Below are 460,015 nucleotides of genomic sequence, written 5' to 3' on the forward strand. Positions count from 1 at the left end.
TATTTTGGGTGGGGGAGATGGGGCCTGTGGCCGTCTCCACTTTCTCAGGCCCGGGGGGCTGTGGAGGGTAATACTGCCCGTGCCCACTACCCTCCCCAGGGGCTGGCCAGGTCCCCTGGCCCCGGCCCGCCAAGTCGGAACTCAGCACCAGCAACCCACATTTAATTATTTCATATGTGTGAGCTAGTGCAGTATTTGAGACCGAAGTTCTTGAGTGTGAAGAATGGGGAACTCACTGGACATTGGGGTAGTCAAGATGGGCTTGATCCCAGAGAGTGCACTTGCTGGGTCTGGACAGAGGGATGGAATTTAGATGGGCTGAGAAGAGTGAAAGCTTCAGTGGGAGTTAAGGACTGTGGGCAAGTCAGCATGGCGACCAGAAACGATTTCAGTGAGAGGAGGCGGAGAGCAGTGGGAGGGAACCCTGGATGTTCATTAAGGAGGTGCTTGAGCAGGACCTTGGGCAGGGCCAAGGAGTTGAACCTTCATTCAGTAATCACCAGATTTATGGGCTGGAAGGTGACGTACAAGTGGTGCTGAAGGAAGGACATGAGCTTCCAGAAGGCAGGTCTTTGTTGTGATCAGCTTATGTGGATGAACTCAAACAGAATGCCCTGTGTACGTGACCCGGTTCAATTAATGATGTTGGAAATAAAGTGCCCAGGGCTTGTTTCTGAGATGGTAGCTACTTTGGCAGCCACGGCAGAACTTATTTTTCTTGGATGTGACATAACTCAACCTCAGAAGCACATACACACTTCAGCTCCCTAAAAGAGAACAGCCTTCAGTGTCAGACAGACTTGGTTTGAAACACAATTCTACCACCTGGAGCCTTGGCCCCTCATCTACAAAAGGGATAATATCTACTTCTTGGAGCCATTGCATAAGATGATCACGCACAGTGCCCACCTCTGGCCCTGACATCTGGCAAATGCTCCAGAAAACTTACTTCCCTCCTTTTCCTTATCTCTTGGAGAACTGAGTGAATTTGTTTTAATCTGTTTTTTTTTAAATGATGACAGATTCTTATTTTGAAATGATGACAGATTCATAGGAAGTTGCAAAAATAGTACATAGACAATAGTTAACAGTAGTATCTTAATATTCTTTCATCAACAGTAACAAATGTACCACACCAATACTAGGGGTCAATAATGGGGGAGTAAAGGGGAATGAGATGCTTTGGGTTTACTTTTTTATTTGTATTTCTTCTTCTGGAGTAATGAAAATGTTCTAAAATTGATCCTAGTGATGAATGCACAACTATGTGATGATACTGTGAGCCATTGATTGTATACTTCGTATGGCTTACATGGTGTGTGAATATATCTCAATAAAATTGCATTTAAAAAAAAAAACATACAGAGAGGTCCCATGTACCCTTCACCCAGTTTCCCCCCAGTGGGAATCTTGCATAACTGTAGCACAATATCAAAACCAGGAGCTTGACTTTGGTGAACTCCACAGAGCTTATTTCAGTATTTAGATTTCACCAGTTTTACATGCACTCTTTTGTGTATCGTGTGTGTGTGTGTGAAGTTCTTTGCCATTTTATCACATGCATAGATTCATATAATCACCACTACAATCAAGATTCAGAACCATTCCATCACCTCAAAGATCTCCTTCGTGCTGCCTTGTAATAGCCCCATCTCTCCTCCTTCCTCCTTCTCTACCATCCCTCACCCTGACAACCAATCTATTCTCCATTACTATAATTTTGTCATTTCAAGAATGTTACATAAATGGAAACATGCAGTAAATCACATTTTTTTTTCACCCAGCACTATGCCATTACAGTCCATCCAAACTGTTGCAGGTATCAGTTCCTTCCTTTTAATTGCTGAGTAGTATGCTCTGTGGACATACCACAATTTGTTTAGCCCTTCACCCACTGAAGGACATCTGGGCTGTTTTCAATTTTTTGCTATTACAAATAGAGCTGCTATGAACTTTCATGTACAAATTTTTGTGTGAACATAAGTTTTCATTTCTCTGGAATAAATGCTCAGGTGTGTGATTACTAGCTGGTACAGTAAGTATGCTTAATTTTTTAAGAAACTGCCAACTGTTTTCCAGAGTAGCTTACCATTTTACATTCCCTCCAGCAATGTATGAGAAAGTCACTTTCAAAAATCCCTGCCAGCATTTGGTTTTGTCACTATTTTTTTATTTAGCCATTCTCACAGTGATACCTCCTGGTGGTTTTAATTTGCATTTCCTTACTGGCTAATGATGTTGAACATGTTTTCATGTGTCTATTTACCATGTGTGCATCCTCTTTGGTGAAATGTCTGTTCATGACTTTTGCCCATTTTCTAATTGGATTGTTTTGTTTTTTCACAGTTGAATTTGGAGAGTTCTTTATATATTCTAGATATATCCTTTTCAGATATGTGGCTCCAAATATTTTCTCCCAGTCTGTAATTTGTCTTTTCATCTTCTTAACAGGGTCTTTTGCAAAGAAAAAGTTTTTAAATTTGATGAAGCCCAATTAAAAAAATTTTTTTTTATTTTAAGTGCTTTTGGTGTCATGTCTAAGAAGAACCCTTTACCTAGCCCCAGGTCCCAAAGATTTTCTCCTATGTTTTCTTTCAAGAGTTTTATAGTTGTACATTTTATATTTTGACTCATATTTATATACATGACTCATTTTGAATTAATTTCTGAATAAAGTGTGAGGTTGAGGTTCATTTTTTTTTTTCACCTATGGAAGTCCAGTTGCTCCAGCACCATTTGTTGCACCTTTGTAAAAAATCATTTACAAGTATCTGTGTTGGCTATTTCTGGCTTCTGTGTTCTGTTTCATTGATTTATGTATCTATCCTTCACCAAGACCACACTGTCTTGATTACTCTGAACCACAGAGTAAGTTCTAACATCAAATAGAGTGATTCCTCCACTTCAGTCTTCTGAGCTGAGTGGATTTCAGTACAATTTTCACCCTCGATTTCATTCTAGGCTGAGACCAAGCACAAGAAATCCCAACCTAAATTGAGTGATTTGGAGATACTTTCAGGAATCTTGGGAAAAGTCTGTTTTGTGGACGCATTCTCTCTTGTGCCAAAACCTGGGCTTGCTCAGCAACCGGCCTCCCCTTCCTTAGTGAAGGGCCGAGGGGCCATGCACAGGGGACCCGCTGGGCCGCTAGGGGGAGCTCCCCACCCTGGGATTTGGGGGGTCTTTGACTTTCCTGACTGGCCCAGGGGAGGTGAGAAAGGAAATGGTGATTGTACAGTGAAGGAAATAGCAGCCCTCCCCAGCGTCCAGAGACCCCTCCTCATTGGCTGGGCCCACTCCAGCCTGAGCAGACTTCAGGGGCTTGTCCCTTGAGTTCCAAGCACCACCTCAAAATTGCTTTAGTAAAAGCAACACCTCTTAGGCCCCGGGAGAGATGGAGGTGAGAGTCAAAGGACTGCCCTTTCTGCATTTCTTAGTTTGGGGAAAATTGATTTTCTGCCTCACTGTGAACTGGAGCAGGTCATGTTTAAAAAGCACATTACCTTCCACATCTCCCTCAGGTTCTCCAGTCCGACACTCTCTCTCCCATTATTTATAGAATTAGGACCAGAGTGGATTTTCCATCCTGTGGGAAGGCAGGTACTTCCTACAGTTTAGCTGGTAGGTTTGGGCAGAGAGTTTGGCTTAAAACTAGCCCAATTCCCCTAAGGCTTTCTCTCCATATGGGCTCTTCTCCAACGGGGTGTGAGGCCTGAGCTGGCCCCCAGCCAGCTGTGTGTTGTGGGGAGGTAGCTTAACCCCTCTAAGCCTCAGTGTTCTCATCTATAAAGTGGGAGAATAATAGTGCCAACCTCAGGGTGGTGTTGTGAGGTTTAAAGGAGCTACTGCTTGAAAAGTGCTTCCTTAGCACCTTGTAAGCTCTCAGAACTGGCTCTTCTTGTGGTGACATTATGATAATTATACAGAAATTAATAATGGATTGGGGCAGGTGTCCCCACCATACCTTCCTCATGCCACACCCCAATACGGTACATATAAAACTAACATTTACATGGTAAGGTACAATTGGCAAAGCATCTTCATTTAGCCACCATGGAAACCATCCTACTCCAAAGCTTTTCCTGAGGGCTCTACTCCAGAATCCACGCTACCAAAACAGCGGTTCCAATGCTGGATCATGCCGGAGAAGGCATTCCTTCCCCAGCACCCCAACCCCATACCTGGGCCCAGAGAGTGGAAGATCCTGGTGCATGCAGTTGGCTACTGGAGGTAAAGCAGGGGAATCCCAAGGGGGGCAGTGGCTGGGCTTTGGGTCAGGTAGAAGACGGACATCTCCTCCCTGCTAGCCAAACTGGGGACAAGGACTAAACAGACACTTCCACTTCCTTACTTCCTTCTCTCTCACCTGCTCTCTGGGGCGGAGAAGTGGGCAAATGGGGAACTGCAGAAATAACCACAGGCTAAGAGGTTCTCCCTGTTGTTGAACCAGCCCTGGGTTTCTTTGCTGACTGAAGAGATGAGTGGCCTTACACTTTGCACTGGGGCTCCTGTTGCAAGCCCCAGGATCTCAGTTTATACCTGTGGATTCAGCTGCTCAAAAGATCCTTTACCAGTCAACCAGACACTCCCCAACCCCAATACAAATAAAGTTGGAAATGTGATTCTGGGGCTAAAGTGGAGTCTTGGCACAGGGTTTGGGGTGTGGGTGACGGTGTCAGCTGTGTTGGCAGAAGACGCCATTTCCAGCAGAACTCAGCGTGGAGGCTGGAACCCATTCCTTGGCAGGGGTGGAGCTGTAGGCCAGTGGCAGCTGAACAGAGCTTCCTGGCAACTGCTTCCCACACTAGGTGGTACTCTCCTCCCTCCCTCTTCTGAGAACAGCCTGGGATTCTACTCTTTGTTCCAAGGTGAAAACTCACCTGGGCCCCTACAGCCCCTTGGGGAGCCACAGGGCTTCTAAGGCCTTCCGAGGCAGAGCTCAGTTCTGCCAGGGGTACCCACCAGCTCCCCTGTCTTACGCCCTTACCAGCCACCCCATGCTCTGGACCTCCCCCTCCCACTTCCGGTTCTTAGACCGCTGCTGCTTCCCTTCCTTCCCCATCTTGGCCCAACTACTGACCTACATGATTTATTCCTCTTTCCCAGCCACATAAAAGGCTCTCGGGCCATTGCTTGTACCTAAGTAAATATTTATGTGCTTAGTGTTTGTAGCAAGTGTGTGTTCTGGGTCACTGTCGTCTGTCACCCTTGCAAGCAGAGCCAGGCAGAGGATTCTCCAAGTGCAAAGAGAGTGGTTTTGAAGTACAGACTGGGGCCAGGTTTACTTTGCTCCTTTAATGGTTGCAATGACAGCATCTTAAAAAACACGACACGCCCTCTCTCTCTAGCTAAGTCAACTTGGCAGGTGAAATCACTGCCTTCCTCCCTACGTGGGATCAGACACCCAGGGGAGTGAATCTCCCTGGCAACGTGGAATATGACTCCCGGGGAGGAACGTAGACCCGGCATCGTGGGACGGAGAACATCTTCTTGACCAAAAGGGGGATGTGAAAGGAAATGAAATAAGCTTCAGTGGTGGAGAGATTCCAAAAGGAGCCGAGAGGTCACTCTGGTGGGCACTCTTATGCACACTTTAGACAACCCTTTTTAGGTTCTAATGAATTGGGGTAGCTGGTGGTGGATACCTGAAACTATCAAACTACAACCCAGAACCCTTGAATCTTGAAGACAATTGTATAAAAATGTAGCTTATGAGGGGTGACAATGTGATTGGGAAAGCCATAAGGACCACACTCCACTTTGTCTAGTTTAGGGATGGATGAGTAGAAAACTGGAGGAAGGAAACAAACACACAAACAAGCAAACAAACAAAGGCACCCAGTGTTCTTTTTTACTTTAATTGCTCTTTTTCACTTTAATTATTATTCTTGTTATTTTTGTGTGGGTGGTAATGAAGGTGTCAGGGATTGATTTGGGTGATGAATGCACAACTATGTAATGGTACTGTGAACAACCGAATGTACGATTTGTTTTGTATGACTGCGTGGTATGTGAATATATCTCAAAAAAATAAACTAAAAAAAAGAAAAAAGAAAACACAACATGCACACACAACCCCACCCAGGGGGGAAAATACCCGAGGACCATGGATTGATTGCCTGGCATGGTTTACATTCCCTAGGCAGAGCCTGCAGCGTCAGCTCCAGAGATCCAGGGCCTTGTCCCTGCAACTCACTGCAGACCCAGATGGACATTAAAATGAAAGAAGCTGAACAAGTAGCTTCTGGCTGTCTGCCACCAGCTGGGTGGTGGGGGCAGCCCGGGCAGGCGCTGCCTTAGGGAGTGGACGCAGCTGGCAGGTTGCTGCCTGGGTGGCGGGATCCAAATGTCCTGGGAAGGCTCCCACCAGCCCCCCCACCTATCCTTGTGGCCCCAGAATGTCTCCACCACTCAGACGCCCCCGGTGCCCAAAATTCCAGCACCGGAGAACCCTCTGCTGTGGAGCTCGTAGCTTTTCTGTTCCCAGAAATCCGTGCCTCAAATGCACCACAGATGGCCCTCCAAGAGTAAAACAGGCAGGTGGGGGTACAGGTACGGTGACCAGGCTACAAGAACGGACAGAGGGGGCAGGTGAAAGTATGGGCAGCCAAGGGGTCACGGCGCGTTGCATGGGGTGTACTGTCACTCACAGCTTCCCCCTGGGCTGGTTGCCTCTTGCCTTGTCCTCTCCTTACCTGTGTCTGTCCTACCTACTCAGGTTTGGGACCTGCCAGTCAGCACCTCCGATAGGTGTCTCACCCCATAAAAATGGAAGGAATTTATCTGTTCATTCTTTCCTTTGAATGGAAGGTTTCACAGCCCATGTTTGAAACTTGAAAGGGAAGGAAATACTGAATGTCATCCACATTTAACCTCTTTACTAATCATCTCTCCCTTTTTCACCTTTATGGCAAAAGCATAAGCCCCAGGAAAGACTTCTTAGAAAGGAGAAACCTTAGTCTAATTATCATTGTATCTGATGACTATTTTCGGAGTCATTTTTATTGAACAGCATATTGAAGAACCTCAAAGATTAATGAAGCAAGCTAAAGGTAATTATGTGGTAAGACCTAGATACTTGCATAATTATACAGAATGAAAAAATTTCAAAAAATAAGGGAGGGCATTGGGCTAAATGCTTTAAATTTAATTTTCTGAATGCTTAACAATTCTGGTTGTTAAACAATTCTCCATTACAATGATATATTTTCATTTTTCCCTTTGACATGCAGCTACTTTTTCTCAAGCCATACATGTGCTTCAGATAGAAAATTGTCCAGCAAAGCACTGAAGCTCAAAGAATGGAATTCAGTAGTTTATAAATGCTTTTGGTGATAATTATGGGTCAAGAGACAAACTCTCACCTTGAGACATTTGGATTACCTGTGGATTTCCTTTATTGCCCTGTTAGTACCATTTAGCAAAAGTAAACTCTTAAATACAATGGGGGGAACCCAGTCAAGGCTGAGAGCCCCTGCAATTGGTCCCTTCCTAAGGAAAGGTATGAAGGAGCCAGGCTGCTGGGAAACAGGGCAGATCCATGCTCTGCCTTCTTTTTGCCCACCCCACGGCAATGCAGACTAGGGAAGGGGCGCAGCTCTTCTTCAGGTTTACCTTTCCTGTCAATCAGGGTTCTGCAGTGCAACAGAACCAACAGGATCTAAATACAATCGATATATGATTTATTTTAAGGAATTGGCTCACGATTGTGGGGGCTGGCAAGCTCTAAATTGGTAGGGTGGCCAGGAGGCTGGAAATTCAGGCAGGATTTCCACACTGCTGTCTTGAGGCAGAATTATTTCTTCTCCAGGAAACCTAGTTTTTGCTCTTAAGGCCTTCAGCTGATTGGATAAGGCCCACCCCCAATTATCGAGGGTCATCTCCTTTAAGCGTCAACTGATTGTAGATATCAACCACATTCCACAATACCTTCACAGCAACATCTAGAATAGTGTTGAACAAAAACTGGGCACCATAGCTTCCCCAAGCTGACACGACAAATTAGCCATCACACCTTTGTATATTTGGCAAGCCTCACCCGTACCCCCCGCTCACTCCCTCCGTTCCCCCCCAGCTCCAAAGGTGGGACCTTTGCTTTCTAACCCAGCTGCTGAGTCTCCAACCGGATGGAGGATCAGTCACCTGTGGGAACTTAAAAATTACAGACTTCAGCCACATGTATTCAGAAGGCCTAAGGGGTAGCCTGGGAACCTTTATTTTTAAAATTTTTCTCCCAGGAGATTCCAATGATTCAACCCATCAGTGTCCTGAGAAGCCCCCAGGGAGCCATTTGCGGGTGAATGACCTTGGGACGCCCTCTGGTCCCATGGCTTAGGTTTGTCTCCCGCACTAGACTGGCCAGACCTCGCCAGACAGCGGCTCCCTGACAGCCCCTTGGGGACTCCTCCAGGAAAGGCCCTGGTCGGGCAGGCAGGCGGCTGCTTCCCCTTCTCGCTTTCTCCCCATTGGGATCCCCTTTCCTGGAGTCCCTGCAGTCTCAGGAGAGGAACAAGGAAGGGGCCCCTTATCCCTGGAACACCAACTACTGCAGAGTTCCTGGCCTCTCTCTCCTCCTAGTTGGGGAGACCTTGCTCCCTGCCTTCTCCCATCTCTTTCTAACAGGAATTTCTCACCCTCCTCAGTTTTCTTCTGTCTGCTTTCAAGCATGTCCGTTGCTCCCTTTTGGTGAGAAACCCATCACTTTACCCCAGTGCCCCGACCTGCTATGGCCCAGCCCCACCCCCGGCACGGTCAGCGCTGTAGGCTTTACCCACGGGTGCTGCCCGCCCTTGGCCATCTCCTCCCGCCTTGAGCCCTTCCGCCTGCCTTTCATATTTATCAGTCACTTCACTGCAGCAGCCTCTCCATCCACCCTGACCTCTAACCCTCCGTCCAGTCCCCTATTTCTTGCTGTCAACACTTGACTGCCCCCATTGACACTCAAAACTAAATGTGTATGAAGTTGGAGTCATTGTCCCCCGCCCATCTTTTTTTTTTTTTTATTAAATTCAGTTTTATTGAAATACATTCACACACCATACAATCATCCATGATATACAATCCACTGTCCACAGTATGATAACATAGTTATGCGTTCATCACCACAATCTATCTCTGAACATTTTCCTTACATCAGAAAGAACCAGAACAAGAATAAAAAATAAAAGTGAAAAAAAACACCCAAATCATCCCCCCATCCCACCCCATTTGTCCTTTAGTTTTTATCCCCATTTTTCTACTCATCCATACACTAGATAAAGGGGGTGTGATCCACAAGGTCTTCACAATCACACTGTCACCCCTTGTAATCTACATTATTATATAATTGTCTTCAGGAGTCCAGGCTGCTGGGTTGGAGTTTGGTAGTGTCAGGTATTTACTTCTAGCTATTCCAATACATTAAAGACTAAGAGGTGTTATCTATATAGTGCATAAGAATGTCCACCAGAGTGACGTCTCGACTCCATTTGGAATCTCTCAGCCACTGAAACCATTTCGTCTCATTTTGCATCCCCCTTTTGGTCAAGAAGATACTCACAGTCCCACGATGCCAGGTCCACATTCATCCCTGGGAGTCATACTCTGCGTTGCCAGGGAGATTTACAACCCCGGGAGTTGGGTCCCACGTAGGTCCCCCGCCCATCTTTCTCCATTTCCCCTTTGACTCACTCATGCTCTCGTTCAGCTCTGGGAGAAATCCTGGGGACTGTTCAGTCAAACCCATGCTCTTTGCAGGTGAAGACACGGACGCCCAGGGAGGTGCTGGCCCAGCGGAGACCAGCCAGTCAGGAGGAGCAAGGGAGAGCCCAGGCCACCAGTTTTTAGTCCTGATGGCCTCAGCGCCAGGGCTTTGCTGCCAGGCGGGCATATGACCCTGGCAGCTGAGATTCGCTTTTTTTTTTTTTGCATCTGTTTGTAACCTGGCACCACTACAAGAGGGCAAACTCTTTAAGGGCGGGCTCCTGTCCCTCAGCATAGAATACATTAAGGGATTTAATCAAAACTGAGAAGGAAGGCTGGAGAGAAGGGATGAGGGGAAGTCATAGAGGCACAGAAGGGAAAATAGCACTGCTTGTCCATCACAATTCCAAACAGTACCTTAATTTTTGGCCAAACCCTTGAGCAGTTTCTAAACTAGAACTTCCCATTTTCTCTTAGTTGGAACTTGACCAGAAACACTGCTGGGATGAGGACACTTTTCCCACCCAGTCTGCTCTGGGATCTCCAGATTTTGCCAGTTTTTAGTGTCCCCTTAAGCTATTTCAATCTCATTGTTTATAAAGTGGTAATTCATCGAAGGAACAATTTAGGATGCTGTTTGGCTTTTCTTAGGAGAAAACAGGATTAAAATCCAAGAGTTTGAGTTAATAGTATAATTATAATTATTTTGTTTCATCAATTGTAACAAAAGTTCTAAGCTAATGCAAAGTATTAATAATAGGGAAAACTGTGTATGCGAGGTGGTTATGTAGAAACTATGTACTTTCTGCATAATTTTTCTGTAAACCTTCTCTAATTAAAAAAAAAAAGCAACAAACCAGGATAAAGGGCAGCATTAAACAGGACAAACAGAAAATCAGGTCATGTCTAAATAATATTATTATTATTAATATTTATTGAGTATATACTATGTGTAAGACATGGCACTTTGTTTCTTTACCTGCGTTATCTCTTTTAATTTTCACATTCCCCAGAGGTGGGTGATCTTACCACCACCATCTTTCAGATGGGGAAACTGAGGCTTAGAGAGACCGAGTGTCTTGTCCAGGATCACAGAGATGGAATCCTGGAATCTCTGGGCAGGCTGACTCAGAGTCCCCAGATCAGTACTGGGCTAGACCCTCTCCTGCTTCAAAGGCAGTGATTGTGGCCTCCATCATCTTGACCCACCTCCATCAAGACAAAAATGTAAGAGCAGTTTATGAACTGGTAAGCCCTCTGCACCTATAAGGTGCCATGACTGTCAATCGTCTGGCCCTCCTTTTGCATAAAAATTGTTTCATGCTCCTGGCATCTTAGTAAGAACGGTTTCCCTTACAAGTAATCTGCAGGGCCAGATTCGGATTCAGGACGCCTAGCACAGTTTCCTTCTTCCCAACCCTGCAGCCTCCAGGCCTTAGAATTCCCTCTGCTCCAGATGTGAGTCTGTGGGGGTAATCTCTGGAAGGGGTCTGGATAGTTGGGTAATAGTCTACCAGTTTTTTAAGCCCTTGTTCATAGAAAAACAGTGATTTCTGTATTGCATCCAGACAGCAAGCATGAAATGAACACCAAATAATGCAGGCCATGGAGGGAAAATGTCTGTGAAATAGCTTTGGGATAAATGGCTATTTGCTTTGCCTCTCCAACGGCCTGGTTCTGGGCTTCAAAGGCTCATCAGGCTAGTTCCACCAAAAAAACTTTCACTGCATCCCAAATAAAGCCTTTGAAAGGAGCCAGAGAAGGCGACGGGGGCGGGAATAGGGATTGTCCCACAGTGGGGACAGTGGGAGTGCTTTGCTCCTGCCACCAGCAGCCGTGAGCAGTAGTGCCACTGACACTCTTCCTATTGGTGTTGGATATGACAAAAGGAAGAGCCTGAGGGTCAGAGGTCAGCCGGAGGGGGCTGCCCCAAGGGAAGGAAATGGAGGGGGCGCCGGGTCTTCTGTCTGGCTCTGTTCCACAGGGTTTTTATTAGATTCTCTGGCTGGGAAGGGGTCTCTCAGTGTGGCTGGTGGCCTGTCATGACAATGACCGGAAGGAGAAAAAGATGCCTCCAATAAACGTAGCAGGAATCATGAAAAATAGTCATGGGCCCCAATACTCTTTCTTTTTATAACCACAAACACCAGGTCAGGATATGTTTTATGTGAGGGAGGGGGGGAACCCCACCCAGCAATCACAGACAAAACATCAGGCCAGAGCCCTCCGCATTCCCATCAGTGCTTGCCTTCGGGCTGGATATGGATGCCCTGGGAGTCAGTGACTCAAGCAATGGGGAGCTCACCACTTCCCTTGGGAATCTGGCCCGTGTCTCTTCTGTCTCCTCATTTAAATGTTTTCCTGTCTACTCAGCCGCAAGCTCCTTTCCTGGGGGCACTGCAGCCTCCCTCCCCATGCCACAAGGGTTGACTCATCTTGGTCAGAGACAGTGGGGGCTGGGGGTACAAGATTTCTGGGACATTCAGCAGGGGGTCGCTGTCATCTAGTCATCTTCACTCATCCTGGGTCGTCACATGGGGACCAAAGTCACCCCTTCTTGGGCTCATTCTAGGGTTCAATATGTGTTGAAGTAGACCTCCAAATTTTCCCAGGTTGCATTCTGTGATGATCGGGGCCTCTTGGACAAGGCCTTTTCTTGACCTCCCACAATGTCCCTAACCCCAGAACCGAGAAGAGGAACTGGGCTTATTTGTGATTTGACAAAGAGGATTCAAAGCTTTTACGCTGACTTGCAACCAGCTCTCTTCCTTGTCCCATCTGTCCCTCAAAGATAAAGCCTTGAACTAGCTCCCCTCTCCCCTTAGGGAAAGCAGCCCCCCACCCCCACCCCATTATAGGCCATTCATTTAAAGTTGCTGGAACCTGGTCTCATAAACCCCATTCAATGGAAGGTGAGAAAAGTCTCAGGGCACCTCCAGCCCAGGCCAGCACCATTCCAAGGAAGCCTTTCCCTCTAATTAGTTGGGTATTTGCTAAAACAGCTCTTGCTTTCCTCATTGTAAAGTGCAGAGGACAATAGCCCCTTATTGCCCGACCAGGGTGGTGGGCTCCTGGTCCCATCCATTCCATGCCCCTCCCCCCACCGAAAGGAAGCCGGTACCGAGGAGGGGGCAGGCTGTCACCTTGTATGGTTACTAATTAAGAAAAGGCAAAGCTTAGGATGATTACTGTTGTTTTCTTGTTTTCACTGCATACCGCATTCAGAAGCAATTTCTTTAGCAGGGGGACCTCCTACTCACTCAGGGAGGAGACTGGGGTTTCAGAATGTAAAAGAAAAGGCAGCTGGTCCGCAGGCCTCAAATGCCGCCGGCAGCTCTGGGCTGGCCGCTGTGACCAGGGCTGGAGCAGGGCCCTGCAGCTGGAGTGTGCACTGTCTCGGTGGGACCTCTGCTAGCTCTCTCCTCCTAGGCCGCCCTGTGGGCAGCTCATCCAGGGGCGCTGTGAGGTGGCAGCTATTCTAGCTTGGGGCCTCCAGAAAAGCATTTAATCTTCAGTTTCAGCAGAGGCCAAACACCGGACTCTAGGAAACCTTACAGGCCACCAAGCCCCTTTCGTGGCCAGGGGCTGGTCGTGCCAACTTTCCCCCATCAAAAGCAGAATTCAGCCCTAAATGCTTCACAGAAGTGTAGAGAGAGGCATTTCCTTTGGCATCGGATTTCCCTATCCTAGAGATGTCGCTGTGCTGGAGCTGTAGCGACAGGGTCCGGGACTGGGAGGGGAAAGACTCAGGTTTGTGAAGTAGAAATAGTTCCGTGACCACGCGACTTCTTCAGGAGATTCAGAAGATAAAGCTCATGCAAGTGCTTGATGTCAATATAAAGGGTGTTACTGTAACTACTCGTCGCATCGCCTCGGGCTCCGCAGCCCGTGAACCTGGAGCTCCAGTCGAGCGCGCCGCACGCGGGGTCCCTGAGCGCCCGGCCAGCCCCGCAGGTCTTCTCGGAGGCCCGGGTCGAGTTCCGGGAGAGGGAGGCGGTGGGTGAGCTGCGCCGGGGGCAGGGGCTGGGCGGCGGGCCCCGTCTGCACCCACGGCCGGGGTCGCTCTGCAGAGGGGCCGAGGGAGGGCGTGAGAGGCAGGTGCGGGAGGTCACGGTCCCGGCGTCTGGGAGGAGCCCTCGGGAGGGGTGTCGCGGGCCCGGCCGGTGGGCAGGAGTGAGCCGGGGCCGGCGCGGCTGCCGGGGGCGGGGAGGCGGCGCGGGGGGCGGGGCGGAGGCGGTGGCGCCCCTGGGAGCCGCTCGCCCGCGCCGGCCCTGCACTCCCAGCCGCGGCCGCCGCCCGCCCCGCAGCCAACTTGGGGCCGAAACTTGCCTGGGCTCCCGCGCTCCGGAGAAGTGCGCGCAGCCCCGCGACGACCGACGGCGGCCGGGCCGAGCCGGCGCCCAGATCCGAACGCTTCGCCTGCTCGGCCGCGGGTTCCGCTCCCCGGCCTCCTCCCGCCGCCCGCCGAGCTCGGGGGTCCCCCGCGCGGAGCCCGAGCCCTCCGGGAACGGGCAGGAGCGCGCTCTCCGAGGGCCAGGCTGCCCGGGCCGGGTTCCGCGGGCCCCGCCGACGCTGCCCCAGCCTCTGAGGGCCGGACAGACGCCTCGGCAGGGTCCCCGGAGCGGGGCGCGCCCGCCCGCCAGCCAGCTTGCCCGCCCCGCGCCCGGCCCCCGGCCCCCGGCCCTCCGCGGATGAGGAGCCCAGTGCGGCGGCCGGAGCGGCCCGCGCGCTGAGAGGAGCGGGCGAGGTCGGCCCCGGGCCCCGTGCCGGGCAGGCCCCCCGCCTTCCCCGGCCCCGCGCCTCCGCGCAGCCGGGCGCTGGACGAGCCGGGCCGAGGAGGACCGCAGCGGGAGCCGGCGGGCCTGACCAGCGGCGGGACATGCAGGTAAGCGCCCGCCGCCAGCTGCGAGAAGGGGGCCGCGCGGGGTCCGGGCCTCCCCGCCACCCTCGGCCCCTCGGCTCTCGCCGCCCGGGAGGCGCCCCCTCCTCTCACCGGCGCTCCGAAACTTCCGAGAGCCCCCGCGGCTTTCCGTCCCCCGCCCTCGGCGCCCGCGGACCGGTGGGTCTGGGCGCTCGGGGCGCAGGGAGCGGGACGGGGTCCCGGAGCGGAAAGCGACGAAGGGGCGGCACAGCCCCCGGGATCCGGCCCTGCTCGGCCCGCGGAGGCTTTGCTGTGCTGGTGCCGAGCCGGGTCCGAGGAGCCGGCGACGGCCCGTCAGGTGGGGGGGGAGGGGGCGAGGGATGGAAGCGTTTCTCTGCCACCCCCTGCGGCTGACAGAGCTGGGGTGGCCGAGGGGCTCTCGGCGGGGCCGCGGCTGCCCCATCGCGCGTGCAGCGCGCGGCGCGGAGGGCGCTCCCGACCCGGGCAGGTAGGGCGAGGCTGCCCTCCCACCGCAGCGCCGGCGGTCGCGGCTCCTCCATCCTCTTCGCTCCTCCGGGAGCCCTTCGGAGCTTCTCGCACACTTCCCCAGGCTGGGTCGGCCCAGCTTCTCTGCTTGAGGTCTGCGCACGGCATCAACCAGACTGGGACGAGGACTACATCTGGATGATTTTAACCCCAGCGAGAATGGTAGTTCGGTGCCTGAATTTCTGCCTAAGCCCCTAGCAGGTAGAGCCGTAAGTGGTGGGAAAGTTTTGTGTGTCCTTTGACCCTCTCCTTATCTCTCATCCATCCCTGCCCTAGGAGGTGGGACATGATCTCTTTCTCCATCTTGTTCGTGGAGCTTCAGTGGATCCTTGCCAAGCTCTCTAGCCGAATTCTGCAAGTCTTGTGGGAGATAATTACATTTCTTGGAGAATGACTGGTTCTCTTTTACAGAGAGGGAAACTGAGGTGGCTCAGGATGTGGGTTGGTTTCCATGAATTGGGGGGTTTGGTCTCCACTTTCTCCAATTCCTTCTTCACTGTTCTTGCCACCTGGCCACGTTGGCATACAGCGTGCAGTTCCTACTACTCTGGGCACTTTCTGCCCGGGTACCTGGCTCAGGCTCAGGCTCACATTACCAATCCCCTAAACCGCTCCTACCACCCAGGAATGTGCCCACTTGACAGAGCTGCAGGGGTCATCTATGTCCCTGTCATCAGTGTGGATACAAAACAGCGGGTCAGCTGCACTGTCAGCTCCTGGCCACATACCAGCACTAGGCAGCTGTGGGGGTGAAGCTTAGGGTGACCCCATTCTGTGGCTGGCCCTAAGGTGACATGGGGCCCCTGGAGCCCCCAGAGCAGGCACACTCACAGAAAGCCAGAGGACCCTTTCCTCCATCAGCCGCTCCGGCTGGGGTCTGATTCAGGTATGGGCTTCCTTATCAAAGACAGGGCCGTGCAGGTAGAGCTGCAGGTGATGCAAACACCAGGGTAGGAGGTGACGGGAGTAAAAGGGGCCGGAAGAGACAACATATGGATAAATAACTAAGGGCAGCAGTGAAAGAAGACAACTCCCCTTCCTTTTCTTTTTCTTCTGATAGAAAATCAGACAGGGCGTGTGTGACACACTCTGGGATCTGCCTGCCAGGGAGCCAGAGCCAGGCTTGGAGGAGCTCACTGGCCCTTTTCCATCCCTGGATTTCCTACTTTCCCAGGCTCTGCTTTCTCATGTATTTGGGTAAAAGTGTGTGAGCCAGGGTGTGTGTGTGTGTGTGTGTGTGTGTGTGTGTGTGTGTGTATGTTTGTATGTTTGTTTGCCTGGGGTATCTGAAACCAGTCTCCTTAGTTCATTTGGTGGTTGTAATGTCTCCAAGAGTTTCATATTGGCTTGAAACAACCAGTTTCTAAAACTTTTTCTCTTCTAAAAGCGTAAGTTAAAAGGAATATTGCCAAATTGCTGGGAGCCATATGCTGTGAAAGAAAGGGGGAAAAATGGTGCTTGTTCTTCACCTGCGTAATTCACTCCCCTTTTACTGCAGTGGCAGCAAAAGAATTTTTATTTGCCCTTCTTCAAGAATGGCAGAGGACCAGGCTGTCGTGTTTTAATTTTTACTTCTAGGGTTGTTCTCCTGGTTTCTGGATTGCCACTGCTTGGCATCTTCACCTTAACCTGAAGTGATGGTCCTTGCCTTCTCTGAAATAAAAACCAGCAGAGCCACAGAAACTTTCCTGCTTACGATTATGATTTTATTCTTCCTGGCTCCTTCCCAAATTGCCTGTCATTTATCTCATTAATCTTCTAACGGGGTCTTCAGACTCCACTTTTGTTCCAGCCCCAGGACTGAATACAATCCTCAGCATCGCTATTGTTGTTTTGGTAATTCTTTGTAAACATCAGGTTTCTCAAGACTTACAAGAGAAATAGATATAAAAATCCCGTTTCCTTAGTGCAGAGGTGAGAGAATGTGGGAGCTCCCCCAACCCCACTTAAGAGCGTTCTTGGCTGGTTTCTGTTGAGCATCTTCCAACTGTATCCAGGAGTCCAGAAAAGTCCAGAATAGATACCACGATATGGATGAAAAGACCTGATAGTTTCTAATCTAAGCCATCTTTTAAGGTAAAAATCACCCTGAGGTTCTGCCTTCCACTCCCCTAGACAGAATATAGGGGGAGCCCTGGAAATGGACCTGCTGTCGGGGACAGTTCTAGTTGGACTTTTCCGTGAGAGCAGGTGACTGCAAGACTGCTACCAGGCCCTCTCCACGTCCGCCGGCTCTGTTTACCTGACTAAGTTTAAACCTCCACCCACCTCCATCCCAGTTTGACCCACTGGCTGGCGGTCTCGCCACTGGGCTGGCTGCCGCAGCAGCATTTCCTGACTTTCTTGCCCCTGTGGTTGCAGTTTGGTCTTTTCGTGCTGCCTCAATCCTCTTCTAGACTTTCTAAAGTTGGTCTCTTTCCTCCCTGCTTCTCCACCCATATGGCTTTCTTCCCAACTCGTTTTCCTCCTGGGTGATTTGGAACCTGGTTCGGTACTCGGGGGAGACAAGGTGAATTTTGGTTCTGCAGAGCACTGGCTTCCTAACCTCTCCTCTGACCCCTCCAAATACTATGCAAGGAGGTTTCGGGAACTCAAGCTGCCACTCCAGGCCCTCGTGGGGCTGTGCTCGACTGTAATCATTACCCAGCCAGGCCCAGGGATCCCCTTTGAGTAAGGCCAACAGCAGGGTGTGTTGTCAGAATTTCTTTTAGCAAACGCCAAAGGACCCGAGCTGCCTGCGTCCTGCTCTTTGCATCTGCGTCTTTTCTTGAAGGTTCTGCTGGGTTTTGTTTTTGTTTTGTGCAGGTTGGGGAGGGGGGCAGGGGTCACGTGGCGACCTTTGCTCTGTGTTTGTGTAAGTGAGAGTGTTGGATGAGATTGTCTTTGAGGCCCCTTCCAGTGCTAACCTTCCTTCATTTTAAACAGCTTTTGCTATTTCTGGGTTTAGGAAATCCCTCTGCCATGGCCCAGGCCAATTGAAGTCCAGGAGGCACGTTCCCACTGGAGTGGACTTGCAGGCAGGGCTCGTGGTGGAGCGGGAGGCTGGGGCTGTGTTCCTGGCTGTGGGCTGTGGCCTGTGGCCGGGCAGGGGCCCCTGCGGTTGGCAGGCAGCCTGGGGTTTAGGATGAGGCTCCGTCTCCAGATTTGGGTGACTTGGGGCTGGTGCCTGAGCGCCTGGGGTGAGGCCCACAGATTCCATCCTTAAGCTGGTTTATGGTCTTCTGCTTGAGCTGGAGAAACGCTAACTCCTAAAAAGTTACTCTTGTCTAACTTATAAAGGGGCAGAGTGGATTTACCAGAGCCGGGCTTGGGTAAGAAAAGGTAGTGGATGAAAAAGTTATCGGTGTACAAACTTTACCCCCCTCAAGATCTCTTGGAGCGTTATCTGCAAGTTTTCAATCCTTGGATTTGGTCTGACTCCTGCTGGGGGAGGGAGACATGGTAACAAGCTTTTCCGACCTCAGCTCCTGGTAGTCCCTGTTCCCTGCCTTGTCTTACTCTGCCTGGGTTTAGGGTGAGAAGTTCTGGCCTCTGTGCCTGCAGCTGTGTCTGCACTTGCAGCATCTCCTGGGCCTGAGCCGGGATTTGCCTTGCCCGGAGTCCGGACTTCCCCAGCAGCTGGATGGGGCCGAGAAGCCAGCACACGGCGGGCCAGGTCTCTTCCCTGAGGCCACGCAGGCTCCCTTCACTCCACGGGGACAGAGTGCCTTGGGTCTCTGCCCCTGACTCATCTCTAGGGCTATATGGTTCTCTCCCATAATTATTGAGAAGTTTCTCCTGGGAAAATTTGAGTAATGAACTGCTGAATCCTTCATTGAAATCTTGTTTCCAAGACCTGCAAAATCAAGGTAATTAAACCTTGGAAGAGATTTTTGTATCTATGTTTAGAACTAGGTAGTGTTACATCACACTCAGGAACTGGAGCAGGGGGGAGTTCTAGAATGTACAATAGGATTTACCTGGAGAAAAGAGGCAATGAAGAACAGCAGTGAAGACGAGAGTTCTGGAGACCACCTCCGTGCAAGTCCCAGCTCGACCACATATTCACTGTGCATCCTTGGGTGGGGCCGGTTGCCTTACTTCTCTGTGCCTCAGTTTCCTCACTTGTGAAATGGAAACAGTAACCTTATACCCATCTCATATGGAGGTGGGTGTGTGAGGGTTAGTACTGTAAAGCATGTAGACCATGCCTGGAACTTTGCAGGGCTGGAGAAGCGACAGCTGTTAGGACACGATTGATGAGCGCCTGACGGCGGGCTGTTGGAGCTCCTTGGCACTCCTTGGCACTTGCCCACCCTCCCCTTAGAGACGGAAGCTGCGCCCACTGCATCAGCATGTGCTTGCCAGTTCTTGAAGGAAATGGCTCTCATGAATGTCAACTGTGTCCGATGAGGCAGAGGACTTGTGTTGATTGTTGCATCAGTGGGGATCGCAGGACCCAGTTTTTGTAGGGTGGCAAGGACAAGATAGAAGCTCAGGATCGGCCGTAAGGAAGGGACAGAAAAGTTGGAAACTCTCAGGAGGAGCGTTGGATTCTGATGTGTTCCTGTGGTTGAGGATTGCACCCGTGCCTGGCTGGGAGGGTTGGAGTCTTTCTGACTTCCCACCCCCACCCCCACCCCCACTCCATCCCAAACAGGTCTTGTTTTAACTAAGTGGTTGCTCATACTTTTCCTGTGTTTGGAAATCACTCAAAATCTTCCCATGTTATAGTTTCTTATTTTTTAAAAGGTAACGTCTATGAAATCAAATGTAAAACCAGCTTTAAATGGAAGGGGGAAGATGAGATTTGAGAGTTTACCTTTTTTTCCTAGGCTAGTCTACACTGTGAGACAGGGCTGTAGGCCTGTGGAGAGAAGAAGTCTCCAGGTCTCATACTCGGGTGCTTCCAGGAGCCAAGCAGGTGCTGAAATGAGCTGAAAAGAGCGAGATGGGAAATGGAGAGGGTGCCCCATGGCAGCGAGTGCCTGCCGCCTGAAGGCATTCGGATTCAAATATTTAGAAACCACTGAGTCAGCCCAGCCCTGCCCCTTTGTGGGCTGGATGCTGTCGGGCCTTCCTTTTCTGTTCTTGCAGCCCATTAGGCAGGGGACCTGAGACTGGGAAGTGGGACCCACTTGCTTTCCTGGTTATGGGCCCTTCTCCAAGAAGGAAGTGAGTGCTGGCCCCAGCCCTGCTCCCAGCCTCACCTCGCAGGTCCTCTGAGAGAATGGCTCCTCCCACCGAGGCATCACGTACCGAATAGATATGGATTTTAACCATATCCTGAGAGTCTTTCTTCTTACAGATTTCTTCTTTCTTACAATACAATTCCTGATATTGACACGGAGTTTTCACACTGCCCAGAGACTACCCTCCTTACCACCTTCCCTATAACGTAAAATACAACCCAGTCCCCTCCCATGGTCTCCCCAGGCCCCCAGCCTGGCCCCTGCCTCCCTCCGCCACCTCATCTTGGACTGCTCTCTCTTACCCCCGGTGCCTGCCACCCAGGCCTCCTTGGAGCTGTGCCATCACCCTGTGCGTCCCGAGGCCTTTGCCCCTCCCTCTGCCCGCTCTGCTCCCACCCTGCAGGTCTCCGCTTCTCGCTTCTGGAAGAGGCCCAGCTCTCTAGAGCAGTCACCCTCCTACCAGTTCTCTCTGACACCGTGGCCTTCATCTGCAACTCTCTTGTTTATTTATTCATTTCCCTATTAAATGTCTGCTCCCCCCATGTTTGTTTTATTCTCCGTTGCATCCTCAGACCTTAAAACAGTGTCTGAACCATAGAAGGTGCTCAATAAATATTTGTTATTGCTGACCTTAGGGCAATGGACTCTGTCATGAGATGACATGTTCCTTGTTGGAAACAGGCCTGTCTCACCTACTGAGGATGCCATCCTAAATGACTTTTCTGTTGACAGTTGCATTCTTCATGTAACAAACATTGACTCAGGCATATCCCAGGTGCTGGAGACATAAGATGTGGTTTCTGGGTGCTTGCCACGCACTCTGTTCCATCTCATCCTGCTAGTTGCTCAGGCCATAAACCTTGAGGTTATCCTTGATTCCTCATGTGCCCTCACCTCTGGCTCTGATTTCAGAATATATCCAGGACCCCGACCGCTTCTTACCCCAGCCCCCTCTCCCAGGCTCATTCTACCACCACCTCTCTCCTGTGATACGGCAGTAGCCCCCTAACTAGGCTCCTTGCTGAAACCTGTCAGATCATAGTCACCTTTCCCCTCAAAGCCCTCCAACAGCCTCCCGTCTCACCCAGGGAAAACCAGAGTCCTCATGGTGGCTCACAAGCACTATGTGAGCTGACCCCTGCTTCCTCTGGGACCTGATCTGTCAGCCTTCCCTGGCTCGCCTCGCCCCAGCACGCTGGCCTCCTGGCTCGTCCTTGAACCCACTGACTTGCCTCTGGGTGCTGGTTTGAATCTATTAGGTCCCCCCACAAAAACCATGTTCTTTAATGCTGTCTCGTGGGGGCAGACTTATTAGTCTGTTAATTAGGGTGGAATCTTTGACTGGGTTACTTCTATGGAGGTGTGGACCCCACCATTCAGGGTGGGTCTTGATTAGTTCACTGGAATACTTAAGAGAGCTCAAGAGCTGACCCAAATGTTGACTCTTGGAGATGCAGACTAAAGGACGTTTGGAGATGCTAAGCTAAGAGATGAAGCCCAAAGTTTGCCCCTGAAGAAGCTAAGAGAGGACCCCAGATGCTTAGAGAGAAACATCCTGGGAGAAAGAAGCAAAGACACACAGGAGCTGAGAGAGAGGAGCAAAGACAGAAGCCCAGAGACATTTTGGAGAAGGCCATCTGGAAACACAATCCAGGAGCAAAGGACCAGCGGACGCCAGTCATGTGCCTCCCCAGCTGACAGAGGTGTTCCGGATGCCATCAGCCATTCTTCAGTGAAGGTACCCTCTTGTTGATGCCTTAGTTTGGACATGTTTATGGCCCTAGAACTATCAACTTGTAACCTAATAAATCTCCTTTGTAAAAGCCAACCCATTTCTGGTATTTTGCATAAGGGCAGCTTTAGCAAACAGGAACACTCTGCCTTGGGCTTTTTGCCCCTATCTGTACTCCCTTCCCTTCCTCAGGCATTTCGTCATATGTCGCCCCAGCCATGTCTTCCATGACTTCCGTTTATACATTGCATCTGTCCCATCCTTCTCGACATTATTTTTCTCCATAGCGCTTATGCCCACTGAACATGCAAACAGTTTACTTATGTCTTCTCTCATCTGTTTCCCCTCACTAGAATACAAACACCACGAGGGCAGGGATTTTTTTAAAGTTTATTTTATTGTGGTAACGTACATACAACATAAATTTTCCCATTTTTAGCCATTTTCATGTGTATGATTCACAGTGTTGTGCTGCCATCACCACCATCCATTCCCAAAACTTTTTCATCACCCCAGACAGAAACTCTGTGCCCATTAAGCAGTAACTCTCCATTCCCACTCACCCCCAGCCCTGGTAACCTCTAATCTACATTCTTACTCTATCAATTTGCTTATTCTAGGTATTTAATAATAAATGGACTCTTACAGTTTTGTTGTTTTTCTATCTGGCTTATTTCACCAAGCATAATGTTTTCAAGGTCCACCCATGTTGAGGCATGTATCAGAATGTCACTCCTTTTTATGACAAAATAATATTCCATTGTATGGACATACCACATTTTGTTTATCTGTTCATCTGTTGATGGACACTTGGGCTGCTTCAACCTCTTGGCTATTGTGAATAAAGCTGCTTGTGAACATCAGTGTACAAGTATCTGTTAAGTCCTTGTTTTCAGTTCTTTTGGGTATATGCCTAGAAGTGGGATTGCTGGGTCATATGGTAATTCTATATTTAACTTTCTGAGGAACCACCAAACTATTTTTCACAGTGGCTGAACCTTTTTACATTCCCACCAACAATGTAAGAGTGTTCCCACATCTATGGCTAATTGATTTTTGACAAGACTGCCAAGTCCGCTTAACTGGGAAAGAATAGTCTCTTCAGTAGATTGTGTTGGGATAACTGGATATCCATGTGCAAAAGAATGGAAGAGGACTCCCTATTTTACACCATATACAAAAACTAATTCAAAATGGATCAAAGACCTAAATATAAGAACCAGTACCATAAAACTTCTAGAAGAAAATGTAGGGAAACCTCTTCAAGGTATAGTAATAGGTGGTAGTTTCTTAGACTTTACACCCAAAGCACAAGCAACGAAAGAAAAAATAGATAAACGGGATCTCCTCAAGATTCAATACTTCAGCTGCTTGAGAGGACTTTGTCAAAAGGGTGAAAAGGCAACTGATTCAATGGGAGAAAATATTTGGAAACCACAAATCTGATAAGGATTTGATATCCAGAATATATAAAGAAATCCTACAACTCAACAATAAAAAGGCAAACAACCCAATTTTTAAAATGAGCAAAAGGTATGAATAGACATTTTTCCAAAGAAGAAATACAGATGACTAAAAAGCACATGAAAAGATGCTCAGCTTCACTAGCTGTTAGGGAAATGCAATCAGAACCACAATGAGATATCATCTCACACCTACCAGAATGGCCACTATTAAACAAACAGGAAACTACAGCTGTTGGAGAGGATGTAGAGAAACAGAAACACTCATGCATTGCCTTCGGGAATGTGAAATGGTACAGCCGCTGTGGAGGATAGTTTGGCAGTTTCTCAGGAAGCTAAATATAGAATTACCATACGACCTAGCAATCCTGCTGCTAGGTATATACACAGAAGAAATGAAAGCAGGGACTCAAACAGATACTTACACCCCAGTGTTCCTAGCAGCATTATGCCCAATTGCCAAAAGATAGAAGCAACCCCGAGTGTCCATCAATTGATGAATGGATGAACAAAATGTGGTAAATGCATACCATGGAATATTATTCAGCTGTAAAAAGAAATGGAGTCCTGATGCATGCGACAACATGGATTAACCTTGAGGATGGTATGCTAAGTGAAATAAGCCAGATACAAAAGGACAAATATTGTATGATTTCATTGATATGAACTAATTATAATAAGCAAACTCATAGAGTTAGAATCTGGAATATAGATAACCAGGGAACAGAATGGAAATAGAGAATGAGGAGCTGATGCTTGAGTTGTACAGAGTTTCTATTTAGGTTGATTGCAAAGGTTTGGAAATGGATGGTGGTGGTGGTAGTTCATTATTGTGAATGTAATTAACAGCGCCAAATTATATATGCGAATGGTTGAAAGGAGAAGTTTGGGGTTGTACATGTTACTAGAAGGAAAGTTAGAAGATAAAACATGGGCCTGTATAACATAGCGAGCCCTACTGTGGACAGTGGAGTGGGGTTAATAGTACAAGTACAAGAATGTTCTTTTGTGAATTATAACAAATGTACGACACTAATATAAGGTGTTAATAATAAAGTGGTATATGGGGGGAAGTATACCTAATGTAAGCTGTGGATGATAGTTAATAGTACTATTTTAATATTCTTTCATCAGTTGCAGCAAAGGTACAGCACTAATGCAAAGTGTCAATAATAGGGGGTTATATGGGAACACTATTTTTACAAGACTTTTATGTAAACTTACAACTTCTCAAACAATAATACTAATTTTTAAAACACAATATTATGTTAAGTGAAAGAAACCAGACACAAAGTACTATATGTTGTATGATTCCATTTATATAAAATGTAAATATAAAAAATCTATAGAGACAGAAATAGATTAGTGGTTATGTAGGGCTAGAGAAGGATAGAGGGATTGAGGACTGACTGCTAAGAGGTATGGGGTTTTCCTTTTTGGAGTAATGAACATGTTCTAAAATTGATTGTGGTGATGAATGCACAACTCTGCAAATATACTAAAAGCCAATGATTGTATGCTTTGGATGGATTGTATGGTATGTGAATATATGTCAGTAAAACTGCTTTTTAAAAAGAAGGGACAAACACCAACAATGTATGAGGGTTCCTATTTCTCTGTTTCCTTGCCAGCCTTGTTATTTTCTGGTTTTTTTTTTTTTAATAGTAGCCATCCTGGTGGATGTGAAGTGATAGCTCATTGTGGCTTTGATTTCCATTTCCCTAATGGCTAATGATGTTGAGCATCTTTTCATGTGCTTATCGGCCATTTGTAAATCTGCTTTGGAGAAATGTCTATTTAAGTTCACTGTCCATTTTTTTTGTTGGGCTTTTGTCTTCTGGTTGTTGAGTTGTAGGGAGGGCAGGGATTTCTGTCTGTTTTGTTCACTCATGTATCTTGAGCACATAGAATAGTGCCTGATGTATAGTGGGTGTTCAATAAACATTTGCTGAAGGAATCAAGTAAGTGAACGGCAGAGCCTCCCATGTCACAAGGCAGAGTCTGCAGTCCTTCCTCTGGCTCGTTGCGCCTTTCCCCTTCCTTCCCGTCTCTCCTGACTGCAGAGGTGGCATTGGGTGAGAGGATATGGTTAAGGACCTACTTCTATTTTGTTATAACTGACTGTACTTTTTAAAAAGTATGAAAGGAAGACATTTATTTTTAAAATATAAAAATTTTCAACTCATATTCTTAATTCATACATACTTTCATTGAAAAATGTAAAGAAAAAAATGGAAATGATAATTCCAATTGGAGATACTCGGTAATATTTTGGTGCATTTCCTTCAGACTTTCCTATGCATATATGTACAAGCGCATGTGTATATTTCTTTCTGTGCTTCTCTCCCTCCTGGATGGCTGCTCTTCAGGGTGGGGAACCATGCCTAGTCTCTGTTTCTTGGGTACCTGGCACAGGCCTGGCATATAGCAGGTACAGACCGTTGTAGATTAAGACAATGAACAGCCAGCACGGGATCTGTTTTCTGGTAAATGGTTGTGCTCTGTACAGCCAGTCCCTGTAGTTTCTTTGCCTTTTTGGTTCATGAGCTGTTGGTGAGTGTACTGTCTTTTATTTCCATAAGGTTATTCTAAAACCAGATTTCTCAACCTCCCCACTATGGACATTTTGGAACTGAGCCTTCTTTATCGAGGGGGGCTGTCCTGTGCATTGCAGGATGTTTAGCCGTGTCCCTAACCTCTTCCCACTGAATGACAATCACACCTGCATCCCCAAGTCCTGACAATCAAAAATATCTCCAGACATTGCCTAATGGTCCCTGGTTGAGAACCCCTGCTGTAAAGTATCTCAACATTTTTCCTGACAATATTTCCTTATTGTAGTCTCCCCTGGCTCCTTTGGGATAATCTCTCTTGAGAACTATTTCCATGCCACTGCCTGAGTGTGGGCCCTTCCTTAGGCATCAGAAATGAGTATGATGGCAGCTTTCTCACCTGATGGGTGCCCCGGTCTGCCGCCCGACCCCAAGGCCATCTCTGTCTGGCTCTGCTCCCAGCTGAATCAGGCGACTGCTTCAGGTCCTTATCCTGCTCAAAATTCTTGAGTGGCCCCTCATTTCCCTACTAAGCAGAATTATCTTTACTGTGATATTCAATACCCTTCGACAGCTTACCCTAATGTACTTTTGCAGACTTCTCTCCCACGACTTCCCTGTATCGCAGCCAGAGTAGAATTCCTGCCCCCTTGGTACGTTTGCTCATGCCACTCGCTCCTCTCGAAACCCCTTCCCCTTCCTTCTCCTCCTGTTCACACCTGCCTGTTCCTCAAGATACAGCTCAGAAGCCACCTCTCTGATCGCCTCTGTTGGAAATGAGCTTTCTGTGGTTGGGAATGGGTTTCCAAAGAGCCACTCCAGTTCAAAGAATACTGAACTAGAGTTTCTCGCTGGCTATTCATCACATGACTCTCTCCACACCTTGCCTTTTATTATAATTATTCGTGTTCGCATCTAGCCACGTGCTTATTGAGAGACACAGTCCTAGCCCTGTGACTTTTGGAGTAAGTGCACACTTGCTGAATCCACGGTGAAGCCATCTTCTCAGGTTGACTCAGGGGATCTTAGGAGAAGCTCCACAGCTACTTCCCCCTGGCAGCTAGGACTGAACCTAAATCACTGCAGAGAAATGAACAACCATCCTAAAGATTTACAAGGGTCCCAAATTGGGGGTGTTCTATAGCAAAACAGGTTTTGTTACCTACTGTGTGGTGATTTAAAAAGCCTGCCATGATCTCACTGCTCTCCCCCTACGTGGGACCTGACTCCCAGGGGTGTAAATCTCACTGGCAATGCAGGATGTGACTCCCGGGGATGAATCTGGACCTGACATCATGGGATTGAGGACATCTTCTTGACCAAAAGGGGGATGCAAAATGAAACGAAATAAAGCTTCAGTGGCTGAGAGATTCCAAATGGAGTCTAGAGGTCACTCTGGTGGGCATTCTTACACACTATATAGATAACCCTTTTTAGGTTTTAATGTATTGAAATAGCTAGAAGTAAATACCTGAAACTACCAAACTCCAACCCAGTAGCCTTGACTCTTGAAGACGATTGTATAGCAATGTAGCTTACAAGGGGTGACAGTGTGATTGTGAAAACCTATGGATTGCACTCCCTTTATCCAGTGTATGGATGGATGAGTAGAAAAATGGGGCCAAAACCTGGATGGGGAATGGGGTGGGATGGGGCGCGGGGGGGTGATTTGAGTGTTCTTTTTTTATTTTTGTTTTTTATTCTGATTCTGATTCTTTCTGGTGTAAGGAAAATGTTCAAAAATAGATTGGAGTGATGAATGCACAACTATATGATGGTACTGTGAACAGTTGATTGTACACCATGGATGATTGTATGGTATGTGAATATATCTCAGTAAAACTGAATTAAAAAAAAAAAGCCTGCCAGCCTTCCAGATTTCAGTTGAGTACAGCGGTGATTTTCAAAGTCTTGCCCCTCATGCACTGTCATCTCCTGTCATGGAGAGGACATGTGGCTCCTAGGGTTCAATGGACTCGAGTTTGAATCTTAATTCCGCCATTTATAACCAGATTGACCTTACCTTGGTTGTTTAACTTTTCTGAGCAGTGTCTGTATCCATTCAACAGGGATGATAATGCCCATCTCGTAAGGTTATTCTGAGAATCAGATGTGATCCTTTATGTGCATTAGGGCACCCCTTGATGCCTAGGATGGACTCAGTAAATGTTAGTTCCCTTCTTCATCTCTTCATTGAAAAACAGAGAAAGCGTCAAGAAGTTGTCATATAAATGCTCCAAATACTCTCTCAGAGTTTGGTTCAGAGGAATAGAGTGTTTCATAATTTGTTTGTTTTGACAGTTGAGGAGACAAGGGAGACCTGAAAATTCATTTTATATGGTGGCTGCTTTCACCAAACAGCTGTTCCATGCTCAGCAGCTCTGGGCTCCTGGAATTTCTGGAGGACCCCACAGTCTGAAAGGTGGGTTACTGGACGGCGGAGGCCGTGCTTCACTCCTCTTTGTTCCTCTGTCCGTGTTGACAGTCCCAGCAGCCGGCTTTGTTACTACTCAATAATATTGGTAGGTTAATGAGTCAGTGACGTCCGAGAAGGTTATAATCCCCAGTTTGAGAAAGCTGGTCTGGAATTACCATATTTCATCAATACTGAGGCACATTTTAACATATCTGAGAGCAGGCTGCATCTTAAAATCAGTATTTTGTCTTAGTTTAGTTGGGAGAGTTTTTCTTTCTTAGTGGTACGAGATAATTGTGCCTGTCTGAATCAGTAGTGTCTTAGGTTTGGTGAATTAAGGTAACGTCATTGGTCACTCTTTTACTAGGATGACCTGCTGGTTCCTGGGGCCTGCCTTGATGTCCTCTTTGGAAATGTGCACCTGTTGTTTTGCCAAATGGAATATTTAGAGTGTCACCTTCATTTTGAACAGCCATTGGCCACGAGTTAGAATTGAGGAAGGAAATTAGGCAAAGACCAGAGTCCCCGGATCCCTGGGCCCCTATGCTTGAGGATGCTCGGCTTTCCTGTGTCCACCTGGGAATCGGAAGCCTTGGATTTCTAACCCATGTTAGCAGGGATGTTGGATAAAGTAACAACCACAAGTCTCCCTGTCCTCATTTGTAAGTGGCTTCACAACATGGTTCCCCTTACCTGTCTTGCAGAGATGACGTTAGGATGTAATGAGATAGTGTGTATGAACGTGGTTTATAACAAAATATAAGGCATTATTCCTACTTGTCGTATGTGCAGGGTGGAGATGTGGCCCAGGATGACAATACACAGCCCCAGGTGACTCACTGGTGATCACACCTGTGGCTTACCTTCTTGTTTGTCTATTTCTAGGAGAGCAGTAAAATGTCAGCCCAAAGGATCAGAAAGAAATTACATCCTATAACTAGAGTCTGGGTTTTGTTTTGTTTTCTTCCCATTTTTTACCTCCCTGTTTCCCTGCCTTGGCATTGGAAAATATGTCAGGTACAATATCAGGAACATTAACACAATCTTCATCATGAAGGAGTAAGCCTAAACTCATGCACAGTGCTTGAGAAATCAGGCTCTGCAGCCTAAAGGTGTTGGTTCATTCCTGGCTCCTCGAATCTCTGCAGTGGGACTACCACACAGAGGTGACCTTGAGCAAGTCACCTAAATGCCCTTGACCTCAGTTTCCTCATCTGTTAAAATCCTTAAAGGGCTGTGGTGAGGACTAAATGAATTGCATGGAAAGTGCTTAGTGGGACCTGGTACATAGATAATACCAGTGGATGTAGACGCTAATCATGCTTCTAAACAAGCACAAAAAACATTGTGTAGTTGCCAGCACTTCGTTCTGCTGACATAATCCAAAGCTTGGTTATGTCTGGGAAGAAAGGATAGAGCTGGTGTGATGTTCATGCTTAAACGTGGCACTAAGAGGCAACACAAACGTGTCAATTCAACAGTAATGTGACCTCAATAACATCGCATTTTCAGATACATACAGTTTTGGTATTGCAACCCAAACAAGGAAATCCTGGTCAAAGCCTTACCAGACACCTTTTAAATGTTTCCTTTCAAGTGAGATCCTTGAAATGTACTGTTAGCCATTCCGTGTGCTGATGAAGTCTTCAGTGGCATCTCACTTGTAGACTTACATGCTCGGGAGGCCTGCCCTCACCAAATGTGTGGTGGGAAGGTGGTGTCCGACTCATGTCTCTGATTCAGTTTGGAACACAGACTTCTGAGAAAATATCATGAACCTGTTTCCACAGTCCGTTTGCACTGAGGGGTTAGGGAAGGTCTTAGCAGTGTGAAAACCCATGTGCCTCACATGGTCTGCCCTCTCTTTCTTCTGCTGAGCCTGCTGCTCTGGCTGAATGCCTGGGACGATGCAGGCATGCCTCATTTTACTGCACCTCACTTTATTTTGCATCGCAGATACTGTGTTTTTTACAGATTGAAGGTTTGTGGTAATCCTGCTGTCAAGCAGGTGTATCGTTGCCATTTTTCTGACAGCGTATTCTCACTTCGTGTCTCTGTGTCACATTTTAGTTATGTTATGTACATTGTTTTTAGACATCATGCTGTTGCACACTTAATAGACTACGGTATAGTGTAAACATAGCTTTTATGTAATGTAACTGGGAAACCAAAAAATTCACATGACTTACTTTGTTGTGATATTAGCGTCATTGTAGTGGTCTGGAACGGAACCTGCAATATCTCTGAGGTATGCCTGTACTTACTTTTTCTTTTTATTCTACCTTATTGAAGTAGAATACAATACATACAATAAGTATATACAATAAAATTACAATTAAATTAAAGTGCATACAATAAAATTCACACATTTGAAATGTACAGGTTGATAAATTTTGACAAATTATATATATATATATATATCCTGCAACTACTACCCTGATCAAGACATACAACATTTCTACATCCCCAGAAAAAGTCCCTTGTCCCCTTTTGCAATCAGTTTCCACCCCCCACCACCACCCCCACACACAAACAACTCAGGTACCCTCTGATTTTATTTCTATCAGTCTAAATTAGTTTAACCTATTCTAGAATTTCACATAAATAGAATTATACAGGATGTTTTCTTTTTTGTCTGGCTTCTTTTGCTCAATATAATGTCCGTGAGATTTATCCATGTTGTTGCAGCTATCAGTAGTTTATTCCTTTTCATTGCTGAGTAGTATACCATTAAATGAATATGCCAATTTTTTTTTTATGTGTTCACTTTTGAAGGACACTTGGTTTATTCTAGTTTTTGGTTAATATGACCATCTCTGTCTTCTAATTGGGATGTTTAGTCTGTTTACATTTAATGTCATCTTTTAACTTGTTATTTTGAAATAACTTTTGGACTTACAGAAATGTTACAAAAATAGCACAGATAATTCCTGTGTACTTTCCACTCAGCCTCTCCTAATGTTAACATTTTATATAACCAATAGAATTATCAATAACAGGAAATAAATGTTGTTAGGCTATTATTAAGTAACTCACAGGTCTTATTCAAATTTCACTAGTTTTTCCAGTGATTTTTTTTTCTGGCTCCACATCCAATCCACAGTCCCTCATTAACTTTACTTGTCATATCTCCTTAGTTTCCTGCAATCTGTGGCAGTTCCTCAGTGTTGCATTTATCTTTCATGACTTGGACACTTTTGAAGAGAACATTTGTAAAATGACCCTCAGTTTGGGCTTATCTGATGTTTTCTCATGATCAAATAGCGATTATGCATTTCTATCAAGAATAAAACAGAAGTGATGTTGTGTGTATCGCTTCTAATGCATCGTATCAGGGGTACATAATGTTGCTGTATCTTACTGACAGTGATGTTAACTTTTATCAATTTAATGCTTGGTTTGAGTCTACAGTTTGCTATTTGTTTCCTGTTCATCTCTCTTTTAGTGGTTGTTCTAGGGCTGACTATAACCAATCTTAATTTAACAGCATCTATTTTAGAGTCAATATTGTATCTGTTCACACTCCACATTCAGAAATGTGATAAACTTGCAGCAGTAGAATTCCATTTACATGCCCCATCCTCAGTGTATTGTCATTTCTTTCACTTCTCCATAGTTATAAACCCCACTTTTTAGTGCTACTATTTTTGCTTTAAACAGTCAGTTGTCTTTTAAATAAATTATGAGAAGAAAAAGCAGTCTTTTATATCTGTATACTTTTTTACCATTTCAGGTGCTCTTCATTATTTCCCGTAGAAAAGGAAACAATGAAGGACACCCTTTAGCACGTCTTTTGTTGATTCTGGCTCACTCAGTTACTGCAGTCCTTTAACTGCTTTCTGGAGCTTTTAGAAAGACGTTCCTGCCAGTCCTTGCTGACTGTTCAAAGCTGCGGTGGGAGTTGGAGCCCTGAGGCGTTTCACTCTGCCATCTCGATGGGGCAGGGTCTGGGACAGGTTTTCTGCTAGGACATTGTCCTTTCTCCTGAGGCATGTCTCAGCTGGATGCCAGGGGTGTTAATTGCTACTTACTTTGGTTTAGTAACAATTTTATTGAGGTATGAATTCACATACCATAAATTCATCCATCTGATGGTTTTTGATATATTTTCAGAGTTGTGCAGCCCTTACCACAATCAATTTTAGAACCCCTAAAATAAGCCCCATACTCATTAGCAGTCACTCACCATTTCCGCCAACTCTCTCAGTCCTGGGCAACCACTCATCTAATTTCCCTAATAGCTAATGATGTTGTGCATCTTTTCATGTGCTTATTGTCCATTTGTGTAACTTCTTTGGAGAAATGTCTATTCAAGGCCTTTACCCATTTTTAAATTGGGTTATTCATCTTTTTATTATTGAGTTGCAAGAGTTGTTTATATATTCTAGATATAATTCCCTTAACATATATGATTTGCAAATGCTCCCTGCCATTTTGTGAGTTATTCATTTTTTGATGCATTGTTTGTGCCTCTAGTGAACATTTGAAACATGACAAGTAGATAATACAGATTGCTGAGGCATCCGGTATTAATTTTTGATAGGGGAAGTAACCTGAACATATTTAGAAAATCTAGTCAAGCCATGATAATTTTGACAAAATGAATATCTTCATATATGTGGGGTATTTAAGGTTGTTTGCTTGTATGATAAGTGGGAAACACTGTAGATGGTCACTAGCTGATATCATCGGGATTTTAGGATCTCAGAAGCCTAGGGACTTTCCTACGGGACAGATAACTTGTGCATCAAAGCCCCATCTGACAGCGGGCTTGTTGAATGGGCATGTTAACTGCGTGAGGCTGCTAGAAGTCTGAACTCGGGGAGCTTGTGGCTGTTCAAATTCCACAGTAACTTGAGCTTTATGCCCATTGTGTTTTTGCACAATTTTAGAAGTTTAGGGGGAAATGAAAGTCCACCAAAAATAAAAATAAATTTTTTGGAATGGAAATATCTAGCATGTGTTTTAACAACTCTTGTTAACTTCCTCTCAAAATGCTATATGGTATATGTCTTTTAAATGCATGTGAATTGAGATGAATTTAGTATCATATTTCCTAAATACCTTTTTTAGATAATTGGAGCTAATCAGAGATAACACAAAATTCTGACTGAATATTATTATTTTGCTAACGATTCTGAAAAGTATCCTCAGGAATCATATTTCCATGGCATTTCCATCCTTGGTGAGTGGTTCTCCCATGCCAGGCTGTTCTTTCCATCTGGCAGCCTTGTCATTTATGGGAATATTTTCCACCAGCAGATGATAATGTGATAATGCTTTGCAAGTGTGTGTGACCTCAAGCATATCACTTCACTTTTCCATTTGCCCATTTGTATGGTGGTGAGAATGCTTTGAGGTGTTTAGATTAAAGATGAGGTAGACAAGTCCCAACTGAGAGAACTCTGGATTGGAGAACCAGCTGTCTGACCTCAGGCTAATGCACACTTTTCTTGGGTAACCGTTTCTTCAGCGCTAATGAGTGCCTACCACTTCACTGAAGTGTTGTGAGGATCAGAGGAGATAAGATGTGTACTTGGAAACTGCACTCACTCCCACAAATGCGAAGTATCGAAGTATCACAGGAGGTAATGTTAGTTTTTCTGTCACCTTGTTGCCCTTATCACTGTATTGGGATGGGCTGTAAGAGAATCAGGAGGTCTGGGAGAAGGAACCAAGAACTTCTTACTTCAGCACTTTTGCAGGGTCTCCAAATTGATGGACTTGGAGGCCCCGATTGCAATCTTGTTTACTAATCTTTCTGCCTCACAAGTACCTTCCACCGGATGATTTCTGTGGTCTCGGGAGATCTATGAATCCCCTGTTCTTAACTTGCTGTCACTGCAGAACTTCAGGGGCTTGTCAGCATTTCAGCATGGTAGATTCATTTAATCCATAGAGTTGCTCCTTGGCGATTTCCCTGGGGACACGTCTTCTGTCAGCCACCCCATATTACATGTGTACATACCTCAGGTTCAAGATTTAGGAGGGTCCATGAGATGACATGAATTAAACGAATTCCGGTGGAGAGCCATTTTCCCTCCAACATACTCTGCACTGTCTTCAGAGGTAAAATAAAAGCCCTTTCTGGACAGATAACCAGGAGATGTGGCTCACACCCTTGCCATAGGCTGAGTGTAGGAACTTGGGCTTTTACCGTGTTTGGTTTATAGCTGATGTCACACTGCTGGGGCAGTCCGACAATGCATTGCCTTGTAAGAGCTCCTCCTGTGAAAGTGCGTGTGTGGTTATAGTTGTGATGGAACCTTTTGTTCCACGAATTGCAGTTGGGTTCACCAGCCCCCTTTGCAGAGACTCTGGATGGCCACACAGAGAGGCGGGCATTGGATAGGAGCTCTGAACCGGTGACAAGGAGCTGCCCTGGGCTTGTTCCTATAGCCGCACACCTGCCTTTGGCGCTCCACCCTTTGGGTGCAGTTGGTTTTAGCACATGTGTGATTAACCCCTTGGCTGTCACCCAGACTTAGTCTGACAATGAAGATGTTCACGATGGGTGACTGGGGACTCGTGTTTTTCCAGGGGAGTTCACGTTGGCACTTCAGAGCTGACTGGGGCCCCGTGAGTCTGCCTGAGAACGCCAAACAGCCCAGGGGTGGCTTGTAAGTTTAAGACTTCGCAGGAATGAGGAATGGTCACCACTTGGGTAACCCTTGGCCCCCTCTGTCCAGGTTACTAAGACCATCCATCTTTTCTTCTTTCCACTTCCTTTGGTTCCTTTCCCCCACCATCCTCTTCAATCTGGTAAGCACAGAGATAGCTACTAAAAATGCAAAAGATGCTCTAATGAGAGGGGTTCTTTTGGTAGAGATTGTTCAATTCAGGAAATATTTATCCAGTGTCTACTTTGTTGCAAGATGCTCTGCTAGGGTCTGCTGAGTATGTACGTGATGAGGCATCGTCTTTGCCTTACGTTCTACAGGAGGAACAAGAAAACGACGCAAATTCCACAAAGACAGAACCATTTATTAGTTTCAGGACCTTGAGAACTTGTCTGAGTTTCAGCTTCCTCATATCTAAATAGGGGTTATGACAGTACCTTAGAGGGTTATTGTGAGGTTATTTAAGAATGAAATATAAATATTTTTCTTTCACTTCATGGGTATTATTTTTTCAAATAACTAAGTTGTTGGGACAAAGTACTTGAGTTGTTTGAACTTAACTACTTAATGAATGGAACTGTTAGGTATTTCTTTTGGCCTAAGGGCTCCATGTAAAAATTACTGAGACAGTAAGCATGACAACCAAGAGTTCATCCATTCCAGGGGCAGGGGCGGGGGAAAATGGGAAGCTGTTGCTTTATAGGTACAAAGTTTCTGTTTTGTGGGATGAAAAAGTTTCGTTCCGAGGGATTTGGACATTTCTCTTGCCTTCAGTTGCATTGTCTGGCCTAATAATAGAGGTAAGCCAACTTCATCTACCTGTGGGTATCTTCCCTTTCTTGGGTCCCATGAAGCTTATGGTTGGTACTTTGCAAGAAAATATGCTCTGATGGCAAACATTTGATTCACTACTTTAAAATTTAGGTTTTGTTTTTCTGTTTCCTTGTTCTTTCTGTGTTCTAGTAACTTTGTTTCAGTGACAAATTATGGTGTCATCTTCTTGACAACATTTTAAATGATAGTTAAATGCAGCATGCATAGTGCCGACAGTGCACATTAATTACTCAACTGAAGTGACAACAATATGAGCAACTAAGACCAAGTTCTGTCATTCAGAGGCAATGGCGATTTTGTCGTGACTGCTCGCTGGCTGACAGCATTGCAATTTGCATTCACATTTCAGAGTTGTTAAACTGCGATCAAATGTATGCTGGAACATCATCTTGAGTGTCAACTTTAGTTGACTGATGGTGGCTTCGTAGGCTTGCCCACTGTATTAGGAAGGATGGTGAGGCTAAGTCCTGGCCTGCGGGAAAGAGTGCTGGGCCAGGTAAGAGGGATTGGGGCATGTGTGTGAGGATTTGCCCTGCCAGGATTAGAGAACGGGGAACAGTTAGAAGGCTGTGGTGATAGGAGGTCAGGAATAAATCAGGGTGGTGCAGTAAGGCTGTAAAGAGTGGCACAGATTTTAGTGATGTCGTAGAAGTAGATTTTATAAGATTTGTCACCTAAGTGCTATGGGGCTTCAAGCCTGGCTGCCAGGAACATGGATATAACATGAATGTGGTAACTAAGATAGGGGCTGGATTGAAGGGGAAGTGGATAGATTCATTTTTGGACATGTTCAGTTTGAGGTGGTTAGTCTATCCAAGGAATTGTAAATATCCAGGAAGAAGTTTGGCAATGAAGGTAAGGATAGAAATTGGGCAGTAACTTGAGGTGGAAAAACTTGGAGGTGGCTTGGAAGGGGGCAGAAGATGCACGAGAAGGCAGTGTGATTAAATAGAGCAAAGGTCCAGAGGCCTGGGGGTTGGGGGGGAGATTGAGAGCACAAGTGAAGGGGTTAACCTGTAATTATTCATACCAAGCGGGTAGATTACAGATAACCATCTCCTTGCTATTCATTCATTTTGCCACATTTAAGGTTTTCATTAGCCCTTTCTGTTTCCTTCCTTCTCATCCTGCGCTTATCTGATTCTTCCCTTGGCCCTGTGGTCATACTCTGCTTCTTACTAGTCCCTGGTTACTTTTACCTAGTCCTTTGCCAAGACTCCTTCTCCCGGTTCCCCTGGTCAGTGAGGAAATGGGTTTCTTGGGCTTTGAGGTAGAGGCTCTTCTCTTTATGGCCTCCTGTCCCCTCTCTCAGCCTTCCTTTCTGTCCAAAGAATTTCTGGGAAACCATCTTACACTTTCCAGAAGAGTTAATCTGATTGCCTAACTTATTAGATCCTTTTTTTCCTTCTGATGGAGGTTTTCCGAGCTTTACCTTTCAACCAATTTAGTTACCTCTCAGAACTTTTTCTGTTTCCTGCTTTCTGTGTTACTGCCTTACCCACTTCTGGTCCTTGAGCCTCCTGTATCACTCCTCCTCATCATCATCTCACCCTTTCATAAAGTCATGCCCCATTTCCAGTGTCATTATCGTCTCAGAATAGATGTTGGTATGCATAAAACTCAATTACATTTTGATTGCTTAGTTCCAGCCTGATGGCTTTTTCTCCATCCATAGAACAATGGATTTAAATGGTCAAAAAGTAGGTTGGAAATAATTTAATACAGCACTTTCCAGCATGTGTTCTCCTTAGCAGTTAATAGGTATTTGGTGGGGAAAAAAGGGTTGTATGATCAAGTAATTTGAGAAATGCTGATTTAAATCATATTAAACACTTTGTTACCACAGGACTTTAATGTATTAATGGGCCATGTGACTCCCTCAGGAGGTGAGCATTTCCCACACCTGTCTGATTAGGGAGCCCTCCTTCCTCAGACCCTGATCTAGCCACCGCCATATTTAGTAGACAAGGAAACTCACAAGCACTGAGAACCTGACATCACCAAGACACTTACTCCTCTTAAATAGACTCCGGTGGCTGCATTGTGTTTTAACAGGGATCGTTGTGACAACGCCACCCTCCGTGAACCTTCAGTAATGCTTTCAGCGATGGGGTTAGCACTGCTGTGAACCGATGCCTAGAGAAAACTGTTCTGAACCTTCCTGACTGAAAATTAGAATTAGGTACAGGATCCCGCGAGCTCATCGTTAGGTTAGGCCCCTTTTCAAGGGAAACATGGGCAGCAGAGCTCTGAGGTCCCAGGAGAGAGCTGGGCTCTCACTCCTCAGTTTGGAGTTTAGCCCTTTCCTACCTACCGCTCCCCAAATTGCAGAGTCCCCGACTGCTTTCCTGAGCACGACGCCCGAATCGTGACGCTTGCAGGCCTTCACACATGCTCTTCCCACCATCTGGAGCTCCCTTCTGCACCTAGGACCTTTTGATGACCACGAATACCACAAGGTTCATTCAGAAAGACCCTCTTCTGACGTCCCCGGGCAGGCCTGCTTTCTCCTCAAAGCTCCCCAGAATAATTCTGGTATAAAACCCAGCACATTCTTTTTTTTTTTATTTTTTTAAATTCAGTTTTATTGAGATATATTCACATACCGTACAGTCATCTATGGTGTACAATCAACTGTTCACAGTACCACCATATAGTTGTGCATTCATCACCCCAAACTATTTTTGAACATTTTCCTTATAACAGAAAGAATAAGAATAAAAAATAAAAGTACAAAAGAACACCCAAATCATCCCCCCATCCCACCCTATTTTTCATTTAGGTTTTGTCCCCATTTTTCTACTCATCCATCCATACACTGGATAAAGGGAGTGTGATCCACAGGGTTTTTGCAATCACGCTGTCACCCCTTGTAAGCTACATTGTTATACGATCGTCTTCAAGAGTCAAGGCTACTGGGTTGGAGTTCGGTAGTTTCAGGTATTTGCTTCTAGCTATTCCAATACATTAAAACCTAAGAGGTGTTATCTATACAGTGCATAAGAATGTCCACCAGAGTGACCTCTCGACTCCATTTGGAATCTCTCAGCCACACTGAAGTTTATTTTGTCTCATTTTGCTTCCCCCTTTTGGTCAAGAAGATGTTCTCAATCCCATGATGCCAGGTCCAGATTCATCCCCGGGAGTCATATCCTGCGTTGCCAGGGAGATTTACACCCCTGGGAGTCAGGTCCCATGCAGTGGGGAGGGCAGTGAGATCACCTGCCAGGGTTCCAGCACATTCTTTTAACTGTGTGGTTTTAGTTCGTCCCCCTCACCAGACGTGGGCCCCTGAGGGCAGAGAGTGCTCTTTGTCCATCCTGTGCCCGTGGCAGCCGCACAGTGCTTGACCCAGGATGGGCTCCTGGTGAGTGTGGTTGAATGAATGATGCTGTCTTTCGAGGGTGGATGGCTGACGGACGCTTACGAAAAGCCCCTGGTGAGGGACGGCCGGTGGAAGCCTTTCAGATACAGATGCCTTTTGAGGAAGGACTTCGAAGAAACCATCAGACTGACAAGCAAGAAAGGGAAAAACTCTTCCAGGTGTAGGACAGCATGAAAAAGGGAGAGGGAGAGACATGACAGGGAAAAGGAACAAAGAAGGCAAAAGAAATTATTATCCTGGGCAGAGCAGGGAAGTGGAAGGTCAGGGGAGCAGAGAGAGCCGTGGTCATGGCGAAGAGGGGCCAGAAGGCTTTGAAGGCGAATCGGGGGCGGGAGGGGACGCATGTCGCCGGCTGGAGAGGCTCGGTGCCCATGTGGCCTCCAGCTGCTGGGGCGTTTCTGGCCAGTCCCTCACCCAGATGTTTGCTCAGTGCCCAGGCCAGGGTCTGGCGGGCTCTCAAGCATTTTAGTAACTGGAACCATCTCAGAGGAGGTTATATTTTTAGCCAGGGGCTTTGGCTGTGGCAGGCGATGACTCTGATCATCCAGATAGTTAGTGGAGTGACAGGAAGGCTCGGGTGACTGAGGAGAATTGAATTGTAAGTCTGACTTCCCTCCCTGACACCTGACCTGCTAGATCACATTTTGCCATGCGTAAGCCAAAGAGAATGGTAAATTCGCCTACAAGGTATTGGACTTTTAAAAATGAGTGTGGGACATTGAACAGCTGAAAATGCTATGCCGAGTATTAACAGTGGTTCTCTCTAGGTGTTCGAGTTTGAAGTGCTTTTTCTTCTCATTGCTGGTTCATATTTTCTAAAATTTCTGCAAATGAACATGGAATGAAGTAAAACCCAAAAGTTACTTTTAAAGATGCAGATACTAACTAACTGTAAGAAAAACTTTACCACAAACTACGTGGCTTAAAACAATGGGAATTGATTGTCTCACAGTTTTCTGGAGGCTGGAAATCCAGTCTGTAGGGAAGGAACTTCTGTGTCTCTTCTAGCATCTGCTGGTTTGCCAAAAATCCTTGGTCTTCTCCCCTTGTTGTCTCTTTCCTGCTCAGAAGGAAACCAGTCATATGGGATTAAGGACAACCCCACTCCAGTGTGACCTCTTCTTAACCTACCTAATTCCATCTGTAATGGCCCTATTTCCAAATAAGGTCACACTCGGAGGTACTGGGGATTAGGATTTCAACATATCTTTTTGGAGGACACGGTTCAGCCCGTAACAAATGTGTACTGAAATTGCAGCTTAGACTTCTGTCTTCTTGCCTCTGAGGTTGACTTATTATTTGACAAAGAGCCAGTCACTTAACTTCTCCATACCTTCTCTGTTTATTAAAAGAAAATTTAGAATGCTGTTGAGACAGATAAGAATAGCTAATGTCTGTGGTATCATGACATTTAAATTAAATTACAGTTTCCTTGGCTGAAGGCCGACTTTGGTGTCTGTTCTGGTTTGCTAATGCTGCCTTTTTGCAAAACACCAGAAATGGATTGGCTTTTATAAAGGGGGTTTATTTTGGTTACACAGTTACAGTCTTAAGCCCATAAAGTGTCCAAGGTAAGGCATCAACAATCCGGTACCTTCACTGGAGGATGGCTAATGGCATCTGGAAAACCCATTAGCTGGGAAGGCATGTGGCTGGCATATGCTTGCTCCCAGGTTGCATTTCAAAATGGCATTCTCCAAAATGCTGCTTTTGGGGCGTTTTCTCCTCTCTTAGCTGCAGCTGCTCTTCAAAATGTCACTGTCAGTTGCTCTCAGGTCCTTCTGTCTATGAATTCCATTACACGACTCCAGTGATCCAATCAACACCCGCCCTGAATGGGCGGGGTAACACCTCCATGGAAATTATCCAATCAAATGTTTCACTCACAGTTGATTGAGTCACACCTCCATGGAAACACTCAAAGAATTCTAATCTAATCAACACTAATACATTTTCCCCTACAAGATTGCATCAAAGAACATGGCATTTTGGGGAACATCATACATCCAAACTGGCACAGTGTCTTTCTGAGAAGGTTGGCTTCTGGGGAGATGGGAGGGAGGGAACCCCAGAGGGGGAGAGGCCTTACTTCTCCCTGAGGACAGACAGTGGCTTCTGAACACCTGGAAACTGGTCCAGCGTCATTTGCTCCCCAACAGTGGAGGGTAAAGACTTGTTACACACGAGGGCCCAAGGTGAAAGGCCTCTGTGAGTGCTGCTTACAATCAGATTGGGCAGCAGAAATGGGAGATGAGCCTTTGAACAAAGCTTTACGTATCTAGTCACATAAGAACTTAGCCACTCACCAAGCCACAGAAGCCTTTTATATTCTGATAGGAACTCCTGGAAGAAGACCTTCAATTTCTTCAAGTACCTGATAGGTTCACAGGCATTATTGTTTTTTTAAAGTTTCTCTAGCTAAAGTCTTTAACATATTTTTAAACTAACTGATAAAGTGGCTGTCTTCCCCAATAGACTGTAAACTGCCTGATGGTTTTATTCGTCTCTGTATCCTCAGCTTCTCTCCCGAGTTTCACTTCTGTGCCCCAGCTCCCTCTAGGTATCTCCTATCTGGAGAAGTTCAACATATCGGAGACTGTGTTTACATTTCCTCCACATCCCACCATTCTTAGGAATGCATCTTTACTCTTTTTTCCTGACATCAGATTTTTATGGAGCTCTTGCTATGTGCCATGCACTGTTCTGGGTGCTTAATTAGCTGGTTAACCCAATGCTTTGTAAATCGGTTGTCAAGCCTCTAACACTTGTCCTTTTGCCTCCTTACCCTTTGTTATTATCCTATTATCTCTCCTGTTTTCAGCCATCTAGATCTTTTCCAGGCACAGTTAGTCCTCTGGGCTCCCTTAGCACTTGTTCTTGCTACTGTTAGTGTTTGGGTGTCTGTAGCCCCACGAGACCAAGCGACTTGGCTAGGACAGTGTCTATCTTTCCATCATTAGGGCTTAAAATGGTGCTTGATACTGCCAGGCACTCCAGGTTTGAATGAATGAAGTTGGTTCCAATCTAGCTTGGCAACCTCCTGTCCCATCACTACTTTAGTACTTTATTCTCAGTCCAGATGTCTGGCTTCTGATCTCTGTCCTGTTCAGTTTCTCGATCCCCTCGAGATCAGATGTTAGCCCTCATCCAAGACCCAGCACAAGTTCCACTTCATTCTACCCCTGCGCCAGCTGGAACTTGCCTTTTCTCAACTCTCATAGCACTTTATCCTGCTTTTTCAGGGGCACTTTTAGCTTCAGCTTCATGTTACAGTAAGTTATCACAGAACTTTATTACTAAAAGGGATCTTACGGATGGACCAAGACCAAGAGATTGGCATTCGATCACGTAGGGGCATTTTAGAAGTCATTTCAGATCCTTTAGCCCCACACTTAGGGATTCTGATCAGCAGGTCTGGATTGGGGCCCTGGATTCTGTACTTTTAAAAGCTCCCACGTTTGGGAACCATTAATTCAATCCAACCTCCTTATTTTGCTTACAAGGAAGGTGAGGCCCCAAATGGTTAAATGACTTGACCAAGGTCACATGAAGAGCTGTAGAGCCATCCACTCATGTGGTTCTCTTCCCTTTTCAATAGGTTTTAGGCAGTTGAAGGACAGAGTCTGTACCTCGCTTATCTTTGTCACCTATGTGGTACCACTGGTGTCCCTTGGTGCCACATTGAGGTGTCCCTCACTAAATGCTACCACTAAGTGAGTAGACTAGTGACCATCCTGAAAGCTCCCGGGTCAGCCTTTGCCCACCGTTTCCCTTCCAGTACCTAGCATGGTGCTCAATTAAAATTGACTGAAGGACTGAAGCTTCTACTATGTACCAGGCACTATAGTAGGTGCTTTACAAACATCCTCTCATATCATTTATCCCAATCATGATCCTATGAAGTTGGTTTTAATATTCCCATTTTACAGATGAGGAGTCTTGAGAGCTGGAGGTTACATAACTTGCTCGACTATGCAACAAATAATAGCATAACTGAGGTTGAATTCCAGTGCTTTTTTTTACAGTGCTGCAGAAATTACAGGCTCTCGGTTCTCAACTCTTTTCAGAAAGCTCTAGGTCACTCCAAAGCAACATATCATGCAAAGGTATTTAAAAGCCCCAGGCGTCTAGAAGCTTCAGCTTGATTCTCGACTCTCCGACAGCCTTGCTACTCCGTGAGTTCACATAAAAGGTTGTTCTACTGAACTTGTTATTGTGTACATTATAGAACATCAGCTCTCTTACTGCTTGTATGCGCATATGTGTGTGACTCAATCCTATCAAACTTTACAAATGTTTCAACCTCTTTGCTTTGTTTTTCCAATGCTATTAAAGTTCCAGGACTGGGGCAAGCAGAGTTCAGAGGGTGCTCAGCGTGAACGACACTAATACCCACTTTCCAATCTGAGCCAATAGTTGAGAAACCCGAGTAGGGGGGAGTTGGCCCCACACACCTAGTCGCCTACCCAGAGCCCTTGTGGGCGAGCCGGTTCCGTCTGTACCGGAGGATTGCACGCCAGGGACTCGGCTCCTAGAAATGACAGGGCTCTGATTCCAGCTGTCAGACGTGAGGGGAGACCAGGCAGCCACCTCCCCGGATGGAGTTTCAGCTTCGTCATCTGAAATGTTTCTGTTATTCTTTTTTCTTTCCAGTGCGATGTTTTACTTGGATCTTGGCCTTGAGTTTGTACTCGTGTAGACTGTTTCCTTGTTCCTCGTGGCCTTTCATTGCTGTTGCTTGGGAAGGCTCTCTCACAGAGGGGCCGGCCTCCCCATCTGACACCTACCTCATCCTACCTCCACCCACCCCTGAGTTTTGCAGATATGTCCAGACGTTTCTCAAAGATTCTCACTTACTGTCCCTTCTTTAAAACCTTAACATGATACTTTAATAAGGACTCTGTTCTTGAAAATAACCCAAGGCTCCTTCCCAACAAAGCCAGGAGGACCCCGGAACCTCTCCCAGGGGGCCGAACCTCCTCCCTGTGAGTTCTCAGACTGACGGTCACTGAGGTCTTGGAAGAGCCAGGCCAAGGGAGGTGACGGTGGCTGTTAGCCTCTTCTCCATGCCAGAGCAGCAAAAGGCACATCACATGTGACTACCTGGAAGTCGAGGGATGAGCCCCTCGGTGGGCCCTAGCTTTGGACTTGGTGATATGCAGCCACTTTTATAATGAGGGACTTGGAAGTCAGCTAGTGCACCAACGTGAGGCCATCAATCTACAATATAGGCAAGACCTTTTGGCAGTGAAATCCAAAATACTATCCAAATTCTTTCCGAGTATAGTACTTAACTCTTGCCGATTAAACCTGAGTGGAGTTTGTACACACCATAAGCTGGGTTTGATTTTTTTTTTTCTTTTTTGTTAAATGGATTTTCTTGGTAGTGATATGTGTTTGATGGAATTTGACCTATATTAGTTCTGCCAAGAGGAATTCAAAATTACCAATTGGAGTTAATGTGGTGCAAAGAACTAAAAACCTCTCATTCTCAAGAAAAGGATTGTCAGGGGGTGGATCTTTAGTGAAAGCATTGAGTCACTAATCTTTGTGGCTTAATATTGTCACATGTGATACCATGTGTTCAGAATGTTATAGGGTGTTATAGTAAAAAGAGCAAGGGATTAAGCATCAGGAAACCAGATTTGTCAAATTGTCTACATTGCTGGGTGGTGGTACTCTCATTTTGGGGAAGGCTCCTTACCCTGAAAGCCCACACAAGTTCATATCCTGGTAGCCTTATTCTGGGGTCCCAAACCAGAAGATACTTTGGGGAAGCAGGGAGAAGTTTGGATATAGAAAGCAGTTTCCAGAGCAGTCAAAAGAGACCAAGTTGATGGAAAAGGTTTGATAATGGTGGTGATGATTGTAGCCCAACAGTGTGTATGTAAGTAGCACCACTAAACTATGTATTTGAATGTGGATGAAAGAGGAAATTTTAGGTTGTATATATACTACTAGAATAGAAATTAAAAAAAAAAAAAGCCATAGGACTATACAACACAAATGATGAACCCTAGTGAAAACTATAGACTATAATTAGTACTATAATTATAATAATACTGTTTCATCAGTTAAAACAAAGATACCACACTAATGCAAAGTGTTAATAATAGGGAAAACTATGGTGGGGAGGTGTGGGTTATGGGAACTCTGAATTTTCTGCATGGTTTTTCTGTAAACCCACAACTTCTCAAATAAAAAAAAAAGAGAGTGAAACACGAGTTCTCCGACATCTTGGTGACATAGCTGGACCAAGACAGGCCTCGTAAGATGTTTGGAAGAGAAGATTAGAGTCTACTTCTCCACACTTCCCAAGCTCTGTAGTAAGGAATTCAGTCTCTGTCTCTATGAGATGGGGACGGAAAGAATTTTCCCCCAGCAGATTGACAGGGCAGTTTTGTGATGAGACCATGAGAATTGTGATAGTGGGACAATATTTGCTTGCAATCATTTTGATCTCTTCCTGATACGTGCAGCTGTGACTGCTTAGTTTACCTTCTGTTTAGGTTCCTTTCATCCCTTACCCTCCTCCTCTTTCCTTCTTTATCCTTTCCTAAAGTATCTGACTCATGGATGCGGAATGATCTCTCTCTGGAGCAGAGAGAGAGACAAAACAAAAAACAACAGCAGCAACCAAAAAACCCAAACAAAATACATAGAAGGAAGAGACACACACACACGCACACACACACACACACATTCTGTATTGTTTCCATCAAAATGAAAACCCCTTGGGAGAAGGAATTGCATCTGTGAATTGTACAGTGGATTTCTTTCACATATGGGCACTCAGTAAACATTCTTAATGGATGATAATGATTTGTCAAGTGATTGCAACTGTTTCAGGAAGGGACCAGGGAATGAAATACTGGACATTCCTTTATCTCAGGGGAGAATTGCTAGTCAGGTCAAACAGATGTATTTTCCTTGGGGAGCTGTGAATTCCTCGTGTGTCCAGCTTTTGCTGTGTAGTCATATTTTGCTTTTTCAGTAATACATAACATCGTTACATGCATCATCATTTTAGGTGTATGTATGTGTATAATTATTTAAATTGTGCTTCTGAGGCCACTTTGAGCAGGGCAGGAAAAGGTACAGTCGGAGACATTGAAAACAACCTAGAATAATTATCTTTAATAAGAATAATAATCTTAAAAATTTTTTCACTGGGGAGGTGCAAGGAATACATTAAAGTTCTAACAGAACAGAAATGGAAGAGGTGCGTGCAGCTTTATCTTGTGCTGACACACATGGTCAGGATGTTTTCATGTTTAGATGCACATGTATCTCTATGGAGACTGTGTGTGTGTGTCAAGGATTCAAATGAGGTGGCTTAGATTCATCTTCTCTCTGTCTTGCCTTCTCTTTTTCCTCCTTTTCATTTTCCTTTCCTTTGTTAGTTGAGTAAAGGCAGTGACTGTTTGTGAAGGAGTCCTTAATTTTTTTTTAATTCAATTTTGTTGTGATATATTCATATACCATACAGTCATCCAAAGTGTGAGTCATTTACTTTTATCATCTCACTTTTATTTCTTTGATTCGCTCCCTCCTCCTTCTTCCCTGCCCATCCCACACAACTTCATTAACCGAATTAAAAAATAAACCACATGGTCCTCTCCAGCACTTCCCGGCTCTTGGCCTTATTTAGAAGCTTGTTTAGTGCTCGTTCTAGGCCATGCCACAGAAAAGACCCTTGTGAAGGAGCAGAGTCCACTTTCCCTGAAGGCCTGTGCCCCTCCAGGGTCCCCTACGCCAAGGAGAGGAGGTGGACACAGAGGGGCGGGAGAGGGAGGGCCGACAGCTGTGTCCCCACCTAGCGAGAGCTGCCCCTGCAAGGCCTGGTAAGACCAAGGCCTATTTTATTGGGCTGGGGCGCTCTCGAAGAGAACCACTTTTGCTGCTGGTTGTTTTGTTTTCAGTTTAGAAAAATTCTTCCTCTCTGGTCTAAATCTCTCCCTGCTTTGTCTAGTATGGTGTCTTGCCCAAAAAAGACCTCTTGCCTTAGTTTGGGTTATCCCAGAGGCAGACCCTGAAACAGTGGCTTAAAGGCAAGTGGATTACCTGTGAGGTGAAGGAAATACTGGTTGGGGAGTGTGGGAGTGTGAGACGGGGAAGGGAAGGTAGCTGGAAAGGAGGGCACTGTCACGCCATTACCCCAAGGACCACTGGAGCTCCATCCCTCCGGGGGGCTCAGCTGGGTGGCACACCCCAGGGGAGCCTGGAAGCTGGCGTCCTTGTGCACCAACTCCTGCCCCTTAGTTGAGGGCTGTCCCAGGGATTGTGAATTCCTAAAGGGATGGGCATGTGGTCTCTGCAGCCAGACAGAGCCCTCAGGAAGCTAGAAGTTGGGCTCCAGGGCACAGAAGGGTGAAAGCGAGGGAACCAGGGCAGGCACTTCTGCCCGTTCTATACCTGCAGGAAATACTTGCCAAACTGAAGTTCATTGCAGTCTTCCCGAGCCCTTGTGCATAGGAGCCTTTTCAATGTTTCCCGGGGTCTGAAGGCAAGTATTGTGTGTAAGATTTTGTCTGGTTTTACAAGTGAAAAAAGTGAGGCAAGGCAAGGTCAATCAAGTTAAACTAAGGACTAGGTGAGCAAACAGAACAACATTTTGACCACTTCTGCCTATTTTAGTCTGAGCATACACCGACTCTTCAGTAGCTCTTTGACAACACGATCGTGGAGACCAAATGGTATCACTTGTGCTCTGTCTTATGATTCCTGTCTGCCTGTGGCCTCTCAAGGGGTTGTGGTTTTGGTGGGAGGAGAAGAGATGGCAGGAGAAATTACACACAGCCCAGCACGGGCACTTGTCCGGCTCCTTCCACCCGTGCCTGCTGACTCTGCGTGAGAGATGACTGCAGGACCACAACAAATTAAATCTGCCTTGCTGTCAGTAGTCCTCTCCCCATGGGGCATTTGCTTTTCATTAATAATCCCTGACAGTCCTTTGTCACTGTTTCGGAATCCTGTGTATACCTCAGATTTTGGATATACTTGTGTATATTTCCAGAAACATGTTTCCATATGGTAGTAGTTATAAAACACTTTTTAAAATCAGCAACACAGCTCATCAATTGCACAAACCGAAATGGTGCTTTTTAAGAGACACTTGAAATATTCTAATGATATGTGCAATTTCTTCATCTTTGAAATGGGACAGGGACACAGCAGTGATCAAAGTGACTTTTTAAAATAAATGCTGGGTTTTTCTTGGACTTCTCACTAGCAAAGTTAGAGCAAGATTGTCCCAAACACATTTGAAGTCATTACTAATATACGGCTCAATCACCAAACTCATGTCACAACCCCAGACCTTCCCATCCACTCGTTCCTCAAGTATTTATTGAGCACCTACTATATGCCAAGCACTCTCCTGTGTGCAGAGGATGCCAATATGAAAAGACAATTCCTGCTACTTGAGTCACCCAATGTCTGTTATTTCTATGAAGTCTTAGTTTCCTTAATTGCAAGTTCTAATAGGGGATTTCAGAGCCCTCACCATCAAGGATGAAGAGGGATGGCTGAAACCTGGAAGGAGCTCAAGAGAAATGACACCCAAATTTGCCTGATGGAGTCAGGAAATGCTTCGTGCCTTTGAGCTAAGGAAAAGCAGAATTTACAGGCAAATAGACAGGGATGGAGCTTTCTTGGTGGGAATGTGACATTTAATGCCATAGTCAGTTTTGTTGGAGGGAACATTTTTTTTATAACAGCTTTATTTAGGTACAATTTGTGTACAAGAAATTGCACCCATTTAAAATACAGAATATGCATTTTGACGTGTGTATACACCCGTGAAACCACCATTACAATCAAGATACAGGACATTACCTCACCGCCAAAGGTTTCCTCATGCCCCTTGCAATCTGCTGCAGGGAATCTTTTAATGCAAATACTGTTCCTGTTTCAGTGCAGGAACATTTTGACCTGATCAAAACACAATTCCTTAAACTTTTGGGTTTTTTTGGTTACCAAGTAAGATACACCAGGCAGTCTCAACTCTCTTAGGTCTCAGCCCATCCAGCTCCTTACACTGGACCCCAAGTCCAGGGTCCTGCCCCTTCCCAGCGGAGGGCACAGTGTGAGAGGACACGGCCTGTTAGAGGAACCATGGCCACAGCCGGTCAAAGCAGTTGGCATGTACAGGTTGGGGGTGGGGAGCAGTGGAGAGGAAGACGGGGGCCAGATCACCAAGGACCTGGGATGGTGTGCAACAGAGTTTAGATTTTAACCTATAAGCCAGAAGGAGTCATTGGAGAATATGAGCAAGGAAGTGATAGAAGCAGAGTTGTACATTAGAAAAATCACTCTTGGAAACTGGGTCAAATTAGAAATGGTGGGGATTGGCTTAGGGCAGTGGTGGTGGGGATGGTGGGGAGGATGGGGCCTGTGGAATCTAGAAAGTGGAATTGTTAGGACCGGGATGCTCTGATGGGCCTGGGGGATAGCAAGAGAGAGGGAGGAGTCATACCCGACCCCCAGACTTATCGTTTGGCCAACCAAGTTGTGCCTTTTATGAAGACTGTAAATTTGGGATGGTGGAGTAGGTTTGGGAGGAAAGACGTTTAGCTTTGAATGTGTTGGATTGAGGTGTCTGTGGGTTACATGACTAGAAACATCTAATAGGCCTGTGGGTACAGAGTTCTGACTGAACATTTGAGGACTGTGAGCATTTGGGTGACACTTCAGTTGAGGATGTTTGTTAGAGCCGTCCAGTGGGCATGCAGTAGTGCTAGGAATACAAAAGTCAGTCAGTCCTGGCATCGTCTAGGAGGCATCCTCTGATCTGTAGACCAGGTTAGATCCTTCTGATCTGTCCAATACTACTAGGTACTTCTGTCCAAACAGTCATCATGCACTATGGTAATTACTCCCTAATTGTCTCCTTCCTGACAAGTCTGTAAGCTCAGCGAGCCCAGAACCAAGCTTTGTCCATTGCTGTAACCTTGCCCTGAGCACAGAGCTGGGTGCCAGGTGGAAGCTCGGTACATACTTCATGCTTGCCAAATGAATTCCACCAACCACTGTGACTAGGAGAAACAAAGACGTGCAAAGACTGGAGCCCAAGTTCAGGAAGTCAGAGAAGGTGTCATGAAGTTCATTTGCGCCAGGCTTTGAAGGGTAGGGCAGAGTTCTCCAATCAAACAGGCATGAAGGAGCATTCTAGGCCGGGGATGCCACATACACAGGGCATAGAAAAGTAAAAGGGTTGCGTGTAACCAGGAGAGGCCAGATATTTAGGAGGGTGAGGACTGGCAGGAGATGACATTGGAGGAGCATCTGGGGACACCTGAAGGCTTAGAGTACTGTGGTGTCCTTCCTACAGCACTTCTTCTTTTATGCAACAGGAGCTATGGGAGGTTTTAAGCAGGATAACAATACAATCAGATTACATATTCAGGAAAACTCGAGGGATAGAGCAGAGAGGCAAGTGCACTTTGAAAAGTGCATTTCGGGCAAGTGCCCAGGTGAGTCTTCTCTGGGCGACCCAAAAACCACACCCAGAGTCACCAGGGTGTGGGTGAGAAGGTGGAATAAATGATGCTGGTGGCGGGGAGGGGGTTGCTTTTTGGAGGTGGAGCCTGGGGATCCAGGGAGAATTGACCGCCCCCCCCTCTAGTTAGCCTAATGAATCTTCAGAGCCTGGTTTGAGTGATCTGAAAGTCAGGGTCTAGGAGATCCCAGAGCATCTGTGATGGCAGCTGCACGGATGCTTCGCAGGCCTGCCTGTTGCCCCGCTAACGACTGGATATGGGCAGTGAGCTTTGGGAACATAAGCCGCTGGGGTGGGGTCCACAGAATCCTGGTGGCATGAGTATTGTTGTGAGTATTGGAGAAGCTCTGGTACAGTCTGTTTGGAAAGTTGGGGCCGCAAGCCACTCTGATGAACTTAAGAGTGTATTTCAGAAGTACTTTTGGGCTAGTAATGAATCAACAAATTACCCCTGAACTAGACGGGAAGGATCTAAGAACAACAGCATCAAAAGTGTCTCTGCTGGTCTTTTATTTGCCCTTTAAAATCCATACAAATCTGTGAACAGACTCTGGACTCTAAGAATAATATTTTCTATGAACATATATGGACAGATAAGCAAAACCCCAAGGGAGAAAAATGTCCCTCTACTAAAATAAAAATAAAGAATCCCCACCACTTTATCTTCCTTGGCTCATTGGGGTTCTTTTATTTCACTTTAAGATAAAAGTAGCTCGGATTCCAGGAGAAACTGATTAAGAGTTGACCAGAAAGAAAGTATTTATATGTACGTATGCATGTAGGAAGAACGAGTGTATCTTTCTACATCTGTCATAATCCATCTCATCTATCATCCATCAATCATCTCTCTTTGTATCTGTATCTGCCTGTCTAATCTATCATCTTTGGATCTGAATATTCCGGTCATAACCAGTTGACCTTTGTGCAGGGCTGGGGTCAATGGTACTTGGAATCAACGCCACACGCTCAGGGTCCCCTGGGGAAAAAACCCTTCTCATTGGTCAGTGGTAATGCTGTGCTCACAGCGTCTGCTCCCCCGTGTCCGAAGCTCAGGTGGGACTTGCTGGGATTGGAATCAGCCCTCCCCACAGCCAGGCACCCTGTGATCTGGCCGTGGAGGTTGCTGTTGGCTTCCGTCCATGCTCCATGTCAGTTTCGGGAGCTGACAGTCGTGGGAGCTTGTGCAGGCCCTTGTGGTTTCTCTGTGGGAAAACAGTGCATGATCAGTTTTCCTGGGCGTGTCATGGAGGAAGAGGGGAGAGAGGTTGACTGTTTCTGTGCACGTGTCTTTGGGGATCTGTGTCTGCTGGGACCCCAGGGAATCGGCATGGAGTGGTGGGCACATTGGGCCCCAATTTTGCACTTTGTCCCTTTGCAGGATCTTCCATGGAAAAGGGTCCTGCCCTAAGGAAGCAGCTCCCAAAGAACTTCCCCTTGCTCATCTGTCTCTGCCGGTGTGTGTGTGTCAACATGACATGCGCATGACAGATTGTATACAATGCCCTTACATAGCCCAACAGGTTTTTTCTGTTTGCGCTTAATCAGCCTTGAACAGCAGGAGGAAACCTTAAATATTTCCTCTTCTTCTTGCAGGCCCTTTCTCCAATAAAACAAAATTACTGACAATAAAGCAGGGAATAATTCGAATAGCCGTATCAATCAAGGACCTGGTTTGGCCTGGCCTCCTCTGGAGATTTTTTAGTTTGGGCTGTACTGTTACAGAGCTGACCCAAGTGGGAAAGCAGGTGGCAGATCCAGTGACGGGGGTGCTGGGGAGAAGGGTGGGGGGCAGAGGAGGATAGTGTGTATTCACTTAGCTCCTCACTCTTCAATATTGTTCTGTCAATGAAAGCAGGTTGACACTGACATCCCAGGGCAGCCTCAAGGAGGTAGGCAAGGAGAAAGGAACGCAAGCCAGGCGTGGAGTAAGAGCCAGGCTGTCAGGCCCGGAGCCACTGTTCAGGAAGATACCCGGAATTAAGTATTGTATGTCTACAAACCTCCCTTCTGCCTCCTTGTCCACCACTGCCTGTCTCCATCCTGCACTGAGGATCTGAAGCGGCTTTCTGTAAAACCACAATTCCTAACATTTTTTTATTTTCCTAAAACACACATGAGACACAATCCCATGGGCATATCCAGATTACAGGCTGCGGCACAAATAAATCAGGCTGTGGGTTGGGAGCAGTTCCCACTGAAACTCCACTTCTTTCTCTCCCACTGAAGAAAGCGCAACTTAGTACAAGTACGGGTGAGACATCACTCTGGATCCCCAGCTCTTGGCACCGATTGTGCCAAATATTTATTAAGTGAAAGATAGCCTTGAATCCACACGAATTCGTATCTTTAAAAAGTCATTCATAAACTCTAGGATTTTAACTATTAGTTTGTCATGAATCCCCAAAAAAACACAGGGGAATCTTGTGAATTTGCACGACTGTTGTCATGGGTTGGTCAGAAGGAATATTTGTTCACATTCTTTCCAGCTCTTAAAGTAGTCTTAGCTCTATAACCGATAAAGCCAAACTCAGACATTATCAGTCCTGCCACTTGACTGTCATCACCGTGTGGATAAACTTTTAATGGTTCCCAGAGAGGAACTTAAAGAGATTCTTAAGCAGAAGACCCCAGGAGCAAAAGTAGTATTCTCTATGTTGCTGAGGACCCTTGGCCCTTTGGGGGCCCAGCCTGTGCTAACAATGTTTGATTTCAAGATCTTACCCCATCAAGAATAAGATTCTCCTTCTGGAGACAAATTTGAGACAGCTTGTCATCTTGCTGCCACTGGCAAGTCTGAAAGCTGGAGCAGATGAGGACTGAGGAGCAATTTTGCCTTGCCATCCGAATTTTTCTATTCTGGATGATTCTTTTTTTAATTGTGGTTATATATATATATAAAAAACATAAAATTGATGATTTTTTTAAGGATTTTTAAGTCAGGATTTATGTATCACCTAAGAACAGCCATAAAAAGGCATATGTTAGTAAAAATTATTTTTAAAAACCATAATGGTAATTATTATTTGGCCACCAGTGACAAGCTGAAGGGAACAGAATGCGGAGTTTGGATGATTCTGGGAATTTCTGTGGTTGTTGGGAGGCACTTGGGATTGACTTGGAAGGCAGAGCAGGGGAAGAGAGCCAGCGTCAGGGACCCCAGAGCAGGGTCGTGGAGGCCGAATTGTAAACGTTAGGCTTGGAAGTGCACATGGTGGTTAAGAAGCTCAGGTGAAACAGGTGATTTTTGCCCAAAAGTGTTGGAAAGTGAGTGGATCAGGGAGAATTTAAAAATGTGAAGCCATACAACAGAGCCTGAAACTGTTTGGGCAGCTGGGAGATGTAGACCTCGGTGAACAAGAGCACGAGAGAAGGAGCTAGAGAAAACAGTGTGGAGAAGAGATGGGCTCCATTTCTCCCTGGAGGTCCTACATTCGGAGTGGTCTTGAGAAGCTCGTGCTTTGTATCTTCTTTGGACTCCAGGGCAGTTCCCAACCATTTTAGGTGTGCCAGTTAGACACAATGAACTTTGGACAGATGCCATTTCAACATTGATACATAACTTCCTTCTCGCTTTAGACCTTGATTGCTTTGTATGTCTTAATTCTAATTACATTCGGCTTGCTTGTTGGGTGGAAAATTAAGAAAGTTGGTCTTATAAAGGGTTTGTAGGAGCCTTCGTGGTCTGACAATAGTCTGAAAGATGTTTCCGTTCCAGGGTGCTGAAATTTTCAGCTCAGGAAAATCTGAGAGGCATAGTTGTCACTGTTTTATCAAATTATTGTTTCCAAAGTGCTGTCGTATCCTTCCCCAAACTGGTTTTGGTAGGAAGAGTAATTTTGAAAACTGGTGTTTTGTTTAATGCAGTATGTCAGAAGAGCAGAGAAGTAAAAGAATAATAAATACCAAAACAATGGTGATACACAAGGGAAAGCAGCCAAGGAGCCTTCTGAATAATGACTCGGGAAGCACGTGCTGGCGAAGCTTCAAGAAGTTCCCTGTAACGCAGGCTCATCTCGCGATGTGCCACCTCGGTCAAGGAAGGGAAGACACCCATCGTCGCCCTTGGTGACAACCCTTCACCTTGCAGGCAGCCCTTCACCTTTCTGGAGAAGTTTATCTTCATCTAAAGTTGGGTTAAGATCATTCACCTCCGGAGAAAACTTACACGTGGCGGGTAACCCGTGGATGGGTTCAGCAGGCCTGCTTGTCTTATTTGGAGAGGCGGCCCAGAGAATACTCCCTTACTTGCTTTCTTGAGGGGAACAGTGTGGTCTCCTCCCATAACGCCTTCCAAAAGGAGTGTGAAAGCCAACAAAAAATACTCATGTATTGCATTAAATATTAAATGAGACATTTGTACTTCCTTCCATCTAGTTCTAGATTGCCTAGGGCTTTTCTGAGGAAGACACGAAAAATCTATACGGTAAAATGGATCAGTAAGGCATTTATACTGATGAAAACACACCACACAGCAGAGTTGCTATTGGTTTTTTAAAAAAGTATTTTTCTTTTTGTTTTTTATTGTAGTTATTGTTTGACCAAAGGTTTTTTTAGGGACTTTTAAAAAATGGTCTGGAAAAATTATTACTCTGTCTGGTATTTAGTTTGAAATATATGCTGACTTGTAACTTTCAGGAACAGCCTCGTCCTCCATCATTCCAGAATGAGTTTAGGAATTTGTAGTCATTTCCTTTTTACTTGGTATTTGCATATATCACTAACCCAGCTGGGATCAGAAGGATGAGCAGTCTCTCTGTGCTGAAATAGAACAATGCGAACACTTCAGGCAAATCTGAAAGGTTCATCTTTATCGATTAATCCTTAATAAACATCCCCAAATAAATGACATTAAATGGAGAGGACAAACTTCCTTCTGTTGAGGACATTTTTAAACGAAGATCCCAAATGGACTGATAAAAATGGTTAACGATTTGTATTTTTATCCCTGCTTTGCCCTGAGATTAAGCGGCTGGGGGTTTGTGGGTATTTGCTCAGTGTGGAGGGGAAGGGTCAATGTGTATAAATAAGGAGGAGGCTATCTGACCAGGTTGGGAACATGACCTCCTGCCCTCCAAAGCCTGGGAAGGTTGAATGAATAACCTCAATCCCAGCCCTGAATGAGCACGGTGAGAACTCTCCCCTCTGCATGCGGCGCAGGATCAGAGGTCAATGAATAAGTGCTCTCCCCACATACAGGATTCTGTTGGATAGTGGTTTATAAATAAGGGCTTAAACAGGGGTCAGAATAGGACCTGCCTATTGCTTCCAAATGCTGAGTCTTTTTGCAGGGATGGTGTTCAACACTGACATCCTTCCACCAGGGAAGGAGGGATGAGGCTCTTGTGTTTGGAGAACTGGGTGACTGCTGCTGGTTCAATATGTCTAAAAGCAGGGCCAAATGGAAAACAAAGGGGGAGGGGGTCCTTGCTGCCCCCTATTCTTCTCTAGTAATCCCTTAAAAAATAATTGCAGACCCAAACCTCTGGCCTCCAGCACATTTTCCACTTGATTAGAGGCCTTTGTAAGGTCGGGGAAGGGACCTGCAGACTTGTGCATTGTGCTGGGGCCTGAAATGTCCAGCTGGGATTTTTTTCCATCAAAAGGGGATTTTAGTTAAACCGTTATCAGGGGCTTAAAGGAGAAAAGCTGTTGAGCTGCAAGCAAGGGGGTAGATTAGCATCAGCGGGTTTGCTCTTGGCACCAGTGGAAGGGTGGGAAGGTGTCCCAGACACTTGCACATGAGCGCCCCGGTTTCTCTGCAAGTTCCTGGCAGGTGTGGAGGTAGAAATAACGGACTGCAGGGTTTGAAAATGGCTACTCTGGGGCATCAGTTGGAAGGCAACCCAAACCTGCTCAGAGGTGTGTAGAAGGCCCTGGGCCTTGCTGCACTGCAGGTGACTTACATGCGCATCACCTGGAATCCCCTCAGGGGCCACACTCGCTGTTCCCGGCTTGGCAGAAGCAAGGAGTCACAAGTGGGGAGTGGCCATGCTGGGTCACGTTAAAGGGTAACTGGGTGTCTGCATGGAATCTTTACTTTTTTCTTTTAAACATATTTTATTGTGAAATATAACATATATAGAAAAGTGATAAATTTCAAAATATAGTTTAACAGGTAGTTATAGAGAAAATTTCAAAGTATAGTATGGGTTACAGTTCCACAATTGCAGGTGTTTCCTTCTGGCTGTTCTAATGTACCAGGAACTAAAAAGAAATATCTATATAATAATTCAGTAGTCATAATCATTTGTTAAATCCTAACTTCTCTGTTCCAACTGCTCCCTCTAATTTGATCAGTTTCTCAGTCTTCAGGGATATTTGGGCAATGGCCATTCTAACCTTCATATTGAAAAGGGGTGTAGACATTATGGGGTAGGGGGATGCAACTGGTTGATGTTCTGGGAAAGACTGGTACGTCTAAGTTTCAGGCCTTATTTGGCATAAGAACAATCTGGAGGTTTTAAGTTTCAGGAAAATAAACTTAATAAGTAAAACTTTCATAGGGTCTTAGAGCCCTGGGTATTCTTTAGGGTTTTCAGAAATACTGTTGGTTGGGGCTTGACATACCATGGCAATTTGTAATATCTTGCTGAAGCTTTCATTGGGGTGACCTCCAGAATGCCCTCTCGACTCCTTTTGAAATCTCTCAGCCACTGAAACTTTATTTTGTTACATTTATTTTTCCCCTTTTGGGCAAGAAGGCATTGACAATCCCATGATGCCAGGGCCAGGCTCATTCCTGGGAGTCATGTTCCACGTTGCCAGGACAACTTACATCCCTGAAAATCAGGTCCCAGGTAGGGCAGAGGGTAATGAGTTTGTTTACAGAGTTTGACTTAGAGAGAGAGGCCACATCTGAGCAACAAAAGAAGTTCTCTTGGTGTGACTCTTAGGCATGTTTATAAGTAGTCTTATCTTCACCATTACAGAAAAATAAAAGATATACATAGCCACACGTAAAAGAAAATCCCAAACACCCCATATCCCTTATCCTCCCCAATTATTTACCCCTAGTACTGGTGTGGTACTAGTAAGGTAGTGCTATTAAATATAGTCCATAGCATGCAATAGATAATTTTTCCCATATACTGCTCTATTATTAATGCTTTGTTCAAGTATCATACATTTGAAGTAATTCATGCAAGAACTTATTTCTATTTATAGTATTAATCAGTGAGATACTTGACTTTAGACACCCCTTTCAATCATACTCACCTTCAGTAGGCACTATTACTTATAATCCCAATAGCAAACTACCATCACCTCCATCCAGTCCCAAACATTTGTCAACCTCGTTAACAAATCTCTCTATATTAGGTAACCACTCCCCCTTCTCTAGCTTCTGTCTATCTCTAAGTCCCCTATAGTCTACATTTTAAGACTGAGTTTATATTTTCTAGGTGGGAACATTTACTTTTTGGAGGCAAGTTTGGGGGCAGGACTGAGCACCCAGAGCCCGGTTCAGAAAGCAGCAGTGAGAGTTGCCCTGGGTTTGGGCTGTGTGCATTCGCTGTGGAGCTGGGGGAACCTTCCAGGATGCAGGTGTGGGGAAGAGTGACCTACAGTAGAAACTTGTCTTGGGGATTCACAGAACTGTCAGCTGTGTCTTCCTCACCAAAACAGAGCACAGAGTCTGAGCCATGCAGGGTGATGGGGGGCACAGGGCAGCCTGCACTGGAAACACTGGTTTTCTGGTTCTCCCTGTCCACACTGTGTTGCTCTGGCTTGGTTTCCCTGTAAAACTGGGATAATGGGTGAAACCTAATGTTCCTCCTGCCTTCCATGAACACACAGCGAGAGAGGGGATGGCCCTGGGGGTCAGGCCACAACTGTGACACTTCTGAGTGGGATGTTTCCAGGTTTGTGAGGCCGTCAGTGCCCCACAGGGACTGTCTCCTCAATCACAGGCCCATCCCCAGGCCTCCCCAGTGGCCAAATATGTTGGAAGTTTTGCCTCAAATCAGAATTCAAATAACCAAAGAATGAGAGCCTAACTTCTTTTTTTTTCTTTTTTTTAATCATTTTTTATTGTCAAATATAACATATGTACATAGAAGTGATAACTGTTCAAGTGCAATTTAACAAGTAGTTAGCAAATTTCAAAAAATATTATACAGTTCCACAGTTTCAGTTATTTCCTTATTGTGAAATACAACATATATACAAAAAGGTATAGCTTTCAAATTACCATTTGTGCCCGTTTGGATATATTATATCCCCCAAGAAAAAGCCATGATCTTTTAGTCCAATCTCGTGGGATATGGGGATTAGGTTGTTTCCATGGAGATTGACCCACCCAACCATGAGTGACACCGTTGGTTAGGGTGTGACCTCTGATTGAATGTTTCTGTGGAGGTGTGGCCCCACCCATTCAGTGTGGGCCTTGATTAGTTCACTGGAGTCTTATAAAGGGGCTCACAAACAGAAGGACTTCAGAGGAGCTGCAGCTAAGATAAGACAAAATGCCCCAAGAGCAATATTTTGGAGAACACCATTTTGAAATGCAACCTGGGAACAAGCAGATGCCAGCCACGTGCCTTCCCAGCTAACAGGTTTTCTCAATGCCAATGGCCTTTCTCCAGTGAAGGTACCCTATTGTTGATGCCTTACCTTGGACACTTTATGGCCTTAACTGTGTAACCAAATAAACCCCCTTTATAAAAGCCAATCGGTTTCTGGTATTTTGCAAAACGGCAGCATTAGCAAACCAGAACACCATTTAACAAGTAGCAATAGAACAAGTTTCAAAGGATGCTATGTGTTACAGTTCGACCATATCAATTCTTTCCTTCTACCTATTCTAATACCCTAGCAACTAAGAAAAAGAAAATTATATAAAGATTCAGTATTCATTGTCAACCATGTAGAAATTTGAAAAAGGGATGGTATTCAGGAAAAAACATAATCAAAGCAAACTGGAGTCTATGGTCAACAGTAACATTGTAATATACCTCCATTAAATGTAACAAAGGCAATATGCCAATGCTAAATGTATATGAGAGGGAGTATAGGGGAGTAATATGGGATTCTTGGTAGTGGTGTCATTTGCTGTCCTTAGTAGTATATTGTATTGTATGACATGTTATTTTTCTTTTTATCATTTTTTCTTATTGCTAAAAAAAAAAAAAAAAAACAATTTTTCTTGTAGTAATCACTATGTTCAAGTGCTGATTGTGGTGATAAATGTACAACTTTATGATGATATCATGAACAACTGATTGTACACTGTGGATAAATGTATGGTATGTGAACATAACTCTATAAAATTGTAGGAAAATATATATATAGGAGTAAAAGTGCTGGAGAAAACATGGTAAGAGAGATGATGCCTCACCACTATGGACTAACTACAATGTGTAAACTCAGAATTGAATCTTAGAACATAGCCTAACATGGACACAATAATTGTAATAGTCCCTAGATTGTAAGCTCTTACAGCAGTTAACTCTATCCCTGAATTGTAAGGCCTATCTCTAAACTCTGAGATGCTGATCCCCTAGCGTATAACCTGATTGGTCTCTGGAACAATGCATATCTCTGAGACACCTGAAACTCAGAGCTAGAGCTCGGCAGATATGAATGTCAGTATTAGTGCATACAGCCACTGTCAAAAAAAAAAAAAAAAAAAAAGCTGAAAAAGAGCCCAGACTTCAATTAGTGATATGAATGAAGCAGGTCTGGTTAAGACCAGGGCAAGCCAGGCCAAAGGGTAAAGGTTGAAACTGATTGCGTTTTAAAACTTCAACTTTCATATGAGACCAAGGGAATACATATCTATTTGGTACAGGATCTAAATTTTCTAAACGGTAAAACTCTACAGTCGATTTGTTCAAACACCACAATTGCATGGAACTTTGAATAGGAAGTGAGATACGGTAGGTTAGTATAGGCTGGAGTGAAATAGTGACACATCCTAGAGTAATTTGGGCAGATAATAAAAAATATATTTACAGCCTCCCCTTCCCCAGCCCCGAGGATCTGGGGGAAGGTGCGGGGATGTGTTGGACATCCTCACCTGGACTAGTGTTGATGTTGTCACAAACATTGGGACTGGCGGTTTGATGTGCTGAGCCCTCAAGCATGGGACTTGCCCTTATGAAGCTCATTACCACAAAGGAGAGTCTAAAGTTGTATGTAATGGTGCCTAAGAGTCTCCCCCTGAGTACCTCTTTGTTGCTCAGATGTGGCCCTCTCTCTCTCTAACTGAGCCGTCTCGACAGGTGAACTCGCTGCCCTCCCCCCTACGTGGGACCCGACTCCCAGGGGTGTGAATCTCCCTGGCAACGCAGAGTATGACTCCCGGGGATGAATGTGGACCCGGCATCGTGGGACTGAGAGTATCTTCTTGACCAAAAGGGGGGTGCAAAATGAGACGAAGTAGTTTCAGTGGCTGAGAGACTCCAAATGGAGTCGAGAGGTCACTCTGGTGGACACTCTTACGCACTATATAGATAACACCTCTTAGGCTTTAATGTATTGGAATAGCTAGAAGTAAATACCTGAAACTACCAAACTCCAACCCAGCAGTCTGGACTCCTGAAGACAATTATATACTAATGTAGATTACAAGGGGTGACAGTGTGATTGTGAAGTCCTTGTGGATCACACCCCCTTTATCTAGTGTATGGATGAATGGAGGAATGGGGATAAAAACTAAAGGACAAATGGGGTGGGATGGGGGGATGATTTGGGTGTTCTTTTTTCACTTTTATTTTTTATTCTTGTTCTGGTTCTTTCTGATGTAAGGAAAATGTTCAGAGATAGATTGTGGTGATGAACGCATAACTATGTTATCATACTGTGGACAGTGGATTGTATATCATGGATGATTGTATGGTGTGTGAATGTATTTCAATAAAACTGAATTTAATTAAAAAAAAAAAGATTCAGTATTCATAATCCTTTGTTAAATTCTATCTTGTCTGTTGCTACCCCTTCCTCTAGTTGAATCACTTTCCTGATCTTCAGGGATGTTTAGGTAGTGACCACCCTAACTTGTTCATGTTGAAAAGGGGTGTCAGATTTATGGGAAATGGGTACACATCTAGTTGATGTTCTTGAAGAAGCTATTGCCTCTGTGTTTTGAAACTTAGCTGGCATAGGAGTTCTCTGAAGGATTTAAGTTTCTGAAGAATAAACCTAGTGAGTGAAACCTTTATAGAGTCTCAGATAGGGATGCGGATATGCTTTAGGGTTTTCGGGACTACTGTTGACTGGGCTTATCATACTGTGGTCATTTGGCATATCTAGCTGAAGCTTGCATAGGAGTAACCTCCAGGACAGCCTCTTGACTATCTGAATTCTCTTAGCCACTGAGATCTTATTTTGTTGCCTTTCTTTTCCGCTTTTTGGTCAGAAAGGCACTCTCAGTCCCTTGATGCCAAGGTCAGAGAGCCTAACTTCTTGAAAACCTGCTGGCCCAGGAAAGCTGCTCTTGGAGGCTGCAAACCAAAGAGCGGCCCCCTTCTGATGGCTGTCAGGGACCACCCTCAGGGACGGCGGGTCACTGAACAGTGTACACTTCCCCTCACTTAATTTCATGTCATTATTTTTACTCTGGCCCATCAGGCTCCTAGCTTTGTGTGGAGTGATACGTACTTTCTCGTCTTTCCTCTATGTCTTCTTTTCATTTGGGTTGTTTCCCCTGAATCTGTATTCTTCTGATTGTTAACAAGTGGCATATTTCTACTGTGGTTTCCATGAGGTTGTCCAGGGAGATTTTCTGCTTTTATAAAACCTGCCTGATGGAGCCAGGAATGGTAATTTGTTTCATGGCTAAGCCCTGAGTTCCAGAAGCTTTTCCTTTCTTTTCTTCAATTCTCTAAGCAAAACATGATCCCTGCATTAGGGAGCCGATAAACGGTGACTCATCTACCAATGCAGCTTATGGAAGTATCCATGGGGGAGACCCACTTTCCACCTCTAGTTTCACATTGGCTCCAGCTGCCCTTCAGACCCGTGCTCTGATTCCCTGAGGCCAGACGATCGTGGGGCCTTCCCAGGCCTCTCCCAGCTTTAGCCTGTGGCATTGGTGGGATCTGGCCAAGTTCGCTCGGAAGGTTCTTTTTCCTTGTTTTGGTTTCTGCTACCTTTTTCTAGTGTCTACTTTCCATAGAAGGAATTTCATGCAGACAACCTCACTTCTTTATTAGGGCTCTTATCATTTTCAGCTTCCTAGACTCCTTTAGATTTTATAGAAGTCTTTAGCTGGGCAATTCCTCTTTTAATAGTAATCAAAAGGATAGATACTCCTAGAATGTTAAAATATTTCTCTTTCCTCAAAGGACCTCAAGAACTTTTCATCACAGACAATACACTGTATATATTTTTTGTAATAATTTTTAAAAGACTAGCTCTTTTGCTGTTGCTGTTAAAATTGATTATCTCCATAGATGACTGTAGCATTTTTCCATATCTGTTCTACCGAACTTTCCAAATATGGCAATCTAACAGGATTTGTGAGCATGAGATGGTTTTGAAGAATTAGAAGCTGATGTTTGATTCCTGCAGTTTCCCAAAGCAGAGGGCTGCCAGCTACCACAGAGAACCTTTGTGAGGGGGTCACAGTTTTTATCTTGCTCCCCGAACTGCCAGCTACCACAGAGAACCTTTGTGAGGGGGTCACAGTTTTTATCTTGCTCCCGGAACACAAGTGCAGCACTTGGGTTCCTGGGAGTAGCTTCACTGGTATTCTAAAATTCAGTTTCATCTCATCAGCGATGTGAGACTCCTCTCTCGTCAACTCTTTTTTTTTTTTTTTTTTTTTTTTTTTTTTTTTTTTTTTTTTTTTTTTAACTTTTTATTTTTTTTTTTTAATCATTTTATTGAGATACATTCACATACCACGCAGTCATACAAAACAAATTGTACTTTCGATTGTTTACAGTACCATTACATAGTTGTACATTCATCACCTAAATCAATCCCTGACACCTTCATTAGCACACACACAAAAATAACAAGAATAATAATTAGAGTGAAAAAGAGCAATTGAAGTAAAAAAGAACACTAGGTACCTTTGTCTGTTTGTTTGCTTCCCCTACTTTTCTACACATCCATCCATAAACTAGACAAAGTGGAGTTTGGTCCTTATGGCATTCCCAATCCCACTGTCACCCCTCATAAGCTACATTTTTATACAACTGTCTTCGAGATTCATGGGTTCTGGGTTGTAGTTTAATAGTTTCAGGTATCCACCACCAGCTACCCCAATTCTTTAGAACCTAAAAAAGGTTGTCTAAAGTGTGCGTAAGAGTGCCCACCAGAGTGATCTCTCGGCTCGTTTTGGAATCTCTCTGCCACTGAAGCTTATTTCATTTCCTTTCACATCCCCCTTTTGGTCAAGAAGATGTTCTCCATCCCACGATGCCGGGTCTACATTCCTCCCCGGGAGTCATATTCCACGTTGCCAGGGAGATTCTCTTCCCTGGGTGTCTGATCCCACGTAGGGGGGAGGGCAGTGATTTCACCTTTCAAGTTGGCTTAGCCAGAGAGAGAGGGCCACATCTGAGCAACAAAGAGGCATTCAGGAGGAGACTCTTAGGCACAAATACAGGGAGGCCTAGCCTCTCCTTTGCAGCAACCGTCTTCCCAAGGGTAAAACTTATGGTAGAGGGCTCAACCCATCAAACCACCAGTCCCCTATGTCTGTGGTCATGTTAGCAACCATGGAGGTGGGGTAGGCGAATACCCCTGCATTCTCCACAGGCTCCTCAAGGGGGCACTACATCGTTTTTTTTTTTTTTTTTTTTTTTCCTTGTTTGTCTTTTTTCTTTTTTTTTTAACTTTCCCTTCTTTTTTCAAATCAACTGTATGAAAAAAAAGTTAAAAAGAAAACAAACATACAATAAAAGAACATTTCAAAGAGACCATAGCAAGGGAGTAAGAAAAAGACAACTAACCTAAGATAACTGCTTAACTTCCAACATGTTCCTACTTTACCCCAAGAAAGTTACATACTATAGCAACATTTCAGTGAACTTGTTCCTACTACATCCATCAGAAATTAACAGACCATAGTCATTTCTGGGCATCCCCAGAACGTTAAATAGCTTATCTGTTCTTCTTGGATTATTGTTCCCCATTCCTTAATTGCTCTCTACTGCTAGTTCCCCTACATTCTACATTATAAACCATTTGTTTTACATTTTTCAAAGTTCACATTAGTGGTAGCATATAATATTTCTCTTTTTGTGCCTGGCTTATTTCGCTCAGCATTATGTCTTCAAGGTTCATCCATGTTGTCATATGTTTCACCAGATCGTTCCTTCTTACTGCCGCGTAGTATTCCATCGTGTGTATATACCACATTTTATTTGTCCACTCATCTGTTGATGGACATTTGGGTTGTTTCCATCTCTTGGCAATTGTGAATAATGCTGCTATGAACATTGGCGTGCAGATATCTGTTCGTGTCACTGCTTTCCGATCTTCCGGGTATATCCCGAGAAGTGCAATCGCTGGATCGAATGGTAGCTCTATCTCTAGTTTTCTAAGGAACTGCCAGACTGACTTCCAGAGTGGCTGAACCATTATACAGTCCCACCAACAATGAATAAGAGTTCCAATTTCTCCACATCCCCTCCAGCATTTGTAGTTTCCTGTTTGTTTAATGGCAGCCATTCTAACCGGTGTTAGATGGTATCTCATTGTGGTCTTAATTTGCATCTCTCTAATAGCTAGTGAAGCTGAACATTTTTTCATGTGTTTCTTGGCCATTTGTATTTCCTCTTCAGAGAACTGTCTTTTCATATCTTTTGCCCATTTTATAATTGGGCTGTCTGTACTATTGTCATTGAGTTGTAGGATTTCTTTGTATATGCAAGATATCAGTCTTTTGTCAGATACATGGTTTCCAAAAATTTTTTCCCATTGAGTTGGCTGCCTCTTTACCTTTTTGAGAAATTCCTTTGAGGTGCAGAAACTTCTAAGCTTGAGGAGTTCCCATTTATCTATTTTCTCTTTTGTTGCTTGTGCTTTGGGTGTAAAGTCTAGGAAGTGGCCTCCTAATACAAGGTCTTGAAGATGTTTTCCTACATTATCTTCTAGGAGTTTAATGGTACTTTCTTTTATATTGAGATCTTTGGTCCATTTTGAGTTAATTTTTGTGTAGGGGGTGAGGTAGGGGTCCTCTTTCATTCTTTTGGATATGGATATCCAACTCTCCCAGCCCCATTTGTTGAAAAGACCATTATGGCTCAGTTCGGTGACTTTGGGGGCCTTATCAAAGATCAGTCGGCCATAGATCTGAGGGTCTATCTCTGAATTCTCAATTCGATTCCATTGATCTATATGTCTATCTTTGTGCCAGTACCATGCTGTTTTGGCAACTGTGGCTTTATAATAAGCTTCAAAGTCAGGGAGTGTAAGTCCTCCCACTTCGTTTTTCTTTTTTAAAGTGTCTTTAGCAATTCGAGGCATCTTCCCTTTCCAAATAAATTTTATAACTAGCTTTTCCAAGTCTGCAAAGTAGGTTGTTGGAATTTTGATTGGGATTGCATTGAATCTGTAGATGAGTTTGGGTAGAATTGACATCTTAATGACATTTAGCCTTCCTATCCATGAACATGGAATATTTTTCCATCTTTTAAGGTCCCCTTCTATTTCTTTTAGTAGAGTTATGTAGTTTTCTTTGTATAGGTCTTTTACATCTTTGGTTAAGTTTATTCCTAGGTACTTGATTTTTTTAGTTGCTATTGAAAATGGTATCTTTTTCTTGAGTGTCTCTTCAGTTTGTTCATTTCTAGCATATAGAAACATTACTGACTTATGTGCATTAATCTTGTATCCCGCTACTTTGCTAAATTTGTTTATTAGCTCTAGTAGGTGTATCGTTGATTTCTCAGGGTTTTCTAGATATAAGATCATATCATCTGCAAACAATGACAGTTTTACTTCTTCTTTTCCAATTTGGATGCCTTTTATTTCTTTGTCTTGCCGGATTGCCCTGGCTAGCACTTCCAGCACAATGTTGAATAACAGTGGTGACAGCGGGCATCCTTGTCTTGTTCCTGATCTTAGAGGGAAGGCTTTCAGTCTCTCACCATTGAGTACTATGCTGGCTGTGGGTTTTTCATATATGCTCTTTATCATGTTGAGGAAGTTTCCTTCAATTCCTACCTTTTGAAGTGTTTTTATCAAAAACGGATGTTGGATTTTGTCAAATGCTTTTTCAGCATCTATTGAGATGATCAATTGATTTTTCCCTTTCGAGTTTTTAATGTGTTGTAATACATTGATTGTTTTTCTTATGTTGAACCATCCTTGCATGCCTGGAATGAACCCCACTTGGTCATGGTGTATGATTTTTTTAATGTGTCTTTGGATTCGATTTGCAAGTATTTTGTTGAGGATTTTTGCATCTATATTCATTAGGGAGATTGGCCGGTAGTTTTCCTTTTTTGTAGCATCTTTGCCTGGTTTTGGTATTAGATTGATGTTAGCTTCATAAAATGAATTAGGTAGTGTTCCATTTTTTTCAATGTTTTGAAAGAGTTTGAGTAAGATTGGTGTCAGTTCTTTCTGGAAAGTTTGGTAGAATTCCCCTGTGAAGCCATCTGGCCCTGGGCATTTATTTGTGGGAAGATTTTTGATGACTGATTGGATCTCTTTGCTTGTGATGGGTTGGTTGAGGTCTTCTATTTCTTCTCTGGTCAGTCTAGGTTGTTCATATGTTTCCAGGAAATTGTCCATTTCTTCTACATTATCCAGTTTGTTGCCATACAGTTGTTCATAATATCCTCTTATAATTTTTTTAATTTCTTCAGGATCTGCAGTTATGTCACCTTTTTCATTCATTATTTTGTTTATATGGGTCTTCTCTCTTTTTGATTTTGTCAGTCTAGCTAGGGGCTTGTCAATCTTGTTGATCTTCTCAAAGAACCAACTTTTGGTGATATTTATCCTTTCTATTGTTTTTTTGTTCTCTATGTCATTTATTTCTGCTTTAATCCTTGTTATTTCTTTTCTTGTACTTGGTTTAGGATTGGTTTGCTGTTCATTTTCTAGCTTCTTCAGTTGATCCATTAGTTCTTTGATTTTGGCTCTTTCTTCCTTTTTAATATATGCGTTTAGTGCTATAAATTTCCCCCTTAGCACTGCTTTTGCTGCATCCCATAGGTTTTGGTATGTTGTGTTCTCATTTTCATTCGTCTCTATATATTTAGCAATTTCTCTTGCTATTTCTTCTTTAACCCACTGATTGTTTAGGAGTGTGTTGTTTAACCTCCAGGTATTTGTGAATTTTCTAAGTCTCTGATGGTTATTGACTTCTAATTGTATTCCATTGTGGTCAGAGAATGTGCTTTGAATAATTTCAATCTTTTTAAATTTATTGAGGCTTGTTTTATGTCCCAGCATATGATCTATTCTGGAGAAAGTTCCGTGAGCACTAGAAAAGTATGTGTATCCTGTTGATTTGGGATGTAATGTCCTGTATATGTCTGTTAAATCTAATTCATTTATCAGATTGTTTAGGTTTTCAATTTCCTTATTGGTCTTCTGTCTGGTTGATCTATCTATAGGAGAGAGTGATGTGTTGAAGTCTCCCACAATTATTGTGGAAACATCAATTGCTTCCTTTAGTTTTGCCAATGTTTCTCTCATGTATTTTGTGGCACCTTGATTGGGTGCATAGACATTTACGATTGTTATTTCTTCTTGCTGAATTGCCCCTTTTATTAGTATGTAGTGGCCTTCTTTGTCTCTCAAAACATCCCTGCATTTGAAGTCTATTTTATCTGAGATTAATATTGCTACACCTGCTTTCTTTTGGCTGTAGCTTGCATGAAATATTTTTTTCCATCCTTTCACTTTCAGTTTCTTTGTGTCCCTGTGTCTAAGATGAGTCTCTTGTATGCAACATATTGATGGTTCATTTTTTTTGATCCATTCTGCGAATCTATATCTTTTAATTGGGGAGTTTAATCCATTTACATTCAACGTTAAAACCGTGAAGGCATTTCTTGAATCGGCCATCTTATCCTTTGGATTATGTTTGCCATATTTTTCCCTCTCTCTATTAATATCCTTTATTGTACCCATACCGAATCTCTTTAGTACTGAACCTTTCTCCAAGTCTCTCTGTCCTGTCTTTGTTTCTCTGTCTGTAGGGCTCCCTTTAGTATCTCCAGTAGGGCAGGTCTCTTGTTAGCAAATTCTCTCAGCATTTCTTTGTCTGTGAAAAATTTAAGCTCTCCCTCAAATTTGAAGGAGAGCTTTGCTGGATAAAGTATTCTTGGCTGGAAATTCCTCTCACTCAGAATTTTAAATATATCGTGCCACTGCCTTCTTGCCTCCATGGTGGCTGCTGAGTAGTCACTACTTAGTCTTATGCTGTTTCCTTTGTATGTGGTGAATTGCTTTTCTCTTGCTGCTTTCAGAACTTGCTCCTTCTCTTCTATGTTTGACAGTGTGATCAGTATATGTCTCGGAGTGGGTTTTTTTGGATTTATTCTATTTGGAGTTCGCTGAGCATTTATGATTTGTGTATTTATGTTGTTTAGAAGATTTGGGAAGTTTTCCCCAACAATTTCTTTGAATACTCTTCCTAGACCTTTACCCTTTTCTTCCCCTTCTGGGACACCAATGAGTCTTATATTCGGACGTTTCATATTATCTATCATATCCCTGAGGTCCATTTCGAGTTTTTCAATTTTTTTCCCCATTCTTTCTTTTATGTTTTCATTTTCCATTCTGTCATCTTCCAGGTCACTGATTCGTTGTTCAACTTCCTCTAGTCTTGTACTATGAGTGTCCAGAATCTTTTTAATTTGGTCAACAGTTTCTTTAATTTCCATAAGATCATCCATTTTTTTATTTAGTCTTGCAATGTCTTCTTTATGCTCTTCTAGGGTCTTCTTGATTTCCTTCATATCCCGTACTAGGGTCTCATTGTTCATCTTTAGTTCTTTGAGTAGCTGCTCTAGGTGTGTCTCTTCTGGTCTTTTGATTTGGGTGCTTGGGCTTGGGTTATCCATATCGTCTGGTTTTTTTCATATGCTTTATAATTTTCTGTTGTTTTTGGCCTCGTGGCATTTGCTGACCTTGATAGGGTTCTTTTAGGGTTTGTAGACCAGTTGAAGTCCTTATCTCTAATTTATCAGATCTACAGCTTTGTGGAGTACACTTTCTCTAACTAACCAGCAGGTGGCATCCACGAGACACCTGTTCTCCACAAGCCAGATCTCCCCTGCTCAGCCTTTTTGGTGAGTGGGGGAGTGAGTCTTGTGGGGCCCAATTGGTGTCCCAAGCTTGCGTGTGTAGTTGGTGTTGCCTGCCCTGTATGTGGGGCGTGTTTCTGGGCAGTCGGGGAGGGGGGGTGGCCCTAACAATCAAATCTCCCTGATGATCCTAGAGTTTTAAAGCTACTGCAATAGTCTAATCCTTCAGTTCAGACCTGCCACAGTTTGTCTCTGCCACTGACCCACAAGTCTTTGGTATTGGCGTATGGCTCCTGAGACTTGCAAGTGGGCCCCTCTTCCAGGCTGTGCACCCCGGGTCCTCTGTTGAGGGATGACTGTGCTATGTCGCAGGTGAGTGCCGTCCCCCCAGGGCAGTTCTGGGCTGCTGGGCTGTGTTGGGAGGCTCCCAGTCTGCTCAAATGATGGCTGAATGGGGCTCTGTTAATTCACACTGCTCCCCCTTCCCAGCTCTGGGACATTCAGCTGAGGTTGCAGGGAAGGCTAATGTCCACGCCCAGTTTTGTGGTGTGTGCCTGTTATTTGAAGCACTTCCGTCACACTGGGTTGTCTGGGGCAGCTCTGGGCTATGGGGCTGGCGATGGGCAGGAGTGTTTCCTGTCCACCAGGATGGTGGCTGTGAGCGGACACCCCCCTTTTCTTGGGAAGTTGTGTTGTTTAGTGAATTTTCTCAGCCACTGGATTATTGCCTTTTGTCTCAGAGCTCTCTTAGTTCTGCTCTTGACTTGACGTGCCCAAATTTCAATTCTTTGAAGCTTTCTGTATTGAGCTTCTTAGAGTAATTGTTTTAGAAAAAGCAAAAAGGATTTTAAAAAAAAAAAAAAAAAAAAAAAAAAACGGCCCTCCTCAGAGATCTAATGGGTTATTGAAATGCTAATAGACAAAGCAACCAGGGCCATTAAGGAAAAGTGCCCAGGGCAGAGAGATCAGCCTTGCTTCGGGATTTGCATATGCGCCTCAGGGCCTGATCTCCGCCCTTCCCCTTTCTGTGTTCACCAGAACTCCAAAAATCCTCTGCTTTTATTTTGGAGTTTTTCGTGTTGTTTTTTTTCTATGCCTGTCTCCTCACTGCTGGGCTGGCTGCTCTCAGAGTCTCTGGTGTCTGGCCTCAGTCTATCTATGGTTGGAGTTTGAATCAGTAGAATGAGTTTCCGGTAAGAGCAGCCACTGCAATTCTCCCTTCTCCTTCCTGGAGCTGACAGCCCCTCCTCCCCCGGGACTGAGCCTGGCAGGGAGGGGCGCGGGTCCCCTGGCCGCAAAAACTTACAGATTTCGCTGATCTCAGCAGTTCCACGTTTTCATGAGTGTTGTATGAAGTATGCCCAAAGACAGATTGCTCTGTGGTGTCCAGTCCACGCAGTTCCTGGCTTTTTACCTACTTTCCTGGAGGAGTAACTAAAACATACAGCTCACCAGTCTGCCATCTTGCCCCGCCTCCTCTCGTCAACTCTTATACCCTGGGGAAATTCTTTTAAGACAGGAGACGTGTTGGGGGTGGGGTGGCCATTGGGGGGTTGTCAGATGGGAGGTCGCGGGTCCCCCATGGAAAGAGCCTCCAACTCGCAGACAATGCTGCCGCCTGCCGACAAAACGCAGGATTTGCAGATTTTGTGAATGGATTGCCTCCTTCCCCTTTCCATCTTCCACTTTGGAGAGCAGATATTTAGTTTTGCATTAACCGTACTTGATTTTGCCGCCTTACATTGGATCCTAAAATCATTTTAACAAACTTGGGGTAGAGGAAAACACAAGGTCAGCCCCCTAGCTGCCTCCGATCCAGCTTCACGTAGTCCAGCGTTGTTTCCGCATCGCAGGGAGGAGGGTAAAACGTGGGTGAGTGGGCGGGAGAGTTGTTTGTTATTTGGGGGAGGGATTGGGAGGATCAAGGAACAGTCCGGGAGGAGGGGAGAGACGCTATTTCCCACCCCCACCTTTCAATAATGCCTAGGGTTTGGCTTCTAACCCACGTATACACATTTTTATGTTTGAAGTAAGCGGTGGTGAAGCTCTTTGCTGCTAAATCCTGTATGGTATCACTCTAGTGAGCTTCTGCAGTTTCTCTTGTGATTCCATTGAAAATTAGACCCTTCTGTGAGGGGAAGGATGGGCCAGCTGCCTCCCTCCGGGTCACGCTGTTCTGATTGTCGCGGTCTGGCTGCAAGCACAATGGCCGGGCATCTGTCTCAAGTGCACAGACGCCGGCTGCGGCTGGAGGCGCCCCTCGGCTATTCTGGGCTCGGGAAACTTGAAGACCGACTCCACTTCCCACAGCAGCAGGCTGGGAGCCCGGCAGAGTTCAGGGGACCGCAGAACCCAGCCATACCGTTTATACAGATCCCTGAAAAACTCTAAATCTTGTGCATTTGAAATGAGCTAGAAGAGCTAGGAATTGTCATGTGAATTTAGCTGGATTTTCATATTCTTCGTATAGGACACACCCACTGACCCTCTTTAAAAAATTTTAATACTTCATAGCACTGGGTTTTTGAGATGAAGTTAAGGTTGCAAACATTGGAAATAAAAATGGAAGACACCAACTAGGTCGTCATTCATCTAAGAACATTAAGAATTTATTTGAGGGGCTTAACTTTTGCAGTTCCTCCCTTATCTTACCCATCTGTCCAGTTTTAGCCATGGTGATTTCTCTAAAGATTCCAAGGAATATCTGGACTAATTTTATTGTCTCCTCCTATCTTTTTCTAAAAAAAGCCTTGCCTGCCTTGGGCTGGAAGGTGGAAGCAGGTAGCTATTCCTCGACAAATATGTACATAAAATAATGCCGGTTTGGGATAAAGATTTCACAAGAAGAAATATTATTATGGATGTTTATAGTAAAGTTTTCTTTCTTTTTAGATGAGGAAAACAATGCTTTCCAAGCTGTATTGAGTAATCCCATACTATTCATGATCAATTAATCTGGTGTAAAACAACTATTTTCCCAGCATCCAATCCCAGCACCTTGGATCCATGATATGAGTAGTAATTATTGACGGGCAGCTGTGTGCTAGGCCTGATCCTTCTCAAGTGTAGGTTACATGAATTGAGGAGTAATAAACATAAGAGAGTGCCTGGAATTAACAAATTAGACCCTTTACTCTTCCTGGACAAGAGGAAAACATCTGTGAAATCAAGCCCTTTTACCTTTGAATGAAGAGAAAATAGCTGGTGTTCCTGCAACTCGATTCTATTTTAGCAATGGATGGTAAGGCTTGCTGTCGCGTTGTTGTGTGACGGACATTTGTAGTGTGGCAAGCTGGTGTGTAAATTCTTAGCTTTGAGGTTGTCACAAAAACAGGTTCCCATCATCTGTACTTCACATCACTTTGTGTGGCAAAGCAGTGGTTTTTAACTGGCTCAAGGCTTCGGTGGGCAGTGTCTCAGGGAGAGATGCGGGTTATCGCCTCTGAGATGGTCCTTACAGCTGGGACAGCCTTGGTCCTGAGACTGACTCCTGTCACCCAGGCAGAATCTTTTCAACCTTGTCAAGCCTCTTTCCCCATTTATAAGATTAAATGTACAGTATCAGCCAGATTTGGGAAAATGAAAATTTTGCGACTCAGGAATTGAACATTGTGCTATGATGAAATTATTCCAGCAGATGACAGCCGTATCACTAACATTGTCTCACCTGCTGGCTCCCAGACCTGATTCTTCTCCCTTGTGTAATTGAGACTCGCCACTTTGCGCTATCAGAAATAAAAGCAGACTTCTAAAGATATGCTAAAACAAACATATAAGAGTAATTAAAAAAAAAATTAAGTCTGTTTTTAAGAAAATATGTACCCATTCCTGGATTAACAAACAGCAGGCTGAGGGACCCCACTTCTATTATGTTTTATTTGGGGATGGTTAGCACAGCCCGCTCCCGTGCTGCGTAGGTACAATCTCAAGCTTACTTTCTCTTGCAACTTAACTGGAAGGCTCAGCTTTACAAAGTACCAAGTGTCCTGGATTGGTTCAGGCAACTCCACCAGGCAAAATGAGAGCAATCCCTGGAAAAGAGGACAAGACTGAAACTGATCATTTGTGGACATTTAAACTTACCATTGACTAGAAATATGTTTCCCATCCAAGAGCTGAGAATATATGCTGTTATTCCAGCTGTACACTTACTTACCTTTGATAAGTTATAGGCAAATTAATAACGGTTTGCACTAATCCAGATATGAATATTTCATGTTTTACAGCATTCAAATTTTTAAAATTAACTTGCTACCCAATATTTGAACAAATACATTGATTAAAAATGAAATATGTGGCCCAAGCCTAAGCCTAGGTTTGCATGCAGCTTTCCAATGTCTAATCCTGTGGTTTACCCATAATCCACATTATTTCAACAGAAAGCTTCACTCACCCCTCTGGCTCCTCAGGGGTTCAAAGTAGCACAAAATTTAGGTCTTGCCCTCCACTAAAGGGACAGAATTAACTTTTAAAAGGGCTGATGTTTGGTGCAGGGAAGAGAAAGAGAACAGAGAGAAGGGACCACTAGCTGACTTACTATAGTTCCTCCCTTTCTACAGCAGAACAGAGCTAAGATCAGAGGCCAGGGGCTCCCCCTTTCATCCGATTGGGAAGAGACAGTTGTCAGAAGCTGCATGAGGTCTTGGTTTTGTTTTACAAATCTGATCTTTTAATCAAGAGGTTCTTTTTCTTTGGGAACACAGTGGTCCCCGGGGGCCACTAACCTTTCCCCTTTGAAAACTTGAGTTCAAATTCTCAAAGTCAAAAGTGAAAGGTTTTACTTGTATCCCGAGACTATCATCTACCTTGTAATCGCTACAGGAAAGCACCAAAATTGGGGGAGAGGGGGGAGGACATGCTTCAATTTACAGTCCTCAGACGTATCTTTTAAGAGAAAGTTCTTACCTTTGAAAAGAAATGCAATAAAAGGAAAATTTACTTTTTCAAATCTCTCTTGTTGCTTTGAATCATGAAAGAATATGACCAGTTTGAGTTCTCTTAACTATTTTAGTTTTAATAAACGTTAATAGTTAGGCAAACATCCTTGTTGCTCTTGCCAAATGTGGAATAAATCAAGTGGGTTCCTCCGGACCCTGCCCCCTTCCCCACCAAGCTAGGACAGGAATTCAGCAGGAAGGAGTCTTTGGCAGGGAGAATTGCACAAGGCGCCCAGTGCTCTCAGCTTGGGGCCTGTATGCCCTGAAGGGCTACAGAAAATGTCTGAGCCCCCAGTTGCAGGTGTAGGTTATCTTTTCAGTGCCGACATTAAAGGGCTACTGCCCGATGAGACATAGAAGAGAGAGGTGATGAAGCCCTTTCTTTACCACTACCCAATTTCTAGATAAGGTTTATTACTTTGTAGATAAGATTTATATTAGGTTTATGTTTTGGTTTTTCAGTCCTGACGTGTCAGCAAATACCTACAATTGCCTTGATGTGTCTTTTAACTTTTGTACTGCCCCCAAAATTCGTAGCAGCTCATTTCCCTAAAAGCTTCTATTCCTGTAGGTGTGGGCCCCACTGGGATCCTTCCAACCTCTGGGAGCCCACCCTTCTTCCTTGGGGCAGAAGCTCATGCAGGCTGTGTCCTCACTGCTCAGTTCACTTCAGCAGTGAGGGGCCTGATCAGGAACAAAACCTTTTCATAGAGCAGAAGGGAGCTGGACTTTAGACCCAGACTTGAGTTTGCATCCTGCTCCCTTCCCTTACCGGCTGGGTGTCTTTAGGCAAGTTTCATACCTTATCCGTAAAGAAAGGGATACCTGTTTCTGCATGTTGCTTCCAGGGTTAAAATGACAAGGACCACGCAAAGCACACCATAGGTTCTCAACACGTTCATTTCCTTCCATCCAAAAAGGCTGAGAGATTAGCAAATGATCTTGACTAATGAGAGAGTAAGTGGTTTATTCATCTTTTCCAGAGAAGCTCCAGATAGTGGTCTTAAGTATGCCCCGTTCAGACTCTTAACTTTCAAGCATTAATTTACCGACCTCTAGTCAAGCTTCTATTTAACCTTTAAAGTAAAAAACCAAACAAAACAGAAAAGCAGAAAACCCTTTGGCTTGCAGCCGTCAGGATTATTTTGTGTATTAAAGTGAAGACTGTGAGCACAGTGCCAGAGACCTGGAAGGTGCCTGAATTTTTAGACTGGATCTGTACAGTTGTGCAAGATCATGGAAGAAAAGCAGGCTTAGGACCCCGAAAGCTCAAGTAACCTTCAACCACTGTGGTGTCACATGCTAAACTGGAAAGCTGACCGTAATCCAGAATCCTCATTTCTTACTAGGGTTCACATCACTTTTTTCCCCAGGCAATAAGTGATGTAACTTAAGCGGGGAGAGAGAGACCCACACCTTCCCCAAAGAAAAGGAAGATGGGTCTAGTGTCAGGCTCAATTAGACCCAATGGTGCTGGCTTTCCAAAAAGGAATAATGCAGCTTTTGTGTTATGTTCAAGCAAAAAGCTTGGAAATTTTACAAAATAATCTTACCCCAGAAGAAACCTGGGCTCAAGCCCTCTTCCTGGAAAGAGGGGCAATCCAGGAGTTTTATCTATTCTTATCAGCCCTTGCTGAGATCAGTGTTGTTATGTTTAAGAAAAAGTCGTCTCAGAAACAACTAAGACCAGTGTGAAACCAAGAATATGACTTACTCCACTGTTAGAGCTTTTATACTCTTTGCGTGTCAGATTATTTAGTCATTGTCTACCAAAGCGGCTTCTTTGCTAGAATTGTGGGTATTCATTTATCTGCCCTGAAGTCAGTCTTAGAACCCTCAACAGCTGGGAGGAGTGGCCAGCCTCGGTGCTGGAAGTGCTTAAAATGCAAATGTGCAAGAAATCCCGGCCAACGGCCCCATCCCCCAGGAAAAGTGCTTAAATACAGCCAGGCCTGGAGGGGAATGTTAAAAAGAGAGGTTGAACTGCCCTCCTCCCTTCCACGGGGACCCTCGCTCACTCTGGGAGATTCAGTATGCATGACTGAGCAGGCAAGCCACAGGGACAGCGCTCTTTTAACTTTTCTGAACAATGGCTTTAGTTCCCTCCACCCACACCCATCTAAGGGCCAAGAAACCCATCTTTCCTCCCCACTTCCATATCTCCTGACCCACTTTTCCACATTACTCCTAGATCTCATTTCTATCCCCACCCCGCCACTATGGGGGTGTATCAACTCTTATAGATCTGGTTTTTAAAAAAATATTTCATTTTGTTCCATTTTTTTTAAAATTTCCATGTTGTTGACAGTTTATAACCAAAAGCTCTGCAAATCTCCAGACTAATCACATTTCTAGAAACAGAACATTTGGATGTCAGTAGTAAACCTTATACAGAATAAACTTGTAACCTTGAGTTTCCTCACACCGCAGAGGCTGCAAACTGTACCTTACTTCCTTTGACTCTGAGCACTCCAGCAGCACCTCCTACCCTGGTGTGAACCCAAACACATCATGCCTTCAGAATAATTCACAGATACCAGGTTTTTGTTTGTTTTTTCAAAAACATACTTCATATTTCCTCTTTTATTATATAAATATCAGTTTACCCTTTTACTGTAAGAATATAAACGTTTTAAGAGGATCTTTGTTATTATTTATACAAATTCACAAACAGTACAATTAATTGATAAAGGTCTCTGGGTTCCTTTAACTCCATGTTGGTAAAGGTTTTGCACGTTGCTATGGAGGAATCTAAAAAAAATAAACAAAAAAATCCAACAAAAATATACATCCTACGCAAAAGCAAATCTTTTTTTCTTTAAAGCCACAAGTTCCAACCTCCACCAAAATAAAGAAAATTATCTATTCCTCCATTTAGAAACAATTTTGTAAAACCCACAAACTCCATTTTATTAACAGAACAGAGATAAGACACGAATTTCAGTCTGGTCCCCTTCCCGTGGAGCCCAGGGGCTCTGCTCCTCTTGCTTCCAACAGGAAGCCTCACTGGGTGACCTTTTTGTGAGGAAACTTGGAAGAGGGTGAGGAAGGGTAGAATTTGCATATATAATAATCTTCAAGACATAATCTGCATCTCAAACAAACAAAAAACAGTTCAACTCTCATTTCTCCCACACATTTGTGCTATAAATTAAGTCAAGACTTGGAAACATCACTGGGTCCTCAAATCCCAATGGATAAGCAGAAAAGAAGAGCCAGAAAGTGAAAGTGGGACACACTGGGTGGATGATGGTTAAGAAGAAGCCAAAACAAAAGATGTACAAACCCAATGGGCATCTTTCCAGTCTAGGCACAAAAATGTTGTCTCAAAATCTCTCTCGTAGAATTCCAGGGCTTCAGAGAAAAAAGTAAACTAAAACGAGGTAGCCAGACACACACATATATATATAATTTATATATATATATAATATATATAGAATATATTCAGCAGAAAAAAAAATGGTACTTAAAAAGGACCGTGATTTCAAATTTCTTACCAAAAAAAAAAAAAAAATAAAAAATAAAAATAAATGAAATGAGCCTGAATATCAGAGTTTGGTAAAAGGAGAAGTGATGAGAAGAGACTGGGACTAGTTACAGAAGTGGAAGAAGGGTGAAAAGGCCGTTGTAGTTGGGTTTGCTTTTTATACACTTAAAAATAAAAACCAGATCACAGTATTCAAATGAAAGCTTAAGTGAAGGCAGACATTTTCCTCAACTCCCCAAGGGTGGAAAGGGCTAGCCATTCTCCCCCCACCCCCACCCCATTTTCAGATGCATCGCAGTGGGGAAACAGTAGCTGAATCAGTGCTCCATCCCCCTGCAGAGGAGTGGGTGAGCAAGTAGCTGGGTCCATCTCTTCATCCTCAGGGGAAAGACAGGAATGCAGGGTCGGGTAGCAGAGGAGTGATGGGTCAGGTCGGTTTCCATCCCCAGATGGGATGAGAATGGGCCCTTGGTGGGATGGGTGCTGGAGGAGGGAGGAGAAAACAAGCCTGAGGCTTCCTGTCATCGCCCCCATCCCATCGGCTGCAATGATTTATGTATACGTATGCATGGAGAGTGAGCGTGGGGGGGCCGGTGAAGGATGGAGAGGGCGGGGCAAGGGGAGCTGGTGCTGCCGCCCTCACCTGACCTTCTCACTGTCCGTCATCTGCCAGAGTCCCAGGTTGAGTACCTTGAGGCAGGGCAGCTGCGTAATGCGCTCCAGGCCGCGCTTGGTGATTCGGGTACAACCGTACAGGTCGATGCCGGTAAGCTGGCTCAGGTGCTCAGCGATTAGCTCCAGGCCCTTGTCCGTGATGCGAACGCACTGTCCGATGTTGAGCGTGCGCAGCCCATGCATCTGCCGCACCATGCGGTTTATGCCATCGTCACTGATGTGGCAGGAGCAGAGGGAGAGGGACTTGAGGCCGTCCAGCCCCTGAGCTATGTAGGCCAGACTCTGGTCCCCAACCTTGTCACAGAAGGACACATCCAGTCCGGAGAGGCGCAGGCTGCCCATAGCCAGATGCATGATGCCTGTGTCACTGATGTTGTCACAGGAGCGCAGGTTAAGGCTGCGTAGGCTGCCCATGTGCGACAGGTGCAGGAGGCCCGCGTCTGAGATGCCCCCGCAGAAGCTAAGGTTGAGGAGCCTCAGGCCCGTCAGCCCGCGGGAGATGTGCTTTAGGGAAAGATCGGTGAGCTTCTGGCAGTCCTGCAGCGTGAGCTGCTCCAGGCCCAGGCAGCCCTCAGCCGCACTGCGTGTCATGCCGGCCAGGTGCCCGATGCCCACGTCCGAGAGGTGGCGACAGCTGCGGAGGTTAAGGCTCTTGAGGCGCTGCAGGCCCCAGGCGATGAGCAAGAGGCCAGTGTTGGTGATGTTGCTGCAGCCCCCCAGCTCCAGCACCTCCAGGCCCTTGAGGTACTGGGCTATGCGGCCCAGGCTGCTGTCAGTGATCTGCTTGCAGAGGCTCAGGTTGAGGGCGCGCAGGGAGCCGATCTCCTGCACGAACGCGTGGCCCAGCCCGTTGTCGGTGAGGTTGTAGCAACCGCTGAGGTTGAGGCTCTCGATGTTGGCCATGCCCTGGATCACGTAGCTGAGGCTGCGACGGAGACTCAGGATCTGTACCCGGCGGATGCCCCGGGCCTGCAGGCTGGGGAACAGCGACGGGTTGGCCCGGCGCAGGTGCAGCTTGGCCTCCACACCCCGCCACACCGACTTGTGGTAGGCGGCGTCCCGCCAGGCCGTGCACACCTGCGCCGCGCGCCCCTTGTCCCGGACGTCCAGGTAGCCGAAGATCATGGCCAGCAGCTCGGGGAACAAGCATGAGATGTGGGTCTCCATCTTCCTCCTCCCCCCTCCGCGGCGCCGGGGGGAGGAGGCGCGGGCCCCGCCGCTCCGGCCCCGGGGAGGCGACTCGCACGGTTCCTCCCAGCTGCCGCCGCCGCCGCCGCGGGCCCAACGGCCGGCCCCTCCCCGCCTTCCGGCTCTGGCCGCCGCCGCCGCTCCTCCTCCTGCTCCGTCCGTCCTTCCTTCCTGTCTGCCGGCGTCGCGTCCCTGCCCTCCCCCCGCCCCGGGCTCCGCTCGGTCCTCACATCCCGGGCGGGGAAAGCGCCCTCTCTTCGCTCCCGGAGCCCGGCTGGGCCCGCCGCCGCCGCCGCCTGCGGTCTAACCACGCCGCGCTCTGGACGCGCCGCACCGCCGGCTCCGCCGCTCCCACGCCCCCTGCTGCATCCTCCGCCTCCTGCGCTGCCGCCTTCGGCTGCCGCTCGGCCCAGCAGGCCGGCGAGGGGGCCCCGGGGGCTGGGCGCTCCGGCTCCGGGCGCCGCGGAGGCTTCCTGCTGCCTTTGTCTCTCGTCCGCTTTTCAAACCTCCCAGCCCCGGGCCGCCCGCACTCCGCCGCCCCGGCGGGGGGACCAGGAGGCCAATCCGGGCCGCCGGGCGCACGTTCCCTCTCCCCCCGCCGCCCGCTGGCACTTGGGAGCCGCCGGCCCGAGTACAGAGGACGCCGCGGCCAGAGCGCGGCGCGGCGCGGACCCCGGGCGAGGAGGCGGGTCGCGGGTTTGGTAGAGTCCGGGACGTACCCCTCTGCCCGACTGCTCCTCCGCGCGGCCCCTCCTCCCTCGCTCGCTCCCCCCGCGCGCGCGCGCGCAGTGGTACGAGCCTGCGCTGCCGGAACTGTCGGAGCCGTTACCCTGGAAACCGAGTTCTTCCTATTCTAGTCGCCCCTGATTTTTAACCCTGTGGGCGCCATCGGAGAACAGCTGTCAGCAGAGCTCTTCCCCACCCTTCTTCTTTTCACCCCGCCGCCCGTTATTGAGCCATTCCCTTTCTGGGCCACGCCCCAAGCCTGTTCCTTCTTTTCCTCTGTTGCTGACGTCTGCGCAGCCCCTTCTCATAGCTTGTCCCTACAATTCTTGACCCTTACTTTACACCCTTCTCCCTTTATTATCCTCGCAAGACCCTTCTCCCAACACTAGTACTCAGTAATCATCACCGCAGCTGTCCTTCGTTTTACTGTCCCTAATGCCCCTTAACACGTCTCTGCTACTACACCCCTAGCTCCCCCCAATGGAGCTGTTTTCTACCGTTCCTTTCTGCTAAGTCTTGCGCCTTAAATTGCGGAGAAAATCGGCGTTATTATTCCATACCTTAGTTTAACCCTGACCCTCTCCAGGTCTCATTCTAGAGTGTCCTAGAATTATCACTACTGCCTTCTAGCATCTTCTGGGTGCTTCCAGACACGGCCACCAGCATGCTTCCCTGGGTACTTTGTATGTCAAAACTTCCCTCTACTTCCGGACTCAGCCCTTCCCTTGAGGCTGCTGAACTGTCGGGTGCGCCTCGCGGTTCCCTCGCATCCCCTCAGTCTGCTTTGCTCTTGCAAGGGAGTGGCCTCCCCTAAGCCTTGTTTTATGATTTTCCTTCTCGTCAGCTGTTAGACTGTAAATTGTACGGCCCAATTATATTGCTTGTCAGGATATTTGTATGTGCTAATACAAATTTACTTTTTTATAAAATGTAATGACTGTTGGACTTGGTTTAAGGTGCTCCAACAGATGTCTGTTGGTTCATAAGCCGTGTTTTATGGAAGCAGGACAATGCTCCATTCTAGAACGTGGCTCTTGAGTCTTAGATGCTCACACAGAGAACAGGGTTTCAGGGTTTCATTTTAACTGCCCCTCCCAAACCAAGAATTTTTTGGATCAGAAATACAGGCCCTCTATATTTACATTTTTAACTAATTTACTAGCTCAGCGATTAGACCCAAGACAACCAGATTTATCTATCAGAAAAGGAAAACTATTTCATTGATTCTTTGAGGACCTGAACAACATTTTGAAGGGGGTCCACGTTTAGTATATGAGACTGTTAACTTTTGGCCACTTCTCTTGCCCAAGAGAGGACACCACACCAAGTACAGATTTATTAATAGGCATAATACATTTTGGACCCCGCCCACCTTGCCAGCTCCTAAATCAGGAAATGGCAGAAGCAGAAATTCTCACAAGTTTGTTACCTCACCCCCATTACACATGGTGTGAGGCCTGTTGGTTTTTATAACCTGCCTGAAATAATAGATTGTACTGTTAGTCATTCGGATGATTCCAGATGTCCTGTGCAGTAAGTGTCATAAGTCTGGGGTGTATCTGGGCTTACACTCTTGTCAGTCACTCTTTTTGTTATGTGGATGTAGGTGTGTAGATGTTGATGTTGAGGTCTTAATCCAAAGCACCTACAGTGTATCTTAATCCTATTCAACAGGAAACAAAGTGCCAGGCCGTATTTTTGGGGTGGATTTATAGACAGTGCCCCACCTAAAGAGAAGGGGTTCTTCCTCTGGAAAGACCATTGTTCTCAAGTCTGAAGAGTCATTTGGAGGAGACTTGGAGCACTTTCTAGAAGTTGGCCACTTACCTGCTTCTAGTTCTAGCAAAACCTTTTCTTGAGTTGAACTCTGGAATCTCGTTAATACAGCCTTTTATGTAAGATAGTCAAACATACATTTCAAGGATTTTCAGGATAATCTGTATGATTTTTTTCACTTTAGATAAATAGGAAAATATAACATCAAGAGACGTCACAGGAAATGAATGGAGGGAGGGGTAGTTAATGGTATTGAGGAAATGATTCCCTTCACATTTGGGGCACAAAATGTATGGAAGATGTGTATAGATCAGAGACTCTGCTTGTCTGGAAAAGATATACACCAATGCAGAAAATCCTGTGGATAACTGATCATGGTTTAAGGAGAGGTTGAGATTTGTGTATACAACCCAATTCACCAGGTTGCATCTAGAATAAAGATTTCCTGATTAAGCTATGAACTTCTGTGTTTAGAAGCAGATATGAAAGCCTTGTGTAGGGAGTCTCTCCAAAACTTAACCAAGATTTTTAAAGAAACTAGATTTTCAGATACAGTTTGTTTTGTTTTGTTTTTTCCACCTGGGTGTGGCCTGGGAAAATGGAAAGACCCACCCAAAGATCAGGATTAGTGAAGGCTGTGTACTTCCTCATTCAGAGAGGGAAGCCCTGGCAGGAAAGATCAGGAAAGATGTGTAATTTAGCTCCTCACTCGAGAATATATGCATACAGCGACAACTGGTGACCCAGATTCTAGCTTGTGGGTGTTGGATCAAAGGAGTTAAAATATTTTGTGCATGTTTTCCTTTAATTCTAAAGGAAATATGGCACAATTCTGGCTACGTAGTAGGCTTTCTGTAAATACTGTTGAACTGAAATAAATGAGATGAATACCGACAGTATATTTTTACGAAAGACTTTTTGCATGTTAAATCTTTTCCAAGAGTTCTGGGCAACCAATAGCAGTGGACATCTAAGGTTTATGAAATGGTGCCTTTCCAGCCACTTTCCAACTTCAAGATTTCCTTCACGAGAGCAACTCAAAGGGAAAAAAAAGGTGAAAATTTTGCTTACATCAATAAATTGCCAGGAACATCCTGAAACATTTATTTACTCTTTCCCAAATTATTAGTTTGCTGTATCCTGTGAACAATGGCTTAGCATCATCTTTATCCACCACCATAAAAAAATAAGGGCTTGAGATCCAGGTAGTTAGAGCCCTCTCATTACAATGATTGTACACTTGGATGTACAGCCTGGAAAACTCATGCAAGTAAAAGGGGGTGCAATTAATAATCACAGCCAGACGACAAGGCAAATGAATGAATGGGCTTCCCTCTACTTTGAAATGGGGTTGCTGTTTGTAATCAGTAATTTGCAACTTTTGGGTGTTAACTCTACTATGTGTTTTCATATTTTTAGACACCCATCCCAAAGGATTAGAAATATGGTTAGAGAATAGTCCCAAATACAAGCTATTATTTGTTCCCGTTAACAAATAGTTTAGGTACTTGTTGCAAAGCAGGTGGAATGTGACAAGCCTAGAAAAATAAACTGTGTTGTAAATGGAGTCATGACCAGGCACTGAACACTGAAAAAGGTGGGTTTTCAATTTTTTCAGTGTAGTATAAATTATTTGCATTGCATTGTGCTCTGAAGTACACAGAGATGTTGAAGATGACGTCTCCTCCTTTAAGAACTTAGGATCCAGCAGGTGGGCCGGAAAATACCTGCTGACAGTGACAGTGTTTTTTAGTGTTGTAAGTGCCAACAGAGTGATAGAAATAAAATGTATTTGGTTCAGAGGATCACCAGGGTGAAGCCTGGAATTTGAATGGATGCTGATGGGAGCAAGGTCATTGCGTAGGGTAGAAATTTTATTAGGGAACAGGCTGAAGTTTTTCCTTACTTGCTTAGAAAAAAATGAGAGCAAGATAATGGCAACCATACATTGTCCTACGTTGTGAGGGCGTTCCCTTTTGAGGCATTGGTTAGGCTAATTTCAAAAATGCCCTTTTTAAAAAATTCTTAGCTTTTTTTTTTCCCCCAAGATAAAGGAAGCTTTATTTTAACTCTTACTTATCTGGAATTGAATGGAATTCGGTACCTGAAGTCAGACAACTTTAGTTCATGTTTCAGACCTTGCTATTATTTTTACTACCAAGATTGCCTTGAAAAAAAATTTTTTTGTTCAGCCGTCTTTCTCATTTGCCCAGGGCCCCCTGTCTGACAGTAGAGCTTGGTGGTACACATGCAGGCAGGGACTGAAGAAGGGAGACGTTGGAAGGCTGCCAGCCCCTTGCCAGGGTGGCTTCCCTGTATGTCACCTCTGAGTGCCTGTGACAAGCAGGACCCCCTTAGTCAGGACACCCTACTCGGTGCTTTGACCCAAGGCAGCATTATGTGCTAAATGTACACCAGACTTGGAGAGGGAAGTTGTGCATTTGAATTCTAGCTCTCCCATTATAGTTGCATGACCGACAGCAAAATGACTTAAATTCTTTGAGCTTAGGTTTCCTCCTTGATGAAATGAAAGCAATTCCTATTGGCATAGCTGTTGTGGAAATTTGCGGAGGTAAAACATCCAGGAGAGACAACCTGCCACATAGAGGGGGCCTAGTAAATGGCTGTTTTGTTTTTTTCTTTTATAACTGCACCTTGAGGGAAAAACCCAAACAAACCACACAGATGTGCCCTCAAAGTATGCAGATATACATTTGCTGACAGTTAAACACTTTTTTAACTTTATTTCCTGTTTTTTAAAATGTGCAGGTTAGAGGAGCAGAAACCTAGCAAAATTACAGGAGAAAAATAAAATGATCTGTCAGTTAGAGCAAGCCAGCTATCTCTTTGCACCTCATTTTCTTCTAAATTGCAAAAAGTAGCACAGTCCTTTCACTCACAAAGACATGGTCCCAAACTTATCCCTGCCAGACAAATATCCATCCTTAGACCTGTTTTTCACTACTAAGTCTCATGCTTTCTTTTCCTTGGAGCAGTGGTTCTCAAACTTCAGCATGTATCAGAATAACTTAGAAGGTTTATTAAGACACAGATTCCTGGTCCCCACTCCCACTGTATTGTGTATGTGTGTGTATGTTTTTTTTTGTTATTGTTGTTGTTGTCTTTTTGTCTGCTGGATCATAAGCTTCTCTGGAACAGGGAGTGAATTATTTCCCCCCACTGGTATTATAGTGAAAAGAAAAGAGGCTTTGGAGTTAGATGGATTCTGTCACTTATTAGCTCTATGACCTTGGACAACTCATTTAACTTTTTGGAGCCTCAGTTTTCTTATCTGTAAAATGGGACTAGTGGTCTCCACATCTTGGGAGTTTTGTTGGGGTTGAATGGAATAATGCATGTAATCTAATACAGTTCCTGACCATAATGAAAATTCCTAATATTTATTTGGCACTTATTTGTGTTAGATGTGCTTTCAAAGTCTTTACGTACACGAACTTACCTAATCTTCACAACCTGTGAAGAGAGACGCTTTTATTATCTCACTCTTACAGATGAGGAAACTATGGTACAGAGAAACCACTTGCTCAAGATCAAACAGCTAGCAAAACTGGAATTTGAAGCCTGTAGCCTGGTTCTAAAACCCAAATTTTATAACCACTGGGCTTTGCTGCCTTAACAATATAGCACTCTACTTGCTGGCATGTATTTACTTTCCGATGCCAAATAAAGAGAGGTCCACCAAAGCAGTGGTTAACTGTGGATGAAATACTGACTGTACTGTCAGCAATACCTGCCTGGGGTGAAGTGAGGCTTCTGGGTGAAACACTTGAAAGCTCTGGTTGATTTGCTAGCCAAAGCAGGTCAGCATTTTAGAGTGTGTGTGCGTCTGAGAAGAGGGAGAGAGGGAGACTGTATGTGAACGAGCGTTTGCCAGTGTGCACACCGTGGGTAGATGTGCTGATAATCCATTTTTATATCTCCAGGCCCACAGCTGGTTGCTCGGCTGGCGCTGGCCTTAGAGAGTCCCAAAGGAATGTGCTTTTGTGTAATTATGTCACCCTCTAGTGGCTACATCCCCCATTAGCCCTTTACCCATGAAACAGCCCACTCCGTGTCTGACTGAGACCTCTCTCCCAAATGAGATTCGCTGAGCAGAACCTAAAGGAGATTTTGGCATGGAGGGGCATGCTGAAAAAAATAAAATAAAATAAAATAACAAGGAGTGTGGCCAGGGGCAAGAAAAGAGTGGGAGGATCTGAACAGAGGGAAAAGTGCTGGAGGAATAATTATGCATCCATTCCTGGCAGAGAAGAAGGTGGAAGCAAGAAAGGCAGGAGGGACATCTGGAAGGAAGAGAACTGAGGAAGGAAGAAGGACTCAACTGGGGCTTCTGCCTCACCGTTTTTATCAAGTGGCATTTTATATTTGCGGAACCCGGGTTGTTACTACAGTCAGAGCTTTTTCAGACCTCCAGTCCCAAGGGCTGAAGTGGGAGTGGAGAAAGGATATTTTTAACCAGTTTCAATTCTCTTTTCCAAGGGAAGTAGGCGCAGGCCCTAGGACTACCCCAGGCTGACTAAATTCCAAACTCTTACCACCCCCGAGTGGACAGATGACTTCACTGCTTCTCTGTAGCCTGAGGCTGTGTCTTCTGTGCCGGGAAAGGTCATTTTTTAATCAAGATCTTTACAGGTCTGTCGTATCTTGATAAATATTTCAAAAGGAAGGGCAGACTGAGGTCAGTCTTACTCAGAACCGGTTTGTAACTCCACGGTAGGCCTGGGACCCTGCTGTCTAAAGCTTTCCTGAGCCTGAGTTTGAAGGTTATTCCCTTCGTGCAAAGGGGCTGGCCCTGAGCCAGGCTTTGCTGGAAAGTCTTACTTGGACCAACCAAAGCATTTATATTTCTTACATCATGTCAAGAGTGCTGGGGATCAGCCCCGCTGCAGAGTTCACAAGCCAGGCCCCCTTTCTGCCAAAAGGTTAGGGTTAAGGTTTTTTTTAAAAAAATAGCCAGTCTCCGCCTTGCTATTGTTTAACCCTTCACACCCCAGAAAAGATGGTTAACAGATAAAGAGCAAATCTTTGTATCATGTGCTATTGCTGCCTTCCTGAATGCTAGTTGTTCCCCCAAAATGTCCCTAATGCCAAGCCTTGACATTTACCCCCTTGTGCGAGAGAAATTAAAACAGTACGAAAACCCTGCCCACATATTTTTTTTCTGAAGTTGGAACAACTCGCCTCAGTCTTGGGACCTAGAATTCAGTGAGGCTCTTTGTTTGCTGTTTACTTTTTATTTTTAAACTTCACTTACACTTTAAGGCCAAAGAGTTCAAGTAACTTACCGGAGTCATGAGTGGTTTATCAAGCAGGCATCTGTTTTAAGCATCAGAATTCCTGGGCTTAGCCAGCCAAGGAAACCTAAATGGGAGTTTTCGACATTCGGGCATTAACAAATCTTACTAGTTGGATGACACCTTCCCCATGGAGCTCTGAAAGCACTGTGTAGACATTTAATGGCAATGGTTGTTTTTTTCACAAATGAAGGAAAGGAAAGCATAGAATAAAGGAGCCACCTTCCCGGGCTGCTGAGGCGCCTTTCCTATGGCCTGCAGAACTTCCATGGATGTCCGCGGGAGATGCACACTCAGCCTGGCAGGCTTCTGCTCTCCTTGCCCTTGTACTCTGTTTCCACAAAATTCATATGCAATTTCAGTGATAGTGAGACCTAAGCTAAGGTGCATGGCATTTGATAACTTTTACTGCTGTGTAATTGGATTGCTAATTGACATACCTGCAGTAAGGCAGTAAAGTAGAAATTTTAAAGAGAGTAATTATGTGTGTCATTGCATAATCACGTGGCATGGCTGCTAAAGCACTGTGAGAAAATGGGAAGCACAATCTTTGGGGTCCTCTTTTGGCCTAATTCTCCATTTTCCTGATTGTATATCCCCATAAACTTTTAAAAATATGGCGTACTTTAAAGAGTAATATCTAAAAGAAAGAAGTTGTCATTGCTGGCAGGGCTAAATGGAATTAGCTTGCACTGTGTGATTTCCTCAGTGACATAGCTTTGCCTACAATGCTTCATACAGAAAATGCACAGGAGCTGCTAACAAATACCTGTTTACTTCCTTCTGTTACACTTCATATCATGACCATCATAATTTTCATTATAAACGTATCATTTATTAAAAATACCCTGTAAGATGTCATAAAACTGATAGAAAGTTGTGACCACTACATGAATTAAAAGAGCTTTTAGGAGACTGAACAGTTTTCAGTATTATATGGTATAGGATTGCCAAAAAATGCTTAAAATTTGAGCATTTCTTAATCACTGACCACCGTAAAGAATCACATAATTAACTTTAGATCATCTTAAATTGTCCCTGGCATTGGGAGAGAGCTGGCTGTTCAATTCCAATGGATGGCTCCTATGCCAAACTGAGGTGGGTTCCCCCCCCTTTTGGAAAAAAAGGAAGTTTTATTTTTTATCCTATTTATTTAAATTCTAAGCCAAAACTAGAAAAGGGAAAACTGAAGACCTGAAAAGAATATTGTCTACCAAGGAAAAGAAATTTTTTTGCAAAAAGAAAAAAAAGGTGGAGGGAATTGAAAGTCTGTAGTGTTTTGCAAGAGGAGACGCTCAGATTCCATATAAAAGTTAAACTGCTTCACACCCTGTTCCTAAACATTAGGGATGCAGATATGCGGCAGCTGTAGAGCTATGCCTGAATGTTTTCTTAAACATTAGAGGAGACTCTCCTGAATACCTGCTTGTATGCCTCCTAGAACATGTTTCCTAGGTCCTTCTTAAGTTGACCAAAAACAAACAAAGAAACAAACAAAAAAAAACAACTCTTTAAACATCAACAACAATGGAAAAACTTTTAAAGGTGTGTTAGAGATCCAGCTGGATTATGTTCCTGTGTTTTTCCGTGGCATATCAATTCGGTTTGCCCCATGAAAAATTAGATGGTTCTTGATCTGCATGGTAGTCTCACATGCGTATGCGTAGGTAAGAATCCACCAAGCTGCATGTTTAAGATTTGTGCTTTTTATTCTGCATATGTCTTGTTTCAATAAAAAAGATTTATGTGTTTTTTTTTGTTTTTTTTTTTTAAGTCAGAGAGCTGAATGGGTCAAGGAAAGTTTACTTTGATGCATATACATGATCACACTTTCTGTTTGTTCAAACAGGGTAACCAAACAGGTACAGATCCTGCAGAGTCAGCTGCCCAGAATGTAACCAGGATGGGGGCTCAGTCCCACCCCTCAACCCCACAACTTCCCTTGCCTGTGATGGCCACTCCCTCTCTGGACCTCTCACTGCTCAGCCAGGGCAAGAATTTTGCCTTTCTTTTCTCTGTTACTCTTCACCTGCATAGACCCCTGCCCACCCCATCCTTCAGCCCTGGTAGTGATATGCAGTCCACACTCAATACATAGTGACACTAAGTCTGATCATTTTTCTTTGGTCAATGGGTGTGTTACATGTGTTGGGGGGGAGGGAGGTGAGAATGGGGAGAGGAGGGGGAATAGGAAGTTTTTTCCTTAACTTAATGTATAAATGGATGCTTTTCTAGGTCATTGGGAGCAACCCACGGTTGGGCAGGATATGGGACAGAACGCACAGACATTTCTGTTTTTGCCCCAACCTTTGAGAATATTTTGTTAAAGTTGGGGAAATGCAATAATGTTATCGTTTGTTGGACCCCGTTCCATGCTGTTCCTTACTGAACCAAATCAGGTCACATTATACTTACTGCGTTATGCTGTGCTGTTTTCCATCGACTTTTTGGTTGTTGATACTGGCTTTTTGCATTGGGTGTGTGGTTTCTCCTGACACAAACATGAATACATTTTACCACTAAAATTTTCCTAGGGGTCCAGTCATGTGAAGCTGGAAATTGTCATCAGGATGCGTTTTTACATTCCTGTTCTTGCTTTCATCTGTGGGCACCACCCTATCCTAGGCTTTCTGCAGGGTAGTGAATGTGCCACATAATGTGTAGAAAGAACAAGGCGTCTCTTGTGCAGCCAAGCAGATGATGCTATAGGAAGTCTGTGTGCCATTGACACACATTTGTTTGTGGTGCATCAGTTTCAGATCCAGTCGTTTGCCACACTGGACACTACAACCATGAAGGATAAGGCCCTTTTGCAGAAGATCTTGATCGTTTCTCTTGCCCCCATGGTTGAAATCTGCTGGAACATTCCTGCTAATGTTTCCTAGATTTGAACTCTGGGCACTGGCTACGGGACAGTTTTTTTCTTTGGTTTGGTTTGGTTTTGCAGGAGATCCTAATTAGAATTTCCTGCTCATGTCTTTTTGTTTAAAATCTATTTTTTGAAAACAAACTTTCTAATTGTCTTTGAAACTACCAGTGTTGTTTTACTTTGCTGATAGAACCCAGGAGGAGGGAGGAGAGGGTTGGGTTTTTTCCATCATTTGAATCAATACACATGCATGCCTAGTATCACCCAGACACACAGAGGGGTGATTTCAGGATAGTTCCCTGGCCACAAAGCTCGGGTAGGTTTGGAGAAGCAGCAGGGCCAAGAAATGCCTTCTGATTCAACACTTCCGTGCTCTGACTTAAGCTCATATCTAGTTACAGGGTTTCTTTGGCAAAAACACATTTTTTTTCACTGGAGTTAGCCAGGCAAAGCCAGTGTCTCCCTGGCCAGTTGAGTTTGAGGACTCATCTGCCTCACACATCATTAGCAGCATTGTTTGTTTAGGGCCCCTCTGTAGAATCTTTATTCATGGAGAAGTAGAAAGAAGCTCAAACAGCCCAGCTGGATTTCCAGGTCCTGGGTGGAATTTGTAACCCCTTTGACTCCTCAACTGAGAATATTGGATGTGGCTGTCACAGAAAGAGAATAAATATGGAACCCCATAATGCTGTGCTTGCAGCCACTTTTATTCCATTGAATTTAACACATAATGAGAAGCAAGCCTGTCTAGGAGGCAGGGAGCTGAACCAGTGCTAGGAAGCCTGTGATTTCAGGTTAGCTGAATTGGTGACAGTCCTGGGCAAGATAATTTAGCCCTCTTTAGTTGGCCACTGGCTAAAAAATGGGGGCAATAATATCTCCTGTGATCCTTCTGTGCACATTCTAATTTTAAAGTTAAATAATCTATGAACGAGGAAATACAAATGGGTAATAAGCATTTAAAATATGCCTGTCCTTGCTGATGATCAAAGAAATGCAGTTCAAAATGAGAGAGCATTTTTTTACCTATTATGAAAAGAGACTTTTTAAATGACAATATCCAAACACCCTAATTAGCTTCTGTCATTTAAAACTAAAACTTACTTTAGTGTTTGATTAGGCTTTACTTTCATTAAAAGGTGGGAAATTAAAAAAAAAAAAATATTTTCAAAGTGTAATGAACTGCCCAAAAAACTTAATGATCCAATTTAACTGGATTGGTTGAACAGTCAACAGATGCCAGAGATGTTAGAACTGGAAGACTATATGGGGTTATATGGTCCAGTTCCTTCATTTTCTAATTGAGAAATCTGGGGCTTTGAGAAGGGGTGTGACTTGGCTAGGGTGACACAGTTTTGTAGAGCTGGAACTGCATTAGTGAAATATGATGTGCTGTTGTTTAGATCTTGCTGTAGTGAGATCAGACATTTCAAAAATACCTCAAGGAGTCTAAAGCTGTATGTAATGGTGCCTAAGAGTCTCCCCCTGAGTACCTCTCTGTTGCTCAGATGTGGCCCTCTCTCTCTCTAACTGAGCCATCTCGACAGGTGAACTCGCTGCCCTCCCCCCCTACGTGGGACCCAACTCCCAGGGATGTAAATCTCCCTGGCAACGCAGAGTATGACTCCCGGGGATGAATGCGGACCCGGCATCGTGGGACTGAGAGTATCTTCTTGACCAAAAGGGGGATGCAAAATGAGACGAAGTAGTTTCAGTGGCTGAGAGATTCCAAATGGAGTCGAGACGTCACTCTGGTGGACATTCTTATGCACTATATAGATAACACGTCTTAGGTTTTAATGTATTGGAATAGCTAGAAGTAAATACCTGAAACTACCAAACTCCAACCCAGCAGTCTGGACTCCTGAAGACAATTATATAATAATGTAGATTACAAGGGGTGACAGTGTGATTGTGAAGTCCTTGTGGATCACACCCCCTTTATCTAGTGTATGGATGAATGGAGGAATGGGGATAAAAAGTAAAGGACAAATGGGGTGGGATGGGGGGATGATTTGGGTGTTCTTTTTTCACTTTTATTTTTTATTCTTGTTCTGGTTCTTTCTGATGTAAGGAAAATGTTCAGAGATAGATTGTGGTGATGAACGCATAACTATGTTATCATACTGTGGACAATGGATTGTATATCACGGATGATTGTATGGTGTGTGAATGTATTTCAGTAAAACTGAATTTAATTAAAAAAAAAATACCTCAAGGATGATCTCACTGCCCACCCCCCTATGTGGGACCTGACTCCCAGGGGTGTAAATCTCCCTGGCAACACAGAATATGACTCCTGGGGATGAATCTGGACCCAGCATCGTGGGATTGAGAACATCTTCTTGACCAAAAGGGGGATGGGAAATGAAACGAAATAAAGTTTCAGTGGCTGAGATTCCAAATGGAGTTGAGAGGTCACTCTGGTGGGCATTATTATGCACTATACAGATAACCCTTTTTAGGTTTTAATGCATTGGAATAGCTAGAAGTAAATACCTGAAACTACCAAATTCCAACCCAGTAGCCTTGACTCTTGAAGATGATTGTATAACAATGTAGATTACAAGGGGTGACAGTGTTATTCTGAAAACCTTGTGAATCGCACTCCTTTGATCCAGTGTATGGATGGTTGAGTAGAAAAATGGGGACAAAAACTAAATGAAAAATAGGTTGGGATGGGGGGGATGATTTGGGTGTTCTTTTTTATTTTTATTTTTATTCTGATTCTGATTCTTTATGGTGTAAGGGAAAATGTTGAAAAATAGACTGGGGTGATGAATGCACAACTATATGATGGTACAGTGAACAGTTGATTGTACACCATGGATGACTGTATGGTATGTGAATATATCTCAATAAAACTGAATTTTTTAAAAAGATATGAAACAACAACAAAAATACCTCAAGGAGCTTGTGCTTTACTCTCTTCCCAGACGAACAAAATTTCATAGACCTCCAAGAACAGGATTTCAGGCCTTGCCCTCTAATGGGTGAGTGGCTGAATACCTCTCTTTTCAGTAGGAACAGTCATTCTTTCATAATGGAGGGCAATGAGTCCTTTGACAGCCTTAGCTAGAAACCACTCGAGCAACTACAAATCAAGGTGTTTGCAGTATAAAACAGCAATTAAAAAATAGACAAGCTTACAAAGTAGAATAACTGTGGTATAAATTTGTGTTAAGTAGGGAATAAGGAGTTAACCGAAACAGCGTTTCTATTTGGGTTGATTGTAAAGTTTTGGTAATGAATGGTGGTGATGGTAGTGAACATTGTGAATGTAATTAATAGTACTGAATTATATATGTGAATGTGGTTAAAAGGGGAAAGTTTAGGTTGTATGTATGTTTCTAGAATAAAAATGAAAAACAAAATAGTATTGTACAACACAGTGAGCCCTGCTGTAAATGATGGACTACAGTTAATAGTACAATTATAACAATGTTCTTTCATGAATTGTAACAAATGTACCACACTAATGCAAGGTGTGGTACATGGGAACTCTGTATGTTATGCATGATTTTTCTGTAAATCTACAACTTCTCTAATAAGAATAAAAGAAAAAAAAAGTTTGTGTTGGTGTAGGTAATGCAAGTTTCTGTAATAACCCCACAAGTGTATGGCAACACAGGATATGACTCCCGGGGATGAATCTGGACCCAGCATCACGGGATTGAGAACATCTTCTTGACCAAAAGGGGGAAGAGAAAGGAAACGAAATAGTTTCAGTGGCTGAGAGATTTCAAGTGGAGTCAAGAGGTCACGCTGGTGGACATTCTTATGCACTATATAGATAACACCTCTTAGGTTTTAATGTACTGGAATAGCTAGACGTGGATACCTGAAACTACCAAACTCCAACCCAGTGGTAGTGGTCTGGATTCCTGAAGACAATTATATAATAATGTAGATTATAAGGGGTGACAGTGTGATTGTGAAAACCTTGTGGATCATACTCCCTTTGTCTAATGTATGGATGGATGAGTAGAAAAATGGGGATAAAAACTAAATGACAAATAGGGTGGGATGGGGGGATGGTTTGGGGTTCTTTTTTCACTTTTTTTATTCTTATTATGATTCTTTCTGATGTAAGGAAAATGTTCAGATATAGATTGTGGTGATAAAGGCATAACTGTATGATCGTACTGTCAACAGCTGATTGCCTACCATGGATGATTGTATGGTATGTGAATATGTTTCAATAAAACTGAATTAAAAAAAAAATAACCCCACAAGTGTAAACTGGATAAAAACAAGTAAAGTCTATTTCTCACCCATGTAAAAACCAAATGAATATTCCTTACTGGCAGGCAGTTCTCTAGCTGGTAATTTTGGGATCTGTGTTTCTTCTGTCTTCTGTCTCTATCTTCAGCGCTGGGTTTGGAGGCGGCCACTTTGTCTACATCGAGCTGAAAAGTTGAAAGAGGGCTTGGAGGACTATCATTGCAGGTTTTTATGGGCCAAGCCTGGAAGTTGTGGGCATCCTTTCTTCTCACATTCCGCTAGCTAGAACTCAGCCATACGGCCACACCTTAGTGCAATGGGAGATGGGAAATACAGCCATGCTGTGTGCCTGGGAAGATGAGAAAACAGTCTTAGTGACCCTCAAGTGATCTCTGCCACAAATAGCTATGAGGATCCAAAGTGGGAAGACACTGGAAGATTAAGTATGAAGATTAAGTAACTCCTTGGACAAATATATCGGTATCCAGGACTGCAGATGTCATTAATAATTATCTCTACTGTCAACTATAATTTTGTTAATTTTAATAAAGATGTTTCTGCTGACTCATTATAGATGGCATAGTTTTTACAGAGATGTTCTGCTGACTCATCCTAGATGGCATAATTTTTATAAAGATGTTTCTGCCAACTCATCCTAGATGGTGTATGTACTTCATGTGGTTTGTTTCTTCAGTAGCAGTGACTCTTTCTGATAATTGCATTTGTCTGCAAGATGGCCAGATCCCACGGGGATCAAACTTTCTGCAGCCTCCTAAGGCAGCCCTCTTAGTGGGCACAGAACTCTTAGTGGGCTCTCCCCAAAGCCACATGCAGATAGAGGTTACCATCAGGATTCTTTATCTCAAGTCATTGGTGACCAAGGCAAGGGCAGAGGATGATCTGGGGTCCTCAATGGTGGTTGGTTCCCACCACTGCTATTTGTCATTCCCATGGCTGCACAGTGTGCAGGCCACACTTCCTCTCCTCCTTTCCACTCAGGCTGACATTGTTCTCCTTCTACCCCTTACCCATGTTCCTACAGGGTTAGACCTCCCAGTGGGGCTCCCAACCTCCAGACTGTCACTCTCCACACTCCATCAACCATTATTGCCAGCAAGCTATTGCCCGGGTGTTCCTAAATACAGGTCTAACAATGCCTCTCCCATGTTTAAGTGACTTGGATGCCCCTGCAGATTACAGGATAAAGCCCACACTCGTTGGTGCAGCCTCTGTGACAAAGCCCAGTACTGCTTCCCCAAGAATTAATGACTTCTGTTTTTCTTTGGAGTTTGGCTTTGCAGTGCTCTTTTGCTCTCTTTCTTTTTTTCACCTTTGGGCATAAAGCTACATGTATGTGTCCTTGTCCTTCTCAAAATGTGTCATGCATTTTTCAGACGTCTGAGCCTTTGCTCAGTGGGAGGGTCTCAGGCCCCCATCTCCTTGGGTGGGAATCCCTGCCTGTCCGCCTAGGGACAGGGTCAAGTACCACCTCCCCTCCTTGGAATTAGTCTTTCTTAGGTATTTTGATAGCAATTTGTGCCTCCATTATAGCACATCACTCTGCTAAATATTATAACCTTGCACATATTTGCCTCACCCCATAAGATTATAAGAGTCTTACTAATCTTTGAGTTAGACATAGTAGATGCTCAATAATAATAGTTGATTCGAATCCAATTCATAGAAAGAATTCCATTGAAATTACTTCCCTGGCATTTTCACTGGGTCTGAACTTTTTCCTTCACTCTGAGTACCAGCTACTTAGTTCCAATAATGGGAAATTACTCCCAGCTTCACTATAGAGTGTCTGCTTTTCCTCATTATTAACTATAAAGATGAGAGGTAGAGTTGTCATTGGACTAGAAAAGTGTATCTCCCAAGCTGGAAGGGGGCTGCTGACCTTGGGCCCCTGGGTTGGAGCTGGTTGCCTTAGCTTCAGTGCCCACAGTATTTGCACGTCCCTCTATGACAGCCCTTACTGCGCCAAATTGCAACTATAGGTTTCGGAGCGAGCTTTTGGTTTTGTATTAAGTGATGATTGGTTTCTGCATGGCTTGCATCTAGACCAGTGCTGTCCATAAATTCTGTGCAACGATGAAAATGTTCTGTATCTGCATTGTCCAGCACGATAGCTGCTAGCTACATGTGGCTATTGAGCTCTTGCAATGTGGTTAATGCAACTGAGGAAATAAGCGTTTCATTTTAATTAATGTTGGTCAGTACAGCAATGTTGAATTCCTAGAAGAGAGGGACCACATCTTATTATTATAATCTCCTGTATTACTCCCTAGATACTCAGTAGGCCCTCAATAAATATTTATTAAGTGATGAACACTTAATGTTTATTGAGCGCCTGCTGAATGCCAGGTGCTGGCCAGAGGCTTTCCTGGTGCTACCTCCATTTTCTCTAGAGCTCCTGGTTGGGGCAGCACAAAAGACCACAAGGCTTGGCCTCCGACATCCAGCCTTTACCGGGAGTCCAGGCAACCACAGGAGCAGTTTACAAAGAGGGCTGGGAGCCCGGCGAAAAGAGGCCTGTCAGAGCCATAAAAGGAACTTGAGAATCTCCGTGGCGAACCAAAGGCCTCTTTAACCTGCCCAGGCCTGAGTTTGGGGCTCAGGCTATTTCCTGAGGCAGCCACAGATGTTATTTAGCTTCAAAATTCAGAGCCTGTGAGGCCCACAAACCTGGTCTGAAGCTGTTGGCAGCAACTCTAGTTTTGGCAGAGGAAACATGAGCCTCTTAACAGTGGCTGGGCGGAGGGGAGAGTGGGTGCCCAGCTTGGCGCTGGATGTTCTTATCCGGGATGGAAGGACCCGGGCTGTGATGGATAGGGGCTGAACTCTTGGCAATGGTGTTAATGAGAAAGCTGCTTGGCGCTTCTTCTCTGTGCAGATTTAGGAGCTCTGCCACAGCCCAGTCGAGGGAACTGTTTGAGACACAGGGCAATAGCCAGGGATGTTAGGCAGACCCCTATAAACCAGTTTTCCAAGAAAATAAAAACCAGGTGTCGTTTCTGCGTGAGCAGTAAGTTACGGGGAGGACTGGCTTCCAGGCTTTTCCTTTCCCACTGCTGGGTGAGCCCATCTGCCCACAATCATTCCTTTGCCATTTTCCCATTTCTCCCTCTTGATGAAGGCTCCACGCAGACTCTGGCTCTCATCTTTGAAGGCTCTACGGGCCCAGGGCTGCTGCTCCTGCTATCCCTTTCCCTACAATACTCAACCCCCTTAATCTTCCTCCTTTTTCGCCCATTTGTTTATAAAAATGAAATAGCTATACTGTATTTCCAAATGGAAATTGCTTATTTTTTTGAAGCAGAAGGTTGGCAGTTCCAGTAAGATTTCAAGAGAGCAAAGGCGACTAGAATAAGCTGAGGTAATAACTTCTCATCCAAACATTGCTTGAGCATGGAGTTAAAGCATTGTTCAGACAAAAAAAAAGTTTGCCTGCTGTGCCAGTTTGAATGTATTATGTCCCCCAGAAAAAGCCATATTCTTTGATGCAATCTTGTGAGGCAGACATAATAGTGGGGATTAAGTTGGAATGTTTGGATTCGGAGATATGCCCCACCCAACTGTAGATGATAACTGATGGGATATTTCCACGGAGGTGTGGCCCCGCCCATTCGGGGTGGGCCTTGATCAGTGGAGCCATATAAATGTGCTGACTCAAAGAGACTGAACGGAGTGCAGCTGTGAGTGACGTTTTGAAGAAGAGCAAGCTTGCTAGAGAGGAATGTCCTGGGAGAAAGCCATTTTGAAACCAGAACTTTGGAGCAGACGCCAGCCATGTGCCTTCCCAGCTAACAGAGGTTTTCCGGACGCCATTGGCCATCCTCTGGTGAAGGTACCTGATTGCTGAGGTGTTACCTTGGACGCTTTGTGGCCTTAAGACTGTAACTGTGTAGCTAAATAAACCCCCGTTTTATAAAAGCCTATCAATCTCTGGTGTTTTGCGTTCTGCAGCATTAGCAAACTAAGACACCTGCTTTCAGAAAACCCACCTGTGAAAATCAAGATTTATAAACAATGAAGTGTGATTATTTATATAGCATATAGCAAAATGATGACTATATATGTATATGTACATCATATATGTGTGTGTGTGTGTGTGTGTGTCTAAGTTCCTTTAAATAACAAACTTTGGGAGCCTGACAAGCAAAATGAACATGTGAAGTCGCCCGTAGAAATGCAATGGGGTGTGGTGGGGCTTTTGGAATATTGGAGAGCCTTTGCTCCCCCACCCCACCCCAAATGCATTCCTATTCTCCAAATTTAAAAACATTATGCTAGCCATTGAAATGTGGCTGTCTGCCAGTTGGTGATCCCTGCTTTTTTAAATAGTAAGATTTTTCCAGATGCTTTTAAAACATGCTTCTGTTTGCAAAAACAGGAACACATCTAGTGGCAGCACAAGTACATTTTTATTCTAATTAGCCCAGGCATGGAACAGGGGTCATCAACCTGTCCACGGTGGGGTTCCACAATTCCGTTTATTTGCTTCATTCACCCTCTTTAAACTAGGGAATTTGCAGAAATGGGTGGCAATTGCCCAGGCAAATGTTTTCCTCTATAGTACAAGACCCCAAAACACTAGAGCTGGTGAAAATAGATGACTTGGAGAAAGGTGAGAGCATCCAGGCAGCCCTGCCCTCAACCCTCCGTGCTCCCCTAAAAGCCCAGTCCACAGCTGGGGGACCCTGCTCCCCAAAATAACTCCCTATGCCACTTTATGGGTCACACGTTTCTGCTTTTCTACAGCATCTTTTAAAATTAATTTATCAGGATTCAGGAACAGGACAAATTCCTCTTTCTTATCTTCTGCACAGAGTAAGACATCCAGTGGGCCTTGGCTTGGTACCCTGGGGAGAAAGTTGTGCTTTCCCCAGTCAGTGAGGTGGAGTCATCTGGGATCTGCTGCTTCTGGGACCTACCCGGTGACCTGGAATCTTCGGGATCTTCTCAGCCTGGCTTTGTGGAATTGACTCTGTCGGTGCATGAATAGGTCTCCTGCACGCTTCCTGAGGCACTAGGAACTGGAGATCTGGGAATCACTCTTGTCTGAAACATCTTGAGTGGGGAGCTATGTGGGAGTTTTTCTGGGTCCCCACCGACATGCCCTCTGGTTGCACCCATTTTGCTGTACACTTCCCAAGACCTGCACATCGTTATTACAAACAACAGATGTATTTCTGGGGAAGGACAATTTTGCATTTTTCTTGAGGGCTTCCTACCCCACCCTCAACCCCAAGACACACACACACACACACACACACACACACACACACACACTCAAACATTACTTGTCCTGCAAACTAGAGAAACAATGAGAAAAAACACAGGATATTTGGCAGATGAGGCTACCAAAGGTCTGTTGCAAAGTTGTGTGGTGGAAGCTGGGACACAAACACCACCTCACCCCCCAAATCTACCTTATTTTCATTTCCACCAATTGTCGAGAAAGTAGATCACACAAAGGACTGCTCTGCTTAGGGCTAAGAAGATTCAGTGAGCAAAGCTTGGAAGGAAAACTAAAGAGAGAGAGAAAAGAGAGAGAGACCCTTGGGAGAAATAATTAACGCTGGCAGGGAAAGGCTATGTTAATTGAGCTGAGAAGAAAGATGAGCATCTGGGGATTATTTTCAGAGGTTGTGGAATTTTCTGATAAAGTTCTTGAGTACATTATTAATCTTTGGTCACTACTTAAAGCTACATGTTTCTGTTTTTTTAAGGGAGAAAAGTCTCTATGAAAATTCATGCAAGAGAAACAGCTAGCCCCAGAACTAGACAGTAATAATTGTCAAAGAAAAGTGAGGCAGAAGGTGGTGTTGCCAGATCCTCATTTTCTGGAGTGAGAAAGAGAGGAAACAAAATGCTGTGGAGGCTCCTGGCATTACAGCTGCTATTTTTTGCATAGTGACACCAGACCCTGGGTCATTGGTGTGACCCTCCACCACACCTCAAGGTCCCTTGCCCTCGAGTCACGAGCCCATGTGACTGTCTTGGTACCTAAATTTGCCAACATTCATTTAAGGCAGAGAATTCTTTTTGAGTATGAGGATCCTTTATGAGTCAAAAAGATGCCACGTCCCCATGAGATAATAGTTGTACTTTCCACAGAGAAAGTATATAAAGACCCTCAAGTCATTAGGCACTAATAAGACTCTTCTCCCTTTTTAAATATATTTGGTTGTGTAATGTAACACAATGCAGAAAAGTGACAGAGCACATAGGCACAACCTAATAAATTGTTTGAGTGGACCTCCATACATCTGTCAACCGGGCGAACACTTAGAACATGGCCAGCACTCCAGAAACCCCCCCTTGTGGCCCTTCCTGATCACAGCCCCCTCCCTCTACTCTGAGGAAACCACTCTCCTGGCATTTATGGCCATCATTTCCTTGCTTTTCTTTTTTTTTCATTTTTTTTTCATTTTTATTGAGATTGTTCAGATAGCATACAATTATCCAAACATCTAAAGTATACAATCACTTGCCCCTGGGTACCCTCATACAGCTGTGCATCCATCACACTTAATTTTTGTTCAATTTTTAGAAACTTTTCATTACTCCAGACAAGAAATAAAGTGAAAGATGAAAAAAGAAAAAAAGAAAAGGAAACTCTAATCCTCCCCTATCCCTAACCAACACCCCTCAATTGTTGACTCATAGTATTGATATAGTACATTTGTTACTGTTTATGAAAAAATGTTGAAATGCTACTAACTGTAGTATATAGTTTGTAATAGGTATATATTTCTTCCCTATATGCCCCTCTATTATTAACTTCTAATTGTATTGTCATACATTTGTTCTGGTTCATGGAAGCGATCTCTAGTATTTGTACAGTTGATCATGGACATTGCCCACCACAGGATTCAGTGTTATACATTCCCATTTTTTGACCTCCAACTTTCCTTCTGGTAATATATGTGACTCTGAGCTTCCCCTTTCGACCTCATTCACACACCATTCGGCGCTGTTAGTTATTCTCACATCTTGCTACCAAAACCCCTGTTCATTTCCAAACATTTAAGTTCATTCTAATTGAACATTCTACTCATACTAAGCAACCATTCCCCATTCTTAAGCCTCGTCCTGTATCTTGGTACCTTATATTTCATGTCTATGAGTTTACATATTATAATTAGTTCCTATCAGTGAGACCCTGCAATAATTGTCCTTATGTGTCTGGCTTATTTCACTCAGTTTATTGCCCTCGAGGTTTTGTCATCAACCCATTTTTTTTTAAATATAGTTTTGTTCACTCACCATACATTCCGTCCCAAGTAAATAATCAATGGTTCTCTGCATGGTCATACATTTATGTGTTCACCACCTTCACCACTATCTATATAAGAGCATCTACATTTCTTCCACAAGGCAGGAGGGAGAGTCAAAGAAGGTAGAGAGGCAAAAGAAAGAGGAAAAAAAAAATGACAGCTAGGAAGCAGCAAAAGGAAAAATAACCTTAAATCAAAGTAGAATAAAGAATCAGACAATACCACCAATGTCAAGTGTCTAAGATGCCTCCCCTATCCCCCCCTCTTATCTGCATTTCCCTTGGTATATCACCTTTGTTACATTAAAGGAAGCATAATACAATGATTCCATTAGTTACAGTCTCTAGTTTATGCTGATTACATCCCTCCCCCAATGCCTCCCCATTTTCAACACCTTGCAAGGTTGACATTTGCTTGTTCTCCCTCGTAAAAGAACATATTTGTACATTTTATCACAATTGTTGAATACTCTAGATTTCACCAAGTTACGCAGTCCCAGTCTTTATCTTTCCTCCTTTCTTCTGGTGTCTCACATGCTCCCCACCTTCCTCTCTCAACCATATTCATAGTTATCTTTGTTCAGTGTACTTACATTGTTGTGCTACCATCTCCCACAATTGTGTTCCAAACCATGCACTCCTGTCTTCTCCTATCACTCTGTAGTGCTCCCTTTAGTATTTCCTGTAGGGCAGGTGTCTTGTTCACAAAGTCTCTCATTGTCTGTTTGTCAGAAAATATTTTGAGCTCTCCCTCATATTTGAAGGACAGCTTTGCTGGATATAGGATTCTTGGTTGGCGGTTTTTCTCTTTCAGATTCTTAAATATATCACACCACTTCCTTCTTGCCTCCATGGTTTCTGCTGAGAGATCCACACATAGTCTTATTAAGCTTCCTTTGTATGTAATGGATCGCTTTTCTCTTGCTGCTTTCAGGATTCTCTCTTTATCTTTGACATTTGATAATCTGATTATTAAGTGTCTTGGCATAGGCCTATTCAGATCTCTTCTGTTTGGAGTACGCTGTGCTTTTTGGATCTGTAATTTTATGTCTTTCATAAGAGATGGGAAATTTTTATTAATTATTTACTCTACTATTGCTTCTGCCTCCTTTCCTTTCTCTTCTCCTTCTGGGACACCAATGATACGTACATTATTGTACTTTGTTTCATCCTTGAGTTCCTGGAGACGTTGCTCATATTTTTTCGTTCTTTTCTCCATCTGCTCCTTTGCGTGTAGGCTTTCAGGTGTTTTGTTCTCCAGTTCCTGAATGTTTTCTTCTGCCTCTTGAGATCTGCTGTTGTATGTTTCCATTGTGTCTTTCATCTCCTGTGTTGCGCCCTTCATTTCCATGGATTCTACTAGTTGTTTTTTTGAACTTTTGATTTCTGCCGTATACATGCCCAGTGCTTCCTTTACAGCCTCTATCTCTTTTGCAATATCTTCTCTAAACTTTTTGATTTGATTTAGCATTAGTTGTTTAAATTCCTGTATCTCAGTTGAAGTGTATGTTTGTTCCTTTGACTGTACCATAACTTTGTTTTTCTTAGTGTAGGTTGTAATTTTCTGTTGTCTAGGCATGGTTTCCTTGGTTATCCAAATCAGGTTTTCCCAGACCAGAACAGGCTCAGGTCCCAGAGGGAAGAAATATTCAGTATGTGGTTTCCTGAGGGTGTGTCTTAGAAAATTGCTCCACCCTGTGATGCCTCAGGTCACTGTGCTTTTGTTCCCAGCAGGTGATGCCTGTTAGCCTATAATTCTTGACTGGTGTGAGGGAGTATGGCCGTGTTCCCCCAGGCTCTGTGGTCTGGTTCTGAATGGAAAGGGCCCCACCCCTTTCCTCCTAGAGACCACAGACCCCCCAGGTGGAGGTCATTAGCATTTCAATGGTCTCGCTCTCTGCTTGTGCTGTCTCCACCCTTCTCCACTTCACAGCCCTGGAAACTGAAAATGACTGGGGCTTTCTCCACTGAGCCGAAAAAGAAACAGATAGTCCCCTTCAGACCCAGTCCAAGGCGACCCTCTGGCTCTCCAAGGTCAGTCGTCACCCAAAGCCTCTGTCTGTTTTTTGGGGATGCGTGCCTGTAGTGAGCAGTTCACACTCACCACTTAAAACCCCAGTTGGAGCTCAGCTGAGCTATATTCGCTTGCTGGCAGAGAGCTTCTCCCTGGCACCATGAGGCTTTGCAGCTCGGGCTATGGGGGAGGGGGTCTCACGACTTGGATCCGCAGGTTTTACTTACAGATTTTATGCTGTGTTCTCGGGCATTCCTGCCAATTCAGGTTGGTGTATGATGAGTGGATGGTCTCGTTTGTCCCCCCGCAGTTATTCTGGATTATTTGCTAGTTGTTTCTGGTTTTTTGTAGTTGTTCCAGGGGGACTACTTAGCTTCCACTCCTCTCTATGCCGCCATCTTCTCTCCCATCTTCCTTGCTTTTCTTTACAGCTTCCACACCTATGGACAGATCCCTAAAAAATATAGTTTTGCAATAAATAGAATCATAGTTTATATACTCTTCTGTACTTGCTTCTTTCTCAGCATTGGGCTTGTAAGATTCATCCATGTTGGTGCATGTAGCTGTAGTTCATTCATTTTCATTACTGTGTAATATTTCACTGGATTAATATACCACAGTTAATAGTCCATCCATGCATTGCTGATGGACATCTGCGTTGATTCCAGGGCTGCTGTTCTTAACAAGTATCCTGATGCACATGTGGGCAGATTTAGAGGAGTGGTATAGCTAAATCATCAGGAACACTTTTTCTTGAAATAACCGTTTTCTTGAGATATAATTCACATTCCCTCCAATTAACCTATTGAAAGTGTACAATTCAGTAGTCTTAATATGTTCACAAAGTTGTGCAACCATCACCACCATCAATTATCAGTGACACTTTTAAATCAATTAGTATTTTATTAATTACAAGGGTCTACATACATGTGACCTTCATAGTAGAAACAGGCGGGTATATGCATTCACTCTAGAGAGAGTGGTTGGTTTGCATATGTATTCTCAGGTCCCCCATTCTGTGGCCCCCAGAGGTCTTTAGCCCCACATACCCACCCACCCAACCCTACAGGTTAGGAACCAGTGGTTTAAGGCATTGATGTGTAGCATTTTCCATTAAAACAGATGTGTTTTTTGAAAGACTTAGTGCTTAGTTCATTGCATTTTATTATGGATGGATTTATGACAGTGGTTCTTAAATTTTTGTGGGCATCAGAATCACCTGGAGTGCTTTTAAAAGATTTCTGGGTCTTCCACCAGAGTTTCAGATTCAGTACATCTGGGTGGGATCTGAGAATCTGTATTTCTCACAAGTTTCCAAGTGATGCTGATACTCTTAGTCTCAAATACCATTTGAAAAACCCTGGTAGCTGTCTGTTACCTTGGAAAAGGGAGAACTGCGTGTGGAGGGAATTCATTCAATCATTCAACGGGTAGGAATGAACCAAAAGCACATTCATTGGAGGGAAAAGACCACAATTAAGAGGCTCCTGTAGCAGCTCTGAGTATGGAAGTAGGAGTGGAGAGTAGGGAATAAATTCAGGAAATATTATGGAGCCCCAGTCACGAGGCCTTGGCCATGGATTTGACATGGAGAGTGAAGGAAGGGATGGAGTCAAAAAAGGACACTAAGGAATCATTCCTGGATCCAGGAAGGAACTTGGAGGACAGAGAAGCACAAACAGGATTGGGAGAAAAAGCATAATCAGCCAGCATCTTAAAATTTACTCTTCTTGGCTCTAGGATGATTCACCCAGGGTGGCTGATCTCGTAAGTCTTTGGCCCCGTTCCGGCAATGTTGCCTCCCAGAAAACAGAAGTGTGGTGTCATGGACGTTTTCATGGGTGATTGGTGTGGAAAGCTCAGTGGGAATTCAATATCGGGTTTCACAGAGACTACATAACATCAGTTTCATGAATAAGAATGATCTGAAAACATTGGAAATTGTCGAAGTCCTCTCTCCTCCCCCTCCAGAAGCCCCTGGAAATTTTCTGTCTTTGACCAAACCACATCTCTATTTGAAACTTGTCCTGCTCTTTTCCTCCTCTTTAAAGCCCGCACATTCTTCAAGGTCCTGCTGAAATCCCATTCCTGACCACAACTGTTCCCCTGGACTCCTCTGGCACTTCTTGTATCCTGCCTTTTAGAGAAGGTTTTCGTGCTTCCCCAAACTAGACCAGAGCACCCCAAAGAGCTACATCTTAGACATTTTCACATTATCCTCTGGTTAGCAGTGCAGTACTTGACTCTTAGAAGTTGAATGCTACATGTGTCTTTAAGGAACAAGTAGAGACAAAGCTGGGACCAGAAGTTCCCCAAATCCCAGCTAGCAGCTTACAGTAAATTCTCCAAGGGGGGAGCACCGTTAAAAGCTGCTTTCTCAGTGGTGAATGGCTGAGTCAACAGAAGCCAGAAGAACTCTCGTTGTCTTCAGGAGAGGCTGGCCTTAGCAGCCTGCCTCCTATTTTCTTGAAAGCCAAAAGAGGGCCTTCCAAGTGGAAGGAAGAGAGCTTTTTTCTTCTTCTGTTATTGAATGGATATTTATGTAGCACCTATTAGGTACTCTTGGGCTCTATCCTACCCAACTGGGATAAAATGGTGAAAAGACCATTTCCTGAATTCATGGAGCATACAAGGAAAGAAACAAAAACCACAGATAAACAGATTAGCACACTAAGTTATTCCAAGTTCTAGTAAAGTCTATGACAAAAACAGTCAAAAAGCTAGGAATGAGAGTAATGGAGGAGGGGAGTTCTTTGGATGGGACGGTCAGGGAAGGCTTCTTTGCAGGTCTGACCTCAAGGATGAAGGTGCCTGCTAGGCAGACAGTGGGGGAGCTCGATCCCAGAAGCCATGAAGGAAAGGGCATGGAAAAAGGCAAAACAGGGAGAAATAGCATAGGGTAAAGTAAGAAAGCATAAGCCATTTGGGGTTTCTGGAGCACAGGGTGAGAAACGGAAGAGGCTGGAAGGGCCGGCTTTGTATCATGTGGAGAGGAGTTTTGACTTCATCCTTTAGGGGATGTGGGAACCTTTGAAAGGTTTTAAACAGCGAAGTCCCATAGTCAAATTTGAGTTTTAAAAACAGCCCACTAGTCCCAGGGGTGTAAATCTCCCTGGCAACGCAGGATATGACTCCTGGGGATGAATCTGGACCTGGCATCGTGGGATTGAAAGTATCTTCTTGACCAAAAGGGGGATGCAAAATGAGATGAAATAGTTTCAGTGGCTGAGAGATTTCAAATGGAGTCAAGAGGTCACTCTGGTGGACATTCTTATGCACTATATAGACAACACCCCTTAGGTTTTAATGTACTGGAATAGCTAGAAGTAAATACCTGAAACTACCAAACTCCAGCCCAGCAGTCTGGACTCGTGAAAACAATTACATAATAATGTAGATTACAAGGGGTGACAGTGTGGTTGTGAAAACCTTGTGGATCACACTCCCTTTATTTAGTGTATGGATGGATGGGTAGAAAAATGGGGATAAGAACTAAATGACAAATAGGGTGGGATGGGGGGATGGTTTGGGTGTTCTTTTTTTACTTTTATTTCTTATTCTTGTTCTGATTCTTTCTGATGTAAGGAAAATGTTCGGAAATGGATTGTGGTGATGAACGCATAACTATGTGATTGTACTGTGAACAGTTGATTGTATACCATGGATGATTGTATGGTATGTGAATATATTTCAATAAAACTGAATTTAAAACAAACAAACAAACAAAAAAACCAGCCCACTGGGAGCTGCAGTCATTGGAAGGTAATTCAATTTTGTTATGATTCTCTTTCTGAGAACCTAGCTCGTTGGTAAGTTCCCCTGTTAAGACTGATCTAAAACTTCTCTCCACTTTCTCCCAAAGCCTTGCATTTCTTCCCATAACTTCTCTGCCCCCTCCCCTCTGCCAGGGTCTCCTATGAGCCCCTCACACCATGCCAGGGTCCATCTCCCAGAGTTTGTCCTCTCCATCCCAATATGAACAACAGCTCTATTAAAATATTAGTATGTTTTGATTCCCCCAGCTTTAGGCAGCCTGGCATATTCTCAAGCCACATATCCTTTTGACTGGGGGAGAAGTCTACTTTTTTTTCTCCTTCCTTACAAGGATTTTTTGGGCATGGGTTTTGTTTTTGTTTTTTATGCTAGTAACTTTTCAATTGGCTTGTTTTTGATAAACATTGTTTTTTGTGCTACTTCCCATAAATCAGGATATTGTTCTCTGTCAGTCTTACTATCACAGCCTTACTAATAGGGCAGCGATGAAGATAACTGTTTAGTAATGAGAGAAGAAAAGTAAAGCACAGAAGGCATTATGTATCAGTGAAGGGAGGAAGTGTGTGATGTATTTACCTGTGTTCAGGGGAGAGTAGAAAGGCCTAGATTTCTCAAAGGAAGGACATGTTCAAGAAAGTGAAAAGACAACCTACAGAATAGGAAAAAACATTTGCAAATCATGTATCTGATAAGGGTCTAATATCCAGAATATGTAAAGAATTCTTACAACTCAACAATAAAAAATGCAAATAACCCAATTAAAAAATGAGCAAAGGATTTGAATAGAGATTTCCTGAAAGAAGATATACAAATGATCAGTAAGCACATGAAAAGATGCTCAGCATCAGGTCATTAGGGAAATAAAAATCAAAACCAAAATGAGATACTACTTCACACCTACTAGGATGACTATAATCAAAAAGTCAGATAATAACAAGTTGGCAAGGATGTGGAGAAATTGGACTCCTCATACATTGCTAGTATAGCAATAGAATGCAAAATAGTGCAGCCACGGTGGAAAACTGTTTGGTAGTACCTCAAAAAGTTAAACAGAGGGTTGCCATATGACCCAGCAATTCCACTCCCAGGAATATATCCAAGAGAAACTAAAAGATATGCTCATAAAAAAAATCTTGTACACCAAAGTTCATCATGGCATTATTCATAATAGCTGCTGAAAGTGGAAACAACTCAAACATCATGTCTATCAACTGATGACTAGATAAACAAAATGTGGTATATCCATACAATAAAATATTATTCAGCCATAAAAAGGAATGAAATACACATGCTGCAACATGGATTAACCTTGAAAATGTAATGCTCAGTGGAAGAAACCAGACACAAAAGGCCACATATTGTATTATTCCATTTACATGAGTAATTGGCAAGAGTTGGGTGCGACTGCTAATAGGTGTGGGGTTTCTTTTTGGAATGATGAAAATGTTCTAGATTAGTGATGATGTTTGTGAAACCTTGTGAATATATGAAGAACTGCTAATTGCACACTAATGGTGGCTTTTATCTTAAACAAAGATCTGAATTCCAAATCATGATCTACATGCAGTCGATGTGTAAGCAAGTTATTTAACTTCTTACACCTCATTTTCCTTATGTTCAAAGTAATTATATACTGTTTTAGTTTCCTACGCTGCTTATGCAAATACAATGAAATGAGTTAGGTTAAACAATGGGAATTAATTCGTTCATAGCTTTGAGGTCGGGAAAATATCCAAATCAAGGCGTCACAAGCTGATGTTATCTCCCCAAAGACCGCGGCTTTCTGGGGCTGGCTGCCAGTGATCCTTGGTTCCTCTGTCACATGGCAAGACACATGGCAGAGTCTCTTGGTTTCTTCCTTCTCTTCTGGATTCTGTTTCAGCTTCTTGCTTCCTGTGACTTTCTCCCTCTCTGTCTGAATTTCACTCCGCTTATAAAGGACTCCAGTAATAGGATTAAGACCCATCCTGTTTGATGTGGGTCACACTTTACCTGAAGAAGCTGCATCATGTGCTACTTTCACTAGGTTCACACCCACAGGAATGGATTAAATTTAAGAACATGTTTTTTCTGGGGTATGTACAGTTTCAAACCAACAAATATGCTATATAGGATTTTAAGTGAAGATTAAATGAGCAAAATGTATGTAAAACCGTTCAGGGCACATAGTACATGCTCAATAAGTGTTAGCCATTATTGGCTGTCATATTGACCACGAGCCATTTAGTATCACCTAAATAAAACTGTACTAGACACAACAGGACATGCCGAAGTAGAGGAGATAAGTCTGTGCCTTCAGGAAACATTTTGTCTACTGGAGAATAAGAAATATACAACTTCATATGGAAAACAGTTCCAGGGCAGCGTGTGTGGGATAAGGTGGTGCAGACAACATAAGTGTATTTATAAGCACTGAGGAAGTCCATGTAAATGGAAGAATTTTCACAGGGTTGGATTGATCAAAGCAGTTTTATGGAGGGAGGTGATTCTTGAGTATGGACTTGACAGAAGTTTAAGATTTCGATTGCTGGTGAGAAAAGGGAGTGCAACCCTGAATGAAAGTCTTGGGTGGGAGAAAGCAGGGCTTATTTTAGCAGTAGGAAGAGATTGGAAAAGAGACTCCATATGGGAAATTCAGGAAAAGAATGAGAAGTAAAATGAGGCTGGGTTGGGAAGTACGAGATAGCTACAGAATTGGGAATCACTGTGAGTTTTCAAACAGGGGAATATTATAATTTAAGAGTCATGTTTGGGAAAACTGGTGCTGCAGCTGTTCACATTTGTGGGTTTAGACCACGCAGAACTCCTCCAGTGTTCACATAGAAGGAGGATGAGCAGTACTTGGAAGTAGGGAAGGAAATGAATGAACCAGGTGTACATTTTAGCGGGTGTCTGTCTCGTGTTTTGAGATCCATAGTCTTGCTCTACCGTGGTAGAAGTGAATGGCAGACGGGAGAGAATGCAGCAGACTCTCGGCTCTGTAACCTCTGCCTGCCTCTCCATCCACCCCCGCCCCCTCACTCCACAATTACGGAATAGCCCCAGACACTGCAACAGCAGTGCAGCCAAGGATTCATTAAAGAAAACATTCCCTTTCTGAAGACTGTGAAGACTTCCTACCTTGTTATGGCAGAAATGCTAATAAAATTGCAAATGCATTTTAAAATTACACATTTGGTAGATAACCATTGGGGCAACCTTGGCAGGTTCCCACCTGGGCTCTTTGTTACTTCTGGGTGGGTTTCTAGATGTGAGAGTGCCTGTCTGGGAAAGGGGCAGGTGTGGGATATGATGCTGCTTCCTGTGTGACTCGTGTGCATTCCATCCTTCAAAGCTGCTTGAGTGCAGGTGCGCTGGGGGAGCTCTGTCCTGACATCCAGCGGTGGGTCTTAGTTTCCTAGGCTGCCGTAACAAAGTGGCACAAACTGCGGGGCTTAAAACCATGGAAATGTATTGTCTCACAGTTCTGGAGGCCAGAATCTGAAATCAAGGTGTTGGCAGGGCCACGCTCCCTTTGCAATTGTAGGGGAGACCGTTCCTTGCCTCTCTCCCGGCTGCTGGCGGTGGCCTGCGGCAGCCACCCAGACTTCTCGTCTGTGTCTGACTTTGTCGTGTTGGATCAGGGCCCACCCGACTCCAGTTTGGCCTCATCTTAACTAATCACATCTTCGAAGACCCTATTTCCAAATAAGGTTATATTCAGACCGGGGTTAGACTTGAACATGTCTTTTGGGGAGACGCAATTCAACCCATAATCCGATGCTTTCCGTGAGCTCCGATTAACAACCTGAAAGGAGCCCCTTGCCCTGCAGATTAGGGTTTTCATCGCTGGCCCTGCTGTGAAGTGTATGTGGAGAGCCCAGAAATGGCCACCTTTAAGGACAGCATTGCTTGGAGGAGGCAGGGGAGGCAGCTCTACTTGCCCAGTTCATCTCCCTGGTCCCTTAACTCTGGGATGGATGGGTGCAGCCCCTTAAGGGAATGAAAACTGATGACTGACTCCCATCAGAAAAAGAAAGAGAACCTAGAGTTTACATTTTCAGCTGTGCCTTCCTATGTTTGTGATGGGGATGCGATCTAAGGGAGGGAGGGACCCTGGACTGTCACAGATTGGGTTTTATGGGGTCCTGGATATGTAGGGGGGCACACCCCCTGATACCATCCCGTCTATGGGGTGTTTCCTCTCTGAAATGTATGCAATGTCAACTCTCATCTCTTGTCCTTCTCTACACTCATCCTTGCTTTGGCTTTATGCTTCCTCCCAGCACTCATGGGACCTACGATATTATGTTTATTTGCTCACTGACATCCCCCTGCACTTAGAACAGAGCTTGGCACATGCTAGGCACTTGTGGAATAAACGGATAAATGCATGAAGAAGTAGAGCAGAACAGTACCCTGACCAGCTCATCCTGGCTGTGGCAGGTCCTGATGAGGATTTTGCATCTCTCCTTCCCTTCCCCAGTCACTACTAAAGAATAGAGACCCCTGGTTTCCCTCATAGTTAACTACTGCATACGCAGCATATGAAATGACACTTGCTGCTTGTAGGAAAGAGAAGCTATTTCATTTTCTGCAGAAATCTGTAGTCATGGCAGTGGGAGCAGAAGAAATTCTCTCTCCTGCCTTTTGGGTATTAGTTCTTTCAACACCACGGAGAGACTCCCCGGTTGAGTCTGCTATAAATCTCACTAGTGACCCACACATGGGGCTTTCGATGCGTCCTGCTCATTAGGACCAAACCGTCCGACCCCACAGCTCCCTTCCTCCCAGGTCAGGATAAGGTAAGACGTGTCCATTCTGCCCAGCCAGTGAAACCAGTTGCCAATATTTATGTCCTTTACCTTTCTACCTTTTGGAGAGCAGCTTTCTCCTCCCATCCATGTGCAAGGAAAGCAAAGAATACAAGGGGCCCACCCACAGCTGCCAGCTTCAGGTTCTGTGCCCTCTCACAGGGGTGCTGCACATCTGCCTGTGCAGCGGGAAGAGGCTGAGGCTGTTGGGGGGGATGAGGTGTCCAAGTCAGGTCCTACACATCTGGAAGCAGAGAAAAAAAAGCCACCACACATACTTTTTCCCTTTCTCTCCCTCCCTCCCTCGGATGAACCAGGTGGTGGGAACAGCCGGGGGAGTGATTCCTGCCTCTTCCTAGGTTTATAAGCAGGGAGGGGCGGGATCAGTAGTTCTTGGGAGGTTTCCTCCCAGCCTCCTGTCAGCCTGTCTCTGGGGAGTCAAAGCCACAGTGACCCTTAAGTTGGATCAGAAGAGAACCCCCCCTCATGTGACCTCGTTTGAACCTACGGCCAGAAAGCTTTAACGGGAGCCTGGTGAAAGGGTGTGAGGAAGTGAGAGACGCTGGTGTAAGCGGGGAGCCATGGGGATAAGAAGTATCACCATTTGGGAGAAAGGACCCAGCTCCCGCATGGGCTGGAGGGTGGACCAGGAACACCAAGGAGGAAGAGGAGCAGCTCCAGCCATGCCTCAGTCTCCACCAAGGGTGGTAGGTGGAGTGGAGGATGTTTGGACAAGGGAATTCTTTGAAGCTTTTCTCTCGTCCTCCCTACCCTGGCCCGGGCCCCTCCCCTCCATAAAGCCATTAGCTTCTGGTGCCAGCCCTATCTCTGCTCCATCTCTCCTGGTTCCAGTCGGTGCATTCACAGACCTCCTGCCCTGAGGGATGGGGGAGGATTTATTGGGGGGGGGGGGTAAGAAGGGGAGGGGGCATCCTTTAGAAGAGGGGAGGCCGCGTGGGGAACTGTTAGTCCGCAGGCTGGAGGCCGGTCATTTCCGAGCCGCCTCTGCATGACAAAGGGGGCAGGAGCGAGCTTCTGCTTTGATCCGCCCCCCGCCGTCCCCGCACACCTGCCTGTTGGTGCCCCTCGCTCCAGCTGAGCCCTCAAGACAAACCGAAGGGGGGTGGGGGAAAGTCTGCGTTCCAGCTTCCCTGGATCCCGCTCAGGCCACCTTCCTCTCTTGGTGGCCCCAGGACAAAAACATTTCCTAGGCTTATGACCCAAAGCCCCTGCCGCCCCCTCCCGGAGGGCCCGGAGACCCCGAACTGAGTGTCGGGCGCGGTGAGAAGGGGAGCGCGCGGCCGGGGGCGCGGGCGCGTGTGTGTGTGTGTGCAGCCTCGCAGGTGTGAAGGGGGCCTGGGAAGAAGACTCTTTGGGATGCGGGGTCACGCCCTAGATGAAGCTAAGGGAGACATGGGGTGGGGGGGGAGGGGGCGGGTTTTTATGGTCGTGCTCCAAGAGCCAGAAGCCTGGATTTTCCTGTCTTCAGGGACTGGAGGAAAGGTGGTTCTTCGGGGTAAAGGCACAGGCATTAGTTGCGAAAGGGCGGAAGGCGGCGATGTGGGAAGCCCTTGCGCTCCCAGCAGGGGCCTGTGCGTCTGGGAGATGCGTCCTCCGCACAGATGTTTGATGTAAGAGACGGGGACCGGGAGCCGGCGGCCTCCCCGGGGGTTCCTTAGCGGGCAGAGCGGGGAGCCAGGCGCCGAAGCCCTGGGGCAGGCGCTCGTCTGCGTGGCTTCCACACTTCCGGGAGGAGCCGCCCTGAGAAAGGGAAGACCTTGCTCTTCTCCTTACCATTTTTCCTTGCTTACCTAAGAGGGTTGGGATTTGAAAACTTGCTTAGAATGAGAAGGGTACGGATTGAGAGGGCAGACTCCTACTTAGGTGTAGGTCGATCCAGTTCACCGGTTGGTCTCTAACACCACAAAGAAGAGCCTGAGGGTCAGAGAACCCCTCTGTGGGCTGGCGGGAGCGGTAAAGGAAAGGGTGGAAGGCATCGTCCTCATTTCTTTCGCTATTCTGAAAGACGGGCAGGTATGCCTTGCAACAGCCAGAGCATCCCCGTAAATGCTGCATGGCATACACTATTATCAAAATGATTTGTTTTCATTTTTCTTTTCTGGTTTCTCATCTCATAGTTTCTTTTGGAATTAGGTGTCCTGAGCTGGGTTCCCACAGTTTTAGGTAAGGGATATAAACCACCCCCCCAACCCTCCCCACCCCCACCCCCACCCCACCCCACCCTGGTGAGAAGGTAAGAATTAGGAGATGGGGGGTTCGAAAGAGGCTGGATCTCTTTGGGGGTAGCAGGATTTGCCATTACACCCGGCCCAGAGCTCATCGTCCTTTGCACTTCTCCTCCCACCTCACCCCTTTCCGGGTCCTCCCTTATCTGTCATGTTTCCACGCTGATTCCCCCTCCGTTTCTGTTTTCTCCAGGGAGCCCCATCTTGGAAGCGGTCGGTCCCCGGGGCCTTCCCAGGGCCCTGGAGAGGGGGGAGGCCCGCAATGCTGACCCTGCTGCTGCCGCTTGCTGCCGCCCTGCTGTCTGGCCGGGCTCAGCTCCTGGCAGAAGCCAGCTCTTGGTGGTGAGTGACTGGGAGCCCGGGTCCTGCTTCTGCCACCCAAGGCACCCCTTCTTTGGTAAATGAGATTTGGCCCTGTGGAGAAAAGTCACCCTATGTTGTGACCATTCCCTTATTTCTCTCTCAAGCCTGCAGGTGCAAGGCTTCCCTGAGGATAGAGTCAGACACTCATTTGACTTCTCTGATCCTGTCCACATCCCCTCTTTCCCGGACCTTCCCCCATTCCCATGGGTTTTTGGAAATAACCCTTGCCTTGCAATTGGATCAATGAGTACTGGTGTCTGTTTATTTGGTGGTTCTGGTGTTGGAGACAGGGAGAGCAGAATTCCTCTTTTAAAAGTCCAAAGACAGAATGAGATTGGCAGGCCCATGTGCGGTTTTCCTTTTTGTGTTTTTGAGACTTTTGTCATTGCCAAGTCAACAAGGCATTAGCAGATACTCACTGCCTGTTCTGCATGGTCTCTGCCCTGCACATCTTCACTCAGATCCAAATCCACCGCCTCCTCATGCACTAAGGTTTTACTATAGTTGGTGGATGAAGAGCTAAAGGGAGCTCTCCTGAGCTGATAAAAAGTCGGTTTGGGGGTGTGTGGAGTGAGATGTGGAAGTGAAATCATTTGGAATATAATGTGATGGATGTGAATTGGAGTCTCTTTTTTAAAAAGGCATGAAGGGGGTTCTATTTAAAGGAATTTCTTGCTCTCCATCACAACCCCTGCACTTGGGCTAAAGTGAACTAAAATCACTCTGGCTCCTTGCTTTATTGTTGAGGTTTGTCTCTTTTTGCCCTTTGCCTCTGATGCATGTCCTGCCCTCTGTCTCCTTGCCTTGCCCCCCATCCTTTGAGAGCCAAATTCTGGCCATCTACTCGTAAGAGCTTTCTTTCCTTTTCTCCCCAGCTGTAAGAGATCTTTCCCCATCTGATCACTCAGGGTTCAGAAGCTCATGTCTGTCTGAACCCTGATGTCAGATGTCATTTGTCCTTGTGCCTCAGTTTCCCCACAGTGCCCTTTGGAGGCAGGCTCTCTGTCTGACTCATTTTCCTTTCCAGGCGCTTAGTGCAGGGCCTGGAACCCAGAAAGCTCTTGAAGCATGCCTTGAATGAATGACTGGCCTGTGCACACAGGCACACGCTCACTCCTTGGCCTTCCTTTCCCCTTCTGGATCACCCCTGTAGGTCGTTAGCTATGAATCCGGTGCAGAGGCCTGAGATGTTCATCATCGGCGCTCAGCCTGTGTGCAGTCAGCTTCCTGGGCTCTCCCCCGGCCAGAGGAAGCTGTGCCAGTTGTACCAGGAGCACATGGCCTACATAGGGGAGGGAGCCAAGACGGGCATCAAGGAGTGCCAGTACCAATTCCGGCAGAGGCGGTGGAACTGCAGCACGGTGGACAACACGTCCGTCTTTGGGAGAGTCATGCAGATAGGTAAGAGGCCGTCGAGAGGTGGTGTGGCCAAAGGCACTGTGCTCATCCTGCCTGGTGCAGTTTAGCTGTCTCAGGACTGGAGTCTCTCTGGGCTCAGAAACTGCGTGCAAGAAGGGGTAGCAGCACAGAAAGAAGAGGTGGCTCTGCTAACGGATGAAGCATACATTTGGGTGTTCCTCAGGCCTCTTGTTTTCCAGCTTTACCCTGGGTCAGGGATGTGTGACTCACTGGGAGGGGGCAGAACATCTGAATTGAGTTAGCGTGGATTAGGAAACCCGCCCACCACCGTGCCCTTTGTCTCTCAGGACAAGGGGCCTCCCTTTAGAGCCCTGACTGGAGAACTGAAAATTGCAGAAAATTGCAGCCCTGAGCATCTGTAGGATTTTTGCCTTTTCCACTTGGACCCTGGAGAGAGAACTAGAGATGTTGGGCCAAATTGGTGATAGTTGTCATTAACCCTTTAACTGAGATCCAGTCCTGGCTTTTTCATTTGAAAGGGGCTGTGTGTGAAAGTGGGGGACTAAAGGAGAAAGATGAGAGACCCATCTCTTCCTGGATTCCTGTCCCTTCCCCTCTCCCACTGCTGGTCGAGGATTCCTTGGCTACCCTATTGCTTATTTGGAGGTGTGATCTGGGGTCTAATTGTTTTAGGTCCTTTTGAAATGCAATTCTCCCCTCCCTGGCAAGAAATTGAGAAATCCGGCCCTATTCTACTGGGTCTTATTCCTAGGGCCATAAAAGGAAGGTGTTAAAACACTGTAGTCTCCTGTCTCACTTGTTCCCAGAAAGCTTCCCCTCAAAAGGTCACATTCAGAAGTTAGCTGAGGCTGGGGCTTTCCCAAGACATGATTCTGGCACAGGGGAGTTAGGAAGGATACTTGGAAGCCACCCCCTGCCACTTATTCCAGACTCCTTTCCCCTTCCCCCCTTGCCCCATAGTGAGAAGCAAGGATGGGAAGAGGAGAGAACGCTTTGAACCTCATTGCTCTCTGCTTTCAGTTTCAACACTGGATGCATGAAAGCATGTGCATCCCCATGACAGCCTCACTGGGCAACTCCCGAAAAGAACGGACTTGGGGATTAAGTGGGATTGTTGTATTGTCCCTTCTTCCGGGTAAAAGTCCTGGGCACCAGGACTCCCCTGCCCTGTGTGCTGGGTGAGGAAATTAGAGTAGAGAGAGCGCCTCCTCGAATTGCTGCCAGGGAACTAATATTTATTGGGAACCTTAATCTAAGCCTGACACTAGTTAGATCCTTTTCATGCACTATCTTGCTTGAGTAAAGGCCTCAAAAGGGAGGATTTTCTTTAGGAAGAAAAGGGGTTGGCAGCAACAGAAACTCTGGTGGGCTTCGATTTGCACGACAGAATGACTTGTGAAAGCAGATCGTATCAGTCTCTCTGTACCCTTTTTCTTTACAAAATGGAACGTGCACTCCATTTGCCTTATTGTCACCATTCCTTTCCTTAGCTTCCCTGCAGGCTTAAGCTCTCTGGGAAGCTGTCTTCCATTCCTCCCCCTAGCCCAGAGTAGCTCCTCTTGTATGTGATGCTCGGAAGAGCCCTTTCCTCTTTGAAGTGGCTGCAAAAGTCAGCCACCAGAGGGCAGCAGAGCAGCTTGGAGGGGGCCGCTGGGACTTCACGGAGCTGCTGCCGGGCCAGCCTGGTGCACCTTCCTGGTGGCTGTAGTCTGCTGGGGAATGGAGAGGGCCCCTCGTAGGGGAAGACGCGAGGTCTCTAAGTGGCCCCATAGCTGCTGGTTTATTCGCCTTTATCCTCGACATGGTTTCACATATATAAGCCACCCACATCGCTTGTCCATTCTGAAGCCCCGAGTTACCTCGCACTCCCTAGTAGTCTGCACTGGGGGCTTCCTGGGACCCACATGCTGCCCAGCCAGGCAGAGATGCCCACCCTCGGTGCCCCAGCTGCAGCCGCTGCAAGGACAGCTGGTGCATCCAAGGAGAGAGCGGGACCCAGCCCTCGCCACAGGCCGGAGCTGTCAGAGCCCCCAGTCTGTCTGCTGTGTAATGTTCAGCAGCACACACATTATTCTAAAAGGCGTATTGAGAATCTGGGGCCAGTTCTGAGACGGGAGACTCAGTTCTGAAAAGCGCTTGCTGAAGGAATGTAAAAGACAGCAGACATATGTGGCTCAGAAAGGAGACAACATAAAAGACATGTTAGTTGTTTTCAAACACTGGAAGGCTGTCAGATGGAAAAGGGATTAGACAGTGTCGCTCCGACAGAAGTTCCAGGGAGGCATATTTCAGCTTACTACAAGAAGTACATTCTGGTGATTAGTCATTAAGAAATGATGGAAGGGTTCGCCTTGAAAACCCAGCCAGCTTCCGGGAGGAATGTCGTCCAAGGAATGCTTATGGTGGATGGCATGTAGATTGGGCTTAGCTTCCTCCAAGGCTGCATCTTGGGAAGACTTCTTGGGGAGGAGTCCTACACGGTGGGCCCAGCCCCTCCTCCTCCCTAAGTGCCTCTGTGGGTGCTCCTTCTCGTAGGCTGGTTTCCTGACCGGCTCTGTGGTTCAGCACTGACTCAGCTGTCAACCCTGATGGCTGCATCATGAGTGCAACTTCCTGCCATCATCTGGGTTTTTCTTGGGCGCCTCCTATACCACACTTAACCAGAAACTAACTCTTGGTTAATTGAGAAAAATTGACTCACCCAGTATGGTCCAGTGGCAAACTTCACTGTGTCCTGCCTAGAAAACCAAGAAGTGTAGGGTAGGGTGGGAGTTCACTCTAGACTGATCTCATACTGTTTCCTTCTCCAACTGCCAAAAGAGGGTGGTGGAGTGTCTGCTTCCGACCCCAGAGAACCAGGGCGGGAGGACATGGAGGGCTAGAAGCTGCTGCCTGGTTTGATCTCGGAGATGAGGATTGAATGTCATTATCCTGCTAAGAACCACTCCCTTCCCTCTGTTCCGGAGTCCATATGAGTAATATTTATTTCTTATACCGGAGATATGATTCATATATCATACAATTCTCCATTTTAAAGTTTACAGTTCAGTGGTTTTTTAGTATAATTACAAGGTTGTGCCACCACCATACGCATCTAATTCCAGAACATTTTCGTCCCCTCAAAAAGAAACCCCATACCTATTAGCAGTTGCTCCCCATTCTTCTCACCCGACATCCTAGCCCCAGACAACCACTAACTTACTTTCTGTCTCTATGGATTTGCCTATTCTGGACATTTCATATAAATGGAATCATACAGTATGTGGTGGCCTTTGTGTATGGCTTCTTTCCCACTTAGAATAATGCTTTTAATGTTCATCCATATGGCATCAGGATTTCATTCCCTTTTATGGCTGAATAATAGTCTGTTGTATGGATATATCACTTTTTTTGTCCTCAATATCAACATTTGGGTCCCTTCTCTTTTTGGGTAAATGAACAATGCTGCAGTGAACATTCAGGTAAAATTTTTTGCCTGGACCTTGTTTTCATTTCTCTCGGGTATATTTTTAGGAGAGGAATGCCTGGGTCATATGCTAACTCTGTGTTTAACCTCTGAGGAACTGCCAGACTGTTTTCCAAAGCAACCAAACCATTTTATATTCCCACCAGCCCAGCAGTATATGGGGCTCCATCACGCTGTTATCTGAGGTTTTTTTGTGGGGGGAGGGGGTAGTCATCCTAGTGGGAGTGAATTGGTATTTCATTGTGGTTTTGATTTGCATTTCTTGGAAGGCTAATGAGTATTTTTTGTAAACGTGTTTATTGACATAGAACATACATCATATTAGTGTTGAAGTGCTTTACTATGGCAGTAAAGAAGAACATAGTTCGGCTTTTCTGCTGGAAAATGATCTAGGTATTTATAAGGGATGGTGCTGAGTGTCCGAGATTATAGCCGCCCCAAATGCAGTTCTCCGGTGCTCTCGAGTTAGGGGGCAGTGCGGACCCTATGGGAGAGAGAGGGAGACGGCTGGGGTGCCCTGGAAATTGAAATTCTCAACCTCTTTCTAGTCCTGTTCTCCGCCCCATCTAGCTAGATAATGGCAGCAATAAAAGAGACAGATGTCTGGCTCAGAGAGTGGAGAGAAATTGCATCTGTGAGTGAGAAATTTTTGCTTCGGATACAGACTCCAACTTTTGCTCCCATTAGTTCTTGACTCGGTCTCATTCTGTTCATCCCACATGCTCTGTAAATTCCTCCATGCCCACTCTCCCCTCCATTTAGGTCTACCTCCGAGGGACCACTGGTCGTGTAGACATCTCGGAAATGGATGTTAGTGTAGGCCAGGGCTGGAGGGATTCGTTCTGTCCGCTGTGGTGTCACAGGGCAGAAGTAATCGGGAGGCAATTTTCAGAGAGCCCTCTAACCGTTCGGGCTATGGGGAGCCGTGCTGCTCCTGACCTCGATTCCCATCACTGGGACGTTCTTGCAGAGGCCAGGGGAGGAGGGGAGAAGGGAAGGGCCTGTCGGTGTCTTCACTGCCTCTCCTCTCCTCTGGCAGGGAGCCGGGAGGCCGCCTTCACCTACGCGGTGAGCGCGGCCGGGGTGGTCAACGCCATCAGCCGGGCGTGCCGCGAGGGCGAGCTGTCCACCTGCGGCTGCAGCCGCTCGGCGCGCCCCAAGGACTTGCCCCGGGACTGGCTGTGGGGCGGCTGCGGGGACAACGTGGAGTACGGCTACCGCTTCGCCAAGGAGTTCGTGGACGCCCGGGAGCGGGAGAAGAACTTCGCCAAGGGGTCCGAGGAGCAGGGTCGGGTGCTCATGAACCTGCAGAACAACGAGGCCGGCCGCAGGGTAAGACGGACGACACGCACCCACCCGCCCACCCTCCTGCAGCCCGCCGGCCCCTCGCCCCCAACCAGGCCAGGCCTGCACCGGGCGGTGAGCTGTGGCCGGGCCACCGAGGCAGGGGCTGGTCTGACCGTGCAGGTTCCTACCTACAGCTGCAGGCTTAGATGCCCACATCATTGACCAAATCCATTTCCGGATGCCTCGTTTCCCAGTGGGCACGTGTGAACATTATTTTTTTTAACCTGATTTATAATTCTGAGTCTTCACAGGACATTTGTCTCTCTAGATCTTGAGTAGAGTGTCTGAATCAGAATTCCAGATGGGTGGAGTTCTTGCCTTCACCAACCCCCTCCTTTGTAAATTGAACAGGTAGGACAATTTGAGGTGCAGGCTGTTAAGCACACGGGTAAAACCAGAGCTGACTTTTAAGAGCAGTTATCATGCATATCCAGAAACCGCAGCCACCAAAGCACATTATTTACTTCAGTGGAAGCATGGAAGACGCTCATCTTTTTAAGGCTCAGGAAGTCTCACCAATCTCTTAAGCTGTGACCCTGTCTTCTGAGCTTCAATTTCAGAGGAAACTACAATACAGGTTTTGAGGTGAGCTCGGTTTATCCTAGATGCAGGGTATTCCTGGGCAGCAGCGTTGGCTTTCCCTTCCTGGCACGTGGCAGGGCATATCCTTCTCTGCCTGGCTCGTGTTTTTGACGACCACCCCCCCTACCCCCCAATAACTACCCTGGCCTCGCCTTTCCTCTGCTGTCCCTACCTTGTGCTGTCTCTGTCTCGGGGAGCCAGCAAACCTGCTCCAGTTGCAGGCTCCAGCCTGGCTCGGCACATCCAGCATTGCCAGGGGCTGGAGGGCAGTGGGGCATTGGCATGCAGGTTTCCCTTTAGAAAGCTCGGAGTTCTCGGTACTGGGTGGTGGGAGACTCCTTCTCCGGGCATAGGGCCAGGAGAGCCACAGCACTTTCAGGAAATGACACAGACTCTTTCTTGGAGTGTTGTCCCCACCCAACAGGTCTGCATCAAGACAGGTGGCCCTGTGTCCCAGGCCAGGTGTTATAGTGAGACGACAGGTGAATTAATTAAAGAACGAGAACTGCAATTTCTTGACAAGTAATTTATTGACAGAAACTGCAATTTCTTGACAGATGTTTAATTGGTTCACTGGTGATTCAGGTGCAGGATATAGATATATTTCTACAATGTATGTATATATCAATTTTTAAAATATTAATTCATGCTTTGTGGGAGCTCATATCAAATAAATGCAGTTGGAAATGTCTTATGTGTGAGTCGGGATCATTTAATGCTGGCTTGGTAGAACAAGGCACACCTGTGTATACTCAGTATCCTCAACAGTGTGCCATCAAGGAGAATTTAGAATTGGCCATTTGGTCAATGTTGGCCTTATCCTAGTCCACATCCAGAGGCTACTTTTCTTTTGCTGGCTATGGGGGTGGTGGGGGTTGTTAATTTTGGCGATTATGGCATAAACCAGAACTGGCTTAGGTGAGCTTCGACTCTGAGGGCACCTCTGGAGCTGCCGGGCATCTTGGGGTGCCTAACCCGGAGGAGGCGAGAGAATTTGGGAAACGCAGTTAGGATCTTTGCTTGATCTCCTGAACGCCCAAACTCCATCCAGTTTTCAAGGTCTTAGTTCAGATACCTCCTGTTCCTTAAACCCTTCCCGGTCCTTGTGGTTGGCTGTCCTCCTGGGGTCTGAGCTCCAGCGGAGCATTTTAGACTTTTTGGAGGCACTTCTCACTCTCCCCGATCTCCTTGCTCTCCTTGGCTGCCAGTTCCGAGCCCTCTCTCTCCCCGGCCCTCCCTGTGCCTCCCGGGGGTGGGGGCCTGTGAATATGCAGGAACAGTTCCCCTCACCTCCTGGAAGAGGTCAAATTCACAGAAGGCTGTTTCCTGCCTCTGCCCGCAGCCCTCCCGTGGAATTGGGCAGATGGCAGCTGCCTGGGGGTTCACCTAATCTGGGGCCTTTTGGAGAGGAGGAGACAGCAGTCTCTCCGCGCCTCAGTCACAGTCTTGACCCCACTTCTGCCGCCTCCTCGTTTTATTGCCCTTAATTGTTTGTTTGTTTGCACTGGGCCCTTATCTGGGCAGCGCCTTCCCCTCCATCTGCCGCCTTTCTGGCTCACACACCTCCTGTCTTCCCGTCTTTGCCCTCCTTCCTCCAGGCTCCACACCTCTTGACCACCACCCTTTATCTCTCCCTTTTCCACTCTCTGCTCCAGGTTGGGAATTCTTGTCCCTCCCTATTTATTTTTATTTTTATTTTTTTAATCCCCTCTCCAAGGAACAGGCCTCTGGCCATCCATCACCATCCGAGGCCAGTTCACCTCTCACCTCCTCGCAACTACCCAAAAAGTTCTTCAGGAAGGACTGGATGGTGGCGGGAGGTTGAAAATTCCTGGGACTAGTGTTTTACGACCAGAGTTTTTTCCCCCAGAATATCTAGGAGCTGACGTCTTGATCTCAGAGTAAATCACCGGCATGCTTTGCAAGAACTGCCTCTTGGCTTTCGAGAGTCACTCCGTTTTAGGTACCGATGGCAAGGCCAGTAAGTCGACACTGCAGTTGTCACTCAGGGGGTTCTAAGCATTTTCCAGATAAAAGCTCCCTAATCCTTGTGACATTCCTGTCAGTTTCCAAGCTCGGCCACACCAGTAGAAAGAGTTTCTGTTTGGGGTCATGAAAAAGTCTTGGTAACACGTGATAGTGCTGGTGGTGCAACTTTGTGAATGTAGTAACTACTCCTGCAGTATACACTAAAAACAAAAGGTTAAAATGGGAAAATTTGTGATATATATATCACGGTAAAGCTGCATATAAAATATCTGTATAAAACCACAGTAAAAAGAAAAGAAGACAAAAAGAAAAGGAGAAAAGAGAGAGAAAGGTCTTTGCCAAGGGACACAATGTAGAACTAAAAAAATAAAGCATTTTATTGCTTCTTCAGTTAGCAGGAAGGGCCCAAAATTGGGATTTATTATCAGTGGTAAAATATTTTAAGAATACAAATATCTCTACACCTTCATGTCATGAGGGTTGGGGGCCCTTCTTCTCTGATTTGTTTTACTGAAATTCTTGTCCTGCCTCTATGGACTCTTTGCTTTGCCTCTCCTTCCCCAAACCTCCCCAAGTGTTTACCCCCCGAAGATGCTTATCCTTCCCTCCCTCCCTAAGTGGCAGGGTACACAATTTCAGGTCTTTAGTGCTCCCCTCTCTCAGCAGCACCAGATGCTTGCCATCCTTTTCTAAACCAAGGGCCATTTTCAGAGGAATGTCAGGCCACCGCTCAGGCCCGGGGGATTTGTGCCAGCAGGGTAATTGCAGGCTCGTCTTTGAAGTGCCTGCTGGAATGGGGGGGGGTGGAGGGGGGCCCTTTCTTTATGCGCTGGGCCTGGAGTTCCCCGGCTAAGTGCTGGTGCAGTTAACCTTGGGAAGCAGCCCTGCTGTCTTCTCTTCCCTAAGCCCCTTTTAAGCCCCTAGATTGGAGTGCAGAGGCGATATCACTCTGACTCCCTTCTGGGTGGCCCTGAACAGGTTGTTCAGCCTCTCTAGAGCTTTAACTTCCCTGTCATAAAAAAGAGAGAGAATTGGTCCACACCAGGAAAAAAAATCAGGAAGAGTTTTGACAGTAGTTATATGAGCTGATGATAGTTAAGCTATTTCTTACATCTGCAGTGGTCTCTGCATAGAGCTGAATCAAGGCACATTCTGGGGACTCTTGAAAAGAAATCGAAGAGCGGAACCCTTGAAAAATGAGTCCTGACTCAGTTGGTGACAATGGCTGTGGCATGAGGAAGTGTTCTGCAGCAGGCTTGCATTTCTATGCTGCCATCTGCACTTCTGGGCCTGCTGCCAGGGTTATTTTACACAATGCATCAGCTGCTTTCATTGAAAAGCACTTTGCAAGCAGCTTTCTGGTCTACACCTGCTTTTGCATTTTGATTTGGATAACCCAAGTTCAGATCCACTCTGTGTTGTGGTTCCATGTCTTCCAGGGTGGATTTAATTTTCAGATGAATTGCCCTGGTAGGGAGGGAAGCCCATTCTCTTGCCCTCCCAGTGCCTATGATCTCGCCCCTTTCCCCCCCATACTCACAGCCTCTCACAGGGCGTGTCTGGAGGTGCTGGGGATCAGGAAAATGGTCTTGCGTATAAATAGGATGTGATTTATGATGTGGCTTCCATCTTAGTATCATAGGGCCACCATAACAAGTGCCACAAACTAGGGGGGGTCTTAGAACAACAGAAATTTATCCTCTCACAGTTCTGGAGGTGGGAAATAGCTTGCCACCAATCCATGGTGTTCTCTGCCTCAGTTATCTCATGGACACCAGACCTATTGGATTAAAGGCCCAGCCTACTCCAGTTTGGCCTCATCTTGAAACTAATACCATCTTCAGAGACTCTGTTTCCAAATAAGGTCACATGCATAGCCCCAGGAGTTAAGACTTGAGACATGCCTTTTGGGAGAACACAATTCAAATTACCTTCTGATAACTCTATGGAGTTAATGACCAAATGGCGACCAAAAATAGACCATTTAATTCTTATGGGATTAGGCAAGATTTGGGGAGAGCTTTTGGCTAATCAGGGCCATGCTAGGGGTTTTGGTTACAGGCTTGTGATATGACTGGACTCTCTTTTCTGACTTCTACTCTATATCATATAAAAAAGCTGGACATACTCTATTGGTTTTTGTTTGTTCAAGACTTTGGTCAAGGCAGAAATGTCTTTTTTTTCTGATTGTAAAAATGACACATGTTTATTGTAACAGATTTCTAAGTGATAGAGAAATGCATACAGGGAAAGTGTCCCAAATGCCACCCTTGTAGTTGATAAGAACGCGTCACATTGTCTCCCCAATGTTTTCCTAAGCGGCACCCCTTTAATCTGCTTTCAGTCTGAGTAGCCAAAGATCCTGGAAAAATCTTTACATGCATTAAGGAGAATGTATGTTTTCTTTACTTTACACTGCCCCATATCAGCTGCCCTCGCCACCCTCTCCCCATCTTCCATTGGGGATTCTTCTTCTTATCCCTCTCTCTGTCTCATCTCTCTCCCTCAGGCTGTGTATAAGATGGCAGACGTAGCCTGCAAGTGCCACGGTGTCTCGGGCTCCTGCAGCCTCAAGACCTGCTGGCTGCAGCTGGCTGAGTTCCGCAAGGTGGGGGACCAGCTGAAGGAGAAGTATGACAGCGCGGCTGCCATGCGCATCTCCCGCAAAGGCAAGCTGGAGCTGGTCAACAGCCGCTTCAACCAGCCCACCCCGGAGGACCTGGTCTACGTGGACCCCAGCCCTGACTACTGCCTGCGCAATGAGACCACAGGCTCGCTGGGCACGCAAGGCCGCCTCTGCAACAAGACCTCGGAGGGCATGGATGGCTGCGAGCTCATGTGCTGCGGCCGGGGCTATGACCAGTTCAAGAGCGTCCAGGTGGAGCGCTGCCACTGCAAGTTCCACTGGTGCTGCTTCGTCAAATGCAGGAAGTGCACCCAGACCGTCGATCAGTTTGTCTGCAAATAGCCCGAGGGGCTCCCGGGCCTCGCAAAGTCTATATTATATAAATCTATATAAATATATTTTATATTTGTGTAAATAAATAGATGGATGCTAAATAATTAAAAGAAGAAAATGGAAAGGAAAAGCTTATTTAAGAGACGCTGGAGATCTTTGAGGATTGGACTTTGGTGGGTGGGAGAAAGGACTTTTTTTCCCCTCTCCCTCTTCTGGGGATTCTCAGGATTTGGAAATATTTACTGTCCATCCGAGAAGATGCTTTCGTTGGCATCTGGAGCCTTTGTTCGTAGGCGAGTGCTGCGTCAGCCCAGCCGTTAGCCAAGAGGCCCTGTGAAAAGAAAGTGGGAACTCGGTTTACACTGTGTTGTCTCGAGGGTCTTATTGAGAATATTGATCAGTGCAGTAAGCCACCAAAAAGGTGCTTTCTCACCTTTCACTCGCATGCAGACTTACAGAATCTGCAGTTTCAGGAACGGCTCTGTCCCGTGTCTGCTCTGCCCGGAAGACCTAAACTAAGGAAGGTGCTTGCCCTTCTAGCAAGAATGATTCTCCCTCCACTTTTGAGGAGCTCCTGCCCCAAGTCCCCTGCACCAGAGGGCAAGGGGTCTTCTGGCCTGACATTTTGGGGACGGCACGTACTGGATATTTATGCCTGGGCTGCAGAAATCCATGTGTGTGACTGGACCGTGTGAACACTGCACTGTCCTCTTGCACGGGGAGGGGCACTCGCTGCTGCTGCTGCCACTTCTCCACCCGGGAGGCCTTGGGAGCCAACCGGACGCCCGCAGGGAGGCCCAGCCCGCCTGGCTCCCTCCCTTCATCTCTGTTCCAGATGTCCAGCTCCTCTGTGGCATTAAAGATCCCTCACTGAGGCTTCTCTCCCTTTCCTTGTTTGGAAACACAATTCTCTCTTCATGAGTCTCCTTTTATTTCTGATCTGATCCTTAGAACCTTCCACATGTGTTCGTAGAGAAGAGGTTGTCTGATGATTAAATTAGAGAGAGGGACAGGAGAATATTCTGAGAATTAAATAAGATAGTGCGTTTAAGTCCTCTCTCCCCAAGTCCTGGCATAAAGTTAAATAATAAATGGTAGCCACTAATAGGATTATTATGAAAAAAAAATCAGAGGTTTGAGTGTAAATCGCATGTTCCCTCTTTCTTTCCCTTCTTCCCCCAGGCTCCTCCCCTTGAGTTTGTTTACTGGGTCCTTGGGAAGGCACAGGTGATGGGGATGCATCTCAGGCTTCTCCACGTGGCTTCTCCAGTTTTGAACCCCAGGAAATAAAGTCAAAGCCCCAAATTCAGGAAAGGAGATGCTGTAATCCTAGGAAGGGGCCAGTGAGCCAGGCTGCCCCAGGGAGAGCAGCCTGCACCAGCTTCTGTCCAGAAAAGTTTATTTCTGGGGAAATAATAGAATTAAGGAATTAATTTGGGGTTATAACCAGCCTACAAGCAAATGACAGTGCGAAACAATCCGAAGGAGATTCTGCTGAGGGTGTCGGAGGCCACACTTATTCCTTGTGTATGAGGCGTGCATAAAGGGGAACCTCCCGGCCTGACAATGGAAAACATCAGACGTGGGGTTACTTTACCAATAAACCATTACATTATTACTCCCATTCCTTCGGTCAGCATATTCAAGGTGACCTGTCCGGGCTGTGGCCATGAAAGAATGTGATTGAAGCCTGTTGGCCCACAAAAAGTCAACTCCATGACCTTGGCCTCATTAGTTGGCATGTAACCAGTAGTCTCCATTTAGAGTGAGTCATCGGATGGGGAAGGAGTAAATTGATGTTTTCTGACCTGGGGAGCCAGTCATTGTGTTCAAATACCAAAGCAATTGCTGCATCATCTGACCATCCAGGGTTAGGAAATATTTCATTGGTTTTCACATAGTTTGGGATGAAGTTATTGCCATAGGCTTGTTGAAGTCTGGTCAGTTAGCCATTGTTTGAAGGGACCAGTAACGCTGCAGGAATGTGGCCAGACACTATGGAGACCCAGTCTAAAAAAAGACCCATGGGCTTCTGCTCAGAATCATAGAACGTTGGAGCTGGAAGGGAACACAGCTGTTGGGCCTCCAACTCCTGGGTTTCCAGATAAGGACCTCCAAATCTTGACAGGTCTGAAACCCATGGTGTGTTGGTAATAAAATGCAGAGTCCTAGGCCTCCAGCACCAGGAATTTGTATTCATTTGGTCTGGGGTGGAGACTGGGATTATCTGCACCAGAAGGGGTTCTCTGGTGGACCCAACCTTACCCCTGCGGCCATTAAAATCTTTCCCAGGGTCAACATGAGTTGAGAAGCCAGATCCGGACTCCCAGCCCTTGAGTTCTTGGCAGCCCAGTGCAGGATTCTCCAGAACCTGAAATTTCTTGCAGTCAATAAATAGTCTAAGTGAAATATCAATCCATAGAGCATAATGCCGGAGCAAGCAGGCATTACCATCCCAGGAAATCTTTTGGATGAGCAGGAAAAGGGCAGTCTGGCACAAAGCAGAACTTGACTTGCCCTGGAAGGTTCCACCTTCCTTCTCTGTCTGGGACTGGTAGGAGGAAGCCTGCAGATCCAATCCCTTAATGAAGAGAGGACAGCAACATTTGCTTAATTATTTGCCTGCACGTATACAATCTTGTTTTCAAGATAAAATTAGGAAGAAGGTATTCCTGACTGCTTCCATTTTAAGGAAGGACAACTAGACAATTGGAGGGTAGGACGGCATCACAGTTGGGGGTTAAGATGAGGGCATTCATAAATACATGGTCAACTAGGTCTCAGGGACTTAGAAGTAAGTCCTTAGAATCCTAATTTAGAGAGCTCATTTAATTATCATCTGCCCTCCATTCCCTGAGGTGAGAAACAAGACTTGCGCCTTGTGTTAAAACCCCAAACTGGTGATTGTCTTTGAAATTCTGCCCTGCTTCTCTTTGATCGTTAGGATCTTATTTAAACTTCCTCATACCCGGAGTTCTAGGAGCAAGCAAAATGTCCTGTGGTTGAGATTTCTCCACGAGATAGAGGTCTAACAACCACAGCAGTAGCTTATCAAGAAAGAAGCCTATTTCTTGGGCAGAGAGCCACACCACCCTAAGAGGGTGGAAAAAAAATAACGGTTTCCGTCTTAAAACAGGCTCTGATATGTTGCCAGACGCTGCTGACCCTGGCCACATATGTATTTTGGGAGAACTTCAGTGTGCATGTGTTTGTGCATGTGTGCACAGGAATGAATGTTTTTCAGTAATTTGGGGGAGGAAGTGGGAAGCACTCGAAGCATAGAATATGTAAAAAGTAAAATAACTGTCATCACTTCTGACTATGATGCTGCAGAATGTGGATTGTTCAGCATTGTTGAAATCCCCGTCTTCCGATTGGCTAGTGATGACGAGCTTCATAACTCTAAAAGGAATGCTGGGAAGCCGCGAGGGACTCCGTGAGCCAAGGCTGCAAAGTATTATTGTTATGTAAGAAACTCTCTGTTGTTTTTATATTAAACCAATTAGGAAAGGGTGCTTTAGCTCCTGGTTTTACACAAGAACTATGGATAGTTTGCCTGTATTTACCAAAGGTAAGGAGATGCTGGTGCAGATGTGAGGGTCAGACATCAGCCAATAATGAGAGACCGAGTCCCACCCAGAGTTTTCTAGATGGTTGGAGAGTGTGGACATTCCTCATGTAGACGATCCCATCCTTTGCTTTCTCCCTCCTGCTGCCGGCCATATGGTCATCATTTGCAACTTCACCAGAGGCAGCAACAGAAGATAGAACCCAATCAGTTAATTTAGGCTTCCTAAGTAGTTTTGATAAATAACTGGGTAGGAGAGGAGGTGGCTCAAATGAGATTTAAAAAATTATCTGTGATTTTAGTTTGTCACTTCTGCCTATTATCTGCTGCTCTCCAGGACGACTGAAAACAGACAAAAGCTGTTCACAGCGAAGCAGAAGGAGCTGGCGGGATCAGGAGAAGGAAGCAGACCCCTGTCATTCTGGGCAAAGAGGGTTTGTCAGAGTGCAGAGCCAGGGGCCTCTCCACAGAATACCAGAAGGGGGCTTCACCCAGGCACCAAGAAAAGATGTTATAGAACAGGTGGCCCCTTTTAATCCAATTTTATTTTAAAGCCAAAAGGAATGTATATTATTTCAAGTGGCTCTGACCCTATGGTAAGTTTTCTAAGCCTTGGGACATACGTTCTGTCTGTTGGACAACCAGCTCTTTAGTATGTGATTTTAAGGTTGTGGTGTGTGTTTGCATTGCTTCCAGAGACTTTTAATAATACAGAGGATAGGAGGGCCAGAGCTCTACTCTAGGACCTTACATCATTAGCATCTCTGTCATCGTCACCATCATCATCACCAGCCAGCACCATCACCGTCACCATCATCATCACCAGCCAGCACCATCACCGTCACCACTCCTGTTGCAGCACCTTCATCACCATCACCACCACCATCACCACCATCATCACTGTCATCACCATTACTACCATCATCATCACTAGTGTCACCATTACCGTCACCACCACCACCACCACCATCACTGTCATCACTGTCATCACCATTGCTACCATCATCACTAGTGTCACCATTACCACCACCACCATCGTCATCACCATCATCACTGTCACCATTACCATCACCACCACCACCATCACTATCACCACTGTCATCACCATTGCTACCATCATCATCATCACTAGTGTCACCATTACCATCACCACCACCACCACCACCTTCATCGCTATCATCACCATCATCATCACCATCATCACTATCATCACTATCATACTCTTCCCCAACATCATCATTATCCCACATTGTGTGTGTTTAGTGCCTTACCCTTATACAGTACTTTCTCATTAGCTTTGTCACTTGTCCTCAGGACAAGTCTTTGGGGAATAGAGGGCAATATAGATGGTAAGTTTCATAAAGGAAGGGATTTTTAAAAAATCTTCAATGTTGTGTCTCCTAGAACCTAAAAGTGCCTAACATAGAGAAAGTGCTCAATAAATAATTGCTGAATGAGTGAACAAATGAATGAAGAGATAAGGAAATACTGAGGCATAAGGAGATTAACTGGCCAGGCCACTGTATAGTTTGTTCTCTCAAAGTAACAGAAGTCAATTTGTGCCAGCTTCAAAGGAGAGGGTATCAAGGGTTCAGGAGAGTCTAACTGACCCAGACACCTCTGGATCCCCCTCCCTCCTTTCTGTTCTCTGCGCTCTGCTCCCCCACCCCCACCCCCCAGACCAACTTCCTCTGTTCCTCACAGCAGGAAGAAGGGCAGCTGACAGCTTCCAAACTTACAGTTACAATTCCAGCTATGGCAAGTGACTCTCAATCTCCTAGTCCTTTTTCCAAACTCCCAGGCTCCAGAGCTGGGCTCTTTCCATCATCCCATAACTTTGCAGTGGTCCAAGTCAATGAAGTAGAGGTTTAAGAATTCATCAAGGCAGGAGGAGCAGCTTCCTACATTCTCATTAACTTCTCTAGATCCAGAGAACATGTCATCCAGCTGGTTCGTGTGAATGGAGACCCATAAGTTATTTATTTACTCTGGAAATTCTCATATAAATTCTCGCATGTATTTTTGCTGAGGAATCCTTTATCTTTAAAAATGCATAATTTGGGAGAAGTCCTGAGACTTGTCTGTTTACCTGAGTGCACTAGTGTAAAGAGGAAGATTCCTGTTCGCTAAATAACCTTAAGGATGGGCTAGCACCTGCTCATCTGTCTGATATGGGTGAGGGAGTGGAGTTGCTAAGAAGCAGAAAAGTTGACTAGACCCAATGACAATCCCTGGCCATCATTCTACCCAAAGGACATATTAATTCCTTTGTCCTGAGCTGTAGTATTTGAAGGGCCAATCACACCCGATGATGATTTAAACATATTTTTCCTTTGTCAGCGAAACACTACAGGATCTATGGTATCAGTTGCTTTCTTCATACTTTTCCTAATTCTTTGAAGATTGTGTATGCCAAAAATATCTGAGAGAGATAAGAATTGCTAAGATTTTTCTGTACATCTTCTACAGCTCTTGAGGGGCAACTTTGGACATAAGAAATTTATGTCTACCTCATGGCTAGCCTTCTGTTGTCCTTTCTGATATGCTAGCACAGACCATCCAGCCCTAACAGGAGGGACACATTTGTGAAGCAGGAAAGCAATTCCACTGGTACTTGTAAAGTGCTATACATTTCCATCTTAATTTTATTTTGTAACTGGAAAAAAATTGTAGGTGGACAGAGAGCACGGAGCCAGGAGCTGAGCTGCAGTTCTTCTTCCTGGCCACACAGTGTCGCTGTCTCATTAGTTCTAGCTAAATGCCTCCGTGGCTCACACCTTTGGATGGAAAGTAGAGTCGGGGTGCTGCCACATGGACGAACCCAGAAAACATGACATGAGTGAAAGAGGCCAGACACAAAAAGGACAAATATTACATGAAATATCCAGAACAGGCAATTTCCAGAGCAAGAAAGATTAGAGGTTACCAGGAGCTGGGGGAAGGGAGAATGGGGAGTCATTGCTTATAGATGCGGAGTTTCGGTTTAGGGTGATGGAAAAACACATGGAAATAGACGGTGGTGATGACTGCCCAACATTGCGAATATCACTGATGCCACTGAACTGTACACTTAAAAGTGATTAAAATGGCAAATTTCATCTTACATATTTTACACAATTAAAAAAAATAGTTGGGTGGTGGGTGCTTGTGGTTTGACGGCAGAAGATATAATCAGGACAGCAGTGAAGCTGAGTTCCAGAGCATTCATTTGGGGATGGATTTGGGAAGAATTAGATCAGTGTTATTTTACTTGCTTTTTAAACATGGGAAGTGGAGAGGAGTGCAGTTAGGAAAGAAAGAATGAGGGTGATCCCTGTCCTGCTTGGCTGTGCCACCAGGGCTCGTGGAAAACGGGAGCATCTGAAGGGAAGCAGCCCTGTGCTGGCCACGCACTTACTCATCGTTTTGTTCCTGCTGCTGATTTCCAGGCAGCCAGATACCTTGCATGTTTGAAGGTTATCATTAGGGAAGTGGGTAACAATTATGGCTACCATTTGTTGAGTGTCTATTGTATATGGCTGCTTTGCATATATTGCATCCAATTCTCTCAATTATTCTCAAGGAAGGAATTGTCATCCACGTGTTACAGGTGGGACACCTAAGACTCACACAGCTCATAATTGGTGCTGACTCCAGAGCTTTTTCCGGCTCCTTAGTAGATTTTTGGGTAATTAAACAATCTAGTCATCCTGAACAAGAGCTGCCTGTTTCCTTCTAAATCTCAAGGTGTGTGCAATCATCTCCACCCTGCCACCAGGAATTTTGAATCAGACTCGAGAAATTTGACTTGATAGGGGCACGTGGCAGAGGGAGCTTGGTGATTCCAAATCTAAAGTAAACAGAGAAAGCATACAGGGCTGGTAGAGACAATGATGCTAAAAAGGAAGACTGTATATTGACATCCTTACTGAAGCAAAGAGAAAGCCGGTGGGTGTTGATTCGGGGAGTTAGTGCCCGGGACAGTGGAACCGACTCTCCCAGTACGAATTGTAGCGCACCCTCACTGGGGTTTGCTGACAGGAGGGACGTGGGCCCTCTCTCCTGGGTCTCTTCTCCCAGATTGCACAAAGGGAAACTGTCTTTCCACTGCCTGTTCCCAAGTATTATGAGTCTGAGGATTTGAATAATAGTGCAGTCGTGTTTTTTTTTTTAATTCAGTTTTATTGAGATATATTCACATACCATACAATCATCCATGGTGTACAATGTACTGTTCACAGTACCATCATATAGTTATGCATTCAATCACCCCAGTCTATTTTTGAACATTGTCCTTACACCAGAAAGAATAAAAATAAGAATAAAAAAGAACATCCAAATCATATCCCCCTCCCACCCTATTTTTCATTTAGTTTTTGTCCCCATTTTTGTGCTCATCCATCCATACACTGGATAATGGGAGTGTGATCCACAAGGCTTTCACAATCACACTGTCACTCCATGTAAGCTACATAGTTAAACAATTGTCTTCAAGAGTCAAGGCTACTGGGTTGCAGTTTGATAGTTGCAGATATTTACTTCTAGCTATTCCAATGCATTAAAACCTAAAAAGGGTTATCTGTGTAGTGCATAAGAATGCCCACCAGAGTGACCTCTCGACTTCATTTGGAATCTCTCAGCCACTGAAACTTTATTTCGTTTCATTTCCCATCCCCCTTTTGGTCAAGAAGATGTTCTCAATGCCACAATGCTGGGTCCAGATTCATCCCCAGGAGTCATATCCTGCATTGCCAGAGAGATTTACACCCCTGAGAGTCAGGTTCCATGTAGTGGGGACGGCAGTGAGTTCACCTGCCAAGTTGGCTTAGCTGGAGAGAGAAGAGAGGGCCACGTCTGAGCAACAAAGAGGCACTCAGGGAGAGAGACTGTTAGGCACAATTTTAAGTAGGTTTAGCCTCTCCTTTGCACTAACAAGCATCATAAGGGCAAGCCCCATGATAGAGGGCTCAAGTGCAGTGGTTTTTAAGATTCAGTTTCTGAACTCTCATTGCCAATTTGCAGTTCCAGCCTCTCTGTCTCCATGCCACAGCAGTGCTTAACTCTCCATCACATGTACATAATTTCTATCACAAGAAAAGGAGACAGCCAAAAATGCTTTCAAATCAAGCACCCTGTTTTCAGCCACCTCAAGGCCCCTATCCCTGAGCCCAGTGTAGCCTTGGCACCCAGATGTGCAGCCACCCCCCGGGAGGCACATGTCACCCAGGAACGAGGAATGGCAGCGCTGTTGTGGCAGGAGGACGGAGTGGAGACAGGTCTTGTGAGTGGATTCCAAGTGAGAATGCAGAGCTGGTCTCACTCCCACTTCCCAGGTGCACCCATTTAAGATGCAAGAGCAAGAACAGCCACTCCTGTCTCCACCTGACTCAGGGTCCTCACCTTCTGAGGTTGGAGCAGGGGTGGAGAGGGATGAAGGTGTCAGGTGAGAGGAGGAGTGAGCAGCTCTTGGGGCTCCTTACGCCTCCCCCTCCTCTACCTGCTCCAAGAGGATTGGCCCGGGGCAAAGCAAGATGGCGTTTCTGTATTATGGGACCGGAAGCTTGAAGTGGGCATTGACAGAGCCTGGATATCCCCCTCGCTACTTTGGGCGCAAGTCTGAAGCGTTGCTCGAACGTGTGGACGTGGAAGGTAGTGACTTTGTCCCTTTTGGTGGAGGTGGTGAGGAGGGAGCTCAGGCTCCCCGGGTACTGGATCCTAAGGGCTTGCCCTCGAGCTGGTTAAATTACAATCGCCTGGAGCCCCAGCCTTAGCGATTCTGATTGAGGACGTCTGGGGTGGGACCTGGGAATCTGTGTTTTGAAAAGATGCCCTGGGCAACCCTGATCTGGCTACACCAAGCCTTGAGGTGGCAGTTTGCAGAACTGGATTGAGGGGAGGTGTGGCCAGGGCTTCCAGCTGAGAACAGGGATCTAGGCTATGGTCAGTGTCTACGTGGCAAGGTCAAGGTCCAGCCTGGTGGAAGGAAAGGTAAACTGTCCTGGGTTAGACTGAACTCAGCACAGCCTGTTCTCCAGTCCTCCTACGTGATAAGATCAGAGGACTTCACTTCCTGTTTCTCCTTCACTTTTCTGTTTCTCCTCTGCACTGTGGGACCAGCATTACTTTAATCAGATGAGGAGGGACTTTTTTTTTTTTAAGCAAACCTGAGTCCTAAGCCAGCCTGCATCTTCTCTAGCTTTAGAGAGAGGCACCCCGAGATGCGTCTGTCAAAAGCAGCTTCACACTCTGCCTAAGATAGCACAGCTTGCGGATCTGGACAGACCTGACAGGTAATATCCCAAGGGAAGCCTCCAAAACGTTTCTGGTTTGCACATGGCCTGAGCACGCACTCCGCTGGCCCTGCCCTGGCACCAGCTTGGTGGCAGCCAACTGGGGCTTCATGTTCTTGCAAAACAAAGTCCCTGGGGACCATCTCTGTTTCTGCCCTCAGCTTTCCTGAACTGGGGCTCAGGCCATGTGTTAAGAACTGACCGAAAAGAAAACCCTGTGAATCTGCAAAATCCACATGACTTTTTGATGTGGCAGAGAGGATGGCATTTTAGTCCCGGGTCAGAAGACCTGAATTCTGGTCCTGACTCTTGTTGATTTGTGCAGGGGCCTTACAACAAAATACTTGGCTTCCAGGCTTGGGTTTGCTCATCAGCTCAGGAGCTGATGCCAGCCCTACCTACCCCTCAGGGTTCTTGTAAGGTTCAGCCACCATGGAAGACGGGGAAGTGCTTTGGAAAATGTATATACACTGCGATGCTTGCATTAGTGTTGGTTTCAGTTCTGCTGTGGACTCTTTGAACTGGCCCAATAAGTTAGTCGAGTCTCTTGTTTTCTGAGACCCTTATTGTTTGTTTGTTTTTTCCAACAAAGTAGTGAAAAACATTTTCTCTGCCAAACTTTTTCTTCTTTTTTTTTTTTCTTTCCTTTTCCTTTTTTTTTAACAAAAAGAACCAAGGAGAAAATAAAAGATGGCTTTCTTATTAGAGAGTTGCTATTTGTCAGCAGGACAGGTAACAGAAAAAAATATAGATTTCATTCCCTAGAGAAGTTTAGAAAAATAAGAGGCATCTAAAGGTTTAGGATAATTTAGGTTGAGTCTCGAGACAAGGAGTGAATGGGATATTATTTAGAGACTCATTTGGCTACAGGACCCTGTGAGTCCTGCCTCCCTGCAGGAAATCAACGAACTTCTAAACGACACTAGCAAGGGGTCAGGATTTAGTATAGAAGACCTGACTTCCCAACCAAGTAGTAAAGTGATCTCTGGCAGTTTCCTTAGCAGTAAAAAGGGATAATAAGATCTCTACCTCGAATAAGATAATGGATGTGAGAGCCTTTTGTAAAATATAAACCCTTTAAAAATTGAGGTATAGATGCATCAAGCTTGTATCAAGGCAAAATCAAAGCAACATTTTAAAAAAGAAGATATAGTACAAGATTATAACTTATCAGATCTTGAGAATTAATCTCTTGATTGAGGCCGACAAATGCATAGGATCAAACCTTGATTATCTGGATTTTCCTCACAATATAAGGGGCCTCTTTATTTTGTCTTTTGAATACCCGGAAATCCACTATTGCCTCCCATGTGGACCTTGAAAAATGACCGCCCCCCAAAAAGGGAGACTTTTTTTATTCTAAAATACCCACTCTGTTTACCACTGTTTCTAGAGTACAAAGAGCTTAAGAAACTTCAAAAAAGACCTTAAGAAACTTCAAAAGGGCAAGGAAACTGACTACAGGCAGAAGGAAAACAGACGTATCCCTGGAGCCCTTGGAAGATGGAGACAGGACTTTCTGAACGGAATTCCGGGGGTTCACTGCCCTCCGCAGGGTCCAGCTTCTACCCTCCAGCTCTTCTCCTCTCTGGCTCTGCCCCAAGCCGTTGCAGCCCCTTCGAGGGCCCAGAGCTGGCGACTGTAGGTACCGTCCTTGATTTCAAGGACACAAGAGGCTGTTTGAGGCTGTCCTAAAGAATAAGGACGACATCACCTTGTGTTTTTTCTGGCAAAATGCCTTTGAATTCTAGACAATTGACTTACACACTCTTTCTCTGAGAACAATACTCTTTCGTCGGTTGGGGACACTCTGTCCGGTGACTCCTGGCCAGGCAGTCACAGTTCCCCGGGGAGAGGGTGGGGAGGGCTCCATCCTGGCCGGGGGGGAGCTGTGCTGAGGGGCTGCCGTCCAGCAGGAGCACACGGGGCGGCTGGCCCGAGCCTGCCCGGAGGACACGCCCTGCGCTGCCAGGGCCACATGCCCTGCCACCTGCCACCTGCTTTTCACTCTGAGCCGTGTCCTGTGTCCTTGAGTGAGGTCATGGGACACGCCTCAGAGACCGACCAGGTCAAAATTGTTCAGAAAAACAACTCACCCTCCGGTAGCACGCTGAGCCTCACTCCTGCTTCTCTTTCAACAATACTGGGGAGGGAAATTGTTTGGAAACGAGAACATCAAAATTCTTTCATCCCTCCCAGTGTATAAAGTTTTAGGCGGAGGTAGATAAAAGCTTTTGTGGGGCCAAAAAGTTATGCAATCAGGGGTGCAGGGCAGAGAGTAAGGGGGTGATTTGTTTTTTTAATTAGAAATACAAAAATATGAACAAGGCAGGTGAGAGGCCCTGATGCTTAAGCTTGGTTAACTTCCTGGAAAATCCACCTCTGGTTGTGGGAAGAGAATCCAGAAGATTCCGTCAATATACAATCTAACTAAGCTCGAAATTACTCTTCCTAAATTGCTTCCACTAAATGTCTTAACTGAACCCTCGATTTTCCCTTATGGTCCTTTGGACAGCAAGATGCTCTGCTACAAGCTCTGTCCAGCAAGCTGTGTCCCCATTTATTTCAGCAATTCATCAGGCTGGCCAGATCCTGCAAACCTGTCGTGTCCCGAGATATCTTTCTTATCTGAAAACCTGAATGCCTGGATCTCCTCTCCAACCCCAACCCCAACCCAGCCCTCTGCCCTGCCTTCCCTTCCTCCAAATCTGCTCTTTGGTCTCAACGCAACTCCTTTCCTAGGTTGACTGCTCTGTTTCTGGCTTCATTTCCTTCTCTCTTCTCCGTGGAAGTCATTTCAACCCACCTCGCCAGCTCTCTCCAGTCCCACCTTCCCCTTGACGGCCTTGAGAGAAGCGGCACCCAGCAGCGGGCAAGTTGCAAGGGTAAAGGGGGCAGAACTCAGCCTCTTCAGATATGCACTTGTACTTTCTCTCCCACCGGGGAAGACAGTCTTCTCAGAGCTAGTAAGTGATCTGACCCCTGACTCCCACCGGGTAATGAACATGCCATCTATCCGTACACAGATAAATGGCATGTACACACCACCATCTCGCATGGTCCCTCCCCTCAACCGACTGCTGCCTATGTCTGGCCTCCCGTTTTCTCCTGCTGCAGAGTTTGCTGCAGAACATCGCATTCCTGTGCCAGTCTGCTGCCTTGCAAACTCCCAGGCTCAGCAGTTCCTAGCACTGCTCCCTGGTATTTTTTCCCCTCCCCCTCCTCGCGTTCCCCACACACCTGAGGTCCACTAGGCTCACCGGCTCCTCTCTGCCTCCAGACTTGTCTGTAATGTCACTCCTCCTCCCTGAGAGCCTCCACGGGGGAGCAGAGAGAACTGGAGAACCCTTCTAGTGAGACAACACAGAACCTTCACAGGAGATATTCTCATCACACACAGTAGGTCGTCCATGTATTTGTTTAGCCTCTTCAATCATGAGTCCTTAAGGAGAGGGGCTGTGTCTTCATCTCCCGAGGCCTGGTCTGCCATCTGGCACATGGCAGGTGGCCCAAGTTACTTGTATTCCTCGATGATCCTGGAGAGCACAAAGAACTAGAAGTATCTGCTGAACGTTAAGAGACCGTGCGGAGGGGCGTGCATTTGATCGTCTTTGGAAGCAGGGCCACCACCAGCTTGGCCTCTTGTCCAGGAAGATGGTGCAGGAGGCAGGCAGCCTGGGGAAGGATGGAGGCAGCCGAGAGCTGGGACTGATGGCCTTTAATGGCCCTTCCAGCCCTGACAGCCTCTTCCCCCAGCTCTAGCCGGGCACTAATGTGACCTGTGATCTCAGAGGGTCCCCACTTCTAATCAGTAAAAAGGCAGACAGTGATGGGCTCCCTCTCCCCCTGGGAGCCACTGCTTCTGAAATCACAAAATCTCACTTGTTATTCATATGCCAGAAGCAAGGGGACCAGAGTACTTGATGGGCAACAGTTGACACCTGAAGCTTGCTAGAGGGATCATCTGGGACCTACTCAGCCACAGGGAGAAGCACAGAATTATTTAGTGACTCACTGCATTATTCCCCCTTGATTGCGGAAGGCAGAACTTGCATCTGTCAGACTGTTCACTACCGAATCCCCAGAACCAAGCACAAGGGAGCAACGAAAGAGCGAGGAAGGAGAGGAGAGAGAGGGAGGGAGGAAGGAAGGAAGAAAAAAAGGAGGGAGAGAAGGAGGGGAGAGAGGGAGGAAGGAAGGAAGGAAGGAAGGAAAGAAGGAAGGAAGGGGGGGGGAGGGAGGGAAGCCGCTTAGGGGAGAAGAGGTCACGCTAAGTGCCACTGGAGAACCAGAAGAAAGAAGGAATGCGCCACTCAATCCACAGCAACAAATAATGGTCTTTTTGTTTTGTTTCCTCAGTCTTATTTTTTAACCCCCAATGCTTAAATAATGATATTTTGCATAGACCTTTGGGAAAGGAGCAGGGGAGAGAACACAGGAAGTAGCTGACTGGACCCCTACAAACTAGGGGAGATGACTGGGTGACAACAGTGTATGTGTCGGTGGAACCTTTACAGAACATGCGAAAGCAAATCCAGAGGACCACATACACATTTGCCTCTGAATTCGTTTCTGTATCGATCTCTCTATATTGAAAATCACGGTATTATATGGCACCTCCAGTTCTAACCCAACACCAAAGAGTCCATTCTCGTTTTCTCCCTCTCCCTTCTGGGACGGGGAGACACCTGGCTCCAAAAGGGAGTTTTTTTAAGGAGCTGAAAAGAATGAAAAGAAGCGATAGTGTGCCCTTGTCCTGGCTCTCCAGATGCCACCGGCCCGCGAGGTCTCCGAGGGGTGTGGGCAGGCTGGGGCAGAGGTAATCTCAGACCAGTTTAGCGGGGCACTGCCAGGTGGAAAGGAGTCCCAGAGGTTTCAGTGCCTGGGAGTGATTTATGACAGGTCTAAATAAAGGCGCCCTATAAATACACAGCAGGCAAGGGTGAGACAAGGGTTACCTGGAGCCTCCAGCGTTCCCCTGGATTATCTCTGGGATGGCCTCCAGCTGTTGATTTGACCATAGAGCCAGGAATCTGGGGTATGACTTGGGTTAGAAAGGCATCAGATTAATTTTAGTATTTGGGAAAAATGGGAAGGCAGGAGAGAAAGGAAGGATAAGGAGAGAAAGCAGTTTAACTTATCTCTTTAAAGCATTAATAAAGATTGATGGAGCTAACTGGATAAAAATTTTAAATTTCCATGTGGCAAAAAAAGGCAAAGAAAAATCAAAAGTTCAGCAATAAACTGGGAAAATATTGCAACACATATCATGACCAAGAGTTAATTTCCTTCACATGCAAATACACTTAAAAGTTAGTCATCAGGAGCAGCGTGAAGAGGCGAGAACGATGGCAGGACCGACGAAAACCCACACACTGCTGGCATCCCCGCATCCAGCACCCATGTCCCACCGCCGTTGCCACCTTGACCAATACAAAGGCTGAAGGGGATGCGAAAGGAGATAAAGCCAAGGTAAAAGACGAACCACAGAGAAGATCTGCAAGGTTATCAGCTAAACCTGCTCCTCCAAAGCCAGAACCCAAGCCTAAAAAGGCCCCTGTAAAGAAGGGAGAGAAGGTACCCAAAGGGGAAAAGGGGAAAGCTGATTCTTGCAAGGAAGGGAATAACTGCAGAAAATGGAGATGCCAAAACAGACCAGGCAAAGAAAGCTGGAGGTGATGTCTGTGCATTTTTGATAATTGTGGACTTCTGGTGACTGTACAGTATGAAATACTATTTTTTATCAAGTTTTATAAAAATGCAGAATTTTATTTCACTTTTGTTTTTAAGCTGTGTTGTTAGCACACAGAACGCTTCATTGTTGTTTCTTGGGGGGAGGGGCAAATGTCACTAATAGAATGTCTCTGGAGCTGGATTGATAGAGGAGAAAATACCTTTCCTCTCTAATTCTGAGAGACTTCCTCTTTGCTCCCAGGAGATGGGATTCCCTGACTTTGACATACATTACTCACCTTGGCACAAATGCCTTGTAGTATGGAAAAACTAAAATTCATTTTTATGTCCTCATGTCCTCTTCTCCCTCTCAACCTTCAGCATAGACTTGACTCCCTTAAACCTTTGGGGCCTGACCCAAAAGAATTGGTTACCAGAATGTCAGGGAATCTCAACTTTCCAGTGATGCCCCTGAGAAGGCATCTTACAAAAGAGTAGATAGTCCTCATTTAGGTTGTGGATCTTCAGACTGATAATTCTGCCATTTTGATTTCATTTCCTGAAAGTCAGGGCCAGCTTGAGAAAAGCTGTCAAACAACATGTTAAATGTGAGATGTCAGCCCTCACTCTAAATTTACCCTGTTCAGAGCATCAGTTGAAGACTTCTTCGGGTTTTGTAGTGGCTTTCTGGTTTTGGTAGTTCATTGAAGAAAGGAGTTTGAAAGTTTTGTTGTATACTGTTACCGATTATGTGCTTGAAATACCATGATTGTTTATAAAAAGTATCTTTAATAAAGCTGGATACAGTTTGGCTTGGGAAAAAAGAAGTTAGTCATCAAATCATCAACCCAACAGAAAATGGGGCAGAGGACTTTGAAAAAAACACAAGGGAAGAAATATATAAGGCTTTCAAACACATGAGAAGGAGTTCAACAGCGTTTAGAACAAAAGAAATGTAAATTGAAACCAAAAGGGGTATCATTTTTTTACCTATTAGATGAGAAAAGATTAAAAACTTTTGTAACCCCCTATGTGAGAGGTGATGTGTTGGTGGGAATAAAAAGTACTTTGACTTCTCTGGAAGAATCTATCAAAATGAAAGATGCACAACCTTTATCCAATGAACCCACATCTAGGAAGTTATCCTATAGATACACTCACATGTGTGCACAAAAGCATATGTGCAAGAAATTCCCAGCAGTGTTATCTGGGGAGCAAGAGTCTGAAAGAACCTAAATGTCTGTCTGTAGAGGGGAGGAATATATTAGCCATGGTGGGTTCATCTTATATATAAGTCAAGGAATGAACTAGATCTATAAATAGTGGGGCGGATAGACCTCAAAACAGAATATTGAGGGGAAAAAAAAGCAGGATGTGAAATTTGTATACAATGATAGTTGTGTAAATTGACAAATTGTACAGGATGATACTATATATGGGTACGTGTGTGAAAGGATAAAATGTTACTGAAAGAACATAAAAATACAAACTAGTGGTCATTCCTGGGGTGGGAAGAGAGTTGTTGGACTGACTGTGAAGGCCACAAAACAGATGAGCTTTTCCTGTAACATTTTACTTCTTTTATAAAGGAAAAAAAGAGAAACAGCTATGACTCAATGCTCTTATCAGTTCTGGATAGTGAGAAGCCCATATATCACACTCTTGCCTTTCTGTGTTTCTCAGAAAAGCATGACAGAGGTCAGTGGGTGTGAGATGATAGCTCTTGGGTAAAAAATGGTGCACGCGTGCTTGTTCACATGTAGATTGTGTCTGGAAAGACAGATATAACTCACAGGGGTTGATGCAGGGAAGGGGAAAGGAAGTGGGAATGGGGTGGAAGGGACATTTATTTTTCTCTGTCCATTTTTTTTTTTTTTTACAATTTGAATGTAGTACTGAAAAATAATAGTTATCAAGAGAAAACAAACAAAAAGCACATAGTTAGAGTCTCCTGTGCTTGGTGCCTTGGGGTAAGAAGGGGTTTCTTTCCGCCCTCTTGCACTGGGTAAATGCTGAGGAAGTGGGGGCAGGAGGAACTGCAGGCAGCAGGTGGGCAGCAAGCCCCGGTGCTTGCAAACTCCTGGTGGCCCTTGCAGGGGAGCAGTGCGGGCAGTGCCAAGAGCCGGGAGCTGCTATTAACTCGCTAATGATGTGGTGGACAAGGCAAAGGAGAAACCCTGAATAGTTCAAGGTGGTGGGAAGGGGCTGCAGCCAGGCAAACTGTCAGTCTGCAGTCCTGTTTTCAACATCAGAGTCCTCACCAAGAAAACAAAAACACACGGTCCAAAAAACAAAAAACAAACTAACAGCAACAAAACTAAATGTGGTGGTTTGGAACGGTATGTACCCCAGAAAATCATGTTCTTAAAGCTAATCCATTCCTGTGGGTGTGGAGCTATTATAAGGAGGTTTTCATGAGGTTACTTCAGTTGAGGTATGGCCCAGTGTGGGTCTTAATCTTCTTATTGGAGTTCTTCATAATCAGGATGAATACAGAGAGAGATTAAAAAAGCCACGGAAGCAAGAAGCTGAAAGCAATGAAATCCAGAAGAGAAGGGAGAGACCAGCAGATGCCACCATGTGCCTTGTCATGTGGCAGAGGAGTCGAGGATCACCGGCAACTGGTCTTCAGGAAGAAAGCATCACCCAATGAAGCCTTGATCTGGATGTTTTCACAGCCTCAGAACTGTAAGCTTGCAAGCTAATAAATACCCATTGTTAAAAGCCAACTCATTTCATGGTGTATTGCTTTCAGCAGCCTAGCAAACTAAAACAACAAACTAAAAACAACAAACAACTCTCAATGGATGAAGGCAGTAAGTGTCAGACTTGCTTCATCCAAAGCTGGAAGTGTCCAGTAAATCCATTTCTGTGCTGGCCAAGAGAGGAGAAAAGCTGTGTCTGTGTGATACTACACACCCAGGGACACACAAATATGCACATGTACACACACATACACACAAACCTACAAACACACATGCTCACAAACCCAGATATGCCCGCGGAACACACACACATGAACACACCTGCACATGTGCACACACACAAACAACCTTTGGACAAACTTAACATTTTATAAGTAACACACACTGACAAGAACAAAAGTGACATAAACCAGCCCAACAATTTGAAAACCACAAGGGAAAGCATCACCCAATTCCTTTCATCCAAAGCTACCCAGTGCTAAAGTTCAGGAAAGCCTTCCACTGTTTTTTGACCTTTAACCAGTATCCTAACTGATTTCTTTCCAAAGATATGTCATAGCTTATCAGAGTGAGCATATCTTGAGCTCTGGGGTTCAGAGAGAGTGTACTCATCTCTGAACTTTGCACGGCACTAGGGCAGAGGGAGCCTGGTATCTTGAAGGGATAATGCTATTTCCTTATGCCAGCCAAGTATAGCTTTCGTAACTCTCGTTGCAGTGGCACAATCCCTGCTTGCCTCAGCTCTGATCGGCCATTCTCCTCTGCTCTTACTTTTGAAATATCACATTGGGTGGGAGCCAAGGTGTCCTATGTCCAAGTCACCCTAGGCTGCCTCCACCAGTGAGGACTCCTCTCTCTGCCAGCTGTGGCCTGGCCTCTGGCACCTGAGTTCCTGCCCAGCCCTTGGGCAGGGACCTGGCCTGGAAGGTAACTGCTGTCAGACTTGGGTGGAGAGAGAAATGGAAACACCCCACGTCGATTTGGAAATGGAGCCAAAATAACTATATTTCTAATCTGGCTTTATCCTTTTCTGAAAAGACCTTTTATCACAGTAGTAGTTTATTTAGCTGGTGACCAGGAATTCTGGTTTAGGGAGGAGAATTGGGGAGAGATAGACTATTATAATAATTGGGCATAAGTTTACCCTTGATACCTTGTTTTTTCTGCATCAAACGAATAAATTCACAGAAATGCCATAAGCTGTTGCTGGGATGCTGTCCCTTCACAGACCAAAGAACCCCTAGATGCAGCTTGCCTTCTCTGGTGTTATTAGGGCTCATTCTAGAGTTTTATGTGTTGCCAAAAGCTCAGGCAGGAAAGGGCATTTGGCCTTTTCCACACAAATCTGACCCTCCCGGAGGAAATTGAGGATGTTGGTAAATATCACATCCCCTGCTGAGGGCAAAAATTGAGGGTAGAGGTGGCAGGTCCCTGAGGGAAATCAAATAAACCAGACAGCAAAGGACATGTGGACCTGCTCGGGCCCTTGTAGGTTTACTTGGAGCCCTTGCTTGGAGGCCAAGTCACCATCTTCTCTTCACTGGGTTCCCAGCTCCCACTCCAGTGAATGGTGCCTTAATGTATTTCCAGTATGTGAGTCTACTACTGCCCTCTCGGGCTGGCCCCTGCCTCCTCTCCGATATTCTCCTCTATTTTTACGTTCTCCTCTTTCACAGTAATGGTCCAGGTCTTCCACAAAACCAGTCAATGGAGGAAATCCCAGCAACCCTCTCATTCCTTCAATCACCGTTTATTTACTTAGCACGTAAGAATTTAAAATCACTGAAGGCTTAGACTTCATTGATTTGAGGGCATATATAATTTGTATCTCCCTTGAAAAGACTTTACTCGTCACGTTTAAGCCCCCCTTCATCTAGGTTTAAATTTTTTGTTTTTGTCAATTGCAAGTTGTTGATGTGCCGCCTGCACCTGATGGCTGGTGAAACGGTGTTGGCCGTCATCTCCAATCTTTGCAAGTGCTCATCTGTAAGTGCGCTTCTTGATACACCCTGCAGCTCCTAACTAGCCGTACTGGCTTATTCTTGAAGTTGGAGCAGTGTAGCTTTTCTCTTGAGATTCAAATGAACTTTTTTAGTTTTTAAAAAACCTTCACCTTTTATCAACACAGCTCAACAGACTTAGTCTCTGCTCCCCTCACTTTTTCTTGCTTCTAAAGCTGATGGTTCATAAAGCTCTACATCTCTACATCATAAAGCTTTATGATGATTAAAAAGTTCATCAGAATCTTCAACCCAAGTCCCGTTGCTGTGACTCTGGGGCCCAAGGGCCTGGTTTTCCCTCTCTTCTTCTCTCCCATGCCAGCCCAATCAGACTCTTCCTGGACTTTTTTTAAAAAACTAAACCCAGAAAGGTGGTCTCTGTCCATTAGGGCTGCCAAGCTTGAAGAAAGTGAGACAGGGACAGCTAATACCCATCTTGCCTTTGGCAGCAGAGGCTGCATGCAGGGTGAAATCAAGCAGAAACAAGCAAAGTTCAGAGATGGTGGGGTGGATTGACTTACTGTTCTAGCTCTGCACTCCATCCTCCTGAAATATATAGACTTGCCACAACTTTTGCCATGCAACTTGACAGTGCTTCCCAGAAGAGTGAAAGGAATTTACATCCCTGCCCTTTGACTTGGTTCTTGGCCACATGACTGGTTTTGACAGACAGATTGTAGATGGAAGTGACCCGTGTGCCAGTTCCAAGCTGAGACCATAAGTGTCTCAATATTTTGGACTTTCTGCACTCTGCCTGAGAAGAACACATCCCGGTAGCTGCCGAGCCTTCCACCTCGATCCCAGGATAAAGACAAGGAGCAGATCTGTAACCAGCCTGAAGCCTGGAATTCAGCTGAGCCCAGCCAAGTGCCAGTCAATTTAACCCAATCACAACCAATCTGTGGACCTGGGAGCAAGAGTTACATGTTTATTGTCGTAGGCTATTGAGATTGCGAGATTACTTGTTACCCAGCATTGAAGTTTGTGGTTTATTTGTTATACAGCATTATTATAACAAACCTGACTGACATACATGGCAAGTGAAGAGTTCTGATTATATCATTTGAACCTGGATCCTACTGCATCTGAAGTCAATGCCACCCAGTTCTATGAGTTAAGTTTCTGTTATTAGGAGCCAAATAAGTCCTGGCTAATGCAGAAATGTTTCTTAAGCTCCTAGGATGTAGTCACAATACCTTTACTAGCTGTTACAGCTCTGAACCCCAGAATCTTGGCTCTGTGTACCTGCTAGGGTCCTGCTGTAAAAAGGTTGAATCACCAGCAGTTAAGCTGTTGCCATGCCATCTTGACTGCAAATCACTTCCCTCCACTGGGCTTCAATTGTTTCTATCTAAAATGTTTGGTTGGGCTAGACTCTGTCTAAGATAACAGATATCATACATCTTTTTGTGGCTGCTTTTTTTTTCCTTATTGAAATATAAATCACATAGCATAAAAATCACCATTTAAAAGTGAACAATTCATTGGTTTTTAGTAAATTCACAAGGTTGTATGAACACCAACTCCATGTAATTCTAGAACATTTGCATCTCCTCCAAAAGAAACCCATTGCCCATTAGCAGTCATCCCATTCCCTCCTCTCATTCGCTGGTAATCACTAATCTACTTTCTGCTTCTATGGTTTTGCCTATTCTGGACATTTGATATCAACGGACTTATACAATATGTGACCTTTAGTGTTTTGCTTCTTTCTTTTAGCATAATGTTTCAAGGTTCATCCATTTTGGGGTATAAATCAGTACTTCATTCCTTTTTAGAGTTGAGTAATATTGCATTGAATAAGTATTGCACATTGTGTTTATCTATTTATCAGTTGATGGACATTTGGGTTGTTCTCACATTTGGGCTATTAGGAATAATGCTGCTATGAGCATTCATGTATATGCTTTTATCTGAACATTTATTTAATTTAATTTAATTTTATTTTATTTTTACTGTAAGCAAAGCAATTGTTTGTTTTACTTCTTTATTTCCCCCACAATGCCCACCACAGCCCCTTGCACATAGAAAGTACTCAATTATTGCGGAATAAAAAGGAGATAAAGATATGGATTTCTTCCTAGGCATTTTCTGAACAATGACACATTAACTAGACAAATCTTTTTCTGATCTATAAGAAGGTAGTTTCTTCACCATGATGTAAAAAGGCCTCTTTTAGCATTCATTGTTTAGGGAACTCTTTCCTGGGGTTGGATGGTGATGGCACTCAAGAGTGATTCCATTAGGTAAGTGCAGGGATGATAGACATCCTATGAGCTGGTTAATTGTGATAAAATCTGTACAAAGTTAATAGTTTTGAGGAAACATGTCATACCATTTTGGAATAGGCAGATTTGATCATGTGGCATGAGGGTGCAAAAAAAAAAAAAATAATTGCGTTCTATTAGCAGTGACTTCATACCTATCTATATGTGTGCAAACTATTTGGTCTTCTACAAGACCGAGATTTGAGGATCACAATTCACTTTTTGTGAAATTAAGACTTTGAAAAATATGACTACTAAGGTCTAGTTCAGTACTATGATCTTTATAACTCCATTTCTTGAATTCTTGAATGTAAAAATATATTTTAGTTTTCCAGGGCTCACATGTATGGCATGTTAGCCAATCAACTGGAAGCCCAGGACCCAAAATGAATATCACAAAGTCATGGAGGAGAGTATAATGTGTAAAGAATGGCTTTGGAATTAGTCCAGGCCCAAACACCAGCTTCCACATTCCGGACGTGTGAATTTGGGCAAGTTACTTACCATGCTGAGGCTTAGTTTCCTCCTGTAAAACTACCCCCAGGGATGTTTGTCAGGGCTTGAAATCTAGTAAATGCTGAATAAATTGTAGCTCTCCTCATTGTTTCAAGGACTGTTAGTTGCAAAGAATAGACATGAAATGGATCCAGCTTCACTATGAAAGAGGTTGATTAAATGAAAACTAGGAACTCTGAGGGAACCCAATGATAACAAGGGTGGGCTGGGTCTCCTGGAAATAGGACTAAATACAGAAATTTTTTTTTCCCCCACAATGCCCACCACAGTCCCTTGCACATAGAAAGTACTCAATTTGGGAGGAATAAAAAGGAGATAAAGATATGGATTTCTTCCTAGGCATTTTCTGAACAATGGCACATTAACTAGATAAATCTTATTCTGAACTGTAAGAAGGTAGAGTTAGGGTTAGGGTTAGGGTTTTTCTCTTTCCTGTAGTGTTGAACAGGCTCTTCTTTCTGCTTCTCTTTGAATATCTACTTCATCCTTCTCTTCTCTGTGCAGGCTGGCTTTCCTGATTCTCTCATCCACTTGAGAGGCCATCAGAGCTTTCAAAAAATGGTAGCTTCTGCTCCCAAGTCTATGTTGACCTGCAGCTTGGGATCCCTGCGGCCAATCCAACTACTACTTCTTTTCTCAGAAGCCACTGTTGGTTCCCCTGTGGTCCAGGTCATGACACAGGCCATAATCACCGCTAAAATTTCCACCTTGGTCAGGAGCTCTTGAAACCCAGCAGTATTCTCTGAGGAAAGGCAGCTGGCATTCGGGGTCCCTCTGCCACACAGGAAGGCACGAGGTGGCGTCTGCTAATCTCCCGGATCCTGGTTTCAGAACAGCTCTCTCAGCTCCTATGGGTCCTCCTTGCCTCTCCTGGGAGCAAACTCTGGATAACATCTCTTAGCTTCTCTCCTGGTTCTGGTTTCAATGGCAGTTGCCAAAATGGCTCTTGGCTTCTGTCTCTCTTATCTTCTCTCTGGACATTTATTTTTAATTCTTTTGGATATATACCTAGTAGTAGAATTGCTGGGTCATATGGTAACTCTGTTTATTATTTTTTTTGAGAAACTGACAAACTGTTTTCCACAGTGGCTGCACTGTGTGAGGATTCCAATTTTTCCACATCTTTGCTAACACTTGTTATTTTCCTCTTTGTTTATAGCCATCAAAGAGTGTGAAGTGTTATCTCGTCGTGGTTTTGATTTACATTTCCCTAATGACTTATGATCTTTTCATGTGTTTATTGGCCATTTGTATATCATCTTTGGAGAAATGTCTATTTAGATCCTTTGCCTATATTTCAATTGTGTTGTCTTTTGCATTGAGTTGTAAGAATTCTTTAAATTTTCAGAATATGAGTCCCTTATTGGGTATATGATTTGCAAATATTTTCTCTCTGTGAGTTGTTGTTTCACTTTCTTAATAGTGTCTTTTGGCAACTAAAAGTTTTTCATTGTAAGTTCAATTTATCTATATTTTCTTTCCTTGTAATGTGTCATTTCTAAGAAACTGTCACCTAATCAAAGGTCATGAAGACTTACGACTATGTTTTCTTCTAAGGATTTTATAGTTTTAACTCTTTACACTTAGAGTTTTGATCCAATTGAGTTAATTCTTGTTTATGGTGTGAGGTAAGGACTCATACTCATTCTTTTGCATGTGGATATCCAGTTGTCTCAGAACCATTTGTTGAAAAACCATCCTTTCCCCCATTGGATGGTCTTGGCACCTTCATGGAAAATTACTTGACCATGGACAGGTGGTTTTATTTCTAGACTTTCCATTCCATTCTGTTGATCTATATGTCCTTGTGCCAGTACCTTACTTTCTCAATCACTTTGGTTTTCTGGTGAGTTTTGAAATTGAGAAGTGTGACCCCTCCAACTCTGTTCTTGTTTTTCGAGACTTTTCTGTCTAATCTTTGATCCCTTGCACTTCCATGTGAGCTTTAAGATCAGTGAGTCCATTTGTATATATTTTAAAAAAGGCAGTTGCAATTCACAAACCTTTAATTGTTGAATTTCAAACTCAAAGAGGACTGGCACTTTGGCTAATTTGTTGTATCTCTAGCACCTAGCACAAAGCTCTCAACGTTTAGTGTGCAGTTTAAAGTACAGCAATAAAATGTACTCAGGCCAAGAAAAGGAACATAACTATAGCTCAAAATCCACCTCTGTGCCACTGCCTGATCAAACTCCTTCACCATTCCTTTGCTTGGTTTTTTTAATCCACTACTATGTATCCCTCAGCAACACATTATCTACTTTGCCTGCTTTTTTCATTTTTGTATAAATGCAATCATATTGTATGTATTCTTCTATGAAATTGCAAAAATCATTCTATTTTGGAATTCATTCAGGCTGACACATGTAGCTGTTGTTTATGGTTCATTCATTTTCACTGTCTAGTATTCTAATATATAAATATATAACATCTTATTTATCCATTTCAGTTATTCCAGTTTTTTGCTGTACTGACCATGATGTTATTAGATGTTCCTGCATATGTCACCTAATACAAATATCCAAGAGTTTTTTTATCTAGCAGTGGAATTTCTGGGTGATAGGATATGGGCATATGCAACTGTACTCACTAATTCAAACTGTTTTCCAAAGCAGTTGTACAAATTTACATTCCCACCTACAGTAAGTGAGAGTTCTTAGCATTATTTCTTGTAGTTTTTCCCTTCCTCTGGGTTCAGTTTTCTTCTTTCTGAAGCATATATTTTAGATATTTTTAAAATCTCTCGGTCATTGTTTTATTGAAAATGTTTTTATTTTGCCTACACTCCTGAATGTTAATTTATCTGGATACAGAATTCTAATTGACAATGTTTTTTTTTTTTCCTCAGTACTTTGAAAAACATTATTCCATTGTCTTTGGGCATTTATTATTGCATCTAATTGTAAATCCTTTGTCTTTTGTTTCTGGTAGATTTTAAGATCTTTTCTCTGTGGTGCCTGTAATTTTACTATGATGTGTCCAAGTGTGAATTTCCTTTTGTTTATTGTGCTTCCTGAATCTGAGGATTCATATCAAATTGTGGAAAATTATCAGCGATTATCTCTTTGACTATATTCTCTCCTCCATCCTTTCCCTTTGTTCCTTTTGGATCACCTATTAGACATACATTGGGCATATTGTCCTCTTTGTTTCTAAGTCTCTATTATTCTCTCATTCTGTGCTGTCTTCTGTATAAATACAGACAGTCCATTCATTTTCTCTTCACTTATATGTAATATGCTGTTTAACTTATCCACTAAGTTTTTATTTATAATTTCTAGAAGTTCAATTTATATATTTTGCATTTCTACCTGCTCTTGTTCTTTTCTTACATGTCTTTTTAAAGATATTTTATAAGTATAAACACATTAATTTTTTATACATTTTTTAAAAACTATCTGTAATCATTTATTAATTTACACTGAAGGCATATAGCACCTTTTATCCAAAGAACTAAAGGTGCTTTACAAACATTAGCATTTAAAAAACAATTACATTAAAAAATCTGGATTCCTGAGCTAAATCTCTTCTACTCCAGATACACAATTTTTTGGAAGCTTTTGGAATGTGATTCTATTCCTGAAAATGGAGGGGCTCTGACACAGAGCTGATTTGCTTTCACAGCACAGATATGTTCTCAAACCTGGTGCTGGGCTTACAAAGCAGAAACAAATTAACAATATTTCAAACTTCATTTTAAAAGCAAACTTCAGGGTTTAAGACGTCAAGATCTTTCAACAGTTCTAGGCATCCAAACAGAGTAGGAGCTGATGCAGTTTGCACAATAGATATACTCTTGATCTAGGATTTTTAGGATCACATCTTGATGAACACATATAAAGTAGTGAGTTTTTGTTAGGGAAAAGCAATAACCTATAAAAAGTTAACCAAGAGCACATCAGGGAAATGAGGAAAGGAGTGAATGGCAATTAAAAGTAGACAGTTCTCACTAGAGCCTAGGATACTTTATTAGAACCAAGTATATCATAAGCAAATAAAAGTAATTATCCCCATTCATACAACATAAGAGATTTTACATTCAGCCAGTTTACAGCGAGTACCAGATCCTCCTGCCTACAAACCTGTGCCCTTCAAGTACCTTTCACCACCAGATTATGCTATAGAATACATAACGCCTTTGTATTAGAGGGGTCAAATATTCCTTTTAGGCTTACAATAAATACTTTTTTAATTGCTTGGATTGTTTCCAATTTAAACTCTAAGCTCATCTGAGGCACAGGCCTATGGTAGAGAATTTCATTTTTTTTTCTTTCCCCTGTCCACTGCCTCCAAGGGCAAAAGTAGCTATAGCTCACACATTTACCAAAAAGTGGTGTTAGTTCCCTTTGTGTTCCTGGCACCTGGGAATTTAACATTCTTTCTTGAGCATTCAGCTTTGCGTTTAAAAGAAAGCTTACTGAGTTTATTCAGCAGTTCTAGGGGTTCGTAGTAGTAGAATTTTCAGTTCATCTGGTCTGCCATCTTGTCAAACTTGAAGTGTGTTAGTTGGCTTTTAATTAGGATAGGTAAAGTTGCAAAAAGAGCCCGATTTTCATTGCATTATTAGGAAGGAATTCTTTGGATTTCTAAGGGAATAAAAGACAAAGAGGCAGGAAGCAAAGGACATATTCTGGGAATGCTTAATAGTTGGTACAAGGAATAATGTGAACCAGGTTCTGGAATAGCAAATTAGGGACAGACTGTGGAGGGCCTTAGGATGTCAGTTTAGGGGAATTGGACTTTGAGAGCCTTTGAAGCTTTTGGACTGAGTTCATTTTGGAGGTGAGTCTTGGCAGCAGTGTACAGAATGAATTGGAGGTTGGTGAGATTGATGGCAGGAAGACCAAGTAGGAACTTACTGTGGTAGTCCGAGAAGAAGGTACAGAGGCACATAGCATGGGTAAGGTCTGAGAAAAGCACGTAGCTGTTGAAATGACCGAGTCATGATTGTAGTTATTTACCAAACTGGGGCTTAGAGAAGGTGCCAATGCAGACATTTGACAGTGTTCTCTGGAGCTTAACTTGCTTCCCAGTGGAGTAGCATTATGAAGTCTTAGAGACTTGCTGTTGTCCCCAGTGAAGTCACATGCTATTTATAAAATGTCTGCTCATTAGCCTGTTGAGGCAGAGCTTTACTTTGATCTGAACCCTAGGCTTGAAAAGCATGTATCAGTGAGGTTTGAAAAACAGTATTAAAATAGGGAAAGAAGAATGAAACAGAGCCATAGCTCTGTAGAGTATGAACAAATGGACTTAGCACCAGCAGAGTTTTAAGTTCTCTCCTGTTATTCACTTTTATTATTAACAAGACCTTCTAAAAGCATTGCTCAGAACTTTCAATCTCCAAATTTCTCGACAGGCCAATCTAATCACCCATTCCTACAGGGTCATGTATGCAACTGGCATGGGATAACCCGAATTGTCTTGCTTTGCATTTGTTTTCACTTTACTCAGGTGTGTATGAGCCATCTTTCCCACATTGTTGTGGATTGTATTATAACTTTTTTTTTTTTGGCTAAGTTTAAATGAACACCACCAGCTCTTTAGAAATGCCACAATTAGTATTTAATTGATGAATGAACAGTTGAAAGCAATACAACTATGAAGCTAAGAAGTTTATTGAAGAAGAATTCAAATAACTTGATTCTGAAAATGTATGATCTGGCTGTGGATATGGAGAGAGAGAGTTGGAGAAAACAGAATGTGGAAATGAAAGGCAAATACTGTGGTTCCCTCACCTAATTTCAATATTCATATAGGTTTTGCTTACGTCTATTCTCTCTCTCTGTCTCTCTCTCTCTGTCTCTCTCTCTCTCTATATATTTATATATATACACACATATATACACACACACATATATACATATATATGTATATAGAGAGAGAAAATCTATTCTTATATATCGTCTATCTATGTGTGTATATATGTATTTATTTGTGTCCTTCTCTAATTGCTAGTTTTGTTCATTGTGTGACAACTGGAGTTTCATGTATTTCACATTTTTGGTGCGTTTGTTCCACAGTAACTTTTTTTTTTTAGAGAGAGAATTGTAAGTTTACAGATAAATCATGCAGAGAGTAGAGGGTTCCCATCTCTCTCTCACACACACATAGTTTTCTCTATTATTAATACTTTGCATTAGGGTGGTACCTTTTTATAATTGATGAACCAATATTATTATAATTATATGATTAATTCATAGTCCATTAGTTTACATTTGAGTTTCCTGTTTGTGTTATGAAGTTATATAGCTTTCAGAAATTTTTATTCTGGTAACATATATACAACCTAACATTTCCCATTTTAACTACTTTTAAATAAACAATTCAGTGGTTTTGACTACACTCCCAAAGTTGTGCTACCATCACCACCATCCATTACCAAAACTCTTCCATCTCCCCAAATGGAAACTATGTATCCATTAAGCATAAACTCCCCATTCCCTACCCTCCTGGGTCCCCTGATAATCTATATTCTAGGTTTTTACTCTATAAATTTCCATATTCTAATTATTTCATATCAGTGAGATCATATATTTGTTCTTTTTGTGTCTAGCTTATTTTACTCAGCATGATGTCTTCAAGGTTCATCCATGTTGTTGTAGGCATCAGAACTTAATTTCTTTTTATGGCTGAATAATATTCCATTGTGTTTATATACCACATTTTGTCTACCCATTCATTGGTTGATGGACACTTGGGTGGCTTCTATCTTTTAGCAATTATGAATAATGCTGCTGGGAACATCAGTGTGCAAATATCTGTTTGAGTCCATGCTCTCAATCCTTTGTGTATACACCTAGAAATGGGCTTGCCAGGTCACATGGTAATTCTACATTTAACTTTCTGAAGACCCACCAAACTGTCCTCCACAGCAGCTGTACCATTTTACATTCCCACCAATAATGAATCAATGTTCCTATTTCTTTACATCCTCTCCAACACTTGTTATTTTCCATTTTAAAAAAAATAGTAAACATTCTAGTGGGTGTGAAATGTTATCATTGTGGGTTTGATTTGCATTTCCTGGTGGCTGATGAATGATGTGGAACATCTATTCATGTGCTTTTTGGCCATTTGCATATCTTCTTTGGAGAAATGTCTATTGAAATTGTTTGCATATTTTTTAAATTGGGTTGTTTGTCTTTTTGTGGTTGATTTGTAGGATTTCTTTATTTATTCTGGATAGTAAACAATTCAGATCTGGGATTTCCATATATTTTCTCCCATTCTATAGGTTGTCTTTTTACTTTCAAGTCCTTTAATGCCAAAAGTTTTTAATTTTGATGAAGCCCTATTTATCTATATTTTCTTTTGTTGGTCATGCTTTTGGTATAAAGCCTTAACACAAGGTCCTGAAGAAGCATCTATGTTTTTTTCTAAGAGTTTTATAGATTTTGTTCTTATATTTACGTCCATGATCCGTTTTGAGTAAATTTTTGTATATGGTGTGAGATAGGGGTCCACTTTCATTCTTTTGTATATGGATTTTCAGTTTTCACAGCACCATTTGTTGAAAAGACTATTCTTTCCCTATTAAGTAGACTTGGTATCCTTTTCAAAAATCAATTGACTATAGATGTAAGGGTTGATTTCTAAGCTCTCAATTCAGTTACATTGGTCTATATGTCTGTCCTTGGGCCAGTACCATGCTGTTTTTATTACTGTAGCTTTGCAAAAAGTTTTAAAATTGGAAAGTGTGAGCCCTCCAGCTTTGTTCTTTTTTTCAAGATGGTTTTGGCTGTTTGAGGCCCCTTCACATCAACTTTTTTTTTCACATTAACTTTTAAATTTGTATCTCTGATGTCTTGCTAGTTCTTATTACATACAAAATATTCAACAAATCTTATTTAAAAATGATGTGAATGCTATTAAAAAGGAATTGAATGATATTTTGAAATCACTACTGAAATTCAGGTATTAAGATATCCCTGCCCTCCTTTTTTCTATTCCTTCCCTCCACAAATATTTACTGAGCACTCAGTATAGGCCAGGCACCATGTTACATGCTAGAAGTTACAGTGGTTTACACTGCCATTTTGAAGTAATTTGGCAGTTGACAAAAAGTTTAAGCTTTAAAGTTTGTTATTCAAAAATGGCCATTTCATGGATTTTGATGACATCATACATGTGTAAAGCTTACAATTTTATTATTGTTCTGATATTATTGTTCTGAGTCCACATTTAATAAAGCCATTAGTTTTTTTTTTTTAATTATTATAAATTGTTTTGTCTTTGGTAGTGTTAGCTGTTTCAAAATTCTAAGCTCCTAGTGACTGGGGTAGGAATTCTTACTCTGGAACCCAGCCATAAGGGTAAATATATGGTCTTGGAGGAAGACATCCTCTATGAATTTGGAACTATCTAATGTACATATTTATATTTCTGAGTATTATAGATCCTCAGAGGAGTCTATAACCCCAAAAAAGGTTAAGAGCAACTTTGTTTGCCTTGTTTCATTAAGCGTCCAGCATAGGGCCCTTTGCTACATAGTCTGGTGGATATGTGCTTGGGAATTATGACTACTGTACTTATGTTTGAATTCTGGCTCTGCTATTTAATAGCTGTTTGACCTTAAGCAAGTCACTCAACATTTCTGGGCCTCAGCTTCCTCATTTGTAAAATAGGGATAACCATAGTACTATGTCATGGGGTTGGGGTGAGGCTTGCCCAGAAAATACTTAGCATGTAGTAAATGTTCTATAAATATTAACTTTTGTTATAATTATCACATAGATGTGGCGTGGATGCTGCTGCTAATGAAAACCGTGGTGACTTATACCTTCCTGCAACCACTTAAGAGTGGATGGAAATGAACAGTCACAACAAATGTTGAATAACCAGCTGGTCACTCAGGATAAAGCTAATACAGCCTTTCCTTTCTCATCCAGCTCTATGGCCAGCCAAGTTCTCAAGGCTAGTTACTCTGACTCGTCTGCTGAGATGAGGGTGTTCAAGTTGAGTTATGGTAGCAAAGGAATTTGATTTTAGGTTTAACTAAAATGTATACTACTTCTATGTTTTAGCATGGGAGGGAACTAATTGACATGAGTTTTTTAGCCACCCCCCGGAAGTTTTTACCCCACAGAATGTACATTGTTGAAGCTTATTGTTTTTTTTTTTTTTAACTTTATCAAAAAATTAAAAAAAAAAAAAATTTCAAACAAAACAAAGGAATAAGAAAAACAAATAACCTAAAATAACTACATTGCTTCCAAAGTGTTCCTACCATTCCCAAGAAAATTTACAAACCATAATCATTCCTGTTTGCTCATTGTTTTTGATGCCCATAAATGATGAGTGTGTATATGTGACCTTCTGATTAGCTGTCCTTACGTTTCTCTCTCCCAATACTCCCACAAAATACTACAACAATCTGAGAAATGTTTTCTTCAGGTCTTCTCCATCTGTGGACCCTTGCAGCCAAAAGTGTTAAAATTAGATCAGAATTTGTCCCAAATGTCTTTAACATACTCTAGTTTTTATGACTAAATTTCCTTTAAATAACTGAATTTCAGGGACATCTATTTGCCTTGTTGGGTCAATTTTGCCTCCTCTCAAATGCCTGAGAATGATTTTCTTACTCTATGTATTATTTTGGGGGTCTCTCTTTCTTTTCTTTATTCCTTCCCCGCAAAAAATAATTTCCAGTTCCTGCAGCAAAATCTGCTTCCTATAACAATAGCTACTTCTCTTCCTCAGTGTTCTCTCTGGAAACAAACTCATTCTGGGGACTCCCTGATCCAAGAGTGCCAAGAAGAAATTACATAAAGTGATTTTATTCAGATGTCGTCTGTCAGGCTTCAAATCTGATAGGTCTGTGGCTAATTTCCAGATGTTTTCAGTAGTGGAAAATTGCAGCCTAAGGTCTAATCCTAATTGCAGTGTTCTTCAAAATGTGGTCCATGGAAACAGGATCAGCTTCATAATTTGCAGGGCCAGTTGCAAAATGAAAATGAGGAGCCTCTTTTTCAAAAGTTAACAAGAATTTCAAGACAGTGACAACAGAGCACAAAGCCAACTGTGAAGTCCTTTTGAGTACAGGACCCTCTGCAATTGCACAGGTCACACATTCTTGAAGCTGGCCCTGTGCTGAGTCCACAGCATCAGAATCTCCGCAATCTGGGAAAAATTCAATCTTTGGTGCCTACCAGAGAGCTAATGAACCGAAATCTCTGGGGATGAGGTCTGGGAATAGACATTCTTAGGCTCCCCAGGTGTTGATTTTGGGCAAAAAAGATTGAGAGCTTCTGCACCTACTTTCTTCATTTGCCTGGGAAGTGGAAAAAGCAATTCTATTTTTAAAAAATGTTTGGCTTGTTTGTCTGGATAGCTACCTGAGGCAGCTGATAGCATCTACCTTGCACCAGCCGCAATGTTTCTTTTTGCTCTCTCTCACTCTTTTTTTCCTTCTTTCTCCTGTTTCCTCTTCTATTTTGTGCTTGCTTTGGGTCTGTCTGTGGCCCAGGGGCTGATAACACCCAAACTCATGAAATCATTAGGCAAAGAGAAAATTTGAGGGGAAGGGGTAGACTTTCAATGAATGGTCTGAGCACCTTTCCCATAGGAATTTATGTCCTTTTGCTAGAGCCGCCTTTTCCTACCCAGTTTGGTTTTGCTTCTAATCTAAACCAACAAAAAAGGGGGAAAAAATGAGCTAAACAAAGTTATGAGAAAATCCTCAATCCCCCAGCCCCCTCCCCATCAGTGGCCATTTAGTGACATTCATTGGCATTCAATTCCAGAATTGGTCCTATTTCTTCCACAGTAAACGCCTGCTAGTTCTTAGAATTTATTTCTGCAAATTATCACTTCACTGTGCTGTGATCTCAAGGGCTCAGGAATTCATTCTGAGTAAACTGATGAGAGAAATCTTATCAAACTACCCTGACTAAGCACCTGGTCCCAAGTTTTGAGTTTTGCTGTACATCATCAAGATATTTTAAGGTTAATAAACCTCTTTATATTATGGATTTAAAAATTTAGCACAACAAATAAAATGCTCTTTTTTTGGCTCACGGTTGTCTGTGTGTGGGTGACATGACTGCTTAAACAGTTACTGAGTGGAACAGATGCTGTCTCGAATTTTTCCTTAATAAAAGCTGGCAGATTTTTAACAGGTGCTTCTGAATTACTTATGAAATGATTTTTTTCTTCATTGATTTTCACCTCTATTTCCTGTTTTTCAGCATTTGTAGCTTCCTGACACAGCTTTATTATTCTCTATTTTTAAAGTGCTGAGAAATTTTGTGTTTCTATTTCCATTCTCACAACAAATGGGCAACTAAAATGTAAACAACCCTTTATAACTTTTAAATATTATGTAACACTGGTATTCTTAACATTTTTTTTTTTTTGCTTTCTTTTTGTTTTGACTAAGGATTTGTTTCCAAGAGTATATAAAAAACTCTTGCAACTCAATAATAAGAAGGGAAACAACCCGATTTTTTTTAGATGGGCAAAGGAAGATCTGGAAAGAAAATAAGAGAATGGCCAATAAGCACATGGAAATGTCTCCACATCATTAGTTATCAGGGAAAGGTAAATTAAAATCGCAATGACATACTAACTTGCTTACCCACTAGAAGAGCTAAAATAAAAAATCTGATGGTAGCAAGTGTTGGTGAGGAGGTGGAGCAACTGGAAATCTCAGGTTGGTGAGAGTTTAAAATGGTACAACCATGTTGGAAAACAACTTGGCAGTTTCTCCATAAAGTTAAGCAGACACTTTTCATATGACCCAGCTACTTCACTCCTAGGTATTTAACCCAAAGAAATGAAAACATATATCCTCTTAAAGGCTTCTACATGAATGTTCAATAGCAGCGTTGTTCGTAACAGCCCACACTGGAAAATACCTAAACATTCATCAGTGAGTGAACAGATAAGAAAACTGTGGCACTAAGTTATACTACTTGGCAATAGAAAGGAACGAACCACTGATACATGCAACAACATGAGTGAATCTCAAAAAAATCCTGCTGAGTGCAAGAAGCCAGACACAGAAGACACAGAAGAGTACAAACTGAATGATCCCATCAATTTGAAATTCTAGATGAGACAAAACTAATTGATAGTGACAGAAAGCAGATGGATGGTTGTCTGGCCCAGGGTGAGGGCCTATTGACTCCAGAGAAGCCTGAGGGAACTTTCTGGAGTGTTGGATGTCAGGTTTGGAGCCGTTCAAGAATCCACACAATGCAGCGAGTCAAAGTTGTCAAGGCACAATTGGTTGGATGAATTTTAAGTATAGAGTTTAAGATTTATTGGAGGAAGAAAGCAGGCGGGAGCCAGCAGAAAAGAAGAAAAAGATAATGGCTCCTGCTGTCTATCTGAGAGCAGCATTTTTTTAATGAAAAAAGAAGCCCACGTTGGGTAGGGTGTCTGCTGTGATGGTCTGTGCCTCGATTGGGTAAGTGCTTATCTAGTTTTGGGCTGATTGGTTGGTAGAATTCTGAGACAATATTCTTTTTAGGAAAGCAGCTGCGTTATCTAGCTAGGGAGAGCAGGCCTTTTTGGTTGTTCGTCTTATGGATATATCTGATCTTGCCTTACTCGCCTTTGAGGCGCTATTGTGGCTGGAATGGCCTTGAACAGCCTTCATTCTTTAGTTTATGGGGCACCTGTTTTCTTGTGAGATAAGCTGTGGGGCCCCTGAGTTAGAAACTCCTTCTACATGTTAGTTTCTTCTTCTGGGATCTAACATTGGAAACATTCCATATTTTGATTGAGGTGATGCTTAAATGGGTGTATACATTTGTCAAGACTCCTCTGAACTGTACACTTGAAAAATGGGTACATTTTATTGTATGGAAAGTATACCTCAATATAGCTGATTTTTATAAACTACAAAAACCAATTCAGAGAAGACTGTAATATACATCCATTTTACACACCACCTAGGATTAATAAATGTTAAACATTTAGCCGATTGCTTGATCTTTTTTTCATGAACAAATGAAATATTACAGATCTATTCCCCACCCCCTCCCACTGGCAAGCTCATTCGTGAGCTTGTCCATTTAAAGCAGTATTAAAACAGACAACCTCACTTTATTGATTAGGATACCAAAGCTTAAAATATCTAGCGCATAGGCTTTGTTAACCGCGTCAGTTAACAGCCCAGCCCGTCCTGATGTTCTCAGTCTCTTGCTCACTCCCCAGGGATATGTTATCTAACCTGTGTTTGAGGAGCTGCTAATGTAATTTATGTAATTATGAGTGTTTATACTACTCTTTACCTGCAGTTTTAAACATCACATACAACTTGGCACACATTGGAATTTAGTGTGTTAGGATGTCTCCAAGTGTTTACAATTGACTGTTTATGAACTCTCAAATCCAAGATTAATGTGATTTTTATCAATATGGCTATTTGATACAAGTGATTTGTTTAACTGCAATTAAACCACAATACAGATATTTATGTATTTCTAATTTTACCATATAGATCACCAGACAACTTTCAAAGTTGTCAAGGCACAATCTGTTGGATGAATTTTTACTGTTTATTTTATATATATATGAAGCAATGACACAGATGATTCGACATTCCTTGCCCTTTCTTTTGGTTTATCTTTTTTATGGTCCATCCTCCATATTGCCCAGACTTCCCCTCTAAGTCTACATTTCAAAAGCTGACATATATTAGAGGTGAAATGAAGAGTTAAGATTGGCATTAAGTATTTTGTAATAATGAAGCTTTTAATTTCCTTTTGTAATTTTTTCTTTAAGTCACAGACACAGGCCTCTCACAGAAGGCTACTAATTTTGGTTTTCACAAGCATAACAATTTGTCTTTTTTTTCTTCTTAAAAATATCAATGGTTTTGATTAGAAAAATCATAAAACAACTTTTTTTTTTTTAATATGAGAAGCCACAAAAACAAACCAGTTGCAAACTCCAAGCTTCAACTCACAAGGGGTTTAGAGTATTTTTTTGCCCTTCAGAATTTGAAAGCTGTACCTCCAACTGCTTGTACCTTTGGGTACATCTTCAATTCTTATTGGCTGTTGCCTTGCATATCACAATGGAGGCCAAAGGTCTGCCATTAAGATAAGTCAAATATCATCATATCAGCTACAGATTGTGGTGTCCCTGCAGTCTCTTTCTGAGATGGTCACAACCAGAACAAGAACATTTACCCAGTGATATGCCCTCTTTGTCAACAACAGCAGATAACTGCAGAGATGATGACATCAACTAGTGCCACAGGGCACTGTTGGGTCACTTGGTGACCAGTATAGGATGCAGGTGTGGAAGGGAATCTTTTTTGGCTGCTGCTGAAGATGAAGGACTCCACCTTCCCATGGGAAAGCGAGATACCATAAAAATGGGGAAGACAGGGTTTCTCAAGATCTGCAGCGGACACTGGAGGATACAGAATTTCACTGAATTCCCCTTGGTTTTTTGGACAGCTTATCAAAAGACAATATATCAAGATTAGTAACTGATGTACGGTCAGGGAGGGAAGCCTGAAAAAACCTATTTTGGAACACCTAATGGTGACATTTAGGTAAGGAATATGGGTGTATGTGGCTGTGGATCTGGGGCTCAGTGATAGTGGCAACATCCTTCTTACCCGAGAAGGTGTGAGGCTTTCGAGGAAAAGGTGTGGTTTGTTTCATCACTGTGAACATCAAGAACTGGCAGTGGAATAGGATCAGGGGACAACCCTCAATAGGTACCAAATGTAAAACATTGGCAAAAAGATGGTAAGATGCTCTCTCATGTTTCAGCACAGGATGGGCTATTCCAGAGGTACCTTCTTAGAGGAAAGCCCTTTGTTTTGTCAAAGCAAAATCAGTAAGGGAAAGGGATGTAGGAAAGATATCTTTGAAGAATCTCTTTTTTAAATCCTCTCTCTTAAATACAGCTTTGTTGCTTTTAGCAGATCCCTTAATAAGTGTGAGAATTTTGTTCTCATTCATGACTATGTGAGTTGGTATATGGGTCAACTTTGCTAACCAAGGACACCTGCATTTGTTTCTGATGTGCTATGGAAGTGTATGATTGTCTTCCTTGATTCCAATCTCAAAAAGTTTTAGGCCTTTACTTGGAAACAAAGAAGTCATTATTGCTATGTCTTCCATGAATTCTGTAAACTTTTGGGAAAAAAGTAATATTTTCTATGTAAACTATCCCTTGAAAGGAATTAGTTCCTTTAAATTTAGTTCTTATTATTTTATTTATACTTATTTTACTTCTGTCAAGCTTAAATGAGTGGGCCTTAGTTCTAAAATACTAGTATTAGGGCTATCTTATTCGTACTCTTTGGATCTTAATAACTTTAATCACTTCTTAAAATTTACTTTTCCAGACTAAAGAGTTCTCCATTTGCTTGTTTTTCCTTATATATCAGACTCCAATTCCTCTGATATGAGACCTGGAAAGCTTTTTCAAGCACCTTTTCTCTTGCTGTGGTCCAACAAGAAGGACAATAAACCTAAAGCAATGTTTTCCATGGATTTATGCTTTTTCCATAGCTTATGGATTTCCTTTAATCAATAAGAGACTTCGATAGTTAAGGTGTTTACTCTTTAAGAGTGTGATATATTCCTCCTAGAACTCGATGTGAAGAAAACATTTTTCTACACAGAGCAACTCCTATACTTCCTTTACTATACTATAGAATAAGCTTGTAACCAAACCTGTTCTTGTTCTTGGTTTCTAAGAATTAAGAGCTCAATTTAAAGTGCACTTGTAGAAAGTCACTCGTTCTGGGTAAATGCTTAATTTGTTCTCATCTGCCATTACATACAAACATTTTAAAAGTTTTGAATGATATATTTTCAGAGGGGGCTCACTTCTTTTTAGAAGAAGTAGGACATTCCTCTTAATACGAAGTAAGATAATACAAACTCTAATGTTTTGGGTAAGAGTTGGCTAATGCTTTCGGATTTATTTCCGAAGCCTTCACAGACGACGCTTAGCATTATATTGGCCATTGGCAGAAACACATTCCAGCCCAAATCTCTAAATTCTGGCTTTTTCTCAAGGTATGTAACCCATATCCATAGTGCCTGGGACAAGCGTTCGCACGCCGGAGCGTCAACCCGCCCCGTCCTTCTGCTCTAAACTGCCACCCTTTTTGGTGGGAGGAAAAAAATTAAGGTGATTAGTTTAAGAGCTCGCAGACGGATCTTGCTTTTCTTTCCTCGACGCCCAGTACTGCTTTCGTTGAGTTCCTGGCCGAACTACAACTCCCAAGATGCACCCAGGACCTCGAGCGGTCAGAGGAGTAGCTTCCGGTCCAGGACAGCGCGGCTGCGCACGGAGTGTGCTCTTATTGGCTCGAATCGTCTCGTGCGATAACGTCACGAGGACGTGCGGTCGTGGGGGCGCGGAGAGCGCGGCGGCGTTGGTCGCGGCGGCGAGAGCACGATCTCAGAAGCAGCATCGCGGCGGCGGCAGTGGCGGCGGCTACACCGGGCTGGGCCCCCTCCCTCCTTCGCTCCCCCTCCTTCCCCTCCCCTCCGCCGTGGTTCCGGAAGAGTCCGCGACGTGTGGCGAGGGGCGACGAGTTCCAGGTGAGGGTTGCTGGAGTGCGAGCGCCGTTTCCCGGACGAAGAGGAGAGCCCGGGGTCGAGGGGGGAGGCGAGGACTGAGGGGGAGAGTGTCCCCTGTGCGTTCCGGTCTCCGCCTGCAAGTTGGTCCACTTAACCCTGCCCCGCACAGCGTGCAGCGGCCGGGGCGGCTGGCTGTGAGCGGCCTGGATCCACTCTCCTTTTCCCGCTGTCAGCGGAGCCCGGCGCCCACTGCTAGCCTCGCTCCTTCCCTCAAAGGGGCAGGAATCCCCCGCACCCTCTGTTCTCCTCATTTCCAGGTGCAGTTGCCCTGCCTGACTGCCCACGGAGGGCATATGCCCTCCTTTTTTTCATTTCCATTTCTTTTATCACTTCTAGGAATTTCTTTGGCAGCAGGTTTCTGATGCGTTCTGCTCAGCACCACTTTACAGTGAGCAGGGTAGGAAGGTTCTCTCACCTTGTCTTCGGTGGCGCGTCAGGCAATCTACTTGGGATAGTACCTCGTACCCGGTTTGCCCAAGTCGTGTTTGGTTTTCAGTCCGTCAGTGTTCGCTTGTTTTAAAACTGCTGGTGACAGTGTTATAAATAAATTTTTAGGGCTCCTGGAGAGTTTGAATTGGATACTCATAGATACTTTTTTCCTCCTCCCAGCCTTTGACCTTAATTAAAATTCCTTTGTACTTTGACAACTTCATGAGATCGTCTAATATGAATTTTAGCAAAAGAGTCAGATGTTCAGCTGGAAATTTTGTGGGGTGCGATGACTTCGTTCCAGGTTGTTGGCATGTTTTTAGTAGAATGGTCTTTTAATATTTTGACTCTGGATTTCTCAGCCTTATGTTGTTATCTCCATTATACCGCTTCCAAAAACAGTACCCTGGCCTCCAAGGAAACCCCTTAAAACCCCAAGAAATCTGTTACGCTATTTAAAATTATTTGATCACAAAACTCTTTCCGAGGAAATGTTAAAATAACTTTTATTTTTTGAGGGGAAATCATAAACCTTGTTCAGTCTGTCAGTTCTGAAGTTTGAAGGGTCCACTTACCAAAGGCTACCTTTATCTCTCCTTTCACCACCCTCTGACTCCTAGTAATTGGAAGGCAATTCATAAATGTTTCCAGCCTTTCTAACAAATTTGTTGTCAGAGGACTGATTGTGATCTATAACTAAATCATTTTGTCAGTAGTTGAGATTTTCACATATAGTGGCAGCTGCTGGGTGGCATGTTGTAAAATTTGACACATTTTTTAATTAAATGTGAAAGGCATGTTACTTTTAACCTCCATTTATAATTGCCTACTTGCCATTATAAGTCCCTATCTGGACTTCGAGCTACTTAAAAGCAGATTTCCTCTTCTCACTGGGGCTCTAGGGAAGAGACTAGGATTTCCAGGGCCTAGAAGAGGGTTTGTGTTTTTCTATCCCTAGGCTCATCATACAAACTTCTAAATGGAATGGACTTTTTCCATCTATCACTTTAGCTGATGCACACTCCCTTGGGCATAAATCTCATTTTGTTTTCCGAAATGAAAATAATTTTGTTTTATTCTTTATTTGAGGGGTTGGCAAAACTATGTGGGCCAAGTTCTGCCAGCTGCCTGTTTTTGTAAATAAAGTTTTTATTGGAACATAGCCATATGCATTCTTTTAGGTATTATCTATAATTGCTTCTGTGATACAATGCCACAGTTAAGTAGTTGTGACAGAGACTTATGGACTGCAAAGCTTAAAATATTTACTATGTGGCCTTTAATAGAAAAAGTTCACCAACTCTTCCTTTGTTTTATTAAAAATGATGCATATTCAATGTAGAACATTAGACTGAGACAGTAAAGTATAAGGGATGAAAATAAAAACTATCCAGAATCTCACCACTCATAGGGGTTTATTTTTGTGATTATTCTTATAGACTCTGTTGGTTATTATTTTTATATAAATGGGTTCATATTAAGTGTTGGTTTGTAATATGCTTTTTTTCCTTCATTTTTTAAATTGTAGAATATAACATATATACATAAAAGTGACAACTTTCCAAGTGCAATTTCACAAGTAGTTAGAGAGCAAATTTCAAAGAATATTATAGGTTACATTTCCACAGTTTCGGTTGTTTCCATATTATTAAATATAGCTTACATACAAAAAGGTAATATCTTTCATGACTTAACAGGTAGATATATAGGAAATTTCCAAAGTTATTATGAGTTATAGTACCATAGTTTCAGTGAAATACAACATATATACAAAAAGATATAGCTTTCATATTAGTATTTAACAAGCAATTATAGAACACATTTTAAAGAACATTTCAGTTCTTTCCTTCTAACTATTCTAATCCCGGAGCAACTAAGAAAAAGAAAATTATATAAATGTTCAGTATTCATAATCCTTTGTTAGATTCCATGTTGTCTGTTGCTACCCCTTCCTCTAGTTCAATCACTTTTCTGATCTTCAGGGATGTCTAGGCAGTGACCACCCTAACCTGTTCATGTTGAAAAGGGGTGTTAACTTTATGAGCAAAGGGGACACATCTAGTTGATGTTCTTGAAGAGGCTGTTGCTTTTGGGTTTTGGGACTTGGCTGGCATAGGAGCGCTGTGAAGGATCTAAGTTTCTGACGAATGAACTTAGTGAGTGAAACCTTTATTGTAATGTGCTTTTTATAAAAAGATTATTTTCATTTTGCTTTTGAATGCGTTGGTATTTTTCTTCACTGAAGATCTCACTTGACAAGGCTCATTGATGAATCAGATTTTTCTGATTTGTACTACCAGTGAAGATTTTTTAAAAATTGGGAATGATAGATGCTTGATGATGATGATGATAGTGGTCACTATTTATTGAGCTCTTACTATGTACTAGGCAGTTTTCCAATACTTCATGTATATTAAGTCATTTAAACATCTCAGCAACTCTGTTGGTAGTTAACTATTACCAATGTTATTTTGCAGATGAGGAAACTAAGGCATGGAGTAATTAAGTAACTGCCCACGTTTACCAGCTAGTAAGTGGTGGCATAGGGATTTGGATCCATGCAGTGTGGTTTCAGAACCCAAGCTCTTAACAGTGTGCTAAACAGCCTTTATTCACAAGTGCTGCTTAAATTGGAAGGTTTAGACAGTCCAGAGCTGTATAATGTAAAAATTCCTCCTCTTATTCCTTTCTTTCCAGTTTCACTCTTTGTAGAGAACTGCTGTTAACAATTTGATATAGAGCTTTTCAGCTCTTTCTCTGCATATACAAATACTTGCAAGTTTATCTGTATGTGCAGAAGTTTTTTTTTAAATTTTTATTTTTAATTAATAAGCTTTATGTTTTAGAGCAGTTTTAGGTTTACAGAACATCGAGCAGATAGCACCAAGTTTCCGTATGCCCTCCCCTCATTCTGGCCCCTTATAGTTTCCCTTATTATTTACATCTTGCATTAGTGTGATGCATTTGTTATAATTGATGAGCCAAATACTGATGTATTAATTAAAGGCTGGAATTTACATTAGGGTTCACTCTTGGTGGTGTACAGTTCTGTTGGTTTTCACAAATGCATCGTGTCATGTATCTGTCATTACAGGATCAGAATATTGCAGAGTTTTTAAAACAAATGGGATCGATCCAATCATTATTCAGCAGTGTGCTTTTTGTTTATGGGGGATGTTAAAATAAATTTAGCATTCTTGTGGAATGGAAACTTGCTTAGAAGTTACGTTACTCTTTTTTCTTATTTTCAAAAGTACATTGCATAGTATCAGCTGCTTTTTTTCTGAAGGAATACTTACTTTTTGATTGGACAGTCTGTACTGCATTGTCATAAAATTATTCTGGGTTTTCTTCTCTATTTGTGGAACTGGAAAATAAATTCATTTTGGTTTTCTTCCTTACAAATTATTTTTGTTATGTCTTTTCAGTCATTGTAGTTGCTCATCTTGTCTTCTTATCAGGTGTAGACTTTTTATGAAGGAGTTTGATGTCCTGAAGAGAAGGTGACTTGCCCCTGTACTCCTCATCGCTGCCTGTTTCAATTTATTTCCTTTTTTTTGTACTTTCCCAGGGGTTAGCACTGAACTTATGCCTCAATTTGGTCATGGGGATTTCCTGGAAGTCCTCCATACTTGACTAGTGCTGCAACTTTGGCTTTCTTTTCCTCCATGGAGCCTTTTGGAAATTTCTTGCTGCTCTTCATCAGAAGAGTGGTGCATAGCAACCCATTCTCCATCAGCATCCTCCTCATCACTGAGACTGTACTTTCAGCGTTCTCTTCTTTCTCATCTTCTAGAATGTCTGTACTCTTTAGCATCTAATTTTCCATATTCTTGCACTCTTGCTTCTTTAGAAGCCACTGTAATCTTACCCCAGAATTTCTTGTGCAACAGCTGAAGATTCAGTGTTCAGAAGAGGTGAATCATAGTTCTAGCGGACATCATCACAGTCTCATCTTTGTGTGTTTTATACTGCACCAGGTCTTGGAGAAGTTCTTTATTCATGCTTAGAGGATATGGAGCTGTTATCTGCTTAATAGCATTGATTGCTACTGTCACAACTTACCCAGAGTTCTTGTCAGCAACAAAAATTATTGGCCACATTCATGAATAGTGAGTTGACTTTTCCAGGGGTACCAGGTGATGAGATGCTTTGCAGCAAAGAGAAGAAAGGATCTTTGTTACTTCTCTTTTGTGAGACTGCAGAAACCTTTGTGCAAAGGGATAGAATTTAACAAGAGAGAAATCTCATGAGTCCCCACTAACCTGGAGATAAGGTTCTGGAATATTATCTTCACTTAAACTCCTTAGAGCTCTCTAACTGCTTTGGTATTTTTGTGCAAAACCTTAGGGATCACGAGTCAAGTGAATAGCTGAAAAGTTAAACACTTCTCGGTTTTCTTCTTTTGTTTCTTTAGCACTTTACAGCCTTTTCCAACTTTTTCTTGTGTTTGGAGCTTTTCTTCCCTGTAGTATACTGCACTGTCAGGTCTCTTGCTTTTGATGCTTTGTTGTTGGATTCTTAGTTGCCATCCTGTTTTTCCTTTTCATCTTTCTCTAGGAAGATTGTCAAAGCAGCAACTAATATCTTGGTGATCTTGGAGAACTATGCCGTTGTGATAATGTTGCAGTTCTGCATCATTCTAAATGTTTCTTATGTAGAGTTCCTCATAGCCAAAGCTGTCTTGGCTGTAGTTGCATTGTCTCTCTTACTGTCTCTTAACATGGTGTACATGAAATTCTGCAATATTATTACGTTAACTTTATTGTTCTTGTGTTTTGCTTTTACATTCTTGATATCAGTCAGTGTATGAGTGTATAAAGCCTTCTGCAGAAGCTTATCATGTCAGCACAGAAATTCAAAGAAGACCTCTAACAGACTTGAAGGATTAACGAGATTCTTATTTTTACAGAAGACCAAAGCTTTGGAAAATGTCATCCAGAGATCTGAATCTAAGAGTAATTGTAGGAGAGCAGATCTTTCAGCTCTTGAGGAAAGTTATTTAGATGTTCTGGGTAGCATTGACCAATCTGTGCCATAAACATCACCAGCTCTTCCACTTCTTTAATCAGTTTATCTGGTTGTAGTTTGGAAAACTCGACACTGTACTTGTGTGATTATAGTGTTGTAGAAACTCCTCTGTAGGCCAGCAGGTCCCTCTTCATTAGGTTCTGTAACTGCAGCAGGTTGCTGGCCATCTTGTTATTTCTGCTGGACATGTGGCTGCAGACTGGCTCCACAAGTAGTGATTCTCAGAAAACCCACACCACTGACACCTGCCAGTTGGTCTCAGCTTGGAATCGTGTTTCCACGTGTGCCTGGAAACAGCACATGGGATGCTCAGCAGGCAAAGTCATCTTGGCTCTCAGTGTGCTTTTTAAAATTAATAACTGCATAGTTTCTCATGTCAGTACATCTACATCTATTCTGTTCTTTTTAATAGGTCTTGAATATTTTACTGAACGGATGTGGCATAATTTAAAAATGTACCTATTACCAGATATTTAAATTGTTTGATTTTTTTTTTTTTTTATGTTGTATAGGTATGCATTGCATGTACAATTTTTGCATGCTAATTCTTTCTTTAAGGTAGCTTTCCAATAGTTGAGTTACTGGGTTGAAGGGAATATGTGTTTTTATTTTGATATATATTGCCAGATTGCTGTCTAGAAAGTTCAGCATCGTCTACTATCACCAGAAATGTGGGGGAAGGTTGAGCCATGCCATTGCCAACTTTAAAAAAAAAATCTGATGGGTGGGTAAACATTTCTTGCAATATGTTCTATTGCATTGGCAGATGTATTTTGTTTTGATGGCATTATTTTAAAATTGATTTTTTAATTACTTTAGATGGGGTATACGTTCTGTGGTTCTCCCTCCTCTTACTTCCCTCAGACTGAGCTACTCCACTATTTAGGTTCCTGGCAAAATACCTGGTCCTTGAAAATATATGAACTTGCCACCCCTGTTGAAAAGAATCTTGTAACTGCCCAGTAGACTATATATTTCTTGAGGGTAGGGAACTTAGAGCTTTCTTCATATTTAATTATAATCCTGGTGCATAAATGGTCTTTTTAAAATATAAATTGGATCATGTTCTTTTGGGCTTACTCCTGAGTGAAATGCTTTAACTTTCTTAAAAATAACCTTTTCAAGGTCTTTGTGAAATATAAACTTGAAAAACTGCAGAATAAAAATTGTCATCTTGGTATATGTTTTCTATCTCATACTTTATTTCTAAAATGAGATAAGAACTGATTATTGTAGGCATTTGTTAGGAATAACTAACCTAACATGTTATAAGTATATTTGGCATTCAGAAATTGGAAGTTAGGGAATTGATTTAATAAGAGATTTGTGTCATGTAACCTGTGGTTTTGAATTTTCTGGATTAGAGTGTACCATATGTTAGAAAGGAATGAGGTTGGTTAAGTGATATTTTAGCTTGGCTTTATTAAATATTTTAAGTGTCCAGACAAGGAAAAGGGAAGCTAAATTCAGGGAGCTGTTATTTTATCTTCAGGCATGGGAAAAATTTATGGGAAAGGATAAAGTGTTTTTTTTTTAAGTTTTTATTAGAGAGGTTATAGGTTTACAATATAATCACGCAGAGACTGCAGTGTTCTGCACAGTTTTCTCTATTATTAACACTTGGCATTTGTGTGGTATCTTTGTTACAATTGATGAAACAGTATTATAATTATGCTGTTAACTATAGTCCATAGTTTACATCAGGGTTCACTGTATTGTACGGTCCTATGGTTGTGTTTTTTTTTTGGTTTTGTTTTGTTTTGTTTTAAATTTTTATTCTAGTAACATATATACCAACTTAAAATTTCCCCTTTTAACCATATTCAGATATATAAAGGACAGTTCAAGTTTTTAATGGAATATCATAGGAAAATAAGAATTTTCTTTATAGCTGACTTACAGTGTTACACATTATACATTCTTAATGGACTTTTGTATTTTCTACAGCATACCTTCACTGGAAGTAAAGCACACAAAGCATATTGTCTTAAGGAGCAAAATTAATGAGTATCTAAAATTTTGGCCATCTAGGCTTTTTTTTTGGATGCAGTTTTTGTTAAGAATATTAGCTAATTCTTTTTCATTGGAAGCATATTCACTTTAATAATATGTCTTGAAATTTTAGTTTAGTGAATGTGTATGCATGGTTGTGTCTATATACCCATTCGTTTGGTTAGGTAGGAAGTGGTGGCAGTGGTGGGGGTACATCATGAAAACCATTTAGCAGAATGGAAACAGGAGGGTTACTTTTAATTTTGAAATTTATATCCTATTTCATTCCAGAAAGAATTTCTGAGTGCTTAAAATAAAAAATTCAGATGTATAATAAAATATATATATAAAAAAAGGAGAAATGAGGAAAAGGGAGAAGCATATATTCTCTTCCCAAGTGGTGATGAAGTTCAATGATAAGAATGAAATTTGGGTTTGAGTTTTCTTTGCAGCAAAGGTAAAACAACAGAATATGGTAAAATACATAGCACTAAACTGGAAGAAGGAAGAAGACCACTTTTTCAGGGGTAAATCTTGACAAGAACATTTAAGGAATTATTTAAATTTAGCATTGCTTTAAAAAAAAAAAAAACTTAGGGGCAATAGTTTAAAAAAGGTAAGGGCTAGACATTAATGTTCAAGCCAGTGAAAAAAATTCTATGTGGGAGTTAGTTTGAATTTGGGCTGCAGATGTGTGCTTTATTTGGCTAACACAGATTTTTTTTTTCCCCTTAAAATATTTCAAACATACTGAAAAATAACAGAGACCAGTATAGTTAACATTCATATATCCACCATCCAGCTGTATCAGTTCATATAACATTTCTCGATTTTTTTTTAAGGAAAAAAATTTCACGTATGTTGAAGCACCTTCCTGGATTACATTTCACTTTCTTCTCAGAAGTAACCATTATCCTGAATTTGGTTCTTAGTGCTTGTTTATACATAGGTTTATTTTCATAAACAATTCATAGTATTTGCATATTTTCAAAGTTTATGTAAGTGATCTTCTGCAGCTTACCTTTCATGAAACATGTTTTTTAGATGCATTTGGAATTGCTCACATTTTACCATCTTTAACATATAAAAAGGGTAATTTCATATGATTCAATCTCATAACTATTGTCATCACTTTTATCTGCTGTATAGTATTCTGTTATATGAATATAGCAAACTTTAATTTATTCCCAGATTGATAGGTATTTAGATTTTTTCCAACTTTTCCTGTATTAAAAGCAGTGCTACATTGAACATTTCTGGTTAAGAATTCTTGTGCATATATTTTAGAACCTTTTTTGGCAGGTTTTTCAAACTGCATGTAGTAGCCCATTAATGGGTTGTGAGATCATTGTTGAGGATATACGTTGATGAGGAAACAGATCGCTGGTTTTCTGCATTCTGGATAATAGTATAGCCACAGGCTTTGGAAACTAGATAAGCAGATGGTCGATGGACATTTTGTTCTAAAAGTAGATGAGACTTACATGTATTTAGTCATTATCCAGTTTCTGTCATCATTTATGTGTGTTCTGAAGTTTGATGCTTTTAATTTTGATTTCAGGAGAATTATGTAAGTAAATTGGAGTCTGAACTTTCTAAAATGTTTAATGAAATTGCTGTAAATCACTTAACAATGTGCATTTTTTTCATGTACTTATTGGCTATTTGTACACCTCTTTAGGGGGATGAAGTATCTGTCCAATTCTTACATTTATTTTTTAAGTTAAATTGTTTTTCTTATTGTGTTAAAAAGTTCTTTATGTATTTAGTATACAAGTACTTTGTCAGTTATTTGTATTTTGAATATATTCTTCCATCCTATTTATAATAGACTTGCCTTTAATTTCAAGTCTTTTGAAGAGCAGAGTTTTAAAATCAGATGAAAAGCCAGTTTATTACTTTTTTCTCTGATGAGTAGTGCTTTTTGTGTCTTAAGAAGTATTTAGCTATCCCAAGGTCCTGAAGATTTTCTCATCCAAACCACGCTCTTGACAGTATTTCTGTTAGCCTGCCCAGAAGATTGTGTCCTCACCCAGAGTTTTCTGTTGGTTGTTGCCAAAAAATGTACAAAAGTAAGGAAAATTGTTCTCCAGGCTTTGGAGACTTGACTGCGTGCATTTAGCTTTAGAGAGCCTACATTGTGTCAGGGGTGGTGATCTGAGAGCAGTGTAATTCTGATGATACATATAGGCATTTGTCTATTATAAACAGGATGAAATTGAAGGTTAGATTGCTTATTACCCTTTGCATCAACCTTTAGATTTATGAAAACTGAGGAGAAACCTTAAGTATATTTATAGTTATTAATGTGACAGGAGACTGGAGCTGTTTCAATTTGGCATGGCAGAGAATTAATATTATTGCTCTTAGTCATTATGTAGGAGATGCTAGTACCCTTGGATTTAAACTTTGAGTCTTTGTAATGTTACATATCTAGTTTGTGACTAAAAGGCTTGCGAATAAAAAAATTGATGTTATGATATTTACTAAAACTATGTTGCAGAAGAGTATGAAATTTCAAGTTTAGAAAAATACCCTGCTTTAAAAATTTTTCTTAATGCTTTCAGTATTCTAGATGTGTGATGGGGTTGATGCATACAGAAGATGCTTCTGGTTTGCTCAGGTGTATAGTGGAGCTGAGTTAAATTATCAGTATATATCAAGTCTTTGTTTTCTAAAGATTAATTTTCTTTAAAGCCTCAGTAATTTTTCTCTTAGTGCTGGTCATATTATGATCACTTGCATATGTGTTTTTATCACAAACTATTCAACCTGGTAGTATTAATGAACAGTATATTTGATTCTTTGCTGGCTAATTGGGACAATGCCAGAGTCTTTTTCTTAAAAGAGGATATGTGGAGAAAGTTGATCCCTGACCAAATTCAACAAGTTCTTTCTGTCTGTAAATCTTAAGTAGGCAACAGAGGTTGATATTATCATTCGGACTTTGGCTGCAGATACTCAAACAAGCTCTGCTATTGGAAAGTGAAAAATAAAGTTAGTTTTAAGATGACATGAGTCAACTTGTTGATTTTCTGCCTATCCTACTGTGGTAGGAATGGTTAAGACGGGATTTTCAGTTGTCCAAAGTTGGTAAGTATTTGAGCGGAAAGAGAGAGGCATATTAGTCTTGGAGTTGTTCTCGCTGGAATTTTTGGACTGTTGAAAGACCTCTACAGTTTTTGGAGTCACTTTTTTATTTTCTAAGGTGCTTAGATTAGGAAAAGTATTGTCTTTGTATCCTTTAAAATATATACCCTTACCTTTAGTGATAGTCCCTGCTTAGGTTTTATTGCTTAGAATATAATGTTTGGGTTTGGTTAAAATTCCTCTGAGTCTCTGAAGACCCTGGGGGCTAAATGATTTAACTTTGTGGACTTTTATTATAAGATTTATATGTTTGTATTATAAAGGAAACACTTTTTTAGTAAATAGAATGTATTTTGTTTGTTTTCTTTAGCTCATCCCTGGAGCTTCTGTCCCTAGAACAGTGCTTAGCACAGAGTATGTAATAAATATTTATTAAATGATGAATGTCTTAGTTTGCCAGGCTGCTGTGACAAATACCACACAGTGGATTGGCTTAAACAATGGGAATTTATTGGCTTATGGTTTTGAGGCTAAAGAAGTCTGAAATCAAGATACTGGCAAGGCTTGCTTTCTGCTGGAGTTAGTAGTGTTCTGGTGCTGGCCACTGGCAATCCCTGGGCTTCCTTGGCTTGTATCTCTGCCTCCCATCACATGGCAATATCCTCTTCTTCCATCGAGTCTTCTGGTTTCTGCTAGCTCTTCTGGTTTCCACTGATTTCCAGCTCCTTGTTGTGTGGCCTTCTCTGACTTCTGGCTTTTGGTTTCTTCTCTTTATAAGGCCTTCACACATAAGGATTAAGACTCGCCTTCATTTGGGCCACACCTTAACTTAGAACAGCATCTTCAAGAGGTCCTGTTTACATCGGATTCATACTCCACAAGAATGCGGATTAAGTACATGTCTAAATTAGGGTATATAATTCATTCCACAATAGTGAGTTTAATTTTATTACACCATCTTGATTGAAACTGAGACTTGACAGTTTCATATAGTGAAAGTTAAAAGTGTAGTCAATTCTTGGACTGACTGCAGATAAATTTTAACAAATCTGCACTTACTGCAATAGGACCATTTTACTGGTATACCCACTTTTCAGAGAATTGATTTATAACTCAGGTGGTTTAAGTTTGGGGCATTTGATTTGATGTGGTTTCTGATGTTGAATGGTAAAATTTAGGCTTTTTTTTCTGCTTCAGAATTTTATATTGCCATTTATATACAGCCCATCTTTCATGATGACACTTGATTGACTATGATGGTATAGAGTGGCTGTTATTTTGAGCTAAATGCAGTTATATTGTTTCAATTTCTTGAAAAACAAGTTTGTTATGCTTCTTGGGATGGCCACATCATACTTTTAAACTAGGAATCTTAAAACTTAAAAAACTCAGAGAAAAGCCTAGTGTCCCCCTCACCCCCGCCCCTCTTGTTTCTTAAGAGTCTTAGAACTTGACTTTTACTTTGGGGGGAGGTGACAATGGAAACAAATCCAGATGTTTTTCATTTCTGCTGAAGGATTTGTTTTTCTTTAAGTTTTATGGTATTTGTCAATTTTTAAAGGTCAGATTTTTTGAGGTATAGTTACACTCAATAAAATTCACCCCTTTTTTAGATGTATAGTTATTATGAATTTTGATAAACATTGTTGAAGGCTTTTGGACCGTTATCTAGTGAAAAGGTCTATCGTAGCAGCTCAGGAAATAACACTTGGCATCTTTTTATCACTTTGGAAATCATATGGAAAGATTTTCAGTGGGTATTGTCCAGTGGTACAACAAGAGAGCAGCAACGTGGTAGCCTTTCACTTGTTATTTCCTCAACTCTATATAACAAGTAAGATTTGCCTGGTTTCCTCTCAGGAAAGTTGGCCAGTGGGTGGGGCAAAATGGTAGAGCAGAATCCATACGACTTTATTTAAAGATTTGGCCTATTTAATGCTAGAGAAAAAAATAGTATAAAAAATGCCATGGGTTGCCTATGTCTTTATATCTTCAAAATAAAGTTAAGCTGCTGTTTGATTTAAAATGTTTTTCCACACTTGTAGCAGTTAAGCTTTTGTGAGCATGGAGACTTGAGAATACCTGTCTTAAAAATCTAATTGTTGACTCTTCTGTTATCAACTGTGCCTTTTTTTTTAAAAGAGCAATATCAGTATGTGAGAAACAAGTACTATTCCTAAAAAGGAATAAACGCTCACCGGATTGTGGAGAAGAAAAGAACTTATTTACGGTCTTGCAAGAACGAGTGCCCAACCAAAATGTGGGAGTTGGCGCCCAGAACAGTAGACTCAGCAGTATTTATTCTCTACCCCTAACCGCAAGTCTGTCCCCTGTTTCTCCATTGGCTGGATACTGTAGAGGTTACATTCTATTTGACAAGCGTAAGTAGCCCGCGCAAATTTGAAAGATGCAGCCCGCCGAAATTGGAAACATTTGAAATACCTTTCCCCGGCAAATTTGCAACATTAGGAACCGTTGGAACAAATCTCCACCCCTGACTATAATGGTTGTGCCCAGGCCTCTTTAGAGCCAGTCTGGGCTAGTTTGGTAACAGGTTATGAGGCTATTTTGGGAACTTCTATTCTGAGTCTCCACCTTGCAAGGATAGTAGATAGTGGGCGGATAAGCAGGGGAACTGACTGTGGATAGTGGGCAGATAAGCAGGGGGACTGATTATGGATTACAGTTTGTCTTTTTAACCTTCTGCCAATTCCTTAACTGCCCCACCCTGCAAGGCAGACCTGTCCTGTGTGAAAGCTAAACTTAACCTCATTCTCACAAGTAGAACAACATACATTGGGAACTTTTCCCATTTTATCAGTTATTTTTTTTTTTTTCCAGGTATCAGTAAAGTGCCTTATTTTCTGTTTTCTACTGCAGAAATGTTCTGAGTATTTGGGAAAAATTAAATTTTAATATTTTTATTGTTTCCAGGATATAGCAAGTATCAATGTGTTTCTCCATTTCTTTACTGTTTCTTGTAAGGTACCATATACTATCTGAGTTGAAGCCCTTAGTTTTGGCATTTAATATCATGTAATTCTTTGAGAACAGTTTATGGCTCATTAACATATAAGGGTTGTGGGTTGTGGATAAAAGCATCAATTTAGGTGTCAGATGAGGTTTAATCCTGAATCTGCCACTTATTAGCTATATGAACCTCAGGCAAGTTACTTATAACCTCTCTGGGTGTTTTCCCATCTGCAAAATGGGGGGAAAATAACAGTACTTACCTCCTAGGATTGTTTAAAGATTAAAGGATAATCCACAGGCAATGTTCCTTGCATGTAGTAAGCTCTCAGTGCATATTAGCTGCTCTTATCGTCTGTTCATCTTCCTCATCCTCCAGCAAAGGTTGTGTTTGTTTTTTTTTTTCCAGCAAAGGTTTTTTAGCTCCTACTTTGCATCTTGAGCCATGCTTGGTGTTGTGGATGCAAAAATGGATTGTAAAGGCTTCCTGATGCTAAGTATTTACACAGTTTAGGAGGAGAAGACAGGCATGTAAAGAGAAAGAGGCAGTAGTTTCTGATAAGCTGTATATAATAGAAACATAATTGAGAGGAGTAAATAAGTTAATGTCATAAGTCTGGGGAGGGGAGGTCAGGGAAATTTCTATCCCTTAGCTTACTGGTGAAGTGTGTAGTAATTGTCATTCATTTATTTGACAAATATTTAGTGAACACACCTACTGTGTATCAGTCACTGTTCTAGGTGCTAGGAATATAGGAGTAAAGAAGATAATCTATCTCTTCTTGGGAGCTTTTGGTCTAGTTAGAAAAAGATCAATAGTTAGCAAAAAATAAAAATAATCAGGAACTCAAAGATTTGAAAATAGGGACTCAGATATTTGTACACTAGTGTTCATAGCAGTATTAGTCACAGTAACCAAAAGGTGGAAGCAACCCACGTCTTCAGCAAATGAACAGATAAACAAAATATGGTGTATACACACACTGGAATATTATTTGGCTGTAAAAAGGAATGAACTACAGCATGCTACAGCATGGATGAATCTTGAAAACACTATGTTGAGTGAAGACATAAAAGGATGACAGATACTGTATGATTCCACTTTTACGATTCCATACCTAGATGATGCAAATTCAGAGAGACAGAAAGTAGATTAGAGTTTACCAGGGGCTGGGAGGATAGGGAATGGGGATTTATTGCTTAATAGGTATAGTTGCTGTTTGGAGTCATAAAAAAAGTATTGACAGTGGATGGAGGTGATGGCAGCACAACATTGTGAATGTAATTAACGCCACTGAATTGAATCCTTGAAAGTGGTAAAAATGGAACATTTTGAGGAAAAAGTTTTTTAAAAAGTCAGAAACATGCCGTGAAAGAAATTAAAAAATACTGTGATAAGGAATAACTTAGGGGTGCTTTAGATTGCATGGTTAGGGAAGGGGCAGGTGACCTTCAAGTTGAGATCTGCATGTTTGGAAAGTGCCAGCCATCGGGGAAGAGCATTCTAGGCATGAGGAACCAGGTGACACAAAGCCATTTGAACTTTTGGAGTTTTTGAGGAGCAGGCAGGAAGTTGAAGTGGCTGGAATGTAGTGGGGCAAGGGGGAGAGCAGTACAAAATGAGGTCAGAGATAATTAGGAGCTAAATCATTTAAGGCTTTAAGCCACAATAAGGGGTTTGGATATTTTTTCCTAGGTACAAAAGAAAGCCATTGGAGGGCTGTAAGATTACTGTGATTGCTGCGTGAGGGATGTGGGTGGGTAGTAGAAGCAAGGAGATGTTAGGAGGCAATTGTATTAGTACAAATGTGAGATGATGGCTTGGGCTAGAGAGTAATAGTAGAGAGTGTGGGTGGATTTGGGCTGTATTTTGAAGACTGAATCAACAGAACTTATTGGTTACGTGTAACCAATGAGAGAAATCCTAGCACTTGAGCAATTAGAGGATGGATAGTAGTTCAATTTACTAAAATGGGTAAGACTTTGAGGGGAGAGCAGGTCTGATGGGATCATAATGAATTCAGTTTTAAGTTTGAGGTGCCAGTTATACATGGGTTATAGCAGTGCTCTGAAGTTTAATGAAGGTTAGGTCCAAAGATAAATATTTGAGTATCATTGACAGGTGTCCTCTAGATTTGGCAATAAGGAGTTTATAGATGACCTTGTCAGGCATGGCCTCAGTGGGAATGGAAGCTAGATTGTAGAGAGGTATGAGGTGGTAGAATGAGAATGTGAGGTGCAGTTGGCAACAGAGACCATAGACTCCTCTGAGAAATTTTCCCGTGGAAAAGGAAACAGAAAAACAGTTATATCCACAAATAAGTCCCAGGTTTAAGTTCTAGTTCTGTACTTGGCTTGGATACAGCTATTATTTGAATGCATTCTGAAGATTAAGAGATTTTATATACCTTACACAATCTTAGCACTATAGTATGGTAGTTAATATTTTTCCTATTTTAAGATGAAAGAGTTAGTCTAGGAAAGTTAAGTGACAGACCAAGGTCACTAGAGCTTATTGTAATGAAAGAAACCTATGTTTGGCCTCACTCACTTTGATATCAGGTACAGAATGCTTTTCCTTACACCAAAAATGTCCCTTAAATGTTTATGACCTTGGTCAAGTCAAGTCTCAACCACCTAAGAATTTTTTGAAAGATTACAAGATGAGGGGTGTAAGCATGCTGTTATTATAGTATAATACAGAGTTTGGGTAGCTTTTTCCCAACCTCCTGGGAAGGTAAACTCTAAACACTTGAAATTTCCTCCTGAGTGAAATTTCCTGACCTCCCCACCCCCACCTCCAAACCAGACACTTTATGCCAACAGATGTGTTAGTCTTAGGATAGGGCTGGCCACACCAGAAAGACCCAACATGTGATTAGAAGGTTCCAGCTTTGAGTCTCATAATATCAGCTGGATCTCTGGTGGTGGTGATGGTGGGGGGGACTGGAGATTGATTCCTTCAATCATGCCTACATAATGAAACCCTAATAAAAACTCTGGACACAAAGTATGGATGAGCTTAAATGGTAGGTAATACACATTGATGTGCCGGGAGGGTGATCTGTCCTGACTTCGTAGGGTGAGGACATGAAAGCTTGGCATTTGATGCCCTCGTAGACCTCGCCTTAGTCGCCTCCTCTTTTGCTCGTTATTTGTATCCTTTTTGTGATGATAAAACTGTAAAAAAGCTGTAATAATGAATATAGCCCTTTCTTTAATTCTGTGAGTCATTTCTAGCAAATTATTGAATCTGAGGAGGTAATGAGAATCCCCTGATTTGTAGCCAGTTGGTGAGAAGTGAGAATGGTCCTAGGAACCTCCTTGAATTTTATAGCTGCAGTGAGGGCAGTTTTGTGGAGCATTGTGCCCTTAACCTGGCCTACCTCCCAGTATTTAGCATCAAAATTGCGTTGCATGTGGAATATGACTCCCTGGGGGAGGAATCTAGACCCGGCATCATGGGATGGAGAACATCTTCTTGACCAAAAGGGGGATGTGAAAGGAAATGAAATAAGCTTCAGTGGCAGAGAGATTCCAAAAGGAGCCGAGAGGTCACTCTGGTGGGCACTCTTTATGCACAATATAGATAACCCTTTTTAGGTTCTAATGAATTGGGATAGCTAGCAGTAAATACCTGAAACTATCAAACTACAACCCAGAACCCTTGAATCTTGAAGAAGATTGTAAAAAAATGTAGCTTATGAGGGGTGACAGTGTAATTGGGAGAGACATATGGACCACACTCCCCTTTGTCCAGTGTATGGATGGATGAGTAGAAAAATGGGGGCAAAAAAAAAAAAAAAAAGGCACCCAGTGTTCTTTTTTACTTTTAATTGTTCTTTTTCACTTCAGTTTTTATTCTTATTATTTTTGTGTGTGTGGTAATGAAAATGTTCAAAAATTAATTTTGGTGATGAATGCACAACTATATAATGGTACTGTGAACAACTGATTGTACACTTTGTATGACTGCATGGTATGTATGGTATGTGAATATATGTCAATAAAATTGAATTAAAAAAATTGTGTTGCCGCTTTGTAAGCTGTAAATAGTCATAAAAATACAGAAATTCCTTAATTTAAAAAGCCCTAAAATTGTATTTTCTTTATGCAGATTCCTTTAAGACAGAGAGTAGGCAAATAACCTTGAAGTTCCTTTTGAATCATAGCCTATCTCAGTAGAGCCCAAAATAATGTAAGATTATTAAAAACCTGAGAACCTGTTGAGGCTATGAATGGTATATAAATTGACCTAGACATGGTTGATTTAACATCCTAACTCTGGTTTGATGATCTTTTCTCCTATACGTGTTCCAGAAGATCTCATAATCCTACCCAACGGAGCTGAAAAGTTCCTTCTTAAAAACATGAGGTTTTACTGACTCTTTCTCTTTTCCAGTATTCATTCATTCATTCAACAAGTATTGATTGAGCACCTCTAATTTACCAGGTACTATTAGGTATCATAACATGTTTTCTTGGTAGGAGACTATTAAGAAACATTCAGTTTCATTTAGTTTATTGTTGAAAAAAAAAAACAAAACAAAACATGGGTAATTTGAGTAGGAAGTGCTGAATGTTCCCATACAACCTTTGCATATAAAAGTTGTATATGCCTTTTTTTCTTTTTTTTTGGTAAGGGCATTCTGCACATTACTGCTCAGTTTACACCAGGTTAATACTTTATTTTGGCGGATCATGTATCAACCTGAAATGTGTCAGCCTTCAGCTAGAAAGCACTTCTCATTTTAGTGCATGTGGACTTGACTTGGGGTGGGAAAGTTGTTTGTCATGAAGAACTGTAGCTACAGCTACCAATTCAGGTGGAAGTCATCATTAGCTATGATATTTTCAAACTCTAGTTTTGTAGTTTAATCCTCTCCAGTGAAGGGAGAGGTTGAGATTTTTAAAGCAATCTGTCAGATGGACCAGCTCTGCCTGGAGCAGAGGAATGGCTTGTTTTGCTTTTGCTACACCAAGGGCTAGTAAGCCAGTCAGCAAAGATTAGTCTTGTTTCTTTAGCTGCCCATAGCTTCAGTAGAAATTTTAGGTAAAAAAAAGGAAAAAAAAGTATGTGTAATGTGTAGATGAGAGTTAGGCATTCCTAAGTAGTTTCTTATTATTTTAAATTTACCTCCTTAATATATATTTTATTTACATGAAAAGGTAAATAGCAATACAGTAAATATATCTATCAGTAACTTACAGTTTCCTTTTTGATCCTGATCAGTGTATATAATAGATGTTTGTTTTTACACCGTTATGTAATTTGACAGATTGACTTATGTGTCTTCACCTTCATAAGTACATTTCAACTAATTAGAAAAGTTGTCTTAGAAATTTATCTTGGATTATCTACTTTATTTTGAGTAAAATTTAGTACAGTGATTTACAAACCTGTCCAATCATCAGAATCACCCAGACAGTTTTAAAAGCAGATTCCTGCCTTTTCCTCATCCTTTCCCCAAAAGAAAAATCAAAACAAAGGCCTAAATGGATCAGAATTTCTGAGGGTAAGATCCAGAAATTTGTATTTCTTAAAAGATTCTTTAACTGTTGATTGGCAGTTTTGGGAGCCATTGATTATGTGTTTTGTTTTTTTTTTTTTTTTTTTTTTTATGGTAAAAAAAAAACAATTGCTTTATTAAAAAATGAATCTTCATAGGGAATTCCAATCAAAGATAAGAAAACGTAGATTATAATTAGGATAAACTCAGTGCTAACAAATATTCAGTCATATTTACACAATACTTTCTTAAAATCAAAATGCAATTTTTTATTTTTACATTTTTAATTTGAATACAATAGATAACATTTTTAATATTGATAGCTATGGGAGATTTTAAATGTAACTTTTATTATTTTTTTTTTTTTTTTTTTTTTTAGCTGTGTACTATACAAGGGCCTTTTCCTTTTTTTTTTTTTTTTTTTTAATCATCATTTTATTGAGATATATTCACATACCAAGCAGTCATACAAAACAAATTGTACTTTCGATTGTTTACAGTACCATTACATAGTTGTACATTCATCACCTAAATCAATCCCTGACACCTTCATTAGCACACACACAAAAATAACAAGAATAATAATTAGAGTGAAAAACAGCAATTGAAGTAAAAAAGAACACTGGGTACCTTTGTCTGTTTGTTTGCTTCCCCTACTTTTCTACACATCCATCCATAAACTAGACAAAGTGGAGTTTGGTCCTTATGGCATTCCCAATCCCACTGTCACCCCTCATAAGCTACATTTTTATACAACTGTCTTCGAGATTCATGGGTTCTGGGTTGTAGTTTAATAGTTTCAGGTATCCACCACCAGCTACCCCAATTCTTTAGAACTTAAAAAAGGTTGTCTAAAGTGTGCGTAAGAGTGCCCACCAGAGTGATCTCTCGGCTCGTTTTGGAATCTCTCTGCCACTGAAGCTTATTTCATTTCCTTTCACATCCCCCTTTTGGTCAAGAAGATGTTCTCCATCCCACGATGCCGGGTCTACATTCCTCCCCGGGAGTCATATTCCACGTTGCCAGGGAGATTCACTTCCCTGGGTGTCTGATCCCACGTAGGGGGGAGGACAGTGATTTCACCTTTCAAGTTGGCTTAGCCAGAGAGAGAGGGCCACATCTGAGCAACAAAGAGGCATTCAGGAGGAGACTCTTAGGCACAAATACAGGGAGGCCTAGCCTCTCCTTTGCAGCAACCGTCTTCCCAAGGGTAAAACTTATGGTAGAGGGCTCAACCCATCAAACCACCAGTCCCCTATGTCTGTGGTCATGTTAGCAACCATGAAGGTGGGGTAGGCAAATACCCCTGCATTCTCCACAGGCTCCTCAAGGGGGCACTACATCTTTTTTTTTTTTTTTTCCTTGTTTGTCTTTTTTCTTTTCTTTTTTTTTTTTTTTAACTTTCCCTTCTTTTTTAAATCAACTGTATGAAAAAAAAAGTTAAAAAGAAAACAAACATACAATAAAAGAACATTTCAAAGAGACCATAACAAGGGAGTAAGAAAAAGACAACTAACCTAAGATAACTGCTTAACTTCCAACATGTTCCTACTTTACCCCAAGAAAGTTACATAATATAGCAACATTTCAGTGAACTTGTTCCTACTACATCCATCAGAAATTAACAGACCATAGTCATTTCTGGGCATCCCCAGAACGTTAAATAGCTTATCTGTTCTTCTTGGATTATTGTTCCCCCTTCCTTAATTGCTCTCTACTGCTAGTTCCCCTACATTCTACATTATAAACCATTTGTTTTTACATTTTTCAAAGTTCAAATTAGTGGTAGCATATAATATTTCTCTTTTTGTGCCTGGCTTATTTCGCTCAGCATTATGTCTTCAAGGTTCATCCATGTTGTCATATGTTTCACCAGATCGTTCCTTCTTACTGCCGCGTAGTATTCCATCGTGTGTATATACCACATTTTATTTATCCACTCATCTGTTGAAGGACATTTGGGTTGTTTCCATCTCTTGGCAATTGTGAATAATGCTGCTATGAACATTGGCGTGCAGATATCTGTTCGTGTCACTGCTTTCCGATCTTCCGGGTATATACCGAGAAGTGCAATCGCTGGATCGAATGGTAGCTCTATATCTAGTTTTCTAAGGAACTGCCAGACTGACTTCCAGAGTGGCTGAACCATTATACAGTCCCACCAACAATGAATAAGAGTTCCAATTTCTCCACATCCCCTCCAGCATTTGTAGTTTCCTGTTTGTTTAATGGCAGCCATTCTAACCGGTGTTAGATGGTATCTCATTGTGGTCTTAATTTGCATCTCTCTAATAGCTAGTGAAGCTGAACATTTTTTCATGTGTTTCTTGGCCATTTGTATTTCCTCTTCAGAGAACTGTCTTTTCATATCTTTTGCCCATTTTATAATTGGGCTGTCTGTACTATTGTCATTGAGTTGTAGGATTTCTTTGTATATGCAAGATATCAGTCTGTTGTCAGATACATGGTTTCCAAAAATTTTTTCCCATTGAGTTGGCTGCCTCTTTACCTTTTTGAGAAATTCCTTTGAGGTGCAGAAACTTCTAAGCTTGAGGAGTTCCCATTTATCTATTTTCTCTTTTGTTGCTTGTGCTTTGGGTGTAAAGTCTAGGAAGTGGCCTCCTAATACAAGGTCTTGAAGATGTTTTCCTACATTATCTTCTAGGAGTTTTATGGTACTTTCTTTTATATTGAGATCTTTGGTCCATTTTGAGTTAATTTTTGTGTAGGGGGTGAGGTAGGGGTCCTCTTTCATTCTTTTGGATATGGATATCCAACTCTCCCAGCCCCATTTGTTGAAAAGACCATTATGGCTCAGTTCAGTGACTTTGGGGGCCTTATCAAAGATCAGTCGGCCATAGATCTGAGGGTCTATCTCTGAATTCTCAATTCGATTCCATTGATCTATATGTCTATCTTTGTGCCAGTACCATGCTGTTTTGGCAACTGTGGCTTTATAATAAGCTTCAAAGTCAGGGAGTGTAAGTCCTCCCACTTTGTTTTTCTTTTTTAGAGTGTCTTTAGCAATTCGAGGCATCTTCCCTTTCCAAATAAATTTGATAACTAGCTTTTCCAAGTCTGCAAAGTAGGTTGTTGGAATTTTGATTGGGATTGCATTGAATCTGTAGATGAGTTTGGGTAGAATTGACATCTTAATGACATTTAGCCTTCCTATCCATGAACATGGAATATTTTTCCATCTTTTAAGGTCCCCTTCTATTTCTTTTAGTAGAGTTATGTAGTTTTCTTTGTATAGGTCTTTTACATCTTTGGTTAAGTTTATTCCTAGGTACTTGATTTTTTTAGTTGCTATTGAAAATGGTATCTTTTTCTTGAGTGTCTCTTCAGTTTGTTCATTTCTAGCATATAGAAACATTACTGACTTATGTGCATTAATCTTGTATCCCGCTACTTTGCTAAATTTGTTTATTAGCTCTAGTAGGTGTATCGTCGATTTCTCAGGGTTTTCTAGATATAAGATCATATCATCTGCAAACAATGACAGTTTTACTTCTTCTTTTCCAATTTGGATGCCTTTTATTTCTTTGTCTTGCCGGATTGCCCTGGCTAGCACTTCCAGCACAATGTTGAATAACAGTGGTGACAGCGGGCATCCTTGTCTTGTTCCTGATCTTAGAGGGAAGGCTTTCAGTCTCTCACCATTGAGTACTATGCTGGCTGTGGGTTTTTCATATATGCTCTTTATCATGTTGAGGAAGTTTCCTTCAATTCCTACCTTTTGAAGTGTTTTTATCAAAAAGGGATGTTGGATTTTGTCAAATGCTTTTTCAGCATCTATTGAGATGATCAATTGATTTTTCCCTTTCGAGTTTTTAATGTGTTGTAATACATTGATTGTTTTTCTTATGTTGAACCATCCTTGCATGCCTGGAATGAACCCCACTTGGTCATGGTGTATGATTTTTTTAATGTGTCTTTGGATTCGATTTGCAAGTATTTTGTTGAGGATTTTTGCATCTATATTCATTAGGGAGATTGGCCGGTAGTTTTCCTTTTTTGTAGCATCTTTGCCTGGTTTTGGTATTAGATTGATGTTAGCTTCATAAAATGAGTTAGGTAGTGTTCCATTTTTTTCAATGTTTTGAAAGAGTTTGAGTAAGATTGGTGTCAGTTCTTTCTGGAAAGTTTGGTAGAATTCCCCTGTGAAGCCATCTGGCCCTGGGCATTTATTTGTGGGAAGATTTTTGATGACTGATTGGATCTCTTTGCTTGTGATGGGTTGGTTGAGGTCTTCTATTTCTTCTCTGGTCAGTCTAGGTTGTTCATATGTTTCCAGGAAATTGTCCATTTCTTCTACATTATCCAGTTTGTTGCCATACAGTTGTTCATAATATCCTCTTATAATTTTTTAATTTCTTCAGGATCTGCAGTTATGTTACCTTTTTCATTCATTATTTTGTTTATATGGGTCTTCTCTCTTTTTGATTTTGTCAGTCTAGCTAGGGGCTTGTCAATCTTGTTGATCTTCTCAAAGAACCAACTTTTGGTGATATTTATCCTTTCTATTGTTTTTTTGTTCTCTATGTCATTTATTTCTGCTTTAATCCTTGTTATTTCTTTTCTTGTACTTGGTTTAGGATTGGTTTGCTGTTCATTTTCTAGCTTCTTCAGTTGATCCATTAGTTCTTTGATTTTGGCTCTTTCTTCCTTTTTAATATATGCGTTTAGTGCTATAAATTTCCCCCTTAGCACTGCTTTTGCTGCATCCCATAGGTTTTGGTATGTTGTGTTCTCATTTTCATTCGTCTCTATATATTTAGCAATTTCTCTTGCTATTTCTTCTTTAACCCACTGATTGTTTAGGAGTGTGTTGTTTAACCTCCAGGTATTTGTGAATTTTCTAAGTCTCTGATGGTTATTGACTTCTAATTGTATTCCATTGTGGTCAGAGAATGTGCTTTGAATAATTTCAATCTTTTTAAATTTATTGAGGCTTGTTTTATGTCCCAGCATATGATCTATTCTGGAGAAAGTTCCGTGAGCACTAGAAAAGTATGTGTATCCTGGTGATTTGGGATGTAATGTCCTGTAGATGTCTGTTAAATCTAATTCATTTATCAGATTGTTTAGGTTTTCAATTTCCTTATTGGTCTTCTGTCTGGTTGATCTATCTATAGGAGAGAGTGATGTGTTGAAGTCTCCCACAATTATTGTGGAAACATCAATTGCTTCCTTTAGTTTTGCCAATGTTTCTCTCATGTATTTTGTGGCACCTTGATTGGGTGCATAGACATTTACGATTGTTATTTCTTCTTGCTGAATTGCCCCTTTTATTAGTATGTAGTGGCCTTCTTTGTCTCTCAAAACATCCCTGCATTTGAAGTCTATTTTATCTGAGATTAATATTGCTACACCTGCTTTCTTTTGGCTGTAGCTTGCATGAAATATTTTTTTCCATCCTTTCACTTTCAGTTTCTTTGTGTCCCTGTGTCTAAGATGAGTCTCTTGTATGCAACATATTGATGGTTCATTTTTTTTGATCCATTCTGCGAATCTATATCTTTTAATTGGGGAGTTTAATCCATTTACATTCAACGTTAAAACCGTGAAGGCATTTCTTGAATCGGCCATCTTATCCTTTGGATTATGTTTGCCATATTTTTCCCTCTCTCTATTAATATCCTTTATTGTACCCATACCGAATCTCTTTAGTACTAAACCTTTCTCCAGGTCTCTCTGTCCTGTCTTTGTTTCTCTGTCTGTAGGGCTCCCTTTAGTATCTCCAGTAGGGCAGGTCTCTTGTTAGCAAATTCCCTCAGCATTTGTTTGTCTGTGAAAAATTTAAGCTCTCCCTCAAATTTGAAGGAGAGCTTTGCTGGATAAAGTATTCTTGGCTGGAAATTCCTCTCACTCAGAATTTTAAATATATCGTGCCACTGCCTTCTTGCCTCCATGGTGGCTGCTGAGTAGTCACTACTTAGTCTTATGCTGTTTCCTTTGTATGTGGTGAATTGCTTTTCTCTTGCTGCTTTCAGAACTTGCTCCTTCTCTTCTATGTTTGACAGTGTGATCAGTATATGTCTCGGAGTGGGTTTTTTTGGATTTATTCTATTTGGAGTTCGCTGAGCATTTATGATTTGTGTATTTATGTTGTTTAGAAGATTTGGGAAGTTTTCCCCAACAATTTCTTTGAATACTCTTCCTAGACCTTTACCCTTTTCTTCCCCTTCTGGGACACCAATGAGTCTTATATTCGGACGTTTCATATTATCTATCATATCCCTGAGGTCCATTTCGAGTTTTTCAATTTTTTTCCCCATTCTTTCTTTTATTCTTTCATTTTCCATTCTGTCATCTTCCAGGTCACTGATTCGTTGTTCAACTTCCTCTAGTCTTGTACTATGAGTGTCCAGAATCTTTTTAATTTGGTCAACAGTTTCTTTAATTTCCATAAGATCATCCATTTTTTTATTTAGTCTTGCAATGTCTTCTTTATGCTCTTCTAGGGTCTTCTTGATTTCCTTCATATCCCGTACTAGGGTCTCATTGTTCATCTTTAGTTCTTTGAGTAGTTGCTCTAGGTGGTGTGTCTCTTCTGGTCTTTTGATTTGGGTGCTTGGGCTTGGGTTATCCATATCGTCTGGTTTTTTCATATGCTTTATAATTTTCTGTTGTTTTTGGCCTCGTGGCATTTGCTGAACTTGATAGGGTTCTTTTAGGGTTTGTAGACCAGTTGAAGTCCTTATCTCTAATTTATCAGATCTACAGCTTCGTGGAGTACACTTTCTCTAAGTAACCAGCAGGTGGCGTCCACGAGCCACCTGTTCTCCACAAGCCAGATCTCCCCTGCTTAGCCTTTTTGGTGAGTGGGGGAGTGAGTCTTGTGGGGCCCAATTGGTGTACCAAGCTTGCGTGTGTAGTTGGTGTTGCCTGCCCTGTATGTGGGGCGTGTTTCTGGGCAGTCGGGGAGGGGGGGTGGCCCTAACAATCAAATCTCCCTGATGATCCTAGAGTTTTAAAGCTGCTGCAATAGTCTAATCCTTCAGTTCAGTCCTGCCACAGTTTGTCTCTGCCACTGACCCACAAGTCTTTGGTATTGGCGTATGGCTCCTGAGACTTGCAAGTGGGCCCCTCTTCCAGGCTGTGCACCCCGGGTCCTCTGTTGAGGGATGACTGTGCTATGTCACAGGTGAGTGCCGTCCCCCCAGGGCAGTTCTGGGCTGCTGGGCTGTGTAGGGAGGCTCCCAGTCTGCTCAAATGATGGCTGAATGGGGCTTTGTTAATTCACACTGCTCCACCTTCCCAGCTCTGGGACCTTCAGCTGAGGTTGCAGGGAAGGCTAATGTCCACGCCCAGTTTTGTGGTGTGTGCCTGTTATTTGAAGCACTTCCGTCACACTGGGTTGTCTGGGGCAGCTCTGGGCTATGGGGCTGGCGATGGGCAGGAGTGTTTCCTGTCCACCAGGATGGTGGCTGTGAGCGGACACCCCCCTTTTCTTGGGAAGTTGTGTTGTTTAGTGAATTTTCTCAGCCACTGGAATATTGCCTTTTGTCTCAGAGCTCTCTTAGTTCTGCTCTTGACTTGACGTGCCCAAATTTCAATTCTTTGAAGCTTTCTGTATTGAGCTTCTTACAGTAATTGTTTTAGAAAAAGCAAAAAGGATTTAAAAAAAAAAAACAAAAAACAAAAAACGGCCCTCCTCAGAGATCTAATGGGTTATTGAAATGCTAATAGACAAAGCAACCAGGGCCATTAAGGAAAGGTGCACAGGGCAGAGAGATCAGCTTTGCTTCGGGACTTGCATATGCGCCTCAAGGCCTGATCTCCGCCCTTCCCCTTTCTGTGTTCACCAGAACTCGAAAAATCCTCTGCTTTTATTTTGGAGTTTTTCGTGTTGTTTTTTTTCTATGTCTGTCTCCTCTCTGCTGGGCTGGCTGCTCTCAGAGTCTCTGGTGTCTGGTCTCAGTCTATCTATGGTTGGAGTTTGAATCAGTAGAATGAGTTTCCGATAAGAGCAGCCACTGCAATTCTCCCTTCTCCTTCCCGGAGCTGACAGCCCCTCCTCCCCCGGGACTGAGCCTGGCAGGGAGGGGCGCGGGTCCCCTGGCCGCAAAAACTTACAGATTTCGCTGATCTCAGCAGTTCCACGTTTTCATGAGTGTTGTATGAAGTATGCCCAAAGACAGATTGCTCTGTGGTGTCCAGTCCACGCAGTTCCTGGCTTTTTACCTACTTTCCTGGAGGAGTAACTAAAACATACAGCTCACCAGTCTGCCATCTTGCCCCGCCCCCATTGATTATGTTTTTATGCCAAGCTATTACTAAGTGTATGTCTTCTTTGGTTGGGTTTGCTAAATAAATAATAGATGGTCAGTGCTTGTGAAGTCTTGGTGGATATTTTGAGGAGCACCCCAAGTGATTGATATTGGGACTAGCATTGTTCCAAAAAGTATTATTGCTATTTTATATCTAGTTAAGTATTTTGAAATATAGAAGTAGATAAAATAAAAAGTGACCCTTGGCTCATTTGAAACCAGGTCAAAAGCTTGAAATCCAATAAGGACAGATACCTTGAGATACAGGCGATGAGGGGAAGAGTCGTTACTTTTCCTGATTTCCTCTTTTGTAAAACGAGAGACTTGAATAAATAATAGAATACGAATTATGTAGCTAAGTGTCATGCTCTTTAAAACAACAATGCTTACACATTGCAGTTGTTACCCAAAATATAACAAACAACAACTCACAAATTCAGGAGTAATTTTCAGTTATTTCTGCAGAAAACTGCTAAAATAATGTGCTATTCTAGTAAAACCAAGGAATTTCTAATGGAATCTATTCACTCAGCAAATCTTTAGGGCATACTTATGTGACAGACACTGACTGTTCTAGGTATGTATGGTGAACAAGGCAGACTAGGTCTGACACTTGTGGAGCTGATGGTTTAGTGGTGGAAAACAGGCAATGAAAAGCTAAGCAAATAATATAATTTCAGAACTTGGTGCTATTAAGGGAATTAAACAATGTGAAGTGATAAGACTAGTGTGGAAGGTGGAGAGAGGGCCTGCTATTTTAGATAAGGGTCAGGTAAGGGATTCCTGGAAAGGTGACCTTTGACCCAAGAAATAAATGATAAGTGATATAGTCAGGAGCCCAGGTCTGTTCTGGGTTCTGATGCTGATACAAGATTGGTATGGACAAGGATCAAAAGAATAGTGAGCAAGTTGGGGGGCTTTATGAGTTGAAGTTGGAAAGGTAGGCAGGGACCAAATCATGAAGGGCCTTGTGAAGATTATGGTAAAGATTTTGGTTTTCCTTTGCACAAAGAATAGCGTGGAAGTGAATAGAATGATGTATAAAGAGAGAACTGCAGATATGAGTTGGTAGACAGGGAGGCTAGTAAGGAAATTATCACAATATTGTAAGTCAGAGATATTGGTGGCTTAGATAGTGTCAGGAAAGGGGAAAGGAAATGGAAAGAATTTGAGAGAGATTTTGGAGGTAAAATCTACAGAATTTGCTTAATGATGTGGATATGGAGATTTGAGAAGAGGGAGGAATCTAGATGACTTTGGCAATCATGGTGTGTAGTAGGGTCCACCAAGGCAACTAAACCTTGCGTGTTAGCAAATCAGGTGATCACTGCTGCAGCATATTGCAGAATATAAATTTAGGAAGATAAAGCCTTCGACCATTAAATAGGAAAACAAAAGGCAAGTAAACAGTGCCATGCTTTAGTACAGTGTCCAATTGACAGGTTTATAATTACCAGAAAACCTGTAGGGAATTCATAGTTTGCCAGAAAGTGTGCCTTTGGGACAAATAACCTGGTTGGAATTAAGGAAGCTCTGGAGAGTATTATGAAATAATAAATGTCATGTTTAACAGGATAACTCTCCATGCCCATTGAATGATTTTCTTTAGAGTTAGAACATTCCAAGGTAAATGGTTTTTTAACATGGACTAGTCTTTTGGTGAAAATGGACATGATATATAAAATAATGATAGGTTTTCTTTAAAAGATAAATTCGATAGATTAAGACTTGTCTTTTGAACATTTGAGCTCTGTCTGCCAGGGAGAGTGTTTTGGTTGTTGAACTCAATATGGGGAGTCAAAGAGTTGTGAGATCTAGATCTGATTTTTGCTACCTTTTTCTATGGTTAGATTGCTACCTCTGAGCCTCAGGTCCCCCATCTATAAGACAGGTACTAGTGGATGGTTAATTTTAGAAGAGAGAAAGTATTTGGAAATGCCAAGTAATTCTAGGTTCTGAATGGAATGTATAAGAGTAAGGGAAGTATGATAGCAGTCTTTTTTTACTTCAAGATTATTTTTTTTCTTTGTGAAGAATGGGGCAATGAAAGGTTTAGTCATGTTATTTTCTTATTTAGGGAGATAATAGCAATCCTAAAGTCATTTGTAAGATCTAGCTCTTTGCGAACTATATTAAAAATTTGCTTGTATAAAAAATTGTATGGCAGTCCAAAATTCCACATGTTCATCAAATGGTTTTAGCAGGCAGTAGCTCAACATTTTACCGACAATAGCAATCCAGTTTTTCCTTATCCTCGCTAGCATTTATTGTCACTGTTTTTTATTTTAGCCATTCTGATTAGATGTGTAATGATATCTCTTCATGGTTTTAATTTGCATTTTCCTGTTGAATATCCATTTCCCTGATGGCTAATGATGTTGAACATCTTGTCATGTGCTTATTTGCCATATGTCTATTCTCTAAAGTGAAATGTCTTGTTTATATCATTTGCCCATTTTCAAATTGGATTGTTTATTTTTGTACTGTTCAGTTGTGAGAGTTGTTTATATAGTCAAGATACAGTAGTTTAGATACTAGTCCTTTGTTGGGTATGTGATTTGGAAATATTTTCTTCCACTCTGTAACTTGTCTTTTCAGCTTCTTACCAGGGTCTTTCACAGAGCAGTAGTTTCTAATTTTGATGATGTGCCAGTTTATCATTTTTTCCCATTATGAATTGTGCTTTTGGTGTTAAGTCCAAGAACTCTTTGCATAACCTTAGATCCTGAAGCTTCTGTGTTTGTTTTTTTAACAGAAATTTTACAGTTTTTCATGATCTGTTTTGAGTTGATTTTTGTATAAGGTGTGAGATTTAGGTCAAGGTTCATGTATTTGCCTATGGATGTTCAGTTGTTCCAGCACCATTTGTTGAAGAGACTAGCCTCCCCTCATTGATTAGCCTTGGTACCTTTGTAAAAAATCAGCTGGGCTCATTTGTGAGTCTATTTCTGGGTTCTTTATTCCATTCCATCAATCTGTTGGTCTTTTCGTCCTCCACTGCCATACTGTCTTGACTACTGTATAGTAGTCCTTCATACTAGGTAGAGGGATTCTTCCCACTTTATTCTTCTTTTTAAAAATTATTTTAGCTATTTTAGGGGCTGTGCCTCTCCATATAAATTTTGAATAAGTTTGTCTATGTTTATTAAAATCCTTGCTGGCCTGCAATCTTGATAGGAGTTGCATTAATTTGGGGAGAATTGCCATCTTTACTATGTTGAGTCCTCCGATCCGTGAACATGGTATGTTGCTATTTATTTAAATCTTTGATTTTTTTTCTGCATTTTGTATATATTTTGTTAAATGTATACCTAAATATTTCATATTCTTTGGAGCAATTGTAAATGGTATTATATTTTAAATTTCATATTCCACATGTTCAATTTTAGTACATAAAAATGTGATTGATTTTTTTAAACTTTATTGTGGTAAAATATATATTACATAAAATTTGTTTTAACAATTTTAAGTATACAGTTCAATTACATTAATTACGTTTACATGGTTGTGCAGCCATCACTTATGTTTTAGTCTGCTAGGCTGCTGAAATGCAATATACCAGAAATGGATTGGCTTTTAACAATGGAAATTTGTTAGTTTACAAGCTTACATTCTGAGGCTGTGAAAATGTCCAAATCAAAGCATCATCACGACGATACTCATTCCCTGAAGACCAGCTGTTGGTGATCCTGGACATCTCTGAGACATGGCAGGGCACATGGCGGCATCTGCTTGTCTCTCCTTTTTTTTCTGGGTTTTATTGCTTTCGGCTTCTGGCTTCCATGGCTTGCTTTCTGTTTCTGTGCCTTTCTCACCTTCTGTGTCTTTCTGTCTCTCTGTCCGTATTCATCCCTTTTGTAAAGGATTCCAATACACCTGCGGCACACTTCAACTAATAACTTAATCAAAAGGTCCCACCCAGAAAAGGTCTACACTCACAGGAATTGATTAACTTTAAGAAAATGATTTCCTGAGGTCCATTCAGCTTCAACCTACCACAACTTGTATCTAGTTCTAAAACTTTTTCATTGCTTCAAACGGAAACTCCATACCCATTAAACAGTAACTCCCCAATCCTCCGCTCCCCAAGTTCCTGGTAACTGCAGTCCCTACCTTCATGGAATTAGGGTCTAATGGGGGATGAAAACATTAAACTAATAATATAGAGGCGACAAGTTCCAGAAAGGAACAGTAAACAGTGCTAGGAGATAATATTAAAGATCTAACTTAGGTTTGGTGGGATAGTTAGGGTCATATCTTTAAATAAGAAATAGATGTAACATGAGCCAGGTTGGAGAGGAGGTTGGTTGAGGAAGTACAAAACGAATTCAAGCAGAGCGAAAAGCATAGACAAAAGGTCTGATGTCAGAAGAGGCCTGGTATAGTTGAAAAATGTTTCCCGTGACATCGTAAAATTGGAATAATACAAAAAAGTATAAAGTAGAGAACAGCAGTGTGCTCATATACAATCCCCAGATCCTCCCCATCAGACCTTTCTCTATGCATAAATATCAATGTGTAGCTAAATAATGTTACATAAATAGTATCACCAAATTCTATGACATTTTAAAAAATTGTGGTAAAATATACATTACATAACATTTACCATTTTAACCATTTTTAAGTGTACAATTCAGTGGCATTAATTATATTCACAGTGTTGTGCAGCTGTCACCACTGTTACTGCTATTTCCAAAATTTTTACCACCCCGAAAGAAACCTTGTACCCATTAAAAATAACTCCCCGTTCCTCCCTCCCTCCCCACCCCTGATAATCTTTAATTTACTTTCTCTGTGAATTTGCTTATTCTAGATATTTCATAAAAGTGGAATCATACAATGTTTGTCCTTTTGTCTCTGGCTTCACTCAGCATAATGTTTTCAGGATTTATCCATCTTGTAGCATGTGTCAGGACTTTATTCCTTTTGATCTGGGTAACATTCCATTGTATGGAGAATACCACGTTTGTTTATCCGTCCATTCACTGATGGGCTCTTTGGTTCTTTCCACCTTTTGGCTGTTATGAATAATGCTACTCTGAACATTGGTGCATAAGTATCTGTTAGAGTCCCTGTTTTCAATTTTTGGAGCTATGTACCTAGGAGTGGAATTGTCAGGTAATTCTGTTTAACTTTTTGAGGAATTGCCAAACCGTTTTCCACAGCAACTGCACCATATTACATTCCGCCAGCAAACACACTAGGGTTCCAGTTTCCCCACATCCTCACCAAAATTTGTTATTTTCGTTCTTTGGTAATAGCCATTCTAGTGAGTATGAAGGGGTGTCTCACTGTGGTTTAGAAAAGTGGTTGATTTTTGTGTATTGATCTTGTTTCCTGTGACCTTGTTAAAGTCACTTATTAGTTCTTGGAGTGTTTTTGTAGATCCTCAGTAGTATTTTAAGGTTTGTTTGGAAGTGCTTTATCTTTTTTTTTCAGTTGTGATGTACTTTTTCTTTCAAAGTAATGGGTTGCTTTGATGAATGGCTGTTGATTTCCATATATTAATTTTATATGCAGTCACATTGCTGAATTTGCTTATTTGTCGTAGTTTTTTTCAGTTGATTCTCTTGGGTTTTATAGGTAGAGTCATGTTATTTGTAAATAATTACAGTTTGTCTTTCTTGTTTACAATTTTTTTTACCTCATTTTTTTCTCCTGTTTAACTGTGTGTAACCTGTAGGACAAAGTTAAGTTGGGGTGCTAAAGGACAGTTTTGTTTGACTTTAACCTTAGGCTTTGCTTCAGGTTTCAAGGCATTGCATCCTAGTAGGATGCGTTTCATCTTAGGTAGAATGCAAATGTATAGTAAATTTCAGTTCTCTAGATGGTCCAGGAATGGGATGTATTGTTTTGTTAAAAGAAGGGTAAAGGTTGACCTAAATTATTTTCTTTTAACAATTTCGTAGCTGAAACTCCAAAATACATTGGTAGGCCTTCCTCCTTTCTTATATGTAGGGTGGTAAATATAATTAAATTTCTTTGACGGTGTTACAGTCCCTCATTTTCTTCAACCTTTTTTTATTGTACATTTAAATCCAGAAAACATTGTTGAATATATATTGATTTCAGGTCTTTCCTGGCATGTGATTAATCCTTTAAAAAAATTGGAGATAACTTACTTTCTTGTCATTTGCTTTCTTTTTTTTGAGTTGAGGGTTAATTCTAATAGAGAATTCCATTTACATTCTCATAAATGAGCAGCATTCCTCCACATATAGCTAACTCCCGCTTATGAGAGCTTTGATGTGGTCATATTTCAAGGATACTTTTCAGAAAGCTTTATTTCTACAGTTTGAGAATAAAGATCCTGATTTTGTAGTTTATTTACCATGTAAACCAAGTGACTTTGGGGGTTTAAGTTAGCTTTTTTTTTTTCTCCCCCATCTTAATTTTGTTGGATAGTGGAAAGCACATGACTTTCATGAGGGCCAGAAAGACCTCCGGGTATAAACACTAGCTGCTCCTCTTGGTAACTGTAGATGACCTTGGATGAATTAACCTAATCTCTGAGCCTCTATAAATTGTAAATTGTAATGGGGGGACAGTAATATTTCAGAAGGCTATTTTTAAGGGTTATGTGAGGTACTGCATGCAAATTGTTTGATATAGAATTTAAAACATTATCAATTTTCAATAAATTTTAACCTCCTCTTCCCTGAAACAAAATGAAATGGAGGGTGTGAAATGGCTTTGTAAGCAGTAAATAAATGAAAGTAAATCATTAGCATTGTTTCCTCTTCCAGAACAGGGGCCTTGATAGCAGAATTTAAAATCTCAGTAATATAACATGTTTGCTCAGGCCGTTAAGTGATAGATAGGCATATTCCCAGGTTTGTTATCTTTAAAGATTTGTGTTTGTTCTTGCTCCACAAACTTTGAAATCCTGCAGCAAACTCACATGATTTATGAAATTAACAGTTTGCTAATTCTTTGGTAGTCTATCAATATATATGAGTACTAAATATACCTCTTACCTTCTTTTTGTCTTATCTGGGCCCTCTGGCTCTTGCCCCACTCCTCCTTTCCCCCGTATGACCCTTAAATCTCCATGGGATTTATGAGACTGGGCATGTATGCTGGTCTCTTCCTTCTGTAGTATTTCTGGTCAGGTTGGTTGTGACCATTGCCTTACTCAGGTATACAATTAAATGTCTGAAATAAGCTTGTGCACTTCTAAGGACTTGGAAGAATTGGTCTCCTAGGAAACTTGCTGCAATTGTTTGAAGAGATATCGATGATTTCTGAAAGTGTTTTTTACAACTCGAGCATTTAAATATCATCCATCAAATATTGGTTAAACACTTATGTGCATGGCACTTTTTGGGAACGCAGAGGGATATAAAAGGAGTATGCTCTGGTCCTGAGTTCTTTCCTTCCAGGGTAGTCTAGGTAGTGCTGAGAACAACTCAAAAATGTCAAAATGTCAGACATTAAGCATCAATATTATGTGCTATATAAAAATCATCAAAGTATGATGAAACACATGTGTCTACATACATATAAAATTTGCATTTTGGTAAATCATAAAAGAAATATTTGAGACACAACAGAATTAGGGTGTTTTTTCTGGTTTTTGTTTGTGTTTTGTTTGGTGGTGGTAGGGGAGTGTGGTAGTCAAAGAATGTTGAAGTGAACAGGAACCTAGAATGGGTCTGAAGATATTGGGTGAATTAGTTGTGTGCCCTGAGTTTTGGTTTCCTCACCTATGAAGTAGAAATAAAAATACTTACCCTTCAAGATGGCAGAGTGGTGAGGAGCAGAATTTCGTCTCTCCCCTAGAGCAGCTGGCAATTACCCAAGAACTATATGAAACAGTGTTTTCGGGGTCTCCAGTAACCAGTCACACATTGGGCACAAGTTTGGAATTGGAGGAAAAGCTGAGATCGCAGCGAACATTGTAAGTTCCTCGGACCAGGGGTCTGGCGCCCCTCCCCACCCAGACCTCACAGACTGTCTTGCTGCCGGCTCCCTGAAAGGTGGGGGGGACGACCAAAAAACAGCAATCTGCTGAGGGGAAGAAGGGAGGCTCAACCCAGCCTCAACTGCAGAATTAATTAACAAATTAATTAACTAACTTTGGGAGCTGGGGTGCTAAAGAAGGGCTGGGCTCTGAGAAGTGGGGGCACGTAAAAGCGGGCACCCATTCCCAGACTCCAAAAAAGCCAATTTTTTTCCCCTATGTTTTGTCCCTTCTGGCTTCTTACTGATCCCTTATCTTTTTGCATTTCAGTAACCCCCGGCAGGGGTGGAACTGAAGCAGGGGTGGAACTGAAGCAGTTGGAGAGTAATTATCAAACAGTAGCCCAAAACATATCTTTAAATGCTCTATTCTGACAGGGACAAAACTTCCAGGCTGGGGAAAGACTTTTAAAAGAGACTCTTTTTTTTTTTTTTTTTTCCTTTTTTCTTTTTCTTGATTTCTTTTCTACTTTTTTTTTTTTTTTAAATCTAAAAGTAATATATGTGGTTATTTTCTATCGGAAAGTCCAGGTTGAAGGACTAGGCTGGGCTTGGGGGAGACAGAGTACCCACAGTGTCTTTGAATTCCGTATTCACTACTGAAGGCCTCCACCCCCGTCTTTAATTGGCGACTCAGGCTGACCAAGGAATCTACCTGGAGAGGCCCCAAAGAGGAGAGAGGAGAAGGGAACAGTGCCCCTGAGAGACAGCTGGAGTTCTGAGGATTGGGAGAGTGGAGGGAGGTCCAGCTCAACTGGCAGTCCTCCTTCTGGGAATTCAGACCCCAGGGGCTGGAATTCAGATTCCGGCTTCAGTCAGCCATGCCCCTGACAGGATCAGAGTCACTAGAACTAAAGGCTCCATACCTCCTTACACTGGTGGGGGAGCTGTGGGCTGGCCAACGCCACCTGCTGGACAGGAGAGGAAAAGCACCAATTCTGAAGGCCTCATGGGAGGGTCTCATTCTCAGGAAAACTCCATACCCTCCCAATGAGACCTGGGCCTCACTAGACTGGGAAAATCTGACTAGGGTCGACCATATCTGAGGAGACCCACTCACAAAAAGGTTACATAGAGGCAGAGTAAGAAACAGAAAAAACAAGAGGGGAAAAATTCTGATCAACTAAATAGAACCTAAGTTAGAGGTCTAGAATAAGTTGGACTGAATAACAGAGGCCAGAGAACAAAGCCAACCAACAAGAAAACCACTAGGTAAAAGACAGAAAACAAGCTCCAAAATAAACTAATCAAGAAAATCAGATGCCTAGACAACTTAAGATAACAAGCCATACCAGGAAACACGAAAACATGGACCAGCCAAAGGAACAAACTGATAGCTCAGCTGAGACACAGGAGTGGAGGCAACTAATGCTAAATAAATTTGATGAAATGAAGGAAGATATAGCAAAAGAGCTGAAGGATATAAAGAAGACACTGGCTGACCATAAAGAAGAATTCATAAACTTAAAAAAACAAATGGCAGAACTCATGGGAATGAAGGCCACAATGGAGGAGATGAAAAACACAATGGAGGGACACAACAGTAGATTTGAACAAGCAGAAGAAAGGATCAGTGAACTGGAAGATAGGTCATTTGAATTCATACACACAAAAGAACAGATGGTGAAAAAAATGGAAAATTATGAGCAGGGTCTTAGGGAGCTGAGTGACAACATGAAACACACAAATATATGTGTTATGGGTATCCCAGAAGGAGAAGAGAGGGGAAAAGGGGCAGAAAGAGTAATAGAAGATATATTCACTGAAAATTTCCCAACTCTTATAAAAGACAGAAAATTAGAGATTCAATAAGTACAACGTACCCCAAATAGAATAGATCCCAATAGACCTACTCTAAGACACACTGGTCAGATTGTCCAATGTCAAAGACAAAGAGAGGATTCTGAAAGCAGCAAGAGAAAAGCAATCCATCACATACAAGGGAAGGTCAATAAGACTATGTACAGATTTCTCTGCAGAAACCATGGAGGCAAGAAGACAGTGGCATGATATATTTAAGATACTGAAAGAGAAAAACTGCCAACCAAGAATTCTATATCCAGCAAAACTTTCCTTCAGAAATGAGGGAGAGATTAAAACATTTTCAGACAAACAGACACTGAGAGAGTTTGTGAATAAGAGACCGGCACTACAAGAAATACTAAAGGGAATGCTACAGGCTGATAGGAAAAGACAGGAGAGAGAGAGTTGGAGAAGAGTGCAGAAATGAAGATTATCAGGAAAGGTAAAAGGAGAGGAAAAAATAAGATATGACATATAAATTCCAAAAAACAAAATGGTGGTAGAAAGTACTGCCCTTACAGTAATAACACTAAACGTAAATGGATTAAACTCCCCAATAAAAAGACACAGACTGGCAGAATGGATTAAAAAACAGGACCCATCTATATGCTGTCTACAAGAAACTCACTTTAGACACAAGGACAAACATAGACTGAAAGTGAAAGGTTGGAAAAAGATATTTCATGCAAACAACAACCAGAAAAAAGCGGGAGTAGCTATATTAATATCAGACAAGTTAGACTTCAAAAGCAAAACAATTAAAAGAGACAAAGAAGGACACTATATATTAATAAAAGGGTCAATTCATCAAGAAAACATAACAGTCATAAATATTTATGCACCAAACCAGAATGCCCCAAAATTCATGAGGCAAGCACTGCGATCACTGAAAGGAGAAATAGATACCTCTACGATGATAGTTGGAGACTTCAATACACCGCTCTCATCAATGGATAGAACATCTAGACAGAGGATCACTAAAGAAACAGATGTTGAATTGTATGATAAATGAACTAGACTTGACAGACATTTATAGAACACTACATCCAACAACAGCAGGATACACTTTTTTCTCAAGTGCTCATGGAACATTCTCTAGGATAGACCACATGTTGGATCACAAAGCAAGTCTCAACAAATTTTAAAATATGATATTATACAAAACACTTTCTCAGACCACAATGGAATGAAGTTGGAAATAAATAAAAGGCAGAAGGTCATAAAATGCACAAACATGTGGAGGCTAAACAACACCCTCTTAGAAAATCAGTGGGTAAAGGAAGAAATTACAAGAGAAATTAGTAAATACCTCGAGGCAAATGACAGTGAAAACACAACTTATCAAAACTTATGGGATGCAGCAAAGGCGGTGCTGAGAGGGAAATTTATTGCCCTAAATGCCTATTATATTAGAAGAGAGAGCAAAAATTGAAGAGTTAACTGCTCACCTGGAGGAATTAGAGAAAGAACAGCAAACTAACCCCAAAGCAAGCAGAAGGGAAGAAATAACAAAGATTAGAGCAGAAATAAATGCAATTGAGAACAGGAAAACAATAGAGAGAATCAACAAAACCAGAAGTTGGTTCTTTGAGAAAATCAATAAAATCGATGGACCACTGGCTAGGCTAACAAAAAAAAAAAAGAGAGCAGATGCAAATAAACGCAATCAGAAATGGGAAAGGAAATATAACTACCGACCCTGCAGAAATTAAGGAGATAATGAGAAGATACTATGAGCAACTGTATGCTAATAAACTAGACAACTTAGATGAAATGGACAACTTCCTAGAAAAGCATAAACAACTAACATTAACTCAAGAAGAAATAGATGACCTCAACAAACCAATCACAAGTAAAGAGATTGAATCAGTCATCAAAAAGCTCCCAGAAAGGAAAAGCCCAGGACCAGATGGTTTCACATGTGAATTCTACCAAGCATTCAAGAACGAATTAGTACCAATCCTGCTCAATCTCTTCAAAAAAATTGAAGAAGAGGGAAAGCTACCTAACTCTTTCTGTGAAGCCGTCATCACCCTAATACCAAAACCAGGCAAAGATACTACAAAAAAAGAAAATTAGAGACCAATTTCTTTAATGAATATAGACACAAAAATCCTCAACAAGATACTCGCAGATCGAATCCAGCAGCACATTAAAAGAATTATACACCACGACCAGGTGGGATTTATTCCAGGTATGCAAGGCTGGTTCAACACAAGAAAATCAATTAAGGTAATACACCACATCAATAAATCAAAGCAGAAGATCCACATGATCATCTCGATTGATGCAGAAAAGGCATTTGACAAAATTCAACATCCTTTCCTGATGAAAACACTTCAAAGGATAGGAATAGAAGGGAACTTTTTCAATATGATAAGGGCAATATATGAAAAACCCACAGCTAACATCACATTCAATGGGGAGAGACTGAAAGCTTTTCCTCTAAGATCAGGAACAAGACAGGGATGCCCACTATCACCATCGTTATTCAACATTGTGCTGGAAGTTCTAGCTAGAGCAATTAGGCAAGAAAAAGAAATAAAAGGCATCCAAATTGGAGAGGAAGAAGTAAAACTCACTATTTGCAGATGACATGATTCTATATATAGGAAATCCAGAAAAATCTACAGCAAAGCTACTAGAACTAGTCAATGAATACAGCAAAGTAGCAGGCTGCAAGATCAACACGCAAAAATCTGTAGTGTTCCTATACACAAGTAATGTGCAACAAGAGGAGGAAATCAAGAAAAAAAATCCCATTTACAATAGCAACCAAAAGAATCAAGTATTTAGGAATAAACTTAACCAAGGACAAACATAGACCTTTACATAGAAAACTATAAGAAACTGCTAAAAGAAATTGAACAAGACCTGAGAAAATGGAAGAACATACCATGTTCATGGATTGGAAGACTAAATATAGTTAAGTTGGCAATTTTACCTAAACTGATTTACAGATTCAGTGCAATACCAATTCAAATCCCAATAACTTACTTTACAGAAATAGAAAAACCAATAACTAAATTTATTTGGAAGGGTAAGGTGCCCCGAATAGCCAAAAATGTCTTGAGAAAGAGGAATGAAGTGGGAGGTCTCACACTACCTGACTTTGAAGCATATTACAAAGCTACAGTGCTCAAAACAGCATATTACTGGCATAAGGACAGATATACTGATCAATGGAATCGAATTGAGTGTTCAGAAGTAGACCCTTACATCTGTGGACAACTGATCTTTGATAAGGCAGTGAAGCTGAAGCAACTGGGAAAGAGCAGCCTGTTCAATAAATGGTGTTTGGAGAACTGGATATCCATTTCCAAAAGAATGAAAGAGGATGTCCATCTCACACCTTATACCAAAATTAACTCAAAGTGGATCAAAGACCTAAACATTAGCACCAAGACCATAAAACTCTTAGAAGAAAATGTAGGGCAGTATCTTAAAGATCTTGTGAAAGGAGGTGGTTTCTTAGACCTCACACCCAAGGCACGAGCAACCAAAGAACAAATAGACAAATGGGATCTCCTCAACATTAAACACTTTTGTACATCAAAGGACTTTGTCAGAAAATTATAAAGGCAACCTACACAATGGGAGATGATATTTGGAAACCACATATCAGATAAGGGTTTAATATCCCGAATATATAAAGGAATCCTGCATCCCAATAACAGAAAGACAAACAATCCAATTAAAAAATGGGCAAAAGACATGAACAGACATTTTTCTGAAGAGGAAATACAAATGGCTCAAAAGCATATGAAAAAATGCTCAACTTCACTGGCTATTAAGGAAATGCAAATCAAAACCACAATGAGATATCATCTCACACCTACCAGAATGGCCATTATTCCCAAAACAGAAAATGACAAGTGCTGGAGAGGATGTGGAGAAAGAGGCACACTTATTCATTGTTGGTGGGAATGTAGAATGGTGCAACCACTCTGGAAGACAGTATGGAGGTTCCTCAGGAAGCTAAATATAGATTTGCCATATGACCCAGCTATTCCATTGCTGGGTATATACTCAGAGGAACTGAAACTTAAGACGCAAACAGACATTTGTAAACCAATGTTTATTGCAGCATTATTCACAATTGCCAAGAGATGGAAACAGTCCAAATGTCCATCAAAGGACGAGTGGGTAAACAAACTGTGGTATATACACATGATGGAATATTATGCAGCTGTAAGACAGAACAAAGCCATGGATCATGTAATAATGTGGATGAACCTTGAGGACATTATGTTGAGTGAAGTTAGCCAGAAACAAAAGGACAGATTCTGTATGGTCTCACTAATATGAACAGACATTAATGAACAAACTTTGGGAGTTAAAAGCTGACAACACAGGCGACCAGGAGATGGAAAGAGGGCAGAGATCAGCCATTTGATGCTGAAGGACTACAGAATGTTTAGGATTGATTGCATAGATCCAGAAATATAAATAGCATAATACTGTGTGATGGTAGCACGGTATTGTAAGTACACTGAACAAAGATGTCTGTGAGTAAAGCTGAAAGAGGTGGGTTAGGAGAATGTATGACACCAGAGGTAAAGATAGATGATAAAGACTGGGACTGTATAACGTGGCAAAAACTGGAGTGGCCAATGACTGTTACTAAATATACAAATATAAAAATGTTTTTGCATGTGGGAAAGCAAATGAATGTCAGCCATGTAGAAATTTGAAAAAGGGATGGTAGTCATGAAAAAACATAATCAAAGCAAACTGGAGTCTATGGTCAACAGTAAGATTGTAATATACCTCCGTTAAATGTAACAAAGGCAATATGCCAATGCTAAATGTATATGAGAGGGGGATATAGGGGAGTAATTTGGGATTCTTGGTAGTGGTGTTATTTGCTGTCCTTAGTAGTATATTGTATTTAGGACATGTTATCTTTCTTTTTATCATTTTTTCTTATTGCTAAAAAAAAAAAAAACAAAGCAGTTTTTCTTGTAGTAATCACTATGTTCAAGTGCTGATTGTGGTGATAAATGTACAACTTTATGATGATACCATGAACAACTGATTGTACACTGTGGATAAATGTATGGTATGTGAATATAACTCTATAAAATTGTAGGAAAATATATATATAGGAGTAAAAGTGTTGGAGAAAACATGGTGAGAGGGATGATGCCTCACCAATATGGACTAACTACAATGTGTAAACTCAGAATTGAATCTTAGAACATAGCCTAATGTGGACACAATAATTGTAATAGTCCCTAGATTGTAAGCTCTTACAGCAGTTAACTCTATCCCTGAATTGTAAGGCCTATCTCTAAACTCTGAGATGCTGATCTCCTAGCGTATAACCTGATTGGTCTCTGGAACAATGCATATCTCTGAGACACCTGAAACTCAGAGCTAGAGCTCGGCAGATATGAATGTCAGTATTAGTGCATACAGCCACTGTCAAAAAAAAAAAAAAAAAAGCTGAAAAAGAGCCCAGACTTCAATTAGTGATATGAATGAAGCAGGTCTGGTTAAGACCAGGGCAAGCCAGGCCAAAGGATAAAGGTTGATACTGATTGTGTTTTAAAACTTCAACTTTCATATGAGACCAAGGGAATAGATACCTATTTGGTACAGGATCTAAATTTTCTAAACGGTACAACTCTACAGTCGATTTGTTCAAACACCACAATTGCATGGAACTTTGAATAGGAAGTGAGATACGGTAGGTTAGTAGAGGCTGGAGTGAAATAGTGACACATCCTAGAGTAATTTGGGCAGATAATAAAAAATATATTTACAGCCTCCCCCTCCCCAGCCCCGAGGATCTGGGGGAAGGTGTGGATGTGTTGGACATCCTCACCTGGACTGGTGTTGATGTTGTCACAAACATTGGGACTGGCGGTTTGATGTGCTGAGCCCTCGAGCATGGGACTTGCCCTTATGAAGCTCATTACCACAAAGGAGAGTCTAAAGTTGTATGTAATTGTGCCTAAGAGTCTCCCCCTGAGTACCTCTTTGTTGCTCAGATGTGGCCCTCTCTCTCGCTAACTGAGCCATCTCGACAGGTGAACTCGCTGCCCTCCCCCCTACGTGGGACCCGACTCCCAGGGGTGTAAATCTCCCTGGCAACGCAGAGTATGACTCCCGGGGATGAATGTGGACCCGGCATCGTGGGACTGAGAGTATCTTCTTGACCAAAAGGGGGATGCAAAATGAGACGAAATGGTTTCAGTGGCTGAGAGATTCCAAATGGAGTCGAGAGGTCACTCTGGTGGACATTCTTATGCACTATATAGATAACACCTCTTAGGCTTTAATGTATTGGAATAGCTAGAAGTAAATACCTGAAACTACCAAACTCCAACCCAGCAGTCTGGACTCCTGAAGACAATTATATAATAATGTAGATTACAAGGGGTGACAGTGTGATTGTGAAGACCTTGTGGATCACACCCCCTTTATCTAGTGTATGGATGAATGGAGGAATGGGGATAAAAAGTAAAGGACAAATGGGGTGAGATGGGGGGATGATTTGGGTGTTCTTTTTTCACTTTTATTTTTTATTCTTGTTCTGGTTCTTTCTGATGTAAGGAAAATGTTCAGAGATAGATTGTGGTGATGAACGCATAACTATGTTATCATACTGTGGACAGTGGATTGTATATCATGGATGATTGTATGGTGTGAATGTATTTCAATAAAACTGAATTTAATAAAAAATCAAAAAAATAAAAAGAAATACTTACCCTTCATGGTTATTGTGATGTTTTAAGATTAGTATGTAAAACCCAGCTATAATGCATATTATTTTTGTAGTTATTCTTTTAATTGAAAAAGTGGTAAGGTATATGGTAAAAAATGCAAGCAGAACAAAACAGAAAGTATGTTGTCTTCTTACTTCAGACTATAAGTTCTTCCTCTTGTACTTCTGTACCAAGAGCACAGTTTTGAATATTTTTCAGTAATTAATTCTTTGTACATATTCACTGTATATGAGTATATATATTTATAACATAAATGGGAACGTATTATACATGTTTTCTTGCATACTCCTTTTTTCATTTGATAATAGATTTTGCCAATCTTTCCTGTCAGCAAATACAGATTTTTAAATACATTATTCTTTTGTTATTCTTAATGATGCTGAGTGTATAATAATTAATAGAACCAATGTCTTTCCCCAGCACTCATTTAATGCATTTATTAAGAATGTGTTTATTCAAAGCTTTCCTTTCCTTAGGGTCAACTCACTGTCCTGAAAATCTATTCTTCCAAGAAGAAGGAACAGAAAGAAAGACGTCTTTGTAAGAAAGGCTTGTGTATCCCATGAACGAGACAGCAGAACACCGATTGGGGTGCAGCAGGACTCCAGAGCCAGATATAAGGCTCAGAAAAGGGCACCAACTTGATGCTACGAGGAGAGACAATGATAACAACCACCAAGAAGGAGATTTGGAGCCTGCTTTAGAGGCATCTGTTCTTTCTTCCCATCATAAAAAAGTAAGTTAAAGGAGAAGGATAGTAAATAAAACAAAAATTTGTGGGGATGTGGCTAGAGGGACGATGTAAGTTTTCAAAAAATGCATGGGGAGGTTGCTGGAGAGAGGTTGCGGTGTCATTTAGGAGCCTTGAGCACAATTATGCTTTTTTTTGTTGAGGATAACTTGAACTTTTTTATTCTTAAATTAGCTCTGGTATTATCCAATTTCATAGTTGTTCCTTTCTGACACCTAAAATTATAGTTAATCTGTTTCATCTTGTTTAAGGGAGAAGAAATAGGAGGTTTTTGTAGTTACCATATAACTTCTCTTAATTTGACCATACATTAATTATAATATTATCAGGCATACTTTTGGAGAAATTCTAATTGGATGCTGGAACTACTTCTCCATATGCTTTATCTTTAGTATATACCTATGGGGTCAGTATAATTGTGAGAACAGAAGACATATTTTAATCTTCCCTTTCATTTCTGAGAGGAAAGTACAGTGTTTAAATTATTCGAATGAAAATTCCTAGAGAGCAAAGGTATGACTACCTAGGAATATCATCAGAAAATCACTGTAGACATTTTGCTGTGTGCTTTGGAATCTTGGCAATAGTTAGCATCCCATGTTGTGGCTCTAGTATAATAATTTCTCAGACAGTGAATTGTGCTAATTAGTGGGTTAAAATTAATTTTGTTTATTACAATCAGTATTAAAAATATTAGCTACCTGAATAGGATAAAAAATATGAAGGTATACCTATGTAGTAAGTAATACACATTTAAAATATTATGTTCTGTGGTGCAACTTCTGTTTTAAATATATATATATATTTTGCATAATATATAAAATACTTTTATTACTTTGGGTTGTGATTAAAAGCATTTTGAAAGCCTCTACTTGGAACACTAGCCTTACCATCCCTAAGAGATAGGCGTATTGTGTGAGTAACCATGTTGTTGGTTTGTACTCTGGAGGGTCTTGTCTGCTCAGGTTTATTATAAGGATTTTGCCAGAGCGTTGTTATAATACAGGCTGTTGAGGCAATCAGGAAATTTAGGGTTATTTCCTCTATTCTTGCCAACACTTTATAAGGCCATCCTTATACTCTTCACTTGATTGTGCTACAGTGAAAGATTGCATGCATGCACATGTGTGCTCATACACACACAAATACACACACACAGGACAGATTGGTAGCTTAGGGGATTTTAAAAAAACTATGTGCCAACATTAAGTATAGTATAATATGATCTTTAAACCACCATTACTGTTTAAAAAGAAGTTTGAAGGATGACTGAAACCAGACCTTCCTTCCACACTTAAGACTTTGCTTTGTTGTTCTTTCACAGTGTAGCATACTAGCAGGTTAGACTTTCTTATCCAGACTGAGGTGAGCTGAGTTTCCCTCAGTTGCATCCAAGGCCTAAGCAGTTGTTACGCAGTTACCTTTTTTTTTTCAATGCAGTTTTATTGAGATATAGTCACTCTTCCAGTTTGCTAATGCTGCCATTATGTAAAATACCAAAAATGTATTGGCTTTTATAAAGGGGGTTTATTTGGTTTCAAAGTTACAGTCTTAAAGCCATGAAGTGTCCAAGGTAAGGCATCAATAATAGGGTACCTTCACTGGAGAAAGGCCACTGGCATCCAGAAAACCTCTGTTAGCTGGGAAGGCACATGGCTGGCGTCTGCTTGCTCCCAGGTTGTGTTTCAAAATGGCATTCTCCAAAACGTCTGTGTCAGCTTCCAACAGCTGTCTTCAAAATGCCTGTCTCAGCTGCAGCTCTTCTTCAGAATGTCACACTCTGTTGCTCTGAGGGTCTTCTGTCTGTGAACTCCTTTATAGGACTCCAGTGATCCAATTAACACCCCACCCTGAATGGGCGGGGTAACACCTACATGGAAATTATCCAAAGGTCTTGCCTATAGTTAATTGAGTCACATCTCCATGGAAAACACTCAGTCAATAGGTTCCAACCTCATCAACACTAATACATCTGCCCCCACAAGATTGCATCAAAAATAATGGCACTTTGGGGGACATAATACATCCAAACTGGCACATTCAAATACCGTAAAATCATCCAAAGTGTACTATCAGTTGTTCATAGTATCATCATATAGTTGTGCATTCATCACCACAATTTTTTGAACATTTTCATTACTCCAAGAAATAAAAATAAAAGTAAGAATAAAAATAAAAGTAAAAAAGAACACCCAAAACATCTCATAATCCTCCCCCAATTTTTTTTTCACCCTTCTGTCCATATACTGGATAAAGGGAGTGTGGGCCACAAGGTTTTCATAACCATGCAGTCATCATGTATAAGCTATATAGTCATACAATCTCTTCAAGAGTCAAGGATAGTGGATTGCAGTTCAACAGTTTCAGGTTTCCTTCTAGCTATTCTAATACACTAATAACTAAAAAGGGATATCTATATAATGCATAAGAATAACCTCCAGAATTACCTTTGACTCCATTTGAGACCTCTCAGCCACTGAAACTTTATTTTGTTTCATTTCTCTTCCCCCTTTGGTCAGGAAGGCTTTCTCAATCTCATGATGCTGGGTTCAGGCTCATCCCTGGGAGTCATATCCCACACTGCCAGTATAAATCCCAGCAGTATAAATCTCTGCTGGGAGTCATGTCCCACGTAGAGGGGAGGGCAGTGGGTTTATCTGCCGAGTGGGTTTAGAGAGAGATAGACCACATCTGAACAACAAAAGAGGTTTTCTGGGGGTGACTCTTAGGCACAATTATAATTAGGCTTAGCTGCTTCTTTGCAGTAACAAACTTCATAAGGGCAATCACCAAGATTGAGGGTTTGGCCTACTACAATGGTAGTCCCCAATGCTTTGAAAATGTCAGGAATTCCCCAGGTGGGGAAGTTTAATATTTCCACATTTTCCCCAGTCTCTCAAGGGGGCTTGGCAATACTTTTTATTCTCTGTCCAAATTACTCTGGTATGTATCGGGGTTTCATGCTAATCTGTATAAACCAACCAGATCTCACCCTCTATTCAAGGTTCCATGGAATTATGGTGTTTGAGTAAACTAACCATGCAAGTTACATTATATAGCATGCTGTAGAAAATGTAAGATTTTGTATCAGATAAACATCTCTTGTTTTGATCTCACACAGAAGTCGAAGTTTTAAACCACAGTCAATATCATCCTTTTCCCTTTAGTCTGGTTTACCTTAGTCCTAACCAAGTCCGTTTTGTTCATATCTCTAATTAAAGTTTGATCTCTTTTTCAGCTTCTGTAACATTTGCTGTATGGAGTAATGCTTACATTCATAGCCACCGAACTCTGGCTCTGAGTCTCAGGTGTCACACAGATACCTGAAGTTCCAGGGACTGGCCAGGTTATACACAAACAGCTCATCTTAGAATTTAGAAATAACCGTTAACTCATGAATATTGTGATTGCTGTAAGAGCTTACAGTTTAGGAACCTTTACTATAAGCCTTCCCCTGATAACCTGTGCTCCCAGATTCAGTTCTCAGAGTTTGCACATTATAGTTAGTCCATATTAGTGAGGTGTTACAATGTTTGTCTTTTCGATTCTGGCTTATTTCATTGTCCTCAAGGTCCATTCACCTAGTTGCGTACCTCACAACTTTATTTCTTCTTGCTGCTGCTCAGTATTCCATTGTATGTATACACCACAGTTCACCATTCCATTTATTGGTTGATGTACCCTTAGGTGAGCCACATCCATTGCGAATCATGAATACTGCCACCAGAAACACCAGTGTGTAATGTTCATTCATGTCCCTGCTCTCAGTTCTTCCAAGTATATACCCAATAACAGGGTTACAGGACCATATGACAACCCCATAGTTAGCTTCCTGTGAAACCACCATACTGCGCTACAGATGGACTCCCATTCTACTTCCCCACCAATAGTGTATAGGTACATCCCTCTCTCTACATCTTCTCCAGCACTTGTATCCTTCTGTTTATTTTGTATACAGTTTTATTCACACACCATACAATCCATTCCAAATAAACACTCAGTGATTCCCGGTGTAATCACATAATTATGTATTCACCACCACAATCTATATGAGGAAATTTCCATTTCTTCAGAGAAAGAGGAAAAGAAGAAAAAAAAAAAAGAATAAATGTATAAAAGAATACCAAAAATAAAATAAAATACAATGAAAAGGTCAGACAACGTCACCATCAAGAATCCCATATCACTCCCCTATATCCTCCTCTTATAGACATTTAGCCTTGGTATATTGCCTTTGTTACAATTAATGGAAGCATCTTACATTCTTACCATTAACTATAGACCTTAGTTTGCTTTGATTGTATTTTTTCTCTTATACCATCCAGTATTCAACAGCTTGCAATGCTGACATTCATTTGTTCTCCCTCTTTTAAAAACATTCTTATATTTGTGCATTTAATCACCATCATTGACCATTCTAGGTTTTGCTAAGTTATACAGTCCTAGTCTTTATCTTCTATTCCCCCTAGTATCATACATGCCCCTAGCCTTCTGCATTTAACATACTTAACACTCATCTTTGTTCGTAGTATTTACAATATTGTGCTACCATGACACACTATTATGCTATCCATTTCTGGATCGATGCAATCAATCCTGTTGACCCTTACATACTCCTTAATCATGAAGTGCCCATTTTCTAACTTCTTTCTATCTCCTGACAACCTATATTCTCAACTTTAACTCTTAAATTTCGCTCAGCAGTTTTAGTTCATTTAATGAGTCCATAGAGTATCTGTTCTTTTGTTTCTGGCTAATTTCACTCAATGTAATGTCTGGTATCTACCATTTTGTCTTTTGGATTTTATATTTCCTATCTCTCTACCCGCCCGCCCCCCCTTTACTGCTAATCTTCATTTTCTACTCTTCTCCAAACCTCTTTCTCCTGTCTTTTCCTGTCTGCCTGCAGTGCTCCCTTTAGTATTACTTATAGAGAAGGTCTCTTATTCACAAAGTCTCTCAGTGTCTGTCTGAAAATATTTTAAACTCTCCCTCATTTTTGAAGGACAGTTTCGCCGCATATGTAATTCTTGGTTGGCACTTTTCCTCTTTCACTATCTTAAGTATTTCATGCCACTGCCTTCTCACCTCCGTGGTTTCTACTGAGAAATCCACACATAGTCTTACCAAGCTTTCTTTGTATTTGACGGATCGCTTTTCTCTTGCTGCATTCAGAATTCTCTCTGTCTTTGACATTTGATGATCTGATTATGATGTGTCTGGAGTAGGTCTATTTTGATCTGTTCAGTTTGGGGTATTCTGCACTTCTTGGATCTGCAAATTTCCTAACAGTTGGGAAATTTTCAGTGATTATTTCCTCCATTATTCTTCTGCCCCTTTTCCCTACTCTTCTTTTGGGACACCCATGACACGTACATTCATGTGCTTCATGTTGTCATTCAGTTCTCTGAGACCCTGCTCATATTTTTCCATTTTTTCCCCTATCTCTTCTTTTTTGTGTAGGATTTCAGATGATCTGTCCTCGAGTTCCTGAATCCTTTCTTCTGCCTCTTCAAATCTGTTTGTATGTCTCCATTGTGTTTATCTCGTCTATTGTGTCTTTTATTGTCATAAGTTCTGCCAGTTGTTTTTTTCAGGCTTTCAGGTTCTTCCTTATGTTTGCCCAATGTTTTTATATCCTTTATCTCTTTTGCCATATCTTCCCTCAACTTGTTGATTTGATTTTTGAGTTGATTTAGCATATTTGTTTGAAGATCTTTAATTAGTTGTTTCACTCCTGTATCTCATTTGAAGTGTAAGTTTGTTCCTTTTACTGGGCCATATCTTTGTTTTTTTCTAGTATGATTCATAATTTTTTGTTTTCTAAGCATCTCGTTTCCTTGATTACCCCAGTCAGATTTTCCCAGACCAGATGGGCCTAGGTCTTGGGAAGAGGTTGTTGTCAGTATCAGGTTTCCCTGAGGATAAGACCCAGCAAGTTGTCAGACTTTCCTTTGAGTCCTCTAGATGCTGTGCTTTTCCTATCCTGCCCAGCAGTGGCACTTGTCAGCCCACAGCTCCCCACTAGTGTAAAAAGAGGTGTTGCCTTTAATTCTCAGTAGACGCTGTCCCTGCCAGGGGCTGAGAGTGTTGGAAGCCAAGCTTAAGCCGTTTCTGTTTTTTACTCACCCAGGCTTTAGGGTCTGAGTTCTCTGAGGGAGGGTAGCCACTTGAACTGGGTCCCTCTTCCCCCTTTTCTTAGGGAAGATAAGCCCTTTAGATATTTATCTCCTACACTTGATTTCTTCCTTTGACACTCTGACTATCTTAACTCTACCCTTGCCTGTGTCAGCACTGAGAATTGAAGATGCCTGAGGCTTTCTCTAATGAGCTACTTAGACTGAGAGGGAAAAAGAAAAAGAAATCTCCTTTGCAGAGCCAGTCCCCAGCCCCACAGTTAACAGTCAAGAACCAGAGTTGGTGCCCAGTTCTATGTGCCCCTTTTTTTGGGACACCTTTTTCCAGTATTCTGAGCTCAGCCGATTCCAAAAGCCTCTGTTTTTATTTATTTATGTATTTTTTTTTTCCCATTGGCCCCATCTCCTCTCTACTGGGAGGAACCTCTGGGTTCTTTTCCTGTTTGCTCTGAGTTTATCTGTGCTCATAGCTTATATTCAGTAGCCCAGATTTGCTAATTAAAACTGCAGTTGGAGCTTCAGTGAACCACCATCCCTTTCTCCTAGTAGACTGCTTTTTTTTCTGACAGAGATGTCTTCCAGCTCAGCCTGCCTGCCGTGCAGTGGGGAAGGGGTGCCAGCTCTGCAGTTTGGGGCACTTTACTTACAGTTCTATGCTGTGATCTCAGCCATTCCAAACCATTCCAGACTGGTGTTTGTCCGGTCACAGATATCCCCCAACAGATGTTTCAGACTATTTACTAGTAGTTCCTGGCTATATGCTAGTTGTTCCAGAGGACTGACTAAATTCCACACCTCCCTATGCCACCATCTTGTCCCACCTCCTTGCAGTTACTCTTTAGCTAAAGAGAAATATCATTAGTTTTGAATGATTGACTGGGGATGATCTTAAAGGAGATGGAAATGTAATACACAGTATAGGAAGACAGGATATGTAGTATTGTCGGGAGACCTGTGTTCTAGCCTTGTAAAATAGGCTAGTTATTTAATTTCCCTGGATTTGTTTTTGTCATATGTAGTATGAGGACTATAGGTAATCTGTGTTCTTTTCCCATTATGGTAGGAGTTTACATTTTTATCAATTTCTTGATATCAAGAAATATTCTCAAGGGTTTTCAGACTGTACACATTGAACTATTCTGACATATAACCATATCCAATGTAAAGAACTAATGGTGATAATGAAATTCCCCTGACATTTTTTAGAGGGGGCTGTAAATGCTTAGTAAAGGCTGATTGAAAGTGTGAGGAAGGGAAGGGGGTTAGAAAGATGATAGGAAGAAAGGAGGAAGTATGTGTAGGGGCATTTCAAGCAACACGAGTATTAGGCACAAAGGTCCTGAGTCTAGAAAGATCTTGGCATATTTAAGAAGTGTGATAAGGATGGTAAGAGATTAGGTTAAAAAAAAAAAGTAGGTAAGGACCCTTATAGACCATAGTATGGAGAAAATGCACTGGAGGCCATTAGAAGGTTTTAAGTGACAAGAGTTTATTTACATTAAAAAAAATTGCTCTCTAGCTCCTGTGTGAAGAGCATAGATTGTGTGGGCAGTGGGGAAAGGTTAACTTGCAGTTAGGAAGGCTGTTACAGAAATCATGAGAGATTTTTAGTAGTTTAGACTAGTTGATGGTAATGGTGGGGCTAATAAAAGGTGGATAAATTTGTGCTGTTTTGGAGGTAGAATTGGTGGGATTTGTTGGTGGAGTGGATGTGATGGTTGAAGAATAGGGAAGAGACAAGAATGACTTTAAGGTGTGATGTGAGAACTGGACCAGTGAGGGCATGCTACCATATTCTGAGGTGGGGAATACTAGAGAATGTGTTTGGAGGTAGGAGCAGGTCAGGCGGGAGGATCAAGAGTTTGCTTTTGGATATGTTAACCTTGAAATGCCTGTGAGATGTCTTAGTGGATCTGTCAAGAAAGTAGTTGGATATGAGTGAGGAATTCTAAAGAGACATCTGTGCTGGGGATAATCATTTAGGCCTTAGTAGCATATAGATGAAATTCCAAGCAATTGAAATGATTAAGGTTACTTAATAGAGAATGAAGAGAAGGAAAAGAAGGCGGCCCTACAATTCAGCTCAAGGAATGCCAGCATTCACAAGAGAGGAAGCAAGTAGAGGAGGCTAGAAGGAGAAGCCGGTGAGCTAGGAGGAAAAACCCCAAGTGTGTAATATCATTAAAACCAAGAGAAAGAATGTTTCACGAAGAAGGGAAGGGATCAGTGGGTTGTCTAGGGCTGCTTGAGAGTTCAAGGATGACAGGGATGGAAAAGTGACCATTGGATCTGGCAACATGGTGTTCAGTAGTGAACTTGAGTTATTTTGGTGGAGAGGTGGGAACAGAAGCCAGACATTGGAGTAGATCAAATTGTGACTATGGGGTGAGAAGTATCCATGGCATGTGTAGTGAACAGTTTCTTCTCTATCCTGAGAAAAAATGTTTCAAGCAAGTGAAGTCTTTTCCAGAGTCCCTGAGACCAAGCCACGTCATGCATTTGCATTTCAAGTTTCTGCGCATATGTGGTGTTTGTCATATTTGTTTATATTCCATTGGCCAAAGCAGTCATGCTGCCAGGCCCAAAGACAATGGGATGGTGATGTATTCCTCTTTGGGGAAGGAGTGCATGAATGATTGAGAACAATAATACTCAATTTGCCAAAATTCCTAAAGGAAAAAAGCATTCCCTTCCCAGAATCTTTACATAGGTTTTTATATTTCATGTAATAATTCTCACTGTTGAGTCTGAAGCTAGAGAGAGATTTTCTGCTTATACATAGAATATTGGACTGAGAGTAGGAGCATCTAGGTTCTGATATATATTTAGCTCTTGATTATGACTTTGTAAAACTTCAGTGCATCAGTTTCTCTGAAAAAAAGTAGCAATAATACTATATATATTGTGCCTTTTATGTACCCATTATAAAAGTAATGTGAGAGTTTATGTGAAAATTCTTGTTAGATTTGATATTTGCTTTTCTGCTCCTACCTGTTGCCCTGAATCCTAATAATGAGGATTGGGTTAAAACAAAATGAAAAACAAACTTAGCAGTTTTAACTGTCCAGAGTTTTCTTCATATTGTTGTAAAGTAGTGTGTACAGTTAAACTGACCAACTTTGAAAAGACCTGGGGAGAGAGTATTTCCAAGTAGAGGAAACAAGCTAGTATAGAGGTCCAGAGGCAAGAATAAGTTTTTTTTTTTTCTTTTTTCTTTTAAGGATTGAAAGAAGACTAGTGTATTTAGAGAAGGAACAACAGGGCGGAGTAAAATGAAATGAGGTCAGAGGGCCAGGCAAGGACCCAACCATATGTGTATAGAAGGAGTTTGTATTTTACTTCTAGAAAATCCACTGGAAAATGGGCAGCCTTTAGTATGTTTAAGCAGGATGGAGGGATTCATGTTGTATAAAGATCACTCTGGATGTGGAGAATGGATTGTGAGAGGACAAAACTGAAGAAGGGAGACAAGAGCATGTTAAAGAATTTTAGGTGAGAGGTGGTGATGGCTTCTAACAGGGTGGTAGTGGCAGCAGAAATGAAGAGAAGTGGATAGATTCTGGATAAACTTCTGGATAAACTTTGGAGGTCAAGCCAACAGGATTTCTGATAGATTAGATGCGGAGAGTGAAGAAAGGGAAGAATCAGGATGATTCCGGGATTTTTTAGCCTGAGCTAAAACTGAGATTGGTAAGGCTCGAGGGGAGAAGCCAAGGTTAAAGGGGGAAATCAAGATTTCTATTTTGAAAATACGAGGTTTGAGATTCTTATTAGTCATCTTAGAGATATTGAAGAGGCAGTATCACTATATGATTTTAACATACCACTTTTTCTTAACTATGTTTAAAACTGGTCTGTGTACTTAGGGAATCTAAAGCATTTTAAAGCTTTAACGAATTTCAGGCTGGCCAAATTGACTAAAATTAAAAATGGCAACAAAGTTCACATTTTAGCTATGAGATAGTAAAATACATGTTTTAGAGTTAGGAATTTCCCCACCCAGTCCGTTTTGTGTCAGATTTGCATTAATTGATACTCTCTTTGTTGTTATACTATATATTTTTGTTTACCATCTTTACTTGAGAAAGCAGTATCTTCTAAAGAATGACATTTGCGTGTTTTTTTTTTTATTTCACTAACAAATAATCAAATGAATGTGATTTTTAAAATCCTTAGGAATGAACTCATTATATTGTCATGAAAACTTGTATTTGATTTCAAAACCAAAAGCCTGAAAAAAAGCACCACTTTTTTTTTTTCTTCCCATTTTAACAGATTCTCTGTGAGTAGTCAAGGAGTGAGAAGGTCTGATGCATAGATAAGAGAATGTTAGAGCTGAAAAGGCACTCTGAAATCATCTTGTACACCTTCCTCAGTACTGATGTGTTTTGTTCCTGATGAAAATTTGTCCTTTGTGTATTGTTTCTCTTTGGTGGAAGCTCTTTGCTGAAAAAGAGAAGGTGGTATATGGAGACACTGGTCTGGTTGAAAGTACTATCTGTCTTGGGATGTGATTTCAATACAAGGACTATTTGATTTTTTAAGCAACCAGAACTTTTCTTCTCCTCTGGCCTTCCCTTTGCCCATCCTCCCCATTCATTGGAGCTTCCATTTTCTACTTAATCTATGTACAGCACTGTCTCTTGCTGCTCATTTCAGGGTTAGTGTAAAGTAAATATAAGAACTAGAAAAGAAGGGGGAGAAAGATACAAAAAAACTGCAGATTTGAGACTCAAAATCAAACTGTCAACTTAATATCTTTAAGTGACTTGAAGAGATCCATATACTGATTTTTTGTTCATTTTTGGAGAAAAGATTCATTTCTTAAAATTTTATTTTGAAGTTGGGAGTATCTGAACTGTTAGCAAGTAGGGTGAATCCTCCTAAATCTCTTGAATAGTGGCTTATCTTAATGTAGCACTTCCACAGATACTATCCTATTTGCATCTCAACTGTACTCTGAATTCAGAAGAACAGATATGATCTCTTTTTTTTTTACTGACTTATAACATGCTATTTTTTAACTGATCTATAACATGCTCTCTCTATTTTTTTTAACATTTTTATAGTGAAATATATATGCAGAAAAGTGATAACTTTCAAAGTATGATTTAACAAGTAGTTATAGAGCAAATTTCAATGAATGTTAAGGTTACAGTTCTACAGTTTCAGTTATTTCCTTATTGTGAAATATATACACAGAAAGGTGATAACTTTCAAAGTATGATTTATCAAGTAGTTACAGAGCAAATTTCAAAAAACGTTATGGATTACAGTTCTACAATTCCAGTTATTTCCTTCTAGCTGTTCTAACACCCTGGAATCTAAAAAAAAATTATTTATATAAAGAGTCAGTACTCATAATCCTTTGTTAAATGCTGTCTTGTCTGTTGCTACTCTTCCCTCTTGTTTGGTCACTGTCTTAATCTTCAGGGATATCTGGGCAGTGACCACCCTAACATGTTCATTTTAAGGAGGTGTGTTGACATTATGGGGAAGAGATGATCTCTTTTTGAAAGCAGGATTTAGAAAGGTTAGAGTAATTTGCTCAAGGTCACATGACTAAACGAGGGCATGTGGCTAAGTCTTCTGACTGCCCTTTCTGCTGAACAAGGCTGCCTTTGTGAGAACTGGCACCAGATTGACTTAATGTTTCTGAATTCCAAGCCCTGCCCCTAAGTGTTTATCTTAAGCTCAGAGGTTAGATTCAACATTTGGCACTTGTTTTTCTTTCTTTTCTTAAAATTGTTGCTGCACACCTTTCCTCATTTTGTAATTTTGGTAATTTTGTTTCACTGATAGTCTAAACTTTTCAATGGATTTTCTCTTTATTTTGAAAGTAAATAAACCTAGTGTATCATAGAGCAGTCTTTCACATTTCTCATGATTTTGCACCCTTTCTCTTGAGTTTTTTCTTTTCTTTTTTTAAGATACAGAACTTAACTAGATCATTTGAGGCTCTTTTAAAATACTGTGGTAGTCTACTTGAGACTCCCTAGTTTGATCAGATATCAGTCGTGCATAAGGATAAAAGCAAAATAGGAAAGGTCTTTTCAGAATGTTGTATCATTTTAGAAACAGTGGTGTCTTTGTTTTGTGTGTGTGTTTGTTTTTAATAAAACCGTGAAGTAAAATTCTGTTTTTACAGAAATAAGGTTTACAGGTAGTTATGTGCATTATAGAGTGATCTGTCTGTCCTTTGGTGCAGGAGTTTACCACCAGGTTCCTTTAAATCAATTGATCATCAGGAGTGCTCATCTGATCATCTGTGAACCTTTAGAGAAAATAAATACCAATGCTAGGTTTTCATTCTAGACCTCCTGAACCAGAACCGTTGAGTCCTGGATATATGTATTTTTTTAAAAGTGTCACAAGTAATTAAGATGCTCACTACTGTTTAAAACCAGTGCCTAAAGTAATAGTTTTATTTTGTTTAAAATGCTTAAAGTATTAAAAACTTCTCAGGAACATGCTTTGCAAAGAAGGGAATCGCTACTTATTTTCTGAGAAATATTAGGGAAATAAAATTACACTTATTTGCTGTTTTTAAAGGAAATCATCACGTCTCTTCACTCTTTTAAAAAAAAACCATCTTTATTGAGATAGAATTCCCATACTATAAAATTCACCCATTTAAAATATACAGTTCAGTGGTTTGAGTATATTCAGAGTTGTGCACCCATCACCACAGTCTAAATGTAGAACATTCTCATCATCCCAAAAAGAAACCCTGTACCCATTAGCTATCACTCCCCTAGCCCCTCCAACCTTAGGCAGCCTTTAATCTTCCGTTTCTATACACATGCCTCTTCAGGACTTTTCATATAAATGGAATCATATAATATATGGCATTTTATGACTGGCTTCATTCAACTTAGCATATTTTCAAGATACATCCATGGTGTGTGTGGTATGTATCAATATTTCATTCCTTTTTATGCCTGAATGATACTCTGTTGTGTGAATATATCACATTTTATTTATCTGTTAATCAATTGATGGACATCTGGGTTGTTTCTACTTTTTGACTATTAATGAATAATACTGCTGTGAACATTTATGTACAAGTTTTGGTGTGGTGTGGTTGTATGTTTTCATTTTTCTTTGGTATATACCAAGGAGTAGAATTTACTGGGTTATATGGTACTCAGTGTTTAACATTTTGAGGAGCCACATTCCCTCAGCAATGTATGAGGGTTCTAATTTCTCCACATCCTTGCCAACATCCTCTTTTTGATTGCAGCCATCTTAGTGGGAGTAAGTGGTGTCTCATTGTGGTCACCGTTGTGTTTGAGCTTTCATCAGGAGACCAGCCTAGATTAGTTTTGGCTAGGGATTTAAATATTAACCTCTTTGTACAGTTTGCAAATAGAAACTGAATTCATCTCCCACCTGGAATTTTGAGCCAGACCTCCTAACAGGACTTTCTGCTTTGTTTCTCACTTCTGTCCAATATGTTCTTCATGTAGCTGCTAGAGAGCACTCTTAAAAATGCAGAATTGATTATGCATTTCCCCATTAAAAAAATTCTTCATTTGCTTGCCATTGCACTTAAAATAAAATCGCATCTTCTTTCCATAGCCTCTAGGACCCTGTGTGCTCTTGCCACAGCCTCTCTCTCAACTTCATTTCAGTACACTTTCTTCCATGTTCAGTGAGCTGCCACCACAGAGGCCTTATTTCTGTTCTTTAAACAAGCTGGGCTCTTTCCAGCTACAGGCCTTCAGACATGGCTATTTCCTCTCCTGGAGTGGGCTTACACCCAAACTTCTGGCTAACTGCTGCTCATCCTTTAGTTTTCAGGTTAAATATCACTTCCTCAGAAAAACCTTTTTCATATCAGGTTCGCCATTATTATCCTTAATCACACCTTTTATTTTCTATCACAGCATGTATCACAACTTATAATTATATGTTTGTATGATTAGAGGTTTAATCATTATTTTTGCTTGCAGACTTTAAGCTCCGTAGTGGTAAGAACTTTGCCTTTTTTGTTCTTTCCTGTATCCTCAGATTCTAGCCCAGTCTCTGATTCATGGTAGACTTATAACAAATGGTTGTTTTTATCAGCAGCCAGTTTAGAGTTATATGTCTGAACTGTCTCAGGTACTTCCCATAGAAGTTGTACAGAAAGAGAACAGTGTCATATGGTATCTTGATGTTCAGAGAAACTTAATTGACACACTTCTTTCATCTATGATAGAATAAATTTACCCTTATTGCTTATCAGAAGAATAATGTTAGGGCACATTTATTGAGCCCTTACAAAGTATCAGGCATTTTTCTTGCATATGTCATCTCATTCATTCCAGAAATAGCCTTATGAAATAAGTGTTATTAATATCTGTTTTACAGATTCCTCAGCTGAGGCACTATTGGATTTATGTGTATTTTATGTTGGGACTGCTGTCAGGGGAGTGATAACACTTTTTTCTCTTCAGAGGGTCAGGACTTTCTTTTTATTGGTTTATTGTCACAAGAATGGTTTGGCAATTTTAGTGGTTATTTGCTTAATATGTTGTAAAGGACATTTTATTTCCATAGATGGCTGGAATGGTGAAGAAAGAGACCCCATGATGGGTGGTAGTGATCCACTGTAATTGCAGAGTTGGCTTTCAGTTAACATCATGTGGAATACCTTTGTGCACAGTTATATGCAGTTTCTCTCTGCATAAGAGTACTTTATTTGAGGCACTGGAGAGATAGTCTCTTTGGATCCTTTTGAAGCAGAATGATTTTTATTTTATATATATATATATATTTTATTTTTGGCTTTTATAAAGAGGATTTATTAGGTTACAAATTTACTGTTCTAAGGCCATAAAGTGTCCAAACTGAGGCATCAACAAGAGGATACATCCTTCACTTGAAGAAAGGCCAGTGGCGTCCAGAACATCTCCATCATCTGGGAAGACATGTGGCTGGCATCTGCTGGTTCTTTGCTCTTGGGTTCTGGTTTCAAAATGGCTTTCTCCAAAAATGTCTCTGGGCTTCTATCTCTTAGCTTTCTCTCTCAGCTCCTGTGCATCTTTGCTTGTTCTCCCAGGGAATTTTTTTCTTAGCTTCTCCAGGGCAAACTCTGGACGTCATCTCTTAGCTTAGCATCTCCAAGCGTCTAGATTTTGTCAGCCCCTGAGCTCTCTTAAGAACTCCAGTAAACTAATCGAGACCCATCTTGAATGGATGGGGTCACACCTCCAAGGAAATAATCTAATCAAAAGGTCCCACCCACAGTTGGGCGGATCACTTCTCCGTGGAAACAACCTGATCAAAAGATCCCACCTATAATAAGTCTGCAGCAATAAGATTGGATTAAAAGAACATGGCTTTTGTGGGGCACATAATAGATTCAAACCAGCACAAACTTGTTAGGCAAAAGGAAGCAGCAAGTATGAACACCCAGGAACGGGGGCTTCTGGAGGTTTGAGGAATAGCAAGGATACCAGTATGGCCGAGTGAACTGAGAGCTTAATTAATAACATGATTTTTTTTTTTTTTTTTAAAGTTTAGGTTTTACAGTCAGGCAACCCAAGGCTCAATTTTGAAATGCGGTCACTGGTTGTGTCATCTTGACAAGTTATTTATGCCTTTGAGCTTCAGCTTTCTCATCTACAAAATGGGAATACCAATTTGTTTTCAGGAAAAAATGAGAAAGTGTAGTAGTGAAGCACAGGAATGGAAGGCTCAACCCTGGTCTGTCCTGGCTTTGATCATTCTCTTAGAGAGCCTCCACGTTCACCATCCATGGAGATGGGTTTTTGCCCCAACATACGAGCTCATATGCTTCATCATCTCATAGTGCCTGTCTAAACAGTATGCCCTCAGACCTAAACCAGGCAATTCATTTACCTTCTCATTTGCTTTCTTCCTCCTTTTTTAAAACTTTAACAAAAAATTTAAAAAACAAGCAATAAAAAAAAAAAAACATTTCAAACAAAATCAAACAAAGGAATAAGAAAAAAACAACCTGAAATAACTACATTGCTTCCCACATATTCTTACCATACCCCAAGAAAATTAATAAACCATAGCCGAACAAAGGAATAAGAAAAACATGTAACCTAAAATAACTACACAGAATGATTTTTAGAAAGAACTGGACTGGAAGTCAAATACTTCTTGACCTGTTAAGTAAAAATCTCTGGAATAGGAATCTGCATTTTTTTTCTCTCTCTCTCTCTCTCTCACACACACACACACATACTGGTAGTTCTGGGACATACTTGAGTGTTAAGAACGAATGGCACAGCTTTTTTCTTTTCATGATACACATACACAGTCCCAGACTGATGACAGCAGGGTAAAGCTAGGTCCAGAGAAGCAGAGTGTGTTTCTTCTTTTGTGAATGGAATATATAATAGTATGTACTTCCTCTGAGAATGAAATAAGTTAGTACCTGTATAGCAGTGAGAATAGTGCCTGGTGCACAGAAAGTACCTAAAGCACCTAATAAATGTTAGATATAGCACATAATTGGAGGTGTGTATGTGTCGAAAAGAAAAGGCTTGTTTATATGTCATCTTAGAAAGACGGACTGTCTTATCCAAAGGACAAAGTTAATCTGTCAGATTGCTGTTCTTATTTCTTGTTGTTCTTATAATTATCTTAAAAAATACATATTGACTTGGTTATCTATCTCCACTTGCCTTCACACCTAAAACAGTGCAGGAATATTTAAATTAAGAAGTGAATGTATGAATGAACCTGAGTTTTAGTCCTGACCCTACTGCCAGTGAACTGTGTAACTGGCTGTTTTCTTAATTCCTTGGACCTAATCTTTCTTACATTGAAATGATGATGTTGGACAAGGTGATATTTGAAGTTTTCTCAACCTCCAGATTTCTGTGGTCCCCCGACTATGGTTTTCACACTTTCTTGTTAAAGAGTAAAATATGAGTGAGTATCATAATTAATTTTTTCATAGTTCTGCCCAGTTAGGTGTCTCTGCTTAAACAGCTCTGTTTAATGACTACTTTTATCACTTTGGCCATGTTTGGTTTTATTTAGTGAGGCTATTTCTGTTTGTCAGTAGATGATCTAGAAGGAGGCAGTTTTGTGTAAAGGAAAAAAGCAGAGTTTGAGGTTCAGAGAGACCTGAATTTGAATCCCTGGTCTCTTCTACATCATTATTTCCCAACCTTTTTAAGTTAGGAGAACACTTAAAAAAAAACAAACTCAAAATACTTGACTGAAGTATAATATGCATGCATAAAACACATATGTCATAAATACCTAGTTTGATAAATTTTTATAGACTGCACACACTTGTCTAACCAGCACTCCCAGATGTCTCGTTCATGTCCCCTTGGAGTCACTACCCATTCTCCTCCCCCAAAGGTACTAGTACAGTACTGGTGTGTGATTCCAACAAATCCTGGTAAAGAGGTTATCCATGTATCTCAGCCCCTCTTGACTTCAATGATCTTTTCATATAGTTGATTTCTAATTCTCATCTTAGTAGAGACCTCTTTTTATTGGACCATTAACTGTTTCAAATTGAACTAATTTAACCTGCCCCCCTTTCCTTCTAACTTCCTAATTTCTATTAAATAGTGCCCCACTTTCTTTCAGTACTCAAACCTGGCTCTTACAGTGTTAAGAGTCTTAGGGATCTCAAGAGTCATCTGGTTTAATTGACACATGCATGTCTTTATTCTCCTGCACATGTTTTTAGTTACTTTATCATGTTTTGGCACTCTGGTCATATAAAGATGAGACTTGGTTTCTGCCCTTATGCAGCTAACAGTCTAGCTGGAGAGATGAACAAGAAAATCAGTGTATTTGTGATAAGTTCTGCATAGCCGTATATACAGGGTACTCTGAGAGCAACTTCACCTGCAGGTGGGGATTGGAGGAGGTTTAATTTGATTTTCCGAGTTAGCCTTTCAAGAAAGGACTGAAGGACATTCTAGGCAAGGGGAACAGCAGTTGTGATGGTTCAAAAGCAAGACAAAGCATGATGTTTTTAGGAAATAGTGAGAATAATAGCTAGCATTTATTGGATATACACTGACAGAAACCATGTTTGAACCTGAAAAATGTTCAGCATAGCTGGAATGCAGGGTCAAAGGTATAAGGTTGTGAAAGTTAGGAAGGGAGTGGGTGTGTAGGGTGCGGTAGCAAATAAGCCTGAACAGTTAGGGCCTGAAATCCAGATCTCTAGATTTTTGGTCCAATATTCTTTAATTATCCAAAATTCTTTCTGAAATTTGTAATGTTGTGTATTGGTTGAAATGAGTAGACCATTGCCTCTAGGTCTTTGACCCTAAAGCGGGTGCTTTTTAAACTATATTTGCTAAAGTATATAATTCAGAAGCATTTTGTGTGCTTTTAAACAAAAATATAAAGGGGAGATTTCAAACCAGGTTGCCCTGGTCTTCAGTTTAATGGCTTTATTTCATATCTCTGAGTTTTCAAGGTATTGGGTCAAATAAAGAAAGCAGCCTTTATGGTTGTCCTAATTTTCCTTGGCTCCAGATTCTTGTTCGTAAATTGAAGGATTAGGAGACAACTTTAATACATTCAACCTGGGAAGAATTCTTTGAACTGATATACTTTAAACTCATAAGAATGCCACTGTATATAGTTTATTATAGAAAGCTAACTTATTAATGTTCTTCTGTCTACCAATCACTATTTTCTTTTCTTGGAGAAGTCTACCTAGGTCATTCGATTAAGATTAGAGAGTTGCTATGTAGGAATAAAAAGAATTGGATGATCTTTTCCATCAAGCTTTGATAAGCAGTGAATACAGACTACATGTGTGTGTGTGTCTGTGTGAATGCGTCATATAAGCTAGATATTGTGTTTATTTTCTGTTGAATGATATTAGAAACACATTCATAAATGCTTACTCTTCAATATTGTTTTTTGTAAATACCTTAATTTCCACTAACCCATCTGTTTGTATTTAACTGTATCGACTTGAAATATCGAATATTTCAGATTTCTAGATTTAAGGATAGATTTAACCTATCAACTGCCAACTTTCCAAAAAGACCATCAGAATAACCTGTTGATCAAACAAGGACAAGTCTATTACTTACTGCAGTAAGAGTGAACACCACCTAAAGTCTTAGTAGTGTTTTAGAAAGGGGGAGTATGGATGTATATATATAGGGTTTGGGGTCTGGGTTCAGGTGGCTTAAGGCAGGTCTCTCAATATGGGGATTTTTATTGGGATCTGGCACAGTCTGTGATATGGTAGTTTAGGATTAGTGGAACAAGTCTTGATGAGTGAGTGAGTGGTAAAGTGAGCAGGTTTGCCCAGCTGAGCAATTTATTGTTGTGGAAGGGTGATGGTTGAACAATCTGTTGTTGGGTAAAATGAGCTTCTGAGCAGATCCTGAAGACAATAATGAAGTTTTTTTGCTAGTTTGCATCCTTATCATCCTGGGCAAGGATTTCCTGGAACAAATAATAAAGTCATTGATGTAGGAGCCTTCAATCTTAGTCCTCGTAATCAAGTATGAGAATGCAGAAGGTCTCAGTTCTCAAACAAATATATAAAAGCAGATGAATTGTAATCAAAGATTTGCTGTCCCCAGCCCTGTTTTTTTTTTTTTTCCCCTAATAATTGCCCTTACCTTTCTAATTGTGGCTGTTACTATGATTGTGGGTCTCTGTGGCACTGTCTAGTGACTTCAACTAGTATTTTAAAGCTCATGAACCAACCTCTGCTAGCTTTGAAATTTCTTCTGCAGCTTCATCACGTCTCTCAGCCTTCATAGAAGTGAAGAGAGTTAGGGCCTTGCTCTGGAATAGGCTTTGGTTAGAGGTAATGCTGTGGCTGGTTTGATCTTCTATCCAGACCATTCAAACTTTTTTCCTATCAGCAATAAGACTGTTTCACTTTCTTATCATTTGTATGTTCATGGAGTGGCACTTTTAATTTCCTTCAAGAACTTTTCCTTTGCATTCACAGCTTGGCTTACTGGCACAAGGGGCCTTAGCTTTTGGCTTATCTCAGCTTTTGACATGCCTTTCTCACTAAGTTTAATTATTTCTAGTTTTGATTCCAGGCAAGAGATGTGCAACTCTTCCTTTCACTTGAGCACTTACAGGCCACTGTAGGGTATTAATTGCCTAATTTCAATATTGTTGTGTCTCAGGGAGTTGGGAGGCCCGAGGAGAGGGAGAGAGATGGGGGATATCTGGTTGGTGGAGCAGTCAGAACACACACATTTATTGATAAAGCTCAATGTCCTATATGGGCACAGTTTGTGGCATCCCGAAACAATTACAATTACATCAAAGGTCACTGATCACAGATCACCCTAACAGATAATGAAAAAGTTTGAAATACTGTGAAAATTATCAAAATGTGACACAGAGACACAAAGTGAGCATGTGTGGTTGGAAAAATAGTGCTGATAGACTTGTTTGATGCCACAGACCTTCAATTTATAAAACAGAGCAAAGCAAAACACAATATCTGCAAAGTGCAATAAAGTGAAGTACAGTATAATGAGGCATGACTGTGCTGGACTGGATTCAGAATTAGTATTGTTGGTGGTATTTATTAAAAAAAAAAAACAAGCTGGATATAGCTAAATATCTTAGAGATGTAATCCACAGTGAAATTCTTGCCTTGTGTATAGGTTGGCATTCTCTTGAATTGGGATTAGCATTTTTTAGAAACACCGTTTTGGATAGAGAGCAGTTGTGAAAGATAAATGGAAAAAATGCATACAGGTAGCCCTTGCTTTGCAGGGTTCCAATATATGTGACTTTTATTTACCACCATTTAGGTAAATAATACCAGTTCTTCAATATGGTTCAAGTTTCAGTTACCATGGTATATTAACTGTGAATAATCGCTGCTAGTTGTTCAGTTCCCAGATCACTGTGTAAGTAGCAGATGCATATCATGATCAGTGACCAGTCACAGCAGTTCTTTCAAAGGCTGACAAGGATTTGATTGGTTATGCACATTTATTAGTCAGTTATTGCACAGTTAGCAAAGCATGTGGTTGTGTTGCTTCATTGTCTTCCAGTGATAAACTCAAGTGACATTTTACAAAAATGGATAATCAAAAAAGGAAATTGCCAACAAAGATAAATGTGAAGCAAAGAAACACTAAGTGATATTGCTGGGAGTGAAAATCAGATCAACCCTATATTAAGTTATGGAAGAAATAGTTGACTGTGGGAGTGCTGACACTGCCACCATTTAAGAGATTCTAAACATGCAGACAGAAGAACTCAGTGAGCTGAACTTAGAACAGAGTGTTTGTGGCAAAAAGGATGAATGTGTCTAGAGGAAGTAATGTTGGCAAAAATGTCCAATTAAAGGAAATTTTAAAGATATTTCATGATATTGAAAATGCAAAGAATAAGAAGTTGAAAGCTGATCCAGACTCAGAGGCATAGAAAAGATGCTCATTTTGTATCCTAAGTTATACAATGAGAAGTACTTACATAGTACTATTCAAACTACTCTTAAGGTTTGTCTTTGTTTTGTTTTGTTTTACAAATAAACACTTTAAGTCCCAATTAAATCACTTAATTTTAGTGATTTTTCCCATAAGGGTTTACCAGAGTGTCACTTCTTCCTCTACAGAAATTAGTCATTTCCTCAAGGATATGGAAAGACAGTGGGTTTTGGACTTTTGACTTTTGTACTTTACCAGCTTTAACCTTGTACAGCTTATTTAACCTCTCTTTGCCTAGTATTCTTTATATGTTAAATGGAAATAAGAATATTTATCTTATATAACCCCTATAAAATGGTTGTAAGGATTAAGTGAGGAGACCTATATAAAGCTCTTTCCTCTGTGCTTGGCATATAAGAATTTAGTAAATGTTCTTCTCTGTTTTCCTTCTTTTTGCTTCCAGAGCATTTACCACATCATATTACAGTTATTTTATATATGCCAGATGGTAGTATTCTTGGAGATTTTCCCCTCAGCAATTGTCCAACTTTATATGGTATTATGTGGTCTGTGAAAATTATTCCTAAAACAAAAAACAAACAAACTAGTAAACCTACTCCATGAATTTGCTACTGGAAAAAAACATAGGGGTGCTATTATAGTAGGTACTTTATTTGCCTGCTTAAGAAGAGTTGGGTAACCATTGTTTATCTTTTAATACTCATAATTCTATAATGCATTGACTTTACTTCCTATGCTGTTGATACTTGCCTGAGGCCTTGTTTTGACCGTAAGAAAATTTCACTATAATTCTGCAGGGAAAGTGTATTGATTGTTTCATTTGTCTCCTGACAAACAGTATGTCCCTGACTGTTTCTGTGATTGTCTTGCAGAGCTCTGAGGAACATGAGTGCAATGATGACGCTTCTCAGGAGGATGAGGGGTTCATGGGTATGTCCCCTCTCTTACAAGCCCATCATGCCATGGAAAAGATGGAAGAGTTTGTTTGTAAGGTAAGATGACAGTTTCTTGTCTTTTCCTTGCTGTATGTTTAGCGCTTCCCAAACAAACCTTTAAGAGAACAGTAGTACCTTAGTCTTTAAAGGTTTGCTTTAGAGATCATCTGTGGTGAAATGCACAGGCAAGAAGAGGAGGCAGGCTCAGGACTTTAGCCTGTTCAAGACGACTTTAGCCTGTTCAAGACGTAATACATTTCTTTGTTTACAGTGGCTGAGATAAAGTTTTGAAAAAACTAAGATATCCAGTTGGAAACAAGTTTTTCCTGATAAAGGTTGACAGAGTAAATGTCTTGTTGATCGTTTAGACAAGACAGAATGAAGCAAAATTGGGGGTGGTTAATGCCTGGATTTAGGAGATATTAAAATGCCATCTCTGAGTTCTTTAGAATTTATTTTACTGTTTATTTGACTCCAATGGCAGATGTGCTGTGCTGTCTAGGGATTTGTGGGGATTCTTTAGACAGAATTTTCCCAGTTTTCATGCACATCTAGTATTTTTTAGTTCAGCCGGGTATATTTTGTGCCTCTAAGGTTTTTTGCCCTATTCCTTGTCTGATTTATCATCAGAACCTATTGTGGTAATATTTCTTTTTTGCCAAAACAGTGATTTAGAATTGAGGTTGCTTGCTTGGAGAAAATAGTCAGGGACAATGGTAAGTTTATAGCCACATGATTAATCTGATCAACAGGGAGAAAAGGGTCCCTGGCAGGTATGATCTAAAGTGAGCATAAGTCAGTCAGTCTGTGTATATATGTGTATATGAAGTCATTTATTGAACATTTCTGGTGAACTCTTGATCATTTAAAGGAAATTTTTTGTGACATTTAGCTTTTCCGTGGACTTTATGAAACCAAGACATTTTTATATGTGTGGTCTTCGATTTTGAATGCTAAATTTAGGTTTTTCTACATCCACAATGATACTAGAAATAATTGCAGCCAGGTAACTTTGAGCCAAGGGAACATTGTGATCTGAACACAGACATTCCTTTCAAACAAGGGTCTGGGGAAGGGTGTATAAAAGTTTGTGGATCTAACACAATGTTCTAGTGATATTTAAAAAAAAAAAAAAAAAAGTTTGTGGATCTGCATAGAACCCAGGAAATTTTAATCAGTGTTTAAAAATTGATGAAGAAAAAGCCAAATGAAATAATAGCTCCATTCCTTCTGATTGCTGTCTCAGGAGAATTAGCACAAAGGGATACAAAAGATGTAGTTCCTTTTTCAAAACGCGTATTTAGTGTTATGAAATCTCTCGAAGTTGTATACTCAGTGCCTGGGCTCTTAGGGATTTTCAGTATTTATATATCAGTTGGGTACTGTAGCTGCCTTTTTGTCTTTCCTTTGTTTACCAAGAGCAAAGAATAAAACAAATAAAACATTCAATTTAACAGCTAATGAGGAATAAATAGGGCATTTGTTTGCTACAGATTGATTTACTGAAGAAAAATGAGTGGGTCACAAAGATTATTACCGTTCCCTTATCTCCTAGCAGTTTGTCTGCGAGCAGAATGAAGCGGTGCCCTGTCACAAGCTGCCCTCCAGCATTGCTCCACCCTGCCATGGCAGTGCAGCTGACTGTATTTGAAAAATAGCCATGGCTAGTAACACAAAGATTCAGTTTCTTGGACTGTAAGCAAGTAAACAGCAGTTTAAAATGAGGTGTGCATGGCCTTGATGATATACCTTCCCTTTTAGAAAAATTTTTCTTTTAAGAATAGGGAAAATAAAATCATTTATCTTTAGAGGTTCCAAGTTTGATCTTGGTCTCTCTTTTTCCAGCCTTCACATTTTGCTGTTTTACCAGCAAAGCCAGGCCCTTTGGGGAATAGGAGGTCTGTTGTGGGTATGTTTAAAAAAATTCTGTGTGTGTGTATTTTATGGCCTAAAACCCAATGGACCATTGCTAAGATGATTTCTTTAGGCAGTGTCTTGATTGAGCTTATAAATAAATATGACTTGAGCTAAGCTGTGACCCTCATCTCTTTCAAGGGGGTTCTAAAAGAAGTTACCTGTTTGTGCTGGCCTTTGGCTGGCTGTATATGACTCTCAGTTGAGAATCAGTGTGCAATGACTCTTGTATATGTATATGTCACTAGTTACAGTGCAATCATGAAAGAACAGCTCCTTGCTTCAGTGTTTAGAGCCTGGAGTGTTAGTTTAGAAAACTGTGGGGAAAGATCACTCTGTAGCTAGTAAGAAACTTAGCACAATTCTTTTGGACTATAAAAAGGGAGCATTTGACTATTTTGGCTGTTTGTGTTAACACAATAGCACTTTTGATACACTCACAGAGGAGTTGTTTGTACATTGTGGACTGCTTTGAGGGTGTAAGGATTGTGTTTCACTTTAGTCTCCTTTTTTTCCCTCTTAGAAAATAATACTCTCTCAGAATACAGAGTAGCAGCATTTTGTAAGGTTAATCTCAACAATAACGATCTTTCCCAAGTTCAGATTGGGTACAAAAAATTCAGTATCATGGTCTCTCTCTCCCTCCAGATAGTCTAGTGGAGGATCTCAGATAGCTGAGTTCACAAGTGGCACTGAGATAGACAATTCACGATCTAGATTAGTCTTTTGACATTATTTTATTTTTTTGTATGTTAGGAGCAAACATGGAAATGACCATAATTAGCCCTAATAACCGTAAACTTCAGGTCTTGATTTGGAAGGTGAGAGAGAGAAGTCTTGATGGGGCATTAGGAGCACCATGCCTGTTTTAAAATTGTTAGTCCTCACTTCATTTGGAGGTGGAGAAGGTGTTACACAGAGGATCAATTCTTTTTATAAATATCTATACGGAAGGATTAAGGAGAGCAGGAAAATATTATGGAGAGAAAGGAATGGGCACAGGAGCTGGTGAGTCCTAGCAGTCTTTCTGCAGAGTAGAGGAGGGAGCCAAGTTTCTGTGGTTTAGCCTGTTTGTCACCAGACCCCTGAGGGATAGGGATGGGGGTGGGAGTCAGTGTCTGAAGCTGAAGCCTACTGATTTAGAGCCTGGATTCTTGCTTTATAGTGTACAAGACTGGAAGGACTGCTGAGACCACATTATTAGCTGGGAGATAGATCATGTGCCTGGCATTTTTCCTTATATCTTCTGGCTAACAGAAGCAAGTTAATTCAGGATTAAATGATCCTTGTGGGTTAGGCTCTCTAGGCTGAGAGACATTTAAAAAATAGCAGAGTGCAGAGATAGATAAACTTTTTAAGGAGGAGGACATCAAGCCCTGATCCCTTTTCCTTTAGAGTCTGATAGGGGAGGGACAATGAGGAAAAGGTAGAAAAGATGGCTAAGGGAACTGAAGGGCAATTAAGGCTGTTTCTCTCCAGCATTGGAAGGGTGGTCCAGTCACTGACTCATAGGCAGATGATAGCCTCTGGGAAAGATCAGGATTTCATACCATCTTTGGGATGGATGCAAGGGCTTGCTAGCGCATTTATGAAGTGCTTTGTGTCATCTCATTTAATCTTCATAACTTCCTTATGAAGTTTTGAAACACTGTTATCATTTTGTAAATGAGGAAACTGAGGCTTGGAGACTGTGATTGTTTAAGCAAAGTTCATACAACTAGTTAATGGCAGGGCCCCAAGATTTTCTGACTCACACACTCTTTCTTTTCTGCTTCATGTTACTAAGGGGGAAAGAGAATAAGGGGGAGGGAGAGGTTTTAGCAAAAGGCACAAAAGTGTGATTCTATATAGTTCTTTTTCCACAAAGAAGATTATTAAATGTGAAAAACAGTCCCATTTGACACCACAGGGTAAAGTGAAGTCTTTTGTGGAGGATGAAGGAGGGGTCTGTATGAGTGGAACCTGTACCCCACCTTCAGCCGGAATGAAACCTTTTTAAAAATAATTTTTTTCCCCATTATAAAGCAGTGTGGTAAGAGACAGTTGTTTGGGGACCAATGTTGTTAAATTGTCAGTTAAAACCATAAAGGCTTTTGTTAATATTCTTCTCTTTCCAGGTATGGGAAGGTCGATGGCGAGTAATTCCTCATGATGTACTACCAGACTGGCTCAAGGATAATGACTTCCTTTTACATGGACATCGGCCCCCTATGCCTTCTTTCCGGGCCTGTTTTAAGAGCATATTCAGAATACACACAGAGACAGGCAACATCTGGACACACCTCTTAGGCACGTAGTATCATTTGTGTAATGGTGATTCGCCTTTTTCTTTTTTCTTTTCATGTATTTGAGGGCAAAACTGTACTTGGGATTTGCTATTTTGCTTTCCAGATTTCTAATGGAAATTCCCATTGGTTTACTCTGGTTATCCTAGTTTGCACTATGCTTTTATTACAGCTAAGTCATATTGTTCCTTACTAGATTTAAGTAACCAGTGGCCTTGAGCCAGGACAAGGAAAAGGTGCTGTATATAAAAATGTGTTATATTTTAATGAGCACTGAAGGAAAGGTAGTTATTTAATAGAAATAAGCTGATTTTCAAAGTCATTACTTGGAATATTCACAGTTAAATTTCAGTTTTACTTCAAGTAGAGTGAGGTCTTTAATATTTTTGTTTCATCATGATTAGATATTACAGTGTATGGATAGGACATTACAAAGAATTCAATGGGGAAAGAACAGTTTTTTCAACAAATGGGACAACTGGATGTCTATATGTGGAAGAATGGATTTGGACCCCTACCTCAAACCATATATGGAAATTAACTAAAAATGGATCAAAGACATAAATATCAGAGCTAAAACTATAGAACTCCTAGAAAAACATAGATATAAATCTTTGTGACCTTGGATTAGGTTATAGTTTCTTAGATGTAACACTTAAAGCACAAGTAACCAATTGATGATATTATTGGACTTCATCAAAATGTAAAGCCTTCATATGTTAAAGGACACCATCAAGCAAGTGAAAAGACATCCCACAGAATGGGGGAAAATATTTGCAAATGATCTATTTGATAATGGTCTAGTATCCAGAAGATACAAGCTCTTATAGTTCAACAAGAAAAAACAACACAGTGGGCAAAGGATCTGAATAGATGTCTCTCCAAAGAGATCTGCAAATGGCCAATAAATTGCACATGAAAAGATGTGCTTCAGTCATTAGTCATTTAAGGAAATGCTATTTAGAACACAATGATATACCATTTCATACCCACTAAGATGACTGTAATCAAAAAATGGAAAAAAACAAGTGTCAGTGAGGATGGAAAGTGAGACCCTGGTATGTTGCTGGTGAGAATGTAAAATGATGCAGCTGCTGTGGAAAACAATTTGGGAGTTCCTCAAAAAGTTAAATATAAAGTTACCATATGACTCAGTGGTTCTATTCCTAGGAATATACCCAAGAGAATTAAAAACCCATGTTCATACCAAAATGTGTTATACAGATGTTCATAGCACCATTATTTATAATAACCAGAAGTGGCAACAACTGAAATGTCCATCGCCTGATGGGTGGATAAACAAAATGTGGTACATCTGTGCAATGGACTGTTATTCAGTCATAAAAAGAAATGAAATGCTGGTTCCTGCTACAACATGATAAACCTTGAAAACATTATGCTCAGTGAAGGAAGTCAGACAAAAAGACCAAGTATTATTTTATTCCATTTATGTGAAATGTCCAGAAGAGGCAAATCCATAGTGAAAGAAAGAAAGTAGATTATTGGTTGCCAGGGACTGGAGGAAGTGGGGAATGGGGAGTAACTGCTAATGGACCTGGAGTTTCTTTTGGGGGTGATGAAAATATTCTAGAATTAGTGGTGAAGGTTGCATAACCTGGTGAATATACTAAGTTTCTGTTCTGACCCCATTTGACTTGCATGTCTTGTCACATATCTGGTTTCCACTGTGGCCCTGAGTTTCTGCCCGCTAGTATAGTGAGAGTAGAATACAGAAGTCAGTTTTGTTGCTGACTTCTAACTCAAGGGCAACTCTTTTATTAAAAATGGATAAAACAGTCACTCAGAAAATGTTTAATTTCTTAATTTCTATACCTTCCTTGTGTTAAATGGTGCTTTCCTAAGCTATAAGAATGTTGTTCTTTACTGTGGAGAAGAAGATTTAAGAACTGGATATGAAATGGCCTGGATAGTTCTTAATAGGTCTTAACTCATCAATTTGTTGGGCCAGCTAGTGAGGACCAGAGAAACACTGCTCCTTGACAGCTGTTGGTAGAAGAAAGCTGTATTTCTTGGCCGGGTTTTGGGGGTACTGGACTTCTTTGCAGAAGCAAAGTGGAATAATAAAAAAAATAATAAAAAGAAAAATAAAATATCATACAATACAATACTAGGGTCAGACAACAACGCCACTACCAAGAATCCCATATCCCTTCCTATATCCCCCTCTTGTACACATTTAATTTTGGTATATTGCCTTTGTTACATTTAATGGAAGCATATTACAATTTTACTGTTGACCATAGACTCCAGTTTGTTTGATTATATTTTTCCCCCCAATACCATCCCCTTTCCAACCCACTGCCTGGTTGACATTCATTTGTTCTCCCACATGCAAGAACAGTTTGATATTTGTACACTTAGTCACAATTGTTGACCACTCCTGAAACTCAGAGCTAGAACTCGGCAGATATGTAATGTCAGTATTAGCACATATAGTAACTGTTAAAAAAACTGAAAAAGAGTCCATACTTCAACTAGAGACATGAATGAAGCAGATGTGGTTAGGACTAGGGCAAATTGGGCCAAAGGGTAAAGGACAATACTGACTGCATTTTAAAACTTCAAATTCCATGTGAGACCAAGGGAAGAGATGTTTAGTTGGTGCAAGATCTATATTTCCTAAACAGTTTAACTCACACAGTTTGTTCAAATACCATAATTACATAGAAATTTTAATAGGAAGTAAGACCTGGTAGGTTTGCATAGATTAGTGTGAAATAGAGACACATCCCAAAGTAATATGGACAGAGAACAAAAATATATATGCAGGGTCCCCCTGAGAAGCTGGGGGAAAATGCAGAGGTGTTGGGTTCCTCACCTGGATTGTTGCTGATGTTCTCACAAACATTGAGGACTGGTTGTTTGATGTGCCAAGCCCTCTATCATGGGGCTTGCACTTATGAAGCTCATTACTGCAAAGGAGAGGCTAAACCTGCTCATAATTGTGCCTAAGAGTCTCCCCCTGAGTACCTCTTTGTTGCTTAGATGTGGCCCTCTCTCTGTCTAGCTAAGCCAACTCAGCAGGTGAACTCACTACCCTCCCCCGTACATGGGATCTGACACCCAGGGGTGTAAATCTTCCTGAATCCTGAGGATGAATCTGGACCTGACATTGTGGGATTGAGAACATCTTCTAGACCAAAAGGGGGGTGCGAAATAAAACAAAATAAAGTTTCAGTGGCTGAGAGATTCCAAATGGAGTTGAGTGGTTACTCTGGTGGGCATTCTTATGCACTATATTTATAACCCTTTTTAGGTTTTAATGCATTGGAATAGCTAGAAGTGAATACCGAAAACTATCAAACTGCAATCCAGTAGCCTGCACTCTTGAATACAGTTGTATGGCAATGTAGCATACAAGGAGTGACAGTGTGATTGTGAAAGCCTTGTGGATTGCACTCCCTTTATCCAATGTATGGATGTATGAGTGGAAAAATGGGAACAAAAACTAAATGAAAAAGGGGGGGGGGATGATTTGGGTGTTCTTTTTTACTTTTATTTTTTATTCTTATTTTTACTTTTCTGGTACAAGGAAAATGTTCAAAAAATAGATTGGGGTGATGAATGCACACCTATATGATGGTACTGTGAACAGTTGTATACTTTGGATGATTGTATGGTATGTGAATATATCTTAATAAAATTGAATAAAAAAAAAGAAGGCAAAGTGGACTTTTGAAAGCTGGACTACAACATTTGTGCCAAAAACTTTGTACATGAAATTTCATACTAGATGTAGAAGTAGAAGTGGATTCATTTGGCCTTCTAAGAAGTAGCAGCACTGTCTTTTTTTTTTTTTGTTTTGCTTTGTTTTTTTTTTTGATTATGCTCTTAAATGAATAGATTGTTATATTCTGTGTACTCAGTTTATGACGCTGGGGTGTATATGATATCAAAAATGTTTCAAGTAAACCAAAATTTTGGGTAAGCTTCAGTTTGGGAAATTTATTTTCATGGAAATTCTGATTCAGTTATCACTGTAATTGTTGAAGAATTGAAAACAATCAATACATAATACTGTCTCTTCATCAAAAGGATGGTCATTTATCTTTGCCCTGTACTCCTTTTCCAGGTTGTGTATTTTTCCTGTGCCTGGGGATTTTTTATATGTTTCGCCCCAACATCTCCTTTGTGGCCCCTCTGCAAGAGAAGGTGGTTTTTGGATTATTCTTCTTGGGGGCCATTCTCTGCCTTTCTTTTTCATGGCTCTTCCACACAGTCTACTGCCACTCAGAAGGGGTCTCCCGGCTCTTCTCCAAGTAAGTATCTGTAAAGTCCCTATTATGATCAGTGATCTAGAGTCAGTGGGTTAAGGAAAAACTTCAGCAGAATTGGCAGAATGCTTGATACCGTCTGATGGGAACACTTAAAAAATTTTTTTTCTTTTAAATCAGAGCAAGTGAACTGGTTTGCCTCTTAGCGGTTGTTATTGATAAGCTCATGTCATGGGTGATTAATTGGAACCTGTAGTGGATGGAGCAGTAATGTTTAGCATTAAATGGATTTTTTTTCCTATTCTAGATTGGATTACTCTGGTATTGCTCTTCTGATTATGGGAAGTTTTGTTCCTTGGCTCTATTACTCTTTCTACTGTAATCCACAGCCTTGCTTCATCTACTTGATTGTCATCTGTGTGCTGGGCATTGCAGCCATTATTGTCTCCCAGTGGGACATGTTTGCCACCCCTCAGTATCGGGGGGTGAGAGCAGGTAAGAGCTTGTGGCCATTTTACACTGGACATTCATTTATTAAAGGTCTATCATTCGCCTTGGCATCACGCATATATTTGTGGTGCAGAGATGAATTAATCAAGTTCCTCTTGAGGGGCTTTTTAGTGTCGCTATGTTCGTTAAGTTGCGTTAAAGCCTTAGAGTTGAGGGGAAGTGGCGAAGCAGTCTTACATATGTTGGATGTATCTTGGGCAGTATAGTTTTATTTGAGTTTATGGCCATTCCCTGTCCAGAAGGCAGTTAAGTAATCTTTGTAAAATAAACAATGATTCCTTTACTCTCAGAACTTGGAGTGTACTTTTTGTAGTTAGTTCTTTTTAGTTGTCATTTTTTTGTTTGGTTTTATATTTTTATTTTAAAATGTGTGATCTGCTTGTATAAATAAGATTTCACCACATACTGATTGTGTTTTTCTGAAGTGGGTGCGATATGTCTCCTCTGATGTAGGGTTAAGGGACTTTTTATGTTTAGGATGATGCCTGTTTAGCCAGAGATTATATGGAAAGCCAAAAGCCCCTTGGCTGAGCCTTTTGAAGGGTATAGAGTTGGAGATACATTGTTTCCCCCCCTGCCTGGGGACTCCTTGTTGGCAGGGCTCTGTCTTCAACTTTATATCCCCAGTGTTAAGTCCAGTGCCTGATGATGGTGAATGGCAGTATTAAAAGGAGTATTTTTTCTTTCAATCTTTTTTTTTTTTTTTTAAACTATTTGGTGGTACTATTTCAGCTTTGGTTTATCTGCCATTATCTAAAAGATTGGAAATAGAATCAGCTTCATTTTATTGACCACTGTCATAACCCTCCATCCTTTTCCTTTTTTTTAAGTGTTCATGTGGGCAAGTGAACAGTGCTCAGGGTTGGAGTTCAGCAGTGCTCAGCTCTGGCCTTAAGTCTGCTTGAGCACATGAGATAAGAACTTGTTTGCCGAGTAGAGCTGAGTATTCTATTTATATACATCAGAAGAACCAAGTTCCTGTGCCTTTAACTTAAGAGAATGATAGGCAAGACCATTAGCAGAGCAGCCTTTGCTTAGCATGTCGAGGAAAAGAACCAGTGGGAGAACAGGAACTCATGATCATTTTTCGTTGGGGTGGAATAGAGGTAGAAGTATTTTTTATTTAACTTGCTTGTCTTTTTTGCAAGATCAGCATTGCCATTTTCCTCTTCTCTTTTAGATTCCCATTTTAATTACGAGTATGCATGTCTGTATGTGTGCATACATGTATTGTGGCATACCAGCAGCTTATTTGGTAATATCCAAAGCAAATAATAGGCCCCTTATCTGTTGAGAAAGCTTACCAAATGACAGCTTGTTGTGCAAGAGTCACTCTTAGCTCTGCATCAATATTATATAGGCGCACTTACTGGCTGCTGTGAGGGGTTTTCTGTTTGCTTTGATTGACATACAGGTTTCAAACTTTTTAGATCATTGGTCTCCAAATATTTTTCGATTGTGACTTTTTCTATTACAACCCCAAATGTGTATATGTACATAAATTCATATACATATAAATTACAAAAGTTTTTATGAAATAGTGATCACTTGTAACACAGTCTGGTATTTTCTATTTTATTTTAAAAAAACCTGCTTGAGATTCACTTAATTGTTCTTACAATATAGGTCATATCTGGAAGTTTGAAAAACTGTTTCAGATGATTTTTGAAGGCTGTAGGACAGTGGCTGAGTTATTCTGACACACTTCTGTATCCAGTTGCTGCTTTTGACCTGGGAATACTGTGCTTTTTGTTCTCTCTCTGTTCATCATCTTAGTACAGAATCTCCCCCACCCCAAAATTAGGTCACTTACTTAAAGCATTTTTTAAAAGTTTAAGTACCCAGTTAAAAGCCATAGATTTAGATTACTGTTAAATTTATGGTATCACCCAGCTCGGCAGGAATCTGATCACTGTCTTCCCCCTTCACCTTCCACCCCAAGTCACTTGCTTCAAAGAGAGGATGAGATATGCAAAATTACTCTGTATTGTAATCTGTGTCTGTAAAGAGGCAGCATTGGAGGAGGTTTAAACAATCTCCTGGAGCTGTCTCTTCCTAAAACATTTAGCAACATGATTCTAAATCCCTTGAGGACTGCTGGCTTGTGAAGCTAAGCCTCCCTTAGCAGGAGGCTCCTTGCATTTGTAAATAGATCTGTTAGAACAGATCTTCTGTCTTCTGCCTCCCAGAGTTTGAAGAACCTTGTTTTTCCTCTCAGACAGGAAGCTAATTATTGCATCCTACTTTGAACTATTCAGTGTATACGGAGTTAATGGCGCTGTGTTGTAATATTTGCTTATCCTTCCCAGTTTCTCTTCTGTATTTTCACTTGGTTCTCTTCTTGTGATTCCTAGGAGTGTTTCTGGGCCTAGGCCTGAGTGGAATCATTCCCACCTTGCACTATGTCATCTCGGAGGGCTTCTTGAAGGCTGCCACTATCGGGCAGATAGGCTGGCTGATGCTGATGGCTGGCCTCTACATCACGGGAGCTGCCCTCTACGCCGCCCGCATCCCTGAGCGCTTCTTTCCTGGCAAGTGTGACATCTGGGTAAGTACCATCAGGGGCTATTCAGTGTGCATACATACCTGTTAGTGGGTTATCGGCAGACTTGGAAGTGATGTCATTGAAAAAGCTTTAGATTCCAAGATGGGAGACTTGTATTCTAGTCCTAACTCCATCCCTAATTAGCTGTTTTCTTTGGACAAGATGTAAAATAGTAACTGACATTTATTGAGCCAGGCACATGTATCCATGTATTTCCTCATTTAATACATTAGCCCTAAAAGATATTATCGTCTTCATTTTACAGACAAGGAAACAGGCCTAGGGAGGTTAGCTAATCTGTCCAAAGGCATATAGCTAGTAAGTGGCAGAAATTTGTATCAGGTCAGTTTAATATCAGCTTACTACACAATACTGGCAAGTCAGTTTGCCATTCTTTACATCACTTCCCTCATTTATGAAACAAGGGTGATAGACCAGATTTTTATCAAAGTCCTTTTTTGGGACCAGATTTTTTATTTTTACCAAGGCCTTTTTTTTATTTTTTTTTAATTTTTTATTTTATTGAGATATATTCACATACCACGCAGTCATACAAAACAAATCGTACTTTCGATTGTTTACAGTACCATTACATAGTTGTACATTCATCACCTAAATCAATCCCTGACACCTTCATTAGCACACACACAAAAATAACAAGAATAATAATTAGAGTGAAAAAGAGCAATTGAAGTAAAAAAGAACACCGGGTACCTTTGTCTGTTTGTTTCCTTCCCCTATTTTTCTACTCATCCATCCATAAACTAGACAAAGTGGAGTGTGGTCCTTATGGCTTTCCCAATCCCATTGTCACCCCTCATAAGCTACATTTTTATACAACTGTCTTCGAGATTCATGGGTTCTGGGTTGTAGTTTGATAGTTTCAGGTATCCACCACCAGCTACCCCAATTCTTTAGAACCTAAAAAGGGTTGTCTAAAGTGTGCGTAAGAGTGCCCACCAGAGTGACCTCTCGGCTCCTTTTGGAATCTCTCTGCCACTGAAGCTTATTTCATTTCCTTTCACATCCCCCTTTTGGTCAAGAAGATGTTCTCCGTCCCACGATGCCGGGTCTACATTCCTCCCCGGGAATCATATTCCACATTGCCAGGGAGATTCACTCCCCTGGGTGTCTGATCCCACGTAGGGGGGAGGGCAGTGATTTCACCTTTCAAGTTGGCTTAGCCAGAGAGAGAGGGCCACATCTGAGCAACAAAGAGGCATTCGGGAGGAGGCTCTTAGGCACAACCATAGGGAGGCCTAGCCTCTCCTTTGCAGCAACCGTCTTCCCAAGGGTAAAACTTATGGTAGAGGGCTCAGCCCATCAAACCACCAGTCCCCTATGTCTGTGGTCATGTTAGCAACCATGGAGGTGGGGTAGGCGAATACCCCTGCATTCTCCACAGGCTTCTCAAGGGGGCACTACATCTTTTTTTTTTCCTTGTTTTTCTTTCTTTCTTTTTTTTTTTAACTTTCCCTTCTTTTTTAAATCAACTGTATGAAAAAAAAGGTTAAAAAGAAAACAAACATACAATAAAAGAACATTTCAAAGAGACCCAAGGCCTTTTTTGTTCCTAAAATTCAGTGTTTGTGATGAAAAATTGAGCGTGTATATGTGTGTGTGTTTAGAAGAGGAAGAAGAGCTAACTGGATTGTGGTTAATAGTAAGAGAGGAGGAAAGAGAAAGTGAAAAGCAAATCTAGAGGAAAGATGGAAAATCTGATAACTGAAGAGGGCATGAGATGTTTTTGTTACTTAATGTGAAATCTGACCTTTTGAATTCTGGTTCTCTATCCATTGCTGAGTAATACAGACTTAGTTGATCATCTGATCTCTTTAATATCTAATTTAGTTATCTGTAAGATGAGGACAATGCTAGACTCAGGCAATTTTATTTTATTTTATTTTATTTTGAAATAAATTCAAAGTTTTAGGAACAGTTGCAAAAACAATACAAACCCTATATACAGAACTCCAGCATACCCTGACCCCACTCCCCCGATACCCCAGTCCACCAACTTTAACATGCTGTCACACCACTGTTTCTTTCCCTCCCTCCCCCCCTCCTCCCTCCCTATCTATCATCCATCATCTATTGCTCTGTCTTCTGAACATATGAGAGCTAGCTGCACACATCTTGAACAAACACTGTAATTCACATATACAGTTGCCATGAACAAGAACATTCTTTTATGCAATCCCATTAAACGCAGCTAAGAAGTACAAGAGATTCAACATTGATACAAAGCTTACATTCTATATTTCCTTTTTTTTTTTTTTTTTTGTCCTTATGTCTCAACTGTGTCCTTTTGAGCCTCCTATCCTCCATCCTCAGATCCCATCCAGGGTGATCCTTGGCATTCAATTGTCATCTATTTAGAACTGTCTTTTTTTTTTTTTTTTTTTTTTTTTCCTCAATTGTGGAAACATATATACAGCCTAAATCTTCCCATTCCACCCCCTCCCTAGCCTTCCATTAGTGGGATTAATCACATTTAGAATGTTGTAATGCTATCTCCTTCCCACCATCCATTACTAGAAATTTCCCTTCACCTCAAACAGGAACCCTACACTCATTTCTTAACTCCCCATTGTCCCTTCCCCCATTTCTCTTAACCCTTCTTCTACTTTTCATGTCCATGGTCATATTCTCTGATGATTTCTTTGTGTTTACTGTGGGGCTTAAAATTAACCTCTTAAATCCATAACAATCTTGTTTTTCTTTGATACTACCTTCACTTCAATAGAACACATAAACTATGTTCCTATACTCCTCCATTCCCCCACCTTTATATAGTTCTTGTCAAAAATTACATATTTTACATTGAGTTCAAAACCACTGATTTGTCATTAGAGTTTGTGTATTTCATGTAGGAAGTAAATAATGGAGTTACAATTCAAAAATTATTGACTTCTATTTGTATTCCATTGTGGTCAGAGAATGTGCTTTGAATATATTCAGTTGTTTTGTTGTTTTTTTTTTTTTTTAATTTATTGAGGCTTGTTTTATGTGCCAGCATATGGTACATTCTGGAGAAAGATCTGTGATCACTAGAGAAAAATGAGTGTGCTGGTGATTTGGGATGTAAGGTTCTGTATATAGATATGTTAAAATTCTCTATATCTCTTTCTCCTTTCTTTGTTTCTCTGTCGGTAGGGCTCCTTTAGTATCTGAAGTAGGCAGGTCTTTTATTGGCAAACTCTGTCAGCATTTGTCTCAAATTTGAAGGAGAGTTTTGCTGGATCAGGTATTCTGGGTTGGAAATTTTTCTCTCTCAGAATTTTAAATATGTCATGCTACTGCCTTCTCGCCTCCATGGTGGCCACTGAGTAGTCCCAACTTAGTCTTATGTTGTTTCCTTTGTATGTGGTGAATTGCTTTTCTCTTGCTGCTTTCAGAACTTGTTCCTTCTCTTCAGTATTTGAGAGTTTGATCAGAATATGTCTTGGGGTGGGTTTATTTGGATTTATTCTATTTGGAGTTCGCTGGGCATTTTATGCTTTGTGTATTTATATTGTGTAGAAGGTTGGGGAAGTTTTCCCCAACAATTTCTTTGGATACTCTTTCTAGAGCTTTACCCTCTCTTCCCCTTCTGGGACACCAGTGAGTCTTCAATTTGGACGTTTTATTTTATCTATCGTATCCCTGAGATCTATTTCGATTTTTTTCTCCCTTCTTTCTTTTTGTTCTTTCATTTTCTGTTCTGTGGACTTCTAGGACACTGAGTCATTGTTCAACTTCCTCTAATCTTGTATTATGAGTATCCAGAGTCTTTTTAATTTGACCAGCAGTTTCTTTTATTTCTATAAGATCTTCTATTTTTTTATTTACTCTTGCAGTTTCTTCTTTATGCTCTTCTAGGGTCTTCTTTATGTCCCTTATATCCTGTGCCATGGTCTTCTTCATGTCCTTTATATCCTTTGCCATGTTTTTGTTCCTTGATTGTAGTTCTTTGATTAATTGTGCCAAGTACTGTGTCTCTTCTGATATTTTGATTTGGGTGTTTGGGATTGGGTTCTCCATATTGTCTGGTTTTATCATATGCATTAAGATTTTCTGTTGTTTTTGGCCTCTTGGCATTTGCTTTGCTTGATAGGGTTCTTTGAATTTGTAAAAAAAAAATACCAATCTAATTTTTCAGAAATACAAGTTGGTGGCGTACACTTTCTCTAACTAACCAGCAGACGGCATCTTCGAGTTACTTATACCCCTCAAGTCAGTTCTCCTCAACTTTGTCTCTGTGGTGTATGGGAAAACGATTCTTGTGGGGTTCAGTTGGTGAACTCAGTTTGGGTTTGTTGTTGGAGCTGTCCGCCCTGAATGTGGGGCATGTGCCTGGGTGGTCAGGGAGGCAGGGCAGCTTTAATATTCAAACCTCCCAGGTGTTCCCGGAGACTCAAGGCTGTTGCAAGAGTCTAAGCCTTCATTTCAGTTTTGCCCCAGATTTTCTCTGTGACTGACCCACAAACCACCAGCATTGATGTAGCATCCCTGGGTTTTCCGAGCAGGCTCCCCTTCTCAGCTGTGATCTTCCAGGACCTCTGCTGAGGGAAGGCTGTGCTACGTCACAAGTGTGCACCGTCCCTCAAGGGAAGCCCCGGGCCGCCGGGCCATGCAGGGGCGCTCTCAGCCTGATGCAAAGATGGCTGAATGGGGTGTCTCAACCCCCCCCCCCTCCCCACACAGTTCCTCCTTCCCAGCTCCGGGACAACTGGCACGGCTCTGGGCTGTGGGCACAGCCCCGGGCAGGAGTGTCTCCAGCTTGCCGGGGAGCCTGCTGCAAGCAGTGGGGTTTCTTTCTCCTTCCGGCTCTCCCTTCTGCTCCCCTGACCCTGAGGGAATCTGCAGCAGGCTATCCTCCACGCCAGACACCGAGAGGCTGGCTCAGTCTGCTCCTGCCATGCTTCACTGCGCGGTTCCCACCGTCGCAACTGCAGCCGCTCCTGGGTTTTTCCTTTTTTTTTTTTTTTTTTTTAAAAAAGGAGCCAGTCCGTCTCCAAATGCCAGCCACCAGCTTCCCCAAACTGCAGCACATCTGCAGGTCTTTCAGTCAGCTTACTCACCCGTTTCAGAATGCAGACTCCCGGTTTCACCAAGTGCATGGCCCCTGTGGTTATAGCAGACCTTGTGCAGCTGGTGCATCGCTGAAACTGGTATTCTGGGTCACCTTCTGGTTTTTACCTAGTATTTTTCATGGAGGTGTTTTTTTGCCCTGTCTCACGTAGCCGCCATCTGAGGTTCTCTCAGGCAGTATTTTGAGTTCAAATTTGCTAAATTATCTTTCTGAGATTGCTTCAAATCATAATTTTCACATTGTTATGAAAGGATTTTTACCCTTTCCCCCTTTGCTGGGAAAATGCATTCCTTTTGGTTTCCTAGAAAATGTCTTTTTGTGTGTGACTTGTAAGTCCTTCTAGTTTACACTGCTAAAATCAGTGTCTTTACTTAATAAACACTGTTTTGGCCCTGCACTTTTTTGTTTTGAGCCTTTAATGAGAGAATTGTGTACTTTTAAAGTGATGTTGGGAGCAGTGATAAGTGATTACCCCTCTTAAGATAATAGCATTCGACAGAACAGGTTAAATCAGAAATAATATCACATGCTTATTGCCCAACTCCTGATCTGAGAAGGAAATAAAAGGCTCTGCTCTCATAGTCTTTTGATAATAGTATGTTATTTGTCATTTCAGAGTCTTAGAACTGAAACTTTTTTGAACAATGTATTTTGACCTTCCACCTAATCCTGGAAATTTCTCTAGTTTTTCTAATAGCACTATTTAAATGACCACAATGCTAGTACTTTTGTCTGTGTAATGGACAGAAGCATCCATCAGCAGTGACTATGAAGAACTCCTGTGTCCAGCCAAAGCCCACTGCTAGTTATCAGAGGATCCTTGGGTCCTTTGTGGTCTGCAGGCAGGAGAGTCGGTTTTATGATGTTAGCGCCTGAGCTCCCTAGATTCTCCACTGTTAAGTGTCCACATTTTCATGGCTGAAGCTTGGCATCAGCACCTTGATTTCTTTGGGGACAGCTTGCTTTCACCTCAGCAGAATATGATACTGCCTAATGGATGTTCCAGGATCTGTGGAGACCTCAAATTTGATCTTTATGACATCCATTCCCTGCCCCCTGCTTAGTATAAACCAGGAATAAATGATCCTAAGAATCTTTAGCAGACTTTTAATAATATATGGGTTTCTTCACCACCACCCCCCCCTTTTTTTTGTCTCCAGTTTCACTCTCATCAGCTGTTTCACATCTTCGTGGTTGCTGGAGCTTTTGTTCACTTCCACGGTGTCTCAAACCTCCAGGAGTTCCGGTTCATGATCGGCGGGGGCTGCAGTGAAGAGGATGCACTGTGATGATCTCCTGGTGGCCAGGGAGTGTGACCCTGCACTGGGGCCTGCAGCAACTGCAGGCCTCCCTTACTGGTCATTGATGCCAGTACCAGAGGAGCCCCCAAACTCTGACAGCCTCACGGGCTTTGTGATGCCCCAGGGGCTCCACATGGTACACGACCAAGAAGAGAAAAACAAAAATAAATCATACCTCAAAGGACAGAGTGCATCAATTTGGAGAACAGGAGAAATGGCCCAAACCCTGACTCACTCCTGGTATCTACAGATTGGGGGCTCTGCAAGACCCTTGGCAGGCTGGCTTCTGATCATATTTATTTGTAGAAGATGGGGGAACAGTTTAGCTGGTGGTTCTTTTTGCTCCCTTTCTCCTTAAAACAATAATACAAGCCAATTTAGGTGAACATTTATATCCTATTAAGGAGTGGGAGTGTGATTTTAGATGCTCTTTTGGGAGAACAAAGAAATTAATGTAAATAAGATTTCTAACTTACTGTTTAAGAATTTATATAAATGTTTAAAACATCGGGGTAGGGAGGGAGGGAAGATTTTTGCATAGAATGAAACATGCAAGTACCACACACTGTTTCCATTTGCACAAAGTGACTGTAGGAGGAGCAGGTGGTAGCCCCAGAGTGTGTAGAGTATAATGCCTTGGTGTACCAGGGTGCCTTCCAAAGGCCGACATACCTTGGGCCCTAGTGGCGCAGAGGGGCCAGCCCCAGGCCAGTGATGACCTTCCACCTGAGAGACGAGACCTTTGGGAGTGTTGAGGTAGAAGGAAGTGGTATGTGTTTTCTCAGTGGAGGCAGCATGTGAGTGGCTAATAAGATGTGAAATGGTAAAGGCTCTAGTTACTGTGCTGTTGGAGAGAGCCATTTGTTTTCTAGGCTGATAGTGACCCTTTCTAAGGAGTGGAGCCATCTACTTGGGCAAGTCAGTTGTGCTGGCATAATTTAAGGGGGTGGAGGCACTGGAGGAACCTTGAATACATTGGCACAAGGACTGATTACTTCCGGCACCCTGTTTAGTTTTGTGGTAATTCTGATTTCTAATTGGAGAGGTGGACATTTTTCCATATCCTTGCTGTGAAGCTCTGGAACCCTGTAAATTTAGTTCCCTCTGTTAAAATCAACTGCCCTTAACTACACTTTCTTCTCCTGGGAATAGAAATTGGTTTCTCCCTGGCATCATGGTTCTTGGCATGGAGCCAGCCATAAAAGAGAGTCTGCCTTGTCCAGGTGCCTCCTGAGCTCGTTTGCATGGATTAGGAGACCCTTTCCTTTGGATTAGGGACGAGTTTCTCCTTGGCATACTGTCTCAGTAAGCCTAGGTGTGAGAAATGAGCTCTCCTTGAACAAGGAAACCAGCACAACTGTTGTCAAGCAGAGTTCATTTTCCACTATGGAATTGTCGTCATTCACTGAACCTCATTCTGCAGGGATAGTGTGGTAGAAAGTTGAAAAATTGGTTGTGTTACTGACAGGGAATTTGGTAGAATCCTTAAGGCCATGTCTCTGAATTGCTGCTAGGAGTGAAAAAGGACTGCTCATGTCCCACAGGGTAGGGTGCCCTGTTATGGTATCTGGGAGAGTATGAGGGAAGGATCTGGTTCGTAGAATTCTGGCCTTTGCTCACAGGTGAACCACCAAAATAGCACTTGAGTCTTAGGTTACTATCACTCGAGACTTTATATGGTTAAATTACATTCTGGGGTTTGTGGGTTTGAAGTAAGTATTGAGACTCCTAGCATGGGAGCCGGCATCCTCAAATGGGTGTTTGGGGCTGTGGGAAGGGTCTTCTGTTTATTCAGTATAGAGTTGTCTGGGTTCTTTTTCTCCTTTCTCTCCCCTCCCAACCTCCAGCAAAAGCTAGGAACCAGGAAGAAAGAATTCAGAGTAGAACTTGGGAAGAATTTAAGAGTATTTTGGTTCTGGATAAAGTCACTGCCCTGGGTGCTAGAGTACTGAGCAAAATATTCAGTGGGTGAACTGGTGCAGTGCCTCACAGAATAAAGAACAGTATTAATCCCTTTGAGGAAACAAAGTCCAGCAGGACAGTGGCCACCTGGAAGGAAGCTCGCTTGGTTCCATGGGAGCAACAGCACATATCAGAAGCCAGACTTGCTCCTCAGGCATGCACTTTGGGATACAGGGCGTAAGACACAGCCTTGTAGCACCACCAAGAGAAGTAGCAATCTCTGGCCCCAGTCACCCCACACCCCAAAGGAGGAGCTTAATCTGGTTCAACATAGCACAAACCCTTAGGAAAAATGAAATCAACATCACCGTTGTGTAATCCAGTGAAAATCTCCCTCTTCAGGGTGGGTATATGTGTGGGCCTGTGGGCGCCCATTTGTGTGTGTGTGTGTCCATTTATATGTGTATCTACATGCAACTCACTACCAACAGCCTCACTGTGCACTTGGTCTTGCAGTGCTAGCTGAGAACTCTCACCAGGTTGGCGCCTGAATGCCTTACTCTCAGCAGTCAGAGGCTTGCTTGTTCTGTGCAGATTTTTAAATTTTCTTTCTTGGCCCTAGGCTGGTTAGGACCTCTACAGCTTCATTCTCTTCACCATTAAATAGTGGCCTTTTCAGTATTTCCCTCTTCCCCTTAATAAATTGCTGAAGCCACAAAGCACATTTTTGGCGCTCAGAGAAGATTGGGGTTCCAGAAAGGCATCTGTGATGGTTCCATTCACCATGGGATTTCCCTACTTGCTGTATTCTCAACTTCTAATAAAAAGAACCAAATGCAGTATAAACTTTTGTTGTGTATTTTTTCCTCCCTCAGCTTCCCAATACCCTTAGTCTTTGGGCTCTTCTTTTGAAACCCTATTTTAGACACTGAAGCTTATGAAACATTTGAATCTGGGAATGCACACAGGTCAAAGTGCTTATGCCCAACTCACTTTCCTGAGTCTTTCTTACGCTTTCATTGTAACTGGAACCAGGTTTGTAATGGAAGAGAGAGAACTCTAAGGACCATTTCTAAATTTATTACTAAAGTTTATAAAAATAATTCCTAACGTAATGAACACTTTATGCCAGGGACTGTGTTAAAGGACTCTTGATACCTCATATCATCATAACAGTAGCCTTATCAGCCCGTGTTATGTTCACTCTCACGTTACATAGATGAAGAAACAAGCTTAGAAAGGTTATGTCTGACTTCAGTGCCTACTGAGAGGGAAATGGCTTTCTCTCTGTACTTGAGTTTATTATTGTGATTGAACAGTTAATTGGATGTATATTGACTTAAAAAAAAAAGGTCTGGGGGTTTGTTAACCTAGTTCCTTGTATGTAATTTAAGAAAGAGGAAATCTCAACCCTTTTCCTTAGTTTTTGCAGGGGAATTTCCAGTATTTGGATAATAATGCCCAGTCTGTATTCTTGTTTTTAAATATAGATAGAATTTTAGGGTTTCCTCATATTATCCTGGTATAGAAGACTGGATCACATTCTATTCTTGATGAAAGATAAGCTGAGGCCTGCAAATAACCTGCTTTCTTTTCCCTAGTCTCTTGCTAAAAGCGGCAAATATGCTGTGGATATTGTAGAGGGAATAGATAAGAACAAGTTTGAATTTCAACAGAATCATCCCAGAGAAAATATCCTTTTCTCTGAAATATTTTTCTTTGGATATAGCATGGGCCATATTGTTCTTCTTTCACTGAGCATGAATTGCTCACCATTCTGTGTCCTATCTAACCTATGAATTTGTTCTGCCTTCAACTGTTTGACTTGGTGAAAGCAAGGCCAGGTTGGCTCTTGTAGCTGTTGCTTATGGTGCCATGCGTGCATCGGGAAGAGGGTACAACATTATGTGTTTTACCAATAATTGGAGCAGGGGAAGTAAGCCACCTGCTTGTAGAGCCTTCCTCACTGCCGCCTTAGCCCATCCCTCCTCTGCTGTGCTAGCCTAGGAACTGAAAGATGGTTTCAGATCTCAATTCTGCCAAATGCCCTGTAACCTGAGCAATATGTCCTTCACATCCTTCACTGCAATGCGGTGTCTATTCCAGATCACCATGTCTCAAACTTCCTCTAGTGACTGGCTGGCTTTTCTGCCAAACCCTTGCTCTAATCTTTTGTGGTCTGTGGTCTATCTGCCCACATTTACTTTTCTGACCCTAAGATATGTCCCTTCCCCTGCCTTCCTGAACCAGAGCTTCACTTAGGATTATGAAGTGGTTGTTGAAGCACTTTACCTGAGAGCACTTCTGCTGAAACACCCAGAATTACTGAGTGGACTTAGTGGTTAATAAACTGAAGGAGAAGGATCTGATAGCAGCCTTGAGTTCTTGGTCATTCCAAAGGTGTACGTAACCTGTCCCCCAGTTTATCAGATGACTTAGTTCCCAACTTGGCTTCTCTGAAATCAAGGTGATGGCTCTAGTTTGAGCCAGGCTGCCACCTGGTATCCTTTAATGGTTCTGGTAAAAGTAGAGAAAGAATCATTCTGGCCTCCAGAGGCAAAACAGGAGAATAGTCTGTTTTCCCAGGTAAAGAAGAGTGGGGTTAGTTTGGGTAGTGTTTTTTCCTCCCATTGTTTCTGTAAGGAATTTCCAGGTCTTGTGGTCCATCCTTGGCTGTGCAGAGGCGTAGAGCCCCAGTGGGGTGGACAGAGCAAGGCCAGGAGCTGTCCCGGCTCTTCCGAAGCATGGCTTTTTAATTATATGGCCAGGATAGTTGATAGATTTGCCTCAGAATGCTCTCCCCTGGCTGGTGAGGATGAGAAGCCTTCCAAAGGACAGCCCTGTGGTGTTCCCTAGAGTGCGAGGTAGTGGGCAGTGGCCGTCAGTGGTTGGATGCACATGGGTGGTCATGGGCAATCAGGAGGGGCTCCTTCTGCCATGCCATCACGCTTAGGGCCCATGACACGAAGAAGGAGACGCCCTGAGCTCGGATGCCCGGCATCCAAACTCAAGTTCTTCCTGCTCATCTCCGTGAAACGAGGTAACGTAATAGTGGTTCGCATGTATTTCTTGCTTACTATATGCCAGGCAGTTTTAGGCACATTTTATATGAACACCCCATTCGATCCTCATATTCCAATAATCCAGTTTTAAACTCTCTAGGCTTTGATTTCTTCATCTATAATATGAGGCTGATAGTAGTACCTACTTGAGGCGAGGATTAAATGAGTTAATTCAGATTGTTTACCTGGTACATGTAAACAGCTACTCCTAGCGTTATTGTGCACTGGCTGAGTGAGTGGTTTAAGTAAACCCCTCATCTTCTCTGAGCCTCAATTTCTTCAGCCGCAAATGGGGTTATCAATACCCACCCCAGAGGATGGTTGTGAGGACTTAATCTATAATGTGAGGTTTTTTTCAAGTACTGTCATGAATGTGTCCTATGGCGCGGGCGTACCCAGGGTGAAGTGTGGAGGGTGCTGGAGGATGGGGGAGAAAGGGCCCCTGAGCTCCTGCGCTGTCCACGGCCCCTGGACTCTGCTGGCCTCCCCACTGGAGGTTGGTTCTGCCCTTTTGTTGCGTTCACCTTGGAGACTGCCATGTCCCGGGGGGAGCCAGGTCTCTCTGCTCCAGTCAAAGGGAGGGAAGCAGAAGCCCCAGGACTGCCTCATCCTAGACTGGGCAATTCCCAGACAGCTCCCTTCCCAGAGGGCTCTGCTTCGCAAATTGGAGTATCCCCCAGAGTTCCAACCCTAAGGACTTCTCCGCAGGGACAGAGTGAAGTGGTCCCACTGGCCAGAAAAAGGCCACGATGGGACCTGTATGTCAGGGCCAGTGTCTGACCAAGCTGGAGCTGGGCCTCAGGAGATCCCTGCCCACACCACCAAACAGGACTGCTCTTTGCCGGGCCCCCTCTGCTTGGCTGCAGCAATTCTTGCCACCTTCCCTGAACTCACTTCGTAGTCCAATACAGCAGCTCCATCTCAGTATATCAGCTTTTTATTAGATCAGTGCAAAATTCCCTTTAAGTTAGGGCTTTGTAAAGAAGGTTCTAGAAGTTCTTTAATAGCAACACTTTGTGGTCATCAGGTGCAGCCATGGTGATGCTTCCTAAAAGGATTTATTACCTGTTCCTCTTTCTCGGTCTTTCCAATTACTGCTTACTCCCCTGTCCCCCCCACGCCCCCTCCCCCTACTCAGAACTTCTAGCAGCAGCTGGGAAATGGAGCCACCCGTCCCTGTGAAGAAGCTGCTGTAGCTGGGACATGTTGCCCTCGTGTCATCTCTGCCTTTCCCAGCCCCTGTAGGCCCTTAGATTCTCCTGAAAGCCAACGTCGTTCATTACAAACAGGTGGCCCTTTCTTGGGTCAGGTCCAGACTTCTGGAGAATAGGTAGGACTAACCGGTCCAAGTCGAGCCCATCTGAACTCCTGACGCAGGGGTAGGAAGGATGGCAGGACGTCTGCTGGGGAGGGCTGCTCCAGGCACCCTGGAGGGGTGGCCTTTTGGACACTGGACTTGGTTTCTTGTTCCATCTGGCAACCTCAGGAGGCAGGGACCAGCAGTTGCCGACCCTTTAGGATGTCTCTGGAAGGAGCACCTCACCAGCACACAGGGTCAGGCGGGGTGGGTGTCACAGCAGCAGCTGAGGCGGAAGCACCCAGGCACACAGGGGCAGCAGGAGCAGGGGCAGCGAGGCCGGGCTGTCTGAGGCACCACCACAGTCCTGGGCGTTCTCCTGGGAACCCCAGACCAGAGGTGAGAGGGCTGCTTTCTGAGGGAGCAGGGCATAGGGAGGGGGCTCTCTGGGACTAATGGGGCCAGGCCCCTAAGAAAAGATGGAAGTTCCAGAAAGTGGAGGAAGCACTGCCCCCTTTCTTAGACCCCCGACCTCTCAGGAGAAATCGAGCCTGCACATGGGCCTGAGAGCTGGGCTCAGGCCTTCCCTGCTTGCCCCTAGTCTTGGCGTGGCTGTGGGGTTGGCCTTTTAGAAGAACTTCAAAGAATCCCTGCATGTCTGGGAGCATCTTTGGTGTGGAGTATTTGTGGCAGCCACACCCTGTAAAGACTATGATCATGGCAAGCCCCTGACCTGATACAGGGGGGTGCAGCATGAACCGTCACTCTGTAAAGACTATGATCACAGCAAGCCCTTGACCTGATACAGGGGGGTGCACCATGAACCGTCACTGGCATTACTGTGCAGAGTGGTTTCTCCCATGAGCTCAGCTCACTTGGAGTTCAGTGTAGCAGGAATGAGGAAACCACGGGAAAGCTGTTTTAATTCACCTAGGGCCCAACCCCAGGAAGGGTGGCTGTCTCTGTAGCCTGGCTGACTTAGTCCTTAGTGTTTCCACGACTTGGGGAGCCCAAGGGTGCAGGCTCGGGTATGGTTGCCTGCCCCAGAGCTGGAGCACATTTCTAGTCACTAGTGTACAGAGACACTCCATCTGCAAGTGCACAGCTGCAGCCTCGCAGCCGAGAAAGGCCCTCTAGGTGGAGAATCTGGGCACAAAGTCTCTCCCGCCCCGCACCCCCTGCTCCCCAGCCCCGCACCTCAGGATGGAAGGCATGGCAGGAACCCGGTCGCCGGCGGAGCTTCTGGGAGCGCATCCTGTCACACTTGACAGAGGCATTGTGTGCACAGCTCACTGTTAAGGTCAATAGATTAGGGCTGGAGAAGACTCTGGAGACTCAGGTCTGGAAGAACTTGCTCTGCTGGGACCGGCTGCTGTGCCAGCAGCTTCAGGGGGCTGGGAGACAGCACTGGAGGACAAATGGCGATAATCTGTGGGGGAGGATGGGGATGTGGGGGGCGTGCTTAGGCCCTCAGTGACATGCCCTTCACCCCACCCCACTCTCCGCCCATCCTGGAGGATTGGGAAGGATATATTTGACTTCTCTAGCCTCTTGCAGGACTGGCGGGAAGATGCTACAGTCACAGGTGGAGTCTGTCACCAAGAGGAGGAGGTTACTTTTGGGAATCTGCTGCATCACAAATATCCTGCAGCAAAAAGAGGTGGATCAGGGAATGTCTCCATGGCAGGTTCAGCAGCTACCACAAGAAGGGCCCCAGGAAAGAACTTCTGAAGACTTGGTGCAGGGTTGGGGTAAGGGGTAACGGGCAGGCCAGACCAGGGGCAGCTTCAGGCAAATGACTCAGTGCTATTGGCCTTTTCCCACAAGCCTTTGCAGTTGCACTGCTCTTTTCCTAGCAGATTGGAGAAGGTGTGTGTGTGTGGGGGGCATGCACTGGGACACTCTTAAGGATGGAAGGAGTTGTTATTAATATATGCGGGGACAGCATAAATCAGGATTGTCTCAAACAAAAAGGGATGTGTGGTTATCCTTGCTTTGCATGAGCAGGATGGGGGCAGTGCATGAGGGGAAGAGGCAGTGCTCAGATGTGGCCACAAGGTGGCAGAGTAGTCCTGCACACAGCCCGGGAGCCCTGGAACGGGGACAAAGCAGAGCTTTACAGAAAGCTCTTAGGCCCAGGCCTGGTGCATTACATAACACCCATAGCTGCCACTTACTGAGCATTTCCTGTGGGCTGGGTGATGCACACAGACATACAAAGTAAACAAATAAATAAATATATACTTACACACATAAATATTTAACCTTCACAGCTCTATATGAAGTTGATATTATTATCCCCTTTTTCAGATGGCAAATGGAGGCTAGGAGAGGTTAACTTGGTTTATATCACACAGCTGGGAAGTATTAGAGCCAGTTTATTAACCCAAGTCTGTCTGTTTTACAGCCCTTGATTTACACCACACCATTTTCTTTATCTGCATGACACACCTTTGAGCTAAGTGCTGAATAAATAAGAACAGTCCCAAGAAAACTGCTTCAGTGAAGTTACAGACTCACCCAATATTACAAACTAGTAAGAGCCTGAAAGCCCAAATCTGCCTGATGCCAAAGTCTGAGGTGCTACATGATTAAAAAAAATTTGTTCAAGGTCTCTGATCTAAATGGCATCCTGGGCAGCCCCTGGTGACTTCTGGCCTTGGCGTAACTTCCTTGGGCAGGAGGTCCAGGAGAGACCCCTGATAAGGCCTCGCTGCCCTCCTAAGCCGGCACATGGCAGAGCCCGCCGGACTAGGGCCTCCATGCAGGACAAGGCCTGCCCGGGCACCCACGTGGGAGGGAGAGGCTGAGGCCCTGACAATCTGGGAAGGGCCTGTGAGGACACTTCCAGCCCCAGACACCCCTGAGCTTTCCCAGGTCTCTCAGGACAGAACTGGATTTCTAAGGGACAGCTAACCAGTTTCTTTTCTCTAACCCATCCTGCCAGCCACCCCTAGAAGAGTGGGAGCCCCCTAGCGCTGTCCCTAAGCAGGGAATGAGAACAGTGCTGGAGAGGCCACAGGGAGAGGGTGTGGAACCACCTTTTCTGTTGGAGCTGGCTTTGGGGGCCTAGGGGTGGCGGATGACCTGGCTAACAGGGGATTTGGCCTTTGGACTACTGTCCAACATCCCCCTGTCCTCCTCACCTCGTCTCCTTCTGCCTTAGCCTGCATTTCCTTCCCTAAGGAAAGTGAGGCAGAAAAAACAGAGCCCTGGAGTGTGTGTGTGATCTTTCTCTTAGGCGCATCACCCGTCCCCAACCTGCCACCCCCACCCCCCATTTGCCTCTCCCACTTTGGAGACGGCTCCCTGGTGGTTACAAAGCCCTGCTCGAGTCTGCCTCGCCAGGGGAGGGGTGAGTGTGCCCTCCACCAGGGACAGGCGGAGCTGCCCGGGGCCTTACTTCTGGCAGGCCCCGCACTCGATGATCCCGTTGGTCTCCTGGATGGCCGTCCGGTGCACAAACACAGGGTACTCCGTGTCACACGGCTGCAGCAGGTCCTGCTTCTTGTGTTTGTGGGCTGCGGGCAGACAGGCACGGGGGTGGGAAAGGGCACCTCATAGTTAGAAAGGGGTCTTGGAAGTCACCCTCTGTGGGAACTCACCAAGCACTTCAGAGCTGGGGAGTTCGCAAGTTAGGGAAACTCCCCTGCAGAAGGCTCAATGGTTAGAAAGTTTTCAGGACATGCAAAGGTGGAAGGGGAACCAGGAAGAGTCTTGGGGTGAGACTTTAGCCTCCCCAATCCTATCATCCCTCCCCTTCATTGGGGACAGGGGACATTGTCTCAAATTTAGCTACAGTGCCATGAAGATGCAGCTCCCAGACAAGTGCCTGCTGCCCCTCGACCCTGTGGCCCAGCCCACGCTCCCCCACAGAGCTGTCATGGAGCAGAGATGGGGGGTCGGGGCCTGGCTGCTGGCTGGGAGAGCCGGGTACATGGGCCTCGGTGGGGGCTGTGCCATGCACTGCAGTCCACTGAGGAAAGGGTGAGAGGAGCGGTGAACAGGACTTAGCAAAAGGAAAGGCAGAGGCCCTGGATGCCTGTCCTGGAGCCCTGTCCCTGCCAGGGCCACCCGAGGCAAAAAGCCCATCAGGGCCGGCTCACAGGCTAGGGAGATCACTATTTTGTTTAAAATAGCAGCACCACTTTGTTTATAGGGCACTGCTATTTCTTCAAAGCACTTTCATTGCTTTTCATTTTGTTCTCATGGTGTATCTGTGAAATAGATAGGGCAGACCATTTTCACCCTGTTTTATAGAGGCACAGGTATGGCATTACCATCTCAGGATCTGGCGGGATTTAATAGGAGAGCTATAGGTCTCCTTAGCTCCCAGACCCAGAAACTTCCCTCCTGAGAGCCACAGCACCCAGTCGGGCCTCACCCGGGCAGGCTGACCTCCAGGGCCACTTCCGGACCAGAGGGCAGCCTCCGTCACATTGGCCTTGCACGGGTGGGGTGGCTCGGGCTGGGCGTGCCGCCTGAGTCCCTCTGGGTGGGCTGGCTACCCTCAGCGACAAGGACAGGAACAATTACAACAGCAGCATCCAATTCGGCGACTCCCTCCGGTCACACGGCTGGGGAGGGGCAGGCAGCGCCTCATTTGAACCCAGCTCTGTGGACTCCCAGTCCAGTGCTCTTTCCCTGAGGACAATGACTGCTGACCAGCCCAGGCCAGGCCTGCTGGTCAAAGAGGGAAGGAGCTCCAGGGGACAGAGGAGAAATTCTCAACAGCAGACTGCGGGAAATCCTCAGAATTCAAGAACTAAAATTGTCAAGATTCAGCTGCTGACAGAGAGAGACAGGAGCGGAGACCTGCCCCGGCCCCCGCCCTGGGAGAGCTTCCGTGCTCCCTGCAGGGGAGAAGCGGCCTGTGTCTAAAAAGGCTGTGAGGTGAGGTTCCTGGCTCCTGTCACGAAACACTGAGTGGCTGTGAACTGTCCCCCAGAGCCACCCTGGGAAGACCAGGCATGACTTCCAAAAGGAGTCTGGGAATGAGGAGCCGAGAGCCAGAGGGGCCTCGTGAGCCAAAGTCAGTCCTGGATGGGACGGGCAGAGAACATGGGAAGAAAAGACCTTTGTACCGGGCAAGCCAAACTTTGAGACAAACGGGAAGGGATGGGGGTGCAGCCAGGCACAGGGGGTGTTCCAGAGCCCACAGTGAAAGTTCTACTGCCACGGAGGAGTGGAGCACACCTGGCTAAAGTGGGGCTACCCTGTGCAGTTATGGGGGCTCCAGGCCCCTGGGGAGTGGGAGAGGTTTTATTTCCCTTTGCATTTAAAGATCAGACTCACCGCTGCCCTGGAGGTGGGGCTGAGAGTGGGGATTTCTCTTTGATTTGTGGTGGGGACTGACCACCAGGTACTGCCTTTAAGGAACTCTGCCCTCAGACGCTAGGTCAGCGGGGGAGTGTACCCCCAAAAGCCACAGGGCCCAGGCCCCAGGCTGACCCTGCTGGGGGCCGGCGGATGCTGTGCTTTCCATCACCCGCAGCCTCCCACCCGCCTGGCTGTACCACATCACCCTGTTTCTCTGGGAATCTAAAATGTTCTCACCCAAGGAGAGGGTGGGAGTCTTTTACGTTCCTGGGGGTGGGGCTGTGCCTGTGTGGGAAGGAATGGTGCTTTAAACTGGGGACTCAGGATGCCCCAAGCCAGGTGCCCCGGATGAAGAGAACAGCCCCCCTCTTGGGTTCCTCCCTGGGGTGCAGCAGATGGACCCACACATCCTTCCCCGCAACACCCCCCTTCCCCAGCTGCCTGGACCTGCCAGGCCTGTCTTCGTCAATGCCACTTACAGTGATGGAAGACAGCCTTGGCTGAGACCCAGATGAGGGGCATGGCACAGGAAGGGCATGATGTCACATGAGGTCACAAGATCACGGGGTGATGAGGTCACATGGCACGGATGATGTCACATGGAGCAGTGGTGTCCCGAGAGGATGGTGAAGGGAGCCAGCAGTGAGAGGAAGGGGGTGAGAGAAGGCCAAGTGGGGTGATATAGGAGCATGGAACTGCTCCCCACCTCTGTGACACCCACCCCAGGGCGGAATTGTGGACGTGAAGCATGAAGCACCGTCATCCCATCCCGTGCACTTACCCTCGGCCCCACTGTCCACACGCCAGGTACTGCCCTCCAGCAGGAACCTGTCAGACACAGATCTGGGTCTGGGGGGCCTCCCTGCCTCCCCCTCCTGGGTCCCCAGGGGGTTGGAGCATTGCAGCTCCCAGGGGTTCTGGCCTCTCCCCACTCCTGCCTGCAGGGCTCCCAGGTGAGCAGAGAGGCCCCTCCAGGATGTGGGTGCAGAGAGGAGCGGCCACACACAGGTAGCCAGGTCCACCCAGACCGTGCCCCTCCCCAGGGACCTGTCCCTAGCATGGAGCCCCCTTCTGCTGGGGCTCCCTCCTAAGCTGGTCTCCCCCATCCCCACCCCCATCCCCAGGCCCACCTCCAACCCCCACTCACAGCAAGAGCTCATTCATCAGCCACCTGGCAGCCGTCAGGAGGGCAGGGATTGGCTGGAAGGGAGAGGGGACCCCTGTTAACATGCAGTTCCCAAAGCTTCCCTCTACACCACCATTAGAGAGAGCAGAGAGGAGCCACCCCCCCCCCACCCCTCTCCCACCAGAGGGAGCATTGCAAAGCTGAGTTACCTGGGAAATTCCCACTGCGGGTCAAACACCTCAGGGTTAGACCATGCACATCAAGAAGCCGGGTCAAACCCTCCTCTTGGTGCAGATTTGTGTGCAGCACCAGGGGCTGAGGTAGGGACGGAGCTGGGGAGGGGGGTGGCAGCTGCAGCCTTACTCCCTCTGCCAGAGCAGTTCCCTCAGCCCCCAAGACAAGACCTCCAGGCTGGGGGTGAGTGCAGCAAGCTGGAGAGGGCTTTTGGGACAGTCAAGAGCAGGGTCCCGGGACCAGACTGCCCGGGGCTGGGGGAGAGCGGGGAGCAGGCGAGGCAGGCAGTGCTGGCTGTGCCCTCCGTCTAGGACAGGGCTGAGGCTGCGCCGTCTCGCCTTGCGGGAGGAAGGGCAGGGATGACACTCACGCTGACCAGGGTCCGGGCCGCACTGTGCTGGTGATGGGGGGGCTTACACATGGCCTGGTAGTCATACATGGTCACTCTGAAAATCAGAAACGGGAGGCTGTGAGTTCAAGACCACCCCAGCCCCACTCCTGCCCCTGGGGTTTGCCTTTGCCCTGATTGATAAGGCGAGGCAGAGCAGAAGGCTGCATGCCCGGAGAACTACTTGGCTGCACCACGGTAGAAGGTTTAAAGAAAATAGGAGAGGGCTTGCTCTTTGAGCGGCTTTTCCCACTAAGGGCTGAGCTGGGGGCGGGGGGGCCCTGTCAGCAATGCCCACGTGAACTTACGCCCCTCTCCTCCCACCCCAGCACCTCATGTGGAGTTCCTGGCTCCAGAAAGGTCACCTTTGGAGCTCTCTGGGGCTTTTTCATTGTGGGTTTTTGAATTCAGGGTCCCGAGAGCTGTCTGGATGATTTAGCACCGGATCTTGACTTTGCAAAATCAGGTAGGGGGAGCATGTCCACTTACTGGCTGAACATCCCTGTGCTTAGCAGCTGCGTCATGACGGCACCTTCCACCTCTCCCAGAAATCTTCCCGTCTGTGAGGGGCAGAAGGAGAGGGACAGCAGGAAAGCAGGATGAAGACTTCAATCTACTACTTGAGCCCAGGGCTTGCTTCAGCAGTCAGCTAGCCTCTCCCCCTAAATCCACACTGAATCCCTTCCACCCAATCCCTCATCTCTAATGGCTCCTCCTGCCATTGTCTCTCTCTCTCTCTCTCCCTTTCTCTCTCGGGGATTTCTAATCCATCACTGGGCTATGAAATCGATCTAGGGGCTGCAATCAAATTTTAAAACATGCTATAGAACTCCTTAGAACAATTTCAGTGTGATGCGTTTGTTGCAAGGTTAACAAAAGTTTGGTGAAACATGATTTGTTATGTATGTTGTAAGTGTGCCTCCATGGGGGTCTGTACTGGATCAGGTGTAAATGTATTTCTTTCTGTGGGTCGTGGTCAAAAAGGACAGAGCCCTGTCACATACCCTGGTGTCCTTATCACCAGGGCAAACAAGTTTGAGAACTCTGGGGCCACCTTTGGTTGCCCTCTCCCTCACCTCCCACATCCTGTCACCCCCCACCCCCAATTCCAGTTAACCAGTGTGTCCTGAGGCTCTACCACCCACCATCCCTACCCACGGACAATGACTTAACCGGGACCCTTGTCCTCTCCCAGCAGCCACTTCTCCCTCCTCACCAGAATTGCCTTCCCTAAACTCGGCTTGGATTTGGCCACTGTCTTCTTGATTTCCTATAGAATCAAATAGGGGCTCCCTCCACCCCGCTGCCCCTCATTTTATTAACCAGTTGCAGGGGAGAAGCTGTGACAGTGTGCCAGGCAGTGGCAGCCAGAAGACGCTATTGTGCCTCTGCTGGCTGTGCTCCTGCCTCGAGGACCCTTCCCCAGGCCTTGCTCCAGGGAACTTTCCTTCTTGTCCTTCCCAATCGGAATTAAGCCCTCCTTCCTCTGCACTCAGATAGCACGTCACCTGCCTGCTCTTGCAGTCTGCTCACATTCTGATAATAGATCTAGTTGTCATTTTTGTCTGTTGTATTGATAACTGCTCAAGGGCAGGGCCATCTCTTTCTGATCTCTGAATTCCCCAAAGTGCCGTGCTACGTGGACAGGCTCGGTCAGTATGAAATTTGGGTATGGGGAAGGGAGGGGGGAGCCCCAGTCAAGGGCCACGTCACATTCCCCCGTAGAGATGCTTTTCTGGCTCCAGGGCCTGACCCCAGGCCTGCCTTCCCAGGCCTTTGGTGGGGGGTGGGGGGGCACTTCAATCGCGCTTCAGGACAGGCTGGAGGGGAGGGGAGATGGGTGAGTGGGACAAACCGGATCAAAGAGATAGAGTGAGGTGGAAGCTGAGTGGGAGGTCGGGGAGTGGGGGAATTCCCACTTACATGGAGGAAACTCCATGGAAAATACACAATGAAATACTTTAAAAAAGGAAATGTGTTATAACTGCTAATAAGAAGTGCCACCCTGGCATGAGTGCTGGGGCACAGGGCTTGACTGACTTGCAGGTGAGGCTATTATCTGGGATCCTGCCTGGACAGCTGGGTAGGCTCCAGTAATCTTTCTTAAGGAAGTAGAGATTTATCCTTGACAGGATCCGTCGGAATGTGAGCTCCTGGACGCTGCAATCAGAGAAGTTGTCTCTAAAAAAGAGACAATGATAACATATTGGGGTAATATTGCCTACTAATACTCCCACAGTTTATAATGTTTACCTTATAATCAAGCACATAGAGGGTCACTGGCCTCCAAAGAGGTCCAACCCTGGAACCTGGGATGAAATCAGGAAAGGTCACTTTCTGAATTGGAATTTAGTAAGAAGAGAGTCCTTACATCCTACAGTGTGATTTGGAAATAGCTTATGTATCAAATCAAAGTGTCAGGGTGTAACTACTATAAAATGTTTGGCAAAAATTGTCATGTCAGAAGCTGTCAGGTTAATGACAGATGCAAACAGGAACAAAACAAGCATTGGAGACCAAGAGGTATTCAGAATTGTCCAAGGTTCTGCTATCTCTTTGCCTGAAATGCCATGACCACCAAAAACTATCTTTTAGCACCTTTCTTTTGCAAGATCCTTACTTGCTGAGCAAGAATGATGCAAAAATGAATGAAAGGTCCATAACCAAGAGGAGCACATTAACCATAACAAGGCAGTCTGTTGGTTTGGATGTAGTATGTCCCCCAAAACACCTGTTCTTTGATGCAATTTTGTAGGGGCAGACGTATTAGTGTTGATTAGGTTGGAATCTTTGGATTAAGTTGTTCCCCTAGAGATGTGACCCACCCAACTCTGAATTATTTCCATGGAGGTGTGGCCCTGCCCATTCAGTGTGGGTCTTGATTTAGTCACTGGAGTCCTTTAAAAGAGCCACACAGGCCCAGACACTTGCTGACGCTGACGCTGAGACATGCTTGGAGTTGCGGACCCCTGATGCTGGCTGCAGCCAAGAGAGACCTTTTGAAGATGACCATTGAAAGTAGACTTTTGCTACTCCAGAGTTTGCCTGGGAGAAACCAAGAGAACACTGCCAGACGCCTAGAGAGAAACATCTTGGGAGAATGCCATTTGGAAATGCAACCTCAGAGCAAGCGGACCCCAGCCACGTGCCTTCCCAGCCAACAGAGGTTTTCCAGATGCCATCTCTGTACTTCAGTGAAGGCACCCTACTGTTGATGCTTTTGTCTGGACATTTTCATGGCCTCCAGACTGTAAACTTGCTAGCCAAATAGCCCCCTTTTTAAAAAGCCAATTCATTTCTGGTGTTTTGCAAAATGGCAGCATTAGCAAACCGAAACATGGTCTGATACTGGCTCTTCTCATAGCGGCCTAAACAAATGGAAGCCCATTCCTTCTGACTGGGAGGCCCGGGAAGGCTTCATTAAAGAGGGTGGTGGGCAGGGCAGAGGGAAGCTGGGATGGGTCAGGGCCTCCGGGGAGAAGAGAGCAGTCCTTCAAAGTGAGCCATAAAGCCACTTACTCCCTGAGACTCTCCCTGATTCCTCCAGCTTGAGTGATCCCTCATAGCTGGGATTGCTTCTGCTATCCCAGTTACCACTTGTGTGTCATGGCTCCATCACCAGACAGTGAGGTCCAACAGAGCAGAAATCCATCTCTCTGCAACCGGAGCATGGCACAGTGTGTTTTTCATGGTTATTGCTCAGTGCACATTTGTGAAGGAAGGTGTGAGTGAATGGGTGAGGGAATGAATGAATGAATGAATGACCTGAGTATTCTGCTCCCTAGGGAAGTGCAGAGGAGTGGGAATGAGGCTTCCAATGTGACTGCCAAAATTCCATAAGCCTGTCCCATTCTTTCCTAGTTCTAGGCTTGTTCACCAACGACTCTGCTATTCAGACTCTTGATTCTGAGAGGGGAGGTCCCTGAGAGTAAAACAAGGATCCTGGAAATATAAAAATGGATTCTCTTCTGTAAATACACAACTTGATTTTCCAAGATATGTCACCATGGCAGACAATATCCATTCTCTTCCTCTTTTCTAAGGCAACCCTGATTCATTATGGTGCCAATGTGCTCAGCTAAAAGACTACATTTCCCAGAATCCCTTGCAGCTAAGGCTGCCCAGTGAATGTGAGCAGAAGTTAGGGGGCAGGACTTCTGGGAATCCACTTCGAGGGAGACGCCTCTGCTGTGGGAAGCACCTACTGTTCCCCCTCCTTCTAGCCTGGAAAGTGGGCCAGTTGATCTCAAGCATGGGAACACCTGCTGACTGCAGGAAGCCCTACCAGGCCCAGACTGCCTTCATCCGGTCTTCTTTTATGTGAGAGAATAATCCTCTAGTTTTTTGGGCCACTGTAGTGGGTTCTCTGTTCCTGGCAGCAGAGCACAATTCCTAACTGAGAGTTTCATTTGAACGAGGTCAGAGTGAATGGACCCCTTAAAGTAGGTGAACCGGCTGAACCTTCAAAGCCAAGGTGCAAGCCCTCAACCTCGGGCACCCTGTTGGTCTGGGACTCCCAGGCTGGCCAGGGGGAGCCAGCCCTGCTGCCCTTACCTGTCCCAGTGTCCAGAGCCCAGCCAGCATGGGCACTGAGGTTTTCTGAGATCCGCAGCACTGCAAAGGGGTCTGGGGGCTCCGGGCTGCCTGGGTTTGCTCAGCCAGGCCAAACTGCAGGGGGGCTCCGCTTTCATTGGGGATGACCCATAAACAGTGATCCACTGGGCTGCCTCTGCTCTAAGGCAGGATTGGAAGGGCCAGGGAGTGGGGAGGGGCAGAGGTGAGGAGGGGTCCTGTGAGGTGCCCCCCAGAGCCTGGGGCAGGGAGCAGGTGGGGCAGAGCTGAGGGGTACTCCGGCTGGCCTTGGCCTGTGTGAGGCTGCTGCAAACATCCCTGGAGGCAAGGGCACCAGCCGGTGGGCAGGAAGCGCTCAAATCAGGTGACACAGTGGAGCAAATGTCACATCCCCTCCTTACCTAGGGACAGCCCAGTTTCTCCTCTTAAAATGGAATAACTCAGTCTCTTAAGGGTTGTGAGGATTAAGTGGGATAGCAGTGGGGGGCTCCTAAGGGGGACTGATTTCCTTTCATTCCTTCCATGGTCTGTACAGCCTCCCCTGGCTCCTTGGCCACACAGCAGTGCCTGGGAAGGAGCCTGGAGGAGCTGGCACCAGCCTCACTCTTAGGGGTTGAACTGTGTCCCCCAAAAAGACGTGCTGAAGTCCCAATCCCCGGCATCTCAGAACGTGAGCTTATTTGGGAAAAGGGTCGTAGCAGATGGTATAGTTAAGATGAGGTCACACCAGAGTGGGGCAGGCCCTTAATCCAATATGACTTGTGTTCTTATAAGCAGAGAAGAGACAGAGAGACAGACCCAGAGGGAAGACGCTGCATGAGCCCAGAAGAGCAGAGATTGGAGGGATGCAGCTACCAGCTGAGGAACTTCAGGGATGGCTGGCGGCCACCAGAGGCTGGCAGAGATGGAAGGAGGCTTCCTAGAGGCTTCAGAAGGAGCCTGGCCCTGCCAACATCTTATTTCCGACTTCTAGCTCCCAGGACAGTAAGACAATACATTTCTGTTGGGTTAAGCCACCAGCGGTACTTTGAGGGGGCAGCTACAGGAGGTTGACACAGGCACAGTTCTGGGGAATCCCCCTGAAGAGCCCTGTGGGGCGTCTGCAGGGGACGGAGGCTGTGACTCGGGGTTCAGGGGACCTGAATGTTATTCATGAAGCGGCCAGGGGATCAGGGCCCTTTGGGAGCCCCTCACTGCTCTAGCCCCAGGAAGGCAGAGGGAAGAGCTGCTGACAGGGCACAGGGGAGCCAGGAAGATGTGCTGTGAGAAGTGGGGGGCGCGGAGGGATGGAGGGGGTCAGGAGCATGTGCCAGGCAGGGAAGCAGAAGGGAGAGCCTTAAAGGGCGCCTGACATGGTGAGTGGGAGGGGAAGACAAAGAGCTGCTCTGGGTGGGACTGTGGGGAGGCAGGGAAGGGGGAGAGGGGAGCCAAGGAACATAGGGGCTGGGGCATAAGGCAGCCCTCCTGCAGCCGCCCTGTGAAGGCAGAGAGGCTTCCCCTGGTCTGCAAGGCCTTGCCCAGCCCCAGCTCATTCAGCTGGGGATGGAGGGGACGTGGGCTCTGAGAGGATCAAGTTCCTCAGAGAGAAGTGCCTGACGGCCCGTCTGATTTCCCAGGCTTTGCCGCCCCTTTCACGTCCATTTTGAAACTTCCATGTGTGGGTGCTGCTCAAAGGCAAACGAAAGGACTTGGAGTCCCCAAATCCAGGGTGACAGTGCCACCATAAATACTGCAAAGATCCACAGAGCTGCTGCTACTCTCTGGCCCCAGCTGCCTGCTTCTCTTTCTAGGCCCCCAGGAGATGGCTGTAGTCCTGTCATTTGTAGCTGCTTGTTATCAGAATGAGCCCTGAGCTGGATGAGGCTCGATGTCTCACCATCAGCCTGGGACTCCACCAGCACCAGGAGACAGCCCAGCAGCCATGCCCCCAGGCTGGTTGCAGAAGGGTCCCCATGGCCCACAAAGCTTAAAATAAGTACTGTCTGGCCCTTTACAGGAGAAGTTTGCCAACGCCTGCTCCAGAGCCGTCTCTTGGACTTGGCTGTCCTCTCCCTCTGTCCTGCTGCCTCCTGGCCCAATGCCCAGGCTTCCCGCCCTCTCCGAAAGTCCTCCAGCCTCCAGGGCTCACCCTCTGCCCCTGCAAAGCCAACCCCACAGGAGCCTTGGAGATGTCTCAGTTACTGGAGCACGGGGGATGGAGATCACCAGAAAGTCAAAGCCTCCTTCCCACCATTGATCTCAACTGCTGTCACCTGGTTTTCTCCAGAACAATCAAGAAACAATAAACAGACCAGTGCTCCATCTCAGGGTGGAGAGTGAGATGGTCTAAGGGGACAGGAGGAAAGGCAAGGGCGCCTGGGTGATCAAAATGAGGGATTAACAGGTTCCTGGGAAAGACATCGGGACCACCAGCCCCCGCGCCCCTCTCCTACCAAGAGGAAAACGTGATGAAACACAAGTGGACCACTTGGAAGCCATCCTCGAGGAACTGGCTTCCAGGACACCGTGGTGCCCCTCCTCCCTCCGCTGCCCTCCTTCCCACTCTCCGCCCTCCACCCTGGCCTGGGTCCCGCCATCTCCCGATGCCCCGTGTGGCCCCTACCCCCACCCCGTCAGGCCAGGGCACTGCCTTGCGAGGCACGACCCGACTCTGCCCATACTCCCTATTCTGGAGAAGGGGAAACTGAGGCACAGGTGCCTGAAGTTGCTGGCTCAAACCACTTTTGATTAGTGGCTACGCTTTCATTAAACCAAATACCACATCTTTTCCGTTGAGGTTCAGAATGGAGGCATGGCTCAAGGAAATAATTCAGGTGACTGCACTGAGGTTTAGTTCAGGTCTGAACAGGCTTTTTTTTCCAGCTGGATTCCTGGCTAAATAAATAGTTAAACTTTGGGGCCCAGTCTGGGGTTCAGCAAACATAAAATGACGCCTGCATGTTCTCTTTGCCTTTCTGAGCCCATGCGGTCCAGGGAGGCAGTCACACGCCTGACGGGGGATTAGGACGCCAAGCCCACCGTTAGATGCAAACTGATTGGCTCCCTCGTCTCTTTATTTCGCCTGTAGCATATGGAGGGGCAGGCGTGGTGGGCTAGAAAAGAATGCTACACAAGGGAGGTCCAGACAGGAAGAGAAGGTGAACTGGGAAGGCTTGACCCTCCAGGGCCCAGGATGAGCAGAGGGAGGTCACGAGCAGTCAGGGTGTGGAGGGGAGCTCTGAGCTCTGGGAGGAGGCCCCCCAGAAGGCACAGCCACGGCACAGGAATCACAGGGTGCAGCATGGCCAGGCAGGGGGCAAGGGCTGAGATGTGGTTTTACTGAGTCCCTCTCACTTTTGGGTGGGTGGACATTTCCCTACTAACCACGGGGAAGGCAGACGGATTCCCATTATGGAGCAAATCATGTCCCTGACAAAGAAAGGGTCAAGTCCCAACGGTACCCTGTTCTGTGGATGTGAACCCAATTGTGGATGGGATCTTTGAAGATGCTATTAGTTAAGATGAGGCCAAACTGGATCAGGGTGGGCCTTAATCCAGTGACTGGAGTCCTTACAAGCAGAGGAAGTGTGGACCCAGTGGGAGGAGACAGGAGGAGAGCAGCGGCCACTGGACGGGGTAGAGACCAGGGTGTCTGGAGGAGGCGTGGCCTGCCGACACCTTGGTTTTGGATTCCAGCCTCCAAATTAGAGACAGTAAGTCCCTGTCATTTGAGCCAACTAGCCTGTGGCCAACTAAGACAATTTCAGACAACTAAAGAGGTTGTATCTTCTCTGCCCACCTGAGTGGAAATGAACTCTGAATTTTGTATCCTTGCTGTGTGACTCAGGTTCTGAGTTCGTTTTCTTCAGCCCTTCTACTCTAACTGGCTCTCAGCCAGGTTTACCTCCCCGGGCCTTAGCTTTTCTAGGACCAAGGGGGTGTTGGGTGTGTCTCCCTAATTCTATATTCCTGCTAACTTACCTCTTGGGGCCTCCCTGAGACCAGAATGAACCCGTTGTTGTCTATGACGAAGCAGTCCAGGTCCTGGGGAGGAAACCCAGCGGGGAGGTCATGGCCAGGGGCCCTACAAACCTCTCCCTACGTCCTCCCGCCTGTCCTGACGCCTGCAGGCCCCGATGTCAAATGGAAAGGTGCCTTCCCCGAGCCCAGCTTGCAGGGAGGGAGGCCCACCGAGAGGACACAGGTTCCCGTCTCCACCCTCTCCACACTGGGACCCACTTACACTGTCCTGGCAGCTCTTTGGGCACGGCCCGTCCACATCACTGCACTGGAAGGAAGAGGGGAAGGTGTAAATGGTGTGGGCCTTTCTGTATGTGTGTGTACGTGCCTGTGTAAACGTATGGTATGCGTGTGCGGGGCATGGTCCGTGTGTGTACAGTATAGTGTGGTGTGTATATGGGGTGTGCATTCCTGGGTGTGCGTGTGTGTGGTGCGTGTGTATGGTACATGAGTCGTGTATTAGGTTGGTATGTGTGGTTGTATGGTGTGTGTGTATGCATGTGTGGGCTCCACATGGTGTGCATGCATGTGTGTGAGCTGTGCAATAGTGGGTCAGGGTGCTGAGAAGCGGGAACTGTGAAGGGTGGCACAGCCAAGCATTGCAGGTGAGCCTCATCCGAGGGTGTGGTGGTCCCAGGCTCCTGGGCCAGGGCCCCCCCTGCCCCCATCCCTTCCCTCTTCACTATACAGTTCCTGAGTTTCCCCAATTGCCCAAGGTATGGATGAAGCAAAAGGTAACAGCGGAAAGGAATAGAAGAGGGCATTAGAGTGGCCCCGAGCTGTGAGGGGGACAGGCTGGAGGGGTTTGTGGAGCAGAGAGAGGAAAACCAGAAGGGCTCCAGGGGAGAGGAGGTGGGAAGGAACAGTACAATGGGAGGATAGCAGGGTGGTCAGCGGCCTGGACAGCAGCCAAGGCTCAGCCCTAGGATGGACGGGCTGAAGCCAGGCTCCTTCCTGGGCGGCGGCCGGGCAGTGGGCAGGCCGTGCAGGCGGCTTTGCCCAAGGCAGCAGAGACTGTGTGAGATGCAGGCCAGGCCCAGAGGGGCTGCTGTGTCTTGCCCTTTCCCCTGGGTTGGAGCTGGGACAGGGAAAAGTGGGGAGGGAGGCAGGCGGCCAGGGTGAGACCCGTGGCTGAGGCGTGGGGGAGCCGAGAGAGGCAGAGAGGGACGGATCCAAGAGAGCGCCCAGTGTGGGGCCAGGGCCCCAGGGGTGTGCCAGGCAGTCCGAAGGGTGTGTCCCTCCCCCTGGGGAGATGGTTCTGGTCCCTTGGCCTGACCTGGCCCCAGCTCCGTCACACCCACCTGCTGGGTTGCGGCCGAGAATTTGCCTTGGAGGATTTCCAGCCTCATCTGGATGCCCACTGCTGCAGGGAAACAGGGAGGGTGAGTGTATTTTGGGGGGTTGCCGGTGGTGGGAGGGGAGAGAAGGAGAGAAAAAATAGATTCAAGTTAAAGAGAGGAGCTGCACTCCCCGCAGGAACTGAGGGGAGATGTAGCATGGGGTGGAGAGCGGATGGGGGAGCACTGAGTCAGACCACAGAGTGCGAACCCGGGGTTCCTGGGGAGGAAGGGGGGCGACGAGAAAGAACAAAGCCAGAAAATGCCCCAAGATAAAAGAGGGGACTAAGATTCTATGGTATCACATCTCACATCTCTTGGAACTCAAAGCAGATGGCCTGGGCAGATCACCTCCTTTTTCCCCCCCGCGCAGATGCGAAAACAGAGGCGGGGAGAGAAGGAGCCATTTGTTCGAGACTGGAAGGCAGGGCCGCTGCCTGTCGGGCCTAACACAGCTTGCGTTTCCATTCCTGCTCAGGAAGCATAAGGCAGCTCCTTGCCAGGCTGACCCAGGCTTGCAGGCAGGTTCCGGGAAACCCAAGAGGCTGCCAGCCCGCGAAAGGGGCTCTTTCAATGCCACCACCTCCAGGGGGGCTGCCGGGTCCCTTCCAGGCCCAGACAGGCTTGCAGAACGCCAGCTGCTGCTCCCACACTGGGGGAAATCTGGGACAAAGAGCTCCAGGAAAACGCAGGGACAAAGGATAAAAGAAAAGGCAGGTTACATAGAAAAGAAAAAGAAACCCAAAACTAGGCCAACTTCCTACCATCTGGTATAATAATATCGAAAATGCATTCGGTGCGTACGAGGCAGCAGGTGCCCTCACATGCGTGAGCTTCCCCAGCCCCCACGAGCAGGCGGTGCCACCATGAGGACCTCACGACTGGGGAATGGAGGCCAAGGAGGTTTCAGGGCTCGCCCGGGTCGCCCCACTAGGAAAGAGTAGATGCAGGACTCTCCCCTGGGGCTGCTATGTCTCTAAGGCCCAAGTCAGCACATTGGAGTGCAGGCCCCATGCTTGGGAAGGAGGCAAAGGGAGAGGGCAAGCCACTCCCCCACGCTGGGCCTCTGTCTCCTCGTCTGTAAAATGGGAACGAGGGCATTGAAGTGGCTGAAACACTCGCTGGTAACAGTGCCAGATGCTGTGCCAGGTGGAGGGGACACGAAGATGAGTGACGGGGGTTCTATCCATGGGGAGGGCCCGGTGTGTGGGACTGCATGACCTGAGAGTCAATAGAGGCATGCATGGGGCTAAGGAGAGGCTGGGAGGGCTTCACGGAGGAAGGGGCGTTTTACTAAGTTCCTCCTCAATGGTGGAATTGTCCCAGAGAACCGGGGAGGGGACACGTGCCCTTTAGGCGTTCCTAAAGAAGACAAGGGAGTGTTGGAAGGCTGACAGGGACGACTGGCTCCTCCTGCTTCTGCACCTTGGTTCCAGGAAGATGCTGCAAACCGGAGGACCCTTTAGGAATGAGAGTGGTGGTGAGGATGTTGAGATTGCAAGGGTCTAGGATTCTGAGCCAGCTCAGACAGGTGGACACCTGGCCGGAGAGAATGGGGCAGGGCCAGCATTTAGGACAGCCAGATTCCACTTGAATGTGTCCTCCTGGCCAAGGTCATAACTGGCCCTGGTGAAAAGCTCGTGGTTAAGGAAGGCTGGCCGGTTCTCCCAGCCCCGTTAATTTGCAGCCCTGTCAAATAGGCAGACAAATGCCATCGGCAAGCACCTCCTGAGCCTGGGTTCAGAGCTGGGGGGACAGCTGGGCTGTCTTTTATTCCTCTGGCTTGCACAGGCTGCGGTGGCCGCAAGGCGGCTCCATTTGGCTGCATCCTGGCCAAGGAGCACTGGGTAAGGTGCTGCTGCCCAGCTGGGGTCAAGATGCAGCTAGTCCTTCATGTACAGGCTCAGGAGTGTCTCCTTCGACTCTAATGAGCCAAAACACTGTAACTAATAAAAAGCCAGCAATTAACAATTGTGGCCAACACTTCTGTGACTTCAGTAGCGTGTCAGAGAGGCAGGCACCGTTCCGGCGTGATGGATGTTATTCCGTGTCATCCTCACAGTAATCCCAAAAGGTAGGTGGAGCTGCTCATTTTAGAAGTGAGGCTTCCGCGACAGGGAGGGAAGGAGTGTGCCCGGTGTCACACAGCTGGCAAGCCCCCGACCTCGGATCTGCGTTTGTAACCACTACTCTGTGTTCACGACAAATTCTAAAGTCCCCCCAATGTCCGCGGGGTTCAGAGCAGAATGACAATAATTTTTGTCACCATCATTCCTGCGTACACAGCCGGCTCTCCTAAGATGGGCTGGAGCTCTAGTTCGGCTCGGAGATCAGGATTTGATAAACTCTTTTTTTTTTTTTTTCTTTTCAATCTGGAAAGATCCTAGAGAAATTTGGTGGGAAAACAATGAGTTCAAAGGGCCAGAGTCTTAGTCCTGGATTTGCCAGGATTGTGATCTTGGAATTTGTTTCCCAGCTGTAAAACGGGCCATGCTTATACTTTCCCTAGAGAGGCAGAACAAGGAGAAGACTGTCGAGGATCAGATGAGATTATGCATGAACGTATCATTTCAGACGAGAGCCACGGCTCCCAAATGTCAGTGTGCATCAGCATCACTTGCAAGGTTTGATAAAAGCTTGGGCCTAGAGTTTCTCATTCAGTAGGTCTGGGGGCAGGGCCTGAGAACCTGCATTTCTAAAATGTTCCCCAGTGATGCTGATACACAGCTGGTCCAGGGATCACATTTTGGGAGCTACTGTTCTAGAGCATCGCTGTCCAGTAGCACTTTCTGCAAAGATGGAAACAGACGATCCGCGCTGCCCAACACAGTTGCCACTAGGCCCACGTGGCTATCTAGTGCTTGAAATGTGGCCAACGTGACTGTGAATTGTAAAAATTATATTTAATTTTGATTAATTTAAATTTAAGTGGCCACATAAGGCTGGTGGTCACCTGTGGTAGATTTAATGATGTGCTCCCTCAAAAGACAGGTTCTTAATTTAAATCCACGTCCCTGAGGGTGTGAAGTCATTTGTAAACAGGACCTTTCGAAGATTTTATTTTTAGTTAAAGTGTGGCCCAACCAAATCAGGTGGGCCTTCATCCTATTCTGGAGTCCTTGATAAGCAGAAGACATTCGGACACGGTCTGTTAGAGAAGGCCACGGAGGAAGGAGCCAGAAGTCAGTGGAAATCAGAAGAGCAGACACAGGAGAGGGACATCTCCATGTGACGGGAGCAGAGATGCAAGCCACGGAGCCCCAAGGACTGTGGCAAGCCAGCGCCAGGACGCTGCAGACGTTGGGCAGAAAACGTGGCCTTGCCGATGCCTCGAGTTTGGACTTTGGCCTCCCAAACTGTGAGTCAATACACTCCTGTTGTTTAAGCCGCCCCACGGTGTGCTGTTTGTCACAGCAGCCCGCAAACCAGAACAGCATCGCAGGGCAGCTAGTCAGAGCTCATAGCTAAGGAGGCATCTTCCCTCCCTGCGAGGCGCACGGCAATTCTGCAGGTGACACCATGGCCAACCTTCTCGGTGCAAATGCAGAGCAGGCCCATGATATGGGAACATTTGGGTTCTCTGGGGGATTCTCTGTGGTTTCAGGTCCAGGTGGCTGAGCGGGGTGGTCAGGTGCAGGACCGGTAGACCCACGTGTGGTTCATAAAAAAGATGAGACACACACGCTCAGCCTGTGAGGAGTGTGCCTGGGGCTACTCAGCTTAGTAGCCAAGGAGGTCTTGATCGTTCCAGAACCAGACTCGGCCCATTCTACTTGGCTTGCTCAGAAAGCCTGTGGTTCTGACATGGCGAGTGCTGAGTGGGCGGGGGATTAATTCTTCCCTAACGAAACTCTGGGTGGAGTGGAGTATGTAGCAGACTCTCCCCGACTAGGTTTCATCTCACTCCCATTGGCGCCTCCACGGCAAGCTCTATATGCTTTGCCTCTTTCCATCCTTTGCAGAATTTAGGATACTCCAGTTGCCTACTTGGCAGCTCCACCTGGGTCACCAATAGGCATTTTGAACCTAACATTTTCAAAACTGAACTCAGGCTTGGAGATAGGTGCCCCAGAAAAACATGAACTTGCTCTTAACCCATCCCTGTGGGTGTGAACGCATAGCGAGTAGGACCTTTTGACGAGGCTACTTCAGTTAAGGTGTGGCCTGCCTCACTCAGGATGGGTCTTAATCCTATTACTGGAGTCCTTAGAGAGGCCAGAGAGAGGGAAGCATCAGGAAGCAGGCAGAAGCTGGAAGCCAACGGAACCCAGAAGAGAAAGGAGGAAGACACCGCCATGTGCATCACCATGTGACAGAAAAGCCTGGGAACCCCAAAGATTGCCAGAGGATACTGATCCTGGGAGGAAGCAAACCTTCCAGCCTCTGAAACCATGAACCAGTAAATTCCTATTGGTAAGCCAGCCCATAGTGTAGTATTTATTTTAGCAGCTGGGAAACTGAAACATTCTGCAAACCTGAGCCTCCTTGAGTCTTCCCCATTTCAGGGCATGTTATGCACCTAAATGCAATCATTTCCCCCATCCCATCCACGTTCAGCAGACCCTAGTTCCAACACATAATCAATCTGTCCACGTCCCTGCACCTCCCCTGCTTCCCACCCTGCCTCTCTGTGATCTATTCCCCACACAGCCACCAGACTGATTTTACTGCTTAAACTCTCCAAAGGCGTCCTGTTGCACTTAGAACAAATCCTAATGTCCTTTGTAATAGACCCCATGCGAGCTGGCCCTGCTGATCTTTTTGATTTCAACTTTAACCACTTTCTCCCTCAAACACACTAAGCTCCATCTCACCTCAGGGCATCTGCACCAATGGTTCTCTCTTCTTGGAATGCTCTTCTTCTAGAACTTTACATGGCTGGCCCCTTCTTGCCATCAGATCTCAGCCCAAACAGCATCTCCCAGCAAGGTTGTCCCTGACCTCCCCAGGTAAAGCAGCCTCTCTCTCCTTTCTGTTTGCGGGTTCTCTGGAGCATTTATTACTGACCGATACAATCTTGTTCACGTTCTTGCATTACACCTTTGTCCTCAGTCTTGCCCTATTAGAATGGGGCCTAATAGCAGACAAGGGAGTCTGTTTCCTGCACCTGGAGCAGTTGCTGGCACATAGTAGGGCTGAATAAATATTTCTTGCACTAAATAAATAAATACCTGTGAACTCAAGTGAGTCAGCCACTTGAGTGGAAAGCAAAATTCTAAAAGATCTCACTGTTCCTTCCTTCTAAGCTTCAGAGCCTTCCCGATCTCCCTTCCCCCAAATTCAGCCCCAACCTCTTATGGATACTCCACTTGAGATCCTGGAGTTTGGGCAGGGCTCAGGGGGAGGGAAACCACTGAGCAATGGGGAATTGAAGTAAGACACCAAGAAGAACTTCCTCATGGTAAGAACTGAAAAATGAAATTGGTATAGAGTGGGAAGGTAGCGAGGAGCACGGAAGTATCTTTACTAATGAATCAACCGTGGGGTTCTGCCAGGCCTAAAGGCATGTGCCCCTTGGCTTTAATAATCTCAAATCCTTCTGTGTGACGTCCTGCCTCTCCCCCTGCATCTTGCTGTTCCTCCGCAGCCCCGGCCTCCTCTCCGAGGGCAGCTGGGGGATGCAGGGGCTGCCACCAGAGGCCTTCCTGGAGCTTCCGCCTGGGGGGACACCAGGCTGCTGCCCCTCGCTGTGGTCACCTCCTGCAAGGCAGCTGAGTGCAGGAGACGATTCAACACATCTGCAGATGGCCTCCCAACTCCTGGTGAGAGACCCAAGCAGAGGGGCTGGAGGCTCGTGGCCTTCCCACTGCTTCCCCAGGCTTAGGAGGATACCTCACCCCCACGCCTGCACATTGGTGGGTCTGTGGTTTAGACTCAGACTTAATACCCAGGGGTCCTGCTCGACCAGATAAAGCAGGACAAATCAAGGCCACTTCCTCCTGCCCCAGCCCGGGCTGCCCACCCTCCCTCCCCTGGGCTCTCTTCACCTCCCTCTCTCCCGTCTCTCCGTCTCTCCGATGGGCTCCTGTGCCTTCCTCCTGTAAGAGCTCGGCTTGCAGACAGCCTAACAAAGAGCCTCAATCAGACCATGGGTGGCAGACAGCTTAGCAAGATGCACCTCTTTGCTCAGGGTCCTGGCTGCCACCTCCGTGCTGCTTTGTCATCCCAGACGGCAAAAAAAGGCAGCTGTGTGCACACGCAGAAACGATCCCTGCTGGGGCCGTGCTCCCCAGGAGTCAGAAACTCCATCTTCACCTCCTAGCTCGTTTGCTCTCTCTCTTCCTTCCTCCCTCTCCTCCTGGGTAGCCCAGAGACTGTCATTTCAGGTAGATGGAGAGCCCGTGGGGTCAGGAAGGGGCATGACTTTATAACACAAGCTGGGATCTGGCAGGGACCCCGGGTACACCGAGCACCTAACAGCTAGATAATGAGAGAAGTTTCTAGACTCTCAGTCCCCCGGTGCATTGTCTCTTTCATCTTTTTCCACTCCACATTCACTTGACAAGCAGGCACCAAGGAGTGGAGGACATAAGAGCAGGTGGGGCAGGGGTCCCGCTCCCGGAGCAGCCCTTACTGTGGGAGAAGAGGCACCCACAGCGTGGAAAGTCCTGGACAACAGTGTGTGAATGTGATGAGAGCCACAGAAGGGCCCAAACAAAGTGCCAGAAGAAGCCCCAGCAGGAGAAGGGCAAGTCCTTTGGAATATTCGGGACAACCTCATAAAGGAGGCGGCATTCTGGTTGGGTTGTTAAGGTGGGGAAGGCTCTCCACAGGGGAGGAGAGCACAGCAGGTGCAGGAAAGGGCTTGTGTTTTCATGGAGATGGGGACGTGGGAAGTGGTTTGGGCACAAGCAGAGCCTAGTCTACTTGAAGGGCAAGATGCACGAGCATCTGTGTGAGGGCTGGAGCTACTCAGAAAGAGCATGGTGAGAGGCAGCGAATTCCCAAAAGGTGAAAGATGTTTGCCCCTTCCCCTGGGCAGGAGTCCCAGCCCCCCGGCTGCCCGTGCCCACCCAGCAGCTATCAGAGGCCCCCTGACTCATGGGGCAACCTCCATACTGTGAATCCCCCAAGGAGAGCAGGTGGGTGGAAGAGGGACACCAGGACGCGGTGGCGCACTGCTCACACACACTGCCATGGCCCCCAGTTGTCAGGCAGGTCATCAGAGCTGAAAGGAAGGGTCCCTTAGGGTCTGCACTCCAGCTGGGAGATGGGCCTCTCGGCTTGCTCTGACTTTAGATCAGACACTTTCCAGCTCTTGCAACATCAGTTTTTCCAACTTGCTTTATCCTGTTTGGTTAGTAAAGAGACCTCTGAGTTCCTGAAAAAGTCTTTCCCCAAGCACCCCTTCTCCATCATGGTGAAGAGCAAGGAGCCGGGAGGTGCCATGCCGGGGGCTGGGCTGGGGCTGCCTCCTGGGACCCTGGCCAGACCTGAGGTTCAGAGAGCCCTGATGACTGTGTGCCAACAGCTCTGTGTGGCTCAGGGCTCTTCCTGGGGGCTGTCAGTCAGGGCCATGGCCGTCCGCCCTTCTAGCAGCCTCTTTGAGCAAGACCCAGCCTTCAGCCCTGCCTGCTCTTCGCTGGCGGGTGCGGATGCTGGCCTGCTAGTGCTGAGACAGGAGACAGACCCACCTTCCCAGGTGACCTCGATGGGGACAAAGAAAGGCTCTGCCACCTGGGTCCTGCCCCTCTCTCTCCAAAGGGAAGGGGAGACAGCAGAGAGGGACAGAAGCGGGGTACAGCCAAGGGAAGGGAGAGCCTGGAGGAGCAGGGGAGGGACGGTGGAGATTCACGAAGCGTCTCCTCTCCCTGGAATGGGAAGCCATTAGTCCACGGGTGCTTTTCCCCCACAGCAATGTGAGCATTTCAGGGGTGAGCACCGTCCTCCCTGGCCGGTGAGCGCCCCTGATGTTTGCATGTGTGCCTGAGTGTGTGCTTGTGTGTGCACTTGTGTGTGTGTCTATGTGTGCATCTTTGTGTGTGCACTTCACCTGTGTGCCTGTGTGTGTCCATTTGTGTGCGCTGTGCCTGTGTGTGTGCCTGTGTCTGTGTGCCTGTGTGCTTGTGTGCATATGTGATTTGTGTGTGTGCCTATGTGTGCCTGTTTTTGTGTGTGCACCTGTGTTTGTGTGCCTGTTTGTGATTGTGTGCATGTTGTGACCTGTGTGTGTGCCTGTGTTTGTGTGCCCATGTGTGCCTCTGTGTGTGCTTCTGTGTTTGTGGTTTGTGCATGTGTGACCTGTGCATTTGTGTGCTTGTGTGTTTTTAACTGTATGCATGTGTGACCTGTGTTTGTGTGGATGTGTGTGTCTGTGTGTCTGCCTGTGTATGTGCCTGTATGTGCCTCTGTTTGTGCTTCTGTGTTTGTGGTTTGTGCATGCATGCCCTGTATGTTTGTGTGCCTCTGTGTGCCTCTGTGTGTGCTTGTGTGTTTGTGACTGTGCGCATGTGTGACCTGTGTGTTTGTGACTGTGTGTGTGCCTGTGTTTGTGTGCCCGTGTGTGCCTCTGTGTATGCTTGTGTGTTTGTGGCTGTATGCATCTGGGACCTGTGTGTGTGCCTGTGTGCCTGTGTGTTTGTGGCTGTGTGCATCTGGGACCTGTATGTGTGTCCGTGTGTGCCTCTGTGTGTGCTTGTGTGTTTGTGACTGTGCGCATGTGTGACCTGTGTGTTTGTGACTGTGTGTGTGCCTGTGTTTGTGTGCCCGTGTGTGCCTCTGTGTATGCTTGTGTGTTTGTGGCTGTATGCATCTGGGACCTGTGTGTGTGCCTGTGTGCCTGTGTGTTTGTGGCTGTGTGCATCTGGGACCTGTATGTGTGTCCGTGTGTGCCTCTGTGTGTGCTTGTGTGTTTGTGACTGTGCGCATGTGTGACCTGTGTGTTTGTGACTGTGTGTGTGCCTGTGTTTGTGTGCCGTGTGTGCCTCTGTGTATGCTTGTGTGTTTGTGGCTGTGTTCATCTGGGACCTGTGTGTGTGCCTGTGTGTGTGTGTTTGTGGCTGTGTGCATCTGGGACCTGTGTGTGTGCCTGTGTGTGTGTGTGTTTGTGGCTGTGTGCATGTGTGACCTGTGTGTTTGTGTGCCTGTGTGCGTGCATCTTGCCTGTGTGTGCTACTGTCGCTGTCATCACAGATGTACCCCCAGCTGTCACTCCATTGCTCCGTCTCTTTGCTCGCGCGCGCACACGCGCTCTCTCCCCCCTCTCCGTTTCTCCCCGCTCTTCTATTTCTCTCCCTGCGTCCCTCCCTCTTTCTTTCTCAGTGTGTTGTTGACCCGCAGCCCTGTCCCCTGGCAGCTGGCGGCTGGTGCTGCATCTCTGCCGGGTGCTGCGTGCCACTCCCGGGGACTGGGGGACTCTGGCGCTGGTGCCACCGTGCTCGGCTCCGTGGCCGTGTCTGGATTTCTCTGGGAATCCCAGGAGGGTCTTGCTGGAAGGTTTCAAGCTCTCTGATTTAAGGAGCTCACAGCCAGGGTGAAGAAAGGTGAGTGCTGGGCAGGCAGGGAAAGGAATGGAGGGTTGGCAGGGGGCAGGGTGGCTGGGGCACGGGACTGGGGACCATGTCTGCTGGGTCTCCTTGCCCTGCACAGGGAGCTGCCGGGTAGCTGCTGTCGCCTCCCGCCTGGGGCCACTGCTGGGGCTGGGGAAGCTGCTGGGGACCAGATCCCAAAGGTACAGAGCACAGGAGACTCTGACCCCACAGTGCTGGGGACACGCGCTGAGGATTCTGCTGGGGGTGGGGGGAGCAGCTGGAGAAGAGGGGGTGGGGTGGGGGGCAGTGCTGGTGCCAGCTGACAGCCCTGGGTGGCATAGAAACCGGTCCCTGCAGCATGGGGGGGTGGCATCAGGCAAGAGCCCTGTGCTGCCTGCATGCTGGCTCAGCCGAGACAGCCCAAGGACTCGGGTGCTGTGGAAAGAGGGTGGGGGGCCGGGTACAGGGCTGGGGACAGGGGAAGGCTCAGGCTGGCAGGCTGGAGGACCCCGGCTGTCCGAGCCATGGGGTTCAATCAACCCCCAGCTCCGGCTTCTTTACAGGCTGCCCTGGGGGTGGGCTTGCTGGCCTTTGGGTGGCCGTCCTTGGACAAGGGTGCAGAGGATGCTCTCCCAGCTGGATGCAGGTCCATGCAGCCCTGGGAGAAGCTTCCTGGGTGGGGGGCGTGGCTGGGAGTGGACACGGGAGAAGCACCAGGTAGCTCTCCCTCGGCCACCCCAAGGCCCTGCTCCCAGCCTGCCCGAGGCCAGGCGGTGGGGACGGGTTTGTGGAAACCAGCTCAGGAAGCCCCCAGTAGTACCAGGCCCATCCTCTCTGCTGCCTTCCTGGAGGTGTGGGCTCAGCTCAGGGGGCAGGGGGGCGTGGCGTCCACTGAGCCAGGCCCATCGGCTCCCTGAGCCAGTGGGACATGGGCACAGGGTCTGGAGCAGGATGGTGGTGATGCCGGGGAGAGGGCAGCCTGTTCTGGAGTCCACAGTCAGTCATGCACCCCCCAGCAGGCTTGGGCTGGGCTCCAAAGGCTGCTGGGCCTTCTCCCCCAGGCTGTCCGCACTTCCGGCAAGGGGGGGGGGCTGTTTGGTGATGCTGTCACCTGGCTGTCAGGGCCTGTTGGATGTACCTTCCCTGTGACTCAGAGTGACACCCTGCTGCTTAGATAACCACATGGGCTGGGGGAGGGTGGGAGAGCTGAGCACGTGGAGACGGGCGGGGGAGTCCAGCTGGTGGGGAAACCCAGCAGCAGCTCCCGTGGGCCAAGAAGAGCCCATCTCTTCCCACCCCCACCTCCCATGCTGGCAGCAAGTCTCTGGCACTGCCAAAGAAGGGAGCCCAGGAAAGCCAGGGATGGGTGGCAGGAGAAGGAGGAAGGCTTCTTAAGCAACCCATCTGGCTTCTTTGGGGGTTGGCTGGAAGCTGTGTCTGGGATCCAGGATGAGCAAAGCCGGTTCCCATTTCCCATGCACTGAAGCCGAGGGGGCCGTCTGGGACTGCTGGGGTCTGGGTGGGCAGCAGGGTAAGGGGTGGTATGCCATGGCTGAGTGTCTGGGGAACCCTGGGGGTGGCAGGGGGAGGAAGGAGTCAGAGCAGAGCAGCGCACCCTCTCCTCATGCCAGGCTGCCCTCCTTCCACCCTCAGATCACCCTCAGCCCACCCTGAGCTCCACAGCCTCAGCGAGCAGCACACTTAGCTCATTCATAACAGAGAGGAGTGACTCAGGGGGCTTTTCTCTTCTGCTTCCGGAAGACCTGTTTGGAATTGGGAGTATTTAACAAGGAAATGAGGGTGCGAGGAGCTCAGGGTGAGAAGGGGGCACATGTTTTTAAATGAACCAGGAGAGTATACGTCCGTTCCCGGAACCAATTTAGAGAATTTTAGAATCCCACTGCCTCACTGCCCGGGCACTGTGTATTAGAGGGCAATGGGTGGGGGTGGGGAGGTAGAGATCTAGAAATTTCCTAGAAGGGCGCACATGGCCAGCCTCGCAGCAGGGGAATGGCCAGCCTGCCCAGCAGTTTCCGCCTCCCCACGGGTCCAGCACACACACTCCCTGGCCCCGGTGCCCACAGCCCAGGCTCCCCCGCAGCCCTCCTGCCTGGTGGGTAGAGCGTGGGATCAAATCCCGGCTCAGCCTCCCACTAGCCCTTGACTTTCACCTCTCTGCAAAACGAAGGGGCCCATACAGAGACCGTGAAGGCCATGTTTGCTTCTAAGTTCTGAGAGCCTTCTATGTTGAGGGGCACAGAGGCCTTGGGGACCTCGGCCAAGAGGAGGGCAGCAGGGCCAGGCCACACCGACTGCTCTGGAAGCCGGGAACTCTCCAGTTCGGGTGTGATGGGCACTCACTGCCATGCGGCTTGGACACTTGACTCTCCCTCTGAGCCCAGGGCAGGGGCGGCCCATGGCTGCAGAGTTGCAAGGCTCTGAGCTCCTAGGGGTTGGGACTTCAGGAGGGTTAGAGCCCTGGGAGTTGACGGACAGATGTGTCAGACAAGCATCAGAGGGAGCTGTGATGAGTTTGTTGGAGTTTTCTAGCTGGAGTTGGGAGCCTCGAGAATTAGCCTCGTCTGCAGAAGGAACAGGAGTGTGCATGCGAGCACAGGCAGGATGTGTGGCGCCCCCCAGGAACTCAGACGAGGCGCCCCAGGAGGGAAGCTGCTCCCATACGTCTCCAGCGGCCTCTGCAGCCCACTCAGCTCCGAGCAGGGGCACGTGAAACCTTCAGCTCCTACCCCTGCCCCATCCCCACCCCTCACCCCCAGCCTTCCCTGAGCTCCTGCCAACTGTCCCTCTGCACCCAACCCCCAGCCAGCAGAGTTTCTGGAAAGCCCCCTCCACTGCCTCCATCCCTAGATAAGATCTAGGTTTTCCAGGACCTTCCAGGACTTTTCACCACCACATCTGCCATATTATTGCAAATACGAAGGCTGGGACGGACACTTGGCTTGCATCTCAGCCCAGCAATTACAAACTTTCAGACTCCTCATCAGTAGGATGGGGATAAGAACACCTGCCTCCTCAGCTCCAGTGAGACGGAGGACGTGGGGATGCTGCGTAAACCATAAAGTGCTATTTGAATGAAAGGCTGCCCCTCCCTTGTCCTGCCTCTGCCTGTGGGCAGGTCAGGAAGGAACAGAGCCGACCCCGGGCCTCCGGAGGCAGCTGGGCTAGGGGCTTGGTCACCAGACTGCCCCGGCTCAAAGCCAGATTTTTCCATCTGCCTAACCATAGGCAAACTACATAACGTCCCATGCCTCAGTTTCCCCCATCTGTAAAATGGTGTTAATAAAGCCACCAACCTTGGGGAGTTGCTATGACTAAAAGTGCTTCCATAAGTGTTTGTAAATAGGTTTTTTTCCTTTCCCTGTACAGAGACTTTTAAAAGGAGATGCTCACATGTCTCCTCACCCCACCTGTCCAGGTACCACTTGGCTGATCCAGGCCTTGCCCTGGCTGGACCCTGGCCTCCAAGACTGGCCGGCCCTGCCTCACGAGTGGCCCAGGACCCAAGAAGTGGTCTCAGCCTAGAGCTTCTCAAACTTGAATGTGCACAGGAAGGACCTGGGGACCTGGTTAAAATGTAAATTTTGGTTCAGGAGGCTGGGGTGGGGCCAGAGACTCTGCATTTCCCACAGGCTCCTGGTGGAGCTGAGGCTGCTGGTGCATGCACCAGGCACTGATTAACAAGGGGCCGGGGCACAAAACCCAAGGGTCCAGCCCTGCGGGGCTCCCCCATTTGACTGCTTCTAGCTCGAACTCCGTTTCTCTCAGCCCCTTCCCTCTGGCCTCTCTGGGACCTGGGCAAGGATTGGGAGCAAGTCCAGAGATTCAGAGCTGACCAGGCTGTAGGACTTGGAGACAGACGGTTTCCCCAACAGGACCCCCACCCCCACCCCACTCTGACCCTGCCCCCCATTCTGCAACCTGGGTAAGGACTTTCCTCCCAGACTGTGTTAATTTATTTCAGCAACTGGCCAGCGCCTGCTGCAGCAGCTGCTTTCTGAGCTTCCCAATGTAGGTCACCACCTTTCTGAATGAGGCTAGATACTTCCGGGGTTGGGATGGGGTCCTTTGGCTGGAGGCATGTTGGGGGGTGGATGGCTATGGAGCTAGGCAGCGCTGGGCTCCAGCCCCACATCTCCCCAAGGCTCACTTCCTGGGGCCCCACTGTTTATGACGTGTCCCCCTGAGGGCAGGCTGTCCCTCCCCTGCTTGTTATCAGGCAGGCCCCAGCATCCAGCGGGAAGCCCAGCAGGCTGATGGAGGCAGGGCCACCAGTGTCCTGCCACCTCTGAAGACAATGCCTGGGGCCTGCTTGTGGGGACTTGCTCCCCCTGGTTTTGTGCAGGTGACATCCCATCAAGCTGGGGGGCAGGTATCACTAAGGCCCCTTCTCCACTGATTGGCTGCTTGCTGTTCAACCCCTGGGCTCATTCCCAGGGGTGACATTTAGGAACAGGGATAGGTGAGGTGGGTAGACAAGAGGAGGGTCTGCTTTGGAAGGCAGGAGCCTCAGGTGGAAGCAGGGCCTGGGATTGGGTGGGAGGGTGTCTCCACCATCTGTGTCCCTGCAGGAAGCCACAGAGAGTGGGAGTAGAAGCCTGGCGGGTGTCTCCAGCTCCCCATCGGTCTGAGCATAAAAATCTTCCTGGGTTAGGGGCCTCCCTGTAGGGGTTTTCTCTAGTACTTCCTTCTAGGCTGGGGGTGTCCTATACATCTATCTTCCGGGGGCATTTGGGAACTGTGAGGCTTCTCACTGCTGTCTGAGTGCTGGCATCTGAGGATGAGGGATGGAGGGCTGCCAGCAAGATGTGTGCAGGTGTGTGTGTGCATGCATGCACATGAGTGTACGTGTACGTATGTGGGCATGCTTATGTGTATGCATGTGTGTGAGTGTATGTGCATGCTGAGTGTATGCCTATGCATGCATGCGTGCATGTTAGCACATGCCTCGCTGTGGAGCTCTCTGTGGGCGGGTGTTTGCATCATGTGCTGTGCACAGAACTCCCAGCACGTGTCTGGGGGGGTCTGTGTGTGCACCCCACTCTGTGCATGCCTGAGTTATCTCCCTGCAGGGGCCATTGCTGGGTGACAGTCACAGGGAGCAGGTGAGCAGCTTGGCTCTGGAGCCTGTGTCCCAATCTGTGACCTTCTGTGTGACCTTGGGCAAGTCAGTCATAGGCTCCGGCCCTGGGTGGCCATGGAGACGCCTAATATTGTGCACATGCTGCGAGCTCTCATTAGGACGGTTCTCGCTGGAGTAGGAGAGCACATTCTGGAGGTCTGGGTCTGAGGGGCACAGAGCGGGCGGCTGCTGCCTGTAACAGTGGGTCTGTACGGGGATGGGGGAATCTACCATGGACAGTGGGCGTGCAGTGGGGTGAGCTCCACAGCACAGTCCCAGGCCTGGTTCGGGCCGTGTGCCACGTGGGAGGCTGGGGGCAGGTTACACAGACCTGCTGTCACCTGCTGGGCCTCCCCAGGGAGGAAGGGGACTGGCCTCTCCTCCCACCTAACACATGGTCAAGGCCAGCTGGGAGCTCTCACCTAAGCTATCTTCCAAGGTGACGTGTTATAAGTACAGTACATGTTCATACTCTTCCCTCAGTTAGATCGATCCCTGCAGAAATTCCACCCAGTAAGTATCACGGTCACCCCTTTAGGTGAGAAGCAAATGAAAGCGTAGAGAATTTAAGGGCCTGGCTGAGCTCCCTCCCGATGCCAGGGCCCCAGGCTCAGTCCTAGAGGCAGCGCGGGGACGGCTGCTCCCACCTCCATCTGGGTCTAGTCAGGGCGGGAGCCCCACTCCATGGAGAAAGGGGCAGAGAGGGACAAAGCAACAGGGAGAGCCACAGGGAGAGCGAGGCACCGGGGCTGAGCCAGCGTGTCCTTGCCAGGAGCAAAGTGAGGGTGCTATGGGTGGGGGGGAGTGTTGGGCTCTAACCCCAGCATGGCTGGGGGCGGGGGTGGGGGGAGAGGAGCAGCGACGAGGGAGGGGGGAGGAAAAGGGAGGGGAGAGGGGAGAGGAGTTGGGGCGGCAGGACCCCAGCGCCTGAGGGAAAGCCAGCTTCCCTGGATGCAGAGATTTCTGAGCTTCCCAGCAGCAACCTCCACCTCCTCAGCTGTCAGCTCATCCCTGCCATTGACTGCTGGGGGCTCGCAGACTTTAAACAGCTTCTGGGGGAGGGAGGGGGGCTAGGGAGAGGGGAGGCTGCAACCAGGAATTACCCGGGGATGAGTCTGGCAATCAAGGAAGGTCAAACTCTGGGAGGCAGCCAGAAGCCGTGAGTAGGCGGTCTGGGCTCCAGGCTGGCAGGCCTTTTGGGGAGTGGGAAGGGAGCCCCCCAGGCACCCCCCACCTTGCCCCATGCCAGCTGCAGCTGCAGCCCCAGCAGCCCCCTTCCCCTGCTCCAATGGCAGAGTGGAGGCTCTGGAAGGAAGCGGGAACCCCAGAGGAGGACCCCCGCATCCACTGGTAGGGGGTGGGCGAGGGCCAGAACCCAGCGAGGGCGACCCCCCTTTCTCCTGTCTGCAGACCCTCGCCAGCCCCAGCCCCGCTGCTCGGCGATCTCACCCTCTCCCTCCCGTGCCCTCAGCTCCCCTCTCAGTGTGAGCAGCTGCTGCAGCATGAGCCCCTGAGCCGATGACTCTTCCTCCCGACCCGCTGGGAAGACGGAACATTGCGGTTCACCTCTGCGGCGGCAGCGGACGGGGAGGCAGGGGCCGACTGGCGCCCCCCTGACCAACAGCCCGGGGCCCATGGTGAGAGGAGCTGCGGGAGCCGGGAGAGGGCGGCGGGAAAGGTGTCTATGGTGGGAGGCGAGACCCCACACTGCCCACCTAGGAGAGCCGCCCCTCAGGTCCCCACTGTGATGGGGTGAGGGGTGCAGCCCAGACACAGAGGAGCCCACGATGCTCTCAAAACATTCTGGAGATCAACACACCAGAGAGGCAAGAAGGACAGGCTGGGAGAGGCTGGGGTGGGACATCGGACGGTCCACTGACTGGCAGCCCCCATGTCCTGCAGCCCAGGCCCAGCTCCCAGCCACCAGCCTGAGCCTGCCTGCACCCCCCAGTCACCTGAGAGAGGGTGGAGGGGTCTGCTTCTCTCCCTCTCTGCTCCCCTGGTCCCTCTTCCTCCTCCCACCAGGGAATCCTAACTAAGCAGAACAGGAGAGGGGACAACGAGGAGTGTAAAGGGACACCCAGGCCCTGTCCCTAACCCCTGGGCTGGAACAGGGCCTCCCCTGCAGCTGGCTCAGCTCTCTCTCCCTCCCTCTCTCTCTCTCAGGACTGACAGGCAGTGCACGCCAAGGGGCTCCTCTCTCCCCGGAGGTGCAAGGCTGGGAGAGCCGTGGGATTCGGCACCATGCTGGCGCCAGGCCGTGGCCCCGAACCCAGGCCCAGGCTGGTCTTGCAGTGGAGGCAGGTCTCCTGTGAGTATGGGAAGAGGGCAGGGGTGGGTGGGGATCAGGGCGGCTGTCAGCATGGCAGGGCGGGCAGAGGCAGGTCTTTCCGCGATGCCCCAGGCCTGGTCCTGGGGATCCAGGCCCCCCTCTCAACGGTTGCTGCAGAAAGAGCATTAGTGGCCACGCCAGCTGCTGGGAGGCCTTAGCAGTCGGTTCCACCTGTCTCCACTGCTAAGTCTGTGATGTCCGTCCCTTGTTTCAGGTTCCTCAATGGAAAGGCTAGAAGGAAGAGCTCTGCTGGAGAATAGCCAGGCCTCCAATCTTTAAAAAGGCTAGATGGTGCCTGAGCTGGCCCAGGATGTGTTCAGCAGGCTGTGAGCGGAGGAAGGCAGGCTGCCCTCCCCCACCCCGGGCAGCCCCAGCTCAGGCCACTGCTGCTCCGTTGGGTCGCTCCCTCTTGTCGTGCCCCGGCCATCAGCTGTGGGGACCCAGCCCCTCTCTCAGGTTCTGGACACCCAGGTCCTCCCAGCTCTAAAATGGAGGGGACTAGTGGACTCGGGATGCAGTGCCAGAAGACACTTCAGGCAGCAGGCCCAACCCCTCATCGTGCACGTGGGGAAACTGAGGCCCTCCACTCTCCCAAAGAAGAGTAAATATTAATGAGGGCAAGCTTTGTGAGGGTGAGCATTCCCTTTATCCGAGGCAAGGGGACAAGGCGGAGGAGAGCCGGCTTGCCCAAGGCTGCGTGGTAAGCGGTAAGACACGGCTCTGAGAGGCATCATCCTGCCGATGCGTCCTCACCACGGTTCACCTCGGTCAGCCCTTTGATCCAGCCGCCACAAGCAGCCTGAATTATTCACCGCGGGAGAGTGGCTGATCCCTGAGCAACCCAGATCCCCTTTCAACCTCATTCTAGAATCACTCAACACCTCGCAATACAGGATTATGCTTTCTTGACACTAGAGCTTTTATGTCACCCTCAATTTCCAGGGTTGGGGGGACAGAGAGTTACTCTTTCCAAAGGCTTCCTTCTTGCTCAGCTGCTGGTTCCTCCTCTGGATGGGGGATAGTGGCTGTTAGGTATGTTGGTCCCTCTGAGAGGAAAGCTGGGTTGAATTTCTTCCTGGGGAAAGTGAAGTCTGAACAATGTTGATTTTCAAATGGCATGGGGGTGGCACGGGGCAGTCTGATGGGGCAGCAGAAGGGCTCAGAGGGGTTAGAGGGTGAGAGGAGGCAGGAGGTGACCCCAGATTGCCAGGGAGGGTCCCCAGTTGGCCCCCATGACCATGACTCTGCTCATTTCCCATTAAGAACAAAGAGGCTCAGGTGTCAGCCCTCTGGTGTGTCTATCGGCTGTCATTGATCCTCTGAGCAGGGGACAGGGAGAGTCCCATCCTGTTTCTCCAGGCCCTGCCCTTTAGGACACCTACCAGAGTGGAGATGCAGACCTCACCCCAGATCAGGGTGGCTGCTGGCTCTGGGTATGGCCAAGCAGGCAATGGGGTGTGGACTGAACTTCTCCCCCACTTCTCCTGCAGGGGTCTTTCCTCTGGGCTTGGTCAGGCTGACCCGGTAGGGTTGGACTATCTCGAGCTCAACCCTTACCCGTTAGGCTTCTCTGAGGCTCAGGAGGACAGGGATGGAGGGTTTTGGGATCTCTGTCAGGAAGGGCTGATCAACAATGGCATGAGATGCTCTGTGGGGATTGTTCTGAGGGATACTACCAAAGACCGGACCCCAGGCTTACTACTCAAAGGGGTCCTGGGCAAAAGATGGGGCCCTGAAAGAAATGCAGTTATCAATCTACCATGCAGAAATGTTGCCTGGCAGCCTGGGGTGGAACAGGAGCCAGGCTAACGGCATGGATGGCTTTAGGATAAGAATAAATATGAATTTGAAACTTGTCCTGGACCCCATGGTTTGCAGTGTTCCATGACCCAAGTAATCTTTATTCCCACAGTGCTTTCTGGAAGGGTCTGGGCTCCCAATCTGCATTATGAGGTTACTGGCCCCATTGGAGCTGGGGCTTCTGCAGATTTGACAGTAGTTGGGAGGTTGTGGGGGGCAGGTTAGGGGTGTCCCCTTCCATGCATAGCACGACTTAGCCCAGTGCAGCTCCAGTTTGGGGGTGGGGCAGAGAGGAAGGAACCAGCAGCATGGCCATTTTCTTTTAGAAAGAGAAGCCCTTTCTTCTGGCAGTGGCACCAGGAGAAGGACATGGGAGCAGGTTTCTCTGATGTCCTCTATCCTTAATTTGCCAACTGGTCTCAGTGGGACCCAAGTTTGCAAGGAGATGAATAGGGGGAGGCTCCAAGAGCCAGAGTGTCCAGCTTTGCTTGTCTTCCGGGCTTCAGGTGTGCACATCTGCATCCTACTCTACTAGCGTGATTTCTTTGCCAGATACACTGTGAAGCATGGAGCCCTGCTAACACCTTGTGGTGTCCCTCAATACAGAAGTGGCTTCAGATTTGTTAAGTATCTTCTTTTGTGTGGCCAATAAGTATCTGTGCCTTGATTGAGGCTTGTACCAAAAGGAGACAAAGTGAAGAGGCCATTATGCTATGAACTAGAATGGCGGGAACAGAAGCAGGAGGTGGTAGCCCCTGCCTGATGCTTTCTTTCCATCCATCTTCCCCGTGCCCTCCAGGGATCACCTGCTGGATTGCCCTGTGTGCTGTGGAAGCCCTCCCTGCCTGTCCTTTCTCCTGTAAGTGTGACAGCCGCAGACTGGAGGTGGACTGCAGTGGCCTGGGCTTCACCACGGTGCCCCCAGACCTGCCCGCTGCCACCCGGACCCTCTTGCTCTTGAACAATAAACTCAGTGCCCTGCCAAGCTGGGCTTTTGCCAACCTGTCCAGCCTGCAGCGCTTGGACCTGTCCAACAACTTTCTGGACCAGCTGCCTGGCTCCATTTTCGGGGACCTGACGAATCTGACGGAGCTGCAGCTGCGCAATAACAGCATCAGGACCCTGGACAGAGTCCTGTTGCAGCACACGCCCCAGCTCCGCCACCTGGACCTGTCCATCAACGGCCTGGCCCAGCTGCCCCCCGGCCTTTTCGACGGCCTCCCAGCCCTGCGCTCCCTCTCACTTCGCTCCAACCGCCTGCACAACCTCGACCGGCTGACGTTCGAACCCTTGATGAGCCTGCAGCTGCTGCAGGTCGGCGACAACCCCTGGGAGTGTGACTGCAGCCTGCGCGAGTTCAAGCACTGGATGGAGTGGTTCTCTTACCGAGGTGAGCGGAGCCTGCCTTGACCGGGCTGGAGGGACAAGTCTCACTGCCAATTGATGGGCCATTAACCTTTGTGTCCATCCGCAAGGCGGCGAGCACAGCTGGTCTCCAGCCTCCTTCTCTACCCCCTTTCTTCTCTGTGCCCCTCTCCGTGCTTCTAGTCTCCCAACCATTCTCATTCTCTTAAACACAGACTCACTGTAACCTGATCTCGCTTATGTAGGCTTATGTGGGATCTTAAAGACACGTTAAATAATTTTTCTGAGCTTCATAACTCACAGCTTCATAACTTCTAGCCTGGTTAGAAGGAAGAGGGGAAAACAACAACATCAAGAAAAACCTCTTCTTCTGAATACGGCTGTCTCTTAAATCTCCGTAATTACAGGAGGGTGGAATATAATTGAAATCCCCAGGTAAAAGCAATTTTTTATTTTGGGGATGATCCCAACTTCTTTCCCAAGAAATCTTATCAGATGTTTAATAAGAAGCCAAGAGGTACTAGTTTATTTTCTTTCCCACCCCCCTTTCTGTAATCTGGGAGAGTTCTACAGCAGCCTGCAGAGTGATCAGGAAAAGGAGGGAGATGTAAGTGTAGTGGTTAAAAGTGCCAGTTCTGGGTTCGAATCTTAGCTGTGCCACCCACTAGCCCTGTGATCTGGAGAAAGTTGACTAACCTGTGTCCTCATCTGTAAAATGGGAAGAACAGCTAATAGCAGTCTTCACCGTAAATGGACCTAAAAGACTATTTAATTTGGCACCCAGCCCAAAGCAGCAGCTCAATGAATGTTTGCTGAATGAATGAATCAATATTAAACTCGACGAATATAATGCTAACACTTTTCTATTTTTTACTATTGTTTCATATCCAGCTACCATCTCAATTATTTGCATATTTCTGTGTTAGTTAATTAAAAACATCTTACAAACCATGAAGTGCTATGACAACTTCTCCCACTTTGTAAAAGGGGAAATAATTCTTAATATTTGTTACATAGCTTTGGGTTTACAAATGTCCCTTCATAAACACGGTCCTAATTTTTATAACAGCTAATTCAAGAAGATATTCTTAATTTCCAGCTGGATGAGCTGAGCCTCCATAAATAATGAAATAGGTTAAACACACACTATTTGCTTATGGTGAGTTACCCACAAAGCAGTGTGATGACACATTTGCATACTAATTAGGTCCAGAATCAAGTGGCCCAAAAAGCGAAGTTAACAAGACTAAGGGCCATGCTCCTGTCCCCATTAAAATAAAGTTTTTTTCTACCCCTATGAGGTATTCATTCATTCGAATGTTGCTGACGGGGCTACATCCCTACTGCTGACTGACTGTAGCACAAGATATGCACAAGGTGACAGAGCCAGGATTCAACCACAGGTCTGTTTTCCAGGAAAATGAGGTGCACCCTCCCAACACCCAGCACTGTGCCTTATACAAAGGCGGCCCTGGATGCAGGCTTCCTGGATGTAAGACTTGCTAAAGGTCACCTAGGCAGGCAGCGGACAGGGGAACTAGCAGCCAGGTCTTCAAAGGGAAGTGTTGTCCTTGGGAAATATCACTTCCCTTTCATACCATCATCAGGAACTGAACTTCCACGGCAAAAAGGCATGGAAATGGAATTTGGGTGCAGGAGTATTTTTCTCAGACCTTTACAATGGTAGAATTCTTTTTAACCTTGTACTCCTTCAAAAAAAAAGTTCCTGGGACATTTTCACCAGTGTCCAGGGAAAGATGGATGTTTACTGTATGGGGAGGCATGCTCGGAAAGGAAGCTGGCAGTGACGGAGTGGCTGGAGCCCCAGTTCAATTGGCAGGGGGTCTGTTGCCTGGATCTAGATTTCATTGGAAGCAGAGAGAGGGCAAAAGCCTGACTTTCATTCTTAGGGGGCATCCAGGTGATTGCTCTCCTTAGTTCCTCCCTCCGCCTCCCCACCCCTGCTGAGCACCTGCATCTCTCCCAGTCGTGCCAGTTGCTGCCCGCACCTCTTTACCAGCAACAGCCTTCACTCATTTCTTTGCCCCTCACCTGTCTCCAGACTCCCTCCCAAGATGCCTTTCACCCAGAGATGCTGTGGTTCGGGTGCTGATGGGGCCACTGGGCTGCCCATAAAGAGAAAAGCATTGTCGTGAATTCTTTTTCTCCCCACCCCGAGTTACTATTGTTAGGCAACCAAAACATTCTGCAAGGATGAGCAGTGGCTGGGGCTATTGCCATTTTTTTGAGAGAAAGAAGCAGTGGCTGGGGCTATTGCCATTTTTTTTGTCCCTGGAGGGACGAGATGCTGTGTGGAGAAAGGCACCCAATTGCACAGACTGGCAACAAGCAGCCAGATTCTGGAGCAAAGAGCAGAACAGAGCTGCTGCTGGGCAGGGATTCTTGGCGCTCTCTTCCCTGAGTACTTTCCACACGTTGGCGTTGTCTTCCATTCCACGGGTCAGTTTGACCCGGGAGGGGGCAGGCTTGATGGAAGCGGTTGTGTGCCTCCCTATAAAATGGGAATTAATGGCAATATCCATTTTCCATGCCTTCTGCAATGATGAAATGATGTGAAGTGTGTAACTCACCTACTATGTAACTTGGCTTCATAAATGTTAGTTTCCCACCTCCACTTCCTCTTCTATTGGTGGTGATTCCATGATTGGTTTCACTGCTGATAGAACCTATACCTTCTGGGCTTTCCATCTTGAGGACCCCGGGGCGAGGAGAGACTCGGGGCTCTGGAGGCCTGATCAGCCTCTCCTTTTCTGTCTCCCCCGTTTGCAGGCGGGCGCCTGGACCAGCTCGCCTGCACCCTCCCCAAGGAGCTGAAGGGGAAGGACATGCGCATGGTCCCCATGGAGATGTTCAACTACTGCTCCCAGCTGGGGGACGAGAATAGCTCCGCGGGCATGGATGTCCCTGGGCCACCCTGCACCAAGGCCAGCCTCGAACCTGCTAAGCCCAAGCCCGGGGCCGAGCCCGAGCCTGAGCCAAGCACTGCCTGCCCCCAGAAGCAGAGGTACCGGCCGGCCAGCGTGCGCCGGGCCATCGGCACGGTGATCATCGCGGGCGTGGTGTGCGGCATCGTCTGCATCATGATGGTGGTGGCCGCTGCCTACGGCTGCATCTACGCCTCCCTCATGGCCAAGTACCACCGGGAGCTCAAGAAGCGCCAGCCCCTGATGGGCGACCCGGAGGGCGAGCACGAAGACCAGAAGCAGATCTCCTCCGTGGCATGAGAGCCCCTTCCCCGCTCCTGGCACCTGGCCCAGGTAGGAAGGGCAGGGACAGCACGCCGGGGGATTGCTCCAGAAAGGCGGCCCCTTCCGCTCCATCACAGTCCCTGCCTCGGCCTGACCCCGGCCACTGCTTCCCCAGATCCCACCTTCCTCCCCAACCCTCCAGCAAGCAAGCCGCAGTGGGGCTGTCTCACCAACCAAACCCCTCTCCAAGTCTCCCTGGACAGTGCCACCCTGCCCAGACCTCCTGCTGATGCTTCCCTCCAGGCCACCAAATCTTTGGGACATCTGGGGCACCTCTCAAAGCCTCCGGCCCCAGGGAAGGGAGGATGTGCGTGCACGAGGAGCATGAGGCCTTCAGGCTGAGTGTATCTCTGTTCCCTCCCTGCCCTGGGTGTGCTCAGAGCCTGGTGACTGTCCCTACCTCATCTGCATTTAGGGGGTGGGGAAGATATGGGGGGGGGGTGCAGGAGGAGATTTCTATGACTCTCTTCTAAGCCAGAAAGATATTCTTAAGCCCCTGCAGTGTGAAAGCTGAGTCCAGCTGTCAACTGTCGGTACTAACATGCAGACATACCAAGCCCGTGACCCAGACCCGGCACCTAGAAGTGCAGTGCCGTGATGCCATCGTGACCCTGTGTCTCCTACAGAGCTCCCGAACTCGCTAATTCCCTCTCTCACACACTCACAGCTTCACCAGTGCACGCCCATGTTTGGAAGAACTCACACGCCTACCCACACACACAACCCCACACATGCAGGCAAACAAGCGGAGACGGAGGCCCTGAGGATTTGGGGTAGGAGAGACATGCTTTTCCCCTTAGATCGTGAGCCCTCAGACCACAGAACCTCAGGCTTGCTGCAATCTTCTCAGGGCAGCCAGGGTGGGGGGAAACCCAAACCGATCACACAAGGATTCCTTTGAGAGCCTCCTAAGTGGGCCAAAGTGGTGCTGCTGGATGAGACTGCCCGTCACCATGGTAACCACTCACACCTCTCCTGATGGATTTTCCAGGGACACCCGGCCCAGAGGCTTTGGAGCTGCAGCCTGTGTAGATGGTGGCTTCCCCAGCAGCCAGCCCCACCGCCCTGGGGGTTCCTTCCATGCTGCCCAAGTGTGTCCTCACTGCCAGGCCCTGGGGTCACCCATCGACTCCACTCCCGTAGCCTGCAGCCTGAGAACCGTCACTCTGGACTTCTCACCCTCCATCTCCAGCATCTTCAGGCCGGGGGCTTCAGGGCAGAAGGGGAGCACCAGGGACTGGGTCATCTCTGTGACGGGTGACACACCTTTGGGAAAGCAGGGGGCAGGCAGTGGGCACAGTGGTCCTCGCTGGAGCTTGCTGCCAGCCCAACGTGACAGCCTCCAGCAGCAGGGGGAGGACGGCCACATTCTGTTCAGAGGCTTCAATAATGGGGTTTCCTTTCTCAGGCACAGAAAACATGGATGAGGGTCTTAGGGGTAGGGGTTGTGTCTGCTTAGCCTGGCTGCCCCCAGAGCTTTTAATTGTACCCGGACCAAACCAGAGAGTGGGCCAGGGGTCCTATCTGTACTTTACCTGTGACCCATCCCAAAAGGGACAGGGGTGCAGGCTCCCAAGGCTGGGGTCACTGAAGGGTGAGGAGGGGGCCATGGGGAGGGCTTTCAGGGTCTGAGGCTCCTCTCCAGGTCTGCCCCTCCTCCTGGTGAGCCCAACTAGGTGAGTGCCAGGTCCATCCTCTGTTGACTTCCCAGGGCTCAGGCTGGTCTGTGGCTCTAAGTCAGGGCTGGGTTGGTGGCACAAGGAAGAGGCCAGGCAGACACTGAAGCGAAGTCTCTGAGGCACCCCCCACTCAGGAGCAGGGTGGGTGAGGTGGGTGGGTAGCAGGGGCGAGGGACGCCCTTCTGAAGGCCTTTCTCCAACAAGGGCAGCCAGGATGAGCCTCGGCATGAGCTCTAGGCGGGATAACAGCCTCCCGTAGCTGGGGGCACCGTTTTCCTTCTGCTCTTGGCTTGGGGGGCTGATAGGAGATCCGGGAATTTTCTACAGGGACTGAGAGTAGGGGGAGCATTCATTGTCGACAGTGGTATCTTCAGCCTGAGACAGGAGATTTTTAAAGGCAAAATTATATTTCTGGTTTGTTGTTACAGAAGACCAATAAAGACTGTATTTTCCTATGAACTTCCTGGTTTCATCGGGTGGGCCGGGGACAAGCACGCTGGGAGAACCGTTTCTGCCCCCCATGTTCCTCCGGGCAGCTCAACAAGGTGCTGGAGGTCTTTACCTAGATTTCCATGAGACAGATGGGTGCCTCCTTCCTGCACAGAGCCTCATTTTGGGGTGCAGCTGAGAGAGAAGTGGGGGGCAGCATCCTAGATTAAAGCTAGGTTCTGTAGCTGCAAGCAGCGAGCTTAGAAGGGCTGTTTTAAGCTCACCCGCCCGCAACCTGGCAGTACACACACTTGAGCCTCAGGGTGGTTTCGGCGGGGAGCACAATGGCTTGGGGAGGGGAGAAGGTGAAGCTGTGCTCTGTGGATGCTCAGCCACCGTGGCTCCAAGTAAATCGGCCCTGGCAGTCGGAGACAAATGGACCCATGCCAGAAGGAACCCACTGTGCCTGGGGGCAGCTGAAAGGGCTTCTCTGCAGACTGGGTTTTATTAGCTTTGTGTGCATGAGGTTGATGGTTTGCTGACATGGAGGAGCAGTCCCACCCGGCCATAACCAACTATTGCGCATGATCAAGATTGACTTTAGTGATGGTAAGTCACTTTCTCAGCGTACAAGGTCCATCCCTCCATGGGGTCAGCAGATGGGGATCAGAACTATGGATGGGGGTGGGAGCTGGGTGGGGAACTGCAGAGAGGACATGGACCAGAGAGCAAGGCCTCCAGGACTTGTTGGACCATCCCAAGCCCCAGTGGAGAGCGAGGCTCACTGGCTGCCCGTGATGGGCCTGGGCTAAGAGCTTCGTTCATGACTTTTCTTCTGCTGTTCCGATTTTTCCTTCCCCGGAGCCTCCCCTTGGCTGACAACCCAGCAAGCCAGTAGCAAGCAGCCCCAGAGAGAAGCGGACCTACAGGGTGGTTCACATCTCGAAGATGATGACCAGGGTGGCAAGTTGCCCTCCTCTTTAGCAGACTGGAAAGACAAGTCTTCCCCAAATCCCCCTGCAGAAGCAGATCGCAGGACCCCTTGCGGGCCAGATACAGGACTCTGCGATGCGTCTACACGTTATTCAAATGTCGTGGCTCCCAGGGTGTTCATGCCTGATGTGAACCCAACAGCACAGGCAAAGGTTGAAGGCTTAGGCCTCCATGTAAGACAGAGCTGTACAGTTGAGAGACCCCACAGAGGTCCCAGAGAGCAGGCCCGCAGCACAAAGCCCCTGTGCAGGGGAGAACATGCCAGAAGCCCACACACTAGAGAAACATACTTCACATATTACGGTGGCACGATACACATATGCACATACACACACACACACAAACACACAGATACATATAAGCTAGGGGCTTGAATTGAACATGGATCCTAATCAAAAGGTGAGATTTCTAGAGATTTTTGCACAAACTCTTGACAAACCACCTGCTTAGAGATGGAAAGCATCTGTCCCCATTCATCTGACCTTCTGTTGTAGCCGTGGCTCTGTACACACAGCAGCCGGGCACACAGCTGCCCCGTAGCAGGTCCACATGCCCTGCTACCCTCTCCCCTTGCTCAGTGCACAAACATCACACCCACAGTGTGCCCATCACAGATACCGTGCCCACCTAACCCTTATGCACACAGTACCACCACTTCCCAGGATGGACAGCAACCAGGCCACCTGCCCCTCTTTGAGCCGCAGCCTCCAGCTGACCCTAGGATCAGGTAGGCTGAGCTACAGGCCGGAGAAAGGAAATTACAAACGAAGACTGAAAAAAAAAAAAAAAATTGAAGTATAAGGTCTCCAGCCCCTCCTCCTTTCCCCTTCGCATCCATGAACCCAAGAGTGTCACAGCAATTGTCTGCAGTGAGTTAAATCCCAGGCACTGAGAACACAGTTTCTATGGCAACCCTTCAAGGCTCTAATTCAGCTTTGAGTTAAAAATGATATCAAATAACTGGAGAGTGCAGGAGAACACAGCCAGCAGCCTGCCCCTGCCCCTTCTCTCCCCTGGACCCAGGACTCTTTCCCTCCAAGTAGACAGAAGCCGGGAAGACCCAAGTCAAGGAGGGAACAGGACTGGCACAGACCCGGCTGGGAATGAGAAGCATACTTAGGAGACAAGTTTGGGGTAAAATTCTGACCTGGAAGTGGGCCTGGGATTGTGCACCATGGACTAAGGAAAGAGGCAGCCGAGATGTTACAAGTCCCTTCCCAATGCGCAGCCAGGCATGTCCTGAAGGCTCAGATGCAAGCGTTTCTGCACTTGGGCACTGAGCAGTGCCAGGCTGTGCCATTCTCTCACCGTCTCTCACTCCAGAGAGGAAGGCAGACCGAGACCCAACTTCAGAAGGCTCTGTGCCCTCTCTTAGGCAGGAAGGTGGGGTCGGACAATCTCTGCCCTTCCCTTTGCCCTGAATTCCGCCTGGAAGGCAGGCCCAGTGGCCCTGTCCGGCCTGCCCCACTCCAGCTGTGGGAGTCCTTTCACCTGGCCTAGGTGCCCAACAGCCAGATTCCCAGATCCTTAATCACTGATCTTGAATGCTCATCAGATCACACATGTTTTCAGAACAGAACTGGGTCCGGGATACAGAAGCTGAAACCAGCACATGGGCCTGATGGCTCCCGGGTCACCAGGTGGAGATGCCAAGGACTTTGTAGGCGCCAAGAAACTACAAGGCTGGGGGATGTTTATGAGGTCCATTGGGTGCTGTCATCACCCAGCAAATGGCAGCATGGGGCCTTGAACCTGGGCTCTGACAGTGGTGACATGAGCTCACATTCGAGCTTTGTTAATTATTAGCTGTGGGACTTTGGGAAAAATAATTTTTCTGGGTCTCAATTTCCTCATCTGTAAAATGGAGCCAATGACCCAAAGATGTCAGTGGGACACTACAAGGATTAAATGAGAAATGCATGGGAAGCAGTTAGCACGTCAGCATGGTGCCCGGCACACAGTGAGCACACACCCTGAGTTCTGACTTTGCGGATGTGGGTCCTGAGCCTGGTTCTCTCTTGGGGAAGACAGAAAAGGGAAGCAACATGCCAAGGGTGGGAAGTAAGTCCGGGTCCCTGTCTCTGTCCTGTGTGACCTTCAGCCACTCTCTTAACCTCTCTGGGCTTCATCTGGCCCACTTTGGGAACTCTTTTCCATCTAAGGTACTATGGTTTCATCAGCAAAGTGACCTAGGAAGACTCCACCTTGCCTACCCCCACATTGCACCCGAGAAAGCTTACGGCGGGGGACTGAGCCCGCAGACCATACCCAGGATCCTTCGGCTACTACCCCGTGCCTTATTCTTGACACTGACTCACAGCCTTCCAGGTTGCAGCAGCAAAAAAGGCAGCTCCTACCTGCAGCCACGGCTGTCTTCTCGTCCACTGTCACAGTGACAGCGGTGCTTGCCGTTACCACCACTGGCCGGCCCGGACTTTCTGGGGAGACAAAAATCACCAAGTCACTTTCTCCACACCTGGGGAAGAGTGAGTGGTTAGGGAAGGCTACGCCATACCTCTTTGGGAACAGGTGACAGATACAAGTACCGGACTAAGACATGCCTTGAATCATGGGTGAGGGTGTTTGGGGAAGTTGCCATGATGGGCCTGTTATCATCAGCCACCGGGCTTGTGATTGCCACCCACCTTTCCGTGCAGGTCCGAACTTGCCAGATAAACAGAACAGTGCAGCACTGCCAGTGTCACCAGGACACTGAGTTTTGCTCTGCTGCAGGGCAGTCCACTAGCATTTCTGTAAACCTGTCTGCTTGCTGCTGCCACTTCGGCTCTAGGTGCATCTGCTTGGGGATCCTGCTGTGACCCACCCTCCCTGCACATTTCTAACCCAGAAGACACGCTGCATCGAATGGTCCTCTGGGGCATGGACAGGCTGTGTTCTGTGTGGTGGGTAATCCTGGGTTGCTCCTTATCAAGAGGCATGAGCCACGGGTGGTACTGACAGCCTTGCTCAGGAAGCCATGGATTCATCTGGAAGGTTCAGATCCTCCCAGAAGGCTGGATGACCTGACACATCCGAGGCCCTCCAGGAATCCCGGCGGGTGGTGTGGCCGAACCCCTCCCCTATCCCTATCCCCAAAGGCCTTTCTTTTGCTTTGTGGCTGGTTGCTCTCCTGGGACACTCCGGCACCCTCCTGAAGGGTGGGAGGGCTCAGCTCCAGTCACACTTCCCATTTCTTTCAGAACAATCAGGCTGTCATTAAGTGCAGAACTTGAGTGAGTTTTAGTTCTATGAGGTGGTTTGGGCTAGTACACGACCTTGAACTTCTTAATTCCATATGTCCATGGTTGGGGACTAGTTTTTCCAAGCACCTTGCTATAGGTCAAATTCCATCACTAAAAATCCCAAGGAAGGGGCCACATTTTACTCATGCGATATATTTTGTTAGAATGTCTTTGTGGCAAATGTTGCACGGGAACGAACGGGCCACGGGAAGCTTCTGGTGCGGAGACTGTGGCTGCAATGGTATCCTTGGTAAAGGGGCTGAACCGCTGGCCTCGGGTCCCTGCTGTGTTGCTAAGGTGACCCATCACACCTTGCAGCAATCAAACACCTCACAGAGATCTAACAGTTCGTTCTGACTCTAGGAACTTACATTATATAGGGCTGTTCTTGATTCTAGGAATTTGCCACGATAGAAGCCATGAGGGGCCATGATAGAAAAAGAAGTTGGCTTCCCCGCCTTGCTTCGAGATTCAAGCATCTACGAGACATGGATGGGGCTGACCCTGGGACCCGCCACCTGCTTTCTGGGACAAGCTTTAAGTCGTGTGTGGACTGTGGCCAGCGGAGGCTCGTGGGAAACTCCCAAGCAACCCATGTGCAGCCCGCGGGTTCCAACGCCCAGGCCTCGAGACAGCGGCTCCCTGCACCTGGGTGGGCTGTACCCAGGGGCTGGCCCAGGGAGAGGGGGCTGTCGAGGGCCGGCCTTGCGGGTGGTGAAGCTCTGCTGTATGCCGACAGGTTCCTCAGGCGCTGATTGCAAAGGCCAGCTCTGCGTGGGCAGCCCTCAGCCCACCCCGCCCCCGGCAAAGGGCACCCGTGTCAGCTCGGAGAGGCAGAGGGAAGTCTCCATGCACCCTGCAGCCAGTTCCTCCTCCCCAGTTATTTTTTTTCCTCCCCATTAAAATGACATTGTTGATGTTTTCATTCTTTTGGGGTGGGGGGGAGCGTGCAGAGGTGCCCACGTGTCTCTGAGCACAAGCGAAGCAAGTAAGCGGGGCTGAGAAAGAGAGCAAGTTCCTGCCTCCCCACCCGGCCGTCCCCCTTTTTGGGTTGCCAGCTTCCCTCTTGTTTCCTCCTGGCTCAGTTCCCCACCCACCTGCCCTCCTACCTCACTGCCACAAAAAGCTCCCCCAGCAGCCAGCAGGCACAGACCCGGTGACAACGCAAGCAGGAGGGAGCCTGTAACCAACGGCCGGCTGTACCCCAGAAAACCTCCCCAGGACCCTGCAGGGACCCCTTTTGGGGCAGCCCTTTCTGCTGCCACAGACCGGGCTGCCAGGCAGGAAGACCTGCCTCCTTCTGGTTTGGGACGGGCTTTGGGGGGTGGGGAGCATCACCTTGGCTTTGAAAACTTCCCGGGGGGGGGTCTTTCCTTGGGAATGGAAACACCCCCTCCTCCCTCCACTTCCTGTCCTTCCCCAGCCCCATGAATGCTCCCCGGGCTTGTTGGCAGTGAACTTGCTTCCATGCCCAGCTCTGTGGCTCTGGGTGATCCTGGGCCAGTCATGGAACCCCCGGGCCTCAGTTTCCCCCTGTGTAAAATGGGGGATAGTAACAACACCTGTCTCATGGGTTTGTGCAGATAAATGAGTTAAATGCAGGAAAACGTTTCGTAAAGCATGATGCCAGGTCTCAGCACGCTGGGTGGTGAGAAGAGGAGCAGGATGGAGAGGGGCATGCACAGCAGGTTCCTCCTTGCTGCCTGCTCAGCAGCCTGGGCCTCCCCTCGGGTCTCGTCCCCAGCGTATTTCTCCCCCAGGAGCCTTGGGGACGGTTTTGGTGGTGGAAGGGCATCGGGAAGAGGAAGGAGTTCAGCACATCATTCAAAGTCGATGACAAAACTTTCTGTATGTCTCCACTCCTTTCCCTCCACTTTCTACTCTCCTTTCCCTGGACAAGGATGTGGAAATTTCCAGGCCCTCTGGATCCACTGTGCTGGGAACAGGCCACCCCGGATAGAACCTGGCAGAGAGCTTGCTCAGTCTCAAACTCATGGACCCCAGACAAGCCCCCCCAGCCTCTCTGGGCCTCAGTCTCCTGTAAAATCAATGTGGTAAGGCTAGATGGACTCTAAGGTGCTTTTGGTTCCAAATATTCTGTGATTTTCTTGGTGTTCTGTTAAAACCCCTGCATTTGGGGTGGGTGTGGGGGTTGGGGGTTGAAATACTTCCTGGTCCTTGGCCTTGCAGGGATTTGCCTGGACTGGTCCAGGGAGGCCCAACCCTGGCTGCACGTTCTCACACCCTCAGAGCCACCCGTCCACTCCATGACTCCCTTCCTGCACTGTGAGTGCTCCACCAACTGAGAAGGTCCTTGGAGCAGCCAGGGGTCAGGGGAGCTGCCCCAGGAGGCTCCCGGGTGGAGCCTGAGCTGCTGGGACAAGCCACGGCAGCTTTCAGACTTGCTAAGAACAGCGGCCCTGTGAAATAAAGTCCATTACTCTCCTCTGGGTGATGTGAGGAATTGTCAAAGACACTCGGACTTTTAGAGATGCCAGAATCTTAAAGATCATCTCTTTCAATCTCCTTATATTCAGTAACTGGACTAAAATCCAGTTCTTTTGGATGCTTAGGTCAAATCTGTCTGCCATTCTGGATTTTTAAAAGCCAATTTTGCTGGCTAGGGAATAAAATGATCAGCTCTATATTCAGGGCACGAATGATCTTCCTCAAGTCGCCCAAGCACGTGGGGAGGGAAGATAAGAGGGGACACCTTGCGGTCTGGATGTTCCGCTCCACATCTCGATCCTGTTTCCCACCACGGGCGCGGCAGGAGGGGGGACACCTGACCCCAGCCCCTGTCCACCTGACCCCTGACCCCAGCCCCTGTCCACCTGACCCCTGACCCCAGCCCCTGTCCACTACCTGATGCCTCTGTGGGGCGGATGTTGAAGACAAAGCTGCCCGTGGGCTGTGCGGCCGCCTGGCGGTACCACAGCGGGAAACGGTCCATGGTGAACACGCTGGCCTCATCTTCAGGAGTCAGGAACTTCCTGTGAGGAGAAAGATTTGGGACCTTCCCTCGAAGCTGGGTGCCTGCTCATCCCTTTTTCCCTTTTTCATACAAGTTCATCTTGGTTGAGCCAAGACAGCAGTTCCCTCTGTGCTTTTGCAGAGTTGCAGAGAGTCTGAAGAATTAGCTGCTACATTGGAACCACCCCAGAAAATGTTCTCCAGCAATTCCTGCTTTTTCCAGAGTCAAAATAATGTTGCATCTGATGGCATGTTAGCAGCTAGAATAGCAGAGGGTCTGTATTATGAGGGAATGCTTTCCATTTTTATGTATACATTTTAGCCTGCAGGGCTTATTTCTTTTGGATATAGCCTAATTTATTCTTGTCTGGTTCATCGGCATGTCTGATGGAGGAAATTGTTTCGCCAACTCTCTCTCTGCACTAATAGAGCGACATGAAATCCCCAAAATGGTTACTTCAAAAATCCTCACCTTTAGGCTTTTAGGTAGGTTTTAGAGTGAATCATGGGTTTTCTTTTTCTTTTCCGTTTTTTTTTTTTTTTTTTTTTTTGAGCAGCTCCACCTTACTAATTATGGGTTTGCATTGCCTGAACACACACCAGCCGACAGAAGGGAGTGTTGGTCCAGAAGCAGAGTGGGAGGCAGGGAGAAGCTCGCGGGGGATTCAAAGAGTTACTGTGGCTCATCCACCAGGTGGAGGGTTGAGATGTGGTTTTAAGAGTGATTGGCTTCCATATTCTATAAGCAGATCTGCCTTGCTGCAGCAATTCACGTCACGGTCTAGATGAATGGCACCCTCTGGAGGTGTGCGTTGCACCTGCAGCCACACACGGCGGCCGTGTGCCTGAGAAGAAAAGGTACTCCACGGCTCAGGAAGCGCTGTCGGTATGGACAGCTCCTGCCTCCAACCCCAGGAGCTCTTTGGAGATGGTGCAGGGGGCCCCAAGAATGTTTTCAACCCCTCCTTGCACACTGTCAGATGCAGTTCGCCTTGCCCAACCTTTGCCTGGTAAAGACATGGACCTTGCAACTTTTTGATCCAGGCAGAAATTGAAGGCATGGAAAATAAAGGGGATGAGGAAGTAGGAGTGGGTGGTGAGCTGGAGGAGCAGTGAGTCTGGGGATGAACGTACCCCTGCACTGGTTGCGATCTGAAGGTGAACTCACAGTTGCTGCACTTAGCCTGGACCATCTTAGATATTTGCTACATCTCTAACAGGGCTGCGGAAAGGGTCTGTGCAGCAGCGTGCTCTTCTCTGTTCCATCTCTCTTGAAGAGAGGGGAGGTGATGAAGGGAAAATGGGAGGAAGCAGGGAGGCAGAGTGAAGAGAAACTTAATTTGTTTTCCTAGAATGCCTCAGCTTTGCTTAGTAAGTGTGGATCTGTCACAGAGTCCTGGAAGAATCTCAAACATGGCACCCCACGGCTGTGTGCTTGCGTTTAGCAAGAGGAGCGGCGTGTGGGTGGAAGGCAAGGACAGGGGTGTCTAACTGCTCTGTCACCCCCCTGGGTGGGTTTCCTCCAGGTGCCCGGGTGAGTCTCGGGGTTTGCCGAGCGGCAGGTGGCGCTGCTTCTCCAGCACCCTCCTCTGAGCTCCCAGCACCCCAAGGAGGGGGTGCCCAGGGACAGCTGGACCCTGGGCGCTGCAGGCTTCTTCCAGAATCTGGGATTTACTTCAACCAGGGTTTCTCAACCTTGGCCCTGTTGATACTTCGGGTCAGATAATTCTTTGTTGTGGGGCTGCCCTGTGCCTTGAGGGGTGTGTACCAGCATCCCTGGCCTCCACCCTCCAGAGGTCACTAGCGTCTGCCCCGGTTGTGACAATCAATATATCTCCAGACATTGCTAATTTTCCTCTGGGGTGGGGATGGGGGCAAAATCGCCCCCAGTTGAGAATTGCTCAGTCTTCCATGCTCTCAAGGTGGACCTGGAATTCCATCAGGTTAGGGGAAGAATCATGAATCCCCCACACCAAGTCAGGGAGTGGGCGGCCCGGAAAGCTCCATAGGATTCCAGGAGCAGCGCCTCTGCCTGGAAGGGACGGGGAAAGCGTGCACAAAACGTGGACACAGACAGAAGGTTTAGCTTGTCACATGGAGCCGGGTCCCAGAGGGGAAAACAATTTCTGGGTTGCCCTCTGCCGAGGTGGATGTCTGCTCAACCCTCCCAATGCCTGCTTCCCCACCTGAGCTGCCCTCCCTCTTCTGGATGCCTCCAGGATGTGTGCAAGCACAGGGAAAGGGCTCCTTTTCTTGTTCTTCCTATGTGTAAATCCCAAGCCTTTCACCCTCCATGGACTCCCGGATCTCTCTCCATCCACAGGCTGCAGGGACACATCTGAGAACTTTGTCCTTCCTGACCCTGCAGGGACGCCCGCTCCCCGAGGCCAGCCAGCAGGACTCACTTGTCAGAGACCTTCTCGGAGCCCACGAACAAGCCGCTCCTCAGGAGGCCCGAGCGGGTGCCCAGAAAGGCCATGTCCACCCCGTCCTCAGATGCACTGCGAGGCAGACAATGTGGGGAGGAGTTAATCCAGGTCCAGCAGCGGGGCAGAGCATGCAGGGAGGACCCGGAGGGTTTTCTGAGCCTCTCCTAGCCCCGGGGCCCAGTCAACTCAGGGGAAGCTTTCTAGGAAGGTTGATGGTGCAGGGAGATGCAGCCCCATCCGCGGCCAGCACTGCCTTTCCAGCAGGTGGAACCGGCCTCCTGGGTGGCACTTCCCTTGCTAAAGTGGATCCCCTGGGCCTCCGCTTCTGCTTCTGAAGATCTAGCTCCTAATTCGCTGGCCTGGCTTTTGGGGGTACTGGAACTGCAGGACATGGGAGGAACTCCAGAAGAGAGATTTTGAACTTCTCGTGACCCACAGGTACCCAGCATCTCGTAGTCTTTCCCTTACTGTTGGAAAGTGAGGGGGTGAGGAGGAGGCACTTGACACCCAAGAGAAGTCCCGGTGGACTTGGTGATCTCCATGATGGATTTGGAAAAAAATCTGTTAGCTGGTTCGAGTGTCACTAATTTTTCTTACAGTCCTAGAGCAAAATTCTGTGACGGATGGCAGCAGGGGCTTGAAAACGGATGGCTCCATCATGTCTGACTTTATTATATGCTCATCCCTACCCCCGACTATTCTAGAATATTACCCCGTTTCGCTCAGTGCCTGGCTCTGTGGGTTTGAGTGACCATAAAGATAAGGCAATACCCAAAGCACTGCCTGGGGGAGGCAGGTTTTCCTTAAGGCTCAGCTGTCATGCTGGGGGGCTCCTCTCTTTACTGAAGGCTGTACCAGGCACCGGCAACCAGTGAGGACCCCGGCCCTAAATGCTGGAGACTCACGGAGGAAAGGGGTCTGCTGAGGTGGACTGGGGTCTCCTTCCACCTCAATGTGCCACGTGTGGAACAGAACCCAATGGGGGTGCATTACAGATGCCAGCCCTGCAGGAGGGCTGCTGAATCAGAGTCCCTGGGGGTGGGATCTGGGCACAGGGTGTCTCTAACAAGCTTTCCGATCCAAGTCTCTATTCAAACCGAGAGAGACTAGTATGAGGAGCCCTCAACTCAGCCTCAACCCAGGGCTGACCCCTGCTCCCCCTCTCCCACAACTAAATCATTTGAAGCAAATCCCAGGTATCATTTCATCTGTAAATATTTTAGTTTGTATCACTAAAACATAAGGATTAAAGAAAATCCAATACCATTATCATGCCTTAAAAAATTGATAATTCATTAAAGTCATCAAATAATCCATTCAACATACATTGCATGGTTGATATGTCTCTTTTCCCTCTCTCTCTTTTTCTCTCTCTCTGTCAAATAAACCCCATACCCATCAGCAGTCATCCTTTGTCTCTTTAACCTAATCCCCTTTCCCTCCCTTCTCTCCCTCTCCCCTTCTCTTTTCCTTGCAATTTACTTGCTGAACAAACTAGGCCATTAGTCATGCAGAGTGTCTCACTTTCTGGATTTTGGGGAGTGCAAGGCTGTGGTGTCACTCAGCATGCACTTTTGTCCCCCATATTTCCTGTGTCAACTGAGAAATAAGAAACTGAGCTGTAAAGCAACCAAAGCACTTATTTGGGAACTTAGAATTGCAATTTGGAGAGCACAGATTCAAGGAGCAACTTAAATTGTGTCCCAAATTGGGGCTGCCAGACGAGGGTTTTTAAAAGGAAAAAGAGGAAGAGAAAAAAGAGAAGTTGGTTAGGAAAAGGGTCTTAGAAATAGATTTCCTTTTTTCAGGAAGGGAATGGTTTTGTTAGCAGCTTAGGTTTTGCTGATAACAGTCAGTTTCAAGAGTCAGGGGGTGGCGTCAGGGCCCCTCTCTATGCACACCTCTCCAAATCCATTTTAAGCTTCTTAGCCTAAGTTTCTGCATTTTGTTTCACAACCTGTTTCTTTCACACTTGTAAACCGGCAGTTAGATCTACAGGCCCAGTAAGATCCAGGTTTGATTTGAGACAAGAACATGCCATAGGTGGTGTAGGTGGTGTGTTCTTCAAGACTGAGCACATAAAGCCTGATTATTAGGGCTTGCAAAATGATACTCTTTTATTCTTTATTTTATTTTTACCTAAAATACTTGCATAAAGAAAAACTTCCCCTTCTCAATATTTGGTTATCCTGAGGTACAGCCTGTAGGGGAGGCAGGATAAATATTACTTTTGGCCACAGAGAGCCTCCTCATGTTGGCTCTGGGTCCAGGCAACATAATCTCATCAATCTTTAGTAGCTTCTTGCTTACTGAGCTGTCCCAGGTTTTCTTGTGTATTTCCCACCCCATACTGGAAACAGACATTTCTCCAAAGAGACCTGGCTCATTTTAATGAGGACTAGCACTGAAAGTCCCCAAACTGGGGCTGGCGGCACCCACTTAGATTGGTCATTTCAGTAGACAGAGAGAGAGTATCCTTTTTGTTTCTTTAGGAGAAAATGTTTCATGCATTCAAATCGATACTTCCAATTCATATTTAGCATGACATCTAAACTTAACTTCTCTGATTTTTAAAATTTGCATCCCTTTTCTCTTTTGCTAAAAATCATGGTTCCTAATGACATTAACCTAATATTTATTCTGTCCATACAGCTTCAGAATAACAGCTCCCATATTATTTCTAGCAACATGATTACTGAACATATTTTAAGACCTTAATTTGTTAAGTGTCTGCAGTTCTGTTTTTAAAATCTCTTGAAAGAATTGCACTCTCTACGGTTTTGTCACAAACATGATACATAGCTAGGTATATTTGTTTCGTCTGCTTTCAGTTGTTTAGAAATTACTTAAGACCTAATTTTGTTTTATAATGATATAAAGCATTAACATGGTTCCAAAGTCAAATATACAAAATAAGGACTATTCAGAAGTGTTTGTCTTCTGTCCTCCCTATCCCTCTATTTTTTCACAGGTAAACTTTTTTGTTTTGTTCATTGTTTCATTTAAAATGTGTGTGTGTGTGTGTGTGTGTGTGTGTGTATGCAATTATCTTTTTAGATGGACAGTAGAGTATTATGCACACTCTTCTCCACCTTGCTGGAGATCATTCCATAGTATACAGAGATACTTCTCACTTTTACAGTTCCTAAAATGTGAATCTACCATAGTTTATTAAACAAGTCCCCTTTTGATGGCCATTTAGGTTGTTTCCAATCGTTTACTGTTATAAATGGTGCAGCAATGAATAGCTCATGCCTATGGTTTTTCATTTTTTGACCAGTATATCACTGGGATTGGTTCCTGGAAGTAAAATTGCTGGGTCAAAATGTAAATGCATATGTAATTTTGCTAGATACTGTCAAATTCCCTCCCATAGGGTTTGAAACATTCTGTATTCCCATGCACAATGACCAAGAGTGCCTGTTTCCCTACAGCCTCACCAAGAGTCTATGCTGCCAAACTTAGATGGTTATCAATCTGATGCAGTTTTAATTTGCATTTCTCTTATTATGAGCTAAGTTGAGCATTTTTTCATGTATTTAAAGACTATTTGTATTTTTTTCCTCTGTGAAACTGTTCATATCTCTTAACCACCTCTCCTACAAAGTGGTTGGTCTTTTACTTATTTATTTTAGAGGTTCTTTATCTATCACGAAAATATAATATAGGGTTAGTAACCCTTTATTTGCTTTATAAGTTGTAAATAATTTCCTGTTTGTCATTTCTCTTTTTACCTTGCTCATGTTTCTATTTTTGTCATACAAACATTTTTATGTTATCAAATTTATGTCATTCCCTTATTGCTTCTGAATTTTGAGTCATAATTGGGAAAGGTTTCCCCATTCCTAGACTGTAGAGCAATCCACTTATGCTTTCTTTTAGTACTTAAGTGGCTTCATTTTTTACATTTAAATCTCTGAGCTATTTGGACTTTATCCAGGTGTATAGTATGAGGAAAGAACCCAAATGTGGCTTTCCAGGTATCCACCGACCACTATGTTTCAATATCTTGATAGGGCCAACTTCTCCTTATTGTGCTTTCTTTTCAGGGATTTCCTGGCTATTCTTGCCTATTCTTCCAAATGAACTTTATAATCAATTTGCCTGGCTCCAGAATAATTCTGGCTCCTAAACAATCCTATTTTTATTGGGATTGCATTAAACTAATAAATTAACTTAGGGAGGATTATTATTTTTGTGATGTTGACTCTTCCTCTCCCAGAGCCCTAAACTATATGCCTTTCCATTTGTTCAAGTCTACATTTGTGTCTTTCAGGAATGTTTTATAATTTTCCTTACATCATTTTTGAACATATCTTATATATTCCTTGATATTTTATTTTATTTTAAAACATTTTATTTTGAAATTATTCCAAACTTGCACAGGACAGTTGCAAAACTAACATAAAACTCTACAGAGAATTCAACACACCTCCTATGCAGATACCAGATCACATTTTGTCACACTTGCCTTCTATCTATCCATCCATCCATCCGTCTGCCTATATCTATATCTATCTATCTCTAAATGTTTGAGAGTAGGTTGTATACATCATGCTCTTTGATATGTATTCTATTTTATTTACGATTTTATATTTTGCTTTCCTGCCTTCTCACACATTTTATTTGCTATCTGGTTTTTGTCTGCATAGCTAAAGTTTATTAATTTTGGATGTTGATATTATAAACTGCCTCTTTACTAAAAGCTTATTGTTTTTAGTAGCTTTCCTTTTAATTCTTTTGGGGTTTCCAGACACATAATCATACCATTTAAAAATAGAGATACTTTTACTTTTTCCCTCCCAGTTCGCATTGCCTCTGAGTGCTTCCTCTTGTCTAACTGCATTCCTGACACCTGCAGCATCTGGTAAGCAGTGGTGGGCTTAACAGTTCTGTCCTGTTCCTGTCTCAGGAAGAGAGCCTCTTGCTCTATTGAATAAAATGCTGACTTGCAGGTTTAAGTCCATTTCAATTTCGAGTAGTGTTAAAAACATGAACGGACATTAATTTTTTTTTCAAATGCCTTTTCTGTATCTATGGAGACAGTTTTACAGTTTTTTTTCCCCTTAGTTCTATTAATATGCTGTAGGGCAGCCTCCCCCTTCCCAGCCCCGAGGATCTGGGGGAAGGTGCAGATGTGTTGGACATCCTCACCTGGACTGGTGTTGATGTTGTCACAAACATTGGGACTGGCGGTTTGATGTGCTGAGCCCTCGAGCATGGGACTTGCCCTTATGAAGCTCATTACCACAAAGGAGAGTCTAAAGTTGTATGTAATGGTGCCTAAGAATCTCCCCCTGAGTACCTCTTTGTTGCTCAGATGCGGGCCTCTCTCTCTCTAACTGAGCCATCTCGACAGGTGAACTCGCTGCCCTCCTCCCTACGTGGGACCCGACTCCCAGGGGTGTAAATCTCCCTGGCAATGCAGAATATGACTCCCGGGGATGAATGTGGACCCGGCATCGTGGGACTGAGAGTATCTTCTTGACCAAAAGGGGGATGCAAAATGAGACGAAATGGTTTCAGTGGCTGAGAGATTCCAAATGGAGTCGAGAGGTCACTCTGGTGGACATTCTTATGCACTATATAGATAACACCTCTTAGGCTTTAATGTATTGGAATAGCTAGAAGTAAATACCTGAAACTACCAAACTCCAACCCAGCAGTCTGGACTCCTGAAGACAATTATATAATAATGTAGATTACAAGGGGTGACAGTGTGATTGTGAAGACCTTGTGGATCACACCCCCTTTATCTAGTGTATGGATGAATGGAGGAATGGGGATAAAAAGTAAAGGACAAATGGGGTGGGATGGGGGGATGATTTGGGTGTTCTTTTTTCACTTTCATTTTTTATTCTTGTTCTGGTTCTCTCTGATGTAAGGAAAATGTTCAGAGATAGATTGTGGTGATGAACGCATAACTATGTTATCATACTGTGGACAGTGGATTGTATATCACGGATGATTGTATGGTGTGTGAATGTATTTCAATAAAACTGAATTTAATAAAAAAAAATATGCTGTAGGGCATTAATTTCCCAGGTAACCCTTTCTGATGGACATCCTGGTTAAGAATATTTATTCCTCAATACTTCTCAACGTTAGAAACCATCTGTGCATTCATCACCGCAATCAATTTTAGAACATTTTCATTACTCAAAAAAGTAGTAAAAAAGTAAATCTGGGGGAGGCGGGGCAAGATGGCAGACTGGTGAGCTGTAAGTTTTAGTTACTCCTCCAGGAAAGTAGGTAAAAAGCCAGGAACTGCGTGGACTGGACACCACAGAGCAATCTGTCTTTGGGCATACTTCATACAACACTCATGAAAACGTGGAACTGCTGAGATCAGCGAAATCTGTAAGTTTTTGCGGCCAGGGGACCCGCGCCCCTCCCTGCCAGGCTCAGTCCCGGGGGAGGAGGGGCTGTCAGCTCCGGGAAGGAGAAGGGAGAACTGCAGTGGCTGCTCTTATCGAAAACTCATTCTACTGATTCAAACTCCAACCATAGATAGACTGAGACCAGACACCAGAGACTCTGAGAGCAGCCAGCCCAGCAGAGAGGAGACAGGCATAGAAAAAAAACAACACAAAAAACTCCAAAATAAAAGCAGAGGATTTTTGGAGTTCTGGTGAACACAGAAAGGGGAAGGGCGGAGCTCAGGCCTTGAGGCACATATACAAATCCCGAAGCAAAGCTGATCTCTCTGCCCTGTGCACCTCTCCTTAATGGCCCTGGTTGCTTTGTCTATTAGCATTTCAATAACCCATTAGATCTCTGAGGAGGGCCGTTTTTTTTTTGTTTTTGTTTTTGATTTTTTTTTTTAAATCCTTTTTGCTTTTTCTAAAACAATTACTCTAAGAAGCTCAATACAGAAAGCTTCAAAGAATTGCAATTTGGGCACGTCAAGTCAAGAGCAGAACTAAGAGAGCTCTGAGACAAAAGGCAATAATCCAGTGGCTGAGAAAATTCACTAAACAACACAACTTCCCAAGAAAAGGGGGGTGTCCGCTCACACCCACCATCCTGGTGGACAGGAAACACTCCTGCCCATCGCCAGCCCCATAGCCCAGAGCTGCCCCAGACAACCCAGTGTGACGGAAGTGCTTCAAATAACAGGCACACACCACAAAACTGGGAGTGGACATTAGCCTTCCCTGCAACCTCAGCTGAATGTCCCAGAGCTGGGAAGGTGGAGCAGTGTGAATTAACAAAGCCCCATTCAGCCATCATTTCAGCAGACTGGGAGCCTCCCTACACAGCCCAGCAGCCCAGAACTGCCCCGGGGGGACGGCACTCACCTGTGACATAGCACAGTCATCCCTCAACAGAGGACCCGGGGTGCACAGCCTGGAAGAGGGGCCCACTTGCAAGTCTCAGGAGCCATACGCCAATACCAAAGACTTGTGGGTCAGTGGCAGAGACAAACTGTGGCAGGACTGAACTGAAGGATTAGACTATTGCAGCAGCTTTAAAACTCTAGGATCATCAGGGAGATTTGATTGTTAGGGCCACCCCCCCTCCCTGACTGCCCAGAAACACGCCCCACATACAGGGCAGGCAACACCAACTACACACGCAAGCTTGGTACACCAATTGGGCCCCACAAGACTCACTCCCCCACTCACCAAAAAGGCTAAGCAGGGGAGATCTGGCTTGTGGAGAACAGGTGGCTCGTGGACGCCACCTGCTGGTTAGTTAGAGAAAGTGTACTCCACGAAGCTGTAGATCTGATAAATTAGAGATAAGGACTTCAATAGGTCTACAAACCCTAAAAGAACCCTATCAAGTTCAGCAAATGCCACGAGGCCAAAAACAACAGAAAATTATAAAGCATATGAAAAAACCAGACGATATGGATAACCCAAGCCCAAGCACCCAAATCAAAAGACCAGAAGAGACACAGCACCTAGAGCAGCTACTCAAGAACTAAAGATGAACAATGAGACCATAGTACGGGATATGAAGGAAATCAAGAAGACCCTAGAAGAGCATAAAGAAGACATTGCAAGACTAAATAAAAAAATGGATGATCTTATGGAAATTAAAGAAACTGTTGACCAAATTAAAAAGATTCTGGACACTCATAGTACAAGACTAGAGGAAGTTGAACAACGAATCAGTGACCTGGAAGATGACAGAATGGAAAATGAAAGCATAAAAGAAAGAATGGGGAAAAAAATTGAAAAAAATCGAAATGGACCTCAGGGATATGATAGATAATATGAAACGTCCGAATATAAGACTCATTGGTGTCCCAGAAGGGGAAGAAAAGGGTAAAGGTCTAGGAAGAGTATTCAAAGAAATTGTTGGGGAAAACTTCCCAAATCTTCTAAACAACATAAATACACAAATCATAAATGCTCAGCAAACTCCAAATAGAATAAATCCAAATAAACCCACTCCGAGACATATACTGATCACACTGTCAAACACAGAAGAGAAGGAGCAAGTTCTGAAAGCAGCAAGAGAAAAGCAATTCACCACATACAAAGGAAACAGCATAAGACTAAGTAGTGACTACTCAGCAGCCACCATGGAGGCGAGAAGGCAGTGGCACGATATATTTAAAATTCTGAGTGACAGGAATTTCCAGCCAAGAATACTTTATCCAGCAAAGCTCTCCTTCAAATTTGAGGGAGAGCTTAAATTTTTCACAGACAAACAAATGCTGAGAGAATTTGCTAACAAGAGACCTGCCCTACTGGAGATACTAAAGGGAGCCCTACAGACAGAGAAACAAAGACAGGACAGAGAGACTTGGAGAAAGGTTCAGTACTAAAGAGATTCGGTATGGGTACAATAAAGGATATTAATAGAGAGAGGGAAAAATATGGCAAACATAATCCAAAGGATAAGATGGCCGATTCAAGAAATGCCTTCACGGTTTTAACGTTGAATGTAAATGGATTAAACTCCCCAATTAAAAGATATAGATTCGCAGAATGGATCAAAAAAAATGAACCATCAATATGTTGCATACAAGAGACTCATCTTAGACACAGGGACACAAAGAAACTGAAAGTGAAAGGATGGAAAAAAATATTTCATGCAAGCTACAGCCAAAAGAAAGCAGGTGTAGCAATATTAATCTCAGATAAAATAGACTTCAAATGCAGGGATGTTTTGAGAGACAAAGAAGGCCACTACATACTAATAAAAGGGACAATTCAGCAAGAAGAAATAACAATCGTAAATGTCTATGCACCCAATCAAGGTGCCACAAAATACATGAGAGAAACACTGGCAAAACTAAAGGAAGCAATTGATGTTTCCACAATAATTGTGGGAGACTTCAACACATCACTCTCTCCTATAGATAGATCAACCAGACAGAAGACCAATAAGGAAATTGAAAACCTAAACAATCTGATAAATGAATTAGATTTAACAGACATCTACAGGACATTACATCCCAAATCACCAGGATACACATACTTTTCTAGTGCTCACGGAACTTTCTCCAGAATAGATCATATGCTGGGACATAAAACAAGCCTCAATAAATTTAAAAAGATTGAAATTATTCAAAGCACATTCTCTGACCACAATGGAATACAATTAGAAGTCAATAACCATCAGAGACTTAGAAAATTCACAAATACCTGGAGGTTAAACAACACACTCCTAAACAATCAGTGGGTTAAAGAAGAAATAGCAAGAGAAATTGCTAAATATATAGAGACGAACGAAAATGAGAACACAACATACCAAAACCTATGGGATGCAGCAAAAGCAGTGCTAAGGGGGAAATTTATAGCACTAAACGCATATATTAAAAAGGAAGAAAGAGCCAAAATCAAAGAACTAATGGATCAACTGAAGAAGCTAGAAAATGAACAGCAAACCAATCCTAAACCAAGTAGAAGAAAAGAAATAACAAGGATTAAAGCAGAAATAAATGACATAGAGAACAAAAAAACAATAGAGAGGATAAATATCACCAAAAGTTGGTTCTTTGAGAAGATCAACAAGATTGACAAGCCCCTAGCTAGACTGACAAAATCAAAAAGAGAGAAGACCCATATAAACAAAATAATGAATGAAAAAGGTGACATAACTGCAGATCCTGAAGAAATTAAAAAAATTATAAGAGGATATTATGAACAACTGTATGGCAACAAACTGGATAATGTAGAAGAAATGGACAATTTCCTGGAAACATATGAACAACCTAGACTGACCAGAGAAGAAATAGAAGACCTCAACCAACCCATCACAAGCAAAGAGATCCAATCAGTCATCAAAAATCTTCCCACAAATAAATGCCCAGGGCCAGATGGCTTCACAGGGGAATTCTACCAAACTTTCCAGAAAGAACTGACACCAATCTTACTCAAACTCTTTCAAAACATTGAAAAAAATGGAACACTACCTAACTCATTTTATGAAGCTAACATCAATCTAATACCAAAACCAGGCAAAGATGCTACAAAAAAGGAAAACTACCGGCCAATCTCCCTAATGAATATAGATGCAAAAATCCTCAACAAAATACTTGCAAATCGAATCCAAAGACACATTAAAAAAATCATACACCATGACCAAGTGGGGTTCATTCCAGGCATGCAAGGATGGTTCAACATAAGAAAAACAATCAATGTATTACAACACATTAAAAACTCGAAAGGGAAAAATCAATTGATCATCTCAATAGATGCTGAAAAAGCATTTGACAAAATCCAACATCCCTTTTTGATAAAAACACTTCAAAAGGTAGGAATTGAAGGAAACTTCCTCAACATGATAAAGAGCATATATGAAAAACCCACAGCCAGCATAGTACTCAATGGTGAGAGACTGAAAGCCTTCCCTCTAAGATCAGGAACAAGACAAGGATGCCCGCTGTCACCACTGTTATTCAACATTGTGCTGGAAGTGCTAGCCAGGGCAATCCGGCAAGACAAAGAAATAAAAGGCATCCAAATTGGAAAAGAAGAAGTAAAACTGTCATTGTTTGCAGATGATATGATCTTATATCTAGAAAACCCTGAGAAATCTACGATACACCTACTAGAGCTAATAAACAAATTTAGCAAAGTAGCGGGATACAAGATTAATGCACATAAGTCAGTAATGTTTCTATATGCTAGAAATGAACAAACTGAAGAGACACTCAAGAAAAAGATACCATTTTCAATAGCAACTAAAAAAATCAAGTACCTAGGAATAAACTTAACCAAAGATGTAAAAGACCTATACAAAGAAAACTACATAACTCTACTAAAAGAAATAGAAGGGGACCTTGAAAGATGGAAAAATATTCCATGTTCATGGATAGGAAGGCTAAATGTCATTAAGATGTCAATTCTACCCAAACTCATCTACAGATTCAATGCAATCCCAATCAAAATTCCAACAACCTACTTTGCAGACTTGGAAAAGCTAGTTATCAAATTTATTTGGAAAGGGAAGATGCCTCGAATTGCTAAAGACACTCTAAAAAAGAAAAACGAAGTGGGAGGACTTACACTCCCTGACTTTGAAGCTTATTATAAAGCCACAGTTGCCAAAACAGCATGGTACTGGCACAAAGATAGACATATAGATCAATGGAATCGAATTGAGAATTCAGAGATAGACCCTCAGATCTATGGCCGACTGATCTTTGATAAGGCCCCCAAAGTCACCGAACTGAGCCATAATGGTCTTTTCAACAAATGGGGCTGGGAGAGTTGGATATCCATATCCAAAAGAATGAAAGAGGACCCCTACCTCACCCCCTACACAAAAATTAACTCAAAATGGACCAAAGATCTCAATATAAAAGAAAGTACCATTAAACTCCTAGAAGATAATGTAGGAAAACATCTTCAAGACCTTGTATTAGGAGGCCACTTCCTAGACTTTACACCCAAAGCACAAGCAACAAAAGAGAAAATAGATAAATGGGAACTCCTCAAGCTTAGAAGTTTCTGCACCTCAAAGGAATTTCTCAAAAAGGTAAAGAGGCAGCCAATTCAATGGGAAAAAATTTTTGGAAACCATGTATCTGACAAAAGACTGATATCTTGCATATACAAAGAAATCCTACAACTCAATGACAATAGTACAGACAGCCCAATTATAAAATGGGCAAAAGATATGAAAAGACAGTTCTCTGAAGAGGAAATACAAATGGCCAAGAAACACATGAAAAAATGTTCAGCTTCACTAGCTATTAGAGAGATGCAAATTAAGACCACAATGAGATACCATCTAACACCGGTTAGAATGGCTGCCATTAAACAAACAGGAAACTACAAATGCTGGAGGGGATGTGGAGAAATTGGAACTCTTATTCATTGTTGGTGGGACTGTATAATGGTTCAGCCACTCTGGAAGTCAGTCTGGCAGTTCCTTAGAAAACTAGATATAGAGTTACCATTCGATCCAGCGATTGCACTTCTCGGTATATACCCGGAAGGTCGGAAAGCAGTGACACGAACAGATATCTGCACGCCAATGTTCATAGCAGCATTATTCACAATTGCCAAGAGATGGAAACAACCCAAATGTCCTTCAACAGATGAGTGGATAAATAAAATGTGGTATATACACACGATGGAATACTACGCGGCAGTAAGAAGGAACGATCTGGTGAAACATATGACAACATGGATGAACCTTGAAGACATAATGCTGAGCGAAGTAAGCCAGGCACAAAAAGAGAAATATTATATGCTACCACTAATGTGAACTTTGAAAAATGTAAAACAAATGGTTTATAATGTAGAATGTAGGGGAACTAGCAGTAGAGAGCAATTAAGGAAGGGGGAACAATAATCCAAGAAGAACAGATAAGCTATTTAACGTTCTGGGGATGCCCAGAAATGACTATGGTCTGTTAATTTCTGATGGATGTAGTAGGAACAAGTTCACTGAAATGTTGCTATATTATGTAATTTTCTTGGGGTAATGTAGGAACATGTTGGAAGTTAAGCAGTTATCTTAGGTTAGTTGTCTTTTTCTTACTCCCTTGTTATGGTCTCTTTGAAATGTTCTTTTATTGTATGTTTGTTTTCTTTTTAACTTTTTTTTTCATACAGTTGATTTAAAAAAGAAGGGAAAGTTAAAAAAAAAAAAAAAGAAAAAAGACAAACAAGGAAAAAAAAAAAAAGATGTAGTGCCCCCTTGAGGAGCCTGTGGAGAATGCAGGGGTATTCGCCTACCCCACCTCCATGGTTGCTAACATGACCACAGACATAGGGGACCGGTGGTTTGATGGGTTGAGCCCTCTACCATAAGTTTTACCCTTGGGAAGACGGTTGCTGCAAAGGAGAGGCTAGGCCTCCCTGTATTTGTGCCTAAGAGTCTCCTCCTGAATGCCTCTTTGTTGCTCAGATGTGGCCCTCTCTCTCTGGCTAAGCCAACTTGAAAGGTGAAATCACTGCCCTCCCCCCTACGTGGGATCAGACACCCAGGGGAGTGAATCTCCCTGGCAACGTGGAATATGACTCCCGGGGAGGAATGTAGACCCGGCATCGTGGGATGGAGAACATCTTCTTGACCAAAAGGGGGATGTGAAAGGAAATGAAATAAGCTTCAGTGGCAGAGAGATTCCAAAACGAGCCGAGAGATCACTCTGGTGGGCACTCTTACGCACACTTTAGACAACCTTTTTTAGGTTCTAAAGAATTGGGGTAGCTGGTGGTGGATACCTGAAACTATTAAACTACAACCCAGAACCCATGAATCTCGAAGACAGTTGTATAAAAATGTAGCTTATGAGGGGTGACAGTGGGATTGGGAATGCCATAAGGACCAAACTCCACTTTGTCTAGTTTATGGATGGATGTGTAGAAAAGTAGGGGAAGGAAACAAACAGACAAAGGTACCCAGTGTTCTTTTTTACTTCAATTGCTCTTTTTCACTCTAATTATTATTCTTGTTATTTTTGTGTGTGTGCTAATGAAGGTGTCAGGGATTAATTTAGGTGATGAATGTACAACTATGTAATGGTACTGTAAACAATCGAAAGTACAATTTGTTTTGTATGACTGCGTGGTATGTGAATATATCTCAATAAAATGATGATTAAAAAAAAAAAGGGCATGAGGGACCTTTGTAAGGTTATGAAAATATTCTACAACTTGATATATGCTGTCAAAACTAACAGAACTGTACAGGTAAAAAAGGGTGAATTTTACTGTTTGCAAATTATACCTTAATAAACATGACTTCAAAAAAAAAAAAAAAAAAAAAAGTAAATCTATGGCTCATCTGCGGACTTGGAGAGGTGAAGAACACACCCGTTTACTCCAAACTTAGTGATCAGACCCTCTGTAGGAGGGAGAGCAGGGTAGAACAGACTCCGGAGCTAGGCTGCCTGATTTCCATTCCAGCTCTGCCACTTACTAGCCCTATGACCTTGGGCAAGTTACTTGACTCTGCTAGGCATCTGTTTCCTCCTCTGTAAAATGGGGCTAATAATAGTACCTAGACTGTAGGGTTAAATGGGATAATTTACACTAAGCGCTTGTAACAATGCTTGGCCCACTCTATTTTAAACTCATTAATATCAAGGACTACCCCCACAAACACACACACACACGTGCGCACACACACCTTCTTCTATCAGACCACTAAACACACTAGCAGCAGGTAAAGGATCAGGAAATGGAGTGGGGAAATCTGAGGACCCAGGAAACACCAAGCCAGGTTTGCACTTGGTTGGTGCCACAAGCTTGCCTGCTAGAAACAAACCTAAACCTCTCACCAGGGCACTCTGGCTAATGGGCTCTCACGGCCAGAGCCGAACCTTGAGAGAGGGGCTCCCGGGATGGGGCCACCCCAGGGAGGATCTGGGCTCGTGCCTGTATGGGACCCGCACATGGTGTTTTCTCAAAGGGAGAGAGGGCAGCAGCTGTCTGTGGGCGCTTGGTCCTGCCCACGCCATCCGCATCTTATTGCCCTCATCACCGTGCAGCTTAGACCAAGAGGATTTGGTGGTCTCCTGGGCCGTCAGCCAGGCCATAGGAGGGACCCTGGGTCAGCCAAGAGGATCTGTGGTTTGAACTGCCCTCCCTTCAGCCCCCGCTTTTCCTTCTCTGGACCCTCAGCCCCACCCTGGCACGTACATGGAGGTGTTGAGAGCCAACGCTGTCCAATAGGCTTCCATGGGGGCCGTCACCACGGCGTCGAACAGCACTGCCTGCACCAGCTCCTCATTACCTGGATTGGGGAGGGCAAAATTAGCAGAGACGAAGGCACTTACGTGCCCCACGGTCAAGGACAGAGCTCATCCACCCTTCTGAGGACCCTGAAGTTCAGGAAACAAGACGTGCCCCATAAACATACACCTGGAACATGTAAAACCAACTGTGCAAATGAAAGGAAGTCACTTCACCTCCTTCAGCCTTAACTTTCTTAACTCCAAGAAACCTGAGCAGAATGGAACCATCTCTAAGGCTCTTTCTGGTTCTAATGTTCTGTGAGATCAGGAGAGTCCCTCAGAGGCACTGGATCAGGCTCTGTGCCCTGGCCTGCCTCTCCCGCCCCAACCTCACCTTGCTCGTCACCCTCAGGACTCGCTGGCCTTGGCCACGTCTGTGACCTTGAACTTCTGCACCTCCTCACCTCCCGCGTGCTGTTCCTTTGGTCTGAATGTCCTTCCTCCCACTCTGTCCTCAGCTTAAATGATGCCTCCTTACAGAGGAGGGTGTAGGTTATCTCTCTGGCTTCAATACCTGGCCCGGGGCCTGGCACCAGGGTACAGTCGATCCTCCTTATCCGGGATCCCATATTTGTGAATCTGCTTACTTGCTAAAATTTACAAAAATCAACACTCACCACACTTTTTGGGTCACTTTGCAGACATGCACGGAGCAGTGAAAAATTTGTTGCCTGACACACATGTTCCTGGCTGAGGTTGAATGAGGTGATGCTCTGCCTTCCTGTTTCAGCTCCTAGCTGTAAATGAGTGTCCTATTCATGGTACATTTAGTGCCATGATTGTTACATTTTTATGCTTTATTTTGTCGGTGGTGATTTTGCTGTTTAAAATGAGTAGTTCTGGAGTGCTGTCTAGTGTTCCTAAGCATGAGAAGGCTGTGCTGTGCCTCATGGAGAAAATATGGTTGTCAGATAAGATTCATTTAGGCATGCGTTATATCACTGGCCGAGAGTTCAATGTTAATGCATCAACAATATATAGTCAATAAGGCATCTTTAAACAGAAACGCACACAAACAAGGTTGGGGTATACATCAGTTGGCAAAAATGTTGCGACCAGAGGCTTGTAGGAATCTAATCTTGTATTTCCCCTAGTAGCAATGCTTCAGTATTCACTAATTCAGTGTTCACAGAGACTTTATAGACTATAACTACCACAAATAATGAGAATCGACTGTATATACTTGGCGCACAATTGTTGATGGAAAGAATGAATGAACAAATGAGTGCCCTGTTGGGTCAGCATGAGAGGCAGGGTCTTGTCATGGGAGTGATACTTATGTGCTCCTTTTCCCAAAGAGACAGAGGAGGGGCCATGCTGAGGGTGTGGCCCAAACATTCACTGATAGTGTTAGTGCAGAGTGATTTAGGATTAGCCTGAGGACCAGCAGTTACAAAGCAGTCATAGTCACAGGCTTCCAGAAGCCATCTGGTCTACCGCTCTCCTCTGGTGGGCTGCGACTCCAGGGTGCAGCGCCAGCTTCTTGCCCAGGGACCCACTGCTGGGTGCTCATAGGGACAACCCTGATAGGCAGGTAATGCCCTTACACACTGTGGGCTTTTCTTTTAAGCCCTAGCAGTGCTCGGCACACAGATTCCAGCCCTTGACATGAGGACGCACCCATGTCTCCACAGTTTCAAGAACACTTAGACACCAGCTTGAAACTAATCCACAGTAACGCTGGTTCTGCTTCCTTTCTTTGGACTGCTCTCTGTTGTGCCTAAGCCATCCATGAGCTCCAGCGATGACAGAGCCATGAGGCAGCCCCTTCCCCACCCCCATCCCTCTGCAAAGCCCTGAGCTGCAGGACTCCAGGGGAAAGTTCCCGAGGGGAGGTCTCAGCAGGTAGGGCCAGTACGCACACTCCAGGTCTGGGTCCTTCCTGGTCAGGAAACGGACCATGGCCTCCAGCTGGCTGAGCTTCCGGTGGTCCGGGTCGATATCTGTAATGCAGTAGATCCTGCAACCCAGGAGAGTCAGCGTTACCTTGAATGGTTCCACCTTTCTCCCTCCCACTTTCTGCTCCTTGGTGCAGCAACTTTCTCACTCACCATTCACTGGCCAGGCTCACATCTGGGTGAAGCAAGTCGTGCAGGCCTGAAACCAGAGTTCACACCCAGCATTGTTCCCAACTACCATCAGGAAGGTGAGAGCTATTTAAACACGGCTGCACAGTAAGTTTTGTAATGGTAAGACTGGGTTTTATTCTTTTTTTCTTTTTGTCCTGGTACCATTCTTAGCTCAGAGTAGGGACTCAAACAACAGATTGGATCAAGCCTTTGTCTGTGTTACTTCTGCTTCCTGAAACGATTTTTCCTCCCATTGCCTCATGCCCAAATCCTCCCTATTCCTCAATATTCAGGCAAATACAGTGTTTTCAATGAGCTACCCAGTCAAAAGGTGTCTTTTATTCCTCCTTCAGGTTTAGTGCCACTCATTCCTTTCCATGTTGTAGTTTTGTTATTATGGGCACATTCTAATGCTTCCACCAGACAGCAGCCCCGCAAAGAGGCCATGTCTAATTCGGCTTGGCCTCAGGACCTAACACTTTGAAACCAGCGATTTGGCCTCCTTGGCTTTGTCATACTCAGCTGAGCTAAGGGGCCGGTCAGAGACAAGCCTGGAGATCACTTTGCCCAGCACAGCAATGTGCAGGTTTGTTAAACTGGTGAAAAATGATCATACACCCTACTGAACACCTACCCAGTACTCAATAAGAAATGAGGTTTTGCTAAACTGGAGGAAAGGATGATGGCAAGGTCAAGCAGGACCTCTGTGAAGCCATTAAAAGGGACCCTGGATTGATCAGACACAGCAGCTCAGCCTATTCCATGGCTCTGAGCCCTGGCCCACTGGTCTGTCCCCTGGAGTCACCTAGCCTGGGAGTACTTGGGTAGAAGAAGAAAAGCATGGGGGGAAGAAGGCACCATCGAGGTCTGGGGAGTTAGATTGTCCTGGGGACAGTGGGGGATAGAGAAGGGGAGTGCGCCAACATATGTGGACACATGCTATGAAAAGAGAAACAGAGGGCTACATGGGAGAGCACAGCTGGGCACCCTCAGCCCAGTGCAGGTGGGGAAAAGGGGATCTGCCAGGGACAACTTCCTGACAAGTGACATCTAAGCTGGGACCTGAAGGGTGGGCCAAAGTTAGCTGGGATAAGAAGGCTGGGGGTGGGGGTGGGGGGCTGGAGAGGAGAGCATTATAGAGGTGAGCATGGCAGACCTTGCTTAGTATGAGAGGAATGAAAAAAACTCAGAAGACCACTGCACCCTTAAGCAGTGTCATGGTTGGATTTGGCATTTCTAGAAAGATTCCTCCAGCTGAAGTTCAGAGAAAGGAAGGGGCAGGGAGACCAGTTGGGAGGCTATAGTGGTTGCCCTGGAAAGACAAGCCAATGACGAGGGTGGTAGCAGAAAGATGGAAATGAGGTGCACATAAGGGATAGTACAGAAGAAATGGACAGAAAGTGCGTGTTAAATAGAATTGTGTTCAGATTTTCCAAGGACTGCCTGAGTTCTCCCTGGATATAGGTTCTGTTCTTTCAAAGTGCTCGGGTCGGGCAGCTGCAGGTCCAGGACACGTTGGGGTAGGAAGGTGGGCTTTCCCTCCTACCCTGCCCGTTTCTCAACACCCCTCTCATGTTACTTCCCAGAAGCAATTTCCTTATTCCTGGCCTTCTTTCTCATCCCCTCTGTACAGCCTTCTAATAGGTAAAATTCATCTTGGTCCAATGCCCTCCCCGTCTGGCCCAGCAAAGCCTCCCAGAGTGGGCGTCTACACCACTGGCAGCCTGGGGCTCGGTGGCTTGTGGCACGTCTGACTGGCTGATCTTGCAAGTGCTGGGTACCCGGATGCAGAGGGCCTCTGCCAGTAGACAGCCGCTGCTCTGAGAGCCTGCCCAAGCCCGGGCCTGGAGACTGCAGCCCTGGCACTGCCCTGGGTTTGGCCCTACCCAGTATCCCAGGAGAATCTAGCCTTTCCTCTAATCTGGCATCAGTACTTGGTTTTACCCACCTTCTTCCACCATTGTGTTCCCCAGGAGGATGTATTCTCCGTGGCCCCGAGCTAGCACCACGCCCAGACTGCAGGGAGAGCAGAGAACACTTGTCCTCATCAAAAGCAAATGCCAATCAACTTCCTGATCCATGTCCTTATTAGTTCTGAGTTTTTATACCTATGACATGTGGCACGCCTGTCAAGCCCTGCCCCGTTTTTCTGCTTCTGACCTCACAGGCTGTCCCCTCTAGAACTGAGGCAGCACTTCTCCTATTTTTCCATCAGCTTTTCTTCCTGAGAGGAACCATGGGAAATTCTACAGACCACGAGCCCGATCAGCCCCCCCTTTAACCAAGGGGTACCCAGAAGCTCACAGGGACCCCGGAATGCAGACAGGGCTCCATGCTTCATAGGACATCCCACAAATAGGAGATTCCTTTCCCTCCTGGTGATTCCCGCCATGCCTTCCCCTCCTGGACAGTACGAGTCACCTAGGGAACGTTTAAAGATACCAGTGCCTGGGCCTCACCCACAGAAATTCTGATTAAATTGGTTAATATGGGGCCCAAGCATTGGTATTTTACAAAGTTCCTCAGTTATTTTAACAAGTAGTCAGTGTTAGGAAACACCGCTTTTGAGAGAAATGAGGTGATTCAGAGATAAAGACCATTCCTTCCCTTATAATCCTTATGTATTTTCTCCTATATAGTTCTTATATATATTCCTACATATTTCCTTATATTCCTTATAGGAATTCTGTATAATGCCTAAAACCAAATATTTGTAGAGTTGTAGGGAATCCAAGAGGTCTTCAAATTTGATCCTTCTATCTTACAAATAAGGTATTGCTTTAGGAGCTTAACCATGAACCCACAAAGGACCCACTATTATTACCCCTATTTTACCAATGATGAATCTAAGGCACAGAGAGGTTAAGTGAATTGACTAAGGTCACACAGCTTGTAAGTGGTGGAGCTGGGACTCAAACCCAGGCAACTTGGCTCCAGAGCCCGCACACTCAATCATGAGGCTACACACACTGGCAAAGCGGGGCTAGACCTCAAGTTTCCTGAATGCTGACCTGGGCCTTTCTCTATCATCACAAAATTGTCAACTACCTATACATAAATCCATCCCCCAGACCTGAAAATTCTACCCTGAGTTGTTGGTATTCAAGTTTCACTAACCTCACCCCGCCATCTGACCAACCCCTGCAAATAAAACGTGGGTCTCTCACCTGAAAGGTGTGTCCTTGATGCCAGTGAAGAAATAGTCGTTGGTCAGGAAAAGAACTCGCTTCTGAAAGAGCAGAAAAGAGCAGGATGCTTCCTAGAAAATGCCTCTGGGGTTGTCCTCACCTCTGCAGCACGTCCCTCACGTCTCACCCCTCCGTGACCATCGCCGACAGCGGTCATCTCATTAACCTCCACAGTCAGAACCATCTCCAGGCCCAGCCAACAGCAACCCTAGGGGACTGCCTGGATTTAAGTCCCAGGGTCCACACCACAGTCCAGGATGGGAGCCCCCAGCCACGTGTGCATCTGAAAGCTTGAAATGTGAGACTGAGGAACTGAATTTTTCAATTTTATCCAATTTAAGGAACGTAAATTTAAATTTAGATGGTCGATGTGGCTGGTGTCTACTATACTGAACAGTGCAGGTGACGGCAATGGCTCCAGGGCTCGATATGGGATCCTAGAAGAGGATGCCAGTCAGGGCTAAACACTTCTGGAGCTTGTATCTATTCCATCCATCCACAACCTTCCCCTCCCTTGAAAAGGACCGAAGGAGAATGGGGGCACCGCTGACCCTTCCGCTGTCGCCCACCCAGGGCCAGTCAGCCTTTACAACTTCCTTTTCCTTTCAAGGTTGCCATCTTTCATGTTTCATTTTAATTTGCATAAATGAGGGCATCGGACAGTGCATGACAATGGTTAAGGCCATGGGCTGGGCAGCAGTTCAATCTGGATACAAGCTGTGTGCTCTGGGGTAAATGCCTTCCCTTTCCTAAGCATCAGTGTTTTCTTTTGTAAATTGGTATTAACAATAGTATCTCTTGCATGAGGTTGCTGAGAGGTGGTGAGTTTGTTTTTCATCGGTGAGGATGGCTGCAAGGAGGAGCATGATTTGCTCTGGGCGCTGAGGTTCTGTGGCTCGTTTTTGTTCACAGACATGAATCTCTGTCAATGGGAAAGCCAAATTGTATAGTCAGCTCAGTATCACTTCATTCTGCTTTTCTGCTTCCATTTTAGAAATTGGAGTAAGATGTTGGAAGAGACACAGAGGGCAAGGGATGGCAAAGGGGGGAAAAAAAAAGACTTGCTTTCTAGGAAGCTGGTTTCAAAACACAGCAGAATTAGCATTTATCTATCCCTGCACTCAGCCCCTGGGGATGGCACCCCCCTCCTCTGCTTCAGTCAGACCCTCTCGGCCAGTTTCTCCCCATCACAAAAAGTCAGGGGGGCTCTCTTGGGAGGTGTCATGGGGGAGTGGAGAGCCAGTGAAGGTGGGCTCTAGAGCCTTGTGCTCCAAGGAGGGGCTGGGTCCAAAATCAGAACTGGAGATCATTTTACAGTTTTCTTCTTTTTTATTAAAGAAAAAGGTACATACAATGAAATTCACAGATCTTAACTGCATAATTCAATTAGTTTTGATAAATGCATCTAGCTCTGCAAAATCACTTCCCATCATGATATGGATTCAGATGAATTTTCATCCCCTTAGAAAGCTCTCCTTGCCCTCTTCCAAGCAGTCCCTCCTGCCCCCACCCTTGGCAAACTCTTCTGATTTCTGTCACCACAGATTCGTGTTGCCTTTTCTTATAGTATGTAGTCTTTTGTGTCTGGCTTCTTTTGCTCAACACAATGCGATCAAGATCCATCCATGTTGTTGCGAGTCTTGGTAGTTCATTCCTTTTTAATTGCTGAGTAGTATTCCAATGTATGGATACACCACAATTTGTTTGTATGTTCACCTATGGATGGGTAGTTGCTGTATCCAGTTTCTGGCTATGATAAATAAAGCTGCTATAAACATTCCTGAATAAATCTTCTTGTGGATATAGGTTTTCATTTCTCTTGGTAAATATCCAGGAATGGAATTGCTGGGTCATATGGTAAATGTATGTTTATCTTTATAAAAAACTATCAAACAATTTTCCAAAGTTGTTTTACTATTTTACAGTCCATCAGCAATGTACAAGAGTTCCAATTTCTCCACATCTTTGCAAGCTTTACAGTTTTAGCTTGTACATTGAGGATTATCATCCACCTCAAATTAAGTTTTGTTTATAGAATAAAATATGGCTCAATGTTTATTTTTTTCCATACATGTATTCAGTTGTTCTTAAACCATTCGTTGAAAAGACTTTCCTTTCTCTATTGGTTTGTCATGATGCCTTTACTGAAAATCAACTGACTATATTACACATGGGTTTACTTATGGATTCACTATTCTCTTCCATTGATCCATTTGTCTATTCTTATGTCGCACTCTGCTTGATTACTGTAGCTACATAGTAGGTTTTGAAATCAAGTAGTTTGAATTATCCAAATTTGTTGTTCTTTTCCAAGATTGCTTTGGCTGTTCTAGGCCCCTTGCATTTCCATATAAATTTTAGAATCACCTTGTCTATTTCTATTCAAATTTTGATTAGGATTGTGTTGAATCTAAAGATCAATTTGGGGAGAATGGACATCTTAATATTGATCTCACAACCCATAAACATGGCTATAGCTTTTCATTTATTTAATTTTTCCTTTCCACTGATTTAATTTTTCTTTCAAGATTTTCTTTTATCTTTGATTTTTGGCAGCAGACTATGATGTGCCTAGGTGTGAACTTCTTTTTAATTTTATCCTTCTTGGGGTTTGCTGAGCTAATTTGATCTATAGCTTGAGGTTTTCCACAAATTCAGGATATTTTTGGCCATTTTTTTCAAATACTTTTTTGCTCCATTCTCACTTTTTCTTCTGGTTTTCCAGTATATACATATGTATATATTGATAACATCTCACAGGTCACTGAAGCTCTGTTTCTTTTTTTTTTTTTTTTTAATTTTTCTTTCTGTTCTTCATATTGGTTAATTCCTATTGCTCTGGCTTCAAGTTCACTGTCCTTTTTCTCTCCAATCTGCTATTGAGCCCATCCAGTAAAATTTTCATCTCAGATACTATATAGAAGTATAGATACTATACTTTCCAGTTTTAGAATTTCCATTTGGCTCCTTTCATGTATTGTACCAAATTAGCTAAGCCACGTTTCCCAGGATCACTTCCCTGTGTGGTTCCAAGTTAGGGTTGGCCCAAAGCAAAAGCCATTAACTGGTTGAGTGCCTTGAACTTGTAGAGGCTTGGATTTACATTTGGTTAGAGTGGGTCTACTTCACCTTTGTCCTTAGGTCTAAGGTGAAATCCTTGGTCGCAGGACCTAGCCTTTACTCCTAAGGTGCTGCCCATCTGGGGTTCCTATGGAAATCCCAAGGTGTTTCCCAAGCCTTTCTACCTTGGTGGGATTCAGACACCAAATGGTCCCCACTCCAATGGGCTGCAGCCGAAATCCCCAGTCTGGTTTCCAGCCTGCCAACTGCTGCTTTCCACTGGGGTCCTTGGAGTCTCCCCTGTGTATGTGCAGGTCATGGGTTAGCCAAGAACTTGAGGGGTGTTTAGATACAGAGTTGGGGGCTTGCCCACCTGTGGTTCCATCATTTCTAGGGTGTCCTCCCTCATTTCCAGACACTCTAGCAGCCCAAATTATGTTCCCTGGCTCTTCAGTGTCATAAGACTGTGACTTTCTGCTTGAATCCCAACTGCTCCATTTCAAACAGACTAGGGTGTGCCCTTGGGGAAAAAGCCATATGTTCTGGTTTGCTAATGCTGCTTTTAATGCAAAATACCAGAAATGGACTGGTTTTTATAAAGGGGGTTTATTTGGTTACAACATTACAGTCTTAAGGCCATAAAAGTGTCCAAGGTAAGGTATCAACAACAGGGTACCTTCCCTGGAGAAAGGCCATTGGCATCCAGAAAACCTCTGTTAGCTGGGAAGGCACATGGCTGGCATCTGATTGTTCCCAGGTTGCATTTCAAAATGGTGTTCTCCAAAATGTCTGCGTCTGCTTCCAACAACCATCTTCAAAATGTCTCTGTAAGTTGCAGCTCTTCAGTATGTCTGTGAAAACTTTTACAAGACTCAAGTGATTCCATTAAGACCCACGCTGAATCGGTGGGGTAACACCTCCATGGAAATTATCCAATCAAACGTCTCACCCACATTTGATTGAGTCACATCTCCATGGAAACACTCTGCCCCCACAAGATTGCATCAAAGAACATGGTATTTTGGGGGACATAATACATCCAAACTGGCACACCATATAAACATGCATCTCACCCAGTGTATTCTTTAGATTAAAGAGCTGAACCCTGGTTTCTGTCTGCTTTTGGTCATTTTCAAGTGCAGTTAGATGCTTCTTTTCTCTTTTTTGTCTTTTGTTATTGTTATCTGCTGGAGGGTTTGTCCAATGCAAGCTACTCCTCCATGACAGACCAACATGCTCCTTGGATTGCCTTTGCTGGAAAAAAAAATTTGTGAGTGCGCATGTGTGCGTGTGTGTGTGTGTGTGTGTGTGTGTGTGTGTGTGTGAGAGTGTGTGTGTGAGAGAGAGAGAGAGAGAGAGAGAGGGAAACTCTAATTTTATGTCCCTGGAATCCAGTATTTATAAAGGCACTGGAGGAAAAGGATACTTGTATTAACCCAAGACAGTAGGGTTAATTTGGAAGAAACTAAAGAAGATTATGTCTTCCTATCTCCCTCCTGCATTGCTAGTTGTTCTAAACTATCAAACAACATGAGAATGATAAAATGATCTTAGAGTAGATGTTGCAGGATATTTTGCTTTTCTGGTTTTTCTTTTAAACAAGTATCCCAGGATGCTGCTGCTGGGTTAGAGATTATGACACCTATTATTGGTCTGCATTTTGGAGGTGACAAGTAGGAAGGCTACAGGTCAAATTTGGACTCTATATTAAAGTTCGGTATCCTAGATATTGGCCCAGACTGTGGTTGTTTGGTTTTTGTTTACATTTTTGGAGTTTGTTGCGCATATTTAAAAATATGAGTTTTTAGCTGTCTCCTTTAGATGCTGTCTGCACTGTCCTATTTGCCATAGTTCCCACCCCACCCCCAAGGCTGACGCCTGTCTGCTTCTCTCACTCACATTTATTAAAATGATCTATCTGGCCCCACAGGTTTTTGAGTTTCTGGCTCCTACTTTAAATTATACTAGGGTTGTCGCTATTGTCCTTGGTAACACCCCCATAGTTTGACATAAACTTGCATATCTGGAGTTTAGTCTGATCAGTGGGAATTAGATATGCATGTAAAACAAACCAAAAAAATCCCAGGTTATCATGTTTCCTGACCCTCCTGCCAGGAGGACGGATTGAATGGTGACAGATATTCCCACAATGCTTTGAGAAAGTTTTCCTCTGCCTCAACCTAGACCTGAAGATTGTTTCTACTGGGGAACAAGCTTGTAAGTTGAGACACAGCACTGAGCCAGGAGAGAGGGCTGGGATAGACTGGCAGGCAAGAAATCAATGTTACTATCTGCTGACTCTGTTATAAAGAGAAGACATGTAGGGGAAACAGAGCAGTTGGCAGTGAACAAGATGTAGCAACATTGTGGAAGAGTGTCATCATAATAGATTAGAGTGGAGAGGGGCTAGACACCAGTGTGGAGGTCTCTATATCAGCAACACCCCACACACACACACACACACAAACAGTGCAGGCTTTGCAGCTTCTGGGTGTGAGAGTAAAGATTAAAGAGATGAAAGAGTTAAGAGAGCTGAGTTACGATATCACAGGGTAGAGGGAGAGGAGAAGATGAATTTAAAAGATGGAACAGAAATACTATTTGTGCCGGTTTGGATGTATCATGTCCCCCAAAATGCCACATTCTTTAATGCAATCTTGTGGGAGCAGACATATTTGTGTTGATTAGGGTGTGACCTCTTGATTGGATGTTTCTTTCCATGGAGATGTGACCCACCCAACTATGGGTAACACCTTTGATTAGATTATTTCCATGGAGGTGTGGCCCCACCCATTCAGCATGGGTCTTAATTAAATCACTGGAGACCTATAAGAGTTCAGACAGAAGGAGCTTGCTGCTGCAACCAAGAGAGACAATTTGGAGACAGCCATTGAAAGCAGACTTTTGCTGACACTTTGTTCCAGAGAAGCTAAGAGAGGACAAACGTCCCAAGAGCAACATTTTTAAGAATGCACAGGAGCTGAGAGAGGAGCTGAAACACAACCCAGGATCAGCAGATGACAGCCATGTGCCTTCCCAGCTAACAGAGGTTTTCCAGATGCCACTATCCTTCCTTCGGTGAAGGTATACTTGTGTTGATGCCTTCATTTGGACATTTTCATGGCCTTCAGACTGTAAATTTGTAACCAAATAAACCCCCTTTATAAAAGCCAATCCATTTCTGGTATTTTGCATAATGGCAGCATTAGCAAACCGGAACACTATTCTAAAGAGACTCTTAGGAAATCTTCCAGGCTGGAGAATTCAGGACCAGTCCTACAGAAAGGCCCTATCCTGCAGCAGTTAAGAGTGTGTGGTCTAGAATCAGATACACGTGGGCTTTGCAATGTACCATCTGGGTGACCCTGGCCAAGTTTTTTAGCCTCTCTGAAAATCCTCATCTATAAAATAGGGGACAGGATAACACCAACCTCATAGGGTTGTGAGGGTTAAGCTAATTGTTAGATGATTAGCCCAGATTCTAACAATGTTAGAGGCTATTATTAGTAGTAGTTGTTATAGTGGGACATGACATCTATGACATCTATGTGCTAGGAAATGTCTATGACATCATGCTCTCCACCACCACCCCTTTATGGTGAAGCACTCAGGTGTCAGGAAGCTGCTGTTAAATTGCAAAAATGTAACCTGAATGGTTCACCAGCAGCAATGAACAGATTCAAGGGGATGGGCAGCAGTTTCAGGAGAAGCTCAGACTGCTCTGCATCTGGGTAAGTCTCTGCCTTGGTGGTTTAGAGAAGTCTGAAGGCTGCATGAGAACATGGGGCACTGGAATGAAAGGATGAATGACAAACTACACTCATCTGTCATGGACTGAACTGAAGGCCATGTGGCGACTGAGGCAGAGGACACTAAGGGCTGCCAGCTACCACCAGCAGCCGGGAGAGAGGCATGGAACAGAGTCTTCCCCACAGACTTCAGCGGGAGCATGGCCCTGCTGACACTTTGGTTTTGGACTTCTGGCTTCCAGAACTTCCGGTGATAAATCTCTGTTTTAAGCCAGTCAGTTTGTGGTACTTTGTTAGGGCAGCCCCAGGAAACCAACATACCTGCTTCGTGGTTGGTCTGTGTTAGATATACTATAGCCATATTAAATCTGCCTTTAGGTTGCTGGACGCCTCGTGTATATTAAACTTTTCACTGTAGCACAAAAACAAGTCCTACTTCAATGTCCCAGCAGGGCTGGACCAGGTGAGCCTGCCCTTGAGCACGTCTCATGGGTCTGGCCAGGAGGAGGGTAGAGGTGCCTGGAAGGAACCCCTGCTTTTTTGGATCAGGAGAAGGAGCCGCAGTGACTAGGGGTATATTGTCATCAATCATCAATGTTACCATTCTCATCCCAGAGCCTACAAAATGCAGGGGCCAGAGAAATCAGACACTGCTTCCAACGACCATCAGTCCATGGGTCTAGAGGAATGTAATGAACTGCTTTTCCTTCCTCATGCTGTCTTGTCTGGTGCCCATGGGGGTCTGTGTTTGTGAAAGAACTTGTGTCTGATTGCTGCAGACAGATGCCTGTGTTCTTTTAGCCGTGGCAGATGGGCAGCCGGAGGAGGAGGGAGAGGAGGGGGTGGCTGTGAGGGAGGAGGTGGCATCTGTAAATATGTCAAGGGACCATGCAAATTCAGTAGATGCACTGGAACCTCTTAAGTGAGAAGGTGAAATGATCTTTTTAAAAATAATGGGCAGGTCTGTAAAGAGAGTAATGGTGTCCTTGAGTCATGGTGTTCTTGATTATCTGTGGTTACAGGGGAGGAAAATTAGCAGTAGAGAACAGCGATTATTTTCAACCTCTTCCCATACAACATGTTTTACAAGAGCTGCTAAAAATTTGCAAAATTAACTGTCACTTTTCCCCTTTCCATCATAAACAAAAAAGGGGCCAAATGGCAGACAGCATAATGGAGAAGGAAGAGTTGTAAATGACTTGAGCTAACTACTGCCTAGCTCAGCAGCCCCCAAAGAACCAAGTGCTGTTGTGAGCAGTAGTGTAGCTTCTTGGCCAGATGTTCCTATGGGCTTGATGCCCCCTTGGATCTGCTCTCCAATCAAGCCCTCCAGGCTGCAGCAAGCAGCCCAGTCCTCAGCTTACATTCAGCCAAGTCCAAGTCCCCGGTCACCACCCACCCTAGGTTGCCTTCCTAGCCCCCTTACCCCTTGGTCCAGAGGAACCTTCACCTCCATAGAGACAGAACCTGTTTCCCCATTGATCATGGCTGTTCTCAGCTTCAAAAGGAAAGAAAATGACATTAGTTCTTTGGCTCACACCGGACGGTGGTGGTATTGAGCTCTACTGAGCTCTACTGAGTGTGAGGTTCTGCTCCTCATACTGCATCTCTTTTATAAAGTCTATAGGGTATATTCATGAAATCAAAGAATCTCAGTGATCCCATAACCTTCTACTCCACGCCAAGGTTCCCTGGCTGCCATCTGTGACAAACGGCTTCCTGGCCTATGAGTGGACATTTCCCACAATGAGGCACTCCCTATTTTATAAGCTGATCCCTAGGAGCATTTGCTTTTTCCTTTTTCCCCTCTTGCATATTTTCTCTGAGCAAAATATGGGAAGGGAATATAGACCCGATCCTAGGTTCTGTTTAGCTTATAATTCTGGGCACTCACCAAAGTGGACCAAAGCATCTAGGTCCACAGTGCCATGTAACTGAAATTTAATTTCCTCTAGGTTGTGCTACTGAGATCCAAAGCCAGGCTAAAACATTGCAGAAACTCAAACCCTATAGCTTCTGGACATGATCTCAGTCATCCTCAGCCATCCCCGTGATTCAGGAAGATGTTGTTATACTTTAATAGTTGTTAAAAGAATTGCCCATTATAGGAATTGCTACCAGCTCAGGGCTTGAAAAGGCTCTAGCACTGAACTGCTCTGCCAGGGAAGGGTAGCGTGACCTCAACGTTTAAAGCCACACAGCTGACCTGTTAGGTGGATAAAGAGCTACCCTAGCTTTTCTTTCCCCTACTTTCCCCACTCACGGTTTCAGCTCGGTCCTCCCACTCCACTTCAGAGAGATCCACACTGTTGTAGTTAGGTTTGGGTTTCAGCGTCTTCCCCTCTCTGTACTGCAGTGGGCAGGTCGGGAAGAAAACAACAAGATTAGCGTGAGGTTCTGCTCATGTTGCATCTCTTTTATAATGTCTATAGGGTATATTCATGAAATCAAAGAATCTCAGCGATCCCACAACTTCTACTCAACACCAAGGTTCCCTGGCTGCCGTCTGTGACAGACGGTCTCCTGGCCTCTGAGTGGACGTTTCTCACAATGAGGCGCTCCCTATTTTATGAGTCAGCTTGTCAAAGTTCTGGACAGCTCTAATTGCTTGAAAGTCCTTTCTCCTACAGAGCTGAAATCTGGCTCCCTGTAACTTTTACCCATGGACTTCAGTTATTTCCCCTGGAGCCAAATAGGTTGTCTTCATCCTGACAACCCTGGAAGTTCTCGAAGGTACTTGTCACTCCTCTGACTTTGCTTCTCCAAGTTAAACATTTCAGCCTGCAGATGCCTCAACTCCCTCTGAATACATATCCACTTTGTCAGTGTCACTCTTAAAACGGAGTGCCCTGGACAAAACCAATATTCCAATTATTCAGTCATAAAAAGGAATGAAGCTCTGATACGTGCTACAACGTGGATGAACCTTGAAGACATCGTGCTGGGTGAAACAAGCCAGACACAAAAGGACAAATAGTGCATGATTCCACTTATATGAAATAACTACAATAGGTAAATTCCAATAGTGACAAAAAATAGATTAGAGGTTACCAGGGACTGGGTGGGCAAGGGGGAGTGGGGGCCATTGTTTATTGGGTACTGAGTTTCTGTTTGGGGTGACAAAAAAGTTTTGATAACTGATGGTGGCACAACATTGTGAATGTAATTAACACCACTGAAGTGTACACACAAAAGTGGTTAAAATGGGAAATTCTGGGTTGTACGTGTTACCACAATAAAAATAGAATCAATCCATATTCCAGATGGGGTCTGATTGTGCGGTGTGGGTCGTGATCTCTCTGGAACACAATAACACACAGCTGTGAGCGCTGCCTACAAGTTTGCTTAACTTTTCAGATAGCTACATGGCCCTACGGGTTCACCTTGAGTTTTCAGCCAATTTAATCCCCTCTTGGTCCTTCTCAAGTGATATGCCGTTTTTTACATCCCTGCAGTCTTTTGCTTCAGCATTGAGTATTTTGCCTCTATTTGCAGAGTTTTCCATGCATCTCTAATAATATATTTCATCTTGTTACTCTCAGCCCAGTATTTCAGAAGATTTCCTAAAGATTAAATTTCTCACTTAATGTATTAGCCATACCTTCCAGACTTTGCAACATCTGCTTTCTGTACTTTTGCCTTGGTGACAGCATTTTTTAATGGGACAGAGCCAAGGACATGTTCTGCAGGACCTACAAAGACCTCCCTGCAGCTGTCATACAGCCATCAATCAACACTCTTGAGTGTTACAATTTTTCCCTGGCCTTCACTGTCTTTCTCGGATGCCAAGCCAGATACCAACCACCACGTTGTATACTATCAGGCCAGCAGTCCTTCCCAGGTTTTCTTTAGTAACCTACTGAAAATGAAAAGGGGCTCGTTTATCATTAAGGTAAGCAGAAGGAGCCCCTCTCAACTTGCTTCTACCAGTTTTATTACTTCAATAAGCATCATCCTTATTTCTCACCTGTCCAGGTACTCGGTAGTGTAACTGCCACCACAGCACCTCCTTTTGTTCTTCCCTTTCGTTCCCCACCCATGCCTGGAGGACGATCCTAATCATGCCCTTATTGCTCCTGACAAACAACACTGTCCTGCCAGCTTTTACCTTACATCTATTTCTTTTGAGTAAGGTGCAACAGTCCATTGCCATCTCCTAAATCCTGATGAGAGCTGAGAGATCCACTTTGTTAGTTACTTATCATCTGGGTGCTGACATAGAAAGATTTCAGTCCAAACGTATGACTCTCCACTCTCTTTCAGTTTATTACCAGGCATCTCCTGTGTTATTTTCTTTTTTTAAACTCAATCATTGTTGTTCTTAAATACCCACCATAAACTGACAGTGCTTTCCTTAGCAATGTCACTACATTGACTTTACCATCTCTTTTGTTATGTAATTATGTCATATGCGGTATTATTCTCTAGTTGTTTCATTTACAGAAGTCTTTCCCATAAAAAAATCTTCCTTAATTAGACTGTAAACCTCTGTTTATAGCATTCTTCACAGCATTAGAAGGTTAGGTGCATAGTAGGTTCACAATATGAATTTATAAATTGATTGGTGGAAGCCTCATATTCACCTAGATTAAATACGTGCTGACAGGTTGGTTTCTGATCAGTGTCTCTTAATTCTACAAGTGAGCTCCAGGATCAACATATTTCTCTGGTGAGTCACTTTGATGGCTCTGGGCTGTCCCCACAGAACCCTCAGCATACGACAGGGTCTGGTATGGGTTCAGATGCTTGCCCAGCAGCGTGGGAACTGGGAAGACAGTGGTTTCTAGTGCACCCTGATCTCTCTCTATTCTGAACCCCTGTAGTTCACAAGCTCCATCAGTCGCCTGTGGACACTCAGTATTCACTGGAACTGAATGGAATGGGATGTGGTTTGCCTGATCTCTCCAAATGGCACCTGGGGCTGATGAACCCCTTGGTAAGTTCTTGGAAAGGTGCTCTGCTTTCAATTTTCCTCCACTGCCATCCTCAATGCAGTAGAAGATGGGTAGAGGGAAAAGGCTTCAATTCCTCCAGGACTTTATCCCTTCCTTCTCCCCCTCCTCTAACAATCACCCTGAGACATGCAGCTATTATTGTCCTGGACAATGTCCAAGTGCCATGACTGGGGACAGCAGGAAACCCCAAGCTCTGGAGGCAGAACTTTGACATAAACTGATGCAATCTTTCTTTGCAAGCCATCAGTTGCTCAGCTGAACCCACTTTATAATATCCCAGCTTCTGTACCAGGATGGAGAGAGCTGGCAAGGGGGCAGGGGCATTCGGGGACACATCCCAAGGCAAGCTCAGGGAAGCGCCAGCACTGCCGCCCCCACCTCTTGCAAGAGGGCCCCCGCACATGTCTTGTCATTTTTATTGCTAACTCAATGCTAACACCCCCTTGGGTGGGGCCTTGGAGCTCTGCTTCTATGACTGTGAGGCTCAAAGGGGAAGCCAACCAGCTGATGCAGCCATGGGAGTGTATGTGACTGGGTCCCGAGAGAATCCTTTCACCACAAACTGCCCACTTCCTCACGTGCTCTCTGCTCTGTCCAACCATCATTTCATGTCTTTGTGCCTTATCTTTCCTGCTAGATTTTAAGCACCTGGAAGTGGGGATCATGACTTACATGCATTTTTTTTTCTCATATTACTCATAGCAGACTTCTGGGTTCCTAAAATGGGGCCCAATACATGCTCATTGTATTAAGTGGTTTTATGGACTACCCCAAATCCCATATAATTAGAATCTCAAGGCCAATAAGATCTGTACCTACCAAGGGTCGGAGGTCAGGATGTGAGAGGATGTAGCCGTTGTTAGTGTTCAAAAAGGCATATCCGTGCACTCCCAGCTGCCAAAGACAGGGATTGAGGGGCGTTAGACTTGTTGTTCATGATGGGTAATTGGAGTCGGGAAGGGATTTGGGACAACGGGACCACTAAAGATGGCAGCTCGCAGCAGTGAGTTTCTCAAATAGGAATTTAACTGAGCCAGTCCTGTGCTTCTACCCATTAATTTTGAAGTCCTTTCCAAATTGTTTATAGCAACAGTAATAATGCCTGTATCACTATCCAACCTCTCTCCCACCACATGCTCTAGATGCTTTGATGATATACAGCCTATCCTCATGTTCATGGATTCTGAATTTGCAAATTCACCTACCGGCTAAAATATATTTCCAACCTCAACATCAGTTCTTGCAGTGCTTTCTCAGTCATTCGCAGACATGGACAGACTGGAAAAAAAATCTGAGTTGCTCAATGCACATATGCCTGGCTGAGATTGAACCAGGCAACGTTCTGCCTTCCGGTTTCAGCTCTCATACTGTAAACAAGAGTCCTTGTTGCGGTGTATTTTAGTGCTGGGTTTTTCACATTTTTGTGCACTTTGTTGGTGATTTCACTGTTTAAAATAGCCCCCAAGCATACTGCTGAAGTGCTGTCTAGTGCTCCTAACACAGAAGGCTGTGATGTGCCCGATGGAGAACATTTATATTTTACATAAGCTTTGTTCAGGCAAGAGATAGAGAGCTGTTGGCTGCGAGTTCCATGTCAATGAATCAACAATAGATATTAAATAAGGTGTCTCTAAACAAAAAAAGACGTGAAACAAGGTTCTGTATTCATTAGATGAAAATGTTGTGACCAGAGGCTTGCACCTGTATTTTCCCAGGAACAGTGGTTCAGTATTTGCCACATCAGCATTTGCAGCAAATTTATGGCTCCTAACTACCATGAATAATGAGAATCAGCTGCAATCTCACTCACTCTTGAAACAGGAGAGAGCACCATGGAGGGGCAGACTAAGAAATGGAGGCCCTGGCAGGGAAAGAACTTGCCGGAGGCCACAGAGCAGGGGACAGTAAGGGCTGGCTAAAGGAGGTGGGGTGCCCAGGCCACCATCACCGTGCTGGATGCCCACACCTCTCTGGGGGGTGGGACAGAGGAGGCCCAGCCCAGCTCTGGGCATGGCGGCTACTTCCAAGAAGAGGCTCCTGGGGGCCTGTGACCCCCACTTGGGGCCTGATCCAAACTCACCTTGTACTGGGGTGCCAGCTTCATCAGCTCTCTCAGGGCCACGTCAGAGCCCACCACACCCAGGAGAATGCCGTGAGATCGCTGGAAGGGGAGGCACCAGGGTTAGAGACAGACATGGCTACCCCATGCACAGGACCAGAAGAGGAAGCTCCTTAGGCCTGAAGCAGCCCTTCCTCTGCAATTAGGTTTTAGGCTGAATGAAAATTTGGAATAAAAATCTAGAAACTATCAGGAGAGGCCCCAGGAGCAATCTCAGCTGTTGGGAAGATTAATGTCCAATATTAATATTTAAGTGGTAAAATTTAAGTGAAAGACAACGTTGAATGAAATATTAATGTTCAAGGCAGAGGCTGAAGTATTGGGATCCTGGGGACAATAAACTACAGGCACTCCGAGCCACACGGGACCTGAGCCAATGGAGAATGGAAGGTTCCGGAAAGTCCCTCACCAGGGACCTTTCCAAACAAGTTGGAGTCTGCTCAAACTGGTGGGTTAAATACAGTTCTGCTGGAAGACTCCGGTGACCTCTCCAGCCCTCTATCCCCAAGGCAGTGGTCCTGGGGGCTGAGCAGTAGACTGGCACCAAGCTGGCTGAGCAGCGGCGTGGGGAGCTTTGAACAAGTATAGCCCCCACCCCACCCCACCCCACCCAAGAGATTCTGATGTAGGTGGCCTGGGGCAGGGCCAGGGCCTGGGATCTGCACATAGAGCCCTCCACAGCAGCAGCAATGCCCAGCTAAGTTAGAATCTTGGTGTAAAGATGCCAGCCCTGGCTCCAAGTTCTAACCACGGCCACACCCTCTCAGGGGGTACCCACCGTCTCATTCTTCTTGCTGAAGACCGGCATGGCCACGGTGGTCAGGAGTGCCAAGCTCTGAGACTGAGAGGTGAAGAGCTGCGAAGAGCAAAGAGCAGAGGGTGCAAGTTAGACCAGAGGGGCCCGGAGGTTTGCCCTACTCGGAGCACAGCACAGAGACCCTGCCGCTGGGCTCAGCTAGACGGCGTCACCTTCCATCAGGAAGGAAGGAATCCCACAGGAAGTTTCCCTTCTCTGCAGACAGCTGGCAGAAATGCTGCAGGAGAGAGGTGGGCTGGAGAAGAGGACGAGGCCAGGCACTTACCAGAGAAAGTCCTAAGTCTGACCCAGTCTCAGTGCCCCCAGCCAGGCCCGCAGACGCGGTCATCACATCCTCGTAATTCAGCCATGGCCGGCAGAGCGTGAACCCCTGGAGAGGCCCAGCCCACGCGTGCCAGAGCTGTCTGACAAATCTCTGGTACAAACTCCAGCCCAGGCCGGTCAAGGGGGACGAGGACACTGACCCAGAACCACTGCAAACATCAGCTCACGTGTGAGGATCCACCGCACAGGGTGGCCTTGAGACATCCCTAACACATGCAGGACAGATCCACAGCCTCTTCTCCACTCAGAACATGGGAGCCAGCGTCATTCTTATCCTCCGAGATGGTGTTCCTCCCTGACTACCTGATGCCCGCTCCTTCTGCAACCTTGGAAAGGGGCTCCATGCATGTACCCCAATTTATAACAGAGAGGGGTTCCCAGAAGGTGCTGTGTCCAGAGGCTTCCTACAAGTCTGCCCGTCATTTAGATAAGCCACATGGGGTGGCTGGGTCACAGAAGTCAAAAGTTGATCTTCTTGGAAATTGAGCTTTTTGAGCATCAAGTCTCTGCCCTCTACTTCATCTGAGTTTTCAATTTAGAGTCAAGAAGTAAGGCTTTCTGAAAGTGAGTCACAATTACAGCTATTTTTTTCCTCTCTCTGGACTAGATGAATGCTTTCCAGTCTCCTTTGTGAGCTGTGAAGTTATGGAACCCGAGGGGTGTCCCCTCTGCTTCTCCAGGACACAGTCCCCAGGGTCTCAGAGACCTCGCTTTTCCCCACCCTCACCTGCCCTCTCCCTTAGGATGCTCTCCCAGGCTCTGCAGATCTCAGGGCAGCCCCGAGCTTCCCCTATGTCCCTGTCTCTGGGCGTCTGTGCAGGGTGGGAGACCTGCTCGGCTCAGTGGAGTAACCTCCAGGAGGTTTACGGTGACCCTGGACTTCAGCGACTCCAAGGTTGGGGAGAAGGAGAGGGAGGGAGGAAGAGAGAGAAGATGTAGAGAGCAGGATTTGCTAACTGAGGGACAGGTGCCCCCCCTTTTTTTTTAAGTGAGGCTGAAACTGTGCCCTCATCTGTGACCACAAAGGAAGGCAGAGAGTTAAGATGCCCACGAGATGTGTTAGCTTTAACATTGCCTGGCATAACCCACCTGAAATCATCTTATAGCATTATAGGGAAGCAAGGCTTTGCCTCTACCCATCTTTGTCATCCTTCCCTAACCCTTCTGCCAAACATGCACCCAAATACTGCAAGCTGCTGTCACCAGGCTCTGGCCGTCCTTAGCCAGGTCTATGCTCCCCACACAGGGTTTCAGGGTTCTGAAAGCTGCGAGCACACATCCAGGCTTCTTTAACCAGCTCCCTTGGCATGAACACAACCCACCCATGTGAGAAAGCACATAAATGGTACACTAGGGAGGTGGTCCCCTCATCAGACTGTGGTGGCCGTGGTGAGTCATGGATGGATGGAGGGAAGGGTGGTGGGTGGATGGATGGAAAGAGGGAAAAACATGAGACATGGCACAAGGGTAAAGAAGAACAAAGAAGCCCCCCCCCCACCCTTAACTCTCTCTGTCTCTGTCTCTGTCTCTCTGGCATCTAAATACACCTGGACAATGAGGAGAAACTTGCCCAAACGAAGCCAGCTCTTCCCTTCTGAGCACCTGCCTTGGAAGCAGCAGTTGGTGGTCATTGAACAACTCCCAAATTGGCCAAGTCCCCTTCAGATAGATTAATGAGTTTTTTATCCCTAACTTGACAAGATGGTTCATATCTACTATTAATAGGTACAGATAAATGTGCCCCTGCCCTTAGACAGAGCAAGTCAGAACAATATCTAGAAGTCTGCATTCCCAGCCTCCCTTGCAGCTAGGAGCCAACATGGAACTAAGCTCTGGACAATGAGATTGTAAGTTCAAGTGTCAGGTAAGAATCTCAGAAGTTTCCTGTGAAAGAGTAGGACATGTCCCACTCCCCTTCCCCACTCTCCGGCTCAGAATGTGGCTTCAGTTGACCAGAGTTCACTCACTACCCTGGACCAGGAGGACGAGGGTCCGACCCTAGGGATGGGGAAGGGGAGCACAGGAAGGAGCTCCTTCTCAGCTCTGGGCTGTCCACTCAGGACTCCTTCCACATAAGGGAGAAATGCACTTCTATCTTATCAGGGCCACTACTTTCACGTATCTTTTAATCCCAGGCTGACACACCATCGTTGAAGCAGTTGAAGCAGTTGGCTGCATGTGTGATGTGACTTGAGGGGTAGCAGGAAGGCCCCCCAAAACACCTCCTCTGAAGTTCTACCTTGGTGCTTTAGTCCTCTGGGTAAGTCATTGCTGCCATCAGGCAGTCTCTTTGAAAATGCGGGTGCCCAGGAAGGAACACACAAGATTAAGCTATGTTACCATGAATTATTGGCCTGACTGCTTTCTTCCCACCAGAGGTGAAAGAGGACAATGATGATGATGAGTCTCAATGGACAAGGCAGGAAGGACAAGTTTGGAGCAGAGGAGCTCTGTCTGGGGAGGGCAGCCTTGGCAGGTTGTCTGGGAGGGTTTTCGGGATCCAGGGGCATCATACAGGACAGGGAAACTGTTAGTGGGCTGAGGAGGTCAGGGAAAGAGGAGAAGATGCACCAAAGCCCAGCTTTATTCTTCCCCTTCACAGCTTTGCCGAAGGAGCTGTAATACCCACCCTTCTCCTGACCCAGAGTCACCTTTAGGGGTCCCCACCTGCCAGGGCCCACCTTGCTGTCCAGGTAGGCCTCCGTCCAGATGATGTCGTGATCATGGTTGATGACCATGGGGCGGCTGAGCACATGCAGGTACTCCATCACATTCTCCTGCGTGTCCGCCAGCGTGGAGATCTGCGTGTAGTAGCCTGGCGGGGGGGAAGGGGTGCAGGATTGTGGTGAAGCAGGGGGTCTTGGCTGGGCCCTCTCTGGGAATTGCCCTGGGCCAAGGGAACTGCTTCCCCCCAGGTTATGCCCTCTTCTGGGGTGGACCAGTGGTGCCGATGGAGGCTACAAAAGCCCAGCCCCTGCCTCAACTTGGGAGAACTCTGAGGGGCCGTCCCAGCCCCAGAGCTCCTCGTCGGAGCAGCAGGGGCCTCAGTTGCAAATACCTTGCAAGTCACTACTCCCTGTCCCATCCTGCCTTCCTCACTTCCTCACAGGTGCCTCTCCCAAGAGCACTCCCCAATAACCCAGCATGCAGCTCTCTGTTTCAGGGTCTGTTTTCAGGGAACCTCAGCCTCCTCATTTCTCTGGCTGCTGTGCTTCCTCAGAATATGGGGTGGGGTGCTATAGCTCCTTTGCTGTGGCCATGGCAATGATTAAAAGAGCAAATGGCTTATAGGGCCATGGATGACTGAGTCCACATGTACCTCCCTGATCCCACTGCTCATCACCTCCACAGCACCCTCAATCCACACTCCAGTAAAACGGAACGTCTTTCAGTTCCCAGCAGGTCTCTTGTCTCAGACCCTTCGTACATGCTATTCCCTCTGTCTGGGACACCCTTCCCTGCACTCTATGTCCAGTTTTCCACGTCTCAGCTTAGACACTCCTTCCTTCTAGGAGCTGCCCCCACCCCCTAAAACTGGGGCAGTGCCTCTGCCGTTACCCCCTGCCCCAGCACCCAGAACAATCAGTGCCCTCCACAGCCTCTACCCACATTTCAGATTCTATCATAATGGGCAGTTGGTTTGGCTGTCTCCCCTGCTGGACAGTAGCCAAAGAGCAAGACTGAGTTTGTCCCGATCACTCTGATTCCCCAGTGCCTCGAAGCAATGCCACGCCTGCAGCACATGGCCAACAACTTTCTGTTGCATTAACAGTGCCCAGCTTGGCAAGGTCTTGGGTTATATCAGAGACAGATGAGGACCGTGTGCACACAAGACATCAGTCCAAAGGTGACAGGGAGCCTGTTTTTTTGTTTGGAGGCAGAGTCCGAGGAAACAGGCTTAATATGCAGCAAGAGGAACATGAGAGAGAGCTTGCAACTTAAAATGCCGGTCCCACTCCTGCCTCACCGCTTTCTAGACCCTGACTTTATATTTGGCTTTCTTTAAAGACAGTTCTCCTGTCTTCTGCAAACACTGGATCGATGACCTCTGAGTTTCATTTCGGGTCTAACACTATGTGACCTTATGACTTAGGAGAGTCCCTGCAGGAGGGGTCAAATGTTGACTCAGGGTTCTATGGAGCAATCCACATTAGGTCTCGCTTTTTCCAGAGGAGAAGGAGTGGTAGGTACTGTCCACCTGGCACAGCACCACTCCCCTGCGAGGCCATGGGCCCTGCACTGCCCACCTTTGTTGTTGCAGGCGATCCATCTCATGCGGTCAGCGAAAGTCACTTCTCTCCCAATCAGGTAAGTGAACACTCGGACCTAACGCACAAGACATGCTCTTCATCAGCGGACAGCGACAATTCCTGGCATGAGTAGTGCTAGCATTCTCGAAGTGAGTCTTTGATGGGAAGGCAAGCCCTCAGCAGTCTCTGGGTTTTCTGAGTCCCTCCCCCTTTTGGATCAGCAGACCAGATGGCAAATGACTTGGTGAACACAGAGCAGGTGTAGGGCTGGGGTTCACAGCACCGAAGTTTTCGGGTCTCAAGCCCATATCCTGGCGTTGGCTGCTGAACCCCTCAGGTTCCTGGGACCTAGGGACACCATCCTTTTGACACCCAATTGGGACACACAACCTGAATTTACTAATGGGTTTAATGGGATGGACCATTTGAATTGACGGCAGTCCTGGCTTTTCTGGGACCCCTGGTTATCCTCTACAAGGCAGCAGAAGGCTGCCCCCCCTGGACCCTTTCCCCTCCCTCTCAACCCCAGCAGGGGAGCAACCTTGCGGTCCGGCCAGTTACACTTCTCAAACACCGGCTCATAGTCTTCCACTGCGCCATCGCTGATCAGCATGATGGCCTGGTTACAGAGGCTCCCTTGCCTGGCCTCCTGGAACTGAGTGGGGAAGGGGAGGGCGTGGTGGCTGCAGCCAGCCTGACCCTTCCCTCCCCCTGCCCACCTTCCCCTATCCGCTCTCTTCCGGGCAGCTGCAGATGCCAATACCTGCTGCAGGATCTGGAAGGCTTCACTCAGCGCTTGGTTCACAATGCCCACGCCTTTGACCACCAGCTCAGCTACCAGCTGTTTGAAATGCTGTCATGGGGAAGAAGTTAGAGGAGGGGCAGCGGATAGAGCAGGACAGAGAACCTTCATCTTTGGTCTTAATTCAGGAGGCTATTTTAGAGTTATTACCCAGGAGGACATGGCCGTAGTCTCCACCCCCATAGCTAATGTCAGGGCTGGACTTTGCAGTAGTTGTTTCTCAAGGGCCCCCAAGAGAAACCAAGAGCATGATGGCTTGGCGCTGGAAAGATTATGCCAAGCACGAGCCCTACCAGAAGGGGTAAGGACAGCTCAGGGGTGGGGGTGAGAGATGCCCCACTGGGAGCCGATGCCTAGCTCCCTGGGTCCCGCATCCTCAGCATCCCAGCCCCAGGCCTGGTGGCGAGCATTTCACAGGAGAAGCCGGAGAGGCAGCGAGGGCTCCAGGGATCAATCTGAGAGTTGGGATTCAAGAGGAAGCCAAACCCCAAACTCCCCCAGTCAGAGGAAGAAGGATCTAGGAGATGCAAAATATCCCTTTTAAAAAGAGTTGCATGGTCCTGTTTTCCTTGGCCTTTTACCAGAGGCAAGGTCTCAACCCAATGGGTTTGAATTTCTCCTCCTTTCAGGGTAGCTCTTCATGAAGACTAACACGGTAGCCCAGCCTGGGGTGGGCTGGGGAGGGGACTGAGCAGCCCTCGAATAACCCAGAGTCCCTTAGAGGTGACCTCTTACTATTAGCTCTGCACAGGTGGGCAGGTAGATCTCCTGGGGCGCAGGGTAGATTTTCGGGAGTGACCACAGATTTGCTTGGTCCTCTTTCCAAGCGCTGTGGGAACCAGTAGAGGGGGGCCGTCGAGGCAGCCTGCACAGGCTACGACGCCCCCACCTCCTGCCGAGAGCAGGGCCCAGCAGCTCACCTCGCGGTTGTCCCGATCTGCCTGGACAAGGGTCCCTTTAAAGCAAGGCTCAATGTAGCGCACGTAGTCACTGAACTGCCGAAACAGCGGGCGGGGAGGGGAGAGGGAGAGGGTGAGTCTGGAAAGGCAGGCCCCAGCCAGAAGCCTCCCGGGGGTCAGCATCACCCAGGCACTTCTGTAATGCTGCCTTGGGGTACCCCGTGGTTCTTGCAAGTTTCCTGAGTAGAGACAAGGGAGGAGGGAGAACAGCAAGGCCTATCTATCAACACTGAAAATTCTCCCTGAGATCCTGGTCTGGGGGCGTTTTCTCCCTGGCCGAGTCTGGCGTCTGTTCCAGTGGTCAGACCGGGTCTTGGGGGATCCCCTCCCCGATATGCCTGGGGGATTAGAAACTGAGCTCTTTTCACACTTTGCTGTGCGTCTAGGAAGACGGTCCTTCAGCTGTCAACAAGGGGCGGGGGTGGGAAGGAAAATGAATTATTAGTTGCCCGCCCCTTTCTCTTAATTATCCCTCTTCCCAGAGTTAAAATTCAACTCTTTGATGTTGTTCTCGTGTCCTTAATCCACCTCCTGCTTAAATAAGAGAGGGAGAGAAGGGGAGATGGTAGCGATGATGGCAAATGGCACCGGTGTCGACGGGAAGCTGCGGTGCCAACGCCTCCCCTAATTGCTACTCGCCTGGGGGGCGGGGCAGGGGGCGGGGCCGCTCTCACGGGGCGGAGCCTCTTCTCTGCCAGGTCCTTCCTTGCTGCAGGTCCCAGCACAGGCAGGAGAGAGGCGCAGACGGCGAGGGTGGGGTCTGGGCGTGGCACAGCTGCAGGGAGCCGCCCAGGGAGCCGGGCAGCCATCCTCACCCGCAGCATTTTGAAGCCAGCCAATCTTCCCATGGTATTTCTTTACCAGAAAAGTAAATTCCACTAAAGGTAGGAATCTTCGTCAACGCTGACAGGTGGGTGGAGGGAATCTTTAGATCAGGTAATACCCTGGAACACAGGGCACCTAGCTCGCCTACAGCTTGTGCACGCCCTGCTGAATGGTAAAGCACGAGGGGCCTTCGGAGTAAGACCCCCGAGGCAGCCATCAACTCTGCCTCCTCTAGGGCTGACCTGGCTCAGCCTTCCGCTGCATTTTAAAGCAGTCTCCTCACTTTCCCTTCCTATCCTTCCACTTGAGCATCTTTCTGGGGTAGATGGAGCGTCCCCTAGGAAGAGCTGCTGTAAAAGCAGGCCAGGGTCTGCTGGCTGCTTTCTAGGCTTAAATCTTCTACTTCACCCCTTCTCCAGGGTGGGTGGATTTGGGTGGGATGAGGGGATTGTAAAGCAGGGACCCAGGGAACATTTACTCTAAAGCAGACTGGAGAGCCTGTTCCAGCAATGGGTGCCAGTCAAGAGCACATGGATGGAAATAAATTAGTATTCAGGGTCAGAGGTTCTTAACCTTGAGGGGAGCCCAGACTCCTGTAAGAATGAGGGGAGCCCAGACTCCTGTAAGAAACTGGTAAAAGAAAGTATGGACCCAGAAGTACAGACATACACATTTCCCCTCCGATTTCAGGGGCTTTATGGACCCCTTGAAAGCCTATCCTTGGGCAGACCCTGGACCTGAGATTAAGACTTAGCTCCAGCTTGAGACCTGAGCATCGTGCCTCAGTAGGAGGGACTGTACGTCCAGGTCACTTTAGTGCAGGGAGAGGACGATTTCTCTAGGGTGAGTGAGAGCTGTTCTGGAAGAGGAAGGCACACTTACTGCGATAACGTTGACAAAGTCATTCTCCCCCAGGGTGTCCAGGATGGTGGAGATGGTGTGCTTGGCGATGGCCATTCTGAGCCCCTTCATGCTGCCACTTGTGTCCACCACAATCACTATGTCTTTGGGAGAAGTAGCGGCTTGGATGTACCTGCAGCAGGAGGACATGGAGGAAAGGGACAGGCCACCCATGGGAAAACCAAAGCCAGATTGAACACATGACCAAGTGTCCCCAGCTATTTCTATTCAGATTCTGGCCAAGTGCATCCCAAGTTCAGGTCATGTGTTCAGGTTTTGGACCCCACCTGGGCCGGGTTTTAGCCTCCCCTATAGCCACCTGACATAGCTGAGGCCACTTTGGCTTGAAAGCACTGGGTAGGTGCCCGCTCACGTGGGGAAAGGTCAGGCCCTGTTGATGGCCCTGGGCCCTCTTTGGTTTGGGCTGACCGAGGGAAGGGAGTGAGCTGGATTCCACCCTCAGCCTCTGTTACAAATTGGCCAGAGGAGGGGAAGTAAGGGAGAGAAGAGTCTGGTAGAAGGTTGGTCCTGGAAGGAGGTTTGGTTTGGGAAAGACAAATATGATCAGTGATGGAGCAAGGGCAGCAGTGGAGAGAAGGAGGGCAGCTAGTTGGCACCTCTTCCTACTCTTCTGTTGGGTTTGGGTCCCACGTGCCTGGGCCCCTTCGGTGGTGGTGATGGGGCAGGAAGTGGAGGAGAGCCAGGCAGCACCCAAAGGCTGTAAGAGAAATGCCAGGGACCAGAGGCCTTTCCCCCAGGAGCTCTCACCAGCCACGGTTTCTGCAGTCAAAGGCAATGACTCCGTTCTCATCAGGTGTCCATTTTATACCTGGGGAAATAAAGGCTGGCTGTTTTTCACGAGCTCAGAGAGGCTACCCCAGAGCCGTGGGCTGTTACACAGAAGGCTCAGGTCTCATTTCAGGAGGACTCTCCAGGACAGGGCCGGCTGTGGATCTAGGGTGTGGGACCGCTAGCTCACACCCTGTAAACTGAGTCTGCAGGCAGGAGGGGGGCCAGCTCTACTGGGCACACCCACCATCCAAATTAACCAGAGCCAGAATGGGGTGATTTCACAGGTAGGACCCCCAAATATGGGACCTGGGACTCACTTGTGAGACTAAATCTCACATTAAATAGTGGAAGAGAAAGCTTCAGGGAGATGAAACTTTTAAGATCCATTGCCATCTAGCAAAGCATGGAAAAGGTGGTAAGAGAGCCACGTGCTCCGTTTTCTAGCCCACTTGCTCTGGTCAAGTTACACTGAATAGCACTTGGGATCCTTCCCGTTAGCCGGGCTGGGGGGTGTGAGTGTAAGCTCGCTGAGGGCAGGCACTCCCAAACCCAGCACAGACTCTGATACAGCATCCGGCAGAGGAGCTGTTCAGTAAATGTTTGTTCCATGAATGAAAGAATGAATGAATGATAATGGAAGATCTTTCTTTGAACCATGAGCAGAGTATGGGGTAGATTCTCTTCTATTCATTTAATCAGCAAGTTGTATGAAAGTACACAAAGCACAGATAACATCAAAAGGACCCTGATAGAATCTCTATTCAGAAAGACTTCAGTGATGGGGAATAGTGAGTCCCACATAAGAAGATTAAAAGCAACAGGTGAAATTGTAATTTGTGTTTGGACTAGGAAAAAAATCGTGGCAGTATCGCGAATGACCAGAAGTTCCACGGGACCTCCCTGCTCCACGGCAGGTAGGCTCCAGGTACGCTACACCCTCGGAGGCATCGCCGGGTCTCTCAAAGGTAGGAGAGGATTTCAGGTGCCAGGCCCCCAAACCAAACAAATGAGAACAGAGTCTTCAGGGTGAGGGGCAGGGGTCAGGGCAGCCAGGAGCCGAGGGCTGGGAGGTGGGGAGCGGGACCAGAGCCCTGGGCAGAGTTTGTGGGGCCAGAGCTTGAGTGGAGTGATCCGACCTGGACCTGCAGGCAGCCGTGAGAAGCCTGGCCGACCTGAGGCTGCACTCCCATAGCACCACGGCGGTGGGGGATTTCATCCCCAGAACAGCAAGGAGGAGGGGAAACCGAGTCTGAGGTTCCCGAACCCAAACCTTGGGGTGCCCTCGATTCCCAGCAGAAACAGGAGCAGTGGAGAGAAAGCTTTCCAAAGCCAGGCATGGGGGATTCCTGAAGGCACGCACTCTTAAACAAAGATGACCAAATACGCAGAGAGGAAGTTCCCTCTGAGCGAGAGGCCACGGAATGAAGAAACATCAGATGTAGCCTCTCAAAGACGGCAGATGTTGGGACTCTCAAACACAGAATATAGAATTGCTCTGTCTGAGGAATCATAAAGAAACTATCAGGAAGGAAGAGACAGACTTCAAAAGACTAGAACTTTTAGAAATGAAAGTAAGTTTAGGTTGGAAAAAATACATCAAATGGATTGTGGATTATTTACAGATAAAGAGCAAATTTATACATTTGAAGTATTATATAGAATCCTGTGGAGGCTAGACCCAGAAAGAAAAAAGGGAAAGCACAGAGGAAAGATGATGGCTAAAAAAATAATGCCTGGAACTGATGAAAAACACAAATCCACAGATCTGGGAAGCACAATATATCCCAAGCAGGGTAAATAAAAAGACAGCCATATGCAGACACTATCATGAAACTGCAGAGCTTCAAAGGCAAAAAGAAGACTCTAAAAGCTGCCAGAAAGAAAGAGCAGAGCACACACAAGGAACAGCAGTTAAACTGACAGCAGGTTTTCTCAACACCAAGGGAAGCCAGGAGGCAGGGGAAACATATTTTTAAAGTGTTGAGAGAAAAAAGCTGTAAATTTATAATTGCATTCCCAGAAGAACTATCATTCAAAAAACAGGATGAAATAAAACATTTACATACAAGCACAAACTGAAACGGCTTTTCACCAAGAGACCTGCTGAAAGGAAATTCTGGAGGATTTACTTCAAGAAGAAGGAAAATGACCTCAGAAAGACAGCCTAAGAAGCTTGAAGGAATGATAAACAAAAAAATGATAAACAAGTAGTTAATCAAACAAATGTAACAGTGATAGTGCCTAATTTGTGGGAATAGAAAATGTGAAATATTGGATAAAAATAGAGTGGAAGTTAGGTTTGGGGTGGGGAGATGGAAGTGAAAGAGTTCTAACATCCTTTTATAACTGGAATGATGGTAGAAATATTGCTTAATTTGTAAAATTTTGTTGTGTTAAATGTGCCTGATAAAAGTGCAAGGGTACTTACTGAAAGAATAGAAATAGAAGGTATAAGTGACAAACTGGTAGCGAGAAGAAAAAAGAAATAGTAAGGGAAGGGGAGAATTATCAAAAAAAGTTTAATCATTAAAAAGGAAAATAGGAGAAAAAAAGAAATGAAAAAAATAGTGAGACAAGTAGAAATTTTAAGACTAAGGTGATAGCAAGTTCTATTTGAACTTCAATAATCACAATAAATATAAATGTGCAATGTTGTTAACTTGCCCAGTATTAAAAGATTGTCAGTTTGGACAAAAATTAAAACGGTATAACCATTTTCAAGAAATATGAATAAAACAAAATGACACACAAATGTTAGAAGAGGTGGAAAGAATATATATATACACACACATTCAGGCAAATACTAACCAAGAGCATAACAGTGTCACTCTATGAATATGAGACAAAACAGACATAAAATAAAAAGTGCCATAAGAGCAATGAGAGTCACAGTTATTGGTAAGTCAAGTAGTCATAAAATCAGGAAAGATATAGAACATTTGAACAACCCAATTAGCAAACTTGATTTAATGACCTATATAGACTTTTCCATCCAACAATCAGGGCACACATATTTTTGTCAAGCACTCATGGAATCGTTACAAAACTTGACACCATGATACAAATCTCAACTAATTGCATAAAATCAGTACCACATACACCATGTTCTCTGACCACAAAGCAACTGAATGAGAAATTTATCATAAAAAGATATATATAAAATCCCCATATATTTGGAAATTTTAAAACACGCTTTTTAAAATAATTCCAAAGGTCAGAGAAGAAATCCAAGAAAAATAAAAAAATATTTAGAAGCAAATGACAATTAAAACACTACTGTGCTCTAAAGCATTAATTCAGCAGGACTGGGTTGGTCAAACCCTGTACATTCCAAAGAAAGACTGGCCCTTGCCCAGCTCCTGCAGGATAACTTCTAAGTCCTCGTTATATATCCTGCCTGATAAGGGAGTGTTTGTTTATCTGGAGGCCTTGGACCATGCCTGATAGTTTATGCTAACAGTGTGATTTAGGGTGGGGGCCTTGGGTGTCAGCTTGACACTTGGAGGGGCTGGAGACTGAGTAACTAAGGTCAGCCATGCAGGTGGTCAGCAATGCCTAATGACCCACCCCCTTCCATTTCACAGCACTTCTTAGTATCAAGAATTGTTTTGTCCTCCTTTGCATCTTCATGATGCATTTCATGGGACAGGAGCTTAATGCAGGCATTAATTGGCTGGTTACGTGAAATCTGATGGTTTCATTCATTCATTTGACGGCTATTTAGTGACTATGAGATGTGTCAAAGTGTGGGCTGAAGGTGCTTTTGGACCGGAAGGCCAGCTGCATTCATTGGGAGTCTGTGTGCCAGGGGCCATCTCCAGTGCCCTAGTGCCTGATTCCCAGCAAGAAGCCCAAAGGATCATGGAGTTGCTTCCCAATAGCCTTACCTGGATAGATCCTGAAGAATCCAGTTGAGCTGCCGAAATATTGCCAGGTCAATGTTGGGTCTCTCTGGAAGTTCTCCACAAAAACAGGGTTCAAAGCTTCGGTCATGTAGACTCCGTTTAAAATATCTGGGTCTGAAGGGTGAGATTATAGAAGAAATGGAAGGAGAAGCCACAAGGGCAGGGTCAGAAGCAACCACACACATGCACACAATGCATACACTCACATACATGTACACACATGCACACAGTGCACTCATGCACACGTACACACATGCAAACACACAGCCTGAGTTGATGTGGTTTAGAATTCCCTCTACAACTCACTGGAAAAGCCACACACACCCTCTAATCCAAGGACAGGGAGGTTTCTTCCAGCTCAAGATTGTGTAAAATAACTTCTTTCTCATTCCCAATCAAGGAGGCTGGGGAGACTGACACCCTCCAGGGGTCTTCTCAAGACAGTGGAGACACCCTCACATCTACCCAAGTGGTTGTGGTGCGTGTGCCAGGCAGCAGAGGGGCGACGGGGGGCACCTTTGTTGTAGACGTTGGTGGGCAGCTGCACGCTGCTGATGGAGGTGTTGACCATCAGGTTGCTGAAGTGTGCGTTGGACTCCAGCACAAACTCTGCCCCCAGCTCCACGTAGTTGCCGTTCTCATCCCTCTCGTTGATCAGGACTGAGTTGTAATAATTAAACTGGGGGCGGAGGGGAATGAGCCAGACAGACGCAGCCCGGACAGAAGGGACATGCGGGGTGAGGGAGAGAGAGAAAAGGCACGGATCAGTGGATTAGGACATGAGAGACAGGATCCGACGGACGAACAGCATCCAGACAAGTGGAGAATTCAGGCTGTGATCTGGACGATTCAGGAGCAGATGCCTTCCAGGTCATCACTGGAGCAGGTGGTGTATTTGATTGGTGTTTGGTGTAAATTGGCCAGATGACTTCAGTTCTCCACTTTGCTTGGCATGTGTAGACACAGCCAGAGATGGAGACAGAGCAGCCGGGGATATACTCAAGGAGAGAAGACGACACAAAGACAGCCCCAAAGAGAGCCAACAATTCCATCCAGCAGGGAAGGTTCCCAGGGACCCAGATCGGTGTTGAGGGTGATGCTTGTTTCTGCAACAAACAGCCATCTCTCTGGCCTGTGGCCTCAGCCTCGGACAGGGCCTGCAGCTCCTGGGCCCCCCTCTGAGGGTCCAGCCATCTGCTCTCCTCTCTTGCATGCAGGGTCAGGGGTCCCCTTGGACGGTCACCCATGCAGCCATTGTCAGAGCTTCTTCCCCTTTCGCTTCCCCACCACCTGGCTCAGACCTTGAACACCAACCCCTCAGAACTGTTGCTGCAGCACTCCAGACTCCCCTCCATCCAGCCCGTCTCACAACCCTGCTGCCAGCCTCAGCTTTCTAAATCCCAAGTCCTGCTGGGTCCTTCCTGCTCACACCCTTCCAAGTTTACCATCCCCTGCTGAAAGAAGGCACATTCCTTATGCTGAAGCCCCACAGCACGCCCCATCTGCCTCCCCAGGGTCACTTTCTGCGTCACCATCCCTCTGGACGCACAGAGCCGACCATTCACTATTCCTCCACCAACCTTGTGCCTTCCGATTTCTGCATCTTCTCTTTTCCCTCAGCCTGGAAACCCCTTCCCCACACCTCTGCCTGCCCAAATCCCACCCCCTCCAGCCCCAGGCCCGCCATCTGCAGGAATCCCTAGGCAATCTCATCGCACTCGGTTCACCCATTTGTGGGGACCTTGCTCCACGCTTTATACTAGAGACTGATCTGTTGAATAGTGGAGTAAACGCAACTGCAGCCACCCCGAGAAGGAATGCCACACTACCCCCTGGCCCCTGGCTTGGCGGTCGTCTCTCCTGCCTAAATCTGTTCCCACACTGGAAAGCATTTCAAAATCAGATGACTGTAGGTTCACACAAATCCTGCCCCTCCCCATCCCTTCATATCCCACACTCAGGGGGATTAGTCGAACGACCCCCTGGATGCCAGAGGACTCACCTCCAGAGACGCGTTGAACTCGTGGTTCAGGTCGGCCTCCTCGGCGGCCTCCACCAGCGCCTGAGGGACAGGAACAGAGAGGGGGAAGCGAGGGAGCAAAAGGAGGCCTCGAAAAGTGAAACACAGACTCACCGCAAGACCCAGCAGTCCCACTCCTGGTATATACCCAAGAGAAGGGAAAACAGATGTTCAAACAAGAGCTCGTACACGGACATTCATTACAGCACAGTTGACAACAGCCAAAGGCTGGAAACAACCCACGTGTGCATCAACAGACAAACCCACACAATGGAATATTGTCGAGCCATCAAAAGGAATTACGTTCCGACACATGCGACAACATGGGTGAAACTTGAAGACATTATGCCGAGGCTCCTTTTGGCTAATGGAGGTGCAAAGCAGAAACCTCTGAAGGTAGGACGAGGGGATGTGGGTGGCAGGATGGGACCGTGACGCCAGCAATGCCAGGGGAGAAACCCCCTCCCAGGTCTCAGTACCCGGGTACCTTGACGGCCTCGACCTTCCTCCGTAGCATGCTCTCCATGTCCTCCGAGAACTTCCTCACCAGCTCCAAGCCGTCCACCTCCTTGATCTTCAGACTGGGCTCCATGTCCTTGTATTTCTGCTCCAGGAAAAGCATGGACACATGTTGCTTTGTACCAGGATGTCTGGCACACGGCCTCCTCCCTCTCAACTAGCGCATTCCTACACAGAAGTCTTGTTAACTCAGCTGGAGACAAGGACAGGCCCCCTCTCCCCCTTGCATAACTCCCCCAACGATAACGGCTGCCTCCTATTAGACGTCCCCTGTGTTCCAGGTGAGGTCCTTAATGGGGGAGCCAACTGCAACTCAGAGAGGTCCATGAACTTGACCGAGGACTGCAGTCACACAGTCAGTGAAAGGGGCACACGGGATGGGGCCAGGTCTCCCGGACAGCCTCACCCTTGCGCTTGGAGCAGAGCCACGTCATCTCTCTGGCACCTACTCACATTGAATGTGGAACCACCCTGAACCTCAGCTCATTTTCCTTCATGCCTGGTGGCCTTGATGTGTCCCCAGGCACAAAAGTGTGACCCTCAATTCTCCCTGTGCCAGGCAGACTTCAGCACTGCCAGCTAATAGCTGACAGCTGCTGACCAAGGGCCCACGAGCCCAGGTGAGTCAGGATAACCAGACTCAAATTTACTGTCTGGGCCGGCAAGAAACAACCTCTCACAGAGTGTGACTGGGACGAATACATGGCCTTGGACGAGTGGCCCAATCGCTGTTCCCTCGTCTTCAGATGCAACATCGCAGGGCACTTGAGACATTGCTTCCACCCTAAAAGCTCTTGTAATTACTGCTCTATCTTCCTCACCTGGTGTCGGAAGGGGGTTGAAAGACACCGCGGGAGGCGCTGGGAGTGGGCGGCGCATTTCAGCGCCCCGGGCTGCGGTGGGCGGGTCCAGCCTGGACCCTCCCACTTCCTCCAGCCATAACCCGGAACCGGGAAAGGCGGGAAGGGGAAGGGGCTGCAGTGTGGTCACGGGCAGGTCTACACACCTGAGATTTACTTTTTAGCATCCTTTATAAAATGGGGAAGCTCATGGGGAGACTTAAGCTGTGAATAGGACGCTCTTACAAAATGGTAATACTGAGAGAGAATCATAAGCTATTATTAAAACCTGGCCTGGGAGTTATAAATATTACAGAAAAGGGAAGTTTTTAATAATCTGGTGAGAGGACAGGCTGCATAAAATAATTACTCCCTAAGGGTGGGGGGATCTGCAGCACCGTCTTCTCCCTCGGGAGCTGCTTCCTGCCCACTTGTCCAGCCAGGGGCCGGACCGCTGCTCGGGCACGGTGGGGACGCTCTCCCACCCTGGGGGCGCGGCTGGAGGTCCTGAAAGCTGGGGGTCTGGAATGCTGTCCCTGCACAGACGGCCACGCAGAGCCCCAGGGTTCCCCCGCGGGCCGCCGCCGAGGCCCCTCCCCACTTCCTTCCCTGCCGCCTTCCGGAGGTGTCAGCCCCGCCTCCCAGGCTGCGCCCTCCTGCCCCGACCTGGGCAGAGCATGCGCCTGGCTACCCCGCTGTCCTGCAGCCGCTGGCGTGGTCTGCCACGGGAGCACATCGTCAGCCCCCTTGTCGGGAAATGAGGGGGTGGGTTATAGGATCTCCAAGGCCCCTCACAGCACGGACATTCGGGGGACTCAGTGACTCTGCCTGTCTCCCACGAGGAGTCCCTGGCTGGTTGCCCTCTGACCTTCTGCAGCAAGAGGGAGCCTGAGTACTTGGTCACCGTGCTGTACAGATCCTGGCCAAAGGCGTCTGCCCACAGCTTCACTCTGCCGGGGATGAAAAGTATAGGTGTGCACACAGCCCAGTACACAGGAAAGTACACATGTGTGCACACAGACACACAGAGCTGCATGCAGACACGTGCACATATACAAAGCAAGTGTCCATACTGGTGCACACACACAAACACAAAGAGGGACTCACATATATGCAGACACACATACACACAGGCACACACACATGGACATTCACACAGACACATGTGCAGAAACACACAGAGCTTCCATCCCTCCTGTCCATATAGTTGCAGCCCAGGCCAGGTGGGAGACCCAAGAGCCCGTGGGGGGCTCGATGGCTGCCCTGTGTGTGCTCAGCACCCACGTGGGCCACCCCTGAGGCTGGTTCTCCTGCTGGGAGCCGTGGGGGCAGGGGTTGAGGAGCCCAGAACCAAAACCTGACCCCAACCCTCCAAGGGCTGTGGTTTGTGAGCGGAGAAAGGAGAGACAAGAGGAGGGGAAGAAGCGCTGGCCAAGTCCAGGCCAGGGTGGAAAGGATCTGCGGACAGAAATAGGAGCTGCCCGGGTGCAGCCACAGCTTCTCAAGCCACTCACTCTGGGGTTTGCACACTCAGCCTTGCGGTGCACAGGTGAGTCCTCTGCTGAAATCTTAGAGGTCAGGTGAGGCAGGGGGCAGGAGGGAAGGTTCTGAGCCGCCTCTTCTGAGGCCGATGCAGGACGCCACGCCCCCTCCTTGCCCTCAGCAACCTCAGTTGACCCCACCTCCAGGCCAGCCTTTCCTGATGCAGCAGAGCGATTTGCCTGCCTCCTGCATGTATCTCGTCTGTTCTGTCATCCAAACCTTGTCTATTGAGGGTGCATTGGTTAGAGGGGCGCCTCTTCACATCCAGGCAGCTTAATGCAAGTTCTGGGTGTCACTGGGACATAGAGAAGGGGTGCCAATCAAGTTTGGGGAGGGGCAGTCAGGATGAGGGAAGGCTTCCTGGAGGAGGTGGACTCTGAGTTTACTGTTAGAAGTTTGGTAGAGTTTAGCCTGTCTAAACTCTAGGAGGAGAATTCTAGATATAGGGTGTAGGAGAGCTTAGAGGACTCAGAGACAACTTCCAGATTTCCATCCTGGGTGGTTGAGCCGCTGGTGGAGTCACTGACTAAAATGAAGAGTACAAGGAAGATTGAGGGGAGCAAGTTTGGGTGTGGGGGGCAGGTGATGAGTGTAGTTTGGGATATATTGAATGTGAACTTCCTGTTGCAAGGCTGCTGAGTACAGTTGGGCAGGTTATATACTGCACAATTCTAGAAGGAACCAATTGCATCGTATCTCTGTGAATTTTAGAGCTTGTGGGAAGTCCAGGAAGAGCTGTCCATAGGCAATGTGTGTGTGAGTCTGATGGGGAGAGGGCAGGGCTGGAAGTCATCAGGATAGGGGTGGGAGCTGAAATGATGAGGGTAGCTGGGATGTCTCAGGGAAAGTGCGTGGTATGAGAGGATCTGGGAGTCAATGGCAAATCCCTGGAGAACATCAACAACTCAGGGTGCAGGGAAGGAGCACTCAGGAAAGACAGAGAGTAACTTGAGTGTGCAAAGTGCACCAGGGGAGCACAATGTTGTGGAAATCGAGGCATTGAGATTCAAGAAAAAGGGAGAGGTTGGTGCCAAAGCACAGTTCAGGGGGGATGAGGCTAGAAATGTCTACTGGATTGGGCAATGCGGAGATCTTCGGAGCCCATGGTGAGAACAGATTTGGGAGGGCAGTGGGAGCAGGGGCGGGTGGTGGAGGCTGAGGGGTGAGCGGGAGGGGAGGAAGTGGCTTGGCATGGGAAGGATTCAGTAGGAGAGTCAGAAGACGTGGGGGAGAGAGGAAGGGTGGGGCCGAGGGCCTGGGTGGAGGTCGGGATCTAAGGGGGTGGGCTGATGTGGGCGTGTTGGTAGGTCCTCAACTCAGCCAGCTCTCAAGGTGTCCCAGGAAGATGGTCCACTCCTGGATTCAGTCAGTCAAGACCTGGGCTCTGGCCACCTTCACTCGGCACTTAGCCTATTCCTGGGGTTCACCTTCTACTATTAGTTGGTGTTTGTTCTGGGGATGAAAATCATTCTCAGCATCTCCCTTGCCAACAGATATTTTATAGGCTGGCATTGGGCATCATGGGGATGGCTCGGGCCAGGCTGACTTGAGCTCAGATGCAGACACTTTCACTGACTGGTTGTGTGAACTCGGGCAAGTCACCTAACCTCTCTGAGCCTCAGCTGTAGAACAGGGATAATATTGCTGACCTCACTGAATTTCTGTGAGGATTGAAGACATCATTTGTAAAGCACCTGGCACAGCAGCAAGCATATACAAATCTGCTCAACACAGCTAAACTCAAACAAGCACCGTTTGGGTTCCTCTGGCCCCACTTCTGCTAGAACAGTCGGCTCTAATAGTAGTCTGACTGTCAGGCTGGGTTCAAGGACCTGGACTTGGATGTGGATGGAGTAGATAGCACCCTCCAGCCCAGGGGGGACAGTCAGGATGCACCCCACACTGCTCCCCATGTGTAGGGGGGATTTCTTTAATGAGACCTCCAGAGCTAAGCATTAAAAACACAAACACACCCAGAGAGGTGGCACAGTAGTTTAAATTTATACCGAGGTGTGAATGACTGATATACCAGATTCTCTCCTAGATCTGGATTTAATGACGGTGTAGAATTGGGCCTGGAAGGAGGTAGAAGGGTCTAGAAAGGGAAGCCTGGGACCACCAAGTCCAATTTTACCTAATCCCTGGACATGCTAGCTTCTGTTTGCGTCAGCCACCTTGTAGGTTTAGAGCTGCTTTTCCCTTTCAGAATGCCAACATGCAGATTTCCTAACCTCCTCTTGGGAGCGGTGATGATCCTTTCCAGAGCCAGTGCAGCTCCCACCCGAGTTGCCTAATGGTGCAGTTATCCTTGGAGGCGCATCTGCCTGCAGGTGGGATGGAAGGCAGGCCACCCCAGGGCGGAGGGCGGGCTCTGCTGAGCCTTCTGCTTCAAACACTCAGGCTTCTGGGGAGGGACAGGTGGGACCCAAAACTGGGCAGAGCTTTTGGGAGAGGAGGTGGAGAAAGGGAGGGGTGGGTAGTCAAAGCCCCCAGGAAAGAGTGTAGAGGTTCAGAGGTGGGAGATAGAGGCAGAGGGTGGAGATCTGCGAGGGGGAAGGAAGGGAAGAAAGGGGAAAAGGGCTGAATTTGATGCTTACGTCTCCAGAGGAATCCTGGGCTGGCCCTGTGTGGGAGGCAGAGGGACGCTGGCCAGCAGCAGCGCCAGAACGATGGCCGTCTTCTGCAGGGAGGCCCCGGCCGCTGGCCACTGAGGGCACAGAATCCCACGGTGGGTGGAGCTGGGGTTTGGGAGGTACTTAGGGGGTTCAGGCATGGTGTACCTGCTGGTACCAGGGTGATGGGAGAGAAGCGGGCAGCCCGGGGGCAGCCTTGGACCATAAGCTGTGTCTGCCCGTCAGCCGGGATCCTCAGGCCGTGCCCACACCTCTGCCTCCCGGGTCCTGGCCAGCCTGGGATGCCCCCAGCCTGTCAGCCAGGCCCTGGCTGGGATGCCCGGCTGCAAAGGGGCTTCTCTCTCTGCCCCCAGCTCCCGTGAATAGAGCAGCTGCCCTACTTGACCAGGCGCTGGTGAGGCCAGGGGGAGGCTGTGACACAATGAACCTTTTAATCCATTGGCCTCTTCTCTAATCCCCTGCCTGACGCAGAGAGGAGGGCTGGTGGGAGGGGTGGGGGTGACCTCAGCAGGATTACTCTGATTTCAGAAGACAGGGCTCAGCCCACTCTTTCAGGGGTCAGAGCACACCTTTCTGCTTTAAAGAGGCAGACCTGTTCTTCTAGAATGATCCTCCGCTCCCTTGAGGACTGTGATGCTGTGACCCCACCAGGAGACTGCACCTGGCGTTTGCACAGAACCCTAACGGATCCTGCTGTAACCCTCAGAACAGTTCTGGAAGGTGGGTGTCATCACCCTAGTTTGCAGGCTCAGGGAGCTTAAGGGGTAGAGTTGGGATTCTAGCTCTGGCTCATGTTTTCAGGCCTGGTGCCCTCTGGCCAAGTCACAGACAATCTCAAAAATCTCACAGACCCCCATGTGCCCACACATCCCATCTTCTCTTGGTTCTAGGCCGGGGACGTATTTGTATGACGCTGGTGAAGCTTCAGCGCCCCTTCCTTACCTGGGTGTGGTCCTATTTATAAGCTCCTACAGCCAAATGCTTTTGCAAATTTTCACAAGTAAGATATTTAACCACAATTAGTTAAGACCCTTGTCTCTTTCCATTCTGCTGTCTGCCTGTCTCCTTTTCCCTTGGTTGGGTGATGTTTGAGTGCCTGTGGGCATTTTGGGGATCCAGCAAGGAGAAAGCCAAGTTGGGCAAGCATTTAATTTGGGCTTAGAGTGAAACATGTAAGTAGCTCACAGTCAGTTCTTGGACAGATAAATTGTCTCCAGCTGTGCAACCGTAGGAATGGCGTCTAGGAATATTCTCATCCTGCACTGTACGTGCCTGCCCCATCGCGACACACGGGGCTCATGCAAACGCACCCACAGCGCCTGCTACTGGCAGTCTGTGGTAGGAGAGGGAAAAGGAAGGTTTGAAATACCTGGAGCCCGAAGCAAACCAATAAAACCATCAGCAGAGGATTGGGTTCTCATTAAGCCCTGGCCAGAGCAGATGTTCTCTCCTGTTAGGACTAGAGTTTATATTGACTGCATATCATTGTAAACATGCCAGATGTTGTTTTCTTTTCTGGTGGGAATTGCACAAAATAGAATTGATCAAAATGCTTGCATTCATGGGCACAAACCGGTGGTAGCACCACAGGAGCACATCTGTGTGTGAAGTTGCATGATTGATGCATTCCAGGTCTCAGATCACTTCTGAGCTGAGGCGTCTTGTCCTGACACAGCCTGGTGGTTCCAGCAAAAAATGGCACGCAAAACTGCCACCAACGCAGCGAAGTGTCTGCAGAAGCAAGTGTTCTAGTGACAGAACTCCCACTCATCTTCATCAATAAGTTGATGCTGTAGTATGGAAGCGATCTGATTACACAGTTATGTGGCTCAATACAATGTGGCAGCAATTTTAAAAAGCATTTGAATTGTTTTTAAACAAATGCCTTAACTTCGGATTAATTTTGCATATGTTTTTAGAATTACAAATCGTACCAAATTTAGAAAAAGTGCTCTGGGTATGCCAAGCAGTCAATAAGTAAGAAGAATATCTAATTTTTTTTAGGTTTTATGATTTTTGTGGTATTAATCAGCCTTTAAAATTTGTAATTTGGAGTGATTTTTCACATTCTAAATAAATATTCACATTTATATCTATCTTCACGTTTGTAATTTGTATTCTTTCTCTTATAGATGACCCCCACATTGGACAAGCTTCAGACCCCAAGGAAGCTGGCTGCCCCTGTCCTGGTGCCCCATTCATCTCAAACTTGAACCCACTCTGATGTGTTAAACCTACGAGTTGTGCAGAGACCTCCATCGAGGCCCATTTCACAAACATAGCCCTTCGGACCTGCTTGGGAGATCCTTGATGTACTTGTAAAGAAAAACCCTGATATTGGGATGATGGGTAGGATCATATATATCTTTTGAAAGACGAACCAAGGTCTTGCACTCTCTGCGTGAACCCTTACCAGCCATACAGAGAAAAATACCATTTAAATAACTCTAAAATCTCTTGCTATCTATGCATCGTTGTCTTTGGTGAATCCTGGCTTCTTAGAACCTTAGCCCCTCCTAATGCAGTATATTGTGAGACATAGAACTGTGGTGGGGAGTGGGGAAAGGGGGGGAGGGGGGAGGATTTTAGAGCTGAATTATTTCAGGGAAGGGCTTTCTAAGCAGGAATGAAGTGGAGCTCGGGAGCAGAGAATAGAGCTAAGGCGATTATCAACCCTTAGGATAGATCTTTGAAATGCAGAACCTACAGAGTCTCCTCTCATCTGTTCTCTTAGTTGACCCCCAGATGGCCTATCAGTCATCCTAGTTAGGAGGACACATATTGTGGTTTTATTTTGAAGGGCTTTGAGGGAAAAGAGTACTCCAACCTTCTCTTGGTCAGTTTTTCATGTGTCTCGGACTCCTTAGAATTTAATTTGTCCTAACCCATGTTCACAGGGCATCTGCTTGATGTCAGCCCCTCACTAGCAGTGGAGATGTTCCACATACCATTGGAAGGGAGGTTGGACAGGATGCTTGAGCTAGATGCTCAGGGTCTCTCCAGGGAAGCTGATCTAAAACCTGCTGCTCAGCTGAAACATGCTAAGTGCTGTGATGCATTAATGGAGTATTGGGGCTGCATTTCGGAGGGAATACTTATTTTTTTCTCATGGTGGAAAAAAGAAGGGAAGTTCTAGAGAAGGCTTCCCAGAGAAAGGGACATTTGAATTGGGCTTTAAAGGATGAATAAGAGTTCACGTATTAGAAACTAAGGATAGTTATAAGTAACAGGTGGTATCAAAGAAACAGAAGGAACAAAAGTAGAAAAGCATGGACATTTTATATTATACAGTTTTTGGGGAATGGTGAGAATATCAGTTATCTATTATTACATAACGAGCCATCCAAAAACTTAATGACTTAAAATAGTCATGGTCATTCATTTAGTTCATGAATCTGCAATTGGGACAGAGCCCCAGCAGTTAGCGGGGGCAGCTTCCTGGGGCTGCAGGATCCACTTTCAAGATGGATTACTGACATGCCTGGCAAGCAGGTGCTGGCTGTTGGCTGGGAGCTCAGCTGGGGCTGCAGACTGGGGGACTCGGTTTTTCTCTACACGGGTTCTTCGGGCTTCCTTTCCATGAGTTGCCTGGGCTTCCCTGCAGCTCGGTGGCTGGGATCCACGAGTCAGCATCCCAAGAGAAGAAGGCGGAAGCTGTGTTGCTTTTATGGTCTATCCTTAGAAGTTACGTAACATCACTTCAGCTGTTTTCTATCTGTTAGCCAGACTCTAGGTTCAATGGGAGGAAACAAAGACACTATCTCTTCATGGGAAGAGTGTCAAAAATTCTCCAGATATGTTTTTAAAACCACCACACAGAGTGGGGTAGGTTGGCAGTAAGGGAGGAGAGAAAGAAGTGGTAGCAGATAAAGCTGGGAAAAAGATAGGTCACACTCAGATTATGAAGGGATTGCATTAATATTAATACATTCTAACTTAAATCTCATTTGCTGCAACTCCAGGTCCATTGGAAAGTAGTGATATGTAAGTGTGACAAAACAGAGACAAGGGAAGAAGGCAAAAAGGAAAAGGGCAGCAAAAGATATGGAAGAGGCAGTATCTGAACTTAGCTCTTTTGTGCATGGACCATGAATTCACATCTGTACCCATTGCACAGTGATAATGTGCCCGTCTCTACCGTTTGGGGTGGAACTTGGTGGGAAGTATATGTATCCTGCTCTGTCTCCTTCCCTTCCCCTGTCCCTCTAGGCTTGCCCTCCTCTTCCCTGCCCCCCTCCCCACCAACCTGCCCTCCCTTCTCCTACACACACCCCTTGCTTTATATTGCTCGGTAGCTAACAATCCACGTGCACTCATCCACTAGCCAGTGAACTCCTCCAGGGCTTGGCTGGACCTGGTGCATCTCTGGGTTCTCCTGACCTGAGTGATGGAAAGACAGACAGATGCAACAAATCAGGACTCCAGGCCCAATGGTGCAGCAGAGTATGACATCAGCATTTCTCACCACCCCTGTCAATCATCCTTTCATTCATTCATTCCACCAGTATCAATGGGCACTGCACCCAGGCCCAGTTTGCCCTCTGGTCACCAATATCAACCCTGCCAGTGCCAGGGGATGAGGAAGGCCAAAAAAGGCAGTGATTTTTGACAAAATGTAAAAGATTATACCAGGGGTTTTTATAACATTTTCTGTAGCTGTTGAATCCCTTCTTCAACAGAATTTGTGTGCAGAAGCCCAATAAAAGCTATTTCAGTTTGTGGCAACTCCGTCCTTCCGGTTGCCCATGCCCAAAACCTTGCAGTAGATCGCGACTCTTTGCTTTCTCTCCTGCCCGCCCATCCAGCCCCATCTTACAGAAGAATCCAGAATCCAGCCTTTTCCACCCCCACCCCCTCCAGCGCCCTGGCCCACTTCTTCCCACTGGTTGCGCTGGGTGGCAGCTTCCTTGGCCACTGCAAATCTCAGCTCTCCCCTATGCGCAAACAGGGACCGCCCTTCCCATCCACCAGTCCAGTGCCCTGGGGCATCTGTGAGCTCAGATGATGGCCGATGGCCAGAGGGAGACGTGAGAGCGAGGCCACCACCGGCCTCTGCTACTCTCGGGCGGCTGCCCAGCATGGCGCTCCTTCAGGCTCCAGGAGCTGCTGCTTCTCCTCACTTGGAGGGTGGTGACCTGCTCAGCCGCTCCTAAGCCCTGGGGGACCATGTGATCCCCAGTGCTTCCACGCTCTGGAATGAGCTCTCCCTGACTCACCCTGTAAGGGGTGTGCCACCATTTCCTGCTGGGCCCTTGACTGAGAGCTGGGCTCCCTGCTTCTGCCCTGGCCCCTCTCCAGTCTGTTCCTAACTCAGCAACCCGAGGGATCCTTTTTAAGATGGAAGCCAGCCCAAGTTGCTCTCTGCTCAGTTTCCAGAGGCTGCCCACCTCATGTCCAGTAAAAGCCAAAGTCTTTCCCACGGCTCACAGGCCCTAGCCGAGCTGGACCCGGCTTCCCCCCTGGGTTTTCGGGTATGCTCCCACCTTGGGGCCTGTGAGCCCCCCGCCCCCTGCAGCTCTGCCTGTATGCCCTTGCAGGAAGAGATGGCACCAATGACATGGGCAGCTGAAAAAGAGATGCAGAAAGGAACGATTTGCAGAGATGGGGACAGGGGAGGGGAAAACCATCAGGGTCGGTGTAGAATCTTAAGGGCTGGCATCGAGCCTGCAGGGAAGGGGTGAGGAGACAGGACTGGAAACTGCAGAGTGAGCAAGCTGTGTGGAGAGGACTGTCCGACAGGACCTGAGGGCTGCAGCTAGCCCCCAAGCATAGCAGCAACCGGGTTCGACACCTCACTCGCTCTCCTCCTTCCCTCTGAGCTCCTGTTCCTGTGGCCCCTTTTTAAAGCCCAAATGGAAGTCGAGGGCCAGGAGGAATTGGCTCATACGACTGTGGGGATGGGCAAGTTCAAATTCTGTAGGTCAGGGCACGAGTTGGGAGCTCTGGTGAAAGTGACTTTGAATTCCCCAGGAGAAGCTGGCTGAAGTAGAGAAGAAAATTCTTCCTTCTGACTGCTGAAATCATCAGTTCTCCCTTTAAGGCCCTCAGCTGATTGGATGAGACTTCTCTCATTGCTGAAGGCCATCTTCTTTGTTGATTGTAGACGCAATCCACCATAGACGCAATCAATGGACTAACGATTTAAATCCATGAAATACCCTCCCAGTAACCATTGGGCCAGGACTTGCTTGATCAAACACCAAGCCTGGCCAAGCTGACACAGGAACTCAATCATCACCACCTCCTAGGACCATGCCCAGCACAAGCAGGAAAGTACCTGAGGAGAGAGTGATGGAGAGTGGAGTAACTCTGGTTGGAGGGGAGGGGAGGGGCTCAGGCCAAGTCCTGCCTGCTCCCCTTCTCCACTCCCCAGGGCTTTGAACTGTCCCACTGTAGTCCCAAGGCTCCATGATCAGCTGGGAAACCACTGCAGGAACCCACAAGGTCATTGACTTTCCCTTCATTTGCAAACAGAGCTGTCTCAGGTGGCTCATTTCATCTTCAGATGACACTGAGGAAGTTACAAAGGACCTTGAAAGCTGGCCTGGGTAGAACTAAGAGTGTGGATTCCCCCCACCCCACCCCTGTCTTCCAGAGGCTCTGTCTCCTACTTTTTAAACATCTATATGCCACAAAATACCAGTTTTGGCTGGATTCTTGAGCTTTGAAAGGTTGACTGAATTTTCAGATTCCGATGCTTGAATCATGGCCGGGTCAATTTTTATTTTTAGCAGGAGAGGAATAAGAGGGGAGGAATAAGAGGGAAATAAAGTCATTATACAGAATAATGGGGTCTGAACTTCAACTTCAACTCCAAACAGACACACCCTCCCCCCAGTCACAAGGAGTCCGAGTTTGGATCCGGGTGATAAACAAGAGTCTAGCGCCGTCCTGGATTTACCAGAGAAGTCACCCACGGGACACCAGGTCTCCGGCTCGTCCCTTCTTCCGGGAGAGGCTGAGGCACATTGAAGCTGGGAGCAGAGGGTACCAGCTAGTTAGCGGCTGGCCAGCTGGGCATCTGCCAATGAGAGGGTCCCTTGCAGACCTCCTGGACCTATAAAAATCTTAAAGGTAACTTGTTGGACCGTGTGTGTGTGTGTGTCTGTGTGTGTGTGTGTGTGTGTGTGTGTGTGTGTGTGTGTTTGGGGTGAGGAGTGGGGGGTGCAATGGGGAGGGAAAGGAGGTTGGGAATGACTGGGGCGGGAGAAAGCTCAAAGATGAGGGCCCTGCAGGGATCTCTGGAGCTAGAGGGAGCATTTGGTGGAAAAAGAGGTTTGGTGAATTTCCACAGCCCTGTATCTCCAAGGTCCTGCTATGTGCCAGGACCATGGGCTCAAAGGGCTGCCTTGCAGATGGGGACACTGAGGCAGGGAAGCCACGTTTCAGTGGTCCGTGCCAGCAACCGGCCAACCTCCCAACGGACCAGTGCTTTCAACAGTGCTTTCACTGGGAGGATACAGACAAGGAATACAAAGGCTACTGGGCTCCGAGGCCTGACCCAGTGGGATCCCTGTCGCATGACAGGAGAGGGGGCTGTGGAACCCACTCAGGAGGGCAGGGAGAGCACGACCGGGAGGGAGGAGGCCCAGCGTTGCCTCAGCTCTGCCCGTCGTGGGAGGTGTGACTGGGCAAAGTGCTTCTCCTCTGTGGGCCTCAGTTTCCCCATCTGTATGCAAAGGGAGTGGGCTAACTTGGTGTGCAGCAGCTGGCTAGCAGGAGCTCCCAAAAGCCAGTTGTTTCATTTTCAGGAGTTTGGGGAGCTGGTTGACATCACATTTGTAGCTTGAAATTGGCTATGGTGAACTTGGGTCTTTTTCCCCCTCAGAGAGCTAGTTGTCAAACATTTACTGGCACAACTACTAAATGGTTGTGGGGGCATTTCTGGTTGCCACAGTGATTAAGGGAGCACCCCTGGGGTTTGGGGGGTGAGGGCAGGGATCCTAAACACCCTGCAGCATGCCGACAGCCTGCACCAGAGCCGTGGCTGCCACGCGCCCATAACCAGCTAGATGCTGCCGGGTTCCTCCGTGGCTCATTCTTTAAATGGAATCTGCCATGTGCCAGTTCTGCCCCCTGCCCATCTCACTACTTCCCTGATGAGAGATTCTGCCCGGCTTTCCCGCCTCCCCTCAGAACTTCATCCTCCCAGCGGCAGCAGCCCTCCTCCCCTGCCTTCTTCCTGCAGGTGTCTGCCATCCTCACTGGAGCCCACAGTGAAGGGGCCCTGATCTCCCTCTGGCAGCAGCACAAGGCAGTGAGCAATGTGCTGGATGCCAGAACGAGAGTCCAGGAGAGAAAGAGCCTGGGGTCTTCAGGGCAGCTGCAGCAAAGGGGGCATCACCGTCAGGATCCAGGCTCAGTCTGTGCAGGGAATGGCTGACTCAGGACCCAGACCGGGTCTCTGGGGTGGGTGTGGGCCAGCAGCTGGTAGGGGGCAGTCCTGATGGGGGCCCAACTGCAACCCCAGGGAGTGGGTGGAGGCAAGGGCCAGGCACAGGCGAGAAGACAGAGCCGACGTGAGAACGGGCGGCTCCGTGTTGGGGCCACTCTGGCACAGATGCTGGACGGTGAGCTCCAGCAGGGGTGGGTTGGGGATGCATGAAAGCCCTCCCGTCTGAGGCCAGGGGTGGTCCTTGAGACGGAGTCAGGCCAAGCTGTTGCTGAGGGGCCAAGAGCTGCCAGCACAGCCTCACTCCCTCCCCCGGGACCCTCCACAGGCTTCCCCTTGGCCTCCCTGCCCCACTGCACGTGTCCCAGTATCTCACAAGGGTTGGCATTGCCTCAGCCCTGGGGGGCTCCCAATCTCTTATATGGGCTATTAAGGAGCTATACAGGTGACCATGGCCTTGGAGACGGCACCAGCAGCACAGAGAACAGCTGTGCTTGATTTAATATGAAGGTAAGCCTCATTTGTAACTAGCCTGTAATTATCCTTTTAAACAGGGTAAATGCTCTCACTGCAGTTTTATTTGTATTATTAATTTGGTTAACAAATCCTTTAATAGATGATACAAGAGCTCAGGCTCTGTTATCTGGGGATCTGGATTTGCACCCATTGTTTCTTCCTATTTGTCATTCAAGGCCTCTCAGATTTTCTTATCTGTGAAATAGGGATAAATATCAGTGTCAGACAAGAATGTATTCAGCTGCAAGTAACAGAAAACCCTACAACAAATAGGGATTTGTTGAAATAAAACAAGAAGTCTGGAGTAGGAAGTTGCTGGTGCTGGTACAGCTGCTCTGTGATGCCCCCAGAGATCCAGGGACTCATTCATTCTGTTCTCCCCCCCTTTTGCATGCTAGTTTTCACTTTCCTGCTTCCCACCTCATTGTCACAAGATGGTTGCTGCCGTTCCAGACAGCACGTTCGAGATCAAGGTGGGGGAAATGAGGAAGGGCCCTGCCAGATGTTTCTGTTCTTTTTTAGCATAAAGGCAAAAACTTTTCTCAGTACCTCCCTCACCCCTCCACCAGCAGACTTCTGCTTCTGTCCCATTAGTCAAAAATTGGCCACATGGTCTCTATGAGCTGCAATGTGGGCTGGAAAGATGGAAGCAGGACTGTTCTAGCTGGTTTAACCACCCATGAGCCATTGCCTGGGGTTGGCACATTGCTTCCCAAAACACAACTGGAGTTTTGCTTTCAAGAACAGAAGAATGGGTACCAGAGGGCATCTGTATCTTCCATGCTGCCTTGAGCAGGAAATGTGATTCTGCACAGAAAGTTCTTGGCACAGGGCCTGGCCCTCAAAAACATGCAGTATTATTATTATTTATGTGTAAGTCCTCTTCCTATGCAGGGGTTGATGGGCAAAGCTTTACTCCTGGGACATGTTGAGGGGGAACTGGTGGAGGGTGCACTGTCTCTTCCTATGAGGAGAAACCAAGGGTGTGCAAGGAGGGGCAGAGCTCAGCTACAGGACATAGGATCCCATTTTTTGGGGGGACTTTTCCATGGCCTTGTTAGTTCGATGCAGTAGAGGAAGCCTCACCCAATTGGAGTCTGAAGCCCTGGTTTCTAATCCCCACTGATAATCACCGGAGCAACCTTGGTTCTTTCTCTCTTTGTTTTGTCATCTATATGCAAGAGATTTGGGGGAGAAGATGGCAGATGTGAGAATGTAATGTTATGCGCAAATGCGACATACCTGAATCTGTTTTGAAAGAAGCCATGTGCCAACCTCGGAGAGCTTAGTGGGCTTAGTAGTGTGGGGGAAAAGTAAACACACACATGCTAAGCCCGGAGGCTGCAGCAGGCCACAGGGGAGAACCAGAAGCCAATGGGACTTGGAGAGGGGCTGATCCCGGCAGGAAATGGATATATCCCTCAAGAACGAGGCCAGGTTCCGTGAAGTCTAGCCGGTCCAGGCTGGCGGCTGGTTCAGAAAAGACAGCATTCCAGAAAGGTCAGGAAGGACCCCTGAAGGGCCTCTTTGTGGATAACATCCAAGGTCAGCTTCATCCAAGGTCAAATGACTGGAAGTGACCGCCAGGAGCCCAGGTCTGCTGTCCGAGGCTTCCTTGAAGCAATCTGTAAGAAAGACATGCCTTGCAAAATGCACTGATGCTGCAATTAAAATGAATCCCAATGACCTTGGGGAGGTCTCATCTACTTCACCGTGTGGGGAAAATATATGCATAATGCCAAGGCTTGCAAGAGTACTTCAGTAACAAAACCGAATGAGCAGCACATTTTGTGCATCGTACCTTCATGGCCAGGCCCTCGTTGGCAAGCTCTCATTCTACTGACCCTTCGTGGACGGTCCCATGTCTTTCCTCAGTTGGGCTAATGTTCCAGTTCACAAAGTCCTTGGGACAGGGTAGGGTGTGGTTGACTGCTGTCTCTACCTTGGGGAAACAAAGTCACAGAAGGTCAAATGGCAAATGAGACTCGGAGCCTCCGAACGATAGTACAAGAAGGGGCTTCCGGAAACCTCCAAGTCCAACCCTCATTTTTTCAGATAACAGAAGTGAGGCCTGGAGAACAGTGACTTCCTGGGTGTCATGCTTCATTCATGACAGATCCCAGCCCAGGCTCTCTGCACCCACTGAACCGTGTGGGAAGGCTTATGGGATGGCTCGTTCCAACTCCATAAACATTAGTTGATGTTAAACTTCCAAACACTCGTGACAAGGAGACGCAGTAGCCAATGCATGGACCTTGGGGCCAGGCCCTGCCATTTATTAAGGGCAAATTGCCAAACCTCTGACTCTCAATTTCCTCCCCAGGAGAATGGGGGCAATAAGATATGCTCTGTAGGGGATGCGAGAAGACGTATTACATTCTTTTCACGCTGCCAGGCACATGGTAAGCCCCCAATAAATGCTGTGGCCACTGGGGTGGGTATTATCACTGTCATCATCCTCCCACCCCAGGCTAGAGTCCGACCCATCCACAATGCAGGCAGCTGGGTCTCGCTGAGGAAGTCTGTCCTGCCTGCAGCAGCGTCCCTAGAGGGGGGGTGGGTGACATCTGTGATCTGTGCAGCCCTTCTCTGCTTGCATCAGGAAGTATTCGAACAGCAAAGTGAGTGGTATAGGTGAGGAAATAAAGAGGCATTCATTGGCTCTGCTGGGTCCTCAACGTGATTTGGGGAACTGCAGCTGGAAGTCAACTCAGCTAGTGGTTCATCCCTCTAAACCCAGCTATGTCCTCATTTCCCTTCCTTAGAAGGAGAGGGAGGGAGGGGGCTGAGAGGAGAAGGGCCGGGCAGATGGAGAAGGGGGGGCCAGGGGAACAGATGGGCCTACTGATAATGTAATTATGATAATTACCTGTCTGCTCAAAGGCTCATTTGTCTGTGTCTCCTGGTCTCTGGGTCTCTTGGGACTCCATCTTTCTGTTTCACAGCCTGGGTTTCTTTCTCCCTTCATGGAGAGCCCACACTCCACACTCCTTCTTCTGCAAATGGTCCCCTGAATACTCTTCATTTCCTCCCACTTCCCTATACCTGTTCACCTCTCCATCCTCTTCTGCTTTTCCGCTCCTTTCCTTCGGCCTCTCCTCTTTCCTTGCTTCTCAATTTCTCTTCTTTCCTTCTTTTCAGCCGACCCTCGGCACATCTTTGGGGAGCACCTGCTGTGTACCTGGCCCTGAGGATTCAGAGCCATGTAGGATGAAGGGGAATTTCTTGCCTGGAGGAGCTCACAGCCTGCTGAGGAGGTGACACAACCCAAGAGGCAATTGTGGGGACCAAGAGAGGGAGCAGCTAACTCTTTGCTCCACAAAAGTTGCCTTTGCCTTTTGCTTCTCATAAATTGCTTTGTGTCCTTGTGAAACCAGATTAAGTCTGATAGTAAGCCCAAGTATATCCTGAATGCCTGGTGGTCTCTTAGACCCCAGGAGTAGTGAGTAGAATCTGCTTAGCCAACCCTGATCTTTAGGAAACTTAAAGTCACCAGAGGAGTATCTTAAATATTCTGAGGATAGTGGGGATGGAGTGGACATCAGCTAATGTTTTTGGCTGAAAGTACCAGAAAATCTACTAACTGACTTAAAAAGAAAAATTATTACCTCACATAAACAGCCTAGAACTAGATGGTTCCAGGGTTGGTTAATGCAGCAGCTCAGTAATGTCATCAAACATCCAGTTTTCTTCCATCTTTCCTGTGGTTGCAAAATGGCTGCCACTGTTCCAGGCATTACACCCAGATATGATACTATCTCAAGAAAGAAGGACTGGTTCTACCCATGCGTCTCATTTTATCAGTGTGGAAAATCTACTGTGAAAGCAAACCAGCAGACTTCCTCTCACCATTCAATGGTCAGACTGCATATTATATGCCCACTCCTGAACCAATTACAGGCGAGGGAATGTGGAGTACCTCGACTGGCTTAAAGCAGTCGTGACCACACCATGGATACTTGGAAACTGAGGACTGCTAGAATGGAGGAAGGGGGTGGGAGGTGGTGGGCAGTTGTTGTGTGGATAACCAGCAGGATGTGGGGTGCCTGGAGTGGGGTCCTGCCTCCCTCCAGCTAGCGAATGTGCCCTTCTCAGTTCTCGGGGATATCTTGGCATAGCCATCGATGCTCCAGGGGTGACCCACATGGGATGAGGTAGTACAGAGTTAAGAGTAAAGAAGCAGTGGTCTTTTGAATCTGTTCTAAAGCAGCTTAATATGAATATGAACTCGATCTGTTTTTGCCTCTCCAGCCTGAGAGAACGGAGATGACTTTGAAAGAGAAACATAAGAATATGGTGGGAGAAGAGCAGTGGCCTTTGGAGACTGTTTCCTCGTCAGTCTCTGCACTGATGCTCTGTCTTCCTTGGCCAGCCTGCATGGCACTGCCCAGTGTGCTGAGAGATGGAGGGGTCACCTCTCCATCTCAGAGTGGGCTGGACAGCGTGACGGGTGGGGTGACATCAGCTTGTCAGCGTGGCCATGGTCAGGGTTACCTAAGTGGTCAGCGAGACCCGACCAGAAGAAGATGTGGTCAATGGGGACACTGACCGTGTAGCCAGTGGGGTCCCTTCGAGCAGCACTCACCACCCCTGAGTGCCTTTCCATCTCACCCGGAGTAAACCCAAAGTTCGGACGCTGAACTCTGCAACCCTCTGTGATTTCAGGTCCTGGCCACCCTGACTTTGGCTACACTCCCCCTTGCTCATTTGCTCCAGCTGCACTGGCCACCCCGCTGCCCACCCACGATTCACCAAGCACACTGAATTTGCTCTTGCTTGAGTCTTTGCACTGGCTGTTCCTTTTGCTGAGAACACTCTTCCCAGATGCCCACATGGCTCCCTCCCCAGCTCCTTCAGGTCTTTGATCAATTGTCCCCTGATCAGTGAGACTGTCCTCATGACCCTATTAAAATACAACCCCTTTGGCACCTCCTCTTCCCCTTCCCTGCTAAATCTTCCTCCTTGGCCTTTCTCTCTAAGGCCCTCCATGTTTTACTTGCTTGTCATCCATCTTCCTCCCCAGGAGGGTGGAGATTTTTCTGCTTTGTTCACTGCTCAGTTCTTAGCACCTACCTCGGTCTGGGCACATAAATACTCACCGAGTCAAGGGAGCCTGGGGATGCCCACCAGAATCTCCCAGGGAGTGTGTGGAAAATGTTGATCCCTGAGTCTTGTCCCAGATTTACAGAATCCAAATCCCTGAGGTGCAGGGCTCCAGATCTCCTCAGGTGACCCCGAGGCGCTGACCAGTGTTTGGGAGCCCTTGCTCCTGGCTTCCCTGCCCAGACACAAGAGAGATCAGCCGCAAGACAGAGACCCTCCGGAGAAGCCACCAGGAAGAGCTCTTTAAGACATCCTGGACTTGCCGTGTGTCTAGTCGAGCCATGTGCATTTATCACGTTTAAAGACCAAAGGTGTTAAAAGTCACTTGTTTGCCGGATCAGGCCATCCTCCCACCCCAGCTGAGTGATACATTCTGCTGTAATTCAGGGAGTGAACGTGCAGGTACAAAGGGGTCGGTCATTCTGGGGTGGGGGGTGAGGGGGGCTGTGTGTCCATCATGGGGGAGCAGGTAGGCAAAGGGCAGTGGGTGTCCCTGGGGGAGCACTGAGAGGCAAGTAGACGTGGCAGATTAGACGCTCACCTAGCGGCAAGGATGAAAAGTAAAAACACAGCACGTGGTGGAAAAAAGAGACAGAGTGAGAGTCATAACACAGCACCATTGACATGAATTAAAACTCTTTGCCTGGGGCTAGGCAAAGATTTCTTAAAACACTAAGAGCACTCACCACTTAATATTAAGGCCATTTGCTGATCAAAGACACCATGAAGAGATTGAAAAGGCCAACCACAGACAGGAAGAAGATATCAGTTTCTATATAGCTCATAAGTGGCTCTATGAGAATATATAAAGAACTCACCCAGATCTATATGGAAAAGCAAATAGCCCAATTTAAAAATGGGCAAAAAAGAAGATTGTTTATAAAGATCCAATATACACATACAGAGCTTATGTGCTCAATGCCCTTAGTTATCAAGGAAATGCATACAAAAACCACAACGAGATACCCTGCCGCCACCACCAGAATGGCTAAAAATGAAAGGCCGACAATACCTCGAGCTGACAAGGGTGTGGGTCCATCGGAACTGGAGGGAGCTTCAAGTGACACAACATGGAATATGTTAGAGATGGAGAAGTGCTGCTCCCCCACACCCCACAGTTCTACTTTTCTGTATGTACCTGAAAGAAATAAGCTCATATGTCCACCAAAAGTCAGATGCAAAAAGGTACATAGCAGCTTTATCCATAATAGTTAGAAACTTGGAAACAACCCAAAGTCCATCAGTAGGTCCGACAATTCAAAAGTTCATACATCTGAATACTACACAGCAATTTAAAAAAGAATGAACGTAATGATGAATGAAAAAAGCCAGAACAGAGGACTGTAAAGGCTATGTACTATATAACCGCATTAATATGAAACTCTAGAAAGTAATCTATGATGATAGGAACCAGAATAGTGGCTACCTCTGGGTGTAGGTTTTGACTGGAAAGGGGCATGAGAGGCCTTCTGGAAAGTTGGAATTTGTCTGTGTCTTGGTCTGGGTGGTGGGTTAACTTGTGTCAGTACATGCCTATACGGTCATAAAATCCATTGATTTGGGCACTTAAGGGTTTATATACTTTGCCGTGTGCATGTTACACCTCAGCAAAAAATGGAAGTAAGTTTGTGCATGCAAAACAATACACATTTTGTAAGGACACACTCAAACATAAAAGAACACATTGAACTCAACAGAGTGGTTGCAGGGTTTTTTTTGGGGGGGAGGAGTTGGGAAGGGGGGTGGGGGGTGGACATAAAAAGGAGGAAGTTAAATTTAAGGGGAGCCTTGCCCAAACCAATGATGAGGAGTTGGATAAGCTAAGGAATATGATTATTTCATTTTGGTCTGTGTATACCCAAGGTGGGTAGAGGGGGACAGAGAGAGTGAGCATGATGGACACGGACCTTGGAGACATTATGCTAAGTGGAAGAAACCAGACTCAAAAGGATGAATAGTGTCTGATTCCACTTATATGACATATCTAGAATGAAAAAGTAGATGACAGGTGTTCTGGTTTGCTAATGCTGCCAGAATGCAAAACACCAGAAATGGATTGGCTTTTATAAAAGGGGATTTATTTGGTTACACAGTTACAGTCTTAAGGCCATAAAGTGTCCAAAGTAACTCATTGACAATCAGGTACCTTCACTGGAGGATGGCCAGTGGCATCCAGAAAACCTCTGTTAGCTGGGAAGACACGTGACTGGTGTCTGCTTGCTCCCAGGTTGCATTCCAAAATGGCATAGTCCAAAATGTCTGCATCAGCTTCCAACGGCCGTCTTCAAAATGTCTGTCTCAGCTCCAGCGCATTCTTCAAAGTGTCCCTCTTGGCTATACTAGCTCACTCCTTCTGTCTGAGCTATATAGTGCTCTAGTAAATTAATCAAGGCCCATGCTGAATGGGCGGGGCCACACCTCCATGGAAATCATCCCAAGTCATCACCTACTGTTGCGTGGGGCGCATCTCCATGGAAACACTCAAAGAATTCCAGTCTAATCAACACTGATACGTCGGCCCACACAAGATTACATAAAGATAATGGCATTTTGGGGGACACAGTACATTCAAACTAGCACACCAGGTCAGCAGGGGCCAGGGGAGTGGGGAGGGTGGTTATTGAGTGTTGAGTTTCTGTTTGGGGTGACAGAAAAGCTTTGGTAATGGACGGTGGGGACGGCAGCACAGCATTGGGAATGTAGCTTATGCCACTGACTTGTACATGCAAACATGATTAAAATGGTAAATGTCACTATATATACGTCACCACAATAAAATTTAAACACGAAAGAGCAACAGCACGGAGAAGGCAGACATCAAGGCCACAAGCACAGTGCTTTGGAAACTTCCAGAGTCTTTAGTGTGTCCGTGGCCAGCTCAGCCCCTCTGACTCCAGGCCCACCACCCAGAGCCGGCCACCCTGGGCTGCTCAGGGTCAAGAATGGAATCCAAAGCAGTGATGAAAGGAAACAGGGCTGAGTTCCCCATCCTGGCTGCTCAGTGGTAAAACTTCCCTTCCTTAGCGAGGAGCTGGCAGGCAACTCGGCCCGGGGCTGGGCTGGGTGTTTATAGTCAGGATACCCATGTCCGAGCCTGGTTTTGCAGATGCTCATTCACAGCCACCATAAGGGACTGTCGGGTTCTCACCCCAGCCGCTGGTTGCAGGGTCCCAGCTTTGGTGGCGCTGCTTATGTGAGCAGGCCATGAATGATTCCGGCCCCATTGGGGCGGCTGCTGATGCAGGAGAAGCCCAGCAGGGGTTCCCGAGACCCCAACTGCAGTCGTGTCCCCATCATGGGCCCCCGCCTTCCTCCTCCATCCCCCACCCTAATGGAATTAAAAACAAAAGATCACTTCTCCAGGGCGTGGAGATGACTTCAACTGCAGCATGAGGAACATTCAGGAGTGGGTTTTTTAGTGACCAGAAGAGGAAGAGGAGGGCCGTGGGGTGGGGTCGTGGGAGGTGGAGGGAAGAGGTCCCCGGCCTCTCTCTGACTTCAGGGCCACCAGCTGGGTACCTTGGGTGGGCGTCAAACCCCAGGGACGAGGTGGCCTGCGTTTGTTAGGAAGGATGCCCTGGTCTGATGGGAATGGGCTGGGGTGTGTGCGTGCATGCACGTCTACTTGTGTTCCGAAGAGACCAGGAAGTCAGGGCAAAAACGGGGGGATGCACTCAACAGGGGAAACTGGTCCTTTACTGCATCCCCTCTTGTGCTTGCTATGAACCTTCCTTAATTAATGCCTGTAAAACGCTTTCGGATGCTGGAAGGAGGAGCAGCAGCTTTATAAATAAACTCAGACTTCTAAAGGTCAACTAATGCCTGACTTCCCCAAGGGGGGAGCAGAGAGCTGTGTGATGTTGGGGGGAAGGGTATCCTGAGTCCCAGGAGGCAGCTGCCAGTGCAGAAAAGCAGGTTTTGGTCGTGGTTCCTCCAGTAGCTAATTGCGTATCCCTTGGGCAGGTCCAAGTCCTCCCTGGGTCTGTTTCTTCATCATTAAAATGAAAGGATTAGATTATGATCTCACACCATCCTTTATCTTGCTCACATTTTATAATTCAGTGACTTCTTTTATGACTGTTTTTTTTAATTAAATTCAGTTTTATTGAGATATATTCACATACCATATGTATTAGTTAGATTTCTCTAGGGAAATGGAATCAACAAGAGATATCTATAAATATAAGATTTTATAAAAGTGTCTCATGCAATTGTGGGTATGCACGCGTCCAAATTTCACAGGGCAGGCAGCAAACTGGCAACTCCAATGAAGATGTCTGATGAACTCCTCAGGCAGCCAACTGGCAACTTCGATGAACTCCTCAGGAATGAACTGGCAACTTCAATGAACTCCTCAGGATATGCTTTGCTGGCTAGCTGAAAAAGTGAAGGTCCTCTGTCTCACTTAAAAGCCTTCAGTTGGTTGGATTAAATCCAGCTGACTGCATTCTCTCATTGTGAAAGACACGCCCTTTGTTAATGTAATCAGTCAAGCTGCAGCCAATTGACTAAGGATTTAATAAACCAGCCTTCTGTTATTTATCAGCCACAAATGCCCTTGGACTAACTTAACGGTTAGGTCAGTGCTTGCTTGACCAGACACCTGGGTACCATCACCTGGCCAAGTTGACACATGACCCTAACCATCACACCATACAATCATCCATGGTGTACAATCAGCTGTTCACAGTACCATCATATAGTTGTGCATTCATCACCCCTATCTATTTTTGAACATTTTCCTTACACCAGAAAGAATCAGAATAAGAATAAAAAATAAAAGTGAAAAAAGAACACCCAAACCATGCCCCCCATCCCACCCTATTTGTCATTTAGTTTTTATCCCCATTTTCCTACTCATCCATACATACACTGGGTGAAGGGAGTGTGATCCACAAGGTTTTCACAATCACACTGTCACCCATCGTAAACTACATTGTTATACAATTGTCTTCAAGAGTCAAGATTACTGGGTTGGAATTTGATAGTTTCAGGTATTTACTTCTAGCTATTCCAGTGCATTAAAAGCTAATAAGGGTTATCTATATAGTGTGTAAAAATGCCCACCAGAGTGACCTTTTGACTCCATTTGAAATCTCTCAGCCAGTGAAACTTTATTTCGTTTCATTTACCATCCCCCTTTTGGTCAAGAAGATGTTCTCAATCCCATGATGCCAGGTCCAAATTCATCCTCAGGAATCATATCCTGCGTTCCCAGGGAGATTTACACCCCTGGGAGTCAGAGCTCACATAGTGGGGAGGGCAGAGGGTTCACCTGCCGAGTTGGGTTAGCTAGAGAGAGAGGGCCAGGCACAACTATAAGCAGGTTTAGCCTCTCCTTTGCAGTAACGAGCTTCATAAGGGCAAGTTCCGAGATAGAGTGCTCGGCACATCAAACCGCCAGTCTTCAGTGTTTGTGACAACGTCAGCAACAATCCAGGTGAGGAAGTCCAACACTTCTGTGTTTTCCCCCGGCTCCTCAGGGGAGCCCTGCATATATATCTTTATTCTCTGCCCAAATTACTTTGGGATGTGTTGCTGTTTCATACCAACCTATACAAACCTACCAGATCTCACTTCCTATTCAAAGCTCATACAAAAATTATGGTGTTTGTAATTCAGTGACTTTTGCCAAGGTCACAGGGAGGGCTTAAGCGGAGCACAGAAGGTGGCTGGCTGCTCCTTTTCTGGAGACAACTGTCCCTCATTTAGAACCATCCAGTGAGTGAACTGTTCATGGAGGGCCAGGCCTGGTTCTCTAAGAGAGGCTTAGAACATTCAGTAATTTGTCCAAAGCCTCATATCTTCTCAGTTGACTCCAAGCCTTCAACTGCACTGCATCTCCCAAGGGTGTCAGTGAGGGACTAATGAAATAATGTATTAAGTGCCAAGAAAACTGCCTGGTACATACCAAGAGCTCAATAAACGATATTGCTATGATGATAGTGATGACGATGATGATGATGAAGCAGCAGTAGCAGCATGCTAACCAGCGTTTCCTCTTTTAATCTTTATCATTATCCTAGTCAACCAAATTCAAAACCTTGGGGGTCGTCCTTAACTCCTCCTCCTTTACTGTCCATGGACAATCGATAACTCTGCCTTGGATCAGGCCATTGTCATCCCCCTCCCAGACCCGTGCCAGAGCACCCTCTGGTGTGTCCACTGCCGTCTTATCTCCCCCATATTCTCTCCCCTACTCAGCTGCCCATGATCTATAAAAAATGAAAATCTGGCTATGTCCCCTCCTGCTTGAATCTGCCAGTGACCCCCATTGCCTACAGACTGCACTGTGCTTTTTCCAGTCACCATTCGCCTTCTCTTTAGTTCCAACAACACTGAATGGCTTGAATTCCACTTCTTCCCTCCCCAGCCAACTACACATGCAGCACACGTGCACGAACACACACACACACACGTATCCCGTGCTGCTTCTTGCCACCTTGGCTTTGCTTGTGATCTCCTTTTTGCCTTGAACACCTGCCTCCTCCCATTATACATCCCCTCTTCCCGAAAGCCTCCTCACAGCTTCCTATGGGCTTCAGGTGCTCCAGAATATCCTATGCCTATGAATTATTGACCTCACAATGTGGTCTTATAGTTGGTCTCCCACCAACCTGGACTTTGAGATCCTTGGGGCTGGATGAGGTCTTATCCATCTTTATATCTCCGTTGCCATGCATAGCTCATACATACAGGGTTCAATAAATGCTTACTGAATGAATGAATGAATGAATGAATGAAGAAGCCTGACTCAGAATGTGGCAAGGATTTGGGAAGAACATCTCATTTTCCAGTAGATGGGGAAGATGGGTACACTTTCTGGATATATGAAACGGAACTGAGGCAGGTTCCTCTAACTTTTCCCAGTGAAAAAAGATTGGGCAGGAAGGAAAAGCACTGAGGAGGGTGAAAAATTTTCAGAAACCTAAAGTTAAGATCAGCTGTTTTCCCTTAGCGAGCATTACCGAGGTTGGTCTAGGTGAGGCAGAGGCATCTGATGGGTAATGGCCACTTGCATATAGCTGGGCACCTTCCCACAAAACAAAGCTTAACATATCCTTCCAGGGCTCTGATATTTAGGGATTTTCTGTCAAGCCACCATTTCTCATCCTCTGGGCACTATGGGGAACAATTATTTACCAGGTAGGGAATAAAACTTAAGGAACTCATGACCCTGGAGAATGACGTGATGAGAAAATAGAAATACATTAAAAAGAAATCTAGACAGATTTATGACAGAGCCACAAATAGCTGCCTAACCTTTGAGGCTGATGGGAGGGCAGAGCGAGCTCTGGCCACAAGTGACACGGTCCCCAGGGCTGCTAACACTGCAGGGCATGGTGTCTCTGCCCCAAAGTGACGATTTCCATGTTCCTACAGTCAACAATACAGAAAGTAATCTTATCCCTTGATATTCAGTTGGAGAGAGAGCCAGGCAGTGGTGGGATTAGCATCCGGGTCTTTGCACTCCATCATGTGGGATAAGAGGCCCAGAGCAGCCTTGACCTGGGATTGCCATCTTGGTCTTCTGAACCCTTAAGTTGCTCAGGCACTAGCCAGGCTGAGAAAAGACAGGCCCACCACTACCTTTCAGATGGGTGATAGGAAAGGAAAGTGAATCTCCTCCTCAATTTGGAGGAGTTGGAACTTCCTTTCACTAGATCCTGTTTTTTGTAGAATTATGTACATACACAGCTGGCTGGGAAGCTGCTTTCATCATGGGGCTACTGGGACTAGCTAGTCGTCTGGGCAGGGGGCCTGGCTCGTTGCTCAGCATCTCTAAGCTCTGGAACTCCCACCGCCCCCCTTGAGTGTCTGTTTCAGCATGTGACAACCTCAGCGGGATGTTCTACCTTGACTTTTCCCTAGGTATTTAATGCCTTTCATCTTGTCCCTCTGACTTTGAGGGAAATTCCTAGATTTTGGCTCACACCTGCAGGGTCTCCCACTCTTTCGCTCGCCTATTCAGAAACATTCTTTATTTCCTGCCTGCTCTGCCCTGAGTTAACTTGCCCAGGGTTTGAAGCTCTGACTCATCCCTCCTTTGGGGGCTCGGGGCTGCAGGGTTTTGGCTGTGGGGGCTGGCTCACAGCCAGGGCGCCTGGGCCACACTGCCCAGCCCTGGAAACCTCACCAGCAAGGCTCTGCTTCCAACCTCCCCTGGCATTTTAAGACCACAATCTGCACACACAGTTTTTATTTGTGTACTTTTCTCCAGGCTCTAAGCTGTCGGAAGGCATTACTCATCACTCAATTTGGTGACTATCTAGATATCCAAGGTTTTGTTAAATATATCAAGTATTTGTAACTGCCTCTCTCACTCCCCTAATTGTAAGAGGGAGGGGGCGCAGAGCCTTTGAAACCTGAAAATCAAGTATTCAGCAAAATGCTGAGGCGGCTTACCAATCTGTGCAGCCAAGCCGCTTCACACAATGAAGTGTTGCTACAACCTGCCGGCTGCAAATGATAAATTTAACCTCAAAGATGGTTCAACGTTCCAGAGCCTGGGAAGCAAGCTGATTTCTCTAAAAAAGGGAAGGAGGTACGTACTGAATGGAGCAGGCACTGATTTTTTAAAGACTTCTTTATAGCTCCTAGGAGGGAGCAGCCAATTTGTCCATATAGTCCAGAGACATCACTCCTAAAAGCATGACCCCTTGCCCTTCACCCCATCCCACCCTGTGGAGCAAGGAAACTCTCATGTCAGTTCAATTCTGAGCCATGTGCCTTCCTTGTTGAACCCATGTGAAGGCTGGTGTTCCGAATACTGGTCTTTGATGCAGAACTTTCCATCCTTGGCATTACATAATCCCAGGGTGGTAGGCCTTAACTTGTATGAACTCTTGGTTTTCTCTTTAACACTCAAGAGAAAGAAGAGGGTGAATGTTACTCTATTGTTGGAATTTCTTTAGGAAGGAAGGCACTTTCTTGTCTGACTTGCATCTTTCTCCTTGGAGAGGAACAAAGCAAAGTCCTGTCTGTCATGAGAAAAGCAGTTGGGCTAACAGTGTTTGAGGGAAGCCTGAACTTACCATGTGCACCTTCATGGGAGAGCCTTCAGCCTGGGAGTCTCTCTTCCCTGGGAATTTTTTGTTTGGGAAGAACTGGAAGAAGCCAGTTGTGGGTGGTTAAGCATTAGTGTTGGGTACCGCATACCAGGCAGTTTGTGAAGATGCTAACAAAGGTTTCTCTCACCCTGCAATTACTTCTAAACGGGGAGACTAAGCCGTGAGTGTCTTTCCAGAACATTCATGGACTATAAGTTGAATCACATAGCACTGCCTTCTCTGGCTTTGCAATTTAAATGGTACTTTACCCAAAAGTACAGGGGATGTGACAGCACTCTTCTTGGGTTACACTGACACCTTTGTCTCAGAGAGCTCATGGCACTTTCTTTGTAGGGAAGGGACAAGTGATAAGAGTTTTTGTTTTATTGATAAAGAAATGAAGGTGAGAAGAGAGGTGGAGTGAAGTGGCTACAGATACCTAAGTGCCAGTATGAGACAACACTCAGGTCCGGGTGGATGACACACAGAATCCAGGGCAGCAGCTGCAGGCCTTGTCTCCATGGCTGAAGTACTCACACGTAAGAAACGACGCAGAGCGGGCAGGAAGGAACTCACACTTCTCCAGTGCATGGCATGGGGGAGTCATTTTACGTGTGTTGTTCCTATTTATTCCTCATAAGAACCCTGTGAGGTGGGTATTACCTCTGTTTTATAACTGAGAACGCTACGTCTCCGAGAACTTCACTTGTCCAGGAACCGAAGGTGGGTCTGTCTGACCCCAAAGGCTGTGTGTCTGTCCTCTAGACCAAGCAGCTTTCAAGTCTAATTTCTACCAGGTTGAAATCCACTGCGTTGCACAGTGCTGCCGTCAGGAACATATCACAGGGTTCCACTGGAAACTCAATTAGCTTCAAACTGCTGCCTGGGAACCAGGAATACTTTGGCATGCAGCTGTGATAGTCTCAGCATTTGGGGCAAGAACAGGAAGAAGAAAAGTGAATCTATATATGAAAACTAACTTTGGGTACCTCAAATAACCTTTCAAATCTATTTCTTGAACTCTCTGGAGAAAGCTCTTTGTATAGAGACAGTCTCCTTTGCTTTGCTATACATAAGAAAAGCACTCCATCACCAACTGCCCTTTTTTAAGAAGGTGACTTTGTCTTTGGTCTAAATGAATTGGGCCTGTCACTTTTAAAGTGATTCATTCCAGTAAAGGATGGGGGATGTATCATTTTTCAAAACAGATCACTGTGGTGTGACCTAAAAAAGGCCCAAGTGGAGCCTGCGGTGTAGTTCTGGCCAGCTGGGCTTGGAGTCACTCCTCCATCACCTACAGCTCACGGACGTCTTCTCACATGAAGTGTAGCAATGAGTAGTTCTTTTCGTCTTATTTATTCAATGCTGAAGTTAAAAAAGGAAGTATTTCATGAAATTAGTCATTCCCTATGGCAAATATATTAGATACATTAAAGATGGAATTCATCTCTCCCTAGAGAAAGAAGCAACTTTAAAATGTAGTTAAGATCAAAGAGATTTAAAAAAAAAAAAAAAGAGGCCAGCCAGCTGTTGGGGATGACATTGAATATGGGATAACAGATACCTGTGTCTCTCTCTCTGCCCCATTCTCCTTATAAGAATATTATATTATGTATGCAATTATTAACTCCAAGTATTTTATTAGAACTTCATATGGGCTTATCAGTGTGTTAGATATTGCAGGCGATATCAAAGAAATGAAAGAAATGGGCCCTTTCTAGGTCTGGCACCCAACGGGGGTTTAGTCACAGGCAATTGCCTTTCTGCCCACCTTTTCTCCTTAGGAGCAAAAGCACTCTCCTGCGGGAAGAGGGGCAGGGGTTTTCTAATGACATTTTGCTTGGGGGTGTGGCTGTAGGTCTAAAGCTTCAAGTCCAAGTCTAGCACCAGAAACTGAAAGGAAACCTATTTTTCCATGCCTTCATTTTATGACTATAAAATGAGAATAAAACCTGTCTGCTATGCAGTAGTCTAAAAATCGTTTTATGATCCAAGAATAAAAAAGTCTATAGAAATGCAGAGCTTTATTTATTGCTAATACTCACTTGAGACTAATTCCCATATGTACTCTTTGGGGCCTTAACAACTTGGCAAGGGCTCTTCTGACTTCTTCCAAGATGATGCTCCTCATTTCTGACCCTTATTGTTATGCTCCTATAACCATCGTCTACCTAGTCTTAGAGGCTAAGAGAAGGCTTTACAATCCTCTGTGATCGCTGCTCCCCACCCCCCACCCTCAGCAGGTTTTGCTAAAAATGATATAAAATTCATTTGGAAGCAGAGTCTGGATGCTTGGGTCCAAAGAAATTACATGAGTTGGGACAAAGAAGTATCGCTGGAAATCTGGGCCATTTGTGGACTCTTAGAAGAACCATCCTCTAGGAACTAGCTATAAATACCTTCAGAAATAATTTCCCTTTAAAGACATGGGTAAAACATGCCAACTGTAATTTTACAAATGAAAAGTTTTCTTTGGGAAAAGAAAACCATCATTACCTCCAAAGGCTCATGAGGCTTTGGAGGTGAGTTTGTGGGATGACACTGCCCCCTGGTGGCTGGCCTGCCTGCGACACACGGGCTCAGCAGCAGGGTCATCACGCCAGGGACACGCTCCCTGTTTTCCGTGAATAGCTATTAATAAAAAAAAAAAAAAAAAAAGAAATGAAACTCCAAGAACAGCCCTGTCTACAGAATGGCTAATTCTTCTAGAAATGGCCCCATAGAGGTAAGAAAAAAATAATTCAAGCTTGGCATTTACTGTGTGACCCGAGCAAAAGATCTTTCTACTCACTCACTTTTTAGTTCTAGGTATACTGAGGGATGTGATTTTAAAAAAAAGCTTGACTATACAAAAAAAGTCTAAAACATTTTAATTCATATTTTACATACTTTTTTAAAAAGGCATAAACATTTACAGTAACACCACATGACATCAGAGAACCTTGTGCTGGAGTCCTGGAAGGTCTCTGAAAATCAGCTTAAAAATGCTTTGCTTTCACATTGTCTTTTTCATGGGTGCTTGCATTATGCTGAAGAGATAAGCTTCATAGATGATATTTAAGAAGTTGTCATCGTTCTGGAAAACAAGACCATATAAGACCCAAGGAAGTGTGATTTGGTGGGCAGAGACAAAAGCTCCTTCCTCCATCTCGGAGCTGAACTGGCATTTTAAGACTAATATGCTCATCGCTACCCGTTCGCTCTAACAGCTGCTATTTTTAATTGCTTCTGTGAATGTTAAGGGGAGCTGAAGGCCAGGCTGGACAGAGCCAGCTGCTGGTTTTCAACGATCAGTATGTGAAGTAGCAAGTGTGCATATTACATCCAGCACAGGTGGGAAACCTGGCCACGTGGCAGGAGGAACCCAGGCTGACTCACGAAAAGACACTGGTCCTCAACAGAGGGATGGAGTGGGGAAATGATCTAAGTTGGTGATCTTCAAAGTCTGGTTCAGAGACTGATGGTAGTTCTTAAAAGTCCTTTAAGTAGCCCACAATGTTTATATTTTGTTTTTGGCATAAATTAATATTTTACTTGCAATATGGTTCATTGGTATCTCATCAAGGCTGTTATAATGCTTCCTATTAGTTAGGGAAAATTTTTGGCTGTGGCAAGGAGGTAGGAGTTAGACTGGTGGTCTCTGGGCTCTTTTGCCTGGCTAAGAGGTGAGAGAATCGCTGGCCTCATCAGTGGTTTCCATGACTTTTAATTCTAGATACTTCTCCCTCCCACCAAATCCTTTAAAGTTTAAGCAGTCATACCCGTTTCACATCCCCACTCCATTCCCTCTTGGCGCCCCACACAGACAGTGAGCATTATTTGCAGGTAATGCAACAGTGATGCCATTCCCATTTCGCTTACAAGTAGCCACAAAGTCCCCAGGCATGAGACTGTGTCCCAGTGACAGGCAAAGACTAAAAACAGATTGCTTGAGTGACTCCTAATGGTTTATCAGGAAGAGGCTGTCTAGAAGATGCAAGCCAAGTGTGGAGGGAACATAGATAATCTCTAACTAGCTGATGCACAGGGAATGATCTAGACTTTCAGAGCCTTGGCTCCTGCACAGGGATCTTCTTTGGAATGATGTAATCTGAGTGGAACGAATCAGAACAAATAGGAATCTTTCACATTCAAACTTGAGTTTTTTTCTTTAATGCCTAGAGAAAAGAGGTTTACAGAGGTCTTTCCTAAGTTGTCATGAGTTTACAAATAGCTTATAAAAGGGGAAAATATTTTTATCTTGCTTTTAGTTTACAAATTAGCAAGGCTCAATCATTTGTTGTCTATCTTATATCAGATTGCTTTTAAGCATTCACACAGACACTCATTTTTTTAGCCGCATTCCTCTCATTCTCTCCCAAACAAGTTTCCTTTAAAAAACATTTTTACTAAGAGACCACTGTCCTTTAAAGTAGGATGAGACAACTGCCAAAAGGTAACCCATTTTCTAAAAGTTGTCTGACCCTTAAGCAAAGTACCACAAGCTTTCTTAAAGTTTCATTGTCAAAAAGATACCTAACTGCCATTTAACCAAGGTCTGCTGGCTAAATGCACTCTACTTTATGAGGTCCATTATTTGATTTTTTGGGAGTGCTCTGCTGGGTGGACTGCTGAACGGTGTCTCTAACATCCGGGACACTAATGTGGCCCCACAGCACAGAGCAATGGGAAGGAGCCCTCTGGAGCCAGACAGCGGTTAAACCCCAGCCCTGCTATTTACTAGTTGTGTGACTTCCAGTCACTTAGCCTCAGCTTTCCTGTCTATAAAATAGGAAAAAACACAGGGTTGTTGTGTAAGGATTAAATGATGTAATATAGGTAAAGCCCCGAAAGCAGTGCCTGGCATGAAGCTCTGTCAGTGTTAGCTACTATTGTTATTAATTATTTCATGTTCTGCATTGAGACAAGTGGCTGATAAAGGCCCTGCCTTCTTCTATCCTGTCATAATTGGCAGGTTCTGAAACTCTTTGTAAAAGATACCTTAAGTAGTCACAACCATTATTTATTTCCTATCTGTTTTCTCCCTGTTTGACAGCCTACTTACCACTTGACAGATTGCTGCTTGCTCAAGATTCCTCTTTTACCTCTCCTTCCCCATGGCGAGCTCTGTTTGGGCCCCCGAAACACCTAGAATGTGCTCAGTGACTGCTTGATCCTAGTGTACGCCTCCTTCTTTTCTCACGGGTGACAGCTGGGAGGTCTTAGTCAATCTTCCAAATTATAAAATCTTTTAAGAGCTGAGACACCCAAAGCCACAACTAGTATCCTGAACACTGTCCAGCTCACTGTGTACAGGAGCCGCTGGGGTATAGGATGAGTTACTGTCTAGTCCTCTTCTCAGAGAGTACTAAACAGGCCTTGGCTAACTGAAGCTTTCCCTCATAGTCACAGCTGGAAGTGGTTTTGTTAAGGTAAAGAGAAGAGACCATGTGTCCCTCTCACCTGAATGAGGTACAGCAGGGCTTCCTGAAGCTGTAGCTTGGTAAGGGGGCTGCTGGTGATCACAGGGGGCTCCGGGTGCTGCAGAGGCAGGAGGAGGTCGGTAGGGGTGGCAGCCGGTTCTTGGCTTGGTGGGGCAGAGGTGGACTGCGTGAACACCATGGGGGACATGAGCAGGGAAGGAGCCCTTGTCCCGGGGAGGCGCTGAGGTGACATGACCTGCATAGAGCAAACATACATGGAGGGCAGGATTAGGGGGGGCAGGGAGATGAGAGGGCCCCTCGCTTTGCCATAGCAGATACAGGTGAGTATAATAGTTGTCCACAGCTCAGCTAGGTGGGAAAGCTTACAGGAAATTGACTCCTGTTCACTTCTCCACTGATTTTCCTTTCTCATTTCTAAGCAGCTCTGACACACAGTCTGCTGTGCTGACTGTTGTTCCCGTGGCCTCTCAGTCCTATTTTATTTTTCAGTAGTAGGTTTACAATCAGTACTTGGCAACCTGCAATTAGCCCGCTGGCCTGATCCTCAGGTATTGCTGTCTAACACTCTGGTTCAAGGTCCAACAATCTCTGTGAGTTGTTGTACTTGTTCAGGGGCACCCACATTCCCCACTCCTGATCCCCCTCATTAGAGGAACCACCAAGAGCAATCCTCTCGGCCACTGTCTGCCCCCTCAATCACTTCTCACCAGGAAAGAGAGGTGATTTACAAGGTTCACCCCTTCTGGGTCCTTCCTCATGGGGATCTGCCTGCTTGCAGACAGCAGGCATTTCCTGCTTCTCCGTGCTGAAGTTTTGGGGACAGGTCTTTGGGAGGGCTGGTCATTGTTCAGCACTGCCAGCGATTGTGTCTGTGTCAGGGTGTGTGTCTAATTCAGGGGGGCAGGATTAGCTGATGCACTTGGCTAACAGACCTAAACTCAAATTTTCCAATAGCTTTATTAGTTATGTAAGTAACATTTTGATCCCTAGCTGGCTCTTACAGCTACCTCTCATTTGTTTCTAGCCCAGGTGAGAAAAAAAGGAGTATTTATCAGCCTCCTAAAATCCCAGAAGAACTCACACGAAGCAAGGGTATAAAGACCAGCAATATAAAAGTTGCTATAATCACTCTGCTGGCATCTTTTCGGACAGAAATCAACCTAGAGGAAGGTAAGTTTTTGTTTCTTTCAATGTTTCCCTACTGGATATTTCAAGGAGAGGTGTTGAGAAGTGGTGCTCCCCAAATGGGGACTCATATCACTGGGTGAGAAGAGCCCAGTGTGGGCTGACAAGAGGTACACCTTCCTTACTTTGCTCTCTGTACTTGTGAACACCAAACAGAAAAAAAAATTATACATGCAGACATTAAAGTCAAACTACTAAGCCCCATTTTCCTACTGTCCAGTCTTAAATCATCAAGGAGAAAAAAAGCAAAAACAAAAAAGGAAAATACGACATTGAAATGAGGATGAGGGCGAGTTTCTTTGGCAGTAGGAACACAGAGTTGGGATTTTAATATACAATAAAGGAGAACACTTTGTCAGGGCCTCACTCACCCAGGATTTATGCTGTGTGCCTGTGATCTTTGTTTAAAAAAAAAAAAAAGAAATTTTTTTGAGGAAACATTATAAACTACCTGTCAAAACCTGGCCAAAGGACCATTGATGACACATGAAATAAGTAGAGACAATTTTCTAATTTTTAAACCCAATGCAATTTACCAATCAAAACGGAAAAAGGATAGTGAGCCAGATCTCTAGATGTTACTGAGAAGTAGATGATTAATAACTTGAGGTTTTCTTGTAGAATTTGTAAGTATCACAACTGGTGAGACTCAATAAATGCTTACTGAATGAATGAATGAATGAATGAAGAAGCCCGACTTGGAATGTGGCAAGGATTTGGGAAGAACAGCTCATTTTCCAGTAGATGGGGAAGATGGGTACACTTTCTGGATATATGAAACTGAACTGAGGCAGGTTCTTCTAACTTTTCCCAGTGAAAAAAGATTGGGCGGGAAGGAAAAGCACTGAGGAGGGTGAAAAATTTTCAGAAACCTAAAGTTAAGATCAGCTGTTTTCCCTTAGCGGGCATTACCGAGGTTAGTCTAGGCGAGGCAGAGGCATCTGATGGGTAATGGCCACTCGCATATAGCTGGGCACCCTCTCACAAAACAAAGCTTAACATATCCTTCCAGGGCTCTGATATTTAGGGATCTTTTGTATGCCATACCAATTGTATAGAAATAAATAAAAAGAGGCTGCACCTGTAAGGAGTTAATAATACGGCTTTTGTGTGTTGATTTGTTTACTACAAGAGTCTACAGGACTGGACTCTGCACAGGTTGGGACGGCCTCTTTCTTCATCACTACGTACCCAAATTTGGCACAATGCTTGACTTGTAGTAAGTATTCAATAAATATTTACTGAAAAATACATCAACAATAACTTATTTATTGTGGATTAGAAAAAGAAAACAAGAAAGAGGTCAGCTGTTTGATATCTTGGCATGATTTTAAAGTAAACCATAAGCTTCCACAGTCAAAGGTGAGGGATGCATGTTCATACCGATCTTCAGATCTTCAAACATTGGGAAGGTTTAGCTCTATAAATAAACTATCTTTAAAAGGGGGAAGCTCCTGGATTGCCAAACAAAGCAGATTCTCTTCCTAGGCAGAAAGTTAAGGAAACACAAGAAGCACAGATGTGGCTTTTGGAACTCTGCTCTAAACAGAAATGTAAGTGGTACATGGTCCCTGGACAACAGAAGCCAATTCTAAATGTCACTGCTTTACAGTAATATATCTTTTTAATTTTTTGCCCCTGGCCAATGTTTACCTGAAAAAGTGGAGTCTGCTTTTCGGTGCTGGATGTCTTGTCGATCCAGGATTCCAAAGGTTTCACTGTTCTAGAACTCTGGGTCATCACAGGGAACTTCGCTGCCAAGGCTGGCCGGGTGGATACGTGCAGCTGCTGCTCCTGCTGCACGACCTGGAGCTTCTTTAGTAACTCTTGAGGGGAGACCACTCCAGAACTGCTGGTTTGATTGCAGGGGAGGGGAAGGGCCTGTCTTGGGAGAATGCACTGTTCTTTCCCAGGAGCCTGATGGCCTGGAGTCTGAGCAGGAAGGGAGCCACTGAAATAGACCAGCTGGGGCTGGGCAAGACCCTTCACTGGGGCCACAGGGCTGGCGTCAGTGAGAGCTCTGCTGAAGTTTGGGGCAGTTGAGATGGCAGGTCCTGGTGGACTAGGGTCGTACTTCATCACTGCCCCTGGGGCACTCTGAAGCTTCTCCAGCAGGTTCTGAGTTCTGGAAATGCTTTGCACATGATGAGCAGTTCCAGTATTACGGGGAGACCCACGCTGGACAAGTCCAGTGAAAACGTCCCCAGCAGAATGCGTACTGCCATTTTCACAGGGCCGGTTTTCAGGCAGCTCTGACAATGGGTGGAGGTCTGCACTCCTGACCATGAGTTTCTGAATGGCTGGACAGAGCTGCTTCTCAATGGGAGGTGAGTGTCTTTTCGGTTCCTCATAGGACAGGGACCGTGCAACTCCCTGCCTGCCTGAAAGCTTCTCTTGCTGCTGTTGCTGCTGCTGGTGGAGGGTCTGTGGAGTCTCCAAAATTTCCTGACATGTAGCCTTGTCCTGCTTCCCAAAGAGAGCCATCAATGATAAGTGTTGGGGTTCAGCGTCTGAAGTCTGGAAAAAATTAAAACATCTGGGAATGGGTCTAGAGAAAGTCTGTTTAGATAGGGGGATATGAAACAACTTTTGTCCGAAAATTTTTTCTATTTACTAAGGATCCATTAGAAAATATGAAAAATCTTTATTATGATAAACTTTAAGATTTTGAGACCTCCTTTTCAAGGTCAAAAAATTTTCACAACCCTCTCCTACCATCCCCAAGAAGGCTCTTTTATTTTAATAAATGTTGATTGATAAATAAGGCATACGATCCTTGACATGCCTGGGGTTCACAGATTGGGAATTACATTGGTGTGAAATTACACACACTGAAAAGTAAATAAACTTTTTAACAGGAAGTCCATCTAACCCTGTAGAGTGTAAGAAAACACTAAGAATACACAGGTATAGGAGGGTTTTCACAAAATTATAGAAACTTAGGGCTAGAAAGAAATGTAAGTCATTTAATCTAACTTGATCCTTTTAACTATATATCAGTAGTTATAAAGAAAGCATCAGATACATAAAATCTCCTTTGGCCTGGCCAGTCACAAAGCTACTTCCTTCCTGCTCTATATCATTTCTGTCTCTTTCCGTTGCTTTCTATAATGTTTGGCTAAGAGAACGTGAGCTTTATCCCCAAGTCAACATATTCTAGTTTCTCTATTAGAATAAAATTTCCATGAAGAGCAAACAAACAAAAAAAGAAAGCTACAAGAAAAGTAGAATGGTTACTTTTTTAAAAATCTAAAACAAGACTTTCATTAGACCAGTCTTTATTTCTTTTGGCTCCACATTTATTTTCAAAATTGCTTTACACCAATTATTTTTTTTAAAAGCCCTGAATCAGGAATAATGATGGAAAAAATGGATACAGGTAGCTGTATTTACAATCAATAAAGGGACCTACAGATCAGCAAGTTTTGGTTAATGCTGTATTATTCTGAAAACTCCATATAATAAGCATACCAAAACTGCTACAATATTTATATTTTAGGTGGACAATGACAAATTTGTGTCATGTCTACAGGGAAATTTTATACCACTTCTTTAGACTCACTTGGAGCTCTGTGAGAACAGGAGTCCCATTCTATATACACAGTGCCTAGCCCTGCACTTGATAAAAAGCAGGTGCCCAGATGTGGTGCACTGAATTTTATTACTTTGGTGGTCGTTCTCTTGGTGGCCTTGAGAAACCAACTGCCCCAGAAGAAAACAGGACTGACAGGTAATGTTACTAGTTTAGTTTTGTCTTTAACACATTATCCTCTAAGGAGCTCAAGTCAAAAAGAGATGAGTTAAAAGTGTGCTAAATGCCAATTATAAAAATTTTAACCCTCTTCGAGGAAGAGGAAATTATTAGTAAAAAATTCTCCAATCTGAAATCTTGCTATTTCAGATTTACCTTCTAGCATCCTTGGCTAGACTTGGGGTAAAAGTTCTGTAGGAATCCCACGGAAATGCTGCAGAGGAAAAGCAGAGGATTTTGTACCTGGCTGGGCTGAGGTATGTGCTGTGGCAGAGTCTCCCTGGGCTTCACTGGAATTGGTTTGATGAGATTGGGGTTGTCGTAGATGGCAGATGAGCTGGCTATCTGTTTTGGCTCAGAACAGGTTTTACACTGAAATGGAGAAAAAACACACCTATTTTTGGTGTTCTGTAAAGCTTTAATCTTTTTAAAAGAACATGCTTTCTTGTTCCTTATGCTTACCTAGTTGATAGCTACTTGTTGGATAGATTTTTCATGTACAATGGAACAATTTCCCTTAGAAATGCCTTTAATTTCCTCTTATATGAGCTATGTTTGAGTAGAAATCTAATTCAAGTTTAATTTTTCTTAGTTGCACAATTCAGTGCTTTAGAAGAAATAGTTTAAAGACATATAGTCTAATGCTTTTCAATGGTAAACATCGATAGAAACCATTTCTTAAATAACAAGTCTGGACCACAGTAGGACCCACCCCTTCACCCCCCAATTAGTAACTGACAAAACTGGAGAGTTGCTGAGTATATTTCATCAAAGCAACTAAAACTTTCTGGTCTACAAGCCAAAATGTGAAGCTGACTCAAACCACTGATTTAAAATTACTAACATCATCTTTATTTAATAAACGACTTCTTGCATAAACAGAATAATTCAAATCTGAGTGTTCTAAGCCACTCAATACAAATTAGAATTTCATAGAGAAAGAGACAAGCCTCATCATTTCAAATACTGAATCACTATCATACATTAATCTAACCAACCATGCAATTGCTAACACAGTAGGATTTATAACAAAAAGAGCACAGCAATAACGTCAGTGTCTACTTTGTTAAAAACGCCAAATGAAATGGAATACAAAACGCTACCTCTGTACTATAAACTTTCTATAGCAAAGCTAGTGTCGATCGTGCAGTCAAGGCCTTGGGCCAGAAAATATTTTACATGGAGTGAAACACAAACACAGTCTTGTCCCCGGGGACCCAAGGCCTCCACTGTGTTTCATAGTAAATGAGGATGTATTTTCTAACACAAGGATGGGGGCTGGAAGAGAATGTTTATTATTACTATGTATACTTAGGTTTGTAAGGTTAACCATACAAAAGATGAATTATTTTCTTCCAAGCATTCTGTCAATAATTTGGATATTTGACACCAGTATTAAATGGGATGTGAGAGCACTTTATGAATCAAAATGTTTTCTCTAATTCTTCTTAGGCGAATGACAGTGGTTAAGTGTATGGCTGCATGGACCAATTGGCCCAGTTTTCCCAAGTCATGGATAACAAGAAAAAGAAAGTGGATGCTTAGCTTACTTGCACTGAATGACCACAGGGCAGGATCAATCCATCTATCCCTTTCTCTATTTCTTCATTCTCTACATTCAGGATGCTGACTTTCAAGCAAAGAAAACCAAAATTTTCCCACTTCCCTATGCACATATCTATTTGGGCCAAGAGGCTGCTTTGTGTCCTGATAAGTATAACCCCCTGGACAGCTTTTTGTCATTAAAATGTATCTCCAGAAGCTGTTTTCTATGTCACTACAGCTGTCTACCTATCTATGAAGCCTTGCTTTTATGTGAAAATTGCTCTCTATCAAATTGCTCAGAATTAAACATCATCCACCCCAATAGTCTGTAGCTCATTTCCAGTTGTTTAATTTTCTATGCTTCTCCAGATCCAAATAACCTAAAAATATTTGAAAAAAAATTTTTTTGAAAAAGTGTATAACGCATTCTTCATAGAAACCTGAGGCACTTCTCTAAAGTCTCAAAAACCAGGTCACATAATCCCATTTTATAATATACACACACACTCTCACATTTATACACATATGTATCCATACCAAGAGAAAAGTCTGAAAGAAAATACACTAAAATATATCTAGGTATCTTTGGATTATGGGATTATGGATGATTTTTATTTCCTTTTTTACGCATTTTTTGCATTTTCTTATTGGACATCAAAAGGCACTCAATAATTTCTTTAATGTCATAAATAAGTCAAAGCTATACCTAGAAGAGAACCATTAATTCCCTTCTTAAACCACAAAGCACAAAATAGTCTTAAAACAAAAAAATTGTCCACAGCTGAATGCTCAGAGCCTAACTATGCAGTCTATAGATCATTTCTGGCCCGAGTTCCTTTTTTTACTGAACTGTGGTTACTGTTCATTTGCATTTCAACTAGAAGTTGAATTGGGAGGAGGTAAAAGGAGATGAGGCTCAGATGAGCATTACTGCTGCTTTAAAGCAGATGCATAGAAAGTCGTTTCTCAAGGGAGAAGGCATAACATATTGGCCAAAATGAGGTTTTCAAATTAATATATTAATTCCACAGAAAAAGTATCTGGTGTCATTGGGCTTCACTTTACCAATTTTATATACCCCCTGGCTCAAAATTTTCCCTCATCTTACTTCTTGGGATTTTCATAAATTTAAGAATTTTTGAGTTGGCAAGGATCTCAGATGTCATTTAGCCTAATACTTTCACAGAGAAATGAAATTATTTTCAACATCCCCAGTAGGTAATAATTTGACCTCTTCTTGAACACTTCCAATAATGGAAACTGAATGCTCCGCAACAAAAATTCTGAAGAAAAAAATTATTTTATTTCACTCTTGTCCTCTTTCCATTCTCTCCCTTTCCTGTACCTCAGAATCATTTTACTCATGATCTCCATATTTTCTGAAATTTGTCTGTGAGAGAGGAGATAACAAAAATGTAAGGCAAAATATAAAGGGTTTTAGCATTGCAAAGGAAGTTAATGGGGGAGCATATACATTTGGTTGGGTAGATTGGAAAACATGATGGAGAAGGAACATTTGAAAAGGACCTTAAAAGCCTGCTCACATTTTGACAGGTAACGAAGGGGAGGGGACAGCATGGGAAAAGGCATGAAGATACTTTCAGGGAGCGAAACTGTTATTCTGGGCTTGCTCGAGTGAATTTATGATTATAAAGGGGAGGCTCAGCCCACCTATAATTTGGCCTAGGAATCACCTCCAGAGAACTTTTGTTGCTCAAATGTGGACTTTCTCTCTCTAAGCCTAACTCAGCAAATAAATTCATCACCTTCCCCCCTGACGTGGGATAGGACCCCAAGATGAATTCGTCTCCCTGTCAACATGGGACACGGATTCTGGGAATGAGCTTGACGCTGGCATTGAGGGATTGGGAATGCCTTTTTGACCAAAGGGGGGAAAAGAAAGGCAACAAAGTAAGGTTTCAGTGGCTAAGAGAATTCAAACAGAATCAAGAGGCTGTCCGGGAGGTTACTCTTAGGCAAGTGTCACCTAGATATGCCAAATGACCACAATATAAGCCCAAGTCAACAGTAGTCCCGAAAACCTTAAAGAATACCCAGATCCCTATCTGAGACTCTGTAAAGTTTCTTCAGAAACTTAAATCCTTCAGAGAACTCCTATGCTAGCTAAGTCCCAAAACCCAGAGGCAATAGCCTCTTCAAGAACATCAACCAGATGCGTCCCCTTTTCAAATAAAGTTGACACCATTTTTCAACATGAACAGGTTAGGATGGTCACTGCCTAGACATCCCTAAAGATCAGGAAAGTGATTAAACTAGAGGAACGGGTAGCAACAGACAAGATGGAGTTTAACTAAGGACTGTGAATACTGAATCTCTATATAATAATTTTCTTTTTCTTAGTTGCTAGGGTTATTAGAATAGCTAGAAGGAAAGAATTGAAATGGTGGAACGGTAACAAAGCATCCACTGAAATTTGTTCTGTAGCTTGTTAAATTGTAATTTGAAAGTTATCACCTTTTTGTATATATGTTATATTTCACAGTAAGGAAATAACGGAAACTATGATATTGTAACACATAACAACTTTGGAAATTTCCTATATAACTACTTGTTAAATAATATTTTGAAAGATATTACCTTTTTGTATATATGTTCTGTTTCACAGTAAGGAAATAACTGAAACTGGAAGTGTAACCTATATTTTTTGAAATTTTTTCTCTAACTACTTGTTAAATTGCACTTGGAATGTTATCACTTCTGTGTATATATGTTATGTTATATTCTACAACAGAAATATGATAAAAAATTGTAATTCTGTTTGGTAGGAATTTCCAATCTTTGAAGGGGGCAGTGGGAATATAAGGTAATAGGGCTAGAAGAATAATCTGAGGCCATGTTATGGGAGGCTTGCAGAGTCCAAGGCTTCATATCATTGGTAATGGGAAACCAAGAAAGATTTAGACCAGGAAAGTAGCACAATCATGCAGGTACTTCTAGAAGATTACATCATATCAAGGTTATATTACATCATCTGGTTATTAATGGTAGAACGAATAATTTCTTCTGTTAATTATCTCACAGAGCAATTAACATTATACATATAACAACATGTATTTGATTTTATAGGAAAAGCACAGCCTATACACTGAACATCTGCATTTCATGTCACCATTATAACAAGACACCTGTGGGGAAATAAAGACAAATATAACATTGTTTTGACATCAATGAATTTACAGTGTAGTGGGAGAAATTGACATAAATGTAATAAATGTGGAAGAACAAAATGAGTTCTAAATAGTTATAGACTGGCGAGCTCAGTGAAAGAATAATTAATCTGACTGAAGAGATCTGGGAAAACACTATCAAAAAAGTGGCAGTTTAACTGAGTCTTGAAGAATACATAGACTCTGAAGGGCAAACAAAACGCAGGAGAAACTATTCCAAGTTGCAGGAACAGCAGAAACCGATTGCCTGAATTAAGTCTTCAAAACTGCGTATGAGCATTTTTGAGTATTTCTGAGAGAGAGTGTGTGTATGTGTGCACATGTGCTGGGAGGAGGAGGAGGGAGAGGAAAGAAGAGAACTTTTAATATTTGCATTTATTATTCATTGACCATTGTTATGCTGTCTTTAATGTAAATTCCTAAAGGACAGAAATGTCACCTTTGGAAGATGAGTATTTAATTTGCCTAACACAGAGCCATCAATAAAGTGCAATTATTTAATTATTATTTGACTAGTTGCCAAGTCATTAGGATAGCTTTTAATGACTTTTGATAATTTAAACAAAATTAAAAAACTAATGCAGAGATGGTTGTTACTGACTGAAGTGGGACAAAAGCATCTCTGTGCTCTATGATGGAAGGTTAATGAAACTGTGGCTTATTCATATTCATTCGTTCATCCATTCATTCAACAACTATTTATTTAGCACTTACCATGTGCCAGTTACTTGGTAGAAGACTAGGGGTACAAAGATGAATAAGGGATGCTCTTTGTATTCAAGGTGCTCACAGTCTAACAATCAAGGATGAGTCAACAATCAAGTCAAAGGCATGTTAGAAAAACGTGGTCAGTTGTCCTTCAGTATGTTCCATTTCATTCACGTTTTTTCTGATTGCTTCCTTGTGGTGTCATTTAATTTGTTCTTCACCTTGCCCTCCCCCACATTTTCTGTAAACTAGGAAGTTAGATCTCAAGACTTAATTAGATTCAGAGTCAACTCTTCTGGGAAGAATATTTCAAGGTGCTGGTGTGTATTTCATATTATATCACATTTGGAGGCACATAATGTCTGTTTATGCAACTCTTAATGATGCTGTCTGGTGGGTGGCAACCTGATCCTTCCATGGTCAAGTTCCCATCAATGTTTCTCATAATTTTAACATTACTGATAATCATTGCCAGAATCAGTTATTTTACCAGGGTGTTTTAAGTCCCTTCATTCTGTCTACATTTATTAGCTGGGATTCTTTGGTAGAGAAGAAACTTCCCTCATCAACCAGAGTTATTTGGCTACTCTGAAATATGGTCCATAGAGGGCAGGCAGGATAAATACTTAATTCTTTCTCATTAATTACCAATATTCAGAGTCAGGAGTTGGTGCCCTGGCACTTTGAAGGATAGCCAATAATGACTATTTTTCATATATATTTTAGGTTTGCTTGCTGTTCTAGTTTGCTAATGCTGCCGGAATGCGAAACACCAGAAATGGATTGGCTTTTATAACGGGATTTATTTGGTTACACAGTTACAATCTTAAGACCATAAAATGTCCAAGGTAATACATCAACAATCGGGTACCTTCACTGAACGATGGCCAATGGCATCCGGAAAACCTCTGTTAGCTGGAAAGGCAAGTGGCTGGTGTCTGCTCCAAGTTCTGGTTTCAAAAATGGCTTTCTCCCAGGATGCTTCTCTCTAGGCCACAGCTCCTCTTCAAAATGTCACTCTCAGTTGCTCTTGGGGTGTTTGTCCTCTCTTAGCTTCTCCGAAGCAACAGTCTGCTTTCAATGACCGTCTTCAAACTGTCTCTCATCTACAGCTCCTCTCTCAGCTTCTGTGCATTCTTCAAAGTGTCCCTCTTGGCTGTAGCAAGCTCACTCCTTCTGTCTGAGCTTATATAGGGCTCCAGTGAACTAATCAAGGTCCACGCTGAATGGGAGGGGCCACATCCCCATGGAAATTATTTAATCAGAGTTATTACCTACAGTTGGGTGGGCTGCATCTCCATGGAAACACTAAGTTAAAGAATTACAATCCAATCAACACCAAAAAGTCTGCCCACACAAGACTGCACCAAAAATAATGGTGTTTGGGGGGACATAATACATCCAAACCAGCACACTTGCCCTCCCTCTTTCTCTCTCAGGTTTCTCTCTCATCACCATGAACTCATAGATTTTTTTTTTTTTTTTTTTTTTTTTTTAGCAGTTCAAATTTTATTGACCTCCCAGTTTTTTAAAAAAAGTTAAATTTAAGGTCACAACTCTTAAGTTTGATGTATTATATACAGATCGTGCAGAATATGACTATGAAGAGATACAAATTAGTCCATGCCCAAAAAGATTAGTTTACTAGAGTACAGAATCATCTTCATAAATACATATAAAATTCTTCTAAAGAGAGGAGGGGACTGTCCAGGTTTTCTGAGACACTTTAAAAGTGTTTCAAGGCACAAAATGAACACCATTGTGAATACACACATCTAGACTCTCTGTGCCTCTGATACAGCCTATCAAAGTTTTGGCTTCACATCTGTGTTATAAAACTAAATGTACTGAATGAGCTTCTGCTTCTTCGCTGAAAAACCACAGGACCTACAAACATCATGTGGATAATTACTCCAAAATATGGAGAATACAAATACGAGCACTTTATTTTAAAAAGGAAACACAAAAGATAGGTGTAAGTTTGAAAGTGTTTAAATGCTTCTATTTTGGATAATTCGTTTAAGTATCTATACAAGTTTGTTCCCAGAAGCTAATGTATCACTAGTCTCTAGTAAGAAAAGTGAATTCTAAAAATTAACATGGTTTTCAGTAATTCAAATTTCACTATTTATATAAAAACCTAGAAAGACCAATAATTCCAGTAGCTTCCAAAGATAAGCTAAAGACTCTTTACTATAATTACATTTACCAATGTTTGTCCATGTCTGTTTAATATATACACAAGGAAAATACACTCATTCTACAATTTCTTATAAAACAGCAAGTAAGGAGTAGATGTAGGAGATGTAGAAGGGGAAAGAGAATTCAAAAAGTCCTTCTCTTCAGTAACTTTCACTTCAGAATCATCAAAAAGCAACCATTTCCCTTCATACTCCTTTAAGCTTTGCACTACATATGAAATTTTGTTCTCAAATCCACTTATGTTAATGCCTGCTTGGTTAATGGATTCCTTGTTTCTATCAGATTCATGGGTCCCATTAGTACTGTTAGTCTCAGAATTTCTATTTTCAGCAAATGCTGTACTGGCAACCTTATCAGGATTAGATGTTTTGTTGTATAGCTCATAATCTGCTTTGCTCTTTTGTCCTCCAAGAAGTCCAACAGCTTCTACATTTTTTTTGTTCAAAACTTTACTTGGCTGTGTATTTCCACTGACTCTAATCGACACTTCATCATCATAATTTTCAACCACTCCCCGTGCTTCCTCCTCATTTAATGGTTCAGGCTTACCTATTTCACACATTTGGTCAACCAAAAAATTTCCCTTATCTAGTTCTAAACTGTTAAGATCAGTGACTTTATCAGAAGCGGTGTAATGGCCACTACTAATTGTAATACCACTATGCATCACAACTGCAAATAATCCATAGCTGTCATTGGTTGGCTTTGTGCTCCATTCTTCTAGAGACAATTTAAGGGGTGTCAATAAAGGAGTGTTGATCTTGGAAAGTCCACCACCAAAACAATCAAACTCCAAGCCACTAGCAGCAAAGCACTTCAAATGAATGGTTATAACTTCAGGCATTTTGTCAAACAACAGACTTCGCTCGGCTTCGGTATAATGATGGCAATTTTCACAGAAATATTTATCCTCTCCAACGATCCTCTCCACTGAAGCAAATTGTGAAATTGCCCACCTCAGTGTCTTCATTTCTGTTTTTGGCTCTGGAGAAATTTCAGAACTCTCCTCTACTTTGGAAAGCTCATCTTCTTGTACTGGTACACTGATGTCCTGAAAATCTTCTCTTCTTTCTGTTAAACTTTCACATTCCAAGCAACGAGTTCTTAATACCAGCTGACCTTGAAATAATTTCTCTACTAGCTCAAAACCAACTTGCTCCACACCTGAGTGTGTTAAGCAGTCGTCTTGGCTGAGTAGCAAGTTCATCAGTATATTTCTCTGGATTTAAGAGAAAACTAGCCTGAAGCTGTTCAACTGAAATGATTAAGGACTGTAAACTGCATATCAGTTCATAACTTGCCAACGAATCTTCTCTGCAATTTCCCTTATCTAATTTTTGGTTGGCTTCATCCTTTAGGGCTTCTTTCTTCCTTGCAATAATATTAAATAAGTTCTTCACTCCAGATTTAAAACCAGGACAGAAATATAATACCTGAAGTATACTATTAAGATAACAAGTATTGCCGAGATTATTCAATCCCACAAATGGTAGCAAGTTCTCTCTCTTCTCGCAGTTTATGGGGGAGGACTGTGCTGCAGGAACAACTTGATCTATTTCAGATCCTCTATATTCAGCAGCTTTTTCTTCATTTTCTTGAGAATCTGTGAAATCCAAAGCTCTCTTAGTTTCCTTTTTCTGAAAAAACTTCAAGGAAAGTCTGTTTTTCTTTGATGGACTACCTCTTGAAAGCCCATTACTTTCATTTGGTATTACACCAGGCATTTTCTTTTCAAATCCCAAGGAGCTGACAAGAATTAATTTATAAGGAAAAGGTGGAATCACCAACTGTATCTGGTCATGTCCCAAAGTGACGCCGACGAATCCAACAGGGATGGGTGTGAGTGCGACAGGTGAGTCCCTGCCGCGAGCCCGCCGGGTCCCCGACCCAAGGAAGGCTGGTCGGCTCCCCTCCCCTCGGGGGAGTGACCATCCGCTCCCAAGAGCGGGAACCCGGGCCGCCACTCGGTCCTGCTTTGCGCCCGCACCAACTACATTCCCAGTGAGGTGGCCGCCTGGGTCCGCCCCGGGATGGAAAGGAGCGCAAAAGTGGTCCGGCTTACGAACCCCGTGAGCCGCTAGGGTCTTTCCCACTCCCAGATTTTTATACATTTAGTAGTTATTCTTTTTGATGCTTCAGCTAATTGTCCCTTCAAGCTGACTACTTTGCCCTTTTCACATGATCCTATTAGTTTACCTTTCCAGTACCAGACCTTGAATCAGAAATTTCTTTAAGGAGCCCTGATATCTTTTTGTAAGGAACAGTATTTAGAAACAACGATCTGGGGACCTGGGGCACTTATACCTTCTGGATTGTCACTTGTTTCTAGGTCTTTTGGAAAAAAGAGCTAGAAACTAATATTCAAGAAATATTTAAGAAACAAAACATGAACTAATTCTGTTTTTTTCCGCTTAAAATTTAACATTATATAGTTTTAACTTCATTTCTTTATTTTAATTTTTTCCTCTACACTGAAGGTTTTGGCTTCAACCACATTAACATAATTACTGAATTGTTATATTATACAACAGTTACAAAATCACCATGCCGATATTACTAACAATAAAACCGCTGTATGAAGTTTATAATTTCTTTGCAGTTCTTTTCTTTTTTTTTTTTTTTTTTTTTTTTTTTTTTTTCACAGCACAATTTTTTGTTTAATGATGATGAAATAGGATAGAATCTTTAAAATTTTGTAATATAAAGTCCAAAACAAAAAGATAACAATTATACATTCTGCAATGCATGAGAATGTCAGTAGGGGCATATGAGATCATACTCTTGAGCTCCGAATAAGTAAGCTGGCAGCATTCCAAACTCAAAGAATGGACAATTCAGAGGCTATAATAGGCTTAGCACTACTATTTAAAGTAATGAAGCATCTTTTCTGCTTTTTGGATTCACTTCACAAAATTGTTTCCTTAGCAGATCAGACAGAGATTTGTAGCACAATGGAAAACATTTTCCAGGAATAAAACAACTGATCCCTAAGAAGCAACTGTTAACTTTTCTAAATAACAAATCTTGGTTCAAATAACCTAGATTCATCAGAGTACTGTCACCAATACTTTTCAACCTCTTGCTAACGTTGCTAGACCCTTTATAGTTCATATTTCCCCAACACTTTTGTTGAGAGGGAGTCACTGTACTAGGTGTGTGAACTTGAGCAAGTTACTTAACTTCTTTGTGCCTTAGATTCTTTGGCTCTAAAACTGGAATAACAATAGTAAACTACCCCATGGAGTTGGTAATGAGGATTAAATGAGTAAAATTCTTAAAAGCAGGTCTTGGCACATGGTAAGCACTCAATAAACCTTAGTATTATGAGAATTGCTGCTATACAACCAAGTTTTTCCCTGGTAACAATAATGAACACTTCACTCACTTTGCTCACTGTTTTCTCTCATAAGCTAAGGTTTAGTCCAGAATTTTCAAGTCTCTTAGCTATGAAGAGGAAACAGTTGTGCTTCCAATCTGACCCTCTAAGTTTTGGTCTCAGAATGAGAAGAACTAACTGAAGCCACCTCATTGAATCCAGAACTTTATATGCTTTCTTGTTAATTCACTTGGATCTCCTAACAAGACTGTGAAGGAAGTAGATCAATTTTTATAAGCCCAGTTTTACAGAACTGGGACACTGAAGTCCAAATGGCAGAAGACTAATGCCAGGGTTTATGAACCCCGAACCAATGCTCTTTCAACTATTCTAAGATCCCTTTGGAGCAGCTGAAATCATTCTATTTATTTATTTTTATTAACTAAAATCCATACTTTATTCAGATTTCCTTAGTTTTTACTTAATGTCCTTTTTCTGGTACAGGAGCCCACATTACATTTAGTCACCATGTCTCAAGCTCTTCTTGGCTGTGACAGTTTCTCAGACTTTCCTTGTTTTTGATGACCTTCACAGTTTTGAGTACTGGTCAGCTACTTTGTGGCTTGCCACTCAAATGGGATTTGTCTGATGTTTTTCTCATGATGAGACTGGGATTTTAGGTTTTGGGGAAAAAGACCACAAAGATAAAGTGCCCTTCTCATATCGTATAAAGAGTACATGCCATCAACATGACTTATCATTGATGCTTTTAACCATGATCACCTGGCTGAGGTAGTTTATTAGTTTTCTCTACTATGAAGTTACTCTTTTGCTCCCCACCTTTCCATATGGTACTCTTTGGAAGGAAGTCACTGTGTGCAGTCCACACTTAAGAAGTGGGGAGTTATGTTCCACCTCCTTAGGAGTGGAATACTGCATAAATTATTTGGAATTCTACTGCATGGGATATTGGTCTATTCTCCCCATTTATTTATTCATTTGATCATTTTTTTGTATCAGTATGGACTCATATTTATTTTATAATTTGGGTTATAATCCAACACTACTTTAGTCTATTGCTAAAATTGTCCCAGCTCTCATCATTGGAAATTCTTTCAATTGGCTCCTATAGCCCTGTGATACATTCTTATCATTGTGGGGTTTTTGTTGTTGTTGTTGTTGTTATTTGTTTTGTTTTGACACTTCCTTACTTTGTGGCACTACAAGATGTTCCAGGCATATCTTGCATAATTCCTGCCCTCCTAGAATCAGCCATTTCTCCAGGAACCCCTGGTTCCTTTTCTCAGAAAATGGCATTAGAAATCAAGATTTTAGGTTCTCATTCTAGTGAATTTTTTTTTTTTAAGCCACAAAACAGCTAATAAAGACACTTGATTTTGGTTGCACTAATATGAACTAGGAATATCATCAACAGAAGAGCCCAGCCTTAGAGAGCAGCAATCCCCTAAATTACTTTCTCTTTCAAAGAACAGATAAGTTCAAGCTGAAAAAAAAAAGCAAAGAATTTTCAATAGAAACTAAGTAAAACAAACCATCAGGCTTGCTGGTATTGTAAACCAACCAGACATAATTACAACAGAACAGAAGAAGGATGCTTAGAATAACAGAGTCATCTGCCGGGGGTCATCAGGGAGAATGCTGATAGTATCTTCGGCTTTGCCACATAACAGACACAGCATGGTATATTCCTGAAATTCATCCATGATGCTGAATGTGTACTCGTGCCTGGCTATTACATGATGACAATTCTTACACAAATGATCATAGGTAACTATTTCTTCTCCATCTTCTTCTTTCAAGGATTTGTTTGTGATCAGCATAAAATCCCGCTTGTTGCATACTGCACAGCCTGTAAAGTTCAGTAAGAAAGATCCATTCTCCAAGCAGGTATTACCCCGATTGGGATATTCCTTCTCCACACAGTCCCCACACATCACGACGCCTCAAAAGGGAACGTCCTCCAGCGCTTTCCGGAACTGCAGTTCTTTTCATCTTTAAAATGTAATCTACTAAGGGTGTTTTGTTCAAATACTGTGTTCTGAAGTCACTCAAACTAATTATTTTTCTAAGTGTCTATGTCATAATACGAAATTGGTTAAATACATTTGTTTTAGCTAAGTTTCCAAGTTTTAGGATTTTTATTTTTTTTCTAATTTACTTTTTGCCCAATTTTCTAGAGGGCATTAATCTTTTACTTCTCAATTTTTAGGAGCTCTTTATAAAATAGGGAACTCAAACCTCTTCCTGTTATTTAGATTGAAAATATTTTTTCTCAGTTTTTTAAAATAAGTTTTCACTTTGCTTATGTTTTTTAAAAACCATGCAAAATATTCATTTTTGTTTTTCATAGGTGAATTTATTACTTTTGAGTTCTAAGGCATAGTTAGGAAGATTTTCCATTTTCCAGATTATAAAGAAATCCATACAAGTTTTCTTCTGGTAGTTGAATGGTTCTGTTTTTACAATTCAAATTTCCAACACATTTGGAAATTATCCTGGTATATGCTATGAGGTGGGAATCCAATTTTGTATTTTTCCAAATGGCTACAAGTTGTCTCAACACCATTTATTTAAAAATCCATTCAAATCACTGATTTGAGATTTGCACCTTTATCATGATCTAAAGTTCATTTACATTTGGGTCTAATTCTAGACTTTCTTGTCTGCCCAATTGGTCACCCTGGCTGTTCGTGTCACTACCACACTGTTTTGAATATTTAGAATTTAATATTTTAATATCAGGTAGAGCTTATCCCTACCTTCTCTTTTTTGCCAGGGTTTTCCTGCCTATTCCATCTTATTTTAAATTTTTCCATTGGAAACTTATAATCAACTTGTCTGGCTCCAGGGGAAAAAAAAAGAAAAGAAACCCATTGGTATTTGTTTAGGGATCATCTTAAATTTATAGATTAATTTAAAGAGAACTGACAGCTTTATGTTTTTCTTATCTAAGGACAAGACATATATATCCATTTATTTAAGACTATGTTTATGCCTTTCAGGAAAGTTAAAAAGTTTACCTCATACAGGGTTTGCCCATTTCTTGTTAATCTTATCAAAGGACGTTTATATTAATTTGTTACTACTGTAAATGGGGTCTTCTCTTCTAGTAAATCTTCTACTGGATGCTATTTGTATATATGAAGCCTACTGATTTCTCAGGCTACCTTTTAATCCATTTGAAAGCAAACAGTATTCTTCTTTGGCCTACTAAAAACAAATGAAGATTTTACCTTTCATATGATTTTATTTGGTGGAAGGAGTAACACTCAGTTTTTCTCCATAGTATCACAAGGTATGGTAAAAGCTCACCTTTGTGTATTCATCTTTGGCCTTGGTGAGCATTCGTAAGATATCTACTTCCTTGCCCTCTCCTGAATTGAGGATCACTGGGGAGATTCCTGCTCCAGCTCCTTGATGGGCTTTCAGTTGTTCATATTGAGTTAGGCTAGAAAAATAGAGAGAGAAAATCCATATAACAAAAACAATTGAACACAAATGGTTTTTAAAATCACCCCAATTCTCACCCAGTTGTTTTCATACTGTTGCAATCATATTAGAAATAAGAGTGGTTAGGAAATTAAACAAGAGAAACAAAGATTTGAGGTCCTGAGTACACTGACTACATATGAGTCTAGAATAGGGGTTGGCAAACTGTGATTGACTCGGGCTCACTGCCTGTCCACATAAATGGAAATTCTGTTGGAGCACCACCATGCTCAGCTGTTTATTGCCTATGGCGGGTTTCATACCACAAAGGTAGATTCGAATCAAATACTTGTGACAGAGACTTGTATGGCCCATGAAGCCTAAAATATTTACTATCTGGCCCTTTACAGAAAACATCTGATGACCCTTGATCTGAAGCATTTGAAAGGACTCATTAATTATTGAGGAAACCCAATTTGGGGTTCTCAAACCTTGAGGAAACTAATTGGCCAATTGAGATTTTTTTTTTCCCTCATTTCCGAGTACAAGGTTGACTTCAGCAACACAAATTCTGTAGTTCTCTGGAAATTTAGAAACACAGTGAAGATTCTATTCTAATTCTGAGAAGAGGGGGCATTAAAGAAACAAACAAACAAACAAAAAAGAGCAATGAGCAGTGTCTTTTCAGACACTCCTGAAAACAATACTGAAGATTGCTCCTATTAAGTTGCTTAGGTGATGTTGAGAAAAATACTTTTTTCTTTTGTGTGCTTTGACTTTCAACTCAAATTCTTTTATTATTGCCATGAAGTTTATGGTGAAAAAATTAAATCTACTGAGAGATTTAATTCTAACTGGGGAAGAGGACTGAATCCACACAAATCAGCAGCTTATTGCTAGTGAACAATCAATTTCCTGCCCCAGCTGTTAAGTAATTACTGCAGAATGCTGACAATTTTAACATGGCCTCTTGGCTGAGCCACAGAGTATTTTTTAATCTATATGAAATCCTGCTATTATAATTCATTGCACAGTTTACAATAACATGGATGTTCTAGAAAACTAGTTGTTATGGTGGTAAATAACAGTTTGAATGCACTTAATCACCATCTGCAACTTGAGCTAGTTATCTAAAATTAGCTACCACGAGCTGGATTTTCAGGAATCAATGCTTATTTATAAAAAAATATGCTCCTCATTTTTCATTTCCTTGGAGTCACTTCTTAGGCATTTCATTGCTTCAGGATTTAAACTGCAGAAGGAGCTGCCCTGACACCCCGCCACATCAGCGTGGGCAGCAGCCGTGCTCTGGCCTTGGCTAGTCCAGTCGCAGACTGACAGGCAGCACACGTAGGAGAGGCATTTTTTCTGAGCCTTGTGCCCATCCCCATAAACAGCAAGGAAATAACTATCTTGCAGTGAGCAGCCCTGGGGGTCGATTTGTGCGATCCACAGATCGCGAGGGGAACACAGGATTTCCTGGGCCCTCCTCTCAATGCAATCAGGTGAGTCAAGAGTGGGCAAGTCAGAACAGGAATTTAAGTTTCCCAAAATGCAGAACAAGACAAAGCATGATGATAGTAAAAGAACAAGAGACTAGTAACAACAGAGAAAGACCACCTACTGATCACTAAACTGACTCCAAAATTTCCAAAGAGACTGAAAATCAAGGTTATCCTAAGGAGTCACAGTGTGTGAGAAGTGGGGAAATTCTGAGTTTTTATAAATATAGATATGCAGTTGAAGAAAAGCATTTAGGGAAGAAGGAAATAAACGATTTTAGACTGTGAAGCTGCCTTTTAGAATGGCTCTGAATGTTCTTTTTACTCATACACATATTGATAACTTATTTTTCAAAGCAAAAACTTGCTAATTTACAAATGACGGAAATATTAAAGAAAACTGTCATGTGGAAGAACTCATATTACATATATTTCAAACTAGCAGATAAAATGAGTTGAGTCATTCTAGATGATGAATCTTACCTAATGAAAATGTAGTTATTTCTTATGTCTATTTTTCTTTTAAGTAATATTAGATGTTTTCCTTACCTCTGTGAAAAGGATTACTGTAAAAGAAATATTTTATTAAGATTATAGTGAAGTTATGTACACTTAGAAATACAAACCAAAGCACCGTGTCCTGAAAAATATTTAACCTTCAACACTTACTTTTTCATAAGCTCTGCAATTCTTTGGCATTCTTCCTTATCATAAAACCAAATTCCATAAATGGATACTGCAAAAAACACATTGCACAAATTATGAGCATCTTCAAAACTAAAAAATAGAAATTCCCTTTTCCATCTTAAAGGAAAATAAATAATTTTTGAATAAATGACCAATTACTGGAGTGAAAACCAAATCTAGCATTGTAATTTTTCAAGCCCACAGAAAAATCTGTAGTGGCCTATGCACAAACACATAGATACACACATATCCAATAAAGTATGTTTTCCTTGAACATATACCACCTGGACATAATAAGCATTTGGTAAATACTTCTTAAATGAATGAACACAGATTGAAAATGAAATTAAAATTTCTAAACTTCCTGGCTTTGGAACATCATTGTTTCTATACTACATTTCCACTTTTCATAAATATATTTCATCTTTACTATAAGTATTCAGAAACTTGATGCACAAATTATGCCTAGAAATGTTCTCCCCCTGCCCCTGGAACATGTTCACCAAAAACTGGCTTCAGAAACTGCAAGTAAGGATAGAGTGCTGGAAAAAATAAAATTTAATAATAAATCTCGACAAAATGTCTACACAGAAAATTTACAACTGTTGAAAGATTTGATATAACTATGATTTAATCATTTGGTAGTGAAAGAGAAATGTGGTTATAATACAGCTGCTATTGATTCATTTAATAATTTTCAAATAAATTATATTCTTTATTATGTGCCTACTATATCAATTATATAGCAATGGCTGAAATAGTTCCAAAATACATTTATAAATATCTTGTTGAGGATCTGGTGGTATTATAATCATGTAAATAACACATTAACTACATCTACATTTTTAAAACCTTCGTTGAAAAGAGTGCCGATATTATGAGAGACCAATGAAAACCAGAAAAAAAAATTTTTTAAAGGAAACTGTTTTAAACTTAAACTTCCAAAATATTTAATTAATGGCTATTAAACAGTCATTAAACGAGCTGTGATGTTTTAAGATTTTAAGTACAGCTTTTTTCCCCACTTACTGACCAATGGCTAGGTACGGAATTTCTGCTTCTTGTCAATAATGGCTCAGATAACAAAGATACGGACAACGTTTTTTTAACTGCTATTTTAAGCAGTTATCTTTATAAGGAACCCTACACATTTGAATTTCTTGCCAAAAGGTGCCAGTGAGGTTTTTAACTTCATTTTTGTATTATCAGTATACCAGGAATTTTTATCTTACCTAACTACATGTAAAAGGGGGGAAATGGAAAAACAAACAAACAAACAAACAACTCCAGATCTTTTTTGAAAAGGATCATTTTATCCTCTTAGAAGGAAATACATAAACATATTCCTCCTCAGTACACTGACAATCTTTGGGGGGGGGGGGGGAGAACATCTTAGTTCTGATGCCTATATGCTATGAAAGCCTTTCTAACAAAAAGAAAATTCTGTCATCTCAAGATCATTAAATGTGTATCTTGAAGACTTATATTCAATGCTATCTCCAGTCCATCAACACTAATCCCCTGCGCCAATTCCTACACGGCTTCCTACCCCCTAACCCACCAGCCTTGTGTCCTTTTAAATCTGAATATATTTGTGTGTTTTGGTGGCTTTAATCTTAGGTACAAAACTAGGAGCCTCGTTTACTCTTTGGTTGCAGTGAAAATTTTCTTTCCTGGGAGTTTTCCAAAACTGTCAAAGGAGAAAGGTGGTAGCAGCTTAACCGAGGGACCCAAGTCCCACGAACACAACGGCAGAGAGAAGGCCAGCCATTCTGGTCTCACCAGCAGAATATATTAATAGAAGTATTTTGGGCGTAATTGTTTGGTATTACACATCTGTGGCATTTGGCATACGGAACTAGGCTGTCGTAAGGAGAAGATGCCAAGGAGACTGTTGATACAGATAGAAAACGTTTGACATTGTCATGATCATGACATAACTGAAATGAAGACTTAGGAGGGGGAAATGCTGTGAAAACATCTTTCAAATGTCAAAGCAGAATGGAGGAAAGACTGGGTTAGTAGGAATTATAAGACAGTGTAGGGCAGTTTAGGACAGGACCATTTATCTCTAAGGAACAAGGTTGTAAAATTAAAATGAGATCATTTTGAAATCCCAGTTAATATATATAGTTTGAACAGAAAATTTATATAGCTAGGTAAAGAAAAGGGGGAGGGGGAGGCAGATTTGCCAACAGACTTGGCTATTGAAAGGTGCTATGCACATAAAATGTAGAAGCAGGCCACATTTTTTTCTCCATAAACTAGTTTTGTAATGTGAGTTACACTCCATAGGGGAAGGGGCAGTAAAATTACGTTAAAGCGCACATTCCAGCTGAAGTTTCCTGCCTCTTAGGCTCAAAGTCTACCAACTCCTGGAGAGACCTATCACTCTTCCACACAAGAGGTTCTATCAAAGCAGCTCGTGGTGATATATAAAACCCAGACCATCATGCCTCGGGGAGGCGATGAGCTGACAGGCTGACAGAAACCATTAACTGCACATTTCAATCCAAGTTTTCCTGTAAAGCCACTGGGTGAGAGGCCCACCCCTCCATAAACAGTGAGCATAGCAGGGAAGAAAGAAAAAGACAAGCTTGCAAAAGAAGCAAGAAAGAAGGTGTGGTTTTTAGAACTCCAAAACTTAAAATAATTACTGCAACCCAAGGCTGCAAGAATGTGATGACTTCTGTATACAGAGATTTCTGTAGCACTGAGGTGCTCCTGCAGAATGGCTTCTGGGTTTTAAAAAATTAGAGGAGAAAAACGCACAAGCAGGATATTTATTGCATGTTAAAAATTCCACCTAATTATTAGGACATATCTGGAAATTTACGATGTTTCGAGCCTTTGTTCAGCCGGCTACACCACCATACCAGCCGCTTTCCAGCCACCTGTCTCCTGAAACAGAGGTGAAGTTTAAGGGCACCTTGGTACATGAAGCTCAACTCAACTGTTTCTACATCTCTCCTGGAGGTAAGAACCCCAAAAGTGGAGTAAAAAATAGGAACAACATGTTGAAATGGACTATAAAGGATTTTAATGATACCTAGAATGTGTGACCCCACCACTTAGTAAGGACTCTCTTTGGCATTCCTCTTTGTACACAATTCAGGACTTTCAACAGTACAGTTGTGACATTTTGCTTAAAATTTTGCACTGTCCTGGTTCATGGCATGCTTTGTAAATTTTCAATGTGGAAAAAAAAACAAAACAGCTGGGTTGGAGGTAACAGGCATTGCAATATGGCCTTTAAATATCTATGAAAACACTGATCTACTTTCCTTTTAATTCTGAGAGAAAGAGATTAAAATTTTCATTTTAGATTTCACATCTGAATTTTATAGGGACACAAAGACAAAACAGAGAGCAAGATAATTGTATTCAATAATGATAGTTCCTTTTTTAATTCTTCAGTTTAAAAATCTAAAGCTGATCAAATATTAAGAGGCTTGTTAAGGGGTCAGTAGAGGCAATATCGTATGTCAGTGAAATGTACATTTTCATTTGAAACCCTCTGATTCCTATTAGCATGGTGCATTAGTTGATTCTGGAGATTCTTTGGGTATTTACCCTCTCATGTTTGTGTTCCCAATAAATATTTCTAATCAATCTCTTTTAAGACATTTACCATTTGTTTTATAATTTACCCCCAAATACCTTTCAACTCCAAATCCCTGAAGCTTGAATTAATTTAGCAAGGATTCATGCTAATATTTGTTCAACTTTAAAGAATAAAGCATGCTTCCACACAGTAAGTGGATAATGCATAATTCATGCGTAAAGCTTAAATAGGCAGGATATCTAATTTGGTAATGCTTTCCTTTGTTCTTTCCTTTTTAAAAAAACAATTTTACTAATTTCTCTCAAAAGGACAGGGAAATATGTTTTTCTTAATCAGTATGGAGCAAGGAAGGCGTTCAAGTTCTCTTTTCACTATGAAAGCCATGGAAAGATGATAGTGTAAATTACTCAAATCTCTCTGGGCATTTAAGGATAAACATATATATATATATGTATATATATAGAACATCAAATCTGATTCCTTTCATGAGGGCTTTCAGAATGACTGGAATAATAATTTCAATGGAAGGACTAAGAACATCTAATCACATACTTGGTATAAACACTTGTTTTGGAGACTTCATTCAAATACAATATTTCTTGATTTATTGTATCATCTATCTAGCTAAAGTCTTTGTAAGTTTGACTGCAATGATAATGACTTATTACTAGCCTTTGGTAGTCAGCAAGCACAAACAGCTACTGACATTGTTACACTACTACCACCCTAAGAGATCACAAGGCACTTAAAAATTTAGAAAGGAAGAACCATGAAATTATAGAGCTGGAGCCAGCTAAGAATTGTGCAAATCAATAACCTAATTTCCCTAATGAGAAATCTGTGGTTTGCCAAGGTTAATGACTTAACCAAAGTCATTTTTCCTCGTTCAATCTGTTTTCTCTAAAATGTGCCCCTCCCCTGGTTTTACAAATGAAACTATTCTGAATAGAGTGTTCAAAAAAATACATGTTTTAATTTGCCAGGCTTGATTATAAGAGTTTGGGAACTATCTGTTTTAAGCCAAGGTTCACGTGGATTCTCAATACGTAAAAAGGAAGGATAGAAGGAAGGGAGGAGGCAAGGGAGGGAGAAAAACAAAGAGGGAGGAAAGAAAGAGGGAGGGAATAAAGGAATTGGGAATTTCTGGTATTGCCAGTAAGTGCCAGAGTGGCAACTCTGTCGCTTATGTCTGTCACTTATGTATAGCATCCACAGATGGGAGAGAAAGGCTATGTTTGGCTGCCTCTATGCTGATTCTGTACTTCTACCCCATTTGGAATGCTTTGCACTAAAAATGCTTTCCTTTGGCATCTTCTTTAATGCTTTAAGGCAATGTTCTTTCAATCACCTTCTCCCTTAGTTTTACTGACCAAACACGGACACAACCTTGTAAACCCAAATCTTCACTGGCCTCCGCGAGTTGACATAGCACTGTTATCTTTGCCCCCTGGGTCTGGTTCTTTTCATATGACATAGTTTTACTGCATCTCACAAATCAGCGATCCTGTGACCTTGGAATAGAGGAAGGCCCACGGTAGATGAGAAGTAGTTTCTGTTTTATGGACAACTAATACCCATGAACGTGTAGGGCAACAGTAGAAAACCAAACAGATACTGTGAAGTAAAACAACTCTTTGCTTTCTAAATAAATTAACTTCATGTGTTAAACTGACTTCAGAGAGTAAGTCAATGCCATAGGCAAAAAGACCTCTCAGCTAAAGTATTATATTAAAATAATGCTTATTATAATTGACAGCTTATTACCTTCAAAGTAAAACATGGATTTATCTTTTTAAAAGTTTTCATTTATAACAACTGTATGTTGTCATTGAATCTTCCTAGTCTTCAAAGAAGCAACCATTATCTTGCTCAAATGAGAGTATCTTGTGGTCTGTGACTACCCCCAGGTTCATGAAAGCTCAGATGGAATCTTCTTCACTATATACTAATTTCCTAAGTTTATTCATTTCAGGGGAAAGTTCCTATAATCCAAGAGATCTAACAGAACAAGTAAACAATTTTAAAAAATCAGGAAATAGAAAAAGGCATAATCAATGATAAATATAAATAGGAACAACATTCTGCTTTATTGGCCATTTTATATTTCATTTTGTTCATAATCTTCCTGATTAACTTCAACATTTCTCAGGCCACAAATTTCAAACAGGGTGTGGTGGTTTAAAGCTTTATGTTCTCCAGAAAAGTATATTCTTAAAGTTAATCCATTCCTATTGGTGTGGACCCACTGAAGTAGATCTCTTGGTAAGCAGGATCTTAAGTTAAGATGTGACCCACCTCATTCAGGGTGGGTCTTAATCCTCTCACTGGAGTCCTTTATAAGAGAATGAAATTCACACAAAGAAAGAAAAAGCCACAGAGGCGAGAAGCTGAGGAGAAGAAAGAGACCAGCAGATGCTGCCATGTGCCTTGCCATGTGACAGAGGAATCCAGGATCACTAGCAACCAGTCTTTGGACAGAAAGCTTCGCCATGATGATGCCTTGACTTGGACATTTTCACAGTCTCAAAACTGTAAGCATGAATTAATTCCTATTGTCAAAAGCCAACCCATGTTATGGTTCTGTTTTCGGCAGCTTAGCAAACTAAAACACAGGAATTCCCCAAATTGTCTTCTGCTGTCCAGCTCTCTGAGCTCCTACATATCCTTGAAGATTCAGTCTTTCTCACTCCCCTAATATTTACCCTAGGGGCAAAAATTCCCAACTTTTTCTTCACTTCCAAAGTTTTGGTACACCTTTTAAAAAAGACACAGCTGTTCCCTCCACTAGACTATAAGCTCCTGGAAGGTAGGGCTTTGTTAATACACCCAGCAAAGTGACTAGCATGTAGTAGACATTCAACAAATAGTTGCTGAACTGAACTGAAATCTAAGACTTCAATATCTTATATCATAATTCTTCTAAGTGCTAACATCAACAGTTATCACTATTCTGGTTTAATCAAATATCATAGACTGGTTTTGCTGGATCCTCTATCAATTGATGACACCTACTAGGGATTACAGCATGGGGATTTTTCTCACATTGCCCCTTTTTATTCTCCTTCTAACTTCATTAAGAGTTTATTCTGCTTCTAATGTTTTATATTCTTAGGTGTAAGTGATGCTGATGGGATTCTGTCATTAAGATATGAGTTCCTTGAGAATGTATAATTCTATTGATCCAGCATTGTGTAGGCACTAATGTACTCAATTATGTGCATTTATTATTACAATTCCACCATCTACCATTCTTCCTGATTGACTACCTGTCAGTCACTGGCAACTAAGAACTCAAAAGAATACAATCAATGCACAAAGTCACAAGCATTTCTTTTCCTTATGGAAAAACACAGGGTAGAATATAACTTATGGTACTTTCATCTAGCAGAAAAAATAAGGTACTTGTACTCATATTCCAGTCATGCCTGATAACAGTAATCTGAAGTTTATATATACATACATATTTAAATTATCTTAAAACCACAAGATTTAAATGCCATGTCAAGTATTCCAGAAACACTTACTGAAAACCTATTATCTTAAGTGAATCTCAATGTAGGGAAGTAAGTCCAGTCTCAGATAATTGTAGCTTATAAGAAATATACGTTTAAACTAAATATAAAACAGAGAGTATCTCTATAGATCAAAAATTTGTTCCAAAGGAGAATAGACTACCTCATTTGAACCAGATTATTTAACAAGTGTTTAATAATTAGAGGAATAGCTTTGTTGAAAACAGCTCAAATATAAATCACATGATCACTGAAAACTTTCTAAGATTTTGTGTAGCAGTGGTCTAGGTAAAGGAGCCTACTGTTACTTCCTGACAGGATGATGAAAAGTGATCCAAAAGTTCCGTACTTTTTTATTTGACCTTAACCTATGAGCATGGATATAGGAGATGTCACTTTTCCAGAAGCCCTTTATGTTGTAAACGGTTAAATCATGTTTTTATTCTTCTATTAAATAGGAGCTCTGATGTCATACATAGGGTAATACTAACTCCATTCTTGGCCAAAACTGTTTTCTTTCTCTAAAACTTATAAGAACAAGGAGAAAATGATAAATTTTTCCTTCTGTGGGTTAAGAAGTAAATTAACCTAGATTCCTGAAGTTGATTATTTGATGATGATTTTTCTAAAGGATTTTTAGATAAATATTAGTAATATATTACACAGACTCTTAAAAAATACACACGAACACTCAGCACTACCCTAATGAGCACTTTCTGTATGCACAACACTGTTAGGGTAAGGAAACCGAAAGATGCTTCACTCATTAAGCATTTCAGAAAATAGTTTGGAATCCAATTTGTCTCTGCCAAGATTTAGACTTTTACTATGCCAAACCGGGTTCTCAAAAACAAAATATAAAAGTCCATTTTCAAGCCATAAATACAATGTATGAAGCCAAATAACACTACTATGAAGATATTTCCTTGGTAAAGCCAAGAATCTTAAATCTTTATGGTTCAGGATAAAATAAAAATGACTTCATTTTAATTTTACTCTCACATAGTAGCTATAAATCACCATATAAGGCTTCACCACATGGGCTCTTCGATCTGACCTAAACGTGCCAGATTGTGAAGTTAAATAAGTTTAGAGATGCTATACATTTCACCCATTAAACTCATGTCCTGGATACAAGTTCCCTAATCATAAATGATGGAAGTGTAGAGACCATGTAAACTGGGTGATCAGGGTGAAGAGGAGTATTGTTTACCCATATTATGTGTGTGTTTGTGTGTGTTTTGAGGAGCTATCAGTAGCACAACTCAACACATGGAAAAACACAGATATGAAATCCAGAGATACAACCAACACCACAAGGTTCAGAAGTGAAATTTCATTTTACCCCAGGCCTTTCAGAGCCTTTCTTAATTGAGAGAATGCCAATTCTTTAGAGAAATAGTCTCCTTTAGAGCTAAGGTCCCTTCCTATAAGCATGAGCTGAGTGCTAACAGAGAAAAAAAAAGTAATTCTGGATTTAGGGGCAGACTGACAAAAGTTCATCACTCCAGTCACAGCAAATGTGAAACCCTTAATCATATATTAAAATACATTAGCTCTCAGAGCAATGGTACATAATAAATAGATGAATTTTCAGTTAGAATTGCAAAGGTAAGATTCAGTGACAACAATATAATTTTTTAATTTTGGTGGCCTTTTTTCTTTCTCATTAAAAAGCACACAGACTTAACAAGTACAGAGTCCTTGAAGGTTATCTAGTGCAAGCAACCACTTTGCTCACATACAGTAAAAAAGCCTCAAGCCTATATACATTACCTATTCTTATTGGATACAAAATTCAAATTCATCTTCCAAACCATATTACTTGTGAATTTGAATGAGTTTACTTTTAACAGAATCTTTTTTTTTTATCTTCATTTTATTGAGATATATTCACATACCACACAGTCATACAAAACAAATCGTACTTTCGATTGTTTACAGTACCATTACATAGTTGTACATTCATCACCTAAATCAATCCCTGACACCTTCATTAACACACACACACAAATAACAAGAATAATAATTAGAGTGAAAAAGAGCAATTGAAGTAAAAAAGAACACTGGGTACCTTTGTCTGTTTCCTTCCCCTATTTTTCTACTCATCCATTCATAAACTAGACAAAGTGGAGTGTGGTCCTTATGGCTTTCCCAATCCCATTGTCACCCCTCATAAGCTACATTTTTATACAACTGTCTTCGAGATTCATGGGTTCTGGGTTGTAGTTTGATAGTTTCAGGTATCCACCACCAGCTACCCCAATTCTTTGGAACCTAAAAAGGGTTGTCTAAAGTGTGCGTAAGAGTGCCCACCAGAGTGACCTCTCGGCTCCTTTTGGAATCTCTCTGCCACTGAAGCTTATTTCATTTCCTTTCACATCCCCCTTTTGGTCAAGAAGATGTTCTCCGTCCCACGATGCCGGGTCTACATTCCTCCCTGGGAGTCATATTCCATGTTGCCAGGGAGATTCACTCCCCTGGGTGTCTGATCCCACGTAGGGGGGAGGGCAGTGATTTCACCTTTCAAGTTGGCTTAGCCAGAGAGAGAGGGCCACATCTGGGCAACAAAGAGGCATTCAGGAGGAGGCTCTTAGGCACAACCATAGGGAGGCCTAGCCTCTCCTTTGCAGCAACCGTCTTCCCAAGGGTATAACCTATGGTAGAGGGCTCAACCCATCAAACCACCAGTCCGCTATGTCTGTGGTCATGTTAGCAACCATGGAGGTGGGGTAGGCGAATACCCCTGCATTCTCTACAGGCTCCTCAAGGGGGCACTACATCTTTTTTTTTCCTTGTTTTTCTTTTTTCTTTTTTTTTAACTTTCCCTTCTTTTTTAGATCAACTGTATGAAAAAAAAGTTAAAAAGAAAACAAACATACAATAAAAGAACATTTCAAAGAGACCATAACAAGGGAGTAAGAAAAAGACAACTAACCTAAGATAACTGCTTAACTTCCAACATGTTCCTACTTTACCCGAAGAAAGTTACATAATATAGCAACATTTCTGTGAACTTGTTCCTACTATATCCATCAGAAATTAACAGACCATAGTCATTCCTGGGCATCCCCAGAACGTTAAGTAGCTTATCTGTTCTTCTTGGATTATTGTTCCCCCTTCCTTAATTGCTCTCTATTGCTAGTTCCCCTACATTCTACATTATAAACCGTTCGTTTTACATTTTTCAAAGTTCACATTAGTGGTAGCATATAATATTTCTCTTTTTGTGCCTGGCTTATTTCGCTCAGCATTATGTCTTCAAGGTTCATCCATGTTGTCATATGTTTCACGAGATCGTTCCTTCTTACTGCCGCGTAGTATTCCATCGTGTGTATATACCACATTTTATTTATCCACTCATCTGTTGAAGGACATTTGGGTTGTTTCCATCTCTTGGCAATTGTGAATAATGCTGCTATGAACATTGGCGTGCAAATATCTGTTCGTGTCACTGCTTTCCGACCTTCTGGGTATATACCAAGAAGTGCAATCGCTGGATCGAATGGTAACTCTATATCTAGTTTTCTAAGGAACTGCCAGACTGATTTCCAGAGTGGCTGAACCATTATACAGTCCCACCAACAATGAATAAGAGTTCCAATTTCTCCACATCCCCTCCAGCATTTGTAGTTTCCTGTTTGTTTAATGGCAGCCATTCTAACCGGTGTCAGATGGTATCTCATTGTGGTCATAATTTGCATCTCTCTAATAGCTAGTGAAGCTGAACATTTTTTCATGTGTTTCTTGGCCATTTGTATTTCCTCTTCAGAGAAGTGTCTTTTCATATCTTTTGCCCATTTTATAATTGGGCTGTCTGTACTATCGTCATTGAGTTGTAGGATTTCTTTATATATGCAAGATATCAGTCTTTTGTCAGATACATGGTTTCCAAAAATTTTTTCCCATTGAGTTGGCTGCCTCTTTACCTTTTTGAGAAATTGCTTTGAGGTGCAGAAACTTCTAAGCTTGAGGAGTTCCCATTTATCTATTTTCTCTTTTGTTGCTTGTGCTTTGGGTGTAAAGTCTAGGAAGTGGCCTCCTAATACAAGGTCTTGAAGATGTTTTCCTACATTATCTTCTAGGAGTTTTATGGTACTTTCTTTTATATTGAGATCTTTGGTCCATTTTGAGTTAATTTTTGTGTAGGGGGTGAGGTAGGGGTCCTCTTTCATTCTTTTGGATATGGATATCCAACTCTCCCAGCCCCATTTGTTGAAAAGACCATTATGGCTCAGTTCGGTGACTTTGGGGGCCTTATCAAAGATCAGTCGGCCATAGATCTGAGGGTCTATCTCTGAATTCTCAATTCGATTCCATTGATCTATATGTCTATCTTTGTGCCAGTACCATGCTGTTTTGGCAACTGTGGCTTTATAATAAGCTTCAAAGTCAGGGAGTGTAAGTCCTCCCACTTCGTTTTTCTTTTTTAGAGTGTCTTTAGCAATTCGAGGCATCTTCCCTTTCCAAATAAATTTGATAACTAGCTTTTCCAAGTCTGCAAAGTAGGTTGTTGGAATTTTGATTGGGATTGCATTGAATCTGTAGATGAGTTTGGGTAGAATTGACATCTTAATGACATTTAGCCTTCCTATCCATGAACATGGAATATTTTTCCATCTTTTAAGGTCCCCTTCTATTTCTTTTAGTAGAGTTATGTAGTTTTCTTTGTATAGGTCTTTTACATCTTTGGTTACATTTATTCCTAGGTACTTGATTTTTTTGGTTGCTATTGAAAATGGTATCTTTTTCTTGAGTGTCTCTTCAGTTTGTTCATTTCTAGCATATAGAAAGATTACTGACTTATGTGCATTAATCTTGTATCCCGCTACTTTGCTAAATTTGTTTATTAGCTCTAGTAGCTGTATCGTCGATTTCTCAGGGTTTTCTAGATATAAGATCATATCATCTGCAAACAATGACAGTTTTACTTCTTCTTTTCCAATTTCGATGCCTTTTATTTCTTTGTCTTGCCAGATTGCCCTGGCTAGCACTTCCAGCACAATGTTGAATAACAGTGGTGACAGCGGGCATCCTTGTCTTGTTCCTGATCTTAGAGGGAAGGCTTTTAGTCTCTCTCCATTGAGTACTATGCTGGCTGTGGGTTTTTCATATATGCTCTTTATCATGTTGAGGAAGTTTCCTTCAATTCCTACCTTTTGAAGTGTTTTTATCAAAAACGGATGTTGGATTTTGTCAAATGCTTTTTCAGCATCTATTGAGATGATCAATTGATTTTTCCCTTTTGACTTGTTAATGTGTTGTAATACATTGATTGATTTTCTTATGTTGAACCATCCTTGCATGCCTGGAATGAACCCCACTTGGTCATGGTGTATGATTTTTTTAATGTGTCTTTGGATTCGATTTGCAAGTATTTTGTTGAGGATTTTTGCATCTATATTCATTAGGGAGATCGGCCGGTAGTTTTCCTTTTTTGTAGCATCTTTGCCTGGTTTTGGTATTAGATTGATGTTAGCTTCATAAAATGAGTTAGGTAGTGTTCCATTTTCTTCAATGTTTTGAAAGAGTTTGAGTAAGATTGGTGTCAGTTATTTCTGGAAAGTTTGGTAGAATTCCCCTGTGAAGCCATCTGGCCCTGGGCATTTATTTGTGGGAAGATTTTTGATGACTGATTGGATCTCTTTGCTTGTGAGGGGTTGGTTGAGGTCTTCTATTTCTTCTCTGGTCAGTCTAGGTTGTTCATATGTTTCTAGGAAATTGTCCGTTTCTTCTACATTATCCAGTTTGTTGCCATACAGTTGTTCATAATATCCTCTTATAATTTTTTTTAATTTCTTCAGGATCTGCAGTTATGTCACCTTTTTCATTCATTATTTTGTTTATATGGGTCTTCTCTCTTTTTGATTTTGTCAGTCTAGCTAGGGGCTTGTCAATCTTGTTGATCTTCTCAAAGAACCAACTTTTGGTGATATTTATCCTCTCTATTGTTTTTTTGTTCTCTATGTCATTTATTTCTGCTTTAATCCTTGTTATTTCTTTTCTTGTACTTGGTTTAGGATTGGTTTGCTGTTCATTTTCTAGCTTCTTCAGTTGATCCATTAGTTCTCTGATTTTGGCTCTTTCTTCCTTTTTAATATATGCATTTAGTGCTATAAATTTCCCCCTTAGCACTGCTTTTGCTGCATCCCATAGGTTTTGGTATGTTGTGTTCTCATTTTCATTCGTCTCTATACATTTAGCAATTTCTCTTGCTATTTCTTCTTTAACCCACTGATTGTTTAGGAGTGTGTTGTTTAACCTCCAGCTATTTGTGAATTTTCTAAGTCTCTGATGGTTATTGACTTCTAATTGTATTCCATTGTGGTCAGAGAATGTGCTTTGAATAATTTCAATCTTTTTAAATTTATTGAGGCTTGTTTTATGTCCCAGCATATGATCTATTCTGGAGAAAGTTCCGTGAGCACTAGAAAAGTATGTGTATCCTGGTGATTTGGGATGTAATGTCCTGTATATGTCTGTTAAATCTAATTCATTTATCAGATTGTTTAGGTTTTCAATTTCCTTATTGGTCTTCTGTCTGGTTGATCTATCTATAGGAGAGAGTGATGTGTTGAAGTCTCCCACAATTATTGTGGAAACATCAATTGCTTCCTTTAGTTTTGCCAGTGTTTCTCTCATGTATTTTGTGGCACCTTGATTGGGTGCATAGACATTTACGATTGTTATTTCTTCTTGCTGAATTGCCCCTTTTATTAGTATGTAGTGGCCTTCTTTGTCTCTCAAAACATCCCTGCATTTGAAGTCTATTTTATCTGAGATTAATATTGCTACACCTGCTTTCTTTTGGCTGTAGCTTGCATGAAATATTTTTTTCCATCCTTTCACTTTCAGTTTCTTTGTGTCCCTATGTCTAAGATGAGTCTCTTGTATGCAACATATTGATGGTTCATTTTTTTTGATCCATTCTGCGAATCTATATCTTTTAATTGGGGAGTTTAATCCATTTACATTCAACGTTATAACCGTGAAGGCATTTCTTGAATCAGCCATCTTATCCTTTGGTTTATGTTTGCCATATTTCTCCCCTCTGTCTATTAATATCCTTTATTGTACCCATACCGAATCTCTTTAGTACTGAACCTTTCTCCAAGTCTCTCTGTCCTTTCTTTGTTTCTCTGTCTGTAGGGCTCACTTTAGTGTCTCCAGTAGGGCAGGTCTCTTGTTAGCAAATTCTCTCAGCATTTGTTTGTCTGTGAAAAATTTAAGCTCTCCCTTAAATTTGAAGGAGAGCTTTGCTGGATAAAGTATTCTTGGCTGGAAATTCTTCTCACTCAGAATGTTAAATATATCGTGCCACTGCCTTCTCGCCTCCATGGTGGCTGCTGAGTAGTCACTACTTAGTCTTATGCTGTTTCCTTTGTATGTGGTGAATTGCTTTTCTCTTGCTGCTTTCAGAACTTGCTCCTTCTCTTCTGTGTTTGACAGTGTGATCAGTATATGTCTCGGAGTGGGTTTATTTGGATTTATTCTATTTGGAGTTTGCTGAGCATTTATGATTTGTGTATTTATGTTGTTTAGAAGATTTGGGAAGTTTTCCCCAACAATTTCTTTGAATACTCTTCCTAGACCTTTACCCTTTTCTTCCCCTTCTGGGACACCAATGAGTCTTATATTCGGGCGTTTCATATTATCTATCATATCCCTGAGGTCCATTTCGATTTTTTCAATTTTTTTCCCCATTCTTTCTTTTATGCTTTCATTTTCCATTCTGTCATCTTCCAGGTCACTGATTCATTGTTCAGCTTCCTCTAGCCTTGTACTATGAGTGTCCAGAATCTTTTTAATTTGGTCAACAGTTTCTTTAATTTCCATAAGATCATCCATTTTTTTATTTAGTCTTGCAATGTCTTCTTTATGCTCTTCTAGGGTCTTCTTGATTTCCTTTGTATCCCGTACTATGGTCTCATTGTTCATCTTTAGTTCTTTGAGTAGCTGCTCTAGGTGCTGTGTCTCTTCTGATCTTTTGATTTGGATGCTTGGGCTTGGGTTATCCATATTGTCTGGTTTTTTCATATGCTTTATAATTTTCTGTTGTTTTTGGCCTCGTGGCATTTGCTGAACTTGATAGGGTTCTTTTAGGATTTGTAGACCAACTGAAGTCCTTATCTCTAATTTATCAGATCTACAGCTTCGTGGAGTACACTTTCTCTAACTAACCAGCAGGTGGCGTCCACGAGCCACCTGTTCTCCACAAGCCAGTTCTCCCCTGCTTAGCCTTTGTGGTGAGTGGGGGAGTGAGTCTTGTGGGGTCCAATTGGTGTACCAAGCTTGCGTGTGTAGTTGGTGTTGCCTGCCCTGTATATGCGGCGTGTTTCTGGGCAGTCAGGGAGGGGGGGGGTGGCTCTAACAATCAAATCTCCCTGGTGATCCTAGAGTTTTAAAGCTGCTGTAATAGTCTAATCCTTTAGTTCAGTCCTGCCACAGTTTGTCTCTGCCACTGACCCACAAGTCCTTAGTATTGGCGTATGGCTCCTGAGACTTGCAAGTGGGCCCCTCTTCCAGGCTGTGCACCCCAGGTCCTCTGTTGAGGGATGACTTTGCTATGTCACAGGTGAGTGCCGTCCCCCCCAGGGCAGTTCTGGGCTGCTGGGCTGTGCAGGGAGGCTCCCAGTCTGCTGAAATGATGGCTGAATGGGGCTTTGTTAATTCACACTGCTCCACCTTCCCAACTCTGGGACAATCAGCTGAGGTTGCAGGGAAGGCTAATGTCCACGCCCAGTTTTGTGGTGTGTGCCTGTTATTTGAAGCACTTCCGTCACACTGTGTTGTCTGGGGCAGCTCTGGGCTATGGGGCTGGCGATGGGCAGGAGTGTTTCCTGTCCACCAGGATGATGGCTGTGAGCGGACACCCCCCTTTTCTTGGGAAGTTGTGGTGTTTAGTGAATTTTCTCAGCCACTGGATTATTGTCTTTTGTCTCAGAGCTCTCTTAGTTCTGCTCTTGACTTGACCTGCCCAAATTGCAAGTCTTTGAAGCTTTCTGTATTGGGCTTCTTAGAGTAATTGTTTTAGAAAAAGAAAAAAGGATTTAAAAAAAAAAGGGCCATCCTCAGAGATCTAATGGGTTATTGAAATGCTAAGAGACAAAGCAACCAGGGCGATTAAGGAAAGGTCCACAGGGCAGAGAGATCAGCTTTTCTTCGGGATTTGCATATGCGCCTCAGGGCCTGAGCTCTGCCCTTCCCCTTTCTATGTTCACCAGAACTCCAAAAATCCTCCGCTTTTATTTTGGAGTTTTTCGTGTTGTTTTTTTTCTATGCCTGTCTCCTCTCTGCTGGGCTGGCTGCTCTCAGATTCTCTGGTGTCTGGTCTCAGTCTATCTATGGTTGGAGTTTGGATCAGTAGAATGAGTTTCCGATAAGGGCTGCCACTGCAGTTCTCCCTTCTCCTTCCCAGAGCTGACAGCCCCTCCTCCCACGGGACTGAGCCTGGCAGGGAGGGGCGCGGGTCCCCTGGCCGCAAAAACTTACAGATTTTGCTGATCTCAGCAGTTCCACGTTTTCATGAGTGTTGTATGAAGTATGCCCAAAGTCAGATTGCTCTGTGGTGTCCAGTCCACGCAGTTCCTGGCTTTCTACCTACTTTCCTGGAGGAGTAACTAAAACATACAGCTCACCAGTCCGCCATCTTGCCCCGCCTCTCTTAACAGACTCTTATATCACATGGCAGATCCTGAATAGACAGATATTCTATTGTTATTTCTGTAGATACCAAGATTCTGCCTAGTAAGAATGTCAACTATTTTTAGCTACGTATTTCCTTTAAAGACTAGGTTTTCTTGACTCCAGAGGGCTTCGGGGTTCAATGAAACCCCTAAAATTGTATGCAAAATTGTGTATGTATATGCAAATAGACATTTTGGGGGGTTAGGGAAGTACAAAGCTTAGAACCCCTGGAACAATGTCTGGCATATAGTGAGAAAGTATTTAAGGAAGAAAGGAAGGAAGAAAAGAAGGAAGGGAGGGAATAAATAAATTCATCGCTCTCAAAAGGATGTGTGACCCAAAGAAGGTTAAGAACTCCTATTTGAGGGCATCAACATACCAGTGAATATCCTAGAATGGAAAAATAAACTCTCAATTATCTGTGGGGAGATAAAGTGGCTTTCTTTTTCTTACTAATAAATCTACCCATGGTTCACTTTTAACCTTTCCAACAGTGTTCGTAATAATTGCCTGAATAATGAAAATGTTCAAAAATTAATTTTGGTGATGAACACACAACTATATAATGATACTATGAACAATTGCACACTTTGTATGACTGCATGGTATATGAACATATTGCAATAAAATTGAATTAAAAAAAATAATTGCCTTAAATAATTCTAAGGTTAAGAGAAGTGATAAAAGTCCCAGGATCTTAGAATTTAAGTTGGAAGAGCTTCTGTTCTCCATTTAGCCTGAAGCCTAGGCTGAGGCTTTAAAAGAACCCAGATTTATTAGCATCCCCAGCCATGGATGCAAAGGGTGAACTACACAGTTTGCCTCTGATTACTGCTTTTGCATTAGTTTGAGAGATGGTATTTTCAATCTCTGTCATGAAGTGGGGAATAAGAAAGAATTCTGGAAGCCAGACAACTTTGCGGTTCCTTCTCAATCACTCTTTTGCAGAATGTTCTTCAAAGCTTTTTCATAAGCATTCTGAGGTCCCAGAATGCTGGACAAAAACATCTGACATGCATGCATCCGTAACAATTCTACAATTAACACACATGATTTGAGGACAACTTTAAGTACATTATATATATCTATTTCTTATCCAGAGCTATGTTTATTTTTTGTGTTTATCTGGCAACACAGAATACAAATAAAATACAAGATATGATCTCTGCCCACAAGGAGACTGTAATTTATTACCCACGCCACCGCGTCCTCACTAGCCTAGATAATCAACAAGCAACTAATTAATGGTAGTTTAATGGCAGAACAAATGTTTCACAAAATGCATTCAAAGTATAGTAAACAATGTTGTTTCTAAATTATGACCCATCTTTGAACACTTGACTTTACTACTGCTATTATTATGGGTATCTACAGGTACCTCAACTGGAGATTCTGAAGCAATTAGAAGTAGAATTTACATTTCATAACATGTTCTGTAACAGTCACCGAGAAAACATCTACAACTATATTTTAAACATTATTAACTGTTTATATACATTTTGTTCTGGGGAAAGGGTGCAGAGGAGATGCTCAGGCTTCTCTGTGCTAGAAAATTGATTTTTAAAAATTGATTTTTCAGAAGGAAATGGAAATTTAATTCCTTCTACTTAGGAAAAAGATTAAGTTGTACACATTTTCACATTTTCATATTTTCAGCAAATGTAAACTTTTCTTCTCTGACCATGTGGAGAAAACAGATGTGGCAAGCCACAGGAAAAGGGGCTGGAAACTAACTGATCTGGAAACTAGAAAAGCAAATTAAACTGTTCCTGTATCTCAAATTAACCCATTGAGGTCAATTACAGGTCAGTTTAAAGTCCTAAATTTGTGTTTTAGATCAAGGATGGTTGTATTTCCAAGCTGAGAAAGTCAAGACACAATTTTTTAAAAATGTTATTATGGTAATATATACATATATAACATAAAATTTGTCGTTATAACCATTTTTAAGTGTAAAATTCAGTCGTATTAATTACTTTTACAATGTTGTGCTATCACCACCATCCATTATCCAATTTTTTTCCATCACCCCAAGCAGAAAGCCTCTACCCATTAAGCAATAACTCCCCATTCCTCTTCTCTGCAGCCCCTGGTAACCTCTCATCTACTTTCTGCCCATTCTAGGTATTTCATCTAAGTGGAATCATACAGTGTTTGTCCTTTTGCATCTGGCTTACTTCATTTAGCATAATGTTTTCAAGGTTCTTCCATGTTGTAGCATGTATCAGAACTTCATTCCTTTAACAGCTGAATAATATTCCATTGTATATATACCATATTTTCTTCATCTAGTCATCTGTTGATGGGGTTGTTTCCACCTTTTAGCTATTGTGAATAATGCTGGTATGGACATTGGTGTCAAGTATCTGTTTAAATCCTGTTTTTAATTCTTTTGGGTATACACCTAGCAGTGAAATTGTTGGGCTTAAGTTTTGAGGAAACACCAGAATTGTTTTCCATAGAGGCTACACCATTTTACATTCTCACCAGCAGTGCATGAGGGTTCCAATAACTCCAAATCCTTACCAACACTTGTCACTTACCTTCTTTGGAAAGTGTGACTTGGTATCTCATTGTGGTTTTGACTTCTATTTTCCTAGTGGCTAATGGTGTCGAACATTTTTTCATGCGCTTTTTATGTACCTACTGGCCAAATGTATATCTTCTCTGGAGAAATGTCTATTTCAGTACTCTGCCCATTTTAAAAATTGGTTTGTTTCTCTTTTTGTTGTTGAATTGTAGGAGTTCTTTACGTGTTCTGGATATTAAACCTTAAGCAGACAGATCATTTGTAATTATTTTCTCCCATTCGGTAGGTTGCCTTTTCACTTTCTTGATAATGCCCTTTGATGCACAGAAGTTTTTAATTTTGAAAAAGACAATTTACACATTTTTTTCTTTTGTTCATTGTACTTTCAGTGTCATATCTAAGAATCTATTGCCAAATCCAAGGTCATGAAGATTCTTCCTTTTTTTTTTTTTTTTTTAAGAGTTTTATGGTTTTAGCTTTTAAATTTAGATAAATGGATTTGTTGATCCATTTTGAGTTCACTTTTGTAGATGGTGTGAGGTTAGGGGTCCAACTTCATTCTTTTGCATGTGGAAATCCAGCTTTCCCAGAACCATTTGTTGAAGAGACTATTTTTTTCCCTATGAATGGATGTGGCACCTTTGTCAATAATCAATTGCCCATGGGTGTGTGGGCTGCCAAGAAACAAATTTGAGGAGAGTTAATGGAACATTATAATTAACTTAGAAGATGAGATCAGGTTAGATTAAGCAGTAGTTGATAAATATCAGGGTAAGGAAAAAAGGTAACAAATTATATTTAAGTGTTCATTTCTCCAAAATCTTATTCCATAATTGTAAAAAGGAGAAATAATTTTTATACAATAAAATGCACAGATTGTACATGTTCTTTTTGATGAATTTTGACAGTAGTGTACTCTGTGTAACCAGAGTCTCAAAACAAGACGTAGAACATTTTCATCACCCCAGAAAATTTCTTCATGCCCCTTTCCACTTAATAACCACACTCCCACTTCCACCACCACCCTTGGCAACAATAACCATTTTCTGACTTCTATTGTCATAGGTTAATTTTTTTTTCATTTTACTTAAAATTTTTTTTTATTTGGGCAGTCATAGGTTTACAGAAAAACCATGCAGAATGTACCATGTGCCCCCCTCCCACACACACAGTTTTCCCTGTTATTAAACAACAGTTAGTTTTGCCTGTTCTTAGACTTCATATAAATGGAATCATGCAGTATATACTTTTTGGGGCCTTGCTTCTTTTGCTCGGCATAATGATTCTGAAATTCATCCATGTAGTTGCGTGTATTGGTAGTTCACTTCTTTTAATTGTTGAGTGGCATTCCATTATATGGACATATGGAAATTTGTTTATCAACACTTACTTACTGGTACACATTTGGGTTATTTCCAGGTTTTTTGCTATTATGAATAAAACAGCTATGAATTTTCTGTACAAATCTTTGTGTGGACATATGTTTTCATTTCTCTTAAATAAATACCTATGAGTAGAATTTGCTGTATCATATGGTAAGTATATGTTTAAGTTTATAAGAAATTGCCAAACAGTTCTCCAAAGTAGTCATATCATGTTACACTCCTACCAGCAACGTGAGGGATGCAGTTGTTCTACATCTTCACTAACACTTGTAATGTCAGACTTTTTAATTTTAGCCATTCTAGAGAGTATGGGGTATTCTCATTCTGTCTTTAATTTGCAGATCAATCCAATGTCCAATAAAAATGGATTAACAGACTGCAATAAATTGATGCAGTAGAATACTACACAGGGACAAATGGAATAAACTATTGCTACTACATGCAAAAAGGAATAAACTATTGCTACTATATGCAATAACATGAAAGTCCTGGACAATTACTATTGAGCAAGTTTTCATATGTTTATTGGCTATTTCTGTACCTTCTTTGTAAAGTGTTGGTTCAAATATTTTGCTAATTTTTAAATTGGGCTATTTGTCTCTTATTACTGAATTCTAAGAGTTCTTTATATATCCCAGATATAAGTACTATGTCAGATATAGGTATTGTGAATATTTTCTTCTAGTCTATAGTTAACCTTTTCATTTCCTTAAAAGGTATTTTTAGAAGAGCAGAAGTTTTTAATTTGAAAATTTTTACTTTTGGTTCTGTACAATTATCATTTTTTCTTTAAATGTAAATGCTCTCAAGATTTAATTTAAATCTAGAGTTTAGCAATACTACCTGTTTTTAACAAATTGTTATAAATATGGTTGCTTCTATAAAAAATGGAAAGGAAGGATTACTTATCTCATTCTCAGATAAAATGTCAAAAACATAAGCCTTCATACTTAAACCATGTGGCCATGGTTTAACAGGGCCATGGGAAAATAGGGACATGATCTCTTTTCATATACCATAATTACAATATCAGTTTGAAATAGTGAATAACTTAGTAAATACTGAATCACAATACCTCAATAAAAGAGTAAAACAATTTGAATGAAATGTATCCCTATAAAGTGCTTTTTGGATTTAATGAAAGTTTTACAAAGAACATTAATATCATTATATATTATACATCATACTGTTCACTTATGAAATTAACATTTTCCCATATTATATATCTCTTCTTAGAACTATTACATTTCTCATGATGAGGATGTATGACATTCTCATAATTTGCAATTATTTTTTCTACAAACTTCTGGGTAAATATCATTCCTATATGTGTGAAATTAACCTTGAGGGGTAAAGTAGTTCCAATGTAAATTTGCTAAAATTATTTAATGCTTTGTGTTTTTACACAGGAACCACAGTGTTTAGGTATTGCTTAATGCCTGTTGCCTAATGCCCCCAAAGAGAAAAGACTGAGGACACAGTTGTGAAAATTTTGGTTAGCCTTTATTGGTTGCCTTGAATAAAGAAATCTAATTAAAAACAACTCAGTACTCATGGCAAATATTTAATTGTGCACACTCAAGGCAAGGAATTAAATACTGTAGGGGAATAGAAAGATATCTTGCCCTCAAGGAGCTTGTAATCTAATAGAGAAACGAGGACAAATACAATATATACGGTAAAATATAAGTACTAGTAAATGCCCATTGCGTATTTCTAGCTCCGCATTTGGCATATCGCTTTGAACATGTATGTTTATATGTCTGTCTTTTGCACTAGGATGGTGAACTCTAAGAGGGAAAGAATGTATCTCATTCATTACTGAACTCCTAGAACCCGCACAAAATCCGCATCAACAGGCAAGTGCTCAATAAACATTTGCTGAAGTTAAGAGAGGTACATGGTAATAGAGAGGTATGTTGCAGATCACAAAAACATTTGGCAGAGGTCAACTTGTGCCTTAAAAAGATAAATCTAGCAGCAGTTTTGTATGGTGGGGATAAGCAAGGCACAAATGATAAGGCTAATGAAGCGTCATCCTTTTTATATGTTGCTGGATTCGAACAGCCGGTATTTTGTTGAAGATTTTATGTCTATATTCACAACGGATATTGGCCTATAATTTTGGGGGGAGTAATTTCTTTGCCTTATTTTGGTCTTGGGGTAAAGCTGCTCTCAAGAAAATGAGTTGCAAAGAATTCCCTCCTCTTTAATTTTTCTCAAAGAGATTGGTATTATTTCTTGCTTAGGTGTTTTGTAGACTGCACAGTTGTACCCAGCTGGCCCTGGAGTTTTCTTTGTTAGAAGGTTTTTAACTACAAGCAAATTTCTTTCATAGATATAGGACTATTCTGGTTATCTACTTCTTCTTGAATGAAATTTGATGATTTGTATTTTTCAAAGAATTGGCTCATTTAATCTAAGTTGTTGAATTTATGGGAATAGAGTAGTTTATAATATTTCCTTATTATCCTTTTAATGCCTATTGATAACCCATCTTTCTTCCTGATGTTGCTAATTTGTGTCTTCTATCTCTCTCTCTTCTTGATCAGTCTGGCCAGAAGTTTATCAATTTTATTGACTCTTTTCAAAGAACTAGCTTTTTGTTTCTCTATTGTTTTTCTGTTTACTATTTCACTGACTTTTGCTCTTATTTTATTATTTCCTTCCTTCTGCTTGCTTTGTGTTTAATTTGCTCTTCTTTCACTAGTTTCTTAGGGTGGAAGTTTGAATTATTGATTTGAGACTTTTCTAATACAAGTATTTGTATTTGATGCTATAAATTTCCATCTAAACCCAATTTTAGCTGCACCCAACAAACTGTGATGTTGTATTTTCATTTTCATTCAGTTCAAATATTTTCTAATTTCCCTTCATCTTTGACACATGGGTTATTTAGAAGTGTGTTGTTTAATTTCCAAAAATTTAGTGATGTTCTGGATATCTGTTATGGGTTTCTAGTTTAATTCCTTTGTGATCAAAGAACATATCTTTGATTATTACATCGTAATTTATGATTTTGATTCCTTTAAAAGTTTTTAGATTTGCTTTATGGCCCACAATAGGTCTACTTGGAGACTATCCTATGTGTGCTTGGGAAGCATGTGCCTTTTGCTCTTCTTGGGTGGAACATTATATAAATGTCAATTACGTCATGTTAGTTGATAGTGTTGTTCGGGACTTCTATACTCTTGCTATTTTCTGCCTGTTTTATTGATCATGGAAAGAAGAGTACTGAGACCTTCAAGTGTAACTGCAGATTTGTTTCTCCCTCCTTTCAGTTTTATAGGTTGTTTTTTTTAAAAAAATGTAATTTTATTGAGATATATTCACACACCATATAATCCATCCAAAGTATACAATCAGTGGCTCACAGTATCATCATATAGCTGCACATTCATCACCACAATCAATTTTAGAACATTTTCATTACTCCAAAATAAATAAAAAAATTAAAAATGAAAAAAAAAAAACACGCAAAACATCCCATACATCTTATCCCCCGTTCCAATTTGCTAAAGCTGCCGTTATGCAAAATACCAGAAATGGATTGCCTTTTATAAAGGAGATTTATTTGATTACAAATTTACAGTTCTCTCAAATAAACCCATGGAAAAATAAGAACCAATAAAAGTAACAGATATGTGGCTATTAGGATATGACCAAAATGTGTCAGAATGAAAAATCAAATGAGATCAAGAGAGATTAATATACAAAATTCATTTTCTGATAACAACTACTTTGCTGAGTCTTACATAGTCATTTTTTTTTACTGGACTGTTAAGGAGTTTAGGTTAGAAAAATGCTTGCTAACAGAGTTGCCTATAATTATCCTAAACTTTTATCATCAAAACAATGTTAATTTGTGTGACCACTTTGTTTAATGGGTTCTAAAATTATTTACATACATATGTAAACAAGCCATATTTTAAGGGCCTTTGGAGAGTCTGCTATTCAAAGAAAATTGTACAACAAATGCATTCACACCAGTAATAATCACTTCTAAATTTTCACTCCAGAAAAAGTTGAGTGTCTTCCATTGTATATATAGTTTTGAAAGTGTATCAGTGTATACATACATACATATACACACACACGCACCATGTCATGTGCCTCATATCAAAGATATCATTGGATGTTTCATACGAAATTTTTAAAAATTAAAAGCATATTTGTAATATACTATCTCAAGTTAGCATTGAGTTTGGTTCAGAAACATGGCATACTTCAATGATAATGATTAATAAAATTGAATCCTGCCCTCAAAAAAAAATTTACCATTCTAAAGCCAAAAAAGTGTCCAAACTAAGGCATCAACAAGAGGATACCTTCACTGAAAGAAGGCCAATGGCATCTGGAACACCTCTGTCAGCTGGGAAGGCACGTGGCTGGCGTCTGCTGGTTCTTTGCTCTCAGGCTGTGTTCCCAAAACGGCTTTCTCTAAAATGTCTCTGGGCTCCTGTCTTTCTTAGCTTCTCTCAGCTCTCTGCTTGGTTCTTCTGGGGGCATTTCTCTCTAAGCATCTGGGGGTCCTCTCTTAGCTTCTCCAGGGAAACTCTGGGCTTCATCTCTTAGTTTAGCATATCCAAACGTCCTTCTGTCTGCATCTCCCAGTGTCTCCCAGCGTCTCCAAGCATCAGCATCTGAGTCGGCTCTTGAGCTCTCTTAAGTATTCCAGTAAACTAATCAAGACCCAACCTGAATGGGCGAAGTCCATACCTCCACAGAAGCACTCAATCAGAAGGTTCCACCCAAAAAGATTGGGTTAAAAAATCATGACTCTTCTTGGGTCCATAACAGTTTCAAACTGGCACACCCTCCTCCATTATTTATATATGTTTTTGTCTTTATATTATTACTCATCTCCCCATATACTGCATAAAGGGAGTATCAGTCTCAAGGTTTCTACAATCACATGGTCACACAATAAAAGCTATATAGTTATACAAACATAATCAAGAATCAAGTTTAGCAGTTTCAGGTATTTCCTTCTAGCTATTCTAATACACTCGAAACTAAAAAGGAATATATATATAATGCTTAAGAATTACCCAGAATGACCTCTCAACTCTATTTGAAATCTCTTAGCCACTAAAACTTTGTTTCATTTCTTTTCCCCTTTTGGTCAAGAAGGGATTCTCAACTCCATGATGCCAGGGCCAGGCTCATCCCTGGGAGTCAGGTCCCATGTTGCCCTAGAGATTTACATCCCTGGGAATCGTGTCCCATGTAGCGGGGAGAGTAGTGAGTTTAGTTCTATAGGCTTTTGTTTCATATATTTTGAAGCTCTGTTGTTATGTGAATACAAATTTATGATTGCTATGTCTTTTTGATGAATTGACCCTTTTATCATTAGGTAATGTCCCTCTCATCCCTGGTATTATTCTAAAGTCTACTTTGTCTGATAGTCATATGGCCACTCTAGCTTTGTTTTAATTAGTGTTTGCATGGTCTATCTTTTTAGATTTTTTTTTTTTTTTTTTTTTTAGCCTTTCACTTATCTATCTCATTACATTTAAAGAGAGGTTTTTTGTGTTTTGTTTTGTTTTTTTTTACCCAATCTGAAAATCTCTGATATGGCTGTATTGAGATCTATAATTTTTTTTTTCTGTTTTGTCTCCTCTGTTTTTCACTCTGCTGCTACCCCTTTCTTGCCTTCTTTTGAATTATTTGAATTCTTTGGTATTTTATTTCAATGCATCTATTAGTCATATCTCTGACTTTTTAGTGGTTGCTCAAGGAATTACACTATACATAACTAACCTTTCACAGCCTAAGTTTTTTTTTTATTACCACTTCAAGTAAAATGTAAAAACTTATGACCATATAGATCCCTTTATCCTTCCTTTTTATGTAACAGTTGTCACATGTACCATATCTGCATACATTAAACAACCCTCCTAAACACATTAGAACTTTTCAACAGCCATATGTATTTCATAGAACCTGAGAAAAGAAAAAAAGTCTTATATTTACCCACATATTTACTACTCTGTGGCTCTTCCTTCAGTAGAGAAGTTCCAAGTTTTCTTTTGGTATCATTTCCCTTCTTTTGGCATTGATTTTAGAACAGGTGTGTGGGCAAAGAATTCTTCTAATTTTCCTTTCTCTAAAAACTGTCTTTATTTTACCTTCATTCCTTAGGGATATTTTCACTGGATATAGAATTATAGATTAATAATTCTTTTATTTCAGTGCTTTAAAATGCTGTGCAGCTTCCATGGGTTCTGCTGAAAAATCTATGGTGATTCAAAGAATCATTTCCTTATATGTAATGCGTCATTTTTCTCCGGTTGCTTTCAAGATTTTTTTTCTTTATCTTTGTTTTTCAGGAGTTTGACCACAATGTTTATGGGAATGGTTTTCTTATCCTGTTTGGGGTTCTCTGAACTTCTTGAATCCATACATTTGTGTTTTTCACCAAATTTGGAAAGTTTGCAGCCATTATTTCTTCAAATATTTTTATACCACTTGATTTCTCTTCTTCTGGGACTCCAATGACACAAAGGTTTAGACCTTTTGATATTGCCCCACAGGTTTCATTTTTTAAAAATAATTTTTCCTCTGTGTTCTTTGGATTGGATGATTTCCATGAATCTATCTTTGAGTTCACTGACTCTTCTTTCTTCTGTCATCTCTATTCTGCTATTGAGTCCATCCAGTGAAATACTGTATTATTCAAATTTGGCATATGGTTCATCTTATACTTGTTTTTCTGCTGTGAATGTTGATCTTTCCATTCATTTCAATAGTATTCATTTTTACCTCATGGAGCATGATAATAATTGTGTTTAAGTCATTGACTTTTATATTCTAACATCTAGAGCATCTCAGGGTGGCAATCTGTTGACTGTCTTTTCCCTTGAGATTTGGTCAGGCATGTGTCCATTCAGTAATTCGTTTCTTCAATCATTCAACAAATCACATCCATGGACCAGAACACTGAGGGACATCAAATAGAATGAGGTGGATACCCATGTGCTAACATGGAATGGCCTTCAAGAATCATTTGAGCAGTAGTTGACAAGAACTTAGAATGTGCTGGGGACATAACCGTGAAACAGATGAAATTCCCTTTTCTGCTGGCGCTGGCATTCTAGTAGAGGGTAGGCAGCCAATAAATATTAATATAATAAACTAGAAAGTCAGGTGAGTTATCTGGCGTAAGTTTAGAAAGGGTAAGTTCCGTGGGGGGAGAAATAGATATACAGTCCATCCTCGTTACTCACAAATTCTGATTTGCAAATTCGCTTACTCGCTAAAATGTATTTGTAACCCCAAAATCAACACACACAGCATTTTCACAGTCATTTGCAGACATGCACAAAGTGGTAAAAAATTACAGTCATCCCCACATGCATTCCCAGCTGAGGTCAAGCCAAGATTACACTCTGCCTTCTTGTTTTGGTTCTCATGCTGCAAGCAAGTGTCCTTTTTGCAGTCTATTTAGTGCTCTTTTTATGGATTTTTGTTCTTTATGCTGGTGATTACACTGTTTAAAAGGGCCCCTGAGCATAGTGCTGAAGTGCTGTCTAGTGTTTCTAAATGCAAGAAGGCTGTGATGCGCCTTATGGGGTAAACACGTGTGACAGGTAGGCTTTGTTCAGGCTGGAGTTACAGTGCTGTTGGCTGTGAGTTCAATGTTAATGAATCAATACTATGTTTTGTGTTTGATCAAAATTCAAAGTTACTTATATATCAAACTTTTTCCTGATTAGATGAAGAAAGTTTGGAATTTGACTTCTTTATTTTGCTCTTCTACATTCATCTAATTCTAGACAGGAACAGTTTTCCCTTAGGCACTGATTTTTTTTTTTACCTAATGAATATAAAAGAATTCCTTGAGAGAATCTGCCAAAAACCTGTTATCAGCTCCATCTCTGTTAACCTGAAATGCTCAAATATGGCACATGACATACACAGGCCTAAATGAAATGCCAAGACCATACAGAGAGATTCTTGACAATACAGATATCTTGAGGGGACAGAGTCCCCTTAAAAAACCAGTCCTGAATAAGTTGGATTCCTTATCCAGAGGATGATGAACAAAACTATATATCATCAAAGAATATGTGAACCACATACAGCGATCAAATAAAAATATCTGAGAGGGATCAGAGACTCTGGAAGCACCTGTAGAAAACCCTTCTGTGCACATTTGATGCCAAGCAGGGATTTAAAAAGCTTTTATAAATAATCTAAACTAAAACCAAATGACTGCGGCTGAAAAGGCAATCAGTATCAGATATTAAGGAAAAGAGGAGGAAAATAAAGCAAAATGAACCAAGAAAAGTAAATAGATTCATTTCCTTCTGTTCTTTGTTCTTCAACTGATTTCACTTATTTCTTATGGGGATTCATTAGAAACATTTTAATATGCATCCCAAAGGCTGTCTCCAATTTGGATTCATGTTTAACAGAGGAGAAAACAGCACAGGTGGTATGGAAAAAGCAATGGAACTAAAATCAGAATGTGAGGGTTTGTACACAGGTCTGTCACTTCATTAAGCCTCAATTTTTTCATCTGCAAAATGGCAGTGTTAATATCTACCCTACAAAGTGGTGCTTGTTAAATATGGTAAAATACATGAAAATGCCTACAATGGTGCTACTCAATAGAAACAAAATGTGACGTGCAAATGTGGGCCACATATGTAATTTTAAATTAAAAAAGTAAAAAGAAGTAGGTGGAATTGATTTTTAAAATATATTATTTAACAAAACAATATCATTTCAACCTGTAAATCAATTTCAAATTAATGAGCTATTTTATAAGCTTTTTTCGTACAAAGTCTTTGAAACCTGGTGTGTATATGACACAGTATAGCGCCATTTAGATTAGCCACATTTCAAGTGCTCAATAGCCATATATGGTCAGTGGCTGCAATACTGGACAGCACAGGCCTAGAACTGAGATGAGGCTAAATATGTGTTTATTAGATCCGAATAGTATTTCATATTGGGATAAACCCTGTAGGACTTAGGAAAGTTACTTTTTAAATTAACCACATCAAGGACAGTTTGTATTTTTATATTTTTGGTGCAGTATGTGATTGTAATGTGGTTAAGAATTTAAAATAAAATATGATCTATATGATCAGACCAAGAATTTACCTGAAATAAGAGCAACTAAAAATGATTATTAGAGGTTTCTAATACTTATTTTATATTTATTTTATTTCTGTGGTCGTTTTCTTTATTAGGATTTGAATTATATATTAATTTGACATAGAATCTAAGCATATCAAAACAGAAAATAAAACCTGCAATAGCTATAAGCATGTAAACAATTCAAATAACCATAAACTACAATTGATAAAGTATACCTTCCAGCAAAGGAACAGGAATACAATACAGACTATTTCTGTATATTGAAAAGCTTCTCATTTCATGGGCCCTACCATTGGTAAGTCATGTTATAGTTTTAATAGCCTTGTTTTTTTTTTCTTTTACAAGAATTCAACTGTATTCTCTAAATAACAGGATGACCACCTATCATGTCACCTTAATTACATGTAAATATAATCATAAGTAAATATATAGTATTAAAATGATGCTATATTTACTTCCAAACAAACCACTGGGGTTAAAGTGTTAAATATTACTTGTATTACATTCATTAAAATTATACTAAATAGTAGGCAGTAGGCAAACTCTTGTTTCCAGGTCTCAAAGAGTAGGGTGGAAAATGTGTAGAAAACACTTCTTACCTGCAATGTCTTCTGGAAAGCTGTTCACAAAGCACAGGTGCATGTGCGTGCACATACACATATACATATTCATTAGCATGTTCTTAGTTTTTGTGTCTGGAGATACTCCTGTAGTTCATATTTTTTCATCAATTTTCTCTGAGCTGCCCAACAGTCAGATAAGATACAAGAGTAAAATGGAAATAGAATATTGGATAGGAAACTGCTACCTCATTTCAAACCTGACAAGGACCAATTAGTTACCTAATATAACGTCAACATTATGAAGAGTTATGAAATTCTTCATGCACTAAAAACTCTTTGGATTTTGGTTTTTCATTTCAGTCATAATTAGTATTCAAGAGATGGCACTTCTAAAGCATAAGTCTTCTCCCTCAAATACCTTGTCATGATGCTCAATCAGAACGAGGAAGACATGCTGTCAGCTGAACCACAAATTCTGTTTTCTGTGGCACTACCTGTGTGTCCCTCTGCGGTCTCCTGACCAAGAATTCACTTCACCCAGCCCTGCTCAGGCTTAAAATCTCTGACGGATTCACACTAAAATGACATGGCTGCAGGACACAGGGCATACATACTTACATCATCATATTCAAATTGTTTTCATTTAAACTTTCCCAAGGAAGAAACTATTCCCTTAATGAGGCCAAGCAAAGCAAAGTCACTGACAATGTCATAAAGATACTGACACTAAACACAAACACGAAGGCATATGCTGTACAATGGTAAACACTTGGCCAAACTTCAGAAATAAAACTACCCAATGCATTAAGAAAGACTCACATCTGGCATTTCTGTAGAGAAGGAAAGGGTCCTGGAGTTGGAAATCCAGGTCTTTAGTAATGGGTTCTGTCCTATTTTCCATGCTGAGCCTATTCATAATGGTGAATCCATGCTTTGGCGAGGCAGACCTAAAAATCACCAGGGTTGGGGGGATATCAAAAGACAAGTCGCTCAGTATACTCATCTTTAGTATAACTACATTCTGATGTGTCTCTCAACTATTTTGCAGATACATATGCTTTATTCAAGAAGACTGTATACATATAAAGCAACATTTCTTCACTATCAGCATTTCCTACCAATTCATAAGTCACACACAGCATGACTGTCATTACTATGTCTTTGGTAAAATCAAGTCCTGTTTACTTAACTATTTTTGTGTGTACATTTATGTTTATGTGTGTCTATGTATATATGTATAGCAAGACAGACAGAGATAGACAGAGATACGGATATATAGATACCTAGGTTATAAATACCTTTAAGGCAGAAATGGTAATTACTTTTTAAAAAAATTATTCACAGATATTTTAAAGAATCTAGGTAGTTAATATAGGGTGCAATTACAATTAGATGAAGAAAATTTTCAGAGAAAATGTTAGTGTTGGTCTGAAACTGAGAACTGCAAAATTCTTAAGAAAAATTGAGGCAACTCTAGTCAATGAACTTGGGAGGAGATACGGTATATAATTAAAAATTTATGTAACTTAGTCCAAAGACCAGATATTCTATTTTCTTCCATCTAAAGCAAATAGCTTCATGGATAAACTAGTACAGTTTTTCTCCATGAAAATGTGACACTTTCATTCAATAATCCTGGAGTGCCTACTCTCTGTCAGACAGAAAGAACCCAAATTTTACAGAATATAAACTCTAACAACAACATGTGCATATGTCTACCCTTGGGTGACAGCCATATAGTAATTCAGCTATGCAACTTCTGGTGACAAGTGAAACACCACATGCTTATACACTGAAACAAGCGGAATTCACTTATTTAACTAGGGCACCAGGGCTAACAAATCCACAGAAATATTATCATGAGTAATGGGAAGAAAAGGTGTTTATATCTTAATCATATTTCACCTCTAACAATTTGATGCTGATAAAGAACTAAAATACAGCTTCTTGAATTACCACCAGACTACCACTTACAGGATTTTCTTCTGAAACCTCTAATTTAAAAACTGATGGAAGGCAATCTTTGCCTAGCTTATTTTATCATGAGGTAAAGTGGTGGTAGGCATAAAATCAATACCTGAAATAATCATGATAATCATTTTAACCTAAATTCAGAGCAAGAATGAAAATTTACTTCTGAAAACCTCTGATAAACAGGGTCCTCTGGAAGTGCCAAGTTCAGAAATCACCAGTGGGTGTCTCTCTGAACTTTCTATTACAGGAAGGAGAACAGGGGAAAAGCTAAAGTAAAGAAAAAAAAATTTTAATGGGATTAGATGTCTTTATACAAGAATCAGAATTTGATTCTTCAAGTATTTCATAATCACAACAGAATCTCACCGCATTTGGGCATTATACTATCTCATAATTTATAAAATCAGCCCAGGGGATAAACATCCCAATTGCTTCAAGAAGAGTGGTCAAAATATCTCATTGCCTAGCTTCTGTAACCAAAACTCCCTTTTGATTTTTATGAGTTTTCTGCCATTCTCTACTGAGAAAGAACCTCAATATATTAGAATCTGCAGGGTATTATTTTGGCATGGAGGGTGGGGGTCTCCTATTCTTGAGGGGTTAGATTAGGGGAAAAGATTAAAAGAGAAGGAAGGACTTGTTTCTCCGTTAAATAGTTTCTTCAATTCACAGCCCCATTTGGGGCTTGAAGTATAACAAGAAGTACTTGAAAATATAAACTACATTTAGTTTGGGTAAAAAAAGAGAGAAAACCTGACAGTTTGTGACTCTTCCATGATCAAAAAAACAAAACAAAACAAAACACTAAAAATCCCTAAAATAAATCATCAATGCATATTAATACATCTTTTCTTTTGCTTCTCTAAGGAACAATAAATACTTATTGTTGCGAGAAATGAATGGGAATGCATACTGTGGGTTAGAACACAGTAAAGATCAAACATTTGGTTTTATTTTTACACTTCAAAAATTCTAAGGAGTAGTCTATAATGAACAAACTCACTTGGTGGGATGCACTGGTGCCTTTGCAATGTTTGGGAACATAATGTAGACTAATCTATCCAATCATGCTTGGGCAGTCCTGACACTGTGAATAAACTGGCCTCCCTGTTACCTACTCCAATGTACGCCCTTCCCTTCCCTTCTTTCCATCTCCACAACCGCCTCCACTTGAACAGACTGGCATCATCCACTGCTGGCCTGCCCCTCCACCTACATACTGGCACTTCCAGCATTCTTGCAATGTGCCTGCAACAGGCCTCTACGTACTGTTCTAGTTCTGCTCTTATCTTTATGGCTGACTCTTCTCTGTATCTTTGCTGGCCCCCAAACCCAACCCCTAGACCTTATCAGTTTCCTCCTTATACCTTCTCCTTCAGAGAACACTTTTTCTCTCATGGCTTCAACTCCCAAATTAATGCAGATGACTCCAAACTCTCTACCTCCAGCCCTGCCAGGATCCTGAGTGGCAGGACTTTGCCATTTGAATGCCTGACCACTGCCCCCAAATCATCACTTCAAATAAAATGAACAGTTATCCACAAACCAGATTCTTGATCTCCTGTGTTTCTATCCATGATTTTGGCATTCCCCCAGTCTTCCATGTTCAAAATCTTGATGTTATTTTTTAATTTCACCATTCCCTCTCTACACGCAGTCTCTCAATAAATCTGTTTTGTTCCATTTCTGCTTCTGTCATTCTAGTCCATACTCTCATTAGCTCATCTCTACTCCATTACAATAATCTTCTCAATGTCCTCCCTAATTCCAATTTCTTCCAGAACCGATGTGCCCTCATAATGCTAATACACTGACTTTCCCCATACATTTTGCCATAACTCTATTACTCCCCAGCTCATAAACCTTCAATGACTCCCTACTGCTAAGAAAATAAAATTCAAATCCTTGTCTGCCGTACCAAGTTAGCAAAACTTCTATATCCTCGTTGTCAGCTACTAACCAATATAAACACTCTGCATCAAAGAGTCATTGTCCTTACTGTCCCTTTAACACACTAGGTTTTATGCCTCTGCTTTGCCACTATTCCAATTATGGAGCTGCCCCTCCCTTCCTCTATGCAAGTTAAGTTCCACCGTCTTCCTGAGGCCCAACTCAAGACCCATCTTTTCTATAAAGCTTTCCACAATCATAGCAGCCCACCCACTGCTTACATCTATCAGCTGGCACTTGGGATAGTCTACTTTGTATCATGGTTTATCTTAAACATGGATGTATTGTTTAAGAAAAAATTTATGTGTGTGTGTGTTTCTGGTCTCCTCAAGAAACTGTTAGCCCCAGAAGGGTATGTACTAGGTCTTTATATTTCATCTTTGCACTCCCATTGATGGTGATGGACTTCAGCTATGACATTTTACATGTATGTTTAGATGAATAAAAAGTTTCGCTATTAAGACAATATATATATTCCATATGTCTCTGTGTGTTGCGTGATGTTAATAATATCTGATAAAAAGAAACTACTAAAACAGGAATTTATTAAATCTATGCTGAAAAATATTCTATTAACTAGACCATGGAGGACTCAAAAACATCTTCAATTTTGGATCACGCCTCCTTAAAGTGTCAGGGTGACCAAAAAACACTTTTCCAAATATTGATTAAATAACCTAATATTCTTAATAGTGTACTTGTAGCTCTTTGCCAACAAATTATATTCAAGACCTTCCTACTATTCATCTGAATGATCAAAGGATAAATACTGAATATTATTTTAAGCAAGACATAGAGATTTAAGCTCATCTACATTCAGGTTTAAATTTAAATTATTATCTGAAAGTTGTATTCCCCAGAATATTCTAAGTGACATTATTCAGTATTCCCTTCTTTATGTTGACTAATAATTTCAAACCAAGATTCAGCTCTTTTACTTTTCTTTGAAATAAAATGGCACTTAAAGAATAGTGACAGAATTGAGCTGAAACATTTCAAAGATCGCAAGTTTCTTTATAAAAATAAAATACTCTTACCTTGTGTAAACAAACAAAGTCCCTTCCACATCAGTCTTCTCCTAAAAAATAAAAACAAAATACAAGGCAAAATACATATGTTGTCTTCATTAATAGTAAAGATTCACAAAAGTTAGACAAAATAAACGACTTACAAGATAGAATAAATAGGAATTATGTCTAGTTTCATAGAGGTGAAACTGCAATGAGCCAAATACATGCAACCTGGAGGGTTAGTTTAGGAGGAGAAAAGCAGGTTCTCTGCCATAATTGTGGCACTGCTGATTAAGCAGCAGGAGGCAGGCACTCTCCTTTTGTCATTTACAAAATAAACCATGATTATCTCTCTTTACCAAATACAGGGATAGCAACATACCTCTGGCTGAAACAATGAGAAAGTAACTAAACATGCTCCATGGATTTCATTACAAAGAAGAGATTATAATAAGTGTGCTGCCTTTTCCTCCACCCTCTGAATTGGGTAGATGCAAGCTGCAGAAACCACTGGTGTCTGCCTTTCATCATCCTTCTCTTTATTTTCAGGGTTCATTTTTCTCTTGCCATATCCTGACACCTAGAAGAGCAGATGATCTGCCAGATGGAAGAGGGCAATGATGCCAAAGGATTTTCAATCTGATGAATAAATCACTTACGTGGTGTGGAACATTTAGAGTCAAGTTCTAATCCAAGATCTTTGGAATAAAGCTAGACAAAAGTATTACAATGCTAGGACTCAAGAAATTTGCCGGATAAAATCTGGGGGACTTGGTAAGGTTACAAATGATAGTTGAGTTAGTTCATTTGGCTAGGCTCTTACTATTTCTCCAAAAGCAGGAATTCAGGCTCTGATAATGTTCCTTAATAAAATGAATACTACTAAAAAGACAGATAAGTACCCATTTGATTGATTAACTAGTAATTAGACTATTGTAATGCAGAATTTTAAATGTACTTTTGCTATTTACCTGGTTTAATTTCAGCAATCTACATAACCCCCAAGTTATTATTAATATCCATTACCATAATAATTCAAAGTTTTAGTACTCTGCAATTTCAGTGAAGAATACACCCTTTAAGTAAAAAGACGTAACACTAAAATAATTTTTAAAAGACACACAAAAAATTGAAAGCATGATCTTCTCACATGCTCAAATAATTTCAGCTATTTTCTTGGTCACCGTAGTTCAGTAGTTCTTAAGGTGTGGTACCCAAATTGGCAGCTTCAGCATAGCCTGGAAACTTTTTGGAAATGCAAATTCTCGGGCCCTTCTTGAGACCTACTGAATCAGAAACTCTGGGGGTGGAGCCCAGCAATCTATTTTATAAAGCCCTCCAGTGACACCAGTTTGAGAACTGACTGCATGCTAGTTAGAGAACAATTGCCTTAGTTCCATGACAGATTCTCTGCCCACTGGACGATGTTAGGAGTCACAAAAACAAAATCCACTATGGCCCAAATTATACCAAACTATCATCTAGCACCATTTTAAAAGAATAATGGTTATGAAAAACATCATTACTTTTAACAAGACTTTTTAATCACAAGATGTTTATTATTATAGAATACGCAACTAGAAATAAATAATTTATAATTATAATTTATAATAATTTATAACTAGTTAAATTTCAGCTAGTCTTTTCTCTAATACATATGCACAGGTTAGAAAGTCAGCAGAGTTCATCCTTAAACTCGGTTTACTGCAAAGTTGGTATAAATCACTCCAGTGTACTGAGAAAAATACCTTTATTTCTCACTGTGGCCCATTTCCCACTGTACTTTGAAAAATACCCCAAGTCAAAATGAAAACAGTATGTACAGAAACATTATCTCCTATCTTTCTTTGTAAACAAACATGGTTAATTCCCACCTGTTGAGTAATCTATATCCTGGGTGCATTTTAAGCGTTAAGAATTGCTTAAACTCAAACCACCACGGTATCAATCACTGAGAAAATGGCCACTGTAGTACAATAAACGCTACCCAAACAATCTAACCATTTAGTGAATGTCCCTAGAGTTAACTGGCGCAGTAGACAAGTATTTACTAGTCCATAAAGCCTTTTAGAATAAATTTGCAAAAATTAAATATTTGATATCATTCATTACACTGGTAAGAAACTGAAGACAAGTTACAGGTGATGGAAGCAGGACTCTGAAGCATCCATCTGCACTGTCAGGCTCACCCATTACCAGGCCAAAACATTTTCCTCTGCTGTTTGCTCTTGAACTGTTTCATCTTAGAGATGCCCAAACAGGATGTTGATATGCACCAGCACACACAGAGCTAATAGGTTTTGAATAGTTTCTTTTTATTTTTTGATGAAGTAGTAACAGAAATTGCCTTTTCTTAAAAAAAAAAAAAAAAAAAAAAAAAGCACTTTAATGCCATATTTTAATTTTGAAAAAGAAAAAACAGAATCAGAAAATATAAAACTCTTATAAACAATCCTTAAAACAGATTTTTATCTAATATTAGACACAAAAAATCTGAGTTGTTCACAGAAAGGGCTTGTGTTTCAGTGGATACAATATTGGATCAGGAGCGGGGGTCCCGGCAGGTCACACTGGGCTAGCTTATTATTCTGTATCTTGGTTTCGCCACTGAAAAGGGGTAACCAGCCTATGCCACTCAGAGCTTTTGATGAAAAACATTATTTTGAGTGTTATATGACCACTGGATAAAAGGGGCTTTGGAAATGTAAATGCTTTTCCTCTTATGGTTAAAGCAGCTCAAACACACATTTTCCTGGTCCCTCTCCAGTTCCAAAGACAACCAGATTTTTCTTTTTTTTTCCTTTTTGGGCAAACCCAGAGTTGGCAGCGTAGGGAAAAGTTACAACAAGATTTTATTAGATCCTCAATAGGTTCTCCTTATTTTTACGTTAAAGTATTGATTCACAGACCCAGGTTATTTATATTAGTTTGATTTTTTAAAAATACAATTTAATGACTTAAACTTCATATTACACTCTCATAAAACCTAATAAGTGCTAAAAAATCAGTTCAAAATTCAAAATAATAAAATTGAATATAAAATAGTGCTGTTTTGCAAATTATTGGGATCCAGCACACTATGACACTTGAAAAATCACAAAGCAATCCATATTTTACTGATTATTCTAAGACATAATAATGAAAAAGTGGGCCTCAATTTCTCCTTCTAAATCTGCATCTCTCAATTACGCAAGGAGCGTCTGAGTCACGTAAGAAGCTTGTAACAAATATTAAATGCTTGAACCACATATCCAGAGATTTTGATTTGATAAACCATGACTTTGATACACAGTGATTTTGACACACAGGAAAGGCAGATAACCATTAGCTAGAAACAACAGGACACTAGTCACTTAATGGAAGGTTTTCAACCTCACAGTACTGTCATTTAGGCCTGATAAATCTTGCTGGGCGATAGGGGAGGGGCTGTTCTGTGCATTGTAGGATGTTTAGCAGCATCCCTGACCTCACCCTCTATATACACCAGTTACACTCTCTCCCACAGTTGTGACAACCAAAATGTCTCCAGACACTGCCAAATGTCCCAAGGGGCAAAAATCAACTGGTTGAGAACCACTGCTCTAAGGACTGAGAGGTGAAAATAACACCAGGGACCTATTCTTAATTGACACATAGGTATATTTTTGGAGCAGTCTTTCCCAGCAATTGGGGAGCAGGTCTGCTCTAAAATTCCTATTATAGGTCATGACATAATTTTTCTTATTCCTTCCTTAAAGCAGCTCATCTCTGTCTACTCTTCTTTCCTAATTCCTCTTCCTCTGAATGCCTGAAGTCATTCTTCATCTATTTTTAGTGTTTATGAATTTCCCTTCTAACATCCTTCCTGCCTTCCTGCAAATACTTTTCTTCCATTTTCAAGAATATTCTTTAAGCATGTGTTAGGTTTATGTTCAAAAGGCTCCATCCGGAGACCCTGAGTGATGGCATATAGACAGTGGTGACAGTTTTTGTTTGTCCCCAGAAACTGTTCTACAGCTGATCTTGGACTCTTTTTTTTTCCTGGCTACCATAGCCTTGAAGATCAGTACTTTGAAAGAATGACCTTTTACTGAATGAATTATGCCCTGTCTGAAGGCAACAAGTCCAGGAAGCAGGAAAACATAACTCCTGTAAATAATGCATTGTGACACTTTTGCCTTTGATGACGCTTTAGTAGATGGGGCTTTCACAGGGTATCTAATACAACTCTAACAATTTGAACAGATATCTATCACATAGATCTTGCCAAAACCTATAGGAAACAATTTGTTATTCAAGAAGAATGCTCTCCTTTATGGAATATTAATTTCTCAGGAGTATCTAGGCTCTAATTCAAATGTCAAGTCAGTTTACAGAACTGCACAACTCTGACCTCTCTCTTCTACAGAATTATGACATTATGCCTTTGGCATTTTCCTAAAAGCAGTATACTAGTCATATGTAGAGTATCTTTGTATTTTTAAAATGCTATTTAGGTGTCTGTCCACTCCATTGCTCAGTGTCCTTTATATAAAGACCAGGTGACAAATTCCTTTGAAGAGTAAGGAGAAAGAAGCTCTCTCCTGATCAAGTGGTATATATCCTAGCATTGGACAATGAATATTCTCCATGTTTCCTTTTTAGTTTGGCTACTAGGAAAGCAGAGCCATATTCCTTGCCCCATTTAGATAAATTTCTTCAGTTAAGAAATCTGGGCAGACCTATTTGCTTCCTCTCCCATTTTAGGACTTGCTTCTTTATTTTTTTATTTTTCTGTTAATGATTTTCAGGTGAATTTTTATTACAGGCTGCTGAAGATCCCTAGTGGAGGTAAGTAGTTTGTATAAATGAATGTGGTTATTTAGAAAATATGGATTTGTTCAATATGGATGTTTTCTTTGCTTAAATTTTGGTATTTGTTACTGACTTGGGAAATAGTCATATCAAAAAATTCACCTCAGATCCATTCATCCAGGTTCAGCTCTTTCAATCGTTTTGTAATTTATATGAAATAACAGCTCGCTGGCTATATAATGGACAGATGAATATTACTTGGATCAAAGATCACTAATTAAATCTCTCCACATTTAAGTGGGTGGTTAGAAAATCACATGCAGCAATTCCTGCAATGGACTCCTCAAATGTCTTATGCTCCCACCCCATTCTAATTGTGAGGAAATTAAATTCATTCCATTATTTATTGGGGCTCTGCTTTGAGAGGACTTTGAGAGCACTATAATAATTGGGCTCCCAAATGGACTCAAATATCAAACTCGTTTTGGTCTTGGTGGACTGTGGTGTAATAACCGTCCCAAGAACATCACTTTCCTTCTAAGTGTTGGATCCGGTCCCATATTGTATTTTATTTCCCGATGTTTGCTCTTCTCTTAGTGTTTTTCCTGAGTTTACAACTTCAGAATTCTCCCCTCTACCAAGGTTTGATTTTCTTCGTCCCGCTTAAGACTGATGTTCCAGAACCAGAACTTTCCCCTAATATGTCCCCTACCTCCTCTAGCCACTTTTACCGTAACAGAATCCTGCTTTACTTTGCCGAGTACGTTAGTCTTCTGGCCTCAAGGCATCAGGTCCTTTCTTTCCTTCTCCTCTCTGAGTCCCGTACCCGATCTGTCCGGTCTCCCAACATGGGTTACCTTAGATACTAACTCCTTTACCCAACTTTAGGTGGTTTTACAGATCGGCCTCCCCTTCCCCCCAAATCCCCCGGGCCCAGGGGTCCTGATGTCCACAACTTGGCCTCAGTTCCCCGATCCACCACCATCCAGGGCGTCAGCTTCTCCTCCCTCTCACCGGGATCCTGAGCTCGGAGTCCAACGACCCCTCCCCCCCCGTTCCCCCTCACCCCCAAGCCCGAGTCTGCATGACCCAGTCGCGTCCTCACGCACCCACTCGTTGGCCCGATGGCCGAAAGTATACAGAGCCACCTGGCTGGCCACGTCCACGATGCGGTTGATATAGGGGTCGTGGCGCTGCAGGGCCGCTAGGCTGATGTCGCGCCCCTTCCCCACCAGACCGCCCGCCGCCACCGCCGCCATCTTCCCTCCCTCCCCGATATCAACACTGGGCGCTCGGAAGCCACTCCCAATAGATCGCAGAACTAGCGAGCCGCCTCGCAACCGAAAACACGCGGCGACCAGAACTCCGAGGGGCCTTCCCTCTCCAGGCAGTCCCCCACTCCTCCTCCCGCCGGTTGTCGGAAGGCATTAATAATCGATGGCGGCGCTCTTCTCTCTGAGGATCGTTGCCATTGGCAACAATAAGCCCAGGCTTGCTCTTTGACTCCTTTTTTTTCGCTTAAGAGAGATCTTCCCACTTGAGCTTCTCAGTGCTGTGCGCGGTAGTATTTCCCTCTTGAATGTGTTCGATGCCTTGGCATATCTTTTCTTTGGAGCTTCAGTGACACAATAAACCTAAAGCATTAATAACTGAAGAGGAAAAGAACTATGATGTCTATACTTGCTAAAACCCAGTGGTTCTAACTCCCAGGGGTTCTTGGGACTCTTTCATGGGGTCTGCAAAAGAGAAAATAATTCTCATGGCAATGTTAAGATGTTGATTTTTTTTCACTGTGTTAGATTTGCACCAATGGTGAAAAAACAGGTGGGTAAAAGTGGGCCTTAGCCTGAATCAAGGTAGTAACACCCAACTGTACTAGTATATCCTTCACTGCCAGGCATCGGCAGTTAAAAAAATAAAAAAATAAAAAGCCTATGTCATTGAAGGAAATTCTTGATAAAGCAGTAAAAATTATTAACTTTATTAAAATACAACCCTCAAATATACTTCTTTTTAATATGATGGGAAAAAAAAATGTGAAGTATGCATAAAGCAGATCAGCTGCCCACTCCAGTACTATAGTTGTCTCCGGGAAAGGCACTACTGAGTTTGAGTTGCCATCTGACCCAGCCATTTTTTTTCACAAAACACCATTTTTACGTGACAGACAGATAAAGTGTGGTTATTCAGGCTTAGGTATTTGACAGACATTTTTTCAAAAATAAAGTGCACCTGTTGCTTCAAGAGAAGCAAAGGTCAATTTCTGTTGCCAGTGATAATTTTGGAGCTTTCAAGAAAGAATTAAAAGTTCAGAAAATGTTTATCCACTCCCATGAACTTGACAGCTTCCCAATACTTAGTCTTTTCTAATGAGATCAGTGGTGATATTAACTTGAGAACAGGCGCTATATCTGAAAAGGAATAAACGCTCACCCGACTGTGGAGAAGAAAAGATTTTATTCATGATCTTGAAGAACAGCCACACAACTGAAATACGGTGGTAGGCACACCGAACAGTAGAACACAACACTATTTATTTCCTAAACCTAATACGCAAGTCCCTCCCCTGTTTCTCCATTGGCTGGATGCTCCAGAGGTTACAGCCTATTGGACAGGCCTAACTAACCCATGCAAATTTGAAACATTTGAAACAAGTCTCCACCCCTGATCTGTGACTGTTACGCACATATAAGGCACTGACACCACTCCTATAGTTACCTGGCCTCTTTGTTATTTAACCGCAGAGCCAATTTGAGCTAGTTTGGTAACAAGTTATGAGACTATTTCAGGAATTTCTACACCTGAGTCTCCATTTCCCCTGTTCCACATCACCTTGTGTGAAAGCTAAACTTAATCTTATTCTCACATTAATGAATGTGATTTTTAAAAATATTGTCAAATGAAATGTATCAACATCTGAAAGATCTACTCAGTACACTGATATTTTTCAAATGACCAATATATGATGTTACATAATCAGGCACGGATGAAAGATCCACTCAAGGCCAAGGTAGACTAATGGGTTTTAATGTAAGAAAGTATGAGAAGTAAATGCGTAGGGTTTCAGATAACAAGTGGCAACCAAGCTGTGAGAAACTGTAAATAAGAAGTTAGGATTTAACAAATAATTACGATTACTGAATCATATATAGATTTTTTATTTTTGCTGTCTAGTATATTGGAATAACCAGAGGGAAATACCTGAAATTTCTGAACTGTTATCCAGCTGTCTTCATCTCTGATAATGATTGTATAACCATATAGCCTTTATCTTGTGATTGTAAAAACCTTGTGACTGCCCCCCACTTGTACCCCTTTGTCCTGTTTTTCAACTTTAGAGTCTTATTATCACTAAAGACAATCCCCAGTGTTTAGTAATGAAGGGCCTTGAGTCAGCCCAGAACTAACCCACTCAAATTCCAAAACAGTCTTGCTAGATGGAGATGGATCTAACCAAAATTGGCCTGCTTAACACGTGCAGCAGCTTAAATTTTAACCTATTAGGGACCTATACCTTCTAGCCTCTGAAACTGTGAGCTTATACATTCCTGTTGTTTATGCCAACTCATTGTGTGGATTTGTCATAGTGTTAGCTCCCTTTTGCCAAGAAAGATGTTACCCGAGCTCTGTTCCAGGCTCACTGTCTCCCTGCAAGAAGGAATATGAGAACGAGACAAGTAAGTATAAGTAAGTGAAAAAAGCTTACTGAGGAAAGTGAAACTACATGCTCCAAGGGATGTGGTTTGGCACAAGGGCTTTTTATCAAATTAAACAAAGGGAGATGGGGTTTGAGACATTAGTACATGTGGCACATTGCGATTGGGGAGTAATTATTTAAATCAAGTAGTGCAAGTAGGCTATTGCGATATTGGTTGTTTAAGCAATTTTGCGATTGGTTAATAAACATGCAACCCAACGTTTGTTAAGTAAGTTATTGCCATAGGCTGAATACACATTCACATCAAGGATTATGAACAGGTTATTGTGATTGGTCCATGCCCCGTGGTTGAACAGTGTATTTTACTTTGTGCAGCCTCCTGGGGTTTGAGTAGGCTGACCTCACCAAATGCCTCCCCTGCTCCATGCACCAAGTCCAAAGGCACTTCAGAGTTGGCAAAACGTTTTTTCTTACGTCTAACCTGCCTCAATAGCAGCCTGGCAAACCAAGACACCGTGTTAGTATACTGGCATGTTTTCAGAATTACCACGCTTTCTTTGCTCTTGATCATATACCAGTAAAAACAGAATTAATTTGTCATATGGGCAGTGGGAAATTTTGTGACTGATTCTTGAACTAGTCTGACTCACTTGATAAGATGTTCTAATTTTGATTATTCAGCATGAAACCACAGATTCTACTTTGCATTTCCCAAGTACGTAGAATAGGACATTTCTTTC

The 460,015-nt window shown here is 44.0% G+C and overlaps 8 protein-coding genes, 1 long non-coding RNA gene and 1 pseudogene across 16 annotated transcripts; 4 read left to right on the forward strand and 6 right to left on the reverse strand.

The window, feature by feature from the left end:
- Positions 1–14,482: 14,482 nt before the first annotated feature.
- WNT5B (Wnt family member 5B) lies at positions 14,483–128,191 on the forward strand. Its single transcript, XM_037847190.1, has 5 exons — positions 14,483–14,566; positions 115,424–115,572; positions 116,747–116,994; positions 121,479–121,771; positions 126,867–128,191. Exons 1-5 carry the CDS (start codon positions 14,561–14,563, stop codon positions 127,323–127,325), a joined length of 1,155 nt encoding a protein of 384 aa, XP_037703118.1. The 5' UTR covers positions 14,483–14,560; the 3' UTR covers positions 127,326–128,191.
- On the reverse strand, positions 77,298–80,956 carry FBXL14 (F-box and leucine rich repeat protein 14). Of its 2 annotated transcripts, XM_037847187.1 has the most exons (2): positions 79,036–80,956; positions 77,298–78,828 (listed from the first exon to the last, which is right to left on the reverse strand). In XM_037847187.1, the coding sequence occupies exons 1-2, from the start codon at positions 80,185–80,187 to the stop codon at positions 78,550–78,552; spliced, it is 1,431 nt and encodes a 476-aa protein (XP_037703115.1). In that variant the 5' UTR covers positions 80,188–80,956; the 3' UTR covers positions 77,298–78,549. The 2 variants fall into 2 exon arrangements, with proteins under 2 accessions (XP_037703115.1, XP_037703117.1); XM_037847189.1 differs by having other exon boundaries at positions 78,694–80,956.
- Positions 128,192–166,668: 38,477 nt separating the features above from the next.
- On the forward strand, positions 166,669–254,503 carry ADIPOR2 (adiponectin receptor 2). The gene is made up of 8 exons (XM_037847056.1): positions 166,669–166,843; positions 211,156–211,415; positions 233,835–233,954; positions 237,929–238,100; positions 242,190–242,376; positions 242,639–242,826; positions 245,196–245,389; positions 251,621–254,503. Exons 2-8 carry the CDS (start codon positions 211,242–211,244, stop codon positions 251,747–251,749), a joined length of 1,164 nt encoding a protein of 387 aa, XP_037702984.1. The 5' UTR covers positions 166,669–166,843; positions 211,156–211,241; the 3' UTR covers positions 251,750–254,503.
- LOC119542935 lies at positions 171,692–172,530 on the reverse strand (annotated as a pseudogene).
- A 3,367-nt stretch (positions 254,504–257,870) lies between the features above and the next one.
- CACNA2D4 (calcium voltage-gated channel auxiliary subunit alpha2delta 4) lies at positions 257,871–365,902 on the reverse strand. Its single transcript, XM_037847314.1, has 38 exons — positions 365,504–365,902; positions 362,233–362,314; positions 360,494–360,610; positions 359,989–360,048; positions 358,503–358,665; positions 357,969–358,100; positions 354,058–354,118; positions 353,272–353,422; positions 351,526–351,600; positions 350,567–350,656; positions 350,345–350,458; positions 349,801–349,879; positions 348,235–348,368; positions 345,191–345,268; positions 344,374–344,454; positions 343,113–343,187; positions 339,602–339,688; positions 338,765–338,836; positions 330,509–330,570; positions 329,290–329,357; positions 327,324–327,369; positions 327,135–327,232; positions 325,178–325,271; positions 310,095–310,190; positions 307,582–307,709; positions 303,832–303,912; positions 274,962–275,023; positions 273,884–273,928; positions 273,622–273,684; positions 265,579–265,649; positions 265,072–265,147; positions 264,489–264,541; positions 264,123–264,169; positions 263,821–263,841; positions 261,426–261,543; positions 259,555–259,667; positions 259,220–259,302; positions 257,871–258,401 (listed from the first exon to the last, which is right to left on the reverse strand). The coding sequence occupies exons 1-38, from the start codon at positions 365,677–365,679 to the stop codon at positions 258,297–258,299; spliced, it is 3,357 nt and encodes a 1,118-aa protein (XP_037703242.1). The 5' UTR covers positions 365,680–365,902; the 3' UTR covers positions 257,871–258,296.
- LRTM2 (leucine rich repeats and transmembrane domains 2) lies at positions 284,080–300,511 on the forward strand. Of its 5 annotated transcripts, XM_037847317.1 has the most exons (7): positions 284,080–284,479; positions 284,586–284,667; positions 291,079–291,244; positions 291,774–291,918; positions 294,539–295,129; positions 297,895–298,382; positions 299,365–300,511. In XM_037847317.1, exons 4-6 carry the CDS (start codon positions 291,852–291,854, stop codon positions 298,347–298,349), a joined length of 1,113 nt encoding a protein of 370 aa, XP_037703245.1. In that variant the 5' UTR covers positions 284,080–284,479; positions 284,586–284,667; positions 291,079–291,244; positions 291,774–291,851; the 3' UTR covers positions 298,350–298,382; positions 299,365–300,511. The 5 variants fall into 5 exon arrangements, with proteins under 5 accessions (XP_037703245.1, XP_037703244.1, XP_037703246.1 ...); XM_037847316.1 differs by lacking the exon at positions 284,586–284,667; XM_037847318.1 differs by lacking the exons at positions 284,080–284,479; positions 284,586–284,667 and adding an exon at positions 289,249–289,301.
- Positions 349,606–367,959, forward strand: LOC119542501. Its single transcript, XR_005218485.1, has 3 exons — positions 349,606–349,861; positions 366,082–366,259; positions 367,672–367,959. It is a non-coding gene; the product is annotated as an uncharacterized LOC119542501 (long non-coding RNA).
- Positions 367,960–390,885: 22,926 nt separating this feature from the next.
- DCP1B (decapping mRNA 1B) lies at positions 390,886–456,876 on the reverse strand. 3 transcript variants are annotated; one of them, XR_005218380.1, is made up of 10 exons: positions 456,727–456,876; positions 450,872–450,912; positions 446,730–446,857; positions 415,540–415,606; positions 413,252–413,387; positions 399,203–399,331; positions 396,862–397,725; positions 394,043–394,258; positions 391,542–391,676; positions 391,133–391,231 (listed from the first exon to the last, which is right to left on the reverse strand). XR_005218380.1 is itself a non-coding variant. In XM_037846265.1 (9 exons), the coding sequence occupies exons 1-9, from the start codon at positions 456,874–456,876 to the stop codon at positions 391,019–391,021; spliced, it is 1,944 nt and encodes a 647-aa protein (XP_037702193.1). In that variant the 3' UTR covers positions 390,886–391,018. The 3 variants fall into 3 exon arrangements, 2 of the variants coding, with proteins under 2 accessions (XP_037702193.1, XP_037702194.1); XM_037846265.1 differs by lacking the exon at positions 391,542–391,676 and having other exon boundaries at positions 390,886–391,231; XM_037846266.1 differs by lacking the exon at positions 391,133–391,231 and having other exon boundaries at positions 391,441–391,676.
- LOC119541913 (ubiquitin carboxyl-terminal hydrolase 1-like) lies at positions 407,614–409,213 on the reverse strand. Its single transcript, XM_037846267.1, has one exon. It carries the CDS (start codon positions 408,711–408,713, stop codon positions 407,745–407,747), a length of 969 nt encoding a protein of 322 aa, XP_037702195.1. The 5' UTR covers positions 408,714–409,213; the 3' UTR covers positions 407,614–407,744.
- LOC119541914 (protein Churchill) lies at positions 411,458–411,927 on the reverse strand. Its single transcript, XM_037846268.1, has one exon. It carries the CDS (start codon positions 411,871–411,873, stop codon positions 411,535–411,537), a length of 339 nt encoding a protein of 112 aa, XP_037702196.1. The 5' UTR covers positions 411,874–411,927; the 3' UTR covers positions 411,458–411,534.
- Positions 456,877–460,015: the final 3,139 nt, after the last annotated feature.

This window comes from Choloepus didactylus, chromosome 8, assembly GCF_015220235.1.
Source record: "Choloepus didactylus isolate mChoDid1 chromosome 8, mChoDid1.pri, whole genome shotgun sequence".
Taxonomy (NCBI): Eukaryota; Metazoa; Chordata; class Mammalia; order Pilosa; family Megalonychidae; genus Choloepus; species Choloepus didactylus.

Coding starts and splice junctions, on each gene's coding strand:
- LOC119541914 (XM_037846268.1), bottom strand. CDS start 411,873: ATGTGTGGGGACTGTGTGGAGAAGGAATATCCCAATCGGGGTAATACC.
- LOC119541913 (XM_037846267.1), bottom strand. CDS start 408,713: ATGTATAAAAATCTGGGAGTGGGAAAGACCCTAGCGGCTCACGGGGTT.
- FBXL14 (XM_037847187.1), bottom strand. CDS start 80,187: ATGGAGACCCACATCTCATGCTTGTTCCCCGAGCTGCTGGCCATGATC. Junction 78,829..79,035: donor CGCAGCTGCCCTGCCTCAAG/GTACTCAACCTG, acceptor TCCCTCCTCCAG/CACCCATCCCACCAAGGGCC.
- CACNA2D4 (XM_037847314.1), bottom strand. CDS start 365,679: ATGCCTGAACCCCCTAAGTACCTCCCAAACCCCAGCTCCACCCACCGT. Junction 264,542..265,071: donor CGGCCCGGACCCTGGTCAGC/GTGAGTGTCATC, acceptor TCTCCCTTCCAG/CCAATCCCTGCCCTCCTGAC. Junction 259,303..259,554: donor AGAGGCTAGAGAAGTCAAAT/ATATCCTTCCCA, acceptor TGAGCTGTGCAC/ACAATGCCTCTGTCAAGTGT.
- LRTM2 (XM_037847317.1), top strand. CDS start 291,852: ATGCTGGCGCCAGGCCGTGGCCCCGAACCCAGGCCCAGGCTGGTCTTG. Junction 291,919..294,538: donor GCAGTGGAGGCAGGTCTCCT/GTGAGTATGGGA, acceptor CGTGCCCTCCAG/GGATCACCTGCTGGATTGCC. Junction 295,130..297,894: donor GGAGTGGTTCTCTTACCGAG/GTGAGCGGAGCC, acceptor CCCCGTTTGCAG/GCGGGCGCCTGGACCAGCTC.
- ADIPOR2 (XM_037847056.1), top strand. CDS start 211,242: ATGAACGAGACAGCAGAACACCGATTGGGGTGCAGCAGGACTCCAGAG. Junction 211,416..233,834: donor TTTCTTCCCATCATAAAAAA/GTAAGTTAAAGG, acceptor ATTGTCTTGCAG/AGCTCTGAGGAACATGAGTG. Junction 245,390..251,620: donor CTGGCAAGTGTGACATCTGG/GTAAGTACCATC, acceptor TTTTGTCTCCAG/TTTCACTCTCATCAGCTGTT.
- DCP1B (XM_037846265.1), bottom strand. CDS start 456,876: ATGGCGGCGGTGGCGGCGGGCGGTCTGGTGGGGAAGGGGCGCGACATC. Junction 399,332..413,251: donor CCAAAGATGAATACACAAAG/GTGAGCTTTTAC, acceptor TCTCCATTTCAG/TGTAAAACCTGTTCTGAGCC. Junction 391,232..394,042: donor CCCTGCTGTACCTCATTCAG/GTGAGAGGGACA, acceptor TTTTATTAATAG/CTATTCACGGAAAACAGGGA.
- WNT5B (XM_037847190.1), top strand. Junction 115,573..116,746: donor GCAGAAGCCAGCTCTTGGTG/GTGAGTGACTGG, acceptor TCACCCCTGTAG/GTCGTTAGCTATGAATCCGG. Junction 116,995..121,478: donor TGGGAGAGTCATGCAGATAG/GTAAGAGGCCGT, acceptor CTCCTCTGGCAG/GGAGCCGGGAGGCCGCCTTC.